The sequence below is a fragment of the Onthophagus taurus genome, chromosome 8 (assembly GCF_036711975.1).
Source record: "Onthophagus taurus isolate NC chromosome 8, IU_Otau_3.0, whole genome shotgun sequence".
NCBI lineage: Eukaryota > Metazoa > Arthropoda > Insecta > Coleoptera > Scarabaeidae > Onthophagus > Onthophagus taurus.
The window spans coordinates 2,475,514-2,987,644 of NC_091973.1; the positions used below are offsets into that span (position 1 = coordinate 2,475,514).

A 512,131-nucleotide genomic window follows, 5' to 3' on the forward strand; every position below is an offset into this window, starting at 1 on the left:
TGAATGTAAGAAATTCGTTGAATAATGAAGTTGTTTTGGACCGAGTGGAGGAAATCGAGCAAGGAGTTTTAAGCAACCACGCTGGTATTTATATTTCTAATGTTCCGCTGTGTTTTGATATGCTGTGGATTAAGAACATGGTGGGTCCATATGGGGAAACTAATCATATCACTGCGTGGCGTCTTCCTAAGAACATGTATCATTATTTGGTGGTTTATGCAACCGAACAAGAAACCCTACATGTCTTGAATAATCTAGTCTCAAATTTGCCAGCTTTTGCGAATGATTTTGAATTTTTCTTCGTGTCGCATAATGTGTTGGCCAATTTTTGGAAAGTCCCAATCGATTGGGATGATGATGTTATTGATGTTAACTATGTTTAATAAAAGACTTATTTAATTTTATTTATAATTTTTATTTAACATTCCAAACCCACACCATTTTTTTAATAAAATTTTCTTATATATACAACAAACTCGGCAACTCCACACAGTGGATAATTAAAAAAACAATTTTCTTTCAGAATCAAACTAAATCAGCATCGATTTTAGCACCCATTCTTTTCAAAGCTCTGATGGTGTTAACAGCTTTAATCCACCGCTTTTTAATAACGTATCGCTTCAATTTCTTCTTGCTTAGCTCCATTTCGGAATGAACAGCTGTGGCCAACATCCAAGGATGATCCATCGCTTGTCTTGGGGTTAATCTAGCACTGCAATTCAATATTAAAGTGGGATAAAAAATGAGAATCAAATAAAAAACTGTTTTATTACATTTCATTTTTTTAACAAAGACAACAAATACGAACGAATAAATAAGTAAGAAATGACGAAAATAATAAGAAAAAGAAACGATATAGCATGGTCCCAAAAGTCTCGAGAGTTTGTAGATCAAATGCAAAAGCTTTATAAATAATTAAATTAAATAATAAGTTACGACAAATAAATGAATATAAACGTTATAATTATACAGTGTGTTAATTAATTATCGCACCCGACGTCATCATATATTGCAATACCAATACTGTGATATTGGTTGCATACCGATATGACGTCGGATACGATAATTAATTAACACACAGTACTTTCTCTTCTATTTATTCGAAGTTGTACGCCTCGTTTGGAAAAATGTATTCAAAGAGTTAATAGTTTTTTGCCCAACTAAACTTTCGGATTCAGAATATTCAGTAGAAATCGAACTGTGCCTAATCTTTTGAACTTTCGGACCTTCCCAACGATCTAAAAGTTTCAAAAGGACATCTTTAGTGTTCACCGGATTATCTGATGTCGAACTGTTCGAATTAAAAACGTTTAATCTCGAATTAAATTGTTCTCTAAACGTGTCCGAGCTTTTTTTACGAGGGCTGATTGGAACATCTCTACTCGATTGATTTATCTTATTATGTTGTCTTCTCCACGGAACTGTGGTATCAACGTTTTTTTCTGACCGTGTAGTTTCTGTTACTGAATGAAACGCTGAATTAGAATTAGAATATGTATTTGAGTTAGATTGAATCGTCGTACAATTTAAATTTGGACTGATAGTAGAAAGTTGAAAGAGTTTGTCAGAAAGTTTACGAATTTCTTCGGCTAAATTAAGCCTTTCGACAATATCTGGTGATTTGACCACCCCGTAACTATCCGAAGCTCTTCGAAAATGATCTGGAACTGGATACTGAAAATCTTTTTGGAAACTATCCCGAGAATTAAAAACGAAGAAATTATCATCAGATCCGAGGGAAGAACTTAAAGATTCCGGTGGAGATGGGTTTGAAACCACCAAAGAGTTCAACGACTCGGATAACTTTAAGCTTGAACTCATACAAGGTAAAATCGAATGAGACGAAACTTCGAATAAATATGGGGAATTTGGGTGATCGCTCCAGCGTTCAACAAATTGCTTCAAATTATCTTTGGTTGTGTCCATTTGGTTTGTTTGAAGCTTCTTCACTCTCCTTTGCAACCAAGCGTGTTTCAAACACTCGGTGGACGTCATGCGTGCACTGGAAAAAGAAAAAAAAACTACAAAGACCTCTTTAAAAATTTGGAAAAACTCATAAATAGAAAGAACCCAAATTAGTTAATTTTTTCAAAGAAGTTTTTAGTCATAAAGATTTGGTTTGAAAAGAAAACTAATTTGGGTCTTTGATATCTTTTTTTTTCTTTTTCCCGAAATCAAAAAATCAAAACAAAATAAAATAAAATATCAAAAAAAATATTATTAAGAAAAAAACATTTTTGCAAAAACTTTACTTACTTCATATCTTTCAAAAGTAGTTTTCTAATGAAATCTTTAGCGTTGTCAGAAATTTCCTGGAAGGCTTCATCGTCAAAATCATATTTGGCAATTGTTACATTGGCCATAGTTTCAATGTCGGTGTGTCCCATAAATGGTGAAAGACCAGATAATCTAAAGCAAAAAGAAATCATAATTAGATTTTGGATTTTGGACCTAATTAGTCAAAAGTAAAGTCGCTTGTGGTTGAGGCACCACAATATGATGACCAGACTCAAATTGATATAGTATATGTTTCTGCACATTTTGGAAACACATTTATTTATTCTTTACTTTTATATATAATATTCCTAAATACTTACAAAACGTAACAAATAACTCCTATTGACCACATATCTGTTCCAAAACCGATTTGATCAAAGTTGACTACTTCGGGAGCGACGAATTCTGGTGTTCCAAAAAGGACTTGAAGTTTTTTTGTTGGATCAAATTTTCTGGCAAGTCCAAAATCGATGATTTTGATTCTGTTTCCGGTTTTTGTTAGACACAAAATATTTTCTGGCTAAAAAGAACGTTTTAAATTGAATAAAAAATGTGTATTTTTTACCTTCATGTCTAAATGAAGAATGTTTTGTTTGTGGATAAACTCGATTCCCTCACATATCTGACGTATGAATACGGTGCAGCTTTTTTCGGTTAATATGAAGTCGTCGTCGATGACTCTTTCGAAGAGTTCTCCTCCTTCAATTCTAATAAAATTATTATTAAAAGTTTTTGTTGGTGTTTAAAAGGTGGCTTACAATTCTTGCACAACACACATAACCTTCCCATTTTCAAAGGCATCATATAATTGGATTAATCTGGGATGTTGCAGTTGTCGCATGATATCAACTTCTCTTTCAACATTTCTACGATCTTCTTTTTTGGGGACACCGATAAATTTTGCGGCCAAACTCAAACCGGTCGCTTTTTCAGTACATTTATAAACAGTACCAAATTTTCCCCTAAAATTTTTTTTTAATTTTTCTATAAGAATTTTTAATTTGAATTAATTTAACCTTCCAATTTCTGCATCTAATTCGTAAAGATCTTTGGGGTTCACACCTCTTCGTATTTTAACATCTCGATATGGAAATGATAGTTCAACTTCTATTAAAAAGAGAGAAATGAAAAATAATTTATTGAATAACAAAAAATAATAAAAAGAATGAGGAGGTGGATTTGAATCGGAGCCAATTGGATAAATGCCTCTAGTTATGTTCAAATTTTGTTTTGAATAAATCATTTTTAATAAAATAAAGTTAAAGCAAATTTGTTTTATGTTAACTTACCTCCGATGGGATCTTCTTCATCTACTTTGATCATATTTCAACCTACAAAGAAGGAATGGTTTGATCTGTTCAACAGTGCATCTGTGCAACCTTCGGGCGAATACGATCAGCCATGACACAAAATGTCAAAACACGATTCGAAAAATCTTATTTTTAGATTAACGTCGTAATTATTATTATTTATTTTTTTGATTTTAAACGTACCCTTAAGACGATGCTTGGTTTTTTATTTTTGGTTGAATGTTGAAGGTGGTTGGTGGAGAATTCTATTCAGATTTTCAGACTTGCAGACTGTGGCCGTTGTCAAACACCGACACAACACTGTTAGCAAACTGTGGAGTTACAAGCGGTTCAGGGCATCGAGCCGCTAAAATTAGATGTTCCTGCTTGCCTTTTAGTATTTTCAGCCACGTGTCAGGCGAAGAATTCATAAGATTTTTTTCTACCAAAATTCAAATGATACATAAAAATGTTTTTTTATAAGTGTATATTTATCAACATGCTCCAAAATTATAAAAAAGTAACTACACTAAGATTTATTTAATTAATTCTAGTAAATACGGTAATATTATTTCTTGATAATTAACTAAATTTATAACAATTTTAGGAAATTTTTTATCTACAACATTTAATATTTGATATGTTAACTATTTTACTTATATATTTATTTAGTTAATTTATTATTTTTTAATAATAAACGTAGAATCGTGTCGACTACAATAATAAGAAGCCGTCATGTAAGTTTAAAAAGTATTGGATTAACCAAAAATCTTGACAAAGAATAGGAGAGATCCCAATAAAACAGCAAACGTGGATGGTCGCTTTATAAAACCACCTGTAAATAAATAAACAAATAATCGCGATTTATTTAGTGATTAATGAACCTCGTTTAATTGCAAGAAGAGACCTTTTCAAAATTTAAACAATTAATTCAATTCACCGTACGTCAACAGAAAACTATACGTTCGCGCAGAAACTAGAACGACATTTACATAAATCGATGATTGTAAATTTACATGCAAATATAAATCTTATTGATTAATCATGAGTGTGCGTGAGTTTTGCTTTAGAAAAGGCAATGTTGTTCATTTTCTTTGCTACGTATTAAAAACAGATTTCGTCTAAAATCAATATCAAAACGTGTAATATACATTGTATATAGTATAAAAGAAATCATAATTAGTCTACTTTCTATTCTTTTCAAAAAAGAAATTATCTTTATCTTTACTCACTGTTGCAATCGCCTGCTTCCTGATTTTCGTCGCATAAGCATAAATTTGCCTTCACTGAATTTGACATTTTACAACTTGATCCATCTACGCAATCATCATCCTTATTACAAATATGAAAAGGTTCTGAAACATTTTCAAAAATATATATATAAGAATTTTTTTTAAATTTAAAAAACATATTTATATAAAGGATGGTAGAATCTAAAAGGAGTGCTACATCCCATTAATAAAAAGGCCCGTTCGTGACGTCACCACTCAATAACAACTAAAACTAGAACTAACACTAAACCTAGAACTAATTATGATTACTTCAAAGATTTATATCTCAAGAACTAAAAGTGATTCTTCAAAACGGACTTTTTCATTGAAAAGTAGATGCTTTAATTTATAATTGGTGAAAAATTTATAATGATGTTTCAAGAAATCGATTTTTTTTAACATTTTGAAATTAGTATAGGGAACTTAAAAATTACCAGAAATTATGATTGAGTTCAAAGATGTGTATCTCAAGAACAATAAGTGATTTTTAAAAATGGAGTTTTTCATTGAAAAGTAGATGCTTTAATTTATAATTGGTGAAAAATTTATAATGATGTTCCAAGAAATTGATTTTTTTTAACATTTTGAAATTAGTATACGGAACTTAAAAATTACCAGAAATTATGATTGAGTTAAAAGATGTGTATCTCAAGAACTAAAAGTGATTTTTCAAAATGGTCTTTTTTGTTGAAAAGTAGATGCTTTAATTTATAATTGGTGAAAAATTTATAATGATGTTTCAAGAAATCGATATTTTCCAACATTTTAAAATTAGTATAGGGAACTTAAAAATTACCAGAAATTATGGTTGAGTTAAAAGATGTGTATCTCAAGAACTAAAAGTGATTTTTAAAAATGGAGTTTTTCATTGAAAAGTAGATGCTTTAATTTATAATTGGTGAAAAATTTATAATGATGTTTCAAGAAATCGATTTTTTTTAACATTTTGAAGTTAGTATAGGGAACTTAAAAATTACCAGAAATTATGATTGAGTTAAAAGATGTGTATCTCAAGAACTAAAAGTGATTCTTCAAAACGGACTTTTTCATTGAAAAGTAGATGCTTTGATTTATAATTGGTGAAAAATTTATAATGATGTTTCAAGAAATCGATTTTTTCCAACATTTTGAAATTAGTACAGGGAACTTAAAAATTACCAGAAATTATGATTGAGTTAAAAGATGTGTATCTCAAGAACTAAAAGTGATTTTTCAAAACGGAGTTTTTCATTGAAAAGTAGATGCTTTAATTTATAATTGGTGAAAAATTTATAATGATGTTCCAAGAAATCGATTTTTTTTAACATTTTGAAGTTAGTATAGGGAACTTAAAAATTACCAGAAATTATGATTGAGTTAAAAGATGTGTATCTCAAGAACTAAAAGTGATTTTTCAAAATGGAGATTTTATTGAAAAGGAGATGCTTTAATTTATAATTGGTGAAAAATTTATAATGATGTTTCAAGAAATCAATTTTTTCCAACATTTTGAAATTAGTATAGGGAACTTAAAAATTACCAGAAATTATGATTGAGTTAAAAGATGTGTATCTCAAGAACTAAAAGTGATTTTTAAAAATGGAGTTTTTCATTGAAAAGTAGATGCTTTAATTTATAATTGGTGAAAAATTTATAATGATGTTCCAAGAAATCGATTTTTTCCAACATTTTGAAATTACTATAAGGAACTTAAAAATTACCAGAAATTATGGTTGAGTTAAAAGATGTGTATCTCAAGAACTAAAAGTGATTTTTCAAAATGGAGTTTTTCATTGAAAAGTAGATGCTTTAATTTATAATTGGTGAAAAATTTATAATGATGTTTCAAGAAATCGATTTTTTCCAACATTTTGAAATTAGTATAGGGAACTTAAAAATTATCAGAAATTATGATTGAGTTAAAAGATGTGTATCTCAAGAACTAAAAGTGATTTTTCAAAACGGAGTTTTTCATTGAAAAGTAGATGCTTTAATTTATAATTGGTGAAAAATTTATAATGATGTTTCAAGAAATCGATTTTTTCCAACATTTTGAAATTAGTATAGGGAACTTAAAAATTACCAGAAATTATGATTGAGTTAAAAGATGTGTATCTCAAGAACTAAAAGTGATTTTTCAAAACGGAGTTTTTCATTGAAAAGTAGATGCTTTAATTTATAATTGGTGAAAAATTTATAATGATATTTCAAGAAATCGATTTTTTCCAACATTTTGAAATTAGTATAGGGAACTTAAAAATTGCCAGAAATTATGATTGAGTTAAAAGATGTGTATCTCAAGAACTAAAAGTGATTTTTCAAAACGGAGTTTTTCATTGAAAAGTAGATGCTTTAATTTATAATTGGTGAAAAATTTATAATGATGTTCCAAGAAATCGATTTTTTCCAACATTTTGAAATTAATATAGGGAACTTAAAAATTACCAGAAATTATGATTGAGTTAAAAGATGTGTATCTCAAGAACTAAAAGTGATTTTTCAAAACGGACTTTTTTGTTGAAAAGTAGATGCTTTAATTTATAATTGGTGAAAAATTTATAATGATGTTCCAAGAAATCGATTTTTTCCAACATTTTGAAATTAATATAGGGAACTTAAAAATTACCAGAAATTATGATTGAGTTAAAAGATGTGTATCTCAAGAACTAAAAGTGATTTTTAAAAATGGAGTTTTTCATTGAAAAGTAGATGCTTTAATTTATAATTGGTGAAAAATTTATAATGATGTTTCAAGAAATCGATTTTTTTTAACATTTTGAAGTTAGTATAGGGAACTTAAAAATTACCAGAAATTATGATTGAGTTAAAAGATGTGTATCTCAAGAACTAAAAGTGATTTTTCAAAATGGAGTTTTTCATTGAAAAGTAGATGCTTTAATTTGTAATTGGTGAAAAATTTATAATGATGTTTCAAGAAATCGATTTTTTCCAACATTTTGAAATTAGTATAGGGAACTTAAAAATTACCAGAAATTATGGTTGAGTTAAAAGATGTGTATCTCAAGAACTAAAAGTGATTTTTCAAAATGGAGTTTTTCATTGAAAAGTAGATGCTTTAATTTATAATTGGTGAAAAATTTATAATGATGTTTCAAGAAATCGATTTTTTCCAACATTTTGAAATTAGTATAGGGAACTTAAAAATTATCAGAAATTATGATTGAGTTAAAAGATGTGTATCTCAAGAACTAAAAGTGATTTTTCAAAACGGAGTTTTTCATTGAAAAGTAGATGCTTTAATTTATAATTGGTGAAAAATTTATAATGATGTTTCAAGAAATCGATTTTTTCCAACATTTTGAAATTAGTATAGGGAACTTAAAAATTACCAGAAATTATGATTGAGTTAAAAGATGTGTATCTCAAGAACTAAAAGTGATTTTTCAAAACGGAGTTTTTCATTGAAAAGTAGATGCTTTAATTTATAATTGGTGAAAAATTTATAATGATATTTCAAGAAATCGATTTTTTCCAACATTTTGAAATTAGTATAGGGAACTTAAAAATTGCCAGAAATTATGATTGAGTTAAAAGATGTGTATCTCAAGAACTAAAAGTGATTTTTCAAAACGGAGTTTTTCATTGAAAAGTAGATGCTTTAATTTATAATTGGTGAAAAATTTATAATGATGTTCCAAGAAATCGATTTTTTCCAACATTTTGAAATTAATATAGGGAACTTAAAAATTACCAGAAATTATGATTGAGTTAAAAGATGTGTATCTCAAGAACTAAAAGTGATTTTTCAAAACGGACTTTTTTGTTGAAAAGTAGATGCTTTAATTTATAATTGGTGAAAAATTTATAATGATGTTCCAAGAAATCGATTTTTTCCAACATTTTGAAATTAATATAGGGAACTTAAAAATTACCAGAAATTATGATTGAGTTAAAAGATGTGTATCTCAAGAACTAAAAGTGATTTTTAAAAATGGAGTTTTTCATTGAAAAGTAGATGCTTTAATTTATAATTGGTGAAAAATTTATAATGATGTTTCAAGAAATCGATTTTTTTTAACATTTTGAAGTTAGTATAGGGAACTTAAAAATTACCAGAAATTATGATTGAGTTAAAAGATGTGTATCTCAAGAACTAAAAGTGATTTTTCAAAATGGAGTTTTTCATTGAAAAGTAGATGCTTTAATTTGTAATTGGTGAAAAATTTATAATGATGTTTCAAGAAATCGATTTTTTCCAACATTTTGAAATTAGTATAGGGAACTTAAAAATTACCAGAAATTATGATTGAGTTAAAAGATGTGTATCTCAAGAACTAAAAGTGATTTTTCAAAACGGAGTTTTTCATTGAAAAGTAGATGCTTTAATTTATAATTGGTGAAAAATTTATAATGATGTTCCAAGAAATCGATTTTTTTTAACATTTTGAAATTAGTATAGGAAACTTAAAAATTACCAGAAATTATGATTGAGTTAAAAGATGTGTATCTCAAGAACTAAAAGTGATTTTTCAAAATGGAGTTTTTCATTGAAAAGTAGATGCTTTAATTTATAATTGGTGAAAAATTTATAATGATGTTCCAAGAAATCGATTTTTTTTAACATTTTGAAATTAGTATAGGAAACTTAAAAATTACCAGAAATTATGATTGAGTTAAAAGATGTGTATCTCAAGAACTAAAAGTGATTCTTCAAAACGGAGTTTTTCATTGAAAAGTAGATGCTTTAATTTATAATTGGTGAAAAATTTATAATGATGTTCCAAGAAATCGATTTTTTCCAACATTTTGAAATTAGTATAGGCAACTTAAAAATTACCAGAAATTATGATTGAGTTAAAAGATGTGTATCTCAAGAACTAAATGTGATTTTTCAAAACGGAGTTTTTCATTGAAAAGGAGATGCTTTAATTAATAATTAGTGATAATTTCATAACGATTCTCCAAAAAATCGATTTTTCCTAAATTTTTAAATTAAGTACAGAAAAACTTAAAAATTACCAAAAATTGTGATTGAGTTAAAAGATTTATATCTCAAGAACTAAAAGTGATTTTTCAAAATGGACTTTTTCATTGAAAAGTAGATGCTTTCATTAATAATTGGTGAAAATTTCATAACGATTTTCCAACAAATCGATTTTTTCCAAATTTTTAAAGTTAGTAACTTTCTAGTTCTAGGTTTAGTTTTATTTCAGTAAAAGTTCTCGAGTCAGCATCAACTTTTAACATTTAATATTTGATGATCATACATCTTAATTTTTCACAAGGAGTGAGTGCCATAAATTATTTCTTTTTACTCATCCAATTTCATTTAAATTTATTAATTCTAAAAATTTCGAAATCTAATTATTAATTAGTCTGCATTATAAGGTCAAGTGTTAAATTTAAATTTAATACTTAGTGATTTTATAAAAGAAAACATTGTTTAAAGAACTACGCGATTATGGTAATGTGCACTTGACGTTCGTGCGGCTCGCAACTTTATCGGGTTTTATATCGTTAACGCATTGCAGCAGCCGGTTGATTTCGTTTTAAATGGTTTTGTAAAATAAATAAGAGAAAAAAAATAATTTTCAAAAATGTATTGAGTGGGTTAATTTATCTTGATTAATGTTGGTTTCCTTTAACTATCCAGTTGCTAACCTAGTTTAAAAATTATGTCGAGCAAGCTCGAACTTGAATACATTACGTTTGATTTATGCTAGCGCCGTTTTTGACCCGATTGTGGGAATCGCATTTGCATGTTTATTTCGTTGTTCAAACAAATTATTGTACCGTATCTTTTCGGGCTACGTTTTATCAGGTTGCAGGTGCCATAAATATTTAAAGTCCGATTATCAACACAAATAATCTTTACCTTTTTTAACTGTTGGACAAACTCCGTTACGAGGAGGCTGATTGTTTCCACATAAACAATACAGCTTGTTGATGGAATTGGCATATTCGACGCAGCTAGTTCCATTCATACCTTTACAATCATCGTGGGTTGTACAATCTTTTGCATGTACTGAAACAGAAAAAATAGTTACTCTTATAATCGAAACAAACAACAGATTTTCCCACCAACACCAACAAAGAAGCCAGAAAAAATAATTAATGATATGAAAGTAATGCAGTTCATGATGTGAGCTTGGATGACACAGAAGGAATGAAATTTTATGGTAAAATTCGATTGCGCTTTTTAAATGTATCAATCGAAGCATGAAATGACAGTAGTACCATCGGGTGAAATGGCACTGCATGTTATCTGGTAATTTAAAATAAAATGATGATTTAAAAAAATGTCCATATCGTGTACATTGTGGGGTTGAGATTGGCGGCACAGTTGGAGACCTCCCGAAGGTTGAAAGGCCATGGGCATGGTTAAAACCTGCCAGTAGCAACAGGATGGGAACGGACACTGTCACATACAAAGCGTTCATCTTGCTCGAACACTTGGAAGGTTGTATCGCGATTGGTCGTACACGGTGCTGTATGGTTCAAAGTCTGCCGATTTGAAGGCGTTTTTCAGGCGTCTGCGCCGGCCCCTAAGAATAACCACCACTGCACGTGTATTTTACTTGGAATTGCCACCTTAAGGATTTCTACTCGATAAGCTTCGACCTTAGCACGCAAACCATTGCGTCACAACGTCGTGGGGCCTTATACAATCCACCGTGTATTTCCACGCCGTAAATCACGCCCTCGATCTGATTCTTTTCTTTCCATTTTTTTTCTTCAGGAATCAACCACAGCTATCACAATCACCATCTTCTGGTTAAAGGTTAACACGGAACTACCCTTATGTTTTTATACTGAAATTGAAAAAAATTAATTTAAGTTACAAAATTATTGCTTATTACTTATTGAAATTCAAATTACACCTTTAATTATTGTTTTGGAATATTATATAGAAAGACATAATTTTACATATTTAAATGAGTAAACGAAAAATTATGAATAGTGTATGAAGGGTCGTATTAAGAGTAGGTTCATTACCCTTAGTTCTTGCTTTATCATTCACCGTATTAACCCCAAAATTGGTTAATGGAGGAACATTCTTTTAGAATAGACTAGTGGTGGAACGGATATCCGGCTAAAAATCGTATAAAATCCATTTTTTGGAATATGAGTTTGAAAATTGTTAATAAAAGTGTCCTTTTTCCAATAAACCAACCCACTTTGAAAAATAACTTTTAGTTTTTGAGAAAACAATATTTGAAGTTTTGATAAAATTTTCGATGTTGCAATAATTTTCAAAATTCGCTATAAAATTAATTTCTTGAAGGATCTTTCTGAAAATATCACCAATTATTAATTAAAGTACCCCGTTTTTAATGCAAAAAGTCGTTTTAAAAAATCACTTTTAGTTCTTGACAAATAAATTTTTGAAATGATCAAAAAAATTTTCGATTTTTGCAATTTTCGCCGATTAAGTTTTAATAATTCGTATAAAATCGATTACTTGGATTATGAGTTTAAAAATTTCCCAAAGTGTTAATAAAAGTGTCCTTTTTCCAATGAACCAACCCGTTTTGAAAAATAACTTTTAGTTTTTGAGAAAACAATATTTGAAGTTTTAATCAAATTTTCGATGTTGCAATAATTTTCAAAATTCGCTATAAAATTCATTTCTTGAAGGATCCTTGTGGAAATATCACCAGTTATTAATTAAAGTATCCCCTTTTTAATGCAAAAAGCCGTTTTGAAAAATCACTTTTAGTTCTTGAGAAATAAATTTTTGAAATGATCAACAATTTTTTCGATTTTTACAATTTTCGCCGATTAAGATTTAATAATTCGTATAAAATCGATTACTTGGATTATGAGTTTAAAAATTTCCCAAAGTGTTAATAAAAGTGTTCTCTTTCCAATGAACCAACCCGTTTTGAAAAATAACTTTTAGTTTTTGAGAAAACAATATTTGAAGTTTTGATAAAATTTTCGATGTTGCAATAATTTTCAAAATTCGCTATAAAATTCATTTCTTGAAGGATCCTTTTGGAAATATCACCAATTATTAATTAAAGTATCCCCTTTTTAATGCAAAAAGCCGTCTTGAAAAATCACTTTTAGTTCTTGAGAAATAAATTTTTGAAATGATCAAAAATTTTTTCGAATTTTGCAATTTTCGCAGATTAAATTTTAATAATTCGTATGAAATCGATTTCTTGGAATATGAGTTTAAAAATTTCCCAAAGTGTTAATAAAAGTCTCCTTTTTCCAATGAACCAACCCGCTTTAAAAAATAACTTTTAGTTTTTGAGAAAACAATATTTGAAGTTTTAATCAAATTTTCGATGTTGCAATAATTTTCAAAATTCGCTATAAAATTAATTTCTTGTAGGATCTTTCTGGAAATATCACCAATTATTAATTAAAGTATCCCCTTTTTAATGCAAAAAGCCGTTTTGAAAAATCACTTTTAGTTCTTGAGAAATCAATTTTTGAAATGATCAACAATTTTTTCGATTTTTGCAATTTTCGCAGATTAAATTTTAATAATTCGTATAAAATCGATTTCTTGGAATATGAGTTTAAAAATTTCCCAAAGTGTTAATAATAGCGTTCTCTTTCCAATGAACCAACCCGTTTTGAAAAATAACTTTTAGTTTTTGAGAAAACAATATTTGAAGTTTTGATAAAATTTTCGATGTTGCAATAATCTTCAAAATTCGCTATAAAATTAATTTCTTGAAGGATCCTTCTGGAAATATCACCAATTATTAATTAAAGTATCCCCTTTTTAATGCAAAAAGCCGTTTTGAAAAATCACTTTTAGTTCTTGAGAAATAAATTTTTAAAATGATCAAAAATTTTTTCGATTTTTGCAATTTTCGCCGATTAAGTTTTAATAATTCGTATAAAATCGATTTCTTGGAATATGAGTTTAAAAATTTCCCAAAGTGTTAATAAAAGTGTTCTCTTTCCAATGAACCAACCCGTTTTGAAAAATAACTATTAGTTTTTGAGAAAACAATATTTGAAGTTTTGATAAAATTTTCGATGATGCAATAATTTTCAAAATTCGCTATAAAATTAATTTCTTGAAGGATCCTTCTGGAAATATCACCAATTATTAATTAAAGTATCCCCTTTTTAATGCAAAAAGCCGTTTTGAAAAATCCCTTTTAGTTCTTGAGAAATAAATTTTTGAAATGATCAAACATTTTTTCGATTTTTACAATTTTCGCCGATTAAGATTTAATAATTCGTATAAAATGGATTACTTGGATTATGAGTTTAAAAATTTCCCAAAGTGTTAATAATAGCGTTCTCTTTCCAATGAACCAACCCGTTTTGAAAAATAACTTTTAGTTTTTGAGAAAACAATATTTGAAGTTTTGATAAAATTTTCGATGTTGCAATAATCTTCAAAATTCGCTATAAAATTAATTTCTTGAAGGATCCTTCTGGAAATATCACCAATTATTAATTAAAGTATCCCCTTTTTAATGCAAAAAGCCGTTTTGAAAAATCACTTTTAGTTCTTGAGAAATAAATTTTTAAAATGATCAAAAATTTTTTCGATTTTTGCAATTTTCGCCGATTAAGTTTTAATAATTCGTATAAAATCGATTTCTTGGAATATGAGTTTAAAAATTTCCCAAAGTGTTAATAAAAGTGTTCTCTTTCCAATGAACCAACCCGTTTTGAAAAATAACTATTAGTTTTTGAGAAAACAATATTTGAAGTTTTGATAAAATTTTCGATGATGCAATAATTTTCAAAATTCGCTATAAAATTAATTTCTTGAAGGATCCTTCTGGAAATATCACCAATTATTAATTAAAGTATCCCCTTTTTAATGCAAAAAGCCGTTTTGAAAAATCCCTTTTAGTTCTTGAGAAATAAATTTTTGAAATGATCAAACATTTTTTCGATTTTTACAATTTTCGCCGATTAAGATTTAATAATTCGTATAAAATGGATTACTTGGATTATGAGTTTAAAAATTTCCCAAAGTGTTAATAAAAGTGTCCTCTTTCCAATGAACCAACCCGTTTTGAAAAATAACTTTTAGTTTTTGAGAAAACAATATTTGAAGTTTTGATAAAATTTTCGATGTTGCAATAATTTTCAAAATTCGCTATAAAATTAATTTCTTGTAGGATCCTTCTGGAAATATCACCAATTAGTAATTAAAGTATCCCCTTTTTAATGCAAAAAGCCGTTTTGAAAAATCACTTTTAGTTCTTGAGAAATCAATTTTTGAAATGATCAAAAATTTTTTCGATTTTTGCCATTTTCGCCGATTAAGTTTTAATAATTCGTATAAAATCGATTTCTTGGAATATGGGTTTAAAAATTTCCCAAAGTGTTAATAAAAGTGTCCTCTTTCCAATGAACAAACCCGTTTTCAAAAATAACTTTTAGTTTTTGAGAAAACAATATTTGATATAATTTTCGATATCCATCACTAGAATACCAAATTTTAATTTTAACAACCTTGATTCTCGAAACATAAAAATAATAAATAAAAAAATAACATTATTGACTTACCCCAGTAACACAAATTTATTAAGTAAAAATAAAAATGACACTTCGATTAAGAACACAAATGACAAAAATAAAAATTACGAGAGATCTTTTTATACTCATCTATTATCTTAAGATTATACCCATCATTTCTGGGTAATTCGCCAGTTCTTAGATATATCCTCTCTCCTTAATTTCAAAGTCTTTCGGACGAGATTGACTTCTTTTGGCTTTAACATTAATTTCAACAATTTTATAATTTCGATCGGTTTATTGTGAGAATAAAAGAATGTTCTGCTTTTAGTGTTTATAGATGTTTTGAATTGTATTTTTGTTTGTCATGTAACAAATTCATGCTATATCCTTTCAAGTAGAATGATTTGCAATTTTTGTAAAAAACATCAAGAATTAACAACCTTCGATAGCTCAGTTGGTAGAGCGGTGGACTGTAGAAGTTGCGTAAAGTTGAAATCCATAGGTCGCTGGTTCAAATCCGGCTCGAAGGAAGCTTTTTTTTGTATTTCTTAAATCACAGTTTTTTATCTCAATTAAAAAAAAAATTGATAATAAATTACACGTTTTTAAGTAAAAAGCAAATAATTATTAATTATAAGTAAAGCCACAAATTTATGAGCAAAAAGCAATTTGTGTAATGAGGCAAAGTGATGCTATCAATACACATTAATAAGCTAAGTTTGTACAGTAACATTTAATTCGTCTTACTACAAGTACTTACTTTAATACTCAATTTTGAGATATGGAAATTAATAATTTAAAATATTTAAAACCGTTATTTTTTTTATTAAAATACACCGGAGCGATACATTTTAATACAAATGCTTCATCAAAAGAGTACACTTTAACTGCATTTGTGTGCTTCATCTCTGATTTATCTTTAGTGTTTGCTTACCTCTTTATAGAATACGCTTACCCTCAAAATTTTAAGATGAAGAGATACGTTGAAATGCTAGGACATTGTATGCAGTTTATAAATTTTAGTAAAATCGCTATAATTAATATTTTTCGAGTGAAATATAAAAAAAATGTGGTGAGTATGTGGAAGGAATTAATGGCTACCGACGAAGCAATGAAACATTTTAACGGTTATAGTATTCCAAAATGGGTTTTTTATTTCGGTTTTTTAACTACGATCGTTTCGTTCTCGATCAGAACGATTTATTTGATATTTAACGCTTATAGGAATAGTCGCGAAACGGTTATTGCTGAAACGGTTATATTTTCTATAATCGCTTTGTTAAGTTTACCATATTCAGCGATAAGAGCTGAGTTCGTGACGATAATGCTACTGTTAGATCGGTACTTTAGAATAATTTACAAAGCTGTTGACGACGTTAAAGTTTGGAACGAAGCAAATGGGAAAATGTTGAGAGAGACTTACGTTAAATTATGTTCGGTTTCAACTAATGTCGTTGAAACACTAACTATTCCAATTGTTTTTTTAACGATCGAGGACGTTTTTCTTATGAGTATTCACGCACATAGTTTAATTTCAAAAATGTATGGGAGTAGAAACACAGAGTATTGGTTTTTGAGGTACGAAAATTCGATTTATAACGTTAATGAGTATTTGATATATTTATTAATACTTATTATTCCCGCTCATGTTTGTATGAAAAGTGTAAGTCTTCTTTAAATTTTTTTATAATCAATTTATGTTTCAATTATTTTAGGGTAATAAAATAAAAAATACTCTACGACGGTTGGAATTACCCGAAAATAAAGCGATTTTGGCGGATGTTAAATTATTTTGCTTGTTAATGCATCACGAAGATTACAAAATTAAACCGGCGGGGTTATTTAATATTGACTTCTCTTTAGTTTATGCGGTAAATATTTAAAAATTTTGTTTAAAAAGGTTGATTTAATTTTTATTTTAAGGTGATTGGGACTTTGATAACTTATATTGTTATAGTAGTTCAATTTGATTTAATGTATTTTAAATAAAAATATAATTTAATTATTTTTTAGTATTTATTAATTAAAATATTAAAATGTAACAGCCTTCGATAGCTCAGTTGGTAGCCATATAAATTGTAGATCTCTGCTTCTGTATGGATATTTTTATTTTCCTAAATCATAATTACAACAAATTCATTCATTCAATGTATTTCAAGATTAACATAAACCAGGATTAATTCCAACCAACCTAACTTGGCTGAGAAGTGATCCAACCCAAGTCTATAATAAATCCACTACAAAGTAAGCTACCTCTAAAGCAAATCACGCAAATTAATCCTAAAGTAATCCAACTCCAAAAGAATTTATTATTTATTAGAACAAATTAATAAAAAATACTTTATTTTACGCAACCAATATCACAGTATTGGTATTAAAATACGCGATTTGCGTATTTGGTTGCATACTTGCAATGATTACGTCTTATACGATAATTAATTAACATAGTGTACGTTAAAGTAGTGATTTAATTATTTAGATTAGACACCTAACATTTCTTTTTAGAAATCTATACTTTTACTCCAAGTTTATTTTGAGTTTTCGTTTATAGATGGCTCTAGTTTTACAATAACGAGAAATAAGTTTTAAATTTATTTTTAAAACATTTCGAATAACGTGATTAATGATATTAATTTTGTGAAAATTTTAATTGAAATAAATTAATTATTGAAAAAGAGTTTTAAAAATTGTCGCAAATACATAGAATATCACCTTTACGTTGGTAATTAGTGGCGGTTCCGGAATGGAACAGCTTGATGCTTTGCAATTAAAGCAACCGGGTGTAGTACGGAACCCTCTCCCTTCTCCACTTAATCAAACAATGAGGGTGAAATTCTTGCAATTGCGTTGGAGAAAAATCGATTGGATTTAAAAGGAGGAGAACCTCTTTATTTTCTTTATTTTCTTTAGGGAAAGTAAAATATGTTAAACAATTCTATTTGAAACAAAATTTTTTAATTAAATTTTTTAAATCATGTAAAACACGTGCAGACATTCATGCATATGTGAATTTGTCTTACGATCAAACGCAGACGGACCTAATTCGGTATGTAATGGAATGTCTAGGGCCAATTCATTTCCAACTTACACAGAAGAGTCGGTTCGGTAGTTCAGGAGATTTAATTGAAATCGAAAAAAAAAAGATTGGGTGAAAGACCCAAAAAAAAAAAGCTGGATGAATTGATTTGTAATATAATATATTTCTTAACAAACATATGTTTATGCATAAATGACATTGTAAATATATATAAGAACAAATTACGGACACATATTTTTTTATTTATCAACAGCATTTTGATTTATCATATACTACGGTCAGTCTATGTAGAAAATAAAAATTAAAAAAAAAACTTATCATTATGTTGTGTGATACTAATAACGATTAAAATAAATTCGATATTGCAGACGGAAACGGGTGGATAATTAATTAAGTGATAAATGAATCATAATAATAATTAATGTTAATCCCTCAAAGTTATTTTTTTCTTCTCTAGGTACTAATAACGGTTTTTCCCCACATTTTTTTTTAATTTAATTTAATTAATCGTTCATTCGAAGTATGAGGTACCTGAGCAATTTATGAGGTTGATAATAATGCATTAATTTATTTCATTTTTTTTTCAATAAAAAATACCCTTAAATACACTTTTTTTATAATGTAAATCTTACGAGACATTTAAGCATTTTATTGGCCAAAATAACAAATAAAATGATGAAAAAGAATTTAAAAAGTTAATTTATTAACTATCTGTTTAAAAATAGTAACACCACCAACTTTCATAAAGGTTTACTATTAATTAATTAATTAATCCTAAAAGTAAATTATTGGTCATAGTTGTGATTAATAAAAAATTAATGACTACGGATGGTAAGATTTTGGTTTTTAATTTTTTATTTATTACTTTTTTTGGTAACGTTTTCGTATAATACCTAATAACTAAATCGTTGAGTTTACGTGAAGAGACAAGCACAGATATTGATTTTTAGCTAAACATTGAAAATTTGGTTACATATATGTATAATATATAATCTGAATCTCCTTTTTTTTAACTTTTTACTGTTTTCAAGCGGCCACGTTATTGCTTCCTTATATATAAATTCATTATTCGTTATTAGCTGATTTGACACAATTTAGAAAATAGTTATTTTCTTATCGAAAAATACATATTAAAATAATTCAGTCTTTACAATACACAAACGAGCTAGTACCTTAAAACCGTACGTTTTCTTTTTTATTTTCTTATTTATTTACACGTATTTTTAAAATGGTGACTTAACAATTTCCTCTCGATTCGGTTACTTTGGCATTTCAACGAATAACGGCTAAATATTATCGTTTCTACGTTTTTATTACTCAGCTTTGAGAGTTTTAAGTTCAATATTTATTTTAATGATTATTTAAGAATTTAAATTAAAAATTAAATTGGGCCTTAATAAATCATTAAAATAAATTTTTGGTGTTTAACAAATAATTGTAGTGATCTAAACGTATACAATATGTGGTCTGGCCTTTACGGGGGTGTTGTAAGATCCGTAAGGATTTCTATCATCTCCATACGGTTCCCAATTCGGTAATGTTTTGTATTCTCTAATTAAAGACGGTCCTATAATATATTTGTCTGCAATTGGTTCTTCGTAATGATGGGCTTCTTCTGGCGTTGTTGGAACGTTTTGATTTTGGTTTGTGCTTTTTGAGTTTTTCCTCATTGGTCCACAATAAAGAAAACCTACCGCTACGGAAAGCACTAAAAGCATTCCGACGCTGGCGAATGCTATAATTATCCAGCTAACCGAACAGCCAACTTGCGATTCTGTGGCGTTCATCAATAGTAATCCTTGAAGTTGCTCGGGACCACTACAAGTGATGTTGTCAACGTCAATAACAAACTCGGAATTTTCGGTTAAATTAAGTTGTTTATTTTTTTGTAAATGTACAAGTTTCCATAACCAAATAATTGAGCAGTTGCACAGTAAGGGGTTTCCACCTAAATGGAACACTTTGAGTTGATCTAACGGGAAGTGGGAAGCTTCTAACGTGGATATTTGGCAATTTTTAACGGAGACGTAAGTTAATTTTGGGTTGCCATGGAATAGTCTCGTTGGAAGTGTTGTAAGGGCTATGTTATTATCCATCCAAACTTTTTCTAACTTTATGTTATCTACGAATGCTCTCGAGTCAATTTTGACTAACATTTCTAAACGATCTAGTTTTAAATATGTCAGGTGAAATAAACTACGAAAACCTACGGGAGGTACATTCGTAAAGAAATTTCCACTTAAATAAAGTTTCGTTAATTTCGTTAATTTTGACAAGGATGTGGTGGGCACGACGGTGAAATTATTATCACTTAAGTCTAAATACTCCAAAGATGCTATACCGGAAAATGCATCTTGATGGATCTCGTCTATAACGTTGTTGTTTAATTCTAAATATTCTAACTCCGGTAAACTTGGCATGTCTTCTTCTTCTATCGATTTTATTAAATTTTGAGATAATGAAAAAACTTTTAATTTTAAACAATGTTTTATAGCCGATTCCGGGACCGACAATAACTGGTTCGAGTTCATATAAAGCTCTCGTAGCAATTTTGCCGGTTCCAATAAGTCTTCTTCGAGCTCGATTATCTGATTACCAGTCAAGTACAATACTTCTAAAGACTGTAATTCACGAAACGCATGCGCCGTGAACTGTTCTAATCGATTATGACTCATATCTAATATTTTCAAAGCTCTTAAGCCACGAAACGAATCTTTTAAAACATCATCAATCTCATTCCGACTTAGATTTAAATGTTTCAAATTCCTTTGCGATTCAAAATTGTTTGTTCCGAGCGTTTGAAGTTTATTCGAAGACAAATCCAACGTTACCAAGTTATTATAAATGCTTAGCGTGAAGAGTATATTGTTGATCTTGTTGAACGAGAGGTTGATATATTTTACTTCCGGATTTAATTGGATCGGAACGACTTCCAAACTCATATTTACGCAGGATGCCTGCAACGAATCATCGTTGCAGGAACACCTTGATGGGCACATAGCCAATATTGGACCGCTGGTCAATACCAGCGTGAAGATTATCCACATGGGGTGGGTTTCGTCACCCCCCATGATTTGTACGTGACGTTCGCCACATGAGATCTGAAACAAAAAAGATTTTTTTTATAAATTCCATAAAATATTTTAAAATATTCTTAGATAAACGTCGCGATATCGTTTAGTTAACGCACTACATGAGTCTCGAGTAATAGCACAAGAACATGGAACCCGTTGTGTGTTGGTATCTTTTCATCTTTTTCTTGTGAAAGAAAATATTACTGAGTAGATAAAGTAAACATGTAATTAGCGCTTTTTTGTACAAACTTTTAATCTTTAAGAAAAAAGAAAAAGTTTCAGATCACATTATAAATAAAATATTATATTCGTGATAAGTCTTGACAAACAATTATTAAAAAAGTAAATTGCTGAATCATTAGCAGCTCCAAGTATAACAAAGCAATAAGTGTATGGTTCTGATTTGTATTTATTAGAAACCGAGGCAGCTTTGCTGCCGAGGCAGTGGCTCAAATATTCCAAAGGAATAAGTAAAGATTCCTCTTCAGTAATGAAGGATCATTCGCAGCTGGGCAGACGTGGCACTGACTCAGGTATAATAAAGTAGTAAGTCAATGTGTGTTAATATTACTAAATAATAAGTATAGTAATAAATAATACCGATAGGTTAGGGTTATTTACTAACATTAATGGTCTGATTGTCAATGCAAGGTCAATTTGTCAAAACAAGAACTGTTGTGGAAGATTTGTAAGACAATAACCTACAAAACGGATGTAGCTAGGTTGGAACTGGTTATGGATTTTGTTTGCTTGGTTCAATACGAACAATTTTTGTCAATATTATGGTACTCTATCGGCTAAAGTTTTTGAGTAGTGGCTAATTCTTTAATCTAAACCCTACATTTTTGGGATTTATTTTTGTTCTAAAAAAATTATGATAACTAGGTTGGAACGGGTTATGGATTATACTTGTTTGGTTCAATAGGAACAATGTTTATGAGCTTCAAATCCTCTATCGATTATAGTTTTTGAGTAGTGATATGTTATTTAATCTAAACCACCTTTTTGGCGATTTATCTTTATTCCTACAAAATTATCATAGCTAGGTTGAAACTGGTTATGGATTTTGTTTGCTTGGTTCAATACGAACAATTTTTGTTAATATTATGGTACTCTATCGGCTAAAGTTTTTGAGTAGTGGCTAATTCTTTAATCTAAACCACACATTTTTGCGATTTATTGTGGTTCCAAGAAAATTGGGATACCTAGGTTGGAACTAGTTATGGATTACACTTGTCTGGTTCAATGTAAACAATTTTCACACGCTTCATAATCCTCTATCGGTTGTAGTTTTTGAATAGTGATATATTATTTAATCTAAATCATACATTTTGGCGATTTATCTTTATTTCTACAAAATTATCACAGCTAGGTTAGAACTGGTTATGGATTATGCTTGCTTGGTTCAATACAAACAATTTATGCCAGTATTATAGTACCCTATCGGTTATAGTTTTTGAGTAGTGATATGTTATTTAATCTAAACCACCCTTTTGGCGATTTATCTTTATTCCTACAAAATTATCATAGCTAGGTTGAAACTGATTATGGATTTTGTTTGCTTGGTTCAATACGAACAATTTTTGTCAATATTATGGTACTCTATCGGCTAAAGTTTTTGAGTAGTGGCTAATTCTTTAATCTAAACCACACATTTTTGCGATTTATTGTGGTTCCAAGAAAATTGGGATACCTAGGTTGGAACTAGTTATGGATTACACTTGTCTGGTTCAATGTAAACAATTTTCACACGCTTCAAATCCTCTATCGGTTGTAGTTTTTAAATAGTGATATATTATTTAATCTATATCATAGATTTTGGCGATTTATCTTTATTCCTACAAAATTATCATAGCTAGGTTGAAACTGGTTATGGATTATGCTTGCTTGGTTCAATACAAACAATTTATGCCAGTATTATAGTACCCTATCGGTTATAGTTTTTGAGTAGTGATATGTTATTTAATCTAAACCACCCTTTTGGCGATTTATCTTTATTCCTACAAAATTATCATCGCTAGGTTGAAACTGGTTATGGATTTTGTTTGCTTGGTTCAATACGAACAATTTTTGTTAATATTATGGTACTCTATCGGCTAAAGTTTTTGAGTAGTGGCTAATTCTTTAATCTAAACCACACATTTTTGCGATTTATTGTGGTTCCAAGAAAATTGGGATACCTAGGTTGGAACTAGTTATGGATTACACTTGTCTGGTTCAATGTAAACAATTTTCACACGCTTCATAATCCTCTATCGGTTGTAGTTTTTGAATAGTGATATATTATTTAATCTAAATCATACATTTTGGCGATTTATCTTTATTTCTACAAAATTATCACAGCTAGGTTAGAACTGGTTATGGATTATGCTTGCTTGGTTCAATACAAACAATTTATGCCAGTATTATAGTACCCTATCGGTTATAGTTTTTGAGTAGTGATATGTTATTTAATCTAAACCACCCTTTTGGCGATTTATCTTTATTCCTACAAAATTATCATAGCTAGGTTGAAACTGATTATGGATTTTGTTTGCTTGGTTCAATACGAACAATTTTTGTCAATATTATGGTACTCTATCGGCTAAAGTTTTTGAGTAGTGGCTAATTCTTTAATCTAAACCACACATTTTTGCGATTTATTGTGGTTCCAAGAAAATTGGGATACCTAGGTTGGAACTAGTTATGGATTACACTTGTCTGGTTCAATGTAAACAATTTTCACACGCTTCAAATCCTTTATCGGTTGTAGTTTTTAAATAGTGATATATTATTTAATCTATATCATAGATTTTGGCGATTTATCTTTATTCCTACAAAATTATCATAGCTAGGTTGAAACTGGTTATGGATTATGCTTGCTTGGTTCAATACAAACAATTTATGCCAGTATTATAGTACCCTATCGGTTATAGTTTTTGAGTAGTGATATGTTATTTAATCTAAACCACCCTTTTGGCGATTTATCTTTATTCCTACAAAATTATCATAGCTAGGTTGAAACTGATTATGGATTTTGTTTGCTTGGTTCAATACGAACAATTTTTGTCAATATTATGGTACTCTATCGGCTAAAGTTTTTGAGTAGTGGCTAATTCTTTAATCTAAACCACACATTTTTGCGATTTATTGTGGTTCCAAGAAAATTGGGATACCTAGGTTGGAACTAGTTATGGATTACACTTGTCTGGTTCAATGTAAACAATTTTCACACGCTTCAAATCCTCTATCGGTTGTAGTTTTTAAATAGTGATATATTATTTAATCTATATCATAGATTTTGGCGATTTATCTTTATTCCTACAAAATTATCATAGCTAGGTTGAAACTGGTTATGGATTATGCTTGCTTGGTTCAATACAAACAATTTATGCCAGTATTATAGTACCCTATCGGTTATAGTTTTTGAGTAGTGATATGTTATTTAATCTAAACCACCCTTTTGGCGATTTATCTTTATTCCTACAAAATTATCATAGCTAGGTTGAAACTGGTTATGGATTTTGTTTGCTTGGTTCAATACGAACAATTTTTGTCAATATTATGGTACTCTATCGGCTAAAGTTTTTGAGTAGTGGCTAATTCTTTAATCTAAACCACACATTTTTGCGATTTATTGTGGTTCCCAGAAAATTGGGATACCTAGGTTGGAACTAGTTATGGATTACACTTGTCTGGTTCAATGTAAACAATTTTCACACGCTTCATAATCCTCTATCGGTTGTAGTTTTTAAATAGTGATATATTATTTAATCTATATCATACATTTTGGCGATTTATCTTTATTCCTACAAAATTATCATAGCTAGGTTGAAACTGGTTATGGATTATGCTTGCTTGGTTCAATACAAACAATTTATGCCAGTATTATAGTACCCTATCGGTTATAGTTTTTGAGTAGTGATATGTTATTTAATCTAAACCACCCTTCTGGCGATTTATCTTTATTCCTACAAAATTATCATAGCTAGGTTGAAACTGGTTATGGATTATGCTTGCTTGGTTCAATACAAACAATTTATGCCAGTATTATAGTACCCTATCGGTTATAGTTTTTGAGTAGTGATATGTTATTTAATCTAAACCACCCTTTTGGCGATTTATCTTTATTCCTACAAAATTATCATAGCTAGGTTGAAACTGGTTATGGATTATGTTTGCTTGGTTCAATACAAACAATTTATGCCAGTATTATAGTACCCTATCGGTTATAGTTTTTGAGTAGTGATATGTTATTTAATCTAAACCACCCTTTTGGCGATTTATCTTTATTCCTACAAAATTATCATAGCTAGGTTGAAACTGGTTATGGATTATGTTTGCTTGGTTCAATACAAACAATTTATGCCAGTATTATAGTACCCTATCGGTTATAGTTTTTGAGTAGTGATATGTTATTTAATCTAAACCACCCTTTTGGCGATTTATCTTTATTCCTACAAAATTATCATAGCTAGGTTGAAACTGGTTATGGATTATGCTTGCTTGGTTCAATACAAACAATTTATGCCAGTATTATAGTACCCTATCGGTTATAGTTTTTGAGTAGTGATATGTTATTTAATCTAAACCACCCTTTTGGCGATTTATCTTTATTCCTACAAAATTATCATAGCTAGGTTGAAACTGGTTATGGATTATGCTTGCTTGGTTCAATACAAACAATTTATGCCAGTATTATAGTACCCTATCGGTTATAGTTTTTGAGTAGTGATATGTTATTTAATCTAAACCACCCTTTTGGCGATTTATCTTTATTCCTACAAAATTATCATAGCTAGGTTAGAACTGGTTATGGATTATGCTTGCTTGGTTCAATACAAACAATTTATGCCAGTATTATAGTACCCTATCGGTTATAGTTTTTGAGTAGTACCTAGTTCTTTAATTTAAACTTGCTTTGATGATTGTACTTGATAGGCTGGATTAGTATCATGATTCAAATGGGAATCATCTTGCTAATGTGATTTATAAATAGTTGTATATAACCCCAGTTATTATACGAGAATATATCAATAATACCCAAAGAGGCTTTCCATGTACTGTAATGTCAATAACACCGCCCACATCGATGATTAAAATTCTTGGAAAACAACAATACAGATGACCTGTACAATTTAGAATTATTTATCTGTTTTATAGATTTACCTAAATTTTTTGTTTATTTTTTAGGTCGGTGTATAAAATCGTTAATACCGAAAGAGGTTTTCTGTGTAACGTAATGTCAACAATAATTCAGCGTAAAATGTCCACATTGTACCTCAAAACGTAATTAATTGACGAAAAAATCTAATGCCCGGCTAAAGAGCTTTTTAGGCCCCCGTTGACAGAGAACGCGTTTTAATTTTCGGTTCAATTCTCGCGCTTCGGCCGTGAACCTACGGAATTCTCCCGCAAAACAAATCCCAGTTTAAATAATTACGCACCCCGGCCGAGGCCAAACTAACGCGCGCCGCTAAATTACACTGAAAATTGATCGTAAGTGAAATGTACTTTTTAAATTTTAATTAAACTTGTGTTTGTACAGTCGCAATTACTTTGCGAGAACACAGAACGACCGCGCTATTTGTCTTGCATTAGTGATTGTTTAATTTGGGTACAATTCGAAAACAGTTATCGTGTTCGTATCCTTGGAAATTTGAAAATTTCAACAAAAACGGATTGTAAAGTAAAACAATGAAAACTCCAACCAAACACTTTTTGCGATATCCTTTCTTTTCCTTTGCGAAAAGCTTTTTAGAAAATACTTTTAGGAATAAGGGTTGTTCCATTTATAACTGTCGCCCGCAATGTTTTTTTTGTAAATTTTCTTCGACCGGGTCGCGGTGGTTGGATTAGAGTGGACAACTATTTCAAATCCAATTTTAACGGATTAGTTAGGATAAAGAGGGATTTTGCTGACCACCTGGGACTAAGAAGTTTCAACGGGCGATATCGCAAAAAGGGGTTCGATGTCTTCGATGGTAAATCCTAATTTTCACTCTAATGAGATTTGTTCATTAACTGACGGGAGCCGTCTACCACAAACGTAGTCTCTGTCGACAATAGACTAAACTATAAAGTTTCAATAGGCCAAATAATTTACCGGTAAGTTTGAATCGACTTCTAAGTACGATGTGTACAGTTCCATCGACCTCGTTCGAAGTTAACAGCGAGACTTTTATGCTCGACAAGGACTCGTGAGAGACGCATTCTGAATTCCTGAATGACACTTCTTCGATTAAGCCCTCTTAGCGGTCAATAGTTCATCACCTTTCAACCATTTCCATTGTTTTCTTTTAATCCAAAAGAAATTCAAACCTTGTTTACTGTTGTCCGTTCAAAAACCATCGATAGAAAAAAATCTTATTTGTCCAATTTAAAATACGGACGAATAAAATTTTCAAGAAATCGATGCCAACGATGGAGGTGGGGGTGGGCTGTGAGGTATGTTCGTGAAAATGTAGGAAAATATCGTCTTCGCAGGGGGGGTGAAATACTAGAATCTATCATGATATGGAAATTTGGACTTCTACTTGATAGCTTATACTGGAACGTGGGGGTGAAAATTTTCACCCTCAAATAAAACATCGAAGAAAAAGAAATCACACTCTGATTTGAAAATATAACAATTCATTTTTCTTGATTGCATTATAAAATAGACAAGAACGTCAACGGTGGCACAAATGAAGCAAAGAACGTCTTTGAAAGTGTAAAGTCCGGAAAATTTTCCGCGACCATAGCATCCCCGCTGACACAATTTTCAATTTAGCGCCCGCAGTGGAAGACATTCTCTTTCTTAAGAAAGGCTTTTAACAAGATAGCGACCGCAAAAGTTCAAACGTTTTTCTAGGTCGACGGCGACGGAGCCAAACATTTAAATTACATTCGGACCGCTGCACCTCCTCCTTGTCTTTATTCGAACATTTATTAGGCGCACTGATTACAGAATTTCACCATTTATTTATATAAAATCTTTCTACGACTTATTTTTAAAAATAATAAAAAACGAGTTTATTTTCTATTCAATGATTTATAAATATTCCACGTATTTATTTCACGGCGGTCCTTTGATGTTCTTGTAACTAGTAATGTAAGAGAAAACTTGTACTGGTTTTATTTCAAAACATTTTCTCATCAAAATTCGTTAAACATAAAATCAGAATTTAATCTATTTTAAATATCCTATAATTTAATAAATAAAGTTTCTTCCAACTCCAAGTATATTTGGGGCATATTTTTTCTTATATTTACCAAGCAAATAAAGGAATGAAATTATCTCGGCCGACTTCGAAGATGTCGGCCGCCCTAAGTATTGTTCATGATATAGGAAGTAACCTCGGCCGACGTCTTCGAAGTCGGCCGAGGTACTTCCTATATCACAAGCAATACTTGAGGCGGCCGACGTCTTCGAAGTCGGCCAAGATTGTTTCTTATATCACGAACAATACTTGCAACGGCCGACATCTACAAAGCAAATAAAGGAATGAAATGATCTCGGCCGACTTCGAAGATGTCGGCCGCCCTAAGTATTGTTCATGATATAGGAAGTAACCTCGGCCGACTTCGAAGACGTCGGCCGCCCCAAGTATTGCTTGTGATATAGGAAGTAACCTCGGCCGATTTCGAAGACGTCGGCCGCCCCAAGTATTGTTCTCATATAAAAAATACTCTCGGCCGCCCTAAGTATCACGAACAATACTTGGGACGGCCGAAATCTTCGAAGTCGGCCGAGATTATTTCTTATATCACAAACAATACTTGGGATGGCCGACGTCTTCGAAGTCGGCCGAGAGTATTTTTTATATGAGAACAATACTTGGGCGGCCCAACCCAAGTATTACAAATAATACTTAATAATGAAATTATCTCGGCCGGCTTCGAAGACGTCGGCCGCCCCAATTATTGTTCGTGATATAAGAAATAATCTCGGCCGACTTCGAAGACGTCGGCCGCCCCATGTGTCACAAACAATACTTGGGGTGGCCGACGTCTTCGAAGTCGGCCGAGATTATTTCTTATATCACGAACAATACTTGGGCGGCTCAACCCAACCCAACCCAAGTATCACAAACAATACTTGGGACGGCCGACGTCTTCGAAGTCGGCCGAGATTATTTCTTATATCATGAACAATACTTGGGCGGCCCAACCCAAGTATCACAAATAATACTTAATAATGAAATTATCTCGGCCGACTTCGAAGACGTCGGCCGCCCCAATTATTGTTCGTGATATAAGAAATAATCTCGGCCGATTTCGAAGACGTCGGCCGTCCCATGTGTCACAAACAATACTTGGGGCGGCCGACGTCTTCGAAGTCGGCCGAGATTATTTCTTATATCACGAACAATACTTGGGCGGCTCCACCCAAGTATCACAAACAATACTTGGGGCGGCCGACGACTTCGAAGTCGGCCGAGATTATTTCTTATATTACAAACAATACTTGAGGCGGCCGACGTCTTCGAAGTCGGCCGAGATTATTTCTTATATCACGAACAATACTTGGGCGGCTCAACCCAACCCAACCCAAGTATCACAAACAATACTTGGGGCGGCCGACGTCTTCGAAGTCGGCCGAGATTATTTCTTATATTACAAACAATACTTGAGGCGCCCGACGTCTTCGAAGTCGGCCGAGATTATTTCTTATATCACGAACAATACTTGGGCGGCTCAACCCAACCCAACCCAAGTATCATAAACAATACTTGGGGCGGCCGACGTCTTCGAAGTCGGCCGAGATTATTTCTTATATCACGAACAATACTTGGGCGGCTCAACCCAAGTATCACAAACAATACTTGGGGCGGCCGACGACTTCGAAGTCGGCCGAGATTATTTCTTATATCACGAACAATACTTGGGCGGCTCAACCCAACCACACCCAAGTATCACAAACAATACTTGGGGCGGCCGACGTCTTCGAAGTCGGCCGAGATTGTTTCTTATATCACGAACAATAATTGGGGCGGCCGACGTCTTTGAAGCCTTCTGAGATAATTTCATTCCTTTATTTGCTTTGTAGACGTCGGCCGCCCCAAGTATTGTTCGTGATATAAGAAACAACCTCGGCCGACTTCGAACACGTCGGCCGCCCTAAGTATCTTGTGATATAGGAAGTTGTTTGTGATACATGGGGCGGCCGACGTCTTCGAAGTCGGCCGAGATTATTTCTTATATCACGAACTATACTTGGGGAGAATTTTTTTTATCTTACGAATAATACTTGGGTCGGCCGACATCTATAAAGCAACTATTAGAAATAATCTCGTACAACTTCGAAGACGTCTATTATCTGGCACCAAATGTATGTCAGATAATATTATTATACATTAATACATTTCATCATATTTCCAACAATACTCGAAATATCTATTGTGACAAATAAAATCAACCACACTGTATATACTATAGGACCGGTTTTAGACAAGATGTATTATAATCCTCAGCTTCTATTAATATCAGTAAATTATTAGCACAACTAACGAGGAGTCCAAAACACTAATCTCATAAGATTTCAGATAATGTAGTTTAATAAATCTACAATATCATTATGGATACGTTGAGCTGAGTATACTGTGAAATTGATGTAATCATAAACAAAGGGTCAGAGTGAAGTCAGAATGATTTACAGCTATTTCGCCAGTGAACCATTTTTTTCTGATCTAGAAAAAGACATATCTGAAATCTGAAGGTTTATCTTCAATCACACATATCGAGGATAGTCCGGAATAAGCTGGCAATAAAGAAGGAGTAGAAAAGTAGGTGGATGCGAGGGGAAGTCGACGGGACGAGACGAAGGAAGATTTTTTTCCCGGTCCGCCGAATGGAAAAGAATCATAACTCATATTTCATCGGGAGGTAGTTTATCTGTCCATAGAGCGGCACTAAGCTCCACCCGCCGTTCGATATCGTAGGGAAACGAAGAGGTCGCGTTTTTTTACGGTTTCTGCATTTCCGATTCGCGAATGCACTATTTTATTTTAATCTCAAATCGCCAACGGCTAATGAACGCGAAAGATACAGTATACTACATCGTTGTCTTTCCACGCCAGGAAACGAGCAACTATATCACGGACCTGAGACGTATAATTACCGGTTGAATGATGTCCACCGAGGGTAACACCCTTCTTCTCCTACACAGTAATGAGAAATGAGACAAAACGTAAGAGGTCAGGCAAACGTGACAAGATTACTAGTGAGGTGAAACGGCAAACCCCGGACAACGGACGTAGGATGGCGAATGGCGAATGCCGAATGGCAAATCCCGTCGGATACGGATAGGGGTAAGGTTGACCAAGTGAATTATCGATTAGTATGGGGGGTTCTACTAACTTACATCCATTTTCATCAAATTCCAGAAACTCTAACTATCAGTAACTTTCAAGTGAACGTTATAATATACCAAATTAAGCAGGAAACTTTATAATATTCCGGACATGCGCAGTAACCAATTCAAGTCAAAATTACATTCATAAAAATATACCGTTTAAATTAAGCTTTAAAGCTCTAACTACATAGTCGTTGAACCGGACTCGTTTCGGCTTTAATCGTACAAGCGACGGATTCGATATAATTTCACGAGCTTTCCCGGTGGCCGCGAAGGGTTTTTAGCGAAATTAAATACATATTAAGCCCTAGACGGAATGCGCTTTGTTTTAAACGTTTATGAAATTTCGGGGAATCGTTATCGCATTCCTGCGTCCGAAACGCTACCCGGAGGAATATTTCAATTTATCTTTGTGGCCTTTATGGCTTTGAAACTTCATTATATAATAAGTTATATTGGCTTATTGTAACCATTTCATTTATTTTTGTTTGAACACATTTTTTATAATTCACGAACATAGAAAATTTCGGCAAGAATTCGAATGATGACGAGAAAAATGTCGTCATCGCCGTGCCATAAATATGAGCGATGTTTCTACGTGACCGAGTACCCTCGAAAAAGAAGGGAGAGGAACCTGGTTTCGCCCGGTGTCTCGTGACATTATCGAGAATGGTCCACGGCCCCCAAGTTTTAGTGGGCAAACGTGACCTTATGAATCGCCAGTTATGCTATATCGTGACCTCTTCATCTATTGACCGCAATTAATTTTTTGCACTGCTGTTTATCGTTATCAATTTTTAACACGAGATAAAAAGGTTTTAATTCTTAAACGAAACATCAATAAGTATGCAACCAATAACGCAATTTGCGTATTGCAATACGTATACTGTGATATTGGTTGCATATTTACAATGATGACGATAATTAAATAACAAAGAATGTGTAAATGCGAGAAATCTATGGTTTTGGTGGGAAATAGACAGATCGTTTTACTGTAACTTCGGGCGACGACCGTGGCAAGTAGAAACCAGACAAATAGTGCCTTTACGCCGAAGGTACCGACATTAATCGCGGTTGAAGAATGTGGTCTATAAATTTGGATAAAACTAATTTGAAAAAGGAACAATCTCAACCGCTTAATTACGCGTTAATATCGGATTCGGATATCCTTGGAGTGTCATTAATTATCGAATCGACGTGATCGAAGTGAGATGATCGAGGTAATAAGGAAGTGAAGACCCTTAGTCCGATCGGTTCTTTCTAAGGCAATAAATTAAAGCGATCGTGTTCTTTTTCCAATTTTAAATACCGAGATACGTTTAAATTTTGCGAGTACACAAATACAACAGGGTTTAGAGTTCGATCACAAATTCCATTTGTAAAGGAAATTCTGTTTACAAGTTCGTGTTAGAATTGACAAACATATACGAAACGCTTAAACCATAGTGGATGCTCCATCTTCTTCCATCTAAGATATACTGTTGGCTATCGGCGTCGACACATACATGCTTCCTCCGCTTGACCTGTTTTCTCAACAGTACATGTGAACTAATATATAACGGATATGTCAACAAGAGAATTAATAATCACGTCGTGTAATTGTTTAATATTGAAATAATAAAAAAGTCCAAGTCCGAGTGGTTCTTTCTCTTTCTCTTATAGGGCAATAAATAAGATCGTCCCCGACGTTCTCTTTCCAAATGAAATATTTTAAATACCGGGAGATCCCCTTTTCGCCGTAATAAATTTTGTGTGTACAGGGCCGTTTGAAATTGAAGCACCTGTCTCATTACTCCGAGAGAGCAAACAGAATAAGAGCGCCAAATTGGATTTTGTAAATATTTACGGGGTTGCCATCTAAGGTCCAGTAGAAGGGGATGAGTGCAATCGGATGAGATATCATTGATTTGTTCCATTTGCCGTTCACGCAAAGAAGCTCTCCGCGAAATCTTTTCCTCTTTGTACCTCTTTTACATAAAAGGTTAGACGACATTGTTCGAGAAGACCATCTTTCAAATCGGAACGTCCCATCCGTTAATTAAGTATTTGGAATGCGGCATACCAGTTTCCGGGGTAGAATGTCCACGGCTAGGATGAACAGGAATGCGTTAGAGTTAATGAGGTTTCTAAGAACGTCGGATAATTATTGCAAAATCACGACCGTCTAGGGAGGTTTAAAGTTCATTTTCGCTTGAAACCAAAGACTGCGCATGAAGTAGTCCTAGATTCGACCTGGTTTTCAAAACCCAATAATACCTTATCTTCGTCTTTCGGGTCGTTAAATTTTCTAAAACTTCCAATTAAAAATAGAATAGAGACGCTATTATAAGCCCTAAATTGCAGTATCTTTTCATCGGCGGCTCTGCGATCCTCGGACAAAGTATGCCTTCGTAAGCCCTCATAAAAAATTCAGTACGATATGTACGTCGAGACCTATTATATACGTTGAGGAAAATGAAGGTTAATGATAATCGTCTTCGAAACAAGGCATACAACAAGCCATGTAACAAGGCATACATAAAAGCAGGTTTATACAAAAGAAAAATCATTAAAACGTAAAAAAATTTTAAAATCGAACAAGTTCAAATCAATTTCATCAAACCAAGTTAAAAACTTGAGCCAATTATTTAATTTATAGAGGTCGTTTTAATTCCTTTAGAACCTGAAGTTTAGACTTTCCGAAAGTTCTTCCCCACTTTTTGGCAGCGGCCATATTGACTCCTCCCATTGTGTTCGGCGATATCTTGAACTTTCTCTAACACCTAATTTAGTATTCTTCATCCAACTTTTTTATTCGATTCAATATGCAAAATTATAAATTGATTTATTTTTGAATAAAAAATAATGTAATAATATGGTTTAATACAATATTCAACTAGTTTAAGCTTATTATTAACCATCATGGGAATAAATAAAAAGTAATAGGATAATAGAAAATCTGCATCTCCATTAATTCTTTGAATTTTGAGCTATAAATTGATTGTTTTGGCAATAAGATGATGTTCTCTGACAGTTTTGTGTTTTAGCAAATGTTGATTTGCTGAGCTGATTGTTGGGATTGTTTACCTGCGTTAATGACCGTGACCAAAGACCGTTGGGATATGTCCAAGATATGTTAACCACCTTTGGTAAGACTAACAAAAATCTGTTATTCCATCTCCAACAATTTATCATGTAGCCTGAGTCTAATCTGGTCTAAAGAAGTACTACTTCTCCCCTAGATACCTCAAAGAGTTCTAGAACACGCTCACATCCCAGTATTGTAACAGTCTTTTTATCAAGATTTATTTCAACAAAACATTTTAATTAATGTGGGATGAATACATATTATATATATACATATTAAGACAAATATGGACACCAGAGTCAGATATGGATAAATATGGAGGTTATGGTGTCCCAAGACATAAAGGATGATTTTTTTTGCGACTTCGTTACAAAATTTTTTGGGATTGTAGCGTTTCTGGGCATAACCACCACTATTATTTATTATTATTATTATTATTGCTGCCGGGCTGAGGAGGGCGGCCCCTCTCGTTACCGCGACCTATAAGATCTATTGTAACTTTAGCCCTCCAAAGGTTTAGGGCAAATGTAGGTCCTTAATGAACCTTAGTATTGTCCTGAGGTCTTGAACCTTTATGTCGGTAGGTAACAGGGGAGTTTTACCAAAGACAAGTTTGATCCTCAGCTTGTCCAATGTGGAAGAGGTGGTATTTTAGGGGCACATGGCCGGTTAGGTAGCCTGAGAGCGTTCTTAGATCCCCTTTGCTGAGGCATAAAACCTCTTTGGTTTTGTTTTGCGACGGAGTTATCATACTCTTCGCTTGTCTGTGACCTGGAAGTTCTTTCCAGCGTAAGGCTATCTTTGAAGCCTCCCAGTTGTTGATTATTTGTTTTAGGTGGCTTTTTTGTAGTCCACATCCAGGTTGGGGTCCAATGAAGGGCGTGTTTGCTGCCTCTTTGGCCAGCTTGTCGGCCTTCTCATTGCCCTCAATGTTGCTGTGACCTGGAACCCACCATAGGGTAACATCATTGCCCCTAGCGAGTTCTCTCAGGTTGTTGGTGCACTCTCTGATCAGTGCGGAGCCACACGTGTAGGCCTGAATTGCCTTTAAGGCGGCCCGACTGTCTGTGAAAATGTTTATGGATGCACCTTTTTGTCCCTTCTGTAGGTTCAAAGCGGTGCAGAAGTTTATAGCAAGAACTTCTGCTTGGAAAATTGTTAAGTCCGAGCTGAGGGGCAATTTGATGTGGCTGTTTGGTCCACTGATGCCCATGCCTACTCCAGATCTTACTGTCTTTGAAGCATCGGTGTACCAGGCTAGGGCTCCTCTTTTTAGTTGAGGCCCTCCTTTCGCCCAATCATCCCTGCTACTAAATATGACCTTATACGGTTGGTTGAAATTGTATTCCGTCGGTATAAGGTCCGTTTTAATTTCAATCAGGTGATTTAGACATGGGTCTTTGAGGATCTCGAGGTGTCCTCTGAGATTACCCTGCATCAACTTGAGTGAAGGAACTGTTTTCAGTGATAAGGCACTTAAGGCTGCCTCCTTTTGTATGCTAACCGCTGGATTTGTGCCAGCTGTTTTTGTTTTTGGCCACCAAACCAATGAAGCGTAGGCGACCATGGGTCTGATTATTGCTACGTAGGCCCAATGAGCCATTCGTGGTTTGAGACCCCAGTTCCTTCCTAGGAGCCTGCGGCAGATCTGGTTTGCCATGACGGCCTTTTTCCTCACCTTATCTAAGTAACCACCACTACATCTCCGAATAGTGCAGAAATTTTTGACAATGGAAACTTTTTAAATATTGCAGAGACTTAAATATGAACAGTGCTTCATGGCATTGTAAAGTCTTATGGTATTTCTGGACACTGCGAAGTCTCAACATACAACAAAATCTCGAACCATTACGGAATTTCCGGATAATGTAGTACTTTTAGACAGTGCAAAGTGTCCGAAAACTGCAGAGATTTAGATGTGGGCAAATATGATGATTAAGATGATTGAGTCAATTTATTATTCGTGAGTAATCTTGGCTGACTAAATATATTATTTTTTTATTGTTGTATTAAATTTAATAAGATTTAATCATTTTGAGGAGACGATGATATTTGCCAGTTAATTCAAGAAGCGAGCAAAATTGTTCCATTTTAATACGTCCCGTGACTGTGATGGATTAGTTTCGCTTCAGTTCTTGCATTCAGAAGCTCCCGCGAACTACGGTACTTCTCCCCCATGTTATCTTGACATAAATTAAAACGGAGGTTGAATCCATTAGAAGTTTATTATACCGGGAAATTAAGTGTTACGCGAAAAATGGGACTTAGACGGATTGGATCCGTGTTATAAATTTTTGATGTCATCGAAAATGAAATTTCGCGGCAATAACGATTTCCACGTATACGGTCAGTGGATCGTTCGGTGTGCGTATTAACAAATATAAACAGACTGTAGAGTTCGATAAACGCGAGTTACATTATTCGATTCGCATAAAATCGCACCGCCGGCACGGACTTCATCCAAACTGATTCCATAATTCACAACGAAAACAAACACCGCATACTGAACACCTCCGTTTTCGGATTTCATTTTTGAACAACTTTCGTTTCAATTAGTCGTAATATATCATTGAATCAAAAACATTCTCGCAAAAGCACAAAATTAATTAATGGCAATCGACATATTCACGGGCTATTTTCCCCTTTATTTTAAATCCCTCGTACGTGGGTTATATTCTCCTCACGACGGTCAAATTATGTTATTTTACGCGATTGCCTCCTTGTTTACAAAACATTGCACGTACACTGTGTTTGCAACCGTTTCATTTGAACTATTTGGTTTGGTTTGCAATGGTTTCATTAATCTAACATGAAAATTACACTGTTTCGCTAACAAAAAATAAATTAACACTTACAACATTGAACTAAAATTTGTTGTAGGTTTTGCAGTGCGCCTCTTAAGAAAAGGTTTGACGTTTCGGATGCCATGTTGAAACTGGTTTAGCTAAGTGCTAAACGTTTAAACATAATTATCACATTTATTTGATTTTAAACGAATTGTAGAAAGTTAATCTAAATTCTGCGCCGCAGGCCAACAAAATGTTTTAATTCGAACTTTATTTTAATGCTGGGATAGTATCTCCATATTTGCATATAAATAAAATCATTAAATCTCACCGAATGAAACGTTATGTAAAATAACCCCCTCAGCGTTTAGGAACCGTGCGAAGCTTTTAACTCGCGCCACGTTGTACAACAACAAAAGAAACAAAAAATACTAGTCGTAACGACAAGTTGCAAAGTGATAGAAACCGCGACCGTACTCTAAGCATTGTAATAAATACGTCAACGATCGTTTGGCAGCTGTTCAAATTCGCACGTAAACGATGGCAACCGAGATCCGTAACTTTACGGTTTACTCGTAAACCGAGTTCGAAATACGTCCGAGCAATTTCCAAGCAACACGACACGAAGTGTCGCATTATTTACATTCTTAAATACACTAATAACTACATTACTTCATAATATGACTACAATCATTTTTATTTTCATTTATTTTTATGTCTTAATCATCATATTTGTCCACATCTAAGTCTCTGCACTTTTCGGACACTTTACAGTGTCTAAAACTTCTGCATTATCCGGAAATTCCGTAATGGTTCGAGATTTTGTTGTATGTTGAGACTTCGCAGTGTTCAGAAACACCACAATTTCCAAAGACTTTACAATGCAACATTAAAGGGCTGTGTAATGAATCTCGATGAAGTCTTGGGATGTCATAATCTTTATATTTGTTCATATTTAAGTCTCAAAAAGTGTCAAAAATTTCTGCACTATTCGAAGATGTAGTGGTGGTTGTGTCCAGAAACGCTACAAAAGCAAAAAAAATCTTCCGTTATGTCTTGGGACACCATAACCTCCATATTTGTCCATATCTGACTCTGGTGTCCATATTTGTTTTAATATGTATATACAGCCTGATTCAGAGTAAGCGCCTTATTTTTTTTTAGCCACACTATGGGTACTACTTTCAAAATATTTGGCAGTAATATGTTTTAGGACACTCTCTACACGATGGTGATATCATATTTTCATTCAAAAAGCATTCTTTTTACGACAGTATTTTGTTTTTCTTAAAAATTCATTTCTTTCCCCATCCAAAAGGAACCTAATATTTTAATCTATACTCTGTTTTTAAACCAGGAGGAGTATTTTAAATTTGTCACCAGATTGACCTTGCACGTGATTGGTTGAATCCGAGGAAGGTTCACAGACAGGCAATTTTGAATTTTGATTTTGAATTTGAAGGTTAGCTAATTGATAATTCGACAGTTTCGTGTCATTATTGTATATTTTGTGTTCTTAAACCCTTTTTTATTATATTTTGAAATAAATATACTCATAACTTCAATGTTAATTTGTATGTATAATGTTGACGATAACAAACGAAAATAAATACAATAATAAGTAAATAATTAAATAATAATTATTAATTTAAATTTACCGCCAAAATATCTAGTGATATTTTCTGGTGATTTTTTCCAGTGTAAATCTGACTTTCGCGTTTACTCCTCCTGATTTAAAAACAGAGTATAGTTCTAGTGCAAGTGTTAGTTCTAGTTTTAATTGTTATTCAGCGCTAAGTTGTATATTTTTAAGTTTCGGGTTTAGCCCTGTGTCTTCAGACGCTGAATGTTAGGTAAGGTTAGTTTTGTTTACAAACATTAATTATACCATGAAGTATTCTTTGGCAATTTGTAATGGCAATTATAGCGTGAAGTTTTCTTTTGTAATGTCAATTATAGCGTGAAGGAATGTGAGGTAAGGTTAGTTTTGTTTACAAACATTAATTATACCATGAAGTTTTCTTTGGCAATTAGTAATGGCAATTATAGCGTGAAGTTTTCTTTTGTAATGTCAATTATAGCGTGAAGGAATGTTCGGTAAGGTTAGTTTTGTTTACAAACATTAATTATACCTTGAAGTTTTCTTTGGCAATTTGTAATGGCAATTATAGCGTGAAGTTTTCTTTTGTAATGTCAATTATAGCGTGAAGGAATGTAAGGTAAGGTTAGTTTTGTTTACAAACATTAATTATACCATGAAGTTTTCTTTGGCAATTAGTAATGGCAATTATAGCGTGAAGTTTTCTTTTGTAATGTCAATTATAGCGTGAAGGAATGTTAGGTAAGGTTAGTTTTGTTTACAAACATTAATTATACCTTGAAGTTTTCTTTGGCAATTATACTCTGTTTTTAAACCAGGAGGAGTATTTTAAATTTGTCACCAGATTGACCTTGCATGTGATTGGTTGAATGCGAGGAAGGTTCACACACAGGCAATTTTGAATTTGAAGATTAGGTTATTGACAATTCGACAGTTTCGTGTCATTATTATAAATTTTGTGTTCTTAAACCCTTCTTTATTATATTTTGAAATAAATACACTCATAACTTCAATGTTAATTTGTATGTTTAGTGTTGACGATAACAAACGAAAATAAATACAATAATAAGTAAATAAATAAATAATAACAATTATTAATTTAAATTTACCGCCAAAATATCTAGTGATATTTTCTGGTGATTTTTCCTAGTGTAAATCTGACTTTCGCGTTTACTCCTCCTGGTTTAAAAACAGAGTATAGTAGCGCATGAATGTTTTACACTCGATGTTATTTTTGTCAAAATAAATAAATAAGTAGATGTTTATTACAAAATAAAGTTTAATTGTTTCTTTTGTGTCTAGCGCTACTTGATATTTGGACAAAAATAACATCGAGTGTAAAACATTCATGCGCTACTAGATTAAAATGTGTGCTTTTTGATGGGAAAGAAATGAATTTTTAAGAAAAACAAAATACTATCGTATAAAGAATGTTTTTAGGACCTCAATAATAAAAAAAAATTTTGGCATTCCATTTAAAAAAAAAAAGTTGACAGTCGCCATTTTGAAATAATTCTTCCAATTGAAAATGTGGCATCACCATCGTGTAGAGAATGACCCAAAATATATTACTGCCAAATATTTTGAATGTAGTACCTATAGTGTGGCTAAAAAAAAATAAGGCGCTTACTCTAAATCAGGCTGCATATAATATGTACTCATCTCACATTAATTAAAATGTGTTGTTGAAATAAATCTTGATAAAAAGATTGTGATGAATTTTTGATAAGATTTGTGGCCAAAACAATCAATTTGTAGCCCAAAATTCGTAGAATTGATGGAGATGCAGATTTAGTTATAATATTCTATTAAATCATAGTGTTGTAATATTTTTAATGAATTTCTTTATTCAAAAATAAGCCAATTTATAATTTTGCATATTAAATCGGATAAAAAAGTTAGATGAAGAATACTAAATTAGGTGTTAGAGAAACTTCAAGATATCGCCGAACACAATGAAAGGAGTCAATATGGCCGCTGCCAAAAAGTGGGGAAAAACTTTCAGAAAGTCTAAACTTCAGGCTCTAAAGGAATTAAAACGACCTCTATAAATTAAATAATTGGCTCAAGTTTTTAACTTGGTTCGATGAAATTGATTTGAACTTATTCGATATAATGACTAAATTACTTCATAATAAAACTATAATCATTTTTATTTATAATCACGCTTCACCAATTATTTATGTCTTAATCATCATATTTGCCCACATCTAAGTCTCTGCAGTTTTCGGACACTTTACAGTGTCTAAAACTTCTGCATTATCCGGAAAATCCGTAATGGTTCGAGATTTTGTTGTATGCTGAGACTTCGCAGTGTTCAGAAACACCACAATTTCCAAAGACTTTACAATGCAACATTAAAGGGCTGTGTAATGAATCTCGATGAAGTCTTGGGATGTCATAATCTTTATATTTCTTCATATTTAAGTCTCTGCAGTATCCAAAAAGTTTCCAATGTCAAAAATTTCTGCACTATTCGAAGATGTAGTGGTGGTTGTGTCCAGAAGCGCTACAAAAGCAAAAAAAATCTTCCTTTATGTCTTGGGACACCATAACCTCCATATTTGTCCATATCTGACTCTGGTGTCCATATTTGTTTTAATATGTATATATATAATATATACTCATCTCACATTAATTAAAATGTGTTGATGAAATAAATCTTGATAAAAAGATTGTGATGAATTTTTGATAAGATTTGTGGCCAAAACAATCAATTTGTAGCCCAAAATTCGTAGAATTGATGGAGATGCAGATTTAGTTATAATATTCTATTAAATCATAGTGTTGTAATATTTTTAATGTATTTCTTTATTCAAAAATAAGCCAATTTATAATTTTGCATATTGAATCGAATAAAAAAGTTAGATGAGGAATACTAAATTAGGCGTTAGAGAAAGTTCAAGATATCGCCGAACACAATGAGAGGAGTCAATATGGCCGTTGCCAAAAAGTGGGGAAGAACTTTCGGAAAGTCTAAACTTCAGGCTCTAAAGGAATTAAAACGACCTCTATAAATTAAATAATTGGCTCAAGTTTTTAACTTGGTTCGATGAAATTGATTTGAACTTATTCGATATAATGACTAAATTACTTCATAATAAGGCTATAATCATTTTTATTTATAATCACGCTTCACCAATTATTTATGCCTTAATCATCATATTTGGCCACATCTAAGTGTCTCTGTATGTTGAGACTTCGCAGAGTCCACAATTTCCAAAGACTTTACAATGCCATGAAGCACTGGCATTTTCAAAATTTAAAGTCTTGGGATCTTTATATTTGTTCATATTTAAGTATTCAAAAAGTTTCCAGTGTCAAAAATTTCTGCACTATTCGGAGAAGTAGTGGTGGTTGTGTCCAGAAATGCTACATCTCAAAAAATTTTATAAAAATATATATGATTTAATTTTGATGATGACTGTTGTTGAAATAAATCTTATAAAGATAAAAAGATTGTGACAATACGTAACTTTGAAGATGTTGTAGAGATAGTTGGTATCTTAAGGATAAAGGAAAAAGAATAAGAATTGAAAGGATGCCAATTGCCACTGAAAACGTAATTCGGGGAGGGTTTTTTGTTGTAGAAGTCTGGCGCCAGAAGCGTCGTTGTCGGATGGGGGAATTATATTTTCTGGGAATGGAATACATATAGTATAGTGCGAGAGCTAGGAAAAGATAAATAGGATCGTCGTCTAAGAAGCCATTATACGGGAGCAGGGATCGCATATAAATTCGATTTCTATTGTGCGTCCCCAGTTATGATTGTCACTTGTCATCATACGGGGAATGGGTCCGTAGCATCGTCGAAGCGTGTGGGGTAGTTGGGACGCGGCGGTGCGTCCGCCATTATTTCCAGCTCAGCGGGCCGATAGTTTCGCCGCGTTTCCGACTATAAAAAGGCCGAAATATGGCGCTACCGCCGAGATTCGTCCAATAAAGCTGGATTTGTCCTGCTGCATTTTAACGAGTATTTATATGGAAGAGTGACTTTTGTTCCCCGAGCTTCGGCGCCGCGACGCCGTTTCGGCGCCCTCCACGTCTCCCTCGCCGTCTATCTCGGCATACCCTCTCCATGCCCCAACGCTCGAGATCCGTAAAACGCCGCACATCCGCCGCCATCAGACGATATTCTATTTAACGTGCCTCCCCATGCAAATACGCTTTAAACGTCTACTTTTTCAAATCCCATTCGCTTCAGCGGACCATCCTTCTTCCATCCAACTTTTATTACAACCTACGCGTGACAATGGACCTATCCACTTTTCCAACTTTATACATTTTCTCTTAATGCTATTAAAAGTTTATTGTATCTTTTTTTTATGATTAAGAATTCAAAAAAGGTGTGTTATAAATAACTAATTTGAAATTTCGAAACTAATAGCTTTACTTGCTGTCGGAGTAATTTAGCGTCCGTGTTAGCCATTTGTATTTTTCAGACGTCACCGCTCGTAGAGGTACAGCCACGCCATAAAACATAATTATATACAAAACGCGCCGGTGGGTAATACCAGTCAAAAAACGGTACATAAATCATGGTCGGCCTGTTCTTTACATGGAATTACGCATTGCAACATTAATGGACATCGGAGAGGGCGTAATGATGAATAGCTTGACCCTGCCGCGGGCGCTCGTCCAGTTTCTGTGCATTTGGTCGATTGACTTGCGGCTCAATGAATTTCAGAATACGCGACACCTGAATGACAATTTAGAAGATTCTCGATTCAAAACAGTTTATTGATGGCGATTCATTTTGTAAAAAAGTTCGTTGGTGAAGTTAATAATTACGTATAGTATGCAACCAATATCACAGTTTTTGTATTGTAATACGCGATTTGCGTATGATGTGTATTGCACTGTGATATTGGTTGCATACTTGGAATAATGACGTCGGGTACGATGATTAATTAACACATTGTATTTTAAAAACTGGATTTCAAAGCTCTCTTGACACATCTGTTAAATATTACTACATGTCGAATGCTTTTTTTGATGCCCCTGTAGTATTTAAACCGAATGTGAGGGTCTTCTAAATTTTAATCGGGCTATATGAATATTTTACGAACTATAGTAGCCCACCGTCCGTGAATAATGCATTATATGACATTCCGACAGAAATATCTTTAAAGCAGCTCCCTCGTTGCGCATTGAATACACAACTGCCGTCCGTATCGTTCTTCTTCGCCGAGTCCACAGTTATTAATTAAATATAAGAGAATTTCGGAAACAGAATTGACTCGAATGGATCAATCGTTTCTCTCGATTTTCTCTTTTATTCCATCGACTATGCGATTTCTACCTCCTTTCTCTGCAAAGCGAAGAGCTAAAAATATTTATTGGTTAATTCCACATCGGTAATTCTTTTATTAGCTTTGATATTGTTCGTTCGAGCGCAAAATCCATGCAGCGCCTGGCTAAAATACCGGCGACTTGCAGCGGAAGAAGATAACATGAACCATACACAATCACCAACATAAAAATTTCAATAAAAATACATCATTTTACAAAAAAATATTATAAAACTGCTTGTAAATGATCCAAAACTTTGATGTTGAAAAGTATCTTAGCAGCTGCTTGCAACTGTCTGATGATGTTTTTGAACAATTTTGGAAACATCTGCAAATGTCTAAAATTGTATTGTGAGGTGTCCAGAAATCTGAAGGTGTATTTGCAACTGTCTAAATTAAGCTAACAATTGCCAAAGTATCTGAAAATGTCTAAAATTATCTCTGAATATGTGAATTGTTAATTTTATAAATCTTTTATTGTAGACGTCTCAATAATCATGAAGTATTAGTTTCCAGTGATAATTTGTAGAATGGTGAAATATACGGGGATTTAAGAGTGGTATTAAATTGTCGCCTACAATATATATCGCGGGATTACGTTAAAGCCAAACTTGGTGGAAACTTAGGGAAAATAAAGGAGGCGAGGTATCGCTTAATCGGAAAGCGATGCTTTGATGAAAAACTGAAACTACCCAATCCGAAATTAAATACGGATCCGCCAAGATAGGAGAGATTAATTGAAAATAGTATGCTCCCAAGTGACACGACGATCAATTCGGGTCCACCCTTTAACGGCGAATGGGCTTATCTATCAAAGTCAGTTAAAAACCGACACGCTACGCCCGATTTTGTATCTGCACGCGTGAGAGCGCGTTTTTAAATTGACTTTGACGGGATGTTCGTATATACATCGAGGCATTTCAACGCTGCCAATAGATGGTTTTGAAATAAATGCTAAAAATATTTTTATTTTAAATAACTTTGTTAATATGAAATAATTTTAATTTGAGGTGTTTTTTTAACAAATAAATTTAGTGGTTTCACTTGTATTACGTTTTCCTTTTAACTCTGAAAATCCGGGTGAGTTCTCTCGAAAATTTCGGCGCTCTTCAGTAATACGGAAGCGCTCCAATGGATGGGCGCCGCGATGCAGTATTCATGCGTAACAAGCACTTTAACTAAATCCAGAGTGATATATTTCAATTCCACATCTAACGGAGAATCTAAATAACTCGATTTCCACAATAACCCCTTTAAAACCACCGTGAAAGAAAACGACGGCTTTTTAGAGTCGTTTTGTTGGCGTCAACGGATATATTACGGGAAAATCTGTATAAGTTTGCCAAACAAACTTTCCGTCATTTGTAAAGTTGTCGCCAAACGAATTGTGCTTGGAATCGGTTTGTTCCCCTCATTTTTCTCGCCGTTTTCAATTTCTAACTCCTTATCGCGGCGCGAATAAATCGCTGATGCTTGCTACAAAAATCCGATGAAATTCTACGCCGTAAATAACATAACGTGTGCTATTTCTTCCCTCCGGTACTCTATTGTGACAGCTACAACGAATTTATGCTAATCCTTTATCGATGGAAAATTCAAAAAAAAAAAGATTATCCTATTATATTTCCATCACCATCGTATCGATGTCATAAAACTACAAATAATGCTCTTTAAAGATTATAATTAGAGTTGGCTTTGTTAAAACAAACAACGTTAATCCGGACGAATAGAAAGGTATTTGGAGGTAATAACATATCGAGTAATCAACGTAATGGGAAAGATATACTTTGAAAAGTAGCGTAATAGCCGGGAGGTTCGAGCATTTCCCTTTTGACAAATTCCGTGCAATTAATGCGACCTCAATTTGCATGTATATCTCGGGGGCGGCGGCTATGGCGAAATAATTTACCGTCGGCCGGCTCCCATTCGGGGTCAGGGTGTTACGTATTATATTATGTTCGAAGATTGGAAAAGTTTGAAAACGGCGGCGTCGGTCGGTTTAATTCGCGCCGGCGACCGACTCCGACAGATAGACTCCATCAAAACCGGCTCACAAAAGCAATCTATCCAGCGTCAACTTTTAAAACGCCATCATCCCCAAACCCAAACCATCCCTATACTCATCAATCGTACATACACACACATATACAACGTGATTTATAACCTCTGACACACTTATGTATGTATTTAACTGATATTGATAGATTTTCATATAGATAATCCAACTCGGAACATCGAATTTACAAGCAATCTCCAAAAACACTGAAAATAGAATCTAATTTTTTGACCTGGCCAAAGTGTGGCCAAGAAAACAACAAAACCAATGTTAGAAGCTACGGAGAAGAATTTCTTGAAGAGAACCGTAGGGAAATCAACACTCGAACGAATACCAAACAAGCGAATAAGAGAGATTATGCAAGTTACATAACACTGGATGAGATAATCACAAAATAAGTTATTAATTGGAAATCTACTACTATGTTTAAAATTTATGGCAGAAATAATAAGACTTCGACCACCCTAAATACACTGTATTAATTAATTATCGTACCCGATGTCATCATGTAACCAAATACTCAAATCGCGTATGCAATACTAATACTGTGATATTGGTTGCACACTTGCAATGATGACGTCGGGTACGATAACTAATTAACACACTGTACTATCTATACTTGGCGCGGCCGACTTCGTTTCTCCTTCACTTTTGCTCTCAGATGCATAATGTGGATGTATTCGCTGCATCTAACATATTTGATGATTAAAGTATTAAATGTGGAGCATTTTTTCTTTTATAACATTTTATCATATATGCGTCTGTGACAGCTAAAATCAAACACACTGTATATACAGGGTGTTTCGGTGACTCGGGGAACAAATTTAACCACATATACTAGAGTGAAAATGATGACGATTCATGTAAAAAAAATTAGTAAAAGTCTTCAAATTTCAAAGATACAGGCCATCAAGCTTGATTATTTCACACCGAAATCGTTTAGACCAATCAGTCTCTCCTCCTTTCTTTTGAAAACTCTGGAGAGACTGTGTGATCGCTATATTAGAGATTTGTGTCTTCCAACTAAACCAGTAAATCCTAATCAACACGCTTACACTCAGGGCAAGTCCACACTAACGGCTCTTCACTCAGTGACCAGCTTTGTTGGTGGGGCGCTGGACCTAAAGGAGTCCGCCCTGGAGGTTTTCGTAGATATAGAGGGAGCTTTTGATAAAACAACTTTCTCTGGTATTAACGATGCCTTGTTAGAGCATAATGTTCCACCGACTCTTTGTGGTTGGATTGAGAACACTCTTAAACATAGGATAGTTAAGCTTAGGGCTGGCGATGTCAGTCTTCAAGGAGGAGTTACTCGAGGCTGTCCACAAGGGGGTGTACTATCCCCACTTTTGTGGAACCTCACCCTGGATAGCCTCTTGAACCGCCTCGCCGAAGCCAACTTTATCACAGTTGGTTACGCAGATGATTTAACCATTCTCATCAAAGGCAAGTATATAAACGTGCTGTTTGACAGGATGCAAGTAGCTCTCAAACTGATAGAGACTTGGTGTGACGAACAAAGACTCTCTGTGAATCCTAAGAAGACAGAGTTGATTCTTTTCACACGGACGAGGAAGGTTGGCAATCCCAGAATGCCATCCCTTGCTGATACTCCATTGGTATTGTCAAAAGAAGTTAAATATCTGGGCATCACACTTGACAATAAAATGACATGGAGAGCCCACCTAGATAATAGAGTAAAAAAAGCGTACGTTGCATTCGGTCAATGCCGGAGGGCTATAGGTAAGACATGGGGTTTGTCACCCAGAAATGCCCTCTGGATTTACACGGCTGTAATCCGACCTATGCTTACTTATGGTGCAGTAGTATGGTGGTCAAAGACCCTACAGTCTACATCCACTACTGCACTTAATAAAGTACAGAGACTTGCGTGTTTGTATGTTACAGGTGCGCTGCGGACTACCCCCACTGCAGCCATGGAAAACATGTTAAACCTAACGCCACTTCATTTGTTCATCCAAGAGGTGGCATTGGTGACCATGACTCGACTGCGAGCAGCAGGAATTCTAATGGGTGAGAGAAATAGTAAAAATGCCAATCTCTGGAATGAAATGGTGGATTACTCACCAATTCTGGAGTGTGTAACGGACTTTACACCCCTACAACACATTTTTACGAAGAAATATCTCACCCACCCAAGCTCCACAGAAGTAGAGGTAAAAAACAGCCTTAAAATCTACACTGATGGTTCAAAGAGACGGGAAGGAGCTGGAGCCGGAGTCTTCTCGTACGATCTCCAACTCCACGTATCTGAACCTTTAGGTATAAGTACCACCGTCATACAGGCGGAGTTAATCGCCATACAACTTGCCGCTGACGTTATTGTCAGATCCAACTTGGTAGGTAAGACTTTTACAATTTATACTGACTATTTTAGCCATGAGTAGAATAACAATTACCTCAGGACTTGTTATGGGTTGTCATCTGACATTGGAGAAGGCCGCAGTGCATAACTGTGTCATACTTCAATGGATAAAAGGACACTCGACTTGTTCAGGTAACAAGCACGCTGATAGGCTTGCCAAAAGGGCTGCCAAGCGAGCGCCATGTTCGCCTGAACCGATAATCGCTCCGTCCTTATCAACTCAGATTGAGATAATTAAAGATTTTACCCACAAAAAGTTCATGAACTGGTGGGATAGGGTTAAGGGTTGCCATCTGTCTAAGGAAGTATTACATTATCCTTCAGCAGAGGCAGCCTTGTCTTTCGTAAGGCTTGGTAGAAACGCTCTACGAACTGTAACGGGACTCGTCACGGGTCACTGTAAGGTAAACAAGCATCTTTATAACCTTAAGCTTGCTATTAGTCCTCTCTGTCGCCTCTGTAAAGAGAGCGAGGAGACGGTCCGACACATCTTGTGTGAATGCCCCACTCTGCAAGACCTCAGAATGAGAGACTTCGGAGAGGAATGGCCGACCACAGATGGCATCAGGAACACACCTCTGAGCTGTATCCTAGCCTTCGGAAATTCCTTAGGCTGGTTGATGTAGCCGGAGACAGTGTAGGAGGATGTACAAGGGGCCCGTTGGGGCCTAGGTGCTGTGTGCGTAGCATACTCTCCGCTTTCCTACATACATACAGGCCATCAAAGTTAAGAAATTTTAACACATTTTTCCAAATATCTTAAACACTATTTACAGTAAAGCGCTGAAATTTGGTACAGTATAAATCAATGTGATGTAAAATCGTTAGGCAATTTATGAGTTGGATCGGTCCGCGGGAACAATACTATACAGGCTGTTCCTAAAGTTTGTTTGCTCACAACTCTTTTATTCCATCATAACCCTACATTTATTTTTGCAGTTTCTAATAGTAAATTTAGTTTAGAAACTTTTATTACTCTTAGATAATATTGATAAAAATCACCGTTTTCGTGTTAAATCCAAAAATGTTGGGTTCCGATTTCAATAGTGCTATTACTAAAAAAAAGAAATCTAAGTTTTTGAACATCCTTTAGTATTTTTTATTACTTGTCTTGTTATTTTATGTACTTTTTTTATTATTCCTGTTAGTGTTGTTGGTTTTTTGTTGATTTTTAATTTATTGTTTTTAGATTCTTTTATTAAATCAACTAAAACAAATTAAAAATGTGATTTAGCTAAATCTACACTTGGACATGTTGCATACATAATAGTTATGACAGCTCAGTTCGATTTTCACTTGTCATTGCTAATTCAAATTATTTATTTATTTATTTTTTTTAGTGTTATTGAATTCGGAGCCTAACATTTTTGCATTTAATACGGAAACGGTCGTTTTTATCAATATTCTCTAAGAGTGATAAAAGTTTCTAAACTAAATTTACTATTAGAAAATGCAAAAATAAATGTAGGGTTATGATAGGGTAAAAAAGTTCTGAGCAAACAAACTTTATGAACAGCCTGTATAGCATTGTTCCCGCGTACCGATCCAACTCAAAAATTGCCTAATGATTTTACGTGATGTTAGTTTACGCTGTACCAAATTTCAACGCTTTACCATAAATAGTGTTTAAGATATTTACAAAAATGTGTTAAAATTTCATAACTTTGATGGCCTGTATCTTTGCAATTTGAGGTCTTTTACTAATTTTTTTTTACATGAATCGTCATCATTTTCTCTCTAGTATATGTGGTTACATTTGTTCCCCGAGTCACCGAAACACTCTGTATATATTAACAAAGAAAATCTGAAACAATGGAGCATTAACAAAGAGCATTAGATTGCAGCACATTTGGCATCAAATTGGTGTCAGGCGTATTATTCAAAAAATTTTTTGTGCGTAAATCAAGTGCCTGGGATATTACATAGTTCAGAAAAGACTATATATAATTTATATACTTTGTAGTTTAAATCCAAATGAGATAACATTTTAAAACGAAGGATATTTTTTGTTAGGAATATTTATGATGGGAATTCGATATATGGGTATCTACTTTTCGATGGCGCGTTTCTGTGCGCCATTCACACTTAATCTAGCTGGCGATTTATTATGGCCCTCGCCTTCCATATTTCCAGGGTGAAATATGTACGCCGTCCGTGCCGCCGTTATTTGCTCCCGTTTGGTTAAATTAGATCGGCGCAAATCAACGGTACCCGAGATTAAAATATTAATTTTAGAACCGCACCCAGTAAACATATTAGAGAAAATAACTTTATTTATTGTTTGACCTTATTTTTGATGAAGTGTTTCGTTGGGAAAAGACAGAATAAAAAAGAACCGATCCCTTACAACGCCTTACAAAAGGTCTGACGCAAAACCTAGTCCAAATAAAGTTTCTCACGATAAAAGCAATGAGGTGTTAGCCTAGAAACGGGTACCCAGAACTTTTTGTGCCCCGGAAGTTTGCTCTCTCGACCAGCAAGTTTATTTCAAAGACGGTATTGATCAAAATTAATAACAACGGGACGCCACTGTAGGCATCGGAGACAGTCAATTAAAGCAGATTCCATTACTATTGTTTCGTAAAACAAAGCTCTCACAACGTAAACCTTGATGCACATGTGCATAAGAACATAATTACATAACCTTTGTAACATAATTACACGTTTCCAGCTATTTAATATAATTTAATGGTTTAATAAACGTTGCTTTGGGAAATGGAGAAACGAAATTTTTATCTTAGCTTCCTCGTTATTGACACTCGAAACCACTCGTAACGCCATCAAGAGCAACCTTGCGGATCCAATCTAAGCGTAATTACGAAAAAAAATCCAGACCGCCATCTGACGGATAGATTCGGCATAAACACGATCTTAGTATCCGCCGCCGCGGAGTAACCGAGGATATCGATTTTATTTTCGCGCTACCCCCCTCGGAACTGCGGTCAAGAACACTCCAGCTATACTCGCAAAAGAGATCCCGGAGCCTAATTCCAATAATATTTGCATCATTTAATTACGATCAACGACTTACCCAGTGCATCGTCGCGTCGAAACAATCCGTTTGTTTCTCTCAGAGTAAATATAGATATCCGCATATCTACAAGCGAGAACTCTATTTCAGGGTCTTGCACAAAAATAACAACGTTTAATGAGACGTATGTAACCAATTACTATAATTTCGTACTCTTCACGACGACTTAAACATTGTCCTAATATCTACACACACATCAGTATCAATGACACTCAGATAAGTCTCAACCATTATTATGCAACTAATATTACAATATTTTTAGTGCAATACGCGATTTGCGTGTTATTGGTTGGTGATTTGTGATATTGGTTGCATACTTGCAATGATGACGTCGGGTACGATAATTAATTAACACACCGTATATATTTTTGAAAATAAATATAAAGTTACGTTTTGTTGGATTTTGAACTGTAAAGATGTTCGGATTTCTCGGTTAGTCTTCACAAGTTTTACGTGCGGTTTCGGTTTCGCAGTAATATAGCTCTAGAGGAAGTTTGTCTTTAAGAAGTTTTCAAGTTACGAGCACAATTAAAGCGACGCGTTAATACATAATTTATTACCAGAAGAGTTTGAAACACTTTTAAGAGATCAGTACTGGACGCGATTTAGTTGAAATTATAGACGCTATCAGATGTCGTGTTTGTAGAGTCTTATCCTATAATAACACGTAGAAATTAACATGGGACGCTTGTTCGCTAAATGGTCTCAAAACGGGGTCTTGTTTGCATATATTTTCTTCGTGCATTTGTGTAAGGATGTCTGGAAAGCCAGACGACGTGGTCCATCAAAGGTTTACGAGTCTGTTTTCGTTGCAAAATATTAAAGTAGATTTATTCATGTTTTATTTAAGAATGAAAAAACATGATGTGTTAAATTTCGTTTTGTTTAAATATGTTGAATTTTATTGTTAGAGATGTAACGTACGTTTGGGGATGTTCGATTGTATCACTGTACGAATAGATAAATATTTGCGAGTTTGCATCGTTCAATTTTTTAATTTTTTTCCATGTTTTTACATGAGCGAAATGTTTATTTATCTACACGCCACGGCAATATTTTCAACGCTGTTGACCTAGAATTAAATTTAATTTCTCGGTGCGCTTGTTTTCCGAAAACTGTACACTATTTTCTTTTCATCGCGTCAGAGGGGAAAATAATAAAATCCTTTGTTGGGGACAAAAAGGTCTATTTAACCGCTTAAAGTTTTCATTTTGTAATTTGTTGGATTTATTACTCATAAAAAAATTGTCTTCCAGGAAATTATTAAACGCATCCATTTACTATTTCTTACCCCGTGTATTATACCCGGATAATATTTGAAGATGAGTTACGCCATTAGGCGCTTAGCTAGTTTAACTTACCAAATTTCAGTTTCGATGGAGGAAATATTAATGCAGACTATATCTATGCACGGTGCACGCTGGAGCATGGTAACGCAATTTGCTGGGAAAAGCAAGTTTGCCTCCGCTAACTGAGGCACTAATTTTACGTCATCAACAACTACCTTTCCTACCAACCGCATTATTTTATAACATTTTCTAATTACATAATATCATTTCTTTTTAAAAGTTATACAATACATGTTGTAGCTAAATTGTATTTAGATAAAATATATTTACTAAAATTATTGAAGAAAAGCGACATATTTTAGAAATAATAGACACTAACAATTAATATACAGCCTTATATCCAGCGTTTGTTGGCTATAAGGCAGTGTGTTATACCGATGATTCATTCATTTTAAAGATAACGATTTTGTGTTGATGTATCAGATGCTGCGCCTCGCCCGCAAGGGACCTTGGCGATATTAGACGGTATCGTTCATTTGATATCAAAGAACTCATTCACCTTTTGTACATTAAAATGATGTACTAGAATTATTGAAGAAGAGTGACATATTTTAGAAATAATAAACACTAACAAACAATATACAGCCTTATATCCAGCGTTTGTTGGCTATAAGGCAGTGTGTTAACCGATGATTTATTCATTTTAAAGATAACGATTTTGTGTTGATGTATCAGATGCAGCACCTCGCCCGCAAGGGACCTTGGCGATCTTAGATGGTATCGTTCATTTGATATCAAAGAACTCATTCACATTTTGTACATTAAAATGATGTACTAGAATTATTGAAGAAGAGCGACACATTTTAGAAATAATAAACGCTAACAAACAATATACAGCCTTATATCCAGCGTTTGTTGGCTATAAGACAGTGTGTTATATGATTTTGTGTTGATGTATCCCACGTCTTCGATGTCGGCTTAGGTTAGTTCTTGCACCCATTTGAAGCGAGATACACACGTAACATGTTATGTATTAGGATTTACGGAGTTTTGGTGTTGCCAACATTATGAACTGCAAGAAATGTCTGGATGCACTGGGCAAATATTTAGGATTTATGCTAACTAATCTCCCATTCGAAGACGTCGGCCGCTTCCAAATATTCCGAACACAGAACCATGGTAATACTAAAAAGTAGTATTTTCCAGCCAAATTCAAGTTTAACATCACATCTATGCTTAGGTTGGAGAATCATTTCGCTTGATTATTGTGGAAATCATTCAATAAATTAATTTTTATATTAAAATGTATTATTGATTCGTGTTCTACATAAAAATATTTAATTCAAACCCAAACTGGAAATAGTAAATTTTATAAATATATAGTTGGAAGCAATAATTTACAAATATTTTTGCAAAATTATTTACAAAAAATGTCGTAACAACACGTTTTGAGAAAATTTATGTCTGACACCGCCATATATTAATATAAAAAGTTATTTACATCGGTGAATTAGTGTCTTGACACAAATTGTATGCAATAAGTGTCACATGTAAACCTACCGTAATATACGGTAGTGTCAGTCATAAATTATTTGGTATAAGTGTCAAATATAAACCTAGCAGTGCGAAATAATCCGATTATATACTGTAAACAATCACTTGAACAAATTAAACAAAAAAATAATATTTATAAGGTTCCTTGAGGTTAAATAGATTGTCGTTTGCAAAACAACTATAAATTATGTCGGATCGATATTAACATTATGATGCCGTGCTGTTGGTTAATCGGGGTGCGAACACAAAGGTGTATTTAGCCGGTTTGGAGAGTCGGGACGCAAACGGCGTTGCAACGACCTAAGCTCCGGCCGGAACTCGTAAATGTCACCGCGTGCTTCTTTGCCGGTCCAATAAAACTTGCAAATGACACCCCTATTAATAATACTGGTCCGTATTTTTTTACCTTTAGACTACTTTTTTCCGGCGATATCAATGCGGGACTTCACATAATCTCAGTTGATATATAGCACCCCCCTCGGAGCAAAATCGATCGGTTGGGGGTGTCGTATAAATCTCTTTTCTTCCTCTCCCCACCCGGTAGATAAATAAGTATAAAACATTTTTCGAGTTCATAAAGTAAATTTAAAAAGTATTTTTAACTAATCATCGGACCCACAATAAGTTTGTTTTAGCAACGATTGGAAACAATTATAGCCTGCGTTGTAAGTATGCAACCAATATCACAGTATAGGTATTGCAATACGCGATTTGCAATATTGGTTGTATACTTGCAATGATAATTAATTAACACACTATATATTTAATAGTTTCCAATCGGTTTTTATTGTGGCTAAAACAAGCCTAATACTATTTCCGATGATAATTGTTAACTCGTAATGTTTATAAAAATCTTACCGAAATCCAATTCGTAGGTTTCAGTAACAGGTGAAGAATCTGGAACAAAATAATAATTTTAAATTTTTTTTACAATTTTTCTTAATGTTTAATAAATTTTTGTCGGCGTCGCGACATTCCCTTGACATTTAAAATTTCCCACCGAAGTCGGCGTAAGTATGATAGATACGAGACAGGCCGAAGTCACGGGGTTCCCTTCGGTTCCTCATTAATTTATTAGACACCGGACGTAACGATATTTGCGCTCCATTATCGTTAAAAAGTTTTCCCATAAACGGCGCTTTTATTTCCATGGCCCCTCCTCATCGCAAACCGGCGGAATACTTAGATTTCATTAATACAAAATGAAGTGGGTAGTATAAAATTTTATTGCTCCCTTGGGAATGGAAGGAGGATGTGAGACAGTTTTATTTTTACTTAGGATCCAGCTTAGGAACTTTTCAAACGATGAAAGGAAATACATTAATATAATTAGGTTCAAGTATTTCTCATTTCTCTTACTTTATTCCATTTGACTCAATAAATGTCACTCTTAAACATACAAAAAAAATGTTGGAGTACAAATTTAAAGTGAAAATTAGTTCAGTTAGGGAGAGCTTTTATCGATAATTTTGAAACTGAACGAAAGCAGTAAACAATTAGGGATGCAAATTCGACGAAAAGAGAATAAAAACATGAAAAGAAAGAGTTGGATGAAGCCGTCGACCGAGGGTTTAAGCCTCGTGGGTAAAAACGTCGAACCGTAACAACCGATGGCAGATAGAGAAGAGGTATCCTGAATTATACAGCGTTTCAATTACCGTAATCAGCGGGATATATCGTGTAACTTTGAGGTAGACTTAATCGGATGGAGACTAGTTACTCTATTATACATATATACGTTGGGTCATTGATTTGTTATCGTTCGTGGTCGATACCTTCGAAGATTAACCGATTTTATTCATATCAAGTCCAACTTACACAACATTGTATCAATTTTTTTCTGTCCTAAAGACCAATTTGTGCGAATTTCGGATTTCGATCGATATTAATCCATTTTAGTAGTGATCTGGTTGAGAGCCGCGCCTCTGTTTGATGAACGTTTAACTCGCACGTTAATGCAAATTCGACGGGGTCGCATTATTATTAATCAGTTTATTAAACTGAAATATTTATGTCCGGTCAACTTTTAGCTGAACGTTAAACGAACGTGGTCGATACTCGTTAAAATCGGCTACCGGTTGCCAACGGTAATTAAAATGTTTTATTGCGTTCGTAATAAAACATACTTATTGCTCCTATATTTTAACAGTTAATAATTTTACTTTACAAGAACTAATATTTCCAAAAATAAACAAGTACAGAATTGTAGAGTTCAAACAGAATTTTTTACTACGCAGATATTTTGGCAAAATGTTGCGTATTCGCAAAAGTCTTTTTGGAATTTGGACATAAAAGAGTTGTGATTAACCATGGATATTTTTGTGATACTTGAGGCTCGACTAACACGCAATTCAAAAAGGCTTAGCAGACCTGCTCCTAGTAATAATATCCCTATATATAGCTAGCTACAGCCTTAGCTGTATACCCACACTATGGAGGAAAGTCATTAATCCACTCCACCCTAGCCAACATGCTTACCACAAAGGAAAATCAACAATTACTGCTTTCCATGCTTTGACTAACACTTTAGAGGAGGCAATTGCAACCAAAGAGATAGCTAGAGTGCTTTCATAGACATAGAGGGTGCATTTGATAACACCTCCTATGAATCCATAGAGAAGGCTAAGATATACATCCGCCGAAAATCAAGATCATCAGATATACATCTTTTAGGAAGGAACTGGGGTCTCAATCCACGAATGAGTCCATTGGACCTACGTAGCAATAATCAGCCCCTTGGTCGCCTAGGCCTCATTGGTTTGGTGGCCAAAACCAAAACATAAGACAGCACAACAACAAAAGTCTTTTTGGAATTTGGACATAAAAGAGTTGTGATTAATCATGGATATTTTTGTGATACTTGAGCCTCGACTAACACGCAATTCAAAAAGGCTTAGCAGACCTGCTCCCAGTAATAATATCCCTATATATAGCTAGCTACAGCCTTAGCTGTATACCCACACTATGGAGGAAAGTCATTAATCCACTCCACCCTAGCCAACATGCTTACCACAAAGGAAAATCAACAATTACTGCTTTCCATGCTTTGACTAACACTTTAGAGGAGGCAATTGCAACCAAAGAGATAGCTAGAGTGCTTTCATAGACATAGAGGGTGCATTTGATAACACCTCCTATGAATCCATAGAGAAGGCTAAGATATACATCCGTCGAAAATCAAGATCATCAGATATCTTTTAGGAAGGAACTGGGGTCTCAAACCACGAATGAGCCCATTGGACCTACGTAGTAATAATCAGCCCCTTGGTCTAAATCTTATTAAATTTAATACAACAATAAAAAAATAATATATTTAGTCAGCCAAGATTACTCACGAATAATAAATGTGACTCAATCATCTTAATCATCATATTTGCCCATATCTAAATCTCTGCAGTTTTCGGACACTTTGCACTGTCTAAAAGTTCTACATTATCCGGAAATTCCGTAATGGTTGGAGATTTTGTTGTATGTTGAACACTTCGCAGTGTCCAGAAATACCATAAGACTTTACAATGCCATGAAGCACTGTTCATATGTCAAAAATGTCTGCACTATTCGGAGATGTAGTGGTGGTTACTTAGATAAGGTGAGGAAAAAGGCCATCATGGCAAACCAGATCTGCCGCAGGCTCCTAGGAAGGAATTGGGGTCTCAAACCACGAATGGCTCATTGGGCCTACGTAGCAATAATCAGACCCATGGTCGCCTACGCCTCATTGGTTTGGTGGCCAAAAACAAAACATAAGACAGCACAACAACAGTTGGCACAAATCCAGCGGTTAGCATGTCTTAACATAACGGGTGCAATGAGATCTTGTCCGATGGCTGCTTTGGAAGCCCTACTCGGTCTCACACCGCTCCATTTATATATACAAAAGGAGGCAGATTTAAGTGCCTTACCACTGATAACAGTTTTTTCACTCAATTTGATAAGCTGCACAATCAGGTATTCTAATCTGCAAGAAAATGTCTAAACTCCTAGAAGAGTCTAAAATTGGCCAACTACACCATTGCACTGCTTGATTGTGCTTTAATTAATTAATCTCCAATTTCACTTTCATTTATGCCAGTATGACTTAGGCTCGATTCACACGCAATATAGTCTGTATTAGGATTGGCCAAATTTTAAACTAATAAATTTAAGCCTTGTAATCATTTTTAATTTTGTTCCTGATAAAATTATTTATTTTAAATTTTACAAGTTTCGTCGGGTAGCCATCACCAGGAGGAGTTTTGTAAAAATGAAAGTTAAAAAGTAATGCGAATAAATTTGAAATTTAAAGATAATTTTTAAGAAAAAGCTTTATCCAGGCGAATTTAATTGTTATAAATCGGTAGTAGAGAGGTTAGAGTAAAGACGGTATCCAGTTAGATTTATGGTAAAACGGTTTTGGGTTTTTCGCGAAATGAATAATAGTAAACGGGCGGCGAAAAAGCGCTGCAAACCGAGCGGGGATTATGTGAAGTGGGTAATATGTCTAGGATATCTTCGTGTTTCGAGGGATACTGCAAGTAGTATGAATAATGTAAAATTCTCAGCTCGGCGTCACTCTACTTTACATGCATGTATACTAACATCTCGCCCGGTATTTACATACACTTTTAATACGTCTCCTTTAGCCGACTTATGAATTATAGATCGTCGAACCTTGAAACGTTCTGCCCCTTATGATTCGAACGAGAAAGACTTTATTTAACGGTTTCTGGGACTGCTTTTGGGTCATTCGTTTGGGGGAGCTGCTAGCTGGTGTGTTGTTTCATACTAGGGAGCTTTTCTCGTTTATGTTACCTCAGACGTTTAATGTCGACGCGGTCCGAAGTTTCGCGTAAAACAACTGCAGACTTGGAGTTTCTTCGTGGCTAAATTATTATTTGATTACAAAAGGCTTTCCGCCGCTTTATGGAACCGGGTTTGTTTTACAATTCCGCCTTCGCGCGAGCTATTCTCTCGTCCCGCGATGCCGTTCGTCGTAAAAGTATGAATTCTATGGTACGTTCTTTCCCTCCCGGACCAACCCTCTCGTCTTATTAGTTTCGGCGTAAACAGCCTCGAAATGAACTGCCGTTTAAAGCGGCCGGTTTAAGCTTCGAAATCCCGCGAAATGGCACTCTTCGAATTAAACCCATATTAAATACTGCTTTACTAACAAATGAGAAATAAATGTACTAAACATGGTGCCTCGAATTTCTTCCACCCTCATTATAAAAGAATAAATGCGAAAATGTTCCCGTTAATCTCAGCTAAAACCTCACATTTATCTGGGCAGCAATTTGTACTATACACTTAAGACTCGCCGTACTAAAGCCAAGGGATAATTAATCTCTAAATAAATACGTCTTCTCTACTCTCATCAACCCCGCTGGCCCGTTCTTAATCCTCCTTTTCTTTGATTTCGTCTTGCTACGATTAGATCTTTAGAAACTAATTGAATTTAGATGAAACTTATAAATAAACAACCTTTATCTTGTATACAGTGTGTTAATTAATTATCGTACCCGACGTCATCATTGCAAGTATGCAACCAATATCACACTACTAATATGATGCGTATTGTACTGTGATATTGGTTGCATACTTGCAATGATGACGTCGGGTACAATAATTAATTAACGCACTGTATGTCGAATAAATGATTTATATATTTCTTATATTTAAAAATTCATAAAGTTTTTAATTTAAAAACTTTTCACCACCGTGAAAATTCGATTTAAAAAATACAAGGGAAAGAATACGATAATAAAATGTACGTTTTAGACGTGCGGATAGAACAAAGCAGAGATTTTTAAATCTGGGCTTCGTCAGGGTGGACGTATGTTCTTTTTTGGTGCGGCGTTCCTAAAAAATAACGTTGTTTAATGCTCGCCAGGCACTCTCCCGCTGTCCAAGTGCACAGTTGCGGAAAATAAAGCACAAATTTGAGTGAAATTATTTCCAACGCTAAATTTTCGCACCAAAATAAAACCAGCCGACAACGCCGCCGCCACCGCCACCGACGCCCGAAATAGTCAGCTCTCGCTTTTCGCATTTGGGGTTTTTGAGGCTATTTTTTAAACCAAATTAACACCTCGGTTTTTACTCGTGCTTTCATTTCGAGATGTTATATTTCATTCTCTTCTATACACTTTTTATTACCTACGAAAGTGTCAGATATAAAGAGATTTGTTAATGCGGTGTGGTTATCCTCCACTTCTATGGCAAAGTGTATACGAAGCAGATTGAAAAGATAAAACGACCCCTTTGCCGAATGCGATCCTTAAACTCGCGAGGCAACAGTTTTAGAATATTGTTCGCTAGTATAACGTCGAGTTTGGCCGACACGCACGGTAACTTAGTAATTGCTAGTTTTAAAGTATTGATTACCTCGCCCAACGGCCGGAGAATGCTCAAATAGCAAACATAGAATGTTTATAAACGCCCCACCATTGCAGGCGATACGCCTCGGGGACCCGAGTTAATGCTGGAAAATCTAAACAAAACGAAATATTTTCGGTAACAAGTTCACGTTACTACCACGATGGTACCAAACTAATACTGCCACGATAATTTTATGTAAATCGTAGCAACTCGAGGACCTCTCGTTTATTTGCCCTAGACATTGTCATGGCTTATTAACATAAATCCACGAAACCCAACCTTCCGTCTGCAGTATTCTTCGAACCTAAGCCGATTTCATTCATTATTTATCGAGATTTATCCTAAAATTTTATTTTTAAAGTATTCATTAAAATTTATCCCGTGTAATTTCATGCTACTTATTTCCAAAATCATAATAATTATTTTTAGTGCCATCTATATCTTAATAGCTTACGAACTACAATTTCTAGCTCTAGGTCTAGTGTTAGTTCTAATACTAGTATTAGTCAGAGTAAGATTGTTGTATATTTTTCATTGAACTAAAACTAGAACTAACACTAGACCTGGAACTAGAAAGTTCCCTATACTAATTTCAAAATGTTGGAAAAAATTGATTTCTTGAAACATTATTATAAATTTTTCACCAATTATAAATTAAAGCATCTACTTTTCAACAAAAAAGTCCGTTTTGAAGAATCACTTTTAGTTCTTGAGATACACATCTTTTAACTCAATCATAATTTTTGATAATTTTTAAGTTCCCTATATTAATTTCCAAATGTTGGAAAAAATCGATTTGTTGAAACATCATTATAAATTTTTCACCAATTATAAATTAAAGCATCTACTTTTCAATGAAAAACTCCATTTTGAAATATCACTTTTAGTTCTTGAGATACACATCTTTTAACTCAATCATAATTTCTGGTTATTTTTAAGTTCCCTATACTAATTTCAAAATGTTGTAAAATATCGATTTTTTGAAACATCATTATAAATTTTTCACCAATTATAAATTAAAGCATCTACTTTTCAACAAAAAACTCCATTTTGAAAAATCACTTTTAGTTCTTGAGATATACATCTTTTAACTCAATCATAATTTTTGATAATTTTTAAGTTCCCTGTACTAATTTCAAAATGTTGTAAAATATCGATTTTTTGAAACATCATTATAAATTTTTCACCAATTATAAATTAAAGCATCTACTTTTCAATGAAAAATTCCATTTTGCAAAATCACTTTTAGTTCTTGAGATACACATCTTTTAACTCAATCATAATTTTTGATAATTTTTAAGTTCCCTATAGTAATTTCAAAATGTTGGAAAAAATCGATTTCTTGAAACATCATTATAAATTTTGCACCAATTATAAATTAAAGCATCTACTTTTCAATAAAAAACTCCATTTTGAAAAATCACTTTTAGTTCTTGAGATACACATCTTTTAACTCAATCATAATTTCTGGTAATTTTTAAGTTACCTGTACTAATTTCAAAATGTTGGAAAAAATCGATTTCTTGAAACATCATTATAAATTTTTCACCAATTATAAATTAAAGCATCTACTTTTCAATGAAAAACTCCATTTTGAAAAATCACTTTTAGTTCTTGAGATACACATCTTTTAACTCAATCATAATTTCTGGTTATTGTTATATATGGTTATATGGTTATTGTTATCATCATAAATTTTTCACCAATTATAAATTAAAGCATCTACTTTTCAACAAGAAAGTCCGTTTTGAAAAATCACTTTTAGTTCTTGAGATACACATCTTTTAACTCAATTATAATTTTTGATAATTTTTAAGTTCCCTATACTAATTTCAAAATGTTGTAAAATATCGATTTTTTGAAACATCATTATAAATTTTTCACCAATTATAAATTAAAGCATCTACTTTTCAGCAAAAAACTCCATTTTGCAAAATCACTTTTAGTTCTTGAGATACACGTCTTTTAACTCAATCATAATTTTTGATAATTTTTAAGTTCCCTATACTAATTTCAAAATGTTGTAAAATATCGATTTTTTGAAACATCATTATAAATTTTTCATCAATTATAAATCAAAGCATCTACTTTTCAACAAAAAAGTCCATTTTGAAAAATCAGTTTTAGTTTTTGAGATACACATCTTTTAACTCAAGCATAATTTCTGGTAATTTTTAAGTTCCCTATACTAATTTCAAAATGTTGGAAAAAATCGTTTTCTTGACACATCATTATAAATTTTTCCCCAATTATAAATTAAAGCATCTACTTTTCAACAAAAAACTCCATTTTGCAAAATCACGTTTAGTTCTTGAGATACACATCTTTTAACTCAATCATAATTTTTGATAATTTTTAAGTTCCCTATACTAATTTCAAAATGTTGGAAAAAATCGATTTCTTGAAACATCATTATAAATTTTTCCCCAATTATAAATTAAAGCATCTACTTTTCAATGAAAAACTCCATTTTGAAAAATCACTTTTAGTTCTTGAGATACAAATTTTTTAACTCAATCATAATTTTTGATAATTTTTAAGTTCCCTATAGTAATTTCAAAATGTTGGAAAAAATCGATTTCTTGGAACATCATTATAAATTTTTCACCAATTATAAATTAAAGCATTTTCTTTTCAATGAAAAACTCCATTTTGAAAAATCACTTTTAGTTCTTGAGATACACATCTTTTAACTCAAGCATAATTTCTGGTAATTTTTAAGTTCTTTATACTAATTTCAAAATGTTGGAAAAAATCGAGTTCTTGAAACATCATTATAAATTTTTCACCAATTATAAATTAAAGCATCTACTTTTCAACAAAAAACTCCATTTTGAAAAATCACTTTTAGTTCTTGAGATACACATCTTTTATCTCAATCATAATTTTTGATAATTTTTAAGTTCCCTATACTAATTTCAAAATGTTGTAAAATATCGATTTTTTGAAACATCATTATAAATTTTTCACCAATTATAAATTAAAGCATCTACTTTTCAACAAAAAACTCCATTTTGAAAAATAACTTTTAGTTCTTGAGATACAAATCTTTTATCTCAATCATAATTTTTGATAATTTTTAAGTTCCCTATACTAATTTCAAAATGTTGTAAAATATCGATTTTTTGAAACATCATTATAAATTTTTCACCAATTATAAATTAAAGCATCTACTTTTCAATAAAAAACTCCATTTTGAAAAATCACTTTTAGTTCTTGAGATACACATCTTTTATCTCAATCATAATTTTTGATAATTTTTAAGTTCCCTATACTAATTTCAAAATGTTGGAAAAAATCGACTTCTTGAAACATCATTATAAATTTTTCCCTAATTATAAATTAAAGCATTTCCTTTTCAATGAAAAACTCCATTTTGCAAAATCACTTTTATTTCTTGATATATATACTTTTTAACTAAACCCCAATTTTTGGTAATTTTAGTTTACATCCCCGTTTTTTATCTATTCGTTGAAATTTAAAAAAATTTGAGATACTATATAAAAGAAATTTGAAAACGTTACATGAGTCATAAATTGGGAAACATACTGAAACGACACAACCATTATTGTTCGTTCTGTTGGTGTCACATAAGTTCAGTATCGACAGGAACTACGAACTTCGAACGATTGAACTGTAGTTGATTGGTTAAGAGTAAGTTGTGTTAGGATTTTCGGTGTTTATGAAAAAAAAATGAAGTAATAAAAAAGTTTTGATTCTTTATGATTTATAGCATGTAATATCAAGAGAATAGGTGAAGTGAAAAAACTGCCTAAAAAGTGGTTAGGCTTGTGGGAAAAAATGGATAAAATGTGACTTTGGCGTCAATCGAAAAAAGGCTGTGGCATCGTTCTTCGTGGGTTGGCATAAAATTTATTGCGCCCTAAATAATCTCGACCGGCCCCTGTGGATTCATTTCGTATTTTTGTCGGGTTTCCGGCGTATCGTTGGGAACAATACGCACTACAACGGTTTACATATTCATAGGTTAAACGGTCTTCGCGGTGCAAGGACACAATGGCCCCATTTCGTGCAAACGGGCCGTTCCCGGGGCGCGCGAATTCAGTACTTTTAATTAGATCACGAGGTGTACGCATCCTCGTAACATATTGTACTCAAACAGAAGCTAACAAAATTAATTCATACCCAGTCAGTTAAATCCAATAAGGGTGGCGCGCGCGTTCTGCACCGAGTTTTCCTAATTACGTAAACTGTTTACTATAAATTGGAGCGCGGAACGCGGAACCCGGAACCTCGAACCCGCAACCGGAGTTCGTCAAATAAACCATAAAACTCTTCTAAGAGGACTTTTTCTCGTGGGAAGTACTCCGTGGAACGATACCTCGCCATCGATTTTTACTCTCATTACCCGACGGCAAAATAAGCTTACGCTACCCAGGAAAATTCGTTAGGCGTCACGCTTTCGTGGTTTCCACGGAACAAAACAATTCCTTTTTTTTTAAATGCAACCACTACATTCAGACTTACATACATTTGAATAGATTCATCCTCTATTAACATTTTATGAGATTCTATGCATTTCAAATTTAAATTCCCTCAAGATTCAACCTAAGAGTCAAGAAACAAAAAAATTAACTGAATGAATCTCTTCCCATTGTTTCTACTTTTAGCATTGTCTCCACTTCACATGTACTCAAGCTATACACTCACACAATACATCCCGCGATTGTCTCAACCAAACATTTTTTAATTGAAATTACTTCAATTAACTCATCTTTGACACTTCCAATTTTATAAAGAAACTGCAAAGCTTTTAGGGCGGTTGATTTAGAGGTGAATTTCCGGTCCGGATGCAATTCATTAAAAATATTTACTACTTTTGCCTAACTTTGTGTTCATGATTGCGTACTCTATCATCATTAAAATTTCAATATGCTCCGTTTCACTTAAACGTACTAGTTTTGCCATCTCGTCCTCCCATCTTGCTCTCAGGCTTCTCCTAGCTTCGGTTGATTCATCCTGACCCATGTGGTTAGGCCCATTGCAATATTTGGATCTTGATCAATAATTCTTAGGATCTTCCTCTCGAAGATGAATTACAAAAAGTAGTAAAAACATGGAATAGCATAAATTACATCAGGTTTTGTAAACACATCGTCTGTTGCTTTAGTATATAATATATTCTTAGTTAATGTTATAAACTCAAAGTAATTTGAATAAAATAATAATGGTTTACAGTGTGCAAGAAAGGGTTGAAATTGTATTAATTTATGGAGCCAAAAATCAATATCCCCGAGGAACTGCCGCAAAATTTAAGGATCATAAATTTTCATAGAAATAAAACAATTTTTTATAAAGTACTACACTCCAAGATTTAGGGTGCGCAAATGTTTTATTGGGCAACTGTACATACAAGGTCCGAGAATGTGTGAGCATCCGCCCAAGGGTATAGAATAAAATACTCGCTACTGAGATATTCACCCCCAAACGGAGATGATTCAAACTGGTTTTTCGATTATAACTTTTTTATTTAAATTTGGTGAGTTGCCGCAGTAAATTAAAATGTTGTTAAAACCCTAAAAAATACACTATCCTTGTGTATTATGCAAGCAAGTATGCAACCAATATCACAGTATTGGGATTGCCATACTCATATCGCGTATAAAATAATAATACTGTTATATTGGTTGCATACTTGCAATGATGACGTCGGGTACGATAATTAATTAACACACTGTATATAATATCAGGATCACGAATTCGAAGACGTCGGTCGCCTCAAGTATTGTTCATGATACTTGGGGCGGCCGACGTCTTCGAAGTCGGCCGAGATTGTTTCTTATATCACGAACAATACTTAGGTCGGCCGACGTCTACAAAGCAAATAAAAGAATGAAGTTATCTCGGCCGACTTCGAAGACGTCGGCCGCCCCAAGTATTGATTGTGATACTTGGAGCGGCCGACGTCTTCGAAGTCGGCCGAGGTTACTTCCTATATCATGAACAATACTTGGGGCAGCCGACATCTTCGAAGTCGGCCGAGATTTAGCCGAGTTCAAATAAAGGAATGAAGTTACCTCGGCCGACTTCGAAGACGTCGGCCGCCCCAAGTATTGCTTGTGATATAGGAAGCAACCTCGGCCGACTTCGAAGATGTCGGCCGCCCCAAGTATTGATTGTGATACTTGGAGCGGCCGACGTCTTCGAAGTCGGCCGAGGTTACTTCCTATATCATGAACAATACTTGGGGCGGCCGACTGCTTCGAAGTCGGCCGAGATCATTTCATTCTTTTGTTTGCTTCGTAGATGTCGGCCGCTCCAAGTATTGATTGTGATATAAGAAACAATCTCGGCCGACTTCGAAGACGTCGGCCACCTCAAGTATTGCTTGTGATATAGGAAGTAACCTCGGCCGACTTCGAAGACGTCGGCCGCCCCAAGTATTGATTGTGATATTTGGAGCGGCCGACTTCGAAGACGTCGGCCGAGGTTACTTCCTATATCATGAACAATACTTGGGGCGGCCGACATCTTCGAAGTTCGATGATTTCTGCCATAAAGTTGTTAAGTATAGTGTGTTAATAACACAATACGCAATTTGCGTATTGCAATAACAATACTGTGATATTGGTTGCATAAACTAATAACTTTATAATCTAAGATCGTTTGCGGAAGAGGCGCTACATTGATTATTTATCATCGATTAACACATCGATTAATTATTTTTTTTAATTATGAAAACTTAAATGATCGATATTTACTTTTTAAACAAAAGAATATTATGAGACATACCCTAGACAGTATACATATAGTTATTAGTATTTTCTTTCATCTTCTCTTTGTTTTCAAGAGTGGTTCTCACGAATGCGTAGTGCCGTCATAAATAACCGTGGGGATGCGTGACACGCCCCCCATGCCATCGTTTTTTAGCAGTACGTTCTCGTAAAACTTGATCAAATGTTACAAGTAGCGATACGACGGTGCTCTGCAGTTTCTTCCCCTCGTTATGTAGAGGGGGGTCGTGGTACATACCGAGGTTTAAATGAAGATTTAGATGATTACATATTAGCGTGATGACGTCGTACGCATGTTGTCTCGTTTGCGATCGTTTCGTTGGAGGCACTTTAAAAACTTTCCGGACTTTCCATCCACGAAGGCTTTTCCCGCGAAGTGTATCTTTCATCTTTCATAAATGCCCGGAGAAAAAAACTTGAGAACAAGTACCTCGGTCGCATTGTCCGAGTTGAATGCCTGTTCCGCCGGCAGCTTTTGAGAGCGCGCAAAGTTGGAATTTATACGCCTTTTTTGTTTGTTTGATATTAATTAGAACGGCTGCCTATAGTTTTGTATATACACTGTATATAGTTAATTAATTACCGTACTCATTGCAAGTATGCAACCAATACTGCAAATCGCGTATTGCAATACCAATACTGTGATATTGGTTGCATACTTGCAATGATTAATTAACACACTGTATATACTTGGTTATAAACTGTTATTTATATGTTTTCGAAAGTTGTCCGACGATAACCAGAAAACTCGGAAAGCAAGGGTATTTATTATTATTTCGAAAAGGGAACCACTTCTCGATGTTAATGCATTCGCTAAGATGGTACATAAATTACATCCCGATTCCAAAGAGAAGCCGCTATATAATGCGGCTCCGAGAGGATATATATAAACGCATTGACAAACCTACGTCTACTTAAGCTTATATTTAGACTACTCACTCTATTTCGGCTGAGTCTGCTTTAAGTTTTTGTCTTCTCTAAACCACATTATTTTTTTAATGTACTCATTATATTTTTATTTTTTATCTCAAAAAAATCGTTTTCAAACTGTACATAAACTTGGTCGGTTGTCGACAAACGACCCGAAAAAACCTAATGTAATTCGCGTTGTTTCAGCAGAATTTCATGGTTTGTCTAGTGCGTGTGCGCAAAATAAACGCAACATTTTTTTTCGAAACGAACCAACAAAAATTTAGCTTTGACTGGCAAACAATTTCGCGTTCGTTATCTAACTACGTTTGAATTTTTGTCACGCCTGTTAGAGTTCCATACAAAATTCAACCGATGTCGAAATTTCGAAATACATTTAATTATATATGTGTTCTTTGCATCCTTGTAATCGGCCCATACGATTTTTATCTCGCATTTTCATTCCTTGTATTGGCTTCAAACTCTCGCGATTTCGTAGGGCGATTATATTCGAGACGCCGGAAGTAGCGAGGTGGAACAAATTCTTAACGGAACGACCCGGCTTGATAGCATCTTCAAATACTCTCTGCGTTTTTCCGGCTTAAAGACGCCTTTCTGATACAACCGAGTTTAATCTCGCTTGAACGAAAAAAATTTTAATAATAATAATTTTATTATTACAAAATGTCAATCAATATAATGCGATAATCATAACTAGATTTGTGGTTTAATACAGAATAACATCAATCATAAATTATTAAATGAATCATTAATATGCTCGTTCAGTATTTCCATCCTTTTTTGGTGTTTTTTTTTGATATATTTTTAGATAACCGCCATGAATTTTTAAAGAGTTTAGAGACAAATACCGGAAACCAGTAGAAAAGTAAACGTGCGTTGCATCACAACAAAATTTTTTTTTAAATAATTTATTTAATATTTCAAGTTCAGAAAAAATCCCTAAATTGTAAACGAATCGTAAATACTCAATTAGAAGAGTTTTGAATAATTAAATGCTTAGTTCAAACTGTCTGCGTTGACCATTAGCGAAATATATAATTCGCAGGTTTAAATGAACCCTTTTAAGCATTTTTAATGAGAATTTTCCTTTTGATAGACCTTCGTAGGGCGCCCTTGCGGAACGTTTAAACTTTCAAACGTTAACCGAATTAATTTATCCGGTTTTACGAAATCTTTGAACGAATTTTTCCGGTATCGCAAAAACGAAATCAAGAATTATTTATTTAAACAAAATTTTGAGAATATTTAAAAAAATAAACTTGAAAAACTTACTGAAATCGAATCCAACACCTTGTAAAACGTTGTTCTTTTATCTTAACTGTTTCGGTAGACAAGTCCTTCTTCAATGGTTACACTCTTAGAATTGAAGACCGATTGCGCCGCGTGGTTGACAAAATTTCCAAACGTGAGAACGGATCTAGAGGTGGACGGACGCGTGACCGACGCCTGGGCGTCGCGATGCCGACTGCCGAACAAACCGAAAACCGAAGCGTCGTGCAGCAGGAGGAGCTCGCGCATTCCTGCGACGTTGGAAGTATTTGTACACGCGCAGTTCCTGCAAAAAAAATCCGCGAACTTGTATACGGTTCGTTATACCGTCATCAACCGACGCCTCTCTCGGGCGCCAACTTTCTTTCGACCCCATTGCACCCTTTCTACGAAACGGAAGCTTTACGATTTCAAGATCTTCTTAGCTTTTAAGCCTACGTAATTAACATACGAATAAAGACCTAACAAAGAAAATCCAAAAAAAACTACCACCTCTTTATGTTTTCTTGACTCATTCTTTTTTTTAGACAACTAAGAAAAGTTCTTTGTGTGTATAAGACGTATTATAGCAAGTATGCAACCAACATCACAGTAGTAGTATTTCAATACGAGATTTGCGTATTTGGTTGCATACTTGCAATGATCACGTCGGGTGCGATAATTAATTAACACAATGTAGCTTCGTAAAGGTATCACAGTAACAAAGAAAATGCGTACAAAAATTTTTATTGTCTTCTTAACCATAAAGAAATTCAAAAAAAATAATAAACAATAAAAAATTATATAATATTAAGTAAGTAATCTTATTTAAAATATACAATACTTTTTTAAATATTTATTATCTTAACAATAGAAATAATTTTTAAATTTTTTAAGAATTTTTGAACCCACCACCTATTTTTCAATAGGGGAACTAAAAATCTTGTTACATTTATATATTTTTTAAATGAATTAGTACATATATATATATTCATTCCTCGCATACAGCTCACACTCCGCCTCCAACACGCAATTACTCTCCTGGCTATTAAAAATCCTAACATACCCATCCTTGCAATCGCAACCTCCATGGCATGTTCCTATAAACACCCTTGGTGCTAAATCTCCGCAATTTCTGGGGATAAGATTTGCGCACTCTTTGTAGGTTTGATTGACCCTACACTTTGGTAAATGGTCGCAATCTTCTTCAGGGACACAATGGATGCTGTCGACGTAGGGTCTTATGTAGCCAGGCACGCAAAAGCAACCAGAAATTAATTTTGATTTGCAATATTGCAGTTCCAACTCGTTAGGATCCTGGTCGCAGAAAGGTCTACAGATGCTCCCATTTTTGAGTAATTCTGAATTGTAACCACAAGGTTGACGCACAATCCCTGCGTCTAAACAATTTGAAATTACAATATTTGATAAGATTTGATTAAATCAAAATTACTTACTGCAAATTAGAAATAAGGTGAGAATTGAAGCAATTTGAAGACCAACCATTTTTTGACGATTACTTCGCTACAGCTTGAGTACTAATACCTATCGATAGTTTCAGGATCCCTTTTTATACTCCTTCTTATCAGTAAAATGTGGAAAATAACTATTAATACTATAATTTTATTGCAATACTCACGATTCTTTTCTTTTTTTAGTAAAAATAGTTTCTAATCATGAAATACTACATTTTTATAACGAGACTCACGATTTTTATTTCTAAATTAATGTGCTGAGCTTATCGCCCATTTCTATTATTAATAGCATACGATGAATAACTTTGGATTGAGTCAATCAGTAGTCATAAGAAATTTTTTATTATATTATTGGTTTCAAGCTCCGAATCCCAAGTGATGCCATTAACAACTTTATGGAAGAATAATCTCCGCTTTCAAGGTATACAGACCAATTAGCCTAACTTCATTTCTCCTCAAAGGGATGGAAAAGGTAATCGATCAATACCTTAGGAATGGAGTGCTTGTCACTAATCCACTCCACCCTAGTCAACATGCTTACCAGAAAGTAAAATCAACAATTACTGCTCTCCATGCTTTGACTAGTACTGTTAAATATGATACAATCATAACTCAACTATGCAGAAAGCCCTACTCCTCACCAGTACTTGGTGTAAAAGCAATGGGCTCAGCATCAATCCAAATAAAATCGAAGATTCACTCGGAGAAGAAAGCTACAAATAAAAGCACCCTCCATTGAAAGCAGAACTATTAACATCAAAACAGAAGTTAAATACCTAGGAGTAATACTAGACAGTAACCTAAACTGGAACTCACACTTAGATAAGGTGAGAAAAAAGGCCATCATGGCAAACCAGATCTGCCGCAGGCTCCTAGGAATCCATTTATATATACAAAAGGAGGCAGCTTCACCTGAAAATAGTTTCTTCACTCAAGTTGATGCAGGGCAACCTCAGAGGACACCTCAAAATCCTCAAGGACCCATGTCTAAATCACCTGATTGAACTTCAAGCTGAGTAATGAAATTATTTTTTCCATAAATTTCATGCAGAATAGACATCTAATATTATACGAGTATTATTACAACTTTTTATTCCTTCCCTACGATGCTATCAATAGCAGATTATATCATGTCGGTGTAGTATTGATGTTACATCTTCATTTAACCTAGTTCTGATTTGCTATAATTTATGAAATACAATTGGTCTATTTCTTGTGACATCCCGAACGCTTGTAGAGATCCCAACTTTGAAACATATAATTTAGTAGGTCATAGATCATGGTTTTGACAGCGGTTTAGACAATATGGTGTATATATCCTTTAAATTAATAAAGTTTTTTAAAATTTTAATATCTTTTTATTAATATAAGTTATTGTTTATGATAAATTTAATTTTATATACTACATCCAATTATAATAATTAATTCGAACGAGTCTCTAGGGATCAATAATTTTGCGTTTATCTCGAAAGGGGGTTTCGGTCCGATAAAAACGCTTTGTTTAAGCAGGAATTGCGTACGAGAAATTTGTCTCCGACGCGAATATCGCGTCCCCTTTTATCCGTAGTGCTGAGATTCAGATTCCGTATCCATTTCGAAACGGGGGGACAGAAACTCTGCGGAAAGTAGAAGAAGAAGAAGAAGAAGGAGCGCTGACCGTGGAAAACGATAAGGCGTACGAAAACTTTCGACCTTATCTTAATTTTATCGTTCACAACGTTTTTCTTCGTCGGCGTTAACGTTATTTCGTCACATCCTTTACACTCCAGGGTTGTAATTAAATTTTTTTTAGAGATATCATGATGGTTATATTTTTATTTAATTATACAGATTGCAAGTATGCAACCAATATCGCAAATCGCGTATTGCAATACCTATACTGTGATATTGGTTGCATAGTTGCAATGATGATTCATTATATGATAATTAATTAACACACTGTATGAGTCCATAGCGACTTTGATATAAGAAATTTTGAGTTGGCTGTATTCTGTTCTTTTTAAAGTATTTTCCCTTTTCGAAACACCTCCAAATAATTGCTATAATAACCTTCGACCTTCTTCGATGAGGGTCTGTAGATTGAATGGGCGCAAAATGTCGATTAAGCCAAGTTCTTGGTCTGAATAGAGCTGTCCGATCGTTTCAAATAGCAAGTAGGCATTGAAATTGAAAATAACAGCGACCGGCAGCAGTGACGTCGTTTTGGGGGAGACGGAGAGGTTGGAGGCACGTCGAAGGGGGGTGACTTGCCTTCGTTCGAAGGTTGAGGGGTCGCGCAAAAACGGGCAAAATTGCAGCCCTAATTTAAAGGGTGGGACGGCGTCCTGACGAGCGGTTGTGACACGGAACTGACCGCACTAATCACGATCGTTAGAAAGGCTCCAATTAACGAGCCGCCACTTCTTAAAAGCCGCCGCAACTGCCCCCCAGGTAACGTACAGTTTCCTCGCTTTGTTACAATTCTCCCCATCCGGTTCGAAAATTGGATGTTTGAATTCCTCGATAAATTCTTTTTGTCATTTTTTAAGTTCCAAAGGAGAATTAAAAAATATAATATAAAGGTTTCTATTATTATCGCATTACTTCTACTATTCTAGAGGATTGAATAGATTTTAAAAAAATGGTATTTAGGATCTGAATCGGATTTCACAAAGGCTTCCGGATTCAATAGAAAATATTTAGGCCGTTATAGCTAGGGCAAACATTCAAAAGAATCGTTTTATTATTATTCTTTTTTACATTTAAGTCAAATATCAAAAGGATTTGTTAACTAAACAATCGGTTTAGAGAACCAATCTCAAATTCGGCCCTTCTTGTTGTCAAATTCACTCGCTACTCCTCCGCATAATTTCTTGCTTAAAATTCGTCGAAACTTAATGAGAGATATTACAATCGCTGAATTTCCAACCGGTTTACAAATATTTCCCTAGGGTGTTTGGCACGTTTTGGTAGGTAGTTACAATCCGGCACTCTTTTATATCTTTTGGGAATCGAACCGATCCGTATTCCGTAGAGTGCCGTATACGGCAGAGGTTAATTTAGTTTTTGGTTTAACTTCGATCAAACCGCGCGAGAAACAAAATAACAAAACTAATCAAAACTAATAATCATCTCTTTACTTTTAAAATTATCTATACCACTTATTTTTAAAAAAATTCGATTATTATATTAAATTTTTTATTAAATTCTATTATTATTAACAATTAATAGTATTTACTGTTTTAAATGATATTAGCATTATCTAATTTTCTAACAGCACTGTTGTAACCACTGAATCAGAAATAAAGGCGCGACGTCTAGTCTGGAACACAAACCAGCAACTTAGGGCTGCCGACATCTTCGAAGTCTATTAGCTGTATCTTAATTAGTAAGAGTCTTCTGTAAGCAGTTTCTAGTCCTCCATAAGCAATATCTAGTCTTCTGGCTTCAAAACTATACCCTTATTAATTACTTGGAGTAGACCATTTCTAGATGACACCATCTTTTTCGGAAAAAAACCTTTGTAGTTAACTGATTCCAAAACTTGGAACAATATCTATTAATGAATCGAAGTCATCCACATATTTGTTTGCAAAAAAAAAAATATTTGAGTATATCTCTGGTGTGAATGAATGAATTTTTGATTAAATAGTATATATTTACGTAGAAAATGGAGCATAAGGATAGGTTACAAAAGTTAGTGGTGAGTTTGGGGTGTAGCAATTAATTGAGTTACAACTAAGTTTGACATCCTGGACAGCCCACGGGATAGAGTCAATAATTTAATGTGAAATTATTATTCGAACGTATAAGGTCTTATTCTCGGCGGACAGGAAACTTAGAGAATATCAATTATAGATTGTGGATCTATCGCGTATGGTGTTCAGGGATTGTCTTACATGATGAGATCGACTCGCCGGCTGTGCACTTGGTAATTGGGTCGATCTATTCAATAATCTCCACAATTACTATTTAAAATTGGATGAAAAGATAATATATAAACTGTAAAATTAATTTTGGGAGAATATAGTATGCATATATCGCATTGGAAAGATTGACACAATTCTACCATAAAATGCACAATCTCCGGTCACCTAAATCACAAAACCCCGAAAGGAGATTGTGATTTAATTGAAATGTACGCGGACGTATCGCCCCCCGCGCTGCCGTATGATTGAAACCTGACGCTGGCAATGGAAGTATCGATCGAAACTGGTTATAACATATTTTTTAACGTTCCAGCATTTCCGATGTTTTTTTTTTAATTTTTTGACGATAGCCTTAATTGTAAACGTTGAAATTGGGTTTTGGTGTACAGCGTAGTAAATTTTCAAATTATGATCGTTGTCAGTCAGATTTCGACCATCTTGTAATCGAGTTAACGTCTGGAAACAACCGATTTTGACACGCATCAATCGGACGAGCCAGATGACAAGTAAACGCTAATAAATGGCCTACAATCCGATCCATAACCGGGGTTTCGTCCGCAGTACGTACGCAACGCCTCCTGTACGTCAGCCTTAGATTAGCTTTTAACCAGAAACCGTTGGCTCATTCTGGAGCATGCGCACGCGTTCCGATCGTGTAATAAGCGACCTTAAGAAAACTATTTGAAATCGCGACATGTTTTTCAATCGATTTTTTGGAATTCTCGAAGTGGGAGTTAATTATGTCAACGGGGTGGGGATTTCCAAGTTCATTTCAATAAAGGAAAGTGGCGTTTCCGTCCAATTCGCGCGAACATCGAAAGGGTAGAAAATTTTCATTAGGGAAAACGCCGTGTCCGGGCGGATACTCCCCGCTCGTGCGCAAACTGCATTTAATTTGGCCCCGACGGCGACGGCAGTAGAAAACGCACGTGATTTGTTTCCGTAAATGACCGAAAGCTCCATCTTACTAGGACGGAGCGTGACGCCGCTAGGCGTCGCCGTCGTGACGGATGGATTTGTTGCATGGACTGACCCTTTTCCACCCACGTTCAAAAAATATATTCAATTTTTAACGTAATTATTCGAAATAAATTCAACGAGCCTCATTTTAGCTTCGATCTTATCCTCATCCTTGTTTCCTGTCTGTGAGGGGGTGAAAGGGGTTTCCTTCAAAATTGAACATATCTTCCGCGGCCTAACGACGAAGAGGGTTCGTGCAACCCCTAGGTCTGGAAAATCCGTGTTCCTGAATAATTAGAATGCCTCTTCACCCTGCGATGCGACTACCGCTTGTTGTGACATGTGTTCATTAAATATACTGAACAGCCCGGGGCATGCTTAATCAGGTCTAGAAGTGTACACAAAATTATGCCTGGGGAGGGAAAAAACAAAACGGGGGGAAAGATGAAAGGTAAAGAATTATAGCAAGAAGAATGAATCATGTTTAACAATATAAAATTTTACTTTTCTATTTGGGGTTTCTTATTAATAACACAACTCTACACTTTGACCTGGATATCTTTTTTATGATTTTTACATATCTTATATTTTGAACAATTATCGGCTTATTAGTAATAAAATTTATTTTCCCAGTCGTGATTAGGCTTCTGCGCAACTTTTTCGCGCATACAAACATCCTGTGATCCCCACTCTCAAATTCCTTGCTCCCAGAACAGCTGAGATCTCAGTTATTTGACAATATTGAAGTACTTACACGTGAATTTGGATAAGTTGTCATGTGTTAATATTTTGTTTTAATTACGGAATTACGGTGTACTGTAATGATATCGCGAAGCTGCTTCTAGACATGGGTTTAAAAAAATACAAACCTACTGAGTGGCGCCTTTTTATTGACAGTTGTAAAAGACACAATGGAAATAAATTTGCATCAACTCCAATTGCCCATTCAGCAAAACTCAAAGAAAAATATGAAAATGTAAAATTAGTCTTAAAAAAATTAATTACTGGATTTGAAAATGGTTAATTTTTTACTTGGTCAACAAAGTGGATACACAAAATACGCTTACTTCATTTGTATGTGGGATAGTGGAGCAAAGCAACTACATTGGGAACAAGATGTTTGACCTGTAAGAAATTCATTAACTTGGCTTTACCGACAAAGTAATAGGGGAGTTGGTGAACAGAGACAAAATCATACTTCTACCATTACATATTAAGTTAGGAATGATAAAGCAATTTGTAAAAGCCTTGGACAAAGAAGGAGATTGTTTCAATTACATTTGTAGAAAATTTCCGAAGCTTAGTATGGAAAAGATGAAAGGTGGAATATTTGATAGTCCTCAAATACGGAAATTAATAATAATAATAATAATAATATATATGTTTATTGATGATGCAACAAAGAATTTACAAGCCCACAAAAAAATACAAAAAATAATACATAAAAATAATTAAAATAATAAACACTCTGAAATTATCAACAAAACCGGACTTAATAACAGCGCATCATCAAAAAGAGCCGAGTCAATGCAGACATAGCTTGTCTGCTATTGTTTTTCATCGGCCCTTTTGTAATAGAAATAATAAATAAATTGGTTTCAAACAAGATAGCACTAACTATATATATATATATAAAAAAACTATATTAACAGAAGTAAGCACCTAAATTAGTTAGCAATGAAAGATAACAATAATAAGGAATAATAAAAAAAAATACAACAAAATTAAAGAACAAAAACATAGCAAAATGAAGAAAAGGTTGAACAAGCTGCCGCGAACAATCTCCCCCTGCCCTGTTAGGTCATACAATTCAGAAATGTAAAAAGTGAATATTACCTCTTAATAAGAACTTAAATTTAAAATTTAAATTTAAATGCTGTTCTGCTCAATCAAAAGAATTTTTTTATAATATGACTTGAAACTTCGCTCACTCAGCTGCTTGACGGAATCAGGAAGGCTATTCATAATAGTAGTTACATTATAAGAGTAAGATCTTTTAAAGATTTGAGGTTCATGGCGTGGTATGCATAACATGTGCCGATGTCGTATATTAATATTGTGCACGTCACTGCGATACCTGATTCTATCGGCTAAATATGGTGGACATTTATACATAATAATTCTGTGAAAGAGGCAAGCACTGTGAAGGATTCTACGACGCGTCATATTCAACCAATTTGCCCAATTCAGAGTGTGTGATATGTTTTCCCGTCTTTTAATACCATATATAAACCTCAGACATGAGTTCTGCACTCTTTGGATACGCACTTTGGTTACAGAGTCTAAGCATGGATGATATAAAGCATCTCCGTAATTGAATATGGACAGATCAAGAGCTTCACATAATTGGATTTTCAAACGTTGGTTAAGTAAGCTCCTGTTACTGTACAATAATTTAAGCGTCACGTAGGCTCTACGAATTAGTGAAGAAACATGTCCACGGAATCGGAGTGCGGTATCAAGACGTATACCCAAATTACAGCACTCGTCCGTAAAATTCAATTTAACACCACCCACTCCGACACTCAGAGACCCCTTGACCCTGTTCACCACACCACCACTCCCAAATACCATAACTGCTGATTTAGACGGATTAATAATCAAACAATGATTTGAAGCTTCGTGGGCCAATTTGTCTAAATCAGAATTGATAGCTCTGTCAGCCTTGTCAATGTTATTCTCATTGAATGAGTAATAGACCTGAGTATCGTCAGCATACATGTGAGAAGTGCAATAGTCTAGTACTTTTGGTAAAGCAGCCGTATAAATTAGATAGAGCAGAGGGCCAAGAATTGAACCCTGCGGCACGCCTGAGGACACCACTGCTGCTGAAGATTCCTTTCCATGAAGCTTAACAGTTTGTGACCGATTCAGGAGGTAACTATTAAAAAACTTTATGGCACCCTCCGAAAGGCCAATATGGTGGAGTATTGCTAAGGCCTTAGAGAAGTCCAAGAGAATCAGGATCGTAGCGCTTTTTTGGTCAATTGCATGGAAAATATCATCCGTGACATCGAGAAGGGCTGTCGTACAACTGTGTCTTGAACGAAAACCAGACTGACGGACTGGTAGAATATTAAATTTATTTAGATGCTGGATAAGTCTAGTAGCAACCACTTTTTCCAGAATCTTGGACAATATAGGCAAAATACTTATGGGGCGGAGATCTTTAAGTTCCCGAGGGCTGGATGTTTTTGGAATTGGCGTGACTTGAGCAATCTTCCAAAGGTCAGGAAACACAGACAATTCAAGGCAATAGTTCACAATATGACATATATACGGTATAATTGTTGGACAACACGTATTCAACATTTTAACACTAATACCGTCAACTCCAACTGTAGTTGTCTTAATGTTACAAAGAATATCCAATATTTCCTCTTCCGAAGCGAGAGAAAAGGACAGTGATTCGATGACACCAGGGAAGATATTAGATTGATTGAATGCCATCGAGGAAAAACTCGTTAACTTGATCGGCGTTGCCTATAGATTCAGGAAGTAGTGAAAGACACAGATTTTATTAAAGTTATAACTGTTCTGGAAAGTAAAGCTTGGAAAAGTTTCATAAGCTGACAAACTTTCAAACTCTAGGAGCAAATATGAGTATCAAATTACACTATCTGGATAAATTTCCGGATAATTTAGGAAATTATAGTGAGGAACAAGGAGAGCAGCTCCACCAGGATCTAAAAGTGATGGAGGAAAGGTATCAGGGTCGATGGGATTGTCACATGATGGCAGCTTACTGCTGGTCTTTAAAAAGAGATTGTCCCCTGAAAAATTATAAAAGAAAAGCTCATAAAAGGTGTTCCATGGAAATATAACATATGTATCCTAATTTTTTGACATTATGAGATATCAGTTATTTTGTTTCTTGTTTTCCGATTTTTGTAATGTAAAATGAAAATAATGAATTGTGAGCATAAATATATCCAAAATCAATCTTATATCTAGGGCAACAAAACCGTGTAAAAAGTGTAATCAATTCGTGAAGGCAAAAGTGAAAAGTTGTCGACAGGGACGAGTTAATTAATGACGTCAATTTCAATTTAATTAAGTTAAACGCGACTTCCACCCGGGGACGGTAAACAAACTAGCGGAGGTGTCGTTTTTTTTATTTTATTTTTTGGTCGGTTTATTTTTTATATAAGAAATCGTTAAACGTACTCTATTGATTCAATTAATTAGTTTCTAAAGTGAACGATTTCTTGTAACTTTACTAGAGTATACTTTGGGATTGGTTCCTTGGTTAGTCGACCATCGGAGGTTTACATGCAACTGCTAAACGAACGCTAGGAACAAGTCATCCATCATCGGGGTGACAGTCGCATGATTGCAAGAACACACCCTAGTATGTGCTCGGAGTTTACTACTTCGTAATATGCCCCAGTCGACCCCTTAACAAGGCCAAAGAATTATTCAGCCTTTTATCTCGTCACGAATTTAAATATTCCTACGTAGGCCAATTAATTCAAACAACAAAGTTTTACTATAATTACATATTAAAGGTACTTCTTTAAATTACTTGTTTGAATATATTAATTAATGATTACATATTGAAAATGTTTAAAGTTCAAGTTAGAAAGCAATGAAAAGTATTGAAAGTTTGCAAATCAATCAAGCGTTTAACCAAATTCTGACGTTGAACGCCGGATTGAGCTGGATAATTTAATTTTCCTAATTGCTAGATTCCAGGTGGGGTAAGCCCCGAGCTATGTCGGTAATGAGTTTGTCCGATTTTTATTAAAACCTCGAAGGCTGCATGCAAATGAAAACGGCAAACTTTGGGAAACATCCGAAGTTCGCGGTTATTAGATAGAGGAATTTCGGCCGGCGCATTTTTAACGGAATTTACAACCGTTTCGGGGCCCGCTATTGGATATTAATTATAAATTCGGCAAATAAATTTACCCCTTCGGCCGGAAATTTTGCCAATTCGTATTTCTATTGGGTTTCTATGCAAATTAAGGGGAATATCACGGAAACGCCTTGTCTTCTTCCCTACTTGTTAGTGCAAATCGATAAAACCCACTTATTTTATCTTCTCACATAAATTCATATTTATACAGATTCCTATAAACTATTATGGATAATAAATTGAATTGAATTATTCCGAATATTTCTTATCTAGCTATAAAACTTAAATTTTAACCGTCAACTTCATTATCAGCAAAATTAATATCTCTATACAGGTGATTTATTAGCTCACCATCAAACTTTGACATATGATACCTAATCCAATTACCAAAAAACAATTTTAATGAACATATGTCCTATTTCAATTATTTACGAAATTAATCTTAACCATTAAAAGTAAAGCGTTTTATTATTTGTTCTTTTATGAATACTTGAACCACTGCCTTGGCAAACTTAATAACGCAGTGGGTGTCAAGAAACTTTTAATATGACTTTTTAGACTCGAATACGCTCTACAAGCATAGTTGCAGACTACCTCGGCTTCCAAGTACCGCATTCTTATTAAAAGTAATTTTAGTGTCTTTTTTGCAATAAAGTAGTCTCCACTTCCTCGGCAGCGTTTTATTATTTGTTCTTTTTTGAATAGTTGAACCACTGCCTCGGCAGCCAAGCTGCCTCGGCAAACTTAATAACGCAGTGGGTGTCAAGAAACTTTTAATATGACTTTTTAGACTCGAATACGCTCTACAAGCATAGTTGCAGACTACCTCGGCTTCCAAGTAACGCATTCTTATTAAAAGTAATTTTAGTGTCTTTTTTGCAATAAAGTAGTCTCCACTGCCTCGGCAGCGTTTTATTATTTGTTCTTTTTTGAATACTTGAACCACTGCCTCGGCAGCCAAGCTGCCTCGGCAAACTTAATAACGCAGTGGGTGTCAAGAAACTTTTAATATGACTTTTTAGACTCGAATACGCTCTACAAGCATAGTTGCAGACTACCTCGGCTTCCAAGTAACGCATTCTTATTAAAAGTAATTTTAGTGTCTTTTTTGCAATGAAGTAGTCTCCACTGCCTCGGCAGCGTTTTATTATTTGTTCTTTTTTGAATACTTGAACCACTGCCTCGGCAGCCAAGCTGCCTCGGCAAACTTAATAACACAGTGGGTGTCAAGAAACTTTTAATATGACTTTTTAGACTCGAATACGCTCTACAAGCATAGTTGCAGACTACCTCGGCTTCCAAGTAACGCATTCTTATTAAAAGTAATTTTAGTGTCTTTTTTGCAATGAAGTAGTCTCCACTGCCTCGGCAGCATAGCTGCCTCGGCTTTTAAATAATTCACCTAGATTGTAAAGCGTTTTATTATTTGTTCTTTTATGAATACTTGAACCACTGCCTCGGCAGCCAAGCTGCCTCGGCAAACTTAATAACGCATTGGGTGTCAAAAAACTTTTAATATCTCTTTCTAGACTCGAGTACACTAGTACAATATATTAAATCTTCTTTTCAAAATAGTGTCCTGTTGTGGCATCAATCACTAAACAATCTAGTTGACATTACACATAAATAAAGAGATCTGTAATTCGTCTTATTACTTATCACTAGCTTCAAAAATTCTCCTCAATTACCTTCTTGACTTAGATGTGCAATAATACATGTTCTACGAAGATTTTTCGTAAACCATAAAGAGAATATTAAGACATAAGTGATTATTCAGAAATCTCTTTAAAACAAGCGTATTTGGGTAGTTTATGAGTTTCCGCAAAATTCCAACGGGGGTGAGAGGGAGGTTGGCAAAAAGATGATATTCGCCGCCTCAATTTATGTAGTGGAAAATAATAGGGTACGGTAGTCTACGTTTATTGCTCGTAAAATTTCTTGCGTAGCGGATACAATGTCATTTTATTCGGTGAAGTCGATGGCAAAATTGATCTTGTAAACATTTTGCGAAATTGTCGGCAATCCCAACAAAACGAGCAACGTCGAATAAATAAAGCCAACGTTACAATACGCGTATCTCTGGCGGCCCAATCAATATGAACATTAATGCGATTTTGGGAACTGTATATGTATATATTCAATGTAGATTTTATCAAATATTGCGGGAAATGTATTTGAGGATACCAACCGTTCGGTGAAATATGCCGTTTTTAATATTGTTATTACAAAAATATCACAAAACAAAGCGCGTTGTGTTTTAGTTTTATATATCATTATATTTTATTTTTCTCTATTAGCACAATTAATGTCGGCGGAATAAAATTTAATTTTTCTGCTTTCTTACGTCTTAGAAATTGACTTCGACTTCCTCACCGATATTTTTAAACTTGTCACATAAAATTTTACGTAACAAGCCAACATGTATAAGTCAAAAATAGAATTGCGCACGCGATAGTCAATAGTAATACGATTGCAGTGGATACAATGGAATATTGGAACCTGCAATTGTCAGTTAAACTAAATTGTATATCACTGGTTATATCGACCGTGCGGTGAAACTCGGTTTTATATAGGTTTTTTTCTATTTTTGCTCTTTTTTTGAAGAAATAAAATAACAGAAACGTTTTGAAAATTTCTTTATTTATTCCACAATTCCTGGCAGAAAATTTTCTTTGGTGTCCATAACAACAAACTATTATTCTGTTACTTATTAGTAATATACATAGATATGTTTCAGATTCTGTCTATTTAAACTGTAAACTAACTCATTAAAACTCGTTAAATACAAAATTGTTATTGACATTTAAGTTACTTATTCATTAATTTTAGGCTATGTACACAAAGCAATCAATCCTTTCTAGTATAAAAATATTTTTTTGTATTTGTAAAACCAAAATACTTTTCACGTAGCACCTTAAACGTAACAACTCGTCGATTTTAATCTCACAAATGCAACGAACATACGCCTAACTTACCTTTAATAATACTTTAAATCTACTAATAATTAATTAATAATAACATTTTTTAAATAGTATATTTATATCTGCATCTTTTTGTATTCAATCGTTGAGTATGACTAGGATCTTTTAAAATGGCGGGCTTGATTCGTCACAACTTGACTCTTGACTCGATGGCGGCGTATCCAATTGCGGCAACCCCAAATCCAAATATTCCTCATTCGCCGTTATCGTTAATATATCATCTAAATCTTCCACCAAATCCGAAAACAGCGGCCTCTCATTTGTTTTATAACTCCAACATTCACGCATTAACATGTAAATTTCTAGGGAACAACACGGAGGTTTTTCCATTCTATGACCATTCCTTAATAATTGGAATAACTTTTCTACACTCGGTACAGATGGATATGGTGTACCTCCCAGTGTCATAATTTCCCATAATAATATTCCATAAGACCAAACGTCTGATTGTGTGGTGTAAACTCTATGGAACAAAGCTTCTGGTGCCATCCATTTAACAGGTAATCTTCCATCCGTAGTTTTTCTGTAATAATCGCTGCAATGTATGTCTCTGGCTAATCCAAAATCGGCGATTTTAAGAATGTAATCTTCGCTAACCAACACATTTCTAGCAGCCAAATCGCGATGGATACACTAAAACAAATCAAAAAATTAGAACAAAAACAAACAATTTACCAAAAACTAACCCTCCGCGAAGCTAAATACTCCATCCCTTTCGCAACTTGATAAGCAAAAGAAACTAAATCCTTCTGAGTTAGAGTTTTCTTTTCCTTTTCTGGCATTCCAATTGCTGGTTCATACCCAGATGACGGTCTATGTTGACGAAGAAAATCCCTTAAATTTCCATAAGGCGCATATTCCACCACAACATACAACGGCCCATTTTGAGTACAACATCCCAAGAGGTTTATAATATTAATGTGTTTTCCAATCATTTTCATCATTTCCATCTCTGAGACTAAATCCATCATTTCGTTATCTGTATGACCCTCTATGAAAAAAAAATTAATTTGTAATACTATTTATTATTTGTTATTAATGTGATGTACCTTTTAACATTTTTACCGCAACAATGCTGCTCACTCCAGCTTTAACGACATCAATAGCTTCAGCTTTCATGACTTTCCCGAAAGCTCCCTCCCCAAGACTTTTACCTAGATGTAAACTTTCCCTGGGAATTTCCCAATCCGAATCCATCGGGAGTTCATATTCCGATATCATTCCATCAACAGCGTTGTTGTTTTGAGTTTTTTGTTTCTCAATTTTTACAATCGGCATTAGTAAAGGTTCGGAAACATTTTCTGAATGATTTTTCTCTATTATCACTTTTTTCGTCCATTGAGTTACTACTGCCGCTCTTGCGGTTTCTATAGCAACTAATTTTTTAATTTTTTCTCTATTTTATAAAAAAAAAAGAATTTATATTAGTATTATTAAAATAGATATATGCAGTAAAATCTTGATATAATGGACCTTGTTAAATCTTGTTGTTGAAAAAACAATTATTAACATTTACTTACTGTTTCCATTTAGTGATGACATAAATAACAATTACTAACGCTCCTGTGAATAAAATCGAAACAACAATTCCCATTATAATGATTAATAAGGGTTGTCCATGAGTTTCTGAATCTAATGCTAAACAAAATTTATTATTAATTTTTTATAAATGTTTAATTAATCATACTTACAATCAACGATTTTTAAATAAGCACTTCCTGTTGTATGACCAAGAGTATTAGCAGCATAACAAGTGTACCATCCCTCGTGGTCATAGGTGACGTTAACCAGTTTAAGAATTTCAGGAGATGTTTCATCGTTCTATTATAAAAACGAAATTGTTAATAAATGACTACACTGTATTAATTAATTATCGTACCCGACGTCATCATTGCAAGTATGCAACCAACATCACAATACTCGTATTGAAATACGCAAATCGAGTTATTGGTTGCATACTCACAATGATGACGTCGGGCACGATTAAAAAAATACAAAGTTGTGATACCTGAGTAATAACCGTTCCCTCATTATCATCGTGAATTGTATTATTACTGAAGACCCAGTAAATTTTAGGGTTTAAATCGGAGAGGATTTTACACGTTAGATTAACACTGTCACCGACTGCCACCGTGGTGTTTTTGGGATTCTCTATCATGATCGGACGGTTATGGTAACGCTCTAAAAAGTGGACGTGCAAAGGAACAGATTTGAAAAAATAGTTAGGACACTAAATGTTGAATAACCAACACCAACGTTAATAGCTACAAAAGAACCTTCACCACGAAACCAAAGAACAATATAAAACCTTCACCGTCAAATTTCTTTTTTTTTTTTCGTAAAAAATACCTTTAGTAGAAATTTGTCGTCATAAATAGTTTCGTTTTCGTTAGTCCGAGGAAGTCCACGAAACCACTGAATGAATGGTAACAAATCGGAAAATTGCGGACATTCCAACTCAACTGTAGAGTTAACTACAGCTGTTACGTTTTTCGGGTAGCCAGTAACGATGTATGGTTTTGCCGGGAACCGTTCTATGTAGTGGTTCCGAAAAAATTATAACACGCAAATACGGAAACTAATTTCATTCACTTACCAACAACTGTCAACGTGTAGGTGTAGTTAATGCATCCCACCTCGTTGCAGGCCTCGCACATGTATTTCCCGGCATCCGTAATTATCAAATCTTGCATCTGCATGTTCCATGTGGTGTACTTGATCTCACCCAAGCTTCGTACCGGTGGCGTTTCACCATTCTTGTACCATGTTATATTAGGAACGGGATAACCTCCAGCTTTACATTTAAAAGTTACCATATTCCCCGCAACTTTTACGTTAAGCCCATTTTCGGTCATTTTTTTTGTAAAATAAGGTATATGGGGTGTTTTCTTCCCCGATGGGGTGTAATCTTCTTCGTCGTCATCTTGAGTTCCTTGATCTAAAATGTTTTAATTAATATCTATTAATAAAATGACGAAGTCTTACGTACCAATACTAAAATTTTTTTGAATACATTGCCCATCTAAACAAACTTTACAACTGTAATTTCCATAATCTTCGATCGTCATTATTTTTACATTGATAGAAAACTTTTTTTGTTTAACAGATGATTCGATGGAATCGTTTTTGTTATTGTACCAAGTAATTGTGGTCGAGTTCATTTCGTTAACATCGCAGTTTAAGGTGAGGTTAGTACCCAAAGATACTTGGATGATTTGCTCGGCCTTATTGTTCAAAAAATTTAATTTTGGTTTATACTCATTCGGATCTTCTGCCACCAATGAAAGGCTTTTTAAACGAAATAGATTGTTTGGGATAAAATCCAAATTTTTTGGGTCGTTGATAACATTTGAAAGAGTATTAGCAATTGATTCGTAATCATCGACTACTTTTAAGTAAGCGCTTTTTATTGCACGACCAACTGAATTAGTAGCATAACATGTGTACCACCCCTCTTGGTCATGGGTGACGTTAACCAATCTAAGAATTCCAAGAGATGTTTCGTCGGTCTATTACAGAAATGAAATCGTTAATAAATTAATAAAATGATGATAACTATTATATACCTCATTTTCATTATTATTAACACTGTTATTATTGTACACCCAGGAAATGTTATGGTTTAAGTCGGATATGACTTTACACGTTAGATTAACACCGTCACCAACTGCCACCGTGGTGTTGCTAGGATTCTCTATTATGTACGGAGGGCCTAAAAAGACATGGACGTGCAAAGGAACAGATTTGAAAATAAGTTGGGATAATAAATGTTGAAAAACCAACACCAACGTTAATCGCTACAAAAACCTTCACCATCAAATTTCCTTTTCTAATACGAAATACCTGCGGCAGAAATTTGTTGGCATAAATAGTTTCGTTAGTCCGAGGAAGTCCACGAAACCAATGAATGAATGGTAACGAATCGGATAATTGCGGACATTCCAACTCAACTGTAGAGTTAACTACAGCTGATACATTTTTCGGGTAGCCAGAAACGATGTTTGGTTTTGCCGGGAACCGTTCTATGTAGTGGTTCCGAAAAACTTGTAACACGCCAATACGGAAACTAACTTCATTCACTTACCAACAACTGTCAACGCAAAGGTGTGATTAATGCATCCTAGATCGTTGCAGACTACACACGTATAATTCCCAGTATCTCGATACACCGCATCTTCCATCACCATAAACCATTTGGTGAATCTAACCCTCTCTAAATTTCGAACCGGTATTTCATCATTTTTATACCACGCTACATCAGGAACCGGATAACCTTCAGCTTTACATTTCAATCGTACCATATCACCCTCAACATACACGCGAATTTTCGACATTTTCTTTGGAAAATATGGCAAAAAATGTTCCGATTCAACTTTGCGCTCATCTAAATTTGAATAAAATTCAAGTATATGTAACCCTATTAAAAATTTATTCTTACCAATCTCGGAAGACGCATCATCCATTAAATTGTCATTTGAAAAATTCGAAGCTGACGTGTGAAAAAGAAGAATAGACACTAAGAATGTTATTCTGAGAGCCATTTTTCTCTTTTTTGGGAAGCATCTAAAAAAATAAAAAAAAATAATTTACTAAAATCAATATATGTTATAGCTGACTTATACAAAAAAGCAATTCAAATTGGAGCTTAAATCATGGAGTTAAAAAAATTATAGCCTAACCGATTTCGGTGTTACACCATCTTCGGGGGCATCTTGAAAATTACAAAATTTAACATCTTATCGTCTAGCTTAATTTGTTATTGTAAATTTATATAAAAATAAGAAATAATGATAATGTTAAGATAAATCTAGAAATAAATAGTATAAAATTTTGGAAATATCGTTTCCGTTTGAACAGGAAATGGTAGAAAAGCGGTATTTCTAAATCTGTCTCACCTACTTAGAGAGCGCTAGTGAAGTAATTCAAATTCAAGTCGTAGACATTACATAAAACTCCCGGGTCACGTTTTTGTGTTTCTCTTTTGGTCTCGACAACCTACCGTATCTATTCCGCGGACCGGAAATCGCGATGGAAATAGACTATCGACGGATTTAACCAACGCGCGGGTACGGACTTTTAAAACCACCAGGAAACAGCGTCTATTTCTATTGCGAATTTGTAAACCCGCGAAATTTAACGCAAACAAACACGTCGAGTGAAACGGATTTTGAGTTAAGTGAGGAAATTGTTTTAAATGGGTTTTAGACGCGTCAGAACCAACTCCGGACACGCGAGAACGGTAGTCGATGGAATGGCAACTTGAAGAAGGCGACAAGAACGAGGGGCACATGTGGCCTGCACGTGTCTTTAAAACAAAAATCCCTTTGCGGTCTCTCTCTTCGTTTTCCGTACCTGCCAAGTTTCTATAGTCTCTAACGGGCAGAAGGTAGTCGACGGATATTAAAATATATTTCTTGGAATTGATTCACTGTGGTTTACGCATTAACGCTTCCAGCTAAACCGGATGTTACTCCGAGAATCAAAATGATCGAATTATTAAAACTAACCATCACTTTTAATCTAAACATTATGGTTATTTATTTTTTCTATTAAACGCAATTTTTTTGATATAAAAATAAATAATATTTTAATAGATTTAGGGTGTCAAATTTTGTTATTAGAACTACCCCGATCCCTTGATGCTTGTGACGTCATCTGTTTGTATCCGGTAGGTGCCAGATGTAGTAGCTTTAGTGGTCTAGCACCATTTTAGTATTTATTTATCGTTAATGAATTGTAAATTATTTTGCTTTTGTTATTCTTAATTTAATTTGTATTCATGTAGTATAAAGGATAAATGAGTCACGGTATGGATCATTAATAAATTAATCTCGTGTCTTAATCTATATACGAGATGTAAAGAACATTACTAATTGAACGAACCGCCATTTTGAAGGTCGATTTTATTTATTAATTATTTGCGATGTGCATTCATCTCAAAACAGTCCGCGTCCGTTTCTTGGTTCGTTTCGTTGTTTTTGGTTTACTTTTGGTTTTGCGGTCCTTTCCATTGCGCACCGCACACATGCAGTGGCATTGACTTCTAACAGTTGAAAATTTATTTTTGGATGTCGCCCGTGGAATATTATAGGCGTGACTTGTGGAAGTTACTTAAAATCTCGCTCTGTTTAGAGTCGGATTTAAGACGGCGACGTTGAAGACGTTGTTCTTGCGATGCACTCAATTGAGCGCATTATGGAGCGCGAATAACAAACTTATTGATGCGGCTGCCGCTTTGTTTGATTGTATAATGAGCTCGTTTTATTAAATAAACAGCGCGAGTCCTACTGGACTCTTCGTCCTCTCTGTTAATGATATTTAACGATTGAACCATTTTAATAAACGAACGTGCTTTTGATGTTAATTAACCAAATCACCACAAATTAATACTGATTACTATTACTAAGATATACCAAGACGAATTTATTAAAACAGAAAACTTGAAGTATCACTTATGTTATTTGCTTTTTGTTATGTCTTATGAAACACTATCACATTCTTTTTTTTTTTTTTGAGTTACTCAATTTACAAAGGAAGATTGAATTTCAATCTCAACAAGTTTTAGAACATGTTTTATATCAACGTCAAATTATATATTACTAAGCTGATAAAAAATTAAATGATTTACAAACATTCGTGTTTTTCTTGAAATTTACGCATCTGAGAGCAAAAGTGAAAAAGAGTTTTTTGTATTATGCTCCGATTATTGTTCATGATACATGGGGCGGCCAAGTATCATGAACAATACTTAAGGCGGCCGAGATTTTTTCTCATAACCTGCTTGAAACTTATGGAAGAAATACTCTTTGAAATTATCTCGGCCGACTTCGAAGATGTCGGCCGTCCCAAGTATTATTCATCATATAGGAAGTAACCTCGGCCGACTTCGAAGACGTCGGCCGTCCCAAGTATTGTTCGTGATATAAGAAACAATCTCGGCCGACTTCGAAGACGTCGGCCGCCCCAAGTATGGCGACGTCTTCGAGGTTACTTCCTATATCATAAGATATTTGGGGCGGCCGACGTCTTCGAAGTCGGCCGAGGTTACTTCCTATATCACAAGTAATACTTGGGTCGGCCGACGTCTACAAAACAAATATAGGAATTAAATTATCTCGGCCGACTTCGAAGATGTCGGCCGCCCGAAGTATTGTTCATGATATGAGAAACAATCTCGGCCGACTTCGAAGACGTCGGCCGCCTCAAGTACGGTGACGTCTTCGAAGTTACTTCCTATATCACAAGATATTTGGGGCGGCCGACGTCTTCGAAGTCGGCCGAGGTTACTTCCTATATCACAAGTAATACTTGGGGCGGCCGACGTCTACAAAACAAATATAGGAATTAAATTATCTCTGCCGACTTCGAAGACGTCGGCCGCCCCAAGTTTTGTTCATAATATGGGAAGTAACCTCGGTCGACTTCGAAGGCGTCGCCGTACTTGGGGCGGCCGACGTCTTCGAAGTCGGCCGAGGTTGCTTCCTATATCACAAGCAAGACTTGGGGCGGCCGACGTCTTCGAAGTCGGCCGAGATTGTTTCTTATATCATGAACAATACTTGGGGCGGCCGACGTCTACAAAGCAAATAAAAGAATGAAATTATCTCGGTCGACTTCGAAGACGTCGCCGTACTTGGGGCGGCCGAGCTTACTTCCTATATCACAAGCAATACTTGGAGCGGCCGACGTCTTCGATTCGGCCGAGATTGTTTCTTATATCACGAACAATAATTATCCCGCCCCAAGTATTATTCATGATATAGGAAGTAACCTCGGCCGACTTCGAAGACGTCGGCCGCCCCAAGTACGACGACGTTTTCGAGGTTACTTCCTATATCACAAGATACTTGGGGCGGCCGACGTCTTCGAAGTCGGCCGAGATTATTTCTCATATCACGAACAATACTTGGGGCGGCCGACGTCTTCGAAGTCGGCCGAGGTTACTTCCTATATCACAAGCAATACTTGGGGCGGCCGACGTCTTCGAAGTCGTCCAAGATTGTTTCTCATATCACGAACAATACTTGGGGCGGCCGACGTCTACAAAACAAACAAAGGAATGAAATTATCTTGGCCGACTTCGAAGACGTCGGCCGCCCCAAGTATGGCGACGTCTTCGAGGTTACTTCCTATATCACAATATATTTGGGGCGGCCGACGTCTTCGAAGTCGGCCGAGGTTACTTCCTATATCACAAGCAATACTTGGGGCGGCCGACGTCTACAAAACAAATATAGAAATTAAATTATCTCGGCCGACTTCGAAGATGTCGGCCACCCGTAGTATTGTTCATGGTATGAGAAACAATCTCGGCCGACTTCGAAGACGTCGGCCGCCTGAAGTACGGTGACGTCTTCGAAGTTACTTCCTATATCATAAGATATTTGGGGCGGCCGACGTCTTCGAAGTCGGCCGAGGTTACTTCCTATATCACAAGCAATACTTGGGGCGGCCGACGTCTACAAAACAAATATAGAAATTAAATTATCTCGGCCGACTTCGAAGATGTCGGCCGCCCGTAGTATTGTTCATGGTATGAGAAACAATCTCGGCCGACTTCGAAGACGTCGGCCGCCTGAAGTACGGTGACGTCTTCGAAGTTACTTCCTATATCATAAGATATTTGGGGCGGTCGACGTCTTCGAAGTCGGCCGAGGTTACTTCCTATATCACAAGCAATACTTGGGTCGGCCGACGTCTACAAAACAAATATAAGAATTAAATTATCTCGGCCGACTTCGAAGACGTCGGCCGCCCCAAGTATTGTTCATAATATGGGAAGTAACCTCGGTCGACTTCGAAGGCGTCGGCCGCCCCAAGTATTGTTCATGATATGGGAAGTAACCTTGGTCTACTTCGAAGCAATACTTGGAGCGACCGAGATTGTTTCTTATATCACGAACAATAATTATCCCGCCCCAAGTATTATTCATGATATAGGAAGTAACCTCCCAAAAAAACGCCCCAAAAATTGTTCGTGATATAAAAAATAATCTTGGCCGACTTAGAAGATACAACATTGTTAAGAATGAAATTTTCACCAACTTTTGTATTAAAACTTTTCTAATAAATAGATAAAATTAAATAATTAAAATGATTTGTAATAGTCGTAACAGTCATAAAGAATTTCTAAGTGTTCGTAAAATTTTAATGTTCGTTGTGTCTATATTTTCCTATTTCTGACCAGCCAAGTCACCTTGACTATAAAATGAAAGTTGATGGTATTAAATGGTATTTTCAATTAAGGTGTTTGCAAATTCTTTATAATTCTCCTAATTTCAAAGGAGACTGATCGACAAAGTAATATATATGAAATAATATTTTTTGCAGCACGTGGTATTAACGGAGAGGAAGCGTGTTTTAGATCATCGTCGGGCGAGTTTATAATTTAACTTGTTTAGTTTTTGAAAATCCGATATCATAAACCCTTATTTCCTGCCTTTAAAATATGATGTCTATAATTAGAATACCGCTTAAAAACACGAATAAACGCAGCATCGGCTTCGGCTTTTGTTTCTCTCGAACCGTGCCCAGTAGATACATTTTTTTCAAACGGTCCGAGAGAACATTTCGAAGCGTTTTACGACCCTCCCCCCAACAAACGAATTTTTATTCTCTCACGATAAAAATCCTCGAAACGAAATACTATAAATTCTAACTAATAATACACCAGACGTGCCGTTATGGGGGTCAATTTAAGTGCAGTCGGTGCTTCTTTTATAGCTCATTGTTAAGGACCACCTATGGACGGTCCGCTTATAGACCAAAACCTCATGGTCAACGCTTTATGTACCAAACAATCAGAAACTCTTTTTAAATATTTACTAATTTAGTTGTAATTAAATTCTGTATTTCAATTGATCGCATATAGAATTCTAATTAGGTCAATTTGGTATATGGAAATTGAGTTAGAAAAGAAAATTCGTATGAAATTGATTGATTCCCGTTTATGCATTACCGGGCCTACGCAATTTTCGACGGTCAGGACGATGAATATTGCTCAAAACAATATAATTATTGCACACCTTAATTAAATTTGTGCGTCGATCGGTGCATACAGTGTTGGCTGGATGGTCGAATCAATTTCGCGAGTTTCGGGTTAAATGCGTTATTGAAATCAATTATGATTCTAATTTATATGAATATTTAACACAGACATTGATACCAATGAATAATAAAGATAACAATTCTTACAAAGAAATTTGTTAATTTCACTAAAATTAAAGTGAACCTGATGAAGTAGTTTTATAACTTGGGTTGATGTAGGAATGATTTAAAGTGATTAAAATTCCGGGAGTGTTCGCATCCGGTGTAACCGGAAGTCGGTGTAACCGTGATAAGTTAAGAAAGAAGAAACAAAGAAGTAGTTTTGTTCAAAACCCTCAGAGAAAATAAAAATAAAATTAAATTAGCCTACCGGGTGGCGGTGAGAAGTTTGATTACTAGAAACAGATTAAAACGGACGGATTAATCTAACAATAAAGAGACGAAAGCAGAGGCGTAGTCACGTATTTGTACGAGTACCATTGTTTTTCTCTATGCATAAAATACTCTCCTCTGGCAAGCGAGACGAGTCGCATACGAAATGAGTAATTGCTGGCCAGCATGTTGATAAGGTTTCGGTTTGAATTGCTTGTTAAATATGATATCCGGTGGAGCGTCTCTCCTTCAAGGACCGTCTTAAGAAATTTTAACAACTCGCCCTCTTCACAACCAGTGGATCGACTTTCTAATGGTGTCCGGTTTCACGCTAACCATCCACCGATTTTCTGTTTACATTCTACATTCGATTATTTACTTTAACACACCATTTTTCAAACCCTTTTACAACTCGACAGTCACAAAAAAACTAAGATTCCAATTCAGAAACAAAATAAAATAAACATTAAAACTATTGTGATGATTGTATTTCAAAGAGGGGATCTATAAATAATGTTGAATCAGAAATTGTTTTCAGAACATTTTCAATAACGAACTTGGTTTCGAACACGAAAATATTGGCTACTAGGAAAAAATTTAAGTGCGGCCGATTTTTACAGCTGAAAATAGATTTGCTATTGGCGTTTATTGGCCGAATCGTGGTCAGAAACTTAAACAAAACCAGAACCAGGCTGCTCTCGTTCTCGATACTTCACCTTACCCTACAAAAGGCACTTTTTGGTCACGTTAACCTAAACAAACTAACAAACGAGTATTCAAACATCTTTCCTTTTCCTAACACGATTGACCCAAAAAAATCTCAGACCGCTTTTAAAATTTCATTTTTTCCTCAACATTTATAATAAAATCTAAAATTGGATCCGCGTTGTTTTGATAAATCCTTAATGATTAGAGATTTCGAAGTAATGAAAACATTAAAGGATTCAAACAAACCGTTTTGGCAGCGAAAATGTTTTCTGCGTAAAGAGTGCGTCTATATAAGCGTAGGGTTCATTCCAGAAATCGTAAACTGGGTACATAAAACCTACAAGTCTGCAACGAGATTAAATATAGAAAGCACATGTGTACCGAAGGCTCGCAATGCGCCACGTACGGACGTCGAAAAGGCTGATGTTTGGCGTCCCGACGTCCGAAAATCTGCCATTTTGAAAAAAAAACCAAACGAAACCGACCCAAAAAAAAACGATCATTTTTAATCCTCTTCCAACCAACCACCACTCTATTACGATCAATTAGTTTAATTAAGATCGCTACTCCTATACGCGACGATATCTTAAAAAGAATTTAATTCTTCACAATCATTTCAAAAAACAAATATTAATCACAACCAAAATTACACTAAATCCAAAACTTACCAATTCCGAATGATTTGTAACAATGAAGATAACCAAAAGATCAAAAACTGTGCACACTCCGAAATGAAAAACAAAAATTGTCTAAAATTTAACCGCGAAATTACGATGCGTTAAAATGACGCGATTTCGAACATACACCATCGGCGGGAGAAGTCGACTACTGTCTGAGTATTTGAGCGCTGCTCACGCTTTATGTGGGCGATACGTCTTAAGTCGGGAGTCTATTTCTACTTCGGTACCGCTACCGACGCGTTTTAACACCCGAAAGCCCCCCTCGTACGAGATCTTCATGATTTTAAACTTAAACATTAACTTACCCCTAAAATAAAAAATTAATAATTAAAAAAAAAATTTTTAAAAAGATAAAATTTACAACCTCGTTTCTGTAATGGTAAAGATAAAGTGGCTTTGTTCGTTTGCGGCCGAGGACCTAAAATGGAGACCATTCAAGATAAACTGTAATCGAGGTAGAACCTCGGCCGCAAGTGACCTTGACTTGTATTTGTGCTGGTCTTCAAAAAATGTTGCCGAGGTTGCTTGCAATCGAGGCAGTACAATGAAGAGTATTCAAGATAAACTGCAATTGAGATAGAGACCTTGGCCTGTATTTGTGCTAGTCCCTGAAGTCTCTTCAAATATTCTACCAAAGTGCAGCTTTGGGCGGGTCCGGCTGTAATATAAAAAGCTTTAAGTTAATATGTACAAAAAAATAAATAAAAGTTAATATGGCTAGAAATATCGATATCTTGATAATTTAAAATTTACAACTTGATTAATTTTTTTATTTTGAAAATCAATAACAATTTTGGTCCCCCATAATCTTATTAGTTTATATCTTAGTAGTTTTTTGAAAGTCACTAATCCTAAAACCTAAAAAATAGAAGAAAAAAATAAAAAATGAAGAAAACGTAAACAACAAACGCAATTTACCTCTGGAAAGATTTACGTCTACCATACCTTTTCTTCGAAAGACAACCGTACGATGAAATCCTAATGTATGACCCATTCATACGGAATTTCAAGACGACATCCCGCGATAAGAAAGGTAATTTGTGGTTAACCACAGACTACGCGGTAAATTATCAATGAATTAATCTAAAAATAAATAGAGGGTTTAGATTCAATTGAATATTTAATTTGTTTTCCCAACAAAAACTGATATTAACATTACTTTTTCATATAATTACTTGGATAAAAATATTAAAAAAGAATGATAATCATGTAAACAAGGTCGTAGGTAAATATAACGAGACGTTAAACTGTGCTATTTTGTTTAACACGAAAGTCCAACGTTGAACACACAACAACTATGATCACAAATCATGTGAACGATACGTCCGGTGATAAACCGTGAATAATTGTCGAGCCCTCGAAATAAAAATGCGAAAAAAAGTGACGCTTAAACCTAATGCGAAAGCAAGATTAATCTAAAATTATTGTGAGTCATGGAGAAAAGATAGTTTTATGCGATATCAAAACGTGAAGGGTTTAAGATTAAACTTTGTATGCCGTGACTGAGCTTAAAAAATTTATGAAAATATGTAAAAATTATTCATCATAACTGTAAGCTGAAAATATCAAAAAAAAAATAGCTTCTATTATATTATGATTTATTAAATTAATCCATCATTTTTGCTCATCATCCATAACATTATTATTTCTGCATACATTGGTTAAGGAAGTGAGGCTCTATAAATACCTAAGCCAATTCGCAATAATATCCGGTTAAACATTAAGATCTGGTTAACGTTCAAAGTTTATCCGTCCCCATAACATTCTTATTTTAGAATTATTTTCTAAGAATCTTATTATATTTATTTATTTTTTTAAGAGAAATCTCAAACAACTACCAAAACGATCGATACATCGGCAGCTTGAGATCGCAATTTGCAATTCAACACTTTGCTATCCCTTCCTAAATACTCCTGGGTACTAATTTGATACAGGGCGAACTAACTTTTGACACTCCCCCCGTCTTTAGTTCCGGTTGTGTCTGGAGGCTGTGAGGAAATCCAAGTATTTCCACCTTATTCAAGACAGCCTGACGTTTTGGTTTGACATTCGAATTATTATTTAGACCTAATACAACATTTTTATCGATCATTTTTCGAAATACTATTTCGATACAATAATAAATGTGAGAATTAATAGAAAAAGAATTTACAAAAAATGCCCAATTCATGACAAGGTATGAAAATATGAGGTTGCTCATACTTTTGCAACAATATCATGTATAAAAGGCCTACTTATACTGTTTTGTGAACATTTCAATTTTAATTTTTGAATCATTTGTATTGAAAATGATTAAAATTGTGTGTACAGTTATTGTGGTTTATGCAATTTGTAGTAAGTATTTAAAACAATACTCCAAATTTCATATTTTGAGTTTGAAATGGAATTCCTCAAATTTTGACATTCACCAAAATCCTTCATTTCGAACTCGAGATATATTTCTTATTTCCTAAAATTAAAATAAATTTTTTTAATATTATTTAGCGAATAATATGCGAATACCTAAATGCATGAGCAACCAAAAATATTCCAGGCGTGTACAACAATGTCCAGATTATTGTAACGAAGTGCGTTCTCCATTAATTCCTAGTTGTAAAAGGACGTACGCTCAGGGTTGCAAATGCAAAAAAGGCTACATCAAAGAATCCATCGATTCGGAATTATGCATCCCGATTAAAGACTGCGAATTGATATCCTTGAAATCAAATATATTCGAGAAATAATCCAAATTCTTCTAAAAAATAAAAATGTATTAATATTTTACAAATAATCAAAATTGTTTTTAATAAATTTTTTTTAAATAAAATTCTCAGGAAGTCCTAAAAAATTTCCTCTATTTTCTTAGTAAATACAAACAGATGTTTGAATCGAAAATAAGCCCTCTACCTATGCCGTTTGGAACGTCAATCATTTGAACGTAAAAAATAAGTATCCGAACGAAGGAAAAGAACCGGTATGTATAGACAGACAGAAAGAAGAAAAAAAAGGGGTGAAAAATCACCCGCAACCGAAATAACGAGTCGTTCTTCATCCCTTTTCTTCTCGTTTCGATCTCGAAACTCTACGGAGCTTTGCCTACGCAGGAAACGGAAGTATCAGCGCGTGCCTTGTTTTCGGGCTCACGACGACGTCGTCTGTACGTCTCCGACGCAGGTGTTTCTCTTTATATTTAAACGTTGGAACCCTAACGTTCGGTTTGTTACCTCAGTCGTTAAGATGATACATTAAAAAAAAACTTTTTTTTGCATTTCAATGTCTAAAATAACTCAGCTCTACAACAAAAATTTTTTTTATGCCCTGAATATCTTTGCAAATTTTTATGTTTCCAAGTGCCCAGAATACGAATATATTTATGAAACTAAATATATCCAAAATCAATCTTATATCTAAAGCAACAAAACCATTGTAGATGTAGACCAGTGTAATTTAATCCACAAATATAAATATGATTGAAGTTATTTGAGTTATTCGAAATTAGCGAAATAATTTTACATATTCAAGTTAAAATGAATTAATCATGATCAATTCAGTGACTAAAACTGACTATCATTTTACTCGTGCAAACAAACGTAAATCGAGTACATTTATAAATTAATAATTCATTTCCGTCATAAATAATTTGCATAAGCAGAAATCTCACGTAAAGCATATATTCATATGCCGAAAGAGTGAATGATACGCGATTCGAATGTGGTTAAAGAAGTAAATAACAAAAAGAAACAAAGCGGAAGAAGTAGAAGTAACCAAACAAAACTGTTCGAAAACGATCGCCTTAGCGTTTTTCCACACGCCTCAAAATCATTTTCTTTGTGTTGTCGTTTCGCTCGGGCGTATTGGATCGCAAAATATACAATCCGATACGCTAGCTGCCGAGCGCAGTTTTGTTCCTTGGCCATTCGCCGTGCGTAAATATTGATGTTCAAGACTAAACAAACATCTCCCTCCCGCGAATATGTGCAATATCGCCCAGTTTGAAGGCAGATTTATGTTTCATGTCTGCCAAATAAACTCCCGCAAACGTCAGTACAAATCCAACCTTATAGTATTGACTATTTTTAAATTATTCAAGTTAATATTCTTAATGAAATTATAATTATGTAATCCTTGACACGATTTTGTACACGTATTTAACATTGTACATCGCCAAAAATAATTACACATTGTTATTCGTTTTAGTACGTATGATTCCATTTAAGTCGTTGTTTTGTTGCAAAAATTTATTTTTGGGTTTGATTATCCTTGCGTTGAAAAGTTAAGTGTTTTCGTATGTTCAAAAGCGTTTTTGGATGTGGGATAACAAGGGAACAAATAAACACATTTTCCAAGAAACTGCAACATATTAAATATTTATTAGCTTTGGTAACTTTGAGTCATCTTATTATTGAGGATCTTATTCCTAAATCAACCCCGAATTCAAATGAACAATTCTCATCTCGCCATCTATCCTTAAGTTTACAAATTAAATTTAGGAGTGGGAATTGATTGCGTAGGTTGAAAAGTAGATGGCACACCTTAACTTCTTCCGAAGTTAAAATGAAAATTAATTTTGGATAATCTTTAGGATGTAAGATATAAATGAGGAAATTAATTTTGAGATTTTCATAACCAAGCAAGTTATATTTCATAAACAGCCAACAATATTTTATCTGATTACTCTGAGATATTTTTAAAAAATAACTCTAACGTCTATCCATTAACAGCGTTTTATAACTTTAAATTTTTAATTCATTATCGTTATTTCGTTATGAATCCTACGGTTGTTTTTGACAATGCGCATACAGAAAAACGTTGCCACTTTTATAACTAATAATAATAAAATACACAGTTACAGTTCGTTTTCACATAAGTAAGGATATTACATCGCACCTATTTCGTGATATGAACTTTATTCAGCATTGACTAGGCAAGAGTAAACGATAGGAAAATGAAAGGAATGCATCTCAAAATAATATACAATGTGTTTTGAAAGTTTAAAAATGTAACATTTAAATTTAACTTAATCTTTTAAAACACCTGTACATGATTTTTTTTGTATAAGTAAACTTTTATTGGTCATTTCTTTTAATGGCCGCAAAAAGCATACTTACCTCAACATAAAATAATTATTATAATAATAATACTAATTGGCTATCATCTTTTTTTTTAAATTTTTTAACGAGGTCGAGCCGGTAACGGTGGAGGCGGAGCTGATCGTGCCGGTACCGGAGGTGGACCTCGTTGTGGCAATGGAGGTAGGGTCGGTTCCGGTCTTGGGGGCGGCGGAGGCGGTCCCTGCGGCTCCGGACAACTTACCACATCATCACTTATCTCTTCATAAATTCCCGTCTCTTCTTGTGTTAATATTGGAGCGGGAAAATCTGGTATCGTTACTGGTTTTGTCGCATTTGGAATACTTATTACTCCAGCCTAAAAAAATTTAGTATTATTACTTTAATTTAATTAATTAATTTAATTTCTCACCCTTGGTAAAAGTTTTTTTGGTGCAGCTGGTGATTTAACACTAGGTGGTGGAGGTCTTGAAGGTGGTCCAGTTCTCCCACCACTTGATTTAACTTCGGGTATACCAAGACAATTATATTCGGGGGTTGATATGTGTAAAGGAACGGTGTTGCTCGAACATAATCCAATTTCTTCTTTGGCTTGTTCGACCCAATTCGGCGTTTTCAAGGATAAAGTAAGATCACAATCTAAAACGCGCACAAATTTCTTTGCAGCTGCGGTCAGCGCGCATTGTCCATCTCGGAAAGTAACCCACATCGTGTCCACAACGAATCTAACTAAGATGACGTCACCGATTTGAGATAATTCTTGAAGTAACGTGTGGGTGAGATTGTCGTCGAAAATTGTGGTGTCTTCGTTGACATTTTTGTCTTCACATTGGACTATTATTGTACCATCCGGTGGTCCTAAATCGGCGATTACTTGATAAAATACATTTTGCCTACGTTCAATATCAACTTTTCTTATATCAATATCTACTATGGCTATAACTGGTCGATGATCGCTTTGTTTCAATTCCGCCCGGCCGTAATGTACTAATTTACCAGAATTATGATCATCATCAGGGGAATTATCGGGATATAGAGGGCGTCGTTTCCAAAGTACACGATCCGTCCAAGCTGGCGCTCGACATTTTTCACTGGTATCATAATCGTCACTAAATAAATCATATTTGTAAGTAGGCGGAAACGTTATTTCACCCTCTATAAAATTTTTAAACACTTTCCCGCATTCTTGTTGCTTTTTCAACTGATCAAATTGAAGCACACTTTCTACATCGCCTTGTTTTAACAAATCTTTCATCTCATCTTTATCCAAATCCACTCTATAATTAAAATCACCACACCAGAAGAGGTATTCGTGTGAATTTAACGTTCTACCCTGGAAATGAAGTTAAAAATGTTTACACTATGATTATGTTTTGCGTATCTCACCATTGGAAATGTCACTTTTCGTGTTATTTCGGCGTAATCTTCATTTCTTTCATTCACTTGCGATTGGCCAGCGGCGAAATGAGCACAAACAAAACACAGCGATGTTGCATGAAATACCATGCGGATCGCAGCAGCACCTTTATTACCTAAATAAAATTAAAAAATAATTTTGAAGGTAAATCTAAAAAATTAAATATTTTTTAGATTTACCTGTATGTCCACCTAAACCAGTTTTAACAGAATCAACAGCTACATCACGGATATAAGGTGCATGTTCAGGTCGTACAAATAAATACAAACAAACCCCAACTAACTGTTGATATGAAACCAAAACGTACGGTCGATCCCTCGATAAAACTTTCTGCAACTCCTCCATCCACGATTTCGCATTTTCCGAGCTAGCAGCGACGATATTCGCAGCGTTGAGATCCACGATTTCTTCAAAACCGATCGCGTAGATATCAACGGGAAGATTTGCGTCGTCGCTATTGTGCGAAACATCAACCAAGTTGTTTAATTGATTGTTATCTAACAACCAATCGGATAGCGACAAATCCCGAAACACTAAACTACGGAAATGTTTTCCCCCATTAACGTTATATGTTCCTACAGCGACACGAATTTGCATCGGAGTTGTATATTCTATGTAACGGTTACACATCTCGCGTAAAACATGTGGTGGAGCTGAATAAAATAAATTTTTAATGTATTTTTCTACTTTACTTAATATTATTTACCGTGTAATGTATTATATGGAAGTAAAGTCCTTGCTCTATCAGCTAATTCAGTACTAAGTGTAGATCCAACTAATAAAACATCAATTGCTTCTTGTTTAGAATTATCCAATAAATTATTTTGTATAGTTCGCGCTGCGGATCTCGCCCCATCCATTAATTTTGATCCACCCTGTATAGCTCCAGTTCCTGCATATATTTTACTTATCTCATTTCCATTATTGATCCACATTTGTTTAAATACTTCCTCAAAACGAGAAATAATTTGCTTTTTATCCACCAGCTGCATTACTTGTAATTGTTTACCCAAAATCTTAAATTACAAAGATTATTTTTTGAAATAATAAAATTATAATTAATTACCTCCAACCCAATAAAAGTTTGTACACAATTCGTTCTATCAAGACAATCCAAACAATTTGTTCTTAAAGTACCGATTTGAGAACTAAAATAAATAAGATTAAAAAGCTTGAAATTACGCCACAAATACGTACTGGAAAACTGTATTGTTTTCAGCATGATAAAACCCGAATTCGGTTAATTGCGGGTCAATCTTCGCTTTTAATTTGACTAAATTTGTTTGATTTCCGCCTCGACATTCCTGATGGTAATCAAAAACAACATGTGGAACGTCAGTGTGATCAGACTCAAAATGATGCCTCTAAGAAATTGATAAAATTATAAAAAATTACTATAAACGTATAAAGTTTGTACTTGAAATTCTTGACTCAAAGTTGCTTCCCCTTCTTTACTACCAATTAAACTAGTACCTAATAAATTAATTATCGCCTGTTTTCCATAACGTTCTTTAATTAACGTTAAATGCCTATCAAAGGCCGATTTTGATGCCTCATAACCCCTTGATAATTTTACTTTATGAGATCCGACCTAAAAAAGAGTATTTATTGAGCGTTTATTAAAATTTTTTGCACTTACTTGTACACCCGGTTGTTCCCAAAACAACGGGACAGAACCTCTAGTTTGTAAATACGACGAAACTTCGTTGTCTAAAAATATAACTTGTTCCGTTTCGACGAAATTCGCGACGTGCCCTTCATCGTTAGTACCCCGTACGTTAAATCTTGTCCCGGCCCTTTCACAACTTAACCTAGACATTACGGCAGCTAAAGCTTTCCGATGACCGATGTAAACCGTTCTTATCTCGACTGAACCGCACATTGCTTTTACTAACCATGATTTACAATCAACCCCAAATCGAACAAGATGTACAAACAACATTCTATTCCTGTAAGATTTTATTTAGAAATAGTAAGGAATTATTTATTGTAAAACTTTGATATAACAGACTAATATGGGGAAGGGAGTGTCTGTTATAGTCAACAGTTCAATGAAAGATATATTAAATATATATTTAATGTATAAGTATTATCAATTGCGTTCTCTTCGACTAAAATATTTTCAGATTTCTAATACTTCCGGTTATACCGGAAGTCGCTACTTTATTTTTTTAACTGGATCACCCTGTATATTTTTACAAGTTTGGATTTGTCTGTTTTCAAGGCTTATGAATAACTTTACTTCCTGCAATTTGATTCAGCCGTTCTCGAGTTATTCGAATTTTTTTAGAAAAATCTGCTCCAGCAAACATTTGGTCAAAAAATCAGAGAACACTCGATTTTTGAGATATCAATTTAGGATTCAGAACATGCCTAAGCAACATGATGGAGTATGTTTTGGTGCCGAGAACGGCTGCCTAGATCGTTTGGTCACTTTACGTTAACTTTTCGAAATTTTGAAGTACCATAACTTAATTTTTCTAAATGGCAACCCCCATATTTTATTACTTAGTCGTCTTCGGCGTCTCATTTTACATCTTTTATACTCCATATGTCCTATACCTAACATTAATAGTTTGGAAAATAATTATGGTTTTTTTGAAAATGCTCACATGTACAAAAAAGCCTCAATTCGAGCTGCCAAAGAAGATCTGGGAATGATACTACGAACTTTGTCGCGCTTAAAAAATAAATTAAGAATTTCTTGATTTGTGTAAATATTATTTTCATTATTGTTATCGATTTTAACTCTTTTTAGTACTAATATTAAGGGACCTAACAGATAATTATTAGCTCACATGCATCAAGTGACCTAAACAAGTGAGTCTTTGACAAGAACTCATTGAGAAGGCTAAATAAAGAAGCTAAATATCCATATATGTGTGCATTTTTCAAAAAACCCTATTACCTCCCAAACTATTAATGTTAGATATGGGACATATGGGATATAAAAGATGTAGAATGGGACACCGAAGACGACTAAGTAATTAAATCGCTATTGAACGACTTTAAACAATGCAAGTGAGGTTATTATAAACATTTCGAAAAACTTTTATTACAAAAATCGCTTCAGAATAATGCATCCAACCATATAATGGTCTGATGTGGAAGATATGGGACAGTCTGTATAATAGACATCTCAGGGAATACCCTGATATTATATCCATGACTCTACTTCTTTGGTAAAGTGTTTATATCCTGATATATTAAATACTTAAAAATATTTTATCCATTATATCTAAAGTCTGTTATATCAAGGTTTTACTACTACTGTATATATAATACAGGTGTTTCTAAATTAATGTGAAAGATTTAGAAACACCTGTATGTTAATATTCTATACCAAAAGAAACGATGATCTGTTTGTGTTGTTTTCTGCCTCCTTTGAGCACATAATGTAAGATCTAAAGGTGTTCCACCTACATTCCATGAAAAATAGAATGTTCCAGAGTTTAATAATTTCCTGACCTACAAATATATGAAGTTAGAAAAGGATTTGATGAATTCTTTGGACTACCTCTATGATTCTGTCTTCGTTTTGTTGATAATGTAAAGGAATAAATTGAGTTTGTGTAATCCTAAATATTTCAGAGTCACCAACTTTTCCAACAGAAAAACAGCCGGTGATCATAACAAGATAAAGTACAGTATTTTCTCCTGCATTTAACTGTAATACTCCTAAACAACCATAAGCATCTAATATCTTGGTGTATTGCTTTCGTACGGCTTCGGTTTCTTGAACAGCTACAAAAATTGCAAAAGTATAATATTATTAATTTATTAAATGTACTATTTTTTTAATAACCTACATAAAACGGCAACCGCTTGACTCTCAAAAAGTAAAGTATTCTCTTTTCCCCTGTATTCTAATAAAACGCTGTGAGGATTTGGAGGCTGCGATTTTTCCAGGACCCGAAAACCTTTGTACATCGCCATCGTATTAAATAATTATTTTGTTATTGCATTTAACGAATTTTTTTTATATTCTGTGTATTCAACTTTTGACAGCACTTGACAGATACCCCCACCAAACTACTTGTTAGATCGATTTCCACCCCTTATTAAAAATACAATCAAAATATTAATATAATTATTAAATTTTATTTCTACATTAACCCCTTAACATTTTTAAATAACTAAATAACAAAAATTATCATTCAATTTAATTAATCTTCCTCAATAACTAGGTAGTGACATCTATTCGATTTATTAAGAACCATTAGAGTGTTAAATAGGTTGCCTATTAATAAAAAATTAATTTAAATTATTAAAAAAATACATAAAAAATTTCTTAATTTCACACAATAATTTTAACGGAACTAAGAAACAATGCACGAAAATCAGGGTCAAGGTTTTAATAGAAAAATTAGTATCAATTTATATTGTTATCAAATACCATTACACATATTGACATAACAGGCGCGAACGGTTCTTAAATGTGGAGCATATTTGACGAAATGTTTTGTATAACCGTAACGATCACACGAGATAATTATCACTTCGTGTAACCGTGTAAAGATTCACAAAGCCAATTCCACAATCGTTTAAACCTCCGGCTCAGTGAACGTCTCCTGGACAATGTATCGCTTTGAGGTTTATTTATTTATTTTAAGTGTAGTCTACGCGAAAAGTTTACCTGAAGACACCCCGAGTGGATACGCTAAAGTTTCTAATTTTGGTGTAAAAACATCTTCGGGTGCAAACGAAGCACGTAGCAGTGGATTATCTTTATATTCTCAAAGGTTAATCTACTTTAACATAAAGTTAATTAATTTTTTATTTACTTGTATTGATTTCTTATAGTTCAAACGCCAAAATATCATCCGGCCAAAACTTAAGGAGTAAAATCACTTACTTCAACCCAAGTTCTTCGAGAGTTGGAGAAGATCACAACGAAGATTTACCCGGTAAAGGTGAAGTACAAGAACGATACAACCCCAGACCTTATTTCCAGTATCTCAACGTCCCCTCAAGTTCAAATGACCCAAAACCCGAGCAAAAACCAGCTGTGGTTTATGGATCTCCATTCAAACCAGCTGCAAGTCCACCCGTTCCAACTAATTTAGACTCTCCTCAACCTGATTCAATTCCGGATTCAAACCCAAATTCAGATTTGGATTCAAATCCAATTTACAATTCTGGGCCACCATCTCCAGGAAATTCTCCAAGCATTTATGATTCACCTTACGATTCTTATAACCCATCGAAACCCACAAATTCGGATGATTCAGACTCTCAAAAACCACCAGGAAATTTATATGAATCTCCTTATGATTCTTATAACCCAAAACCTGATGATAAACCGGAAACTCAATATTTACCAGCTAACAACCCTCCACCTCCACCATCAATGCCTCCATCACCAACAAAAAACGAATATCCTGGATATCCTTACGCCCCACAAGAATTAGATCACCCACCGAAAGATTCTGATATGTATCATCCACCTCAAAAACCGATGGAAGTTGATTCATACATGCCGCAAGATGAGAAGCCAAGTCATGATTTTTCTGGATACAGCGATCAAGGGCCACAAATCGTAGCTACTGTAAAACCCCCAGAATCAGTTCATGGCCATTATCAAGAATATTCGCCACCCTCAACAAGTTTTGATCACCATCATGAACATATCGTCGATTCACCACCAACATCATACAATTACCCCGCAAAAATTCCGGAATACGTCGATCACGACCCTAAAGGCCATCACTTTCAATATCACGATCACGATTACCACGACCACCACGTCTACCACGAGGTAACAACAACCACGGAAATGCCCGAAGAACGTGTTAACAAAGGACATTACAGTTATTATTATTTGGGAAGAAAACTGTGGTACATTCCGTTGTATTTTAGCGCTTATTTCATTTTATACATTACCGTTTTAATTTTGAAATCGATCGCCAGACATAAAGTCAATTTTATACACGATTTGCACGATTTAGGTAAAGGACGAAGTGGGAGGGATATGAAAATTGATGAAATCACTCATAATGTTACTAATGCTATTAATAATGCCACACAAAAGTATATGTAATTTTAAGTAAATTGATTAATAAATTTTTTTTTAATAAAAATTTTTGTCTTTTTTTTTTTAGTATGTATTTTATAAAATTATATCTTTTATGCCATCTTATTGACATCTTCTTAGTTTCTTTTTATTGGCTTCTCTTATTTTTGTAATATGTATGGAAGATTGAATTATTTGTGCGTTTGGTCAAATTGAAAATTTCATCAATTGATTGCCGAAGCACGTTTTGAAGTGTACCAGTGTGTGGCAGAATAAAAATATTCATGTATGGACTACTTGTTCATGTAGATATTAAGAATTTAGTTATGGCAGATGATATTTTGACTAGCATATTGATATGGACAAAATTTACATGGATTGCATTAATCCTAAATTTGATAGCTGACTTGATATTTGATAAATGGAGTTTTTGGCAGTTACCACAAGGGCTTTAATAGAGTTTTGAATTAGAGGACGGCTTAAAAAGGAAATTATAATAATAATAACAAACCAACCCAACTCTACTCCCTCCTTATTAACAGGATTAATAATTAACAGTCATGAAATCCTACCCAACCCAACTCCAGCCATGAAAATTAGGAAATCTGTGAGATAGTCTTCTGGTTTAAAGATCTTAGTAGGATCTAGCTTTAGTAGTTATTTTTTTTAGACATTTAAAAATTGTTTAAATAAAAATTTTTAATTGACCTAATTTAATTTCTAGTTAATCTTAATAACCGTTGTTCAATTAACGCCCAAAAAAATATTTTTCATAATTTACGTAATTGAGACAGTGTTTGTTATAAAAATTATTAACCTTGGGAGCCGTTACATTTTCAAAGGTGTTAATTGTCTAAACAAATCATATCACGACGTGAAGATATCTTTGCTTAACATCAGTACATTATCTCCTCGCGGTGCAGTCTCATTGTTAAGTCAAAACTTAAAAGACTCTGATATTTTTTCCCATATTTAGCCAGAGTTGTTTTTAAGAAAAGAAAGATGTGTTCGTACTCGTTTATATTGTGCGTAACGATCGCTTTGTTCAAACAAACGGTTTGTGGTACCGTGAATTATCCGGTTGCCACAACACCCATGCCTCAGATTTACGACAGGTAAATTTTTTTAAAGTTTTTTTTGATTACTTGATGGGTGATTTTAGTGAAGAAAGAGAGGGGAGAGGAATGATGATGGATTACGATCACGTTGATGTTCACGATCACGATGATCACGACCACGACCACATTGTAGAGCATAAAGAAGAACAAAAAGCCGTTAAAACCGATATATGGTCAAATTATTATAATTTTATTATTCAAGAGGGTTCATTTAAGTTTTGGGCGGCCTTCCAGGTAATAAACTTGATTAATAATGAATAATTATTAATAATTACGTTTTTTATTTAGCTTGGAACTGCCATTTTACTTATCTACTCGGCATTTGCTGCAATTTACTACGCCAAGTTCAATGTGATCTCGACTGATTATGATTATTACGATGCCTTCTTCGGACGATCCAGTGCAAGGTCATCATCCAGTTCTTCTAGTGGACAGTGGTTCGGTCTTAGCTCCGACGTCGTTCAAAGAATATATACAGCATTAACATCTAAAAAATTTTCATGAAAAAAAAATGGGATGATTAAAACTTGCAAATAACTCTTAAATAATAAAAAATGAAAATAAATTTTACGTTTTATTAATGTACTTTATATTATTTAGAGTAGGGTTTTAGATCGAAAAATGAAGAAATGGATAATAATAATAATAATAACGCAGTTGAAATGTGTTACAATGGTACAACTGACGCGTTCTTTCGACAGATGTGATCTTTAAAGATCAACATAGTCTTTTTGCCTAATTACGCGATTCCGTGATCTCCTCTCAACGTTATATAGCGACAATACAAATGTACCGTTAGTGAGACACTAACATAGAATTACTACGTGAGAACTTGTAACTTTGCAAATTTTTAGATGAAATTAAAAACAGCTTTGCAAATTTTTATGTTTTCAAGTAACTGTTTTTTATGATTTTTACATATCTTATATTTTGAAAAATTGTCGGCTTGTTAGTAATAAAATTTATTTTCCAGTTATGATTAGGCTTCTGCGCAACTTTTTCGCGCATACAAACATCACGTGATCCCCACTCAAAGACCCCTTGCTCCGCAGAACAGCTGAGATCGCAGTTATTTGACAATATTGAAGTACTTACACGTGAATTTTGATAAGTTGTCATGTGTTAATATTTTGTTTCAATTACTTGATGTCTTTATATAACAATTAAAGTATTAAAATTATTAAAAAAACAAAAAAGAAATATCAAAGATGTTCTTTGGTATTCCTATGATCTGGATGAAGCCTAATGATTGTTACTTTTGCGTAGTAGATGCTAAAGGTTTGAATCGAAATCAAACGTGGAGATGCAGCACTGTGGAGAATTTTTCGAAAATATGAAAATTAGAGGAGTGTTGAAAAAAACGGAAATAATAATACAGAAAAACTTTTACTACAAAAGTTGTAGCAAATTGTACCCTTAACACAATGGTCTGTAACATTTTTGCTCCCAGATGCATCAATGTGGAGAATTTTTCAAAAATGTGAAAATTAGAAGAGTGTTGAAAAAAACGGAAATAATAATACAGAAAAACTTTTACTACAAAAGTTGTAGCGAATTGTACCCTTAACACAATGGTCTGTAACATTTTTGCTCCCAGATGCATCAATGTGGAGAATTTTTCAAAAATGTGAAAATTAGAAGTGTTGAAAAAAACGAAAATAATAATACAGAAAAACTTTTACTACAAAAGTTGTAGCAAATTGTACCCTTAACACAATGGTGTGTAACATTTTTGCTCCCAAATGCATCAATGTGGAGAATTTTTCAAAAATGTGAAAATTAGAAGAGTGTTGGAAAAAAACGGTATCCGGAGCATAATACAGAAAAATGTTTACTGCAAAAGTTGTAGCAAATTGTACCCTTAACACAATGGTGTGTAACATTTTTGCTCCCAAATGCATCAATGTGGAGAATTTTTTAAAAATGTGAAAATTAGAAGAGTGTTGAAAAAAACGGAAATAATAATACAGAAAAACTTTTACTACAAAAGTTGTAGCGAATTGTACCCTTAACACAAAGGTCTGTAACATTTTTGCTCCCAGATGCATCAATGTGGAGAATTTTTCAAAAATGTGAAAATTAGAAGAGTGTTGAAAAAAAACGGTATCCGGAGCATAATACAGAAAAATGTTTACTGCAAAAGTTGTAGCAAATTGTACCCTTAACACAATGGTGTGTAACATTTTTGCTCCCAAATGCATCAATGTGGAGAATTTTTCAAAAATGTGAAAATTAGAAGTGTTGAAAAAAACGGAAATAATAATACAGAAAAACTTTTACTACAAAAGTTGTAGCAAATTGTACCCTTAACACAATGGTCTGTAACATTTTTGCTCCCAGATGCATCAATGTGGAGAATTTTTCAAAAATGTGAAAATTAGAAGAGTGTTGGAAAAAAACGGTACCGGAGCATAATACAGAAAAACTTTTACTGCAAAAGTTGTAGCAAATTGTACCCTTAACACAATGGTCTGTAACATTTTTGCTCCCAGATGCATCAATGTTTAGAATTTTTCAAAAATGTGAAAATTAGAAGAGTGTTGAAAAAAACGGAAATAATAATACAGAAAAACTTTTACTACAAAAGTTGTAGCGAATTGTACCCTTAACACAATGGTCTGTAACATTTTTGCTCCCAGATGCATCAATGTGGAGAATTTTTCAAAAATGTGAAAATTAGAAGAGTGTTGAAAAAAAAACGGTATCCGGAGCATAATACAGAAAAACTTTTACTACAAAAGTTGTAGCAAATTGTACCCTTAACACAATGATGTGTAACATTTTTGCTCCCAAATGCATCAATATGGAGAATTTTTCAAAAATGTGAAAATTAGAAGTGTTGAAAAAAACGGAAATAATAATACAGAAAAACTTTTACTACAAAAGTTGTAGCAAATTGTACCCTTAACACAATGGTGTGTAACATTTTTGCTCCCAAATGCATCAATGTGGAGAATTTTTCAAAAATGTGAAAATTAGAAGAGTGTTGGAAAAAAACGGTATCCGGAGCATAATACAGAAAAACTTTTACTACAAAAGTTGTAGCAAATTGTACCCTTAACACAATGGTGTGTAACATTTTTGCTCCCAAATGCATCAATGTGGAGAATTTTTCAAAAATGTGAAAATTATAAAAGTGTTGAAAAAAACGGAAATAACAATACAGAAAAACTTTTACTACAAAAGTTGTAGCGAATTGTACCCTTAACACAATGGTCTGTAACATTTTTGCTCCCAAATGCATCAATGTGGAGAATTTTTCAAAAATGTGAAAATTAGAAAAGTGTTGAAAAAAACGGAAATAATAATACAGAAAAACTTTTACTACAAAAGTTGTAGCGAATTGTACCCTTAACACAATGGTCTGTAACATTTTTGCTCCCAGATGCATCAATGTGGAGAATTTTTCAAAAATGTGAAAATTAGAAGAGTGTTGAAAAAAACGGAAATAATAATACAGAAAAACTTTTACTACAAAAGTTGTAGCGAATTGTACCCTTAACACAATGGTCTGTAACATTTTTGCTCCCAGATGCATCAATGTGGAGAATTTTTCAAAAATGTGAAAATTAGAAAAGTGTTGAAAAAAACGGAAATAATAATACAGAAAAACTTTTACTACAAAAGTTGTAGCGAATTGTACCCTTAACACAATGGTCTGTAACATTTTTGCTCCCAGATGCATCAATGTGGAGAATTTTTCAAAAATGTGAAAATTAGAAGAGTGTTGGAAAAAAACGGTATCCGGAGCATAATACAGAAAAAATCTTCCAAAATCATTAATAGCTTCATGAATTGTGAGCATAAATATATCCAAAATCAATCTTATATCTAGAACAACAAAACCACTAGACCAATGAAATATATAAAAAAGTATGAGAATTATAAACGTTTTTAAGTTAATAATTTTTGTAGTCGATGATAAAGAAGAAATTTAAAATATATTTAAAAAAAAATGTGTGTAAGTAATTTTCTAAATAAGATAGAGTAAGGTTCTGGGTAAAAGGGAACCTCAAGTAAAATAAAAAACATGTAAAGGAACAACCGTTAACTCCGTGTTGGCTTCTTCTTCAAAAGAGACGTGACGACCACGAATTTAACCAACAGATCGTCTTTGGTGTCCGCGAAGAGCGGACGTTCGCGAGAAGCGGTTGCGGTGATCATACAAAAAAATATACGATGAAAAAAATGTAGTTAAGAGTTTTGCGTTAAAACAAACAAAAAAAAAACGAAAGGTTTTCTGTAAAAGTGTCAACGTGCGTATGACATGGAAACTTTTTGTGCAAATTCGGCTCGTTCCAAATACAGGCCGGCTTTAGCAAATGGAACATTTTATCATCCGAGTTATAATACAAATTTTAGACAGGTAATTAAAAATTTGTAATTAAAAATTTTGTTATACATTTCTTGATTGAGTGTTTTATATTGATATTATTCAACAGTTACTGTTGTTGCATGAATTAAACATCTGGCATCGGTGTCCGTCTAACAGTTTCTTCGACATATTGTTAATTGAGCGACTATTATCGCGCCTACTTAGTTTAATTTGATTTAAAAATTTGTTCCAATAAACAAATTATTCAATTTTTTTTTCGCCAATTTAAATCAATTTCTTATTTATTACTCTATCGAGTTAAGGGTAAACAACCTCTTTTCTAAGCAAGCCGCATTCTGGCCAGGTAACTGACCTGTTAATGCACCAAAGCGATATTCAATTCCCCATTAAATCTAATTTTTATCTAGCACATCACAAAAAAATTTATAAAATTATCTTTAACCCTATATTGAATCCACAGTTGCAAAAGATGCATAAAAAAATAAAAGCAAAAAAAAGTTAACTACTTCCTCACGACGACGTCGCCGCTGAGTAAAAACGAGTCTGGTCTTGAAAGAAAAACTAGAAACTGAGCAAACCTAGCGCCTCAAAATGCAAAGGAGTGAACGAACTATGTAAGACTATAAAGTGAAAAGAAGCTCGGAGACTCTTCGGGCGTTTAATGAAAGAAGAAAATGGGGGGCAACCAACTTACAAGGTCGCTGAGGTGTAGTCCTTTCAAAGATATATCGGAACTTGCAACCTCTAAGATCTTCAATCTCCCATCATCATTCGCCCAACAAAAAAGAATAACAAAAACGGTTCAAATTAAATTTATTTTATTCTTTTTTGAATTTATTTAAAGCAAACCTCTTTTTGGTTCTCCTTTGTTCTTTTGACCAAAGAAAAGCATTTTAATTGGTTCACATTTGGCCTTCGAGTATTTCGAATATGTCGCTTCGAACAATTATCTCTTCTCGGTATTCCGATGATGGGTGGCCGACCAAAAAATGTTGCTCATCCAAAACAAAAAAAATCTTATTCTTTAAAGAAAGAAAAAAAATTACTCATCCCGTTGTTATCGAAAAATCTAACACGTCTCACACTTCCTGTGTTAAAAAAAAACGACTTCATCCGCTTCTTTTATTATAACTTAAAAATAAAAATTAAATTGTATTTGAAATCGTTCTTTTTCTTCGTTGCCTCGAATTAAGTGTAAATCTAACACCTTTGGATGTTAGGAAAAAAATGTTAAAGCGACATTCTTGAGCGAACGTCCGCGCAATTATTGCGCTGTAAAAGGCATTGAATCGGGCAGCAATCGAACATTTCGCATTTTTCTTAAAGAAAAAAAAATTAATCGAAGTGAAATTGACTTTCCAAATCTTATTAATTCAATGTTATCACCTAACACAAAGACTTGCATAGAATTGAAATTTGTTATTATCTGCATTTCAAGTTAAAGTGGAGTACCATTTCAGCTCATTGTATGTCAAAATCATAACAGAAATTAGAAATAAAATTAAACTAGAAATTATTCAGAAACAAGTTCAAAAGTGATAAAATCGATGGACTTTTTATTAATTTTTTGGTTTAATTACTCTTCGCTAATTGCCGCGTTCAATTATCGCGATAGGATTAAGCAGAATCCCACGATTAAATGATGAAGAACTTAATTAAGTCGATGGATTTACCGCAGGAACAGGTAACGACAAGAAGTTCGGAGAGTTAACAACAGGAAGAGATGAGATCCTTAAAGTAGTTGAAAACTTCTAGAATTTGCTGTTCTGGCCAAGTTTTGTCACATCATATCGTTGCAGAATAACATCCAGGCTACTATATTCTGAACTAATAGAAGAAGAGATGGCAAATTTTACTATGTTAACTGTCAAAATAGTTAATAAATGTTTAGGAATGGGAGAAAGACTAACAGATATGTTAATAGCAATATATTTAGAATAAATGTGTTTTAAAACTCAATCTTGTTAATCCTTGGAACGGATTCCATATCCAACTTTATTTTGTTTAATGGAACAACTTATCAATTATAACATTTTCTAACAGAGCTAGTAACATGGCGCCCATCTCCCCAAGTATCATAAGCTGGTATTCTCGAGTATTTGAAATAAACATACTCGCCCCAAATATCATGAAGTGATATTTTCTTGTATGCAAAATACATTTTTTTCCATCCATTTCAAACAAGGTACGATCATACTCGGCCGACTTCGAAGACGTCGGCCGCCCCAAGTAAACCCCACCCAAGTATCATGAGCTAGTATTCTCTAGTATTCCAAATATGCGAGAGCGGCCGACGTCTTCTAAGTCTGCCAAGGTTTCTTTTTCAATCTGTTTCAAGCAAGATGTGATCATACTCGGCCGATTTCGGAGACGTCGGCCGCCCCAAGTATCATGAGGTGTTTTTTTCTGGTATTGGAAATACTCGGTGGCGGCCGACGTCTTCGAAGTCGGCCGAGGTAAGTTTTTCGCAACCAAATCCAACCCAACCCAAGTATCATGAGGTGGTATTTTCTGGTATGCGAAATATTCGGTGGCGACCGACGTCTTCGAAGTCGGCCGAGGTTACTTTTTCCCAACCAAATCCAACCCAACCCAAGTATCATGAGGTGGTATTTTCTGGGGAGGCCGACTCTTCCATCCATTTCAAACAAGGTAGGATCATACTCGGCCCCAAGTATCATAACCTGGTATTCTCTAGTATTCGGGGCGTGATGATGCATATTAACATCTAATTTTGGACATTCCTTAACATCATCTCATCGTAGTCCAAAACATCTCTAAATATATATATATTATTTTTTCACAACATATCGTTCTTTCTTGGATCTTTCTGGCCAAGTTTTGTCACATCACAGAAGGATGATGACAAGTTGCAGAATAACATCCAGGCTACTATATTCTGAACTGATAGAAGAAGAGATGGCAGATTTTGTAACTGATGATAATCATGAATGCAGCTACGTTAACTCTCAAAATAGTTAATAAATGTTTAGGAATGGGAGAAAGACTAACAGATATGTTAATAGCAATATATTTAGTATAAATGTATTTTAAAACTCAATCTTGTTAATCCTTGGAACGGATTTCATATCCAACTTTATTTTGTTTATCAATTATAACATTTTCTAATAGAGCTAGTAACATGTCGTCCACCGCCCCAAGTATCATAAGCTGGTATTCTCGAGTATTTGAAATAAACATACTCGGCCGACTTCGAAGACGTCGGCCGCCTCAAATATCATGAAGTGATATTTTCTTGTATGCAAAATACGTTTTTTAGTATCATGAGGTGTTTTTTTCTGGTATTGGAAGTACTCGATGGCGGCCGACGTCTTCGAAGTCGGCCGAGGTTACTTTTTCCCAACCAAATCCAATCCAACCCAAGTATCATGAGGTGGTATCTTCTGGTATGCGAAATATTCGGTGGCGGCCGACGTCTTCGAAGTCGGCCGAGGTTGCTTTTTCAATCCGTTTCAAGCAAGATGTGATCATACTCGGCCGACTTCGGAGACGTCGGCCGCCCCAAGTATCATGAGGTGGTATTTTCTGGTATTGGAAATACTCGGTGGCAGAGGTAAGTTTTTCGCAACCAAATCCAACCCAACCCAAGTATCATGAGGTGGTTTTTTCTGGTACTGGAAATACTCGATGGCGGCCGACGTCTTCGAAGTCGGCCGAGGTTACTTTTTCCCAACCAAATCCAACCCAACCCCAAGTATCATGAGGTGGTATCTTCTAGTATGCGAAATATTCGGTGGCGGCCGACGTCTTCGAAGTCGGCCGAGGTTGCTTTTTCAATCCGTTTCAAGCAAGATGTGATCATACTCGGCCCCAAGTATCATGAGGTGGTATTTTCTGGTATTGGAAATACTCGGTGGCAGAGGTAAGTTTTTCGCAACCAAAACCAACCCAACCCAAGTATCATGAGGTGGTATTTTCTGGGGAGGCCGACTTTTCCATCCATTTCAAACAAAGTACGATCATACTCGGCCCGAAGTATCATAACCTGGTATTCTCTAGTATTCGGAGCTTGATGATGCATATTAACATCTAATTTTGGACATTTCTTAACATCATCTCATCGTAGTCCAAAACATCTCTAAATATATATATATTATTTTTTCACAACATATCGTTCTTTCATGGATTTTGAAGGCACGAGGTGAAGATCCGGACTCCGCCGCAACTCCAGAACTCTGCACACCAAACCATATCGAATTGTTAGAGCATTCCGTTGATATCTCATTTTGCGCAAAATTTTTTTCTTAATAACATTGGTTTAGTTTTAAGACAAAGCTTTTTAATAAAATTTTTGGTTTAATTTTTATTTTATAAAGAATGAGTACAACTTGGGTTTATCATCACGACATTCAACTCTTTTGTGGCGGGAGCAACCCCAACCTAGTAGTAATAAACCAAAAGGAGGAGGTAGAACGTGTTCGATTGCGTTGGCAGCAGCCTCTCTTGTAGTTTTAGTGGCTGTGGTTTCAATAGCTGGATTAGCTTTATATATGGGAACGTTGAGAGGAGAACCAACAAACCGTAAATAAAAGAAATTGTTTAAAAATATCGGTATTTTTATAAAATTTTTTTAGCGTTGCTGATGTTTAGTTGCAGCGTAAAGGTTTTACGCGGAGATCGATTCGTTGGTAATTTACCGGAGAAAGCGCGTAGATACAAAAATCAATTAGAAATATTATACCAAAGGACGCCGTTAAGCGCTGCAATCGTTGGTTGTAATGTTGAAAAATTCGGTAACGATACCCAAACTATTTATTATAAAGTAACGTTGAATAAAAGAAAAATTCCTAGAACGATAACGAACATAGAAAAAATTTTAAGGGACGCCCTAGTAAGCGATGCTTTATCGAAAAAACCAATTTTCAAAAACATTCGTTTCGACTCACGAAGTATTTCAATTAAATTAATAAAAGAACAAAATTTATACCAAAGATCTTCTAAACCAAAACCCATCGAAATTTTAAAACCCGATAACTCAAAACCATTAGAAAATTTAAAACCAACAACAAAATTACGAATAGAGAAACCAATAAAAGATAACATAACCATCCCAACAAAAAGGCCGGAAATACAAGAAGTTAACGTCGAAGAGGAAAATCTACCAGTTATCCAAGGATCGTTTCAAATTAGCAAAACCGAGGCGGATATCGCCGTTAATAAGAAACCAGAGCAACAACAAAGCGTTAAAAAGGGTAATTTAAAGGAAACTGCCGTTACCAGTTCTTATTATAAAATCGCTTCGGTTGATCAAGTCTCCAAACCAACCGTTAAAGTCCCAACTGAAACAACGAAAAAATTCGATTTTATGCCACCTGAAATCAATGACCAACCGTGGATACCAATCGTTTCAAAAGAAAAATCACCTACTTACACCAGCTTTACAAATCCTGGTTTAACTTACAACGTAAATCCTTTAAACATTCTTTCATCCGCGCATCCAATCCCGCTTAATAAATTATCAGAGGAAAATTTAACATCCACAACGCTAAAACCACCAAACATTATAACCGAAGAAATTATTTCAACATCCGTAACAACCGAAAGTTTTGGCCAAGGTCAAGTAGAGGTCGTTGACGCTGAAGATTTAATTCCATCGTTTTCCTCAACGACAAAACAACCTCTCGTTACGCTAATGCCCGTTAAATCTAATTCGGGAATTGGACGACCATTAAGAAGACGCCCAATTGATGTCGAAGAAAGAAGCTTTTTTAAAGAAACTTCCACGGCTAAAATAAATAATAACGATATTAAAATAATGGGGATGTTAAATTTTGAACACGATGAACATCAAAATGAGAGCAAAGGTTTGATCAGAAACCAAAAGATGAGTGTCCCGGATATTGATGATGCTGAAATTGAAAGAATTATCGCCGGAGAAAATACCAGCGTTTCCGTTGATGTCATAAGGGAGTATTTAACACCGAGCGAATTAAAAAAATTATCAGAAATTAGTCGGCTATCTCAAAATGAATCAGATATAACCAGCAATAGTAAAGCTGTAAGAAATAGTTACACAATTAATCGGGATGGGTTCGAAGTTTTAACCAAAAATTTTAACAAAATGGATAAAGAAATTAGCGAAAAGAATTTATTTCCCATCCCACTTAACACAACAGGTAACTTCATAATAAATCATAAGTCAAACATTAAATCATAAAATTTTTTAGAATGCACAGAAAACACCGTTAAATGTGATAACGGACAATGTTTACCAAATACAGCAAGATGCAATCAATTAATCGACTGCGAAAACGGAAAGGACGAAGAAAATTGTACTTGCGCCGATTATTTAAGATCGCAGCTTTTAAAGGGGAAAATTTGTGATGGCATAGTTGATTGTTGGGATTATTCCGATGAAAATGAATGCGGTAAGTAATTATAATATTTAAATAAAGAAATAGTTATTTATATAACAAGTGGGCTAGAAACATAATTACAGTACGAGTGTGAAGAATTTCACGACGAGGTCAAAATTATGCTCTAGCCCACGTGTGATATACAACATTTTATCTACGACGAATCAATGTCTTTAAAAAGGTCTATTTTGACATTTATAAAAATATTTTGAAATGATTGTTGACAATTTTGAATTAAATAGTATTATTTCTCTTTAAATATGTAGCACTTTTTCTTTAGTATTGTTGCTCGTTTTAATAGAATTTATTATTGAATTAGTCTGTTCTGATTGGGCTAAAAATGCGTTACGTAATGAAACCAGTGCGGTAATGAACTTCATTACGTAACTTAAATGAGTGTGATAATGCTAATGTAATAATGACTTATCCAAGCAGTCGTAGATAAAATATTTTACCTAATTCCATTATGAAAATTAAATTTTACATATCTTTCTGACGTTATGTAACGTCGCTTTTTTATAACTAGTGATGTAATGAATTCCATAACCTAACTACAAATTGACATCTGTCACTAATAGAATAAGTCAAGTTTTGAACAAAATTTGCTTTTTCAATGGAATTAGATAAAATTTTGTACTTAACACGTTATGAAACGGCTAATTTTGTTTAACTCACGTAATTTGTAAAACTCGCTCACTCGTTATGGCAAATATTACATTCGTCAAACAAAATTAGTCTTTTCATAACTAGTTAAGTAATAACTATTAACTTAATTTCTTAGAATGGTGTAAACCAGGAAATTACGTCTGTGCAAATTCAAAAAAATGTATCGAAAAATCAAAAATATGTGATGGTGTTAATGATTGCCCATTGGGCGATGATGAAAGACGTTGCGTTACAATATCGGAAAAAATCGAAGAAGCCGACGAATTTTCGTACAACGAAAGTGGTTATTTATTGGTTCGTAAATACGGGGATTGGTTTAAATTGTGTTTGGATGAAAATAAAACGTCTGAATCGGGTTTGAATGATTTGGCGCAATCTGTTTGTAATGCGATATCTTACCAGTACTAAAATCCAAAAATTGTTAAATAAATGTTTAATTTTTTTTCATTTTTAGGACTTTAGAAGAAACTGAAATTATTCATGAAAATAATTTAGACACTAAATATTTTACGATCGAAAAAGGTTTTCAAAAAGAAACTTTTAATAGTAGCATTATTTTCACAGAAACTAATTGCACCACGAAAGATGTTCTTAAGATTAAATGCGGCCACTTAGAATGCGGTACGCGTCCCCAAGTAGGGCGAGTAGCCAGGTAACTTTTTGTATTTATCATTAAACAATTTCGCAGCGGGAATCAAGTTATACAAGATCTTCTATTCTAGAATCGTAGGAGGTATTAATGCTGGTTTAGGAGCTTGGCCTTGGCAGGCAGCTTTGTACAAAGAAGGAGAATTCCAATGCGGAGCTACTTTGCTTTCAGAGAAATGGCTTATTTCAGCTGGACATTGCTTTTATCGGTAATTAATTTAAACTCGTTAAGATCAAAAGAAATTTAAACATTTTTTAGAACCATGGATGAGCATTGGGTGGCTCGTTTAGGTACTTTAAGACGCGGAGCTACTTTAACATCACCTTACGAGCAACTTAGACACATCGTCAAAATCATTTTACATCCTGATTATATCGATGCAGGATTTGTGAATGATGTGTCTTTGTTGAAAATGGAATTTTCAGTCAGTTTTAGTGATTATGTCAGACCTATTTGTTTACCAAAAGAAAATTCACCAATTTCTGATGGCACTATGTGCACCGTTATTGGTTGGGGGCAATTATTTGAAACTGGGAGAATTTTTCGTAAGGAATAATGTATATTTATGTAGAGTGTGTTTGATTTTAGTTGATGTGTTTTAGCTGATACATTACAAGAAGTTCAAATACCAATAATATCAACTGAAGAATGTCGAAAACGCACCGTGTTTTTGCCATTATATAGAATAACTGATAATATGTTTTGTGCTGGGTTTGATCGTGGGGGGAGAGATGCGTGTTTGGGTGATTCCGGGGGTGGATTAATGTGTCCTGAAGAAGATGGTCGTTGGACTTTACAAGGAGTTACAAGTAACGGTTATGGTTGCGCAAGAAAAGATCGTCCCGGAGTTTACACGAAAGTCTCAAAATACATCAAATGGATATTTTCGCATTTAAACGAAAGTAATGAAACGATTTCGTCGAGTAAATCAATTTGTAACGGGCACAGATGTCCGCTGGGCGATTGTTTGCCAACGAATCGACTTTGTAATGGTTATATTGAGTGCAGCGATGGCAGTGATGAGATGGAATGCTCCAAAAGAGCGGGGTTGTAATTTCTTTTTTCGTATTACCAGAAATAAGCGAGTTAAGCAATCTTAAATGTTGGTGATATTTAGATTAAGATTAAAAAGAATCGATGATAATATATTAATTTAATTATTAAATAAATATTTTATCAAGTTTTTTTTCAAAATTTCTTTAAAACATATTTTTGTCATAAATTGTTTTTATTTAGGTTATGGGAGCAGGTTCATTTATTCAAAGTGAGCTTTCTCCTTGACAATTTTTACAAAAATATATTTTTCTTTCCCATTTTTGCTACATTTGAAAAATTACTTGATCGAATCCAAATCTCTTTGTTTATTAATTCTGTTTCTTAAAAACAAATCGAGATTTTGATATGAATAAATTGATTTCTTTTAATTTTTTAGTTGTTAAGTAGACTATTTATTGTAATTATTTTTGCTTACTTTTTATATTTTTTTTTTACACTTATAAGAATAAAAAATTATCTAAATTACGTTTTAAAACTTTTTATTAGATTTTTATTGTCTACTACAAAATAATACTGTTAACTAAATAAACATTCATCAAAAATAACTCAAACTAAACGCTGAAAAAAAAAACTTAAACTTTTAGAAGACTTAATAGTCTTTAAGAATATCGAGAAATAATAAAATAAACATTTTAAGCCACGTACAGCATAAAACAAAACCTAATTGCAATAACTATTTTAATTACAAAACTATTTATTGTAATTATTTTTGCTTACTTTTTATTTTTTTTTTACTTATAAGACTTACAAAATAATACTGTTAACTAAATAAACATTCTTCAAAAATAACTCAAACTAAACGCCGAAAAAAAAACTGAAACTTTTAGAAGACTTAATAGTCTTTAAGAATATCGAGAAATAATAAAATAAACGTTTTAAGCCACGTACAGCATAAAACAAAACCAAATTGCAATAACTATTTTAATTACAAAACTATTTATTGTAATTATTTTTGCTTACTTTTTATATATTTTTTTACTTATAAGACTTACAAAATAATACTGTTAACTAAATAAACATTCTTCAAAAATAACTCAAACTAAACGCTGAAAAAAAAACTGAAACTTTTAGAAGACTTAATAGTCTTTAAGAATAGCGAGAAATAATAAAATAAACGTTTTAAGCCACGTACAGCATAAAACAAAACCAAATTACAATAATAAGGTGCGAAAGTAATCCAAAATCATGTCGCCATATACGACACAAATCCCAAACGGTGCTTCCATCGAAATCCTTGTGCATGATGTGGCCCGTAAATACTAAATGCAATATATTCAAGAACATGTTGATGCCGTTAATAACCAAAGTAATCGGGTGCCAAAATTTCAATCGATGTCCACATCCGGCACGACAAGCGTAAATGCGACAGCAGCTACTAAGTCTCATCGCCAACTTGTCTTGGATGATTTCTTGAGTATAGGTCCAAATTCCCAAACTTAACAGAACCACCGTTGTGCGTATATTAAGTCCATGAATCAACATCGTTACCAAAAATGACATAAGAACTGCGGAAGTTTTATTTATTTCTGCAAATGGGGAGTAAATATCTAAAAAAAAAGTTTTAAATTAATTTCCAAAGAGATGTTTTGACTTAGGTTGGGTTATATCTGAGACAAACTTATCTTAATCAGATTAAGAATTTCCCCACCAATTTTTTGAATATGTATCTATTAAATTAAAAATTAATATTGATCAACTCTGTACATCGCATTCTCATATCGCGCATGCGCAATTTTTACTTAATATATAACACGCAATAACACATTTAATCTTTTATGTGCATTTACCGTGATGTTAATAATTTTATTTCCATTATCCACTTTCCCAATAATTAGAAAATTCTTTTAAAAGTATTAAATTAATAGCAACATTAATAAGGTAAGTATGTATAAACATAACCTAAATTGTAAAAAATTAAGATAATCGCAAATTCTAACTTTGTTACACACAGTGTGAAGATAAATAACATTTAATTAAATATTATAATTGAGAAAAGAAGAAATTAAATCATACTTACTTTGAACCAAAAAGTGATAAGCCGGAATATTCCAATTCTGCACAGCAACATCCATAGATCTTGGAAATTCGACTGTAAGAGCTCGAGTAACAGGATAACGCCAACGTTGTTGGGGATCAAAATGATGATAAGCATTAAATCCTGCTGTAATCATAGTAAATTCAGCCATATAACCAACATAGTAATTGCTAGCCCGGAATGCGAAAGCGTTTTGTGTAACTTTGGGCACAATGAAAGCCACATTCCAAGAACGAATTGTTAACACAGGAATGAGATATGCGTCGAAATAGTTGATTAAAGCCAAATGTATCATGGCATAGTTAAACAATTCGGCTATTTTAACAGCCCATTTCCAGTTCAATTTCATGTGGCGAATGTAATAGATAGTGTAAGTTTCCAAAGATATCCATGGGCCAAAAAGAACGGTTGCTGGGCTAAGCAAGTAACCCATCAACTCTGCGCAAGTTGTTCGCTTTATAAAGTACTCCTCCATTGATATACTAATAGTTTTCATAGTCATTATCATCATTATACGCCGACATGCCTGCCAATCATGTGGATAAGGGAAAAACAACTCTCTAAAAAAAGAAACAAAATTAAAACAATAAATAAGTAGTAAAAGAGGATTTACCCCAAACAAAGAACTCCAATCAAAGTCAACGAAACAACATAAATAGGACGAATTATTGGTATATCCCTCTCCACCAGGATCTTGACGCGTCGTACCAACAAAAGAATTATCATGATAAATCCTACGATCAAAATCATATTTTGCCAGCAATAATTTATTTGCAATAAAAGATATCCGATGACAGCAGAGGTGTAGTGATATTTCCGGTAAGATATCAAACCTAAAAGTAGCCACCAAATAAAATCAATCAAAAATAAATAGTTGAACTCACCACAACGCAACACAAAATTGAAAATCAAATTAAGCACAAAATTCGATACGATGAGTATGATTAAATTTTTACCAGACGGTGTAATATAACTCATCATCTGCCGAACAACCTCGAAAATCTCGCTCTGCTCTGGAACCCTGTATAATAGAAACATCAACAATAATCTTATTTTAAGAATTTAATCTACTTACTGTACTAGTTGTACTAAATAATCATGATACATCAACGACAATGTAATAATCATCCAAAAAACAGTCAATGCACAGATATACAAGCTCCATTTTATGATACCCCAAAATATTTTCAATATTTTCATGTACACCCAGCCTAAATAACATTATTAAATTAATTGAAAAAATCGTGATATAAAAACGAATTTTACCTTCGCCCAATAACCTCAGATTCAAAAATCTTGGTATAAATCGATCCATTTTAACCAATTAAGGAAAAAAAGGCGTCTTGAGCAACCTAAAAGGAATTTAGTAATCTTAAAATAATCTAAATCAACAAGAAATCGGAATAAATGCCCAATAACGAACTTTATGAAGCAACGTGGTGGCTACCCTGACGATACTGCACATGCGCTTTGAGTTTGGGGCCTCAAAAAACATGCGGAAACAAGTTCTTTTTGTTTTGGATGTTCATTTAGATTTAGATCAAGGATAATTATTAAAAAATCGCTTTACGAAGCAGCGTGGTGAACGCTATCAACAATTGAGTATGGAGCGCATGCGCGTTAGCCATGGGGCTCCGAAAGAATCATGCTGCAACAAGTTCTTTTTGTTCAACAATTACAAATCGCGTTAAATTACAACAAACTTTTAACTTTATGTAGGAAAAAATTTGCTTACCGCCTTCTAATCAGCAAGGAATGTGAATTAACTTTGAAGAAACAGCCAAAATTAAGGTTCAAATGCAGCGTGGTGCACGCTGACGAAGCTGATGACGCACTGTGGACTACGTGAGCTATGAATCTGGCGAATCGGAAATAAGTACAGCTAAAAAAATAGTTTCATCTTTTTTTAATTCTTTACCAATTTAAATTATTGCAACATAGTAACTTTTTTTAGTCTATTATAGGAATATGCCATATGTTTAAATTAATAGTTTTAAATTAATACAATTAATAACATTTCCAACCGGAAGTGACCTTCTTCACTTCATCTTTCTCTAACATCCATTATAAATTACGTTAGGTATGTTTGCGACAAAGTTAAGTTGGTCGGTGGTGTCAATTGTTGTGATGGGATTGGATTTAATCCTTCGATATTTAATAAATATTTATCTACCTGAACGTTCTCAAAATGTTGGAGGAGTCAGCTTATTAAAATAATATTGAAATAGAGAAACGAACATTAAAAATCTTTGATTTCTACCATAAACTTTGCTGAAATCGCATTTAGTCGCATCTAGTTTAGTATCGATGTTGTCAATTGTAACACCTCAGCAGCAAGCAACCTCAACTTGCACAGGCAAAATATTAGATTCGTTACTGTGAGCTTAATCCAGATTGATCTTAAGTTCTCTTTAAGAACTCAATAAAATGTTAAATCCCCATGCACTGTCTAATTCTGCGATACATGCTCTGAATGAGATGATCAAAGATATCTTGTAGAATCCTATCCCAGGCTAGCTGTAGATGACGACAAAGTTCTGCTAGGTGTTTGCTGTTTGTGGTAAACGCCTTATATAGCGACCCATCATGTATCAAACATGCTTGATCGAGTTTAAATCCGGAGAGCGAGCAGGCCAGGGGACAATTTTTACTCCTTCTTCGTGTAGGAGGTTCTGACAACTGACATTTAGTTTGTGATGCAGTTTTTAAGTTTATGATATGATGTTTTTATCACCTACTTTTTACATCATCCAGTTGTTTTGTTAAGATTCCAGCTTAGTGACTCATCTTCAAACTCTAAACTCAATAATAACTTTAGAAAAAACTGTCCCAACCCAATGTCTGGGATTAAATAAAGGACAGTCTATTAAGGAAGCTGCTTTACTCTTGCCATGAGGCAAGTTTTTGATTGTAATTTGAAATACGCTGTAAAACTAAGCTGCAAATGTTGCTGAGGTGGTTAACAAATACAAATACAGGATAAATATTGAAGCTTTGGTGAAATAAGAAAAAGTCCACAAATTATTTTTTAAACTTTTATTAGAACATTATCAAAAAAACGTACGATACAAACAGGTTATCATTAAAATTGAACATCAAATCGTACATCTACCACAAAATAATACTGTCTTTATTAACTAACCTTGCGTATTTTAAATACTTAACTAAATAAAAACATTACAAAAACATTTTTTTTTACTGATAAATAATAGACAAAAATACATTTTAATTCATGCAGAGCAGGGTTACACTCCAAACGAAAGAACTAACGTGGGAATAGATTCCCAAATCATCCCATGCTTGATATAAATCCCAAATTGATTTCGTTTCAAAATCGCTGTGCATAATATGGCCCAAATAAGCTAAATGGAGTATGTTCAAGACGGTGTTAAAACCGTTTATAATCAAAGTAATCGGATGCCAAAAACCGAAACGATGGTCACAGATGTCACGACAACCGGATGGTTGACAACAACAGTTAAGCCAGCGAGCCAACTTATTTTGGATGAGTTGTTGGGACTGCGCCAAAAGTACCACGTTTAATAAGATCATCATTACACGTACTTTTAAACCAAACAACAACGATGCTTGTAGATATGTCATTAATATTGCGTAGCCCGGTCCTATTTCAAAAAATGGGTTGTAAATACCTAGAAGAAAATAATTACTTGTGAAAAGAATTTCGCAAAAAATGATTAAAAGTGACTTACACTCTCTTAAAAAACGATAAGTGGGAATATTCCAGTTTTCCGCAACAGTTTGCATCGATCTTGGAGCTTCAACTGTAAGCGGTCGAGTAACAGGATAACTCCAACGTTGTTGGCGGTCGTAGTAGTGATAAGCATTAAATCCCGCTGCTAACATGGTAAATTCCCCCAAATAACCAATGAAATAATTGGTTCCCCGGAATACGAAAGCGTTCCGAAAAGCTTCATGCCATTTCCCCGGAAGAAATGTTCCCCCTTCAATCGGAATGAGGGCGTTTATCAAACAGTTGCTTATAACCATATAAATCATGGCATAGGTGAAGATTTGGATCATTTTGACAAGCCATTTCCAGTTTAATTTCGAATGGTGAACGTAATAAAGCATGTAGGCGTCGTGAGACATCCATGGACCAAAAACAACGCTGGCCGGGCAAAATAAATAACCCAAAAATTCCTTATAAGATACACGTTTTAAACTGTAATCATCAATCGATATACTAATAGTTTTCATAGCCATTATCACCATAATTACACGACATTCCTGCCAGTTACTCGGATATGGGTAAAAAAATTCCCTAAATTAAACAAAACAAAAAATTTACAAAAATATATCAGTAAAAACAAATTTTTTTACCCTAAACAAAGAATTCCTGTCAAAGTAACCGCAACAATATATACAGGACGGATGATTTGAACTTCTCTATTCATCAAAATCTTGAGACGTACTATCAACATCAAAATCATTGTCAAAAATCCTAGAATTAAACCCATATCCCCCGAGGCACAATTCAATTGCAATGCCAGGTATCCAAGCACAATTGACATAAAATGATATCTACGGTACGATGGGCGACCTAAAATGGTTACAAAATCAATAAAATTTGCTAAAAACAAACTAGTTTAACTTACGATAACGTACTACAAAATTGAAAATTAAATTTAGTACAAACACCGATCCCATCAGCATAATCAACTCCGAAACTGGTGGTCTAATACACATCAGGATGATCTCACGTAAGAACTTACACTGGTCTGGGTACCTGTTTATAAATATATCAATTTAATCTATTTATTAATCTAAATTAAATGCACTTACAGAAAATAAACTTTATGCAGTAATGGTGGAAGAATAATCATCCAGAAAAAAGCTAACAGCAAAATTTGGAAGCTCCATTTCATAAAACTCCAAGTTTTGGACCAATTCGACCCCGCTTTTAAAAATTAATAATAAAAAACGATTTTTATAACGGTTTATAAAATTAAAATAAAACTTACTTTCCAAAGGTAACTCAATTTCCTCCACTTCTACTCTCTCCATTTTCGTAAGCTTTTCTTAATCACCAGCAAAAAATAGACTAGACTAGAAACTTTATTTAGGATTAAGGTGACTTACTTTGTCGCAGATAGTTTAGAAAAATGTTTCAAACACAAACTACAACAGCGTGATGAATGCTATAGCGGCGCCACCGATGTCGGTAACTGTAATTTTTAGGTTATGTCATTATCAGATTAATTATTTAAAAAAAAACGGCAAAATCAATTACTGCGTAATTTTAACGGAGTTATATTCAACAACTTCAACTTACGGGAGTTCTCGATAAATAATTTAACTCGAAATGCACGTTATTTACCACGAAAAACCGAGCCAACATGAGATTCGGACGTACACAAAATGGCGGCAATTTTTAAGGTTAGGAATCGGTTTGGTAATTTTGAATTTAAGCGCCGCGCATGCGCGGTAACTACCACGAATTCAAGTGTTGAAATAACGATTTTAATAACGAAATTTATTTATTGAAAATTTTGTTTTTCAAGCAAAGTAGATTAATAACTCGTAAAACTACGAATTCAGCAAATTTTCATATTTTTCTTGACATTTATGCATCTGAGAGGAAAAATGAAAGAGAGCAATTTGTTTTAAAAGTTTTTTTGTAATATGCTCCGAATTCCGAGTATTTTATCATGAAAAATTGATTAATTTTGGTCGTTTTAAATGAGTTATGTTAGAATCTTAGCTTTGTTTGCTTCATTTTTTTTTGAATATGACAGATAATAGAATATATTTTGTCATATCAAGCAGTAGTCGAGATAATTGTTGTAACAACTAAAATCATACTCATATTTACATTTTTAAATTTTTTTTATTAGAAAATCATTACAAAAAATACAAAACACAATTGAAATTGTGACAAAAACTATTTCTACGCGAACACAACATTATTTTTTTTTAATATAAACGTATTTCAAAGTAAACGAAAACTAAACATTAATTCTAAACAATTTTTTTTAACTATAGTAAGTAGTAGTAATTTAGCACAGCCTTTAGGAATGCAGAATATAAATTTAGTCATCTAAAGGGTTTTAAGATATAAACAACATGGTTGCCCACCAAACCAACATAAGAAAGTGGGTTTGCACGCCGAATTCATCCTCCCATATTTCATACAATTCGTAAATTGTGGTTCTCTCGAATTTCCTATCCATAACGTAACCCAAATAAGCCAAATGAGATACGTTTATTACCATGTTAAAACCGTTAATAATCAAAGTAATGGGATTCCAAGGGCCGAAACGATGCTCGCATTCGTCGTCACAAGGATTAACGCAACAACAGCAGTCAAACCAGTAAGCTAATTTATCTTGGATGATTTCTTGAGAATATGATAAAATTCCCATTGTAAGCAAAATCAACATCATACGTGCGTTGAAGCCATTCAATAATAACGCCAACACAAACGTCATAGTGAGTCCACAAACATAATTAATTTCTGAAAATGGACTGTAAACGCCTAAAAGATAAAAAAATATTAGTAAAAAAATAATTATAACAAAAAAAAAGCACTTACAATCTTTGAAAAAACGATAAGCTGGAATATTCCAGTTTTTTAGAACAACAGCCATTGATCTTGGACATTCAATATTCGATGGCCGAGCAACGGGATAATCCCAACGTTGTTCCTCATCATAATGTTGATAAGCATTAAATCCTGCGGTAAGCATAGTAAATTCAGCCATATATCCGGTGCAATAATTGCTGGACCGGAATGCGAAACTGTTTCGAAGAGCTTCGTGCCATTTCATTGGGATATAGAAAGCGTCTGAAATTGGAGTTATGCTTTGTACCAAACAGTTGCTTAGAATCATGTGTGCCATAGCGTAGGTGAAGGCTTGAATCGTTTGGGTGAACCATTTTGCACTCAATTTTTGACGATGAACATTATTAAGAGTGTAGGTGTCCATGGACATCCACGGGCCAAAGAGAACGCTGGCCGGGCAAAGCAAATAACCTACTAACTCTACAGTAGTAATACGTTTTAAACAGTAATCGTCGGTTGATATGCTAATAACTTTCATAGTCATTACCATCATAATGGCGCGACTTCCCTCCCAAACACGTTCATAAGGAAAGAAAAACTCCCTACAAGAAAAGATTAATTAATTAAAAAATACTTTAAAATAATTTAGTATTTACCCCAAGCAAAGAATAGTGGTCAAAATCAACGTAATGGTGTATACAGGCCGGATTATTTGCCTGTCCCTCTCAACAAAAACTTTAAGTCGATTTACCAACAAAAAAATTATCAACATAAACACCATAATTACAACCATGCATTTCGCGTTGCAATTTATTTGCAATAAAACATATCCAATAGTAGCTGACATAACATGATATTGACGGGAAGTTAGGCGCCCTTAAATTATTATAGCATAAATAAAGTTTATTAAAAAAAAATCATTTAACTCACGACAACGCAGAATGAAATTAAATAATAAATTAAGCGCAACGGCCGATGAAATGAGTATAATGAATCCTTTTACAGTTGGTCTAGTACAAACCAAGACGAACTCTCTAATAACTTCACCCAGCTCCTCACCTCTGTACAATAAATAATCAATAATAATTCATTTAATAAGTAATTAACCAACTTACACAAAAAAATCGTTATCCATTATTGGCGGAATAATAAATAACCAAAAGAGAGCCAGCAGGATAATTTGTAATAACCATTCCGTTAAATACAAAGATGTTTTAAAGACTCTCTCAGCATCCCAATCTGTACATCATGATAATAAAAACATAAAAAAGAAAAAATAAATAAATAAAAAAATTTACCGTCAAATGAGAAATCTCGGCGCCATATTCTAAACCGTATGTATCTATCATACAAAAATCGAGGCACAAATCTGTCCATTTTTGCAGATTTTCTCTCTTAATCTTCTTAATCTAGAAAGAATATGAACTAAAATTAGATCAGATCTTTTTATCAAAGATTAATTTTCTTTTTCCCACATCTTTAAACAACATATTTCTAGGAGAAAACCAGTTGATGTCGAATATATTTGGAGAACAATTGAAAAAACCAAGTCTTGTACTTAGACAAAGAAATAGAGCGAATTAGACAACGTCATAATGCAATTAGATGAGAAATTTATTACACACAAAAATAGAAGTGTTTAGAATTTCGCTAAAATGGTTGAAAACATATTTAAGAAATACTCTAAGTGAGGATAGATTAAATAGAATGTATATTTATCCTTCAATAACAATTACGTTGGAAGAAATGTTGGATGAATTTCAAAAAAGATCTTCTGGAACACTAGCCTTAGAAAATAATCAAATCTTATGTTTGCGCATGCGCTGTGTTTAAAACTACTCATAAAAATAATTTTCTTTATTAAACATTTAAAATCCGATTAAATTGTGAACAAAAAACATTCTTAAACATAATAAAAACTACTTTAATAAAAAATGTATCTATTACGAAGATAAAAAAGCATCTCAAAATCAACAATTTAGTATGGTTTTTAGGTTATGTTGTGATTAATTTGAAAAAAGGAGTATTTTGTCTTTTTTACTTCGTAAAATATAACAACTTTAACTTACAGCAGTTTTTGTTGAGCTTTTAACACTGAATTCACGTTGTTTATCAATAATTTGAACAAAACCACGAAAAACAAGGAGATTGAAACAAACGTTGGAGCGTCGTTAATAAAATGGCGGCTGCTGTCAAATTCAAAATGCGTCTCTGGCGCCATAACGGCGACAAATCCAACTAAATTATATTGTTGCAACAACGATTTTTCTAATTATTTCAATTTGAGATTAAATTAATAATAAAAACATTACACTAAAGTATATTGGGGCAAATTTATTTCCAAAAATAGAGTTAAAAAGTACCCCAACAAAAATGAGGTTATGTGTCCAAAAATTAACAAAACAAAAAAAAACGTTAAAATTCGCTTACCCCGTAAAATATGATTTATTGTAATTTGTGGGAGTATATTTAAACACCTTTACACTGAAATTTACGAAGTATTTTGGATGAAAGCTACTAAAAATGAAATAAACTTAGGAACTGACGTAATGGCGGTTACCATCAAGGTTGGAGCAGAAGCTGTGAGGTGGCGTGCTGGTTCACCGGAAGTCCGGAAGCACAGAAACTAACAATTATTGTTAGATATTCTGGGGCGGAAGTGTTACTTGGAAAAAGGCGGTAAATTTCAAAAATTTTTTATTTAACATAAATATTAACTATTGGGATATTAATTGATTACTTGAGAAATATAATGTAAACAAGTTATTTTAAAATAAATTTTATTAGAAAATCGTTACAAAACCTACAATACATCAAACTCGTCACTATAAAAATTTATTTCTACTACAAAATAATACTGTTTCTTTACACAAATGTGAGTACTTTTAATGCAAAACTAAATAAACATTCTTCAAAATAAACGAAAACTAAATATTGACTCTATAAAAAAACATGGCCTTTTTGTTCTTAAGGCACCGTTTCTTTGGTATTAATAATAGACTTAACACAGCCTTTAAAAACTGAGAGAAAATCAACTCAACCATCTAGAGTATTTTAAACCACAAACATCATGGTTCCAAACCAGATCAAAATAACATGATGCGTAAACAAACCAAAATCATCATCCCATGTATGATAAATATCCCAAATTGTGCTCCGATCAAAGTTTTCGTCCATAATATGCCCCAAATAGGCTAAATGAAAGACGTTCAAAATCATGTTAATCCCGTTAATAAACAAAGTGATTGGGTGCCAAAATCCGAAACGATGTCCACAATTTTCTCGGCAAGCATTTATGCGGCAACAACAATTAAACCACTTTGATAATTTATCCTGAACGACTTGTTGGGAATGGGACAAAATTCCCAAACTTAATAAAATTATGGTTATGCGGGTATTCAAACCATGCAGCAATGACGATACCAAAAAAGTCAAAAAAATTGCGAAACCTCGGCTCACTACTAAATACGGAATGTAAACATCTAAAAAAAAATTATTTTTAAAAAATTATTAAACGAAATTATTTAACATTTACTTTCTTTCAAAAAACGATGAACTGGAATATTCCAATTCCGCACAACAACCGCCATAGATCTTGGAACCTCAGTCGCAAACGGTCGAGTTATTGGATAATGCCAACGTTCTTGAGGATCATTATGTTTATAAGCATTAAACCCAGCTGAAATCATAGTAAATTCAGACATATAACCGATAAAATAATTGCTGGCCCGGAATACGAAAGCATTTCGGAAAGCTTCGTGCCACTTGCAAGGAATGAACATAGCGTTTAGAGTCGGAACGAAAGCGCGTCCCAAACAATTCGATAAAACCATGAATACCATGGCATAAGTAAAAGTTTGAACCATTTTAACAGCCCATTTCCAGTTTAGCCTCGAATGATTAACGTAATTAAGTGTGTAAGTTTCCAAAGATATCCATGGCCCAAAAAGAACGGTAGCCGGGCAAAGCAAATAACCTAATAACTCAATGCAAGATATTCGCTTTAAATAGTAATCGTCATTAGACAAACTCATAGTTTTCATAGCCATTATCATCATAATGCCACGACATTCTTGCCAATTACGCGGATTCGGGAATATAATCTCCCTAAAAGAAAATAATTAAAAAATTTGAAATTTTTTTAAAAATTATTTACCCCAAACAAAGAATACCGATCAAAATCAACGAAACAAGGTATATAGGGCGTATCATTCCAACCTCCCTCACCATTAAATCCTTAACGCGTCTTACCAAGAAAAAAATTATCATGATAAATCCTAAAATTAAGATCATATTCCTGGTGTAACAATTTATTTGTAATACGATATATCCAATAATAGTGGACATAATGTGGTATTCCCGGCAACTTGGGCGGCCTAAAATAAATGTAATATAAACAAAATTTGTTAAAAAACATGAATTTATCGTACGAAAACGCAGAATTAAATTGAAAATTAAATTAAGTACCACGATCGTTATAATGCGTGTAATTAAATCTTGAACGGATGGTTTAACACAAACTGTAATGATCTGCTGAATGATTCCACCTCGCTCCGGATCCCTGTAAATTAAATTAAATTAAAGACTAAAATAAAGAATAAAGTAAATTTGATGAACTTACACTAAATAACCGTTGTGCATAAACGGTTGAAAAACAACCAACCAGAAAAGAGCTAATAAAATTATTTCAAAACTCCACTTCATCAAATATAAAAAACTTTTAAACATTTTTCCGCAATCTAGGTACAAAAACAAAGAAATAAACAAATTTGTAGAATGTTTTCATAAAATCTTACCTTCCAAAGAAAAATTTTGACTCCATAATTTTAACGCTATGAATCGGTCACCGAAGAAACGAGGTACGAAATGAATCCTTTTCACCATTTTTTCTTATTGATTATAATTGGAATAAAGATAAAAAAATCTCTGCAAAAATACTTTATTTTAAATAGTTAACAAATTCTATTTCTTTCAGTGTTATGAGAGCTGTAACACTGAACTGTTTGATTAATATCGTGTATATAGATTGATTTATTCGCAAATAAAAGCAAAATTAACAGAAAACATTTTGGGATGGTAAAAGGAGAGGAAGACAGAGCTATTTGGAACGGCCGAGATTACTTCATATATCATGAATAATACGTGGGGAGACAATTTCATGCCTGTATTTGCTTTGTAGACGTCGGCCGCCCCCAAGTACTGTTCGTGATATAAGAAACAATCTCGGCCGACTTCGAAGATGTCGGCCGCCCCAAGTATTATGACTTGCATCATAAACTTGTTAATAGTATCACTCAGGATTCAGAGTGTAAAACCAAGTCATAGAATAACTAGAAATGACACTTCTCTCGAAAGAAGCGAGTACTGCTACAAACAATACTTGGGACGGCCGACGTCTTCGAAGTCGGCCGAGGTTACTTCCTATATCCTCGGCCGCCCCAAATATCTTGTGATATAGGAAGTAACTTCGAAGACGTCACCGTACTGGAGGCGGCCGACGTCTTCGAAGTCGGCCGAGATTGTTTCTTATATCGTGAACAATACTTGGGGCGGCCGACATCTTCGAAGTCGGCCGAGATAATTTAATTCCTATATTTGTTTTGTAGACGTCGGCCGACCCAACTATTGCTTGTGATATAGGAAGTAACCTCGGCCGACTTCGAAGACGTCGGCCGCCCCAAGTACGGCGACGCCTTCGAAGTCGACCGAGGTTACTTCCCATATTATGAACAATACTTGGGGCGGCCGACGTCTTCGAAGTCGGCCGAGATAATTTAATTCCTATATTTGTTTTGTAGACGTCGGCCGACCCAACTATTGCTTGTGATATAGGAAGTAACCTCGGCCGACTTCGAAGACGTCGGCCGCCCCAAGTATTACTTGTGATATAGGAAGTAACCTCGGCCGACTTCGAAGACGTCGGCCGCCCCAGGTATTACTTGTGATATAGGAAGTAACCTCGGCCGACTTCGAAGACGTCGGCCGCCCCAAGTACGGCGACGCCTTCGAAGTCGACCGAGGTTACTTCCCATATTATGAACAATACTTGGGGCGGCCGACGTCTTCGAAGTCGGCCGAGATAATTTAATTCCTATATTTGTTTTGTAGACGTCGGCCGACCCAACTATTGCTTGTGATATAGGAAGTAACCTCGGCCGACTTCGAAGACGTCGGCCGCCCCAAGTATTACTTGTGATATAGGAAGTAACCTCGGCCGACTTCGAAGACGTCGGCCGCCCCAAGTATTACTTGTGATATAGGAAGTAACCTCGGCCGACTTCGAAGACGTCGGCCGCCCCAAGTACGGCGACGCCTTCGAAGTCGACCGAGGTTACTTCCCATATTATGAACAATACTTGGGGCGGCCGACGTCTTCGAAGTCGGCCGAGATAATTTAATTCCTATATTTGTAGACGTCGGCCGACCCAAGTATTGCTTGTGATATAGGAAGTAACCTCGGCCGACTTCCAAGACGTCGGCCGCCCCAAGTATTACGTGTGATATAGGAAGTAACTTCGAAGACGTCACCGTACTTGAGGCGGCCGACGTCTTCGAAGTCGGCCGAGATTGTTTCTTATATCATGAACAATACTTGGGGCGGCCGACATCTTCGAAGTCGGCCGAGATAATTTAATTTCTATATTTGTTTTGTAGACGTCGGCCGCCCCAAATATCTTGTGATATAGGAAGTAACCTCGAAGACGTCGCCATACTTGGGGCGGCCGACGTCTTCGAAGACGTCGGCCGCCCCAAGTATCATGACTTGCATCATAAACTTGTTAATAGTATCACTCAGGATTCAAAGTGTAAAACCAAGTCATAGAATAACTAAAAATGTGATACATCTTCTAAAGGATGTGACCCAGTGTTCTTTCTGGTTATTCTATGACTCTAGTATGCGATGCAGAATGCTTCAATTCAACGGACACAACAGATAACATTTCAAAAGTTACATTATCTTTAAAATTTGAGAAGTGATACCTGCTAATAAAAAAAAACGTCAAAAAAATTTTATCTAGAAAAATCATAAATTTATTTACATTGGAAGTACATAAGGAATAATATCCCGGACAATGACACAGTACGCATGCTTGGATTACTTGGATTGATAAAGTTTAATTTAACAAAAATGATGATAACTTCTTACCGTATAAATTGGAATGTCTCGAATGCGCAGAAAAGCACGTTAAACACTTTAATAATATATTTAACGCTTAATCCGTTGAAAATGGGGTAATAAAACTTAACCTCAACAATCCAATACACCAGTATGTTAATTTATTAACACTAGATGGCGCAATTGTACTTGCAAGAATGCAACATTTTTTTGTAAAACAAAAGTAATCAAATTTAAGTAATTTTAATTAAAACCAAAATAAATACAATTAAATTAATTAAACATTAGTCATCAAATAAAACACAAATTTAAAAAATTATTTTTGTTAAGATTCTTCGTCTTTTGTTTTGTTATATTTGGTACCTGTGAATCATTTTGATTATTTGACAGTTGCCGGTTTCGTTATGATAAAATGTTTAGAATATCGTTTAATACGGTAAATTTACTAAATGCGAGTTTAAAATGGTGTAATTTACCCCAAAAAGGGCGAAGAACATTAATACAGTTCGTCCCAAGGTTCACGCAGACAGCCTTTTATTCTAAAGGTAACACATTTCTTATAGGTTATGTCCACCTTATAACTTAATTTTAATTATTAGACGCACGCGATGTGAAATCTCCACTTGCAACGTTAATCCAACAACAAAACCAGGAACAGAAGCAAGAAATTCCACAACCTGATGATACCAAAACGGAGAAACAAAAAAATAAAGAGAAATCATGGCGACACATGAAATACACTTTTATATTTTTTGCTGTTTCATTAACATGTGGTGGCTTTTATTTAATCACAGAATTAGGTAGTCCTAAATATGATGATAATGGTGAACTTATTGTCGATCAGTTCACTGAGTTGCCTGTTGTGAAACAATATATTTTAAGAACACTAAGCGAGTTAGATTATTACAGCCAAGTTAGCAATTTCATTATTGAAATATTTATTTTATTTTTAACTTTATTTTTTTTATAGCTCATTAAAGAACCATCCCGCGAGAAATTACTTCCAGACTTAATAAATCATCCGATGTATCACCCGAAATACACTTTAGTTTTAGAATTTACTGATGTTATTGTTCATCCTGATTGGACTTATAAAACAGGATGGAGATTTAAAAAACGTCCTGGATTAGACAATTTCTTGGAAAGTCTACATGGAACTTACGAAGTTGTCATTTACACCGCCGAGCAAGGAATAACCGTTTATCCAATAATCGACGCATTAGATCAAAGAAGCTTAATAAACTACAAACTCGTTCGGGATGCAACACTTTTTGTTGATGGAAAACACGTTAAAGATCTGGATAAACTCAATCGAGATCTCTCAAAAGTAATCGTCGTCGATTGGAACGGCGATTGCACCAAATACCATCGAGACAATGTCCTAAAAGTTCCTCGATGGAATGGAAACGACGATGATACCGATTTATTAACGTTATCGTCATTTTTATTGGCTATTTCCCACAGTCAAATTGACGACGTTCGGGATGTTCTCAAAGTTTATCATCAATTTGATGACCCTTTGCTGGTTTATAAAGAACGCCAAAAAAGACTTATTGAACAAGCAGAAGCTGAAGCTGAACAAGAAAGAGATAAAACCTCAGCTCAATCGCCTATTAGTCGTTGGCGACCAACGTTTTTCAAAAAATTTTAAATTTAATTATGTATTCTCTTTTTTAATTAAACATAATTGTTAAAAAAATTATTTATTTTATTGTTAATGTATACACTGGCCACCAAAAAGTCAGTAATACTCCAAGTATTAGTCATGACACTTGGAGCAGCCGACATTATTATTCTTAACCTGCTTGAAATTTATGGAAAAAGTAATCTCGGCCGACTTCGAAGACGTCGGCCGCCCCAAGTAACATGGACAATACCATAAGTCTACCCTGGTTAAAATTTATGGAAATAATCTCGGCCGACTTCAAAGACGTCGGCCGCACCAAGTATTGGCCATGATATTGGGGGGCGGCCGACGTCTTCGAAGTCGGCCGAGGTTATTTTTTCCATAAATTTCAAGCATGATACTCTTATTGTATTGTTTATCATATTGGGGGCGGCCGACGTCTTCGAAGTCGGCCGAGGTTATTTTTTCCATAAATTTCAAACAGCATAGACTTATTGTATGGTTCATGATACTTGGAGCGGCTGACGTCTTCGAAGTCGGCCGACATTATTACTCTTAACCTGCTTGAAATTTATGGAAAAAGTAATCTCGGCCGACTTCGAAGACGTCGGCCGCCCCAAGTAGCATGGACAATACAATAAGTCTACCCTGGTTAAAATTTATGGAAATAATCTCGGCCGACTTCAAAGACGTCGGCCGCACCAAGTATTAGCCATGATATTGGGGGGCGGCCGACGTCTTCGAAGTCGGCCGAGGTTATTTTTTCCATAAATTTCAAGCAGGGTACTCTTCTTGTATTGTTTATCATACTGGGGGCGGCCGACGTCTTCGAAGTCGGCCGAGGTTATTTTTTCCATAAATTTCAAACAGCATAGACTTATTGTATGGTTCATGATACTTGGAGCGGCTGACGTCTTCGAAGTCGGCCGACATTATTACTCTTAACCTGCTGGAAATTTATGGAAAAAGTAATCTCGGCCGACTTCGAAGACGTCGGCCGCCCCAAGTAGCATGGACAATACAATAAGTCTACCCTGGTTAAAATTTATGGAAATAATCTCGGCCGACTTCAAAGACGTCGGCCGCACCAAGTATTAGCCATGATATTGGGGGGCGGCCGACGTCTTCGAAGTCGGCCGAGGTTATTTTTTCCATAAATTTCAAGTAGGGTACTCTTATTGTATTGTTTATCATACTGGGGGCGGCCGACGTCTTCGAAGTCGGCCGAGGTTATTTTTTCCATAAATTTCAAACAGCATAGACTTATTGTATGGTTCATGATACTTGGAGCGGCTGACGTCTTCGAAGTCGGCCGACATTATTACTCTTAACCTGCTTGAAATTTATGGAAAAGTAATCTCGGCCGACTTCGAAGACGTCGGCCGCCCAAGTAGCATAGATAATACAATAAGTCTACCCTCTACACCATGTATTGGTTATCACACTGGGGGCGGCCGACGTCTTCGAAATCGAATAAGACTTATTGTATTTTTCATGCTACTTAGTTCAGCATTTCAGAATTTGCTAATTCAAAGTGTGAAATAATTACCTATGCGTGACGTCACGAACTTACATACAGTAATCTTAGATTCTTCCTTTATACAAAAATTGGTTGATTTTGATAAGGATTGTTGACATCTAGAGTTTTCTTATTAGTTCTAATTATTAATAAAAAAAGTAAATTATTGCATAAATATAAAAACTTTATTTTTAAGTACAAACTCAACATTTGATGAGATTATTAGATGAACACAAAAAAAAACATCATTCTAAGTCAGTCTTAAATCTGATAATCTCAAAATAAATAGTATAACGCACATAACACGTCGTCTTAATAGACATTTTTTTAATAATAATACAGTTTTTATCAAAAAGTTATCTTTTATCACAAGTTATCACAATAATACGCATGCATTTTAATGATCGAAGTCTTTAAAAACGTCGATCACGGATACTCGAGATGACAACTTGATCATGTCGTTAAAATGAACGTGAGGAATCTGGACGTTACCTTCGAGTTGTTCGTCACTTTTTACCAAAACGAAAACCTTTCTTGGGTCGTTTTTAAAACGTTTCAATGCGTCTAAAAGTTTTTTAATCGAGGTTTGGGGCAAATTCGAAATTTGCAAACATAGAAATATTAATTGTGGGTTCTTCTCTAAGAAATTTTCAAACGGTTTGGCACTAATTACTTCTACGCTGCGACATTTAATGTAAAGTCGTTTTAAACGGACTTCTAGACTGTTTGCCAGCGCAGTAAATAAGCGATCTATTGATATGTTACACGGATGTTCATATCTAAGAGAAATAATATTTTTGTCACGTTAATATGATAAGTCATGATATTTACCTTAAGTCTTGTAATGTTTTTGCATAAGGCAAAGCATTGCATAACATAAAATGCAATTTCGTGTTATGCGTTTTTGATCTGATTCTTAATGAAACTAAACTTTTACATTCTTGTAAAATCTTAAAAATGAAATGATTGTAAATAATATTGTTATTATTTAAATAAATTTTAATACCTTTGTTAAAAATACTCCGGATATTAAATGAGGGATTTCATCGATAGTTAATTTCTCTAATTTTTTAAAATTGGCTATATTTTCAATCGCTGTATTATTAATATACACCGTATTAACGGTTCTAGCACAACCCCAAAGTTCTAACTCTGTTAAGTGCGGGGTGTTAGTGGCTAATCTTGATAATAAGCACTCGGCTGGTATTCCATTTCCAATTCGAGGGCGTTTTGTGGGTTGCGGAATATTAAATTCAGCATCATCTAATAATAAAAACAATTAAAACAATTTTTCTATAAATGTAAAAGAAACTTACGTAATGCTGCGCACATATTTAACGCAGTTTTTTGCAATTCTCGGCTATTTTCATACAAAAGGATATTGCGTATATGTTCGTGGTAATTATCAGTACACGTCGGGCTATGATGTATAAAATTCAACTCATCAAACATCATCGTACCTAATTTCGAATGATCGTAAAATAATTCCTAAAAATTAAACTAAATTTATCGTAATTCTTATTTAAAAAAAAAACAAGCATACGTTAAACTGTTTACGCGAGAAAGGAGAGGAACAGCGCCTCAAACGAAGTAAATGTAACCAATTCACGTCTTCGTATTGTCGATCCCACAGCATTGACATAGTAACATCAAGCCTTTTATAAACGGCAAATTGGTCTCGAACGTGTGATACAAACATTTTAGTCAAATTGTTAGCTAGAATTGTATCGCGAACGCACGCAAAATTTATCGCCAACGTAGTTATATCCTGTACGTTGCGCGGAAGCGATATCATTTTCCAATCATGAATTGTTGGCAAACCAATTTCAATTATCTAAAATTAAGATTAACTTTGTGTTAATTAAAACTTAACCATGCCTTTATTGCAAATAGATGAGTAATACACAATGCGTTTCTAAATTATCACACTAAGATAATATATAAATAATAACCATAAATTAATAATAACAATTTGGATAAAGAAAATCCAAATTTGTACATTTGGATTTTCGAGTGGCCAGAAACTCTAAATAATCTTGAACAAGATGAAGTGTCAACTTCTCACCCACTCTGGGCACGACAATCCACCAGATGGGTAAGCTTAATTAAGAGATCAGGAACAGAGTAGACAAAGCTTACTATGTCCTGAGTCTAAATAATCTCGGCCGACTTCGAAGACGTCGGCCGCCGTAAGTATTGTTCGTGATACTTGATTAAAAAAAGAGTGAACAAGGCTACCAAGGTTTACTATGCCCTGAGTCAAGAGACCAGGACAAGGGTTTATAAAGCGGTCATTTAACCTATACTTACCTATGGCAGTGAAAGCTGGACCGCAAATACAAAGGACATCAGTAGGGTTAATGCGGTCCAAATGAAATGCCTATGGAGCGCTGCAAAAAAGACACAGCCGTTTTGGAGAAGAGCTCAATATACAGCCGGTCGAGAGGATGATTGAGGATAGATGAGAGCTGTCCTGGTTTGGCCACGTAAAACGAGGTGAGGAAACCACGGATGATCCACAAGCGAGGAAAGACTATGCAGCAGCGCAAGGGTCTTGCTGGGGAGAGGAAAAACTTCAGAAGAATAATTTTGCTTTATTAAGTCGAGGTCGCTTGTGGCTAGTGATGTAAAAAAAGTAACAATTCGTTATACGAGTACTCGTTACTCCGCGAGATCCAAAGTAACTGTTACCGTATCACATCGGTACCAGTTACTTTGGATCTAACAGTTACTTTTTCCAAAGGCCAAGTATTGTTGGATAGGTGAAATCGACTTAAAAGTCGAAATGCGCAACAAAATTTATTTTTACATTGCAATAATAAGCTGTAATATCTTTTATTGTTGTTTTAATATTTTTATTTTATTTTATTATTGCTTGTTTTATAGAAGAAGTTTTGTTTTCCATTGTTAATGTGTTACTACTTTCAAATATTTTTGTTATATAATAAGTGAAACGTAAGTTATTAATAATTAAATAATAATAATTAAGAAAAATTCTTCGTTATAATATGCAGTGAAAAAGTAAATCCCATAACCTACACTCTATTTTTTGATATTAGTGCACAGTGCATAATAGCGTAACAAACACAATATAATATACGTACAGTATTTGTTTTCAAAAATAAGTGTAATATAAAATAAATTCATATAAGTATGTAGTCCAACTAAAACGAGTAATCGAACCTCGAGCGCAAACTAGTACTGGAACCTCAAGCGCAAACGATTACTTGTAACGAGTAACGAGTACAAAGTAACGAATACTTTTTCTGAAAGTAACGGATAGTTACAAATACTAAAAAGTAACTAAACTTTACATCACTACTTGTGGCCGAGGTACTATAATATATGATGCCACATATTGCATTTATGTGATATCATAAGTATCAAATACCAGAATGCAAAAATAACCTCGGCCGCCCCCAGTATCATGACCAATACTTGGTGCGGCCGAGATTATTTCCATAAATTTTAACCAGGGTAGACTTATTGTATTGTCCACGCTACTTGAAGCGGCCGACGTCTTCGAAGTCGGCCGAGATTACTTTTTTCATAAATTTCAAGCAGGTTAAGAGTAATAATGTCGGCCGACTTCGAAGATGTCAGCCGCTCCAAGTATCATGAACCATACAATAAGTCTATGCTGTGAAATTTATGGAAAAAATAACCTCGGCCGACTTCGAAGACGTCGGCCGCCCCCAGTATCATAAACAATGCAATAAGAGTATCCTGCTTGAAATTTATGGAAAAAATAACCAGCTATTATTCGTGATACTTGGGTTGGGTTGCATATAGGCGAAAATCATGCTCTGTCACGGACAATACTAGAAATAATCTCGGCCGTATTACGCTCCCAGTATTACGCTCCCAATACTTAGTGCGGCCGACGTCTTTGAAGTAGGCCGAGATTATTTCCATAAATTTTAACCAGGGTAGACATATTGTATTCTCCATGCTACTTGGGGCGGCCGACGTCTTCGAAGTCGGCCGAGATTACTTTTTCCATAAATTTCAAGCAGGTTAAGAGTAATAATGTCGGCCGACTTCGAAGACGTCGGCCGCTCCAAGTATCATGAACAATACAACAAGTCTATCTTGCTTGAAATTAATGGAAAAAGTAACCTCTGCCGACTTCGAAGACGTCGGCTGCCCCCAGTATCATGAACAATACAATAAGAGTATCCTGCTTGAAATTTATGGAAAAAATAACCAGCTATTATTCGTGATACTTGGGTTGGGTTGCATATAGGCGAAAATCATGCTCTATCACGAACAATACTAGAAATAATCTCGCTCCCAGTATTACGCTCCCAATACTTAGTGCGGCAGACGTCTTTGAAGTAGGCCGAGATTATTTCCATAAATTTTAACCAGGGTAGACTTATTGTATTCTCCATGCTACTTGGGGCGGCCGACGTCTTCGAAGTCGGCCGAGATTACTTTTCCATAAATTTCAAGCAGGTTAAGAGTAATAATGTCCACTCCAAGTATCATAAACAATACAATAAGAGAATCCCGCTTGAAATTTATGGAAAAAGTAACCTCGGCCGACTTCGAAGACGTCGGCCGCCCCCAATATCATGAACAATACAATAAGAGTACCCTGCTTGAAGTTTATGGAAGAAATATCTTATGGAAACAATACTTAGCAGGGTAGATGTATTATATTCATACAGGTCATGACACTTGTGGCGGCCGACGTCTGCGAAGTTTATGTCTCTTAACATGCTTGAAGTTTATGTATATCTCGGCCGACTTCAAAGACGTCGGCCGCCCCAAGTATCGTGTACAATACTTAGCAGGGTAGATTTATTATATTGTTTATAATACTTGGGGCGGCCGACATCTTCGAAGTCGGCCGAGATTATTTCTTATAAATAGCAAATAATAGAATATTAAGTTTGGAGCATTAACATTTTGTCATCTATGTACAGAATGATATGTTTAAAAGTTCCCTAATTGAAATAAACAAGATAAAATTATCGTACCCATAATTCGGCAAGTGGATTAAATTTTCCTAGGGTATGTAATATTAAATGTAGCAATCCTACGGCAAAACTTTCAATATGAAAGTAAAAATGAGTTAGTTTTGGAAGATGCTGAATAACTTCTTTACAAAACGTTCTTCTGAGAATGGTTACGCCTAAACGTTCCAACTAAAAAATGAAATTTATGTAAAAGGGGGTAAAAAATACATAAGTACTGAAGTATTACGCTAGGTAAAGCTCTGTACACTGTCACATCAGATTTTCTGAGACCTAGTTTAGTATCAATCACATACAATTCTTTCAAATGAAGCAGTTTCATAATATTCTTCCGTAAATCGTATGCAGATATCCAGTAAATCGATGTGAGATTCAACGACGTTATGTGAAGACACGTAGGATTTTTAACTAAAAAATTTTCTAAGTGGACCTTATTAAAATGGTAGCAATTTGTTACGTTTACATGACTAAAAGTAAAATAAATAATTTGTAAATAATTGGACAGAGATAAACATAACCTCACCTTATCACGCAACGAGAAGTTGAGACATATACAAATCTAGGGTGGACTTGTCGTAGATTTAAAACATCCGGAGTGTCGAGATATGAGCATATTATCTCTAAAATTTCAGTAGGCAGTTGAGTTATATCCATCTTTGAGTGTTTAATTTAAAAAATATCAGGCCCAATTCATAGAGAAATCTTACCGCTACAGATGTTCATAAAACACTAGCGACATCTACATCATTTTCAAACTTCAAACTAATATGAGTTTTATAGGCATAAACAAAACTTTATTTTTATTTACAAGTATAAATAATCTCAAATTCCTTCACGATTAATATTTTATCATTTCTTGCTAATATAGATTAAATTACAACAAAAAGTATTATTTTGCAAAATTTTTGCGATTTCTTCTTCCGGAACCAACACAGCAAAATGTATTGGCGCGAAAATTCAAATTTATATTATAATTAATTTATCTGGAATCATTTCTCTTTCTCATTTTAGGTATTATGAAAGGGAAACTACTTCTTTTAAGAAATTACAGCAATAAATTATAGAAATACATGGTGTATAATAATATGGTGAACTTGTTTTATGATAAAATTGCTGAAAATTTTAAAAGCTTCAAACAAAACTCATTAATAAGAGTCCTATCATCATCATCATCAGCCCCTTCTTGCCCACTGCTGAACATAGAGCTTCTCAAAACATTTCCAGTATTCTCTGTTCTGGGCCATTGCAATCCAATTCCAGAATTTTCTTCTCATTGTTAACCTAGCCACATGCAAGGTCCATCTCTATTTCAAGTACAGGTATGTTCCAAGTATTGTTCGTGATGTAAGAAATAATCTCGGCCGACTTCGAAGACGTCGGCCGCCCCAAGTATCATGAACAATACTTAGGGCGGCCGACGTCTTCGAAGTCGGCCGAGATTATATCTTCCATAAATTTCAAACAGGGTAGACTAATTGTATTGTTCATGATATTTGGGGCGGCCGACGTCTTCGAAGTCGGCCGAGGTTGTTTTTCTTAACCTACTTGAAATTTATGGATGAAATAATCTCGGCCGACTTCGAAGACGTCGGCCGCCCCAAGTATCATGAACAATACTTAGGGCGGCCGACGTCTTCGAAGTCGGCCGAGATTATATCTTGCATAAATATCAAACAGAGTAGACGTATTGTATTGTTCATGATATTTGGGGCGGCCGACGTCTTCGAAGTCGGTCGAGGTTGTTTTTCTTAACCTACTTGAAATTTATGGATGAAATAATCTCGGCCGACTTCGAAGACGTCGGCCGCCCCAAGTATTCCTCGTGATATAAGAAATAGTCTCGGCCGACTTCGAAGACGTCGGCCGCCCCAAGTATCATGAACAATACTTAGGGCGGCCGACGTCTTCGAAGTCGGCCGAGATTATATCTTCCATAAATTTCATACAGGGTAGACTTATTGTATTGTTCATGATATTTGGGGCGGCCGACGTCTTCGAAGTCGGCCGAGGTTGTTTTTCTTAATCTGCGTGAAATTTTTGGAAGAAATAATCTCGGCCGACTTCGAAGACGTCGGCCGCCCCAAGTATTCCTCGTGATATAAGAAATAGTCTCGGCCGACTTCGAAGACGTCGGCCGAATTAAGTATTGTTCGTCATGCTTGGGGCGGCCGACGTCTTCGAAGTCGGCCGAGACTATTTCTTATATTACGAAGAATACTTGGGGCGGCCGACGTCTTCGAAATCGGCCGAGATTATATCTTCCATAAATTTCAAACAGAGTAGACGTATTGTATTGTTCATGATATTTGGGGCGGCCGACGTCTTCGAAGTCGGCCGAGGTTGTTTTTCTTAACCTACTTGAAATTTATGGATGAAATAATCTCGGCCGACTTCGAAGACGTCGGCCGCCTCAAGTATCATGAACAATACTTAGGGCGGCCGAGATTATATCTTCCATAAATTTCAAACAGGGTAGACTTAATGTATTGTTCATGATATTTGGGGCGGCCGACGTCTTCGAAGTCGGCCGAGGTTGTTTTTCTTAATCTGCGTGAAATTTTTGGAAGAAATAATCTCGGCCGACTTTGAAGACGTCGGCCGCCCCAAGTATTCTTCGTGATATAAGAAATAGTCTCGGCCGACTTCGAAGACGTCGGCCGTCCCAAGCATGACGAACAATACTTAATTCGGCCGTCTTCGAAGTCGGCCGAGATTATTTCTTCCACAAATTTCAAGCAAGGTAGACTTGGTTTCACGAATTTAGAAAATTTTCATATTTTTCTTTTTATTCAGTACGGACTAACCAGAAGAAACACCGTTAAAGCAACAACCTAAAACTTTGTGAAAATCTAAAAGGTTATCACACACATACAAAAAATAACACTCTATATCACTAAACAATTTTATTAACTTATCCTATTACTCTTTAATACAACAAAAAAAATGCTAATAAATTAAATCTTTTTTGGTTTGCTTTTCTTTTTCGTAGCATTTATGCTTTGTACGATTTGATCAATATCATTATTATCATTATTGTACTCTTTGTCTTGATTTCGCGTTTTAAAATTAACGATACCGTCAATGTTAAGTTTCGAGACGACTTCTTTGACGGAGATTAGAACCTTATCGATGTTATAAATCGCAACCATAACTAGGAAAATAAACAGTAAAGTCCAAACGGATGTTTGCTTGATGTTGTGATCCGTAACGTTTGCTTTAATTGCAAAGTTTAATTCGACGTATTTAAACGATGTATTCGCCGTGAAATATTCAATAGGTAATTTAAATTTGGTGTAGTGTGGTAAAGTTGTTTCTAATTGAACTGAATATTGTTTATTGTCCAAAGGGACTGATGGTAATTGAATTAAAACTCCGTTGTTGTAATCTTCGGTTATTTTATAGCCGGTTGTATCAATTTTCGTTTGCGATACAAGTCCAGCTGGTGAGCTTTCCCGGCTTAGTTTGACTCTTAATGACCGATAATGTTCCGGATTTGCGGTAAATACCCTTCCAAGAATATCAATCGATTGGGGTTGCCGAAAAACAACCAATTTTACATCCTCTATATCTTTATTAATCGCGTCTAATTCAATTACGCTCGGAGCCGCGCGCTCAAAATGATCACCTTTCACTTGGAGATTATAGGAACAATACGGCAATAATCCCCGAATTCTAAATTGACCGTTTGACTCGGAGGATGACTCTTCGGAATATTGAGAACAATTTTTTAACCCCGATGCTATAACCGTTATTTTTTCTTCCGGTTCATTATTTAATGATGTTACTCGACCATAAACGCTGTAAGCTACACGACGCCCTCTACACAAAAAATAAAATAAATAATATAAAAAAATTAAAAAAGGAAATCTTACTTTAATGTTACATGAACCGTCGCTCCTTCTTTAACATCGATAATTTTTGACGAGGGGTCAAAACTGTATTCTTTCATCATCGGACGTAAAAAGTACTCACTCGGACTTAACGATTGAAACACAATCCTCCCATCTTCATTAGTTTGAAGATTACTTCTATAACTTTGATCTCCTGATAACGATAATAACGCGCCCTTAAACGATTCAATAAAATAAAATAATCAATTTTAATGAAACTAAACATTACTTGTAACGGTAAATTATTATTTTGGTCGATAACTTCAACGATAATCTCGGCCAATTTATGAGCCATAAAATTTCCTTGATCATCAGGGCCGACTAAAACATAAGAATCTTTTGCCGCAGTCACTTGGTATTGTTTTGAATCGTCTAATGGGTGGAATTGATAAAAACCATCAGAATCAGTTTCGTTCATTAACGTTTCGGAATTATCGGAAGAAACGGTGATTTGGACGCCACCTAAAGGGGGAGTAACGCGCCCTTTGAAAACGCGCCCCTTAACCGCTTCGAAAACGTCCTTCATATCTTTACAATCGTCGCTTCCTTCGATTAATAAAATTGGTGGGTTGAAATATAAAACATCCGATTCTGGGATTAAAATCGCCGATTCTTGAGGGCTAAGATATAATTCTAACGTGTATTGGTTGTTTTTGTAAGTTAATGGATCGGAAATTGATTTTTGCCCATCAACATTAATTTTGACCGTTATATTGCCGAAATCTTTATTACATTTAATTCCAATATTGTGATGATGTTTCAAAGCAACGATCACAATTTCATTATTTTCACTTTCAGTGTCATATTCAATTTGATTCGTTGCGTAAGTGTGACAACTCGACAAAACAAAATTGTATTTCCCGTAACTTTCAACGCACTTCAACGTACGACCTTGTTGAATTTCCAACACGCTAGTTTCGCGATTCGGAAGTTTATACGAAATCTTCGCGTCATGCGTCGACGAAAATATAATCGTGTATCCAACTTGTATAAACGTTGGAACTGTTAAAACCGTGCTTGTAATTGAAATGATGTGTTTATCTTGTTTCCAACACAAACGATTCGGCGTTAAAAGCACTTCGTACATTCCCGGTCGAATATCTGTGAAAATGTATGTATCGCCTTTTATGTCCATACTAATATCTTTCTCATCTTGGGCTACGTCATTTATAATTGGGCGTAAAATAATTTTTAAAGACGAACAATCTTTTTGACGACGACAATCGACTTTTCCGGATACTGTTGCTTTTAATTGAGAAAATGTGATATCTAATAAGGGTTTTTTTGATATTTCTACTGTATGAGACACTGGGAAGAACCTAAAAAATATTTATTATGAAAAATTATATAGGATTGTATCATCAAATTATTTTCTTACTGAATTCCTTGTTGTTTATCATTCTCATTAACTAAAACTTGAATTTGATATTTCCCCGGTTTAAGATATTCACAAAATTTGCCGGTTTCAGGTTCTGTATGGATGGTAAAATGTTGTGTTGACCCAATACGAGTTATACTAACACTTTGTGACTGTTCGCTGATGACGTGGCCACAAAATAAATATGATGCGGGATAAATTTCAGGTAATTGCGATATGCTAGGGTTAATTTTAACAGTTTTTTGATCGAATTGATAGTTATCCGCGCGTACGGATAAAGTGTAAACTCCGGCCTTAATTTTTTCTAATGCGTAAATTCCATTTTGGTCTGTTTTTGCGACTTCTTCGGCGTTTAGGTAGATTGTACCATCGATTAAAGGTCGGCCACCTTCTGAGGTTAATACTCTTCCAAAAATACTAAAACCTATTATCTAAACGTATAAAATTTGTTTAATTTCATTGTTGTATTTAAATTTTATGGTTTTTTTACCTCGAACGATTGTGGTAGTTGGTAACTGTTATGTTCGACTGTAAATTCAATAGATTGTGGTGAAAAATGTATATTTTGGCCGCGATAAAATGGAACAATGCGATATTTTCCTATAGGAACTGTTGAAAATGAAAAGAATCCTTTTTCATCTGATTCTACGTAACATAAATAATTATCTTCAATTTTTATATTATCAGGTGGTGTTTGCACGCAATCTTCTATTTTTAAATTCATGTTTTTCTCTGAATACAAAATTAAAGTAGCCCCTTTAATATTTTCCCCATAACTTTTTACGTAACCACTAACATCATAACCAGCTATAATTAACGATTTTGCTGGTAATTCCGTGTTTCCCTCTGCTACAGTTACAACAACCGTATCTCTTATAATTTTCCATCTAAAAAAATGAAGACGTGCAGTTTAATTAAATCATTTCGATTTATTTTACGTACTTCGTGTGTGAAATCACCACAGTATGTAAACCAGGATAAACAGGTGTAAAGAAAAATAATCCATTTTCAGATGTAACAGTTGTACGTACTTCTGAATCTGTTTTAAGTTTTACTTCAATGCCTAAAGGACCGTTAGAACTACCCAAACTCTCCACCTATTTCAAAAATAATTTTAAATTAATTAATTAATATTATTAATTATCAGGTAATGAGTAATAAGGTGTTACATTTTTGCTTTAACCCTCGAAAAACGACTTATGGCGAAAATATAATCTATTATCAAGGCTGATGTATACCGTGATTATGGCACGTGGCAGATTCAAAGAAGATAGAAAAAAAGTGGATAAATTAGCACCTATACGGGAAGTATCGGATATGTTTGCAGAAAATTGTAGGGGGTTTTACGAGGCATCAAATACTGGTGCAGTAGATGTACAACTAATATCTAAAAGAATGGAAAATCATGAAACTTTAAGGCAATTTTTCTCGAAAATTTTCTTATGTATTAATTTTTGCTGTACCAAATCCAGAAAAAAATTCTCTTTCATATTCCGTAATAAAAATGGGGATTGCTATTTGAAAAAAATAGCAATGACGTCATAACTAGTTTAAAAATGGCGGAAAAAATTTATAATCTAGACCAAGACCTCTTCAGTTTACATTTTGCGCCTAAAATATTGTTCATGACACATGGGGCGGCCGACGTCTTCGAAGTCGGCCGAGATTATTTCTAATATTATTCCTAATAGAGCATGATCTTCGCCTATATGCAACCCAACCCAACCCAAGTATCAAGAATAATACCCGAATATATCTGTTCTGTGATAATACTTGGGGCGGCCGACGTCTTCGAAGTCGGCCGAGATTATTTCTGTTGATATAAGAAATAATACCACCCCAGGTATTATTCGTGATACTTGGGTTGGGTAGCATATAGGCGAAGATCATGCTCTATCACAAAGAATACTAGAAATAATCTCGGCCGACTTCGAAGACGTCGGCCGCCCTATGTATTATTCGTGATACTTGGGTTGGGTTGCATATAGGCGAAGATCATGCTCTATCACGAAGAATACTAGAAATAATCTCGGCCGACTTCGAAGACGTCGGCCGCCCCAAGTGTCATGAAACAATACTTTGGGCGGCCGACGTCTTCGAAGTCGGCCGCCCTATGTATTATTCGTGATACTTGGGTTGGGTTGCATATAGGCGAAGATCATGCTGTATCACGAAGAATACTAGAAATAATCTCGGCCGACTTCGAAGACGTCGGCCGCCCCAAGTGTCATGAACAATTCTTTGGGCGGCCGACGTCTTCGAAGTCGGCCGAGATTATTATTGCTCTATCATGAATAATACTTGAAATAATCTCGGCCGACTTCGAAGACGTCGGCCGCCCCAAGTGTCATTAGGGCGCCTGATTGTTCATGATACTTGGAGTGAGATTATTTTTTATATCACAAATAGTACTTGTTCAATACCAAGACCTCTCCAGTTTACATTTTTGTCTACATTACAACAATTAAGATTTTGATTACTATTCACCACTCCTCTTATTATTATAATTTTTGAAAACGTCGCCCAAGATCTTTGGAGATAATCATGACTTGGTCTTACAGATCAAAGTATTATGGTTAATGTATTTGGGGGCGGCAGACGTCTTCAAAGTCAGCAGTGGTCAGTAGAGAACATGGTTTGTAACCAAAATTATATGGGCACAAATGAAAATGAAATGGCAGATTAGTTAATATCAACATTTTCTTGCAGTTTAGAATTCTGAAAGTGTAATTCCAAACATTTTCTTAATGTTTACAGTTTGGCCTCAATATCATATATACCAGGACTTTGGTAGATATTGGACATATTGGATATTATCATAATTATACACTCATTTCAAATACATATTTATTACCTTTCCTGTAATACCAAATCCCTTAAATTTAAAATTAATATCATGCCCCTGACTACAAATATCATTCTTTCCATCTATGTTAACATTAATTCTTATTGGATCAAAACTCCAACCTGGTGGGGGTTCAAGCTAAAAAAAGATATTTAAAGTAGCTTAAATAAAAAAAGATAACCTCAAACATTACCTGTAAGATATATTCGCCCTTATCATATAAAGGAATAAAATAATACCCATTATTTGGAGCGCAATTAGTCTGATCTTTAACTATACCCTGTTTCGTCAACCTGCAAATTAATAAATTAAAAAAAAAAAAATGCTAAGTAACGATATTAATGGAAACTTACAATTTAACGACGACTTTGGAAAAATCAATGGGGACGTGGCTTTTGATGAAGCCCCCGCAGCCCAAAACATCGTTCGCAGTAACGCATATAATATAGCTTAATAATAATGAACATAAAATGACTAGCTTTTCATTAAACATTATAAAAAATTCGGCGATGTAGCATTTGTTAACCTCACAATTGCACAATTAACCTCTTTTTTTGTACGTTGCCCATAAATGTCAAAATGGAATTTCGTTCAATCACACATAGATGACGCTTAAGCCTGTTTAAGTAAGGTAGAAACTACAAATGAAACCAAAACATGCCTATAGATGTCGCCTTTTACTATTAGGTATCTACTTTATCGATAAATGTCAAGACGTGGCCAGTGCGTGGCTGTCATCGCATGCATACGTAACCTCTCACTTCGAGTAAACTTTCCAACTTTGACTTTCGTAGTCGTATGGAAGCAGTCATCATTTGCGCTTCGCAAAAAAAATTAAAGAAAGGTAAAATTATAACAGAAACTAGCCATAAAAGAACCAAATCTAATTCAAAATCTTATTCTTTTTGTATCTAGATGTTTCAGAAAGTATTGTTTTTCCTCCTCCTCGCCGTTTTAACGGTAAACTGCAACACGGACGAGGAATCCAGTCCCAGACTGTTGGTGTTTAAGCAAATTTTGAATAAATATCTCGTTGAAAATATGGACATCGTTGTTAAATATACTTTATTTAATGTTGGGAGCGCCGCTGCTATTGATGTTAGGTTAGTTGAAACCGGATTTCACCCTGAAGCTTTTCAATTAGTTGGAGGGCAATATGAAGCTGCTATCGATAGGATTGCTCCACAGACCAATGTGACACATGTTGTTGTTGTTAGACCCATTCAATATGGATATTTTAACTTTACTAGTGCTAAAGTTAATTATAAAATGTCTGATGAAGCTAAAACAGTGAGTTTTATTATAAAATTATTTAAATTATTAAAAATTAATGTTTTTTTTTATTTTTTAGTATCAAGTATCCTTTAGCAGTGAGCCTGGAGAAGGTGCCATAAGTGCTTTCCGTGACTACGATAGGAAATTCTCTTCACACGTATTTGATTGGCTGGCTTTTGCTGTAATGACAATGCCATCTTTAGCAATTCCCTTCTTCCTTTGGTACAGCAGCAAGAGCAAATACGAAAAATTAGCAAAACCTGTCAAAAAGCATTAGATTTATTTTGTTAATTGTAGTTATTAATTTTTTTATTTATCGTACAAAACATTCTTCAACATTCATCTTCAACACAGAATGTCATTAACTTTGTTATTACAAATGAAATAAAAACAACATTTCTTTTTCTAATTTTGACGTTTTATTTAAATCAAAATAAATATAAAAGTACTAAAACTGAAAAATCGAACTGGTAACAATTTATTATAAACGTGTGGCAACACTGTAATAGATCCCAATCTCGCCCCAAATATTGTTCGTGATATAAGAAACAATCTAGGTCTTTGGATACGAAATCCTACCCTAAAGCCTGTTCTTCGCCTTACTAGAAATAATCTCGGCCGACTTCGAAGACGTCGGCCGCCCCAAGTGTCATGAATAATACTTAGGGCGACCGTATTGATCATGCTATTTGGGGCGGCCGACGTCTTCGAAGTCGGCTGTGATTATATCTCTTAATCTACTTGAAATGTATGGAAAAAATAATCTATATGCAACCCAACCCAAATATCACGAACAATACCTGGGGCGGCCGACGTTTTCGAAGTCGGCCGAGATTATTTTTGTTAATATAAGAGATAATCTCGGCCGACTTCGAAGACGCCCCAAGTGTCATGAATAATACTTAGGGCAGCCGACGTCTTCGAAGTCGGCCGAGATTATATCTCTTAATCTGCTTGAAATGTATGGAAAAAATGATCTCCTATATGCAACCCAACCCAAGTATCATGAACAATACCTGGGGCGGCCGACGTCTTTGAAGTCGGCCGAGATTATTTTTGTTAATATAAGAAATCATCTCGGCCGATTTCGAAGACGTCGACCGCCCCAGGTATTATTCGTGATACTTAGGTTGGGTTGGATTGCATATAGGCGAAGATGCTCTATCATGAACAATACTAGAAATAATCTCGGCCGACTTCGAAAACGTCGGCCGCCCCAAGTGTCATGAATAATACTTAGGGCGACCGTATTGATCATGCTATTTGGGGCGGCCGACGTCTTCGAAGTCGGCTGTGATTATATCTCTTAATCTGCTTGAAATGTATGGAAAAAATGATCTCCTATATGCAACCCAACTCAAGTATCACGAACAATACCTGGGGCGGCCGAGATTATCTCTTATACTAACAAAAATAATCTCGGCCGACTTCGAAGACGTTGGCCGCCCCAGGTATTATTCGTGATACTTAGGTTGGGTTGGATTGCATATAGGCGAAGATGCTCTATCATGAACAATACTAGAAATAATCTCGGCCGACTTCGAAGACGTCGGCCGCCCCAAGTGTCATGAATAATACTTAGGGCGGCCGTATTGGTCATGCTACTTGGGGCGGCCGACGTCTTCGAAGTCGGCCGAGATTATATCTCTTAATCTGCTTGAAATGTATGGAAAAAATGATCTCCTATATGCAACCCAACTCAAGTATCACGAACAATACCTGGGGCGGCCGAGATTATCTCTTATACTAACAAAAATAATCTCGGCCGACTTCGAAGACGTCGGCCGCCCCAGGTATTATTCGTGATACTTAGGTTGGGTTGGATTGCATATAGGCGAAGATGACGCTCTATCATGAAAACTACTAGAAATAATCTCGGCCGACTTCGAAGACGTCGGCCGCCCCAAGTGTCATGAATAATACTTAGGGCGGCCGTATTGGTCATGCTACTTGGGGCGGCCGACGTCTTCGAAGTCGGCCGAGATTATATCTCTTAATCTGCTTGAAATGTATGGAAAAAATGATCTCCTATATACAACCCAACCCAAGTATCACGAACAATACCTGGGGCGGCCGAGATTATCTCTTATACTAACAAAAATAATCTCGGCCGACTTCGAAGACGTCGTCCGCCCCAGGTATTATTCGTGATACTTAGGTTGAGCTGGATTGCATATAGGCGAAGATAATGCTCTATAATGAACAATACTAGAAATAATCTCGGCCGACTTCGAAGACGTCGGCCGCCCCAAGTGTCATGAACAATACTTGGGGCGGCCGACGTCTTCGAAGTCGGCCGAGATTATTCCTCTTAATCTGCTTGAAATTAATGGAAAAAAATAATCTCGGCCTAAGTATTGTTGGTGATACTTGGGGCAGCCAAGATTATTTTTTATATCACGAACAATACTTGTAGCGGCCGATGTCTACGATGCAAATAAAGAAATTAATTGATTTTCGGAATATACTACAAAAAAAACTTTTAGAAGAAAAGTTGTAGAGAATTTAAAAATACTAACTAAAAGTTCATTAATCGATTGAAATATGAACTGGTAACAATTTATTATAAACGTGTGGCAACACTGCAACAGGCCGCAACCGATTTAAACATGGCCGCATGTTAGACAAAATTTTTCTTTCTTGTTTGCCAACGTATTTAAAACGATTTAGTAGTGGTGTTTGTTAGTTTATTGGATGTTCTATTTATTTCTGTAGTGCCCCGTATTGTAAATTAATAGTAAAAAATTGGTAAGTGTACCGCGAGGGGGCGCAAAATAACCGATAATTCGTCGAACCGGCAACATTCCTAATACTGACAGTGTTCTCTTTAAATATAAACACCTTAACCGACACGAAAAAACCAACGTTTATATAAAGGTTTATGTTTTAATTCAATATGAATGTCATCTATTTTTGTCAATAACGGTGTTTTGTAAAAAATGAATTGTAGAAATTCATTTAGAACGAAAAAGTGCGTGTCAATAAATTTAAGTTGTCTTTAAATGATAACGTAATTTCGCGGTATGCTTACTTACGAGGTTTTTGTTCTTTAGTAGAAAATGATGAGGCATCCAGAACATCATCAACTACCGCCTACAATGCAAAGAAATAATAGGTACACAACTGTTACTGTTTATTTTAGTGGACAAGCATTACATTACATGTTTATCAATTTTAGAATGAACGTCCAACAAATGACGCAGCCTGCACAGAGAATGCTGATGACTGTACCTGGATCTCCTCATTCCAGTATGCAAATATTCCAAATATATTTTGAATTATTAATATTTTTAACTTCGTAGGTGTGCTCGTGTCCATGCCTGGACCTGGACCAACGTTAATTACAACTACCATTGCTCCGATACCACAACATCCCCAACAACCATCCAAAACAAATTCCGTTCCAGGTAATCTTCATTTAATTTCTATTATTTATTTATGATGGTAAGCAATTTAATATGACTTTATATTTAGATAAACTAATATTAAGATGCAAATAATTCCAAACATTATTTACTGATGCTTTACACTATACAAATATATATTCACAATCTCTAGAATTTATTTATTATTTGAGCTTTTTCATTTAGCTTTTTCCCGAGCGAATCTCGAGCGTTTTAGAAAGACAAATTGATTCATTTTGGTCGTTTTAAATATCTCTTATATTAACAAAAATAATCTCGGCCGATTCGAAGACGTCGGCCGCCCCAGGTATTATTCGTGATACTTAGGTTGGGTTGGATTGCATATAGGCGAAGATGATGCTCTATCATGAACACTACTAGAAATAATCTCGGCCGACTTCGAAGATGTCGGCCGCCCCAAGTGTCATGAATAATACTTAGGGCGACCGTATTGATCATGCTATTTGGGGCGGCCAACGTCTTCGAAGTCGGCCGAGATTATATCTCTTAATCTGCTTAAAATGTATGGAAAAAATAATCTTCTATATGCAACCCAACCCAAGTATCACGAACAATACCTGGGGCGGCCGACGTCTTCGAAGTCGGCCGAGATTATTTCTTCCATACATTTCAAGCAAGTTAAGAGAAATAATCTCGGCCGACTATCATTATATGGGTATCTTTTAAATAATATCCTATATATCTTGGTTTTCTGGAATTGAAACTAATTGGGTGACCATCAATCTACCATATATTTTTAGTAGTTAAGATAGGATTCAGAAAAAAAGCATTTTTACCTTGATTAACTTATTCATTCACGCTATAATTGGACTTTCAAAAGAAAAGTGACTCTACCTAACATTCTTTTTTGGGATAATTGACATTTGTAAACAAATCTAACCTTAGCCAAAACATTTTCTGGACAATGTTAAAAAGAAAAAACCGAGGAGCCGAAAATTTTCAAATTTACATGTTACATAGTTCTAAATTAACTCGCATTTCTTCGAAGTAATTTTTGATAAGTTCCTTGGAAACATAAATGGAATACTTTTTCTGTTTTATCGGTAATTCGTGTTTAGATTGTTAAGAAAGCGTTGTTGTTTTAGTATATTACGATCAACGTACGACTCATTCTCATAACATGAGTTCCGATGATCAGCAACAATCGCAGCAGCAGCAATCGCCGCAACAATCTCAACAGACGCAACACACTCAGCATGCACACCAGACGCAGCACCGCCAATCGGAGAACCCCGTAGACCCACAGCAGCAACAGAACCCGCCATCAAACACTACTACTTCTTCAGCGTTGCCCATTTTGGCAAACATAAAAGAGAAAACCCCCATGTGCTTAGTGAACGAGCTCGCTCGGTACAACAAGATCCAGCATCAGTATCGGCTGACGGGCGAGCAGGGGCCCGCACACAAGAAGATATTCACGGTAACGCTGAAACTCGACAACGAGGAGTACGAAGCGGAAGGACCCAGTATCAAGAAAGCACAACATTCGGCCGCCGCCCAAGCTCTCGCCAAAACGCAGCTGAAGCATCCGCCACCCAAAACGGCTCGGAACAACCGTCAGGGCGTACGAGTGACCTCTACTGGAATGGTAACGCCAACCGTCGAATTAAATGCTCTCGCGATGAAACGGGGCGAACGGACCGTTTACGTTGTTGAAAATGGTCCGGGACATCATCAACAGACTTACGTACCTCAACCAACGGGATACTATCCGAGACACGGATTATACAGTCCGCAAGGACAACCCAGGTACAATTGCGATATGAGGCGTAACCATCCCATGAGAGGACATTATAATTCCTACGACAACAGGTATTACAATCAAATACGGCCACCGTTTCAACAACACGGGAACGCCGAAATTTGTTCTGTTCTTTTACGAATCGCTGATAGGGAATATTCCGGGACCGGTTTGACAGTACAAGCTGCGCGGCACGACGCTGCGTCGAAAGCGATCGAAGATATCAAAAGATTAAACGCGGAAGAGGGTCGAGATAGTGAAGGTGAAGGTAGCACTATTGAGCAAACGATTGAAAACGGCGAAACAGACGTAAACGCGGATTTAAAGTCACCGATATCGCTAGTTCACGAAATTGCGTTAAAACGGCATCTCAGCGTCGCTTTTGAGGTGCTGAGCGAAAAGGGCCCGCCACACATGAAGGTCTTTATAACGCAATGTAAAATCGGTGACATCGTCGTTGAAGGTGAAGGTAACGGAAAGAAAAAATCGAAAAAGCGCGCCGCGGAAAAAATGCTTGAAAAATTAGCCAAATTTCCACCTTTACCTTCAACATCCACTTCGAATAGTTTAAAAAAGAAACGGGTGACAAATAAGAAAAAGACCCGAAATTTGATAAAACTTAATTCGGATAAATCATCCGAATACGCCGAAGAAATTAATCCGATTTCCCGTCTAATTCAAATACAACAAGCGAACAAAGAAAAAGAACCCGTTTACACGGTGATCGAAGAACGTGGCGCTCCTCGTCGTCGAGAATTTGTCATTCAAGCTTCCGTGAATGGCATTTCTTGTAATGGAATTGGACCCAATAAAAAAATCGCCAAGCGAAGTGCTGCTCAAGCTCTACTCAATGCACTCGGCTATTCAAACGCTCCAATGTCACCACCAAAACCAAACGTAATCAACGGAAACGCAAAAGTAAGTCAATTAATTTCTTAATAAAAATAATTCAATAAATTTTTTTAAGGTCGATAAAGAAGTGTCCACACCAGAAACGGCAGAAAAACCTCGCAAAGTAACGTTTATGGAAGAAAAACCAGCAGAGGTGTCATCGGGCGTTGTTGGAGGTAGCGGAGGTCGTCAGTTGGTACCTGGATTATTGCTTGTGGGCGATCAATCAATAACGATGCAAAATAAATCGAAAGATTGCTCGCAATCAACCGTTAATGGAGCCACGACCGAGAAAAAAGCACCGAAACTTCCTCCAACACCTCCTCAAGGTGTTCGATCGAAGGATAAACTTCTCTATTTAGCCCAGCTAATGGATATTCATGTACAATTTTCCGATTTTCCAAAAGCAAATCATGAACAGTATTTAACACTTGTTTCTCTTAACACAAATCCACCTCAGGTACAACTAAAATTGTGTCTTAACTTAATTAATAACTTTTTTATTAATTATATATTGTAGGTTTGTCACGGTGAAGGTCCAACAACGGAAGCATCGCACGAAAAAGCGTCATTGGAGGCATTGAATGTGCTGTCTGAACTGGGCCTGGACAACATAGCGCCGTGTAAAGAACCGGTAGCCGATACGTAAATGGTCTACCTCGAGTAATAAAAAAAGAGTTCGGAAAAAAATTAAAAACAAAAATTAAAAAAAAAAAAAGAACAATGATCAGTTTCGTTTTTTATATATATAATCTAGTGGGTTGTATTGAATCCATTGGATGTATTTATAAAAAAAAAAAATTTATTTATTGCTTGAGCACTATTCCCGTACGCTTTTAATGGGCAGAAAACGTAATGTGGAATGATGTTGACGAATTGATTTTGATGTACTATACCGACTCGTCATGAACACTAAGGAATAAGAAAAAAAATCTAATCTATTATATTTATCTTGAATATAAAGCTTATATTGATATCTTAGAGGAAGTTTAATTCGTCGTTGCGTTATTTTTCGATGTAAGAACGAAAGAGAGTCCGGGTATAAAAAGAATATATAGTCGCAGTTTTCTGAGATACCAATAGTGAATCTTTTTGTTTGGGATAATAGAGAGGGCGCAACGGGAATCCAATTAAATTATGAATCAACTAATACAAACAACGTGTGCATGATGAGTTCCCGAATAACGTTGAGTTTTACCCGGCCAAAAAAAAAAAATTGAAAAGAAAAATTCTTTTAAAAAGTAATTTTACGAATCGAAGACGTGAAATTATAATTGTAATGTTATTTATTACTTGTAACTGTATAAACTATGTGGATGAATTGTTAATAAGCTGTATTCATACGTATCATGTTTCAGTATTTTTCGAATATCGACGTATGCTAGTCGATAATCCATCACTAAATAGTTACGCTTGTCATTTTCAATTATCCCGTTCTTCCCCTTTTTTAATGTTATTCGACCGTATTTGTATTTTTATTTTTTGTTTTCATTTTCGTAATCAATTAAAAAAAAAAACAATCAAGTTTTATTTAAGAAAAATTAAGTTTTGTTTTTTAAAAAATATTACCAAGTGTGTTCTTTGTTTCTATTTGTTTTAATTTGTTTTGTTACTGCGTAGCGGTGCGAGCGTGAACACGTACGAACGAGTTTTAGGTAGAAAACACATTTTTCTTCCAATTTTAGTGTATAAATATTTATGCAAACATTGGAGGGAGCAGTTATCACATTTCTGTGTAGACGTACATGTACATTTCTTTGCAGTATGCATGTACCACAGTGAATTTGAATTCAATAAATTATATCACCTGTATATTGTTTTCCTTTTTTTTTTTTTCAACCTTTTTGAATTTAGGAGATAATCGATGCTGGAAGAATCTCTCTGTCTCTCTCCAATGATACAGCGCTACAATGGCGACGACTTCGTCTTTGAAGACGTTGACCGCTATCACAAAGCCTTTCAAACGTTTAGGGCAAATCAATATCAGTCGCACAATATGTTCTTCATTATCTCAAGCGAGTTTTGTCTGACTTTATTATATAGATTTCTAACCATGACTCGCTGTTGTTCTCTCCATATTTTGGAAAATAATGAATACAGCTCTGGAGATCTTGTTTTTTGTTTGTGATAGAATTCTTAGATCTCGACTCTCTTCTTCCTAGTCTTGTGTGGTAAATAAGGTTTGAAAAAATACGAATAAAATAAAACAAAAATAAAAGAATTAATTTCATCGCAGGATAAAATTGAATAAAATTAATATGTTTAACCATTTTTATGTAATTTTTATTTAAAAAAACTTCATTTGAGACATACAATTTTTATATAAAAAAATTAGCTTATATAATATTGCGAATATTATCAACATTGAGTTGCTCTAAAGTATATGATGGAATGGTGACGCAGTTGACATTGGTTGTTAGAGTATCTGCTATTCCGGAAATTAATGTTTTTACATAGGCTTCCCTTTGGGCTGTTTGCATTACATAAACCATCTACAACTTAAAATAAATTTTTTTTTTAATAAATTTTCACAACTTGAAACAAAGTAAATGAGACAAAACAATTCTTAGAATGGTTCGAGTAATATGATATATCTTGTTAAATATATAATCTTTAAAAAAAAATTAATAAAATTTAAACCGTATCAACCAATAAAAAAATAATTCGTATTCGAATCGAAAAGAAAAATTAATAAAATAACAATTATTTTTAAAGAAAATAAAAATGTACATCGTCTTTCCTAATATTTACGTAAAAACTTAATTTACGTAATAAGAGATACGCTAAGAGTATGTATGGAAAGAAAAAATGTAGCTTAAACGTAACAGAGAGCTATTACTAGTAGCTAAAAAAATCTAGTCTAATTCGAAATATAAGAACTTATTGGCTAATGCATACTCAAAAATATACAGATATAATTCTTAAATCAGTACCGTAAAAAAATGCTATTAAGAGAAAAAAATAAAAATAAATGAGGACTACTAAAATGGAGAAACGAAACTAAGTCGTGTACCTTCTAATTGTAAATCATTTCTTTTGTTTCACATATTTATGTTTTCGATTTAATTTGAACGGCGTAAAGCATGTCAGGTACGGTTTGAAAAAGTAAATCTTCGCTTTTTTTTGTTATTCGGAGGCGATCGTGTGCTAAGTCAGAGACGACAGATGACAAGTGTCTGAGGGCTACATTAACAAAAAAAAAATAAAAATACACCGAATAGTCTATATGGCATCGCTCGCGGACGCTATGGCTTGTGTTTTATGTACACAATAACGCGTAAAAAATATAAAATAAAATATCATTCTGAAGCTATATACAGTACGAGTATAAAGGGATTCCGCACGTGGAAGTGTTACGAAAACTGTGCACCCATGAGATCATACACATGTCACCACCAACCACTTTTCTTCGCCGCGACGCGTGCGGAACGTCGCGACATAAAATAATAATAATAAAACAAGGGGCTAACAATAACTTACACTCGGAAATTATCCATCTCAACAATCTTTCATATAAACAATAATAATAAAAATTCTAATTAACATTTTTCTTTTGTCTTAAACGTTAGAATCCTTTCATAATATAAAAAAAAAACAATCACAACAAAGAAGTACTTGAGGACCGGGAAAAAACTTAAACTTTAAAGTTGAGCACGTCAGTGGTCGGATAATTCTACGAATGTTATGTCAAAGAGATCTTCATCTACCGTCTTTAGCTCGAGCAAGAACAGGTCTTCATTACAATAATAGGCCACCATGTCATCGTCCATCTTGGCCAAAATGCTGCAACACAATATTAAATTAATTTAATACTCAACAGCTATAGTTTTGATTCATTAATTAAGAGAAATCTTTACATTTCGTTTATCATAAGATTGAAACATGCAAGGTGATCTCTTAATTAATAATATTTAGTTCAAAAAGTGACTTTCTACCTTGCTTGAAACCTTCTTTAGATTAGTAAAGCGTTAAAATATAAGGGGAATAATAACGTTCACCGCTGACACGGGGTACGCATGGGGTTAGACTACCACTACTAACTCCAAGGATGGCTATTAGAACTTACCCCTTTTTGTTTTTTCGAAACAAGTTATTTATACTCGAAGCAGAAATTTTGTACTTATTCTCAATCTGCAAAATAAGGAAAAAACAGAATTAAATCTTTCGCTCGCCGGCTTCTGTCTTTCTATATTTAGCGTAGATTTAGAAGAAGTACTGAGCTTTTTTTTTATTGAGCGCGGACAATAGTGGTAGTGATTTAGTCGGTCTTAGTGTTTTTATTTAATTATTAAATTTTAAGTGTTAATCGTCATGCGACGCGCGGTTAATGTTACACCGGCCGCTCTCTCTTTGCGCTCCGGACGGAACATAAAAGCCCAGTACGTCCAGGTCCATGCACTCAAGCGGAAGCCAAGCTAGCTTACGACCATCCCTCCCATCCATTTCCACACACTTTACATATCTTCCAATATATCTTTATAAATTCAAATCGTTCTTAATAATCTATATTTATTAATACTATTATCTAGTCAGTTTCTTTTAATTTATAAAGATATTTTTTAGGAAGATCAAAATTGTGTAGCATCAAAATTTCTTTCTTACCGCATTTAAAAGACCAGCTGTAGTAGGTGGGACAACATGAAGAGGAGTATAAACCTCTTCCGATTCCTGTCGCACATAAAGCATGACCCGTTCGTTTAATGGTGGTGGTCCAGCACTGCCCATTCCCCCCAAATTTGATCCGATCAACTTCGCCCTCTTGAGTGGGGGCGAAAACATCCCTCCGGCATCGACGCCTAAACTACTTTCGAGAATATTGTCCTTTTTGTCGGCGTCCGGCGGAAAATGATTGTGGAACTTGAGCGTGGGTGTGGTAGGAGTTTTGGCGGCGGCGTGAAGCAGAAATGGGGACCCAGCTTTCACGTGTTCCACAGGTCCGTTCAGTGATGTGTCAGTGTCGTGGCCATAGAAACTCTGGAGCTCCATCGATGTCAGCTGCGGAAACACCAAAGACTACACTCGATCAAGTTGTTCTGATGGGGTCATTTTAAAGATGATTTACCAACCTTTTCGATGTCTTCGGCGGGCGAAAATAAAACCGGCGGTTTTATGAGGTCGATCATAGAATAAAATTCGGAACGTTCACACATCGGGTGGTAAAGCTCATCTAACTTCTTTCTTCCGGTTGCCGTCATTTTTCTTTTGGCTGCTCGTCTTTCTTCATCGCGCGTTTTTCTTTCAGCACCCTAAAATAACGCGAATTAATAAATATATTAATAAAACGAAAAAAAAAAAATAGAAATTACCTTATCACAAAATACTTTTATTTGGCAGTATCCTCTATGGAAAATATTTGTATCTCTTGGATCCTCATAAGTATCTATTTGCAAATGTAAAGGAAGCCCCTTTACACCCTTCTGACTACTGAAATCAGTGCTAAGACATTGAACAGCTATATTTATTTTTGCTGCGCTTTCCATTGGATTCCAATAAACAGCAATAGCATTATGAGCTACTTCTTCGATGCATCCCACTAATCCAACACTATTTTTTGTATCTACACAAAATTAAAAAAAAATAATTTCTGAAATCTATAATTTTTTTTTTGTAAACCACTCACCATCATTATTTAAAACAATGAATAGCATGTAATATGTAGGTTAAAGTAATTTAAATTAAATACGAAATAATTTTTTTGTTGCTTACCGGCGTCTAAGATGCGTTGTTTAACCGAATGTTGACGACCGTGCCAAAATTGCCACGCTTTGATCTCATCTTCAGGACTCTTTTCTTCCCTGAACATGAGCATGACTATACTCTAAAATGATTAATAAAAAAAATAAAAAGAAAACGTTAATCTTGAGTTTTGGCATATCAAAGGGAGTAATCTTCTTCGGTATCTGGGTCATTGAAAAGTATACAGTCGTTATCATGCAGGAAAACCGGTTTAACTGGATTTTTGGTACCACTAGGGGTGAAGAAGAGTACCCCCTATGTCTCCCAAAGAAACAACCCCGTGGGAAGAAAATTTCTTTGATTATTTTTTTGCAATTTACCTTGACTGTTTGTGATTTAAGTTGTTTATTAGGATCATCAATAAATTCTAATGTGATCCCATAAAACTGTCCTTTATTGATGTAAGTTATACGGTCGTCCTCTCGCCTTTGAGATGTAGATATCGGTGTTTCCAAGAAGTATTTAAATCCTACGTTGGAAATTCTGAAAAGAAAAGAAGGATTGCTAAACCTTCATAATGTTATTTCATAAAACGTATTTGATGTTTTTGAAAATGAGTTAAAAAAGAGTTCAGAATTAAGTTTGACTACAACCAAATAAGAAACTTTTAAAGTAGTCGCCACTTAAAACTGTAATTTTAACGTTATGTAATGTTTAAGAAAACGTAACTGGGTTTATGTAAAGTTTTTTGAAAAACTGGTGAATAATAATGGGTACGAGTGCGTTATATGGCTTCCGCGGAAGAGGCCGTGTGACAAGTGTTGTTCGAGACCTCTGACCGTCGTGACAATTCCGGGCCATAGCGCGACCGGTCGAGGTAATTCCGGGAACAAACCGGATTCACTCACATTTTCGGAATCTGGATCTTGTCGGCGTCGTTCTGTCTGCCGAAATCGTGCCACGGCCTACTCCGGTTGCTGGTTTGGGAGCCCGGCGATTGCGATGTGGCGTTTCCCCTCTGGCTGATGGTCAAGGGATCCAAAAGTCCGGGGTTGGTCTGGCAAAGTTCCGTATAATCGAAAGACTAATTAAAAGAAACAAAAATAATTTGTTGTTATCTGAAAATTGAAATAAAATCACCTGTTGCATCGTGGTTTGGTCTCTAGGGGTTATGGCATCGGCACCAATTCCACTATCCGGACTTGGTAGATCCACGGTGAGCCCGGCCGCGGTAGCCGCGGCGATAACTCCCTTCGTGTGGTAAGGTTGTCGAACATAACGCTCGACAAACCCTGACGTGGAGGTGGTTCCTCCGACGCCAGCGGTTGTTTCGTCTCCATATGTCAATTGGCTTTGACGTAGTTGTCCCGTGTAAGCAGGTTCCGGAGTACCAGCTCCGGAAGTAACGGTGTTAAAATATTCTCGATATCCGTAAGGTTCAGAAACTGAAAACGTCACGGAACTCCCCGATCTAACCGATGACGTGGTGGAATAGCTAGCTCCCAAACCACTTTGAGCACTGTATTGGGTGACGTGATCGCCGTAAGGGATCGGAGATGGGGTTCCGCTTCCGCTGTGGGGATTGCTCATAGACGTAAAAATTTGCGCCCCGTACATCGCGGGTTTTAGTCCGTCCGAAGAGACGAACTCTATGGGTCCAGCTCCGGGTCCGGCACCGGATCCTTCGGCTAAGAGACTGCTGTGGGTTGAGGTTGGCGTCCCATTGACCGACCTGGAGCCGTGTTGGGGAGACTTTAATCCGTGGTGGTTTTCATCTTTGATGGAGTTGACGTCGACTACGAGATCGCCGGGTTGTCCCGACAATAACACGACCTTGTGACGGGGCTGTTTACTGACGACGATGGAGCCGTCCAGCCCCGGCGACGAGGTGTCGAGCTTGCGGTGGTGGCTAAGATCCTCTGGTTCACGTTTAACTATTTGCAAGTTCTGGTTAGCTGAGCTCGGCGCGTACCCGACGTGTTGGTTGATGAATAAACCCTGGATATCTTGCGGGCTGAGTTGCCCGGTTAAAGGCGGGGCCAAATCTAAACCCGCCCCGCTTACCAATCCATTGGTCGCCTTCAGCTGCGACGTCAGGATACTGCCTGCCTGCGAGCTCGTCCTGTAATAAATACGTTGCGTCACAACACGTGGAGGGGACCGCAGGAACCGTTCTTACTATCGTTAGGTGCGGATTTTCTCTTCGGTCTAATCGATAGGCTACTACTATTTGCTACTCGTTACGTTTGAGTAACCTCTAAATCCACAACGCACACGTCTTGTATCTTTTTAAATTATTTTAACACCCAACAATAAACATTCAAATTAGTTTTTTTTAGTATGATTTTTCCATAAAAATTCATAAAACGTAATTCATTCATACGTAAAGATAAAACATAAATACGACGACTTTGAAAAAGATGGAGATACTTAATTTGAATTAAGAAATATTATGAGAAAAGATGACCTTGGAAAAAGATATTTCAAACACAAAAGAATTTATACTTGAAAAGAACCATAGATAAGACCCAATAAGTTAAAACGTAGAAAATAATAAAAAAGAATCTGCCCTTGAACAACAAAAAAGGAATTTCAAGAGAAGAGATAAGGTAAGATAAAAAAAGAAAGTTTTTTTTGTTTTGTTAAAAATGATTAAGTAAATGATGGGGTAAAAACGTTGCGATTTTTCTTTCGGTCTAAGATCCATCGATTACTGACAATTTTTTGTGGCAAAGCAAATATTTGCTCTCGCACAAGGATGACTATAAGATTCATATATGCAAAACGTTGTCATCACTCACCGTATTGTGAGGACGGGGTGAACCCTTTCGCACCGGAGGCAATTTGACGGCATTGTGCCCTTCGGTGTCGGTATTGAGTCCCGAGGTGCATCACTGTCTTTGCTATAAAAGAACGGAGCACCCCTCGCTCAGCCGGAAGTGATATACGACACTTCAAAATTTTATTGATGCCCTTTTTTCTGCACAATATCTCTCGGTGAATTTTAATGGCGTTTCGTGCATATTTTAGCAGACCGTTAGAGGAGCCCGAGGACCTCGCCGTTACCGGGAAATTTTTTAAAACGACGCCATAAAAGAGTTGTTTGTACGACGAAATGACCGCCGGTTCATGTTTGAGGTTATACGCTCGGATAACGAGCGCCCATTTTCACGCAAAAACTAGTCCCGTCGTGTAACAAGTGTTATTGCAGTTCATGCTCTTACGGTCCTCTCCTATACAGCCCTCTGAGAATTGTTTTTATTTAAAAAAATTTTTTATTCAACCACAACATGTATTCTCACACCGAAAAATTAAGTAAACTGGATCGATTAATGAATTCAATTCAATTTCAACAGGAGGTTCAATTCCGGAGATTAGTAAATCTTTCTACCTACCGGGGTATTGCATTCATGTTTTGACGTAGTACGGAAAGGTGAAAAAAGGGCGACCTACGTATAACGTATACCTTATCAGCAATGATCGAAATTATTCAAGAGGTAGAATAAAAATAATCCTTGTTTATTTAAAGACCCTTCCGTACCGGTTCGTCTCCAACCCGGGGCTAAAAGATCTACATAAATTGCTACCGCGCGGCGTTATTCACAATGCCCTAACATGTGTAACTCTAATCCCACTTATTAAAATTCCGCTGATCTGCGCTTTCTTTGCTCGATCTCGTAACGCGATACTAGAGGGGGAAACTCAATTTGCTCGAGCTCAGAGAAATCATTATTTCCGAATTGCGCCTTAATAGAATGCACAATTAGCAGTGGACTATAGACAGTTAGTTACCATAAACGCCGCACGCGGCTCTCGAGGTGTCCTCAAGGTGACCGCGCCACGTTCAACTCACAGACAACACCAACCTCTACTCAAACAAATATGCATATACACTACAAATCTATCTTAAACACTAAAAAACTTAAAATCTATTAAAGGGCCAAATGATCAAATCACGTAAAACGATACTAAACACCTGAGGTAACGCATACAAAACGGATAATACTTACGGCCAAATATCCGCCAATTTATCCTTAGCGTCGGCCGTTAACGGCGGCAATTTGTAGTATTCGTAGATAAGGCCCATCGTAGTGGCCTGATCCTCGGCGCCACCCCCAATGTTTAGCATAGCCGTCGTGGCAGCAGTCAACGGGTGCTCGTAGTATGCTCTCCAAGTTTGGTGTTCCTCGGAAGGAGACTGGCCTCCTTCAGGAATCTCGGCCATAACCCGGTGACCAGCCACCGAGAATCCCGCCTCCTCCTCCGACTCTAAACTATTACTTCGCTTTCTGCAAAATAAAATAGAATACCCGCATGAAGTCACATAAACATCATGCGGAACAACAAAACACTAAATTTACACTTCGCAAAGTGAGATGTTATCTTTTTGGTTAATAAAAATAATTTGGTTCATCACCTGCTTGAAGTGATTTTTACAATTTGAATAAAAATTTAAATAAACGATGTGGTTTGAAATCAAAAGATATAAATTTAGTAAAATGTTTTGTGAAAACTAAGATATCTAAAGTATTTCTAACAAGTTTGAAAAACGAGTGGCGCGACACATCTGCGGTCCTTGTTGAGAGCAGTATATACAGAGAGCTGGGAGTGGTCGGATATGGGTTTTCGATCGAGTTGAATGAAATGGTTCGACTTTCGCGTATATATCAGCCCGAGCAGACATTGTCCTTTTTTTTACGAACTCGCCCGAGTCGCATGGCGTCTGGTCTCGCAGCGCGACGAAATCTTTTTCACCGACTTCGCCTTGCGCGGAGCCTTTACATAACCTTACACACGGGCGCAATTAACCTCACGGATTATATCTTGGTTTTTCGGACCGATCTAGTTTTTAAATGTCAGCTTAACTCTAATGTTAAATTTGATATTTACGTATGCGCTTAACCTTTAGAGAAAAAAACAAGCGAAAACCATTGTGACACCGGACCGAAATTAATCGTTGCACAAGTGGAATTAATATCAACAAAAAAAAATTACTACTGCTGCTGTAATTAGAAATAGTGTGGCCTCGCCCAAATTAACCTTTAAAATTTTACAAATCCGGGCTACAAGGGTCACATTGATTTGATATGTTAATAAATTCTGATGTAATGATTTCTTAAGAAAAAAAAATAAGTATAAAGAGGGTTAAGATTTACTAGTTAAAACTTTTAAAGTGTATTTTCGCGTTCAGCATTAGCGACTTTGCGCGACTATAAAACGCCCAGTCTTGTATTAACACTTTGGGACGACCGTCCGTTTTATGGTTCCGATTTTACAGTCGGCTCATTTACCAAACTTATTTATTAAACGTGGAGTTTATCGCGGGACGTTCGTCGGTTATAAATGCGAGACCCTCTCTCTTGGAAAATCCCACGAATCCAAACTGACCGGTGTGTACCTTCGGTTACAAAAAAATCTACGGGAGGGTAAGGACAGAGGTCAACTTAACCGGTTCTAACCCTTACTGTCCATCAGGGAAAGATTCCAGTAGATATACACGAGGGGGGTGATAGTTGAAAGACGGATTTAAGTTCCAAAGGACGCGATAGCGTGGTTAGAATAAACACAATTTGCGCAGATGCTCGCAAGGTTATTTAAAGAAGCACTATGCAATAAATCATCTGGCAAATAAACAGTCAGTCGTCGCGCAAAAAAAATTCAACGTCCAAGTTAACACTCGGAAGAATTCGAATTTTATGCAAATGCAAAGTTGTTCGTTGGTTTTTGCGATATCCCCCGTTTGACGCTTTGATCGGTGCCAACATTTATCGGGCCTTATAATTATATCGCGCGATTATATCTCTTTTTTTCGTTCCCGATCAAACTGTAATTATAGAAAGGCTTTAATGGGCGATTTTGCTTTTATTATGTCTGCATCTTAATCGATTAAGTCGATTACATCGCGTCGAGGAACCAGAATTTTACACTCCAACTCGATCCCGCAAGAACTTTTTCAACGGCGATTATAACCGCGATTGTTACACTCGTCCGCTTGATTAAAAATGACGAAATTCTCGAGAATAACACACGAGAAAAGAGGGGAATCGATAATTGATCGGCGCAATTAAAATTGATTGCCCAAAGACTTTGCACCGAAATAAAATCTTTTAAATGACCTGCGTAAGGTTAATTATTATTTATTTCAGAAGGTCGGGAGGAAACAAAAAATATGATGTTGTAGTTTTATAGAATTAAATCATCTTCTATATTTCAATACGATAAAAAGATATAAAAAGATGAATATAAAGTTGGGTTGGGCGTTATGAATCGTCAAGGGTGGTCTACGGACGTGTTAACCCTTGGATACAAACCGCCAAAAGTTCGTACAAGAAGGGAACGAAGCGCACATATAGCTCCGGGAGATGAGATGCCATCACAATAACAATTGTTGCTCGCACAAAGGGTCGCTTTTTTAAGAGTAGGCAAGTCGCTCGCGTCTTCTTTGTGCTTACGCGAGCAGGTAACTAGATGCCGTCTGCACGGACGCTTGCTCACATCAACACTCCTCAATATCAATCAGGTCTGCACCTATCCAATACCGTATGACTTCATTTCGTACAAGATTGACAACCATCCAAATCGACATTCGTGCCAAACGAACTTTGAACCATTCATCTTCCTTTTACAATTTCTATACCATTTTTTATATCTTATTATTTAGTTTACGCGTCAAATACCATAATACATATTTTTTTTTATTCATATTGACATCTTTTACTAATCAAGTTTGATTGAAATACAAAATAAAATATATATTAATTAATATTATTACCAGCAAAACCATTAAGACGGCTAAACCCGAATGTTTCTGGTTCTAGATCTAGTGTTAGTTCTATTTTAATTGTATACAAATAGACAAAAATCTAGTGCTGAACAATAACTAGACCTAACACTAGTACTGGAACTAACACTATACCTTAAGAGCCACACTACAAGTCTAGTGTTAGTTCTAGTATTGCACTAGCACTATTACCAGAACTAACACAAGACCTAGAACTAGAATCATTCGGGTTTAGCCGTCTTGAGAGACGTGCGGCTAAACCCGAATGATTCTAGTTCTAGGTCTTGTGTTAGTTCTAGTGCAAAATTGGAACTACCACTAGACCTAGAACTAGAATCATTCGGGTTTAGCCGTCTTGAGAGACGTGCGGCTAAACCCGAATGATTCTAGTTCTAGGTCTAGTGTTAGTTCTAGTTTTACACTAGCACTATTACTAGAACGAACACAAGACCTAGAACACTAGACTTAGAACTAGAATCATTCGGATTTAGCCGCAAGTCTCTCAAGACGGCTAAACCCGAATGATTCTAGTTCTAGGTCTAGAGTTAGTTCCACTTTTAGTTCAATAAAAATATTCAAAACTCTAACGTGCAATAACAATTAAAACTAGAACTAGCACTAGAACTAACACCTAGAACTAGAATCATTCGGGTTTAGCCGTCTTGAGAGACTTGCGGCTAAACCCGAATGCTTCTAGTTCTAAGTCTAGTGTTAGTTCTAGTTTTAATTGTCATTCAGCGTTAGATTGTGGTATATTTTGATTGAACGAAAAGTAGAACTAACACTAGATTTAGAACCAGAAACATTCGGGTTTAGCCGCACGTCTCTCAAGACGGCTAAACCCGAATGATTCTAGTTCTAGGTCTTGTGTTCGTTCTAGTAATAGTGCTAGTGTAAAACTAGAACTAACACTAGACCTAGATCTAGAATCATTCGGGTTTAGCCGCACGTCTCTCAAGACGGCTAAACCCGAATGATTCTAGTTCTAGGTCTAGTGTTAGTTCCACTTTTAGTTCAATAAAAATATTCAAAACTCTAACGTTGAATAACAATTAAAACTAGAACTAGCACTAGAACTAACACCTAGAACTAGAATCATTCGGGTTTAGCCGTCTTGAGAGACTTGCGGCTAAACCCGAATGCTTCTAGTTCTAAGTCTAGTGTTAGTTCTAGTTTTAATTGTCATTCAGCGTTAGATTGTGGTATATTTTGATTGAACGAAAAGTAGAACTAACACTAGATTTAGAACCAGAAACATTCGGGTTTAGCCGCACGTCTCTCAAGACGGCTAAATCCGAATGATTCTAGTTCTAGGTCTTGTGTTCGTTCTAGTAATAGTGCTAGTGTAAAACTAGAACTAACACTAGACCTAGAACTAGAATCATTCGGGTTTAGCCGCACGTCTCTCAAGACGGCTAAACCCGAATGATTCTAGTTCTAGGTCTAGTGTTAGTTCCACTTTTAGTTCAATAAAAATATTCCAAACTCTAACGTTGAATAACAATTAAAACTAGAACTAGCACTAGAACTAACACCAGACCTAGAACTAGAATCATTCGGGTTTAGCCGTCTTAAGAGACGTGCGGCTAAACCCGAATGATTCTAGTTCTAGGTCTAGTGCTAGTTCTACTTTTCGTTCAATAAAAATATACAATAATCTACAAAATATTTTGTGCAGGTTTTAGTGTATTAATATATCTGTAGAGATTCATATGATCTATGAGATATATATCATATGATATGTAGAAATTAGATGATTACATTACAATATATGTGTGAGATTTTGTTATATAATGGCCAGAAAGATCATTTGGTAATAAATGTGCCTATGACATTCAAAATTTTGCTCATTGATGCAGATGGATTAAAAACATTTGATGTCTGAATGATGGAAAGGACCGTATGGCATCAAACGTCTACAATAACAATGTTATTTCATGTTATCCCGTAATTTAAAAATATTTTCGCGACATATTGATACATATATTTAATGGCGACTTGCAAATATCTGAGATGTAAACGATAACATGATCTATTTATATGATATGTAAATATTACAAGTCTACCACAAAGTTTAAGTTTTTGGTAATTAGCTTCACACCTGATGTGTTAATGCTAAGAAGATTTTTTCTATATGATATGGAAACATCAGATATAATATATTAAACGTGATGTGTCATATGTGATTCATCCGGAAATTCAGGCCAAACTTTGAAATCGTTAGAGTATCAATCTGGCAGTAATTCGATGACTCAGACAAAATCCAACGAGAAAATATCATCAGCAGAGCAACGAAATCTTCTTTTTTTCAGCTACTCTTCCTCAAGTCTCTATTAAACTAAATGTCTTAATCGCTTATTATGCTACTGATGCAGAATTATATAGTGCAAAAAAATATAGTGCAGAAGATATCAAGATGACGTCAAGTATCAATTCTCATATTGCACTGTATTATATACATTTAAATAGATTCTTCAATTTATAAATAATTATTAATTAGGTCGAATATCTGTATGATATATGATAATAAGCATCAAATATCTACATGACTATGTTGCCATAATAATATATAAACATTGATATAATTCAAAACAATTAATAATGATTATATATATATATAATTAAAAAGAGTATAAAAGTGGTGTATTGTAATGTGTAATGGTATATTATGATTTTATAGTCGATACTCGTTGTGCGAGATATTAGAAATTGAAATCTCGTAATGCAAGACGTATAAAATTGCTAATTCGCTTCGAGAGCCACGCCCGCGGTAGTTGATTAATTATGTAGACGAGGAAAACGGCTTTTCGTTTCTTTGGCGGTCGTAAATCTTAAAGATCGGAGAGTCGGCCGCGATCCGTTTTTCGGGCGTGATGTGCCAGGGGTGCAAACACAAATAGTCTGCATTATTTGCAGTTGGAATGCAAAAATTGGCCTCATATTTCACTCGAGACGAGATACATATGTTAATTTTATAGCATCCCTTAAACCCTTTTCGAAATGCTGCTCAACGTATTTTTTTGTACGCAAAACGTGAGAAGCTGCTATGTAATTTTTTGTTGTTTTATTTGTTGTTGTATGATATTTATGATTTATGAAAAATAGTCTTTATGTATGGGTTATATAATATGTGACTTGTTAGGTACGTCAATTAATCGAAAAAAAGAAAATGCTAAACGGCTGTCAAGATATTACGTTGATGGAAAGTATTCGGTCCGGTTCAATTAACGATTCGGTTACGTACTTTCGATAACTGGAAGAAAAAGCGGCTCTTTGTTATAAATCAAGTGGCAGCGCTGAATTTTCTGGCGCATGAATAATGCATGCGGCCGGGACTTCATAGTTGCTGACGATATATCATCGACCGCACTATATTTAATATAAGGCCATCCGGAGACGCGCGCAGAATGCTGATAAGCCCATCTAATTTCGAACTGTGAAAGATCTCCACCCTTCGCAGGCGGCTGCCGCGTACCGCAAAAAGAACCGGTCGCTCGACGCGAAAAAAAAACCCATTGTGTACATATTTTAATATATTACACAATCGCGATGGCCCATAAATATGTTCTTCTTTTGAATGGGGATGCTTTGGTCGCCATTGTAATTCAACCGGCCTCCTCGAATTGCAAATTGGAGAACCACCACCACTGCTATTTCTATTTTTCACAACTTGCCAATCGTAAATTATTAATAAAAAGCAGAAACACACTTTTGCACATATTCATGTTGGGAAGTTTTCTTTTCGGTATGGGTAATATTATTGACATTTTTGCCCACAGCACGTAGGCAGTCTGCTTCTAGACTTTACCATTGTCCTCTGTATCTCATACGTAGGACGTCATTTACAAATAGGATCTAGATCAGAAAGAAATTTCTAGTGTTACATAACACGTTCGTATGCGAGGCGTACTCAATGACAGGTAAGTATTATGAAAGATAAAAGTTAGAAAGAAATGAATACTTTTCAGTACTATTAAATTACCTAAAAACATCCCACATCTTCAATCTATAAGTTAAGTAAATAAATATAAAATCAATAAAAAATAAATTAATACCGGTTTCGGCTAGTAGGCCATCATCAGCTGAATTCATTTTTACTTTAAAATTTTTTAAGTTCTTAACTTATGTCTGAGTTTTTTGTTCATTTTTGACAATTCAGCTGATGATGGCCTACTACCTAAATTTTATATTTATTTACTTTTATAACTAGTAACATGGATTACCAAAGATATATAAGTTAAGTGTTTTGTTTGAATTTAAAGTATAGATGATGAGGTATGGTGCGGTTTGCGAGTCGGGATAATTTTTTATCACATGAAAAGATATGCGAAATATTTTAAGGGGTCCGCAGAAAGTGGTCAGCGAAAGGAACTGGTTCTCTTTCGGGCCCCCAAAACGCGCAAAAAGAGCGCGTATTTATATAAACGTATGGGCCCGGATGACCGCGATAGCTCGGTTTAATGCAACAACCCTTTTTGTCCGGCCGAATCCCCTTTTCTCTTCCCAAGGGATTTTCTACCCTTCGATTTACACCACGAAAGACCCGAAGGCCGGTGGAGACATTGCCCATTTTCGGTCGCCAATTAAAAACCCGGCGACCTCTGACATTATACACGAACGGCGAACGACAAAACCGTACAAAGTAACCGAAAAGTCCAAGGCGACAAGGCCAACTATGTCCACGAGCGAAACGGACGAACGATATCCCGAACTTTCGATAAATTTCGATCCGAAGCCGCCGAGGTGAAAGTAAAAAGGTCTGGTTTCGCGTCAGGAAGCGGTGCAAGTTCTCCATGGAGGTTGAATACCAGTTTGCGTGCATTTTACAACAGGTGCCCAAAAAATCTCACCCAGTGTATCAAATGCTAATACACCTTTTTTCCCAAGGGGCAAAGGTCACTTTTGTATTTATACAACAACAACATAAATTAATTAATTTCTTTCAATTTAGATAATTAAGTTTTTATAATTTCATCATACTTGACACATAAAAATTTAATTTTTAAAATTATTGAATAATGACACAATTCAATATTTTGTTAATATGATTGAAAGTTAAGGTCTCGTTAAAGAGTAATTAGACGCCTTAAATACGTTGCACAGTGCATTAAAAAGAGTTTCTACTGTACAAGAAAAGATGTAGTGCTAATGAACGAGTCGGAATGGTTGAAAGGGTTGTAGCAGGTAGGGGGTAACTTCGGGGGTCACATTGACCCCGCTTTCGACCGAACGCAGTCGATTTCCAGCACGACTTTTTTCTCTTTTTTTTCTCTGCAGAGCGAAAATTCCGATTTACAGAGAAAATTTCTTAGAAAACTCTAGTTTCTCTCATGTATACCGTTCTTTTCCTGGATTACTCGTATCATATAAAGAAAAACTAATATATCAATAATTTTGAACTAATCTAAAAATAAAAGTTAGGTAACTCGACGTTATTGATAATATAAACAAGATAATTTCATTATTATTTATGTTTTTGTTAATTTTTGTTTGAGATGGTAAAAAAGGCGATTATAAATTGACCACGACAGGTTGATTTTTTTTTAATTTACGACACTTGTATTCTTACCAAAATTTTTTATCCTCGATGAAACACACCGAAAAGACGAGTTGGTGTATGTACCCAAAAAGAAAATGAAAATACTAATAATAAAGTTGGATGTAACAATCACACAAAAACACGTTCACCACGGGGACCGACGTCGCGACGCCTTGTACACTACATATTCGATAACAGCGTCGGTAACGTGTCGAAGTCTCTGCCGCAACGACCATAGACAGACTGGACTGACCAGGTAACTTTGTACCGCCCATTAAGTTTACAGGTAGCCACAATTTCAAGTATACACGCACGTCGTCCGGTCAGATCCACACAGGACGGCGCATGCGCAGGCGTCGCTTCATAAGTCGACTCCCGGGACTCCGTGGTCCTTGATTTTCGTATCTACCAAAAATTTTCAAATCATTCTCGCCAACATTTCCATTAACACGAAACTAATAAAAACACCCATTATATACATTAATAAAAGATTAATAAATACATAAAAAATTGTTGAATGAATTCTTTTTTTTTTTCCAATTTTTTTTTATTAATCCACAGATGGAATTATAAATTTATAATTTCCGTATAAATGGATGTGGCGATAAAGTATTAAGTTTTAGTGGAAACCATTAAAAAAAAAGATTTTAAAATTTAAGATTGCGGAGCGAAAGCGATTTCGACCTTGGGACGATCCCCGGTTGGGTTCCTTTCGGTCTGTTTTCTTTTGTTTTTCAATTAAAAACTCGAGCTTATCTCGCGAAAAAGATTATAACTAATAGAGTGAATTAAACCTTTAATTGAGAGGCGCCATAATGAGAGGGCCTGAGCGGAGAGACTCAACTAAATTACAATGCTTGAATTTCGCATTAAGCTATCTCGACCGGCTTCGGACTCTTCTAATTATCGAAGATTTACATGTTGCACCCGCAAATGACGTCATCGAATCTCACGCGACGCACAATGATGGAATTTGCAATGTTAATCTGATATCTATTTTTTTTAATCACTATCCGAGTATTACATCAAAACATTAATAAATTAATTCCATTCTCATAATGAAAAAAATAAAGACTATTTTTTTTAGGATTGAAATTTAACGCGTTGACCTGCTCGTTTAATTACTTTTCCAGGTGACATTTAGAAAGATTTATGGCAAATTTTACGATTTTTATTAAGTTGAGGTTATGTTTCAAGAGTCATGTGTCCAAATTAAAACCACACACATTCACAATATCACTAAATGTCACTCAAATGCTTTAAATGAGATGGGGTAGGTGTAATTTCCTTACTATTTATGTTAATATTTGTTTTCATCTAGAAATCTCGCTTGCGGCCGAGGCGCTACATGATACCATAGGGACATAAAACCACATTGTTTTCAACAGCGTATTATATAAATAAGCCGAGGTCGCTTGCGGCCGAGGCATTACATTGATATCATATCAATATAAAAATACATCGTTTTCAACGACGTATGAATTAAGTAAGCCGAGGTCGCTTGCGGCCGAGGCGCTACATGGTACCATATTGACATAAAACCACACTGTTTTCAACAACGTATGATATAAACAAGCCGAGGTCGCTTGCGGCCGAGGCATCAGATTGATACCATATTCACATAAAAATACATACTTTTCAACGATGTATCAGTTAATTAAGCCGAGGTCGCTTGCGGGCGAGGCGCTACATGATTCCATATTGGCATAAAACCACACTGTTTTCAACAACGTATGAATTAATTGAGCCGAGGTTACTTGCGGCCGAGGTATTACATTGATACCATATCCACATAAACATACACCCTCCTTTTCAACGACGTATGAATTAAGTAAGCCGAGGTCGCTTGCGGCCGAGGCGCTACATGATACCATATTGACATAAAACCACACTGTTTTCAACAACGTATGATATAAACAAGCCGAGGTCGCTTGCGGCCGAGGCATCAGATTGATACCATATTCACATAAAAATACATACTTTTCAACGATGTATCAGTTAATTAGGCCGAGGTCGCTTGCGGGCGAGGCGCTACATGATTCCATATTGGCATAAAACCACACTGTTTTCAACAACGTATGAATTAATTGAGCCGAGGTCGCTTGCGGCCGAGGCATTACATTGATACCATATCCACATAAACATACACTCTCCTTTTCAACGACGTATGAATTAATTACTACATGATACCATATTGACATAAAACCACACTGCTTTCAACAACGTATGACCATATCCACATAAAAATACACTGTCCGCCTGTCCAAACGCCAATTTACTCAACAGCCACGATCAAATTATTTTTCAACCCAAACCAATCCAACCCAACTTAACCCAACCTACAACTACATCGGTAATAATAACGAAACTTTAATGTGTTTTCAGAGATGGCACCGCACTATTTTGCTCGGGATTACTCGTCGGTACCACGTGATCAACATGTGGTGTGATACAGCTAAAATTTAACGGTCATCTACTAAACGAGTCGGAACTCGATAGCGTCTCGAGACCTGATTTACGCGATATAGAAAGAAAGAACGATTATTTTTATTTTAATTATGTTTGCCAAAATAAAACATTCATGATGTGAAATTAGTGGAACTTCCGGAAGATTTTACATACGAGTTCCTTGTGAAGATTGGTAAGTATGTGCAACTTGATGCAACTATATATAGGAAACTTATAGAAGACTCATTAGATGCAGTTTTGATGGTGACTCGGTTGGAAACTTTAAAATGAATTAAGTATTATATTTATTATATATGTATATAAAAAGAATTTAATTTTTTTAAATTTAAGTTATAACAATATATTACAGGTAAAAATAAAAACAAATATTTTATAATTTTGATTTTTATTACAAACGTAAAACTTCCCTAAAAATACTCCACTTCCTATTAAAAATTAACACTAATAAGTGGAAGATACACACTATTTAGTGATATTTTGTCAATTAATAGAGTAAAATTAGAGCGAATTTTTAATAATTTACACTGATTAGATTAGAAATGTATCTAATTAGAGTCACGACAACATCTAGTTAGATTACATATAATACACTGTTATAGAGTAATGATTTTACACTATTTAATAAACACCATCTTCTCACTATTTAGTGTAAATTTTTAATCTATTCACCTACACTATATAGTGCAAGAAAATAACTCTAAATAAATTGGACCGATCTGAACCATGTTTTAGAGTTGATTTTTACTCTATATTTTTTCCTGTGTATTTATGATTGATATCATAATCATAAATAGGCCATCTCTGAAAACACATTAAAGTTCTTCCCGAAATTCCAGAAGATGGTGATAAAACTTAGAGAAATTCTAGAAAGAAGAAGATTAGATCCATTACTTCCTTATATCGAATACAAAGGATTGAAATTTTTGATGGACCCTGGTGCAGAATGTTTTTAATTAGTTCAGAACTATTTAATGACGCTGAATTTTGTTAATAATAATTAAATAAGGTGCGTCATACCCTCCATTATTTCTAAAAATTCCTAACAGGGAAGTTATTCCGACCCTCAATGTTAAGCAAAATAGTTTTGATAATTTATTAATAATTATCTTTTTTATGAATTATTATTTGAAATAACGCAATTTCTACATATTGTTATTTAACTAAGAATAATATTAAATGGAATCAGATTTGAACAAAGGAAAGTCTCCCGCGTACGTCGATATCATGTTGATATATCGAATTTCATCTTTCCGGAGAGTTGATCCTATTGTCTAAAGTCTTCGTAAACTGTAAAGTCTAAATAAATATGAAGAGGGGCAACGATGTCGGTTATATTTGAGTAAGAGGTTGTATCTGCGATTATGCACGAAACGAAAGGAAGACAATATGGAAAGGACGGTGGTCATCGTGGAAATATAAAAAGCGTCCCGGGTGTAGAAAGAGCCGTTGAAGAAAAAGGGTTGTGTTGGAAGTCCGGGCAACCTGCGCGAATCTTATTACCTACAGGAGCCGTTTGTGTTGACCCTTAGGGGATAATGGACGGTCACCCATTGAAAAAGGGCCTATGTATGATAGGTGTCGAATACCCCATGCGTCAAATAAAGCTGGTCATCGTTATTAGGTCTTCGGGGTAGACAGACCCGATTTGCATAGGTCCCTAAAAACTACCCGCTGGTTATTTATTCTTTTCCTTTTTTTTAAGGTTCCCTTTTTATATTAAAAAAAATATTAACCAATTATAAATTTTTCGTAATCAAATATATTATTACGCACTCTCGTTAAACTCTGACCCAATTTTCGACCTTATTAAGTCAGTAAATAAGGGCGGCTCGCGGGAGCGAACGTGAGTAATGGCCGCCTTCGGTTATCTCTCCTTTAATTATACATCTTCGGCGAGGAGCGCTTAAAATGGGGGACAATGGTCGGCCCCAAGGCGAGTACAGATTGGGGAAAGGGCGTACGTACCCGGAGAATGGATGTATTTAAAATAAAGGCCACATTTAGAAAGGTACGCTGGCCCAGACGGACAAAAACAAAAAGAACCACCGGCCCGAGTGATTTTCGTTTTAAAGATCAAAGTGCGTTTCTGGTGTAAGAGGGTCACCTCTTGAAACGGAGAGCCAACGCGGTGGGGACGACGACCACACTGCCGAAAATCGGGTTGCCGCAATCAAATTTCACCATGCTTTTCACCAACAGCTTTTTTTTTAGTATTATTCCACCCATATAATATACTGTATATATTTTTTGAAAAATAAATCACAAACTATATTGATTAAAGGTTGACGAGAAATCGATTGTGAAAAGTGTGTTTTTTTGCGTAGTGTAAGACATAAGGAGAAAATCGTGAGTTACGAGTCGATATATCATGAAAAAGGCTCGGCTTAGAAAAAGGCGAGGCACTTTCGGCAATTATGTGTTACAGTTTAATGGGTAGATAATTTGAATTATTAGTCGATTTATGCGTTTCTAGGTATAATAAATACGGGTCGCGTATAATCTGGAATGGCCGAAAATTGACAAGCAATAATTACGGTAGATTCTAGAGGATGTTTCGACACGCCGCGGCGGAAGGATTTATGTGCGTAAAACTGTTCTTTGAGAAGTACGTTTTGGGAGATATAAAAAGAGATTTTATTTGTTTTTTATTATATTTGATTGATTGGTAAATTATTTATTGATGTAAACTAATTAAAATTCCGGTGGGGATTTTATGTACGTTGGCGCAGAAAAGTTTCCGTACGGGCAGGTGGCGATAAGTGAGGTCCATTTTCCAATTAGACAGATAGTCCAGGGTACATAACAAATCACTTATCGACTTTTAATTAACTAAACCCATAAAAATAATATTTCCTCTCGGTGAACACGAAGTCCCACGGCCCTTTCGGATCTTGTCACTCGAAATTACGACCGACACGGCGCCTTATACATAAATCTCGACTACGAAAAAAAAAAAAAAATAATAATAATAAGAGGAAAAAAACCAGCTCAACGATCCTATATTCAGATAACTCTTAATTATGACGCCTTATTACATTATGCTAATTAGTAGTGACCTCCTAAAAATAGAGCGTAAAATTTACGTGTCAAGTATATTATCGATTTAACAGCATAAATTTACCAAAAATATTTCAACAATCCAAAAAACCAATAAAAACGAATTAAGTATGTATTAATTAAGCCAATTTGAACAGCTTATCGTTGCGCAATTGAGAGGGGAAAAGAAAAAATTTTACTTGGCCGCGCTATTAACATATCTTGGCAAAAATGTGAGCACCGTATAAATTAGCAATAATGATTCTGTTTACAAGCGTTCGACTCAGAAGACCGCGCGAGATGCTATTATTAAATTGTGCGAATACGTTCGCAATTAGTCGCGCAGAATTAATTAACAGCCGAGAAACCCGGGGGGGAATAAGGCAGGAACGACGAAAAAGCGCGCGGGCTGCCGCGACTCCGACGTCGCTTTATTTCAATACTAGGTTAGGCCGGGAGCCTTCTAGACCGAAGTTCATGAATACCTTCATAGATCGAGATAGTAGAGTAGCAAGCAGTAGTGGGTGTAGTAACCGCAACGGGCGGTAAGTGGGGGCAACGTCGACTACAGAGTGGCCTTGTAAAGGTCGGATTTATATTTGCCGGTGTCTGTTAACCTTTGCGAGGTCAACTTAGAGTAATTGCTCGATTCGCACGTTGAATAAACGAGAAACTTCCACACCCTCTTTTTTTTAAATACCTATATTACTAAACATATCACTTATCAAAAAAACTAAACTTACCTTTACAAGTTCATTTTATTTAGAAATTTACTAGTTTCGACACTTTTACGACATTATCAGGATTAAAAAAAAAACATTTTCATTCATAATAATAATTAAAATATATATATATATATAGGGTGTTTCATAATATATATAGCTTGTCCAAAAGATTCTATCACCGAATTTTTTGGACAAGCTATCACATCCTGAAGTCCTGCGCATATATTATGAAACACCCTGTATATATGGCTTGGTTACGGAAGTCAATATCATATTGTAGCTGACATGCTTAGGGTGTGCAAGACTACAGCGAGACACTAATTAACTGGAGTGCAGTGGGAATTGCATTATCGAGTTAATATTGTAAGTTATATATCTAATAGTTAACAAACATAGAAGGCAATAAGAAATTTTGAATAATAAAAGGAACAATGGTAACTGCCCAATATGATGGCCATTAAAAAGCAAGAAATGCTGAATGGCAAAAAAGTAAATAATGGAAAACTTAAAATGTTGACTTAATAATTTAGAAATAGAAGTAAAGTATCAAAGGCAGAATGCAATTGCAGAAACAAGTAGTGCAGAATAAAGAAGTATCAATGCAGACGAAGCCAAAAAGTACAAAGCCAGAATTTTGAAACTCAAATTAAAAAGAATCCAATATTTTAGTATCTTTTAGTAATTACAAAGTTTAAAATGAAATTATATCTGATTAAAAGGGTGATGGTATCATAACGATGGTGTTAACATTCTTAAGTGTATCAGAAATGGTCTCCACAAAGCGTTAAAGTGTAAAAACGTGCGGTTAATTGTGCTTATTCTAGCATGTAAAATACGGCGCCAGCCGGAAACAACGTGCAAATTGATTTAAAGCGACTTGTATAAATTCCTTAACGCCGAGCGATTTTCGTCGGAGTTGACGTTTGATTTAGTTTTTTTGTTTGGCATTGCTGTTTTTATTAATTTTGAACGATGAGCGCGTTGCGTTCCCAGAAATCTACAAACTCATTATTGGCGAATTTCGTGACCGGCGCGTCGCGGTTTTAATATTAATCGCAGCGCGTGGAATCTGTACAAAAACTTGCGCCCGATCCTTAATTTTATTAATAGTGTCGTTCGCAACGCAGGTGGGGCTGACGATCGTGGAAACTCACCACCGAGATCCGATCCGATTGTCGCTCACATTTAATTGATTCGATCCTTCTGTCCCGACTGACGAAGAATTTTAATTAATTTACTCCGTATTAATTATGATTAATTTAATAATAGTCGAACCAAGAACAAGTTTTATGTTAACAAATTTTTTCGGTTTATTTTTCAAGTATTACTTGGACTTTTTTTGTCTCACTATAATTTTAATTAGAGGATTTTGATTAAAATAATCTTTTAAAATAAAAAAAAGGTTTTGTGGTGTATATAGACCCGAAGCATAAAAGTCATAAACGACAAGGCGGGTATCCATTTCGAGCGGTGCGTAACCTCAGGCTGAGAAGAGAGTATAATTTAAAATTTCGGTGTGGTCGTAAGCGATCATTTGGCCCATTTCGAGATAGTATCGGCGCTCTTAGGAAGAATATAAAGTATGTACTTACTAAGCGATGGCAAGTCCGGGGCTCGTGATACGTACCTGAAAAGAGAGAGAGAGAGATCGTGTAGTTTTACAGCGTGAAAAACGTCCTTCAATTAACGAATAGGCCGCAGCAAAAGAGGGAGAGAGAGAGAGGAAGAGAGACCGACGTACGGCGACCGGCTTTCTCCTTAAGACCGACGTCTATTTGTAAATGTTAATTATCTCGAACGTTCGATATTCGTAGAAAGCGTTCACCGAAACATAATGCATTACTTAATAACCGCCCAGCAAATGTTGTATATTGGCAGTTTAAGCGAATTCCGTCAGTTTCGCTACGAATTACGCAGCCTTCGACGAGATAATTGTTTTAATAAATTTCAATATTTTTTTTACCTTCTGTCGGCTACGCCTTGGCGTTTAGCGACTCTAGTAATGTCCAAGGTCAAACATTTATTGTGTTTGTATTCGATATTTATATCTGACCTATCTGGTCTCTATTATCTCAACTAAAAACACCGACAAAACAAAGAAAAAAAAATTAATCTTTGTTTATTACAATAAAGTTATATTTTCTATTTTCTCCAGTTTAATGACTTGATAATCGTTAAAAAAAAAAAGAAACGATGAACATGGTATTTATGTTCAACCGAATTGAATCGTGCATTCTTTTTACAGAAATTACACTTTACGATTATGTGCAAGATTTCTTTCTAAGGCCCATTAAGAAAATATTGCCTGTCGTATAATGACTCATTGGCGAAGAGTAAAAAAAAAGAGAAAAACGCTGCTGGAATCCCGGTTTCGCTCGATGTTTCACTCGTCCAACAGAGTTGACGGGATATTTGAATTTTCGTTCATCCGATGTCGTTTTAATTGTTACTCCCCTCCACGCCATCACAGCGATCCCGGGAGAAAATCGCTGGAAAACCATCGTCCCGCTCGTTATTGCCTTTTATATACGCGAAACTTCGTTTCCCAGAGCCTCGTCTCCAGCAGCAATTTGTAATTTCAATTATTTAGAGAAAAAAACCCCTATCGGTAATAATTGCCCGTACATTTAGAGAAATAATCAACTTAACGGCCATTTAAATACACTGAGCTATTTCAAAATTACAATACCAAATCGCATTAACTGCCTCCCATTAGCGCTATCTCGAACTGCTAACTGCCGCACAAGTTCGTCGCAGCAGCTCTCTAATTTTCCTTTTTCTCACTACACGGATAGTTTTTTGAGATAAGAATTTTTTATACCTTCTTAGAAAGTGTACCACATCCTATTATATCTATTTCTAACTTTTATATTATTTCATTAACTAATAAATTTATCAATTTTTAATTTATCCTGAAGATTACTATAAAAGGTCGAAACTTGATGGTGACAAAATTTTTATTTTTGATTAAATTGAACACACTAATGCACAATTATGGCAACACGATTCATTCATATACAGGGTGATTTATTAGCTCACCATCAAATTTTGACATATGATAGCTAATTTTAATTTTTATGTCATAATTAACTGCAAAATTTTTAATATTGTTCAAAATAGCCTCCTTCTGCTAGAATACATGCTTCACAACGACGAATTAAAGAGTTCTTTAGCCGAATTAAAATGTCTGGTTGATTTCTTATTTCAGTAGCAGCCATTTCTATTCTGTTTAATAACTGGTTTCGTGTATTAATTTCCACTTGATACATAATTTGTTTCATTTGACCCCATGAGTAGAAATCCATTACTAGACCATTATTACCAATTCACTTGTTTGGAAAATATTGGTTTAACCACTCGACAACTACTCTTCCGAGATGACCATCGTGCTAGTACCACATATTTTTAATTACATTAAGAGGTATATCTTCAAGTAAATCCAAAAGTGTATTGTTCCAAAAAAATATTGTTAAATATTCCACCCCAAACGTTGATGCTGACACGTTTTTGTAATGCCCAGATATGTTCATTATGGTAATTATTTATACCATCTCGTGTAAAACATGATTCATCACCTGTCCAGAGAACATTTGAAATGAAGTCATTATTTTGGACATGTTGCTGCAATAACCGTTGCTGATTATCTCCTGGCTGTAGAGCTTGAATATTCTGTTTACGATCGGATGAAGGACTTCGCATTGACATGTTGTGTGCTATTCTTTGAGTGCTGATGGAAGGATTATCAATTACAGCTTCTTCGTCCTCTACATTAACACATGCGGTCGAATAGCTTTTGCTGGATCAGGATTACCTGTTTCTCGAAGTGTTCTGAAAGAATCGCTAAAAACTGAATAATATGGCAAATGACACGAAAAGTATATCAGCATACTCTTTAGTGCTATAAGTCTACATTTTGAGTTTCTTCTTGTATGTAATAATTAAACATATTACAATGACAACTTTGTTTTTGTTGAATGTCTGATTTGACTGACTATTAATAAATTCGCTGCAGAGAACTTTAAAGTGTTATAATTTCGTAGATAATTGAAATAGGACATATGTTCATTAAAATTTTTTGTTGGTAATTAGATTAGCTATCATATGTCAAAGTTTGATGGTGAGCTAATAAATCAGCTTGTATAGAGAAATATGAGATACTGCAAACTTTATAAAAATGAAATTGAATGTAGATAAAAGATTTTACGTAATAAGTATTGTGTGTTTTGAAATGTGAATGTATGGATATACAACAAAGTATGTAGTCAAGAGTAGAACGACGAAATAATTAATTGTCCGGGAAAGTAAATTGAATTTACGAGCGGCAAAAGCAACGGGAACTTTTGAGTTCGCTTTCTCGCAGTGGCAATTGCACAATTGGTCGGTTCGATTATGTCTCGCAGATGTTGTTTGCGTCTTGAGTCTGGACGAAACGTAAAAAGTCGCCGAAAAGAGGTGTGCTTGAATGTCAAGGCAAATATGGCGTCGGTTCGGGACGTAGATCGCGCGAAGGTCGCCCAATTTACCGGCGTTCATTGTGCCGGTAAATCGCGTAAAATTCAATTAAACGAGGAAGTGAGCCGGCGTTCGAAGGCTGCCCTCGGTGTCCTACCTCAACAACGTTTTTGTGGTCCCGCTCTGTTATAACTGGTTTCAGAGTGGTAGTAGTAGCTACTTCTCAAAGTGCGCTCAAATCAGGTTTCGGGCGCTAGAGAGATCATCGTCATTTGTTGTTGCGGCGGCAGCGCGTTTTTCTGCCGTCCATTCACCGGCGGCCAATATTTACAAAGAGATTATCGCCCGACCGGATGAGAGCTATTCCTTATCCACCGGCTAACTAGTTTTCCCAGGTCTCATTCATAATTGCTGACGCTCTATCGCGCGCCCGTACGACTCCTCTACGGACGTGCGCAACCGGTTCAAAACGCGTTGCTCTCGTGTACTACGGGCGGAACTAACTTACACAACCTGTTTCTTCTGCTTTTTTTTTAACCGAGCAATCTCGGACCAAAATAAACACGAATTTACCGTTTCTACCGCGCGACTCGCCCATCAATACGTAGATCAGATCTCCCAAACTTCTCAACCTACTCGAAACTTATCTTCATCCTATCATTATTTATTTATTTTTCTTTACAACTGGATCAAATTGTTATCTCCTCGAGAATTATCAATTCGAGTGTTTCGATCGGATAAGGTTAGAAGACGTTGGTTGAAAAGACCTCTCAATCATAATCCAGATTGTTTTTGCCAGCAGCACGGAATGGCAGTAAAGAAGCGCTCCGCTCTAGCAAAAAGATCTTCGAACGCCGGGATAAGAGGGTAATTTGTGCCCGTAGAGTCGAGTCCCCATATAAAGCGGGTACCCAAAGCAGATTAAACGATCATTAATTACGTTTTATGCCCGGGTATAAAAACGCGACACAATTCGATACAGATCGAAAAGTTAGATTCCCACGACGCGTCGGTAATGCATCATTCTCCCGGTACCTGAAGAAGAAGGAGAAGACGACGACATCCGACGTTTCGGCGTGCCTTAATTGTCTTTGCGTCAACGACCCTCTCTTTACCTGCCAAAAATTATGACGTTTCAATTCATTTTATTCCTAACGTCATTATTATTAAATCGAATTTCTCTTCCATCGCGTATGTATAAGCAATTACGAGAGGAGGCAATTTGTTAACGAAGATATTCCGCTAGCGCCGTCTCTGTCGGCTTAAATATTCCGCAACGATACCACACCCATGGCATTGCTCTGCCAACTGCCCACGACGTTCACGCGGACCTCTTTAAATTAAACCTCGACCGATCGCGGTTCGGGAGCAAAACAAAGATTCCGAAAGAGACGGGGAATTAGGGGGATTCACTCGAAGCGAAAGAAGAAGAAGAAGAGAATACTAAGAAGAAAAGTAACAAGAGATGATGAGGGGGAGATGGGGGTTAGCTTAAGCGCGAAGGGCGCGTGCGTGCGCGAGGCTCGCACATGAGCACAAAAACGTCCGAGCGCGCGGAGTCACGAACTTTGAAAAATATCCATTCCGTTTTTGGTATGTCTGCCCTTGAGCGGACCGAAGAATCTTGTAACCGAGCCGAGTAGAGTCGAGGACCTACGAACGTCCTCGATGTGACGGTCTGCGCGCGTGGAATTGGACAATTTATAAACGTCTCGAAATAATTAAAACTTTTACTAACTAAACTATTAACGCTATACTTAGACAACACGTTTAATAACTATTTTCAAAGCCAAATTTTATTTATTTCACACTTTATATACATATAACCAAAAATATTTTCGAAAGCTTAAAGATCTTGAGATATCTTTAATACACATTTTTTCATTAGAAACAATTAACACGAAAAAATGTACCAAAGTAAACAAATTAGTATAATTGCTTGAGTGATTCACCGATACTTAACGCGTAATTATTATCGATTATCGATAATGGTGAATAAATGATCGGTGTCTGACGCGGAGATGGTCAGAAAAGGGGGGCTAAATAAACATTAGATCGGCCTTGAACTGGTTATTAGAACGGCACAACCAGTTCTAATGCAAGTGCATCAATGGAGTTCGCGTGCGGTGCACATAATTTCGTCTTCTTGAATGAAAAGTACCGGTTTCTTGCGTGGACGCCATTTTTTAACGCTAGGATAATTGCCGACTTTAAAATGGTCGCCGTCGCTTGGCATTGTTCCGACATCGGTAATCGACCATCGCGACACCTAATTGCAACGTACAAACTAACCCTTTCAATAATATTCACCTAACCATATACCATATTCACACTTAGTTGATTAATTGTCAGAACAAAGGTAGAGGTTACACATATTATTTTTACTGCAAATCTGATGACCATGACATATTCAAAGTTCTCCATTATTATGTATTCATCAATAACATTCGATCCATTATTTTTCTTTTTATGTTATGCATCTATAGGGTGTTATATTTAACTTTCTCACATTATTTCTATATATAAATCGGATAAAGTGGTTCATTGGAACATTTTGATCTTAAATTATAGATGTTTTAAACCTAAAACATTTTTGAGATGTCCGCCACATTCGGCGTGGGAAATAAGACTACAACTCTAATATTTTATATAGTGTGGTATATTTGTTATTGCACATTCTGGTTCTCCGTATAAAAATATGATGAGTTTGATAAGGAGTATTGATATTCTAATGTTGTTTGATATCACTATGTTCGTTAAATCTCCGTTTCTCACTCATCGATCAAACTAGAAACATAAAAATTAGTACAGTTACCCCTTAGATATCTCCAAATGGAATATCATTTGGTATTCTCTACAAAATTCATTAGGATTGTTCATGATGTTCATGATGATCTCCGAATCCTAAGGGATGCCATTAACAACTTTATGGAAGAAATAATCTCGGCCGACTTCGAAGACGTCGGCCGCCCCAAGTATCATGAACAATACTTAGGACGGCCGACGTCTTCGAAATCGGCCGAGATTATTTTTTTCATAAACTTCAAGCAGGATAGACTTATTGTATTGATCATGTTACTTGGGGCGGCCGACGTCTTCGAAGTCGGCCGAGATTTTTACTCTTAACCTGCTTGAAATTTATGGAAGAAATAATCTCGGCCGACTTCGAAGACGTCGGCCGCCTCAAGTGTCATGATTAATACTTGGGGCGGCCGACGTCTTCGAAGTCGGCCGAGATTACTTCTTATATCCCGAACCTAACTTGGGGCGGCCGACGTCCAGGCAGTGATCTCCGAATCCTAAGAGACACTATTAACAACTTTATGGAAGAAATAATCTCGGCCGACTTCGAAGACGTCGGCCGCCCCAAGTTAGGTTCATGAAATAAGAAGTAATCTCGGCCGACTTCGAAGACGTCGGCCGCCCCAAGTATCATGAACAATACTTAGAACTGCCGATGTCTTCGAAATCGGCAGAGATTATTTTTTTCATAAACTTCAAGCAGGATAGACTTATTGTATTGATCATGTTACTTGGGGCGGCCGACGTCTTCGAAGTCGGCCGAGATTTTTACTCTTAACCTGCTTGAAATTTATGGAAGAAATAATCTCGGCCGCCTCAAGTGTCATGATTAATACTTGGGGCGGCCGACGTCTTCGGAGTCGGCCGAGATTACTTCTTATATCACGAACCTAACTTGGGGCGGCCGACGTCCAGGCAGTGATCTCCGAATCCTAAGGGACACTATTAACAACTTTATGGAAGAAATAATCTCGGCCGACTTCGAAGACGTCGGCCGCCCCAAGTTAGGTTCATGATATATGAAGTAATCTCGGCCGACTTCGAAGACGTCGGCCGCCCCAAATATCATGAACAATACTTAGAACGGCCGATGTCTTCGAAATCGGCCGAGATTATTTTTTTCATAAACTTCAAGCAGGATAGACTTATTGTATTGATCATGCTACTTGGGGCGGCCGACGTCTTCGAAGTCGGCCGAGATTTTTTCTCTTAATCTGCTTGAAATTTATGGAAGAAATAATCTCGGCCGACTTCGAAGACGTCGGCCGCCTCAAGTGTCATGATTAATACTTGGGGCGGACGACGTCATCGAAGTCGGCCGAGATTACTTTTTATATCATGAACCTAACTTGGGGCGGCCGACGTCCAGGCAGTGATCTCCGAATCCTAAGGGACACCATTAACAACTTTATGGAAGAAATAATCTCGGCCGACTTCGAAGACGTCGGCCGCCCCAAGTTAGGTTCATGAAATAAGAAGTAATCTCGGCCGACTTCGAAGACGTCGGCCGCTCCAAGTGTCATGATCAATACTTAGAGCGATTATTAGCATTGAGCGAGATTATTTTTTTCATAAACTTCAAGCAGGATAGACTTATTGTATTGATCATGCCACTTGGGGCGGCCGACGTCTTCGAAGTCGGCCGAGATTTTTTCTCTTAATCTGCTTGAAATTTATGGAAGAAATAATCTCGGCCGACTTTGAAGACGTCGGCCGCCTCAAGTGTCATGATTAATACTTGGGGCGAGATTTTTCCTTTTTATTTGCTTTAAATTTATGGAAGAAATAATCTCGGCCGACTTCGCAGACGTCAGCCGCCCTAAGTATTGTCCAAGATATTTGAGGCATTTTAGCAAAAACTACCAGGTGTGAATAATTTTTATCAAAGCCAAAATATATTTATATATAGAAACAGAATGTGATGAATTTTTAGTACACCTGTATATAATAATAATAATAATAATAGAGTACCTAATAAAACAACAATAACTTAATAGAAGATGTTGTATAGAAGTGTGAGTCATTCTTATTAATGAGATTGGTTTATATAAAAGAGATTCGTTAATTATTAAAGTTGCGTAAAAACGATGCCGTGAAAGTAAAATTAATAAAAATTCAGAAAGTGTTACGTAAGGTTTATAATAAAGATAAAATATAAATAGCGGTTTTAAGAAAAATGCGACATCTAGAAAAGTTGATTCATAGACGTGTTTATAGAGACTTCGCGAATATTAATGAACGTACGATTTAAAAAACACCATTACCCGATAATTGGTAACGTAAATACGTGACGATAAAGGAAAAGTATTTTCAGTATCGATCGGGTTCTAAAAGGAATGGCAGTGTAATTTTCTTAAAATGTAATTGAAAATAAGAAGAGATGTTAACGTTAATGAGGAACGTAGTGATAATGGTGATAATGGTAACAGTAGCCAAAAGGTAACTGAACGAATAAGTAGCTTTACGTAATTATGACTCAAGGACACTGCCAGATGAGTGCGGCGCTATACTAGACTCGACAATAATTTTCCAGTAAGCTGCCTCTCAGAAATGTCTACGGCGATCGTGTAGTTTAACGGAAATTCCTAGTTTTAATGGTGAAACGTTCACAGGATCGAGAAACGTTAACGCACCGGTGCGTAAGGGTCATTTCGGTATTTCGTGAAGTCACGTCCGAATATAACCCTTATTAAACCAATGCCTAGGGGTCAACTTGTGAGTTTCTTAACCTTGGTTCCTGCGGAGATGAGATCTTGAAATTTGAGACAATCGTCCCCTCCCCCCGCCTCCCACCTCACCACTTGGTACGCCTTACTGGACAAAGAACGAGCCGAGATCATTCAAGAATTAAATAGGAAGTAAAACTCCCGGGCGTAAATAAGGCCGTTGCGTAACAAATGTCAAACTGTCAAATTTCTAACGAACGATCGGCGCGGCTTTCTCTCTATATCTCATTAGCATTCAGTCCGTACGCGTCGCCCGTGTCATTTTTCCTTCCCCCTCGGTGTGCAGGCCGACGCTTATTTATCGGAATATTACGGCCACTTAAGAAATTTATGGTAATTTTATTGTCTCCGTGCGAAGAATCTAAGTGACTTCTGTGGTCAGAGATAATCGGACAGGTTCTCTACCTAACCCGTAAATATGGGGGATGTCCAAAACCTTTCGATAAATACCGATTTCGTACTCATCAACCCTCAACATTTTCAGCTATTGTGTAGGTCAAAACACTCCTTTTTTTAACAAAAACAACTACTTCCATAAAAAGCTACAGAAATAAAAGAAAAAAAGAGGTAGAAATGTACCTCCGCTAACAATACTATTGTGGTATAGGCGACGTATTGTGTAGTGGTGCGTAGTTGAAGACTGCGAAACCGACCTCTTAAAACCACAATTGAAATTTCATTACCACTTCGAAGACATAACAACCACAATTTATGATATGCCTTATATTCACATTAATCTTATGAACGTGATTTGATAAGGACCATTACAGACAGGGTACTAAACACGATATAGACGTATACGCACATATGCATATTAATCTGATAAAACCAATTTAGAACGCCGGTTCAATAGCATACAGTAAGCGGCGAATCCACATCACATCCCGATAATAATAGCGAATTGATAAAATAAGCTTTAATACGCGGTTAGCAATAGGGAATAGTGGCCTTTACGTAGCAGAGTACAATCAGAAGAATTAACTGTCGATTGAAAGAGCAATTAAAAACCGGTTTCAAAGGATTCTACAGGATTCCTACCTTAATCCAACGACCGGGACGCCAGTCATATCCTCGACCAACTCGGAGAGAACCAAGACGGTAGCCGGAACCTGGGATTGTGGATATTGGAGTAGTCCTTGGCCGTTACTTTGCAGGACGACGGAGACTGTCCCCTGGGAGGTCTGGAGTGGACTGGAAGTTCCATCTACTATGGCACCTGAATTTCCGTCGAGGAGGACGTCGGCGATCTGCTGACCCCTGATTGCGTGGGCGTTGATGTTTATATTATCGGCGGAGTAGATCTCGACGCCCTTCTGGTCCGGAGTGGTCGTGTAAATAACAGTTTGCTTCCCGTCTTCGTAAATTAGGTCCAGGGGCGCGTCGTTCTTGTCCGCCACATGGGCGTAAATCTCGTCCTCTTTCTCGTACATCACTTCCGTTTTCACCTGAGGGTAAATTGGCGAACTAGTCATGGCACGTTTCTCGTCCATCTCCTTTTTTAGCTCCATTACGTTTACTGGCGTCATCGTTGCGAGCATCGTTGGCGGACTCGGAGCGTCGCGACGTGGCGACCGTGACGTTGGCGATGTCTGATTAGGTGCGGGCGACATCATCCGACTACCCTCTTGTTCCATGTGCGGGGACGAGTTCAGCATTATTTTTTTTGTTTTTTGTTATCACAGCTTTTACACTATCTCTCGGGTATATATTGCACTTGTTCGGTTCGTTTTAGCTATAAGGAGATTCTATTTGGCGTTATGGCACTTCAATGGCTTGTCGGCGATGATTTTTTTTCTTATTTTTTTTATTATTAACTGAAACGAAAAGAATAATGTTTCAGAAAAACTTTTTAGACCCCCACACAATGGGCAATTCGATAAGACTATAAAATAATATAAGAAAATTGTCTGAAAGTAATAAAGAAACAAAAAAAAAGATAGTAATCATCTCGACCTCAACTTATTACGACGTATCAATCGTGTGGGATCGTAAAACTAAAGGGGATAAAGGGTTAAAAAAAACCTTTCAGGCGGAGAGATTAAAAAGGGGGGAAATGAGCGTCGATTTGATCAAGACCTTTTTTTAATGCGGTTGTATCCGACGATGAAAGAAGGCCTTGAGGGTGGGCCCGATTAGTGTGTGATTGTTGTTGTGGTTGAAGAAGCACGTGGGACAACAAGTTGGTACAGGTTTGACGGGCATATGTTCGCGGGGCCCCCAAGCCAACGGGAACAGGAACGGTTCCAGAAAGGGCGGTTGGACCGGTTTGCTTACTTTGCTTTAATCGCGGATGGTGGACAGTGAATGCGGTTCATTTTTGTTTACGCGTTGATTAAGGATGCGTCGCGGGTTCGCGTCGTCGAAAACGATCGGATTGGCGGAGTTTCGATACGGGGATTGGCGGCGTCGATTTTAAAATGGCCACTGGATAACAACGTCGTTGACTCGTTGACTCTCCGCGGCCGTCAAGGAAATTGAAAACCGTCCTGTATAAACATCATATAGAAAAGTGTTTACGGTTGATGACGGGGGGATGTGGTGTTGAAGACGAGATTCGAGAATCAAGATTTCAGATCCGGTGTCGTGGTCGGAGAACAGGTCCGACGGCTCGAGTAGGAATAACAGGTACTATTGTGAGGAGATGGATTTTAGTAGAGGTTTTAAAGGCGAACCGCGAACGTCTACGCGGCTCACGTTTAAGAGGGCATTTGAGGCCGTTTTTCGGTCGAAACGCGTGTTGTTCGTTTTGTTACCTACGTCGGGGTCTCTCTATCCCGCGTCGCGATCGTCCTTCGTCTCGTGGAATTCACTGCACATCGAACCGACGCAATACATCGTCGCACGGAGTTGATCTTGCAGGGACTGATCCGTCGAATCACATGCTAGCGTCTACAGGTGTTTCGTACTAATACTCTACTGACTGTTGACTAGTTGCAGCACCTCAAAGCCGATCACAGGTATGAAACTGAACGAAGAGATCCGAATAGGAGGAGGACTTTCACCTCTCGGTCTGCGCTCGTCGGCGGTGCGCCGTTCGCAGCCCGACCGAAGGCCACGTACGTCTCTGATGGACCCACGGATTATTCACCATTTTCGATCCGTCTCTCGCCCTCTCTCTCTCCCCCGTACGTGGGCGTCGCGTCGACCGCGGCCCCTCTCATTCTCTCTTACTGATCTCACTCTCCTCTGCACCTCTGACCGACCGGACCTCTACTTCTCCTCTTCTCTTCTCTCCGCTCAGCTCCGCTCCTCTCCTTTCCACTCTTTACTTCCCATCTCCTCGCTTCTCTTCACTTCTCTACTCTTCTCGGTTCTTCGTCGCCGAGATGTTGTGTTCGATGCCGACGGGAGATACCAAACGAGACGGAGGCGCCTTCGCAGCATCCGTCAGAAAGAGATCGGCGATGGTCTTCACCTGTGCCGCCGCGCGCCTCCTCTCCAACAAGCGAACCTCCGGAGCAAAATAAGACGGAACAAAAACGGACGGCCGAAAGCCCGAACGGGAACAATAAGAAAGAAAAGCTCTCCGATCCAGACTCCGCTCCAGCTCCTCGGCGTTTTTCTCAAAGCTTTCAGTGATAAGTCGAGACCGAAACCCGGCCTTATCGCATCCCTATTTTAAACAATTTATTACTAAATTCTCATATTTTTCCGCGCCTTAATCGTCGTAGTCGTCCTTCGCCGTCCTTCATCTCGAAAAACCTCGCCTAAACACGACTGTGTCCCCTTCCGATTTCTAGTCAACAGAAATTAGCAGCTTGCGCAATTAATGACGTTTGTCCCCGCTTTATTATGTAAGGTTTTTTCCTACCGACAGCGCGTTTCTGTATTTTTCGGTATCAAAACTGCTTTCTCTCGGTCTTCGAGGAGGAGATGTCCGAGCTTCATCAGGATCGGAATAAAGTATTTTTTGTTATACGTATCTATTTTTCGTTCTCTCTCTCACACACACACGACTCCAATAAACACAACATAACTCGCATGCAATTAAAATTTGTTTATTTAAATCTTCTTTTCTAAACCACTTCAATTTTAATAAAATTACTCAAAGGTTAATTGGTTGCAATAGAAGAATAAATGACATTAAAGGAATACGGTTGATTGGTTGATAGTTATTTTCTTGGATTTAATGGTGGTTTCTTATAAATAGCATTGAGGTGGAGTCCGCCTCTGGATGATCTGAGTGGAAAAAACCTCCGAGAGAGGCGCATCTGAAGCATAATCTAATGCAGGGGTCCTCAACCTGGGCGAAAACGCATCCCTTGGAGCAAACGCGAGGCTGTTTCTAAATATAGGTGTCCCCTCGTCGTCCCCCCATTAATCGGCGCAACGCTCCGCCTTCGGAGGCCGATTTCGACCGATTTTCGAAGCCCGCCCCGCAAAAGGCCTTTTTCGCGACAATCAAGGCTGACTACAGGCTAATTAAGCAGCAGAAAAAACCGTTTGTGAGGTAATTACCGAGGTCCGGCGTTTCTCTCTTCTGTTCTTTTTTTCTGTTCGCATCTCGCAAGGTCTAGGGTAAACGGACGCACGAATTCTTTGTTTGCTTCAAAAACTGTTTTATTTTTATCAATATATATATATATTTAAATTTTTTACCCATCAAAATATCATCTTGCTATCTAAAGGTTATTGTTTTCAACCATTTATTTATAACTTAAGTATTTATACATTTTTAAAAAACAAGCAGTTATTTATATATTGGTCGGCCAAAATATTTGGAGACCACCAATAACGAATTTTTATCACCATCAAAACAACCGTACCAATGTTTGTGCCATTAACCGCAAACGACACACGGCGTATTGCATTTCAGTCGCGCAAACCCAAAACAACGGCGGTTATTTTTTTTTTCTTGCATTTTACGTTTTCAACCGGCCGTGCTCATGTTTCAAATACGATTTTTTTATGTTAATCGCTTACACATTTTCTTAATCCCACGTTTCGAATTTGAATTTTGTTTCATTACAGATGTCTTTATTAGCGCTTCCTAGTTATTGATAGTAGAAACAAATACTTATAAGCATAAAGTTGTATTCCTTTGGGTATCATCTAAGTAGGACTTCAGGAAAGTATTAGCTTTGGTTCTAAAAAAATGATTGATTTTAGTTTATTACAAATATATATTTAGCGAAAGAAATTTATAAGTAATTATTACAATTGCTGTTAGAAAAATATTCTATATTACAAGAAAAATTAAATCTAAGGACTGGAAATCGTGGTAAATAAATGTTTCCGTGGATTAAAAAAATGATTAAAGAACTTTTATTTTTTATTGTGACATCAGTCTTCTGTTACGTGTTCTTAAATTATATTTAAAGAAAAAACTCTTGAATCGCGTTCGGATAATCCTCGAACCACGGTGATGTTTGGAATAAATCACGAAACTAGATAACGAAATCTACTTATCACAGTTGTTAGTAAAAACAAAATTCAATACAACACTAAAAAATCGTGTGTATACATCTATTCCGTTCTTTACAATTCGATAAAAGTATAAAATAGTATGTTGGATCTCCAGTTTAGATATAAATCACAATTTCATCGCGCACGGGTTTGTTTTTATATAAAAAAATTCTTTTTTTTAATTCATTATTTACAGCCTAATTATGAATATGTATTTACAACTTGCTAACACTTATTTAAATAATTCAATTAAATTTACAGACTTTTGTATACAAATTATCTAGCAAATATCTTCCCTAAACTACATCAAAGTTTACAAAAAATCTTTGCGCGACGCCCTATGTACTTAATTGACTGTACATTTTTCTATTTTTAAATAACTGACATATTAATTATATAATTAACCTACATAAATAAACAAATTTTTGTACTGCGTTTTTCTATTATTGGGTAACATTGATACCTGCTCTGCGTAAGAGCATCTTTTCATTCTCATTCAAGAACTTTAATAACGTCGGATACGTAGGCGTTTGCGAAACGGTTCGTAAAAAATCAACGATATAACCATCGATTCTATCAAATTTTATATATTCTTCGAATATCATATTGTCCAAGGAAACGTCAGAATTTGGATCCAAAATAAACGATTCTTCTTCAATATTTGGCTAAAAATTATATTTTAAAAGTATAACAAATCGCTTTTTTAATTAATTTAAAATTAATTACCTCGTCGTAATCTTCAACCCCGACGTTATCCTCTTCATAAACAGCATTCTCTTCGTTATCGTTATTAGCACGCGACGTTTCTTCGGTATTCTCCGTTCCTATGCACGAGACGCAAAGCGAGAGTATTTCTAAAATTTTCGCCAATAAAGGCACATCAACGGTTTCCGGAAAAAAACCTTTGAATACTTTCTTGTGCGGGATTGTAAAATTAAATAATTGGTGGTTATTGTGTTGTAAGGCGTACTCCATCACGCGTGATAGAGCAAATAAACTAATAAAGAAAAATCATCAAAAATTAAAAGTAATAAAGTTTTAATCCTACCTTAATCTAAGTTCATATTTCACTAAAAATAATCCATTCGCTTTAATCCACCTGTGTAAAATATAAGCGAGGGCACTATCTCCATTAGGACCTGGAATAACGCTCAGAGTATTGATCAATGTGTCTGTGTGAACGTGAAATAAGTAAACAAAAATGATCAATAACCCATCGTTGAAATGATGTTTAAAATAGTTCATTCGTGTTAATGTTGATTTTATTATGCAGTCGAAATGTTGAGGCGTTAAGGCGTTTGATAAATATTTTAATGTGGCCAAGCATACGCGTCCGGCTGCCTTACAAACTATAGTTGACATTCCCGGGTCTAAAATGTGCTTTATTATATCCATTACAAAATCTAGCCCGGTTTTTCCCGAACTACTTCTAATTGCGCACACTTGATTAGGCGCTTTTGCTATACAATAACAAATACAAACGGTAGCACACTAAAAAAAAAATAAATATCAAAAATTTAAGTCATTAATACATTAAATAAATATACTCACTGATATAGCGAGGCATTCGTTTGAAGTTAAAATAATCCTGTACATACAATTAAAGCTCTCTTCAATTAATCCCTGATTAATAGGAACTGGAGCGTGTTCAATAATTGTTTTAATAACGTGCAAGGCGACGTTCTGATATTCAACGTCGATGCATTTATCCGGTTCGCCGACGATTACTTTAATAATTTCCGGAAACATAATATCTTGCATGTAGCCAATACACAAACTATTTTTACTCAGCTCCGAAATTGTTTTAAAATACAAATCGCTAAAACCAGGAAATGATAGGTTCTTCCAAAAGTAATTTCGTAATAAAGGAACAATTTTTTCTAATAAATCTGGGACTGATGTGCTGTCAAACTGAATTATAACAAGTTAAAATAATCTAGTTTTTTATAAGACGGCGGTTACTTTAGTTCAAAAAAAATGTTTCACAACACTAAATTCTTATCAAAGTAACCGTCGCCTAATACTGACGATATATACAATGGAACATCGATTATTGGAGGTTCTACTGTACATACATAATCTTGTTGATGGATAATACATTATAAAAACAATTATATCTTACTTCTATTAACGCGTGAATACACTTTAACATAATATAACACAATCTTGGTGACAGATCTTGAGCATTAACAACACATTCGGCAATATTTTTTAAATTTTGCGTAAATTCTTGAACATATCTTTGACTACGTTTCACTTCTTGACAATGTTTTTCCAAGGCACTAATTAAAAAGAATAAAAATAATTTTTTAACGCTATTACACAAATATTAACTTGTATTTTAACCTGTTTGAAATTTATGGAAGAAATATTCCGCTCCAAGTATTATAAACAATACCCAGGGCGGCCGACGTCTTCGAAGTCGGCCGAGATTGTTTTTTCCATACATTTCAAGCAGGGTAATCTTATTATATTGTATGATATTTGGGGCGGCTGACGTTTTCTAAGTTGGTCGAGATTATTTCCCTTAACCTGCTTGAAATGTATGGAAGAAAGAATCTCGGCCGCCCCAAGTATCATGATATTAAATGTGGAGTAACACACTATATACTTACATTAATCCAGCCATTCTAACTACGTTATTGTTAGTTCGTAAACTATTTAAAATGACATTGACGTGTGATATGAGCGCTTCGCGTTCTAAATATTTGGATAAAGTGCCGCCTAAAAGTACGATGCGAACGTAGAAGAAAACGTGATCTCTGGCATAGTTAGTTTCAAGCAAATTTGTCCACATGGCTAGTTGAGGTTTGATGTTTATTCCGACTGGAGTTCTATCATCTTTATTATAAATTTCGTAGATTGTTTGTATCATATACATTAAGCTTTCTTGTGTACGCACCCAGTAAGTTACATTCTCAATTTTTGCACAACTTTCTTCTAATACTCTAGCTATTAGTATATCTATTGCTGGTACTAAATGATTTTCTGGTACAGTAAAAACCAATGTCTAAAACGAATTATTTGTGATAACAGAATACACAATAAAACAAAAAATTTACCGTAAATATTTTTCTAACATATAATCGTACGTTATTTTCAATAGAATCTCCTGAATGATCGTTATAAAAAGCTTCTTCATCATCAAACCATTGCATTTCTTGTTCAATGGTAACACTCATGAACACAATAAATTTACAAAGTACCTCTGGAAGATTTTTGTATATGAACTCTTTACCCGAGTCCACCTGTAAGATGGCCGTTTGAAAAATGCGCAACGAATTGCATATGAGCTCTAATAAGTCGCCGTGATGTCCGGAAAAATCCAGGGCGTTGGGGTCCATTACGGCGGCCGTGTAAGCTGATTGGCACTTATTAAAAATTTCCCACGTAACCGGGATTAATCGTTGGACAGCCTTTTTTATCATATTCGGTAAATACAAGTAAACATTAAATAGAAACCTATAAATTTCCGCTTTTAAACAATAATCGACCTTATCACTAAACGGCTGGTACAAAATCGTTATTAATAAATCACAAAAATATTCTATTGCGTTTAATGTCGTATCTTCGCGACAACGATTACTGGTATAATCCGTATGTATTAACATTGATGTTATTGATATAGCCAACGATCGATTTGAGGTAACACACTAAAATAAAAAATAATTATTGTGTATTTATATTTTTCGCACACATCATATTAGTATTTATAAAAAACTATAAATGACACGTTAATATAAAATAAAGTATAAAAAATGGTCGCACAAGTTCTTGTTAAGCTTTTTTCTTATATTATGGACATTACTTGGGGCGGCCAATGTCCTAGAAGTAATTTCCGAATAATTTCCGACATAATCTCGGCCGACTTCGAAGACGTCGGCCGCCCTAAATATCATGAACAATAATCTCGGTCGGATACTTGGAAATAAAGATTGTCAAATCCGAGTGGAGAAGACTTCCTTGCGTTTAGTAGCATCTTCCGTATGTGGTTGAATTCCCAGCTGTTTTTAATAAAAATATCCAACAACATGGTGTTGAATAACAACTAAAATTAGAATTGAGACTAAACCCGAATGCTCAGTCAAAAGTATTAGGTCCTCAAAGATTATATATATTATTAGATCTGAACTCGCAACATCCCATGATCAACTTTAACATGATGATGATGGAATTGGATTTGTATTGGAAGTACGCCTTGTTTTAACAAGCAGAAATGATATGCGATGGACAAAATTTGAAGAATTTCTAGAAGATGTACTCCATTTATACTCTAAGGCAGAGAAAAGACATGGTAAGTACTACACCAGCAGGATTTATTTGCCTCCCTTATGTTTCAGGTGTGACAGAGCGGATTGCAAGGTGCCTGATGATATCAAACTGACCCTATTAAACAAAGCGGGCGTCTATCGCCTATCCTGCAGTTATAGGAAGTATTATGATAGCAAAATTAGACATAAAATTTAGAGTAACATCAAGGAGAGAACTTCAATCGCGTTTTTCTTGTAACAACATTAAAATTAAAAAAAATAAATCTTAAATTGGTTGCTTCTTTTGTCGTTTTTTTTTTTTAATTCTTATTCAAACAATATTTTTTATATTTCCGAAATGATACATCACATTTATAGTTTTTTTATAATACCTTGACCTGAATTAAATGACTTACCATATCATTTTGACAAACTTTATATAAATACTCATAAATATTTGGTGTTAATAATATAAGTTGACCTCTACAAGCAACTTTAGTGAATTCGTTTAAAAAATGAAGACCTCCAACAACATCATTAGAAGTTTGAGATGATAATTTACAAGTTAACATAGCTATCATATCATTCCAAACATTAGGAAAATCATAAACGGCGATTGTAGCTAACGTGGATGCTACAGCATTCTGAACTTTAGGAATATTATCTGAAAGACCCGTGGGTAAAACACTACGTAATTTCTTTTTGATTGTATCAGCAACAACGGGTTCTATAAAAAAAGGATCTCCTTGTCTCCAATGTGTTTTAATATACTTTGTTAATAAAACACTAGCCATTTGGCGCTCTTCTAACGCTTCATCAGTGGTTAATAATATTTCAGCTAAATGTAAACTATAATCTAAAAAAAAAATAAATAAAAAAGTTAGGTTAAGTTTAAAATTTTAATGCGAATTTACCATCTGTTACTTCTAAAGCCTTCTGTCTTTCCTCTGCAAGCCTTCGAACATCGTTATCAGCACTTAGCATGCAACTTACAGTTTGCAGAAGGGCTTCTTTGAGGTCCATCGTATTTTTTGGAACTTAACCTTTAATAAAACTAACTTTATCACAACATAAATTTTTAAATGAAATTCGGTTCTTTCTTCGTCTTCTATCGTAGATAAATAAATTAAATAACGGCTAACGCCGCCGAAAATACGATTTCATATTAAAATAATGTTTTATTTCTGTGGTCGGACTGTCAAATTCGCGTGAATCGAAAAACAAATGCGAAACGGCATGTCATAACCACCTCCTGTACAAAAGCTCAACTATTAATGATTCAAAAAAAAGTTATTAATGTAATAACTTTCTAATTATTCATTCAATTATTCATATTAGACTGAGTAGTTCTTAAATTTTTGATTTTGAAAAATGTTGGGTCATTTAATTTATAAGGACGTAGTGATTTTATCGAGTCATGTTGGTATGAGAAAAGTTACTAAATGTCAAATCTTTTGAAATAATTAAAAAAAAATGTTTTTATAGAATTTATTATAACATTTTTTATATAGTATATTTCTTTACAATACGTATCAAAATGTTAAATACAATTTTTTTATAGCGGATAATAACATAATAGCAATACAAACTTCCGATTAAGGAATATTTATATCACAAGAGATTTTTTTTTCTTAAGAGAACTCTTATAACAAGATATAAAGAATCAAAGGATCGTTCTTTTCGAAATAAATATAACAAGAACGTAGAGATATTCACGTAAATACGATCACTGTTGCAGCGATTGTTTCAGCTCGTTGAGTAGCATTGACCCCACCACTAATTTTTCACAATTGACTTTTATCGACATACTATTATCTACAGTTACTTGTATCAGTACCAAAGATTTCGATTTTAAAGTTTCACCAACAAACCTACAAAAAAATACATGTATAGTCAATTAAAATCACCAAAAATATCATTTTATATACCTATAAACATTACTATCTTGGTTTCCTTGTACAATATCAACATTCGCCTCCATAAACACTTTTTGACAAACATCAATGGCATTATTTATATTACAAGTAACGCTATGCTCATTCATTCCTTTCAATTTTCCTTGATGAGTCTCAAACGTTTGTAAAGAAATCGCAACTGGTCTTAACAACTCACCAATCGTTGGTTTTAAACTAATTGTATTTGTTCCTTTTATGAAAAAAAATTTGGTATTAAAAAAAATCTTTTTTGGTCACTTTAGATTATCATCAGTCGAATTATCAGGCAGATTGAATAACTTGGTAACTGCCACTGCGCCCTTCCCAAAATTTTCAAAATGGTCATAGATTTATGGAAAAAATTAAATGTGTGATATCGACATGCTTCAAGAACGCCGATGCAAGAAGAGTCACAAAATGATGCATTTTTATGAGAAAATCTATAGGAAAAAGAAGTTGGTGTTTGTTGAACTTGGGGCGGCCGACGTCTTCGAAGTCGGCCGAGATGGAGTCGGAAAGCTGGGCGAGGTGAAGAACACGATCGCTGATTCCCCTCATTAATAGATTCGGCTGATGATGACCCAAAGAAATGTTTTAAATTCTTTTTTTATAAATAACTGATTGAATAAAACAATTTTTACATCAGTCGAATTATCAGGCGGATTGAGTAACTTGGTAACTGCCACTGCGCCCTTCCCAAAATTTTCAAAATGGTCTTGGATTTATGGAAAAAATTAAATGTGTGATATCGACATGCTTCAAGAACGCCGATGCAAGAAGAGTCACAAAATGATGCATTTTTATGAGAAAATCTATAGGAAAAAGAAGTTGGTGTTTGTTGAACTTGGGGCGGCCGACGTCTTCGAAGTCGGCCGAGATGGAGTCGGAAAGCTGGGCGAGGTGAAGAACACGATCGCTGATTCCCCTCATTAATAGATTCGGCTGATGATGACCCAAAGAAATGTTTTAAATTCTTTTTTTATAAATAACTGATTGAATAAAACAATTTTTACATCAGTCGAATTATCAGGCGGATTGAGTAACTTGGTAACTGCCACTGCGCCCTTCCCAAAATTTTCAAAATGGTCTTGGATTTATGGAAAAAATTAAATGTGTGATATCGACATGCTTCAAGAACGCCGATGCAAGAAGAGTCACAAAATGATGCATTTTTATGAGAAAATCTATAGGAAAAAGAAGTTGGTGTTTGTTGAACTTGGGGCGGCCGACGTCTTCGAAGTCGGCCGAGATGGAGTCGGAAAGCTGGGCGAGGTGAAGAACACGATCGCTGATTCCCCTCATTAATAGATTCGGCTGATGATGACCCAAAGAAATGTTTTAAATTCTTTTTTTATAAATAACCGATTGAATAAAACAATGTTTACATCAGTCGAATTATCAGGCGGATTGAGTAACTTGGTAACTGCCACTGCGCCCTTCCCAAAATTTTCAAAATGGTCATAGATTTATTGAAAAAATTAAATGTGTGATATCGACATGCTTCAAGAACGCCGATGCAAGAAGAGTCACAAAATGATGCATTTTTATGAGAAAATCTATAGGAAAAAGAAGTTGGTGTTTGTTGAACTTGGGGCGGCCGACGTCTTCGAAGTCGGCCGAGATGGAGTCAGAAAGCTGGGCGAGGTGAAGAACACGATCGCTGATTCCACTCATTAATACATTCGGCTGATGATGACCCAAAGAAATGTTTTAAATTCTTTTTTTATAAATAACTGATTGAATAAAACAATTTTTACATCAGTCGAATTATCAGGCGGATTGAGTAACTTGGTAACTGCCACTGCGCCCTTCCCAAAATTTTCAAAATGGTCTTGGATTTATGGAAAAAATTAAATGTGTGATATCGACATGCTTCAAGAACGCCGATGCAAAAAGAGTCACAAAATGATGCATTTTTATGAGAAACTCTATAGGAAAAAGAAGTTGGTGTTTGTTGAACTTGGGGCGGCCGACGTCTTCGAAGTCGGCCGAGATGGAGTCGGAAAGCTGGGCGAGGTGAAGAACACGATCGCTGATTCCCCTCATTAATAGATTCGGCTGATGATGACCCAAAGAAATGTTTTAAATTCTTTTTTTATAAATAACCGATTGAATAAAACAATGTTTACATCAGTCGAATTATCAGGCGGATTGAGTAACTTGGTAACTGCCACTGCGCCCTTCCCAAAATTTTCAAAATGGTCATAGATTTATTGAAAAAATTAAATGTGTGATATCGACATGCTTCAAGAACGCCGATGCAAGAAGAGTCACAAAATGATGCATTTTTATGAGAAAATCTATAGGAAAAAGAAGTTGGTGTTTGTTGAACTTGGGGCGGCCGACGTCTTCGAAGTCGGCCGAGATGGAGTCAGAAAGCTGGGCGAGGTGAAGAACACGATCGCTGATTCCCCTCATTAATAGATTCGGCTGATGATGACCCAAAGAAATGTTTTAAATTCTTTTTTTATAAATAACTGATTGAATAAAACAATTTTTACATCAGTCGAATTATCAGGCGGATTGAGTAACTTGGTAACTGCCACTGCGCCCTTCCCAAAATTTTCAAAATGGTCTTGGATTTATGGAAAAAATTAAATGTGTGATATCGACATGCTTCAAGAACGCCGATGCAAGAAGAGTCACAAAATGATGCATTTTTATGAGAAAATCTATAGGAAAAAGAAGTTGGTGTTTGTTAAACTTGGGGCGGCCGACGTCTTCGAAGTCGGCCGAGATGGAGTCGGAAAGCTGGGCGAGGTGAAGAACACGATCGCTGATTCCCCTCATTAATAGATTCGGCTGATGATGACCCAAAGAAATGTTTTAAATTCTTTTTTTATAAATAACTGATTGAATAAAACAATTTTTACATCAGTCGAATTATCAGGCGGATTGAGTAACTTGGTAACTGCCACTGCGCCCTTCCCAAAATTTTCAAAATGGTCTTGGATTTATGGAAAAAATTAAATGTGTGATATCGACATGCTTCAAGAACGCCGATGCAAGAAGAGTCACAAAATGATGCATTTTTATGAGAAAATCTATAGGAAAAAGAAGTTGGTGTTTGTTAAACTTGGGGCGGCCGACGACTTCGAAGTCGGCCGAGATGGAGTCGGAAAGCTGGGCGAGGTGAAGAACACGATCGCTGATTCCCCTCATTAATAGATTCGGCTGATGATGACCCAAAGAAATGTTTTAAATTCTTTTTTTATAAATAACTGATTGAATAAAACAATTTTTACATCAGTCGAATTATCAGGCGGATTGAGTAACTTGGTAACTGCCACTGCGCCCTTCCCAAAATTTTCAAAATGTTCTTGGATTTATGGAAAAAATTAAATGTGTGATATCGACATGCTTCAAGAACGCCGACGCAAGAAGAGTCACAAAATGATGCATTTTTATGAGAAAATCTATAGGAAAAATAAATTGGTGTTTGTTAAACTTGGGGCGGCCGACGTCTTCGAAGTCGGCCGAGATGGAGTCGGAAAGCTGGGCGAGGTGAAGAACACGATCGCTGATTCCCCTCATTAATAGATTCGGCTGATGATGACCCAAAGAAATGTTTTAAATTCTTTTTTATAAACAACTGATTGAATAAAACAATTTTCACATCAGTCGAATTATCAGGCGGATTGAGTAACTTGGTAACTGCCACTGCGCCCTTCCCAAAATTTTCAAAATGGTCATAGATTTATGGAAAAAATTAAATGTGTGATATCGATATGCTTCAAGAACGCCGATGCAAGAAGAGTCACAAAATGATGCATTTTTATGCGAAAATCTATAGGAAAAAGAAGTTGGTGTTTGTTAAACTTGGGGCGGCCGACGTCTTCGAACTCGGCCGAGATGGAGTCGAAAAGCTGGGCGAGGTGAAGAACACGATCGCTGATTCCCCTCATTAATAGATTCGGCTGATGATGACCCAAAGAAATGTTTTAAATTCTTTTTTTATAAATAACTGATTGAATAAAACAATTTTTACATCAGTCGAATTATCAGGCGGATTGAGTAACTTGGTAACTGCCACTGCGCCCTTCCCAAAATTTTCAAAATGGTCATAGATTTATGGAAAAAATTAAATGTGTGATATCGACATGCTTCAAGAACGCCGATGCAAGAAGAGTCACAAAATGATGCATTTTTATGAGAAAATCTATAGGAAAAAGAAGTTGGTGTTTGTTAAACTTGGGGTGGCCGACGTCTTCGAAGTCGGCCGAGATGGAGTCGGAAAGCTGGGCGAGGTGAAGAACACGACCGCTGATTCCCCTCATTAATAGATTCGGCTGATGATGACCCAAAGAAATGTTTTAAATTCTTTTTTTATAAATAACTGATTGAATAAAACAATTTTTACATCAGTCGAATTATCAGGCGGATTGAGTAACTTGGTAACTGCCACTGCGCCCTTCCCAAAATTTTCAAAATGGTCTTGGATTTATGGAAAAAATTAAATGTGTGATATCGACATGCTTCAAGAACGCCGATGCAAGAAGAGTCACAAAATGATGCATTTTTATGAGAAAATTTATAGGAAAAAGAAGTTGGTGTTTGTTAAACTTGGGGCGGCCGACGTCTTCGAAGTCGGTCGAGATGGAGTCAAAAAGCTGGGCGAGGTGAAGAACAGGATCGCTGATTCCCCTCATTAATAGATTCGGCTGATGATGACCCAAAGAAATGTTTTAAATTCTTTTTTTATAAATAACTGATTGAATAAAACAATTTTTACATCAGTCGAATTATCAGGCGGATTGAGTAACTTGGTAACTGCCACTGCGCCCTTCCAAAATTTTCAAAATGGTCTTGGATTTATGGAAAAAATTAAATGTGTGATATCGACATGCTTCAAGAACGCCGATGCAAGAAGAGCCACAAAATGATGCATTTTTATGAGAAAATCTATAGGAAAAAGAAGTTGGTGTTTGTTGAACTTGGGGCGGCCGACGACTTCGAAGTCGGCCGAGATGGCGTCGGAAAGCTGGGCGAGGTGAAGAACACGATCGCTGATTCCCCTCATTAATAGATTCGGCTGATGATGACCCAAAGAAATGTTTTAAATTCTTTTTTTATAAATAACTGATTGAATAAAACAATGTTTACATCAGTCGAATTATCAGGCGGATTGAGTAACTTGGTAACTGCCACTGCGCCCTTCCCAAAATTTTCAAAATGGTCTTGGATTTATGGAAAAAATTAAATGTGTGATATCGACATGCTTCAAGAATGCCGATGCAAGAAGAGTCACAAAATGATGCATTTTTATGAGAAAATCTATAGGAAAAATAAATTGGTGTTTGTTAAACTTGGGGCGGCCGACGTCTTCGAAGTCGGCCGAGATGGAGTCGGAAAGCTGGGCGAGGTGAAGAACACGATCGCTGATTCCACTCATTAATAGATTCGGCTGATGATGACCCAAAGAAATGTTTTAAATTTTTTTTTATAAATAACTGATTGAAAAAAACAATTTTTACCTAGAGATGAAATAATATCAAGCGAGACCGGCGATAAAGAATCATTAAAATCAATTCCTAAATAAACAGGAACACTTAATCCCGGCTTTAACGTTTCAATAGCTGAAAATTTCGCTATCGTAACGGCAGGTACGAGTTTCTAAAATAAAAAAATTAAGAATTACCAAAAAATCAATAATAAAAAAAATTTCTTACTTGATCTATATGTATGTTAGTAATATCTTCATTTAACGTGTTGGTAAAAACCAAAATTAAATTAACCATTTGCGGTGAGTAAACATGAGGTGATCTACTAAACTTGTATGTTATGTGAAGTCCGCGTCCACTAATTTTATCCAAGATTTCAAACGTATTAGTCGGATAGTATTTAGGTGAAATAGTAGGAGGCGGCGTATTTTGATTGATTGCGTCCGTTAACGAAACGGTTGGAAAATTAGTTGGCCTTAAAACCGGTGTAAACGTGTCACCTTCATCTAAATCAATTAATAAATCGAAATTGGATGAAATTTTTTCGGTTTTTTCATTTCCCACGTGGTTCGACGTTTTTGGAGGTGGTTCCGATAAAATATCGACGACGTTTTCGTTACGTTCTGGTTCGGATTCCGATTCGGCTTCGCTGCTCGATCCGGATGAAGAACTATCTTCCGACGAAGACGCATTAGATGAATCAGATGCTGATTCACTCGACTCAGATTCTTCACCTTTTGATTCAAGAGAAATATCGCTTGAAGAGCTTCCCGAATCAAGATATTCCGATCCTTGCGAATTTTGCCGAGAAGATGGCATTTTCCAAAATACTGGTCTTTTTTTCTCGGATTTTTGCTCTTCACCTTCAACGTCTCGAACGTTTCCGGGTGGGGGAACCGTTGGGAACGATGGTAAAGGTTCGTATCCGGTTGCAGGTTGGTTTATGAAATGTGATAATGAGCCTAACTGTAAATATTCGCGATCTTTAAAATGCGATTGGAGTTGAGGAGCGGGTTTCGGCCCTAAAAATATTTCTTCCGCTCGTCGCGATAAAATGTTTAATTTCCCTTCTTGAACAAACGGTTTTAATAATCGTGCTCTATCTCTTATATCATAATCTTGATCATATCGCGCCAAATTGAACACATAAATACATAATTGCTCAGTTTGTGTTTTATTTGTGAGGTAGAGCTTCGTAGCTAAATTTAATATTTGTAATTTTACAATGTCCGTCTCATCAACGAACGTTTTCGCCATTTTTCTTAAGACATCCGGTGCTATTAACGGCACAACTGTCGAATGTTCACCTAGCAACCATAGTATCGCAGCTCTAGCATTTGGAACTGTTATACTATCTAATAATTTGGTCATTTGTCTTATTATTTCTTTTGGATCCGCTGCCTTGGTTTGCAAAAGTCTTTTTACCACGATTACACTTTCAGCAACAATCGCCTCTATTAAAAAAAAGAATATATAAAAAAGAAAATTATTGTGGTAGCGAACAAAATTGCGGTGAGTTATTATATCATAGTTATGCATTTAAGCCATCTAGTTTTTAAGTGCAATATTAATTAAAGTAAGGATTGTCTTTACGTGTACGAATAATTTGATAATCAAATTGTTGTTTTAGTTCGATTATTGACGTCTATGGGGCGTTGCACTCAAAATGAAGATGTTTTTGTACAATATACAGGTGGTCCTTTTTATTTGCAACATCTTGAAGATGTTAAAAATGGTTCGTTTTTATCTTTTTTATCATTTAATAATTATTGTTTTAATAAAACAAATAAAACACAAACAATCATTGTGGATGATTTTATTTTTATTAACTTTCCCGGTAAGTCATTATTTATTGAATCATCTTTAGGCGTATTTTGATATCTCCTCTAATTAACCTACAATATCATTGTGGAGATCTTGAATATATTAAGTATTACCCAAAATACTTGGTGTGTAGCTTAACTCTGTCTTATGTTTGACGATTTAGAGTGAAGCAATTTCATCTTAAACCGAAGTTACAGAGAACTACATACTAGTCAGTAATAACCATTACTACCAGAGGATAATCAGAAAAGCAATAGGAATGTATTTAGAGTATGATTTGTCCATTCTGTGTGAAAAACTGGTCTTTGAACAATCCTTTAAGAAATCTCCGCCGAACAAAGATTTTCTCTAACATGAATCTTGTATCAAGGCACTGATAAATTCCCGATCTCACAGGATGTTTTGCCAGAATACTGACCACAGCCGACTTCGAAGACGTCGGCCGCTTCCAATAACCATAACACTTTGAATCGTAAGACCAAGTCCATTTTGCTTAAAACTGATGAAAAAAGTTTTCAAAATGTTTCCAAAAATTATAATCATAAGACGAGTTGCGAGTAGCGATTAAAATCCGCGCTGTTGTATTGTAGACATGTAACATAAGCTGGAAATATTGTATGAAATAGACTTATTGTACTGTTCAAGAAACTTGGGGCTTTATTAAATTATTTCTGCCATAAATTTCAAGCAGATTAATAGTAGGATCCACAAAGTTCAGAGAGTCGCCACAACATGATGACTCAGTTTGGCTCATTTTTGATAAAAATTTGACTCAGATTTTTCGTAGAAATATCCCTGACATGATTTCCTAAATTTTCACCCCAAAAAACTTAAAAGGCATAGGTTTTTACAACACTTTGTTCTAAAATTTCAGTTTTTTACGTGTTACATTTCAAAATATAGACGAGGCGGCGGAAAATATAATAAACCTTAGTTGATTATGATGTTCTCCTCTGGCTACTTGATGAAATTGTTCCGTGGTGCTTACATGGATATCCTAGGGGTGAAGAGATATGCATTTTTTTTTTGTTCCTACACGGCAGTGAGAAGAGGTTCCTGCAAGAAAATTCTCACGAACCATGATTTTTGTTAATTGCTACTATTTTGTACTTTTTTATTTCAAATTGAAATTTTAATTCGTTTAAAATTGTTACTTTCGAAACAAAAATTCTTCATATTGCACCAGAAAAGCATAATATATAATACTTAGGTATAATGAAAATCTTTCAACTCATTCAAGTCAAATAAAAACTTCCACCAGCATATTTTGTTAATCTCACAGGATGTTTTGCCAGAATACTGACCACAGCCGACTTCGATGATGTCGGCCGCTTCCAATAACCATAACACTTTGAATCGTAAGACCAAGTCCATTTTGCTTAAAACTGATGAAAAAAGTTTTCAAAATGTTTCCAAAAATTATAATCATAAGACGAGTTGCGATCAAAATCCTCGCTATTGTATTGTAGACATGTAACATAAGCTGGAAATATTGTATGAAATAGGTTATAGACTTATTGTACTGTTCAAGAAACTTGGGGCTTTATTAGATTATTTCTGCCATAAATTTCAAGCAGATTAATAGTAGGATCCACAAAGTTCAGAGAGTCGCCACAACATGATGACTAGTTTCAGGCTCATTTTTGATAAAAATTTGACTGAAAAAACTTAAAAGGCATAGGTTTTTACAACACAAGTTGATTATGATGTTCTCCTTTGGCTATTTGATGAAATTGTTCCGTGGTGCTTACATGGTCATCCTAGGGGCGAAGAGAAATGAATTTTTTTTTGTTCCTACACAGCAGTGAGAAGAGGTTCCTGCAAGAAAATTCTCACGAACCATGATTTTTGTTAATTGCTACTATTTTGTACTTTTTTATTTCCAATTGAAATTTTAATTCGTTTAAAATTGTTGCTTTCGAAACAAAAATTCTTCATATTGCACCAGAAAAGCATAATATACAGGTGTATCTGAATGACTGCAACAAACTTCAAGGGGAGATTCTTTAGTGAATTTTAAGGGTACTTTCATATATGAACCATGGGCGACTTCGGCCTCCCTGAGGAGCTACACCCCTTCAAAAATGGCGGAAAATTTTGGTTTAATTTTCTTTTCTCAAAAACCATAAACGCTGGGAAAATCAAATTTGGGGAATATGTTTAACTCATAATAGGGCACGTTTTGACCCTATTTGTACTTTCAACCTATCCTTCTAAACTACTAAACGTAACCATCCCCGTTCAATTTATGCCTAGATCTTTTTATGAAGATGATAAATACATTGAAAAAATTTCAGTTAGATAGATAAAACTATTCTAAAACTTTTTTGTCTCTCTGATTTTCTTCGAAAATTTAATAATTTCTGAGAAAAAAAATAATTAAGCAAACACTAACTGTTAAGCTGTAGGGTTGTTAATCGAAAGTTGGAATGAATTTTTAATGAAAAAATCTTAGTAGGCTTTGCAATCTTTGTCAGAAATATTTTTGACGTTTAAATATCAGTGGTTTTCTTACTTTATTATTGTTTTATTTAAAATTTTGAAACGTCGAGTGAACGAGCGTAAATGCGATAGAACTTTATTCAAAAATTAATTTGAAAAACAATAATAATAGTAAGAAAAACACTGACATTTAAACGTCAAAAATATTTCTGACAAAGATTACAGATTGGTGTAATTATTATTTGTTTCCATCATTCGTATCAAAATAAAATAAAGAGTTGCACTTTTTTAATGGATAATTGTTATATTTATGTTCTACCGGTTTCGACTCAACATAGAGTCATCTTCAGGAACGCGTCATGATTTGAAAAAAGGGCCTGGTATCAATATTAAACATTTGTTCATGGTTAAAAACTTAAGAAAATCAAAAATAAAAGTGTAATTATGGGCGGATGCGATGAATCGTTTAATAAAATGGTTGTAAACAACCATTTTATTAAACGAAACCGGTAGAACATAAATATAACAATTATCCATTAAAAAAGTGCAACTCTTTATTTTATTTTGAAAGATTACAGAGCCTACTAAGATTTTTTCATTAAAAATTCATTCCAACTTTTGATCGACAACCCCGATGTTTAACGTGCAGTATTTGCTTTATTATTTTTTTTCTCAAAAATTAGTCGTTTTTGGAAAAATTTCGAGAGACAAAAAAGTTTTAGAATACTTTCATCTATCTATGTAAAATTTTTCTAATGTATTTATCATCTGCATAAAAAAATTTTTAGCAAAAATGCAAAGGGGGTGGTTACGTTTAGTAGTTTAGAAGGATAGGTTGAAAGTACAAATAGGGTGCCTTATTATGAGTTAAACATATTCCCCAAATTTCATTTTCCTAGCGTTTATGATTTTTGAGAAAAAGAAATTAAACCAAAATTTTCCGCCATTTTTGGAGGGGTGTAGTTCCTTAGGGGAGCCGAAGTCGCCCATGGTTTATATATCAAAGTACCCTTAAAATTCACTAAAGAATCACCCCTTGAAGTTTGTTGCAGTCATTCAGATACACCCTGTATAAAACTTAGGTATAATGAAAAACTTTCAACTCATTCAAGTCAAATAAAAACTTCCACCAGCATATTTTGTTCGCAAAAAAATCATAAAATACAAACCGTTTCCATTTGAAAGTAAAGAGACCAAACCATTTAAACAAGAATCAGCAATATCGGCCAATCGACAAGCGCATTTTCCAATGGCTTGAATAGTAGCTGCAGCAAACACTTTATCACTACAAGATAAATACGCTTGCATCTCACGTAATATTAAGCTGACATTTGAATCGCAAGCCAAATTGGTAAGGACGTCTAATTTGAGCAGTTTTATTCGCAAGGGTTCGGACATTCGTACAAAAAAATGCTTGAGATAGTATTCGAACATCCCTCGTTTTTGGTAGCTCATCGAAGCGATTGAATCCAATACGATGCATTGGATCTCGTTGTGGGAGCTCAATAGCCTTACTAGGGCTTTAGCAGCTAGTTGGGCTTCAGCTGAAGGTGCGCAATGGTGATAAAGTTGTGCTACTGAGACGACGACCGCCGCATTGCGTGATTGTAACAAAGGTCGTGATGATCTTAAAAGTAAGCGATGGTCGGGGTCTAATGTTGGCCCGGCGGAATGTTTATCTGAAGTATCAGAGTCTGTTTCTCCAGGTTTTCCAACTTGCTTTTTCTCCTAATTGATTATTATTGGGTAAAGTAAAAAAATGTATTTCAAAATTTTTTAAGCTAACTTACATGAATATTTGGGTCAGCGAATTGTGTCCTGCAATATCTCGTTAATGTGTTCAAAATAATAACTTGCCCCCATTCATCAACGTCAACCAAAACATTACATAATTTCCTGTATACTTGATGTACAAGGTCGACTCGTTCTGGACAAACCTTCGTAAACGCCATAACAGCAGATCCAATCACTAAGACTGTCTTATCAGCAAGCAATTTTTGAATAATCATTACTAATTCAGGTTTTGTATCTTTATCAAGACTATGAAGTTTTGGTATCGCATGCGCGGCAGTTTTTCGAACGTATGGAGACATATCTTGAGCTGCATCGCGTATCGCTATCATTACAATGGGTGCTATCACATTAACCCGTATACTAGACAATACTCGGAGAGCACCGGCGCGTATCAATTGGTTTGGTTCTTTTAGCGCTCTTTGGAATGTTGAAATCGAGAGTAATGCCAAATCCTGCTGTTCCTCTGCGTAACGTTCTAAATAAACATACACCAATTTTTTTACTTCAATATTTTTTGAGACAACGTTTTTCACCACAGCTGGAAACAGCATGGAGGCATCACGACCTTTTGCAATCATCTAAAAAGTTGATAATACTTTAAAAATATTATATTATATTACTTTAAATATATTAATACAAGTTATGTGTGTACGTTGAGAAACAATGAAAGTTAACACATAAAACAACTAAGTTTATTAATTTTTAATATTTTAAAATGATTTATTGCATAATAACCTTGTTATAACAGAAAAGTTACCCAACTAATTAAATCTATATGTTGAATTGAATCATAGTTGTTTATTCAAAAGTATAAAAATACATACCCCAATGATACGCTTCATTGCTTCTAGTTTTAAGCTATCTTTGTTCGAATCGAGCATTTCTTTAAGATCCTCGTGTCTAAAATAACTAAGAATAAGTAAGAAACATAAAGTTTTCGTGTACGAGAAACAGTACTTTTTGGTGTCCACATGAAAGAAGCCCCCTGATGCTGGGTCGATGCCATATTCAGTTTCTAAACTATTTGTTCGTTCATTACCGTATTGTATGTTGTTTGCCATTTTTGAGTGTAGACGAAAAAATCGGCAAAATCCCTTTCAAATCTAGTGTCTATTTACAGCAAAACGAACTCGCACAGAGAGACACGTCTCGTATGGCCATATTATTTACAGTGGACAAATAAGTTTTCCAGCATAAGTGACGGTTATGCAACTATATTCACACGTTTAAACGATTTCGATTGTTGTTTTCGTCGTGATTTTTTTAATCTCATTTATTGTTGCCCAATTTACCATATAAATAGGATTAATTGTGAGATATTTATCGTTTAACCTTAATAAATCGATAATTTAAAAACGCGCTTATAAATTTTTATTGCGCATGAGCACGAGTTGAAAATTTAAATTGTTAAAAAAATGATACACCATAAATATGTTCAATGTGCCTTTATAATCATCATAATCATCCCGATATAAAATTTCAATCACATAAATTACAAGTATCGAATTTTTCAGATTTAGATCTGTAATTAAGATACGATTAAATAATTAATTTATTTGAACCTTGACTAACATCAACAATGTGTTTGATTTTTGTTGTGACAAGATATCTTGACTACTGTCGGAGACATGACAAAATGTTATAGAAGGAAAGTAGTTATAAGTATTGTTCATGATACTTGGAGCGGCCGAGGTTATTTATTATATCACAAACAATACTTAGGGCTTCCATGGGGTGCCATAAATAAGTTCTTATTTTATTAATCTCGGCCGACTTCGAAGACGTCGGCCGCCCCAAGTATCATGACCCATACTTAGGGCGGCCGACGTCTTCGAAGTCGGCCGAGATGATTTTGTACATAAATTTCAAGCAAATTAGATTTATTGTATTGATCATGGTACTTGGGGCGGCCGACGTCTTCGAAGTCGGCCGAGGTTATTTCTTATATCACAAACAATACTTAGGGCTTCCATGGCGTGCCATAAATAAGTTCTTATTTTATTAATCTCGGCCGACTTCGAAGACGTCGGCCGCCCCAAGTATTATGACCCATACTTAGGGCGGCCGACGTCTTCGAAGTCGACCGAGATTATTGAAGCGGCCGAGGTTATTTCTTATATCACGAACAATACTTAGGACTTCCATGGGGTGCCATACATAATTTCTTATTTTATTAATCTCTGCTGAATTCGAAGACGCCGGCCGCACTGAATATTGCTCATGAACAATACAATAAGCATCAAGTATTGTAATCCAACCTAAGTATTATTCATAAACAATATTTAGTGCGGCCGACGTCTTCGAAGTCGGCCGAGGTTATTTCTTATATCACAAACAATACTTAGGGCTTCCATGGGGTGCCATAAACAATTTCTTATTTTAATAATCTCGGCCGACTTCGAAGACGTCGGCCGCCCTAAATATCATGACCCATACTTAGGGCGGCCGACGTCTTCGAAGTCGGCCGAGATGATTTTGTACATAAATTTCAAGCAAATTAGATTTATTGTATTGATCATGGTACTTGGGGCGGCCGACGTCTTCGAAGTCGGCCGCCCCAAGTATCATGACCCATACTTAGGGCGGCCGACGTCTTCGAAGTCGGCCGAGGTTATTTCTTATATCACGAACAATACTTAGGACTTCCATGGGGTGCCATACATAATTTCTTATTTTATTAATCTCTGCTGAATTCGAAGACGTCGGCCGCACTGAATATTGCTCATGAACAATACAATAAGCATCAAGTATTGTAATCCAACCTAAGTATTATTCATAAACAATATTTAGTGCGGCCGACGTCTTCGAAGTCGGCCGAGGTTATTTCTTATATCACAAACAATACTTAGGGCTTCCATGGGGTGCCATAAACAATTTCTTATTTTAATAATCTCGGCCGACTTCGAAGACGTCGGCCGCCCTAAATATCATGACCCATACTTAGGGCGGCCGACGTCTTCGAAGTCGGCCGAGATGATTTTGTACATAAATTTCAAGCAAATTAGATTTATTGTATTGATCATGGTACTTGGGGCGGCCGACGTCTTCGAAGTCGGCCGAGGTTATTTCTTATATCACAAACAATACTTAGGGCTTCCATGGCGTGCCATAAATAAGTTCTTATTTTATTAATCTCGGCCGACTTCGAAGACGTCGGCCGCCCCAAGTATTATGACCCATACTTAGGGCGGCCGACGTCTTCGAAGTCGGCCGAGGTTATTTCTTATATCACAAACAATACTTAGGGCTTCCATGGGGTGCCATAAACAATTTCTTATTTTAATAATCTCGGCCGACTTCGAAGACGTCGGCCGCCCTAAATATCATGACCCATACTTAGGGCGGCCGACGTCTTCGAAGTCGGCCGAGATGATTTTGTACATAAATTTCAAGCAAATTAGATTTATTGTATTGATCATGGTACTTGGGGCGGCCGACGTCTTCGAAGTCGGCCGCCCCAAGTATCATGACCCATACTTAGGGCGGCCGACGTCTTCGAAGTCGGCCGAGGTTATTTCTTATATCACAAACAATACTTAGGGCTTCCATGGGGTGCCATAAACAATTTCTTATTTTAATAATCTCGGCCGACTTCGAAGACGTCGGCCGCCCTAAATATCATGACCCATACTTAGGGCGGCCGACGTCTTCGAAGTCGGCCGAGATGATTTTGTACATAAATTTCAAGCAAATTAGATTTATTGTATTGATCATGGTACTTGGGGCGGCCGACGTCTTCGAAGTCGGCCGCCCCAAGTATCATGACCCATACTTAGGGCGGCCGACGTCTTCGAAGTCGGCCGAGGTTATTTCTTATATCACGAACAATACTTAGGACTTCCATGGGGTGCCATACATAATTTCTTATTTTATTAATCTCTGCTGAATTCGAAGACGTCGGCCGCACTGAATATTGCTCATGAACAATACAATAAGCATCAAGTATTGTAATCCAACCTAAGTATTATTCATAAACAATATTTAGTGCGGCCGACGTCTTCGAAGTCGGCCGAGGTTATTTCTTATATCACAAACAATACTTAGGGCTTCCATGGGGTGCCATAAACAATTTCTTATTTTAATAATCTCGGCCGACTTCGAAGACGTCGGCCGCCCTAAATATCATGACCCATACTTAGGGCGGCCGACGTCTTCGAAGTCGGCCGAGATGATTTTGTACATAAATTTCAAGCAAATTAGATTTATTGTATTGATCATGGTACTTGGGGCGGCCGACGTCTTCGAAGTCGGCCGAGGTTATTTCTTATATCACAAACAATACTTAGGGCTTCCATGGCGTGCCATAAATAAGTTCTTATTTTATTAATCTCGGCCGACTTCGAAGACGTCGGCCGCCCCAAGTATTATGACCCATACTTAGGGCGGCCGACGTCTTCGAAGTCGGCCGAGGTTATTTCTTATATCACAAACAATACTTAGGGCTTCCATGGGGTGCCATAAACAATTTCTTATTTTAATAATCTCGGCCGACTTCGAAGACGTCGGCCGCCCTAAATATCATGACCCATACTTAGGGCGGCCGACGTCTTCGAAGTCGGCCGAGATGATTTTGTACATAAATTTCAAGCAAATTAGATTTATTGTATTGATCATGGTACTTGGGGCGGCCGACGTCTTCGAAGTCGGCCGCCCCAAGTATCATGACCCATACTTAGGGCGGCCGACGTCTTCGAAGTCGGCCGAGGTTATTTCTTATATCACGAACAATACTTAGGACTTCCATGGGGTGCCATACATAATTTCTTATTTTATTAATCTCTGCTGAATTCGAAGACGTCGGCCGCACTGAATATTGCTCATGAACAATACAATAAGCATCAAGTATTGTAATCCAACCTAAGTATTATTCATAAACAATATTTAGTGCGGCCGACGTCTTCGAAGTCGGCCGAGGTTATTTCTTATATCACAAACAATACTTAGGGCTTCCATGGGGTGCCATAAACAATTTCTTATTTTAATAATCTCGGCCGACTTCGAAGACGTCGGCCGCCCTAAATATCATGACCCATACTTAGGGCGGCCGACGTCTTCGAAGTCGGCCGAGATGATTTTGTACATAAATTTCAAGCAAATTAGATTTATTGTATTGATCATGGTACTTGGGGCGGCCGACGTCTTCGAAGTCGGCCGAGGTTATTTCTTATATCACAAACAATACTTAGGGCTTCCATGGCGTGCCATAAATAAGTTCTTATTTTATTAATCTCGGCCGACTTCGAAGACGTCGGCCGCCCCAAGTATTATGACCCATACTTAGGGCGGCCGACGTCTTCGAAGTCGACCGAGATTATTGAAGCGGCCGAGGTTATTTCTTATATCACGAACAATACTTAGGACTTCCATGGGGTGCCATACATAATTTCTTATTTTATTAATCTCTGCTGAATTCGAAGACGCCGGCCGCACTGAATATTGCTCATGAACAATACAATAAGCATCAAGTATTGTAATCCAACCTAAGTATTATTCATAAACAATATTTAGTGCGGCCGACGTCTTCGAAGTCGGCCGAGGTTATTTCTTATATCACAAACAATACTTAGGGCTTCCATGGGGTGCCATAAACAATTTCTTATTTTAATAATCTCGGCCGACTTCGAAGACGTCGGCCGCCCTAAATATCATGACCCATACTTAGGGCGGCCGACGTCTTCGAAGTCGGCCGAGATGATTTTGTACATAAATTTCAAGCAAATTAGATTTATTGTATTGATCATGGTACTTGGGGCGGCCGACGTCTTCGAAGTCGGCCGCCCCAAGTATCATGACCCATACTTAGGGCGGCCGACGTCTTCGAAGTCGGCCGAGGTTATTTCTTATATCACGAACAATACTTAGGACTTCCATGGGGTGCCATACATAATTTCTTATTTTATTAATCTCTGCTGAATTCGAAGACGTCGGCCGCACTGAATATTGCTCATGAACAATACAATAAGCATCAAGTATTGTAATCCAACCTAAGTATTATTCATAAACAATATTTAGTGCGGCCGACGTCTTCGAAGTCGGCCGAGGTTATTTCTTATATCACAAACAATACTTAGGGCTTCCATGGGGTGCCATAAACAATTTCTTATTTTAATAATCTCGGCCGACTTCGAAGACGTCGGCCGCCCTAAATATCATGACCCATACTTAGGGCGGCCGACGTCTTCGAAGTCGGCCGAGATGATTTTGTACATAAATTTCAAGCAAATTAGATTTATTGTATTGATCATGGTACTTGGGGCGGCCGACGTCTTCGAAGTCGGCCGAGGTTATTTCTTATATCACGAACAATACTTAGGACTTCCATGGGGTGCCATACATAATTTCTTATTTTATTAATCTCTGCTGAATTCGAAGACGTCGGCCGCACTGAATATTGCTCATGAACAATACAATAAGCATCAAGTATTGTAATCCAACCTAAGTATTATTCATAAACAATATTTAGTGCGGCCGACGTCTTCGAAGTCGGCCGAGGTTATTTCTTATATCACAAACAATACTTAGGGCTTCCATGGGGTGCCATAAACAATTTCTTATTTTAATAATCTCGGCCGACTTCGAAGACGTCGGCCGCACTGAATATTGCTCATGAACAATACAATAAGCATCAAGTATTGTAATCCAACCTAAATATTATTCATAAACAATATTTAGTGCGGCCGACGTCTTCGAAGTCGGCCGAGGTTATTTCTTATATCACAAACAATACTTAGGGCTTCCAGGGAGTGCCATAAACAATTTCTTATTTTAATAATCTCGGCCGACTTCGAAGACGTCGGCCGCACTAAATATCATGACCCATACTTAGGGCGGCCGACGTCTTCGAAGTCGGCCGAGATGATTTTGTACATAAATTTCAAGCAAATTAGATTTATTGTATTGATCATGGTACTTGGGGCGGCCGACGTCTTCGAAGTCGGCCGAGGTTATTTCTTATATCACGAACAATACTTAGGACTTCCATGGGGTGCCATACATAATTTCTTATTTTATTAATCTCTGCTGAATTCGAAGACGTCGGCCGCACTGAATATTGCTCATGAACAATACAATAAGCATCAAGTATTGTAATCCAACCTAAGTATTATTCATAAACAATATTTAGTGCGGCCGACGTCTTCGAAGTCGGCCGAGGTTATTTCTTATATCACAAACAATACTTAGGGCTTCCATGGGGTGCCATAAACAATTTCTTATTTTAATAATCTCGGCCGACTTCGAAGACGTCGGCCGCCCTAAATATCATGACCCATACTTAGGGCGGCCGACGTCTTCGAAGTCGGCCGAGATGATTTTGTACATAAATTTCAAGCAAATTAGATTTATTGTATTGATCATGGTACTTGGGGCGGCCGACGTCTTCGAAGTCGGCCGAGGTTATTTCTTATATCACGAACAATACTTAGGACTTCCATGGGGTGCCATACATAATTTCTTATTTTATTAATCTCTGCTGAATTCGAAGACGTCGGCCGCACTGAATATTGCTCATGAACAATACAATAAGCATCAAGTATTGTAATCCAACCTAAGTATTATTCATAAACAATATTTAGTGCGGCCGACGTCTTCGAAGTCGGCCGAGGTTATTTCTTATATCACAAACAATACTTAGGGCTTCCATGGGGTGCCATAAACAATTTCTTATTTTAATAATCTCGGCCGACTTCGAAGACGTCGGCCGCACTGAATATTGCTCATGAACAATACAATAAGCATCAAGTATTGTAATCCAACCTAAATATTATTCATAAACAATATTTAGTGCGGCCGACGTCTTCGAAGTCGGCCGAGGTTATTTCTTATATCACAAACAATACTTAGGGCTTCCAGGGAGTGCCATAAACAATTTCTTATTTTAATAATCTCGGCCGACTTCGAAGACGTCGGCCGCACTAAATATCATGACCCATACTTAGGGCGGCCGACGTCTTCGAAGTCGGCCGAGATGATTTTGTACATAAATTTCAAGCAAATTAGATTTATTGTATTGATCATGGTACTTGGGGCGGCCGACGTCTTCGAAGTCGGCCGAGGTTATTTCTTATATCACGAACAATACTTAGGACTTCCATGGGGTGCCATACATAATTTCTTATTTTATTAATCTCTGCTGAATTCGAAGACGTCGGCCGCACTGAATATTGCTCATGAACAATACAATAAGCATCAAGTATTGTAATCCAACCTAAGTATTATTCATAAACAATATTTAGTGCGGCCGACGTCTTCGAAGTCGGCCGAGGTTATTTCTTATATCACAAACAATACTTAGGGCTTCCATGGGGTGCCATAAACAATTTCTTATTTTAATAATCTCGGCCGACTTCGAAGACGTCGGCCGCACTGAATATTGCTCATGAACAATACAATAAGCATCAAGTATTGTAATCCAACCTAAATATTATTCATAAACAATATTTAGTGCGGCCGACGTCTTCGAAGTCGGCCGAGGTTATTTCTTATATCACAAACAATACTTAGGGCTTCCAGGGAGTGCCATAAACAATTTCTTATTTTAATAATCTCGGCCGACTTCGAAGACGTCGGCCGCACTAAATATCATGACCCATACTTAGGGCGGCCGACGTCTTCGAAGTCGGCCGAGATGATTTTGTACATAAATTTCAAGCAGATTAGACTTATTGTATTGATCATGGTACTTGGGGCGGCCGACATCTTCGAAGTCGACCGAGGTTATTTCTTATATCACAAACAATACTTAGGGCTTCCATGGAGTGCCATAAATAATTTTTTATTTTATTAATCTCGGCCGACTTCGAAGACGTCGGCCGCCCCAAGTATCATGACCAATGCTTAAATCGGCCGACGTCTTCGAAGTCAGCCGAGATTATATTTTCCAAAAATTCCAAGCTAGATACTCTTACTGTATTATTCATGATACTTGGAGCAGCCGAAAACGAGCAAAATTAATCAATTTTTCATGATAAAGCACTCTGGATTCGGAGCATACTACAAAAAAACATTTAAAATAAAAGTTGTAGCAAATTTCAATGGGATTTCAGAGCGGGATTCGGAGCTCCTCTAATTTTAGTTCATACTTCACTCTCATAGCATTTTACTGGTTGTAGGCAGGCAGAATAGGGTAATTCTCTGTAATGGCTATTAAATGAGTTTCTTTAAGTAGTTGTTCTGATTATAGATGTGATGGGAGTAAAAATTGGCCAACAAACAACAAGATCCGCGTGGAGCCAAGCAGGAAATTGTAAATATTTGTGTTTTAAAGTTTCTTACTGGCTAATTGTACTTTTTTATTATTATTGTTGTTTCCGATTCAACTTAAGATATAAAATCTGATAGAATAAGTTTTACGGACCTTGAAGAAAACATCATGTTTGTAGATTGAAATATTTAATATAAAATTTGTTTAATCTCGGTAAATTTAAGAGTTTAAATAAAACACTTGCACACATTTTTTAATCTTAGATAACAAAATAAATAAATAGATATGTAAATTACAAGATAATTATGAAAAATATAATATTAAATTTATCAAGTTGGACTAGTTCGTTAAAAATCTAATCTTGACAATGTAGGAGAAAAACATTTTCTCGCATAAAATTTTAATTGGCCTAGTTCAAAAATAGACTATTCATTCATTCGATCCTGGGAATTTGAATAATTAAAAACTTTAAGATCCATGAGTACGGAAAACAAAAGGCACTTGTAGTTGAATGTTTTTTTAATGCTTCGAAGTATCGCATAACAATAAAAGGCTTTAAAAATTTGTTTTATATATTCAAATATATACGTATATAGAAATATTTGTATTTAGCATAGGCGGTATTCCCACAAAAAAGACGAACGAAATACACAAAAAGTAGATTACCCAAATTCCGCCTGCACCCATTTGGCTATGCTAAAGATTCTACATTATCATTTACACCATTCACAATTTCAAAAAAAATTTCCTAGCAAAAATTTAGTGTGAAAATACATGCTTCACTTGTACTATCATTATTTTTTCTTTTTTTTAAGACAATTTTTTAAGTATCTTTACACAAGAGAACAACTCTCACTTACATAATAAAATTATTAATAATTATCTAATTAGAATTACAAAAAATAACAGCTTTAAAGAACACAAAGTCCCTGGCAAACTGGACAACCTCCTAACACCAAGATCTGGGGCTATTCTTTCGCATATAATTTAACATATTCGCTAACCTTTTTATGAAATTCTTCTTTACTTGTTCTATACATATCAGCTGCTTCTATATTTAAAGGGTCATCAAAATTTAATAAATCCTAAAAATAATTTTTTTTGTATTAAGATTTTGTAAATTATAAGACTCTGTGTGAAATCCCACATAATGAAATTTAATAAAAATTATTTTGGTAATCAATCAAAATGGCTGAACATATTTAGCAGCCAATTTTGAGATATCAATGTGGATTTTCTCATTATCAGTCAGATATATACTTAATTCTTGATAATAATAAATACATACAGTGAATAAAGCATGTAAACCCCATACAACATCATTTAATCTTCGAATAGGTGACCAACCCAAACCATCTACACTATGTTGTCTTAATAATGATAGACAGACTTCTCCAGTCTCATTGATATTGGGATGCCACAGTCTTGTTAGACATTTGACTATTGGTGGCTAAAAAAAAAATTATAAAAACATGGAGAAGAGAGAGAATGCTATCTACATACAACCATGTTATATTCCTCTGTAACTTTAACAGAAAATTTAAAGCATCCGTCCTGCCAAAAACCCTCTGTGGGTTTCACGAATAGCAAGAAAGAGCTTAAATCATTGACGTTTTCATAAGTGATTGAACAGTTACTTGGAAGTAATTGAGCCATTTCTTGGGCCTCTCTAGTAAGCAGCTTGTCTCTTATTGAAATCCTATTATTAACACCATTACTTTGTTCTTGTTGTCTCTTCAAACGTTGCGATAAAGTGATCATTTTTATCATGTGACGACCGTGAGGGGTTTACTCGAGCGGCGTCCCGGTGCGTTCACGGGCATTTGTTTATGGTTTTAACTACATGAACAACTTTTGAGGTTAGTTTTTCTTTCTCGCTCTCAAATCTCGAGATAGACACACATGAAATTCGTCAGTATTCAACTTACATTCAAGTGGGGGAAATATATTAAGCGCAATTTTTTAAAATAAATATTATTATTAAAATCTTTTAATTTTTAAAAATATTAAGATACATTTTGGTGATATAAATAAAAAAAAATGAATTAGCAATACATTAAATAAATGCTTACGACATTTTTTTGACGTGCTAAATCGTGATTGGTAATTATTTTGATTGTCGGCTCATAATAGATGATATCATTTCTTATGTTCCTGAAATGTTGGTTGCATAAGAACTGGGCGCTTGAAGGTTATTTTCTTGCGATGTGAGTTAATTCTGGATTCTGGTCAGTGTGGTTTGTGATAGCGAAGTTTCTAGACGAAAGCTGTGAAGATTTTTGGTAAAATGTTCAAGCCAACGAAAGATAATGGTATGGAATTTGCTCCTTTGCGAACGCTGGGCGATTTTGTGTTGGAATCAGCCCGGTTTCAATTGCCGAACTTCAAAGATCTTGATAAATGGGGTTATAGAGTGACGAATAATTTGCTCTATTACCAATCCAATTATTTTCTCATGTCTCTTTTGGTATTCGCTATAATCGGGTAATAATAACATTTTTCTTTTTATTATTATATATTAATTAAATTAATTTTTTTGATATATAGGGCTTTACATCCTGTTAAAATGGTATATGGTCTCGCTACCATTACCATTTTGATTCTCATATTCTGGTACACCACCAACGAAAACCCCATGGCGAGTGATTTCAAAAAGAACCACCCTATTGTTTCAATATTGTTTGTTCTAGGTGGAATTTATCTTGTCATGAACATGCTTGATTCTATTGTGGTGTTCTTTATTGGTATTTTATTTCCATTCTCAGGTAAGAAATTGAAATCACTTAAAATCTTGATTATAATTTTATTGAAATTTGTTTAAATGAATTTGTAGCTATATTCATTCATTCTTCTTTACGTTTGAGAAGTGTAAAGAATAAATTGGTGAACCAAGCAGAAAATTACAAGCTTACTCAAACTCCAATGGGATTTTTTCTTAAGGAACTTGGACTTCGCACAGATGTATTTTGACTGGAAGTGTAAATTACGAAACTTTATGAGGCAGCTCAAGATAATGTGGCGAAGGTGCCTCACTCACAACAGTTACCGTACAGTAAATTTGGATATTGATTAAAATAAATAAGAGCTGTGTACTTGAAAGCTTATATATTTTGTTACATAGTAAGAATAAAACTATACTCTTTCAAGTCTTAAAATAGTTATTAAAATTTTGTTGTAAACTTGGGAAGGCATAAATTCAAGATAGATTTTTAGATCATAAGGATTTAATATCTTCTATTTTAAAAAAATAGATCGATATGGTAAATTTAATTCATCTCCAAACACGCGTTCTCCCAAGTTGAATTTATATTTATACAATAATATACCTTACACTTTCAACTCTACTTAACTTGAAAAATATATCTATTTTTTTATATATTTGTTACCTATTTAAGCGTTTTAGGATTTTTTTATTGTATGCTTACGTTATATTTATCTATTTGTGAAATATATACTCTAGTCTTTTATTGTATTTAAATTGAATACGCGTTATTATGTATTATTACAATAAAATGTTTTTTGATTCAAATTATTTTTTTCTCTTAAATCACAAGTTGCACAAGACATTAATGGTATAACAATACTTAGGGCGTCCGAGATTATTTTGTACATAAATTTCAAGCAGATTAGACTTATTGTATTGATCATGGTACTTAGGGCGGCCGACGTCTTCGAAGTCGGCCGAGGTTATTTCTTATATCACGAATAATACTTAGGGCTTCCATGGGGTGTCATAAATAATTTCTTATTTTAACAATCTTGGCCGACTTCGAAGACGTCGGCCACCCCAAGTATCATGACCAATACTTGGGGCGGCCGACGTCTTCGAAGTCGGCCGAGATGATTTTGTCCATAAATTAATAAGTCTATTCTATTTGAAATTTGTGAAAGAAATAATCCCGCCCTGAGTATTGTTCGTGATATAGGAGATAATCTCGGCCGACTTCGCAGACGTCGGCCGTCCTAAGTATTGTTGGTGATATAGGAGATAACCTCGGCCGACTTCGAAGACGTCGGCCGCCTCAAGTATCATAAACAGTATCTAGAGCGGCCGACATTATTTCTTTCATATATTAATAAGTCCTATTTTTTTTATCCTATTTGAAATTTGTGAAAGAAATAATCTCGGCCGACTTCGAAGACGTCGGCCGCCCTAAGTATTGATCATGACACTTGGGGCGGCCAACGTCTTTGAAGTCGGCCGAGTTTATTTCTTTCTCCCAAGTTGAATTTATATTTATACAATAATATACCTTACACTTTCAACTCTACTTAACTTGAAAAATATATCTATTTTTTTATATATTTGTTACCTATTTAAGCGTTTTAGGATTTTTTTATTGTATGCTTACGTTATATTTATCTATTTGTGAAATATATACTCTAGTCTTTTATTGTATTTAAATTGAATACGCGTTATTATGTATTATTACAATAAAATGTTTTTTGATTCAAATTATTTTTTTCTCTTAAATCACAAGTTGCACAAGACATTAATGGTATAACAATACTTAGGGCGACCGACGTCTTCGAAGTCGGCCGAGATTATTTTGTACATAAATTTCAAGCAGATTAGACTTATTGTATTGATCATGGTACTTGGGGCGGCCGACGTCTTCGAAGTCGGCCGAGATTATTTTGTACATAAATTTCAAGCGGATTAGACATATTGTATTGATCATGGTACTTGGGGCGGCCGACGTCTTCGAAGTCGGCCGAGGTTATTTCTTATATCACGAATAATACTTAGGGCTTCCATGGGGTGCCATAAATAATTTCTTATTTTAACAATCTTGGCCGACTTCGAAGACGTCGGCCACCCCAAGTATCATGACCAATACTTGGGGCGGCCGACGTCTTCGAAGTCGGCCGAGATGATTTTGTCCATAAATTAATAAGTCTATTCTATTTGAAATTTGTGGAAGAAATAATCCCGCCCTGAGTATTGTTCGTGATATAGAAGATAATCTCGGCCGACTTCGCAGACGTCGGCCACCCCAAGTATCATGACCAATACTTGGGGCGGCCGACGTCTTCGAAGTCGGCCGAGATGATTTTGTCCATAAATTAATAAGTCTATTCTATTTGAAATTTGTGGAAGAAATAATCTCGCCCTGAGTATTGTTCGTGATATAGGAGATAATCTCGGCCGACTTCGCAGACGTCGGCCGTCCTAAGTATTGTTCGTGATATAGGAGATAACCTCGGCCGACTTCGAAGACGTCGGCCGCCTCAAGTATCATAAACAGTACCTAGAGCGGCCGACATTATTTCTTTCATATATTAATAAGTCCTATTTTTTTATCCTATTTGAAATTTGTGAAAGAAATAATCTCGGCCGACGTCTTCGAAGTCGGCTAAGTTTATTTCTTTCATAAATTTCAAATAGGTTAAGAAAACAAAATTTGTAGCAAATTTTATTCTTTATTTCACTTTTGCTCTCAGATGCATAAATATCGAGACAAATTCGAAAATAAGATTAATTTGTAGTTTTCCAGTTTATTAATAGTAACGCTCTGGATTCTGAGCATGATCTTAAAGGTGTAATATTAGTTATGGCAGTTGAATTTGGGGTTTAGTTATTTATTGAGGCATTTAAAGAAAATACTCAGATTGTAATTAACGAAATATATTTCCTAATTCAACACAACATACATATTGTATACAGCAAGCAACAATGCATATACATCTCTTAAAAATTAGACTTGACAGGTTATGGGTCTTCTTGTATTGTAACTAATTATAGCTAAATGATCTATTATCTATATATTTGTTTATATTTTTTTTAACGAATCGTTTCAGTACCGGTACAAAACAATTTTTTTTGTTTTTTTGCCAGCGGCACGAAACTTATTCATGTTTGTTTATTTACATAACTATTTATTTGCTACATTTACTTCGGTAAAACACATTTTACTCGTATTGCGTTTGGATATATAGGTTTTTAGTGCGTGCGTTTCGCATTGGCACCGCTTCCCTAAAATTTCCTAGAAAAATATCATAGCAGCCATTATTCTAATTTTCATTGTCCTTTTTAAAATATATCCAAATCAGTTGTGTACTGTCTTTTCCAATAATTCCCATTATAAAGCCAATCATCTTGTTTACTATAAGGATTTGTACCTGCTTGGAACCATCTAAAAAAAATGATTTATTAATATTAATTTAACAAAAATGTTATTAAATTTTTCTTTATTATTAAATTTGTTGGTAAATATTGCTCAAAGTTTCAATTAACATGACTTGTATAAAAAATGTAATTAACCTTGGCACCCAATCGTTGGTTTTTTTAGTTTTCCGTTGTTTGCTAGCGTCTCGTTGTTTTTCCTCTAATCGTGTTTTTTCGATGGCTGCACCGTCGATGTCTCCCTGTTCCAATTTTCTTATATCCGGGCGGAAACGGGAATCCGTGCGGCATATTGTACCATCCATGCCCAAATCAAGCTCGTTGAGCGACATCGCAAATTCGGTAAATTGATAATACTAAAAATACGATTTAAATCGTTTAACATCATTTTCTACTTACATCGGCGCTTTGAAGTGGACGAGGAGTAACTTTCCAAATTTCGAATGAATTTGGTACATCTAAAGAGTAAGTTGATTCGGTTTTGGGCAATTCACCTTCGGGGTATTCGTAAGGAGGAACATCATCTACACTCTAAAAAGCGATTATTTTAAGTTTAGTATTATTTTTGAAATTTTATTTTACCTCTGCATTTTTAAACGGGCTAACTTTTAAGCTGTTTAGTTTTTGCAAAACTTTTTTGGGGGTGTGCGATGGCGACTCGTTGGGGCTTTTTGATTCTCTTTTTCCTTTTTGAAGGGATTCTTTTGTGTAATCTTCGTACGAAGGGTAATCGACGCATTTTAGAAATTCGGTCCATTTTCCGTAAATGAAATACAATTTTTGTTTGCTGGAAATATTAATTAATTAATTCTTGTTGGAATAATTTTATTATTATTTACGATTTATCCTGGATGTATCCTTCAACTTTATGGATGTCTTTTGAGTGCACCCCAGCGGGTTTAAAAGTTAAACATGCTTTAAGACCGTTTGAATGATTGGTTATTTCCATGTTTCCGTATTGCTCCATCCAAAGTTTTCCTACTATTATGTTATGGACGCAACATTGAACGTTCGTCCAAGTGTAAGCTTCGTTCCATCTAAAATTTTAGTTATTAAATTCGTTATATGTTAAAAATTGATAATATTGACTTTGGAAATTCAACTGTAACGGTTCCTTTCGGTTGAATCTCAACACTTTTCCCCCAAAACTTCAACTTGGGGTGTATTGATCCATGAAAAATCCAATCTTTGCTTTCCGCGTGGAAAGCCGATACTGGGGGATGATGACTGACTTGTTCGCAAATTATCTTGAACTCTTCTCTTTGCAACTCATACGTTTCGCCCAATAGGGGATTAAACGGCTTTCCGAGGCGTTCCCAATTCGATGCCAAAGCACTCACGGCGAAACCGGCTACGTATTGCATTCTTGCAATGGGATCTTGTTGTTCGGAAGCAACTCTTAGAAGGTGGGAATATTCCATGTACTCCGCAATCCGTTGGAGGAAGCTCAATGGTTCGTTGAATACGACGGGCATTGTTATTTTGCTTAATTCTTTTCCTATGCAATTTTTTAAAACTGACCAAATGTTGTAATCGCTGTGATACATTGGTACTGGTAAAACAAGCCTAAGAAAAATCAAATTAAATACATAAAACATTAAATTCAACATGATTTACCTATGATTATTTCCTGCCATATTTTAAAACCTCTGCTCAAAAGAACCCTTCCAAATGAAACTGAACTTGTTCGGTACATCCAAGTGGTTTTTATATTAAATTTTTGTATTGTTCTTTAGGTATGCGCATAACCATTCATTGCCTAAAATATAAAAGGAAGTAAAATTTTTAAGAAATATTGTTTCATTGAAATAGTGATATAGTTGTTTATTTAGTATCGAATGTCGAGGAACAATCGCGTGTTAAAATATCGCAACAATGGTTGTATAAGATTCTAAAATTTGATAAATCGCACACAATAGTGGAAAATTTGATTGACGTCGTTATTATAAGTTTGATGTATTTTGTAATTAGGTTGTAAAAAATATTAATTTTTAAACTTTTTAATTTACAATGAAATAGAACCCACTTGTAGAACCAGCTAGTCGTAGTATTGATTTGCTAACTTTAACTCTCCCACATATACTTAAAAATTAAATATTAACAAACAATTTATGCAACACGATTCAAATTTTTTAATATTTCTTATTTTCACTTACTTTGCGTTGGCTTCGTTCTTCTTTCAACACTTTGCAAAATCACCAAGCTTTGAATCAATACGCAGCTCAACGTTCGACATTTCAACTAACTACTGGGTCGCCTAAAACGACCAGCGAAAACCAATGCGGCTGCGCTTTTGAGATGTTTTTCATATTTTCCACCCTTCTTTTTTGTTTTTGTTTAACACATTACCTTAATCTTTAATAAGTATTTTCTCGAAATTTCAATAATATTAACTAATAGTTTTTATATCACATCATAAAATAGAATTTTTAAGCTTTAATTTAACACATGTATCATATCATAATTATCAAAAATATAGTTGATATGATTTTTTGAAAATTTCTTATTAATTTTGATGTGTAAATTTTTTCTGGACAATTTTTTTCTGGAAATTTCAATAATATTATCTAATATTTTTTATATCATAGCATCTTTAAGCTTTAATTTAACTGTATGTGTTAAATTAAAGCAGCGAAAACCAATGCGGCTGCACTTTTGAGATGTTTTTCATGTTTTCCACCCTTCTTTTTTTTTGTTTAACACATTACCTTAATCTTTAATAAGTTTTTTCTCGAAATTTCAATAATATTAGCTAATAGTTTTTATATCACATGATAAAATAGAATTTTTAAGCTTTAATTTAACACATGTATCATATCATAATTATCAAAAATATAGTTGATATGATTTTTTGAAAATTTCTTATTAATTTTGATGTGTAAATTTTTTCTGGACAATTTTTTTCTGGAAATTTCAATAATATTAGCTAATAGTTTTTATATCACATCATAAAATAGAATTTTTAAGTTTTAATTTAACACATGTATCATATAATAATTATCAAAAATATAGTTGATATGATTTTTTGAAAATTTCTTATTAATTTTGATGTGTAAATTTTTTCTGGACAATTTTTTTCTATAAATTTCAATAATATTATCTAATATTTTTTATATCATAGCATCTTTAAGCTTTAATTTAACTGTATGTGTTAAATTAAAGCAGCGAAAACCAATGCGGCTGCGCGTTTGAAATGTTTTTCATATTTTCCACCCTTCTTTTTTTTTGTTTAACACATTACCTTAATCTTTAATAACTGTTTTCTCGAAATTTCAATAATATTAGCTAATAGTTTTTATATCACATCATAAAATAGAATTTTTAAGCTTTAATTTAACACATGTATCATATCATAATTATCAAAAATATAGTTGATATGATTTTTTGAAAATTTCTTATTAATTTTGATGTGTAAATTTTTTCTGGACAATTTTTTTCTGGAAATTTCAATAATATTATCTAATATTTTTTATATCATAGCATCTTTAAGCTTTAATTTAACTGTATGTGTTAAATTAAAGCAGCGAAAACCAATGCGGCTGCGCTTTTGAGATGTTTTTCATATTTTCCACCCTTCTTTTTTTTTGTTTAACACATTACCTTAATCTTCAATAAGTTTTTTCTCGAAATTTCAATAATATTAGCTAATAATTTTTATATCACATCATAAAATAGAATTTTTAAGCTTTAATTTAACACATGTATCATATCATAATTATCAAAAATATAGTTGATATGATTTTTTGAAAATTTCTTATTAATTTTGATGTACAAATTTTTTCTGGACAATTTTTTTCTGGAAATTTCAATAATATTATCTAATATTTTTTATATCATAGCATCTTTAAGCTTTAATTTAACTGTATGTGTTAAATTAAAGCAGCGAAAAGCAATGTGGCTGCGCTTTTGCGATGTTTTTCATATTTTCCACCCTTCTTTTTGTTGTTTAACACATTACCTTAATCTTTAATAACTGTTTTCTCGAAATTTCAATAATATTAGCTAATAGTTTTTATATCACATCATAAAATAGAATTTTTAAGCTTTAATTTAACACAAGTATCATATCGTAATTATCAAAAACATAGTTGATATGATTTTTTGAAAATTTCTTATTAATTTTGATGTGTAAATTTTTTCTGGACAATTTTTTTCTGGAAATTTCAATAATATTATCTAATATTTTTTATATCATAGCATCTTTAAGCTTTAATTTAACTGTATGTGTTAAATTAAAGCAGCGAAAACCAATGCGGCTGCACTTTTGAGATGTTTTTCATATTTTCCACCCTTCTTTTTTTTTGTTAACACATTACCTTAATCTTTAATAACTTTTTTCTCGAAATTTCAATAATATTAGCTAATAGTTTTTATATCACATCATAAAATAGAATTTTTAAGCTTTAATTTAACACAAGTATCATATCGTAATTATCAAAAACATAGTTGATATGATTTTTTGAAAATTTCTTATTAATTTTGATGTGTAAATTTTTTCTGGACAATTTTTTTCTGGAAATTTCAATAATATTATCTAATATTTTTTATATCATAGCATCTTTAAGCTTTAATTTAACTGTATGTGTTAAATTAAAGCAGCGAAAACCAATGCGGCTGCACTTTTGAGATGTTTTTCATATTTTCCACCCTTCTTTTTTTTGTTAACACATTACCTTAATCTTTAATAACTTTTTTCTCGAAATTTCAATAATATTAGCTAATAGTTTTTATATCACATCATAAAATAGAATTTTTAAGCTTTAATTTAACACATGTATCATATCATAATTATCAAAAATATAGTTGATATGATTTTTTGAAAATTTCTTATTAATTTTGATGTGTAAATTTTTTCTGGACAATTTTTTTCTGGAAATTTCAATAATATTATCTAATATTTTTTATATCATAGCATCTTTAAGCTTTAATTTAACTGTATGTGTTAAATTAAAGCAGCGAAAACCAATGCGGCTGCACTTTTGAGATGTTTTTCATATTTTCCACCCTTCTTTTTTTTTGTTAACACATTACCTTAATCTTTAATAACTTTTTTCTCGAAATTTCAATAATATTAGCTAATAGTTTTTATATCACATCATAAAATAGAATTTTTAAGCTTTAATTTAACACAAGTATCATATCGTAATTATCAAAAACATAGTTGATATGATTTTTTGAAAATTTCTTATTAATTTTGATGTGTAAATTTTTTCTGGACAATTTTTTTCTGGAAATTTCAATAATATTATCTAATATTTTTTATATCATAGCATCTTTAAGCTTTAATTTAACTGTATGTGTTAAATTAAAGCAGCGAAAACCAATGCGGCTGCACTTTTGAGATGTTTTTCATATTTTCCACCCTTCTTTTTTTTTGTTAACACATTACCTTAATCTTTAATAACTTTTTTCTCGAAATTTCAATAATATTAGCTAATAGTTTTTATATCACATCATAAAATAGAATTTTTAAGCTTTAATTTAACACATGTATCATATCATAATTATCAAAAATATAGTTGATATGATTTTTTGAAAATTTCTTATTAATTTTGATGTGTAAATTTTTTCTGGACAATTTTTTTCTGGAAATTTCAATAATATTAGCTAATAGTTTTTATATCACATCATAAAATAGAATTTTTAAACTTTAATTTAACACATGTATCATATCATAATTATCAAAAATATAGTTGATATGATTTTTTGAAAATTTCTTATTAATTTTGATGTGTAAATTTTTTCTGGACAATTTTTTTCTGGAAATTTCAATAATATTATCTAATATTTTTTATATCATAGCATCTTTAAGCTTTAATTTAACTGTATGTGTTAAATTAAAGCAGCGAAAAGAAATGCGGCTGCACTTTTGAGATGTTTTTCATATTTTCCACCCTTCTTTTTTTTTGTTTAACACATTACCTTAATCTTTAATAACTTTTTTTTCAAAATTTCAATAATATTAGCTAATAGTTTTTATATCACATCATAAAATAGAATTTTTAAGCTTTAATTTAACACATGTATCATATCATAATTATCAAAAATATAGTTGATATGATTTTTTGAAAATTTCTTATTAATTTTGATGTGTAAATTTTTTCTGGACAATTTTTTTCTGGAAATTTCAATAATATTAGCTAATAGTTTTTATATCACATGATAAAATAGAATTTTTAAGCTTTAATTTAACACATGTATCATATCATAATTATCAAAAATATAGTTGATATGATTTTTTGAAAATTTCTTATTAATTTTGATGTGTAAATTTTTTCTGGACAATTTTTTTCTGGAAATTTCAATAATATTATCTAATATTTTTTATATCATAGCATCTTTAAGCTTTAATTTAACTGTATGTGTTAAATTAAAGCAGCGAAAACCAATGCGGCTGCGCTTTTGAGATGTTTTTCATATTTTCCACCCTTTTTTTTTTGTTGTTTAACACATTACCTTAATCTTTAATAAGTTTTTTCTCGAAATTTCAATAATATTAGCTAATAGTTTTTATATCACATCATAAAATAGAATTTTTAAGCTTTAATTTAACACATGTATCATATCATAATTATCAAAAATATAGTTGATATGATTTTTTGAAAATTTCTTATTAATTTTGATGTGTAAATTTTTTCTGGACAATTTTTTTCTGGAAATTTCAATAATATTAGCTAATAGTTTTTATATCACATGATAAAATAGAATTTTTAAGCTTTAATTTAACACATGTATCATATCATAATTATCAAAAATATAGTTGATATGATTTTTTGAAAATTTCTTATTAATTTTGATGTGTAAATTTTTTCTGGACAATTTTTTTCTGGAAATTTCAATAATATTATCTAATATTTTTTATATCATAGCATCTTTAAGCTTTAATTTAACTGTATGTGTTAAATTAAAGCAGCGAAAACCAATGCGGCTGCGCTTTTGAGATGTTTTTCATATTTTCCACCCTTCTTTTTTTTTGTTTAACACATTACCTTAATCTTTAATAACTGTTTTCTCGAAATTTCAATAATATTAGCTAATAGTTTTTATATCACATCATAAAATAGAATTTTTAAGCTTTAATTTAACACATGTATCATATCATAATTATCAAAAATATAGTTGATATGATTTTTTGAAAATTTCTTATTAATTTTGATGTACAAATTTTTTCTGGACAATTTTTTTCTGGAAATTTCAATAATATTATCTAATATTTTTTATATCATAGCATCTTTAAGCTTTAATTTAACTGTATGTGTTAAATTAAAGCAGCGAAAACCAATGCGGCTGCACTTTTGAGATGTTTTTCATATTTTCCACCCTTCTTTTTTTGTTAACACATTACCTTAATCTTTAATAACTTTTTTCTCAAAATTTCAATAATATTAGCTAATAGTTTTTATATCACATCATAAAATAGAATTTTTAAGCTTTAATTTAACACATGTATCATATCATAATTATCAAAAATATAGTTGATATGATTTTTTGAAAATTTCTTATTAATTTTGATGTGTAAATTTTTTCTGGACAATTTTTTTCTGGAAATTTCAATAATATTAGCTAATAGTTTTTATATCACATCATAAAATAGAATTTTTAAACTTTAATTTAACACATGTATCATATCATAATTATCAAAAATATAGTTGATATGATTTTTTGAAAATTTCTTATTAATTTTGATGTGTAAATTTTTTCTGGACAATTTTTTTCTGGAAATTTCAATAATATTATCTAATATTTTTTATATCATAGCATCTTTAAGCTTTAATTTAACTGTATGTGTTAAATTAAAGCAGCGAAAACCAATGCGGCTGCGCGTTTGAGATGTTTTTCATATTTTCCACCCTTCTTTTTTTTGTTAACACATTACCTTAATCTTTAATAACTGTTTTCTCGAAATTTCAATAATATTAGCTAATAGTTTTTATATCACATCATAAAATAGAATTTTTAAGCTTTAATTTAACACATGTATCATATCATAATTATCAAAAATATAGTTGATATGATTTTTTGAAAATTTCTTATTAATTTTGATGTGTAAATTTTTTCTGGACAATTTTTTTCTGGAAATTTCAATAATATTATCTAATATTTTTTATATCATAGCATCTTTAAGCTTTAATTTAACTGTATGTGTTAAATTAAAGCAGCGAAAACCAATGCGGCTGCACTTTTGAGATGTTTTTCATGTTTTCCACCCTTCTTTTTTTTGTTTAACACATTACCTTAATCTTTAATAACTGTTTTCTCGAAATTTCAATAATATTAGCTAATAGTTTTTATATCACATCATAAAATAGAATTTTTAAGCTTTAATTTAACACATGTATCATATCATAATTATCAAAAATATAGTTGATATGATTTTTTGAAAATTTCTTATTAATTTTGATGTATACATTTTTTCAATAATATTATCTAATATTTTTTTATCATAGCATCATTAAGCTTTAATTTAACATATACATCATATCATAATTCTTAAAAACACAGCCGATATGATTTTGTGAAAAATTTTTTTTTGTTTAACACAAAACGAGTAAATTTGACAATAAAATCTTTATTTTTATATATATACAATGATTAAAGGCAAACGAAAACGGTAAAAAAGCATGTTTGTTAAAAAAATTATAAAAGAACGTTTAAGCGTATAAATAAGCAATAAAATAATTATTTTCGAATAAATTTTAATGTACTTTTCTAACATCGCTTAACTTAATAGCGCCGAAAAATGATTTTCCTGGTCTAAATATAGAGTATCGATAAGATTCGATATCGTGTACACGAAGACGATCGCCTTCATTCAAATGATTAATACCAGCCGTATAACAAGTATTGGATTTCCGGACGTGATGAGTCGAATGCGATGTTGTTGTACATTGAAGAATAATCTCATCATTTTTATAAACGTAAAAACCGTTAGTGTCGTGTTCGTCAAAATACAAAACTTGAGCATAAATCAAATACAATCCAGGTTCGGATATTTTCAAATAACCGTTTTCAAGGAGAAAATATTGATCCATACCTAACGCTTTAACCCAAGACTCTCTCGACCAATTCTTGTAATGTTCAGCTTCGTGATGCGCCAAACCATTTGACACATACACATCCCCACTTAAATGGATCGCAGGTTTCAATTTTGAATATCTTTCACCCGAATCAACGCGTCTTTGACGGTGTTTACGACGAATTTGGCGATTTTGATCGTCTTCAAGCACCAAATCGGCTGATTTTAAAATCGGCTTTTTAATTAATCTTCTAAAAACTTTTGATTTGTCTTCAACACGCATCACTCTTGATTGCCTAACGTACGTTCCAGGGGATGTTGGAGCAGTTTTACTACAAATAAAATTTTATAAATTTTAAATTTCTTGTTTATCCTTTAATTACCTTGATTTATTTTTTTTCGCATCTTCGTATGATTCTGAATTAACAGGAACTCCATCGAAGGTTCTTCTTAATAACTCACGTTTTAATCGCAATTTAATTCTTTGATTGTCGCTGTTTAATAATTGTTCTTTGTTTTCTGTCGAGTTCTGTTCGATTGGTTTAAATTGTAACTCTGAGTATTCGGAGTCGTTTTCGTAATCATATTGATAATCGTCCTAAAATATTAAAATTAATTAATAAATAATTTATGTGTAGTAAACAATATATAAAATTGGATAAAATTAGATTTAATTTAATAATAACTATATATAATATAGTTAAGGAGAAATAACTAAGTTATTACATATTCTAAAAATTACCCAAATATTTAAATTAATATCTTAATAAAATTGATTTTCTACAGCTTCGTCTTTAATAATTTTTTCCTAAAAATTTCAATAATATTATCTAATACTTTTTATTTTATATCACAAACTAGAATCTTTAAGCTTCAATTTAACACACATATCATATCATAATTTTTTTTTAGAAAATTTTTAATATTTTTCATTTATAAATTTAACACTTCCCTTTTTAATAATTCTTTACTGGAAATTTCAATAATGTTACATCATCTTTTTTATATCATATCATAAACTAGAACCTTTAAGCTTCAATTTAACACATATATCATATCATTATTCTTAAAAATCTGATTTTTTGAAAATTTATTAAAATTTTTAATTTATAAATTTGACAATTTCCTCTTTATTAATTTTTTTCTGGAAACTTCAATAATATTACTTTATCTTTTTTATATCATATCATAAACTAGAACCTTTAAGCTTCAATTTAACACATATATCATATCACAATTCTAAAAAATACAGTTTTTTCAACGATTTCCATTAAATAGAAATTTTGCAATGTTTGTGTTTTGGATAAAATTTATTGTAGCTAGAAATTTCAATAATATGTCCTTATGTTTCTTATATCATATCAGAAATTAGAACCTTTAAGCTACAATTTACCACAAATATCATATCATAATTCTCAAAAATACGGTTAATATGATTTTTTGAAAATTTCTTATTATTTTTGATAAATTCTTCTTTAATAATTTTTTCCTTCAAATTTCAATAATATTATCTAATCCTTTCTATCACATCATAAACTAGAACCTTTAAGCTATAATTTAACACACATATCATATCATAATTCCTAAAAATATGAGTTTTTGAAAATTTCGTATACTTAATTTTTGTAATTCGCGACGATAATGAAAGCTATTACAGTACTCAAACGGGTGCTGTAATGAGACTCATTACAGCATCCGATGCTGTAAAGAGATTTTAGTAATACTTTATTTTAATTCTTAAAAATAAATTTAAAAGTTCCTCTTTATTAATTTTTTTCTGGAAATTTCAATAATATTACTTCATCTTTTTTATATCATATCATAAACTAGAACCTTTAAGCTTCAATTTAACACACATATCATATCACAATTCTGAAAAATACAGTTTTTTCAACGATTTCCATTAAATAGAAATTTTGCAATGTTTGTGTTTTGAATAAAATTTATTATAGCTTGAAATTTCAATAATATTATTATGTTTCTTATATCATATCATAAATTAGAACCTTTAAGCTACAATTTACCACAAATATCATATCATAATTCTCAAAAATACGGTTAATATGATTTTTTGAAAATTTCTTATTATTTTTGATAAATTCTTCTTTAATAATTTTTTCCTTCAAATTTCAATAATATTATCTAATCCTTTGTATCACATCATAAACTAGAACCTTTAGCTACAATTTAACACACATATCATATCATAATTCCTAAAAATATGATTTTTTGAAAATTTCGTATACTTAATTTTTGTAATTTGCGATGATAATGAAAGCTATTACAGTACTCAAACGGGTGCTGTAATGAGACTCATTACATTTTAGTAATACTTTATTTTAATTTTTAAAAATAAATTTAAAAATTTCCTCTTATACTTTTTCTGGAAATTTCAATAATATTACTTTATCTTTTTTATATCACATCATAAAATAGAATCTTAAAGCTTCAATTTAACACACATATCACATCATAATTCTGAAAAATACAGTTTTTTCAACGATTTCCTTTAAATAGAAATTTTGAAATGTGCTTGTATTTTGAATGAAATTTATTATAGCTATTGCTTTTAAGGTCGCGTGGTTAAAAATAGCGTTCCAAAATTTACTTACTGACGTGCCGGTGGTCCATTGAAATTCATCGGATTGCTTCTGAAAAATGAAACGACAGAAAATATTTTTTTTGTAATAATAGAGAATTTATAGAATTTAATAATAACATTGCAATTGACGCACGCGATTCCATAAAGTTTACTCATTTTAAATTCTTAACCGGTCTTATCACTAACTTCTGACAAATGTGACCATAATCTTAAATATTGTTATTATTCACCCTATTTTGTGTTATTTTTATTATCGCAGGATATTAGTCAACGAATCTTTTGTTTAAAATGTTTTAATACAAACCAATATTTCTAAGAAATCCTTTTGTAAATACAAATGTTTTAAATCAAGCTCTACAATTTGTAGTTGTAAATTGTAGATTTTGTACATTAAACCACCACATAATACGAGCGATATGATTGATATCATCAATGATATTATCCACAAAATACTTGATCGGCTATCGCTGAACTTTTTATATTCCATGTTTACGGTTAAACCCGAACGTTCAAACTGAAACCTTTTGAAATCGTATATGGAATTATATTGGACTGAACTGTTGTATGACTGTAGTAGTCTCTACTATCTATATAACTGATGCGAGTTAGGCGGTCGGCATAAGTTCATAGTCAACTTAAAAATGTTTCGTTGCATCGACATTTATAAAGATAACACATTGTTTATTTACAATCTTTAGCTCACGATAACATCTATTCGTTTTTACGAAACCATTAAATAATAATAAAAGATAAATATTTTCATTACATTAAAATAGAGAATCAGTTTTTTTTGTTTTGTTTACTCGACCAAACTGTACAATTGTAAACGTTTCTCCTTGTTATCTTTTAATTACCCTCAATAAACACTGTAAATTATTCAATTTCCCCATCACACAGATGCTCCCCATGCTCACAGTCAACCGAATAATTTTTTTAGCATTGAGAATGTTGATCTATTTACCATTCGAAACGGTGGTTTTAATGATATTTTAATAACCTTAACAGAAGTTTGTTTACTAAGAAAAATTTTTAAGTTTTTAAGATAAGAATTTCGCTTTTTTCATGAATTAAAAAGGAATTTTATTTGTTTTTCTAATAAATCTTTAATTACCGAGAACGAGTTAACAATAAAATGTGAATAAGTGAAACCGTGTTTCATTAACGGTAGACAATGAACATTTTTTTAAAAAACATTTCTTGATAAAATACCAACGAATTTACTTCATGCGCTATTTTAAGAGGAATTCCAAATTGTTGACTGATCAAAAATTACAGTCGCAAATATTCTATTAATATCACATTTGTAAAAAAAAATAAATTAATATTATTAGTAATTATTAATATTTATCAATTTCTATATATATAATACACATCATATTAAAATTTTATTATATTTTTATATTTTTTTATTAATTCGACGCTTTCCTCTTTATTATTTTTTTTTTAGAAATTTCAATAATAATATTTTATCTTTTTTATATCATATCATAAACTAGAATCTTTAAGCTACAATTTACCACAAATATCATATCATAATTCTCAAAAATACGGTTAATATGATTTTTTTTTAATTTCTTACTTTTTTTTATATACAAATTTAACAATTTCTTCTTTAATAATTGTTTTCTTAAAATTATCTAATAATTTGTGTATCACATCATAAACTATAATCTTTAAGCTACAATTTAACACACATGACATGTGTAATTAATAATAAATTAATAATTCTTATCATAATTCTTAAAAATATGATTTTTTGGATTTTGAGCAATTTCTCTTATTTTACATTTTGTGTTTTGACAATTTCTAATTGTCAATTCAAATTTCTATTTTCAAGTGTTACGGTGTTACCAACTGCTACATACCTTTTTCCCTACATTGTCAAAATTTGTTTTATTTTTGTTACTCATTTATTAAATTTGAATTCGTGCATTTCAAACGTGTCTTACGAAACTTGTTTTTTAATATGGTATTATAAATTTGTCGTTTTCTTTAACAATTTTTGTGTCCCATCTAATGAGATATGCAACTTTCGCGACACCACATAAAATATAACTATAAAATTAAAAAAGTTTAATGTAAAAAAGAAGTATTATTAATTTAATTCTTTACAAAATAAATAAATTAAAGAAACGAATCATATATTTCATTAATACATCCATCCTTTTCGCTCCTACCGAAATCATATAAACACATCTCCTTCTTACAAAAACTTATTGGATTTGTGAGTACCTTTAAACGTGTATCTATTCATAGAAGTCATTGTTTGACAGTTCGAGCTGTCAAATCATAACAAACCACGAAAGAAGTAAATACATGTTAAATAACACTCTTTAATAGTTCGTTTAATGAGCAACAACTTTTACGGTACACTAACTTTGTAATGAGCCAAATCGAATCGTGATAGAATAGCTTGTTTTCGGTGTAGTGTTAATATATAATCAAGGTTTCTAATGTTATAAATAATAGTAGCGTTTTAATGACTTTTTGTGGGGGCGTTTAAAAGTGACATTTTCATTTGGGTACCTAAACCAAAATGTTTTTAGAGTGACAAGGCCTTTTATTAATTAAAACGGCCGGTATTAGCCGTGGAAAACAGTAGTTAACCTAAATTTTGACATTTGACAGCTGCCACCTCATCTGTAAACTACTGATATTATTTAATGATTAATTAAAATGGCTTTAGAGAGCGGTACAATTGGGATGGACGCACCTCCTGCGTTCATTGAAGCTTTACAAAATGATTTTAAGATGCTCTCAGTTGAGACTAAGAAGAAATATCCCCAAATTAAAGAGGTACATGGTTATTTTTTGTTGTAAACAAGTCTTGTTTATATTATTATTGTTTTTTAAATAAAATTTTCATGGTTATAGTCATGTGAAGAAGCTATTGTGAAACTTCGTAATGCTAATTCAACACCTCAACAACCTTTATATTACATTATTAACCAAGTTATGTATCCACTTGTTCAAGGCTGTGAATCAAAAGATGTAAAAATAATTAAAGTAAGATTTTTTGTTCATTATTTGTTAATTAATATAATTCCTTTTTTTTTTTTTGGTGTATAGTGTTGTTTACAAATTATTCAAAGATTAATAAAGCAACAAGTAGTTGATCCAAAAGGTGCCAGATACATAACAGATACTTTATGGACCTTGATGGAGTCTGGAATCGAAGAAGTTAAAGTTTTACAATCAGTAACTTTATTGCTTACAACTAATACAGTTGTGCATGGAGAAACATTGGCTAAAGTATGTCTATACAGTTTGTCACAATGAATATCTCAATTATTATTGCAACAAAATGTTGCTCTACACTTAAGTGAACATCAAATTTGTTATGGCCCTTCTTCACTATGGCTTATCATGGACCACTGCGAGCCATCGCATAAGTAATGGTAAAGGATGGCTTTGAGAGAAGTCGCGCCATTATCTGCAGCTAACTGCGCAATGGCATGTCCACACAGTGGGAAAGCTCTAAATCGATTAAACATCAAAATTGTTGATTTTCGAAAATTAACTCAATCATAACTCAAAAACTAAAAGCGATGGGGAAATACTTTTTATACATAAAACCTTAGTAATGGGCCATAAAGACTAAATCCATAACAAGATTGGACCCAATTATTACAATTTTTTATTTATAAGCTCTCAATCGATTAAACATCAAAATTGTTGATTTTCGAAAATTAACTCAATTATAACTCAAAAACTAAAAGCGATGGGGAAATACTTTTTATACATAAAACCTTAGTAATGGGCCATAAAGACTAAATCCATAACAAGATTGAACCCAATTATTACTATTTTTTATTTATAAGCTCTAAATCGATTAAACATCAAAATTGTTGATTTTCGAAAATTAACTCAATTATAACTCATAAACTAAAAGCGATGGGGAATTATTTTTTATACATAAAACCTTAGTAATGGACCATAAAGACTAGATCCATAACAAGATTGAACCCAATTATTACCATTTTTTATTTATAAGCTCTAAATCGATTAAACATCAAAATTGTTGATTGTCGAAAATTAACTCAATCATAACTCAAAAACTAAAAGCGATGGAGAAAAACTTTTTATACATAAAAGCGTAGTAATGGGCCATACAGACTAGATCCATAACAAGATTGAACCCAATTATTACCATTTTTTATTTATAAGCTCTAAATCGATTAAACATTAAAATTGTTGATTTTCGAAAATTAACTCAATCATAACTCATAAACTAAAAGCGATGGGGAAATATTTTTTACATATAAAACCTTAGTAATGGACCATAAAGACTAAATCCATAACAAGATTGAACTCAATTATTACCATTATTTATTTATAAGCTCTAAATCAGTGGTGACCATAACGTCGATTGCCAAAAAAAATCATGAATCTGAAATATCTGGGCCTCTGAGCAAAAAAAAGGAAGGTTATTTAAACCCTTCGGTCGATCTTGGCAAGACATTTATATAAAAAGTCGATCTTCATCAAAAATTTAAAAAAAATTATTATGTGTGGAAGCAAACACGCTAGCCATCATCAATAGTGGCCATCATGGCGACCATTCAAGTGGTCCATTATGAGCCATAGTGAAGAGGGGCTATTAACAAACTATTTAGGGAACACAGCACATACTCTAATTTTTCATCATATCTTTAACAATAATAGAGATATCCGCTGAGACTGTATTTAATTTTATTTTTAATGATATATTTTTAATTAGACTTTGGTACTTTGCTTTCGACTCCATTTCGCAAAAAATTCAACGACAATAAACACAGCCGGCGCGACTGTGAGACAATTAGTTTCTTTGGTATTCGAACGCGTCGTCGCCGAAGATGAACAACTTAGTAAATCGAACAATTCGAATCAACCCAGACAAGTAAACCTTGAAGAATTAAAAACTCCGAGTGGGGTACCACCGAAAGGTAAAATTTTAAGTATACTGTTGGAAATAATTCACGAGCACACCCTATACAGGGTGATTCAAAAAATCGGTGACAGACTTCTAGAGTAGATAATACATGAAAAATTAAGATGAATAGTCTTAATATACATGGGGTCGCAAATGCCTCGTTGGCGAGATATAGTGGATCAAAGTTTCTTTAAAATTAAACATTATCTGCAATAAAAAGCACTTTTTTCAAAATATTGTCTCGTTAAGGAGGCATTTGCGACCCCATGTATATTAAGACTTCATCCTAATTTTTGATGTATTACCTGCCCTAGAAGTCTGTCAGCGGTTTTTTGAATCACCTGTATAATCTGAACGCGTGAAGTTAAATCCATAATATTTGCGGAGCATAAACGTTTACTGTAGACGAGTGTATTCAGCGAGTTTCGAGTTTTTCTGTAGTCGCATTGTTGACTGAGCCGCCCTTCCAGGTGTTTCATTTGAGGATAAGTTACACTACTTTAGTACTACTTCCATACCAAATTTTATTACGCTAGACACATGCGTTCAGATCATAACAGCTTTTGAATTATTTCGAACAGTGTATTAATTAAAAATTTTTCATATTTGTTTAGGTTTACCACCATGTGCAGCTGATGCCTATTTACTGTTTCAAGATTTAGTACAATTAGTAAACGCCGATCAACCGTATTGGTTAATAGGAATGACGGAAATGACTCGAACGTTTGGTTTGGAATTACTGGAATCCGTTTTGACTCAATTTTCAAAAGTGTTTTTTAAAAATGCTGAATTTGGTTTTTTATTAAAAGAAAGAGTGTGCGCTTTAGTAATAAAATTATTTTCTCCGAACATAAAATACAGAAGCACCGTGCCGGCCAATGTACAATCTGCCACACCGTTCGATAAGCCTTATTTTCCAATCAGCATGCGTCTCTTACGCGTCGTTTCTATTTTGATACAGAGATACCACGTACTTTTAGTTACAGAGTGCGAAATATTTTTATCACTAATTGTCAAATTTTTGGATCCTGATAAACCAACGTGGCAACGATCTCTAGCGTTGGAAGTCTTACACAAAATGACCGTTCAACCCGAACTTTTAAATTCATTCTGCGAATGTTATGATATTAAAAAACACACAACTAGTATTTTTCAGGATATTGTTAATTCTTTGGGAGCGTATGTCCAATCGTTATTTGTTGCCCCACAAATTCATATGACTAGTAGTGGTGAGTATAAAAAGATATCGTCGATTAAATTTTAAAATTTTATTTTTAGTGCCTATAACACAAGGTCAGCACCCAACATTTAATCTTCCTTCAGGACCTGGAGTTAGCCCACCACCAGGTTTTTTATCACGAAATGTTTGGCTACCAATAGTCATAACATTTGCTACAGGACAAACGAAACCAATATAGTATGTATCATCACATCTTTTTTTGATACATCTTAATTTAATGTATTTAGTTTGGAAATGTTGGATAAAATTGAGCCGCCAACGATCCCCGATGGATATGGTATATCAGTAGCTTACGGTTGTTTGTTAGAAATAGTTCGTTCACTTCATATAACGATAGTTCCACAACCACTTCCTGATGAAGATAATCCACCTCAACAAACTCCGAATACTGCGGATAGAGAGCTTCATACTCAATTGATTAATTCTAGTTGGTGCGGGCTTTTGGCTGCGTTAAGTCCATTAATTGAAGCGAGTACTGATGAAGCGGTTACTGAAAGTATTTTAAAATGTGTGCAAACTTACGCCTCGCTTTGCGGGTTATTAGAACTTCCTACAGCTAGAGATGCATTTATTACCGCGATTTGTAAGGCATCGCTTCCGCCACATTATGCCTTGACCATTTTGAACACTATAACACCGAATATTAATTTGAGGCAACGATCCGATAGCGATGTGTCCGGTCAATTTACAACGTCTTATGGGGAAGTTGATTATCGGCAACAAGTTGTTGCTGTTGGAACTCCATTACCTACTTCAGCAGTACCTGCAGGTAATTAAAAAAAATATTTTTAAAACAATTTAATTCAAATAATTGTTTTAGGTGCTTCTCAAGGACCTGTAATGTTAACGGCAAAAAATTTACAAGCGATGAGAGCTTTGTTAAGTCTAGCTCATTGCCATGGGAGTATTTTAGGTTCATCTTGGCACTTGGTGTTGACCACATTGCAACATTTAGTGTGGATACTCGGTTTAAAACCGTCCACAGGTGGGAGTTTAAAAGCAGCAAAGAATTTGATAGAGCCAAGCGCGGTTATAAGTTCTGTAATGGCGGATCTTCCGGTTTTATCAGCCATGTTAAGTAGATTGTTCGAATCGAGTCAATACCTAGACGATGTCGCTCTGCATCATTTAATAAACGCGTTGTGTAAATTATCTCAAGAAGCTATGGAATTAGCGTCAACAAATAGAGAACCATCTTTATTTGCTGTCGCTAAATTATTAGAGACGGGTTTAGTAAACATGAAAAGAATCGAGGTCCTTTGGTGTCCATTAACTAATCATCTGTTGGAAGTTTGTCACCATCCCCACATTCGAATGCGCGAATGGGGAGTCGAAGCCATCACATACTTGGTTAAAGCGGCGTTACATTTCAAACACTCCGTTCCGTTGCGTGATAATCAAAAGCTTCAAACGCTTCTCTTGGGACCGTTGGCTGAACTTTCCAACATACGACAAGCAGATGTTCGTCAAAGACAACTCGAATGTGTGTTGCAAATTTTACATGGAGCCGGCGAAACTTTGTCGCACGGATGGTCCTTAGTTTTAGGAATTATTGGTGCCGTTTCAGATCATCAAGGGTGTGTATCGTCATCTTTATATGCATAATCTCTCAACATAGTTTTGATTTGATCACTAAGATTATGTTGGGAAATTAATGCATTTAAAGAAATTATAATATAGCGTGACCTCGATAATCCGAACTAATTAAAACCGCAGTGATCTGGATAAGCAAAAAACTAATTAATTAATTATCGAGGTCGCACTGTAATATTGTATATTAAAATAATAATTTTTATACGCATAGTTTTAAGACTTTGCGTATAAAACAAATCGTTGATGTAAATATTGGAATGAGTTATTTTTGTTGGATTTTAGGGAGAATTTAATAAAAATAGCTTTTCAATGTTTACAATTAGTAATAACGGATTTTTTACCAGTGATGCCATGGAGATATTTGCCACTTTGTGTAAATACTGTTGCTAAGTTTGGATCGCAAACGCAGGAATTAAATATATCGTTAACTGCAGTCGGATTAATGGTAACCCTATAATTCTCTTTATCATTTTAACGACTAATGTTTCTTTATAGTGGAATATTTCCGATTATTTTCATCAAAATCAAGCAAAGTTGAGTCAAACGTTAACTGAAGATACGACAGTTTTGCCTGAATTTCCGGGTACGATTAATATGCCTAGTTTTGATAAGTTATGGATGTGTTTGTACGCGAGGCTTGGTGAATTATGCGTGGACCCCAGGCCTGCCGTAAGAAAATCTGCGGGTCAAACGCTATTTTCGACGATAAGCGCGCATGGAAATTTGTTAAAACAAGGAACATGGCAAGCGGTTGTTTGGCAAGTACTTTTCCCATTACTTGAAAAGGTAAAAACATTATCAACAACGGCCAGTTCCGAAAAAGTAGACGCTGGTGGTAACATATTGATTCATCACACCAGAAATACAGCACAAAAACAATGGGCGGAAACACAAGTGTTAACACTATCGGGTGTTGCGCGTGTTTTTAATACAAAAAGGCAATTGTTGCAAGCTTTAGGCGATTTTCCTAGGGCTTGGTCGATTTTATTAGAATTTATAGAGAACGCTGCGCTAAGTAAGAACAACGAAGTCTCATTTGCGGCGTTAAAATCGTTTCAAGAAGTTTTATACGGTAATAAATCGCAAACTAAAGAAAATAAATCGAATGGGAACGATGATATTTGGACGGTCGGATGGAAAGTTTGGTTAAAAATAGGAACTGAAATATACATACCGTCTGAAAAAGAAATAAACGACGATGTTTATATTCCAAATCAAGCATATTTAACGGCTTTAGTTCAAATATTTCCTAATATATTTCAGTGTATTAAAACTAATTTTAACATAGATGATTTACGTCAACTTTGTAAGGTTTTAAATAACATTGTTAATGTACCAATGTACAGTGACAATTCGCAGTATTTATTAGCCAACACATCGGAATTTAGTTTGTCAATTTTACACGATGGCGTTTTACACGCCGTCGATCTAATACAAAAAGAAGCTCTCGCAAGGAACAACTACAAAATGATAGCGGACATTTTAAAGCAATACCTTGCTTTTAGCAAATTCATATGCAACCCGCCTTCACACAAAATCGAATCAAAACATGTAAAAATTTCCCCCGAATGGATCGTGATGAATTACATACCATTTGGTGAAAAAGCACTGACAATGGCGGTGAAATTGTATGAAAAAACAGCCGATAATGTTGATATAATCGACAACAATATTCTTCACGAAATGATACTCGCCTTACACGTTCCTTTATCAATGAAATACAATTGTATATCGAACAGTAGTTGGAAATTGGCCACTAATAGTTTGATAACTGTATTAAAAGTTGGATTACCAGTTGCTAGATGTAACGGTAATAGGTTTCACTCGATGTGGAAACAATTAGCTGAAACACTCAACGAATTTTTATTTCCAAAAACGTAAATTTACTTCAATTTTTAATTAACCAAAATAGATTTAACATTTTTTTTTATAGTTGTCCTCCAAGCGATCGTGGTTTAGATGAATTTGTATCAGATGAAACGTCCGATTGTCAGCTAATCGAATTATTATGTACACAAGTTCTTCCATATTCATCAAGCATTCCGAAAGATTTCATATTGAAAGTGGTTGTATTATTAAATAAAGGTTCCATACATTCAGCGACGAATAGTAACATTGATTCCGAGACTGAGTTAACTCTTCGCGAAGAATTTGCTAAGACTTGTTTTGAAACGCTTTTACAATTCTCGCTGATTGATGACGATAGTCAAGCTTTAGTAATGACTGCTGATGAAAATAGTACGGGAGTCGCCGGGAGATTAGCCGTAACAGCATTGCTACATCGTTTTCAAGAGGTTTTGAAAAAATTCGTTGACGATGAAAAACACAGCGGAAAATGTCCTTTACCTCGATATCGCTTATCCGAGGTTTCTTTTGTATTAAAAGCCGTCACTACGTTGATTATTTCAATGAAGAAAGCTTCAATAGGAAAAGGTATAAATAAAAAATTTTTTTCTTTGTATATAATTTTTTTTTTCTAGAAGATATGGCATCTTGGGAACAATTAATAAACATCTATCCGTATTTAGTGGAATGTACTACTACTACGTCACCTCAAGTATCCAGGCCTTTACGCGAGGCTCTTTTACAATTCTGTGATTTATTACAACCCCCCAGTAAAGTTGTGTCAAACGGGGTTAAAGACTCCGTTACGTAACGTACACGTGTCATTGTTTTCTTTTAATATTCGCACGTAAATAAACGTTATCGTATCAGATTTAAACTAGATTGCTGCCAGGTGTAGTGCGATCTATTAATTATTATTATTATTACTCACGTTTATGCATTATTTCATTGTACTTTCCATGTGATTTGTTTTTAATTAATAAATTTTACAGTTACTATATCTTTTTATATTGTTTTATTCATATTTACAAAACAAAGCAAATAAAGGAATGAAATTATCTCGGCCGACCCAAGTATTATTCGTGATATAGGAGGTATCACAAGATACTTGGGATGCTTTCTATATCACAAGATATTTGGGGCGGCCGACGTCTTCGAAGTCGGCCGAGATTATTTCTTCCACAAATTTCAAGCAGGTAAAGAAAAACAACCTCGGCCGACTTCGAAGACGTCGGCCGCCCCAAATATCATAAACAATACAATAAGTCTACCTTGTTTGAAATTTATGGTCTTCGATCTCTAATATAACTCATTTAAAACGACCAAAATTAATCATTTTTTCATGATAAGTGTAGTGCGATCTATTAATTATTATTATTATTACTCACGTTTATGCATTATTTCATTGTACTTTCCATGTGATTTGTTTTTAATTAATAAATTTTACAGTTACTATATCTTTTTATATTGTTTTATTCATATTTACAAAACAAAGCAAATAAAGGAATGAAATTATCTCGGCCGACCCAAGTATTATTCGTGATATAGGAGGTATCACAAGATGAGACTTGGGATGCTTTCTATATCACAAGATATTTGGGGCGGCCGACGTCTTCGAAGTCGGCCGAGGTTACTTCCTATATCACAAGCAATATTTGGGGCGGCCGACGTCTTCGAAGTCGGCCGAGATTATTTCTTCCACAAATTTCAAGCAGGTTAAGAAAAACAACCTCGGCCGACTTCGAAGACGTCGGCCGCCCCAAATATCATAAACAATACAATAAGTCTACCTTGTTTGAAATTTATGGACTTCGATCTCTAATATAACTCATTTAAAACGACCAAAATTAATCATTTTTTCATGATAAGTGTAGTGCGATCTATTAATTATTATTATTATTACTCACGTTTATGCATTATTTCATTGTACTTTCCATGTGATTTGTTTTTAATTAATAAATTTTACAGTTACTATATCTTTTTATATTGTTTTATTCATATTTACAAAACAAAGCAAATAAAGGAATGAAATTATCTCGGCCGACCCAAGTATTATTCGTGATATAGGAGGTATCACAAGATGAGACTTGGGATGCTTTCTATATCACAAGATATTTGGGGCGGCCGACGTCTTCGAAGTCGGCCGAGGTTACTTCCTACATCACAAGCAATATTTGGGGCGGCCGACGTCTTCGAAGTCGGCCGAGATTATTTCTTCCACAAATTTCAAGCAGGTTAAGGAAAACAACCTCGGCCGACTTCGAAGACGTCGGCCGCCCCAAATATCATAAACAATACAATAAGTCTACCTTGATTGAAATTTATGGAAGTTTATGGACTTCGATCTCTAATATAACTCATTTAAAACGACCAAAATTAATCATTTTTTCATGATAAGTGTAGTGCGATCTATTAATTATTATTATTATTACTCACGTTTATGCATTATTTCATTGTACTTTCCATGTGATTTGTTTTTAATTAATAAATTTTACAGTTACTATATCTTTTTATATTGTTTTATTCATATTTACAAAACAAAGCAAATAAAGGAATGAAATTATCTTGGCCGACTTCGAAGATGTACTATTATTCATGATATAGGAAGTATCACAAGATACTTGGGATACTTTCTATATCACAAGATACTTGGGGCGGCCGACGTCTTCGAAGTCGGCCGAGGTTACTTCCTATATCACAAGCAATATTTGGGGCGACCGACGTCTTCGAAGTCGGCCGAGATTATTTCTTCTACAAATTTCAAGCAGGTTAAGGAAAACAACCTCGGCCGACTTCGAAGAACAATTCGTTAGAAATGAAAGAGACATTTTATATCAAAAAACTTTATTGAACTTTTTCGTCAACATTAAATCTAATCCTAAGTTTTATCACAACGATCATTTCGAAACGTAACATTTTCTCTTAATATTGCACGTGTTTTATTTTGATAAAAATATGGCACTTTGTAGTTTATAAAAAAATATTATAAAACTCTCCTTAGACTTAAAACAGTATTAAAAAAAACACAATTCTTTTACATTTTAAACTTAACATGATGCTATATCATGTTCATCCACAGGTAGAAACAAACACAATTTATAAAACCGTTTATCAAGGCGTTACGGTCTCTAACGCACATGTGGGATTCTTCTACATCATCAGCCGGTCTATTTACAATGTATATATTCTTAAAATAAAATTAACAATTAGATAATAATAAAAATTTAATATTATCGCTTACCCCTCTTGAAATATCCAAATCCAAAGATAACATCATAAAAGCTCCCGAATACCTTGGATGTAAAATTACATAATGCCAAATAGACTCGTCGGGTGACACAAAGACTCGATAATGTTCGGAGTATTTCATAACAAGAAGTTTTGCAAAATCTTGGTACCATTGTATGGGTTCTTTTAATAACGTTTCCAAATTCGGGTGAGCTTCCGCTAAATTTTCTTGTTTAGCCAACGATTTTAATTCGGAAAATTCTTCAAACGTTAATTTATTTGATTCTTGCGTCGATAACAATTTATTCCAAAGCATGTGTGTGCGACAATGTATTGTTCCTAAATAATTAAACACATAAATAAAAAACCTTGTTATAAAAATAAATAAATACCTTGTGAAGCCATTTCACGAAGTCTCGTTTCCGTGGAATTCGCGCAATCCAAAATAAGTTGTTGCATTAATTGTTCGTGCGAAGAATAATAACCTAAATAATTAACAGATTCTTGTTTAATTTCGACGCGTTGCCGCGGTTTAGTTTTGTCTTTGGGTTTTTGATTTTCGATCTCATCGGAATCGTCGGTTTCGCGTTCCGACGAAAAGCTGCGATTATCGTATTTTGAATCTTCTAAAGACGATTCAAGCGAAGCCCCATCGATCGGCGATAACAAATCGGTTTCGTTGGTATCGATCTCTAATTCGTTTAAGATAACTTCGTCTTTGGGTTTTTCGATTTCGCTTTTAAGTGAAATAACTGTCCGGAATTTTCCGAGTTTCTTTTCGTTATCGAATTTCGGGTACATTTCTCTTCGGGATGTTAATATCAAATAATATTTCATGTGGAGGCAGTAATCTTTTCCGTTGTCGTAAGGACTTACGTCCGTTACGATCGATGTTACATCAAAATCGTCGGTGTGTTGTCTATCTTGCGAGTCTTTATAAGATAATTGAGGTGTGTTTGTGGTTTGTACTAATATGTATTCGACTTCATCGGAAACTTTGTTATCTCTCATAATGATATGTTTAAATTGGTACTGTTTAATATGAGCTAATAAGAAGTTGTATAATTGTTTTCCGTCCGTTAATAAATTTGATATTTTTACGGTATCGGTGTAAACCAAATTTCTCGCGTAATTTGGCGCTTTGCTGTAATATTTCATAAAGTCGTTTAAAAAACTTGTTATATAATAACCGTCTTTTAATTTGCTGTTGTTGTTTTCAGAGACATAATTACATACGCAGCGTAGATGAAAATCGTATGTAAACGAATGCAAATGCATAAAAAATTTGACCTTATCACATTCGTCGAGAAAGCTTTGCATAAACTGATTTATTGCCGCTTTTGTGTTATTATTGTGTAACCGATTGTATTCAATCGCGTGGAGTTTCGTTATCAGGAAAGGTTCTTTTAATTCAATCGTAAATATTAAAATTCCCCCTAACAAAGCTTTTTGCATAAAATGGATGTTTTCGAATAAAAAATTCGACGATTTTTTGTCATTCTTTTCAACTTGTAATGTCATAAAACCCAACGTTTGCAAATAATGTTTATATTCGGAAATAAAGTACGTGCACAATTCTTGATGCCACGATTCGTCTTGTTCGTCCATTTGCAAATCGAAACTTGTATCGCCCGTCGGTACAATTGTATGATCTCGAGTTCTCGCCGCCTTTACTCGCCATCTCGATAAAAATAATAACGGCGTGTGACAATAGTGAATATTTCTTGAATTTTGCATCAAAATATGTATTTGGGAATGCGTTGCAGTGCTACTTCGCGATTGATACATCGAGTGCAAAGCTTTTAAATCATCACGGTGTCGTTTATTCGACTGTTTTATCTCGCACATTTCCAACATATTCGTTACTACAGAATCCATATAAGGCGATACGATTCGATAAGTGTCTTTAAAGGACTCTATGAATGTTGGGATTGCGTTTACGCTTGCTTGAGACCTTCTTGTTCGATCCCTTGGAAATTTCGACATCAAATCTACGTCGCACATACTATTTATATATGGGTTGTTTGGGCCAACGAAAGGCGATCTACTTATAATTTGATCGTGAAACATTCCGAGTTTTTGTGCTGTAATCGAAGATAATAGACATCCTCTCATACATAACCAATGACTTAAATTAGTCGTTTGATCTATTAATTTATCCATCGCATCTTTCGACCAGTTATAAACGTATAAAGTAACCTCGGTGTTGGTTATTTTAGCCCATAAAATTCTTTGTCGGGGTATAAAGCGATTATTTATCGATGTTGGGGGGTATTTAAAAATTTGTTTTAATGATGTATCGTTAGCTAAGTTTGCATCACCATTTTGACATATTTTCCAATGATTAAAACTTCTCGCAATCAAAATGTATTCGTTTGAGTATGAAGTGGAGATGTAAGGACGATAAGTATCGGAATGGCTATCGTAAATGAAGACTCTAACGGCATCTGATGATATATTTCCGATAAGTCCTTGTAGTTCTTTAACTACCGTATGTAAGGAATGTTGGCTGCATAGATTTAAAATTGTTTTTCTTACTGAAGGCACGCCGAGGATATCAGAAAATTTAAACCACATGGGTAAAATAACGCGGTATGTTTCAGAAAGTTGGCCTTCCTCGCCTAATTCATAAGGATCCATTTTAACCATTGGTTTAGGGATAGAATTTTTTGATAAATCCTTAACGAATAAATCTCTCGTAAGTAATTTTTGGACCGATAAATTCTCCGTTAACCGTTTCTTATACGTCTGAGAAGGCAATTTATCAAATTTTAACTCATAATTTATAATTCTCGATTTCATATTGCTGGGTTCTATCGTAGCGTCGAGAATAACTTGTTTGCGTTGCTCAACACCGTCGTTTTGTAACGAATCAATTTTTATGTTTGTGTTATTTTCGATTTTTTCGACACATAGTTGTTTTTTAAGCATGTGGTATTCGATTATTATATCCCAATTAGCGTGGCTAGCGCTTGTGTATAACTTTTGAAACAAATTATCCATATTAACACGTCCTTGGTTCCATAATCGGAACTCTAAATACGTACTAGGAAGTATATCTTCCGTTTCGATTACGCCGCATTCGACGATGTCGTCTTCTTTGCGTTTTAAAAGTTCTTGGAAATCAACTTCCCCTCGTGGTTGATCTCTGGTGTGGTCCATAACCGCCAAAGCGATGCAAGAAATGCCTTTATTTCCGGTCATTGATGTTTGATTGTAAATAAATATGTTATCCTCCGTTATAATATTGGCTTGATCGCATTCTGAGTAATCTTTAAATTGGTAATGAGGTTTGCAATCGCCCGTATATTTCGGGATGTTTAAGAATTGAAGTAAATTTTGGCGCAAATAATACGTAAACGCGTCGAGTAATTTAATTGAATATTCTTGGATAAAAAATCGTATGACGTATTCGGGGGGTTTAAATGGTTTTTGAAGAAATCGAACGTCATCCGCCGTTAATGGGCACATCGAGTTTCTTGCTAAAGTCAATGAAAGGTTGTCTAAAACAGCATCATCGAGTCTGTTTTGTAAAACTTGAACTAATTCGCATCTGACGTCTTGCCCCGTTTCGGTTATACCATGTACTCTTAATATGATTGTATCTTCATGCGGATCTTCTTTCGTTTCTTTCTCGCCAAACGAACGCACTCTCGGACGAACATCGGCGATCGCGCAAGAAACAACCGTTCCATCAACAGGTAAAGTACTTTTTTGATGCCCCAACGGTAAAGATGTGACGGAAGGGCTCCGCGAAACGTTTTCAAATTCGTTCAATTTTGATTGAGAATTTTTATTATAATAATTATAATTTTCGTGTAAACGCAAATAAAAAACGTTCATTTTATTGTCTTGATACACAAACATGTTGCAACGGTTTGTAACGGAAAATTTATCTAAAACTGTTTTTAAAGTTGATATTCCCGCGGACAACCCCGCTTTACCCGGGCCGGTTTTAAATCGTGGGTGTAAAACGAAATGTGTCTCCCAAACAACGGGACAACTAAAATAACCGGCTTTAAATTTTAACGAAGCTTCCGTTAGTGTTGCCGAATATAATTCGCATTCATCGTTACTTTCTTCCATACATTTTAACCGCGAAAATGATTTAGCCCCGGAATTAGTAGCGGTGTCGTTTTTCCATTCTGATAAAGAATCATCGGGTTCTAAAAGAACGTTGCATGTTCGAGTATCGTGTAACGATTGCAATAATAAATATTGATTCACTTGTTTGCATAAATCTTTAATGGCGTCGTGAATATCGCGTTGGACTTTCAAATAAACACCGACATGAATAGTGGGTAATTCTAAGTATCTACAATGAAAGTATATTGTAACTGCATCGTGATGTATTTCCATGATGAGCCAAAAATTTGGCAAATTCTTTCGCTTTTTATGTAACTCTATTAACCATTGGAATTTTGAGTCTTCCTCTAAATTGTAATCGCTGTCGTAATCGGTAAAAACATCTTCTTCGTTTAATTTTGAAAGGTAATATATATCATCAACTTGGCAGAGTTGATATTCGGGGACTGAAATTTTTCCGAACTCTTGCATAAATTTTTCGTAGCTTTGAGATGGTTTATAAACAAAATTTAATTCGATGACGTCCATTCGACATGACTCTCGAGATCTACTTTCCGCAATATGTTTTGAGACGAATTTTAAAGTATTTTCGGTAACCGGGTTAACATCTAACAAGGAATGCGCTATTTCGTCTTTTAATAACCATTTAATTTCCTCAATTAGGTCGTGAATCGCACGTCTTTGAATATCGGGAACGTTTGATAACCCGCCCAATTCTTCTAAATTAAAACTTGAGTTACAACTACCTTCCGAGGCTGAGCCGCTAGTGCTAAGTTGAAACCCATCGGAACAAAACGACGTTGTTCTTAATCCTTTGCTTGAATAACCTGTTATTACATTCTGGACATCGCCGGGTAATGTTAAGCATAAAACGTCGAGGCTTATATACAATTTACATTTTTGTGTTATTTCGACGTCGATGACGTCGCATATTTCTTTAAGGCACGTTGGTAAAAGTTTTACGGGGATATTCTCGTGGTAATCATCGTATTGAACCGTAGCTACGTAGTGTAAAAATAAAGGAGTCATCGGAACAAAAACGGTGCCATTTTGTTGATGAACAGTGCTGGTGTAACTATCCGATTGGAAATCGACGTTATCAGAAATAACTTCATCATCGCTATCTGTACTTTTATCTTCCAATTTAGCGATGTTTAAATTATCACAAAAATAGAATTCTTGATTCGTCGGAATGACAGTGAAAGCTTTATTGGTGATGGAATAAAATTTTTCTTTTATCAATGAATGTATCGGTTTTAATGCGCTATATTGTTCTAACGATATTAATGATATTTTATCACCTTCGCTATCTTTCAAATGCCCACAAATCGTTTGTAAATATTCAGTTATATCAATTTTATAAATGGTTTCTTCGCATTGATCCATAGCAGCTTGAACATCACCACGATTAATATACAAATTTTGATGTAAAGCTGCATAAAGCGAAGTCACAAAGCATTTACAATGCGTTAAAGCGATCGTTTTGCAATGTTGCTTCACGTTAGTTCCGTAATCAGTTTCTTCCGAATCGCCATCTTCGGGATTTAACGAAATCTCTTCCTCTAAATTAAATTTATCTTGATCCTCGATCATTTTAAAACGATGATCTTGAAACACATCCTTTTTATATAAATTAGCACCTTGATTTTCAACGCACGCGTCAACTAGCAAACCCAACGGGCAATCATACACGTAAATTGGTAAACACAACGTCTCCGAATCAACACAAGTAACGTAATTTTTTAAATCATCTATTGACGTTGGAATAAACGCTAATATAACGTGCGTTACGGAGACTCCTTTTAAAAAACAACGCCATCGAACGTTCGGGATTTCACGCGAAACACTCGGATGTCTTGAAAATATATGTTCCGTAAATTTCATTGAATCTTCGATTTCTAATTCACGATCGTGAAGGCAAATCATATCGTTGTATAAATTTTCTAGTAATAAAAGATTCGCTTTTTCAACGTCTCCTTTTCTATCATTGTTACCTGTTTAAAAAAATTAATTATTAAATATACGGTGTTTTATTTTAGGAAGAAATAATCTCGTCCGACGTCTTCGAATTCAGCCGAGATTACTTCCTATATCACGAACATAATTTGGAACAGGATACTTTATTTGCAGAAAGTTGACAAAATTGATAGCAAAGACACTAAGAGATGTAAGGAGCTCGGTACAGATACAAGAAAATATTTCACAAACTTTAGAAATAAACTACGGACTGCGACAAGGAGGCGTGTTATCGTGTTAGATAATAATATTAAGTTAACTTACCTTCTGAAAACATCGAAAATAATAATTCAGTTTGTTGACATAATTTTAAAATAGTAATAGGATTGAAAGTAAATGGAATATGTTGTATTCGTTGTACTAATAATGGAATCCAAACGGAACCGGTTTCGTCATTTTTGCCATTATCATCCGCAGCGCATCTCGAGAGCATATGAGATCGGAAACTTGAGCTTTGCCTAGAGAGCCTGGGCGAATCAAAAATTTCATTTTGTTTTTGTTGACACATCAAACTGAGATGTTCAAGTGTTAATAAAGAGTTGACACAATTATAATCAGACCGACGTATCTTAAAAAAAATTAATTACATTAAATACTAAACATTTTATATGCTAAGTTACTTCGTCGCTTAATTCATAATAATATTTATTTTCCATGTATTGTACTCTAGAAGATTGATTAACTTCAACTGTGCCATATTGAGGTTCAATCCAAACTTCGGTAACAATTTGAAGTTCGGTGTCAGTTTCGCCTTCTTGTTCGTCCTCAGAGAAACTATCGGCATCGTACGCCAAAGCATCGTGAGGTGGAAATAAAACATATTGAACGATACAACTTAAAGCGGGGCTCATGGGTAATTCTAAAACCATTGTAATTATTCCGGAAGCCGAATGCGCCAAATGAAACCCTTCTTTTAATCGAATTTTCGTAATTGTGGTTAAAATTCTTGAAATAGCTCTCATTTCTAATTTAGGATTCGCGTGATAATTTCCGCTCCAAATCCACCGTTGGTGAAACAAATACCTAGATAGCGTTGTAAATAAAGTTCCAGCTAACGGTGAAACGGGAAGACTTTGAGAACTGTGGGGAGGCTGCGTCCCATCCGGAAATATAACAGTATGGAACTCACTAGGGACGCGTTCGTATTTGATACAAATTTTCTCTAAAGGTTTATTTAAAAGCGTACAACATTTACTTTCTCTTTTTTTAATCGGGTTTGATAAATACGTTAAATGAGATAAATCTTTCCGTAACTCTTCGAGAACTTTAAAACGTATCCCACCGGAAGTCCCCGTCATAAACCCAACCGTTAACGTTGTACAAGGAAACTTTAACGTTATTCGAATAATGCAAAATAACGGCGAATTATTCTCACGTTCTATCAACTTTAGATACGTATGATTATCAATTAGGACAAACGAGGACCATTTTGAAAGGAATTCGTACAACGATGTAGCCGCGAGGCGACATTGAACTATCTAAAAAAAAATTTTAAATAACTATAAAAAAAAAATCAATATAAAATATTATTATAATACCTCGTATCTACCAGAAGGATTCATTAAATGAACATACTTTGATAGCGGACTGTCGTGTTTCAAAATCAAAGAAATCTTGTGCACATGAAACCATTTCCTCCAATTACTGGTTTCTATTTGACAAATGGGCTGCCAAATCGACGTAAATTTCGGACATGACTTGCCGCTGAAATCCCATTAATCGTACTAAAAATTAACCACCAAACATAAACGAACGTTAAAAATTTTCTTACTTCACCGACAAAATCAGTTTGTTCGAGTCGTACGTTTGCGACTCATTCGCCGTAAATAACGGCACGCCATTTTTAACGCTTTCGGGTAACGTATACCAAACATTGGATGTTTGAAACGAGCTTAATTGAACGACTATATCATTCGTTGCTAATTGTATCAAATGGAGCCAAAATTTTTCAAATACCGCCTGACGGTATGACGATTTCGTTTCTTTTTTCATAAGGCACGTTATGTCATGTAAAAAATCATATGGAGCTTTAACAAAAAATTATTTCAAAACCGGTGTTAATTTATTTCAAAAACGAACACTTTCTTACCTGTCACGTGTATTTCATAATGCGTCACATTCTTGAAAACGGGCCAAGATGATGTTAAGATATATTGAATATAAATATAAGCTTTCCAATGCCTGCTCAATCGGACTTCTAGTATACCGTTATTTAAACTAACTTTCTAAAAAACAATAAAATAATTAATTATGTGGATATTAGGTTTAGGTAGATTTTTTTCCAATCAACTTACACCGACTGTGTAACCTTCCCTCATCCGCCTATAAAGTAGAAGTAAAAGAGGCACTTTAACGTCATTTTCAGCTTGTTTTTTGGTAAGTAATGGTGGGACACCATAACAAAATGTATTTGGACGCCTCAAAAAAAATTAATTATTAAAAATTAATGAAACAAATAAAAAATAAATCTCTCTTACGATGGTAACTCTTTTTGTACTGTTGATTGACTAATTTGTACTTTGCTATTAAATGACCAAAATAAATAAAGTTGTTGGAAGGTGTTCATATTTTTTGATGAATTAGGTGGAGGTAAACTTTCTAAACAAATTCCAAGTGTTGAACAAGATAAAAAATGAAGTAAATCGGAATACGCGACGCATCCCGCGCTTAAATGCGGCGTGAAAGCAGATCCGACTTTAATAAAAGAGAGCGATATGCTATCGTAATGCAATTGGAAGATAATTGATTCCATTATATTCGAATCGGGCATCGCTACAACTCCATCGGTTATAATGATAATATCTAAAAAAAATTAAAATTATTTTTTGATTTATTAAAAATAATTGATTTAGTACGGCTAAGACTAATTTCCGGTAAAAGGGACAATGCAAGCATAGAATATCGCAACATGTTGACAAAATTTGCATCGGAAGGTACCAACGGTATGTTTGAACTATATTGAGCTTCTTGACTAATAAAATCTTCATTGTCCGACTAGAGTGGGCATGAAGTGAAATTAGGCTGAAATATTTTCACATTAAAGTCATTTAATCTTACCGCTAACCTTTCGATTTCATCGTAGGCCAACGCAGACATGTGCGCTATTCGACCTTCTATATAATGAAACTGCGTCCGAACAGAATAAACAATTTCAGCTACATTCTGACTAGATACCTGAACCCCTTTCACTAGCACCTGTTGAGCTGGACTTATGAAGAACGGAGTGTTGACTATCACAGTTAGATAAATGCACGGTTGAAAAACCTGTGCGTTACCTGGAATGGTGAACTAAACACAAAACTGTATATAGAAAACAATAAATATTAAAACAACATTTTTTTCATCTTACCCGTTTACACAGACCCAAAAGACTCGTCTCAAAACTATTTATAATTTCATCGAAGAGTATTTCATTTAAATGAAGATCTACGGAAGCCTGCGAAGGGCTCATATCGAGACAATACACAAATCTATACGAATGAGCAAGAAATTCTAATTGCGTATTGCTCGTTATTAGATAATGATTATTGCCTAACGACGGGTTTCCATCCATCGGAATCGCTGATATTATTTCTAATTCATCGTTAGAAAACTAATAAAAACACATCAAATCAATATATTTAACTTAATACATTTACATTATCACTTGCCATCTGGGTTGAGGATGGAATTAAAACGATAGTATTTAAATGTTCTATCAACCATTGTAAACGTGCCGTTCTTGATACCGGCACATTGTATGGCATTAATAAATATACTTTTGATGCTTCTATAGCGGGAATATGTTTCGTTCTTTTGTACAAATCGTAAGTCCCTAAAAAAATTTTTTTTGTTAATTATTTGTTATTATAGGGTGTTGCAGAAAGTAAAAGTATTCTTGAAACGAATTGGCACAATGACCTAACTAATTTACAATGAGTTTAACTAAAACCAAAGACTCCTAGAACTACTTTGATGAGATTCTGATAAAGGAATCTTTCTCGGAGAAAGTCTCATTTTGCCGCCATGATCCTTTTTCAGTCTGCCACTGTAAAAGCGAAGGGTGGATACTTCGAAGTTTGATTGCCAAATTTTATGTTTTATCAACAGAAATCCTTAGTTCTTACAATTTTGTCAATTTTTGTAAGAAATAACAAATTTTGTTTCAAAAATACACTTTCTGCCACACCCTATTTGTTTTATAAAACGAAAGAGTTAGTTTAAAAAAGTATGAGTGTGAAAATTAATAATGTAATAGAACCTTGGAAACTGTAAAGTATTTTTCTGAATAATTTTATTATTAAACATCCAATATGGAGGACAAATGCCGCATTCAACAAAAACATTTTCTCAAAAATTTAAAAATAGCCGCTAATATTTCTGTATTAATAAATTAAATTTGGCTTTTATCCAATATTCTGCGTAAAAATTTTTAATTCGTGAAATTCTAGATCCATCTTCATCGAAATAATTTTTTTATCTGAGCTGAGATATTTAAAATTCTAAATGTTATTGACCTATAATAAAAAAACAAACTTTACAGATATAATAAATCAGCGACCGCTATAATCATAAATCGTCTTTAAATTATTTTAAATATTCATGGACCGTGCCTATATACATTTAAATACGATCGTTATAGCGAGTAAACTATTTTAAAATTTAGATAAGGCCGTTGCACAATCATACAGAAACCGGATTGTGTAACTTTTGACAATGTTAATAATAAAAGATAATTACGTTTACGGACGTTTGTGACGTCACGAGTTTCGGCGCGAATTTATACCTACCGTTGCCATAGTTACAAAAAAAACAAAACGCAAACATAATTTAATAATAAATAATCATAATTGGTTATTTACATAGATATACTGGATAATACTAAAAATAAATATATATGGATATTATGCATATATATGTATATATATGCACTTGAATTAAAGATATAAAACATATTAAAACTAATCTAGAGGTCAAATTGCCGGATCAACTGGCTTAATATAAAGTGAAACATAAACAATCTCGATTATAACAGTTAACAGTTATATTTCTGTAAAAAAAGTAAACAACTCACCCTCCATAGAGTCCTGATCTTCGATTTCCATGTTTTAATTTCCAAAAATATCCCATTTAAACTAAACACACTTTTTTATTAATAACTAATAATCCCCCTGTCATTTATGAAGTGGTGACTTAGATCATAATTAATCACTTCTAGTAGCTACCAAGATGACTTGAAAACATAACCTAAAACGTGCAACACCTGTCCACACACATAATACACATCTGTTTTATTTGGTGGACACTAATCTACTACGCACTACTACATGTATGCTGTTTGAACACTTGTAGGCCCGCGTTTCTTTTATCAGTTACCGTTTGTGCATGTATTCTCCGTTGTGTGTCCTTTCAATTAAAAAGAAAAGTGTTAACCAGCTGATTTCTGATGCGCCGTTTTTGATACACTTAACGGGTTCCGCTTTAATTCGGTGCACTACGTAGATATTTTTGAATTGCTGATAAAAACTATCCGCTTTCTCGCTTCCCAATTTGTATAAAGTCCAACCGGCTGAATGTCTCTAAAGAATTTAATCAGTTAAAACCTATGCAAATACATACAATTTGCATTACATTTACAACGATTACTAACCGATTTATGTTATTGTTAAAACGTTGTGTTTTCAACGCTTCCAAGAAACATTCCATTGTCCCCTTTCTTTAATTAATTTTAACTTGTTTTCTTTAGTTAATGACTTTGATTAGTTCTGCAGATATATTAATTGTATTTTTATTATTTTATATATTGAACTGTTTTTATGACAGGAAACGCCATCTATGATACACTTCACACATTTTTACTTCTACGATAGAGCCATCTTTCTTAAATAGTTTTAAACCTTATTTGCTTAAAATTTAAATTTATCAAATCAATATATTATAAGTGTGAATATCGATTGTATACGGCTAGAAAGTTGAGACAGGGATGCCCATTAAAGTCCAAGATGGTTTTCCGAGTATATAAAGGATCAGGAAGAAAGACAAAAAAATGTGTACAAAGTGCAGGACTGGAAATAAACGCAAAGAAAAGTGAAATAATGAAGATTAGCAAACAAATCGGCAACGAAGATGAAGGACATAAACATCAGATGTGGACGGAATAACTTGGAAGTAGCAAAATGATGAGCAATGATGAGACAATATATTAGAAAATAAGAAACAGAACGTCCAAAATGTGCCAACATTAATATATGGGACTAAAACTCTTCCCAATGCAGGATAAGCACAAAGCAAAGTAACAACTGCAGAAATGAAGTATCTAAGGCGAATAATAGGCATGATCAGAAGAGATAGAGTCAGAAATACAACCACAAAATAGACCCAGAATGAAATAGCTGGACAGCATCAAGACTGTGTGTGATTCAGGAACATTGAGGAAATAAAGATTATAAAAAGTTCTCTTAGTATTAATTAATATATTTATATTTTTTTATAAACCACTATGTATAAAAGATATGTTTATACTATAACATTTGATTGAAAACACATTTATAAACTGAAGGCTACTGTGAGGCACTTAAAATTCGTACAACTTCAACATATATTGCACATAAATACTCTAACTTTTGTCATATTTACTAAGAAAAGATTTAAACGAAATTACTTAGATTTAAATGGATTTGTAGCTTTTCGGGGCATAGGTTGTCTTTGCCTGGAAAGAAAAGACTGTCCTTGTACGCCACTTAAGAGGGCAACGCGTTCATCTACAGCTTCGCGTTGACAAACAGAACTCAATTTATAAAAAGCGCTTGCTATTAATTTCTCTTCCATCGGTTTTATGCCCCCCATTCCTAACGGTTCCAAACTCCCGTTTGTTTTCATATCTAAAAACGCAGCAACTTCTTTAGCCTTCTCAACACTCCTAGCATATTTCGCTTGGAGTGTTTGTACTTCAGCTTCTTTCGCAGCTAAAGCTTCTTGGAGTTGGACGATTTTTTCCGGTTTTTGATCTTCAAGTTGCGACTCCAACTCAAGAATCCTTTGATTTGAAGCTCGATTACTTTCGGTTAATTTCTTAACCCGCGTTAAAGCATCGTCTAAAAGGGCTTGTTTTGCTAGTGCTTCTTGACTGGAAGGTCGTAGAGTTGCGTTTTCTTTTTCGAGGAATTTAAGACGCTGCTCGAGTTCTGTGGGGACGAGTTCTTGCGACATAGCCGCTAATTTTTCGGGTTTAATATGACCCAATTTGATTTCTTCAATTTCTTCGCGGAGAATATCGCGCTCTTTCATTAATCGATCTTTTTCCGAAACAACCGAAGCAAATTTCGAATCTAAATTTTTGTTTATGTGTGTTACTTTATCTAATTTTTCGATTTGTTCGTCTAATTTTTGTTCAAGCTCGATAACTTTGTTTTTATACATATCTGATTGTCCTTTCCAAACGTTTTGTTTTTTCATTTCTTCTTCGTATTTTAAGTTTTGTTGGATATATTCGTAATTTTTGTCTTCTAAAACTTTGCATTGCTTTTTTAAGTCGGTGTAACCTTCGAGTTTCTTTTTATACGATGTTAGGGTCGTTTCCATTTCTTGTACTTTGTTGGCGGTTTCGGAGAGCGCATCAACTTCGTCTTTTAATCGATTCGAATCTTCCACGGCTAATTGTAATTTTGCGATTTCTTCTTGAAGCGAATGTATTTGTTTGTCTTGATCGACGATTTTCGCCGCGTAATCGTCGCGGATTGTTTCGACTTTGAAAAGTTCTTCTTTTAATAATTCCATTTGTTTTCTTGTGTCTGGTGGTCGAATTGGGCCGGCCATTTGATTTTCTTCAATTTGAGCAAGTAAATTATGATTTTCGGCTATTAATGATGCCTTTTCTTCTGAGAGTGCGTTTATTTGGCGCTCCAATTTTGATATACGTTGGTTCAATATTTCTTTTGCTTCATTAGCTGATTCTAATTCGTTTACTAGGCGAGCAACTCGCGAATCTGTGTCCATGCTGAGGAGGCAATATGGAATTGATCTGCCAGGACCTCCGGTTATTTCTTCAAGTTGTTGGATGGCCATCATTATGCATTGTTGTAGCGATTCTTCGAGCGCCATAATTTGGGTGATATATTCTTGTTTGCGGTCGCAATTTACGGCGCAACCTAAGATTAATCTCAACATTTTTCCAATTTGGATGATGTCGTTGGTTTCTCCCAATTTCACAACATCCGGTCTTCCTGCTTCTAATACTTGTAAGTTGAGTACATCTTGATAGTACTCGATGATGCTTTCATTAATTTTCTTTAAATTGCTCACCTTTAACCGCCAATTTGATCCAACATCTAGTTTAATTTTTGAAATAAGTTTGTTAAAATGTTCGGGCGATATTTGGATAAGAACATTGTACATTGCCACTCCATCACTGATTTCTGCAATTGATTTGGATCTTTCTGATGTTAAGCTATGCAGCCATTTAATTAAGTTTTTGCACATTTCCGATGAGAGATCCATGGTTTGATTTATTTTATTTCTAAATTACAAATATACACTTTTCTAAAGAAATAAATATGTTATCTGGGACGTTTACCTGGTATCTATACCAAATGAAAACGGGGTTTTAATGAGATAAAATCGTTGGTAGATTATCGATTCATTCCAAGTTATTACCGCTCAATTCTATATATAAAACTGGACAATCAGTCCTTTATTAAAAAAAAGACCTAAAATTTTGACAGGAATTAGAATGAGGTTAGGGTTCCTTTAATTTTTTTTTTTGACAGAAAAAGCACCATCTATTGGCAACTTTCTTGCAACATCGATTAACCGCATCGATCCAACAGATGGCGCCTCATTAACATTTGACACAAATGAAAGTTTTGACAGATGCAAATAATTGTTGTGATTTGAATGTGATGTACCAAGAAAAGGAAACAATGGATAAAATTGATGGAGAAGGGCAGAAATCTGAAAAGATGTTTACGTTAAAGAAATGGAATGCTGTCGCGATGTGGAGTTGGGATGTGGAGTGCGATACTTGTGCTATTTGTCGCGTACAAGTAATGGGTAAGTATATTTTTAGGTTATATTTACACCAATTTTTTTTTTAATTTTCAATTTTTTTTTAATTTTGAAGTGTATTTTTCGTTTTATAAGAAGGAGAAAGTAACTTTGGAGGTATGTAGATGATAAAATTGAAATTTCCTGTGGAATATATATATACACATACATATATGTACAAATACAAGGTGTGTATATTTCAATGTTTAGTATGGTTGGAAATTAGAGAAGATTATGTAAAAGTATCCCATAGAAACATCATTCTTACGCATTTTAGCATCTCTTTTTCAAACATGTCAGCTAGAACCTTGGCTATTTTGCGGGAACTAATATACAGGCTGTATCTGAATGACTGCAACAAACTTCAAGGCGCGATTCTTTAGTGAATTTTAAGGGTATTTTGAAAAATGAACCATGGGCGACTTCGGCTCCCCTAAGGAGCTACACCCCTCCAAAAATGGCGGAAAATTTTGGTTTAATTTTTTTTTTTCAAAAACCATAAGGAACCCTACTTGTAATTTATGGAAGAAATAATCGCCCTAAGTATTGTTCATGATATTTGGGGCGGCCGAGATTACGTCTTATATCATGAACCTAACTTGTGGCGGCCGAGATTATTCCATTAACAACTTTGTGGTGGAAATAATCTCGGCTGACTTCGAAGACGTCGGCCGCCTCAAGTACCATGAACAATACTTAGGGCGGCTGACGCCTTCGAAGTCGCCCGAGATTATTTCTACCATAAAATTGTTAATGGAATAATCTCTGCCGACTTCGAAGACGTCGGCCGCCTTAAGTATTGTTCATCGCACTTGGGGCGGCCGACGTCTTCGAAGTCGGCCGAGATTACGTCTTATATCATGAACCTAACTTGGGGCGGCCGAGATTATTTCTACCATAAACTTGTTAATGGAATAATTAATGGATTACGTCTTATATCATGAACCTAACTTGGGGCGGCCGACGTCTTCGAAGTCGGCCGAGATTATTTCCACCATAAAGTTGTTAATGGAATAATCTCGGCCGACTTCGAAGACGTCGGCCGCCCTAAGTATTATTCATGATATTTGGAGCGGCCGAGATTACGTCTTATATCATGAACCTAACTTGTGGCGGCCGAGATTATTCCATTAACAACTTTGTGGTGGAAATAATCTTGGCCGACTTCGAAGACATCGGCCACCTCAAGTACCATGAACAATACTTAGGGCGGCCGACGTCTTCGAAGTCGCCCGAGATTATTTCTACCATAAAATTGTTAATGGAATAATCTCTGCCGACTTCGAAGACGTCGGCCGCCTTAAGTATTGTTCATGGCACTTGGGGCGGACGACGTCTTCGAAGTCGGCCGAGATTACGTCTTATATCATGAACCTAACTTGGGGCGGCCGAGATTATTTCCACCATAAACTTGTTAATGGAATAATTAATGGATTACGTCTTATATCATGAACCTAACTTGGGGCGGCCGACGTCTTCGAAGTCGGCCGAGACTATTTCCACCATAAAGTTGTTAATGGAATAATCTCGGCCGACTTCGAAGACGTCGGCCGCCCTAAGTATTATTCATGATATTTGGGGCGGCCGAGATTACGTCTTATATCATGAACCTAACTTATGGCGGCCGAGATTATTCCATTAACAACTTTGTGGTGGAAATAATCTTGGCCGACTTCGAAGACGTCGGCCACCTCAAGTACTATGAACAATACTTAGGGCGGCCGACGTCTTCGAAGTCGCCCGAGATTATTTCTACCATAAAATTGTTAATGGAATAATCTCTGCCGACTTCGAAGACGTCGGCCGCCTTAAGTATTGTTCATGGCACTTGGGGCGGCCGACGTCTTCGAAGTCGGCCGAGATTACGTCTTCTATCATCAACCTAACTTGGGGCGGCCGAGATTATTTCTACCATAAACTTGTTAATGGAATAATTAATGGATTACGTCTTATATCATGAACCTAACTTGGGGCGGCCGACGTCTTCGAAGTCGGCCGAGATTATTTCCACCATAAAATTGTTAATGGAATAATCTCGGCCGACTTCGAAGACGTCGGCCGCCCTAAGTATTATTCATGATATTTGGGGCGGCCGAGATTACGTCTTATATCATGAACCTAACTTGGGGCGGCCGAGATTATTTCTACCATAAACTTGTTAATGGAATAATTAATGGATTATGTCTTATATCATGAACCTAACTTGGGGCGGCCGACGTCTTCGAAGTCGGCCGAGATTAGTTCTACCATAAATTTTAGTAGTACTTGGGGCGGCCGAGATTACGTCTTATATCATGAACCTAACTTGGGGCGGCCGAGATTATTTCTACCATAAACTTGTTAATGGAATAATTAATGGATTATGTCTTATATCATGAACCTAACTTGGGGCGGCCGACGTCTTCGAAGTCGGCCGAGATTAGTTCTACCATAAATTTTAGTAGTACTTGGGGCGGCCGAGATTACGTCTTATATCATGAACCTAATTTGAGGCGGCCGACGTCTTCAAAGTCGGCCGAGATTATTTCTACCATAAAATTGTTAATGGAATAATCTCGGCCGCCCTAAATAATGTTCATGGCACTTGGGGCGGCCGACATCTTCGAAATCGGCCGAGATTTTTTTTTATATCACGATATATAAGAAATATACACCTCCGGCATGAAATCTACACTACACAGTCACTTTTTGCGGTTATAAGGGAGTCTCTTAAAGCATTAAAAAGCAAGCTTAAGATGATTTTTCGATGAGAATTTTCTTTAAACCTTACCAAAACCCAATTTGGGAAGTTTTGGTGCTTCAAATGATTAAGTACGGTTCAATTCTTGAGTTATTTGACCTTTTTGATTGATAAAGATTTTCGTTAGAAAATAGAAACTCTCATTTGGGCAATAATTCAAAAATTAATACCGTAAATAAAAGAATTTTCTAATTTGCTAATTTTCAAATTCATTATACTAAACATTGAAAAAAATTCACCTATATATATGTATAGTAAAGTTTTATCTTATAAAAACAATCCCGAATTTTATTAATTTCTTTTAATGTCGCACCACAAACGAAACTCCTTCTTGAAGACATTTCATTAATAGCGCAACACACTTTGCGGTCAACCGTAGTTAATTATAAATTGTGTTGTACTTTAATGTCGCGATTATTGCACTTGTAATGGGTTACGAAGTATGAAATTTAATTGTTAAAGTAAACACGATTCTTATTAAATTAGACTTGCAATATATATAAGTTCAAATACATACTTGATCCTAAAATGATTTTATTTTTGTCTGTGGGAATCTTTTAGCGTAACGAGTTTTGGATTCATCTTCTCTTGTCTCTATTTTTCAAGGTAAAGGTCCTGTTGTTTCAGACATAATAGGCGTATTTTAGTTATTTTAGGTAATGTTTATAAAAAAAAATAAAAGCCTTAAACACACTGGTTTTTATTTAGTGTAAAAAAAAGTGTTTATAAATTTTTTTCTTACATATAAAGGTATATATTTACAAAATACTTTCTAATTTATCTAATAAAAAAACTATGAAAAATATAAATATCATAAATATAATAACAATTAAAATATAAATTGTCGAGATTCGAGTCACGAACTTGAGATTCGGAATAGAACCCATTAAAAGGCGGCGAGTTTTGTCTTAATAGTCTTGATCTGAGCTAGTTATTAATTAATTTATACTACGGAAGGAGGTGTTTTTATGGTGGATGGTCGGCGGGCAAGTTTTCTTTCGATCGCTTCTAAACTTTTTCCTCTCGTTTCCGGAACGTATCGATAAATAAATATTAGGGATACTAAGCATACAACGCCGAATATCCAAAACGTTAGTGATTCCCCAAGAACGTTTAAAGCATCTTGGAATGTTTTGGTTACAATAAATGTGCAAGCCCAATTAAAAGCGGTTGCAATTGACGCTGCAGAACCTCGAACCTTAGCGGGTAAAATTTCACCTAACATTAACCAAGGTACGGGTCCGAAACCTAACGAGAACCCGAGAACGTATAAAACTAAACAAGTTAGGGGTAACCAACCAATTGATTCTACTAATTCATCGTAATTCTTTAATAAATAGAAATAAATTCCTAAAATAATTATAGTTAAAGTCATCACAGATCCAGATATATATAACAATACTTTGCGACCAACTTTATCTATTAATATAGTAGCTATGAATGTTGCGATAAAATTAACTACACCTACAATAATAGTACAAATATGAGATGGAATCGATGATCCAGCTAATTCAAAAATTTGTGTCGTATAAAAAATAATTGCGTTAATCCCACTTAATTGTTGGAAAAACATTAAACCTAACGCTATAACCAAAGGTTTTAAATTAGCTTTTTTAAATATATCGGAAAGATGCGAATGGGACGACAATTTAACGCTTTCTTGATGAGAATTTTCGATGTCATCTAACTCTTTTTGTACATCAGCTTCACGTCCTCGTAAATATTGCAACGCTTTTCTTGCATCTTCAACTTTATCTTTGGATACATACCATCTTGGCGTTTCCGGAATAAAAAACATCAATATTAAAAATGGCACTGGAAGTGCGATTCCTAAATAACCAAGTTGGTACCAAGTTAAATAACTCCCAGCCGTGAAACATAAAACGATTCCCATATTGCCGAAAGCAGTCGGCAATAAACCTAATATTCCACGGACTTCCGGTTGTATCGTCTCACCCAAATACACCGGAAGAGTTAACGATGCTATTCCCACGCTTAAACCAACGATGGCTCTCGCGATGTACATGTAGTAAACATTTGTGGCTAAAGCCGTTAGTATCCATGATATTACAAACATTACAGCTGTTGCTACTATTGTCCATTTTCTTCCGATAAATTCGATTAATTGACCTCCAATTAATGCTCCTACAAGAGCTGCTAATGGCATAAATCCAGATAACCACGAGTACTATAAAAAAAAATTAAATCAAATGAACTCTTTTAAAACACAAGCAAATATAGGTGATTAATGTTAATTTGAAAACTAAATATAACGGACAACAGGAATAAATTTTCCGTTTTTAGTTAAACAAAGTAGGTGATTTTCTAAATTTATTATATAACATTTCATAAACACGGACATTCTTCGGTTTCAATTGATTAAGATAACAAAATTCTAATTGTTTTTGAAAGAGAAGTAATTCAAGTTGTTTGTAAACAGTTTTAAAATAACACAAGATCCAATAACATACCAAATATTTAGTTTCATTTTTTTTTGATTGTTAACAATTAAAACTAGATCTAACAAGTTATGATCAGTTGCCCAAGCTATGTTCGTGATATAAGAAATAGTCTTGGCCGACTTCGAAGATGTCCACTCCAAGTACCATGAATTTTTTTTTATTATTTCTACCATAAAGTTGTTAATGGAATAATCTCGGCCGACTTCGAAGACGTCGGCCGCTCTAAGTATTGTTCATGGTACTTGAAGCGGCCGACGTCTTCGAAATCGGCCGAGATTACTTTTTATATGGCGAACCTAAGTCAAGGCGGCCGACGTCTTTGAAGTCGGCCGAGATTACTTCTTATATCACGAATCTAACTTGGGGCGGCCGACGTCTCCGAAGTCGGCCGAGATTATTTCTTCCATAAAGTTGTTAATGGTATCCCTTAGGATTCGGAGATCACTTCCAGGACGTCGGCCGCCCCAAGTTATGTCCGTGATATAAGAAATAATCTCGGCCGACTTCGAAGACGTCGGCCGCCCCAAGTTAGGTTCGTGATATAAGAAGTAATCTAGGCTGACTTCGAAGACGTCTTCGAAGTCGGCCGAGATTATCTCTTTCAAAAAGTTGTTAATGGTATCTCTTAGGATTCGGAGATCACTTCGAGGATATCGGCCGCCCCAAGTTATGTCCGTGATATAAGATGTAATCTCGGCCGACTTCGAAGACGTCGGCCGCCCTACGTATTGTTCATGATGCTTAGGGCGGCCGATGTCTTCGAAATCGGCCGATATTACTTTTTTTATCGCGAACCCAACTCAGGGCGGCCGCGGTCTTCGAAGTCGGCCGAGATTATTTCTTCCATAAAGTTGTTAATGGTATCCCTTAGGATTCTGAGATCACTTCCAGGACGTCGGCCGCCCCAAGTTATGTCCGTGATATAAGAAATAATCTCGGCCGACTTCGAAGACGTCGGCCGCCCTGAGTTAGGTTCGTGATAGAAGAAGTAATCTCGGCCGACGTCTTCGAAGTCGGCCGCCCTACGTATTGTTCATGATGCTTAGGGCGGCCGATGTCTTCGAAATCGGCCGATATTACTTTTTTTATCGCGAACCCAACTCAGGGCGGCCGCGGTCTTCGAAGTCGGCCGAGATTATTTCTTCCATAAAGTTGTTAATGGTATCCCTTAGGATTCTGAGATCACTTCCAGGACGTCGGCCGCCCCAAGTTATGTCCGTGATATAAGAAATAATCTCGGCCGACTTCGAAGACGTCGGCCGCCCTGAGTTAGGTTCGTGATATAAGAAGTAATCTAGGCTGACTTCGAAGACGTCGGCCGCCCTGAGTTAGGTTCGTGATATAAGAAGTAATCTAGGCTGACTTCGAAGACGTCGGCCGCCCTAAGTATTGTTCATGATGCTTAGGGCGGCCGATGTCTTCGAAATCGGCCGATATTACTTTTTTTTATCGCGAACCCAACTCAGGGCGGCCGACGTCTTCGAAGTCGGCCGAGATTATTTCTTCTATAAAGTTGTTAATGGTATCCCTTAGGATTCTGAGATCACTTCCAGGACGTCGGCCGCCCCAAGTTATGTCCGTGATATAAGAAATAATCTCGGCCGACTTCGAAGACGTCGGCCGCCCTGAGTTAGGTTCGTGATAGAAGAAGTAATCTCGGCCGACTTCGAAGACGTCTGCCGCCCTAAGCATCATGAACAATACTTAGGGCGGCCGACGTCTTCGAAGTCGGCCGAGATTACTTTTTCTATCGCGAACCCAACTCAGGGCGGCCGACGTCTTCGAAGTCGGCCGAGATTATTTCTTCCATAAAGTTGTTAATGGTATTCCTTAGGATTCGGAGATCATTTCGAGGATATCGGCCGTCCCAAGTTATGTCCGTAATATAAGAAATAATCTCGGCCGACTTCGAAGACGTCGGCCGCCCTGAGTTAGGTTCGTGATATAAGAAGTAATCTCGGCCGACTTCGAAGACGTCGGCCGCCCTAAGTATTGTTCATGATGCTTAGGGCGGCCGATGTCTTCGAAATCGGCCGATATTACTTTTTTTATCGCGAACCCAACTCAGGGCGGCCGACGTCTTCGAAGTCGGCCGAGATTATTTCTTCTATAAAGTTGTTAATGGTATCCCTTAGGATTCTGAGATCACTTCCAGGACGTCGGCCGCCCCAAGTTATGTCCGTGATATAAGAAATAATCTCGGCCGACTTCGAAGACGTCGGCCGCCCTGAGTTAGGTTCGTGATATAAGAAGTAATCTCGGCCGACTTCGAAGACGTTGGCCGCCCTAAGTATTGTTCATGATGCTTAGGGCGGCCGATGTCTTCGAAATCGGCCGATATTACTTTTTTTATCGCGAACCCAACTCAGGGCGGCCGACGTCTTCGAAGTCGGCCGAGATTATTTCTTCTATAAAGTTGTTAATGGTATCCCTTAGGATTCTGAGATCACTTCCAGGACGTCGGCCGCCCCAAGTTATGTCCGTGATATAAGAAATAATCTCGGCCGACTTCGAAGACGTCGGCCGCCCTGAGTTAGGTTCGTGATAGAAGAAGTAATCTCGGCCGACTTCGAAGACGTCTGCCGCCCTAAGCATCATGAACAATACTTAGGGCGGCCGACGTCTTCGAAGTCGGCCGAGATTACTTTTTCTATCGCGAACCCAACTCAGGGCGGCCGACGTCTTCGAAGTCGGCCGAGATTATTTCTTCCATAAAGTTGTTAATGGTATTCCTTAGGATTCGGAGATCATTTCGAGGATATCGGCCGTCCCAAGTTATGTCCGTAATATAAGAAATAATCTCGGCCGACTTCGAAGACGTCGGCCGCCCTGAGTTAGGTTCGTGATATAAGAAGTAATCTCGGCCGACTTCGAAGACGTCGGCCGCCCTAAGTATTGTTCATGATGCTTAGGGCGGCCGATGTCTTCGAAATCGGCCGATATTACTTTTTTTATCGCGAACCCAACTCAGGGCGGCCGACGTCTTCGAAGTCGGCCAAGATTATCTCTTTCAAAAAGTTGTTAATGGTATTCCTTAGGATTCGGAGATCACTTCGAGGATATCGGCCGCCCCAAGTTATATCCGTGATATAAGAAATAATCTCGGCCGACTTCGAAGACGTCGGCCGCCCTGAGTTAAGTTCGTGATATAAGAAGTAATCTCGGCCGACTTCGCAGACGTCGGCCGCCCTAAGTATTGTTCATGGTACTTGGGGCGGCCGACGTCTTCGAAGTCGGCCGAGATTATTTCTACCATAAAGTTGTTAATGGTATCCCTTAGGATTCGGCGATCACTTCGAGGAAGTCGGTCGTCCTAATTATTGTTCATAATACTTGCGGTTTAATCAAGTCTAAACCGGTGGAATAAAAATAAAACTTATTTTAAAATATTACTAACATCTCCAAACCAAAATTTAAATATATTTTATTTATCTCAATTGAAATAAAATTCTTTTCAAGATAAAGAAATTTTGAAATAAAAAAACAAAAACATATTTACACAGAATAAATTTTTAACGGAAAATTTAATTTGATTAACGTTAAATCTAATTAGTAGATAACCCAAAAAGAAAAAAAGAACGGTTCTATTTAAAATAAAAAATGTAATTTGATCTACTTTGATAAGGTCTAAACTAAGTAATAAGTACAAAGTTGGTCAAAACGTTGAATGAAAAAAAGTTTTACCTCGTAATTGGTGATTCCTAAGTCCTCTTCTAGACCTTTCTGGGCTGGTGCTGTGTATGCAGTGACGAATCCAATGACGAAGGAAACGATGGAAACCGATACGGCAGTGAGGATCTACAATAGAAAGGAAACTGTTAACCGGTTCTATAGTGATTGATCGTATGCACTTAAGGTGCATTTGGGTTTTGGCTCGAACTCTTTGAACGTGACATGGATTACGCAGGCCGAACGGCTTCATTTTCGCGTTCTAAATAACGAATGTTTTACGTGAAAGCCAAAAGAGTTAAACGAGCCTAGATAAACAAATAGGTAGATCAAGGAAAAAAAAATAGTATTTTTTTTAAGTAACCATGACATTATGTTATACTTAGAGAGTTTAAAAATAATTAGTTTAATTATAAATCGACCTTAACGTGGCGGAATTTGATCAAAGTTTTTTTTACTTACTTGAGAATAAGTTACTTTTCGCCCTTTCATCTTTTGAGTCGTTGTTTCGTTATAAACTTGGTCGTCGTCTTCAGCTTTTTTCTTCAATGGCTCAATTTCCGGTTGAAAATTTCTTAAATTCTCTCCTAATCGTTTATTTGAACCGAACTGTTGTAATGTATCCATTGATGATAAGTTAGTAGTGGTAGTTGAAGCTGATATTGTTGGCGTGTTTGGACAGTTCGCCAGCAACTGATGCTGTGCCGTCTGAAAATAAAAGATGCTCATTTAACGGGAGCTTATTTTTTTATTCGGAATCGCGCGATAATCCCTCCTCACTAAGTAGTCTTCGTTATTTTAAATAGATAAGATATTCTTTCTAAAACGACAAAGAGAAGTTTTCTTCAACGATGAAACCTTGAATCCGAGTGTACCTTAATGGTAATAATTACAAGTTTTTTTATATTGTTCTTCTTTATATCTCGCATGCAGGAAGTAGGAAGTTAGGATCTTTAAGGACGGACAGGAAAGTTTCCTTCATAATAGGAAAAAAACCAATTGATCGCTAATTAATGAATCAATTTATCGCCAATTTTAGTTTTTTGTTGCTTTTTAGAAAGCTGTTAATTTCTTTTTAAGGTTGTTCGTGAAATCCTATTAGTAAACGTGTTTTGCGTAAACTTTAAGAAGCCTGTGTGTTTTACTAAGTGCTTAGTTAGAAGTTAGAATCGTTTTTATTTATTTATTATTCTCTGCCATACCGGATTATAAATAGTCGATATTGTGATATATTCATCCCCGATTTTGATGGTACCGTCAGCGTTCTGTAACAATTTAACAACATCAACCATTTTTTTATTGAAGAGAGAAAGATAGAGCCACAAAGATGAAGTTAGAAATAGATTCAAATTCGTTTCTTCAAGAATACTATTTACACATTAATTCCTTATAAAATTAATTAATTTATTTATTCCGTTTTTTTCTTACGTAAAGGTCAATATCAATTATACGGTGAAAGATACGTGAATAAACAAAGAATACTATTTTGTTACTAATTTATTGTTACTAATTGTTTTGTTTAAGGAATAATCTAAGATCGAATACATTAAATCCGATAAAACTCTCACTTTGTTTTTTATATATATATAAAAGTGATGAATTTAAACTCGTTGGTTGATTTTTGAAAGTAAGTTCGAGGAAGTATTCGAAGAATCGAAAGCGAACCTAAGAAAGTATTATTAGTCCCTCGAAAGTATCTTGAAGAGTGAAATTGTCAAATTTTACGAGACACCTTATTTTATATTATTACATAAAAGTAAAAGAGAAGAAAAATTTACATATATATAGAGAAGAGAAATAGAGAAAAGGAAAGATAGATGTTTGAATACGTTTTCATACCATATAGTTATCTATCGGCAGCACTGTATTGCGTTTGCATGCGCTACTCTGAAATGCGAAAAGTCTCTTAAATGAAACAGTTGGGTCAAAATGATTTTTTTGACAATGCCCACTTGGTTTATTACTTATGTAATGTTTGCATAATTTTGTAGTAGGATTTCAAAACATGACCGGATTCGGTTTTTATACGAAGATGAAACTCACCGATGGATTATTACGAAGGATTGAATCCGGGCAAATCACCCACCATTTGCGTTGTTGACCGGGATCACCTCCACCAGACATATTGATGTCGAAAATAAACAAAACTCAAGAAACGAACTCAAAAGCAATTTTCTGTATACGTGAAAATGACTCGTTACCACATTACCTTTCATACTGACGTTTACCCATGGTCATTTATACTTTATACTATACCCAACCCCACCAACGGCTTTAGGCGCCGACGATTTAACTCAACGTTACCACAAGAACAGGTTCGTACCGATCATCCGAATTAAAAGAACTCCGGAATCATTAAATATCACTTCACCATATATTACATGACTTCCGATGTTGAAAAATTACGGAATTTGAAAAGGCAAAAAAAACGTTCAAACGGTATTTTCTTTCGTACGAAGGTAGATGAAATAGAACGGATGTAATTGGTCGGCCACCGACCGGACTGGAGGTGTTGTCAACAAGCCGTTCTCTCATTGGTTAGTTTCGAGGGGTATGGCCTTACGTACTAAGCGCACTCCGAGTATGACCTTGACTAACTGAGGACACTTGTAACCAAACTACCAGACTCCAAGATGAAAATATGTCCAGTTTAACTTTCTATCACATTTTAATTTTTTTCTTTGATACTTACCAAATGATTTTGCGAAATGCTTTTTCGAAACCATTTCCACTTCTTGGTATTACCAATTTTCTCCATTCTTGATAATCAAAATTTGGAACGTTCTACAATCTTCTCTATACGGTTTTATTCCACTACTTATTGCTTAACCAGTGACAATTGGTTAACAGACCGGCGGAATCTTACAGACTACCGTTCCTCCGAGGGTTCTCCCACCGTTATATACCCGTTGTTTTCTCTTATCAGATAATAATTAAGATGGAGGTGTGTGCTTTGGCTACGTCATAGGGACACACCTTTTCTATATCATTAAGATCATAAATTCTTTAAAAATTTATTTCAAATTTAAGTTATTCTCATTATTATCTTATATTAACAAGTTGAAAGGTGTGCCGCTTCCAGCACACCTACCAACATAAAAACAACACTTCGAACGTTATGACGCAATAATATGGCAATAATACGAAAATCATGTTAAACTATTACTTAGTATTTTTCCATAGAGGTACTTTAATTAATTCAGCTTTCATACCAGTTCTTTTGCATACCGGATTAAAAAAAACTACCGCTTTTTTTCTGTTGTTGTTTATCGATTCTATACCCACTTCTAATTTCGTACATATCTTTCCTTATTTAGACAACTAAATTTTTTCTCATTTTACTATTTTTTTTTTTTCTCCAAACAACCACGTATACGCAATTCATTCCTCTAATTAAACAGAAAATACGTGCTACGTAGCATGTTTATCCACTTAAGAATTCAATTAATGAAACGTTACGCTCTATTCTGACCTTTAAAGCTTCAGTGCTTAAGGGTCATGTGACAACCAGACACGTTTATTTTAATTTCAATCAGAATTTATCAGTCTATTAAATTTTATTATTAGAAATTTATCTAAAATTAAAAACTGGATTTTAAAAACATTACAAAAAAATGACCGAAATAATCATTATACAGGTTTATTAATACCAACTCATTATCCTTTATTTTTGCATCATCCTTTTATGTAAATTTTTATTTCAGCAATAAAATTTAATTTATTGAATGAATTTTTTTTAACCTCTCAGGTAAAACTTTCGGTTGAAGTGTATTTTTTAACATAACATATTGGCCAATACTACCAACCTAAATATTTGACTCAGAGAATCTCTCCATCTCATTCTATGTCTTTCTATGTTTTGCTCGCAAATACTTTTCTGCTTTCGCTCAATCGTTAGAAGGGACACATCCATCTTATTCTTTGAGCTTTAGCAAACCTAATAATGTTTTTTCCTTCAACAAGATTGTTTAATTTCAGAGTTATCGTTTTCATCGTAATACAACCAAAATGAGTTGAGACCATGGTTTGATAGACAATTTTTGTTAATCTATTGGTGCTTTTAAAAATGTAAAAAAAAATGAGTGATGGAAAATTCGAACAAGGAAGTTACCAAAGTCTCAGTGTTACCATTGTTCATTATCTTGAATCAAGGTCGCGTCTATAAACTACATCCTATCGTTCGGCATAACTCTATGTTTGTTGATGTATAGCAACCGTAATTAGTTACGCATTTTATGGCAAGGTCTTTTTGTCTGAGAGAGTAGTAAAATTTACAAAGGCCCAGTTGTAAACGTATTGTGAGGGACAGGTAGCTCGTCCGAACAAAAACGTGACCCTGTTCTGCTCGTGAAAATTCCAGCTAAAAACAATGTTGTATCAAAATAGTATAAATTTATATATATTTTTTATTGCGCTTCTTCGAAGTTGAAGTTATGTTTAGATAGAATCGAACATTCCTTGAATTTCGAAAATATTGCACAATACGATTTAATTTTCGAGGAAATTTTTTATATTATTCCCCAATATTCTGGAATAAACGAAACACACATATTAATCAGATAAAGTGAGTTAAGAAAACGATTTTGATCATATTAAATAATAATAATAAATAAAAATTTAGTAATTTTCTAATCGTGATTCATTTTGGAACGATCGGGTTGATTTGATTAGATGAAGCCTAGCATTTTTTCACGTTTTACTCTCGTACTTTGAACTGCGTAGGCTTGGCGTCGCGATACGTCGATTTAAGCGATAAGCGAAGGTGTGTACTGACGTAGAACGAACTTGAATTACAATTAATACTTTTCAAAGTACGTATCAGTCTGTAATCTTTACTTTAGAAATGTATTAAACGTTATCTTTGTGTTAAAAATAGAATTAATCTAAGAATTTGTTAAACATTCATAGAGTTTTATAGAATAATTTTTTGTATAGGTCTCTTAAAAACTTTCCGTTGCAATTTTTCAATTTGCTTTCAAGGTACAGGAAGCGTAGAAGTGATTATGTCGATTAACAGTTCGTGAGAACTATGAAAATAGATCGGTTAGAATATAAATTTGTTGTTCGAATTTTCTAATAATCTTATTAATCTACTGGATTACGTAAGGATAAGTCTCGTGATGTACTTTTGACATTTGAGTAAACAGCATCTCTTTTTTATAAACCGCTTCGTTCATTAACTCTTAACGATAAAAAAATACATTTATTGGAAAATCAAGGTCTTTTCTGTAGAAAAAAGAATCGCGCTTCGTAATTGTATGGTAATATTTTTTTCCAGCATAACAATTGCTTGTCTGACTGCTTCCTATTGGCTTGTGTTGAAAGGTTTGTTGCTCAATTCGTTTAGTTTGCGAGAGCTCAAAGTTCGCGTTGCTTACGTCGAAGCGGAGGATTTTTTTCCTAGTATTTTGGCGACCACTTTTATTGAGTTGCAAAAAATCATACGGTGTCGCTAAATGGCGAAACGGTTACATCCATCCGGGCTTCCTGACCTATTTCTTTCTACCATACACACACATCGTGTGTTACATCCATCGTCATTCATCGCTTTCATTTGCTTTTGTATTGACGTCGTGTGATTACTCTTACGTAATATCTTTCTTAATACAATTTTCTTCGTGTTTCCCAGTCGACCAGTAGAAATCATCTTCGGAGGATATTCACTTTGACTAGAGAGGGTCACTAAACTTAAAGCGATTCGACAAAAAAAAATAATAGAAATATCGCAACCGGTTTTATCATATAATTTTCCCATTTTACCGGTAGATTCGATCGTTTTGATTTTTTGCGCGTGATTCCGAATGAACAAACAAATATTACGTAATATCGTCCAATCTTCTTTCTTGGAACGATGATGTAGTTACTAACTGGCCGTGACATCATTGCGCTTTTATTCCCAAAATTACCTGTCATATATATGATGAAATTACTGAAATATTCCATTCGAATAAAAAAAAATAATTGACTCGAAAACAACATTTACAGAATACGACAAAAGTTTCCAGACCCAAAAAATATTTCTAAATCCTAATCGACAGTGACGTTTATATTTTTTTATTGATCATTTTGTTATTTTAGACTTTGTACCAAAACGGTACAACGCGCTCCCGTTGATTGAATCTCGCGACTTGATTGCTATCGCATACGAACGATCGTGACGTACTATTTCTGTCTCTCTCCACGCAACTCTTAAGCACAATTTACAAATCAGACCTTGCTTCGGTCACGTGAACCCTTAGGCGATTATTCTGAACATTCCGCTTGGCATTTACCCGAAAATTAAACGTCATTATTAAAACAGAAAGGTAGGCGGAGTCGATTGACCATATAAAGTCAACGGATTTAAACAAGTCATTTGATCAGGAAACTTCCATTAAAATTGATTTCCTTTTCGTCCTTTCAGATGCTTGTCTCCGATGCCAAGCCGAGAGCAAGAAGGACTACTCCGGAAAACAAGACTGCGTCGTGGTTTGGGGTGAATGTAACCACTCATTCCACAATTGCTGTATGTCCCTTTGGGTGAAACAAAACAACAGATGTCCGTTGTGTCAACAAGAATGGTCTATACAGAGAATGGGAATTTAATAAGTGCGAGCGAAATAACATATTGATGTTTTCACGATTCTCAAATTAATTAATTTGATAAATACAATTAATAAAAAATATTCTTTCCATTTTTAATCCTCAAAACCATATGCATCCTCTCTTAAAATAGAACGGTACTCAATAATATTTACAAGTTGATAATGTCCAAGACGTAATGAACTATGTCTATCATGCGGACCAATAATGCTCGCACAATCTACTCCAGGAACCGGAAACAAGGCCAAGGCGAGTTGTTTTAATCAATTCTTATTAAAAATAAATTCAAGTTCTCACGCCATCTATTTGTAGCGGACCAAACATTTTATTATTCAACTCTTACAAAGCAATCTATATGATGATTATTTTATAAAAAAATATATAAAAGGTAAAATACTTTGATTTTATTGTGTGAAATATGGATTGATTTTTTTATCATTTTAAATTTACAGAGGATTGGGAAGTAAATCTTAACGTAGCCCAATTATCAAAAGCAGAAGGCTACACTACAGCTCGGCACAACATACAGAAGTTTTTTCATTTTCGTCATTTATATCTTATTAAAGGTATGACGATAGCCAAGGACTATTTAAGAATGTTACCAGATTTGCGCCAAAGCGCAATAAAACTTTTCTTATATCACGAACAATACTATTTGTGGCACTCCACCACAAAAAAAATTTTATTTTAATAATCTCGGACGACTTCGAGCGGCCGACAACATGAATATAATGAACAATACTTAGGGCGGCCGACGTTTTCGAAGTCGGCCGAGATTATTTCTTCCATAAAGTTGTTAACGGTATCCCTTAGAATTCGGAGATCACTTCGAGGACGTCGGCCGCCCCAAGTTATGTCCGTTATATAAGAAATAATCTCGGCCGACTTCGAAGACGTCGGCCGCCTCAAGTTAGGTTCGTGATATAAGAAGTATCATTTATTTTTTATTTCAATACTTGGAGCGGCCATGGGATGCCATAAATAATTTCTTGTTGTAACAATTTCGGCCCAAATCATCACGAACAATACTTGAGGCGGTCGAAGCAAACAAAGGTAAGAAACTAAGATCCGAATATATCATTTAAAACGATCAAAATTAATTAATTTTTCATGATAAAACACTCGGAATTTGGAGCATACTACAAAAAAACTTTTGGAAATAAAGTTGTAGCAAATTTTATTCTTAACAATATTGCTCTCTATCACTTTTACTCTCAGATGCATAAATACTGAGAAAAATACGAAAATTGCTGAATGCAGTATTACAGTATGACCCATAAAAAATTAAAACAGTAGAAAAAAAAGTTAAGTTTTTATATTTATTTCGAACAGTTTTACAAATATTACAACGGACAATTGCTCGCATTTTATAAAAATATGTATCGAATGAGTAACAGAAATGAAGAAACACGATTTTTATAAAAAAAAAAAGAGACTATCTAAGAAATCAGCTTTTGGCCGAATGGATTACAAGATGATTGGGCGCGTCTGCAAACATAACTTTGAGTCGATAGGCTTCGGCGACGAGTAAGCTGATGTGTGAGCCGGTCCATGTTTGCGTTGGTAAATTTTGTAATAAAATCATTAAACCTTGGAAGTCGTTTTCGGTTAAAAGTTGTTCGCGCCAATGCAAAAGGAACGCAACGCAAACGTATAATTGAAAGGAAGCGAACGAATCGCTTTCCGCCAAATAGGTGTCCCAAAGTCGTATTGTACACCGCAGTGGCAATTCCCTAGTTAATAAATTGTTTAACCATCGAAACGAAAATTGAAGATAATCTACGTTGTGCTGTATTAAATGTTTATGCAATGTATGATCTACCCTTTGTATAAGTTCTTTTAATTGATTTACTTTACGTTGTATCCCAAGTTGTGCAAATACGTAATTGTCTTGGATACCGTCTAAGAACTTTGATAGACACCAAAAGGAATCCGCTTCGATGATACCTCTTTGATCTTCCGTCAATTTATCAACGTTACACGTTTCAAACGTTTCCCCATCAGGTAAAATTTCTTGTAAAAAAACTACATAAAACGGCGTAACCAAATCATTTATTCCTTGTACGTAACCCGACGCTGGATGTCGAATCGCCCAAATAAACAAAATCCTTTCAAACATTTTCTGTACAGTATCTTGTTGAAACAATGGTATACTCGGATTCATCCTTGGCACATCAATATGTATTTGGTGATAAGTATCTTGGTATGACTCGTCCCGTTCCGTATCATAATACTGCTTTACAAAACTCCAATAATCCTTCCTTTTACGATCTAAAACATCTTGACGTCGCTCCAAATTCACTGGTAAATATCCCGATAATAATCTCCACGTTATCGCCCTAACTTTCAACGGAATCCCCGACCAACTTAATTGACATAATTCGCTTAAACTCGGCGATCCCGCCAACAATACTTCAAAACGTTCTAATTTCGATTCGCAATCTTCGTGACTATTTACACCCGATCCTTTTAAAGGTTGTGGCCGGCCAGGAAATTTTTGTTTAAAATGGTCATTTTCTGTTAAATCAATCGTATAATCTCCGCTTTGATTACTTGTTGTTGGTAATATATTTTCTAATCTACGATGACGATTTAAAACATTTAATGCAGCTGCCTCGGATACTTTTTTTGATATCTTCATATCTACGCATATACAATTTTTGTTATATTCATTTATTTTTAACAATACCTTCTGATTGCAGAGGTATGTATTGATAATCAGAATGTTACAATTTTAGATTTTGATTAAATTCTTTGTGGCAACTATTTTTGTACAAAGGAAATTATTATCTTGTGAAGTAAGATAGCTAGCAAAAAATGATTTGGTACAATAAAGACTAATTAAGTATCCAGGGTCAGTTAAAAAGTAATGATAAAACAAAGTTGCGTTTTTTTTTGACACCCTGTATATAATTAATTTGTCTTTATTGTACTAAATTGCTTGTATCTTAACATTTTTCACTTACTTCAGGAGATAACAATATGATATTCAATATGATTGATGTGATTAAATTAAATTTAATTTTAGAAAATTTATAATCACTAGATATATTTATATACATACTTTCTGTGCCTGATATAATACAAAATTCATCATCGTCCATATCCCAAGCATCACTAACTGATGCTTGGAAATCTTGGAAAGACGTAGACCCGGCGCTCCTCATTTTATGGGTATTTTTAACATCCTTTTTTGGGCTGGGCCTAAAGATCAACTAATTATTAAAACAATTGGTCAAAGGTGATATATATAGTTAAATACCTGCCAGGGACGGTTTTGCTATTCTTCTTCCAAAAGGAGCTTCTATCCTCCGGGTGTCTTCCACCGTCCATTCTTTTATAATGATTTCGAGTTTCTTTTTCCCATTTTTTTAAACTGCCGATTTTTTCGACGTGAGGTTATGTTTAGCAATTGTTGACGTATCGAAATGTACGCTCCGACACTTGCTGTCGTTTATAATGTATAGAACGAAGTTAGCCAACAACCAATACACAATTTAAAATACCTTAAAAAATAATTTTAGATAAGTAACTAATTTTAAGGGATTTATTGGGGAAAATGATTAGGATTAAGATAATAATTATTTCTTGTTTATATTAAATAATAAATTACTTGGGTTGCCTAACTTTTCAGAAATCTACAGTGTGTTAATTAATTATCGTCATCATTGCAAGTACGCAACCAATATCACAGTATTTTTATTGCAATACGCGATTTGTGTATGATGTGTATTGCACTGTGATATTGGTTGCATACTTGCAATGATGACGTCGGGTACGATTTTGTATTTAAAAATTCTTTTTGTAATGCATATTAAAATATTAATTTAATATTGAGTAATATATATAAATATATATTCAATAATAAATACATTTCCATTTGTAATACAAAGATTATTTAAATTAATTTATTGATATTAATTTGAAAGAGGTTACATACAATGAATAAATAAATTTTAATATATCGTTATGGATGTTGATAAATTCTTCTCAAACGACGTTATCGTTCCCAGTACTTTTCCCGTGTGTCCGTTTATTGTTTATCATCCAAAATAAGAACAATATGTGCATGTATCACGTTACGACGACACGGGATGAATATTAAAAAGCCCCCCAACACCCTTATTAGGCGTTTCCTTTTGTTTGTTGTCGCTTATTTGGTCTCGCACAGGGTTATACCTATCGATCATTTCGTTTCCCGATGAACGTCGCCGGCCCATTAAGATCACTTCCCATTATTAGATCGACGCGAACGAAATTAATTTGGCCCATCAATTGACTCGTACGGCAACGTTGTTGTGTTTTTTATACAACTTGTTATAATCGACAGGTTATAAGAGTTTTAACAACTACAATTCAGAAAGCTCAAATACTTGAGTTTGAACAAACAATTTCAGTTTATTTTGCGTTGATTGATGAGTTGAATGAACGTGTTATCCGATTTATTTAACAACTCATTTTTTTTAACATCGAGGAAATTTATGTGTATACTTCTAATTAACCAATAAATTATTTCTTGGCTAAGATGAGAAATGAATATGTTGATTTATAGCTTTATACTTATATACAGCGTGTTTGATTTTAGTTATCACAGCAGATATTATTATTCATGATAGTTGGAAATTTTCATATTTTTCACAATATTTCCGCATTTCTTTAAATAAAGAACATTTATGATTCATTGTTTTGTCTTTTCGGCTCTTTTCGACGAAAATGAATTATTTCACTCGTTTGCAATCAATCATCAAAATCTAAAATAGAACTGTTTTATTTTTGTTATTTCCATTTTTACTCTTTAATTAACATTTTTACCTTCTCGCATGCACGAAGTATATTAAAGAAAACGTATTTTAATCGCGCAAAAATTCGATCTAAACTATGATGACATTAATTTAATTAATTTTAATCGATATTAACAACTGTAAGTTTCAATCAATAAAGAATTTTTCAACAAGAAACATAAATATATTTATACTTTTTAATATCATTTTTTAATTCTTGAGTGTTTCTCCTTTTCTCTGCATGTCGCAGTTTGATGACCAGGTTGCTGTAACTTTGCACAAGTTTGTAGATTTCTGCTTTTTAAAGTCTTGTAGATTCTGGCATGTTTCTAGGGCTTCTTCTTTTTTACTTATTCAATGCATTGGTTTCATTCTGGGTTTCTTGCTAGTTTCCAGTTGCTTTCCTTTTGGCCTGAGTCAAGTTTGGTATGTTTGGCTTCTTCACATCGTCTTTTTTTCTTCCGACTTTCTTGCATATTCAATATTCAGAGATTTTTTGTCATTAAGTCTCTGACTCTTTCTCTTAATCCTTATGACATTCTGTTTAGCATTAATATCTGGAACAATGTCCTATTATTTTCTGTACTTAAACATTATATGTCTCGATTTATGGGGCTCCAATTTTTGGTTAAAAATTTCCGGCTAACTTCACATCAATATTAAATTTTAATTTTTTTCTTGTCCCAATAAAAAAAAAATAGGATTAACGTGCTATTTTTATTTATTAAATAATAATTCTTTTATATTTTATTAATACATGTGATGTGGTAAAATGTTAATTATTTTCGAGTTATAAAAAAAGAAAAAATAAATTAGTGTCTCCGATAAGATAATTTGAAAAATAGAATTTATCAAGAAATTCTTATCAGAACAATTAAGTTACAGCTTAAATAGTAGGAATATGAAATGAAGGAAGACATTGTCGTTTAACATAACAAACCCACTGGCTTCAAGGGGGAAGCTAGATTTGGATGGTCGTGGAGGCAAAAAAAATTCTAGCAGTGCAGTTGAGCCTGAGGTACGGTGGTATACAGACCGTTGTAATCAGTAGCCTCAGTTGAACCTTTTTTTTCTTCTCTAACGGCCGTCGAGATAACACGAGGCAGTCGCTCTTTAGAATGTGTTAGTGGCGTTAAAGTTTGTGCTTTTTTTGAATATTTTATTTAAAAAAATGAAGGACGATAGTACGGTTGTGGTTTTGCTGGCGGTAGTCGGTATCGTAGGTCATATCACGGCCTTGTGGATTTTACAAAAATCTACAAAACAACGCAACCCCAAGCATGTGTTTCTTTTACGGTGCTTAGCCGCAAATGACATGGTGGCCCAAATTGGAATGCTTTCGTTAATAATTTTGCTTCCTCATTTTAAAAACAGGTGGATGTGCGCTGGTTTCGTTTTAGTAAGAGCTTTTGGTTTAGGTTCTGGATGCGTTGCGTTTGTTATGGCAGTCGAAAGATATTTAGCGTTAACGAAACCGTTTTTTTATCAACAAGTACGTTCTTATTTTATTCTGTTTTTAATAGAACCTAAGAATCCCATAAATAAGGAAATACGTTCAACTTGCACCGAGATAAGAAATTATCAATTTAAGTCCAATGTTTTGTTTGAAAAGAATTTTAGAAAGTTAAACGCATTGAAACGTTTTTTTTTTATTGCGCCGGAACCAGAAATGTATTCAAAAAATAACGTATTAAATCACGTTTCGTCGGATTATAGTTTAAAATATCAATTTAAATTTAAAACCGTATCGACATTTTAAAAAGGGTAAACATCTCGGGAAATATGCGGCACACGTTCGCCAGTCTATAAATTCGCAATTACATTGACGTTAATGTTACCAAAAACAGCGACGAAATAAAACACTTAAGATAAAATAACTACTTCCATTCCTAGCATATTTCTTTTTCATTTAACTTATTTTTATTTTCAAAAAGTTGCTGCGAAAATAACACGTTTATATATATTATATAGAGAGCTATTCCTGAGAACAAATGACTAATAATAAAAATTGTTTCTCATAAGTGACAGATCATTCATACATTGTTAATAATTTCATTGTAATATAAGATTCAAAACTAAGCTTAATATATATAACAACCATAGGCGTTTATTTCTGCCTAATGACATGAACGGGATAATTAACACAATAATTATGTTAAAGTTATGGTGTTAAGACATAAAATGTAAACAAAACTTAATTTAGCTTAAGGGGGCGGTTCAAAGCGTCGATGTTTATATACGCCGGGAGAGCTTACGTAGATGTACATTCACGACTTAATGCTACATATTTATAAAAAAGTAAATACGTAGGCTTGAAGTACATATATTACTCTACGGAATGACATATTTAGTATTCTAAAATAATCATGACGCTGACAGAAATAAATTACGAAAGTTAGTCATAATAAGGGCTTAATACAAATCGTTCTCTAGAAGAGATTAGGGACTTAAACGAGGTGGCAAATATGTCATCTAATGCTTATGTATCTTAGGAACAGATTCCGTATTCGTAAAAGTGCAATAGCTGTGTGATTATTTCATGAATGTGTTTTTTCTGAAGATATGCGATTTTGTCACAATTTTTAGTCATTACGAAAAGGTGTAAAATGGGTTGCCTAAAATCGACAAAACAGTACTAAGTAAACCTTTGGCAATTACTTTGTAGATGGCTTTAGGTACTAATTAAAAATTTAAAAAAAAATAAATATAAAAGATAATTAATTGCCAATAAAATGTTATAATACGTATTATAAATTGGTTACTAATCTTGAGTTGGTAATAACATTTGTTCATGGCCAATTTCTCTTTTAACTACAGAGTAAATAAATATACCTATATAACAGATAGAAGATTTGTAGGCAATTATGAATGAGTTGCTGATCACAGTCCTTCCGCCCTAATTTTTAGTGATTATATTAACACTGAGAAAGTAAGAAATAACACAGCAAATTGTTATCAAGATATAAGAACATAAATAATCTAAAGTAAAGTAATAATAATTTGTAATAGACATAGATAACAATAATACTATTTATTCACAAAAAAAAACGGTTCTACATTATAAAAAATAATAAAAATCAATAACAACTTTAATTTTATTTTACAATAAAAAAACCATCTTAGAATAACAATTTTTACAAAACTATTTCACAATAAAAAACCATCATATACAGGGTGTTTCGGTAACTCGGGGAACAAATGTAACCACATATACTAGAGTGAGAATGATGACGATTCATGTAAAAAAAATTAGTAAAAGTCCTCAAATTGCAAAGATACAGGCCATCAAAGTTATGAAATTTTAACACATTTTTCTAAATATCTTAAACACTATTTATGGTAAAGGGTTGAAATTTGGTACAGCGTAAACTAACATCACGTAAAATCATCAGGCAATTTTTGAGTTGGATCGCTACGCGGGAACAATGCTATACAGGCTGTTCATAAAGTTTGTTTGCTCAGAACTGTTTTATCCTATCATTACCCTACATTTATTTTTGCATTTTCTAATAGTAAATTTAGTTTAGAAACTTTTATCACTCTTAGAGAATATTGATAAAAACCACCGTTTCCGTATTAAATGCAAAAATGTTAGGCTCCGAATTCAATAACATTAAAAAAAATAAATAAATAAATAATTTGAATTAGCAATGACAAGTGAAAATCGAACTGAGCTGTCATAACTATTATGTATGCAACGTGTCCAAGTGTAGATTTAGCTAAATCACATTTTTAATTTGTTTTAGTTGGTTTAATAAAAGAACTCAAAAACAATAAATTGAAAATCAACACTAACAGGAATAATAAAAAAAGTACATAAAATAACAAGACAAGTAATAAAAAATACTAAACGATGTTCAAAAACTTAGATTTCTTTTTTTTTGGTAATAGCACTATTGAAATCGGAATCCAACATTTTTGGATTTAACACGAAAACGGTGATTTTTATGAATATTATCTAAGAGTAATAAAAGTTTCTAAACTAAATTTACTATTAGAAACTGCAAAAATAAATGTAGGGTTATGAAAGAATAAAAAAGTTCTGAGCAAACAAACTTTAGGAACAGCCGGTAAGCATTGTTCCCGCGGACCGATCCAACTCATAAATTGCCTAACAATTTTACACGACATTGATTTATACTGTACCAAATTTCAGCGCTTTACTGTAAATAGTGTTTAAGATATTTGGAAAAATGTGTTAAAATTTCCTAACTTTGATGGCCTGTATCTTTGAAATTTGAAGACTTTTACTATTTTTTTTTACATGAATCGTCATCATTTTCACTCTAGTATATGTTGTTAAATTTATTTCCCGAGTCACCGAAACACCTGTATACAATATAATCAAGTGACGAATTCAGTAATGTTGTAAAATTAAATGCATGAATATTGTTGAAATATTAATCATTGACTGACGAAATTAAACCGATTTTTTTATCAATTTTATGAACCCAAGAGGTTCGAATCGCCACCTTAAAGAAAATACTAAAGAGACAAAAAAGTACCACTAAAGTATGTGCTTATAACCCATATTTTTTATGTTAATATTACATAGCGTTAAAAAGTTCTTATAAAATAAATCAAGGGGATGGTGAATTGCATCCCCTTAGAGGGTGCTAGGGAAGGTTAAGGTATGGTTGAAAATAAGGTATCAGCCAGTAGTACATACATACAAAAATTCAAATTCTATGGTTTACTTATACTCGAAATAAAAGATAAAATGTAAATTTTTGGCTCAACTTTGACAGCTCATAGCTCGAAAACAAAAGAGTTGGGACCCTATGTTTATATAAAAAACTTGTGTTATTTTGGCAAGTACTACATCCTAGCAAAGCTTCCCGATTAAAAACTGATCCACCCTGTATAGGCCAAAAATCTGATTCCTGTGAAATTGGGTCGAAAATGTTTAATATTGTTGTAATCCATTGTTAATGTTGAGAAATTTGTGTTAACCAACATTTAGGTAATAGAAATATTTGAATAAATAATTGAAAATAAAAATTAATTATTTAAAAGTAAAAATGTTAAGTTATGAAAATAACACCAACTATAACAATATTAACATTTCGCAAAAAAAAAAAAAAGAACTCCAAATAATATCGAGAATAGGCATCGCGTAAGGCGTAATATATTCCTCAATGAATAAAATATTTCAACGGTAGGATGACTAATTGTAAGCTGATATAAAAAAGCGTCGCTATGAATAACTGAATTGCACTCTCGACGACCTCTTTTAACCAACAGCGGAACTATACAAATTTTTTTTGCACTTTTGCGAACATCACGTGATTGAACCGCGACCTTAATGTGTGAAAAGTTCAAAATAACTACAAACATTGTGATTTTCTACAAAAACAATCGAGATGTAATAACTTCCGGTTTCTGGTTTCCAGCTTTCGCTATAAGATGTCGTTTTTAATTCAAAAATTTTTATTTATTTTATTATTTAATATTTTTTTATTACAGTGTGTAACATTTAGAGTGCTTCAAATAGCAATAGCATCAATTTGGAGTTTTGGTTTATTCCTAACTTATTTGCCATTGGCGGGTTTTGGAGTTTATTATTCGCCTAATAATGAAACAAATTCGTCAAGACCAGTGTGCAGAAGATACAAAGATGCGAAAGAATTTAAAGATGTTACTTACTCTTATGTATATTTTGTTGTGGGTACGTTTAAAAATTAATACTTAATAATTATATTAATAATAATCGATTAAATAAATGTTTTAGGTGTAACTCTATGTACTTGTATCGCTTATTGTAATACAAAAGTATTCATGGCACTATCAAGAATGGGAAATCAACGAAAAGTGTTAATTCGAAGAATTAGCAGATCGACTATGAACAATCGAGTTGAACGTTGCAGACAAAATGCGACAACTGAAGAATTAGCCTTTGCTAAAGTGATGGCTGTTTTGTGTATTACTTTTATCATTTGTTGGTTACCGCAAATGGTAAAGTATATTTTGATTTATTTTGTATTTATTTTTCTTTTGGCTAAGTCTATAAGATTTATTGGGCGCTTGCCAAAAAAATATCTCAATTTAAACGTAGTTTAATCTAAAATCACATCCTCGTAACCTCTGTGTTGTGTTAATTTATTTGTTTATTTGCGCTACAAATGGCCCTATTTCAAAGAAAATAGGCGTGATAGTCGTCATTCGTGGTCCGAATAAACATGCGATTACGATTTTCTTTTATAGATCATGATCCCGATCATGCATCTGGACAAGGATAATAAACTGACAGTCGGCCTGAATAAGATAGCGGATAGTTTGATTATGTTTTATTTTGCCTTCGATCCCTACATTTATGTCGTACAAAAATATTTTGATAAACGACGGCAAGCTTATCGAGCCAAAAGGTCAAATTCAAATACGGCGCATAGTTCAACTTCCGTTGGAGCTGGAACTCCTACAGCGGTTTTAATACAACATCCAGAAAAAGAAGTACTTTGAAAATACTTTATATTTTTTAAATGTTTAATGTACTATTAACTCATAAAGTTATTTGTCATACGTTATGAGTTAAATGTATTATTGTTATGTAGTGCATGCACCCTGCTAGCGACCAAAGGATTATTTTCTATTGGTACTTATGATTTTCTTAAAAAATCATTTTAACTTTTTCATATTGCACGAAAAAGGTTAAAAACTGTAATCTAGTCAACGTCGTTTGCAAATTTATAAATAAATATAATAATTTTTGTTTCTATTACATGTTTTTTACTAAAGCCTAGGCATCAAAATTTGATTTTAGTGCCTACGAAAGTCGGAAAAATTGAAAAAAAATTGATTGTATGCACCTTTCCAGATAGAAAAAAACCTTTCACACTGATCTCGTTACTGTTTTATTAATTGATTAACCCGTCATCAAAGACGGCAATCATTATTTATTTTAATAACGTTGTAACCACTTAACCTTTTCTTATTGTATGTTAGGCAACCACCATGCTGATATTGCACATTAGTTGTATTCGTAATTCTACAATACGCATCGTTTTATGCATATTATTTATTATTGTGATAATTGCGCAAATGCATTTATTCATTATTTGTTATTATTTTGTAAATAAAGGATTTTTGTAACCGATTTATGTATTTTATTAACTTCTCCACGACCTTCTTCAAAGCATCTTTGAAAACATCCTGTTTCTCATAAAGTTTTATTCTTTTGGTTGTGTCATTTTGGCAATCTACAAGTGATCACAGATACGTAAAATCCTCCACTACTTCTATTAATCCACCATCAATATTTATATTTCCCTTTGATCACTGTGAAGTATTTTTCATGATACTTGGAGATTACTTCTTATATCACGAAACGACGTCTTCGAAGTCGGCCGAGATATTTCTTCCATACAGTTGTTAATATTATCACTCGGGATAAAAGTAGGGCAGAATAAACTTTAAGCAGCGTAGACTTGATTTCACCCAACCCAACCTACGTCTTCGAAGTCGGCCGAGATTATTTCTTGTATCACGGGCATAACTTGGGGCGGCCGACGTCCTCGAAGTAATCTCCGAATCCTAAGGGATTAACAACTTTATGGAAGAAATAATCTCGACCGACTTCGAAGATGTCGGCCGCCCCAAGTATCATGAACAATACTTAGGGCGGCCGACGTCTTCGAAGTCGGCCGAGATTACTTCTTATATCACAAACCAAGATGGGGCGGCCGACGTCTTCGAAGTCGGCCGAGATTACTTCTTATATGACAAACCAAGATGGGGCGGCCGACGTCTTCGAAGTCGGCCGAGATTATTTCTTATATCACGGACATAAGTTGGGGCGGCCGACGTCCTCGAAGTGATCTCAGAATCCTAAGGGATACCATTAACAACTTTATGGAAGAAATAATCTCGGCTGACTTCGAAGACGTCGGCCGCCCTAAGTTAGGTTCGCGATATAAAAAGTAATCTCGGCCGACTTCGAAGACGTCGGCCGCCCTGAGTTAGGTTCGCGATATAAAAAGTAATCTCGGCCGACTTCGAAGACGTCGGCCGCCCTGAGTTAGGTTCGCGCCCTAAGCATCGGCCGCTCTAAGCATCATGAACAATACTTAGGGCGGCCGACGTCTTCGAAGTCGGCCGAGATTATTTCTTGTATCACGGACATAACTTAGGGTGGCCGATATCCTCGAAGTGATCTCCGAATCCTAAGGAATACCATTAACAACTTTATGGAAGAAATAATCTCGGCCGACTTCGAAGACGTCGGCCGCCCCAAGTTAGTTTCATGATATAAGAAGTAATCTCGGCCGACTTCGAAGACGTCGGCCGCCCCAAGTATCATCTTCGAAGTCGGCCGAGATTATTTCTTCACTTTTACCACCTCTTGATAAATTTATCCGATAGATAAAACCAGCTCTTAGGTCCATTACTACCATCTTTTAGTTAAATTTATCTTATAGATAAACCCATCTACTAGCCAATCAGAGCGCGTGAAATAGCCGTATCCATAGTAATAATCCCATAGATAGCTTAACCAGAAGATGGTAGTAACGAGCCTTAGCCAATGAGAGCGCTTAAAACCGCCGTAACCATGGCAACTATCCTCTAGATAGTTTATCAGGAGGATGGTAAAAGTGGGCCTAAGAAAATCAATTACGCTTTGTTTAATAAGTGCCGATGGTAAACTTCCAGATCCAGGAAATTTATGACTTGCCAGAAGATTCATTCTCAGGTAGCTTTATGTTGTCATCAGTTATCACTGGCGGGGTTGGGTTGGGTTGGGTTTTAAATCTGTTTAATTTCAGTTTTATTTTGAATTTACCGTGCATTTTTAAAATTTAATTTAAGTTTTTCTATATCTTTTAATGGTCAAATTGGGTTAAATTATCTTTAAAAACAAATATAAAGTTTTAAAATTACAATGCGATAAAGTTCTAAAGTTAAACAATTAAAATTGTTGGAGTCAATCGAATACTCCTATTTAACAAGTGTTTGGTTTTGGGTGTAAATCGAACCAAACTTACAAAATTGTTAATAAATAATGAATTTGTTTTTGGATAATGGTTATAATAATAGTTTAAAAATAAATAAATTCTTTAAGGATGTATTTTAATAAATAAATCGAGTAAATAAGATGTTTTGAAAATTGCCGGTTGATGGGTGACATCGTTGTCGGTAAGTGTGATACCGAACATGCGCAGTGGGTTTCGCCGTGTTCTCTATGGCTCTAAGTATGTAACTGGTGTAAATATGGAGTTTCGTGTAGGAGATAATATCGTAGGGTGTGTTGAATTAAACGGATATGCGGGCGAAGGAATCGCCGATAAACTATACAAGGTGATTTGCTTAACCATCCCGTATTAGTGAAATTGCGTTTTATAGTCTTATCTGCATGATTGCCGAAAGAGAGGTGCTCGTGTACGATTGTTTTGGAATGGTCGCCATGTTGAAAATATATGATTATAAAAAGTGGCCGTTGTAACGTTATTTGCAGTTTGGTGCGGTTTCGTATTGTGCGGGTGGAGCTGTGATAGTTTTTAGGAATTTGTGTTTTATATTACGCGAACGGGTTTTGGACAAATAACAAAACGCATGTATCGCCGTTGTTTACGTAGAGAAGAAGATGAACCCACAAAGTCCAACGAAAACTGTACTCAGGATTTTAGAACGGGCGAATCCTTTCTACCACTTGTTCGATGCACGTATCACTTTAGCTATACTTTTTATTCAATCTCCTGTAGATTTCGACTCCTAAGTTTTCAAAACATTACAGTTACAGGTTTAGTTAACTTGTATCCGTTTTGTTTTCATGCTTATGCACTGACTAGTTCAAAAATCTAAATCAAACTTATCTTTACAGTATTACAATGAAGCTTTGAATAGTGACTCCACTACCTATGAAGATAAGTGTAAAATAATCATCGAAATATGGAAAGCCGTTGGATTAACATACAAACAACACAATTTACAAGATATTATTCGTGTTATGGAATGGGGAAAACATCACACATTCGATATTGTTTTAGATGGCCAGTGGGATACTCATAAAAGTAAGAAACTTTAAACTATTTGATTACCTAACACTACAATTTATTTGTTTTAGCCTATTACGAACAAGTTTTTATATTGTTTCTAAAAGAATGTGAAGAAAATTTAGTTAAAGTTAATAAACAATTTCATTATCATTTTCAAAGGTTAATCAAACTCATTCAACAACCATGGGATAACAAAGTATTACGAGCCATTATACAGAGTAATGAAAAATCTGAACTCACAGAAAAAGGTATATATAACATTTAGTATTTTAATCCTAACTATTATAAATGTACAAGACAACATTCTTTTTATAAATTTGTTAATTTTTGATTTGGTGATGAGTCACTTGTAGTTTATTCATATCAGGAATGTTGAGTTGGCAGAAATTTTAGGAGGTTTGAGATTCTTTAGCACATTTTCCAGAACCTCTGAGACAAACAAAAAGCTCGAGGTATCAAAAAGCCTTATCAAAAAATTTTACCAAGCCCTTATAAATTGAAACTTTGCCTTTTTTTGCTGAAATACGCGAACACCGATTTGGTGGGCGAATAATGCTGTTCAATAATATTATTGTATGCACATTGTGAGTCAATGCGCTGTAGACAAAACAAAAATAATCTTACAAGGTCCCTTAATACTTTATTCATAAAAACCGGATTAAGAAAATGATGTCAAATGTCAAAACTTTGATATCTATCTCTTTCTAACACACATTCGCAACGCCGCTTTTATTTTCATTAACTATTGGCTGTCCCTATCTAGTCGCGCAGTACGCGGTAAAGATACAAAATCTGCTCAAACAAACTATTTCTTTTGCTATTTTTGGTAAAAATATCGGAAAAAGATTATTTGCGGTTCATCTGTTAAAGATATTCATAAAAAAATATACAGTGTGTCTCAGAATAGACGTTACAATAGGTATAATGACCTAAAAATTTTTGAATTTTATTTTTATGGTAAAGAATTAAGCTCTGCTTGGTCTGGAGAGAATTTTAAGTATATTTTCATATTTTCAAAATCAACTCGGCCTTGACAGTGTTCAGGTAAAGTAAGCTTTTTAAAAAAATTTCATTAAGAAAAGTTGTCCAGAATGAGAAATTATGGCACTATGCTAAATTTCAGAAAGATACGCATTTTTACATTGATTAAACCACCATATTTAATGAAAAAAAAATGACTTAAGTATAGTCTCCAATTTTTCTGGTGGTTTTTATGACTTAATTGCAGTCATATAACGAACAAAGACGGGGTTGTAAACAGGTAGTTGACGAACCCCAAACTCCGGTGTGAGTTGTTCAGGTTCGCATTAACGGAAATTACAAAAACATAATATTTAAAAACAATATTAATATAATTCGTGAGCAATGTAATAATATTTCATCCGAATTGTGGTCGTAGTGCGTAAAATGCGTGAAAGATGTCGAAGATTTGTATGTGTCGCCACATGTACAGCGTTTTATTATTAGTGCTGATGATTCTTCTGATGACCACAGCTTAGAATGCGCGGAAAGTGACAACTGTTATTATGACACTGATGAAGAATCTTGAATTAACGACAATCGCCGGTTAGAAATGTTAAATAGTTCATATTGAAATAAAATAAAAAAAGTAGTGCGTCCCTGGACTTAATTCGCTAGGAGGGCCTATCATAAATCACGATCAGGTACTTTTTCGGGGTGATAATTACCGTTGCTACTGTTTCTGAGGGTCATAAAAACCACCAGAAAAATCGGAGACTATAGTCGCAAATATTGACAAATAAATTGTATTATTCCGCAGTTTTAGTTCACATTAACAACTCACATCACAAATTATACAATATTTATGTTATTTAGACTAAAATGTTTAATTTTTAAAGTTCAACCAAAGTAGATAGATCCATAATTTCTCATTTTGAACAACTTTTCTTAATAACATTTTACTTAAAATTCTCTTCACACCAAGCAGGGCTTAATTCCTCAGCCTTAAAATAAAATTAAAAAATTTTCCAGTCTTTATACTTCTTCCTAAAACATTAACATCTATCCTGGGACATACTGTATACTAAACAAATTCGGTAATAAAAAGTTGATGAATTAATACTACACGAAGTAATAACCTTGTTCACTGGGGTTGGTCTATCAAATAAAACTCGCCTACGTTTGGGGGATGATTTGATGATGCTTGATCAGTCTGGTGAAAGTAAAGGATTTTACCAAAAAGTTATTTGTTTATTGTTGGAAGTACTACTAAGTCGAGGACGAAACTTCTACCTTCACAATATACCTTCACTTATTATGTGATGTAGTTTTCTTTGACCAATTTATTGTCAATAAGGTGTGGCAGTATTTTATCAGTTCCAATTTTAGTGGTTTTCCTTTATAAAAGGGGTAGTTGTGGATAAAAAAATCGATGACACAAGACAAAACAGTGTCAATATATTGAGTTGTTTTTCATATTTCAGTTTGATCTTGTATTTTACTTGATTTTTAATAAACATACAAAAAACACAAAGTTTTTATTTCTATTCCTAATTTATACATACATTTTCGGTCTGATTAAGTTAATAAAGTATTTTTATTTTACAGAAATAGACTACTTTACAAATGAAAGTGGTTACACAATATCCATGCGAATCAAAAAATTAATCGACGCCCAATGTGAAGATTTAGCGATGAATTTGTGCTCGTCCTACTTGAAATGCCTGAAATTGGCCGAAGAGGGTAAAGTGACGCTGGCTGTCACTGAAGATCATAAAAGATACGCTTTCGATGTTTACATCGCTTTATTGTATAGCTCCACCCGAATGGATAAAATCATTAGTTTGGTAAGTTATTTTTAGAACTCTAAACACATTCAAAACTGAATTTGTCCTTTTTGTTACAGTTAAAAGATTTAAATGATAAAGAAGCAAAAGAATTAGTGGGACGTTTTGCATCTAAGGATTCAGTAAATTGTAAAGTATGGAGGTCAAGTTACAAATTGACGTTTATTTCGGCGATGCTTTTCTTGAAAAGGCACGCTCAGTTAGAATCGTTTGAAGATCAACAGACTGTGCTTCATATCATGAAGGGATGGCTAAAATCCATTGAGAATGGTTACAGTGTTTCGGACGCTGTAATTGGTTTGAAACGATTACTAACGCAGGAGACTACATCAATTTTTATCTACACGCTTATTGAAAGCTTAAATTCTATCGATGTTAGTATATAATTAAATCAAAATTATTATGTGAAGTATCATTAAGAATTTTATAAATATTTGTTAGCCAGATCAGTCCCTAAAACTTAAGGTATATTCAAGCTTGGCACATAAGATTAGGGTTCTGAATAAAAAAAGGGTCCAACAATAATCAAGATATTTTCCGTGATAAACTTCGTTTTTCATTTCCTTGTTGCAGGTAAAACAAACTAGGATTGAATTATATATTCGTGCGTTAAATAAAGATTTGAACCGTTTGGAAACATCGAAAGTGGTTAAAGAAGATAAATTGGCGACGTCAATATCGCAAGCGTTAGCGGAGGGTTTATTAAAATTAGCTGCGGAGTTAGACGATCATTTAACTGTTGCTCGAGAGTGCGTATTAACGGCGTTTAGTTTAAATCCAACAAGGACTATATTTGATTTAATCGAAAAAATGGCGAATAGATGCGGATTGAATGTTTTAGATACCGGACAGTGGAAGTGTAAATTTCATGCTATGACTGAAACTGGTGATACAACTAATATTTGTGAAGCATGTAATGAACCGATGGAACCGATAAGTTTGCGTGCTTTTAACACAAATACGATATTGAGTGAAGCGTTGACTGTCGAAAATGTTGGCCTTCCTCAAGAACTCTGTGACGATTTAGTAATAATATTGTGTTCACCGCGATATCAACTATTAAGTTGGTTACAAGAGTGGAGTGATCTTCATCGTTTTTGCATCATGTACTTAGATAATCCACATAAAACTAAAAATTATATAACGGAACTTAAATTTATCGAAATAGATTATTCTTTATTCCAAAAAGCGAGGCAGCAACTACAAATTGAGCCGGTTGATATCTGTTTTGGTTACGATAAAGTTTTAGAAGAATCAGACGCTGAAGATGAGGCGAGCGTCGCAGCAATAATGTCAGATTCCAGCGACGAAATCATAGATTATCACGCGAGGCGGAAAAATAAAATGAAGAAGCAGGTTATCAGAGATACTTCAGATGAGGAAGAGGAGGAACCTTCGAATATCCAAGAACCCAACAATTTAACTTCAGAACTTATAGAAAAATCATATTACCCGCAATCCGATCCTGAAGTATTAAAATCGTTACGTTCGTTTAGGAAACGTAAAACGGAAGAGGAATTACGGGAGATTCCCTCAAAAATTACTTTGGTGGAAACGAGCATGTCTTCATGTTCATCACCATTTGCACAAATATTAGATTGGACTTCTCCTTTAAAACAGTCACTCGATAATATCCATAACCAGCTGAATGAACCACAAGATCTACCACAACATCAAGAGTCTCGAGTTCCTCCACAACCTCAACAGTTTCAAGATTTACAACAGCCCCATCAAAAAGCACTACAACTGCAAAAGTTACTAGATCCACAAAAACCACTGGGTGTACAAAAGGATCTAGACCTACAACAACCATTAGATCTACAAAAGCCAGAAACAAGAATGCAAGAATCCCCAAAACCACAACAATACCAAGAGCCAAAACAGCCCCAAAAGCCAGAACAATCCCAAGAACCACAATCATTACACACTTCATCACTGTCTACTGAAGAATCATTAAATCCTCTATTTTCAAATTATATCGCTGATGAAGCGATGGACTTATCAAAAAGTAAAAATCAAACAATTGGTGTAATCGAAGATTTCGATCCGTTTCAAGAAATCGATCGGATATTGGAAAATCCGGGAAATACCGAACCCGTTGCTGATGTTATTATAGAAGAAGAAATTGAAAAATTTTTAGATGTATCAATAGAAACAAAAGAAAAGTCCGAGTCTTCCCTTGTTAACGTAATCGAAAATGTTGAATTAAATGATAAAGAATTAAAAGAAAAACAAGAAAAGGAAGAACAACTAAATGAGGTATTAACTAGCGAACAATTAGATGATAAAAAATTAAATGGTGATCAATCAGATGGGGAATCATTAATTAGTGAGCAATTAGATGATAAAAAATTAAACGGTGAACTATTAAATAACGAATCAATTAATATTAGTCAATTGGGAGGGGCATATCCGCCTATTTCAATTGAAAATATTATTCGTAAAGATATAATAGTACGTGCTTTAGCATCAAAAGTTGTCCTTCAAAGATTAAATCATAACCAAATGAGTGTAGCAACGGTACATTCTCCAACAAAACTGAGAGCGGACATAAATAACGAAGATGATGTTCTCGTACCGTGCTGTTCACCATCATCAACGATTGAGTTTAGTTCGAACGTTTCATCAAATTGTAACGAAACAGATATCGACGAAAAAATGGAAAATCCGAAAAAAATAATTTTGGAAGATGTTACTCAAATTAACGATAACATCGATATAAGTATTATTGAAGAAGTTGTTGGGCAAAAAGTGATAAAGAAATCACAGCAGATGTCGGGAAGACGCAAAAATGATCCGTACTTAGATTTAGTATTAAATCAACCTAGATATAGGCGATCTCATAAGCATCCGGCGAAGTTCGAAGATTACTTGTACGATTATCCTGATTGCCGCCGAAAGAAGCATAGTAAACAAGTCGATACGAACAAAAATGAAGTTGCGCAAGATTCTAACGACGTTGAGGATGATAAACGAAATGAAACGTCACCTAACGTTTTAAAAAGTGATAATTATTCCGGACAGAAATATTCACACCAAGATCCGGATGTTAAAGAACAAACGAATCAGGACAAGAGTTTATTTCGTGAAAAAGGTACTGAGGGAATTTTTACTGAAGAGACGGGGAAAATTGTAAAGAAACCTCACCGAGAATTTAATGAGAACAAAGAAAACTCGGTTTATATTTCGAAACGCACCATCAAAGGTAAGATAAAAAAGAAACCAAAGAAAACCCGTCGATTATCAAAATCCGATGAAAAAGAAATTGAATCCGACCGAGAAATTGATGGCATTCAGGTCGGTAATGAAATTTATTCACGGTTACTTAAAGATGTTAAAGTAGTGATCGATAGGATTTATTTACCAGATGGCAAAAAGAAGTTCTCCCTCAGTACCGATTCAAAAGTTTTTAAAATGTGCGAACGACTAAATCGTAAGCTTCCGCGAAAACCTTTCGCAGAAACCAACAAGAACCAAAGAGTTTTAGAAGACTGGAGGTGTAAAAACCCTGAATTTAGTAACGCTTTATTAGAACCGCGAGTTTTTCTCGAACGCATGAACGTCAATGGGCGATTTCATAGCCCTAACAATCGAAAAAACGGGGAGAAAAAGTCTCATCGCAAATATAATACCGGTAACGTCCGTTCAAACAATGCAAAAAACGTTTTGGCTAATGTGCCAGGCATGAAAGATACTGGTTTAATACAACCACCGCCCGTTGCGAACGTTGTTCAAGTCGTGCAAATGACCGGGAGATCAACAAACGCATCTACGGGATCTCAAACTAGCACGCAAGTTTCTCCGCATATACAAAGAATTGGTCAACCTCGACAAGATAAACCGGAAACTTCCGAAGATGCCGCCGCGGCGACGACATCAAAAGCTAGCTCTAATTCGAAACCGGCTACCACACAACCGTCGTCTTTGATCAACATTTTGTCGCATCCCGTTATTCGTACGTCAGCAGGTACTGCTGCTTCCGGTCGAACGCCGCCCGTCATTAATATTCTTTCGAATCAAATCATTCGACCTGCGAGTGCAACTCGCGTTACTCGTTCCGCATCCACGGCTACAGCGACGATGCCTTGCCAGGTACGTAGTTTCACGTGTGATTTGGATAACTTTGAGCGGTTTTATTTGGAAATCTATAGCTTGTGACATGACTTAAGTTATGAATGTGATAACTTTTTTTAAATTATTTTTTTGTATTACGGGTTTAACATGTTTTCTTTTATATCGCTCATTGATGTAGTTTATCCGAGCATGCTTAATAAATTTTATTTTTATTTTGTACGCACGTTTTCATTATTTTCATTTTCATTATTCAATTTCGCGTGTAAAGCTTTTATTAATATCAATATTTTTTTAAGCTTTAGGTTTTCTTTCAATATATATTTTACTGTAAATATTGGCGGTGTGGGTTTGTCTAAGATTTCAAAAAAAGAATGAAACGTTTTATTTTTCCAAGTAATTAAATTTATAATTAAATATATAAAGAATTATTTGGTGAGTATTAATGCATGTTACAAATGTTTTTATTAAATACGGGGTGCGGCACAGGAAACTGACGTTTTGGGAATGGTTTGTGTAATCTGATGTGGTAAAATGATTAAGGCGTACAATCCATTTAAAAAACATCCGTTTTCTATATCATACCTTGTATTTTGACTGATTTTATAACACAAATATATTTTCAGTCAAATAACAATACGATTCGATCATCTGGTGAATCTCAATTAATCAATCAACTGACGAATCCCTCGAGATCAACGACAACGTCAAGCTCAACGATAAAAGTAGCGACATCATCGTGTGGTGAACCAGGTCGAATAGTTCAGTTTATATGTCAGTCTTCGGATGGGAAATTAATTCCGGTGTCGTCGTTCGCTCAGAATTGCGTAGTGAAAGTAGCCTCATCTCAAAGCGTATCTCCAACGAGCCCTGGTTACGAAGACGGTGGTTTCCCGAAGGCGGGAAAAAATAAATCGTCTTCAGATGGCGGCGGCGTCGACTCGGAATGTTCAGACACGTTGCCAAAATTTCAACAAGCATTCGGTAAGTCCGTTTATCAGACCAAACCGACCGGGACTAACTCGACTAATGTAACTAACAACGTCGTCAATCATGAAGTTGAGAAACAGCCGAAATTGCCGGCGTCGACAACGACTACTGCCGTTGCTAAACCGGCGACAATTCCCGGCGGAGTTATTTATACGAGACAGGTTCAAAGCGGACAAACGATAAATTTGATACCTCAAAGTCGAGGTCAAGTGTTTCGAATCGCCGCCACTTCGAATTCGGATCAAATTTCTGTCGTAAAAGACACGTTAATTCAAAATAAAATGAACGCGCTTTTAGCGGCCGCGTTAAGCAAAAAAGATAGCGATGATTCGGAATCCGATAAAAGGGATGATTCAACCCCCGCGAGTACGGCGACAACCACAACGACTCGCGTCGCAATTGCCACTCGCCCCGGATTCGTTCAAAACGCGAGAATCGTTAAACCCGTTTTACAAATACCCAGTAACGTTATAAGAAACGCCCCGCAAAACATGAGTTCAACAACATTAGAACAATTGAGAGAATTTGACATGGTTTATAAACAAGTTAAAGAAAGAAGTAGCACAACACCAGTTAGCGAAACTTCAACGAATTCTGAAGTTTCAGAATCGCAGTGTATAAGCGTAACATATCTGAATCAAGGACAAAAAATTAATTGCGCTCCCATAGTCGTAGTAAGTAGTTACAACGCGATTCAGCCGGTGTCTTCGTCGACGCTGAACGTTGTTTCGCAAGGAAATACAAGTCCTAGAGTTACTCCGTCTCCATCTCAAACTGCCTCCTCGGTAATTCCAAAAGTGACTCCAAAACCCTCGAAAGGAAAAACAGTAAAAACACCAGCCATTCAAACCGCTTCGAAAGCATCTCCGGTTCCAAAACCTCAACAAAAACCACAAGAAGACGAACATACCACGCAAAGGATATTTGATATTTTGGCGGAGTACGCGGAACAGTTGAGAAATTCGCCTGATTTAAATAATAAACCAGCACCTAGGAGGCGTTCGAACCCGCCAACGAATCCTAGTCAAAATTCTAAACGAAAAAAGAGTTCTAGTTCAAAAAAGCCGTCGCAGAGTAATTCGACGTTACCCGCGGAACCGGATACCGAAGATCCCCGTACGTTAGGAAGCGAAGATTCTTCTTGCGGCGTGATGCAATTGTCCGTACCAGATGATGAACAGCCGGTTGCATTGGCGAGTACGTCCGAGTCTAATGATTCGACTTCTACCCCTAGACAACAGCTTATACTAACCGATTCATCTAATCAACCCCGTAACCTAATAATAGCCGAGTCTAGCGTAGGCGAAGCTTTGAAAATGCCCAACACAGCCGTTCTAGTTCCCGGAAATTATATAATGCCCGTATCGATGGTGAAGGGTGGTCAACAGATCGCCGTGGTGTCGGGTGGTAGTAAAATATTAGCAACCGTTCCCGCACGTTCTGGTCCTAACATGCTCTTATTCCAAAGTTTCCTAAATCAAAATAGAAAAAGTTCCGTTTCGACAGTCAAATATTCCGCCATTCAACCAATATCAGGAATTTCCTCTCAAAGCTTAGCTGGCGTCACGGCTCAACCTCCCGTCATTTTACCCCCATTATCGCACAGCATAAGTACCGTGACGTTAGGACAACCCATAACTGTTAAAAAATTGGATAACGCTGGTCAAGTCAATACTGAACTATTGCTGACGATTTCCCAATCTAGAGAAAATGATTCTCCAGAGGATGCTCCGCAACCAGATAGTAGTACGAACGTAGTGTCTACGAATCTTGAAACGGTGGAGCTTGACGAAGCTGCAACGCTTTCCGACAATTGTTCCGAGAAAAGTTACACCCCGTACCAAAAACCGCTTATCGCATCACCCATTGCGACCCCTGTGATTGCACAAACCAGCGTTGCCAACGCCGTCATGGCCAGTAACTCCACCGTTTCCGCACCTCCACCCACGGAAGACAACATCTCTGAAAGATCTTCATCTGCGGCCCAAACGGTTATGACCCTAAATGTTTCTCCAATTGAACAAAAAGGTACGTATTACAACGAATTAATCATTACAGTAAAACCTTATACAACGTATCATGAACAATTTGATTTCTTGTTTAGGTGAACTGCGCAAAAATGAAGAACGAATTCAAACCGTACTAGTTACTGCCAGTGGTTCCAACGGGTCTATGATCGCTCAAGCTCGACCTAACTTCAAAGATTCTACGCGTACCGTCAATAAAACACAATCGAATAAAGATGACTTTTTAAGAAATAACGATAAGGTAAGAAAAAGTGTTTGTTGTAATAAATGTTCTAAATAAGTGATTTTTACTTATAGAGAAATAGTGATTCAAAAAATACGCAAAGTAATAATGCGTATCCAGCACAAGGAAAGGTGAAGAAAGTTCAAGTGGCGACGCAGCGTTTAGATAGAGAGTTGCAACAATTGTGTCTGCAAAGGAAACAAGCGGCTTTAGAGCGCGAATTGCGACTGCAAAAGTCTCTGTCTGAAGAGTGTGAAGATTTGGGTGTGGATGAGCCGAGCACAAGCGACCTGTTTCCGGAGGCGGAATTGTTGTTCGATTCAAACCATTCGCCGTCGTTCGAACAGACATCGGACGTGACTAAACGAATCGTCGTTCAGCAGGAAGGAGGTAAGGAAGAGGCTAAGTTGACGTTGTTCAGCGATGACGATTTTTTATTTGAGGCCGGTGAGTACCAGAAAGGTGAAGGTACGGCCGAATACGATGGGAGGACCAACGGACAGAGCAACGACGCGGCGTCGCCTTGCGAAGACGCGACGCTGCTCAGGACTTGTACCTCCATGTCGGATGTAACACTCAATTCGCCAATTTCGCCGGACACTTTCCGTCCGACGACTCCTCCCCCGTTACACAAATATGTACATAAGTATAGCAATAGGAAAAAGAGTGATAAGACTACAAAGCAAACGGATAATTGGACGGGTGAAGTGTCCAGTTCCGAGGATACGACCGGAAGTAATGAAATAAAAGGCGGTAGTCCGGAGGTTTGTTCGAGCAAAGGAATGACGATCGACGAAGACGGTCATCACTTTACTGACGGTAATTCGCATTCATTTAAAGTGGTGCGTGTCGCCGTTGCTAAACAGGAATGTGGCGATTGTTCGGAAGATGGCGACTGTTCGTTAAGCGGCAGAGGTGCACGGCGTAGTGTTAAGAAATTGTGTTCCTGTTGCAACGGCGCATCATCGCAGGACTCGCGAAAGCGACCCGCTCAGCCGCACCAACACGTACCCGTGCCGCAGAAGAAGGTTTTCCCCATGAAAAAAAGATAGTGTGTGCGAACATGTGTCGTTAGTTTATTCGGCGCCTGTAGGCAGGCTTTCAAGTGATTGCACTTTAGTACAAAATACGAAATACTTCAAAACTACGTATCATTCATTTCTTTCCGGTCTGCCTGGCGGAAATGAACATAAACAAAAAAGGTAAATAATAATAAACGATTTTAAATAACGTAAATGAACAAAAGATTATCTCTTGTAAATTTCTTCTTATTGTAAAATAATGTATGTGCAGTTCTTCATTGATGTAAATAAAATATATCTTTCCATTTAATAGCGCAATAATATGTATTATTAAGGACAGTTTTCACATTCTGTTTACATCATTTCTCTATAACACATTTTTGAATAATTATTCTTATCTTTTAGTGGCGATAGAAGGTAAATATTGAAATACTGTTTCAAGGGAAACCATAAAAATTTATTATTACTATATATTACCTGATAACAAAAGTATTATTTTAATAGGTACAAAAGAAAAGTTGCTGTAAAAATTGGAAACGACAATGTGCTTCTATTGCAGGTAATATGATGGAAATGTTTATGTTGCCACAAAAACAATTTACGTATATGCCATCTATCATATCTAAAAAATAGGAAACGGGATAAAGACGATAATTTTTTTGTTATTCGCAGAATGGAGAGCTGATCCGTAAAGTTCTCGATTATTTTCATCATCTAAAAGTATGCTCAGAAATTAAAAAAAAATGATAAGAAAAAAATACTTTTTAGAGAAGCCTTGTTAATATTGTAATGATATTTCGTACTTAGATATAGAAAGGATCCTACCCTCTTTTCTGTTTTCGTACGTACATTTCGTATGCACTCAGTTTCTTTGAAACCGCGTCCAGTTATTTTAGCAATAGTTAAGTATTCTGTTGAACGATTCAAAAAAGGAAACTAGAGCAATAAAAGTGCGGTATATATAAAAAAGAAACGGGTTCTACATTATTTTGGTAAATTTAGTTTATTTCATTTCCTTTTTAGAGTTTAAAGAAAATTTTCGTACAATTTATGTGTGGTAGAAATTTTTCTAGTCATTTGACATAAATGAGAAAGCACTTGTGATATATGATTGTTGTCCGCAATTTATTTTGACTGTTTGTTTAGTTTATTTCAACATTGTCGTGGAATTCTTCTTTTTGTAATATTTTTCCAAAGCTAATAAACGTTTTGCTTTAGGATAAACGCAATTTCTAGTTTTAGATGGAGACGGCGAAGAGCGGGAAAATATCGTGTATTAGTTGTGACTTTTTTTTGAAACTGAGTGTAGAATAGTCAGATATTATAGAGTAAAAAAAGAAAAAAAATAATTTAGGACATAAGTTACTTTTACTGTACATATAAGCAAAAACTTTTATTTATTTTGTTATCAGTATTGTAATAAATGCGTATTAAATGATTTATTTTTCATTTTTGTCCACGCTATCTTTTTAATTTTTCACACTTTTCTCGCCAACAAATATTATCCGCATTTTTCAAACGCGATTCGGTTCCAAATTACGTTTTTCTTACTTTTACACGAAGTGGATAACACGTTGTTGAGGTGCCAAATTTTGAAGCTTCGTATTTATTAAATTTTTATACCTTTGTAATATTTGTAAATCTAATGAATTTGATATTCATATGTATGTGCAATACAAATGACAGATCTACTAGATACTTATTTATAATATTATAACTACTAATGTAATATAGTAATTAAAAAAAGTTGTCAAATCAAACCTTTTTATAGATAAATTGTTTTTCATTTTTATTTTTCAGTTTCATTTTGTCTATACATGTATAATGAAGTTTATTTTATTTCCTTTTTTATATTTATTTGATGTCTGCCTGATATTTAATAAGATTGACTAAATAAATTTATTAGAAAAATATAATGATGATTTTTTTTAATTTTAATACCAATTTTATCACTGATTATTGAACTACAAAAGAAACTAGTTACAACGATATACAGGTGTCCCGTATCTTCCGCATCAGAGCATTATACCGTTGTAGGATACATTCTGAAGCGATCTTTCTAATAAAATTTTTCAAAATGTTTATAATAAAAGCAAGGGAACTGTTTAAAATACCGATTCAACAAAAGCTTAGGGAAACGCCCTCGGCCGATCATAACTCGTTTCTCAAGTGTACTCACCAATAGATTCGACACAGAAAGAGAAATCAACTTTTTCCGTGAATTCGCTATTGGACATCTTTAAACAGTTCCCTTGCGATTATTATAAACAAGATACGGGACACTCTTTTTTTCCTTGAATTTTGAGAAAAATATGAAAATTAAATGAATTCGTAGTTTGCCATGTTGTGATATATCGTACAAATAATGTCGAAATATCTATTGTGACAACTAAAGTGAAACACACTGTATAATATATATACCCGTAAAAATTTTGACAATGAACAAATTTGAATATAAATGCTAATTAGCATATTTATGTAATTTTATTTCATCCTTGACTCAATCTGATGATTGCTTAAAATAAACAAAGACCGGTTCTAAGATTGAAAATATAAATAATACACTCATCGTGTTAATTTAAAAAAATGACGAATAATTTAACCAATAAATCACGTTAAACGTTTAAAAATCTAAACAAACAGCGTGAATCTGCTTTCACATCAAAAAGCTTACCACTTCTTTGTGAAAGTTTGACCGCGCGGTCATGGTCACAACAATCGCCATTGGAGACAAACTTTCACACAGGTCGTTGAGCAATAAACGATATATTTACCAAAGCCAAATTTACACTCGATACAAAATTTCACAAAAATTAAAAAAAATTATTTCATTCACGTTTTATGTTGCGATCGTTTCCTTCGAAATTCTTCTTCGGTTTTCCGCATGATTTCAATTTCTTGAAGTCGCTGCAGTTCCCTAATTTCAACTTCGCGGCCGAGTTTTTCCGCTAATTTTCTTCTTTCGATTTGTCTGATGGTGTTTTGAAACGAAAATTTTTTATGGTTAGTTTTTTCGATGGGATTTGACACGTTTGTTGGATTTCCACTTGGTAAATACATAATCCTCCCTTTTCTTCGTCGCGATTCATCTTCTAACGAGTTAAAACCGTTGTTTAAAGAATTCGGGGCGGATTTACTTAAAAACCAATTGGTGTTTTGAAACGAAGTTTCAAACAAATCAGGTACGCGTAACCCGGTTAAAATTGATTTATTTAAATCACGCTCACGCGGTAGTGATAAGCTGAAGATATGGGGAAAAGTAAACGATGGTGTTGATGTTGTTTCATCGTCGATGCTTGAATCGTTTCCTAAATCTTGTTGAGGTGTCCAAGATTTTTCTTTCCCGTATTTATTAAACGTTTTTGGGCTATCATCGCCGGAAATTCCCGAATCACCCGATTTATCTTGGAGATAAATTTCTGAACGCAAAACCGCCGTTTCGATTATTTTAGCTTCTAAAAGTTCTTGCTCGGAAATATCATCGCGGGATGTTTCTTGATCGCTTTGATTTTGAGACGATAACGAATCAACTCGCAATAATTTCCACGCCGAGCCAGGTGAAAATCTTGGCGTTTCTAACCGCTTTTTTGGGAGATGTGGTCGCAATCTTAAAAGAATTTTTTCTTGGTCAATTTCGTAATCTGAATCTGACGAATTTGGGTTCAATTGAGGTTTATCCATTCCGAAATAAAATCGTTTTTTTTCGTCGAAATTATTTTCTTTGAAATTGTTGTTATTAATAATTACATTTTGTGTTTGGAGATTTTCGGCGGTGTTTTTTGTGTTTTTGCTTTCAATTCTTGTTTTGTATAATCTTTTGGTTCTAAAATCTTGATCGACGGGTCTTGGTGGTGCTTTGTATTTTTTTGGGCGTGTGTAAGCAAGTGTTTTCTTTTCGAATTGGGGGTTTTTCCTTAAATCGGGTTCGGAACCGTAAAATTTTTCCCGGGAAATCCGCGCCCTCGACAAAGTCCCCCCGGCTTGGAGGATGTCCCCATTTTCGGTTTGTCTTAATGTCGAATTTGTTGATCTTATTGGTAGCACTTTAGTTCTGGGGGGTTCTTGGGGGTACTTTTGCATTGTTATTACTTGGCTGTTTACGTTACCCATAATCTGTTTTAAATAATTAGGTTATTATTGTGTTAATAAATGGTTTATTTATTTACCTGTTTATTTTCCAAAAACTGTGTGGGTTTGAATGTCGGAAGCAGTAAACTTTCTTGTCGGATAGTGATTGAGCGACTCAAAGGTTCATTTTCAAGTTGATCGCTTTCTAGTGGCCAAGCCTCCCGTTCGCGGTGACGATAAACGAGTGAAAACGAAGAACCGAGCACCTGCAGCAGACGGCACTCTCGATGACCAATTTGAATACAAACGGCGGATCTTTCGCACAGCCCAACACCATCAATGGGAAGATGCGGAGACTCTCACTTTTGTTTTAAACCAGAAACCAATTAATTTTTTTTACAAAACAATATTAGAAAATCGAATCGAAAAAACCGTTTTATTCCAAACTAATTTTTTGTGTATCTTTTTTTTTTTAAATTTCGAAATTCGGAAAGACTTTCGTAATGAAGACATCCGACTTAGAGTTGCATCGCCGTTCCGTTTCGTTGAAACTCTTTCCGCTTTTTTAAGTAATAAGTTAGAAATTTTATTTATGACATTCCAACAGAAACTTGGTTATTATTATTACATTAGGAGATCTTATGCGGCTTTAAAATTAATTAAATTTAATTGTAATATAAAATAAAATATATAATATAAAATTATTATTATTGTAATATAAATTTTTATAAAATTTTATATATAATATAAAATTATTATTATTATAATATAAATTTTTATATATATTATAAAATTATTATTATTATAATACAAATTTTTATATAATTTTATATATATTATAAAAAAATTAAAAAAATATTATTGTTGATTTAAATCAATAGTGTGATATTTTAAAAGCTTTTACTTGTTGACCCAAAAAATAAATAAATTTTATATATATATAAATAAATTAAAATATATCGTTCTCATGAACTTTATTTGTTAAATTTTAATAAAAATATAAGAACAAAATAAAAAAAGAGTTATAGTAATAAGAAGATGTTAGATGTAGTAAATCGATAAATAGCTGTAAGGGTTGCGCGCGTCGTCGCGTAACTTCGGGTTAAAACGTAAAAGTGGGGGTTTTCCATAGTGAGATGATATCAAGGGGTTGTTCAGTAAACGTTTTCCCATCAATTTTCCTCGCGGATTAGAATCAATTTCTCATCATGATCCATGTTGATGTGGGTTTTTAATAAGTCGGTGAAAATGTTTGATTCGGTAATTCGGGGATGTTCGCAGTGGCGTCGCAAGGGGTTGTTGTACGGTAGCGACACCATTCGGGAAAACTGAAGTGGTGGCGGTTTCATTGCGCAAGCTACTACGTTACCTCGTCCTAAAAATAGATTTAGGAAGTCGGGTGTGTACTCGAACGCGTTCGGAGAACCGCGACGGCTCCGGTTTCCACTTATTTTCCCGGAACCGTTAACACGCGTATACCCGGTTTTCCGTACGGATTTCGGGGGCCCGGTTTTTCCGGGGGGTGAGTTCCCCGGCTATTTTTTAACCGGTGGGCGATCGATCGACTTCAAAGGTCCAGTAGAAAAGCAGCCCCCCTTTTCTGCCGAACTGTTATCAAGGAAACATATTTAAATGTAAAATAGGAATGTGATTTGATAAAGGGAAAATTCGTGTAAAAAATGTCGAGGGTTTTTAAAATCCCGATTCTAGTTATTTTCCTGCTCGTCTCAATGCTTGTGTTGCCGGTTACTTTGGAACAGGACGAAGACATTCCTCATAACGAGTAAGCATTCATTTTTTTATTAGTAATTATTATCCAAAAAATATTTTGGACAATTTCGTTACTCTAAGAATCGGAAATCTAAGGTTGCGTTAAGCTGCTAATTCCTTACGACTATGGCAGGTACGGTAAAGGTATCGATCGATCTAACGTTAAATTATAATACTCATATGGAGAGTAAGTAATTGGCCATTTAAGTGGATTTGACGATTTCAATGATTTATCAAACTAAAACACAAATTAAAATTTTTTATAAATTTCAACAGGTTTTGTTATAATCAATATTAATCTTTACTTCGATCAATTAAATTCCATATTTTTAATCATAATTGTAATAAATAACGTTTTGACCCAACCCAATCTTTATAATTACTCCTGAAGATGGTCAATTAGACAGAAACTTTTTTATTTAATTTTTTTAATAATTTAATATCAATAATTTTTCTATTTTCTGAACTAAGATGTTCTCGTTTTAGAGTAAAAAATTGGGCGTTAAAGTTTGGTGTCGACCTCTGGGAATACGGCAGGCAACTGACAAGAATGAACGAATTGCAAAGAGTAAATAATATTTATTAAAAAGTAATCTACTTATTAATTTCTTTCATCATTATTAGAAATATCATGAAGTTGAATTGGATATAGAAAGAAAAGATGGGTTATTGCTTATCCGGGAAATGGCAGCTGAAGTCAAGAACATGATGGACTTTAAGATGAGTGCAGTGATGGTAAGAAAATAATTTTAGAAATTTTCAAAAAAACGTAAATCGTAGCTTTCATAAATTTTTATATGTAAATTTAACACATCGTTATGGAATTATCAGCATTTATTATACAAATCATAAGCTTTCCAATGACCGAAGCGGATTTTTAAAATATCTCTTAGTTTTTGAGATATTAATCTTTAAACGTAATAAGGCATTATAGCATAAATAATCATTTTCAAAAAATCGTAATAAATCGTAAATTTAACACATCGTTATGAAATTATCAGCATTTATTATACAAATCATAAGCTTTCCAATGACCGAAACGGATTTTTAAAATATCTTTTACTTTTTGAGATATTAATCTTTAAACGTAATAAGGCATTTTAGCATAAATAATCATTTTCAAAAAATCGTAATAAATCGTAGATTTAACACATCGTTATGAAATTATCAGCATTTATTATACAAATCATAAGCTTTCCAATGACCGAAACGTATTTTTAAAATATCTCTTAGTTTTTGAGATATTAATCTTTAAACGTAGTAAGGCATTTTAGCATATAAACATTTTCAAAAAATCGTAATAAATCGTAAATTTAACACATCGTTATGAAATTATCAGCATTTATTATACAAATCATAAGCTTTCCAATGACCGAAACGGATTTTTAAAATATCTTTTAGTTTTTGAGATATTAATCTTTAAACGTAGTAAGGCATTTTAGCATATAAACATTTTCAAAAAATCGTAATAAATCGTAAATTTAACACATCGTTATGAAATTATCAGCATTTATTATACAAATCATAAGCTTTCCAATGACCGAAACGGATTTTTAAAATATCTCTTAGTTTTTGAGATATTAATCTTTAAACGTAATAAGGCATTTTAGCATAAATAATCATTTTCAAAAAATCGTAATAAATCGTAAATTTAACACATCGTTATGAAATTATCAGCTTTTATTATACAAATCATAAGCTTTCCAATGACCGAAACGGATTTTTAAAATATCTCTTAGTTTTTGAGATATTAATCTTTAAACGTAGTAAGGCATTTTAGCATATAAACATTTTCAAAAAATCGTAATAAATCGTAAATTTAACACATCGTTATGAAATTATCAGCATTTATTATACAAATCATAAGCTTTCCAATGACCGAAACAGATTTTTAAAATATCTTTTAGTTTTTGAGATATTAATCTTTAAACGTAATAAGACATTTTAGCATAAATAATCATTTTCAAAAAATCGTAATAAATCGTAGATTTAACACATCGTTATGAAATTATCAGCATTTATTATACAAATCATAAGCTTTCCAATGACGGAAACGGATTTTTAAAATATCTTTTAGTTTTTGAGATATTAATCTTTAAACGTAATAAGGCATTTTAGCATAAATAGTCATTTTCAAAAAATCGTAATAAATCGTAAATTTAACACATCGTTATGAAATTATCAACATTTATTATACAAATCATAAGCTTTCCAATGACCGAAACGGATTTTGAAAATATCTCTTAGTTTTTGAGATATTAATCTTTAAACGTAGTAAGGCATTTTAGCATAAATAATCATTTTCAAAAAATCGTAAATTTAACACATCGTTATGAAATCCTCAGCATTTACTATACAAATCATAAGCTTTCCAATGACCGAAACGGATGTTTAAAATATCTCTTAGTTTTTGAGATATTAATCTTTAAACGTAATAAGGCATTTTAGCATAAATAGTCATTTTCAAAAAATCGTAATAAATCGTAAATTTAACACATCGTTATGAAATTATCAGCATTTATTATACAAATCATAAGCTTTCCAATGACCGAAACGGATTTTTAAAATATCTCTTAGTTTTTGAGATATTAATCTTTAAACGTAGTAAGGCATTTTAGCATATAAACATTTTCAAAAAATCGTAATAAATCGTAAATTTAACACATCGTTATGAAATTATCAGCATTTATTATACAAATCATAAGCTTTCCAATGACCGAAACAGATTTTTAAAATATCTTTTAGTTTTTGAGATATTAATCTTTAAACGTAATAAGACATCTTAGATAAATAATCATTTTCAAAAAATCGTAATAAATCGTAGATTTAACACATCGTTATGAAATTATCAGCATTTATTATACAAATCATAAGCTTTCCAATGACGGAAACGGATTTTTAAAATATCTTTTAGTTTTTGAGATATTAATCTTTAAACGTAATAAGGCATTTTAGCATAAATAGTCATTTTCAAAAAATCGTAATAAATCGTAAATTTAACACATCGTTATGAAATTATCAGCATTTATTATACAAATCATAAGCTTTCCAATGACCGAAACGGATTTTGAAAATATCTCTTAGTTTTTGAGATATTAATCTTTAAACGTAGTAAGGCATTTTAGCATAAATAATCATTTTCAAAAAATCGTAAATTTAACACATCGTTATGAAATCCTCAGCATTTACTATACAAATCATAAGCTTTCCAATGACCGAAACGGATTTTTAAAATATCTCTTAGTTTTTGAGATATTAATCTTTAAACGTAATAAGACATTTTAGCATAGTCATTTTCAAAAAATCGTAATAAATCGTAAATTTAACACATCGTTATGAAATTATCAGCATTTATTATACAAATCATAAGCTTTCCAATGACAGAAACGGATTTGTAAAATATCTCTTAGTTTTTGAGATATTAATCTTTAAACGTAATAAGGCATTTTAGCATAAATAATCATTTTCAAAAAATCGTAATAAATCGTAGATTTAACACATCGTTATGAAATTATCAGCATTTATTATACAAATCATAAGCTTTCCAATAACCGAAACGGATTTTTAAAATATCTCTTAGTTTTTGAGATATTAATCTTTAAACGTAATAAGACATTTTAGCATAAATAATCATTTTCAAAAAATCGTAATTAATCGTAAATTTAACACATCCTTATGAAATCCTCAGCATTTACTATACAAATCATAAGCTTTCCAATGACCGAAACAGATTTTTAAAATATCTTTTAGTTTTTGAGATATTAATCTTTAAACGTTATAAGGCATTTTAGCATAAATAATCATTTTCAAAAAATCGTAATAAATCGTAGATTTAACACATCGTTATGAAATTATCAGCGTTTATTATACAAATTATAACCTTTCCAATGACCGAAACGGATTTTTAAAATATCTTGTAGTTTTTGAGATATTAATCTTTAAACGTAATAAGGCATTTAGCATAAATAATCATTTTCAAAAAATCGTATAAAATCGTAAATTTAACACATCGTTATGAAATTATCAGCATTTATTATACAAATCATAAGCTTTCCAATGACCGAAACGTATTTTTAAAATATCTTTTACTTTTTGAGATATTAATCTTTAAACGTAATAAGGCATTTTAGCATAAATAATCATTTTCAAAAAATCGTAATAAATCGTAGATTTAACACATCGTTATGAAATTATCAGCTTTTATTATACAAATTATAACCTTTCCAATGACCGAAACATATTTTTAAAAAATCTTTTAGTTTTTGAGATATTAATCTTTAAACGTAATAAGGCATTTTAGCATAAATAATCATTTTCAAAAAATCGTAAATTTAACACATCGTTATGAAATTATCAGCATTTATTATACAAATCATAAGTTTTCCAATGGACGAAACAGATTTTTAAAATACCTCTTAGTTTTTGAGATATTAATTTTTAAATATAACAAGATTTTTCTCAAATTCTTTAAAAAAAAGTATTAATGAATTGTTACATTCTTTTATGACACTACTTTTGTTTGATTTAAAGCGAATTATGGATTCTGCCGAACAAATTGCATTAACACCTCAAAATGATAATGGAAACATAAAATATTTCAATGCAAAAAAGTTAAATATTTTCGGGCACGATGGAAAACCAGCTGATGGTTCGAGGGAGATGATGTTGACGGCAAATCCTCATTTTGATTATTTACCAGTAAACACTTCGTTTAGTTCGGTTCTTATTCCAAGTGATATTCATGAATCAGGTAAAAAATTGTGAAGAAAAATGTGTTCGTTTTGTAACCGTTTTAATTTTTAGATCCTGATGTGATTAATTCAATTCAACGTTCTGAACATTTAGATCCGTTATTTGTTAATAATTACGAAGATGATCCATCTTTATCATGGCAATATTTCGGAAGTTCTTCCGGTTATTTAAGAAGATATCCTGGTAACACTTCATCTTTACATAGTAATAAAATTAATAAATTTTGGTTATTTCATTTTAGCCATCGCTTGGCCACCAGAAGAAATGTCTACTGCTTGGCAACGCTCTTCCGAAGATAGAAATGTTTATGATTTTCGCCGCACTGCTTGGTATGTTACAGCAGCAACATCGCCAAAAGACATCGTAATTTTAGTGGATTCATTAACGGCATCTAGTGGAAGACATTTGGCAATAACAGACGCAATAGTTACGGCTATTTTAGACACGTTAACTAACGATGATTTCGTAAATATTTTCAAATTTTCCGAAATCGCCGAAGAAAGCGTTCGGTGTTTCCAAGATGTTTTGGTGCAAGCCAACAATGAAAATAAACGTTGGTTGAGGGAATCTATAAAAAGTCTTCGAGCCGATGACATTGATAAACAAGATTTTACTAACGCTTTAATTAAAGGATTTGAAATTTTGCACAAAGTGAGTCAAAATAAAATTTTAAACGATTTAAGTTAATTAATTGTATTTTTTTAATTAGTATAATAGAACAGGACAAGGATGTCAATGCAACCAAGCTATAATGTTAATCACCACTGAAGCTTCCTCAAAACATAAAGAATTGTTCAAGAAGTACAATTGGCCACATAAACCAGTCAGGATTTTTACCTATTTGGTTGGATCTGAAAGTGCGAGCGTTGAAGATCTGCATTGGATGGCTTGTAGCAATAAAGGTCGTCTCAATCGCCAATTATTATTCATTTATTAACGAAAAGTTAAACTGACGCTTTTTTAATGTATCTTTTATATAGGTTACTACACACGAGTGTCGAAACCTGATGAGGCAAAGCAGCAAGTGTTGCGTTACATTGAAGTCATGGCTCGACCTGTTGTTATGTATCAAAACGATCATCCCATTCAATGGACGTCTGCTTACGTTGGAGGAAGAGTAAGTTGTAGTTTTGAAGTTAAATTAAAAAATTAATAAAAAATTTTCTTTTAGAAGGATAGTTTAGGTGGTGGAAATCAAGGACAACTAATGACATCTGTCACAACGCCTGTTTTCGATAGAAGAAATCATTCGGTACTTATTTATTATAAATTATTAATTAAAATTTAAAAATTACAAAAAAAATTTATTTGTTTTAAGATGCGCGCTGCTAATATCTTAGGAGTAGTTGGAACGGACGTTTCTGTGGAACAAATTAAGAAACTCGTGCCTCCATATAAAGTAATACAAAAAATTTTTCTAAATTAATTATTAATTAATTATTTTTTTAGTTGGGTGTAAACGGTTACTCTTTTATCGTAAACAACAACGGGCACGTTTTGTATCACCCAGATGTTAGGCCCTTGGTAAATATTAATCATTTTTTTCTCTAAAAAAATTTTGCAAAAACCTTATTAATTTTTAGTACGGAAATAGACAGTACGAAAGCACTTTAGAACCGACTTACGTTACTGTTGATTTATCCGAGTTAGAGCTAGTCGAAGCGGAAAATGGGCCTAGAGAGAATCACTCGGCACTTCTTGAGGTAACCAAGAATAATATTGATCAAAATTATTTATTAATTTAATTTATTTTTTAGTTAAGACACGATATGATTGATCAAAAAGAAGGCGAGACCGAGTTAACAGTGAAAATTCATTATGATAATATGGTGAGTAATTTTTTTTTTAATATATAATTATCATACCCGACGTCATCATTGCAAGTATGCAACTAATATTACAGTACTGGTATTACAATACACGATTTGAATATTTGGTTGCATACTTGCAGTTCTTGAGAAATAAATTTTTGAAATATATATATATATTAAGCAATACTTTTATTAATAAATTAATTTATTTATAGAGACGAGTTACAACACGTCGCCATAAATATTTTTACAACCCCATTGAAGGAACACCATTTTCTTTGGGGTTGGCAATTCCGGAAGGTTATGGAATGTATCAATTAAGAGCTGAACAAGAAGTAAAAAGAAGTCAGAAGAATGGTAAATAAAGTTAAGATATAAAAATGTGGTTGTTAATGTGATTTATGATTATAGTTGAAGAATATTTCAAAGGAAATAATTGGAAAGTTCATCCAGATTGGGTTTATTGTGAATATACAAATGGGCCATCTGGTGGCGATCAAGGATTTAGTACAGCTGAAGAACGAGTTCTTCATTTTCTTTCAAGAAGTAGAAGGCCGGGGTGGAAATGGATGTCTTTAAGACCAAGATCGCCATCGCAAAGGGATCATTACCATCCAACTAATAAACAAGATAAAGATGCGTATTATTGTATGTTTTAGATTTATTGAAAATTTTGAAATTGGAATAAAACAGGGATTTATTGTAGGCGATAAAACTTTGTTGCAATCGCTGGTGTTGGATGCAATGGTTACTGAAGAATTAGAAAGACATGCTTCGAGACCACCTTACACTGAAGAAAATAATCAGTAAGTATTAAATGTTTAGTTTAGAACAAATGTTTTTCCAAAAAATGTAGTGCATGGATAGATAGTGTTGAAGCACAATTCTATGTTTAATAACGAACTATTAATTAATTAATTAATTATGTATCTTTGCACATTAGCCCGATTGCAACACTTTTGGTTTTATTGCAAAGGTAAAGTTATTTACGGGTATTTGTTGTAACATATGACTTTTTTATTTGTTTGTCTAAAAAATATTCGTTTTAATTCGAGCACAATCATGTTTTATTGCTCGGCATGAGTGTTTTTTACATGATTTCAACTTTTACCATATTTTTGATTAATTCACCAAAGAAATCATGTAAAACATATTTTTCGTCGTGTTTAAATCATTTTTAATAAGCACGCAGGAGATGTAAGTATAAATAATTATATTAAAACATGTTATTATTAAAACAGCATTTCAACGATCCAGATCCAGGTCTCCTTGTATAAAGAAATGGCATATATCATAAAATCATGAATTAAGTTTCTTCAGACAGCTTGACAAAAAGAGGATTACATAATCATTTGTTTCCGATTTAATCGTTCCGTTCTAATCTAGTTTTATTTACAGTCAAGGCTTCCATATGTTCGGATTAACGCTATCGTTCGTTGCTACAAGAAGTGGATTATTACGATGGACGGATCATACTCCACCGGAACAAAACCAACAGTGAGATTGAATTGTATCTGAATTATTCAAATATAATTTTTGTTGTATTAGACATTTTAGTCAAAGTAATGTAAGAGCGATAGATGAAGTTTGGTACAAAAGAGCGGTTGATCAGCACGCGATTGAACCTGAAAGTTTTGTCTTTTCCGTACCTTTCGATGTCAAAGCAACCTCTAAGTCTTTAGTAACAGCCACTCACGCGGTTTTTGTTGAACACGGTGGTCATCGAGCTCCGGCTGCTGTTGTTGGGTTGCAATATCAACACAGCACTTTGGCTTCCCATTTTATTAACATTACTTCCGCGGTAAATAAATTGTGCCAAAAAGCGAATTATATGGAATGAAAGTATCATTTTTTAGTGCACCGGTCCTTCTGCTTGTCGCAAAACTTGTGCCAGTACTGAATTGGATTGTTATATCTTAGATAATAATGGGTTCATTATTATTTCTGAAAATTCTGAACATACCGGAGTATTTTTTGGGCACATCGATGGGACCATTATGGATTCTTTAGTTCAAGATAGAATTTATAATAAGGTTACTGTTTATGATTACCAAGGAAGCTGCGCTAGCAAACGCGATTATTTCAGCGGATCTGCAACACCAATTAAAGTAAATTTTTATTTTTTTTAAATCTCCAATAATTAATTATAACTATTTATTAGAAAGCATCGTTCCTAAATATCTGGTTAACAAACTTCCTAACTTTTTGGGCTGGTATTATACATTACGTACAAGGAATAGCCATATCATATACTCAAGACCCAGGTAAATCCGAATCAAACCAAAAATCCAAATAAATTTAATACTAATTAATTTTAAGATGCATATCTCGATTATGATCCCGATGATATATATCGACCGGACGATATTGTGGATGAATCCGATATCGGTCATACACATTATACAATTTCAAATGGTCCAACTTACATATCGGATAATGACGCACAAATGGATAACATGGATAGAAGTGAAGATACCGTCCGACCGTGCGATAGGAAAGTTGATTTGTACGTGTTGCAACCTGATAGATTAAATACTAGTGGACAAAGCAATCCGTTGAAAGGAAAATTAACTAATTGTCATGTAACAGGATGTGAAAGGTAAATATTATGATATAAAAAATTTCTTAAAGAACTTCCATCTTGGTTTTTGCCGTCATAGTCGAGATATCGTGTACACATATATTATTTAGGATATATTACATAGTGGAGATCTTTGTGCCAGACTATTTTTATTCTTGTCATTTTCTCCTGGAAGTACCTTATCTTCAGAAAGGATGCCTAGGTTCCCTTCCCAGGCTGGCTTTGATCATTTTTGCAAACAGGCCATCTTTCCAGACGGAGTTGTAAGCCTTCTCAACATTTAATAGCATCAGAATCAACTGATGTGTTTTGTTCTGAACAAGCTCCTCTACATCATCACATTCATTATTAACAGAACTGTCGCTGTTATCACTTTCGATTATTAATTAAAGTATCCTTTTTTTAATGCAAAAAGCCGTTTTGAAAAATCGCTTTTATTTCTTGAGTTTTGCAATTTTCGCCGATTAAGATTTAAAAATTCGTATAAAATCCATTTCTTGGAATATGAGTTTGAAAATTTGCCAACGTGTTAATGAAAGTGTCCTCTTTCCAATGAACCAACACGTTTTAACAAATAACTTTTAGTTTTTGAGAAAACAATATTTGAAGTTTTGATTAAATTTTCGATGTTGCAATTTTCATCGATAATTTTCAAAATTCGCTATAAAATTAATTTCTTGAAGGATCCTTGAGGAAATATCACCAATTATTAATTAAAGTATCCTCTTTTTAATGCAAAAAGCCGTTTTGAAAAATCGCTTTTAGTTATTGAGAAATAAATTTTTGAAATTATGGAATTTTGCAATTTTCGCCGATTAAGTTTTAAAAATTCGTATAAAATCCATTTCTTGGAATATGAATATAAAAATTTCCCAAAGTGTTAATAAAAGTGTCCTCTTTTCAATGAACCAACCCGTTTTGAAAAATAACTTTTAGTTTTTGAGAAAACAATAATTTGATAAAATGTTCGATGTTGCAATTTTCATCGATAATTTTCAAAATTCGCTATAAAATTTATTTCTTGAAGGATTCTTATGGAAATATCACCAATTATTAATTAAAGTATCCTCTTTTTAATGCAAAAAGCCGTTTTGAAAAATCTCTTTTAGTTATTGAGAAATAAAGTTTTGAAATGACCGAATTTTGCAATTTTCGCCGATTAAGTTTTAAAAATTCGTATAAAATCCATTTCTTGGAATATGAGTATGAAAATTTCCCAAAGTGTTAATAAAAGTGTCCTCTTTTTAATGAACCAACACGTTTTGAAAAATAACTTTTAATTTTTGAGAAAACAATAATTTGATAAAATGTTCGATGTTGCAATTCATCGATAATCTTCAAAATTCGCTATAAAATTTATTTCTTGAAGGATCCTTGAGGAAATATCACCAATTATTAATTAAAGTATCCTCTTTTTAATGCAAAAAGCCGTTTTGAAAAATCGCTTTTAGTTATTGAGAAATAAATTTTTGAAATTATGGAATTTTGCAATTTTCGCCGATTAAGTTTTAAAAATTCGTATAAAATCCATTTCTTTGAATATGAGTATGAAAATTTACCAAAGTGTTAATGAAAGTGTCCTCTTTTCAATGAACCAACCCGTTTTGAAAAATAACTTTTAATTTTTGAGAAAACAATAATTTGATAAAATGTTCGATGTTGCAATTCATCGATAATCTTCAAAATTCGCTATAAAATTTATTTCTTGAAGGATCCTTGAGGAAATATCACCAATTATTAATTAAAGTATCCTCTTTCTAATGCAAAAAGCCGTTTTGAAAAAGCGCTTTTAGTTATTGAGAAATAAATTTTTGAAATGATCGAATTTTGCAATTTTCGCCGATTAAATTTTAAAAATTCGTATAAAATCCATTTCTTGGAATATGAATATAAAAATTTCCCAAAGTGTTAATAAAAGTGTCCTCTTTTTAATGAACCAACACGTTTTGAAAAATAACTTTTAATTTTTGAGAAAACAATAATTTGATAAAATGTTCGATGTTGCAATTTTCATCGATAATTTTCAAAATTCGCTATAAAATTTATTTCTTGAAGGATTCTTATGGAAATATCACCAATTATTAATTAAAGTATCCTCTTTTTAATGCAAAAAGCCGTTTTGAAAAATCTCTTTTAGTTATTGAGAAATAAAGTTTTGAAATGACCGAATTTTGCAATTTTCGCCGATTAAGTTTTAAAAATTCGTATAAAATCCATTTCTTGGAATATGAGTATGAAAATTTCCCAAAGTGTTAATAAAAGTGTCCTCTTTTTAATGAACCAACACGTTTTGAAAAATAACTTTTAATTTTTGAGAAAACAATAATTTGATAAAATGTTCGATGTTGCAATTCATCGATAATCTTCAAAATTCGCTATAAAATTTATTTCTTGAAGGATCCTTGAGGAAATATCACCAATTATTAATTAAAGTATCCTCTTTTTAATGCAAAAAGCCGTTTTGAAAAATCGCTTTTAGTTATTGAGAAATAAATTTTTGAAATTATGGAATTTTGCAATTTTCGCCGATTAAGTTTTAAAAATTCGTATAAAATCCATTTCTTTGAATATGAGTATGAAAATTTACCAAAGTGTTAATGAAAGTGTCCTCTTTTCAATGAACCAACCCGTTTTGAAAAATAACTTTTAATTTTTGAGAAAACAATAATTTGATAAAATGTTCGATGTTGCAATTCATCGATAATCTTCAAAATTCGCTATAAAATTTATTTCTTGAAGGATCCTTGAGGAAATATCACCAATTATTAATTAAAGTATCCTCTTTTTAATGCAAAAAGCCGTTTTGAAAAATCGCTTTTAGTTATTGAGAAATAAATTTTTGAAATTATGGAATTTTGCAATTTTCGCCGATTAAGTTTTAAAAATTCGTATAAAATCCATTTCTTGGAATATGAATATAAAAATTTCCCAAAGTGTTAATAAAAGTGTCCTCTTTTCAATAAACCAACCCGTTTTGAAAAATAACTTTTAGTTTTTGAGAAAACAATAATTTGATAAAATGTTCGATGTTGCAATTTTCATCGATAATTTTCAAAATTCGCTATAAAATTTATTTCTTGAAGGATTCTTATGGAAATATCACCAATTATTAATTAAAGTATCCTCTTTTTAATGCAAAAAGCCGTTTTGAAAAATCTCTTTTAGTTATTGAGAAATAAATTTTTGAAATGATCGAATTTTGCAATTTTCGCCGATTAAATTTTAAAAATTCGTATAAAATCCATTTCTTGGAATATGAATATAAAAATTTCCCAAAGTGTTAATAAAAGTGTCCTCTTTTTAATGAACCAACACGTTTTGAAAAATAACTTTTAATTTTTGAGAAAACAATAATTTGATAAAATGTTCGATGTTGCAATTCATCGATAATCTTCAAAATTCGCTATAAAATTTATTTCTTGAAGGATCCTTGAGGAAATATCACCAATTATTAATTAAAGTATCCTCTTTTTAATGCAAAAAGCCGTTTTGAAAAATCGCTTTTAGTTATTGAGAAATAAATTTTTGAAATGACCGAATTTTGCAATTTTCGCCGATTAAGATTTAAAAACTCGTATAAAATCCATTTCTTGGAATATGAGTTTGAAAATTTCCCAAAGTGTTAATGAAAGTGTCCTCTTTTTAATGAACCAACCCGTTTTAAAAAATAACTTTTAGTTTTTGAGAAAACAATATTTGAAGTTGCAGTTTTCATCAATTATTAAATAAAGTAAATCGCTTCTTAATTAATCTCCTTCTGGCAATCAATAATTCATCTTTTTGTTCAACTTTAAAGTGTTTGCCCCAGATATACGATGTTAATATCTCTATATTAAGTATTGCTTGGGAAGTATTTTTGATTTAATTAAATTTATTTTTTTGTTTTAGACCATTTAGTGTACAAAAAGTACCACATAGTAATTTAATATTGCTTGTTGTGGATACATTGTGCCCATGTGGTAGTAAACAATTAAGTATTACGCCTCAAGAATTAATTTATGATAATGGTAATGGAAGGTGTTTACATAAACCTAAAGAGAGTTTGTACAGAAGGCGCCCACCAAAGTGTATTAATTATCATCCGGAGGTAATCGAGAAGTATTTTATTATTATTTTTTTACATTTTATTTATTTGCAGGAGATTGAAATTTCTCTTTGCGGTTCAGTATCGCGTGTAACGTCGGCATTCGGCGTGTTTACAACGTTAACAATAACGTTATATTTAATCCTGTCGTGATTTACTATAGAAGAGTCGTACGTTCTGTTGGCGTGACCTGAGAAAGTTGCGTGACGAAAATTTTAAAAGAATAATAAAAAAAAAGTTGTAAGAAAGAAAAAAATAATTAAAAAAAATGTAATACAGAAAGTATATTTAAAAAAAAGTATCTTCAAATATTTGTAACTCTAGTTAAAGTTTTTTATATAATTTATATTTGATAAGTGTCGTTTTTCTTTTTCAGCGTATTTTGTACATATCAAGCATAAACCGATGTGTTGTTAAGCGGCCACTATTAGAGATAAATGTGAAAGGGTAAAACACAGTGATGACAATAACTACTTAGGTTGACAAAAAAGACTTTCGAAAATCTGACAAAAAAAATTTATCAAAAAAAAAATATAATTATTATTATAATAATAAAGATGAAAAAAGGACAGTATACACACGTATATACATATATATACATTCACGCGATCATATTGTATAGATTATACACCCGTTATATATGTATATAGGTTGAAGTTTTGACGTCAATGTACATATCGTGGCTTTGTGCGTAATTAACAAAACTAGTTAAAAGAAAAAAACTTAAAACTGTAAGATCCCCTTCCCTTTTTCCTTCGGGCATAGTAGTGAATTAAATCTCTTTTAGCTATTTAAATAGCTTCACTACTATTGCGAACAGCGTCGAGTTCTCAAACCGCCAATTGGATAATATACCGTGTGAACAAAATATTCAAACAGTAAATAAAATACGTTTAGGTTCAATATGTATACATACTCGTTGAGGGTTTTTGGAAGTCGCGTTATACTTCCAACTTCCTATTTAAAAAAAACATGAAATGTAACTCTAACTGTAATTTAAGCTTTGGGCTTAAGTATAACATTAAATTTACCGGAGATAAACTAAAAATGAGAAGAAAAAATATGATGATGATGATCCTACAATATAGTAAGTTTGATACATCAATTTTTAAGATAGACCATATCAATGGAAAAATGTAACTACGTTATAACGCTAAAACCGAGTCTTCCAATAAACAAATAATAAATTGTAAGTTATGTAAAATTGTAGAAAAGATGTTAGCGTTTAAAAAATATATATTGATTTTTTCCGGTCGCTGGAAACAGTTTTTATGCCTTATCGTTTTCTCTTTATCTTGTACATCGGTTATTACGTATATTGTCGTAATAGACCTATTACACTCTTATCTAAAACAAATTGCATAGATTTAATTAAATTATACTATATTTATATGCGTTTTTATTTCATTCCATCATTATTATTTTTATACCAACCTCGCGATCCTTTCACAATAAATTAAAAATAAATCTTGAAAATTTGCTTTTTATAATAAATTGTTTTTTATTTCATAATGATATCTCAATTAGTTTTTGAGATACACAAAATTAATTATCGTAAAATTTTTGTTTAAAATTAAGCAAGGTTGAGTTCAAAAAATCATAATTTATAAATTTGAAGATTCCAAAAAATGATCTTCAAAACATTAAACACCAAAGAAATTTGCTTTAAATTGTTTTTTATTTCATAATGATATCTCAATTAGTTTTTGAGATACACAAAATTAATTATCCTAAGATTTTTGATTAAAATTAAGCAAGATTGAGTTTAAAAAATCATAACTCCAAAATTTGACGGTTAAAAAAAATGATCTTCAAAACATTAAACACCAAAGAAATTTGCTTTAAATTGTTTGTTATTTCATAATGATATCTCAATTAGTTTTTGAGATGCACAAAATTAATTATCCTAAGATTTTTTATTAAAATTAAGCAAGGTTGAGTTCAAAAAATCATAACTCCAAAATTTGAAGTTTCCAAAAAATGATTTTCAAAACATTAAATAGTAAAGAAATTTGCTTTAAATTATTTTTTATTTCATAACGATATCTCAATTAGTTTTTGAGATGCACAAAATTAAGTATCCTAAGTTTTTTTATTAACATTAAGCAAGGTTGAGATCAAAAAACCATAATTTGTAAATTTGAAGTTTTCAATAAATAATCTTAAAAACATTAAACACCAAAGAAATTTGCTTTAATTTGTTTTTTATTTTATAACGATATCTCAATTAGTTTTTGAGATATACTCCTAAGATTTTTGTTTAAAATTAAGCAAGATTGAGTTCAAAAAATCATAACTCAAAAATTTGAAGTTTCCAAAAAATGATTTTCAAAACATTAAACACCAAAGAAATTTGCTTTAAATTGTATTTTATTTCATAACGATATCTCATTTAGTTTTTGAGATACACAAAATTAATTATACTAAGATTTTTGTTTAAAATTAAACAAGGTTGAGTTCAAAAAATCATAACTCCAAAATTTGAAGTTTCTAAAAAATGATTTTCAAAACATTAAATACTAAAGAAATTTGCTTTAAATTGTTTTTTATTTCATAACGATATCTCAATTAGTTTTTGAGATACACAAAATTAATTATGCTAAGATTTTTGTTTAAAATTAAACAAGGTTGAGTTCAAAAAATCATAACTCCAAAATTTGAAGTTTCTAAAAAATGATTTTCAAAACATTAAACACCAAAGAAATTTGCTTTAAATTGTTTTATATTTCATAACGATATCTCAATTAGTTTTTGAGATACACAAAATTAATTATCCTTAAATTTTTGTTTAAAATTAAGCAAGGTTGAGTTTAAAAAATCATAACTCCAAAATTTGACGGTTAAAAAAAATGATCTTCAAAACATTAAACACCAAAGAAATTTGCTTTAAATTGTTTTTTATTTCATAATGATATCTCAATTAGTTTTTGAGATACACAAAATTAATTATGCTAAGATTTTTGTTTAAAATTAAGCAAGGTTGAGTTAAAAAAATCATAATTTGTAAATTTGAAGTTTTCAAAAAATGATTTTAAAAACATTAAACACCAAAGAAATTTGCTTTAAATTGTTTTTTATTTCATAACGATATCTCAATTAGTTTTTGAGATACACAAAATTAATTATGCTAAGATTTTTGTTTAAAATTAAGCAAGGTTGAGTTTAAAAAATCATAACTCCAAAATTTGAAGTTTCCAAAAAATGATCTTCAAAACATTAAACACCAAAGAAATTTGCTTTAAATTGTTTTTTATTTCATAACGATATCTCATTTAGTTTTTGAGATACACAAAATTAATTATGCTAAGATTTTTGTTTAAAATTAAACAAGGTTGAGTTAAAAAAATCATAATTTGTAAATTTGAAGTTTCCAAAAAATGATCTTCAAAACATTAAACACCAAAGAAATTTGCTTTAAATTGTTTTTTATTTTATAACGATATCTCAATTAGTTTTTGAGATATACTCCTAAGATTTTTGATTAAAATTAAACAAGGTTGAGTTCAAAAAATCATAACTTGAAAATTTGAAGTTTCCCAAAAATGATGTTCAAAACATTAAACACCAAAGAAATTTGCTTTAAATTGTTTTTTATTTCATAACGATATCTCAATTAGTTTTTGAGATACACAAAATTAATTATCCTAAGATTTTTGTTTAAAATTAAGCAAGGTTGAGTTCAAAAAACCATAACTCCAAAATTTGAAGTTTCCAAAAAATGATTTTCAAAACATTAAACACCAAAGAAATTTGCTTTAAATTGTTTTTTATTTCATAATGATATCTCGATTAGTTTTTGAGATACACAAAATTAATTATGCTAAGATTTTTGTTTAAAATTAAGCAAGGTTGAGTTCAATAAGTCATAACTTGAAAATTTGAAGTTTCCAAAAAATGATCTTCAAAACATTAAATATCAAAGAAATTTGCTTTAAATTGTTTTTTATTTCATAACGATATCTCAATTAGTTTTTGAGATACACAAAATTAATTATCCTTACATTTTTGTTTAAAATTAAGCAAAGTTGAGTTCAAAAAGTCATAACTTGAAAATTTGAAGTTTCCAAAAAATGATCTTCAAAACATTAAACACCAAAGAAATTTGCTTTAATTTGTTTTTTATTTTATAACGATATCTCAATTAGTTTTTGAGATATACTCCTAAGATTTTTGTTTAAAATTAAGCAAGATTGAGTTCAAAAAATCATAACTCCAAAATTTGAAGTTTCTAAAAAATGATTTTCAAAACATTAAACACCAAAGAAATTTGCTTTAAATTGTTTTTTATTTCATAACGATATCTCAATTAGTTTTTGAGATACACAAAATTAATTATCCTTAAATTTTTGTTTAAAATTAAGCAAGGTTGAGTTCAAAAGTCATAACTCCAAAATTTGAAGTTTCCCAAAAATGATCTTCAAAACATTAAACAGCAAAGAAATTTGCTTTAAATTGTTTTTTATTTCATAACGATATCTCAATTAGTTTTTGAGATACACAAAATTAATTATCCAAAGATTTTTGTTTAAAATTAAGCAAGGTTGAGTTTAAAAAATCATAACTCCAAAATTTGAAGTTTCCAAAAAATGATTTTCAAAACATTAAATAGTAAAGAAATTTGCTTTAAATTGTTTTTTATTTCATAACGATATCTCAATTAGTTTTTGAGATACACAAAATTAATTATCCTAAGATTTTTGTTTAAAATTAAGCAAGGTTGAGTTCAAAAAATCATAACTCCAAAATTTGAAGTTTCCAAAAAATGATTTTCAAAACATTAAACACCAAAGAAATTTGCTTTAAATTGTTTTTTATTTCATAACGATATCTCGATTAGTTTTTGAGATACACAAAATTAATTATGCTAAGATTTTTGATTAAAATTAAGCAAGGTTGAGTTCAAAAAATTATAACTCCAAAATTTGAAGTTTCCAAAAAATAATTTTCAAAACATTAAATAGTAAAGAAATTTGCTTTAAATTGTTTTTTATTTCATAATGATATGTCAATTAGTTTTTGAGATGCACAAAATTAATTATCCTAAGATTTTTGATTAACATTAAGCAAGGTTGAGTTCAAAAAACCATAATTTGTAAATTTGAAGTTTCCAATAAATAATCTTAAAAACATTAAACACCAAAGAAATTTGCTTTAAATTGTTTTTTATTTTATAACGATATCTCAATTAGTTTTTGAGATATACTCCTAAGATTTTTATTTAAAATTAAGCAAGGTTGAATTCAAAAAATCATAACTCCAAAATTTGAAGTTTCCAAAAAATGATTTTCAAAACATTAAATACTAAAGAAATTTGCTTTAAATTGTTTTTTATTTCATAACGATATCTCAATTAGTTTTTGAGATACACAAAATTAATTATCCTAAGGTGTTTGTTTAAAATTAAACAAGGTTGAGTTCAAAAAATCATAACTTGAAAATTTGAAGTTTCCCAAAAATGATCTTCAAAACATTTTACACCAATGAAATTTGCTTTAAATTGTTTTTTATTTCATAATGATATCTCAATTAGTTGTTGAGATACACAAAATTAATTATCCTAAGATTTTTGATTAAAATTAAGCAAGATTGAGTTTAAAAAATCATAACTCCAAAATTTGAAGTTTCCAAAAAATGATCTTCAAAACATTAAACACCAAAGAAATTTGCTTTAAATTGTTTTTTATTTCATAATGATATCTCAATTAGTTTTTGAGATACACAAAATTAATTATGCTAAGATTTTTGATTAAAATTAAGCAAGGTTGAGTTCAAAAAATCATAACTACAAAATTTGAAGTTTCCCAAAAATGATCTTCAAAACATTAAACACCAAAGAAATTTGCTTTAAATTGTTTTTTATTTCATAACGATATCTCAATTAGTTTTTGAGATACACAAAATTAATTATCCTAAAATTTTTGATTAAAATTAAGCAAGGTTGAGTTCAAAAAATTATAACTCAAAAATTTGAAGTTTCCAAGAAATGATCTTCAAAACATTAAACACCAAAGAAATTTGCTTTAAATTGTTTTTTATTTCATAATGATATCTCAATTAGTTTTTGAGATACACAAAATTAATTATCCAAAGATTTTTGTTTAAAATTAAGCAAGGTTGAGTTTAAAAAATCATAACTCCAAAATTTGAAGTTTCCAAAAAATGATTTTCAAAACATTAAATAGTAAAGAAATTTGCTTTAAATTGTTTTTTATTTCATAACGATATCTCAATTAGTTTTTGAGATACACAAAATTAATTATGCTAAGATTTTTGTTTAAATTTAAGCAAGGTTGAGTTCAAAAAGTCATAACTTGAAAATTTGAAGTTTCCCAAAAATGATCTTCAAAACATTAAACACCAAAGAAATTTGTTTTAATTTGTTTTTTATTTCATAATGATATCTCAATTAGTTTTTGAGATACACAAAATTAATTATCCTAAGATTTTTGATTAAAATTAAGCAAGGTTGAGTTCAAAAAATTATAACTCCAAAATTTGAAGTTTCCAAAAAATAATTTTCAAAACATTAAATAGTAAAGAAATTTGCTTTAAATTGTTTTTTATTTCATAATGATATGTCAATTAGTTTTTGAGATGCACAAAATTAATTATCCTAAGATTTTTGATTAAAATTAAGCAAGGTTGAGTTTAAAAAATCATAACTCCAAAATTTGAAGTTTCCAAAAAATGATCTTCAAAACATTAAACACCAAAGAAATTTGCTTTAAATTGTTTTTTATTTCATAACGATATCTCATTTAGTTTTTGAGATACACAAAATTAATTATCCTAAGATTTTTGTTTAAAATTAAGCAAGGTTGAGTTCAAAAAATCATAACTCCAAAATTTGAAGTTTCCAAAAAATGATTTTCAAAACATTAAATAGTAAAGAAATTTGCTTTAAATTGTTTTTTATTTCATAATGATATCTCAATTAGTTTTTGAGATACACAAAATTAATTATCCTAAGATTTTTGTTTAAAATTAAGCAAGGTTGAGTTCAAAAAATCATAACTCCAAAATTTGAAGTTTCCAAGAAATGATCTTCAAAACATTAAACACCAAAGAAATTTGCTTTAAATTGTTTTTTATTTTATAACGATATCTCAATTAGTTTTTGAGATATACTCCTAAGATTTTTGATTAAAATTAAGCAAGGTTGAGTTCAAAAAATTATAACTCAAAAATTTGAAGTTTCCAAGAAATGATCTTCAAAACATTAAACACCAAAGAAATTTGCTTTAAATTGTTTTTTATTTCATAACGATATCTCAATTCGTTTTTGAGATACGATATTTTAAATTTGTATTAATAAAGTCTTAATAATTAAATATGCAGAGTTAAAAAAAAAGATAATAACAACATTGTGGACAAAATGAAAGAGTTTTCATAAACACCCACGCGTAAAGATTCAAAGTAATAAGGATCTCCACGCGCATGTCTCCCTGATCTAATGATTTGTTTCGCCTGAAATTTCATGCCTCCTCGTTGGGTTAACAGTCGATATCTGGTCGTCGACGAAAGAATTTCAAGCTGAAACTACAAAAAATAGTGTGGGACGTGTTATAAGGCCAACGAATCGGAGGTAAGAATCAATACTTAAGAATTTTTCAATTTCTTTTGATCATTTTTTAACCCAGCTTTATCGAGATTGGAACGATTGGCATGCATGCAGTCTGTTGACTGATGTTAAAGTATCTTCGAGCGATGGGATAGCAGCTGATGCTTCTAGATTTTAAAAGTGGGTGAGATAAGAGTATAAGGGTTTAAAAAGGTTTCGAAAAATAATCGTCGTCTTTTGTTTGTCGTACCTTGCCGTCTTCACTTTGTAAGGACGATCAATACTATTTTCGCACCCCTTTGTTACATTTTTTTATTCATTTTATTAAACGAAATTTGATCGATTTTACAAAGTGGAGATACTTAATAAATTCGAAAGATGTGGTGAAGTTTTTTTTAATACAGTGTTCTTTGTCTTGTCCTTGGAGAATAGAAGCCATAAAAAAATCGTAAAAGAAAAGTATTTTTTTAATGTACTGTATTATATACTAGATTTTTTTTAATTTTATTGTATTTCGTTCGTTTTATTTCAAAGAAAATTGAACATTAACTTTTAAACAACATTCCCGTCGAGCTTTCAGTGTGGTAGTGGGGAGCGTGCGATCATTTTCCGATGAACGGCAACCCGAAAGCGCAAGCTCCCTGAAAGCTCACCGATTGGTCTGAAAGTGCGTTAATGAATTTAGTCCACACGGCAAAACATCGTTGGCCTGAAAGCGCGCAGTGCGTCAAAGCTCCCTACCGAGCTGCTTTCGAAAAGATTAAAAACGGTCTTCCCGTTTCCGGTAATTTGTGTGCAGGTTGACGTGCTCAGACTGGTTAGGATAAGATGATCGACCCGTCATCATCTGAAGAGGATAGCGAGGAGGAACATTTAACCCATCATCCGAGTGGTCATCATCATGGATCGCATCATCATCACCCCGTAAGTTTTTTTGACGTTATCTTTTTAATTAATCTTTTATAAATAAATAGGTGGAAAATTTTAGATTAGCCCACCGTATCTATATGTGTTATCAAAGTTGAAACGAGGTTAGGTTTTCGCAATCAATTTTGTTATCTTTTTTCTGCGCCAGGCGGAGTCTTCACCATATCACCATCATAGCCAATCGGAATCGGGCAGCGGAAACTTAGAAGTCCCCAATAACCCTGCGACATTGTCGAGATCGCTATCACCTTCAAGTGCTGTATCCGTAGAAACGTTGAATCATAGCGTAGGTTCATCGCGGGCGAACTCACTTCCAAGACCGACCAGTCCTTCACCATCAGTGGCCTCAGAGAAGACGGAGGTTGACCTGCAGGAAAAGCAGGAACGCGAAGAAGAGGAAAGGAAGAGGCGCCTGCAACTTTACGTCTTCATTTCAAGATGCATCGCGTACCCATTCAATGCGAAACAGCCGACGGACCTCACCAGGAGGCAGACGAAGATTACCAAACACCAACTCGAAACGATCACCGCAAGATTTCAAGTAAGAATATTTTTAGGATATAGGTCTTCAATGAAAGTACAAATAGAAGATTTAAGAAAAAAATCTCGATTGATTTGTTTTTGGATTCGTTTAGAGTTTCTTGAAAGGAGAAACGCAGATAATGGCGGATGAGGCCTTTCAAAATGCCGTTCAAAGTTATTACGACGTTTTTCTGAAGTCTGAAAGGGTAGTGAAAATGGTGCAGTCTGGTGCCTGTTCGCAATATGATTTTCGCGAAGTGTTCAGGAATAACATCGAAAAACGCGTCAGATCATTGCCAGAAATGGAAGGTCTAAGCAAAGAAACTGTGTTCACGTCGTGGATGGCTAAGTTTGATTGTATTTTGAAAGGTAGACATGATTTGAGATTAATCAACGGATGGATTCAAATGGTGTTTTCTTTTTTGTTTTGTTTCGGGGTTGAGCAGGATTGGGAGACGAAGATAAACGGCCATCCAGGAACCAGCAACAATCGTTGAACGCGGAACTGATTTTGTCAAAAGAACAGCTCTATGATATGTTCCAGCAGATTTTGGGAGTGAAGAAATTTGAACACCAATTGCTATTTAATGCACTGATGGTATCAAAGAAGTAACTCAGGTTAACGCAAAGGGCGTAATACGATTAATTGTAACGTTTTAGTTGGATTCGGCGGATGAACAAGCGGCAGCGATCCGGCGCGAACTCGACGGCAGGATGCAGAGAGTGAACGATATGGAGAAGGTATTAAAATCTTCATCGCTATAACAAAAAAACGAAAATGTACGAAACGAATTTTAGAACCGACGCCTCATGCCGCGATTCGTCCTTAAAGAGATGGAATCTTTGTATATAGAAGAGTTAAAGTCCTCGATAAATCTACTTATGGCCAATTTAGAAGCGCTACCCGTATCGAAAGGATCGATGGACTCAAAATACAGCTTGCAAAAACTAAAGCGCTATAACCACAGGTTGCACAACCATAATAAACCCTATACTGTGAAGCACCTTTTGATGAACTATGTTACTTCTTTTAGATCCCAGGGATCTTTAGCAAAATTAGAAGGAGATTCCGCTGATAGCGATACGCAACTAACTAAACTTGACGTTGTGCTCACCTTTCAGCTCGAGGTATTCTCAAAAGCTTTCATCCACTCACCAAATCAAACAACACATCCTCTTTCATATAACAATTTCAGGTCGTTGTAATGGAGGTGAAAGGCTTAAAATCTTTAGCCCCAAATCGCATAGTTTACTGCACCATGGAAGTGGAAAATGGCGAGAAGCTTCAAACCGATCAAGCAGAAGCTTCAAAACCCATGTGGGATACTCAGGGCGACTTTTGCACCACGCATCCATTACCATTTGTCAAAGTTAAACTTTACACCGAAAACCCCGGAATGTTGGCTTTAGAAGATAAGGAACTAGGAAAGGTTGTACTAAAACCAACTCCTCTATCTTCTAAGGTAATTAATTAATAAACATTCATATCAAAAATGTAACTTAATTCATTTTAGGCACCCGAATGGCATAAAATGACCGTTGCTAAAAACTTACCAGATCAAGATTTGAAAATAAAAATCGCCTGTAGAATGGATAAACCGTTAAACATGAAACATTGTGGGTACCTTTATGCGTTGGGAAAATCCGTTTGGAAAAAATGGAAAAAAAGATACTTCGTTCTCGTCCAAGTCTCACAATACACGTTCGCTATGTGCAGCTACAAAGAAAAGAAGTCAGAACCATCGGAAATGATGCAGTTGGATGGTTACACCGTTGATTACATAGAAGCAGCTAGTGGTAAGTCTTAGAATAATTAGTTCAACAAAAACAACTTTTTTGAAATTAATATAAAAAGTTGTTTTTCGTTATAATTTTCGCTTTGACACAAAATCTACAGTGAAATGACTGAATTTTCAAGCAAACTTAATGGTCGGAATGGGTAAGCGTAAGTTACTTCAACATATTAATTTGCCTCCGTTGGGACGCAACCAGCTCAATCTTGGATTTTCTAGATTTGGAGGGTGGTCGATTCTTTTTCAATGCAGTTAGAGAAGGTGATAGTGTCTTGTATGCCAGCGACGATGAAGGTGAATGTCAGTTATGGGTAACCGCGATGTACAGGGCAACTGGTCAATCGCATAAACCAACACCACCCATAACTCTTCAAGATAAAAATTCAACTATATCCAAAATACAAGGTAAGAAAAAAAAATTTGGCTATTAATGTATTAATTTAATAATTGTTTAGATGCTGATAGAGCGAGAAAACATGGTATGGAAGATTTTATATCAGCGGATCCTTGCACGTTTGATCATGCATCTTTATTCAAACTTTTGCAAAATCTTACTTTGGAGTATCGATTAAACGATCCTTATTCTTCATTGGTAAAAGAATTATTTTACATCACACACTAAATTAATTAACATCTTTTTTTGTGCTTATAGGGGTGGTTCAGTCCTGGACAAGTATTCGTTTTAGATGAATATTGTGCTAGATACGGTGTAAGAGGATGCTATAGACACCTTTGTTACCTTTCGGATTTGCTGGATAGAGCCGAAAAAAATGTAATGATAGATCCAACATTAATACATTACAGTTTTGCATTTTGCGCGAGCCACGTTCATGGTAACAGGTATGTAATGTCGATCGGTAGCTCTAAGTAGGAAATGAAAAGAATAATAACCTACACATAATACTAACAGTAATGACTTCAGACCAGATGGCGTAGGAAGCGTTACTTCCGAAGAAAAGGAAAAATTCAGGGATATCAAGGAACGATTAAGAGTTCTTCTTGAACACCAAATAACTGATTTTAGGTAATTTTTAAGTTTTATTTATCACCATCTTATTCTATTTTAATTCAAAATGAAGTTTTAATTTTTGAGAAAACAATATTTGCAGTTTTCAAATTATCCATTTCTTGGAATATAAGTTTGAAAATTTCTACATATACAGTATGTTTGATTTTAGTTGTCAAAACAGATATCTCGACTAATTTTATTACAAATTCACATTATTTGTATAAATACATAATGTGATAGATAGCAACAATAATCAGGATATCTGCTGTGACAGCTAGAATCTGTATACATTTATATATAAATATGTTGTTTAGGTATTGTTTTCCATTTGGTCGTCCAGAAGGTGCATTAAAAGCAACTCTTTCTCTATTAGAAAGAGTTCTTATGAAAGATATCGTAACGCCAGTACCACCAGAAGAAGTAAGAGCAATGATCAAGAGGAGTTTGGAAAAAGCTGCCTTGGTGAATTACACGAGGTTATCGGCGGAAGCAAAAATTGAAGGTAATTAGATTTAGAATGAACTAAATCGAAACGATTAAAGATTTTTTTCAGAAGATTTGAGAAGTGAAACGATAGTTGCGCCTAATAAAAAATTGGATAATCTCATCCATCTTGCAGAGTTGTGCGTTGATTTGCTTCAACAAAACGAAGAACATTACGCGGAGGTAAAAAGCGATCTCAACCTTTTAAATGAGGTTGATCCTAGAGATTGCGTGTAATCAATGTTTTCTTTATCTTTAACATGAAGTCTATGACAGTTCCTTCGCATATTTATTATGGATTATTTTTCAAAAGGAATGAATTCTTAAAACGAATTGTTGATCAAATTTTTGAAACATGATCCAAACAGAAAAATGATATATTAATGTATGTATGTAATTCTATGTGTACATGTGTAGCAGCTGCGAAAGGCTGATCGGCCACTGGCTATACAACAGTCAAGTTCGAACACGGGCACTCCAGTCCGAGAGGCCAAGCAGCAAAGTTCTGTGTATCGCTATTGCATGCCACAGCATGCCACTTACACTCCACCAGACCTGACGGCACGTACTACTATCTCTTTCTTTCTTAATACGCGAACGACAGTGGAAAGAAATTCATTCTTAGTTAACACGATTTTTGAAAAACAAATTTTCTTATCACTGTCGATAAAAACGTGGTTTTCAACCATCTTTCATATTCGTATTATAAATAAACGTGATTAAAATAAAATTATGTAAGCAGGTGCCGACTGATATCCCATAACGCGTCGAGTGTTAAAATAAATCATTTTTTTTGTATATAGTCATCTCTAAACGATTTGTCTAACTGACTAAATTTTTGTAAGGTAGAAATTTTTATAATATAAAACGAACGCTTGTTTTCTTAAGCTAGCCCCTTTCCATATCTATCTCGTATCTATTGCTTTAAATGTCAGATCATCAAAAAAAAAAAATATATATATGATGAAACCCTATGCTTGAATTTTGGTGTGTATAGTCTTCTCTTGCAAGTCACTCCACCGATGCTCGCATTAAGACTGTCGCCTATAGAACGTGCCTACTTTTTCTACGTTGTTCTTTCAGTCAGCGCCTGAAATGACGTGCATGTTTGTTACCGACGTGTGAAAATCATGGGTAAAAATTTGATTTGGACATTTTTTTAATACATTTTCATTTCATTCAGATTGAATACAAATTGAAGCTTAAAATAACAGGAAATCTTATTTAGGCCTTCGCCTGGTTCAGCGATTTATTAGTAGAACACGCTGAAATATTTTGGTCGTTATTCGCTGAAGATATGGATAGAATTTTAGCGGAGCAATCGCCGGATACCTGGGATTCGTTTCCGTTATTCCAAATCTTGAACGATTATTTAAGAGCTGATGGTAAATTTGAATCAAATAAATTCCGACAAAAAAAAATCAATTATTTTATTTTTTTTAAGACAACTTGAAAAATGGCCGATTCCATCAACACCTGAGAGATACCTTCGCACCTCTAGTAGTGAGATACGTCGACTTGATGGAGTCATCGATCGCGCAGAGTATCCACAAAGGATTCGAAAAGGAAAGGTGGGAAGTGAAAGGGTGAGCATGCCTTAGATGACTTGGACATAGCTGCATCTTCATTAGCCATCAGTTTAGATGAAACGGTATAGGCTGTACTAGATGATTTAGGAGATGATGTGGCTTATTTCTGTATATATATTATATATGTATGAAGTAGATTTATAATCAATGTGATCTTCAATTGCCACCCGAAAATAAACGCTTGAAATCTTTTAGAAAAATGTTTTTTTTCCAGCAATGGATGTGCGACTTCGGAGGATCTCTTCTGGAAATTGGACGCTTTGCAGTCTTTTATAAGAGATCTTCATTGGCCAGATGCCGAGTTCCGTCAACATCTCGAACAAAGATTGAAGTTAATGGCTTGCGATATGATTGAGTCTTGCATTCAAAGAACTGAGAGTGCTTTCCAACAATGGCTAAAGAAAACCGTCACCTTCATATCAACGGATTATGTTATTCCATCGGAAATGTGCGCAATGGTTAATGTTATCTTAGATGCTAAAAATCAATCTTTCAAGCTTTGCGCAGTTGATGGTATTGATGTCGTAAGTTTATTAAATTAAAAAGAATTTAAATTTGACAGTAAATTTTTAGCATCAATACCACACAAAAATCGATGACCAAATCGATAAAACTTTAGCGAGCATGAACCAGGGAATGATAAGCAAATTAATGTCCGTCTTAGAGGCCTCTCTTTCAAAACTATCCAGATACGACGAAGGAAGCTTAATCGGTTCTATTTTGAGTTTCACAAACGTTTCCGGTTCGGGTAAAGACATGGGTCAAGGTTACGTCAACTTTACCAGGAACTGCATGGACCAAATCCGCGGAAAGGTCACCGACGAACTTTGGATACTCAACTTCTTCGAGCAGTGGTACACTGCTCAAATCAATATGCTGTGCAACTGGCTCTCAGAGCGACTCGATCACACCTTACATCCTTACCAATGCACGTGCCTTGCCCATATAGTCAAAAAGGTCTACTCGGACTTCGAACTGCAGGGCGTCATGGAAGATAAATTAAATTCAAAAGCTTATCAAACAATCGCCCAAAGAATGCAAACTGAAGAAGCCACCTGTGCTCTTACAATGGGTCAAGCCGAAGGGTAAGATAATTTTTTTCAAGTTTTATTGAGAAATATTATTATTGAGGTGCTACAATTAATACCATATCAACCCAAAATTGGAAAAAGCATATTTTATTATTTTATTATATATTTATATTAGCTAAGCATATTTTTTTATTACTCTGCTGATTACTTTATTACTATTACGCATTGTTGTTGGACTGTCTGATGTAAAAGTGTCTTTCAGATGTTCGGCAAACAAATTAAATTGGGTTGCATACTTACAATGATGACGTTGAATATGATAATTAATTAACACAGTGTATGTCTTTCCATGTTTAAGCCGAGAACTCTATAATTAAATTGATTTGCTTTTTTATAAATACCTAATTAATAAAGCTAATTAAAAAAAATTTATACATTAAGTATTAATGAAATTTATAGAGATGCTTTGGATGATGATGGTGATGCAAGGAGTAGATCAAAAGGAAATATTATGGAAAGTTTAAGTGAAGATGGTAATTACGTAGCAAATATTGGTACGATGGTGGCTGGGAAAGTTGGTAATATCTTCGGAAAAGGAATCGGAGGATTAACGACGAAATTTGGGAGCGGCCCAAGCTGGTTCTAAACTCTTGCGATAGGAGAAGCTTTATATTTTCTAATATACACGTAACAAAAAAAACATCGCTAAGTTGCCGGATAGTTGCAGATACTTCTTCGGGGGCGTAACTAAATAAAAAATGAAATGCTTATATTTTCTGACATACAAACGGATACCGAAAGATAAGATATAACTATAAGACATTATTTATGAAATGAAATAAGTTCGAAGCAATTTTTTTTGTGTGTGTCTTTAGAATCCGTTCTATTTATATTTCATTAAAATCACCAGATTCTTTTAATTAAAAAATACATTTATGCCTATACGATTATTGTAGTAAATACATCGGAATTGAACGATAAAAAGTCGGAGCGTGAATACGGTTCCTATTTATAAAAACAAACCGAAATAATTGAAAATAATAAATAAAAAGCATATCAGGTGATTCGCGTTTAAATCGTTACCATAGCACATAGCAATAATATGTCATATACAAATAAGCTCCAATGAAAAAGAAATAAATAACTAAAATAAAGCTACCAAGGAGTATTCACAAGAAATAAATAAACGTCTAGACTAGGTGTGATAACCAATGGCCTTCATCGGTAACTACACATTTATCTAATTATCTAATAAATAATTTATTTTATCAAATCGTCGTCCGATGTACTTACTATTCTAACACAATACGAACAATAAAAGATTTTTGTTTATGGTAGAGACGTTTGCTTTATTACCAAATATATATTATATTTATTTAATTAAAAAAATATTATTTAAATTTAGCAAACTCTCTACTGTAAATTAAATCTACATCATCGAGGATTTATATTATCTCTGAGTTTTTCGGATAATCTTAATTTAAAATTAAAAAAAAATCATAAAACCTCGATGATCTATATATATAAAAATCGATTGAGTCCTCCTTTTCAGAAATCGCAAAATAAATTAGAAAAAGAATGCATGTATGTTACATATTGATGTATTTATTATCAAAAATAAAATAGTAATCACCATATCATAACGGAGCCTATGTTAATACGAATGTTATATTTATAGTGCTATAAATTATCTAAAAAAAAAAAATGAACAGAATTGTATAGGATGCTATGTTGATTTCTGAAAACGGAGAAAAGGATATATATGTATATGTGTTCTCAAAATAAAGCTAATAAAATACAAAACACCGCAAAAGGAAACAATAACAAATTATGATGAAACTTAAAAAAACAAAACAAGAAGTAAAACATAACGTAAAAATGTTCCGTTATAAGTTGAGTATGAATTACTTGAATCACAAGCGATTATTGTATGAGATTCCTGGATATTGTTTATCTCGGCTATTGTAGTATTGTATGATATAAAAAAATGGCAAACAACGATAACTTGATATTGATAATAATAGTTAATGTATTTGCTGCATGCTCTAACGAAAAATCTTCTTAAATGCGTTAAAAAAATCCTTAAACAATAAAAAATTAGAAATCAGCGAAGTTACATTTCTGATATAAGTACAAATTACGATGACGTTCATTATGTGCTAGCATAGATTAAAAAATCGGTAATGAAAAAAAAATTGAAATTGAAAAAGTATTGGTCGAATCGAATTTTTGATCCTAATCAATTGATTTGTTAAATGTGTAAATATAGTTTTCGATAAACTAGCAACTAGAAAGGAGATGAAATAAAAAAAATAAGATAAAATTCAACAAGGTTCTACCTATTTAGCCTATTTATATAAAAATGTTAAAAAAATTTGAAAGTTTAAAAACAGAAAATATTTCTAATAATACAATTGCAAATAAGTCCTAATAACTAAGTTGTCACTTTCAGACCTTATTGACTTGTTCGCTAAATATACCAAATAAATATTTTAGATAACTTTTTAATATAGCAGAGATTAATCAATATCTAGTCAACTCAAACGTTTAATACATCTAACTTTAAATAATTCATTCAGTTCTTTTACGCCGAATTTAACATTAAAAGGAAATAAAACACTTACAATTAAATAAAAATAATTAAATTAAAGAAACGGTTTATATATGGCAGAACTTACCGTTTATAGCGAAGAGGCCTGTGATTATTCAAGCAAATTCTATATACTATTTAGCCTCTAAAAACACCTAACAGAGGTCGGATAATATTGTTATGTTGAACTCTTAACTTATACTTATCGAAAAATAAATTGTTTTAAAATGTACCAATTTAGTTCTTCATTTTATATTTTCCTCATTCATCTCACCATGAAAAATCAAAAAGAATTTCAATTTAATCATTCCGATTAAAGGTAAGTACATTAGATTTTAAGGAGCTTTCTTATTAATTTCATTTTTATTCAAATATCGCAATAATGTGGCAATATTATAACCATATAATGCCGGATATCCGGCTTTTCGCAAAATCACTAGTATTTAAAGTTATGAAAATAATTTTTTGAAATTTTCAAGTGATTTTTTTGAATTTTTTCTCAATGAAGTTTCTTTGAAATAATTTCTTTCCGTTGAGTTCATACAGAATTTTAATCTATTTCATTATCAACTATTTCCTGGAATCTTCGTTACAGTTTTTTTTAAACGAACGCAACATCCTCCACGTCTCTACAACGCCACGTAGAGTTAAAAAGAATTTTTTCAACCATGTATTGAGTACTAAAGTCCCTTGAGTAATGAAACGCAATATATATCGATAACTTTTGTGCTAGTGAACGCTTGATACGAAACAGTTTTAATAGAAATCCCCAAAGGGTTCAATCATCAACGCGTTTTTTCATCGTTTTTACTTCAGTGCGTATTCAGTTCGTCACTTAACCATGCCACCAGACGATTGTTTAATTCAGTTACTACAAAACGAATTATTATTCAGTGAAATCAACAACAATGAGAACAAAAATAACGGGATTTTCGACGACTTTGACTTCCAAAACGAACTTATCTTCCCAGAACAACCCGTAAGTTTAAACAACACAGTTCAAGAATGCCAAGAACTTCAATCGATAGATCATAATCTTTTTCAAAATGATATTAATTTTTTTAACCCGGAAACTATTGTTGATATGGATTTTAATTCGTACGAAAATATCGATATCGATCAACTTTTTGGACACCATTTCGAAACATTTGCAAATAATCAAGACGACAAACACATACAAATTGAAAACATGCAAATGGAAGATGTTCAAAATCAAGATTTTCAAATTAAAGACAACTCAATCAAAGATAATTTAATTACTTCGTCTGACTTAATTAATTTATTCCCTCATATTTGCGAAGAAAAAAATCGCAGAAGAAGATCGTTACTTTTTGAAAGTACATTTAATCCAAAAAATAACAAAAAAGAAGAAATTAAAAATGTTTATACTAAACGAATCGATCCTTTATTAAGTCATGATTATGCTCAAAGGAGAAACGATGAAGATAAATACTTTCCATGCCCGGAAAGGAGTTGTGAAAAAGTTTACGCGAAGTCATCACATTTAAAAGCTCATTTAAGAAGACATTCAGGGGAAAAACCGTTTGCTTGTAACTGGCAAAATTGTAATTGGAAGTTTTCGAGATCCGACGAATTGGCTCGCCATAAACGATCGCATTCGGGAATAAAACCTTATAAGTGTGAACTTTGTGAGAAAGCCTTCGCCCGATCCGACCATTTGGCCAAACATGTTAAAGTTCATCGTAAAAAAATGGCACAATTTGGTGATTATTACATCAAAAAAAGAGTTGTTAAAAATTAGATAATACAAACATTTATTATTAATAACGAAATTTATTAAAATTTATAACATTTACTTCCATATCATTTAATTATAACCTCCCCAAAATTAGAATTAATTTAAGAATTTATTTTCTCAGCCGAGATTATATCTTATTTTCTTGTTGTTTTTCATGCATCCTTTAAGTTGCATAAACCCATGTTTCTAGTTCTAGGCACTATTAGTGTATATAGGGTGGTTGTAACTTGTCTTATTACCTATGTAAAAAAAATTTAGTTTTAAATGAAACAAAAAATTTCTGTGCAAAAGATATATTTGAGAAATGGCATGTTACAAAGGAAACGTTGGAATAGAGGATAAATACAATGTTCCTACACAGAGACTACCGTCACCATCGTCAAATGGAACAAAAATTAATAAACGTTGGTAACAGACAATGACTAGTAGCAAATTTTTCCATAAATATGTTTATAAATTTGAAAGGATAAAAATGACAAATTCTTAATTGTTTCGTATAAATGCAAACCATTCAAGCACCTTTCTTCGAACGTTTGTAAATAACATTATTTTTTGAGAACAAAAAAAATTGATTAAAAATCATAATACAACTACACAAAAAAATGTAAAATACAGTTTCAATAAGACTCGACAAATTTTCATCCAATAAATACCTAACACTTAAACGCTTACGGACTATTTTATTATTATTCTTATTATTATATATAACATAGACTACTAAAAAAGGTTAAGTCCGATTATATATAATAATTTAAAACATCAAAAAATAATATATGTATATATACTTTTTTTTTGGATATTTTTTTAAGAGATTGACTTTTTTTTGTATTTTTTCTTTTGTATCACGTCGAAGTTTCGAGTCGCCGATTCAGGCCACTTCACTAATCCTCGATAAATTAGTACTGAACGAATCCAATGGTCGCGGGCCTAACAAGGTGCTCAGAGAGAATTGCCACCGCATCTTCTGTTTTGTTTCCGACTTCTTGTAATCATCGTAATGTTTCAAGACGTGCTTTACGTTGTTATAACAGGTATAAAGTTCCCCTGCATTAACCTGAAACACAAAAATAATATTTTTTTAAAATAAAAAAAAAACATTTCTCAGAATTATTACTCATACTTAGTAGTAAGTAAACATATTTGAAAATTCCTTTTAAAATTATTTACTTACCATGCATACACTCTGCAGATCCACTATAACTGTTAAAAAACGTAAAATTTCAATAGAGTAATAAGGTGATTTTGAAGGAACTTCTGCGGCCAGAAATTGTTCAATTTCGTATTGTATCAAAGCTAATGCAATCAGTGGGTAACGAACTGATGCACAAACATGGTTTATCATAACCACTTCAAGACGTCTTGATAATATCTTTTTCTGCAACAAAATCATTGATTAAATTAACAATATATAAAAAAAACCTTTAGAACAAAAGTTGTAGTAAATTTTGTAAATCACTCGGGATTCAAAGCGTGAAACCAAGTCTACCCTGCTTGAAGTTTATGTACGTAAGTATCATTAATGACCAAGTAGTGTCATTAATGATACTTTGGGCGGATTTGAAGTCGGCCGAGAACGAACAATACTTGGGTTGGGTTGGGTTTACAATTAACAACTTTATGGAACGAGTAATCTCGGCCGATTTCGAAGATGTAGGCCGCCCTTAGTTATATTTGTGATCTAAGAAATAATCTCGGCTGATTTCGAAGACGTCGGCCGCCCAAACTATCGTTAATGATACTATTTGGTGCGGTCGACGTCTTCGAAGTCGGCCGAGATGATTTCTTATATCACGAACAATATTTGGGGTGGCCGATGTCTTCGAAGTCGGCCGAGATTACTTCTTATGTCACAAACAATACTTGGGTTGGGTTTAGGGTGTCCAGTCCCGGTATTTAGTCCCGGGTCCGTCTCGGGATTTCTTGAAAAAAATGTAGGTCCGGGACCACTAAGAAGTCCCGGGATTTTATAAGTCCCGAAATTAAGGAAAAAATTAAAATATCGGAACGACTACAACTAACAGGTTACAACCTGTTCAAAATATCGATCTCGAGGCACCGACTAGCTAACGGGTGATCTAACGAAACGGTTCTCCGAGTTCGTAAAAACCTAAATTGATAGGGGAATCACCGGCTAGAACGAGTTACGACTTGCAATATTTGTAGAATCGGTGTTATATACCGGCGGTGCTCCAGTTAATAGGTATAGTCGTGTGACACTGTGAGTTGTGGCTAGCCTGTGCTCTGGAGGTTTTTGTGTGCGCGTCAAATAATTTGTCATTAGCAGAAAAATTAAATAGGATATTTGAAAATGCAATGTCTACGTCCACCAGCACGAGAGCAATATCACCACCTCAAATTGGAACATCAACAAAAAATTCATTAATTACAATAATCAAAGACGCCCTTTTCGAGAAAGGCGGTTGTCGAGGCAAGAATCTTCAACTATGCTACGAGTATTTGCTAACCATATCGCTCACGACTGTACAATCGGAATGGGCGTTTACTATTGCCGGTTTTTTTGCAACGAAAATACGCTTGGTATTAGGAGATAAATCTTTAAACGCACTTTTAGCACTAAACCATATTTTAAAAAATAAATTTTTTTTTTAATTTCCTATTTTGTGATTTTTTTTATGTTTCTCTCATTCTATATAAATTTCTTTTATTCAATTGGTGAACTCCTACAGTAACACTAAAGTAAAAAACCCAAAGTACGTTTTTAACTGTTTTTTAAATATTTTTTTGCAAACGTATTTTGATTTCGGGACTATTTTCGGGAATTCGGGACCTTTGGTCCAAGTACCGGGAATTAGAATTTAGTCCCGAATCCCGAAAACATTTTTAGTCCCGGGAATTGGACACCCTAGTTGGGTTGGTTTTACTATTAACAACTTTATGGAACAAGTAATCTCGGCCGACTTCGAAGACGTCGGCCGCCCCAAGTTGTATTCGTGATATAAGAAATAATCTCGACTGATTTCGAAGACGTCGGCTGCCCAAACTATCGTTAATGACACTACTTGGAGCGGCCGACGTCTTCGAAGTCGCCCGAGATGATTTCTTACATCACGAACAATATTTGGGGCGGCCGACGTCTTCAAAATCGGCCGAGATTACTTCTTATGTCACGGACAATACTTGGGTTGGGTTGGGTTGAGTTGCGTTGGGTTGGTTTTACTATTAACCACTTAAGCATCTCGAACGAGACCCTCTCGCGCATCAAATGCCTTCCGATTTGCGCTATCCCGAGAAAAACCCTCGCATTAAGTGGTTAACAACTTTATGGAACAAGTAATCTCGGCCGACTTCGAAGACGTCGGCCGCCCAAAGTATCGTTAATGACACCACTTGGTGCGGCCGACGTCTTCGAAGTCGCCCGAGATGATTTCTTACATCACAAACAATATTTGGGCCGGCCGACGTCTTCGAAGTCGGCCGAGATTACTTCTTATGTCACGAACAATACTTGGGTTGGGTTGGTTTTACAATTAACGACTTTATGGAATAGATAATTTTGGTCCAAAGTGTCGTTAATGACACTACTTGGTGCGGCCGACGTCTTCTTTAATTAACAATATATTAAAGATGAGTTAAATATTTACCTGTAACATTCTAGATGACAGTGGTTTGACGTTTAACTTTGTAGCAGCACATTCAAAAATACGCAAGAAGAGATTCAAATAGCTGTAAATGGTGACAGGTTGGGCTCGGGGCTCGATGTCCAATTTTTTCCGTATAATATCACACATTCGTTCCATATCGTTGATCGAACACTTCGTTTGCGAGACGCTGATAAAAATATTTGGGTCAGCGGGTTGCTTGTGAATTTCGCACGAGATGTAGAGACAACTGATGGAAACGCAAGACAGGTACTTTTCCTGGACATTCATCTTGCTCAAGAATCGGTCGAGCAGAGTCACGGCCGTAAAGAAAGCCTCGGATGGGAGGCCCAAATAGAATTTGAGGAACCGGAGATTGCGAACTGCGATTTCTCGCGCGGCAATCGCGCCTCCATCCAAGGCTTGCAAATCTATAGAGTGTTTCTCTTCTAAACCGAGAGCTTTTTGCAACTCGGCGGCGATTTGCTTTACGTTAGCATCCGGCACGGGCCGGCTCCGTCTTTTGCCCTTACGACTCATCTCGGCTACAAACAGCGTTTATTTATTTCCTTCGACGGTCAGTCAGTTTTCCATACTTCGTACTGATTTGCAAAAAACAGGAGCAGGCCCTATCTGGGTAAAAAAAATTTATTAGATATTTAATATTCCAAGTTTAAATAAAATATTTCATAAGATTATAGAATGATGCAATAAAATGTCGAAATTAAAAAAAAATGTGTTGTAAACCAGGATAAATTAAATAAATAAACCGAAATAGGGCATTTTAGTACTACGCATTTTGTAAAGCCTCAAGGATTAGATTGTTAGCCGATCGTTTTATCAAACCGAAACAACAAACAATAATCCTTTGTTAGAAGTTACAAAAAAACTTACACATCAAAAAACCCGTCTTATCTAAATTTTAATACAATATTAACTTACCCGGATGCTTTAAATTTGAAAATATGATTGCACTTCTCTAGTTAAGTTACTTGTTTCTCCTGCGAAGTAGGAAAAAAAGATGAATAACACTTGCAAACAAGTCGACTCGTTGAAGTATCGTATAAAACTGTTCCTAGTGCTATCTTACGCAACCGTTATATTCTCGAAGCATAGAGGCCTTCTACATAAAGGCCAATTTCGCGTACTCACGTTTCGAGATCGTATCAATAGAGGACACCAATAACAAGAACGCAAAAACGTTTTAATCCTTTTACTTTATTACTGAACGAATCGTACCGAATGAAAGGTTTTAAAGATAACGTCCACTTATATCAATGAATTTTTGAACACGATTCAACTCGATTCCGGAATACCCATAATCTAGAAATTTCTACGGACAGGTTCTGACAGGTTAAGACTTGTTCGTATCCAAATATACCTGGAACGTGAATAATTATGTATATTATCTTTGTAGTTTTAAATAAAAGATGGCGCTAGTTTGAATTATTTGAATTATGTCGAACAATTTATTGTATTGTTTGTTGTATCACGAAGTTGCTATATTCATATTTAAAGTTATTATATATTTATTGTTATATAATAAGTATTGTTCGTGATATAACTTGAGGCGAAATTGTTAATAGTATGTCGGTGCCCCCAAGTTATATTTATGAATACAACTACTCACGAATACAACTTGGGGCTGTACAAACAATAAAATGAGCTATAAAGTTGAAAAGTCTTGGACACCCTTAATCGTTACTAGGTACTTACTAACTACAAAAAGGATGTTAGATCTTGATTAGATGAATTAGTTTGGAAGAGTATCTGTTGGAAGGTACACCTCTACTCGAAACTCTGCATACCCCAAGTATCACGAATAATACTCATGTCGGCCGAGATTATTTCTTTCCATATAAGGACCAATAAAGGATACCATGAACAATAATCTTGGCCGCTCTAAATATGACGAACAATACTTAGGGCAGCCAACATCTTCGAAGACGGCCGAGATTATTTGTTCCATAAAGTTATTAATAGTAAAACCAACCCAACCCAAGTATTGTTCGTGATATAAGAAGTAATCTCGGTCGACTTCGGAAACGTCGGCCGCCCTAAATATTATTCATGATATTAGAAATCATCCCGGCCGACTTCGAAGACGTCGGCCGCACCAAGTAGTGTCATTAACGATACTTTGGGCGGCCGACGTCTTCGAAGTCGGCCGAGATTACTTCTTATATCACGAATAATACTTGGGTTGGGTTGGTTTTACTATTAACAACTTTACCAACCCAACCCAATCTGCCACAATATGATAAACAATGCTTAGGTCGGCCGAGATTATTTCTTATATCACGAATACAAGTTGGAGCAGCCGACGTCTTCGAAGTCGGCCGAGATTACTTGTTCCATAAAGTTGTTATTGTAAAACCAACCCAACCCAAGTATTATTCGTGATATAAGAGTAATCTCGGCCGACTTCGAAGACGTCGGCCGCCCCAAATATTGTTCGTGATATAAGAAATCATCTCGGCCGACTTCGAACACGTCGCCCACACCAAGTAGTATCATTAACGATACTTTGGGCGGCCGACGTCTTCGAAGTCGGCCGAGATTATTTCTTATATCACGAATACAACTTGGGGCGGCCGACGTCTTCGAAGTCGGCCGAGATTACTTGTTCCATAAAGTTGTTAATGATAAAACCAACCCAACCCAATACAGCCCAACCCAATCCAAGTATTGTTCGTGATATAAGAAGTATTCTCGGCCGACTTCGAAGACGTCGGCCGCACCAAGTAGTGTCATTAACGATAGTTTGGGCAGCCGACGTCTTCGAAATCAGCCGAGATTATTTCTTATATCACGAATACAACTTGGGGCGGCCGACGTCTTCGAAGTCGGCCGAGATTACTTGTTCCATAAAGTTGTTAATAGTAAAACCAACCCAACCCAAGCATTATTCGTGATATAAGAGTAATCTCGGCCGACTTCGAAGACGTCGGCCGCCCCAAATATTGTTCGTGATGTAAGAAATCATCTCGGGCGACTTCGAAGACGTCGGCCGGTCCAAGTAGTGTCATTAACGATAATTTGAGCAGCCGACCTCTTCGAAATCAGCCGAGATTATTTCTTATATCACGAATACAACTTGGGGCGGCCGACGTCTTCGAAGTCGGCCGAGATTACTTGTTCCATAAAGTTGTTAATGATAAAACCAACCCAACCCAATACAGCCCAACCCAACCCAAGTATTGTTCGTGATATAAGAAGTATTCTCGGCCGACTTCGAAGACGTCGGCCGCACCAAGTAGTGTCATTAATGATACTTTAGGCGGCCGACATCTTCGAAGTCAGCCGAGATTTTTGCATTATTTTTCTCGATATTTAAGCATCCGAGAGCAAAAATGATCTTAATGAACTTAATTATTCTATAAGTTTTTTTGTAGTATAGTCCGAATATCGAATATTTTATCATAAAAAATTGATTAATATATCTTAATTATGTTCTTAATTTCTTACCTTTGTTTGCTGCGTAGACGTCGTCTGAGATATTTCTTCCATAAACTTCAAGCAAGGTAGACTTGGTTTCACGTTCCGAATCCTGAATAATATCAAATTTTCCTATTTTTCTCGATATTTACGCATCTGTGAGCAAAAGTGAAAGAAGGATCTAATTAAGGTTTGGATTAGAAGAAAAAAAAAGAAATATAATAGTGAAATTGCTACATTTCCAATACATCAAATTGTTTAACAAATTCAAATAAACATTTACAATAAATTCAAATATACAACCATTAACCTAGTGTATTAACCATTGTACATAACTGTAACAATAAAAAAAAACAATACAATTTGGGTTGTTAAAGTACATTTTAAAGACTATGAAAGTATTTAACAATTGGTAATAAAAAGTACGATTAATAAACGGTTTCAAAATGTGTTTTTTTCCTATTTCACAACATAAATCTAAAAATAAGTTTGTCTTTTTTTGAAAAAATTTTCTTAAAAAGCAAAAAATGAGATATTTTTTAAGATCGATTTATTTTTATCTTCTTTTAGTACAACGCCAAGAGTTTTTTTTGAGTATTCTTATAAAAAGAATTTTTTAAGATAAAGAGATTCATTTAAGTTTTACTGAGAACTACAACAACAACTCCATCATCATAGAATTCCATATTCTAGATACTCTAGATACATCTATTAATAACCTACGATATATTTGGCGTTTGAAACAATGCCGACGCAGAATTCAACAACCCAATCCTTTGCTTTTGCTTCCGTTGTTCCGCCATTTGGTCTTTTAACTCCATCAATTGTTGCGATAAAGTTTGCACCAACACTTGCGTCGTTTCTAGTTGTTGCTGAAGACTGCGCAATTCAATTTGCTCGCCATCCCCTTCCACCGAAGCCAAAGACATTGCACGTTTTCGTGGAAACCATTCCAAATTCGATGCTTTTACCATCGATGATACATAACTTTCTGGACCCGTAAATTCCGTCGGATCTTTCACTTTTATCAATACTATGAAGTGAAGGTAATGCCACATGTTGTGTTCACCTTTGATATGTTGTTCAAAACTTACAGTTTTATTATCAAATGCAGAACGATTTAATCCTACAACGATAAGAACTTTTTACTATATTACATCGATATTTATTAATAAGTACCGCAAATAAAGCACGTATTTTTTAATGTAAGTTCCTTTTGTTGTTTTTCCGATCTTAAATCGGCGAATGTATCGATGATGACACCAAAAATAAGATTAAGTACTATAATGATGACGATAAAATAGAAAAGGAGATCGTAAATAACCCGGGCTACAAAAAGCGCTTCCGTGCTGCTCCGAGCACGCAATATATCCCCGATTCCACCTCCATTTCTCAACCCTTGGTTAAGAGTGGTCAAGATGCACATTCTCAATGAATCGCAAGCTCTCTCTTTCGTTTCACCTTTCTCCCCATCCGTTGAATTACTAACAGCTAAAATAATCGTTAATTATTCAAAATTTTCTAATACAGCAAAATAAATTTGTGTGTTAATAAAAGGCTCACATCAAAATCAATCAGAAATAAAGTTTAATCTAATTTTCTAAGATGCATCAAACTTAAAAAAATCACAAAAATCAAATTTTACCTTAACCAAAAATTGCGCAACCCTAATTACAATGTGAATAATATAATATACATATAAATAAATATATGCTGTTTTTGATATTGTTTGGTTAAATACTTACGATCTTCGTCGACGTTGAGTAAGAAATCGTCCTTGAAAAACATGTAACCGATTATTGAGAACATGTAGACGAGTATTAACGCTAAAACGGCCGTTAAAACGATGGAACGTCCGTTTCTTGTTACGGAACGGATTACGTTGAGAAGAGTTTCTTCGCGATAAACAACATCGAATAACTAAAAAAAAATAATAATAAATTATAATTTTATAGATTTATGGTTTTGTGCTCACCAAAACAGAATAAAAGAATGGATTTATAACGATTCCTAATATACAAAATATAAGGTAACCCATATGATATAAAAGTTCAGCATCGGTGACGATCTTATGAACAGGTTTAGTGTGCGTCCCATGATTTCCCATGATGCTAAATAAATGAATACCTTTGAGAAGCACCGTTAAAGTACCAAGAACTATCAACGTTGATTCTGGGCCGAGCGAAAATATAAGCCGTAGAATTGTAGATGCGACTAATGTCCTAATACCCGGCTCACGAGGTAGCTTAAATACTATACCCGCTGCTGTCACCATTGTTATCCAAATTATACCCGACATTGTTGATCCTAATTCTATATAAAAAAGTATTATTTAATAATATTAATAATAATAATTAATAATTTACCTGGTAATGGATTATCAAAAGGATAAAACAAAGCCATAATTAAATTGATAAGTACGGCACAATTAAATAATATATTACTCCAAAGTGACATGTAATTGCTGACCCAATACAAAATCGATTGTCCCCTAAGTTTTTTCTGCCATTTCATTTCGTTAAACATCGAATCGGTTCGTTCGAAAAATTCGCAAACTTTCGAACCTTGATCGTCTTTTTCGACGGTATTAAGTACTTTACCTTTGGTGTCTTCTGTAATGTACTCGCAAATTTCAGGAATAGGAAAAACGATACGCTCCAATGTACGATCTTGTCGGACAATTTCTATTTGAGCTGTACGTTTTTCATAAAATCTCAACGCGTCAGCCGTTTTTTGGTCCGTAGCCGGATCTGTTGGTTTTAAAAGAGCCGCTAAATCTTTGTTATGTTGGGCTAGTTGATAAAATAATATGTAAATGTTATGTCCGACATCGCGAGGTGAAACTCCGTTATCGCTTCCGTTATCATCGTCGTCATCGTCATCTAAAGCTTCTTGATGGAATGCTTTACAAGCGACATCGACGAGTTGTTTTGGGTTCATGTTAAACAATATTCTTTCGGCGTTTTCAGTATCTCCACGACTTTCCATGATGGCAAGTAACAATTTTGAGGCGTTATTTTTCAACTCTAAAATAAGATCCATTCGAGATTTTCCTAAAGGGTTAATATCATTTAAAATGAGAGCGGTTATAATATCGAGGCCGTTCGATTCTTGCGTTGCTATACAATTTTGGTTTTCATGACATGGCCCTTGGCAATATTCCGTGAGCGTTTCTAACGTTTGGTTTATTAAAGCAACGTTATTTTCGTTTATGTAAAGACCTAAAAGTCCTAAACCACCGGTTGTTGAACCACAAATACAATCGAGAAATAGGAGAGTTTCGGATACTAAGTTGTAATGAGTTTTATTATTTTGGTTTCTTAAGAGGTTTTGTAGTGATGAATTGTGGTTTTCGCAAAGTAGTTGTAAGAATCTTAGAATTGGTTGCATTATAAGTACTTTAGTTGATAAGACGTTTTGGTCGTCTTGTTCTCGGTGTCGTTCTAATTTTTCTGCTAATAAATCTTCGAATGTTGATATAGCCCCGGTTGGAACAGCCCCGTTTTCGTCTCCCGCTGTTATGTTTCTAACATGAGCGTAACTCATCCCCGTTGATTCAGCAGCCCTATTTAATTGCTCCCTTAAATCGTCGCTTATTGAAATACCATTCGTTTTATTTGGGTATTTTCTGTTTAATTTATCTGATTCTTTAGTGTCTTGTTTATCATCGTGAGCTTTTACCGTCATATCGGAGGTGTTTACAGTTACCGTTGATTTAATTTCTTGTTGGGCATCCCTCATTTTTTCATAAAACACTTTAAAGAACGATTGACTAAATTCACCGCGTAATAATTTTTTATACATGCTTTTTTGTATAATCGGATTACCCCCTTCTAAAAGTGCAATCCCTAACAAAATCGCCTCCTCAAATATCGAAGGAGAATGCACTGATTTTATAACTAATTCAACCACGAGATTTGACGCGCCCTCTTTATCAAGGTGAGTTTGTACTTCGTGTAGAGTACGACCGGCTCTACTTAGTATTTTTGCTAAAATAAACACTAATTTATTAATTAATTCAAAAATCGGTTATTTAAGTTACCTCCAGGACCGTGCATTGATGTTGAATATTTAAAAGTGTTAATATCGAAGGTTTCGTGTTTTAAAATAAAGGATTTTCCGAAATAACGTGCTAATAAACTATTACGTAATACTTCACCCTGCAATTAAACAATAAATTAAATAAGAAATAAGAAATACAGTAAAAATTCGATATAATCGATCTGGTTAGAACGGACTTATATTTTTATTGAACTAAAAGTGCGCGGGCACTTTGCCGCCAAAGTGTAATGGACATCAAAACCATGCAAAACAAGTTTAGTCGCTTCCCGCGCAAGATGTGTTAAGACCGAATGTTTGTAGTTTTAGTTGTTATTAAGTGCTACATTGTTGTATACTTAATTCAGTATTACTTTTAATCCGTTATATCGATATTTTACTATATTTAAAATTATTTGAACGAATTGTAAATGAATTGTAACTAACCAAAACGAGGTTCATACATACTTACCGCTTCATTTTTAATAACTTTTTCACCCTTTTTACGTAAGCAATAAATACAAAAACTGTTGATCAAATAAAGTTCAAAATAAAAATGGTTTAAATTACCTTTTCGCCATAATCAGGATCAATAGCCATCATTTCGCGCAACGTCTTTAAAACCTTCACGCAGAGCTTATCTTCTTTCTCCTCTAAAAGTTTTTCGGTGTGCTTTATTAATCTACAAATGAATCCGCCGCTTTCGCATTTTTTTCGCGCCTCCGTTCCGGGTGGAAACAATAATTCCGGTCTGTATAAAACGTCGACCAGCAAAGACAACTCAGATTGGACCAACGGTTTTAATTGATCCTCCAATAATGAGACGATATCTTGCAAGCCTTCGATAATACTGCGGTCTAATCTCATTAATTGCGATTGAGAACGTTCGATTTTTGGGCTTTTTGAGGCGTGTAACCATTTACTAGTTTGTTTTGATAAAATCGTCGCTTTATTAAACATTGCTACCACTTGACTTTCTAAATCTAATGGTATTGCTATTCCTCTTTTTTTCGCTATTTATTAAATTAACAAAAATAAAAACAAATTATTTGTAATAAAAGTAGAATTAAGTACATACCGACTTCAGATAAAGTACGTATACAATTTTCAACATTGAATCTTTGAGACGCTGATAACCAAGGGCATTGGGTTACTCTGAAGGCGGATTGTAAAAGTTGCACAAAAATTGGTTGACGGGTCTGAAAGGCGATTTTAACGTTATTAATAAAAAAGTTTTAATTTGTTGGTATTATTAGGGTTTTTTTAATGAATAAACGTTATTTGTTAATATATTTACGCTCAATCGGTTTCGGCTCGTCAGGATCAATTAATCGAGTTGAAATATCAACCTTATTTTTACGTTTATGGAATAAATGAAGTATTAGAGAAAAGCATGGACAATTTATTAAAAAAATGAAGATAAATTTTGCACTACCGAAGCAGGAAAGAAATCGAGAAATTACTTACGTTTTGTGGAAACGGCGCGTACTTTAACGGGCCGTTTACCGAAAAAGGATCGCAGTCGTCGATTGCGGAATCGCTCCAAAAAACCCTCGCTTCATGCAGATGTTTCTACCCATCACCCAAGATAAATACCAAAAAAAAATGTTTACTGGCTGTATTGATAGCTATAACTACTACTATTACTACGATTTTTACTACTCTAAATAAGACAATTTAAATAAAAAAAAATTGTGATTGAAAATAATAATTCAACACTTGCGTGATTCACTATCAATACAACTTTTGGTTAAGAGAATGCAAAAAGCAAATTAAGAATTAAAAAAAAATATTCTAAAAATATTCGAAATAAAAATAATCATGCATTTTACCCAAAAAATTAAAAACTCGACAAAATTAATACCTGTACTGTAGTGCTTTGATGAGAAAATGGACTACTAAAAAACGTCGAAATAATATTCATAACACCATTAGTAACATAATTTTCTAAAGCCTTATCCGGATGTTTGCGATCATGAGGTGCAGTCGCAATATCGGCCATATCAACAAGAAAAGAATTTTCGAACAAACTCCACATATGATTTGAGGTGTAAATTTCCTTCATTTCAACTTCTGTATCGATGTAACAATGATTTAAAAAACCCACATAGGCTTCTTTCACCTCTGGAATACAATCTCGATGAGTTACCATCGCCACAATATCATCTAATGGGAGTAAACTATGACATTTTATTTCCGTATACACATTTTTGCCCATTGTACAACAAGCAAGAAGTTTTACAAGCTCAACATGGTAACGAAGAGGACTTCCTTCATCCATGCTATGACGTTCTGAACGCATCATCTCAATGAAATGATTAAATGATGCTTTATCGTTATAAAAAACTAAAACGTCTTCACCGGCATTTATCAACTACAAACATTAATAATTAAATTTATTTTTTTAAATTAAAAAAAAAGTAATACCTCTTGCATAACTTTATCTTGACACTTTCGTATAAATTGATTCTCAGCTTTAACGATAGTTTGTAAAAATTTTAAATATTGCACGTGACGCCCATGGCTTTCAATACAATGCACAAAATGTTGTATGACTTTTTCGTTGACTTCATTGCACAAAGTGTGGTTGTCTTGGAATATTGAGCAAACGGTTTGAGCTTCTCTGATCTACAAAAAGTAAGTTATATCGATTTTATTGCAATATTTAGCGACGTACCCCGGGGTTTAAAAACAAATCCAAATGTTTATACAATAATACTTGATTTTGTTGGTTTCCCAAACAAAAGTTTTGTAAAAATTCGTGTGCCAGTCGCATTAGTTCGTTCATTCTCACATCTTCTTTTTCATCGTAAGGGATTTGTAATAAATCCAAGACAACTGTGTGTACCCCAACGTTCCTGAGAAGACGTTGTTCGTGTTTTCTTGGTTTCATCGTTCCGGTAACGCCTTGAGCGCATAATTTATTCATACGAATCAAAATTTGTTGAATTTTTTTGTATTCATCCGCTTGATCTGGATGTAAAGGTGGCCCAACGTCTAAATTAATTGCAGAACCTTTCTTTTCAATCGAACTTAGCACAGGAGGTGATTTTCTTGGAGTAACTTCTTCTTCTTCTTCCTTGTTCTTTTTAGTTTCAGATGCCGCGTGATCTTCCACGCATTTTGATTTATAGACCCAAAGTTCTGATTTTTCAACTGATTGACGCAAAACATCCAAATCAACTTTAATTTGTTTGTAAGACTCAACATCGCTATCGGAAACTAACAGTTGTACTTGTCTGAAAGCTTGCAACACTTCTTGTCTTTGACTAAAGTGGCGAAATAATAAATGTAGAGCACCGGAAACTAGCTGCGGGTAATCATGCATCGTTAAATGCAATAAAACGCGTAAAAATGTTCGTCCACCGTGCCCATCAAGATCTAATTCAGTGCATTCTTTGGTGCTACCAAAAATTCCTTCAGCTTGACTTCCAATCAATTCTAAATCAATATTTTTTTGACCAAGTTGTAACGAGTCACCGGAATTTTTTTCCGACTCATCAAATTCTTGTTTAAAAATACTTAATAAACAGCTAATTCGAAAATCTAGTCTTACATCCAAAATAAACTACAAAAAATCAATTATTAAGTGAAAATATTAATTTATTTATCACCTGTAATATTTCGATAATTTTTAATTTCGTATCCATAACTAAAGGATACTCTTTTAAATACTGAGTGTTTTTGTTGTGCTGATTAGAATTAGTGGAAACAACGGATCGCCCAACGGGTCCTAATGCAAACGATGACATTACAGCGCCCATATCTCCGATTGTTCTCAGAACGCCACCTTCAGCTTTAACAGAATCGTTAACGATGAATAATTATTAAATAGTCATTTCACAAAAAAATAAACAAACAAAATTAAAGTCAAAGAAAAGATAATAACTTAGGGTTTAACTTAAAACCGGTCATAATCCTTTATTAAAAGTGTATCAAAGCTTATATTTTAAGATGATAAATCTAACAAGAAAAGGCTCAAAAGTGTCAATTTTAATCAAAGTATTACTAGGAATATAAAAATATATGATTTAGTGTTAACATGGCTTAGAAAAGATGCTACACTAACTTAATGAACATGGGTTAGGTTGGGTTAATAATTTATTAATTATAACCTCGGGGATTCTCGGCAGATTATTACAAAAGTTGAATATTCTATAAAACCTGCTTCATCAGTGAACAGAATTTTGGTTAAAAAGTCTATTTCCCGTAAAAATTGACAAAATATTGATGTTGCGTATAAATAAAGACTTGCACACGTTGGAAGTTGTACCCACTTGAGCCGAAATTCTTCTCACACTTGCTTCGTGTTTTTCCTAAGTATTGTTCGTGATACTGATGATACTTGGGGAGATTAGTTCTTATATCATGAACATAACTCGGGGCAGCCGACATCTTCGAAGTCGGCCGAGATTATTTCTTCCATAAATTTCAAGCAGGTTAAGAGAAATAATCTCGGCCGACTTCGAAGACGTCGGCCGCCCCAAGTATCAAAAAATAATTGCTACTTAAAAATAAAATTTTAATTTGGCACTCATGAGCCTATCATTGTAAAAAGTATAGTAAATGGCTGTAGGAGGGTTAAAACGATGACACGATGAAAAATGATAAAATTAGTGATGTGCTAAAAGAACAAGGTTTAAAATATCAGCTTTCTAATATTATTTAAGTATAAATACCAACTTCATCTAAAAAAATAACTGGTTTTTATGTAAACCCCAAAATAATAGAACAAACAAAGAAAAGTAGACGACGAACGAGAAAATATATATGTAAATAGTAAACAATCACACTGTGCGTTTGTTAAAAAAAGGTAATACGCATGCATTTTATACCTCTATCTTCAGCTGCGGACGTGTCTTCAGCTGTGTATGGGAAAACAAATAGTTTGCACAAATTTGTTACAATCTAAATTCGAATGTATAAAAAAAATACTTACATTCGACGTCGCCGGTTGGAAGTCGTCCATCGACGTAATCGTTTTCAGAAATGCAATCTAAAATACTTAGTAACGTTTTCGTTAAACGCAATAAATCCCAAAAGCTATAGAATCCGAAGTAGATCAATTCTCTGGCCAATTTTACGACTTCGAATGTTAGCTTGTTTTGTTCTTGGTCGGAAAACGACCACATTTTCGCGACTACGTTACATAAATAATCTTCTACAAAGGCGATCGTTGAACAAAATTGTGCTCTTACTGCTTCTTTATTCGGATCTGGTGTTTTATTATTATCATAACTAAAAAAAATTAATTCGTTAACGAATTGAGGTGATGTATTAAAACACTTACTCTTGTATAGACATTTTTGATGGAATTTCTGACCAAAGCCTTGCATATTTAACTGGAGTAACTGGTTCTTGAGGATCTCTATCAACGTGTAAATGCAACATAAGTCGACAAAAAGACGCTCGAAGTTCATAACTAACGCTTTCGTCCGACATACATTTTAAAATCAGATCTATATCCAAGTGAGGTGAGAGATTGTTAAGTGCAAGGTATTGACGATTTAAACACATATTCGAAAACAGATCTAATTGGTGACAATAATAATCTAAAATTGCTTGACTATCGCGATTGCCCATTTTGGCTTCTCGACACAAATCGCTTAAAGAAGCCGATTTTTGCCGATTATTCCACAACAACATCACGTGGCATTCTTCGACGAAAGTTAGAAGTGGTTCTAATTCGGCTTCGGCTTCGTCTTCTTGAAGCTGTTCGATTTGCGTCCGCATCATTCGAGTTTCGATGAGTATATCAGAATTTTTAGCGCTTAAAACGCTTTTACAGATCAATTCTTGAGTAACGGGAATCGCCTTTTTGTTTGAAATGCACAGATCAGAAAGATAATCGAGAAATCGCGACTCCCAGTTGTGCATATTTTTCCGTACCAACCCAACAAACGTTTCTATTTCCGCTGCCGTTATGTGCTTCTCGAGCAACTTCCGGTTGTTGTGCAATAATGCGGTTATTGTATCTTCTGCGAGAATATCGTAACCAATTTGTTTTTGCATAAAACCAAAATGTTTTGCGATGTATTCCTAAATAAATAAATATATGCAATAAAATATAGTATAGAGGTGTTTTGTTTAGTTAGTATGAATGTGGTTTACTTGATTTTTTCTGTAATCTTGTTGGCTTAAACGAAGTATTCTGTAACACAACCTAAAAATGTATTTGTATGGACCATGTCTTGGGTCGTTTAATTCATCCAAACGTAAAAATGGTTGCTCTCCATCAGTTTCCATAAAAGGGCCCTATTACAAGTACAATTAAAATATTATAACTATTAGAAATCTAAATAATTGTAATACCTGCAAAATTTTAAACAGTTGTTTTAAAATCGCTTGTTCTCTAAGTAACTTTTGCCGATCCCTATTCGGATTAGTAATGGCTAATTCTAAAGCTTCCGTTTTGTTTTGTTCGTTCTCTAATTCCGCCACGAAATAAACAATATCTTGCAGCAAATTCGTAACCGCCCTAAAAAATTACTTTTTTAACTTTCCAAACTTGAATCTGCTGTTGCGTCAATAATGTGTTTTAAGTATTGACGTTTATACAAATAAAAAGATTAATCACCTAAGTATAATTCGTTTTTCTATATATACATGAATTAATTTATGGTGAAAATGGATAACAACAATCTCAATAAATAAAAACTATACCTTCTTTCATTATGAGATATCGTTCCTTTTTCCAATCTGAGAGATAACGATGACAAAAGTTTACAAGCATCATTTGCAAAATCTAAATCGCGTACTTCAACGGGAGACACGGGGATTAAAGCGAATGCCTCCTTATCTTCCTTGGTCAGTGCACAACCAACTTTAGACATAACAGGTTTTTCTTCATCTTTATCAATTGGTACCGATGTTGAATGTACCCATGTATTGGTAACAACGTGGTGTAACCTTACATAACTCGATTGCGGGATGAGGGAATCACCGCGAGTTAACGTAGTTGGATCTAATTCGAAAAGTAGACAAATCTCGTTAGGGCTAACATAAGGTATCAAATGATAGTTTGGTCCATCAACGTGATCCGAGCGGAGTTTTTCGTTTGGTTCGTTGTTATCAGCGTCGACGGTTGCAGCTAAATAATGTCCGGTGGCGAGATGTTTAAACCGAAACAACGAGTTCCAATGTCCGGCTCCACCACGACATGGATCATGGTGAATGACTTCAATTTCCCATAAAGCTTTACTACTTGTCGCTGCCGTTGCGCTTGTTCTACCGGTTGTTCGTAAAAAAACATGTTGAGTTTTTTTGTACTCATCCATCGTGAGGAACTTTTCTTGTTCCGCGTGAAACAGCCGTACGACGTCTCCACCTTTTAAGACATCTTCAGCGTTTTCGCGGTGTTCTAGAAACAGAGTAATTTTCCAAGAAGACGTTCCGTTTACTACATTAACTTCTTTACAACCGGGATTATCAGGAAGTTCATGATTGGCGGCAACGTGAAGTACTTGTTGCCCGGTATTAACCGGATTTAATATTACTTTATCGCCGAGGACTATGTTATCACCATTTGCGCGTAATTTATAAAACGGTAAGATGTAAAACCAGGAACCTTCATTTCCGTTGCCATCCAAGTAAACTCGCATCGCGTTCTTTTCTAGCAACGCCGGCAAACGTTTGTTTACGGTTAAATATTTATTGGATTTTAAATGTAATAGCTATAAAATAAATATCGTTTTAGTTTATTGGGGAAAAATCGTTTTAAATTAAAATTACTTGTACTGAGATTCCGTAATGCACATTTGAACCTAGCGTTTTCTTATGTTCGGTATCGTTTTGTTTCTTTTCGATTTCCGCTGCGTGCTATATTGGAGAAGATCAAAGAAAATTGTTATACAAACATTTTTTGCTTATTTCTTAATATCCCAAAAGATGTTGAATAAAATATGTAAATATATTTGAATATTAATTAATGATGGCATTTCTATGTTTAGAATGTAAATACATTAATTTAATACATATATTTTATGACCATTCTATACAGTGTGTTTGATTATAATTGTAACAACAGATATCTTGACCATATTGATCCATATCACTGAGGATTCTGCTTGAAGTTCATGGAAGAAATAATCTCGGCCCCAAGTATTATGAACAATACAATAAGTCTACCTTGCTTGAAATTTATGGAAAAATAATCTCGGCCGACTTCGAAGACGTCGGCCGCCCCAAGTATCATGAACAACACAATAGTTCTACCCTGCTTGAAATTTATGGAAGAAATAGTCTCGGCCGACTTCGAAAACGTCGGCCGCACAAAGTTTTGTCCATATTACTTGTCACGAACAATACTTGGGTTGGGTTGCGTTGGGTTGGGTTGGTTTTACTATTAACAACTTTATGGAACAAGTGATCTCGGCCGACTTCGAAGACGTCGGCCGCCCCAAGTTGTATTCGTGATATAAGAAATAATCTCGGCTGATTTCGAAGACGTCGGCCGCCCAAACTATCGTTAATGATACTACTTGGTGCGGCCGACGTCTTCGAAGTCGGCCGAGATTACTTCTTATGTCACAAACAATACTTGGGTTGGGTTGGGTTGGTTTTACTATTAACAACTTTATGGAACAAGTAATCTCGGCCGACTTCGAAGACGTCAGCCGTCCCAAGTTGTATTCGTGATATAAGAAATAATCTAGGCTGATTTCGAAGACGTCGGCCGCCCAAACTATCGTTAATGATACTACTTGGTGCGGCCGACGTCTTCGAAGTCGGCCGAGATTACTTCTTATGTCACAAACAATACTTGGGTTGGGTTAGGTTGGGTTGGTTTTACTATTAACAACTATATGGAACAAGTAATCTCGGCCGACTTCGAAGACGTCGGCCGCCCCAAGTTGTATTCGTGATATAAGAAATAATCTCGGCTGATTTCGAAGACGTTGGCCGCCCTAACTATCGTTAATGATACTACTTCGTGCGGCCGACGTCTTCGAAGTCGGCCGAGATTACTTCTTATGTCACAAACAATACTTGGGTTGGGTTGGGTTGGTTTTACTATTAACAACTTTATATAACAAGTAATCTCGGCCGACTTCGAAGACGTCGGCCGCCCCAAGTTATATTTGTGATATAAGAAATAATCTCGGCTGATTTCGAAGACGTCGGCCGCCCAAACTATCGTTAATGATACAACTTGGTGCGGCCGACGTCTTCGAAGTCGGCCGAGGTTACTTCTTATGTCACAAACAATACTTGGGTTGGGTTGGGTTGCGTTGGGTTGGTTTTACTATTAACAACTTTATGGAACAAGTAATCTCGGCCGACTTCGAAGACGTCGGCCGCCCCAAGTTGTATTCGTGATATAAGAAATAATCTCGGCTGATTTCGACGACGTCGGCTGCCCAAACTATCGTTAATGACACTACTTGGTGCGGCCGACGTCTTCGAAGTCGGCCGAGATTACTTCTTATGTCATCAACAATACTTGGGTTGGGTTGGTTTTACAATTAACAACTTTATGGAATAGATAATATTGGTCCAAAGTGTCAAATTAACAATATAGTAAACTTGGTGCGGCCGACGTCTTCGAAGTCGGCCGAGAATACTTCTTATATCACGAACAATACTTCGATTGGGTTGGGTTGGGCTGCATTGGGTTGGGTTGGTTTTACTATTAACAACTTTATGGAACAAGTAATCTCGGCCGACTTCGAAGACGTCGGCCGCCCCAAGTTATATTTGTGATATGAGAAATAATCTCGGCCGACTTTGAAGACGTCGGCCACACAAAGTTTTGTCCATGATACTTGAGGATCAACATTTTGTCATATCTCCAACAATAATCAAGATATCCGCTGCGACAACTAAAATCAAACACACTGTATATGTATAACCTTCAGCATTTTATTTTACCTTGAAGTATCTAAAATATCAGATAACAATCTGTTTAAAAACTGTTATATTGATGCAAATTAATACAAATTTAAAACGCTCAAGGAACTATATTTATAAAATAAAAAAAATAGATGTAATTACTTAATAACTTACATGTAAACGTTTTAAGAGATTTGCATCTGTATTCGAGCCCATACTTTGTTTTGCGGCTTTCCAAAATTGTTTTTGTGCAGAATACCGATTTGCAGGACATATTTTAAATAAACAATCTATAAATGAATTAATGATATTTGAATAAAGTAAATGTAAAATTTTTGTTTTGTACCTCTAAATTTTTTTGGTGGTGTTACTAAATCTCCTGCATCCGGGCAAACAACACACCGGTCATCGACTAACCCTAAAGTACTTAAAAACCCACTAACGTTCCCTTCTGCATAAAGGGAAACGATATCACCCATATGAAGTAAACTTGATGATCCCATCTCAACCATTTTTGAGGTTATAGTTGAGTTTTTTAATTTTTAGGTTAAAGATCAGGAAAACATGTTACTTTTCTCTCATTTGTCTAAAATAAATTAATATAAATTGTATAAAAAAATAAAAATATTAAAACTAGTTTTTTTTCTTTTAATGGTTTTAAAGTAATTACAAAATAACTTACCTAGCACGGAGAGGTTATGATACCTTCCTGCTAGTTTCTATTTAGAATAAAAACTAAAAACGAGAATTTTCGTCGCGAATCACATGTAATACTGAGAATTTCCGTATAAAAACGATAAAATTCAGTAAATTTACATAAACAAGACCGAAGACGTACACGATACGCACAGCTTAGTTTCAAACCACATACATATTTGTGGATTCCTGCTATATTTTTGTTACCACCTTCTATCTTTTTCCTATCTATTAACAAACCCATCTTCTATCTTTGTCATTTTATTTTGAAAAATAATAGTGGGGAAAATTTAATCCTAATAGAATCCTGTATACGTCTCAATTAAGAAGCAACAATAAGATTGTTCCTTAAATTGAAGACTTCGTTAAACATTAATAAAAGAAGAAAATTTTTAATTCTTCTTTTTTTTTAATATTAGCACTCATTTTTATACGTTTTTTGGTGTATTTTTAATTAAAACAGTTTTCTTTTCTTTTTTTATATAGTGAAAACTCTATGTTTTATCTCTTTCTTTGATTTATATTGTTATTAACATTCTAGTTTTACAAGTAGTTATTGCTTGAAGAAAGAAAGGTATATCTCGGTCGCTCTAAATGTTGTTTATGATACTTTAAATTTTAAGTATTCGAAGTCGGCCGAGATTATTTCTTCAATAAAGTTGTTAATGGTATCACTTGGAATTCGGAGTATTAAACCATGCCTATCTTGCTTTAAATCTCTAGTGATACTATTAACAACTTTATATAATCTCGGCCGACTTCGAAGCCGTGGGAAATTTCTAGTTTTGACCCTGTCATGAAGGAGCATGTCAAATTAGCAATGAAAGGTGCTTTAAACTTTAAATGAAAGGTGGAATTAGTGGATCCATTATAGTGGCAAAAATATACAAAATGAATTAATAGAATTCATTTCGCAAAGAATTCAAAGCATTTTGCCATAGATGACTGTACTCCTGATATAAGCCATAGAGTTGTGATTACAAACATTAATTATATCGTGAAGTTTTCTTTAGCAATTAGTAATGGCATTTATAGCGTAAAGTTTTCTTTTGTAATGTCATTTATAGCATGAAGGAATGTTGGGTAAGGTTAGTTTTGTTTACAAACATTAATTATACCGTGAAGTTTTCTTTAGTAATTAGTAACCGAGTGTAGAATATCGACGAGGCAGAACTTTTCTAGAAAATTTTTACAAAACTTCAAATTAGAGATCGACTCAAATCAAAATGAGACACCAGAATAGCTCTCTGGGTGGATAGAGTAACTAACAGAACAGTATTTTGGACATATTATGAGAAACAGAAAAAAATACCGCCTACAGAGACTTCACACTCAAGAAAAAGAACTGGCTTAATTCATTGAAGAATTCATTGAACTAAGATTGTCACGCATAATTTTTAGATAGCAAAGTATAATGTTAAAAACAATTAAGTGGTGAATAAAAATAAAAAATTACTTACCTTGATAATAACTTATGATGCATCTGGGTAAAAAAAATGTGTGATGAAAAAACTACCTTGAGACGTAATTTAGGATTTATATTTTATTGTATTGAGTTTTGTCAACATGGAAAAGTACAAATATTGCATTACACCGACTCTAGCCTGGAATCACAATACATTGTGTGTAATGTAGTACTGGTTTCGTCCCGCAATTACTTGTGCACGAGGAATTCGCCTCCCTTCGCCCTCATTGAACTTTCCCTTCGTTAAAAACGGTTCCGTAAAGAAAAACCGTTTCCCAGTACGATTGTGTACGTTTTCAATCGAGTTACTCGTTATCATTTTTTTTTGTATATTTATTTTATTATTTCATTTTGTTTTTTTTTCTTATTTCGTTTGGATCTGAAGACCGATAACTTGTTTCGCGTTTACCAGCAATTCAACACAGCCATTCTAAATAACGTAACCAAAACCGAACAAAACCGCCCGATTCATTTTTTCGAGCAATATTTTTCTCCGTAATGTTTCCGTCGCGATGTTGTTAAACGCCCTTCCATTTTTTTTTGTTTTTTTTTAAATTTTTTCGTCGATATAGATATCGCGTCGATTTTCATTTTACTAGACGTACTCAACTAATGTTAATATATTAGGTTATGGTCTATTATATCTAAATATCAATTTATGATACAATAATAGGTACAGGTTACAAATGACAATTATTACACACAAATGCGGCATGTGACACTGGACAGTAAGCATAATTAATAAACGACAATTAACGCTGAGTATGGTTTTTTTATAAACTAAACTAAATAGAGATAAGAGATATAGAAGAGAGGAATAGTCCGGAAACACGGATACTTTCAATCGATTTAAGTCCAGCACACAAATTATTTTCTTTTCTTTTCATTTTTTTTGTTTCGTTATTTATTTATATTTTTTTGCATTCAACCTTTTTCTCCGTGTACAGGATACCCCAAAGACATCGATCATGGGGCGTCCCGTCTATTTCATTTTATTTTCTTAAATAGTTTTTTTTACATCAACCACGTCGCCGTTGACGAGATATTATCATTATTATTATTATTATTCAGCTGATGATGGGGACAAGGTGCACCGCTCCTTACTCTCGCTTATTTTTCGCTCAATTACTTAAATATTTTGCATCGATTTGGTTTTTTTTGCTGATATGTCGCTAACTTTTCACGTCCGAATTTTCGTCGGCTAAATGACGAAAACGCCTCAAATTTATTGAAATAAAGACGGTTGTGATGGTTATTTAGGTTGCGTTAAAAGATCCGCCGGAAGTACAGCTAAGTAACGATTTAATAATAAGTCGATTCTTCAACGCATGCGGAGTATTATTTTCACGTCCTGGAAAATGCGATTCGCAAGCGCGGAAGGATCTATTTGTATATCAGTCAGATCTTATTTTTTATTTATTTTTTTTCGTTGTGTAACGTTTGTCGTCATTCGGCCGATCGTTTTACATTCACCTTTTTTTTAATCCTAAAGCTAAAAACATACTGTTTATAAGACGTCTCTTATAATTAAAAGTTATTGCATGAAATAGTAATGAGGTACTGTACTCCTAATAATATAACCTCTGTACATTTTACATCTTAAGAACTTTTTTTTCTCATTTTTTTGCACTCGTTAATTAATAATAATAATAACCATTATCAAAACAGACTATATGAGAGCTTATATATGCAAAATTTTCTTATTTCATATAAATTTCGACATGCTTATATATATAATGGAAATAAACCATATGTGCACTTCATTCGATTAATTCACATGTGGTTCTATGTGTAATTATATATATAGATATATCTATGTTTTTTTATATATATTTATATAAAATCAGTGTTTTTTTTTAATAATGGAATGTTCCTTGTCACAACAATATTTGAGCTATGAGTCTAGACAGAACCGTCGAGACCATTAGAGCGAAATTTCTATTATCCATACGATTTGTTTTTTTTAAATGCGCATGTTCTAGAAATCGCGCTGTCTTTAACACAACAGCTACACACATAGAGAAAAATCAACTGACGTAACTATATCAATTTTCTTTATACATTTACGCTATAGGATCTACACAACACACAAAGATTTAAACTTTTTTTTCTTGTTAAATGTAGATAGTGATATACGTAATATCGTAAAATATAAGCACGAAGGTATGTTACGTTTTTTTTCTTTTAGATAATTAGAAACAAGCAAATGCTGACAGACATATACAATAATCGCTATATATATCTTCCTTTTTATATAAGATCGTTGTTCTGTATATTGGTTTAGTCTACACAAGTTTCAGTTTTTAGGCCAAATATTACATATAACCGAATAATCTTAAAACACAATTGCCGCTAGTTACATTTATATGTATACATTTATATATATATATATAGATCTTTTTTCTTTGTTCCTCATCTCTTTTTGTCTTACTTTGTGTACGACTGCATTTTATTTATTTATTACTTTCTTTAATTATTAATCAAATTAAAAAATCAACCCCAAACCTCGAGCTTCATCAAGATATCGTATTTACAAAGAAGTTTTAAACATTTGGAAGATAGCTTTTGTCAGCTACCACGGGCTCGTTTTAAATCTACAGCATTGTGAGTTAAAAGAAATCAAATTTTCATGAAATGTTACTCCTTTTTAAACGATTTCAAACGAAACTTCTACTTTGTGCCATTTTCTTAACTCTCTTGTGCGTGTTTCATTTCATTTTCTTTTTATTCATTTTCTGCTACTCATTCTTGGCTTCTTTTTATTGCAAAAGTTTCAAATGGAATTGTTTTCATTTGTATTCATGACCCCCCTTTTTTTCAATTATCATTAAACTATCTATAATATTTTTTTATAATATTATTGCGCACCGGAAACGACTTACTAAATTATTCAATAGAGTCGCTAATAATTATTAAGTTTTTTTTCCCTTTCAATTTAATTATTAACGCTGAGATCACTTCTCGAATCATCACAATCAACCCCCAATGATTTACGGACATTGAGCGCGTTACCTATTATTATTATTATTATTATTAAATTGTAATCACAAACATTGCACCAGATTTTTCCAAAAAAAAACTTTTCAAATTTTTTTTTGTTCATATTTTTTATTTTTTTTTAATAACCATTTCCTTTTATTTGTCCGTTGATCTTTTACTACCTTTTTTTTGAAATTTCGTTTTTTGCTTATTCATTTAAAAAATCGCGTTAAAAATCAATTATCAACATCTTGCTTTGAGCCAACATTCTTTAGGTCATTTAACATTCAACAAACAACCGTAACAATGTTCAATTACGTTGCAATAACAAAACGATAATTTTTTTTAATTAATTAAAACCACCGACCGATTATTATTCTTTATATTCAATTTATTTTTTAACTTTTTTATGTATTTATTTTTGTCTGTATTTATGCATTGTCCAACACTACATTGTTTATTATTTAGTGTTTAGGATATATTTGAGGTTCGTTTTATCCCTGATATGTGATGTTGCAACCAAAAAATTATAACAATGTTGTAATCAAAATTAACGTGCTTTAATTTAATGCATCACTAAAATTCGTGTACTATCTAATGATGAGGTAGACTCAACAATGATCAGAGTCATGAGAAATAATAATTTTTCGATCATATTTTCAAACGTTGGATGTTAAGTAACCACAGACAATGTTAAGTCTATAATTTTAGACTCAATCATTCTTAGTGTCATTCAATTACAAGGATAGACAGAGTAACAACTTTTCAAGGATCATTTGTGTACATCTAATTCAAGTTACATTGAAGCAAAGCTGTGATTTCATAGTTTTATCCAAATATTGCAATATCATAGAAACCAGTGCTTTTTACCAATGAGGTGCAGTATTTTTAAACCATAGTGTACACTCAAGATCTTGCAAGAATCAAATCACTCTTAATTTTGATTCTTATGAATGAAAGCAACTTCTATTGGATATCCATGAATTAGCACTCCCATTCTTTTAAGTGTTCATACATATTACGATCAGATCGCGCTTTACAAAGTCTTATATGTTTTTGTCAAAATATGTAACGGAATAATTAAGAATTTCTCTACAGCTATGTTGTTTCATTCATAATTCACTCAGAAATTTACTTCTTATGAATGAAATCAACAAAACACTGAGTTTTTATAGATATTAATTAAGTCAAAGATCTCATCAATAACAGTGATGAATAGAATGATTGATAAATTGATTTAAATTTAATCCGTGTTAATAATTGTGCTAAATTACTCCTTTTTTCTCGTTCGATTTTGGTATTGAATATAATCGGTCGATAATTTTAATTACCTTAGCCTACGAAATTGTGCGTTTTCTTACTAACATTTTAAGTAATCGTTTTGTTTTAGAAAAAAAGAAATTGCAACGTTTTTGAAACGTGTTATCTCGGGTTGGGTCATAAATGGAGTAAAATTTCGTTGTTTCAATGCTGTTTTTAACAATATATTTTTTTTCGATTTATTTTTTGTTTTCAGTCGGGGGCAAGTCGTACAGGGCAGCTCGTGGTAGAATAGTGGTGAAATCATATTCTTAATTTAATTAATTCTTAGTTCGCTATGTTCGTTTCTCTTATTTATTCTATGTACACTGCGTTTTTTGTTTATAGCGTTCTGTGCGCTTTTACAAACACTAACCAACCAACCAACCAGTTGAATACTCATTAATATTTCTTATCTCTTATTCGCAAGGTACTAGTGTTTCCATTTTTTTGTATTTATAAAAATAATAGATACGGTCCGTTGGAACTCGATGGAACGAGTTTTTGGATTATTTTATTTCTCTCAAATGTAGACAAACACTTGGGATGTAAGGATAGTGTGTATAAAGATACGAAAACAAAATAACAACAGAAATCATAAATTATTAATTAATAATATAATTAATGTTCAGAGAAAAAATATAATTGTTAATGGTAGTAACTTATGTTTCTTTTTTTCTACAAATAAATAAAACAACCAAAACTAAACCTGTCGATAAGCAAAAATACAAAATAAATAGAACGTAAAGAGAGAATTAATTAATTAATTAATTTCATTAATTGTTTAAAAGGTAAAACCTAAAAAAAAAGAAAAGAACTAAACAATAATGGTACTAAACTAAAAAGAAAATACTCTCGCAATAAAGGTAAGTCAGCTTAAACCGAAAAAAAAAATGTTATAAGGAATGGGGGGAAAATTCATTAATTAACAGAAGAAAAAAGAAAATAAAATTAAATAAATTCGGGACAATTAATTATTACCGTGGACATACAGGGTGGTTCACATTAAAAATTCCCGTTTCAATTCAAAATGTATGTACATCACATCTAAAAAAAAACCATCATTATATTTAATCAACCTAGTTAATTAATCTTAGCTTATTTAAATTTAATTAACTATTTTAATTAACGTCGATCATACGCGTTCCTTTTCGGAAATTCTATACTCATCATTAATTTATTTAAATTCATTATTAAAAGACAATCAACAATCATGGTTTAATCGGAAAAGAATTCTATTTTAACGGAGAGATCCGGTGAACATTGCTTTGTTAACAACAATTGCTTCGATCACTAAGTAATATTTCTGTCGACTAGTTTATTGCACAAGGGTTCCTCTCCTTCATAAGATATTCATATAAGACATTCATATAAGATATTTATTTATTTAATATAGATTTCACCCAAACAGATCTCACCCTTCCTTCAGATCTAATTTTATTTTTAATATTTTTGCATCGCAGCTTCGCACACTTATCACAGTGGTCAAAAAAATTGTTTTTATTCGAACAAGTGATCCACCCTGTATACGAGTAGGGATCTCGTTTTTCTTTTGTATATCGTTTCGTTTCAATTTTATTTATATATGTATATATATATATAATTTTTTTTTTGTTTTAATATGCATTATGTACCTGGATGGCGACTTTCCTTTTCCACAAAAACTAACGGTGTTAATTAACTATTATAATTCGTGACTATTTTATAAAAAAAAGAAAGAAAAAAATTATTAAAACACAAAACACACATAGTAAAAACGGGACTAATAAATTCTTTCCTTATTTATCTTCTCCTTCCATTTTTAATTTTTTTTTGTTTCTTATATGATTTTATACACGGTGTGCTTTAGCAACGCCGCAAAACCCCTTAATTTGTGTTTAAGGGTCCAGAAAAATTGGTACCAGTTTTTCTAACACGAGGGAGAAGTACAATTAGTTGATGGACAGGCGTTGCGTATTTTACACGACTAGTTTCTTTTTTTCCATACACAATTATATAATTAATAATAATTAATAATGATAATTATGACCGAATATATGCATAAGACACAAGACTACAGATAAATACATAATGATTAAACCGATTTTCTTTCTTTTTTTTCTTTTCGTTTTTAACAGTGCAGTTAAAAATTATTAATTGAAGAAATTTTTAAAGACTTGGTTAACAATGTCAACCATGTTTTAATATAAAATAAATAAAACGTATTTTCTTTTTAACTAAACATATATTTTTGGTCTTTACGTGTTTGTAAGATTGGTCATTTTAAAAATTAAAACTGTGTGAGAATTGAAAGAATTTATTAATAATTTTAAAGTGCACTGAAATTCCCGTAAAAAAAGCGTTATCGAGATAAATGATTGAATTACGATTAAATGAATTTAACCTCTACACAAATATAATGATAATAATAATTCACTACGCGTATGTATTCGTTTTGCATCCATATTTCTCCGATTTTTTTTCTGACGATTCTATATTATTTAATATTTAAATGTTTGTGTATATATATATAATATATATATTTTTTTGTAAATATGATTTTTTTCTTATATCATTTGCCTTAACGATGGCACAATTAATCAGATAATAAAGATGTTATTATTTACTAGGTAATAATAGTTTCTTCTTTTTTAATAGGAAATGCAAAATGCACCTCTGACTAGTTCCGTATGTTATGTATAAGTACTAATAATGAATTTGTCGCCCGGGTCTTGAAACCCCGGCTACAAAGTTTTTTTTACGATCAGACAAACTGTGACAGACTGTTGTGTGTCGTCGGCCAGCCGCAGACTGTCGCACGCCGCCGTATTAAATATACCTTAACCATTTTACACCGACGTTTTTATATATGTTTTAAATCATATATATAATTATATTTATAAATTATATATATACTTTATATATACTTTTTTTAATTAATAATACTAGCAAAGAATAAATACTAGGTTGCCGGCGGCGTGCGCAGCTTGCGGCGGCCCTCAAGCGGCCAGTTGGTTCTGAGCACCACCGGCCACTTCGCTCTATGTCGTCTTGCTTTTGTTCGTTTTGAAGCTGACCTGCAGCACGCGATTTCCAAGCGTGTAACCGTTCAACGATTGAATGGCAACAACAGCTTCCTCGTAGTTGGTCATGGTCACAAAGCCGAAACCCTTGCACTTGTTCGTCTGCAGGTCCCTGATCACCTTCACGCTTTGCACGGCCCCAAATGGACCAAATAGCTGCCACAGCACGTTTTCCTCCGTTTCCGGCGCCAAATTATACACGAATATGCACCAGCCCGAGCTGTTCATTGCGTTACCCGGTAAAATTGAATTCGCCAGTAACTCTCCGGCCAGCGGAGAATATCTGCAACAAGCAAAAAAGAAAACATTTCTTTTTTTTCTCTCAAACAAATCTTATCATAAATTATCCCTAAATAATTAATCACCCATCTCCTTGTTACCATAAAAAATCTTTGTATACATACCTTAATTACATATTTTTATAAATTTTTAATCAAAAAAGACAAAATTATCGTGGTTTCCCTCCAAAAAGAATTTTTTAAATACCTACCTTTCCTTCAACGTTTAACTTCATTTATTATTTTTATTTAGAAATCAAATATATACAATAAAAACTCGCAAAGTGCCACTACGAATTTTAGATTAACTCGAGATAAATTAAAATTATTTAATCATAACAAAAAAAAATGAGTTAATCTAAAAAACTCGACGAGCGACACTTTTTTCTTATTAAATATATATGACACTAAAGAATATAATAAAGAAATAATAAATAAAATCCAAATAAAAAGCGAAATAAGGAACCATATAACGATCAGGAAAGTCAAATCAAAAAATAATAAAATAATAAAACATCAAAAACGTAAAACCATAACGAAAAATAACTAAATAAAGAGAATCATTTTTATGGCATTTTAATGTTGATATATCTTCTTTGGGTTATTATTTTTTTTTTCAATATTATTTTTGTAACCTTAATACTATCTTTAATCCTTAATATTATCCTATTTTTATTGAAACATGAAATGAAGATGTAGAACCACCAATGATGATTGTGAAAAAGGGGGAAAGTAGAAATAATAAAACGAAATCAAATAAAAGCTGTCCAAGAAAAAGTGATCATCACGAATAAAAAAAATCCCTGAGTCGCTGTTAAACCCGTTTACTTATTCTTGCTATTGTTGCTATTCTTGCTTTTATATGTTCCTTGGTACGATCGGATTTATTAAAAAATCACAATTGTTATTTCTTAAAGTAAAATATATTTAACAAAAAGTTCTTCTATTGTTACATATTGTTTATGTCAATTGTTAAAATATAACGTATATTCATTATCATTATTTATTTTTTTATAAAATAGATTAACATATTTTATGTTTGGCAATGACGTGACGGCATATTAACCTTACTGGTGTCCAAAATGGTGTCTGTATGGATAATTCCAGTAGGACGATTGATGTTGATAACTACAAGAAATAATATTTTTTATGATTTTCGATTCTAAGTGATCAAAGCGGCATGTTAGCAGCCACTTTAATCGTTATTGTAATTTTTTGATGATGAATGTCGATTTTTTTTCGGTCATCGAATGTATGCAGAAGATGTTAAAACGTGAATGTTTTTATTTAATCATAGGTAATTCAAATAAAATTAGTGATTGGGTTATATTTTAATTTTTTAAGTTGAATTGCAGAATGCAGTGTGATTCACTGCACACATTCGTCGTCCGAAATGAAAATATTGGTGTTAGTATGCCATAGTTTTACTCGGGATTAGTACATATTCTACTTTGCGATATCTCTATAGATCGTAGGTAACTAAAAAAATATCAGTAATCACCTCCTACTTTGGTGTTAGTAACGAATTTTAAAAAGGACAAATAATAACCAAGGAAGATAATCTCGCCTGTTTGTACGTTTTTTTAAACAAAACATATTTCCAGTTAGAAACAACAGATAGCAAGAAGAAGAAACGAATGTAATAAAAATTTTTTTCTCATTTGAAAGTTTTCGTCGTTTTTCCTCTGATGTACGCATGCAACATGCAGGTTTTTTTAATTATTTTAGTGGTTGGTAACCCCGTTTGTATCGGGCTTTTTTTTATTTCGAAATAAATTTGAAATAACAAAGGAGGCACATAGAAAAATAAAACATTAATTAATAAGAATTAAACAAAACAGATAATAGTAAATACAGTGTGAACCGAAAAAACGGAATCGAAATTTTCAAGAAAAAGTTTAATTTTATTACCTGCTATGTTGTACGCCACTGGGAAGCAAAATGCAAAACGACAATATTAATTTGTAACAGGGTCTTGATAGGACAACTTAAAAACTCACAATCATTCCAAACTTAACCCTCGGAAAATTAAATATCTCCAAGACTTCAAGGAGTCTCAGACTTACGAAAAAAAAAAAGAAAAAAATGTTGCGAAACTAAACGTAACGCAAAATTAAAATCGCGAACCGTGATAATAAAATAAAATTAAAAAAAAAACATATAAGAGGAGGTTCCCTTTCGCGTTAACATTCGGATTTTCACTACTATAACAAATAAATATAGTTAATTAATTTTTTTTGACTAATTTTATCCGAATGTTAAGCACATGTACTAATAACAAGTCTAATAACAAAGGAATAATAAACAAATTGGTTTTAATGAAAGAAGAGAGAAAGCAGGTATTTGATATGTGATTATAAACTTACCTAAAACGGCCTGTAGGATGATGAATAGGTCCAGCAAAACGCCTAGTGGCTTGAGGAGTCAAATAAGCAGCTAATGGTGGGATGGCTTTGTTGTTGTTGCTTGGGTTATTGGCAAATTTAACCGTTATAGGTTCAGTGGAACCTTTAGGTATAGTTCCGTTGAGCTCTTGTATAGCGCGTTCCGCTTCCAATCGTTGATCAAAACGAATAAAACCGACTCCTTTTGATAAACCTGCGGGATAAGAACGCAACAGTGTTTAAATTAAAAAAAATTGTTTAATCTAAATGACCCACTGATTTATAGAAAAAAATTTTTTGGTTTATTATATTATATTAATACTAAGAGTAAAATAAGAAAGTTATCTTTTCGGTATTTAAAAAGATAGTTGTGTTTCCAACCGTTTTATAAAACCTTCCACAAGACAAAAGCAGGCCCATTAAAAAAAATAAATAAATATATAGTCAAAGTCTTCGTCTATGTTCAATATATTTGTATAATAAAACAGAGCGATTAATAATAAAATGTAAATCGGAACGAAAAATAGCAAAAAAATTCAACATGCCACGATGCGAAAGAACAAAAACGACAAACAAAAGTACGAAATTATAAGAAACAACAAAGAAATGTATATATAATATATAAAAAAGAAAATATCTAGTAGTTGTTCGTCATTTGCGATGGGGGGTGCATCGTTTTTCACTGACATGTTTTTCGGCGGTTTCCCAAACTCACCCAGAGCTTGAGAAAACGTTTCCGGTAACTTTTTTGTTATTATTCGCATTAACAATTATTTATTTTCATTTTAATTCTAGTGAAAGTCTGTGGCAAGGTATTCTTTTTTTTTCAGTGGGAAAAGGGAGTGTAATTTAATTTTTTTTTAGGTTCTTAAAGAGAGAGAGAGGGTAAGTACGTACCAGACATATTTTCTCCAGCCCCCGAGACAAACTGACGTACTGGGGAAAAAAAAATAACTCAAAATAGAGGAACAGTAAAGATACAGTAAATAAATGGTAACTTATAAATGGAAAAAATGGTCAAAAAATAAATAAAAACCGCAACTGAGCTTAGTTAAAAAGAAATTACAACAAAGCGAAAAAAAAATCACGTCTGTCTATACATATATATGTATTAAAAATGTGTCACTCTGTATCGTCGATATCACTAATCCAAAAAAAAATTAAAATTAAAAACAAAAACTAGCTTACCGGTTATGTTGTCGCACAATATCCTCGAAGTGATGATTCTTCCATATGGACTAAACAGGGCCTCGAGATCCTGTTGGGTCATATTCTTCGGTAACCCGGAAACGTATAAGTTGGCCCCTTTGATAGCTTCCGAACTCGGCCTCGCGTATGATACCTAACGAAACGAAATAAAAAAAAACCAAAACATTAAAAATCATCACATCGTTGAATCAATTTTCTCACCTTGATGGTCTTATTTTGAAGACGGAGTCCGTTTAATGTGTTTATGGCCTTCTCGGCGTCTTCGGGTCGGTGATAATTTACGAATCCATAGCCTAGGCTTTGCCCTGTAACCAATGGACTACTCAAAACTCCGTCCGGAACTGCAGAAGAAGTACGAAATGATAAGGAACATAAGGGAGGTGTCAATTGTATCTGGTGGCTCTAAGTTATGTTACATTCACAAAGACACATCTTTTTTAAATCTCATTTGGTTTTCAACCAATCTTATTCCTACACAATCTTACTGAAAATTTTAAATTAGGTTGGATTTATAAATAAATTTAAATAAATACGTCAACTATAAATAGAGAGAAATTTATAAAACATTTTTTAATTTAGAATAATATTTAAAATAAGAACATTTTAACCAACTCAGATTTTCTATTAATACACCCAAGGAATTAGTTCCGCTATTTTATAAAAGATGCCAACAAACTGGCAAAAAAATTTTCAGGATTTGGTAGTCCATTCTAAAGTTTCCACCAATCCCAACAAAAAAATCTACAATACAAAAAAAAATAAGTTTGGTTGAAATCCAAACAAAACACCATTTTCGTGAGAAGTCTTTGCCACAAAAATAATGAATCGAAATAAACAAAGAAAATACAAACAGAACATAACCGAAAGTATGGATACAAAAAACAGAAATAATAAGATGAGAATAGACGAAAAACGATTCCATCATAAACAAACTCACCTGTCACTTTGTCCCTAATAAGTTTGCAACTTTCAACTTCACCTATAGATGAGAATAGCGATCGGATTTCTTCTTGGGTCATGGTTTGGGGTAGGTAGTTGACGATGAGGTTGGTCTTTGACTCTTCCTGGCCGCCACCTTGGCCGCCATTCCCGCCGTTCTGTTGTCCAACAACTGCACCATCTAACCCATTGGACATCATCTCGATGGTCTCCGCTTTTAAGATTATAGTATTAATGATGAAAGACTGAAAAGATTAAAACAAAATTAATTATACATAAAAAATGTTTTATAATAATACATGTTTATATATTCTGGGTACGAATAATAAAAAAAGAAACATAAATAAACAAGATAGAACATGTGTGAAATAGTTTGTTTTTGTTTCTATCAAATTCATCAGAAATTAATAATTTAAAGTATTCCATAGCAACGTGGAGGAAACTCAATCCAACTCAAATACAATTAATTAAACTTTATTATATAATTAAATTTATTTTATAAAGCTGTAACCATAGCAATAATTAGCTTTTACAATTTAGTGTTAGAGTTACTGCTCTAAAATGAATAAAATGAGACTTAAACTAAAATTAATAAAATAGAGAAAGATACGGCAAAAGACGATTCAAACCAAAAATTAAATATTATTTAAAAAAAAAGTTTGTAAAATCCCACAAAAATAAAATAATATAATAAAAATAATAAATAAATGTGTAATAATATAATAAATTGTATTGTACTGTTTGATATTGACCCAATTTTCCACGATTAATACTAAAAATAGACGAATGACACGAATTTTAGATCCTGGTTCTTCAAAAATACTAAAGTTAGTATTTGATTGATATGAACGGAAGCGATAGACAACATGTATGTATTAGAGATATTAAAATCAATACATATTAATTACCAGGAAATTATATTATCACTATAAAATTTCTATGTAATCTTTCCAAAATGGACGCTTATCATGCGTATTAAATTGTATCCTTAAGCAAAAGTATCTTAATCGCTTGCAAAAAGAATAGACTTCAACCGATCGTTCAATCAATTTTACAATCGCCGTGATCGTTATCAAGATGATACCCATCGATTTTTTGGTGGAGGCGAATTGGCACTTAGTCAGAAGGGGATATGGACCAAGTTACTAATTCAAATTAATGGACGATGAAGAGATTGGAAAATCACTTCTTGATGCAGATTTTGACCGACCGAGATGGTACAAATGTAAGTAAATAAATAAAAACTACAATTAGGACCGTGAAAAACAAATTTAAGAGGTAATGTGCGAGTGGTGTCTATCAATATGAGAAGGGGAGTTGCGTTATCTCCCCTCAACCGAGGTCGTCGTCACCCATTTATTAAAAAAAAAGTGTAATACAAAAATAAAATGACCAAGATTTCAGTTTACGAAAGAAGTAAGCTTGTTAAGTTAATTGTAAGCCTTGAGTTAGATTCTATTGATGAAAAGGATTTACCATCAAATCATCTAGCGGTAAAACATTGATTTGTGAAACCCGTTAATCGCACGTGCGAAATAAACCTCGATGTTATCCCTAGTTAATCGATAGTAAGGTTGGATTGGGTTGGAAGAATGAAAAATTAAATCGTAGATGAATTGAAAAATTGTAGAAGTTATTATTACTGAAGGCAAACTATTTAGACTCTTAATTTTAAATTAAAATCAAAATGACTCAGTGTCTGGTTATTGCAATATATCTCCGCATCCGGTTACCAACCGTTGAGGGGTAGTAGAGTCGGGTTGTATTCATGAAAACGATATCTTCCTATATCATGGTTTTTGGCAATTGAGGGTTGTATCAGATACTTTTCAAATATGTAGTAGGGTTGGGTTAGGTTCAGGGGGTGCTATTAACACTAATAAGGTATAGGTATATATATTAATATATATTATTAGTATGGGCGGATATTACTAAATGCGACAATTTAGGTTCGATATTAAATTTGGTATAGTATTGGAGATTCGAGTTAGGCCTTAGGTTTGTGTATCACATTGAAATCGACCCAGTTTTTAGTTATTGCCTATAATAAAATTGAAAAATATAACATTATAAATCAAATAGCAGAACAAATACAAAACTAAATTATAGTACAGATCTCTGTCAATATCACTATAGCATCTATGAAGGAAAAAAAAATTTGGAATAAGCTAAGTCGCTCAGACTGAGAATAACACTTTTGTAAACACCACAGCTGTGCCGAACACACTAGTGAGAAACCAGATACAGAGCAGTTGATGGGATATCAAATTAAATGCTAAATAATGTGGAGGAGCGCACTACTCATCGAGATAGAGGATTTATTCAACAAAATAAAACACACAAAAAGTGTACCAACCGAATGGAAAGAAAGCATAACAATACTAGTATTCAAAAAGTAATACTGAATAACTAGTTGCAAAGATTCCCGAGGAAGAAATTTCCGCTTCCTACATCTGTGAGGAGAGCAAGAAAAATAGGTCAACTATTCACTACACAACAAACACCGTTACAAAATGGCAGTACACAACAAGTCTATAGAACAAAATAGCCCTAAACAGGATACATTTTTTATTACGAACAGTGTCCATAAATTCGATCAACTTTTAGTTAGCTACAAAATACATCGTTAAAGCAAAAAATGTACTTTGTTGTACTAAGTTGGGTTGAGTTGTTATTTCTGGCAATTAAGAGTGGTTGAAACGGGTAAGATCGTGGGCAGATAAAAACATTGACTTATACAATAAAATTAAGGTTGTATAAGAAAAATTTTAGTTTAGAAAAATATTGTTCGTTATAACTTTATCGTTATGACAAATATAACAAAAATCAAGGTTTGTAATAACACTGTGTAAGCTGAGGTTCATTGTGGGTCAACTAACAAATAAAAACTAATAAGAAATATACGTTGAACAGATTCATAACTTACTACCAGAAGCAATTTGAGGGAGTTGGCATTAATCGAAATGTAAGAAGGCGGGTTTTGATGTATGTACCAGAAATTAAATGAAGAAATCACAATAAATACAATGACTCAAAAAAATTGTTTCATTTTTATACCAAAACCCAGAGGTTCTCAATATTTTCAGCTAGATAAATATAAGCATGTTTTGGTTCACTTCTAGTACTTGTTTCAACTCGGCGCATACATATAGTATGCTATAGGCGTGTTTTGGTTCAAGATGTAGTTCTGAACTGGTCATATTGCATATTATAAGTATGCGCTGGTTCTTATTCCAAAAAGTCTGGCAATTCCTAGTTTATAACATTGAAATTAGAAATATCCCGGCTACAAATCCAACATGATTAAGGTATTTTCAGATTTGGGTTTCTGTAAAAATGTGAAGATAAATTGAAATAATTTGATTTTCCCCAAAGAGGTGGTGTTAAAACTCTGCGAATGATGTCAAATACATGCTCTAGTAAAGGTTAAGTAAGAAAATGAGAAAAATTAAGTTGGGTTGAGTTGTTGTTTCTGGAATTTAAGGGTGGTTGAAACGGGTAAGATCGTGGGCAGATAAAAACATTGACTTATACAATAAAATTAAGGCTGGAATAAGAAAATTTTAGTTTAGAAAAACATGTTTCGTTATAATTTTATCGTTATGACAAAAAGAGAGAGGTTCATGAGGTTCATTGCGGTTCAACTAACAAATAAAAACTAATAAGAAATATATATTGAACACATTCATGAAGAATTTTAGTACTTGTTTCAGCTTCGCGCATACATATAGTATGCAATAGGTGCTTTGGTTCAAGAATTCTGTAGTTCCGACCAGTTCTGAATCTTTTTGCGCATAATAGGCCTGTTTTGGTTCAAAATGTAGTTCTGAACTGGTCATATTGCATGTTATAAGTATGCGCTGGTTCTTATTCCAAAAAGTGATGTCAATGAGAAATGTGCCTGTTACAAATCCAACATGATTAAGGTATTTTCAGATTTGGGTTTCTGTAAAAATGTGAAGATAAATTGAAATAATTTGATTTTTCCAAAATGGCCGCTTGAATATATGTTGAAGTATTTCCCAAAAATGTTATTAAGGTCGAAGATATTGGATTAATATGAAGTCTGGCCAAAGAGAAGTAAATGTTGTATGATATTATTATAAGTATATACTTACTATAAGCATGAAATCTGGACTCACTGAAAGTTAAAACCGTACTAAAGGTTTATAGCTTAGGTGGTGTTAAAACTCTGCGAATGATTGATTGGTTATTGTTTCGATAGGCAACAAAGAATATGTAGTTAAGTTGTATAGGTTTAGATTACAACTAGATTACATATACTGTAATGAAAGTAATTTTTGAATAAAATAGTTGAGACGTTTTAAATGGAATGATAGTGAATGACTACGTAGTATTAGTGAATATAAACGAGAGGCCGAAAAACGGGTGTAAAAAACATAACTTCCGCGACATTAATATGAAATTCTGTATATTTTTAGTAGCTGTGGCTATTTTTGGAGTGGAAGTATACACAATCCCACAAAATCTCGTTAGATATGCACGAAGTAATAGACTATCGGCGTTCCATCGAAAAATCTACATCGTTCGGTAGAGAGATCTAAATTTAAAACGGGTCGCACGCGAATCGGTCGAAAAGTGGTTGGTCACCCCATTTCGACCTATTTCCGTGCGGCGCACGTGGCTTTTAAGAGCACGAACGCGGAAAAACTTGCAGACTAACAGACGTTACGCTTACGCACGTTTTTGAGGTTATGTTGTATTAAAAAGAAAAAAATGAGGAACGATCGATCGTTAAAGAAATATGGCAACATCGCGTTATTCTATATTCTATGGGTTTCGTTAGGAAATGAAAAGAAGGATCGTTTATGGTTAATTGGAAAATGTGTTAAGATAAAAGAGTGTTTAAGAAGAGGAAGAGTGACGGAGGTGGGAAAAAAATCGAGCGCGCAACGAAAAGAATGCGAGACAAACTGTGACGCTGGTAGCGTGGTGACATGACATTTTTACCAATAGAAAACTAACCTAACGCGAGGCTGTCAAAATCCGTTTGGCATAAACGTCACTGCGGTTACGAACACACACGAAAAAATCACACTTTTTACTAAAAGCAGAAAAAAATGAACTAAAAACAAAACGGAACAGAAAAAAAAAGAAAATAAAACAAAAGCGGCGAGGTCGCGAACCGCTCCGAAAGCAACCCGAACTCGCACTGTTTTAAAAACATTTAAAATTACCGTGCGACCCAGACTCATGCGCAGTCATAACCTCACTTTAACGATATCGATTCAAGTTAGCGTCGGTTTGGTTTTTAAACAACTTCGTGGCTTTTTCCTTTTTTTTATACTACACCCTACCGCTTTTACTCCGCGTTATCGATTTTTTCACAAATCTATTATTAAAACAACAACGACGCGAAGCGTAGTAGCGTCCCTTTTTTCCCCACGTCGTCAACTCTCAAACTCAACGTTACATAAACGCCACACGCGCTCCCTCTATCTATCTCACTTACTCTTCCCAAAAAAGGGCCAAAAATTCAATCAAACAACAAGAACAACCGTATACGTACAGTCAAAACTACCTACGCCAATGTCCGGTTCCCGGTTCCCTCTCTCGCCCCAAAAACGAAACGCGATTCCCCTTCACCCCACGTCACCTCGTCTCATATAATAAATGGATAATTTATTATAATTTCAAAGGAGGGTGCCAGACAAACAGCTGATGCCGAGCGTAAAAGATAAAAGGGGGCGACCGGATTCTCCCCTCGTCCTCGAAGGGCGTTCACCCCATCGAAAAACTAAGGCCCGTGGCCCTGTTTCATCGCCAACTATATTTTGGAAGCCAAACTTATAAAACTCACTATATCACGATATATATAGTTCCAAAAAAATACACATTCATCTAAATATAAAATTTCGTACAGAATATAAAATCCACACCTAAAAATACCTTTACATCAAATTATTACAAAATTTAATTAACAAAAAAAAATTTCTTCCTAACCTAAAACATAAAAGACCCCGATCGAACGTCTCGCCCCGTACAGGGGTCGTGTTATTGATCCGGAGGTGGTAGAGGAGAAAGACGAGGCGTCTCCCCCATTTCGAATGCAACCCACGCTTGGGGAATAAGTGACGTTTTATGTTTCGGGGATTTTCATTTAAAAATCATTTTGTTTTTAATCAACAAAAAAAAATTTCAATTAATATTAATAAAAACATTTTTTACAATTCATTTCATTTCGTTAATAAGAAATTAAAAGAAAAAAAAATGTTAATAATTGAAAATTTGATTTTGTAACAAAAAAAAATGAAAAAGTTCTTGATGTGGGGGAGTTAATTCTGTAAAATTTTAGACAAGTTCGAAAGGGGTCGCTGGTGTTATCGTGGGTAGGGTGGCTTTATTGATCGAATGGCACCTCCCTGTTCTCAAATGCAGTCCACCCCTCCGAGGTTTACACGGAATGACATTTATTTTTGGTTTTGAATTTGGTAGCTTTGCAATTTAAAAAAATTCGAAATCAATTATTTTTGGAACTCACCCTTTTTTCGAAGGTTCCTTCGCCGATTGAGGAAAAATTAACTGAAGAAGTCTTCGGGAACGGTGACACGTTAGAACTGCTTTAGTTTCGCTGAGGGGTTATGCCAGAGGGTTTGACTCGGTTCAAAGGACGAGACTCTTGGTGATTCGAAAGGTGGGAAACAAAACGAAACCAAATTGCACGTATTTACTGGGTTGTTTATAAAAAGACAAACTTCAACGATAAGTACCAAGCAACTTAGTACAACAATCTTGGGTCTCCGTGTGGTGTTTTCTTATTTTTTCCTTATTTTTTTTTCCTTAGGTTTTCTTTTTTACTTTCGGTTTAGAACTGATTTTTAAAGAACGTCAATTAAATACTTTAAATAATTTATATATTTATACTATTTATTAAATATACTATATTAGTAGGAATTATTAGTAATAATTATGCAAGGAATTATATTATTACATAACGTACACTACCAAACGTAACACAAGTGTTATTCAGAGAGTGCAGTAACTAAATGGTGTTGGTTCAGACTACGGCTCTAATCCAGGGGTGAGTTTGCATCGGGTCGATATCCGACGCATGCGTGAAACCCTGCCCGGGCCACAACCACCTATTTACTACCCCCCATTCATGTAACGTTTCCTACAGATCTTCACCATCAACCCTCGGCCCTTTGCTCCTAGGATCTCCACCTGCACGTGCATCCAAAAAAAGAAGCCCCATTGTTCCGCACACAAAGTCAAAAATCACTAATTCTCAGTCGAATTGCATACACACAAATTCTACTTTTTCAAAATTATAAAGCAATCTGTAGCACGCGCCTAATACTTTAATACTTTAGTAGGGCAGAAAAAAAAAACTCTAATTCTTCAACAAGTATTGATCAAAATAAACTTTTTATATTCATTCATGCATAAATTGCATAAATTCAATTTTTTTTAAGTTTCTAAGATTGTCTACAAATATCCGGGTTTTTGGTGGACCAGAAGTCGTTCGCTCCATAGAGCTTGAAACCCAGTTGCCCAGGATCGTAATGACGTCATTGCAGAGGAGAGACGACGCCTTCTACGTGCACCGTAAACATGCGCGCAACCGTCTGCATCCCAGGAATTGTGCCCTAAATGGTCGATAAACTAAATATTTCTTTGAACGAATGTTACGGTCATAATCAGGTTTAACACCTTCAAAACACAATTAAACTACTAGGTGCCTTTTGTTACCTCGTTTATTGCTCAACGTGTGTAACATTCTTTTATAAGCCACTTTGCCGTCGACGAAGAGATTTATTACTTATTATTACTTAACGAGTACATGGTTTTATTTCAAAAAAACATTTTTATTAGTCGCACGTTATATTGAAGCTAGAGTATTTATTGATTTTCTTACTGAAATGATTAGTTCAATCCCTCCCCCTTAAAAAAAGGGTGCAACCCCCTGTGTCAGATGAAACAGGGTGATATGAGCTTTCTTTGCATATTAAATAACGTCCAATGACGTAACTAATAAATTTGTATTTCATAATTTTGTAGGTTATAGAATTAATTTATTGATCAAACTAGAAATATGTCACAGTTTGTAAACAACCTAAGTCCAGTCAGAGCATCTTATACTCGGAGTTAATTTTTAATAAGAAAATGGGTGATTTTGGAGAAGGTAAATAAGTAGTAAACAAAAATAATTAAAGTCATCAATGGCACTTGAAACTCGTAATTGGCAAAACATGCGATTGCATTCTCGACGCTTTTGGCGTTACTCGTTGATGTATCGGTGCGAAGAATGTGTTTTTGGCATGTACACACATGCCAAAGCTATGCCGAACGCTGATCTTTAACCCAAATGAATGCCTCCTATCAAAAAGGCAAACCTTTAACCTTCATAACTTAAAAAAAAATATTAATAACAAATTTTGGGTTTTTTATCACACCGATAAGTTTGCGTTTGGTGGAAATTATTATAAAAGTGACCACCATATGGTTTCAGGAAAAGACACACGTGGTGTTATTGAAAGAAAAAAAACACATGTCCCGGTTTTGGTATTAATTAACATAGAGTTACACGCGATTGTTAAAAATGGGTTATTACACGGCGCTGTTAACCCTCCTTTTTTTGACCATCCAACTGAAACAGCTAAATATTAACAAAAAATCTTACTCTTTAAGTTTCGACGAAGGGGGTCATCCTTTCAAAACGATCTCGAAACAACCCCTATTTTCAATCTCGTCAAAAAAGTGATGAATATTTTTTCTTTGTGCTACAAAATGGAGGAAAAGTAATTAAATTTTTCTTGCACACGATTTCAACCCCTTTTTTTAAGTAGACTGGAAGGGGTTCAACCCCTTGTTTGAAACATCTGCGCATATCTAATCAAGTTGTATCCTAAAATGACACTACTGACATGTTTTAGTTGTCTTAGTTGAATTAAAAAATTTATTAATTAATAAAATCATCATAATATGTTGCAAGCATTGATGAAGCAGTCTTGACGATTTTTGGCCAAATCATTAATTATCACTTCTAATATATAAATAGTATTCCACAAGACGTATTTGATATCTATGTATAGAATAAACGGTTGAAGTTCCTCTTACGTACTGGTTCCTAATTGCACTTCAACATCATTGTTTGGCACGGTTCGCGTGTTTAAACAAGTTTCGCAACTGACAATTACGTTGGGTGAAAAACATGTGAAAGGTTTAGTTTTCGTGCAAACTGATCCATTCGGATAACAGTCGTAAATCCGGCAAAACGAAACGATTTCGTACTTGCGTGTGCAAGTGTCAGAGTCGGCATCATCATGTGCGATCCCCTCGATCATACCAGTATATATCAAAGAGCTATAGAAGGTTAAAAAAATTATTGTTGCAAAAATTTATTTATAATTTATTTAAAAAGTTATCCTTTTTTTATTAATTTTCGTAGATAGCGATGAAAGTGATGGCGAAGGATGTTTGGGAAATGTTAATAGAGTCATTATGAGACCGCCTGGACATAGCGGGAAAGCAAAAAGAGGTCATTTGTGTTTTGATGCTTCTTTTGAAACTGGGAATTTGGGAAGAGTTGACTTAATCAACGAGCATGAATACGATTTATTCATTAGACCGGATACTTGTAACCCAAAACTTCGATTTTGGTTTAATTTTACCGTTGACAACGTGAAACAAGATCAAGTAAGCATTTTTATATCACCCCAACTTTTTATGGCTTTATTTTTTAGAGAGTTATTTTCAACATAACAAACATATCCAAAGTAAGAAATTTATTTAATTTCAACTTAACCCCGTTGGTGAAATCGACATCGCGACAAAAATGGTAATTACACATTAAAATTAACCAAAAAAACTCCGTTTTAACATTTTTAGGCAAAGAATCCCGAAGAAAAGCGTTTTCTATCATCGATCTCCTTTTCACCAAAACAACTATGTATTAACATTTACGTTTGCCTTCGATAAAGAAGACGAAATCTATCAATTTGCTTTATCGTATCCTTACAGTTATTCAAAACTACAAATGTTTTTGAAATCGTTGGAAACTAAAGGAAGTAAATATGTCAAAAGGGAAACTTTAGGGAATAGCATCGTAATTAAAAATTAATTTATTTAATACCTCTCTTTTACGCATTTATATTCCAGCAAAAACGTAAACTAGATTTGATTACTATTTCAAACGAAACTAGTGTCAAATCAAACAAAGTCAACGTTAAACAAAGAATTGTTATTATAATGGCGAGACTTCACCCTGGAGAGGCGGCGTCGAGTTTTGTTTGTCAAGGTTTAATGGAATTTTTAATCAGTTCCCATCCAATACCGACTTTATTAAGAGAACACGTCACCTTTAAAATCATCCCCATGCTAAATCCAGATGGCGTTTTCTTAGGAAATTATCGAAGTACAGTTATGGGGTTTGATTTAAACAGGTTTTGGCATGTTTCTTCCGAGTGGACGCATCCTACATTAAAAGCCACTTTAGATATGGTCGTAAATATCGAAAATAACAAAGTAAGGAGTTAAATCGTCTTGAAAGGGTGTTATTTTGATGTTTTTTAGGATTGCCAATTAGATATTGTAATTGATATTCACGCACATTCAAGTTTAACGGGCTGTTTTATTTATGGAAACAGTTATGAGGATGTTTATAGGTTCTTTTTTATTTTATTATTAAAAAAAAATCAAACTTTATTTATTTTTTAGATATGAAAGGCACACAGTTTTCCCAAAAATTTTATCAACGCTCTGCGATGACTACGTCAAAGAAAACACCATGTTTAATTCGGACCAACACAAATTAGGAACAGCTAGGAGATATTTATGCGCAGTTTTAAACAACAATGTAAATTGTTACACGTTTGAAGTGTCTCTATTTGGGTATAAATTGGAAGGATCAAACGTAATTATTCCTTATACAGAAGAAAATTGTATCCTTAAAAAATTAAAATAAATTAATTAAAAATATATTCTTAACGATTAATTAAGATATGAGATGTGGGCGAAATTTAATAAGAGCCCTCCTAGAATATTACAAAGCCATTGGGGCAATACCCGAACAATTATTATCAACGAAAAAGAAAAAATATCGGAGAAGAAGATCGCGGTCAACGCTAAGTTCGAGAAGAGTTTCCCCAACTCGAATTCCCGCTTCAATTTACTACAAAGAATTAAACATGAATTACGAAAGCGATTTTTCCGACGACTTTAATTCTTATAGGCACCCAAAAATTCCAAGCAAGTTCGCCGAAAAACAAGAAAAAAGAATCAAAAAGGTTGGAGGGGGCGGAATTATATCCACCGGGATAACATCGCCCAAAATACAATATTTAGGAACCCCAGAACCGTATTTATCCATCGTAGACTTTAACATGCTTGTGGATGATTTAGATAAAGTTTCAAAAAAATAAATGTCTACACAATTAGGAAAATAAACGCATCATTTAAGCAATAGTTTTTTATTTACTTTTTTTTACGATTCGCATCATACAAAAGTTCTCATCGGCACTTCTACGATTGAAGGAGAATTAATTAGTTATCCCATAGCCTTTGGCACGCTTTAAACATTAAATTAATATAAATGCCTAAAACAAACTTAATAATTAACGTAAAAACAAAACCTAATTTGCAGAAAAATGTGGGATAACAATATGTATAAAATAGAAAATATTAGAAAAAAACGCGACGGAAATCGTAAGGGGAAAATTAATGTATTTTAAATCAATAAGTTTTTAAATATTTAGCATGGAGGTTACGATCCATCTTTTTCGGAGAGCTCTTGATACCGAGCGTACATCATCTTTTTAACACAGTCTTTGTATGATTCGCCAGCCATTGCGTTATAACTTGATGATTTATTTCCCAAACCAACTGTACTATTATGTAATTCAGCCTGTAATAATAATTTTTTTTTGAATATATACATTATAATACATTACAGTGTCTTAATTAATTATCATACCCGACGTCATCATTGCAAGTATGCAACCAATATCACATGCAATGATGACATCGTGTATAATAATATTTAATACATACTTGTATTATAGTTGTTCTTCCTTGATTAGATTTACCAAGACCTTGTCCTTCAGTCCATCCCATTTTCTGTAAAAGTCTATTCCCAACATTTTCAGATCCGATGGGTTCAGAAACAGAAGCGGTAACGGGTAATTCGGTGATTTCCCTCGATTTTAAATATTTTTCCTTTAATTTGCTGGGTTGTGGTTCGTCGGGGTCGCCGTATTTCATTCGCCTCTCCTTCGCGCGATCTCTGTAAACGATCTTTTCGGAATGATCGGCCTTCTTCTTCTTTAAACGGGCTTCTACGTTTTGTTTATGAAGGGCGGATAGTTGGGCGTGTTTTGTTAAGGCATCGGCCGAATTTAGTTGGCGTTTGCATAGATTACAGATTAATTTGTTGTAATCTAAGAATTCTAAGTCGTTAACAGGTCCGGTTTCTTCGTCGTCGGATGATTCGGACTCGCCGTAAGCGGCTACTAAAGGTGGTGCTACAGCCGATGTTGGTGTGGGTGGGGGTTCAATATCGGGTTCTTTATATCCAACATTGCTGCAAGTACCGCCACCGTTCGCTTGCGTTTTCTTTTCTAGGACGGAAAAACCGATATCGGCCGCGCCGATTGATTGGCTATTATTTTGGGCGACATCGACGTTTTTAAAGCTTTGGGTTTCTTTGCGTTGATTCATATTTTTGGCCCACCTTTCCATGTCTTTCGCGATTTTTTTCGCCGTTTTAAACTTGTCTTGTTTTTCAGATTTCGGTTTTTTATTTTCTGTTTCTGCGGCGGAATTTGAAGACGCTTGGTTTTGATTCGCGTAATTATCGTAATTGGTCGGGGCTAATACGTAAGTTAATTTATCGCGGTCCCAATAAAGATATTTTTGAATAACGCTGTTCCAGTAATAAGTGGAGTTCGAGTCGTAATATAGCCCGGTGGTTGCATCGTAATAATAGCCACTCGATTTATCGTAGGTGTATTTCGTGGTGTCGGGTAACGGATAGCGTTTGCCGTCTGTGCCGTTTGGGATTGAGATATGTGTTGAGTCAAAGAATGTTTTGTTTGCTTGCATTTGTTGGATCGCGGATTGGGCTACGGCGGCTGCGGCGTTCGCTGCGTCCATTTGATTTTCTTGGTACAAAGTTATTGAGTTTCCCGCGGTTATTTGCTGCGTGAAATAGCTTTTGTAATAATCTAGATATTGCTGGTACTCGATTAAGTTTTTGGCGTATCTCCTCGCTGAATATTCCGCTAATCGGTCAACGTCGTTTAATGTGTACGTCGTTGCGACGGATGCTGTTGGAATACTGGCTTCAGGTTGTGAATAAACGTTTTTAGTGTCCCCCATGTTGTATTTACAATAAGATAAAATAATCGTTTTTCCGTCGATACTCAAAGGCGTTAACAAATTCGTTAAAGCACCGTGAATAGCGAGCGCGTCTAGCGTACTTTCTGTCCCCAAATAGCAAATTCCGCGGGATGTTGATGTTAAAGGATCCCTTCCTATGGATACCGCGGAGATTTTCTTGACCAAATCGGAAATTGTTACGTTTAAAACCGACATTACGGTATCTTCCGTTGTTAACGCATCCAAATTCCGTAACATGATTGCTGAAAATTTGATGTTTTTTAATAATGTGTAAATTGTGAGGGATTTGTTTTACTTTTGGTGGCGTAATTGCAAATTTCGTCACTTCCACTGCCACCTTCTTCACTTTCCATTCTTGAGGCGTGACATTTAAAGCAGTTATCCCGTCGTTTGAAGTTTTGAGCTCCACACTGTACAAGAATGATGAAGGGAAATAATTATGTATGGATTAAAGTTTATGTGATTATAACCAACTTTAATACAAAACCAATCAGCGGATGCTTTATGCGAAGGAGCTTTTTCTGAACTTGGACATAGCTCCTTGGGTATGCTGTATTGCATGATGGCGCGGTATTGGTCTTGTAGCATGAGAATGCCCTGTAAAATACAAGTAAAAATAAGAGGTCGGAGAATACGTAATGCACCCACCCCTCTTTCAAAAGAGACCTGCTGACCAGGCAGCGCGCAGTACGTTGCGTAATGATTGTACTTTATTATTATTTTTTTAATCTAAAACTAGATGTTTCGAAATGATTTTGGGTATTATAACTTTTTGAAAAAATATTTGAAACATCTTTTTGATTGCTATAAGTTATAATACAACAAAACTCCTAGTAATAGTAATAATATTAATACGAGAATAAAAATACAGGATAGTAACAAATAATAATTTAGAAAAATAAAAATTTTTAATGTGTAACATCAATGATTTAAAAATAAATAGTTGCAAATTAAAGTTACTTGTTACTTCGTGTATAAAGAGTAGTCCCGTAAAGTAAAAAAAAATAAAGTAAAAATAATAATAATAATATTAAAACGTGCACACAATGATGAAACATACTTGAACGTATTGACTTAAAATAAGAGAGGGTGTTACTTGTATTTAGAGTTCGAAACTACCGCTGACGTTCATCAGTCTGTAAGCGTAAGATACCTGCTTCATCTCCATCCAGCGCGTGGCTTCCGTTAGCGTTGTAAACTCGACAAAGGCAAAACCGCGAGACGCACCTAAACAGCACAATAGATACCATTCGCATTACCTGAGCCTCATAAATGGAACGACCCATTAAAAAAAATTTCATAAAATTTCAATTCGTTATGTTACTCAACGGTATTATATGTTACCGTTCCTGTTTCCAAGTTCTTTACCTGTATCTTTCTTCCTGATTAAGCGTATATCCTTTGGCATTAAACCACATTGTATTATATCTTGTCTTATCTACAAAAAATTAATAATTTATTAAATAAAATTTTTTGTTTTTCTGTGGCATAAGTTTATGGAGTCAATTTAGATACATATAATTATGAAGTACTCAGCCTATACATTATTTCGTTTGAATTGACTCTGGTTGAAAAAGTATCAAGTCTTGTCACCGACCATTTTTGCTATACAAGGTGAGTTATAATAGTTTTATAAGTTTTTTAAATGGAACACCCAGTATATTGTGTGCGGGTTCAATTGACCATCAAGTTACCTTTCATTAATGATAAGTGTGTCATATATCTAACTTTAGTAGTTTTCCTGATATTTAGAATTTAAAAAATAATGTGTAATAAAATATGCGCTATTGTACTTAATATTATATTCTGTCTATGTTTATCAGTTTTTTTTTGTTCTTCCTTTTATTATTTGATTAATATTTTATAATATGAAATAATTTTGCTGCCATATACCAGATTTTAAAGCGACTTGGTACTTTATGAGATTTTAAAAAGATGTAAGTAATTTACAACTTTAGAGAAAATAAGATGCACATGTTAAGAGATACCTCAAGATCTTTTACACAGCGCATTAATGCTTGTAGAAGAATAATATTAATTAAATTAATACCTACTTGTTGAGCAACGTTTAATATTGTTTATAATTTGTTGCTGCATTTCCTTCAAATAATTTAGTAATTAAAAAAGGGATTTATTGTTCTGCCATTTAATTGTATTTTTATCACGTTTTGATGATTTAATTATTAAAGTTTTTTTTTTAATTGTATTTTAATACAATATTACTGATTTAGAAATGACAAACAAAAAAAAGTGACAAAAAAGGACAGAATATATTACATTCTGTCACTTTTTTAAGTGCAATAATGACATTTTATTACACATTCTTCTTTAAATTCTAAATATCAGGAAAACTATTAAAGTTATCATATGACATACTTATCATTAATTAAAGGGAACTTGATGAGCAAAAACTTAAGAAAAAGCCATTTGAAACACATCAAAAGTAACTAAGCTTTATAAACAGCCTGTATAGTGTATCTAATATCTTTGAATGCTATCATCATCCTACTGGCTTTGACTACTCGATTGTCTGACGTAGTTTCAAGGCAAAATCGGAAAAAATGTCGTTTTTACATCGTTTTTAAAAAGATCCTGTAATGGGCATATTTTGTAAGAACAATTGAATATCTCAGGAACTATGAATGCAGTGAAATAGTAACATATATGGTTGTATAAACAAATTTAGTTGTATCAATTACATGATAAAATAAATAGGGTGTAATAGAAAGTGTCAAACAGCATTGGTATAAAATATTTTTTTGTTTTTCAAACAGTTTAGTAATATTTACCGCCGGGATACTAATAATTCATCCTGTAAATGTGGTAAATTTTGTTAAAATTTAAGAACGTTTTGAATTTTATCTTGTAAACTTGTAACACTTCGTCCCTAATTTTATTTTGGACCTTTTTAAACTTTAATTTTGTAAATTAGTAATTAATAATCCGATTTTCGACTTTGATATGTCATCTTTTTTAACAAAAGAAAAAGAAATAATGTCTGAAGATGGCCAAGGGCCGAAACTAGTTAGACTTAAATTCTTTCCAGCATAAATGAATTGCCTTTGTCTTATTATTTTCGTATTCAGGGTTAATATTAAAGTTAAAATTGACTAATAAACCTCATGCCACAGAATTAGTGTGTTATTCTTACATCGTTTTCTGTAATATGTTGAGCAAGACCACGAATCATAATCGTATTATTGGGTGGTTGACTTTTATAACCAATAATTTCAGAACCGCTGGCACCCAAAACGCCGCCAGAAGAGCTACGTTCACTGTTAACATTATGAGAAAGTTAATTGTAACTATGACAGTACTTGACTGTGCCCCATCGTATGTCGGATTCTACCGCACTTAACAGATTAAATTACGGTCTCAATGAATGTACGAAACGATGTGTGTGCCCACAATGGGGTCATACCTATCAATGCTGTCCCTATCATTGTCACGGTACGACCGATCGTGCAACTTCCGTTCCTCAGAACCTTTCCGCTCCCAACGCGAACCGCTGCTTGACCGACGTTCCCTGCTTTTACGTCTGTAATCACGGTGACCACCATCGTAATCTCTGTAGCGGTCTCTTCCACGTTCCCGCATATGCTCCCTACTACGGGACCGGCTGCGTGATTCTCTAAATTCTTTTCTTGAGTAATCACGTTCACTGTCGTAATCACTTCCTTTTGGTGATCTATCATCTATATAATCACTGCTGTATCGTTGATCTAAAATTAAAACTCATTATATAAACTTAATTTATTACTTTTAAATACACTGTGTTTCAGGAAAGATGTTACAATTACGCCCTACTTGGTGTGAACACAATTTTAAGAAAATTTTTGTATTTTGAATTTATATTATTTGGTTTTATATTTTTAGTTCAGGTAAAGTAACCTTTTTGTTCATGATACGAAAAATTTTTATTAAGAAAAGTTGTTCCAAATGAGATATTATGGTCCTATACAAAATTTTAGAAATATCTATCTACTTTGATATCTTCACTCAAAATATGGTGGTTTAATCAATGTAGGTAGATTTTTCTGAAATTTTGCATAGTGGCATAATTTCTCATTCTGAACAACTTTTCTTAATGAAATTTTGCCGTATCATGAACAAAAAACTTACTTTACCTGAACTAGAATTAATTTTAATTTTTAGTTCATGTAAAGTAACCTTTTTGTTCATGATACCGAAAAATTTTATTAAGAAAAGTGGTTCAAAATGAGATATTATGGTCCTATACAAAATTTTAGAAGTATCTATCTAATTTGATATCTTCACTCAAAATATGGTGGTTTAATCAATGTAGATAGATTTTTCTGAAATTTTGCATAGTGGCATAATTTCTCATTCTGAACAACTTTTCTTAATGAAATTTTGCCGTATCATGAACAAAAAACTTACTTTACCTTAACTAGAATTGATTTTATATTTTTATTTCATGTAAAGTAACCTTTTTGTTCATGATAGGGAAAAATTTTATTAAGAAAAGTTGTTCCAAATAAGATATTATGGTCCTATACAAAATTTTAGAAGTATCTATCTACTTTGATTTTTTCACTCAAAATATGGTGGTTTAATCAATGTGGGTAGATCTTTCTTAAATTTTGCATAGTGCCATAATTTCTCATTCTGAACAACTTTTCTTAATGAAATTTTGCCGTATCATGAACAAAAAACTTACTTTACCTGAACTAGAAATAGAACTAGAATTAATTTTAATTTTTAGCTCATGTAAAGTAACCTTTTTGTTCATGATATGAAAAAATTTTATTAAGAAAAGTTGTTCCAAATAAGATATTATGGTCCTATACAAACTTTTAGAAGCATCTATCTACTTTGATTTTTTCACTCAAAATATGGTGGTTTAATCAATGTAGGTAGATCTTTCTGAAATTTTGCATGGTGCCATAATTTCTCATTCTGAACAACTTTTCTTAATGAAATTTTGCCGTATCATGAACAAAAAACTTACTTTACCTTAACTAGAATTGATTTTATATTTTTATTTCATGTAAAGTAACCTTTTTGTTCATGATAGGGAAAAATTTTATTAAGAAAAGTTGTTCCAAATAAGATATTATGGTCCTATACAAAATTTTAGAAGCATCTATCTACTTTGATTTTTTCACTCAAAATATGGTGGTTTAATCAATGTGGGTAGATCTTTCTTAAATTTTGCATAGTGCCATAATTTCTCATTCTGAACAACTTTTCTTAATGAAATTTTGCCGTATCATGAACAAAAAACTCACTTTACCTGAACTAGAATTGATTTTATATTTTTATTTCATGTAAAGTAACCTTTTTGTTCATGATACGGAAAAATTTTATTAAGAAAAGTTGTTCCAAATGAGATGTTATGGTCCTATACAAAATTTTAGAAGTATCTATCTACTTTGATTTTTTTCACTCAAAATATGGTGGTTTAATCAATGTAGGTAGATCTTTCTGAAATTTTGCATAGTGCCATAATTTCTCATCCTGAACAACTTTTCTTAATGAAATTTTGCCGTATCATGAACAAAAAACTTACTTTACCTGAACTAGAAATAGAATTAATATTCAAAATATACTTAAAATTCTTTCCACAGGTCATTATACATATTGTAACATATATCCTGGGACACACTGTATATTTATGTACATTTATGTGATTTGTGAGGGGATCTTCGTCCATTATGTCTCCTGTAATGTGGCGAATGACTCCTTGATCTACTCTTGTGTCTGGATCTGGACCGGCTACTCCTATCACGATACTCCATCGTCGTTTTACCTTTGGAGTGCTCCTTCTTTTTGTAATACTGTTACAAAATTACAAGGCGTAATTTACGATTGCAGGTCATAGACATTTGACGAAACAACTACTTACTTGGCTGTCGCTATACATGTTAATTGTGGCTCGTTTTCCGCACCAAATCGATCTAAATCCTCCCTAATACTATAATTTCGATATATTTCACGATTCCACCCGGAAATACAACAGCTTTATTGCATTTCTTAATCTTTGTCACTTTACTGATAAAACGTTGTGTTCACGTTTCTCAAGTTGCATAAATCATTATTAGATGGCGCTACTTTCGCGATTTGTTTGTATGGTGCTTAATAGATGGCAGGATTTAATAAAACGCAAGGTTATGAGAATACGTGTATATTTCTATAAAAATAAATAATTACAAAATAAATTCTTATTCTTAACACAACTTTAAACTTTACTTTTTTTTTAATACATATTTTTGGTCATTTTGTTTATTTTTCGTGGAAGTAGAACACTGTTTGGTGTCCGAATTAACTCCACTTTTAGTTATTTTTAATAATTTAGCGTAAGCTAAGCGATATTGTTTATTCGTGGCGGCATAAACGAACGGGTTAATAACGCTCGAGGCCCAAACTAGTATAGAAGCCAAAATATGAAAGAAAGGGTACTTTACATCGTCGTCGAATACATTTACGCACATCAATGGCAAAAAACACAAGATGAAACAAATAAAAATGAGTAACATTAACTTTGTTAAGCGATTATCGTCCCTTTGTCTTCGGGTTTGACGATCTAATGGGTGATTTTGCCTAAAAATATAATTATAAATTAAAACACCCCCATCTTTATTTTTGTAGTCGAAACGTTAACAAAATGTGGGATTCCCCGAATTATATATTTAGTGACATTTAGTGCTGTGAGAATCAGAGTCGTAGTTGTTGTAATGTTACTTACTGATGTGCTTCTAACGTTTTCTTTGATGCGCGTACTTTTAAATAAATGCACGTGTATGAGATCACAATTATTATACAAGGAATAACGATTCCCACCAAGAAAAACATTTTTTTGGGTGACCCATTATTGTCTAGGATGGTACAAGAAAAAGTTCGTTTATCGAATCCGAGTTTGCCCCAAACTTCGAATAAAGGTAATATCTAAAAATGTATAAATAATTAGTAATAATCAAAAAATGTGTGTGTAATTACCATAATACTTGATGAAAGAGTCCAAATAAAAACAATTTGCGCCCAAATTGAGGTTTTTGAATAAATGGTGTTATAATAATTGCTATGCGAAATGATGGTGTACCTAAAAGATATTAATTTAGAGTAGAATTTTAATTGAAAATGTTAGTCATCAATTAAGAAATAGATGGGGTCAAATGTCGCCCGGATATCGGAGTCATTCATTAAAGTAACCGAGCGTTGCTTAAAACAATTAAAACTTAACAGACTCGGTTAAGTGTTTATCGGCGCACAATATTAAAAGGACCTGAACAGTTCTTGCATGTGGTTTCATATCGGACATAAAACAAACACTATCTATAGAGGCTCCGCAAGCGTCGGTCGTCTTTAAATAAACTCTAAGTGACCGTATCAGTCAAACCGGAGGCGAACAGAGCTCTCTTGTAGCGAAATCCAAACAAAAAGAATTAAAAAATAAAAAAAATTAAACAAAAAAAAATTTCTCAATTCATTTTCTCCACCTTAGATACGATAACAAAACAAATGTTGAAAGAACATTTTTATCTTACCTGTTTAAAGTGATAGCTACCATGTTTAACAAAGATAAAGCGACGTTCCCATAAAGAACAACGGGGAATATTTTACACAAAGTATCCCCAAGAATCCAATCTTCATAAATATACCGAATTGCCATTAGAGGTAAATTGAAAACGCAAAATATCAAATCAGAGATGCATAACGAAAGCACAAAAAATGTTGTTGCATGTGTACGCAATTTCGGACATCGGATTAATGCTAAAATTGTTATCGAATTACCTGCAATACAAAAAAAAATCAATCTAAAAGAAATTCAATACAAAAAAATACAATACGTATATAGGTGTGGATTGAATTCAAAAGAATTAAAAAAAAATTAACGTACCTAAAACTCCGAATACACAAAAAGTGATCGCACAAAATGCGGCAAAAATCGTGGCACTTCTTTGATAGGGGTTCTGTTGTGGGTGCATGGCTTAAAAGTGACGATTTTCTTTGAGAAAACATGAATGGATTGAAGCGTAGGGTTTCAAAATCCAACCGCTCCGAACAAATTCGCTGCAGTTAGTGAGTTTAGTGAGCGTTGGTTTGTGTTTTATCAATAGTGGGAGATGAACCAATCTGAAGCGTTCAAATTTAAAGAAAAAAAAAAGTTACCTAAAGCACAGCCTAAAGTAAATGTTAAAAAAATTTTATTCAATTTATTTTGATTTATTTAAATCTTAAAATTTTTTTTTTTCAAAAATTTTTAAATCCAACTCTGCGCAAAACTCGATGCGTACCAGGTCTCCATAGGTACCAACCTAAATCAAAATCAAATTATTTATAAATCCTATTTCAAACTTAAATTTATAATAAAAAGTTTGTAATTGATTTGTTATTCATATTTTAAGTTATTTAAATCAAAAATTTATAATAATTTAATGCGATTTAGTCAACGGTGATCGTCAATTGTTTTTCGGAGGTTATTTAAGGGGTGGGAAAGTGGTCGCCAGTTCACTTACGTTGAGTAAGTGGTCTGCTTCGGTTGTGATAGTGTTTTCCCTTCGAGGATTTTTAAAATTTTGCGAATTTGGCCGAAAATTATTATAAAAAGGAGAAAATGGGGCTAATTGTTTGTAAGGAAGCACTTTTTTCGTTATTTTTTTTTGTTTGCGATGATTTCCTTGGTTAGGTTAATTTTCTTCGAGAATGTTCTAGAACATTCTCGAAGATTCCGCCATGTTTAAAAAAATCGTTCAAAAAACGCGCCAAATTTAAAATTGTTTTTTTATTGATATCTAATATAAATATATTCATTATAGCGAAATTAGAAAAAACACCCGCACTGATGGAGGAATTTTTATTCCTCATAATGAACACGATGGGTAACTTTATTGGGAACTATATTGAGGTTGCTGATATCGTACTGTTTTTTGATGGTGCTGAAATGATGAATCGTTGTGAGGCAAGTCTCCAACGCCACATATCAGCGTAAGTACTCATCGCGATTAAAATTTATTTTGTTTTATAATGAAATGTTTCTTAATTTAGTCGTAAACGGGCTTTTCGATCAGAACTCCGCAAATATCAAGAAAATCACCGAAACTGCCAGTGCCAGGTTTGCATGACAAGGGCAATGTGTAATATTAACGAAATGCAGGAATACTGGATTCATTTTGAAGAAGTACTGCATAACATGTGTGAAAACGAGACGATGGAAATAGAGGCAGTTACCTTGATGGGCATCCTAATAGATTTTTACTTTTCCTTACAATTTGATTTGCCCATATGTTGCAGGCGTAAAGACAAAAACAGCGTTATTCGCAAATCCATCGAAGAAGATTTGTTACAACCATTACGAGTTTTATTGGAAAAAGGAGTAAGTTAATTTATTTGTGTTAGCCTTAATAACAAATCTTTTTACTAGAAAAAAGAGAAGAAAAAGGCTGAACCGTCCAAAATGACTCAAGGAACTAAATCGTTTGAACTCCCAAAAACGTCAGAATCGAAATCACCGCCGAGGCATGATAAACGGAAGAAGCAACGAAGCAACATATCATTGAGCCCCACTTGTGGACTCCCAAAAGCACCCCAATCTACGTCACCTAGGAAATTTCAAATAAGTGCCGGAGATCCAACACCGTCTACTTCACAAATGTTCATGCAAGAAGAGCGAGATGTGGAACTTGATCGTAAGTTAGATAATTCATAAAGTTGCAAAATAAATTAATAATAATAAATAATTAAGCAGCTGCAGCCGAAGAGGAACCAAGCGAGGTTGTCCTCAAAATGATCAAAAAAGGAGGAGTTTACATCCCAGCCAATTTCGATGACCTCCCCGACGAATTAAAAAGTGTATTTAGAAGAATCGAAGAGGCAGCGAAAATAATGGCAGATGCGCCTCCGAGCACTCCAAAATCTCCTGTAAAATCACCAAAACCTAAGAAAACGACCAAAGTATTAAGAGATCCTGTTTTGATCATTCCACCACCACCTCAAAAGAAAATCCAAGTAATACCACAGGAAGTTCAAGAAGCCATGGATGTTTTTCCAAAAATGCATCATCACAGCTTATCTTCTCAACCTTCCAGTGTGAGGCTGACAGAACCCGATCCCGAAAGAATTAAATTGGAAGACTTAATGGCATCAGGTTCTTTCAAAAAGCATAAACAACCCGAAAATCCATTCAAATTAACACAAAAAAGACAGGCAGAGAGGGTGAAATTGTCACATGCTCTACATAGATCATCTTCCATCGAAAAGCTTCCTTCAGAATTTCCTGACGATGAACCAATTATGCCATTTAAATTACAACCTCCTCAACCAAAATCCCCTCCTGGTGCAAAGCAACCGGACACCACCAAACTTTTAAAAGACGAATTGGATAAAACAACCATCGGGAAGAAACTTTTTGAAACCGTTTTTGGAGTTCAAGATGATGACAAAATCTTTAAACTTGAAGAATTGATGAAATTAGAGCAAGAACCCCAATCTGCTCCAATTCCAAAGGAGACACAAAGAGAAGAGGAAAAAATTAGCTTCGATCAGAACGACGAAAAAGATGTTTCCGGTAATTTTTTAATTTTAATTTTTTGATTTTTATTTAATTTCTTTTTTTTTTGTTTTCAATAAGAATATTCAGATGAAGATGAGGAAGAAGAAACGAGTTACGACGAAGAACTCGAAGAGGATACTCCACCGGATTCTCCGAAAACACCACCACCAGGTGGTTCAGACTCCGGTTCATATTTTACAGCTGTTTCAAGCACAACAACAATCTCTTCACACAAAAAAGATAAGATAAATAAAGGTGATGATGTTGTCGAAAAAGAATCTAAAGATACTTCAACTTTAAAGTATAATCTGTTGGATATCTTTAAAAAGCCTTCTCAATTTAATCCTTGGAAAAGTAAATCGCAGGCAGGACACTCGATTAGTAAAATTAACAAACCTTCAGCGTCAAGGAAGTTCAGATTTCCTCCCAACAGAAAACTTCCTTCAATATTACCATTATTTCAACAATATCCTACCATAGCAGAAGACCCCACTAGTGAAGATTTTGAAAATGAACAAAAGTTGATGATGGAACAAACGAAAAAGAAACGTGATTAAGATATTTTTATAAGAAGTGAGATTTATTAATAATTGTAATAATAAGTTATTGATCTCATAAGTTCTCGATACTGTAATAAGTTAATCCGATATGTTCCTGATATAGCAATAATTTTTTGATATTAAATAAGTTTTTGATATTATAATGAAGTACTACAAATAAGTTTGCAATAATATAATAAGTTCTTGATGTTATAATAAGCTATTAACAATTTACCGATGTTTTATATAGGCGTTTAATTTTGTTTTTTGTGTTAATAATGTTAAAAAAAAAATTCTCATTTTCCAATACATTAATAAACTAATAACAAAACTTAATTGTTAATTATTTAGATTAAAAAATCACATTAATTCCTAAAATTTATATTCAAAAAATAATCGACCAATGAAGTCGTTTCAAATGATGGCCATGACGGGTGTTGGAATAGTTCACCATCTCGGCGCAGTTGTCACTACCGTCGAATAAGTGGACGGTTTTAGCTGTGAAAGTGTTGGTTCTTCGAAGATTTGTTGAAATTACCCGAATTTAGGTGAAAATTATCATAAAAAAGAAGAAAATGGGGCTGATTATATGTAAGAAATCATTTTTTCATAAAATTTTTCTGTATTCGCGTTATTTTTCTTGGTTATGTCGGTAAATTAGGTTCCAAAACTTATTAAACGGAAATTTATTATGATTATTGCTAAAATAAGTGCTTTTATGGTGATTTTGAGTATTCTACGACTTTAGAATTAATATTTGTTGAAATTTTCGGGTTATTTTTTAAATTATTGTCTTAAATGTGTCCTTGGGATGCTAAAAAACCGTTATTTTCAAAAAAAAGAATCCGACCAATCAGATAATCGCAAGTGGCGGCCATGACGTGTGTTAGAATAGTTCACCATCTTACCATATTTGGCATAACGTCACTTTCGTCGAAGAAGTGGTCGGTTTCGCGTGTGAAAGTGTTGCCTCTTCGAAAATTTTAGCAAATTATCCCAATTTCGGTGAAAATTATCATAAAAAGAAGAAAATGGGGCTGATTATATGTAAGAAATCATTTCTTCATAAAATTTTTTTGTATTCGCGTTGTTTTTCTTGGTTATGTCGGTAAATTAGGTCCCAAAACTTATTAAACGGAAATTTATCACAATTATTGCTAAAATAAGTGTTTTTATGGGAGTTTTAAGTAATCTAGTACTTTCGGAACTAATTTTTGTTGAAATTTTCGGGTTATTTTTCAAATTATTGTCTTAAATGTGTCCTTGGAATGCCAAAAAAACCGTTATTTTCAAAAAAAGAATCCGACCAATCAAATGATCGCAAGTGGCGGCCATGACGTGTTAGAATAGTTCACCATCTTGCCATATTTAGCATCACGTCACTTTCGTCGAAGAAGTGGTCGGTTTCGCGTGTGAAAGTGTTGCCTCTTCGAAAATTTTAGCAAATTATCCCAATTTCGGTGAAATTTATCATAAAAAGAAGAAAATGGGGCTGATTATATGTAAGAAATCATTTCTTCATAAAATTTTTTTGTATTCGCGTTGTTTTTCTTGGTTATGTCGGTAAATTAGGTCCCAAAACTTATTAAACGGAAATTTATCACAATTATTGCTAAAATAAGTGTTTTTATGGGAGTTTTAAGTAATCTAGTACTTTCGGAACTAATTTTTGTTGAAATTTTCGGGTTATTTTTCAAATTATTGTCTTAAATGTGTCCTTGGAATGCCAAAAAAACCGTTATTTTCAAAAAAAGAATCCGACCAATCAAATAATCGCAAGTGGCGGCCATGACGTGTGTTAGAATAGTTCACCATCTTGTCATATTTGACATCACGTCACTTTCGTCGAAGAAGTGGTCGGTTTCGTGTGTGAAAGTGTTGCCTCTTCGAAAATTTTAGCAAATTATCCCAATTTCGGTGAAAATTATCATAAAAAGAAGAAAATGGGGCTGATTATATGTAAGAAATCATTTTTTCATAAAATTTTTTTGTATTCGCGTTGTTTTTCTTGGTTATGTCGGTAAATTAGGTTCCAAAACTTATTAAACGGAAATTTATCACAATTATTGCTAAAATAAGTGTTTTTATGTGAGTTTTAAGTAATCTAGGACTTCCAGGACTAATTTTTGTTGAAATTTTGGGGTTATTTTTTAAATTATTGTCTTAAATGTGTCCTTGGGATGCTAAAAAACCGTTATTTTCAAAAAAAGAATCCGACCAATCAAATGATCGCAAGTGGCGGCCATGACGTGTTAGAATAGTTCACCATCTTGCCATATTTGGCGTTCACGTCACATTCGTCGAGTAAGTGGACGGTTTCGCGTGTGAAAGTGTTGCCTCTTCGAAGATTTATTGTAATTATCCGAATTCTGGTAAAAATTATCATAAAAAGGAAGAAAATGGGGCTGATTATTTGTAAGAAATCATTTTTTCATAATATTTTTTATTATTCGCGTCGTTTTCTTTGGTTAGGTCGGTAAATTAGGTCCCAAAACTTATTAAACGGAAATTTATCACAATTATTGCTAAAATAAGTGTTTTTATGGGAGTTTTAAGTAATATAGTACTTTCAGAACTAATTTTTGTTGAAATTTTCGAGTTATTTTTCAAATTATTGTGTTCAATGTGTCCTTGGGATGCTAAAAAACCGTTATTTTCAAAAAAAGAATCCGACCAATCAAATAACCGCAAGTGGCGGCCATGACGTGTGTTAGAATAGTTCACCATCTTACCATATTTGGCATAACGTCACTTTCGTCGAAGAAGTGGTCGGTTTCGCGTGTGAATGTGTTGCCTCTTCGAAAATTTTAGCAAATTATCCCAATTTCGGTGAAAATTATTATAAAAAGAAGAAAATGGGGCTGATTATATGTAAGAAATCATTTTTTCATAAAATTTTTTTGTATTCGCGTTGTTTTTCTTGGTTATGTCGGTAAATTAGGTTCCAAAACTTATTAAACGGAAATTTATCATGATTATTGCTAAAATAAGTGCTTTTATGGTGATTTTGAGTATTCTACGACTTTAGAATTAATATTTGTTGAAATTTTCGGGTTATTTTTCAAATTATTGTCTTAAATGTGTCCTTGGGATGCTAAAAAACCGTTATTTTCAAAAAAAGAATCCGACCAATCAAATAACCGCAAGTGGCGGCCATGACGTGTGTTTGAATAGTTCACCATCTTACCATATTTGGCATAACGTCACTTTCGTCGAAGAACTGGTCGGTTTCGCGTGTGAAAGTGTTGCCTCTTCGAAAATTTTAGCAAATTATCCCAATTTCGGTGAAAATTATCATAAAAAGAAGAAAATGGGGCTGATTATATGTAAGAAATCATTTTTTCATAAAATTTTTTTGTATTCGCGTTGCTTTTCTTGGTTATGTCGGTAAATTAGGTTCCAAAACTTATTAAACGGAAGTTTATCACAATTATTGCTAAAATAAGTGTTTTTATGGGAGTTTTAAGTAATCTAGTACTTTCGGAACTAATTTTTGTTGAAATTTTCGGGTTATTTTTCAAATTATTGTCTTAAATGTGTCCTTGGAATGCCAAAAAAACCGTTATTTTCAAAAAAAGAATCCGACCAATCAAATGATCGCAAGTGGCGGCCATGACGTGGTAGAATAGTTCGCCATCTTGCCATATTTGGCGTTCGCGTCAGTTTCGTCGAAGAAGTGGTCGGTTTCGTGTGTGAAAGTGTTGCCTCTTCGAAGATTTCTTGAAATTATCCGAATTTCGGTGAAAATTATCATAAAAAGGAAGAAAATGGGGCTGATTATTTGTAAGAAATCATGTTTTCATGATATTTTTTATTATTCACGTCGTTTTCTTTGGTTAGGTCGGTAAATTAGGTCCCAAAACTTATTAAACGGAAATTTATCACAATTATTGCTAAAATAAGTGTTTTTATGTGAGTTTTAAGTAGTCTAGGACTTCCAGGACTAATTTTTGTTGAAATTTTCGGGTTATTTTTTAAATTGTTGTCTTAAATGTGTCCTTGGAATAAAAGTGGCGGCCATGACGTGTTAGAATAGTTCACCATCTTGCCATATTTGGCGTTCGCGTCACTTTCGTCGAGTAAGTGGTCAGTTTCGGGTGTGCTCCTCGAAAATTTATTCAAATTTTCCGAATTTCGGTGAAAATTGTTATAAAAAGGTGAAAATGGGGCTGATTGTTTGTAAGTAATCATTTTTTCATACATTATCTTTTGATTCGCGATATTTCTTGAAGTAGGTTGATTTTCTTCGAGAATGTTCGAGAATGTTCTAGAACATTCTCGAAGGAAATCAACTTACTTGCCATATTTGGCGTTCGCGTCACTTTCGTCGAGTAAGTGGTCAGTTTCGGGTGTGCTCCTCGAAAATTTATTGAAATTTTCCGAATTTCGGTAAAAATTATCATAAAAAGGAAGAAAATGGGGCTGATTATTTGTAAGAAATCATTTTTTCATGATATTTTTTATTATTGTCGTCGTTTTCTTTGGTTAGGTCGGTAAATTCGGTCCCAAAACTTATTAAACGGAAATTTATCACAATTATTGCTACAATAAGTGTTTGTATGTGAGTTTTAAGTAATCTAGGACTTCCAGGACTAATTTTTGTTGAAATTTTCGGGTTATTTTTCAAATTATTGTCTTAAATGTGTCGTTGGTATGCTAAAAAAACCGTTATTTTCAAAAAAAGAATCCGACCAATCAAATAATCGCATGTGGCGGCCATGACGTGTTTTGGAATAGTTCACCATCTTACCATATTTGGCGTTCGCGTCACTTTCGTCGAGTAAGTGGTCGGTTTCGCGTGCAAAAGTGTTGCCCCTTCGAAAATTTGTTGAAATTTTACGAATTTCGGTGAAAATTATCATAAAAAGGTGAAAATGGGGCTGATTGTTTGTAAGAAATCATTTTTTCATGATATTTTTTATTATTCGCGTCGTTTTCTTTGGTTAGGTCGGTAAATTAGGTCCCAAAACTTATTAAACGGAAATTTTTCACAATTATTGCTAAAATAAGTGTTTTTATGTGAGTTTTAAGTAATCTAGGACTTCCAGGACTAATTTTTGTTGAAATTTTCGGGTTATTTTTTGAATTATTGTCTTAAATGTGTCCTTGGGATGCTAAAAAAAACCGTTATTTTCAAAAAAAAAATCCGACCAATCAAATGATCGCAAGTGGCGGCCATGACGTGTTAGAATAGTTTGCCATCTTGCCATATTTGGCGTTCGCGTCACTTTCGTCGAGTAAGTGGTCGGTTTCGCGTGTAAAAGTGTTGCCCCTTCGAAAATTTGTTGAAATTTTACGAATTTCGGTGAAAATTATCATAAAAGGAAGAAAATGGGGCTGATTATTTGTAAGAAATCATTTATTCATGATATTTTTTATTATTCACGTCGTTTTCTTTGGTTAGGTCGATAAATTAGGTCCCAAAACTTATTAAACGGGAATTTATCACAATTATTGCTAAAATAAGTGTTTTTATGTGAGTTTTAAGTAATCTAGGACTTCCAGGACTAATTTTTGTTGAAATTTTCGGGTTATTTTTTAAATTATTGTCTGAAATGTGTCCTTGGAGTGCTAAAAAAACCGTTATTTTCAAAAAAAGAATCCGACCAATCAAATGATCGCAAGTGGCGGCCATGACGTGTTAGAATAGTTCACCATCTTGCCATATTTGGCGTTCGCGTCACTTTCGTCGAGTAAGTGGACGGTTTCGCGTGTGAAAGTGTTGCCTCTTCGAAGATTTGTTGAAATTATCCGAATTCTGGTAAAAATTATCATAAAAAGGAAGAAAATGGGGCTGATTATTTGTAAGAAATCATTTTTTCATGATATTTTTTATTATTCGCGTCGTTTTCTTTGGTTAGGTCGGTAAATTAGGTCCCAAAACTTATTAAACGGAAATTTATCACAATTATTGTTAAAATAAGTGTTTTTATGGGAGTTTTAAGTAATCTAGGACTTCCAGGATTAATTTTTGTTGAAATTTTCGGGTTATTTTTTAAATTATTGTCTTAAATGTGTCCTTGGAGTGCTAAAAAAACCGTTATTTTCAAAAAAAGAATCCGACCAATCAAATGATCGCAAGTGGCGGCCATGACGTGTTAGAATAGTTCGCCATCTTGCCATATTTGGCGTTCGCGTCAGTTTCGTCGAAGAAGTGGTCGGTTTCGCGTGTAAAAGTGTTGCCCCTTCGAAAATTTGTTGAAATTTTATGAATTTCGGTGAAAATTATCATAAAAAGGAAGAAAATGGGGCTGATTATTTGTAAGAAATCATTTTTTCATGATATTTTTTATTATTCGCGTCGTTTTCTTTGGTTAGGTCGGTAAATTAGGTCCCAAAACTTATTAAACGGAAATTTATCACAATTATTGTTAAAATAAGTGTTTTTATGGGAGTTTTAAGTAATCTAGGACTTCCAGGATTAATTTTTGTTGAAATTTTCGGGTTATTTTTTAAATTATTGTCTTAAATGTGTCCTTGGAGTGCTAAAAAAACCGTTATTTTCAAAAAAAGAATCCGACCAATCAAATGATCGCAAGTGGCGGCCATGACGTGTTAGAATAGTTCGCCATCTTGCCATATTTGGCGTTCGCGTCAGTTTCGTCGAAGAAGTGGTCGGTTTCGCGTGTAAAAGTGTTGCCCCTTCGAAAATTTGTTGAAATTTTATGAATTTCGGTGAAAATTATCATAAAAAGGAAGAAAATGGGGCTGATTATTTGTAAGAAATCATTTTTTCATAATATTTTTTATTATTCGCGTCGTTTTCTTTGGTTAGGTCGGTAAATTAGGTCCCAAAACTTATTAAACGGAAATTTATCACAATTATTGTTAAAATAAGTGTTTTTATGGGAGTTTTAAGTAATCTAGGACCTCCTGGACTAATTTTTGTTCAAATTTTCGGGTTATTTTTTAAATTGTTGTCTTAAATGTGTCCTTGGAATAAAAGTGGCGGCCATGACGTTTAGAATAGTTCACCATCTTGCCATATTTGGCGTTCGCGTCACTTTCGTCGAGTAAGTGGTCAGTTTCGGGTGTGCTCCTCGAAAATTTATTCAAATTTTCCAAATTTCGGTGAAAATTGTTATAAAAAGGTGAAAATGGGGCTGATTGTTTGTAAGTAATCATTTTTTCATACATTATCTTTTGATTCGCGATGTTTCTTGAAGTAGGTTAATTTTCTTCGAGAATGTTCGAGAATGTTCTAGAACATTCTCGAAGAAAATCAACCTACTTGCCATATTTGGCGTTCGCGTCACTTTCGTCGAGTAAGTGGTCAGTTTCGGGTGTGCTCCTCGAAAATTTATTGAAATTTTCCGAATTTCGGTGAAAATTGTTATAAAAAGGTGAAAATGGGGCTGATTGTTTGTAAGAAATCATTTTTTCATGATATTTTTTATTATTCGCGTCGTTTTCTTTGGTTAGGTCGGTAAATTAGGTCCCAAAACTTATTAAACGGAAATTTTTCACAATTATTGCTAAAATAAGTGTTTTTATGTGAGTTTTAAGTAATCTAGGACTTCCAGGACTAATTTTTGTTGAAATTTTCGGGTTATTTTTTGAATTATTGTCTTAAATGTGTCCTTGGGATGCTAAAAAAAACCGTTATTTTCAAAAAAAAAATCCGACCAATCAAATGATCGCAAGTGGCGGCCATGACGTGTTAGAATAGTTTGCCATCTTGCCATATTTGGCGTTCGCGTCACTTTCGTCGAGTAAGTGGTCGGTTTCGCGTGTAAAAGTGTTGCCCCTTCGAAAATTTGTTGAAATTTTACGAATTTCGGTGAAAATTATCATAAAAGGAAGAAAATGGGGCTGATTATTTGTAAGAAATCATTTATTCACGATATTTTTTATTATTCACGTCGTTTTCTTTGGTTAGGTCGGTAAATTAGGTCCCAAAACTTATTAAACGGAAATTTATCACAATTATTGCTAAAATAAGTGTTTTTATGGGAGTTTTAAGTAGTGTAGGACTTCCAGGACTAATTTTTGTTGAAATTTTCGGGTTATTTTTTAAATTGTTGTCTTAAATGTGTCCTTGGAATAAAAGTGGCGGCCATGACGTTTTAGAATAGTTCGCCATCTTGCCATATTTGGCGTTCGCGTCACTTTCGTCGAGTAAGTGGTCAGTTTCGGGTGTGCTCCTCGAAAATTTATTCAAATTTTCCGAATTTCGGTGAAAATTGTTATAAAAAGGTGAAAATGGGGTTGATTGTTTGTAAGTAATCATTTTTTCATACATTATCTTTTGATTCGCGATATTTCTTGAAGTAGGTTGATTTTCTTCGAGAATGTTCTAGAACATTCTCGAACAAATTTAAAAAAGCCGTTACGTTCAAAAAGCCAAACTTAAAAAAAACCGCGGAATGACATAATTTTGAAATAGGTAGCCATAATAGGTACTAAAACATTTTGCCATCTTATTCATCATTTTGAATGCATTATGAGTTATTATTTTAATTAACATTTCGTAATTATCGTTTAAATAATGATAATTAGACTATTTTCGAATGTTTATGAATCTAATTTTTATTTCTTTTTTTAATAAATAAATTTTAAAACGTTTTTAAAGAAACAAAAATAAATTTAAAGTAAAACTAATACTAGTTTGGGTTAAGCCGTGCGTCTTTTGAAAAAGTGTTTGACGTTTCGGATGCCATGTTGCAACCTTCGTCAGAAACAAGTTCGAAGTGACGAAATCGGTGAAGAAAACTTCATGGTATAATTAATGTTTGTAAACAAAACTAACCTTACTTAACATTCCTTCATGCTATAATTGACAGACTGAGTTCCCAGCCCTTTTCTCTATTCATTTTATTCCCATATCGCCTCTCTCGTCATTCTTTGGAAGTAATGTCCGGTTCTTGCTATCACTTTAGTTTTGTCACCCTCCATGGTGTGTCCTCCTTTGTGGCAATACTGTTGGATTTTATTCAGTCGGACGTCCCACTTGTGTTTCTTGATGCAGCATTCGATGTTACGTCCAGTTTGGCCAACGTAATAGTTGATGGAATGAAGCCTACAGGTATTTATTCGTATGCGTCTTCTTTCGATATACTCCCAGTTCCATGCCACCATCTGTCTTCCTAGTGACCAACACATCCCAGAATTGTAACTGCTTTGCAGTTTCCATTTCCATAAATTTGATCATGAATTGTTGTGAGTTTAGGTGGTCTCGAAATTCCTGGAGTTTCTCTTTTCATGATAGACAGTACTGTACTAGTCCTGGGACATCCTTCTGCTAACCCTCCGGGATGAGTTTCTGGCGAAGACCATTCCATCTCTGGTGAATAGAGATTCCACATCGAAACTTACCAAGATATCCTGGGAGTCTAATTTCATACTCTGTTTTACCTGTAAAAGGAGACAGAATCTTGGCGAGGTGTTTTGCTAGTTGCTAGGTGGGGGCGTACTGGGACATCTGGTTTATGGATTTTGGGTAATCCATATATCCTTGGAGGTACTGGGGCCTGTACAAATAAGCTTCTCTGTGATTCTGCTGGGATAAATATATTTATAAATACATTCTTTATAGCACAATTAGAAAAATCCCCCGCACGGTTGGACGAATTTTTGTTCCTCATAATGAATAGTATGGGAAATTTTATTGGGAACTATATTGAGGTTGCCGATATCGTGCAGTTCTTCAGTAGTAATACAGACGTGATGAGGCGTTGCGAATCAAGCCTCGAACGCCATATATCAGCGTAAGGACTCATCCCAAATAAGATAAATTTTTTTATAATGACATGTGTTTCTTAATTTAGTCGTAAACGAGCTTTTCGCCCAGAGCTACATAAATATCAAGAAAATAGTAAGAATTGCCAGTGCCACGTTTGCACAGCAAGGGCGATGTGCAATATTGATGAGATGCATGAATACTGGTGTTGCTTAGAAGAATTATTGCTTAAGCTGTGTGCAGATGAAACGATGGAAGAAGAGGCAGCAAACGTGCTTGAAACCCTGAGAGAATTTTATTTTACATTACAATTTGATCTGCCAGTATGTTGCAGACGCAAAGATAAGAAAAGTGTCATTCGCAAATGTATCGAGGAAGAGTTGTTGCGACCATTAAAAAAATTAGTTTTAGCAAGCGTAAGTTAATTATTAATAATAAAATTTAAATTTGTTACCCTTAATAATAAATCTTATTAGAAGTATGACAAGAAAAAGACTGAACCAGCTAAATCAATTGAACACCCAGAATCTTCAAAACCAAAATCACCGACGAAGGACGACAAACGGAAAAAACAGCGGAGTAAAATATCGTTGAGTCCTACTAGTGAAGGACTTCCAAAAGCACCCCAATCTACATCACCTAGGAAGAAGGTTCAAACAAGTGGCGGAGACGCAAAACCGTCTACGTCTAAAATGCTCATGCAAGAAGAGGAAGATGTGACAGTTTACGAACTAGCACTTGATCGTAAGTTCTCTCATAAATTAATTTATAAACTTAAAAAATCAATAAATTTTTTTCTTATATAAGACGAAAGTGAGGGTGATGAAGAAGGTGCCACAGCCCAAGAGGAACCAAGCGAGTTTATCCTCAAAATGGTCAAAAAAGGAGGAATTTACATGCCATCGAATTTAGAAGAGCTTCCCGAAGAATTAAAAAACGTATTTAAAAGAATCGCAGATGCTGCAAAAATGATAGTGGATGCTCCTCCGAGCACTTCAGCAGCTGCATCACCTGCGAAATCACGAAAACATAAACCAAAGAAAACGACCGAAGTATTAACAAAGCCTGTTCTGGTCGTCTCACCACCAGTCGAAAAGAAAATCCAAATAATTCCTCACGAAGTACAAGAAGCTATGGATGTTTTCCCACAACTGCAACGTTACGGCTTATCTGCTAAGCCTTCCAGTGTGAAGCTGACAGAACCCGATCCCGAAAGAGTAAAGTTGGAAGACTTAATGGTGTCAAGTTCTTCTAAAAAACACAAACAACCGACTGAAAATCCTTTTAAAATAACTGAAAAAAGACATGGAAAGAAAATCGTTTCGAAGGAATCTTCACATGCTCTACACAAAACAGCTTCTGTAGAAAAGCTTCCTTCAGAATTTCCCGACGATAAACCAATCACGCCACTTAAATTGCAATCCCCTCAAAAAGCTGCTTCTAAACCAAAATCCCCTCCGGATTCAAACCAACCGAACCCCACCGAGCTTTTAAAAAGCGAATTGGATAAAACAACCATGGGGAAGAAAATTTTTAATACCGTTTTTGGAGTTCAAGATGATGATAAAATCTTTCAACTTGAAGAATTGATGAAAATAGAGCAACCAGCTATCGAAATGCAAAGACCTGTTCCAGTTCCGAAGGAGCCTCGAGCAGAAGAGAAGAAAGTTAGCAAACAGTCACGCTTAGATCCGAATCTTGCAAGCAGTTCTAAGCAGACCACCCAAGCTCAGTATTACCCACAAGATGTGAAGCCCCAAATAACTTACGACGAAAAGGACTTAGAAGTTGTCGATCTATCCGAAGCTTCATACGAATACGGATTTGGTAAATTTTTTTATTTTAATTTTTTTTATTTTTATTTAATTTATTTATTTTTTTTAATAAGAATATTCAGATGATGATGAAGAGGAGGAATTAACTTACGATGAAGCTTCTGGATCAAAGTAATCAGTTTAATATTTAATAATTTTGAGTTAATTTGATTTGATTTTGTGATTATTTTGAGTTCCTACAAAGATGTTTGTAATAGTTTAATAAGTTTTTGATATAACTAGGATATAAGTTTGAGTTAATTTTTTTATTTACTAAGTACGTTTTTGATATTATGATTATTTTGAGTTCCTACAAAGATGTTTGTAATAGTTTAATAAGTTTTTGATGTAAGTAGGATATAAGTTTGAGTTAATTTTTTTATTTACTAAGTACGTTTTTGATTTTGTGATTATTTTGAGTTCCTACAAAGATGTTTGTAATAGTTTAATAAGTTTTTGATATAATTAGGATATAAGTTTGAGTTAATTTTTTTATTTACTATGTACGTTTTTGATTTTGTGATTATTTTGAGTTCCTACAAAGATGTTTGTAATAGTTTAATAAGTTTTTGATATAACTAGGATATAACTTTGAGTTCATTTTTTTATTTACTAAGAACTTTTTTGATATTGTGATTGGTTTGAGTTCCTACAAAGATGTTTGTAATAGTTTAATAAGTTTTTGATATAACTATTTAATGATGTTTAAAACATCGTTGTGCTCGTTTTTTGGATTAATAAAGTTAATGTTCTAAGTTCTAAATGATTTTTTTTTTAATTAAAGTATAAAATTTAAAATTGATTGCAAAAGAATTATATAAAGTAAGATTTTTTACTTCTAACCGAACAACACACGGTACACAAGGATCTTTATTACATGTAATTTGTTAACTTGTGCTACTCTAAGGTAGGGTGGGTGTATTAATAAAATTTTTGTTTTGATTAAGATTTTAGGGGCAGTATTTCCATTGATCACTCGTTCAGTTTTATTACGAGATCAATGGAAATACATACTCCCATATGGAGAAATGACACGACAAATTAATATTTTATATTAAATTAACATTTACGATAAGAAACACCTACCGCCATCTATCGATTATAAGCGTCACTCTCTCAAGTCGGTAGATTAGTGTTGTTTAAAGAGACATCATGCATGTTGTTGTAAATTTTATGAGTCACATTTTAAATTTATTGTCTATTTCAATCTGTAGTGGTAGCACTTGCTGTTTTATGTGAAGTAATCATCCGTCAAAGCTGAGTTGCTGTTATTGTTTTACTTCTACTTCTTAAAAAAATAATAAGATTACGAAATTAAATACATCATCAAATGGTGTCCGATGTTGAAGGGGGATTTTTATTTTTTACGTAAGTACATGCAATTTTTTTTATTTTTCTTACTTTGATCTAGTTTTAATGATTCAATATTACAAGTACTTATATACTTGTACGCCTTTGATATATTTATTATCACTTGATCAATTTCGTTGGTATTTGCGGATTGACGAACCTCCTGGAACGTCAAGGTCATGATTGAGTAACTATGACCTTGAAGTTCGGTAATGAGAAGTGAAGGTCAATAACTGTATTTGTTCTTCAAGATTAATATCATTGAAGTCGGCCAAGATTATTTCTTTCATGATGCTGTTAATGATATCATTCGAGATTCGGAGCGTGCAACGAAGTATTGCTCATGATACTTATCTTCAGTTTTAGAAAGTATGGTGTACACTTTCTTAGCTAGATTTAGTTGCACTAACTAAAAGAGAGGAATTAAGAATGTAGACCTATTCCAGTTTCTTCCTCCATCCCGATTTGCTTCTTGCGGATTTTTGAAGGAGAGTTGAGACTTCGTGGAGGTGAGAGACGATATTAAGAAGAATAGAGTGTAACAAGGATAATGGACGAAATAAGAGCGAGAGAAAACATTTAATAACTAATAAGTAAAAATAAAACTAAGATTAGGACAACTAACTAAGTTAAGAATGAACGTAAACGACTTGGTCAAAGAGATATGGGATTTATTTTTATTTTTAATTTTATTTCTATATTTTGATCAAAGTAAACTACTCTCAAAACATTAGTGTTTAAATATAAATTTAAAAAAGTATATGGAGCAATTTGTAATAATTTTAATCTTAAATCTCGTCCAACTTTATATTTATGGATATGACTTGTTCATGAACGCCTACTTAAACGATTATAATATTTTTATGAATTTTATAAAATTTGAATTTAAAAAAAAATTATTTATTACAATAATTTTAATTATAAAAATAGATAGTATTTTTTTAATTGGTTTAAATATTAAGTTATGTATTCGTTGAAGCATTAGTGTGAGTAGGGTTGCATAAGAACACAATATAAATATAGTAAATTATAGTCCTGCTTCCGCAGCGTATTATTGGACCTATCCATGTATATTTTAGGGAGATAGGCGGTCTAAAGCGGGTCATTCTTAAAATTGACGTACTACATTCGCACGTCCGTATACATACATTTTTTTTAATATATATTTTTTGATTCATTCAAGGGGAAGTGTTTGATATTTTTAATCAGATTCGTTGGTATCCTTTAAAAAAAATGGAGTCCTCCGGATTGAGTGGGTAAGAAAGCAAAAGTGTTGTATATAATAACAATAAAAATAATGAAAACTACTAATCATTTTTTGTTACGATTTTCCAATCCGACTGATTTTAGTAATAATAATCCAATGACTAATAGCAAGGTTTTTTTGAGTGGAAAAAAATTTCAGGTTATGAACGGGTTATTTTTAGAAAGACTTTTCACGAAAACGTCGGTATCTTAGTTTTCTATGAATCATTTTATGTTTGTTGGTTAGCGTTAGAGGGCGCCGATAAAAACGTGACGATTTCTTATTGCCAGTTAAGTTTGCTTCGATAGATGGCGCCAATTGTAGCCGGCGTCGCGACGTCCGACGTCGTTTCTGTGGATACGTCAAATTGTCAAATAGTAGTTCGGGCGGAGACCGAAAATACTTGGAGTATTACCCGTTTCGTCGGGTGTACGATGTAAAGGGCGAGGGTAAATAGTGCCGTTCCGTTCCGTTTACGGGTGGTGCGTCTGTAATGCTTATAAGTGGCCGAATATGGAGGCAGGAACAATGTTAAAAAGAGAACTTTGCGTTTGTTATGGACTCAAATGCTGCATATTCACCAGGTCAGTACCCCTTCCCCGAAACCTAAGTATGTATTCGATTCAAGCGCTAACTTGATTTAACCAATCGTTTATTTTCTTACATTGAAAAACATTTCCAGGGAAACAATGTTTGAATAAGTTGGATGTTTTAAATATAATTTTTTTTTACTTGTTTAGTTGGCAAATCAGATAGGATTAATATCGTTTCGGTTCGTTTGATTTTTTTTCAAATTTTCTCAAACCACGCCCTTTCAAATCGATATAAAGTAACATGTTCGCTGCCCTTTGAAGTTGCAGACCCGCTCACTCGTGAAGAAAGCTCACAGCTTCCTCCGGCCCACGTCCGCATCTGATATGATGTGCAGAATGTTGATATCCACCAGAACTCGGGATGACCTGCTTTAATTTTTTTTGTTCATCCCGCTGGTGACGTCCCTTGTGACGTCCGAAGGCCTTTGTTTTCCTCTTTTTCACCCGGTTTCCGCGTTTTCCCCCAACACGTGCTCCGTTCTCAGTTTACGTACCGCTGCGAAAAAAATGGACTATTATTAATTTTTTAGGTCACCGTTCAAGAATTATCCATTAATTTATTTTTCAATCTCGATTAATCATTCAATTTAATCTAATAGAGCTATAACTCATTTACAAGACTTGTTATTGCTTAGTAATTTATTAATCACTCGATGATGGTTATGTGTTAATAACGAGCAACGTCGATAAAACCCGTTTTACTGCCCTAGTGTAATAATACAATCTTATTGATAGGTTTTGAATCATTATTTTGGATAATTAAATGATTTAATTGGTGAATTTGATAATACGGTTTTAAATTATGTTTAATCGGTAGTCGGAAATGAGCAGGTGGGTGCTTATTTGTTGAAAATTTGGGTCGGACGAGTTGAAAATAATATTGCGCAGACTCGCGAATTTGTTGATCCACCCTCGCGCGATCGCCTCCACTTCTTCGCTGTTTCCCAGCGGACGCGAGATGAGACGTACGTTTAGTGCCCCTCTTTCGACGATTATCGAAGTCGAACACGAATCAGGCTCTCGTAAGTTTGGTGTAAAGAATCGCAACATTTCTCCTTCAACCCTCTTCTGTTGCATGTACCCTAAAAACAATTAAAAAAATTAAATTAAATTAAAATCAACTCTTATTATATATATATATATATTATTTTATTCATTTATTTAATGATATTAAAAGTACTAATACGTAATAATAAAAGGATGGGGTGTTGATTAAGTGAGGAATGTTTTGTGGAAACTTCAATTTTACCTTGTTTCGAGTTTCTACAAATTATGTGTTGACCGTGAAACATAAAATAAACTTTATAAACGAATAACTATGCTGATATAATATAACTTTAAAATATTCCATATAAAATAAATCAAATTTCTTTGTTACCCAAAACCGAGTTGATTTATTAACGTCACATAACATCGTAAAGCTTTGATCATCGAAGCATAAAATCGCGACATTATCTTATCAATAAAGTTTTAGAAGCTGAAAAGCGTCGTATCGATGCACATTATATATATACGTGTCGTTTGATAGAGAAAATTTTCAGCTTGATCAAATAAATGTGGAATCTTTAAGAAAAAATTTCAAGAAAGAATTTTTCAATGTCACTTTGAGAATCAGTGAGATATAAAAGTCAGCGATGAATCCAATAAAAATCAGTGAGGGAGCTCTTTTATAAATATAGTAAACATATTTTGATGTTTTTCCTTAAAGAGAAAAGCATGGTATAAAATAAGGAAATATAAGAAAATTGAAATGTAAGCTTAGGGAAAGTTAATAAAGGTAATAATCGTAATACAACGTGGGTCTCGCATGAAATATGCTAATACGAGCTTCAACGTTGGTATGAAGGGGCTGAAACAATCGATTCGAGATGAATATTTCCATGGTGAGGCCGCAGAGACGTGGGGAATCCTCTTTTTGTGAAACGTGTCACGAAATATTTAATATATCTGTTTATCTCGAAGTATGCCGGGAACGGTGCATTATAAATGTTTCCGAGATCCTTTTATCGAAACCTCGGACGTTCGAGCATGTGCCGGATACAAAAGGCGTTATAATACAGTCAGTTTATTAAAACAGCTGGGATAATTTCTGTACGATGAATCGAAATTCGGTTAAAACGTATCTGTCAATGCGAACACTCTCGTGATACTCTCCTGTCACCGGGTGATCGGATTAACGGAATTCGAATCAACGGTAATCAACACGTTGCACACACGGATTCGAAATAATTCCGATGATGAACGGATTTTGATTTTAGTATAACAGAGAGTAGGCCAGATTATAGCAAAACTCGCGTACAGACATTATTTAGAACCGCAAGGTCAATATTCCCCGGTCATGTATGTATATACACGCTGCTCTTGACACTCAAAACAAAATTATTCACATATTTGATGGTTAAAATGCCACATAATTAAACGTACGTTCTAGAGAATTTATTGGAAATGGTTATTGAACATTGTTTAAATATTTTTTGGTACGCTGTTTATTTAATGATAGGTAATATGAATAGATAAAGCAATAATATTAATTAATATCTTTTTTTAATTAATTTTATAAGATGGAAATTGAAAATGAGCATATATAAATTGAATATTAATCTTATTTAAGCTATCGCCCTGAAGCGAAGCTTATTACATACGCTTTTGAAAAGCATTCATTAATAGCACGACTGTTAACTGCATTTAGATCTTAGCAGATAGCGTAGTAATGCGATTACTACCCTTGAACTTTAACCTTCCCGCGGGGTTACTGTAATTTGCCGTTTGAAAGTCCGTCTCCGCGTTCAGCTTCCGAGTCTTCTTCGCGCGATTTTAAATTTAAACTCGACACTGATAGTCTGTCGTTTAGGGTTGCAGTATGAGCTTAAGGAGGTTGCAGCCGGCCATTTGTACCCGTTGGATCAAGGGGGGCTTGCTGGGTGTCCATGGAAGCTGCGGGGCGGCGATCAAGTTAGTGCAAAACCGGCCGCGATGAGTACAGTGGGTGGTGGGGTGGCCAGCCCAGGGCAGCCGGGGGCCAGGACCCCCACTGCCCCCAAGAGACCCATCCGTAGAGGGGGGAAGCCCCCGCCGGACAGGCCGCAGAGGGCGCTCTTTTGTTTGCATCTGAAAAACCCGGTCAGGAAGCTCTGCATAGATGTTGTCGAATGGAAGTATCCTTCTAAAACTACATACATATCTGATTACATTTATTTTCGAAAAGTTTTTTTTTCTTATCTAGTATAGGACCTTTGAATATTTAATTTTGGTAACAATTTTCGCCAATTGCGTTGCCTTAGCCGTCTACACGCCGTTTCCCAATGGCGATTCGAACGACACCAACGCCGTTTTGGTTAGTTATTTCAAGACTTCATTGTTTTTCAAACTTCAACTCTGTTTGTTTCTTTAATTCAAGGAGAAGATTGAATATATATTTTTAGTAATTTTCACGGCCGAATGCGTCATGAAGGTCATTGCTTACGGTTTCTTACTGCATCCGGGTGCTTACTTAAGGAACGGATGGAACTTGCTAGATTTTATGATAGTTGTAATAGGGTAAGTAATTTATGTAACCAATCCAAATCATAATTAATTCTATTACTACGTTTTAGAATGATAACTACGATATTGACTAATCTTACAAAAGACACATTTGACGTTAAGGCTCTTAGAGCGTTTCGGGTACTAAGACCATTAAGATTAGTATCAGGGGTACCCAGTTTGCAAGTCGTACTTAATTCCATACTTCGTGCCATGGTGCCTTTATTACACATCGCTCTGTTAGTACTATTTGTTATCATCATTTACGCCATTATCGGGTTAGAATTGTTCTCAGGAAAACTCCACAACACTTGTCTAGATAACAAAACAGGTAATTATTTAAATTTTTTAATCAAATGTCATCTTGATTATTGTTGGAGATATCACAAAATGTTATAGAAGGAAACTTGCTTCACACTTCATATTATCTGCCATATCCTAAAAAAACAATTGAGCATCAAATATGTTAAATAAATGTGCCAGATGAAAAATTGATTAATTTTTGTTGTGACATAAGAAATAAGCCCTAAATGCAATAAATCTATCCTGCTTGAAATTTATGGAAAAAATAATATCTCACAATATAACTTGGGGCGGCCGACGTCTTCGAAGTCGGCCGAGATTATTTTTCGTAACTTGCTTGTAATTTATGGAAGAAATAATCTCGGCCGACTTCGAAGACGTCGGCCGCCCCAAGTTGTATACCTGATATAAGAATTAATCTCGGCCGACTTCGAAGACGTCGGCCGCCCCAAGCATCATGAACAATGCAATAAATCTATCCTGCTTGAAATTTATGGAAAAAATAAATAAGTTATGCTCGTGATATAAGAAGTAATGTCGGTCGACTTCGAAGACGTCGGCCGCCCCAAGTATCATGAACAATACTTAGGGCGGCCGACATCTTCGAAGTCGGCCGAGATTACTTTTTCCATAAATTTCAAGCAGGGTAGATTTATTGCATTGTTCATGATACTTGTGACGGCCGACGTCTTCGAAGTCGGCCGAGATTACTTCTTATATCACGTATATAACTTGGGGCGGCCGACGTCTTCGAAGTCGGCCGAGATTATTTCTTCCATAAATTACAAGCAAGTTACGAAAAATAATCTCGGCCGACTTCGAAGACGTCGGCCGCCCCAAGTTATGTTGTGGGATATTATTTTTTCCATAAATTTCAAGCAGGATAGATTTATTGCATTGTTCATGATGCTTGGGGCGGCCGACGTCTTCGAAGTCGGCCGAGATTATTTCTTCCATAAATTACAAGCAAGTTACGAAAAATAATCTCGGCCGACTTCGAAGACGTCGGCCGCCCCAAGTTGTATACCTGATATAAGAATTAATCTCGGCCGACTTCGAAGACGTCGGCCGCCCCAAGCATCATGAACAATGCAATAAATCTATCCTGCTTGAAATTTATGGAAAAAATAATATCCCACAACATAACTTGGGGCGGCCGACGTCTTCGAAGTCGGCCGAGATTATTTTTCGTAACTTGCTTGTAATTTATGGAAGAAATAATCTCGGCCGACTTCGAAGACGTCGGCCGCCCCAAGTTATATACGTGATATAAGAAGTAATCTCGGCCGACTTCGAAGACGTCGGCCACTCCAAGCATCATGAACAATGCAATAAATCTACCCTGCTTGAAATTTATGGAAAAAGTAATCTCGGCCGACTTCGAAGATGTCGGCCGCCCTAAGTATTGTTCATGATACTTGGGGCGGCCGACGTCTTCGAAGTCGACCGACATTACTTCTTATATCACGAGCATAACTTATTTATTTTTTCCATAAATTTCAAGCAGGATAGACTTATTGCATAGTTCATGATACTTGGGGCGGCCGACGTCTTCGAAGTCGGCCGAGATTATTTTATCCATAAATGTGAATAATAAATAAGAAGTAATCTCGGCTCAAGTATCATAATATCGCCTCAAGTATCATGAACAATACTTAGGGCAGCCGACGTCTTCGAAATCGATATTCTGAGAATATTACAAAAAACTTTTAGATTGAAATATAATAGAATATTAAAACTTTCCTTCTATAACATTTTATCATATCTCCAATAATAGTTGAGATATCTGTTGTAACAACTAAACTCTTTATTAAAATTATTTTAATAAAAGGAAAATTCATGGACGAACCACATCCTTGCGGTGAATCTGGGTTTCAATGTAAAGAACTTGACTCAGACAACAGCTTTTACATATGCGATGATAACGGAACTTGGGAAGGTCCTCATTATGGGATCACTAACTTCGACAATTTCGGCTTGTCGATGTTAACAGTCTTCCAGTGTATTACACTAGAAGGATGGACTGAAGTTTTATACAACGTAAATATTCCATAAAGAAATCTCAAATTAATTTCATTTCAACCATTTTAGATTCAAGATTCTCTCGGGGGATCATGGCAATGGTCCTATTTCGTATCCATGGTTATATTCGGAGCCTTTTTCGTTATGAATCTTATTTTGGGTGTACTCAGCGGAGAATTTTCCAAAGAAAGGGAAAAAGCTAAAGCGAGAGGCGATTTTCATAAATTACGCGAGAAACAACAGATCGAGGAGGATCTTCGCGGTTATCTCGACTGGATCACGCAAGCCGAAGATATCGAACCGGAAGGAGAGGACCAAGTGAACCAAGAAACGAAAGTAAAAGCGCCCAACGAAATGGAAAGTACGGATCAGTTGGGGGAAGAAACCGAGATTCAACAAGAATCGTGGTTTAAAAAACGAAAAAAGGATTTTGATAGAATTAATAGGAGGATGAGGAGGGGTTGTCGAAAAGCTGTTAAATCGCAAGTTTTTTATTGGCTTATTATTATTTTGGTGTTTTTAAACACGGCGGTGTTAGCCACGGAACATTACGCTCAACCTAATTGGCTGGACGAATTTCAAGAATACACAAATATGTTCTTTATCGCCCTATTTACTTTGGAAATGTTGTTAAAGATGTACAGTTTAGGTTTTCAAGTAAGAAAAATGTTTTATCTTAATTCTTAGTTATTATTTGTTTCAATTATTTTTAGGGTTACTTCGTATCATTATTTAATCGTTTTGATTGTTTCGTTGTTATTGGCAGCATCACCGAAACGGTGTTAACTCGAACGCAAATAATGCCTCCTTTGGGCGTTTCTGTACTGAGATGTGTTAGACTATTACGGGTGTTTAAAGTTACAAAGTACTGGCGATCGTTATCTAATTTAGTAGCATCGCTATTAAATTCCATACAATCGATTGCGTCGTTATTGCTACTATTGTTTTTATTCATTGTTATATTTGCCCTGCTGGGGATGCAAGTCTTTGGCGGGAAATTCAATTTCGATAAAACGAGCCCAAAACCGAGGTCCAATTTTGACAGTTTCTGGCAAAGCCTACTCACCGTCTTTCAGGTACAATTCAAATCCTACTCAATTTTATTTATTTATTATTTCGTATCAGATTTTAACAGGTGAAGACTGGAACCAAGTTATGTATGATGGCATCCAAGCTTTCGGCGGAGTTCAAGGTCTAGGAGCTTTGGCGTGTATATATTTTATAATCTTATTCATCTGCGGTAATTGTATCCTTTAATCGAACTTTTTCGGCGAAAACAAATCGTATATTCCTTAACTTCTTGAAAAGATATACTGCTAAATGTCTTCTTGGCTATCGCCGTGGACAATTTAGCCGACGCAGAATCATTAACAGCGATTGAAAAAGAAGAAGAGGAAGCAGCTGAGAATCAAAATAAATCAAAAAGTCCTACTCCCGTTGATGAGGAGTTAGAAATTGATGATAGAAGCCTAGAGGAAGATCTTGATGATGTGCAATATAACTCGGAGAGGTGAAAACTTTTTAATAAATTTTAATACAATAAATTATTAAATTAAATTTAATAGGGAGGAAGATGAGGAGGAAATTGAATCAGAAACAAAAGTAAACATCGACAACGAAGAAGAAGAGGCGTACGAAGAACAAGAAAGCGTTGAACAGGGTAAGTTCGGTGTTATATATTGAAACGGGACGGATACTGGACACGAAGGTGAACCCGGCAACAATTTGTGTAACGTGGTAAAAAATATGCGTGTGTGTTTTTATGTGTTTGTTTGCTGTATGTATATAGTTAGGATGTTTGACGTTATTTTTTAGACGACATGGAAATTGAGGTATCAGCAAGACCGAGGAGACTGTCGGAGGTAAACATCGTAACTAAAGTGAGGCCGATTCCTGAAGGCAGTGCGTTTTTTATCTTTTCCAACAAAAACAGGTATGTGTCTATCATGAAGACGTAGCTGCAAGAGAGGATCTTCTCGTAAATAGATGGACTTGGTTGTGGTCTTCGTGTCTTCTCTTCTTCTCTTTGTGGGTTTTATTATTGTTTAGGTATCACTCTATCTTCTTTCCAGTCCTTGAGGTTAAAGGTAACGCTGTCTCTTTAATTAGTCCTTAAAGTCTTGCAGCTATGTCGTAGGTTGTAGTAGATATGCCGTTTAATGCGTTTCGTGTGTGGAAATTTCAGATGTCGAGCAAGATACCGTTGACGCGCGACTTCGACGTATGTCTGAGGTTAAAAACAACGCGCAGAAAGTGCCTATTCCTCCGGCCACGTCATTCTTCGTGTTTTCCCAAACGAACAGGTGACCCAGTGATTTCTGCGCGTAGTTGTCTATAGAAATGCGATCGACAGCGAAGCCCCCCGTTTGGCTTTTACTCCACTTCCCAACCACCGTAGCGCACGGCGCATTCGATGTTTTTCTTTTTTTTTACCATCGTTTTGGATGTGGTAGATTAGATTTTGAATAGATTTTTTGGGTAGCTCCTTCATCACTCGGTGTTCATGATTTTGATCGATGTTTTCAGTGTTTTTATTTTTGGATTTTTCGAACCGTGCAAGCTCTAATATTGTAAATAACAAAAAAAAACATTTTTTGCACAGTTCTTTCATAATAATAAATGTGAATCGCCTCGAAATGAAGCGCTATAATATAAACCGTAATTTTGTTTGTAAATAATTTTCAAGGTTTCGCATTTTCTGTCACTGGTTGTGCAATCACAGCGTGTTCGGGAACGCAATTCTGGTGTGCATCATGGTATCATCCGCTCTTCTTGCATTAGAAGATCCTATAGACGCCGACTCCACCCGAAATGCCGTAAATGATTAAATAATAATTAATTACCTAAATAAATAATTTGTCTTTTAGATTCTGCAATACTTCGATTATGTATTTACGAGTATATTCTCGTTAGAATTAGTACTGAAGACTGTTTCATGTGGGGTAATTCTACATGACGGTGCCTTTTTGAGATCTGCGTTCAATGTGTTGGACCTTGTTGTGGTGATGGTGTCGATCGTGTCTATATTTAGGTAAGTTTGTGAATGGCTGAGAAATGATTGTTGTGATATGCGGGAATTTTAGCAAAGCGGATTTGTCGGTGGTGAAGATTTTGAGGGTACTGAGGGTGTTGCGTCCGCTAAGGGCAATCAATCGAGCTAAGGGACTGAAGGTAATGTAAAAAAGAAATCGCGGGTCGCTTTTCCGTTTGGCTCTCTTGTTCTCTTGCGTTGAGTGAAGTTAGGTACAGAGTGGTGGAGGCAGGAGCCAATTTAACTGTCTATCTCTCTCCAGCATGTAGTCCAGTGCGTCATAGTTGCCGTTAAAACCATCGGAAACATTGTGCTGGTCACCTGTCTTCTGCAGTTCATGTTTGCTGTTATTGGAGTGCAATTGTTCAAGGTACAGAAGAGATGATAAGAGACACGTGTACAGATATAAATACCATTGTAAAAAGTGCTGGGTATCGTTGTTTTATTTTACTTTGAGGTTGATGTTTCAGCCCCGAAACGAGAAATAACCCTGCATGCAAGCTGTTTGTGCGTCTCAACAAGTTACGATTGCGTTTTTGCGTACCACGTGTGCCGTAATCGCCCCCTCCCATTATCTTCCGAACAATTTAGCACTTGTAGTCATATCTAGGGTAGTCCCGGCCGGCCCAATTTGGCATCCCTCAGCGCCCCCAACGCCGCCCACATCTCAAGGAGTTCCAGTCGGAGCACACCGTCCGCTCTTGTTTCTTACTTGTAACTAATCGTTTTGCGGCCAGTCCAACGCTAACAATTGACTAAATCCTGCCACACCACGCCGCCCTGTGACCAATTCAAGAGAAAAGAAGCACTTCTCGTTCTACCTTATAATCTTTTATGACTGACGATGTTTATTGGTTTTGTTCCATTTCCCTCATGGCTAGTATGTTGTCAAATGCGTGATTGTAGCCATAAAGACTATTGGCAATATCATGCTGGTTACCTACCTCCTGCAGTTCATGTTCGCTGTCATTGGAGTGCAGTTGTTTAAGGTAATACGTCGTGCTTGCGTCTGCCGCACTTACAGTAGATCTGCATGTTAATAATCATAGTTTTAACAGGCTGTCGCGCTCTCTGGCTACGAATAAAATACACACCTCTCTCATCTGAAATTACCTTCTGCCTGTTACTACAATAAAACAAAAACTTTTATTTTTCGACCATTTTTACCTTGTCGTTCGTGATAAAATCGAGGTGTATGAGCTAAGAGAAGCGCGCGACGCCATAACAGTTGTAGATTCCATTCGCGAAACTATCTGTATGTCTACCCAACTGTCTGCATCCATATTAGTTGGTAAGCTTTATTCTTGTCTATTTTTTGATGACCGACGTCCTCGTTTTTTGACCAGCACGTTGTTTTTTGCCGTTTATTTTATGATTTCTCACACAGCACCAACAAACAACGAACAAAATTACAGTACATACTAGTTATGACTACAAGTGATGCGTACAAATGACGGGTTTTTTTGATATGTTTATTTGTTGTTTCGCATGAGCTGCATGTGAATTACCGCATGTTTACACACAGGGTGTTTCAAATACGAAAGTAGCGCACAAAGCTACTTACGTATAGCTATACATAGCAAGCTTGTTGATGATTTGTTTGTTTTGTTGGAAACACCCTGTAAGTATTTTTTCATAAAATATACGATTCGTTACAATATTTTTTGTTTTGGGTTTAGGGAAAATTTTCGTATTGCACGGATCGTTCGAAATTAACACCCTTAGAGTGCAAGTAAGTTAATTATTACTTATTAATTATGAAGGTTTTACTCGGTCTTATTAATTCGCAGTGGAACGTACTTAGTTTTTAAAGACGGTGATACAACAAAGCCCGAAAAAGAAGAACGAATGTGGGCTACGCAAAAATTCCACTTCGACAACGTGGCTAAAGCCATGTTAACGTTATTCACGGTGTCAACGTTTGAAGGGTGGCCAAATTTGTTACATTACTCCATCGACTCTAACGGCGAAGATAAGGGACCAATACATAATTACCGACCCATCGTGGCCGTTTATTACATTATTTACATCATCATCATTGCGTTCTTTATGGTGAACATCTTCGTTGGTTTCGTTATCGTTACGTTCCAAAACGAAGGTGAGCAGGAATACAAGAACTGCGAATTAGATAAGAATCAACGTAATTGCATCGATTTTGCGCTCAAAGCCAAACCGGTTCGACGGTATATACCCAAACATCGGATACAATACAAAGTCTGGTGGTTTGTTACTTCCAAACCTTTTGAGTATACAATATTCGTTCTTATTCTTTTAAACACTATAACTTTGGCTATGAAATTTCACGGTCAGCCAACCGAGTATTGCGATGCATTGAATATTCTTAATATGATTTTTACGGCCTTTTTCGCATTGGAGTTTGTTTTTAAACTTGCTGCGTTTCGATTTAAGGTAATATAATTATTTTTTTTTTATATATTTTTTTAATTTATTATTTTTAGAATTATTTTGGTGATGGTTGGAACATATTTGATTTCTTAATAGTTCTCGGAAGTTTCATTGATATAATTTGTTCTGAAGTTAAAAAGGATTCATGTACAAATAAAGTAAGATGCGGTCTTTTATTTGCTACTTATAACTTGAAAACTTATTTTAGTTTGAAAAAGGAAGTTTCATCCCGATCAATTTTCTTCGAGTTTTCCGAGTAATGCGAATGGTAAAGTTGCTGAGTAGAGGAGAAGGTATCAAAACTTTACTTTGGACGTTTCTAAAATCGTTTCAAGCTTTGCCTTACGTCGCATTGTTGATTGTAATGTTGTTCTTTATTTATGCGGTAATAGGGATGCAGGTAAGAATAAAAACGTTTATAAGAACGATCGAAATTTGAAGAAACTTTTCTTTTTCTAGATGTTTGGGAAAATTGATACTGATCAAAACGATAGCTCCATAGATCGAAACAATAACTTCTCGTCTTTCTTCCAAGCGGTGCTGGTGCTGTTTAGATCGGCTACGGGGGAGAGTTGGCAAGAAATAATGTTGGACTGTGCGGGACCGGAAATACCATGTGCCAAGGAAGTTAAAAACCAGACCAAATGCGATTCCGTAATAGCGTATCCGTATTTTATTTCATTCTATGTTTTATGCTCTTTCCTAGTAAGTCTCATGACCGATTAATACACATCAACAATTTGCATTCAACCTTTTTACGAGCACGCCAAAAATGATTTTCATTCCAGATCATCAACTTATTCGTCGCCGTCATCATGGATAACTTTGATTATTTAACTAGGGATTGGTCTATACTCGGCCCGCACCATTTAGACGAATTTATTCGACTTTGGAGCGAATACGATCCGGACGCAAAAGGTCGCATAAAACACTTGGACGTGGTAACGCTTTTGCGAAAAATATCACCACCTCTAGGATTCGGAAAGCTATGTCCTCATCGCGTGGCTTGCAAACGATTGGTTTCGATGAATATGCCGCTGAATAGCGATGGAACAGTGTTGTTTAATGCAACTTTATTCGCCGTCGTTAGAACGTCGCTGCGAATAAAGACGGAGGGAAACATCGATGATGCCAACGCTGAACTTAGGACTGTTATTAGAAAAATATGGAAAAGAACTAGTCCTAAGCTTTTAGATCAAGTCGTTCCTCCGCCGGGAGTTGATGACGAGGTTACGGTGGGGAAATTCTACGCTACTTTCCTCATTCAAGACTATTTTAGGAGATTTAAAAAGAGGAAAGAACAAGAGTTGAAAGATGGAGATAAAGAAGCGCATAATACGGTTACTTTACAAGCTGGATTGCGTACTTTGCACGAAGCCGGGCCGGAATTGAAGAGAGCTATTTCTGGAAACTTAGATGAATTGATCGATGACAATCCTGAACCAATGCACAGGGTAAATAGTTCTTAAAGTATTATTAAATTATTCTTATTTCTTGTTTCCACAGAGGAATCATTCGCTGTTTGGTAGTGTTTGGTCATCGATGAGAAGAGGGCATAGTTTTAATAGAGCAAAGTCTTTGAAAGTAAATTCAACTCAAATCAAAATAACACCCGCTTCTAGCGCCGATTTTCTTCATTATAACTCCAATCAACGGTTAACATCGGATAGGATGAATCACGTGTCTAAGCCTGTGGCCAATAGGTCAGTAGCCTCGTTACATCAAGATGACGGAATGGACGAGGAAATACCGTTGAGGTCATTGACGAACGTATACAATGGGGAGCTAGAAAAAAATAACTACCAAGTTATCGAGTAAGTGGTGAGAGCGTTGGTTAAGCTATCTCTTCTTTGGTGGTGGGTGATGACGAATGACTGGTGTTGCAAATGAGTCGCTTTCGTTTGCGGTTAACATGTTTTAATTTGACTTTCAGTAAATCTGGCTTTCTCCATCCAAATTACAACGGTAAGCGTATCGAGGGTGTACAATGTTTCATGAGTGGTGTGGTTTTGAGTTCTTGAATGAATCGAGCACCGTCGGACGATCTACTCGGGGAGGATGGGGGAGTGGATCGTCGGACGGCGCATTCTGTGTTAAGTGGTCCTTCGCGTGGTGACGTGGTGTTTGCTACAGTCTGCAGGGCGACCACACTGAGCTGATGCCGCCAACGCCACCACCGCGACGCGTGTTGCGCAGCTTTGGAGGTCTGGGGTTGGGCCTGACACTCGGGAGCAGTTGCATGCAGTCCGTGCCGCCATCGCCTGTGCGTCAGCGGGGCCCCGGCGCCGCCGGCTCCGGTTTCGGCCGGATCGCAAGCGGGCTCAAGCTAGCCCAAGCACAAGCTATGGCTGTAGCGGGCTTCCTACCAGAGTCCCATCCAGAGCCGCTTTGTTGGCCGGGCGCATCTGAAGAGGGCATCGCACGCCATTCGCATTGCGCCATTTTAAATCACAGGGCTTCCTTCCATGGCAGAGGTTAGCCCCTTCTTCGCTCACTGCCGCACCGTCGAAACCTATCCAACCCACCCTTATCTAACCACACTATCCTTAAACGTAACTAAATACAAGCGCACACGCGCCACCTTTATCGAACTGTCAAATATTTTAACACATTTTACACTTTACTACATCATTTCCACACATTACAGTTCTTTAAAGGTAACATTACGAATCCTACAATAGTCACTTCATTGCATGACTTCCCTTCCTTTGATTGACCTGCAGTGCATGCACCTGTCTAAAATTTGAAATACTCAAATAATATAACATACGAAACGCGTCCGTTTCAGCGACTGGTGAATCAAACGGTCACGTGGCATCGGAAAGGCTGTCCCATTCGTTGCCCGGAAGTCCATCCGATCGGAAAGTCACCTCTTTCGAGGTGATAGGATCTGCCGAGAGTCTGGTCGGACGGATTTTGGCCGAACAAGGCCTGGGTAAGTACTGCGATCCAGACTTCGTACGTTACACGTCGAAGGAAATGCAAGAAGCCCTGGACATGACGCAAGAGGAGATGGACCGTGCCGCGCACAGCCTGCTACAGCAGGAAAGAAGCATGGCGAATACGCACACACCCCTACAGAGACAGCAAAATTTATAGCAGAGGCCAACTGAACCCGTAGCGGTTACGTAACCCAGCCAACATACCAAGTGCCTGAGATTTTCTTCTGGTCCAAGAAGACTAATAATAATGATAATAAGTAATAATAACACACGCAATGATGACGATGATTATTATTATTGTTTCATTTGTACCGTGTAGTTTTTTAATCTTTACTTGAGAAAGAATGAGCAAAGCGAACGGCGTTGCTCGGCGGATTTTTGTTTCGTTCCATTGTACAGGGTGTTTGAAAAAGGTTACTTGAAGGGGATGCGTAACTAAGAAAATATGTAATTAAAAAAAACTTTTTGTAATATCCGATGTGTCAACAAACTATTATAAAAAAAAGTAAATCCTATTCATTCATATGACCTCACGATTCTCTGTATCTCTCTCTCTCTCTCTCTGTCATCCATATAGTTAGTATTTGTATAAAGCGACGTCTCGTTTGACAGCTATACTGGTATCGATACTAACAACTTGTAATAATGAACATAAATTTAAAGAGGTAATTATTATTAAAAAAAATTATTATTAAAAGAATTATTATTAAAAAAAAGAAAGCCTATATACATTTACAGGTTCGTTGCGATCGTTACGTTTTTGTTTCATATACATAAACAATTTGTTGATACTTGTCGAATAGTTTACCATATTAATAACCTGTTCGCACAACGCCACAAGTGCTGTACGTACCTGCGATGGTTATGCGAACAGAATTTATTTCAAAAGAAACATTGTTAAATAATTTATGTTCTGTGTTTTAAAATATTTCAAATAAGTTTAAAATAAAAGTCATATAAAAATTTATTTGTTGTTTTTATGCTCAAAATTCCTAGATATTTAAAAAAAATAAATAAAATCTCAAAAAATAGGTAATAAATAAAAACACATCATTGCGGTTTTTGTGGAGTTTTAATCTTTTTTTTTGTTTTTTTAGTGTTACTGGAAGACAATAAGTAATCACACTTCCAAAAACACAATTTACAAGCTAACTTAATCAGTTATAGACAATCTGTAATGACTAACAGTAAATGTAGTGTCAGAAATTAATTAATTTGGTGCCAATGAAATTAATAAGTTTCTACTTCTCGTTGCTACAACTTGCCAGTGTAATTTTTAAAAATAATTTCTCACACTACAGCAACGTTATGTTCAGCCTTACCTAATAGTTGCGTATGTAATTATACTTATAAGATAACATCGTTTCTTTTTTTGCTAGTTCATCAAATAAAAAATCACTCTATACGATTATTATTAAAAAATATTAAATTTCTCTTATCAATTAAATTTAGTAATTACTTACTTTATAAAAAGATGATTCTGTATGTGGTGCTTGAAAATTGTTCGGGTGACGTTAACGCAAATAGAAAATGTTTCGATTTTAAGTAACTTGAATTTTTTAGTTTTAAAACGAACGCCTAAACACAATAAAATGAAAATGAAATTTCCTGCACATTGAAATTTAAACTATAAAGATTAAATCTTAACATAGTACCACAATTTAAATAATATGTATTAAAGCGGCCAGTTCCTAGTCTCAGTATCTGAAAAAATTGGAACTGCCCGCTAAATTAATAATATCAATAAACTTTCAAGTTAAACATCAAAAAAAAAACGAAAAAGCTAACGTAGAGGGCTAATGTAAATATACTTTGTATAACATTATGAGCGGTTTTCCTTATTTATGTATATTATGTATAGCTATATATATATATTTATAAACCTATGTACACATAGTAACCCAATTATAGAAAAAAAGAAAAAACGTAAACAACTACCAAAAAAACTCGTGAACAGACTCTTCGCTTCTGACAAAAAAAAATTGTGGCTAAAGTTAATGATTCTCGAAAAACGTATTTAACCATCTGTATAAGGCAAAAATGGCACTGAGTATAGTTTTCCCTTTCGCTATTTACATTATGAGGTGGACAAGGTCGTCCGATCACATTTTCCCCTCAGTGCTTTTTCTTACGGTACTGTACATTCGGGATTTTAGAGCTACTTAACCAATATTACAGTGACGTTAAGTTGTCTTTCCGCCCATCAAGCGTTTGCCTGCGCAGTCTCTTTCTTACCTATTATCGAAACTATTACACTAAGACCGTTCGCATACTTGTTTTCTTTTTTAAATTAACATTTCATTTATTACTTACTCTCAGTATCCCTTTGTCTCCACAGCTCCGTTCTGTTACGAGTATTGTTACGTGAACGCGCCGATCCAAAAGAGTATGTACGAGACCTGTCTCGACCAGATAAATATCCTGTTGAAGCCGGAGCACTTGTTCCGGACTGATCACGTATATCATTCCTTCAAAAAATATGTTTTTATACATTATTTTTATTTTTAATTTTAAATTTACCTGAGTTTTGTATTATTACTACCCGAGTTTCGACGATCATCATTATTGCGCGCCGCATTCGCCATCGCCACGCCGGTTTGACTTTCGGATACGCTGCGATTTCTTCCTCCCCCTTTACCACGATTCTGGACCCTCCCGTTTTGATGTTTCACTTCGTTTATCTGCGGCTATAGTTCGTGACAATATTTTTTGATAGTAACTAGGGTCAAATTTTAACTTAAGGTGTAAAACACGTAATCTTTAAAAAAAAAACAACAACAGGAAAACAATAACGAACAACATGAAATTTTTACGAACAAAATGTGGCAGATTATGACCCATTAAAGCCACAAGATAAATGAACACCTTTTTTTACCCTTAAGTTTTTTCACAAACACATATTGAATAAATCATAATATATAATAAATTTATTATAAAAAACAATCGCAAAAGAAGCCAACCTAACTTTTAACTGACATTTTTCACTTCTTAAAAATTAAATTTGCTTCAAAATAAAGATGGATAAATTCAAAATGGCGGACACAGAATGGCGAACGCACTTTGTTAAAAATTGTACACCCTTCTTAAAAATTGCGACAAAGTTTTAAAAATGTGAGAAATAATTTATGGCACTTCCCTACTGTTACTTGTGAGTTGAGACTGTTGACAAGTAACACTAGGATCAACTCATTTCTTACATTTTTAAAAATTTGTCGCAATTTTTACAACGGTGTACAATTTTTAACAAAATGCGCTCGCCATTCTGTGTCCCCCATTTTGAATTCTCGAAAACGAACATCAGATTCATCATCAGCGACCCCAAAAACCCTTAGTGACATGATTTCGCAACAATCGTAAAAATAATTCGTAAAATAATCGAACTTATCTTCAAAATCGGAAAGATATGACGATTTGGTCATTAGATTTTATTGCATAAAATTTTTTTTGTATTGCGTTAATCTGATATTATATTGAATCATTGCACATTAATCATCAAACAGATATTATAAAATTAATCACTTTCTTTAATTTTATGATTCATTCAATATGATAATTAAGTTCGAGATTATGACATAAATTTGTACGTACCTCTTCAACTCGAAAATCTTCGATGGTTTTAAACTTGGACAAGTATTGCTTAAGGGTAGTATTAATTTGAAGGTTGCCACTGTGTTTATAATATTTGAGGAAAGCCCAAAATTTCTCTAATCCATATAATTGTCCGTTTTCGTAATCCTTGATGGTTTCCGTTTGGAAGTCTTCGTATAAATGCGGCCTGAATTTGTTCTCGAGACCATATGAATAAAACCTGAATAAACACTCGAGTCCGTAACGATAACCTTTTTCGGCATCCTCCAAGGCGATGGATTTGAATTCTCCGTACATCGATCGGTTGAAGTTCTCGCGTAAGAAGAATGACCAAAATCTGAATAAAGTGTTCATTTCGCTCGACTGTCCGCTACCCCATCGTTTTCGTTCCTTCAAACAACGTTGTCGATATTTATGATAAGCTTGTTGAGTGAAATTGTTTTCTTTTAATAAAGCATGTGATGGGTGTTGGAACGTTGGTAATGATTGAGGTATGCTACCCAAACTTGTTGCTAATTGGCTTTCATTGGGGCTAGTTCCCATACTACTACCAGCCGAAGTGGTACGAACTCGGTGCTCTTTAACATCCATAATCCATCCCACATGGTTTTCGACGGGAGGATTATTAGAATGTCTTGTTTTGCGTTTGCGGGGTGTTCTCGGATCGGGAGATTCATCCTTAACAACCGCATAAAATCTAGGAACGTTACGTTGGCTATGTTGTCTTTGATTGCGACCTCCCGTTGTCGATGATTGTTTTGCAGGTTGTTGACGTTCAACCATCACCGGTGGTGGTGGTGGTGGAACCTCAGGGTTTTGTTTTTTCGGTGCCGGCGGCGCCATCATTTCGAACACTTCTTGGGTAATCGTTCTTACGGTGCGATAACTACCACTACTGGGTCGATCAGAAGCGTCGTTCCACAAACCTTCCTCGTAATAATACAAACCGTCGTTGATTGCTTGTTCTAATTCTTCGGTCATTTTTACTCGGGTCGTCCAATCGCCCGTGCGATCATAACCCTCATGTTTTGGTACGCGAGACGATTGAGTTACTATGAGAATTTTGTTAATGTCACGATCGCTCAGTTCGTCCAAGTCATCCTCGGACCAATCCGTGGTGAACGTATTTTGACGTCCGGTTGGAACATCTTCGAGCTCTTCGTCAAAATAAAATTCGAGCTCTTCGCGTTCATTTTTTTGTTGCTCAGTTTTTTCTTTTGGATCTTTCTTTGATTTGGCTTCTTTTGTTTTTCTTTTCACCTCTTTCCAGGTATTGTCATCTAATATCTCTTGGTGATGATCGTCTATACAATAAATAATATAATGAACATTTTAAAAATTAATAATTTAAAAAATTTTACAACTCTTTGCCCAAATATGTTTTAAAGAGTTAATGAAATAAAATGGATTTATTTAACATACCAGTTGTAGCATTGGCAGTGATCGTTGTAGTTTTTTTCGGGTTTTGGCATTCCTGATTAGAATCTGTAGAATTTATATTGTCATGTGGTACGAATTCGGCGACGTCGGGGTTAAGATTTTCGACGTGCGGATCTCTAAAAGTTTTAGGCAACGGAGGAGGAGGCACCAGCTGGTCTAGGGAGAGTGGTTTGTCGTCTTCGCCTTTGTCGAGGATGGGCCACTTTTTGGGATCTTGACGAGTGCGCACTTTAAATCCTGAAGATAATTCTAATTTATCCGAACTAGCGATTGCGTCCAACACCAAAGAAATGTTGCTAGTTAGGGATTGAATTCTATGAAACGAAGCGATTAACGTAACGGGCAAGTAACCATCGGCGTCCATCTTCCTTCGCAAAAAGAAGTCCCGCATCAGATTTTCTTCGCTGAAATAATACTCGATCTGGTTCTTAACGTGAGCTTTCAATGTTGGGCTATCTAAATTGACGTAACTACTACTGTTGAAATAAAAAGTTCCCATATAAGGCGTGATGTTCACCAAGTCCATATTCAAGCCATACTTTAAAGCATAATCCGAAGTGTATTCCGATGAATTTTCGGCATTTCCATGCGAACCTCTCGCGTTTCTATTAAAAGCGGTTCGTCGTCCACCGCGATTTCGATGGCCTCTGCCTCGGGGAGCAGCCGACGCTGGTCTTGATTGTCTACCGTTACCCTGATGATGACCACCGCCGTTGATTTCCGCTCTCCAATCTTTATCGCCATCGCTAACCGTGGATTGCGTATCAAAGCGTTCCTTATGTCTTGAAGAGTCCGGGTCTTTTTTGCCCTTCCTCAACTCGATGTCCAACGGAACCCATTTGTGCTTCGAGTTTTTCTTCTTCTTTTCAGTCTCAACCTCTTCTTGTTCCGCCGGATCGGTGGTGTCTCCATCATTAGAAGAGGATTGCTTTGAGCTGCTTTGAGGAGGATCTGGCACCACTTGATTAACAGGCGATTTACGCTACGAACAAAAAAATGATTGGAAATTTATTTATTATTTTCCATAACTTGATAACGAGTGTTAAATACGAAGAGTGTCGTTGCTCTAAAAACTTTTACTTTCGCTCCAGACAACAACGTGATATAATAACCCAATTATTTTGAAAATAGACCGTGCGCGCAGCTGCTGCTGAGATAGAACGACGTTTTAAACTGACAAAATATGTATTATAAATAGAATACACTTACCTCTGTGGAGTGGTCGCCGAGCGTGGGCCAATCGCCGCCATATGCGAAATCACTAACCTGAAAGAAAACGGCGGACATGTTACGTATGCGAAAAAGAAGTAAAAAAATTAATTAATTATCAGTTTTTGATCGGCGTCGCGAAAAGCATTGTGAATGGGCCATAAAAGGCCGTAATAAATCGCGGGGATAAGCAGCTCCCGAACGGACCGTTCTTATCGCCCGTTCAATCTGTGCGCGCAGCGGTCGAGGTTGTTCCTGTAGAAACAGTTTTATCAGCGACTTGCGACTAACGCCTTTACAGCAATTACACAAATATGCAGATAAGTCGCGTATACGTATCGGCGCACGCTTAGGAACAAACAGAACTAAACTAATCGACTATGTAGCGATAAAGACCGCTTTAGGCTACTGTCACACCATCGATTTTTAATTTTCATTTTGTTAAAAAAAAATTATCCCAGCGATGACTCAACAAAACTTCGTTAATACCTAGAAACAACGTTTTGCTTTTAAAATTTTTCTTAAAAAGTTAAAAAAAAAAAAACAAATTTTTAAATAATTTTTAAAATTCCACCTGTACATACTCAACACGATGTTTAAATGATTCTTATAAGTCATCATACACTCATAACATTACAAAATATATCAACTCTAATCAAACATAACGTAACAAAAAATATAATAATATTTGCGATAAATCGTTATCGTTGAATAATTTAAAAACCCTCGATACAATCAAGAAATGACAATAGACGTGTCCGTTTCTGAACGTTCTAACAGATGTTCGAATTGAAAATGAAAACGTGTACGTGAAACGTTTACGGTTGAAAAGCGAACGTAAAAGATACCTTTTTGGCCATTCTTTGGTAGAGAGTTGATAGCTCAACAGGACATCACAAGAAAAAAATTGGAAATTCGCTACCTGCACTGACCGCGCGAGTTTGTGCACTGCGACACGGCTCTCTTTATTTATCAGCTAAGTTACCCACGTGTTCGACAATAGACTTGCGTTGTAATGTGCGTTTAAAAACGTTAAGGAAAAACGGTAGCGAATTCGAACTCAAACCTGAACCCGAGTACGGTGGTTTTCGATTTTTTAAATGTCAAAACGGAATTGTATCCAATATTATTGGCTGAATCGACCTTGCTGACCTAGTTCTCTACAACCGACGGCCTTGATTTCGACTCAAAAATGTTATATAATATTTGTTGACGATTCCTATATATAGGTGTCCATACTTTAGTTAACAACTTACACCCCTCAAACAAAAACTTCCGTAAACTTTATTTTTAACTTGAAATAAAAAAGCAATAATCAAGTTACATAAAAATCACCGCAATCGCTAAGGTGTTAATTATTGGCAAAAGTACCAAACTAAAATTCGTTAAGTACCTACTTCATTCATTATCGCCGTACCGTATTATTTGATTGGCTTAATTCACGTAAACCATTGTTTCATTCAAATTGTTCTTGATAAGGTAAAGATTATGTTACCTATGAAAACTCCAAAAGGCAATAACAAAATAATCTTGAGGAAAAAAATTTTTGTAGATACCTATCAATTATTAAACGCAAATTTTTTCTAATCTTAGTAGTTAATGTGGAATTATTTTTAATACTTCCTTAATGAATTAGCGAAATCTTACTCAAACAAGATTAGTCAAGCGGAAATTGCAAAAATTAACGGATTTTAACTCGATAATAATATTTTTTTGAATATACACTGCAGTCATTTAAAAATAGATGTGGACAATTTACGTGGTTAAATTCAGATTTATTAAAATAACTCAAAAACTAAAAGTGGCATATATCACCATATATCTTATCAGTCATATTAAAAACTATATCATTCCATTTAAAATAACCTTATTATTTCGGAATTTTTTTTTTGAATTCGCCAAGTATGAGCCTATCTTGCTTGAAATAAATGGAAAAGCAACCTCGGCCGACTTCGAAGACGTCGGCCGCCCCCGAATATTTTCAATACCAGCTCATGATACTTGAGGTTACTTCTTCCGCCTCCAAATATTTCCAATACCAGAGAATACCAGTTCATGATACTTGAGGTTACTATTACAGTCTGTATTCTCTCGCCAATACTCTAGAAATCCTTACAAATATTCAAAAATTGAAATAACTCAAAAACTAAAAGTGTCAGGTATCAACATGTCTTATCAAAGTCAACATATTTTTGTGTGTTGAATCAGAACACTACAAAAAACTACATCATTCCATTTAAAATAACATGTTTATATTAGTACGTGATTATGGAACACCCTGTATGTATAAAAATATTTTTCTTTTATAATATGGCAAATTTTCTACATCTTTTCTCTAAGGAAAAACTCCTTAATGCCCTTTATCGCTTATTTGGGACATCCTGTATATGTTATACATAACGTGGTTATTAATGAGGTTGAGTTAATATCATTTATAAAGAAAATCGTCCATTTTGAATTTTAGGGAACTGAAATTGGTCTTTGAGTCGTTGATTTGAGGTGGCAACGTAATTACGGAAATACTGGGTATTGACCTTGAAGTCTTAAAAAAGACGGTAACTTACTGGATCTGAAAAAATCAAACACAAAGCATGAAGAAATTTTGGCCAATGTGGACCCGATTTAATGAATGTCAAAAATCTCCAAATAATATATTATTATCACAGATGGAAATTTCCACTCAAAAATTGTAGAAGATGGAAAATAATGTTGAAAGTGAGATTATCACAAAAATTAATCTGATTATAAAAATACATTTTATTAAATGAAAAATTTTTTTTCTATCATTTATTTTTGTAAAGTATATTAGATGAGATAATGAAGGGTCAAACTTACTTTTATCAATTTTTTGATAAGTCGCTTATATAAGATTCCTGGCATATATCAAAAACCTAGCTAGCATGATGTACATTTAATCTACAAAGTTAAACAATGCTAAAAATTTCTATTCTTTTATTTTTTTTTATCACATTTTTCATTAAACAATGTGTTAGATAAAAAAAACATATAACATACCTTTTGTTGTTTCTTCTTATTGTTAGAATCTTTGGACTTTGTGGGTCCATTGGGGATTGGTTCTGATTTTTGTGTTTGTACAGTACGTTTTGCCACCACAAGTGCAGCATTTTTGTTCAACCACGGGTTGACTTTTGGCAGAGGGGCCTCAATAAACATTTTCTTCTCGGGTTCTTTATCCATATCCTTTTCGCCTTTTTCGTAGGAAACTTCTCGTTTCATGTCACGGGGGTGATCTTTTTCCTTGAAGCCATTTACATTTTTGTGGGGTGCATCTTTGTTGCGATCACGTCTTTGCCTTTCATTTTTACGCTCGCGCCTACTGTGGCTTACCACTTGAGTAAAAGTACCTTCTTGATCATCTTGTGCTGTTGGGACTGTTTGGGGTTCCACAGGTTGAGTGATTGGAGGGGGCTGTGGGTCTTTTGGGGGCTCATCATCTATAATTTCTTTATTTTCGGTTGATTTTACAGCACGTGCGTAAGAAGGACCCTGACCGGATGGTTCAGAGTTGGGTAGTAATTTTGAGGTTGGATTTTGTGAAGGTGTAACATGTGAAGCCATAGTCAATTAAAATTTAACTATAAGTACTTTAAACCGTTGTACTTCGGGTTATGTTAAAATTTCTTCGTTCGGTTAAACGTAATATTCACAATATGGATAGTAACCATGATCGACTTAAAAACGCATGGCCATAAGTTTCAAAAGCATACCTCGGACAGTTACACGGCTTTTTCGTTGGGATTTTTCGCAAATTATTTACGTAATCAGGTCGCGAATGACTGGACACACTAAAGAAGTCAATTAATAACAAACGTTTCACAAATAATGTTCGAATAAATTGTTAACAATCACCAAAGCAGTCACAATAACTTATCACATATTCCTCGATCCAAATCTAACCTTAGTAGGGAATTTTACCGATTGCACTAACCAAAACAAGCACATGTTACGGCGAACCAAAGAACTAAATCATAAAGCGCCAAAATTCAAACTTACCAACTTTCTTCCAATTTTTATTAACATTGCAAGTAATAAACAACAACTTTAATCAATTCAGATCATCGAAACCACTATTTAAACTGGGAACTACAAATTTGTTTTCATAATAAAACACAAACATCAACAAAAATATTATTCTAATATTATCAAATTGTAACCACAATTATTCTAAACATCATCATAAGCAAAAACGTAAATAATGTTGTAACCTAGCTGCATTAACTAACATATTATTGTGTTTATAATAATTTACTGAGGTTGCATTTTAATATCAAATTTTTTTTATTTTCCATTTTTTGTTCTCAACTTAGGCAACTTAAATAACTATACTTGAAAACATTAATCATTAATTATGTATCAAATCTTTACTAAATAAGCTACCCTAAGATACCTTGCTTGAAATTTATGCATAAAATAATCTAAAATAATCGGCCGCCCCAAGTATCATGAACAACAGAATAGTTCTACCCTGCTTGAAATTTATAGAACCTATAATATCGGCCGATTTCGAAGACGTCGGCCGCCCTAAGTATTGTTCATGATACTTGAGGCGGCCGACGTCTTCGAAGTCGGCCGAGATTACCTCTAATATCACGAATATACCTTGGGGCGGCCGACGTCTTCGAAGTCGGCCGAGATTATTTCATCCATAAATTTCAAGCAGGTTAAGAGAAAACATCTCGGCTGACTTCGAAGATGTCGGCCGCGCCAAGTATTATGAACAATACAAGAAGTTTACCCTGCTTGAAATTTATGGAGAAAATAATCTCGACTGACTTCGAAGATGTCCCAACCCAACCCAACATAACCCAACCCAACCCAAGTATTTTTGAGATGATCAAGACGTCTTCGAAGTCGGCCGAGATTATTTCTCCATAAATTTTAAGCAAGTTCAGAGAAATAATCTCGGCTGCTTTGTATCACTTTGCTCAAAAGCAAAGTGATACAAAGTGCCACTCAATGATCAACTTAGAGGTAAATTCCTCGTCCTTGAAAGTTCCTACTGTAGATGTGAACCTTAAGAGGTGATTGGCACGACATTCTATTAATAGTCGTGATGGCAGAAATTTCTACAATCTCAGACAAGCAAAGATCTCAGAGCCGTGTACGTCCAGATTACTCAACATTCTTAGTACATGAATTTTATACTAAAAAAAAATTATTTCTTAGATAAATTTCAAGTAAGTTAAGAGAAATAATCTCGGCCGACTTCGAAGACGTCGGCCGCCCCAAGTATCATGAACAACACAATAATTCTATCCTGCTTGAAATTTATGGAACATATAATCTCGGCCAACTTCGAAGACGTCGGCCGCCCTAAGTATTGTTCATAATACTTGAGGCGGCCGACGTCTTCGAAGTCGGCCGAGATTACTTCCTATATGACGAAGAATACTTGGGGCGGCCGACATCTTCGAAGTCGGCCGAGATTATTTCATCCATAAATTTCAAGCAGGTTAAGAGAAAACATCTCGGCTGACTTCGAAGATGTCGGCCGCGCCAAATATTATGAACAATACAAGAAGTTTACCCTGCTTGAAATTTATGGAGAAAATAATCTCGACTGACTTCGAAGATGTCCCAACCCAACCCAACATAACCCAACCCAACCCAAGTATTTTTGAGATGATCAAGACGTCTTCGAAGTCGGCCGAGATTATTTCTCCATAAATTTTAAGCAAGTTCAGAGAAATAATCTCGGCTGCTTTGTATCACTTTGCTCAAAAGCAAAGTGATACAAAGTGCCACTCAATGATCAACTTAGAGGTAAATTCCTCGTCCTTGAAAGTTCCTACTGTAGATGTGAACCTTAAGAGGTGATTGGCACGACATTCTATTAATAGTCGTGATGGCAGAAATTTCTACAATCTCAGACAAGCAAAGATCTCAGAGCCGTGTACGTCCAGATTACTCAACATTCTTAGTACATGAATTTTATACTAAAAAAAAATTATTTCTTAGATAAATTTCAAGTAAGTTAAGAGAAATAATCTCGGCCGACTTCGAAGACGTCGGCCGCCCCAAGTATCATGAACAACACAATAATTCTATCCTGCTTGAAATTTATGGAACATATAATCTCGGCCAACTTCGAAGACGTCGGCCGCCCTAAGTATTGTTCATAATACTTGAGGCGGCCGACGTCTTCGAAGTCGGCCGAGATTACTTCCTATATGACGAAGAATACTTGGGGCGGCCGACATCTTCGAAGTCGGCCGAGATTATTTCATCCATAAATTTCAAGCAGGTTAAGAGAAAACATCTCGGCTGACTTCGAAGATGTCGGCCGCGCCAAATATTATGAACAATACAAGAAGTTTACCCTGCTTGAAATTTATGGAGAAAATAATCTCGACTGACTTCGAAGATGTCCCAACCCAACCCAACATAACCCAACCCAACCCAAGTATTTTTGAGATGATCAAGACGTCTTCGAAGTCGGCCGAGATTATTTCTCCATAAATTTTAAGCAAGTTCAGAGAAATAATCTCGGCTGCTTTGTATCACTTTGCTCAAAAGCAAAGTGATACAAAGTGCCACTCAATGATCAACTTAGAGGTAAATTCCTCGTCCTTGAAAGTTCCTACTGTAGATGTGAACCTTAAGAGGTGATTGGCACGACATTCTATTAATAGTCGTGATGACAGAAATTTCTACAATCTCAGACAAGCAAAGATCTCAGAGCCGTGTACGTCCAGATTACTCAACATTCTTAGTACATGAATTTTATACTAAAAAAAAATTATTTCTTAGATAAATTTCAAGTAAGTTAAGAGAAATAATCTCGGCCGACTTCGAAGACGTCGGCCGCCCCAAGTATCATGAACAACACAATAGTTCTATCCTGCTTGAAATTTATGGAACATATAATCTCGGCCAACTTCGAAGACGTCGGCCGCCCTAAGTATTGTTCATGATACTTGAGGCGGCCGACGTCTTCGAAGTCGGCCGAGATTACTTCCTATATGACGAAGAATACTTGGGGCGGCCGACATCTTCGAAGTCGGCCGAGATTATTTCATCCATAAATTTCAAGCAGGTTAAGAGAAAACATCTCAGCTGACTTCGAAGATGTCGGCCGCGCCAAATATTATGAACAATACAAGAAGTTTACCCTGCTTGCAATTTATGGAGAAAATAATCTCGTCTGACTTTGAAGATGTCCCAACCCAACCCAACCCAAGTATCATGAAAAATACTTACTACCCTTAACTTGCTTGAAATTATGGAAGAAATAATCTCGGCCGACGTCTTCGAAGTCGGCCGACCAAAGTATTATTCATGATACCTTAGTCGGCCGAGATTATTTCTCCATAAATTTCAAGCAAGTTCAGAGAAATAATCTCGGCTGCTTTGTATCATTTTGCTCAAAAGCAAAGTGATACAAAGTGACACTCAATGATCAACTTAGAGGTAAATTCCTCGTCCTTGAACGTTCCTACTGTAGATGTGAACATTAAGAGGTGATTAGCACGACATTCTATTAATAGTCGCGATGGCAGAAATTTCTACAATCTCAGACAAGCAAAGATCTCAGAGCCGTGTACATCCAGATTACTCAACATTCTTATTTTATACTAAAAAAAGACAAAATTCTGGTTATCATTTCATCTAATTTGACAAAAAGTATTGGGTTGACTAATATATATTGGGTAAGACTTGGGTTGGGTTTGGATTAAGTTTGGGTTCGTGTTGGATTGGAGTTCAGCCAACAAATTGCTCCATCTGAAGATGAAGACGATCGTGATGTGAACAACCATGAGAAATGATAGTAGAGAAATGGTAGAATCTATTTTCAAAGAGGTAGCGTGCAGTATGATGGAATCATTAGATACCAGAGTCAAGAAAGAAATGTAACAAGCTGAAAAGAAAGATTTTTTAGCCAAACAACGCCAAATATACAAGAGCAAGATGTGAAATTAAGATTCTAATATGTCATTTAAAACGATCAAAATTACCTTAATTTTAATTGTGGAGCAAGATTTTGTCACATCTCCAATAATAATCAAGATTTCTGCTTAACATTACTATTTAATAAAATAGAAAAAATACGTTAAATACACTTTATTTCATAAAATAACATAGGCACTGATAAAAGAGAGAATAAGAAAAAGATTCACAAACAAACAATTTGATAATATAGCTTCTTTTGAATAGATATAGATAATTTCTTTCATTTTCTCTATCTAAAAGGAATGTAAGTGGCTAAATTGAACAGCTCAAAGCGACTGAAAGGAAGTCCTCGAATCCTAAGGTAATCATGCCTTTCCTTTCATTATCTCGCTGTCTAAATGCTTCTGTAAACCTTTGAATTTGAACGCACGCCACAATAAATTGGTCAACTGACATTTGCTTGTGTGCTTCTAAATCACTTTTATGAATGAGAAATTGAATGAAATTTGGTGAGAATCGAAATCCCATTTGTTGAAATGCTACAAAAAAAAACAAAAATTAAACATTCCTTATATTAATGTTTTAATGAATCACCATTTGCTAATTCATGTTCTTCAATATGCCCCGAATTATCTCTATCATAAGTTCTAAATACAGTTAACCATTGATTAATATAGCTGTACAACTGTTGAAATTCATTAATATCAATGGTACCGCTTTTATCATGGTCAAACATTCCAATCATTAATTGGCAAGCCATATCAGAGAAATTTTTTCCTTGTGCATTCACTAAAGCAGATTGCAATTCGTGTGAGTTAATCTTTCCAGAACGATCCCTATCGACGGTATGGAACCATTGTTGGATATCTGGGGATACCCCGCCTGGAGGCCCCATAGGGGGAGCTCCACCTCCATAACCACCCTGAAAACCTCCATAACCACCTCCATAACCACCCTGTTGTTGATACTGTCCGTGTGGATTCTAAATCAAATCCCATTAAAATAAAGAAATTTACTCAAAGAAGCAACAAGAAACTTACCGGATACATTTTCAATCAATATATAACAGATAAACGAGTAATATGCGATTTGTTATCTATACAGATAAAAGGATTAGGTGGAGTCGAGTTATGTGTCAGATCTAAGTATCACCATAAATATTTGTTAACAACAAAATAACAGCAAGTTTACGTATTTTAACTGTCAAATCATCTAAATGGCAGGAAAATGTTTTTGAGCATGCGCTTTAAATTCCTGCTGGTATCTCAAATCAAGGAAATGTTTTAGGTTGGTATAAGCCGATTCTGCAGGAAACTGTAAATAAATTGACAGGTGACAATTGACAGTTCTTATATTTAGCACTATTTGTTATACTCTAAATGTTTTATTGCTTAAATGATGACGGAATTTCACTTATTTACTTCTGACGTCAAATAAATGACACATTTGCACGAATATCGCCGAACACGAATACGAGTATGTGTCAAACACAGAATCTTGAGAATGATAAAATTTTTATAATATAGCGAAATTATGCTGTGTAGATAATAATTATCTTTAATCTATTTCCCTGGAGAACAATATGTGTTTTCGATGTGATAAATATTGCTTTTAATTAATTGTATTCCTATAAATTAATTTATTTAAGTAAGTATCAATAATCACTCAAGTATTTTGTGTTGTTTGATACTTTTCCATTACTTTTTAGCTAAAAAGTAAGAAATATGGAAGAGAAAAACAACGCAGATGTTAATTGGTCAAGATTTGGATTGGGAACAGATAAGTCATCAAGATTACGAGGAAATACCACTGGTTTTGTAGACTTGGGAAATGAATATGATTACGGAGCAGGTGGCCACCAAGCATCAGGAGCAAATGAATTGTTCGCCGAAGAACAAGGTGATGTTCCATGGTGGAAATCAAACTTTTTTATATCACAACCGGTTCTTTTTGGAACATGGGATGGCGTATTCACTTCTTGCTTAATAAACGTTTTTGGTGTAATCGTATTTTTACGATCCGGTTGGATTGTTGGACAAGCTGGAGTCTTTTGTGCTATATTAATTGTCTTTGCAACAGGTAAAAACGAAATTACTGCTATATTTCTATCCCAACATTTCATATTTTCAGTCTTCATTGCTTTAATATCGGTCTTATCAGCCGTGGGAATTTGCGAACGTTGCCGAATAGAAAGTGGTGGTGTTTATTTTTTGCTTGCGCATGTTTTGGGATCTAGATTCGGTGGCTCTATAGGACTCATATATTGTTTTGGACAGGTAAATGCCGAATTTAGTAAAATTTTAAATTTACTTTTTTTATTTTAGGCTGTTGGTTGCGCATTGAATGTTCTCGGGTTTGGCGAAACAATGGCGGAGTTGATTGGAGCTGGAGATTTTATTTGGGCTAAAAGAGGTATTGCTGGAGCTGCAGTACTTCTTGTTAGCATGATTAATATTGCTGGAGTCAAATGGGTTATTAAATTACAATTTATTTTGCTAATTATTTTATTATTAGCTGGTTTGGATTTTCTTGTGGGAAGTTTTGTTAATACTGATATTGGTATGTTGGATACAGTAAAACCTTGATATAATGGACAACTTGGGTTATTGCTCTTATTGCGTATTCATAAATAAACTTGGGGTATTCCCAGAGTGGTCTACATGATGTATAAATCAAGTCTTAGAGTTGTTCCCCAGATGCAGCAGTCCTCTTAGTTTCTACCATCCTTGATAATAATAATAATAATTCACTTTATTGCCCAACAAAGATCACTTACAAGAAATCAGAAGAAATAGCACATGCTATAAAACAAATATAACTCATATAAACACTCCTACACTATTATTGTTAGTTAGTTTACACATCCTCTGCACCAGGGAGTTGGCTAAAATCTTGAATCTGCAATTCCTCAGATAAAACTCATTGGTACTACGTGATGTAGTAAAAATTTGGTCATCTCTTCTCACGCCCAGTGTAGAAACGAATATTTGAGCAATTTCCTCTGAATTCTTTCCACCACACATATTGTGGTGGCCAAATTACAGAGTCAAGTCCCATTTTGGACAATACAAAGGTCAGAAACATCAGTGTGTGCAACACACTGAGAAGTAAGAGGCTTGTAAAACTTTAGCTGATAACGGTTACATCATTCCACCAAGACTGAACACTGACAACATCACAGTCCGAAAAATAGGTCTGGATAGTTTCAGATCATCCGCATAAGCTAGTACACTAGATGAGAATTTATCTAGAAGGTCATAACAAATAGTAGAGGGCCTAGATTTGAGCCCTAAAGAACACCAGACCTAGTCATAAACTCCATACTTATAGGTAAGAGGTAAATAGTTTCATAAATTTAGGAGATAATCCAAAAGCGTCATGATGAATCCACCTGATCGCCCCTATCCAAAGATTCTGTCCGAAATAGAGTGTATTACAATTATTCAAAGAGCTTAAAGTGCAAATTAAAAGTATTAGTCCGTTATATCGAGGTTGTAATTATTTTTTTAATAATAAATTAATACTTTTATCTTTATAGCAAATGGTTTTGAAGGCTGGTTAAGTGGAAATTTAGGTTTAAATCTTTGGCCAGCTTATCAAGATGGTTACAGTTGGTTCACCGTTTTCGGTGTATTTTTCCCAACTATAACCGGGATTTTATCTGGTATTAATATGAGTGGGGATTTAAGAGCGCCATCCGTTAATATTCCGAACGGAACTTTAGCGGCAATCAGTACGGGAACGTTTTTTTATTTGATTTTTGTTATGGTTTTGGGGGCAACCTGCACCAGGCATGCTTTATTAACTGATTTTAATATAGCCGCAACGGTTTCTGCTGTACAAGTGTTATTATTAGCTGGTTTGTATGTTTCATCGATGTCGAGTTGTTTGGGAGCTATGTATGGCACACCTAGGGTTTTACAAAGTATTTCATTGGAAAATGTCATTCCCGGAATTGGAGTTTTAGGACGTGGAGTAAGTTGGAATTTAAATTTTGTTGTGATAAAATTGTGTTATTTTTTTTTTTAATTTAGAGAGGTCCAAATAAAGTGCCCTTATACGCTTTAGCCGTCGTAGCAACAATAACATTAACATTTATCTTAATCGGCGATATTAATACATTAGCACCAGTCGTAACATTGCCGTTCCTCTTGACGTATGCGTGCGTCGATTATGCGTATTTCGCGTTGGCACAAACTTTTGATCTTCAGCATCAACGCGAACAAAGATTTTGTAAGCAAAAGTCTCAATTGACATTGAACAATCATATCGATAGCAACGATTTGGACGCTTTATTTCCGGAACGTACGCGTCATAGAACGTTACGCGCAGATTCCAGTTCCGGTTCTATAAGCAGCCCTGAAGATCGTTCCGAAACAACACCGATTGTGCCTAAACCACATATTCATTCAAAAACGAAAAATTGGTACTCAAGTTTATGCAACAGATGGTTATCATTGATTGGGGCCGTTATGAAATTGGTCGTTATGTTCTTGGTTCATTGGGCGTACGCTTTAGCCTGTATCACCGTTGTGTTCTTGGTTTGGTTATACATTGGTACGGCAAATCCCGCTGTTAAACCTGGGTTGGCAGCTGAATTTCGATTTTTCCGCTGGTTCAAAACCGTTATGTACAGATGTTTTGGGTAAGATTTTTGTTTTTAAAGCCGCAAAATCCAACAATTTCTTTTTATTTCCAGAAAACGTGTACATGAATATGAACAAATTGTGGTAACACCAGTAAACCCAGTTGTCGATATTGCACCTGCACAATTAAACGAGGATAACGAGGACTTTGCTTCGCGAAGACGTTACCATCAATCCGCCACTGTTCAAGGGCAGCTTGTACAGATTGAAGATTAACAATATGTTTAAGATGAAAGAAAAAGTATTTAAGAGTGAAAGTCATTAAGAAAAAAAATTAAAAAAAAACATTTTGCAATATTTTAATACTTAATATTTAATAAAAATAACGCGTGTAATAATAACGTTTATTATATTGCTGTAATTAATAAAGAAAAGTGCAAACTATCTTTTCTTTACTATTAATTTACTGGGAATTTTAATAATTTTTTTTTCAATAAAAAAAAAGTAATATATTGCTTAAAAAATCTTATATTTATTTACATTAAGTAAAATGAAAGCACAGCATGATAAAAAAGAAATTGGTAAAATTTCCAAACGGATCCCTTTGTTTATTCGCTTTTCTCCATAGCCTTTTTAAAGACGGCGTTTCTAAAGAGCATGCTTAAATAAGGATCCCCTAAAGAAGTGGCATGACTGCTAGCAACGCCCCCTCGTCCGGTGCTGAAACTGTTCGCGATGGCTGTTGAAGATCCTGGGGTATATTCGCTGGCGTCCCTTCCAAGTCCTTTACTAGATCCACCTTGTATCATGATTGGGAAGAAAGAACTGTAAACGCCGCCGGATTTCGAGTTGGGTTGGTTCTTGAAAGGCCATGAAGGTTCTTCGTCTTCTTCTTTTGGGGAGTCGTTCTTTTTTAAGTCCGGTGTGTTTGGGGTGTCTTCGAATTGTTCGTTTTCTGATTTGGTTTCGGTGTTTTGAAGTGATTGTGTGTCTGCTGAAAATGTGTTGGTTGAGATGGCATCGGATCCGAAGGCGGACATGAAATCTTCTGGTTTGTAGGTGTATCTTGGGTTGAAGTTGCTGAACATGAGCGTGTGTTGGCTGTACGGGGCGGTGTTGCTCCAATCTGGTAAGTTGAGATGAAGAAGTCGGCGAGAATAGAAATGAGGTGAATAGGGTGTCTTACCTCTCGGGAACTGGTGGGTGTATTGAAAGCTGCAAATGGCGATGAAGACGAAGAGAAGCTTATCCATTTTGATGTCTGGTCTTAGACTGTTGATCATTACGATGATGGTCAATGTTTATATAATGCGAAGGAGTATCCCCACCTCGAAGCAACCCTATCGCTCACACCCATCTCGAAAGAATGTCTCACCTAGGGAATTCAAGTCGCGTCGTCCCGATCATGCAAAATAAGGTAGCTAGACTGATTTTCAAGTTGGATAGACGATGTGATTCGTTTTCATTAAGTTCTGTCTCGTCTTGTATGATCGTCACGTGGTCGCATACTGTCTCGTATGGCACTAGTATACTAGGAATTACCTAGTTTTGCATAATTTCTGCATTACGCGGCCACTAAAGTACACATGCAGACGCCGCGGCAGTCGTCGTCGTCCGTAAACCCCGTAACTCTTCGTCGGCTCTTTGGCCCGATCGCCGCCGAGAGCTGAATCGCTAATTTCGCGCATGATTTACAATGAAGGAAGTCGTACGGCACGGACCCATTTAGGCCTGGACTCGCATCTTAATCATGGTTAAGGTCGCCTTTTGGTTGATCATTTATATGCAAGCCGACAAACTTTATACCAAATTTTTATTAAAATGTAAAGATTTTAAAATGATATATTTAGTATTTTGAAATTAAACGAAAATGTATCAAAATATTTTTATTGGAATACAGGATAATTTGAAGGCTATAAGGAAACTTTTACCAAAATCTGACCTTACGGTCATTACGTAATGAAATATGTATGAGTGGCGTGAGTCGCCTGCGAACCATCGACTTAAACAAACAATTAGTCACTTCGCAAACGTTTATTATCACAGATTACATCTGATTCTTGATTTGGGTTTTTTGTTCTTGAAACGACTCACTCCTTTCCGTCGCCGACGCTCGTTCTGCCTTGTCTGATGTTCTTTCTTCTCACAGTCAACGAGGAGGCGACGACAATTTCATCGAAAGGTTGCCCATAACTCTCTAAACCAAGAACGAAATCGGTCAAAATTTGTATTAAAATAACCTGCCTAAATCGGAATACTCACGGGATAATCCTTTAGGGCCATCGCTGCCGTTGATTGGCAACGAAAAGCAGGTGCACAACGCAATGCAAAGGAAACAAAACAGATGGAAACAGTACCGCATGTTTCTACACACTGCTGCAGTCTACAAACGAAAGCGGACCCCGGCCTTTACTTTTCTTCACTCTCATAAAACGTCACCAGGAATGGGATAGTACGACACCGACCTCCGCGAAATATCGACCGGTTTTCTCTCATTTCTCTTTTAGATATCAGAAGGATCGATCGGTCGATCTCCTTTTACCAACTATGCTGTTTCAAAACCGGCCGATCTAAAGAACAAAGAATTTTACAAACAACTTTAACATACAATTTTATTTCTTCTTAATAATATTATCCAACATTGTTTTTAATTACATTATCTGCATACATTATGATTTAATTAAAAAACAACCACGTAGTCGCCTCTCGCATACTAATAGTTCGATTTTCCCAACTACGTTTTATTTTGAACGCTTTATTTAAAAAACATTTGCGAGTAAAATTATCTATGGTTCAATAACCTACTCTTTTTGTTGTTTTAGAATTTTAAAATTACTTACTCTCAATTTAAAAAATTTAAATGGTTTAAAATTGTGTCATTTGAATTAATTCATTAAACGGGGTAAGAACCCACATCGACTAAATAATTTTCGCAAACTAATTAGATATACGATGGTACCGGCACGTTTCGCAACATAAAATTGGCATAATTACCAAACGGGTTGTGAAATGAAATAAAAAATGAGACAACACGTAAAAGTTTGGAATTAACATATTTTTTATTGATAATATCCACAACATTTCTCGTTACAATAATAGTAGGCGTCAATTAATCAATTGAGACAATATTAGGAGCCGTTTTGCTGACGGTGTTCGATATATAACATGAAAGATGGCACGTAAAATTTATACAAAAAAAGAATAATCATAAAAAAACATACCGACAAATTGTTCCCTTATATACAGTTACATACAACAATGCAATTGACGTCATCAAGTTTCGAAACAAACCTTACGCTTGATCCCCCGGGTCTACTAGTGTTAAAAAAAATTGGTAACTATATCTAGAAATATGTTTTTTTTTTCTTACAAAGTCAAAAAAATGCGTATGTTCCATTATTCGTTTGATTTCTAGAAAATATATAAAACCTATATATACACAGTGGGGTATTTTGTTTACATTTAAATATATCACAGATATATGCACGGATGTCCGCAGATCTATGTATTGCACTCTTGAACATTACGAACGCGGGTATTTCCGGGATGATATGCCAGTCCTCGAACCGTAGGAAAACAAATGGTCGTGCTGTATGTATCAGGTACTATTATTTATTAAAAAAAATATCAATATATAAAAACAAAGTTCTCTTGTGATGTCTATTTCGAATGACCGCGTCGTAATGTCGAGACGGCGTCTTGTATTTTCAATGTATATCAAAAAAGGCAGCGATTTTGAGATTTCCTGTGTCGTTTTTCTAATAAAAAAGTAGTAAAGCAGTCCTACGAGTAAAAAAATCAGTTTTTCGTTTTAATCTATGTCACAGTTTTAACAGCTCTCGGTGGTCTGCGTTTTTCCGGGCAACGCGGGCATCTCCTCTTCTAAAGGTGCCTGTTCGTGCGCTATATTTATACTACCCGCCTTATACCAAACAATTAAATCAACGAAAAAAGCGCATAACAATATCCCACCCGTCGTTCCGTGATAAAACATTCGAAAAACATTCGAATCATATAATTTGCACGCCCCCGTTTCATCTTTAACCATCTTCCAATCTAAACAAGCCGAATCCACAACCGCTCCGTAAATAATCGGACACGGTACGTTACCGAATAAGCCAATAGCGAATTGTATCAAACCCAAGGCCATTGCTTTATCTCGAGGATCGACGCACCTCAAAATTAACAACATCGAACCAACCTCCGAGGTTGAGTGTATAAAAACAAAAAGCGAGAATAGGATTATGTAGAGAATGAAGTTTGAACACTCCCCGTCGCAATATCCGGTCGAAGCCGTACCAAGCTTGTCTATAGAATCCAAGATGGTCGTGTTATAAGTTGCGGATAAACATAAACAATCCGAGTATTCAACAATTTTCCCATCGTGAACCGTAAAATTTTGGCAACCAGCGTGGCATGCCGAAAAGTACGTTTTACCATCGTTTCCGCATATCGGCGCAAATTTATCCGCACTACAATTACAAGACATTGTCGAGTTGCATACGGGTTGTTGTTGACCATAACTAAAAAAAATTTGTATGAATTTCATGGTAATCATAAAACAGCTATAATTACCCTTCGACTGTATGCATTGGACAACCTATGAATGTTAAAACGGCCATTCCTAAGGCGTAAACAACGGCCGTAAACGCAATCCAACCAGCTACAAATCTTGCGTTTGGTTTAACCCGAAGTATAAAGATGCCACTTATTATTATTCCTAAACCCATTACAAGAATTCCTCCCACGCCTATTTTAAAACAAAAAAATTATTTTAAGTTCTTAACACATCTTGCGCGGGCACTTTGCCGCCAAAGTCGGCCATGTAAAACAAGTTTAGTCGTTTCCCGCTAAAGATGTGAAATCCGCGCCAAACGACTTTAGTCGCTTCCCGCGCAAGATGTGTTAAAACAAAAAAATTAATTGTACCTGATATCATATTTGCTGAAGGTGTTGGTAATCTAAACTGAGACTCGAGGTATTTCGGTAAAAAAGTGTATAAACCAGCTATTGGAAGTATATGCAGCACGCTGCTGGCAGTACGGAACATGAGGATGTCATTCTTGAGCAGTCTTTTAACGGTTTTTGGAAAGTCTAAAAAGCAGCAATAATAAATGAATTTTATTTTTGATTCGGCGAGAATAAAAAAGTAAATAAATAAATAAAAGAAAGAGATGGGTCGCTTAAAAGATCAATTGACGCGGTTGAGCAATTGCGTAAAACGGTCGTCTGGGGCCACGCCAATCGGCTGGGGCCCCGTTCGTTCGGTCGGCAATTATAACTCGATTACGCGTCTCCGTATGCAGTTGACCGGCTCAATAGAACGGTAAACGAGATACGCAGCAGACGGCGACCATCATTCGTCGAATACTAAGCACCGTTACGTCACTAATGAAATTGTTTTTCAGCGGCGGCTCACCTCTGATGCTCGGGTGCTTCCTCCCCGTTCGTTGTAAACGTGGTGCTGGACGACCAGTTGGCAATCTCTTCGGAAATGAAAACATCGCAAACGATGATAATATCAATAAACCAGATATTACCACCAAACCTTTAAATCAAAAATTTTGTCAAAAATAATTTACAAAGTTTATATTTCATTTACCTAACCACCAAGCTCCAACCCATCTTGGATCGTTAGTTTCAATTTTTGGATCGACGGAAAGATCTGCGTAAACACTGGTACATAAAGATCCAACGATAAATCCTAAAGCAGGTCCTAATATTCTAACACCAATAGTGATGGCAAAATATAATGGTGATTCTCGACTGGCAACGTTATCGTCCATATATGGTATACCTAAAGTATAAACGGCGGTTTGTCCCATACCAACACCGAGTAAACTAATAAAGAATATGGCGAGGACGATTTTCGTGACTGTGGGTTCTATTCGTGGCTCTAAAACTCGTATATCGTTAAAGCCTTGCTGGAAATCGTACCTGCCGCTGGTCCCATTGAAAAAAGGGTCGTCATAAATGCTTTTATTGAAGGCGTTGCACGTGTCCGGTTCGTTAGGCATTCCCGTGAGATCGTTAGAGTCCATGATCTGCTTTCCGTAGATGAAATGAGGTAGAGAACAAGTGAAAGATGATATGGCGAAGAGTACCATTCCCCAAGCGATCCATTTCGGCCTATGACCTTGTCCACCGTAATAAGTCAATAACAAAGACGAACCGATTTGACCAATTTCAGTGGCGCTCATAATGATGCCCGTAATTTTCGATTGAATTTGAAAGAGTTTTTCGATAGTGGTAATCGCGCTTACGAAGTACGTATGATACATCCCTTGTAGTACCCAAGCCAAACAAAACACAGTAAGAAACATCTGTTTCGAGGCAAACTTTTGAAGCCACGAAGGCGCGCACGGTCCCAAACCGCACTCGGTATCGCTACTATCATCGCAGGTGTCACTATCGGTCGCTACGGTAAAACATTGAGACTTTACGCTTCCCGTTTGATCGGTTAGGGCTGTTTGCTCTTCTTCCGTCATCTCCATCGTAACCGCGTTGCCGTTCGTCGACTTGTCGTTACTGTTCTTGTCCGCGTTACGCATCTTCCACATCTTGGTCAGCCCTTTTTTTTTGTTTCTATTGCACTTGCTTTTGTCACGCCCTCGTTCGAGATGATTTTCTCTTTTGCCTGCCCGTTTTTGACCTGAACGTTATTTCTGGGAACATTTACAAAAAAAAAACGAAAATGGTTAAAATAAACAATATTTTTACTCCAATATATTTAATAAACTTATTAAGTCTACCGGTTTCGGCCTAGGCCATCGTCAGGAGTCTCATTGCATAAAATTAAGGTTAGGACTCCTGATTATCTAGGCCGAAACCGGTCCATTAAATGAAATGGTTAAGTTTCAACTTACACAAATATATAAAAAGAATTTTTAAATCGATTATTTTTTTGTCGTCTTAAGGTTAACAAAAAATTCATTTAGGTCATCAGTAGATTGGATAAATTTGAATAAATGTTGTAAAAGAATTTCGTATATCTAAAAATAGTAAATGAATACAAAAGTGAACTTTCTCCGTGATATAAACGAGATAATGTTGTTTAATTGGTGGAAGATTCGGTTGATTTTTTGAACTTGCTACGAATAATTTCCTACTAAGAATAGAGCCGGATTGTTAAAGTGATTTTTCAATTAAATTTGGTCTTACGAAAGAGTTTAATGAAAAAATGAGTGGGTTAAAGTGTCTTGTTCGGAGGAGGAGGGGGGCCCCTCCGAGACTGTGGGGTAAATATTTGCGCATAAAAGGAGAAAGCAGGACGGTATTTTCGCGTTCGCGTTATCTGTTGTTTATAGTCTGATAAAAAAAATAAATTCCATTATCTTTATTCCGGCCGGCTGGAGTCGTTCGCGGGAGAAAAAAGAAAATAAAAAAAGGGTGACCAAATAGCAGTAATTATTGAGGCCGACCTATATTTAGAGCGTTTCTCCCGTTACGTAGTAAACAGAATCGTATTATCCGGTACCAGTCAAAACAAGTGTAATCTCGAAGCGGCAAATATTTGCTAGAGATAAAAAAAGGAGGGCGTCCGAATGAGGAGAAAGGAGGATTTTTCGTGAAAGAGAGAAAGGCGTCGTTCGGAAATTGTCTCACCTCCAAAGTTAACTTCCCAAATCCGAATTCCTTTCTTCGAATTCAACTTTGAGGAGTACTAATTAAAAAATTACAAATCGAGATACACTCAGTTTTAACAGCTTCGTTCTTAGCATTGCCCCGCCAAAATTACATCCGCAACCAGTGAATTAAAATCGAGAGATGAATTATTCAGAGGACCTCCTCTTTAATATGTATCGCGCGCGGATTACCATATAGGAAACTGATGGTCCCCGATTTTTATAAATATTTAAGCACGTCGCCGGATCGCCCCCACCCGTTCCGAACGACGCCCGGAGAGATGAGTTAAAAAGTCGGCAACTTTCTACAAATGACGAGGGGAAATCTACCCGATAAATATTAAAGTGACTCGGGCGATTTGCATGCGCGAAATTTCGATCCAAAAATAACAAAAAATATTCCGTATTCCAATCGCGATCGTGAACTACTTGTTCATCCTCCTTCACGTCCCAATCGCACACCTTCCTCATTTCCTATCGATCATTATTCACTAAGAATTCGCAATAATTTCACTTTTTAAACGCCTTTAAAATATTTATCTTATTAAATTGTGTCAATGCGAATTTAATTACAACACGTAGTGCAAGGAAAAAGAATATTTTACTACGTATTAAGGAAGTTAACTATTAAATAAAAGAATATTTTGAGATGATTGGAAATTGTGAAACATTGCGATATTCGTTTCACTTCCGCAAATTGGCTCTAATTGGATCTTATAAGAATGCAAAATCAATTTTTATTTAAACAAATATCAAAGATATATAGAGTTCGAAAAGTATAGGAATTAATTCGTTGGGGAATGATAAAAATGATGTCGTCGTAATAAAACGATGGATGAATATGGACGGGCGTCTTTGTGAGGTAATAGCGGATACCTTTCGATCGCTAACACGGGGATTGTCTACGGAGCCGCGAGAAATAAATTTCACTTTTCACGGGAAATCGCCTGTTGAAAGTGGACGATGCCGTGTTTTCTAAAAGGAGGCATCGCGAAATTAGATTAGGTTATCGGTGGGTTAGATTATTTCCAATTGGGATAGGTTCGGAACGATTTTATCGAAATTTATTCCACAAATTAAAAAATGCGTTACTGATTTCGAATAAATCGGGCAATCATCAGGTGAAAAATTTTGAATTATAATTTAATATGTGACAGTTGAAATTGTTGGTCCCGAAAATAAGCGTGCGTACATATTCGCGTATATATAACAGTGTTTGACCTAGAAACGGTACAATCAACTTGCCGCGTCGATCGCTATAAATGGAAAAAAAACTTTATCTCGGGTGCAGCCTATTTCGAAGATCGTAGATAAGGGGGGAAATAATCAAATAAGATAGGCGAAGGAGACGGTTGGGAATTTGGGTCGAGTCGAAAAAAAGTTATGCAAGTTTTTTTCTCCTTTCTCCCGGTCGGTTTTCACTTAACCTAAAAAAAATCCCACGCCGGGCCGCGGAAAAAAAGCTAATCGAGCCGAAGGTGAACCGGTCGTTTTTTCTTCGCGTTTCAAAATTTCCGGCCGAGCGCGACGGCGAAAATAATATTCGGGCTATTTCGATCGCCGTCGAGAAGAAAAAAAAACGAAAGTAAATAAACACGACGACGACCACGATGACCGGGACCGGGATTTAGCGGATTATATTAGAATACCTACGCTGTTCATAATGAATGGCGTCTCGTTTGTTGACATTGGAGCACAGCGGGCACGAGCACAAGGGGAAAAATGGGGGGCGAGAAAAAAGGAAAAAAAACCGCGAGGCCGGTTGCCGAAAAAAGCGTGTGGATCTCCGGGCGTCCGGCGCGCGACTACGGCCACCAGTACGGGCACGGACTCCAGCTCGGACTCGCTCTCGGGCCGAACGGGAATTCTTCGTAAATGAAAGTGAGGAGTGTAAGCGAGAACGATCTAAAACAATGCGTAGGACAAGCGGGGATAGAGATATACCGGTCCGGACGCGGCACCGAAATAAATATAACTTAGAAGTCCACGGGGACGAACAGCGGTGGAACCACTCTCGCTGCTGCTCGCTGCTGCCAGGCGTCGTTGCTCGTGGCGCCACGCGATTACGCGGCAGACGTCGAACTAAAGGTGGTGGCGGAGGCAGAAGGAGGCGCAGGAGGAGGAGGAGGTCGTATCGGTCGTATCCACGCAGTATCGGCCTCCTATCTACCTCCGCACGGCAGCCCATCGATCGTTTCTCGTCAATTACATAACCTTTCACAACCATCATCTTCAAGATCATCATACTCAACATTTTCAGACATTTCAATAATTATTAATCATCTAATTTTATGACAAAATGAATTTGTGTCTTGGATCACACAAAATGTGATCCAAATGACAAATTTCCCTTGTCATAACTCCAAAAAGCTTTTCTAAGCTCAACCAAGTCAGCCAATGGACAACAGTAGTACAATGTAACCTGTACTAGCTAATCACTCAAATGAAACGATTAAATGAAGAATATAGCCACAGAAAGAAACATCCATTTTTAACATTAATGAGAAACCTTAAAGATCTGTTATATCAATTAAATTTCGGTAAACAACAGCTTGTTGCTAGCAGTAGAAATCAGAGAGGTGTTCTTGATATTTTAGGATCAATCATCAGAAAATCTGGATGCCCAAGATGCTCTAAAATATGATAATTTAATACCCGAACTGGGATCAAATCAGCAGAACTTAGCCGCATTGATGAAATAGCAAATGCATCTATCACATTAAAGTTGTTCAGAAAAACCAACACGAAGCAGCCCAGCGTATTTATACAATCATTCAACATTTAAAAGACCAATGAAACAAACAAGCATACTTTAATTTATTGATGCGTGCAAAACTTCACTACAGGTGGCTATAAATTTCGCCTTAATAATAGAAGATCGGCTGGCAATAGCAAGAACATTTCCCAAGTTACAAATTTACCACCCGACTGTATAACGCGATGCGCTACAATACCGGAGTTATTCTGATCATATGCATTAGGTCTGCGTGGAAATGTGACAGTTTTGCAACACAGTGTATGGGGCCGGCTTAGATTCTATCACAATGTTATATTTACCATTAGGAAAGAAAACTTTGTGTTCAATGCTTTAATAACGCCTTTAAAAACATTGCTAAACTAAGCCTTCCTGATCAACCAATAGTAGCCGGTATTAGATCATTAGGCAGGAAAGCAGAATAATATTATTCACCTCAGAAAATTAAGACCTATATAGTAACCGGCGGAATCCTGAAAGAACTTTCGATAAAAGTACCACAACTGTGAAACATGGCTGAAGTGGAAGTCACCTTACGATACAACAGTGTTATATAAACCTGAAATAAGTCATAATATTGTGGCGCGTCATCTTTATCAAATGGAGTTGTAGATCTTTTGACTAATTAAACCGAGATCGCTTGTGAGCGAGGTTCAACCTGAAGTTGGCCTTAATATTATGTAATATTCCAAACATATTAGATCAAAAGGATCTAATGAAACAACATCTTGTGTTTGTAAAATCAACTTTTTGCCTTATATTCTCAAGTTTATCTATTTTGAGATACATTAAGGGTGAAAATCGATAGAAATGTGATATTGTGCAAGAGAACTGGCCCACCTCGCGAACCTATCGATAGGTCTAAGTTGTTCGGCAAACACGTACTTTTCAGCGCCCGTGAGAGATTCCTACGGCTTCTCAACGATCGCGACCCGCTTCCGTCGCTAATGTCTTGGGTACACAGACGAATCCGATTCATAATTTCCCAACAACGTGCCGCCGTTCCCACGTCGTTCTTTGCGGTTCTCATTTTAGCCTCAGCTTCAAATCCATTTTCAAATTCATTTTCGCGCCCTAAATTAAGCTTATTCGTTTCATTACCAAAGAAAAGCCCAACCCAGCGATTTGTTAAGTAATATACGAGGTGTTGACAACGAAAATATCAAAAAAAAAAGGTATTTGTTATGATGTGAATTTCTCGTATAGTTTTTCAAACGGAACGCAGCTCGTAACCACTTTGACTTTCTTCTAATAGCCACTCTCACTTGCTAGACTTTAATTGCCTCGGCAATTGTGCGCTCCACTTCTCGACGCTTCTCGTCGGAGCGATCATTAACGCGTTTAAAACGAGCTCAAGGAATCAAGCGAAATGAAGATTCATTGAAACCTACGATTCGAATCTACGCCGATTTATTTATTTTCTTCCTTTTTAAATTTCGTTCCTTCTCTTTTTTTAGCCTCATATCAATCGGTTAATTTAAAATTCAAATCGCAACCTATCGCGGTTTCGAGATTTGTTTTCGTCTCGAGACGGACCGCGTTATACGAAGAGTATTGTTTCCTTGCTTTGAAAAAAATTTCGACGAAAACACGCCGGAAATAATAAAGTAACCGACGCCGTATTTATATTTTAAACACGTCCCGTTAGGTTTGGATGTCGTGTAAAGGAGTGTTTATAAACGAACAAACCGACTTTTTAACATTACAATTTCGAATACGTTCTCTAACATTCAAAATTGGCGCGAATTTTAATGAACCACCGCGCATGCGTCTAAAACTAAACAAAAACGTATCAAAACAGTTTTAGCGCTAAAATGATCATATTCCCCACATATTTTGAGACCTCAGCATCGAAACGCGGAATATGACGAAACGATCGTGCCCCTTCGAAGATGATTATATACCTCAAACTAAAATATACCTAACTACGAAGGGGTACGAAAAAAGTAATGTTAAAGCGATGGAAAATGTTTGGAGTAAGTTTTTTTTGAGGTTATGTTAGTTTTTTTAAATATGAATTTTTATTTAGACAAAACACGTGATTTGCTGTTTGAGGGGGCTAAAAGAGAGAAAAATAAGGATGATAAGGAGGAGGAGGTTTCTTATGAAGAACAATGTGATTATTGCCTTAAAAAATTCGATTTGTTGAATGATTGCAGGTTATGTCATCATTGCTATTGTTCAAGTTGTTCTTTGCCTATGTAAGTTTATTTGAATTTATTATATATATAAATATATTCCACGTAGCTGGTTCGGTAGAACGTAGTTAGGATCCACTGTTAGTAAATTTTTGAAATTTTGGTAGTTTTTATTACACCTTTACGCAAAAAAAATGGCGCCCCAAGTGTCATGAATAATATTTAAGGCGGCCGACGTCTTCGAAGTCGGCCGAGATTATTGCAATAAGAAATTATGGTACCCTACAACCGCCTCAAGTATTGTTCGTTATATAAGAAATAATCTCGGCCGACTTCGAAGATGTCGGCCGTCACAAATATTATGAACAATACTTCGGGTGGATATAATTTATTGAACAAATTCCATAAACTTCCAAGAAAAAGTTAAGGAGCCGCCATCAACGCGACGGACCATTACGTGCATCAGAGACAAATTTGAAGCAGATGGAACGTTTTTTGTTAACGTTCTGGACGACCACGGACATCCACGAGCCTTGGAAAAGAAGAGTAGGTGCAGGAAACACTCCTTTAATCACCACAGAAATCTCCTCTACAAACTGCTTGGGAAACCCACATCTCCAAAGATAGCGTCTATCGCATCATGGAGCGTCTGCTTTTGAAATGCTACATTCCAACTGTAATCCATACTCTCAATCCTGACCGGCAAAATCCGATCCTGGCAAAATGTGCGGAAGATGCAGGGTTTCCACTGCATCTATTTCCATTAATCGCCATAATTGCACGTACTAAATTTTCATGTAACACTTCAACATCCGCATTGGGCATCATAGGACCTTTTTTTTTAACGGAACTGTCACTTGTGAGAGATACCTCAATTTGCTTCAGGAGTTAGTCGGTCCACAAATTTCAGAGATGTTTGGTGACGACGCGAGATTTACTTTCAGCAAGATGAACCCCCACTACCAACGCGATGTACGAGCTCAGCCTTTCCAGATACATGGATTGAATGAAATCACGCCCATGGACTTTTGAACATTTGCGAACATGATTCTTCAATTATATTTGTCTTCTGTATTCGAAGCCATTCCATTTCGCTCTATGGTCATAAATAATGTTTTTCTCATCATTCGAAGTGTGACTACATTTTTTTTGATACATTCTGTATGTGGGGTGCCATAAATAATTTCTTATTTTAATAATCAATTTCAAAACTGTACGAATAGTGGAACCTAAAAGTTACGTGGGATACTTGTGTACATATATTTGATGATTTATTCTCTATTTATTCATTTTAGCTATGATGATGAAGTTACCGAGTTTATATGCTTATCTTGTGCTTAGTTTCTAATTCGTATTTAAGTAACAGTTTATTATTAGTGTTAATTAATTTTATTTGATTCGTAATTCTTGATTCAAGTTTCACTTTGTATTAATATTTAAGGAGTTAGTTGGAGGAAAAATAAAGATCTATTTTTTAAATATTCTCATTCATCCTTTAAAAATAATATCTAAATCCATTTTGTATGTATGGCAATAATTTTACAATAATATTACAAGTAATTTACATTTTTATTAGTTTAAGTATTATGTTGTTTTTTATTTTTATGGCTATGATTTCTGCAGACACAAAATTTGGAGGCGCATTTTCTTTCGGCTTTCTTTTAACACTTCCTTAATGATCCTTAAAAAAATGTTATATAATATTAATTTGAACTTAATTAGGATTTAAATCTTACTCTGATTGTTGTTCGTTTAAAGCTGGAATTAATTTGATGGCTTCTTTAAAAAAATTTTTAGCTCTCTCGGTAGAATAAGCTTCAAAAAATTCTTGTAAAGCTCCAATATCAATTAAAGCCTGTTGGGCTCCTGCTAAACTAAATTTTTGAACACAACTCATTAACCTATAAAGCTCTTCGGCTATTGTTTGAACGACTTGTGGAAGAATACTATCGACTAATTTGGATGAAACGCTATTTACTTCAAAGTGTACATGAATTAAATTGTTGATACATTCTTTAGCGTATGGTCGTATATCAACCGGTGTAAAGTTTGTGTGCCAATCGAATCTGCCTAAATACATAGATGGTTCTATTGTGCCCACCAACGGATCGCTTTTCTGTTCTAAATAATTCTCTAAAATCGATGTTTCCAAAGATTTAAAATTTTCTTCCGTCTTTTTAATCATTTGATGCGGTATTTGGTAATTACTTTTTGTAAATAAGCGAACTATGTTCGTTAAAACTACGTTACTCGTATATTGACAATTCGCTAAGGTCATCAATAATCTTCGCTCCCTAATCGGAATATTACTTTTACCCCGCGATTTATATACAACCGTAGTTGGCGTTCCAATTAATTGTGAAACAATCGCCGTTTGATTTTCATCGTCGTCTTCATCATTTTCAGGACTCTTCAAAACCAAATTTGTTAAAACATTATAAAAAGCCGTTAATAAATTATCTAATTGTTTTTCGTATTCTTTTCGAGCCGAAATATTATCAACCAAAAGTCCCTCTCTCGCTTCCGCTTCAAAAACAGGTTCGGAAATCGACTGAATTAACTGTTGAATTGCCTGTTCAAATTTCAACGGCAATTCAGTTATCCCACAGTGACTTTCCGATATCTCAACTTTCCACGTTTCTTGTTTATCATATTCTTTCACATTTTCGATCGTTTTCTTAAACACTATACTCATACAGTGAATTCGCAAATCTAATATAAACGTTAAAACTATATCTAATGCTTCGCTTGGCAAATCCAATTTAAATAATATCGAATAAGCCGATCTTACGTATTTTAAACATTCCGGTAGATAGATCGCCATCGTATCTATATCCGGAATCGACCATGTGCCGTAATTTGTTTTATCCGATGTTTTATCTAGTGTATGAGGTATTAAAGCCGCTCTAAGTCTTTTACAATAAGCTTCCATTATATTTAGTACTGTATGCTAAAAAGAAAAATCAATACAAATTATTTAATTTTTTTCTCAATATTTTTTTCATATAAATCTTTTAAATACTATACAGGTTTTGGAAGAAGATATCTTCAGCGTTAATTTGAAGTTGATTTTTTTGAAAATTATCTATTTTCCTTTGGATTTTAGGTTATCTCTTATGTTATTAATTTTTTTCTCAAAATTTTGTTATATAAATGTTTTTAATGCTATACAAGTTTCGAAAGAAGACATCTTCAGCTTCAATTTGAGACATAAATCGATTCTATATTTTTAAAAATAAAGAAGTTATGATTTTTTGAAAATTAACTATTTTTCGCTCGGTTTTAGGTTATTTAATAAGTTATTAATTCTCAAAATTTTTTTATATAAAATTTTTTGATACTATACAAGTTTCGAAAGAAGACATCTTCAGCTTCAATTTGAGACATAAATCGATTCTATATTTTCATAAATAAGGAAGATATGATTTTTTGAAAATGAACTATTTTTTGCTCGATTTTAGGTTATCTAATAAAAGTTAATAATTTTTTTCTCAAATTTTGTTTATATAACAATCTTAAACACTATACAGATTTCGAAAGAAGGCATCTTCAGCTTCAATTAGAGACATAAATCGATTCTATATTTTTAAAAATAAAGAAGTTATGATTTTTTGAAAATTAACTATTTTTCGCTCGGTTTTAGGTTATTTAATAAGTTATTAATTCTCCAAATTTTTTTATATAAAATTTTTTAATGCTATACAAGTTTCGAAAGAAGACATCTTCAGCTTCACTTTGCGACATAAATCGATTCTATATTCTCATAAATAAAGAAGTTATGATTTTTTGAAAATGAACTATTTTTTTCTCGTTTTTAGGTTGTCTAATAAGAGTTAATAATTTTTTCTCCAATTTTTTTCATATAAATTTTTTTAATGCTATACAAGTTTCGAAAGAAGACATCTTCAGCTTCAATTAGAGACATAAATCGATTCTATATTTTTAAAAATAAAGAAGTTATGATTTTTTGAAAATTAACTATTTTTCGCTCGGTTTTAGGTTATTTAATAAGTTAGTAATTCTCAAAATTTTTTTATATAAAATTTTTTGATACTATACAAGTTTCGAAAGAAGACATCTTCAGCTTCAATTTGAGATATAAATCGATTCTATATTCTCATAAATAACGAAGTTATGATTGTTTGAAAATGAACTATTTTTTGCTCAATTTAGGTTGTTTAATAAAAGTTAATAATTTTTTTCTCAACTTTTTTTATATAAAATTTTTAAACACTATACAGGTTTCGAAAGCAGGCATCTTCAGCTTCAATTAGAGACATAAATCGATTCTATATTTTTAAAAATAAAGAAGTTATGATTTTTTGAAAATTAACTATTTTTCGCTCGGTTTTAGGTTATTTAATAAGTTATTAATTCGCAAAATTTTTTTATATAAAATTTTTTAATACTATACAAGTTTCGAAAGAAGACATCTTCAGCTTCAATTTGAGATATAAATCAATTCTATATTCTCATAAATAAAGTAGTTATGATTTTTTGAAAATGAACTATTTTTTCCTCGCTTTTAGGTTGTCTAATAAAAGTTAATAATTTTTTTCTCAAATTTTTTTTATATAACATTTTTAAACACTATACAGGTTTCGAAAGAAGGCATCTTCAGCTTCAATTAGAGACATAAATCGATTCTATATTTTTAAAAATAAAGAAGTTATGATTTTTTGAAAATTAACTATTTTTCGCTCGGTTTTAGGTTATTTAATAAGTTATTAATTCTCAAAATTTTTTTATATAAAATTTTTTAATGCTATACAAGTTTCGAAAGAAGACATCTTCAGCTTCACTTTGCGATATAAATCGATTCTATATTCTCATAAATAAAGAAGTTATGATTTTTTGAAAATGAACAATTTTTTCCTCACTTTTAGGTTGTCTAATAAAAGTTAATAATTTTTTTCATATAAAATTTTTAAACACTATACAGGTTTCGAACGAAGGCATCTTCAGCTTCAATTTGAGACATAAATCGATTCTATATTTTTAAAAATAAAGAAGTTATGATTTTTTGAAAATTAACTGATGTTATTAATTTCTTTATATAAATTTTTAAACACTACAGGTTTCGAAACAAGACATCTTCAGCTTCAATTTGAGCTCGAAATCGCTTTCATAAATTTTTAATAGGTAGTCTAATTTATGAAGAACAAATTTTATTATTTAACTTTGAAAAGGTTATACTTACCTTAAAAGCTGTTTTATGCCCTGGTTCAACTTTAACGTGTAATTCGCCTATAAAATAAGCTTGGCCGAGTTTCCAAATGTCTGGAAAAAGTTCGGAAAGTAACGAAGATAATTCCTCGACATAAAAAATGTTTTGTGGGCAAGCGTTAGCGTCTTGAGACGCGTTGTATTTGGAATATTTAGCAGCGTGGGGGCTTTTCGATTTGCGCATATCGTCCGCGATGATAGCTTTGTGCTCTTTGTAGCATTCCTCCATGCGATTTACGAGGTACTTTGATCGAAATAAAATCGCGTCCCAAGCCGGCTCAAAATTGCTGTCCAAATTTACTAAGTACCGAATAAGTTTTTTTTGTTCCTCCACAGTAATAGGCATTGTAACTAATTTTTGGTGAAGTTTTTCTTTGATTTCAGTTATTTTGTCTTCGATTAAATGTAAAACTGTTTGAAATATCTTTAATAATAATATAATAATTAAAAAAACGGAGGTTGTAATTAAAAAGATGATTTTCTTACCGGTATATCTCGCTTTAAAAATAAATTTTTCACTCTCATATAATCGTTTATAATGATATCGTAATCCCCTTTTTTGACGTTTCTGTTGATCGAACACGGGAGGGAAAATAAGAATTTAAAGCGTGTTAAGACATTAAGCGCGTTTCTTGTACTTTCGACCCTTTCGCCTCTTGTATAAAGATCTGTGTATAATTTCCCTGCTTCTCTTTGGGATTCTCTTATAGCTTTTTCAAATTTTAATGTGGGTTCAGGCGAATATTCTTTGACGTCTTTTTCGAATTTGTCTTTAAGCACCATTAATGTATCTATTTGATCAAGTACAGCGGAAATGTTTGTCTTTAAAAATGATAATCTCCCTTCTTTTTGGCCATCCACTTTGCGTCTTAAATGCAACAACCCAGCTTGTAGGTCGTTAAAATTGGTTTTGTGATGGTTTTCGTATAAAAATCGACATGGTGAGAAATTTTCTGAGGTTAAATCACCAGAACTTCCTGGGAATTTGTCGTTAAGGTCATCTTCAGGGATTTTTTTCTCGTTGCTTTCATCGGATAATCCTAATGGGTCATCTATTTGGATACTACTTGCTGATAAGGAATGACGAAATGTGTGAAAAGGTTTTTCTTCCACCCAAACGGCGCTTTCTTTCATGGGGCCAATATGTTCGTAATAACCTTTGAAATGGACATTGCAAGTACCTTTACCTCCTAATTTTGTGGTTACAATGATATCTCCAAAACCTTTCCCTGGACCAGAAATGGCTATTATTTTGCTAGGGGCTTTCCATTCGGCAGATAATAAACAATCATGCCCGCAAATTGTTAATCCTTCAAAATTATTAAATTTAGTTAATTTGTAACTGTTAATAAAAAAGTGTCTTACCAATTAAATCGGTGGGTCTTTGACCGAAATTTTCACCTCGGATTGTAACGCGTGTTCCAGGAGGCCCCTCGTTGGGGGATAAACCCGTAACAATCGGTGGTAGAACCATTTTCGCATAAAGATAAAACTTTTAGCAGGAACTGTTGAGGTTATGTTTTCATTGTGGGCGTAAACGTTACATTTCTAACTGACGTTGATTCATATCATCTTGCAGGCTTTATTTCCGCTTTATATCCCTCATTTATACCTGAATAATCATACAAAAATACACCGATTTTAAGATATTATTGTAAATTTTGACAACTGTACGAGTTAAATGATATACTCAATAGATGGCGCCATAACGCGTGAAGATAGCGGGAAATTTAAATTGAATAAACGATTTTTGTTTCTAAAGATTTATTGTACTCTGTTTTGTTACAGGTTGTATAATCTGCGCATCTAAAAATGTGGGTAAGTTGTAACATCTTTATCATAAATATACACATAAAGTCTATCTATTATAATCCTTTTTATCAAATAATTTCTGTACACTAAGTAAAATACATCACAAATAATGTAGGCATGTAAAAAATGCCTAAGAAACGTCTCAACATTTTGATAAAATCAAGGCAGCCGCATATATATGTCATACATAAAAGCTTTTTACGTATACAGTGCGTTTAATTTTAACTATCATGGAAGATATCTTGATTATTGTGGGTAATATCTATGATCTGCCATAACCCAAAAAAAGATTGAGCATCAAATGTGTTTTAGTCTTAACCTGGCCGCTCTAAGTATTGTTCATGATACTTGGGGGCGGCCGACATCTTCGAAGTCGACCGAGATTACTTCTATCACGAACCTAAGTTGGGGCGGCCGACGTCTTCGAAGTCGGCCGAGATTACTTCTTCCATAAAGTTATTAATGGTATCACTTGGTATTCGGAGATCACTTCGGGAAGTCGGCCGCCCCAAGTTATGTCCGTAATATAAGAAATAATCTCGGCCGACTTCGAAGACGTCGGCCGCCCCAAGTATTATGAACAATACTCTCGGCCGACTTCGAAGACGTCGGCCGCTCTAAGCACTGTTCATGATACTTGGGGGCGGCCGACGTCTTCGAAGTCGACCGAGATTACTTCTATCACGAACCTAAGTTGGGGCGGCCGACGTCTTCGAAGTCGGCCGAGATTACTTCTTCCATAAAGTTATTAATGGTATCACTTGGTATTCGGAAATCACTTCGTGAAGGCGACCGCCCCCAGGTATGTCCGTGATATAAGAAATAATCTCGGCCGACTTCAAAGACGTCGGCCGCTCTAAGTATTGTTCATGATACTTGGGGGCGGCCGACATCTTCGAAGTCGACCGAGATTACTTCTATCACGAACCTAAGTTGGGGCGGCCGACGTCTTCGAAGTCGGCCGAGATTATTTCTTCCATAAACTTGTTATTGGTATCACTTGGTATTCGGAGATCACTTCGGGAAGTCGGCCGCCCAAAGTTATGTCCGTTATATAAGAAATAATCTCGGCCGACTTCGAAGACGTCGGCCGCCCCAAGTATCATGAACAATACTCTCAATGCTCTAAGCACTGTTCATGATACTTGGGGGCGGCCGACGTCTTCGAAGTCGGCCGAGGTTACTTTTTATATCACGAACCTAAGTTGGGGCGGCCGACGTCTTCGAAGTCGGCCGAGATTACTTCTTCCATAAAGTTATTAATGGTATCACTTGGTATTCGGAAATCACTTCGTGAAGGCGACCGCCCCCAGGTATGTCCGTGATATAAGAAATAATCTCGGCCGACTTCAAAGACGTCGGCCGCTCTAAGTATTGTTCATGATACTTGGGGGCGGCCGACATCTTCGAAGTCGACCGAGATTACTTCTATCACGAACCTAAGTTGGGGCGGCCGACGTCTTCGAAGTCGGCCGAGATTATTTCTTCCATAAACTTGTTATTGGTATCACTTGGTATTCGGAGATCACTTCGGGAAGTCGGCCGCCCCAAGTTATGTCCGTTATATAAGAAATAATCTCGGCCGACTTCGAAGACGTCGGCCGCCCCAAGTATCATGAACAATACTCTCAATGCTTTAAGCACTGTTCATGATACTTGGGGGCGCCCGACGTCTTCAAAGTCGGCCGAGGTTATTTTTTATGTCACGAACCTAAGTTGGGGCGGCCGACGTCTTCGAAGTCGGCCGAGATTACTTCTTCCATAAAGTTATCAATGGTATCACTTGGTATTCGGAGATCACTTCGTGAAGGCGACCGCCCCAAGGTATGTCCGTGATATAAGAAATAATCTCGGCCGACTTCAAAGACGTCGGCCGCTCTAAGTATTGTTCATGATACTTGGGGGCGGCCGACATCTTCGAAGTCGACCGAGATTACTTCTATCACGAACCTAAGTTGGGGCGGCCGACGTCTTCGAAGTCGGCCGAGATTATTTCTTCCATAAACTTGTTATTGGTATCACTTGGTATTCGGAGATCACTTCGGGAAGTCGGCCGCCCCAAGTTATGTCCGTTATATAAGAAATAATCTCGGCCGACTTCGAAGACGTCGGCCGCCCCAAGTATCATGAACAATACTCTCAATGCTTTAAGCACTGTTCATGATACTTGGGGGCGCCCGACGTCTTCAAAGTCGGCCGAGGTTATTTTTTATGTCACGAACCTAAGTTGGGGCGGCCGACGTCTTCGAAGTCGGCCGAGATTACTTCTTCCATAAAGTTATCAATGGTATCACTTGGTATTCGGAGATCACTTCGTGAAGGCGACCGCCCCAAGGTATGTCCGTGATATAAGAAATAATCTCGGCCGACTTCAAAGACGTCGGCCGCTCTAAGTATTGTTCACTATACTTGGGGCGGCCGACGTCTTCGAAGTCGGCCGAAATTACTTCTTCCATAAAGTTATTAATGGTATCACTTGGGATTTGAAAATCACTTCGGGAAGTCGGCCGCCCCCCGACTTCGAAGAGTTAAAGTATTATTAGCGAGATTATTTCTTCTTATTAGACTTGGTTTCACGCTCCAAATCCCGAGTGATACCATTATTTTCATGTATTTAATTTTTGCTTTTAGATGCATAATATTTGATATAACACATTTGATGCTCACTTGCTTTTTTGAATATGTTATATAAGTTTGTCATATCTCCAACAGTAATCGAGATATCTATTATGACAACTAAAATCAAACACTGTATGTTTAGAAAAAACGTCGTTATTCCGAAGTGAAATAAAAACGTTTTCTCACAGTAAATTTTTGAATTTTTATTTATCGAAGTCTATATTTTCTATGTTTCTACATTTAAACGGTCGTCACAGAGAGTAACCCAATCATTTTACTATTTTGATTTGGAACGGATTTTGGGCCATGTAATAATACGTCTTGAACCGTCGAGAAGTTATCGTACGTATGCACTTTTTTCGCCTTATATTTTTTCGCGGTGTTATCAATATTATTAGTCGTCTTTTTCGAAACGAGTTTATCCTTTGGGTGTTGCGTTTCCACATTTTCATCCAAATGCCTAGCTGCCTGCAATATTTCTTGCCTTTGTTTCCTTTCTTTCGATTTTTCCACATGCTTCTTTCTTTCTTCTTTCGTCCAGTATCTTCCAATCTGAAATTTACTAAAACTAGAATTGTTTTTTTAGCGCATTAAATATTAAAATTACTTTTAATTCCGATAATGTATCATCTTCCGTTGTTAACCCACAACGTTCCTCGGTTATTTTCATTGCTCTATCGCGTAATATTCGATTACGAACCGGTCTTCTTGCGATATATCTAGTTCCATCCGGTCTTCTTTTTACTTTCCATTCCATTTTTGTATGCCCCTCCTAAAATAAGATTTTTTTTTATGTTTGATGATTATTAATTAATTGATAACAACTTGTAAGTTGACGACAAGACGAACACAGCACACAATAATGGATATTTTACAGCATATTTTTTAACACATCTTGCGCGGGAAATAACGAAAGTCGTTTTGCGCGAATTTCACATCTTTGGCGGGAAGCGACTAAACTCGTTTTGCATGGTATTGATGCCCAATACACGGTAAGACTTTGACGGCACAAGATGTGTTAATTTGTAACATATTTATTTAATTTAATATTTTAATATTCAAATGTGTTATTTTTATAAATTTCAACTTCATTTACGACATTTTGGCTGATGATGACCGTTATGTGTCGAAACCGGTTCCAATAAATATTTAAAATATAAGCAAGTAAGAAGTTTTTTTATATTTTAATATATATATATTTTCCGATATTAATTAATTAATTATAATTACTTACATCACTATTTTGGAATTGATTGAAGTTATTGGAAGTTTGACATTCAGCACCAGCACTTTGATGTCCAAGTGTTTGCCTAAAAAGCTGTTGCTGTAAAAGCATGGTTTGTTGTAAATTTGCAACGTTAGTGTACATCGTATCAGAGAGGATGTTGGCTATTGTTGGTTTTAGCGTTGGTGAACTCTTTGTTTGTTTCGGTTTTTTCTGTTTCGATTGGTTTTTTGTATCACAATTTGATTGTTTTGGTTCCTCCTCTGGTTTATTGGGGCATAAAACTAGCGTTGATCTAAAAATAAGTAATAAAAAATTGTTGAAGTGGTTTTTAAAATTTCTTAAGTCATACTTATAAATGTTCTTCTGTTTAGAGTCGGCATTGCAGGCCAATTCAAAAGTCAAGTGGTTAGAATTACTCGATCCCCCGGTATTATAAGCACTCGAACTATTTTCGTGCTCTTCCCCGCTGCTATTACTCTTTAAAGACTTCGATTTCACTTTTCCTTTTCTCGAATCTTTCATGTCTTTTATTTCGGGACTAAACGAGTTTTCTTGGGTGATTAACCATTGTTCAACCGGATTTTCCTCGTCGTAAGGGCAACTATATAGAGGTTCTAATATGTCAAAATCGGAAGATTCGGGGATGGTTTCGTAAATGTGCTCGGTATCCGATTCGGGGGGGACGTGTTTTCTTCTATCCGTTTTTACTAGTTGGATGCTTTGCATCCTATCGTTTAACTCCGAAATTTCATGGTTGATCGAATCCAATTTTGATCGCACTAGTGAATTGGTTAAAGTGAATTTATCAGCGCTAAAATGAGGTGGAACCCTTGGAGACGGCTCGTTTTTTGACGGCGATTGCTGATTTTCAGCTTGCCGTTGAATTATTTGCTCAATCACTGTATTTTGATAAGCCGCCGTTCTCCCGGAAATGCATTCCAAGTCTTCTGGCTCCATATAATCGTCGTACTAAAATCCGATTAATTTGTTGTATCATTAAAAATTTAAGCGTTGATTATTTTTACCTTATTATAGCACCTACTAATGAGTAAGGTGACTGCTTTTCTATTTTCAGCGAAAAGGCTTTCAGTTTCTTCTCGGTTAGCAACATCTTTACCGTTTACCTAAAAATAACCATCTGGGTATTTATTAGGTTTGTTGGAAGGATTTAAATTAGTGATGCTATATATTATTTATGTCACTAATTTAAATGGAAGAATTTACAAACCTGTAGGATTTGGTCACCTTGTCGAAGTCTACCATCAAGATCAGCAACACTCTGGGGCACGATGTCACGGATATAAACTTCCGTGCAGGTATCGACGTCAGAGCCAGAGCTATAACAAACCGTGAGACCGAGTTTCTCCTCGCTGCTGCACTTCCTAAGCGTAACCTCCTCAAGATCTATTTCCGGACAGTCTAAGATGTTTTCGTCAGGCCAGTTGGCCGCCGAAATGTCTGTCTGGACGGCGGTGGAAGTAAAATTTGACTGGGGTATAACCACGTCGCTGGCAGCACCGTCTTCCGGAACTGTTCGTCGCTTGATCTCGACGACAATAGGCTCCTGGGCGGCCAAAAATGCCCTAACCGCGTCCTGGTGAGGAAAACCGCTCACGTCCGTTCCGTTTATCTGCGAGAAAACGGCACAGAGAAACCGTGAATAAGGCAAGGAAAATTAAGTTGTAATGAAGCCCTCGAGGCGAGCCTCGAGAACTTTTAAATAATCCGGGAGTTTTTTAATTACGAGAATAATTGGGGGTGGGGGTTAGAGAATTTGCATAAGGGGCCTTTTGTCTGTCTGAGTGCTGCCAGTTTTCCAATAGAACCGCGAAAATCGTTCCGCTATTATTCTTTCACGTCAATCCCAATCGACTCGGAACTTTTAAAATGATTCAAACTCTTTTATAAAGTACCAAAAAAGTTCTTTTTTATGAAAAATCTGTAAGGCACATTTTTATTCTAGTTATTATTTTTTTTTTGTTTATGCTGATGTGAGATTAACGTTGTCGTTCAGCTGTACCTCTTGTTCTCGCGATGCGTTCGTTACTTCATCTGGAAAAAGGGGAGACAGATATTTTCGCTAAAATACTCCTGCCACCTAAGTAATTGCTCTTCTATGCTTTCTATAGAGATGCAATCTTTTGGATTTATGATGAAACAATCTTTTGTACAACTTTTCTTGATGAATTATTTTCATATATATTCTAAATAAATTTTACTAAAAATTTTTTTTGAAACATATAATAATTGAGTTAACAATTTCAGGACGTTTTTTAATCACCAATTGCTAGCAGAAGTCTAGGTACTGCTGGCACAAAACAGGATAGTATTAATTATGGGTAACAGAAGACTAGAAACTGCTAAATTTGCTAATAGAACCCTAGATTTTATTTCCAGATGACCAACCGCTCTCAGAAGACCAAATATTGTTGGCAAAAGACTGGATACTGCTAATAGATGATTAGATTCTGCTAATGGAAGACTAGAAATTGCTGATAGAATACTAAATTTGTTCTTAAAAGACTTCTTACTGGTTATGTTAGTAGAAGACTAGATACTGCTCACAGAATATAATGAATTGCTGGCAGAAGAATGATAAACAGAAGTCTAGAAAAAAAATGTTAATAAAAAATTCTTTTGGAAACTTAATAAAAAAAATAATTAAAACCAATGCAGAGTTTTGTATTGGGTTAACCTAATTTGGAGGATAATTGCAACAATTTCAGGACGACAGACTCCGTTTTATAATCACCAATTGCTAGCAGAAGTCTAGGTACTGCTGGCACAAAGCAGGATAGTATTAATTATGGGTAACAGAAGACTAGAAACTGCTAAATTTGCTAATAGAACCCTAGATTTTATTTCCAGATGACCAACCGCTCTCAGAAGACCAAATATTGTTGGCAAAAGACTGGATACTGCTAATAGATGATTAGACTCTGCTAATGGAAGACTAGAAATTGCTGATAGAATACTAAATTTGTTCTTAAAAGACTTCTTACTGATTATGTTAGTAGAAGACTAGATACTGCTCACAGAATATAATGAATTGCTGGCAGAAGAATGATAAACAGAAGTCTAGAAAAAAAATGTTAATAAAAAAATTCTTTTGGAAACTTAATAAAAAAAATAATTAAAACCAATGCAGAGTTTTGTATTGGGTTAACCTAATTTGGAGGATAATTGCAACAATTTCAGGACGACAGACTCCGTTTTATTCACCAATTGCTACCAGAAGTCTAGGTACTGCTGGCACAAAGCAGGATAGTATTAATTATGGGTAACAGAAGACTAGAAACTGCTAAATTTGCTAATAGAACACTAGATTTTATTTCCAGATGACCAACCGCTCTCAGAAGACCAAATATTGTTGGCAAAAGACTGGATACTGCTAATAGATGATTAGATTCTGCTAATGGAAGACTATAAATTGCTGATAGAATACTAAATTTGTTCTTAAAAGACTTCTTACTGATTATGTTAGTAGAAGACTAGATACTGCTCACAGAATACAATGAATTGCTGGCAGAAGAATGATAAACAGAAGCTTAGAAAAAAAATGTTAATAAAAAATTCTTTTGGAAACTTAATAAAAAAAAAAATTAAAACCAATGCAGAGTTTTGTATTGGGTTAACCTAATTCGGAGGATAATTGCAACAATTTCAGGACGACAGACTCCGTTTTATAATCACCAATTGCTAGCAGAAGTCTAGGTACTGCTGGCACAAAACAGGATAGTATTAATTATGGGTAACAGAAGACTAGAAACTGCTAAATTTGCTAATAGAACCCTAGATTTTATTTCCAGATGACCAACCGCTCTCAGAAGACCAAATATTTTTGGCAAAAGACTGGATACTGCTAATAGATGATTAGATTCTGCTAATGGAAGACTAGAAATTGCTGATAGAATACTAAATTTGTTCTTAAAAGACTTCTTACTGATTATGTTAGTAGAAGACTAGATACTGCTCACAGAATACAATGAATTGCTGGCAGAAGATTAGCAAATAGAAGTCTAGAAAAAAATTCATAAAAAAAAATAATTAAAACCAATGCAGAGTTTTGTATTGGGTTAACCTAATTTGGAGGATAATTGCAACAATTTCAGTACGACAGACTCCGTTTTTTAATCACCGCCCCTGTTCGGCACTCAATTAAGCGTATTTTGCAGATAGGCAACGCCGTACGCAATTCCGCGCGTTTTTAATTGTTTCCATCGGAGGGTCCTCTTTGTTTAAGGCGCGCTTTGACTGCTTTTGAATCGTGCACCGGCAGTTTTTAATTGGGTTTAAACCCGGCTTGTTTCAGTCCCGTTTCAATCGAATATTCCTTTGCCTGATTGTGTAAATCGTAATTGGAGATATAGAAACGTTTGAATTGGACGCGTAGAGCCGCAATTGTGCCGCGAATTTAAACATCGCCACTTCGTATACTGTTCCGGGTTTTATGGGTTAAATGTTAATTGGATGGGATTTTGCTTTTTTTTATTATTTTAAATTAAATTAGTAAAACGCGACTTACAAATCGCACCGATTTGGCAACCTGGGGCGGCAGCAAAAGCCGCTAGGGGTCTTGACATTACATATTCCCGGCGTGTATCCTACTTCACTCGAAAAGTATTTTCGTGTTGCTTTCAACCCACTCTCAACGTGCTCAACAAAATCCCTTTTCCCAGGACGTAAAGTCGCGAAATCCATTATACATTACTTCTGTATGAGAACCCGCAATGAACATACAAAGTAATGACCAACAATATTAAGTAATTTTATTTTAATAAAACAAAAATTTAGTGAACCGCATCCACTATAATTGTCTTTGGCGTAGTCGGAATTACTTCCGATTGAGCAGTTTTATTTTGCCGCTTCGTTGAGCAGCACAGATACGGTGAATTTGATGTCCATTAATCTTGGAAAAATACTGTGTATTGTGAAAAGGGGAATGCCCCCTCTTAAATGGACCGATTTATTTACTCTATTTTTCACACGATTATGAACCGGTTGTCCATAAAGTATCTATGAGTTATTACCTTATCAACAGATAGTTTTCTTTATGGAAAATTTAAGCTTGTATAAATCAATTAAATAGAAACTAGAAAGTTTCGGATTTAACCGTGCATCTTCAGATGTTTCATAAGATTTTTAAAATAAAACCATATGCTAACGCGAAGTAAGCTCATATAACGACAATCGATTGGGAATGCTGTAAATGGGGCACCGGAAATCCCGATACTAACCCTACACTAAGCTTAATAAAGATCGTTTTATATTGAATCGGTGAATAATTTTGTAATTTACATCTTTGAATTAAAATATTTCCGATAAACGGAAAATTTATGGTTGAAAAATCCACAGTAAAGCGGGATTACGAGTGCTCGTATCGTTCATATCTCGATTTATTGTATGGCTGTATAGAACATAAAATAACGATTTCGGACTATGTGTATAATGATAAAAAATGAAAAAGTGTTGAAAATAAAGTTTGCCACCGAAATAGAAGCAAAACCATCATGAAAAGTGCATGGACACGTGGGACAAAGTACTTTTAACAGTCGCCGCTGGCATCTGGTGTCCCCATCGTCAGACACAATAGCATTTGCTCTGGTACTGACAGTTCTCAGAAATGGTTCGGAGGAGGTCTAAATATTTTTTCTGTCTAAATTCAGTTTGTATCTCATAACATCGGCAAAATTCAATATTCAGGGAACGGATATCGTTTTCGCATCGTTGTTTCAAAGTTGTGGGTTGTTTGTTGTCTTTGCCGATGCCCTCGGAAAAGACAACAATATTGGGTCGAACGACGGCGTCGATAACCGGAGTGCGGTTGACCCCCGAGATGAAAACAAACGCACCGAGGAGAAGTGAGTTTTGGGCTTTGAGACAATGATAACGACGGTGTCGTTTAAGAGTTCTTAGGAAAGGTCGCAAGGTCATCAACAACGGGCGGCGTACAAGTCTCGTCTACGTATTGTTGCGTAGGAGTAATGGGCAATATTATTATTCCACTAGTTATTTTTTTTGCCTCGCTCGCGCGTTCGACGGCCGTGAGTCACGTTTGAGAAATCGTGAAAAATCCATAAGCAGAGACGGACAAAGGAGGTGTCGTATCCGTCGTCGAAGGGCCAACGTATTCGCAACTATTTTTCAATCGTCAAAGCGCCAAAGAGAACAAAGGAACGTTTGTCTTCGGCGACCGATTAATATCGCGACGGACGGCCATGTGGACATTGAGTCCGTTTTGTTTACGTTTTTTCTTGGGAATCACACACACAGCTGATACTTCTTACCTTCAATATCAAAAAATCCATTTATCTTAACGACCAAATTGAGACTCGTAGTTCTCGTTCGAGTCGATTGGAACTCGGGTTCTGAATGCCGTGCGAAACGTTCAAATCATCATGGAACGGATGTGGAAGAAGAAGCCAATATCGCAGAGGCAACACGCACCACGTACTGCTCGAAATCGACTGCTGCTCACTGCTGCTCCGAAGCGAGCTCCGCTCGTGTCTGGCCGCCAGTCTTCACCCTCTCGTACTCTCACCCCCCCCGCAAAGGCTCCGTCATCAGCCAACATGCGTTCATTATCTTATATTGTTGACGGGCACGTTCGAGTCGGTCACGGTTTGTTGAATTTGTAATGCCGCCTCGACGCGGAAATCGCGAAACTGCCCTCGCGGCCTTCAATCGCTCCCTCTTCACAACAACACCCCTCGATTACCCCGACAACGCTCGCAGCCTTATTTTGGGGACACTTCACGAGATTTATGTCCGTCAAATTTACTTAATTTTACGTTAAATTTGCCTTGACGACTCTTGGTATCTTCCTTAACACCATCTGGATCTCTAAAAAGATCATCCTAAGAAAAAATATCATTTTTCATCATCTGGAATGATTTTACTTTCTTCGGTTATTTTATATAGAGTGGAACAAAAGTCTGGATTCAGATTCCAGACTCACCAATTTGGTTTGCAGTTCATTACTTTTTCTTGTTCATGTTGTTATTTTGACATTTCTGCAATAAAGAAAATTAGGTGTTTCCAGACTTTTATATCACATTGTACTTTCTTTAATAAGTTGTCATAATTATACAAGGTGTTTCATAATACATGCGCAGGACTTCAGGATGTGATAGCTTGTCCAAAAATTTGAAAAAAACAGAAAACAGTTGGTGAAGATTTTGAATTTGATTGACGCCACTTCAAAAAGTACAGTTTTGAGACGCCCATTTGAACCGTCAATGCTTTCTACACAAAAAAGGTACTGTAGGTCATGAGCTCTAAAGTTGACCGTTTTCTAGAAAAATTAACTTTTATGTTTTTCAACATGGTCAATTTTTTGAACAAGTAACAAAAGCAAGCGTTAACTTCATAATTGCAAAATAAAAAAATTATACAAAAGTTATCTTATTTATTAGCATTTCGCACATTTCAGCGTTTGTGTAAAAAATTGTAAAATTTATTTTTAACAAGTAGGCATTAAATTTTATAACAAAAGCTACCTCCTGTCAAAATAACAATTACTTTGCCAGCAAAAAGTAAACTTGTATTACAAAATTAAAAATGAATTGCGAAACCTTTCCGGAATGGCATGCGGTAATTCGGCAGAAGCAAGGCGATTGTATCAAGAGAGACATTCTAATCGCCCAGTACCACACCATAACTTGTAGGTAACAATTTTCCGTAAATGTTTGAGCTGCCATCGTCGGTGATCATTTGATAGGCCCACATTTATAAACCGAACAGATTAAACGGTGATTATCGACAATTTCTAGAAGAAGTACTGCCGGAACTACTGGAAGATGTACCGCTTCAAGTAAGACAAAACATGTACTTTATGCATGATGGAGCTCCGGCCCACTTTAGTTTGGTTGCTCGCCAATACTTGGACCGTTGGATCGGTCGAGGAGGCCACCGCGATCTCCCAAACTTAATTGTTTAGATTTTTTCTTTTGGGGCCATCTAATCTACGCTACTCCAGTTGAAAATTGCTACTCAAGTTGACCAATTAAGAGTGCGCGTTGTTGTATCTCAACCCAACCCATCCCTGTATCTCGAAAATGGTGCATTTTAGAGGGTAAGTTGATAGAAACTTTTTTTCAAATTTTTGGACAAGCTATCACATCCTGAAGTCTTGCGCATGTATTATGAAACACCCTGTATAGAGTGGAACAAAAGTCTGAAATATTTTAGGATATCCAATTTTTCTGATCAATTTGGTCAGAATAATAATGACATTTCTGCAATAAAGAAAATTAGGTGTTTCCAGACTTTTGTATCACTTTGTAGTTTTTTTAATAAGTTGTCATAATTATATATAAATGTTGCAGAAGAGAAATTGAACCCATTATGTGGTGATGAAAACCATCATAAATAATTCTCGCACCGGTGACCAGATGTCGCGGAGTGCCACAAAATTTTGGCAACTATATTTGGGAGGTATGGGGGATGAGAAGGAAGAAGCTGATCCGATTTCCGAAGAGGGGTGGAAGATCGATATAGGATATTCGGTAGCCGCGGATAAAAATGAACAAATCGCCCCTCACGAGAAACGATTGTCATTGCAGGAGATCATAGGATCGGGGGACGGCCAACAAGAGGGGTGCGGTTATAACGTCGACGACGGCCGCCCCCCTAATCCGTTCCGCGTCCTAATAAATTGCGAAATAATCTTTTTACGCGTCCTCTTTTAGGGGCATTTGCATTTTTAATTCGGCCGGTCGGCCTCAAGGGCAATTTGAATAATTCTGCAGCCCCCGCCTCGACCGCCGAAGTCGTCCACTACCGCTGTACCTGAGGCGCGTTTTATCGAAAAAAATAAGACGAAATCGAGCGTGGGACGTTTAAATCACCTCTCATTTGAAATTTAAATCACGTATCATTCGGCATGTAAAATATATATGCATCCGACAGGGTGAACGATCGCAACGACTCCGCAAAACCGATCATTTTTTAATTAACGCACCCTATTACGTATTAAGCGTTGCAATTTGTAAATTATACCGCGGTCCCGAACACGTGAATTATTTGTTGTCCGCCGTTATACGTCCAATTCTGATTTATTACCACCAACATTTCAATTATGATTAACGTCCTTGTTTAAGGACTGAAAAACAACAAAAAACAAATACCATTACAATTTATTTCATCTATACTCGATTTCATTTTTTTTTGTCCACTTAAAAGAGAGCTATGAAAACAGAATTTTATCGTGAAGAAAGGCCGAGCGGCTTTCCCCAAATATTTGTGCCACTGCTGCCGTCGCCGCCAGACGCCGTCGTATTTGTCCAGTGATAAACAAAACGGCGGGACATAGGTGTCCCTTCACGTTGCCGACGGTCATTGACGTCCGTGGTGCGGGGATCAGCCGCGTTGCCGCTTTATTTTTGTAACATTTGAACGTATTACTAAATTTAGGCGAAGTTTGAAGCATATCGCTCGTCCAGGTTAAGGAATCGCGCGCGGTCCCAACTTTAAATAACCTTTATAGAGGGACCGCGGACGAGCATCGTCGCGCCCCTTTTCTTCGAGATCTCGGCGTTTTATGCACTACTCCTCTTTCGAAAATAAACCCGGACGAGCTCGTTGTCACAACAAAACAACACTGCCGGGTCCCGGCCGCTGTTCACGGCTACGCGGAGTTTACCTTACGTAACATCACAAAAACACCAAGTTCAATTTCCGCTCAACGATCCCCGTCGACATCTCACGTTTATAAAACTACTTTATGCATATACTTGACTTCCTTCACACTCAGAGTTGCGTCGCTGAATCATAACACACAATCTGTATAAATTTTACTAATTACGTGTTATGATCTGATAAATCTCTATATTTTCCTAACGACATAAATTGACGTCAAAAAGTTGAAAGAGCGGCAAGACCCTAAGGAGCTTTAATTAAAGGTTAGATTTCGATCTGTTTGCGTCGATTACATATTTGCCGAGTCCCCGTCAATCATCAATCATTCCGTGTTATCGCCGCAGCAACTGCTACCGTTTCGTATCGTCCTCCTTTTCCCTCAAAGCAGACGGTTAATTCGTCCACAAATAACGACGGCAAGTCGCCCGTAAGCACAAAGGGTTCCGGTACCCAAAGCCCAATTGCGATTATTAATGAGAAGAGGCACTTCGTCAGGCCGAGCGTGAAATTTCCCATCACCAGACGTGTGAACGATATTTTTCGGTTCGTTTGGTTTTTATCCGCCAACTATTCACTTGATGCGTAAGACCAATAAGCGTAAGGAACAGCCCCAACCCCAATATATTAGTAATTTTTTTTTTATAGATTATAAGTACAGTTTCGTAAAAATATTTGTTATAATATATATATTCAAAATATTTAACATTAATATTTAACACTAGATTTTTCTTCCAGATGACCAGGCGTTGTCAGAAGACCAAATATTGTTGGATACTGCTAAAAACTGCTGATAGAATACTAAATTTATTCACAAAAGACTTCTTACTGTTGGCAGAAGACTAAACACTGCTAATGGAACGCTAGGACCTCCTTGCAGATGATCAGACGCTGGTTCAAGACTATACATTGCTGGAAAACTGGATACTGTTAATAAATGATTAAATTCTGTTAGTAGGAGACTAAATACTGCTCACCGAAGACAATAAATTGGTGGATTTGCAGTAGATTAGACACCACTTAAGGCAGCTTATATTTGCCAATAGAACTTTAAAAAACTTGATATTGTTCCAGAAAGCTAAATATTCTTTAGATAGGAAGATACTGCTGGTTGAAGACTAGATACTGCCAACGTAAGACTAGATCCTCCTTATAGAAGCCTTGAAGCGGCTGCTAATATAATACTAGATCTACTTAAAATACACTACTTATTGCGTGAAGACGAAGCAGACATTATTATATTGTAATTAATTTACAATTTAATTAATCAATTTATATTCTTGACTCTATATTCTTATTTATTAGTATTGAGTAGTGAATATTTAGAGTAGAACAAATATTTACTAAAATCTATAAGAACCGAAAACAAATTTTATGCAGACAAACCGATGGGAAACAACTCGGGGCTGTGTCTGAATTTATTCAGGTGAGACAATAGATAGAGAGATTGCTCATTGTCTTCCCGAGGCGTCCCTCGAATAATTTTTACCATTCCCATGCAAATTAACGAGGAAACTTCCTCGGCATTGTGTCAGGCTGAGGAGCGGGACTGATTTATGGTTAAGAGATGGCGTAAAATCCCGGTACTCGTTATGGGAATGGTAACCACGTTCGTGACGCGATCGTAAACTACGCAATTTTAACGCCATCCGTCGATTATTCCCACTTAGCACCGATATTTACGCCCTAACCGCAAATCGATTCGATTGCAAACACAAAACCGTCTCTTCCGATTCACAGGTTTAAGGTTTAAAGCTCAGAATTTACCATGAAATGGAACGATTAAAAAAATGATAGCGCTTAGATGAAAGGAAAACCGATAGACGAAAGAAAACATACGTCTGACGAAAGCTTAGACGCTGAGAAAATAGTCCAAAAAGGGGTCGAGTGAATAGTTGTAATGTCTGGGGTGTAACCCTATTATCGCTTCCCCCAGCCAAACAGTCTGTCTACATACTATATTTAATTTCAAGAGTAGATGAAGTGTTATTAGGTTACAATCTGTCACTTTTTTTACATCCCAAAAAAATATGTATTGATATATATATAGTCCACCAAACAAACATTTATAACCTACAAAACTTTCATGTACTTTGATTAAATGATTCAAAACAAAACAGAATGAGTCAAAAACAAGAACCAGAAAATCAGTTTGATGATTTATTGGATGATGAGATGGATGAGATAATGAAGAACTTAAATGTTACAAACATCAAAGATGTTCAAGATGAAACTTTAAATACTGAATCTTTAGAAGAAATGAATAAAGTTAATCTTAAAAGCACAAATCATCCGTTTGTTTTCTTCGAAATCGATGAAATTAAAAATATCACCACAACCAATCTTCCAAAAACGCAACAAATCAAAACTTGCGGTTTTTATTATCACCTTGGCGAAAAGATTTATTTACATCAACATCCTAACGCGGAAAAAACGCAAATTTTAGATGGAATTGAAGTGAATGCAGACATGATTAGTGAATTTCCCCTCGAAGGGAGATTGTATGAAAGTTTTGGGGGATTAACAGTGATGGGAGAAGAAGATAACGACCCAAAAGTGATGTTTGCCGTTTGGTTTTATCGCTTAAGAACTGGAACATACAACGACTTGGTAAAAATATGCAAAAAAATTAGGGCAATGTTTTGTAAAGACTTAATATAATTTATTTAAACTTAATTAATCGTTTTGATATTGACCCATCATCAAGCGCCATCTCTTTTTTAAAACCCACACTAAATTAAAACATTTGCAAAAAACAAAATTTAATAACATACAAAATTTTATTAATGTGTTTATATCGCATAAAAAAATCATTTCATAATGTTAAACATTAAAAGGTATTTTTGAAATTCATATTTTTAAAATGATGCGCGTGGGGTTTACGCAAAAGATTCACCCAGATACTGCTTGTTTATCACACTCTGAATATACCTGATCTAATTTTTTTATTACAACGCAAGCAATGGAATCCAAAGAAAATCAAGAAAACATGAAAGAACCTAATCAAACTATAGTAAGTTAAAACAATAACATAACCACAAATTTTAAATTCTAACCTTAAAAGCGACCGAAATCGTTAAAACCCGAGGATAATGACGACAACGACGACGATATATCTCAACAAATGACGGCGTCTTACAGCGAAATTTCATTCAAATCTGGATTGAGCCCTGATGAGCCCAATGATGTGTTAAAGAGGCCGGTTACGCTGTGTGATGATACCAAAGGCTTGGGGCCACTTACTTTAGAAGGTATTGTTCATATTGAAGGGAACATGACTCATTTTGTTGCTGAAGATCTTGAATATAAAATTAAAATATCTAGTCCGCAAGCAAAGAACACTCCCACACATAGCAGGCACCCTAAACAAATTGGAAGTTTGGATGTAGGACTCTTAAATGATTTAGAGATCGAAGCGCAGCATTTAGCTACATCTGTGGATAACCTTACAGAAAATTTGTGTGGTATTTTACATTCAGTAAGTTTAAAAGAAAGAGTGTTTTTAATATTAATAATTTATTTTGCTTAGATATCATCAATTACTGCAGATAATGTGGATGTATACAAAAATGCTGTTTCTAAGATGTCTGATGATATGGATGCTAATATAAAAGTTTTTTTAATTAACTATTGATTGAATTTATTGATAATTAATCATTTTTAGAGCATGTATACAATGATGGCAAAAGCAGAAGAAGTGACGCAAACTATGAAGTCTGTTGATGCACATGCAAATAGAGTGTAAGTCTGATTAATTGAGATAATAAGGAATTGATGTGATTTTGTGTTTTAGAAAAGAAATCAAGAGATTGGTTGATTTATTTGAAAGTTATTTGTAATTTATTTTTAGCTAATTTATATAAATATTTTTAATTTACTTACTAATAAAAATTTCTCGCTTAATTTTGTCTTTATTTAGCTTTTAAATATTGATTTCGGAGTAATCTTGAGTAATCTGTACTCTTAGCTTGAGTTATTTCCCACTAGATGGCGATGCACGAAAACTTTTCTATGTTGTTGAAAGATGGGGTTGTAAAATTTTGGTTAAAAATAGCGGGATTAATTTAAATTTGAATTTATTTTAATTCTTGATTAATTAATGTGTGGTATAAATAAAATTGATTGATTTAAAACTTAATTTTTTTATGAATAATTTATTGTAAAAAATAATTATTGGATCGAAATTTATGATTTTGTTTTTTTTTTGGTTTTTTTAAAGATGATGGGCGGTCGGGAATTTTGCGAATTGGTGCTCTGGACGTCTCTTGGGAATCGCTGCGCGCGCTCTAACCCATGAAAGTGGCGGAATTGTCCACAGTTGTGCTGCAAGATGCGTGAACGGTGGTGCTCTGCGATCGCTTCTGTGTATCGCACGCGGTAATCGTCCAAAAGACACCGCTCTGGTGTAGGAGTTTGAAGGCGAAGTCAGAATGCCGTGTGCTTAAGTATCGTCCTGAAGATCGAAGGTTGATTTTTAGGAATGTCCAGAAGGAAACAACCGAATCCTGCCAAATTAGGTGAGTGACACGCACGTGTCTGTCCAACAGCGGTTTTCGGAATTGGATTTTTTTTGAAAATTTACTAAAGAATCGTCGTGGAAAATAATTTCGTTTTGAGTTTGTAATTTAGCATATCGACGCATTCGGCTGGGTGAACAACGGTAGGCGATACCCAAGAGACCTAAGGGTCAGGGGAGTAGCACGGCACAGACAGGGAAATATGCGATCCCATGGTGCCATCCCTTGGGAGCCGTATAGCCGCCTGCCGGCGGAGCTCGCTCCGAGCTCCATGTATAAACTAGTAATATTACAGTTCCGTATTTTGCTCTTAAAATGATATTATCAGATTAAAATGTTTATTTTATTTTCACCCCCCGCGGCACCCCGTAGAATTGGACCGGGGACCTTTTGCCCCTCACGGAGACGTCGTTTCCCGCGGGACGCCGCTTCTGCACTCAAAGACGCCGCGAACTCTGTTTTCGTTTTCCGAACTTCCGTCTTTGTTAGTTTTTACTTCCGCTTTCGACCAACTTATTCGCCGGTCTTTTTCAAATGCAACACCCCACACCTGCGACGACTATTAACATGAACCAAATCATTCTAAAGTTAGAATGACAAAAATGTTTTAAAACTTTTTGATGGACGTTTTAAAGAAGTACTTTGTTTTGCAGTTGTAGGTTGTAGTTTGGGGTTGGATTACGGGTGAATAAAACCGATATGGTAGCGCGAAATTAGCTGGGGAAAATCTTGTAATATATTTAGCCATTTATGACCGTTTAAACAACTATTATTTTACAGCCCCTTGGAGGCCGTTCGAAATATATTTCAAACGGGCTTAGCTCGAACGGGCCAGCGTTCGGATTATCAAGGGTTTTAAAAAGATCTTGGCGGAAATCGATACGGGCGCGTACATAATGCGAAGCCTTTACACACATCTGCCCGGAATGAATCGAATGTGACAGATGACGGAAGGCAATACTAAAATTCGCGGGTAAATACGAACTCCCGTGCGGTTCCTAAAAGCATCACGCCGTACGGGGGAATAATAATAAACATTATTTCGTTTCTTCGAACGTCTTGAAGGTATTGCGTTTCGTTTTCGGCCTGCGGGGAAGGGGGGAAATTTCAATTTTCCCGTCACCCCGCTGGTTCGCATCAATCGTAGTAATAAGTTTTGTTGTGGAACTGCGAATTTTATGCGAGAAAACGACACCGTTTATTATTTATATTCAACATAGTTCGGCTAATGCAAATTCATCAGGGTGACGCCGTAACATGTAACATATTATGATGGAAGAAGTAACTTATGAAAACCCCCGAGGGACACCGCCGGCTCGAGCACGTATTCCCTAGGGCATACTATGCCAAGGCGGTAGAAAATTAATGCAACCCTTTGGGAAATCCTACCTTCCGTACCCTGGGGGCGCGTACTGGTAGCTGCGCTCTAAACTTTTCACCTACGTGTTTCTTTTGTACGCCGAACATCTTTCCATTACAACAAAATTCGTCCAATCGACCTATTAAAACTACTTTCTTTCTTATTGATCTATATAGTATATTAAATCATTAAGATTTATACTATTTTTATTTTTTAATTATTTTTACACATCAAAGCAAGTATGCAACCAATATCACAGTACTGGTATTGCAATACGCAAATCGCGATGTTGGTTGCATATTAATAACCCAAACCAAAAGTAACATCTAATTATCATCTTAATTAAGAAGTAAGTATCTCATTTGAAAATCGTTTAGCATAATATAAGTTAATATAAGTTATAATTTCGAAATTTTAGAAATATTATTGTTTTAGGCGATTGTGAATTGAAAATGAAACCGGATGAATTAGGAAAAAAGATGGAGGAGTCAAGAAGTGAAAAAAATGAAGAGGAAGATGAAGAGAGTGAAGGTTCGGAGTTGGGGTGTCTAGATGATGAAGACGACGGTAGTGGCAGTGTGAACGGTGAGCAGTGAAACTGGGGTTTTTCGTCGTGAATAATACACGCGGTAATGTCCGGCCGGTGCATCGCATTAAAATTGGTTTTATTGCCCGCTTTTGAACTGTAATACGTCACAAAGTTCGAATTGAATTAGCGGGCGCCCGGCGGGCGACGCGACAACATTTTACACTTAACGCGTTCACGGGATTTTGAGCTGATGCGTTTTCTACTCTTGTGTCAACCGGCTACCGTGTTCATTATTAAACGGCTAATGCGGCCGCATATCGGAGATATGAATTATAGAGCGCTCGGTCCTCATTATATTTACATTGCCAGTTCTTCGCTTATCGATTCCGGTTTTTGGACGCCAAAATTTTGTTTCGAATTCGATAGTTTTCAGTTACTGCCGCGACGCAATACTAGATCGCCACCAAACGACACTAAAGTTTTGTTCCCGTCTCTTTCCCCCTCGGGACATTTCCGCTCGTTTTTATTAAGACCCCCTCCGCAATTACGATTACTTATTTATCACCTCGCCTGCATTTTTCACGTTTTCTCATAATTGTGGAAAAAACGTTTTTTATTTCTACGATTGCCGCCTTATCAACCTGTAAATTGTTTATCTCTCCAGCTTTCGCGCGCGAAGAAAGAGGGCGCCCGCGGACGTCCCCGCGGGGCCCATTGTGCCACTGTTGTATTACTGTCTAATTCAATGCATTACTGTAGCCTTGTAACTGGTCCCTGGGCGCCTATCGGTAGGGTTGGCTCTGTGCAATTGTTGGGTCCGTTGGTGCCCCCTTGCGTCCCCGAGCTTCAAACCCCCCGATAGCCACTTTTTTAAACCAACTGAAATTCACATAAATTCTAGGTATATTTAAAATAATATTTTGAAATTATTAATATTAATAATTTTTTAATAATCGAGGTTGAAGTAATATTCTGTTGGAATTTTTCGTTAAAATTCGGTATGAATTCTTAAGGGGTAAGTGGTAACAGACGGCGGCACACGGCGTGGAGGGTGTCAGGCGCTAGACTCCTCTGGGAATCGCGAAGCAATCTCGACCATTTCGTCCCCAAAGGCAAAGACTCAATTAAACTTTAAGATGATATGCAAGCCCCCTTGCCTTTCCCCATTCTTGTGCGGCCCCGGCGCCTGCGGGGGCAGTCGATCGCGGCCCTCTCGTGCCGGCAGTAAATAATTTAACCCTTTCTTCCGAACTATCGACCCAAGATCACATGTAAAAAGAAAATTAGTAAAAAATTGAGAATTTTGATTATTTAAAACATTTACGTCAGTTTTTTATTCGGCGAATGGAAAACGCATTAAACATGCAGGCGAAAAATCGAGGTTAACGTGAAGTGTTTGCAACAGGTGGAAATCGATACCCACGTGGAGTTAGCCGTTTGAATATTTCAAGCTTTTTGTGTCATTTTGTTGGTGAGCGCTCGATGTACGAACGCGCCCTGAAAGGGCCGCCCATTTTTCGTCATCAGCGCTCATAGCAGAGATATTAATCCCGATCGAGGTTCGCGGCGCGGCCGTTGCTTTTTTCAACCGATGTGATCAAAGAATCTCGTTTCTTCTCACGATCTATATTAGGACAGTATTGGCTTTGGGTATTTCTTACGGCCGTCCTCCGATAGATATTGTCGCCGCGTGCGCAACGGTGTGGACCGCTTAAATCGTATAATTATGTACATAACGCGACCAGCGTCGTTCCAAATTAAGTAACTAGTTTGAAATTCAATTGCGGAGAATTCGAGATAACCGAATGACCATGGCGAATATTAATTTTTCGCATTTTCATTTTTTTTTGTCTTTGTTTCGCTTTCAGGTCGTGCCAGTTCCCCTTCGAGCAGCAATTCCTCACCGGTTAGTTGTCGCAGTTTCGGATTAAGCGACGCCACCGACGTCGAAGAAACTTACACTGTCGGCGCCACCGCTACCACCCCTTATGAATGCAACGTTTGCAAAAGAGCTTTTTCGAGATCTTCAGTATTGGGCAAACATTTACAAGTAAATTAATATTTACTTAAAATCAACAAAGTATTTTTTTTTTATTTTAAGGTCCACACGGACCAGTTACAATTTAGCTGTCCGTATTGTAGAAGGCTTTTTAAACATAAAAGATCAAGAGATCGACACACTAAGCTTCATACGGGCGACAAGAAATATAAATGTGCGTTATGTGATTCGGCGTTTGCGAGAAGGTAAGGATATTTTCGGTTTTTATTTACAATTCAAGTTTAATTTAAATATGAATAAGCTATAAATGTTAAATTTGCGCGCCACCCAATAAGAAATAACCCATACAAAAGTGAATACCATTCGGGATTCTCTGTCCATAAGGAGTTACAGCCTGAGGGAGTAGCGGCCTTGCGGGATTCTACCGCTGGGCAGGCGGCGGTCCCAAATCATGAATAACGAACAATCATAAAATTTTAACAGGCCCAGGGGCAGTGGTTCTAAAACAGTCCTCGTTCCAGCGACCATCTAAAAATCCACATGAAGACGCACGACAACAAAAAGCCACACCAGTGTGATTTATGCAATAGAGGTTACAACACGGCGGCGGCGTTGGCTTCTCATCAACAACATCACACGAAAAAAGAACTTAGATGCGGAAGTAGTTCGAGTAGGACGACGACTACTCCAAGCACTCCCAGTCCAGGTCAAACGAAGTGCTCACAAATCCAGGTGAGTACAAAACGATCTTCCACGGATTTTGATCGATGTGGAAGATCTTTTCAGAACAAGCGTAAACTTCCAACGCCAAACAACGATACTACCGTGCCGAAACAAGAAGTGGATCTTAAAATAGCTTGTATGTACTGCGGTAAAGATTTCGCAACAATGAACTTGATGTATCAACACATCAACATCGACCACTCCTCTTTATTTTTTCAACACAGCTCGCTCAGTTACGTCTGTGATTTATGTTCCATGAAATTTGATACCTCCCAAACGCTAAGGGAACACTTAGAAGGTGTCCATTGGAAATTAAACGCCGTTGGAACGTCATCCCAAGCGAAAGCGACCGATTTAAGTAGAAAACGAAAATGTGATGAACCTGAAGATAACCGGAAAACTGAGGAGATTAAAAATTCGCCCTCAACTGTTAGTAGCCCGTATGACACCAACGATAAGCCATGTATTTGTTCGTATTGTTACGCACAAATGCCTAATTTTAAAAGTTTTTTGGTCCATATGGAAACTCACGTGTCACTGAATGCTTCGAGTCTCATTGGATATTGCCCGGTTTGTGGAGAACCGGGTCGAGACCCAATTGAGTTTAGTTCTCACATTTTCGGACATGTCGTTAGCGATGCCACAGGAAGGTGTTGCCACCAATGCAAAAAATCTTTCGATCAACTCGATCAGTTACAAAAACATCACTTTGAGGCGCACTCCCAAAGTGTGTATAAATGCACGTTGTGTGGGGAATACTTTGAAAATGAGATTGCTATTCAGGTAATTTTATTAACAATATTGTTTTAGTTTGAAAGAGAAAAATTTTTATTTTCAGGTTCACTTTAACAATAAACATTGCAACGAATGTAAGCATTATAGATGTAATTTATGTCCTCAGCAATTTTTTCACGATAGATTAACAGCCGATTTACACGTTTCGATGAGACACGGTTCCCAACTCTCCGGAAGAAACCAAATTTTAAATAAATTCGCCGCGCCGTTTGGTGATGTTGAACCAAGATTGTATCAATCGTATCAATGCTCATTTTGCCACAAAATGTTTCAAGACGAATACTTACACCATCTCCATGTTTTAAAGGAACACAACGAATCCAGAGAAGTAAGAAAACATCAAATTATATTTTTAAATTATTAAAAAATTCTTATTTTTTATAGGGGGAGTATTTAGTAACATCAACATCGCCAAATTTTTCATATAAAAGTATATCCCCTCAAGATGGCCTCAAAATGGTTCCTAATATTCCTTGCGAAGTTTGCAACCGATCAGATTTTACAACCGAATCAGAACTTTTAGCCCACAAAAAGCTGCATCAAACACACGTCAAAGCTAAAATAGGGGCTGTTAGCCTTCAGTGCGCGTATTGCAACGAACATTGCAAATCAAGAAGCGATTTAGAAAATCATATGAAAAGCCATCAAGTATCTTGCGGTAAAGGAAAACACAAATGCAATATTTGCGATGAGATTTTTTCGTCCGCCATCACTTTAGCCGATCACAAATTAACTCATTGCAAAATAATCTCCGGAAACACGTGTACGCAGTGCAAAACGGTTCTGGAAGATGAACAATGTTTTTACACCCACCAAATGCAGCACAATAACTCTTCATCGATCGCAAAGGGTCACTCTCAAATCCCTTTGCCTGCAAATTGTGTTATTTGCTGCCAAACGCTTCAAACAGACGTTGAGGTTAGGTTACACGCGAAGTTCCATTTAAGACATATTTACCAGAAGGAATTTCTTTGCGTAATGTGCAATAAAATCTACGAGAATCAACTCCAAGAAAAAAATAATGGCGTTTCTATTTCGATTTGTAAAGATTGTAAGATGACTTCGAACGGAACGAGTTATCAAATACAAAAGGATTATAAGAATTTTGTCGAATACGAAAAAGAACAAGACGTCAAATTGCGCCATATGGAAGATTCAAATTTAGTTTGCAAGATTTGTAGAAACGTATTTTCAACCCAACAAAAACTTCAGGTGCACTTAATTGAGCACAATTTTATGGGTATGGGTCAATACCGTTGTTACATTTGTTCTTCAGTTTTCACGACGGCGGCCGGCCTTCAAGGTCACATCGTAGGTCACGGATTGGCCCAAAGTCCGTACGAATGTACCGAGTGCAACATGAAATTCTTTTTCGAAACGGAACTCGAAAATCATAGAATTAATCATGCGCAAAAATTGGGCGACTCAAAAAGCGAACAGTACAAAGTTTGCGAGAACTGCTCCGGTGTATATTTGGATAGCTTCTTTAGGGAACACGCGGAAGTGTGTTGCAAGGTTGAGATTAAAACGGAAGAAGTCGATGATAAACCCTATGATAAAACGGCGGACGATTGCGGTGATGCTGTTTAGATAGATCGTTCCGAAATTTGTGATACATTGTTAGGAACCTTATATTTGCACATCGAACGGGTCCATTTTGAAACTAATTATATATTTTATGGCGTTCGGTTTTCCGATTCGTTTTTTTATTATTATTATTAGTGGTTGAGTGCTCGCTAAGTTTTCCTCTTCCATTTTCTAAAATAACTATTTTATTTATCATTTTTATTATTATTTTTTGCAATTAATAGAATGTCATTGTGCAGTTTATATCGAAATTCTATCGAATATAAAAAGCAACTGTGTACTTCCCTGGGGAGTAATAATAATGTCTCCAGGGACTATATTGCGGTATAAATGGAATTGGAAATTTAATAAAATAAATAATTGTTATTTTAAAATGAAAATTGGCGAGGGATAACGAAAATTAAAAACAGCTTGGTTTAAAATTAATTTGATAAATTCAAAAAATTATTAAAAATGGCGAACACTTTTCCATAAATACTTTAGTACCTGTTCCAGTTGCGTTGCTTGTCTCGTTTAGAAATTGCACTTTTAAATTTAGGCCACACATTATATATCTTAGTGACCTTGATAACGTAAACGTCTTCCAGTTATTCATTTTTATTGTTTTCCCCGTCTACTTACCGTCCATGATTGCCCTTTTTCTTTGTTATACATTATTACTTTTTGAAAAAAAAAACTCACAACGAAAAATATATATTGTGTTTTATTTACTCCTAAAACAATCTTTTACAATTTACAATATTAACCTCGTCAGTAACGTTTCAAAAATCGATACGTATATATTTATTACGCATTCTCTTACTTTCTAATTCAACTTTTCACCGTGAGATGGATCACCTTTTTTTAACATCATTTTAACTCGACTTTTCACCGTAGGATGGAAGATTGTAAAATTATCATTAATAACATATATATGTTGTTATATATGAAGGTATATAATCAAGTGTCTTGTTTTCTACAATTTTTTTTTGTCTCAGTTTTATTAATTTCGTAAGGAATTATCGAGAATGTTATCTTATCAAAAGTCAAACAGTTTTAAGCGATTCGCGTTAAGTAATCCTTATAAAATATAAATAGCACACAACGTATAGTAATAAATAGGAATTTGCGATGAAACTTAATTATTATATATGAAATATATTTACGTTATTCGGTTCCCAAGAGGTTTTCTTTGGTTAAAATCGTCTGGCGAACTTTCGATGTCGGACTAGTACTTTTATACGACTCGAAATGTTGTATTTTTTCTTTTATAGATAAACTTTCTCTTTCACTGTTATCATCGTCGTAGTAATCTTCGGGATGTCTTAAAACGACTTCTTCGTTATCAATTATTTTTACGCGTAAAATCGAATTTTGATTATGATCAATATTCGCACAACCATTTGTAACGGGAGAAGTTTTCTTTGGTATTTCATCAGTCTCTATTTTTGCATCCTCATCGTTTTTGGTGATGTCATCTTTTATTATATCTTTGATTTCGTACTCTTCTTTAAAATCGCTTATTTTCTCATCGATTTCTTCGTCCTTTTTAGAATCTTTAATCGCGTTTGTGTCATCTTTATCATTCTCGTCGACATCTTCGACTTTGATGGTTACCTCGTTGGAGAAAGTCAAGTTGTTATTCGTATCGTCGGTGAACTCGGCTATTTTGCGGGTGATTTCTAAAATTTGTTGAGTTTCTTCTTCGCGATACGGCACTTCTTCGTTCTCTGAGTAACATATCGAAGAAGCGTCGGTATCCGTAGAAGTCAAACTCCATTTGGAGCCGTTTCTTGAAGGCACTTCTAAATACTGGCCATCGCTGCTAGTCTAGAAAATAAGATGTTTGAGGTTTTGAGAAATAAAAGGGAAAGACAAAATGAAAATTACTATTCCTGGAGGCAACGGGGCAGCGCGTTTTTTCTTCTTCTTCCGTAATTTCGATCTAACGGCGGGAACGGGTGGTATGTCTTCTGGTGGGGCGGATTGGGGAAGTGGTGGCGGTAAATCTTGTTCGTCAAAAGGATTGTCGGCTTCGTACGTATTGGAATTTTCCTTAGTTGAAATTCTTTTGAGGTGTTCTGTTTTTTCCAATCTTTCCTTGAACCTAGATCTGGGTAGAGCTTCGGGCACGTGCGCGCTGTGATTTTGAGGAGTTAATTGGATCGTGATCCGATTTCTCTGAAGGTCTAAAATTTTAGTGACTTGATAAAAAACGTTGGTGATAAAATGATGGTTTCACACCTTTATCCGGTCGTTGTCTGTCCTTTCCGGTGAAAGACCTGAACCTGGAAGGATCGCGTTGATTAGGTCGTTTATAACGTCTTATTACTGTACAATGGGGGCTTAAATGGAAACAACCTTCGCTCGCAATTCAAATTAGACGCGAAGGAGGCGGCCACGACGTTTACACTTCATTTGAACGCTGGGTAATTAACCGATTAATCGGTGATCACGCTATTGATGCGTGATATTTAGAGAGAATATAAATTTCTCAGCGGATATAAATAAACAAATTACGGCGAGTTGCGCTATAAATAAAATAACACTTACACCTTTCGGAAGGAGTTCCTCAAGCCACCCTTAGACTTGAACGGATTCAAGTGTTCCGGGTAATTTGGAACGTTCCCGTTCATTTTCCGCTCCGGGATTCACTCACACTACGCGCTTTCGTGGAAGAAACTCGTTCATTAAACGCGTTTAGCTTTATGTGGACACCGTTTTTGACTAATATGTGTTGGATACTATCCCATCAGTTTTTCCCCACTACCGGGCTACCTTTGTGACGCGCCAAGACGTCATTTATACCGATTGTTGCATCGCAACGCTTTACCGTCGCGAAAATTGCGAATCGATCGGCTCGGTTATTTTTAAACCATTGTACAATATCAAATCGATCGATACGCGATTTGATTTTATATAAATTTAATTAAAAAAGCCAATTTGTTATAAACATTTTTATTAAAAAAAGCAATGACTCAATAAGACATGTATGTATATTATGCATATCGCTTATTACTCATTGCCGATTGCTTTATTTATTAAAACAGCGTTTATATTTATTTATTTGGTCATGATTTCGACCTCCAAGGTTATCGTCTTGTTTAAAACGACGATTACGACGTAATTTGAATGTGATGACAAAAAAAATGCGATTTCCGTCATTTCCTTATTTGCAACGGTAGACAAATATTATTTTTAAATATAGATTTAAAAGGAATTTAGTATTAAACGAAATTATCAAGTAAAGGAATTTTTTATTAATAAACAAGAATGCTTAGGTGCTATTGGCAGTGATTAAAAATATATCACCATTTAATTTACTTTAATAATATCGTGTATAAGTCCATAGCATACCATAACAGAGACAGCAATGAATCCTGCGATAACTACAGTGCCTAAAGGAGCTTTTTCAGATTCTACTTTTTGGGGAATCTCGCTGGGAATCACTGAAAATAAATAATGAAAAAATTTGTTAATTACAATAAATTATTTACCTCCTTCGTATTCCTCTCCAAACTCCTGTAGGAACATTTTAACATATTTAACGATCTTCTTATGATTATTCACAATATTTTGCAAAATTTTATTAGGAAACTCCAAAATTACAATTGGTGCTAAATATCCACAAACAAGGGCGTCCAACGACGATGGTTTATCCCCAAAAAGATATTTTTTGTCTTTAAGCAACTTCGAGAGGTCTTCTAAGTAAGAGTCAACAGCTTCATTTCCCACTTTTAAAACTTCAGCTAAAGTATCTCTTTCAGTTAGGTCTTCGACTATACGTTGAACATGACGGTTCATGCGACGCGCAAATATCACCCTAAAAGGGAAGTGTTTTCCTTCACCGTATTGTTTTATTAAATGTTGATTATTTCTATCATAACCCCAGCTATAAAAACAAAAAATTAGTTTTCGTGGTAATAAGTGATATGATTATACATACAAATGTAAATCGAAAGTATCACTAAACACGTTATGCGTGAGGTGTTTGTAGGCTAATATTCTACTTTTATCTAATGTTGAAAAGGTTTTATCACAGCCATCAAGAACCTAAGACAAAAAATATTTATGAATTATAATTCATAAATAAAAAATAAAGTAAAGGATTAAAACATAGAGAGGGGGAACTAAAATATTTTATTTATTTTTAATATTAGTGTACAATGTTGGTTGTGAACTCCTTTAATGAGACTAATACTGCAAAGAGTAGAAGGGTTAAAATATCTAATAATAATATCTTCATAGAAGGTTATGAGTAGTTTCTTTAAATCCTTTCATGGAGGATAACTCACATATCTCTCAAAGTTCTACTAAATCCAGAGACGTTTTGACAATATAGTCTAAGAGGCTGTTTGGCTTCAAAAATCTATCTTATATTTTATGGATAACATGGTTGTTGACAGAATGGATGAATCGAATCCAAGATGGCTTCCTTCACCCATCAATCCCAATAGGATTTAAACAGTGGGAGATGGGAGCAGAGATGAGTTAGAATAACGTGTTTCTTTCAAGTATATACTAGATTCCTTGACTATTGATTTTACTCAAGAACTCTATTCTTGGCTAAGTTATAGTTTCATGTGCTAATAAGTTATGCTGTGTTATGGTTTATGGCACCAAAAACGGCTTATAATGGCAAGAAAGTGGATGATGTTGCGTCTGATTTGCTACTTGCAATTTTAGAATCTAATCTCTGATTATCTTTATTTATTATTTTGGAGGATATAAATTTATTCCAAGCACATTTGTGAGTCAAATCTTATTCTTACAGTCTTCATTTATCTTTTAGAACAAATTTTCTAGCCTATCCATATTACTCATGGTTACTCCTTAGGTATTCAGGTTCTCCTCTAATTTATTTATCTTCTTGCTGGTTGTATAAAGTTTGTGCTATCCATTTTCTAGTCTTTGTGTGGACATAAATTTATTTTCCTTGCCCCATTTATAATTGAGTTCTATCCTCTTTGCTTATGAAGGTTTTTTAACATTCAATAAGGTATGATTTGAGTCATACATATAATATAAATACTTACCATTTTATGAACAGCATTTGTGATACCCTGCAATGTATAATATATTTTTTCATTACTATTTAAATATGGTAGTTGGGGGTATGTGCAAAACCGGCAAGTTTTAAGCGCTATATTATGTTTAGCATGGATCCTCAATAGAAACTAAAGAATAAATGAGATTGTGTTAGAAAATCTTGTTCATATTGGCTTGGATAACTTACAATTAGTTGGAGACACTTGGGGTCGACCGAAGGAAGCCCGTAATTGCCTCTAAAAACGTAAAGAGTCCCAGGAGCGCCCCTTTCCATGTTAATACACCGGCGACATAACCTCGTTTGTCAAAGTCATGTATTCATGTTTGTCGAAGATAATTAAATTGAAAAAAATTATCGCTTGTGTATGTATTTTTGTGTTATTAATAAATACAACGGAATGTTGAGGTGGTGCGATAATTTATCTAAACGTGATTTAAAGTTATATTTTTAGTTAACAACAAAAAATTAAGTTACAGGTTTCTATATTACCACCGAAATCAACTTTACACTAACAGATAGCGCTCGCATACCAGCAAATAATTCCACATAATTCAAACTATGAAATTTCAACATTGAGCACATACATATTTAAAATATGACGCGAGCGCTTTGTTGAAGTTTCTTTCGAGTTTCAAGGCGGCTTTAAATTTTAAATTCATGATAAAGAGAGATTTTACGGAAACGGTGTTGGTACAAATTGAAATCTTTTATCAACATAAAGATTCATGTTTTTTAAACAATTTTAATTGAGACAATAAAATATTTTATTATTTGATTTGATGTGAATTCCATTAATAGGAGTATTGAGTTGAATTTCCCATTTGTGGGTTGGTGAAAAACGGATGAAAACAAAGTGTTTTGGACTGGTGGGATAAGGTAAAAATGCGGCTATCTTCGATTCCCTAAAGGTGGAGGGGGGTTAAAAGGGGTTTGTTTTGAAATCTCGAAGTCTGGCTCCGTTGTCGGAGTTGTCTATCGATTCGTAGGGAGGCTTTTGGATGTGGCTCGAGTGTTTTCAATTACATAATATATCAATATAATATACATTTGCCGCGTACAATGACGCGATGAAATTCGAGTTGGCTTTGAATGCCTTGGGAGCATATTGTATGTCCTTGCCCAATATGGGCCCGGAAGGAATGGATTTGCTAGAGAAAATTAGCGGACCGATATCATTGTTAGAGTACAATTGACTCGAATGGATTGCTCACCAGGCAACCTTATTGTCCTGCATTATAAAATAGGAATCCATTATTACGAAGTTAATTGTTCGTTCAATATTATAATGCTTTACCTTTTACTGGTTTCCCCTTAACAATATTCGATCGATAATAGTCGTAATCGAAATCGTATAAATGTTGTAATTCCGATGATTAAATAAGTTTTTTGAATGAATATATAATTATTAATAGTTGTTTTTGTCGTTTTGATTTTGAACAAAACTTTTGTGTCGAGAACTAAAATTTAAACCCCGAGAAACTAG

General features: G+C 34.6%; 56 protein-coding genes, 4 long non-coding RNA genes and 1 other non-coding gene across 135 annotated transcripts; 26 read left to right on the forward strand and 35 right to left on the reverse strand.

Annotated features, from left to right (window-relative positions):
• Window positions 1–749: 749 nt before the first annotated feature.
• On the reverse strand, window positions 750–3,904 carry LOC111425567 (myosin light chain kinase, smooth muscle-like). Of its 3 annotated transcripts, none has more exons than XM_023059678.2 (8): window positions 3,771–3,904; window positions 3,567–3,608; window positions 3,294–3,384; window positions 3,036–3,239; window positions 2,843–2,984; window positions 2,598–2,797; window positions 2,257–2,409; window positions 750–2,002 (listed from the first exon to the last, which is right to left on the reverse strand). In XM_023059678.2, the coding sequence occupies exons 2-8, from the start codon at window positions 3,598–3,600 to the stop codon at window positions 1,093–1,095; spliced, it is 1,734 nt and encodes a 577-aa protein (XP_022915446.1). In that variant the 5' UTR covers window positions 3,601–3,608; window positions 3,771–3,904; the 3' UTR covers window positions 750–1,092. The 3 variants fall into 3 exon arrangements, with proteins under 3 accessions (XP_022915446.1, XP_022915447.1, XP_022915445.1); XM_023059679.2 differs by having other exon boundaries at window positions 3,567–3,656; XM_023059677.2 differs by having other exon boundaries at window positions 3,567–3,712.
• A 132-nt stretch (window positions 3,905–4,036) lies between these two features.
• On the reverse strand, window positions 4,037–15,542 carry LOC111425646 (oogenesis-related potein sosie). The gene is made up of 5 exons (XM_023059799.2): window positions 15,278–15,542; window positions 11,094–11,589; window positions 10,653–10,802; window positions 4,799–4,921; window positions 4,037–4,401 (listed from the first exon to the last, which is right to left on the reverse strand). Exons 2-5 carry the CDS (start codon window positions 11,215–11,217, stop codon window positions 4,325–4,327), a joined length of 474 nt encoding a protein of 157 aa, XP_022915567.2. The 5' UTR covers window positions 11,218–11,589; window positions 15,278–15,542; the 3' UTR covers window positions 4,037–4,324.
• Window positions 15,543–15,668: 126 nt separating this feature from the next.
• TRNAY-GUA (transfer RNA tyrosine (anticodon GUA)) lies at window positions 15,669–15,759 on the forward strand. Its single transcript is given in 2 exon segments — window positions 15,669–15,705; window positions 15,724–15,759. It is a non-coding gene; the product is annotated as a tRNA-Tyr (tRNA).
• A 2,650-nt stretch (window positions 15,760–18,409) lies between these two features.
• Window positions 18,410–70,258, reverse strand: LOC111425331 (chondroadherin-like). The gene is made up of 3 exons (XM_023059293.2): window positions 70,030–70,258; window positions 55,574–55,612; window positions 18,410–21,367 (listed from the first exon to the last, which is right to left on the reverse strand). Exon 3 carries the CDS (start codon window positions 21,335–21,337, stop codon window positions 19,712–19,714), a length of 1,626 nt encoding a protein of 541 aa, XP_022915061.1. The 5' UTR covers window positions 21,338–21,367; window positions 55,574–55,612; window positions 70,030–70,258; the 3' UTR covers window positions 18,410–19,711.
• A 13,953-nt stretch (window positions 70,259–84,211) lies between these two features.
• LOC111425220 (fibroblast growth factor receptor homolog 1-like) lies at window positions 84,212–96,178 on the reverse strand. 4 transcript variants are annotated; one of them, XM_023059117.2, is made up of 12 exons: window positions 95,983–96,178; window positions 88,626–88,750; window positions 88,272–88,571; window positions 87,754–87,899; window positions 87,177–87,696; window positions 86,784–87,125; window positions 86,537–86,721; window positions 85,879–86,008; window positions 85,708–85,825; window positions 85,237–85,583; window positions 84,874–85,178; window positions 84,212–84,820 (listed from the first exon to the last, which is right to left on the reverse strand). In XM_023059117.2, the coding sequence occupies exons 2-12, from the start codon at window positions 88,726–88,728 to the stop codon at window positions 84,293–84,295; spliced, it is 3,024 nt and encodes a 1,007-aa protein (XP_022914885.2). In that variant the 5' UTR covers window positions 88,729–88,750; window positions 95,983–96,178; the 3' UTR covers window positions 84,212–84,292. The 4 variants fall into 4 exon arrangements, with proteins under 4 accessions (XP_022914885.2, XP_022914884.2, XP_022914882.2 ...); XM_023059116.2 differs by lacking the exons at window positions 86,537–86,721; window positions 87,754–87,899 and adding exons at window positions 86,196–86,368; window positions 88,031–88,209; XM_023059114.2 differs by lacking the exon at window positions 87,754–87,899 and adding an exon at window positions 88,031–88,209.
• A 4,412-nt stretch (window positions 96,179–100,590) lies between these two features.
• LOC111425255 (synaptojanin) lies at window positions 100,591–106,486 on the reverse strand. The gene is made up of 12 exons (XM_023059175.2): window positions 106,269–106,486; window positions 105,977–106,203; window positions 105,803–105,927; window positions 104,099–104,408; window positions 103,877–104,050; window positions 103,657–103,823; window positions 103,526–103,607; window positions 103,166–103,475; window positions 102,639–103,112; window positions 102,429–102,574; window positions 101,455–102,375; window positions 100,591–101,400 (listed from the first exon to the last, which is right to left on the reverse strand). The coding sequence occupies exons 1-12, from the start codon at window positions 106,393–106,395 to the stop codon at window positions 101,146–101,148; spliced, it is 3,318 nt and encodes a 1,105-aa protein (XP_022914943.1). The 5' UTR covers window positions 106,396–106,486; the 3' UTR covers window positions 100,591–101,145.
• Window positions 106,487–106,937: 451 nt separating this feature from the next.
• Window positions 106,938–108,522, forward strand: LOC111425535 (uncharacterized). The gene is made up of 2 exons (XM_023059627.2): window positions 106,938–107,201; window positions 107,263–108,522. The coding sequence occupies exons 1-2, from the start codon at window positions 107,038–107,040 to the stop codon at window positions 108,497–108,499; spliced, it is 1,401 nt and encodes a 466-aa protein (XP_022915395.2). The 5' UTR covers window positions 106,938–107,037; the 3' UTR covers window positions 108,500–108,522.
• Window positions 108,523–109,359: 837 nt separating this feature from the next.
• Window positions 109,360–110,155, forward strand: LOC111425611 (uncharacterized). The gene is made up of 3 exons (XM_023059742.2): window positions 109,360–109,587; window positions 109,635–109,824; window positions 109,879–110,155. Exons 1-3 carry the CDS (start codon window positions 109,475–109,477, stop codon window positions 110,092–110,094), a joined length of 519 nt encoding a protein of 172 aa, XP_022915510.1. The 5' UTR covers window positions 109,360–109,474; the 3' UTR covers window positions 110,095–110,155.
• Window positions 110,156–113,689: 3,534 nt separating this feature from the next.
• LOC111425419 (uncharacterized) lies at window positions 113,690–123,139 on the forward strand. Its single transcript, XM_023059417.2, has 9 exons — window positions 113,690–113,956; window positions 118,264–118,468; window positions 118,522–120,063; window positions 120,115–120,315; window positions 121,085–121,370; window positions 121,424–121,621; window positions 121,692–121,826; window positions 121,877–122,163; window positions 122,221–123,139. The coding sequence occupies exons 1-9, from the start codon at window positions 113,858–113,860 to the stop codon at window positions 122,670–122,672; spliced, it is 3,405 nt and encodes a 1,134-aa protein (XP_022915185.2). The 5' UTR covers window positions 113,690–113,857; the 3' UTR covers window positions 122,673–123,139.
• A 332-nt stretch (window positions 123,140–123,471) lies between these two features.
• LOC139430968 (protein-serine O-palmitoleoyltransferase porcupine-like) lies at window positions 123,472–125,751 on the reverse strand. The gene is made up of 3 exons (XM_071198513.1): window positions 125,594–125,751; window positions 124,692–125,542; window positions 123,472–124,221 (listed from the first exon to the last, which is right to left on the reverse strand). Exons 2-3 carry the CDS (start codon window positions 125,218–125,220, stop codon window positions 123,794–123,796), a joined length of 957 nt encoding a protein of 318 aa, XP_071054614.1. The 5' UTR covers window positions 125,221–125,542; window positions 125,594–125,751; the 3' UTR covers window positions 123,472–123,793.
• Window positions 125,752–127,934: 2,183 nt separating this feature from the next.
• Window positions 127,935–129,734, reverse strand: LOC139431015 (protein-serine O-palmitoleoyltransferase porcupine-like). The gene is made up of 4 exons (XM_071198577.1): window positions 129,692–129,734; window positions 129,051–129,141; window positions 128,420–128,991; window positions 127,935–128,359 (listed from the first exon to the last, which is right to left on the reverse strand). Exons 1-4 carry the CDS (start codon window positions 129,732–129,734, stop codon window positions 127,935–127,937), a joined length of 1,131 nt encoding a protein of 376 aa, XP_071054678.1.
• Window positions 129,735–130,545: 811 nt separating this feature from the next.
• Window positions 130,546–133,638, reverse strand: LOC111425422 (protein-serine O-palmitoleoyltransferase porcupine-like). Its single transcript, XM_023059420.2, has 7 exons — window positions 133,302–133,638; window positions 132,531–132,641; window positions 132,348–132,471; window positions 132,163–132,293; window positions 131,889–132,108; window positions 131,263–131,834; window positions 130,546–131,205 (listed from the first exon to the last, which is right to left on the reverse strand). The coding sequence occupies exons 2-7, from the start codon at window positions 132,607–132,609 to the stop codon at window positions 130,778–130,780; spliced, it is 1,554 nt and encodes a 517-aa protein (XP_022915188.2). The 5' UTR covers window positions 132,610–132,641; window positions 133,302–133,638; the 3' UTR covers window positions 130,546–130,777.
• A 357-nt stretch (window positions 133,639–133,995) lies between these two features.
• LOC111425421 (protein-serine O-palmitoleoyltransferase porcupine-like) lies at window positions 133,996–138,511 on the reverse strand. 2 transcript variants are annotated; one of them, XM_023059418.2, is made up of 7 exons: window positions 138,380–138,511; window positions 136,029–136,158; window positions 135,854–135,971; window positions 135,663–135,793; window positions 135,389–135,608; window positions 134,768–135,339; window positions 133,996–134,714 (listed from the first exon to the last, which is right to left on the reverse strand). In XM_023059418.2, exons 2-7 carry the CDS (start codon window positions 136,114–136,116, stop codon window positions 134,287–134,289), a joined length of 1,557 nt encoding a protein of 518 aa, XP_022915186.1. In that variant the 5' UTR covers window positions 136,117–136,158; window positions 138,380–138,511; the 3' UTR covers window positions 133,996–134,286. The 2 variants fall into 2 exon arrangements, with proteins under 2 accessions (XP_022915186.1, XP_022915187.1); XM_023059419.2 differs by having other exon boundaries at window positions 136,029–136,169.
• A 207-nt stretch (window positions 138,512–138,718) lies between these two features.
• On the forward strand, window positions 138,719–140,066 carry LOC111425519 (mitochondrial import inner membrane translocase subunit TIM50-C-like). Its single transcript, XM_023059606.2, has 3 exons — window positions 138,719–138,894; window positions 138,949–139,262; window positions 139,320–140,066. Exons 1-3 carry the CDS (start codon window positions 138,762–138,764, stop codon window positions 139,998–140,000), a joined length of 1,128 nt encoding a protein of 375 aa, XP_022915374.1. The 5' UTR covers window positions 138,719–138,761; the 3' UTR covers window positions 140,001–140,066.
• Window positions 140,067–141,658: 1,592 nt separating this feature from the next.
• On the reverse strand, window positions 141,659–147,186 carry LOC111425380 (uncharacterized). The gene is made up of 8 exons (XM_023059361.2): window positions 147,001–147,186; window positions 146,707–146,944; window positions 146,481–146,648; window positions 143,039–143,329; window positions 142,812–142,983; window positions 142,502–142,758; window positions 142,327–142,445; window positions 141,659–142,274 (listed from the first exon to the last, which is right to left on the reverse strand). Exons 1-8 carry the CDS (start codon window positions 147,129–147,131, stop codon window positions 141,893–141,895), a joined length of 1,758 nt encoding a protein of 585 aa, XP_022915129.2. The 5' UTR covers window positions 147,132–147,186; the 3' UTR covers window positions 141,659–141,892.
• Window positions 147,187–149,365: 2,179 nt separating this feature from the next.
• LOC111425145 (BOS complex subunit NOMO1) lies at window positions 149,366–155,169 on the reverse strand. Its single transcript, XM_023058932.2, has 9 exons — window positions 154,944–155,169; window positions 154,784–154,883; window positions 154,600–154,728; window positions 152,688–152,842; window positions 152,236–152,632; window positions 151,746–152,176; window positions 150,597–151,686; window positions 150,350–150,543; window positions 149,366–150,296 (listed from the first exon to the last, which is right to left on the reverse strand). Exons 1-9 carry the CDS (start codon window positions 155,081–155,083, stop codon window positions 149,432–149,434), a joined length of 3,501 nt encoding a protein of 1,166 aa, XP_022914700.2. The 5' UTR covers window positions 155,084–155,169; the 3' UTR covers window positions 149,366–149,431.
• Window positions 155,170–155,312: 143 nt separating this feature from the next.
• On the forward strand, window positions 155,313–156,274 carry LOC111425146 (signal sequence receptor beta). The gene is made up of 3 exons (XM_023058933.2): window positions 155,313–155,434; window positions 155,506–155,880; window positions 155,942–156,274. Exons 2-3 carry the CDS (start codon window positions 155,506–155,508, stop codon window positions 156,140–156,142), a joined length of 576 nt encoding a protein of 191 aa, XP_022914701.2. The 5' UTR covers window positions 155,313–155,434; the 3' UTR covers window positions 156,143–156,274.
• Window positions 156,275–158,451: 2,177 nt separating this feature from the next.
• LOC111425156 (double-stranded RNA-binding protein Staufen homolog 2-like) lies at window positions 158,452–163,734 on the forward strand. Of its 2 annotated transcripts, none has more exons than XM_023058953.2 (7): window positions 158,452–158,613; window positions 158,919–158,980; window positions 159,044–159,114; window positions 159,168–159,272; window positions 160,376–161,949; window positions 161,999–162,382; window positions 162,443–163,734. In XM_023058953.2, exons 2-7 carry the CDS (start codon window positions 158,925–158,927, stop codon window positions 162,569–162,571), a joined length of 2,319 nt encoding a protein of 772 aa, XP_022914721.1. In that variant the 5' UTR covers window positions 158,452–158,613; window positions 158,919–158,924; the 3' UTR covers window positions 162,572–163,734. The 2 variants fall into 2 exon arrangements, with proteins under 2 accessions (XP_022914721.1, XP_022914722.1); XM_023058954.2 differs by having other exon boundaries at window positions 158,922–158,980.
• A 449-nt stretch (window positions 163,735–164,183) lies between these two features.
• Window positions 164,184–199,016, reverse strand: LOC111425447 (grainy head). 6 transcript variants are annotated; one of them, XM_023059461.2, is made up of 12 exons: window positions 198,886–199,014; window positions 197,167–197,942; window positions 171,609–171,887; window positions 168,739–169,720; window positions 168,507–168,682; window positions 167,979–168,141; window positions 167,629–167,740; window positions 167,229–167,479; window positions 166,989–167,168; window positions 166,525–166,935; window positions 165,989–166,053; window positions 164,184–165,705 (listed from the first exon to the last, which is right to left on the reverse strand). In XM_023059461.2, the coding sequence occupies exons 2-12, from the start codon at window positions 197,781–197,783 to the stop codon at window positions 165,579–165,581; spliced, it is 3,363 nt and encodes a 1,120-aa protein (XP_022915229.2). In that variant the 5' UTR covers window positions 197,784–197,942; window positions 198,886–199,014; the 3' UTR covers window positions 164,184–165,578. The 6 variants fall into 6 exon arrangements, with proteins under 6 accessions (XP_022915229.2, XP_022915230.2, XP_022915231.2 ...); XM_023059462.2 differs by having other exon boundaries at window positions 198,882–199,014; XM_023059463.2 differs by having other exon boundaries at window positions 166,525–166,917; window positions 198,886–199,013.
• LOC111425450 (uncharacterized) lies at window positions 199,010–206,086 on the forward strand. Its single transcript, XR_011641518.1, has 2 exons — window positions 199,010–199,085; window positions 205,659–206,086. It is a non-coding gene; the product is annotated as an uncharacterized lncRNA (long non-coding RNA).
• LOC111425449 (Importin 9) lies at window positions 201,371–207,091 on the reverse strand. The gene is made up of 9 exons (XM_023059470.2): window positions 206,699–207,091; window positions 206,201–206,640; window positions 204,597–205,187; window positions 204,150–204,544; window positions 203,657–203,816; window positions 203,086–203,445; window positions 202,583–203,025; window positions 202,261–202,531; window positions 201,371–202,199 (listed from the first exon to the last, which is right to left on the reverse strand). Exons 1-9 carry the CDS (start codon window positions 206,805–206,807, stop codon window positions 201,978–201,980), a joined length of 2,991 nt encoding a protein of 996 aa, XP_022915238.1. The 5' UTR covers window positions 206,808–207,091; the 3' UTR covers window positions 201,371–201,977.
• A 167-nt stretch (window positions 207,092–207,258) lies between these two features.
• LOC111425448 (adaptor related protein complex 3 subunit ruby) lies at window positions 207,259–220,389 on the reverse strand. Of its 2 annotated transcripts, none has more exons than XM_023059468.2 (8): window positions 220,177–220,389; window positions 220,044–220,128; window positions 219,216–219,797; window positions 218,595–219,153; window positions 213,388–214,613; window positions 213,193–213,331; window positions 207,713–207,929; window positions 207,259–207,655 (listed from the first exon to the last, which is right to left on the reverse strand). In XM_023059468.2, the coding sequence occupies exons 1-8, from the start codon at window positions 220,278–220,280 to the stop codon at window positions 207,511–207,513; spliced, it is 3,057 nt and encodes a 1,018-aa protein (XP_022915236.2). In that variant the 5' UTR covers window positions 220,281–220,389; the 3' UTR covers window positions 207,259–207,510. The 2 variants fall into 2 exon arrangements, with proteins under 2 accessions (XP_022915236.2, XP_022915237.2); XM_023059469.2 differs by having other exon boundaries at window positions 220,044–220,119; window positions 220,177–220,374.
• An 8,913-nt stretch (window positions 220,390–229,302) lies between these two features.
• Window positions 229,303–230,321, reverse strand: LOC111425251 (NEDD8-conjugating enzyme UBE2F-like). Its single transcript, XM_023059172.2, has 3 exons — window positions 229,925–230,321; window positions 229,710–229,871; window positions 229,303–229,506 (listed from the first exon to the last, which is right to left on the reverse strand). The coding sequence occupies exons 1-3, from the start codon at window positions 230,189–230,191 to the stop codon at window positions 229,390–229,392; spliced, it is 546 nt and encodes a 181-aa protein (XP_022914940.1). The 5' UTR covers window positions 230,192–230,321; the 3' UTR covers window positions 229,303–229,389.
• Window positions 230,322–230,609: 288 nt separating this feature from the next.
• On the forward strand, window positions 230,610–231,950 carry LOC111425556 (PRA1 family protein 3-like). 2 transcript variants are annotated; one of them, XM_023059657.2, is made up of 4 exons: window positions 230,610–230,628; window positions 230,682–230,905; window positions 230,969–231,186; window positions 231,255–231,950. In XM_023059657.2, the coding sequence occupies exons 2-4, from the start codon at window positions 230,709–230,711 to the stop codon at window positions 231,389–231,391; spliced, it is 552 nt and encodes a 183-aa protein (XP_022915425.1). In that variant the 5' UTR covers window positions 230,610–230,628; window positions 230,682–230,708; the 3' UTR covers window positions 231,392–231,950. The 2 variants fall into 2 exon arrangements, with proteins under 2 accessions (XP_022915425.1, XP_022915424.1); XM_023059656.2 differs by lacking the exon at window positions 230,610–230,628 and having other exon boundaries at window positions 230,635–230,905.
• A 2,084-nt stretch (window positions 231,951–234,034) lies between these two features.
• LOC111425569 (oxysterol-binding protein-related protein 1) lies at window positions 234,035–236,793 on the reverse strand. The gene is made up of 8 exons (XM_023059683.2): window positions 236,705–236,793; window positions 236,166–236,307; window positions 235,638–236,114; window positions 235,388–235,585; window positions 235,131–235,335; window positions 234,948–235,079; window positions 234,687–234,904; window positions 234,035–234,558 (listed from the first exon to the last, which is right to left on the reverse strand). Exons 2-8 carry the CDS (start codon window positions 236,183–236,185, stop codon window positions 234,456–234,458), a joined length of 1,353 nt encoding a protein of 450 aa, XP_022915451.1. The 5' UTR covers window positions 236,186–236,307; window positions 236,705–236,793; the 3' UTR covers window positions 234,035–234,455.
• A 6,308-nt stretch (window positions 236,794–243,101) lies between these two features.
• Window positions 243,102–246,763, reverse strand: LOC111425583 (TNF superfamily member 12 eiger). Its single transcript, XM_023059703.2, has 4 exons — window positions 246,471–246,763; window positions 246,177–246,215; window positions 243,948–244,162; window positions 243,102–243,896 (listed from the first exon to the last, which is right to left on the reverse strand). The coding sequence occupies exons 1-4, from the start codon at window positions 246,651–246,653 to the stop codon at window positions 243,245–243,247; spliced, it is 1,089 nt and encodes a 362-aa protein (XP_022915471.1). The 5' UTR covers window positions 246,654–246,763; the 3' UTR covers window positions 243,102–243,244.
• Window positions 246,764–248,439: 1,676 nt separating this feature from the next.
• Window positions 248,440–256,756, forward strand: LOC111425159 (Mon2 homolog, regulator of endosome-to-Golgi trafficking). Of its 2 annotated transcripts, none has more exons than XM_023058958.2 (12): window positions 248,440–248,962; window positions 249,041–249,172; window positions 249,236–249,418; window positions 250,887–251,091; window positions 251,693–252,307; window positions 252,357–252,495; window positions 252,546–253,087; window positions 253,139–253,895; window positions 254,194–254,356; window positions 254,407–255,788; window positions 255,845–256,344; window positions 256,392–256,756. In XM_023058958.2, the coding sequence occupies exons 1-12, from the start codon at window positions 248,843–248,845 to the stop codon at window positions 256,565–256,567; spliced, it is 4,914 nt and encodes a 1,637-aa protein (XP_022914726.2). In that variant the 5' UTR covers window positions 248,440–248,842; the 3' UTR covers window positions 256,568–256,756. The 2 variants fall into 2 exon arrangements, with proteins under 2 accessions (XP_022914726.2, XP_022914727.2); XM_023058959.2 differs by having other exon boundaries at window positions 248,441–248,962; window positions 256,395–256,756.
• A 1,827-nt stretch (window positions 256,757–258,583) lies between these two features.
• LOC111425191 (KICSTOR complex protein SZT2-like) lies at window positions 258,584–270,827 on the reverse strand. Its single transcript, XM_023059038.2, has 16 exons — window positions 270,716–270,827; window positions 270,140–270,644; window positions 268,737–268,900; window positions 268,436–268,678; window positions 268,144–268,374; window positions 267,942–268,080; window positions 267,564–267,888; window positions 267,381–267,504; window positions 267,176–267,311; window positions 266,858–267,113; window positions 266,625–266,790; window positions 265,707–266,564; window positions 265,351–265,654; window positions 259,377–265,064; window positions 258,998–259,323; window positions 258,584–258,943 (listed from the first exon to the last, which is right to left on the reverse strand). The coding sequence occupies exons 2-16, from the start codon at window positions 270,168–270,170 to the stop codon at window positions 258,815–258,817; spliced, it is 9,120 nt and encodes a 3,039-aa protein (XP_022914806.2). The 5' UTR covers window positions 270,171–270,644; window positions 270,716–270,827; the 3' UTR covers window positions 258,584–258,814.
• A 700-nt stretch (window positions 270,828–271,527) lies between these two features.
• Window positions 271,528–273,825, reverse strand: LOC111425172 (hook microtubule tethering protein). The gene is made up of 2 exons (XM_023058978.2): window positions 273,638–273,825; window positions 271,528–273,580 (listed from the first exon to the last, which is right to left on the reverse strand). Exon 2 carries the CDS (start codon window positions 273,559–273,561, stop codon window positions 271,723–271,725), a length of 1,839 nt encoding a protein of 612 aa, XP_022914746.1. The 5' UTR covers window positions 273,562–273,580; window positions 273,638–273,825; the 3' UTR covers window positions 271,528–271,722.
• Window positions 273,826–273,926: 101 nt separating this feature from the next.
• Window positions 273,927–289,643, forward strand: LOC111425174 (Regulator of cullins 2). Its single transcript, XM_023058985.2, has 2 exons — window positions 273,927–274,113; window positions 289,382–289,643. Exons 1-2 carry the CDS (start codon window positions 273,963–273,965, stop codon window positions 289,561–289,563), a joined length of 333 nt encoding a protein of 110 aa, XP_022914753.1. The 5' UTR covers window positions 273,927–273,962; the 3' UTR covers window positions 289,564–289,643.
• Window positions 277,532–285,826, reverse strand: LOC111425173 (facilitated trehalose transporter Tret1-2 homolog). Of its 5 annotated transcripts, XM_023058979.2 has the most exons (6): window positions 285,022–285,568; window positions 284,818–284,865; window positions 284,181–284,243; window positions 283,441–283,686; window positions 282,994–283,107; window positions 277,532–279,035 (listed from the first exon to the last, which is right to left on the reverse strand). In XM_023058979.2, the coding sequence occupies exons 1-6, from the start codon at window positions 285,100–285,102 to the stop codon at window positions 277,791–277,793; spliced, it is 1,797 nt and encodes a 598-aa protein (XP_022914747.1). In that variant the 5' UTR covers window positions 285,103–285,568; the 3' UTR covers window positions 277,532–277,790. The 5 variants fall into 5 exon arrangements, with proteins under 5 accessions (XP_022914747.1, XP_022914749.1, XP_022914748.1 ...); XM_023058981.2 differs by lacking the exons at window positions 284,818–284,865; window positions 285,022–285,568 and adding an exon at window positions 285,671–285,826; XM_023058980.2 differs by lacking the exon at window positions 284,181–284,243.
• A 1,216-nt stretch (window positions 289,644–290,859) lies between the features above and the next one.
• Window positions 290,860–293,006, reverse strand: LOC111425430 (TBC1 domain family member 22). 2 transcript variants are annotated; one of them, XM_023059432.2, is made up of 3 exons: window positions 292,823–293,006; window positions 292,625–292,764; window positions 290,860–292,203 (listed from the first exon to the last, which is right to left on the reverse strand). In XM_023059432.2, the coding sequence occupies exons 1-3, from the start codon at window positions 292,891–292,893 to the stop codon at window positions 291,008–291,010; spliced, it is 1,407 nt and encodes a 468-aa protein (XP_022915200.1). In that variant the 5' UTR covers window positions 292,894–293,006; the 3' UTR covers window positions 290,860–291,007. The 2 variants fall into 2 exon arrangements, with proteins under 2 accessions (XP_022915200.1, XP_071054579.1); XM_071198478.1 differs by having other exon boundaries at window positions 292,625–292,775; window positions 292,823–292,982.
• Window positions 293,007–295,427: 2,421 nt separating this feature from the next.
• Window positions 295,428–301,181, forward strand: LOC111425597 (rhodopsin, GQ-coupled). Its single transcript, XM_023059723.2, has 4 exons — window positions 295,428–295,833; window positions 299,808–300,009; window positions 300,073–300,296; window positions 300,546–301,181. The coding sequence occupies exons 1-4, from the start codon at window positions 295,513–295,515 to the stop codon at window positions 300,798–300,800; spliced, it is 1,002 nt and encodes a 333-aa protein (XP_022915491.1). The 5' UTR covers window positions 295,428–295,512; the 3' UTR covers window positions 300,801–301,181.
• A 2,319-nt stretch (window positions 301,182–303,500) lies between these two features.
• On the forward strand, window positions 303,501–315,693 carry LOC111425338 (uncharacterized). Of its 3 annotated transcripts, XM_023059303.2 has the most exons (10): window positions 303,501–303,632; window positions 304,156–304,345; window positions 304,399–304,578; window positions 306,899–307,137; window positions 307,197–307,511; window positions 307,711–311,229; window positions 311,835–314,226; window positions 314,303–314,466; window positions 314,523–314,838; window positions 314,892–315,141. In XM_023059303.2, exons 1-10 carry the CDS (start codon window positions 303,546–303,548, stop codon window positions 314,897–314,899), a joined length of 7,410 nt encoding a protein of 2,469 aa, XP_022915071.2. In that variant the 5' UTR covers window positions 303,501–303,545; the 3' UTR covers window positions 314,900–315,141. The 3 variants fall into 3 exon arrangements, with proteins under 3 accessions (XP_022915071.2, XP_022915068.2, XP_022915069.2); XM_023059300.2 differs by having other exon boundaries at window positions 314,523–315,693; XM_023059301.2 differs by having other exon boundaries at window positions 303,504–303,993; window positions 314,523–315,693.
• A 2,524-nt stretch (window positions 315,694–318,217) lies between these two features.
• On the reverse strand, window positions 318,218–319,894 carry LOC111425684 (uncharacterized). The gene is made up of 2 exons (XM_023059889.2): window positions 319,637–319,894; window positions 318,218–319,583 (listed from the first exon to the last, which is right to left on the reverse strand). The coding sequence occupies exon 2, from the start codon at window positions 319,578–319,580 to the stop codon at window positions 318,303–318,305; it is 1,278 nt and encodes a 425-aa protein (XP_022915657.2). The 5' UTR covers window positions 319,581–319,583; window positions 319,637–319,894; the 3' UTR covers window positions 318,218–318,302.
• A 776-nt stretch (window positions 319,895–320,670) lies between these two features.
• LOC111425334 (voltage-dependent calcium channel subunit stolid) lies at window positions 320,671–335,926 on the forward strand. 2 transcript variants are annotated; one of them, XM_023059296.2, is made up of 24 exons: window positions 320,671–321,321; window positions 321,795–321,876; window positions 321,933–322,043; window positions 325,839–326,058; window positions 326,112–326,243; window positions 326,302–326,711; window positions 326,770–326,962; window positions 327,041–327,177; window positions 327,232–327,312; window positions 327,379–327,459; window positions 327,510–327,584; window positions 327,644–327,763; window positions 327,818–327,889; window positions 328,087–328,228; window positions 328,283–328,519; window positions 328,578–328,677; window positions 328,815–328,847; window positions 329,270–329,368; window positions 329,420–329,672; window positions 329,728–329,979; window positions 330,033–330,135; window positions 330,191–330,470; window positions 334,341–334,539; window positions 334,591–335,926. In XM_023059296.2, exons 1-24 carry the CDS (start codon window positions 321,218–321,220, stop codon window positions 334,687–334,689), a joined length of 3,615 nt encoding a protein of 1,204 aa, XP_022915064.2. In that variant the 5' UTR covers window positions 320,671–321,217; the 3' UTR covers window positions 334,690–335,926. The 2 variants fall into 2 exon arrangements, with proteins under 2 accessions (XP_022915064.2, XP_022915065.2); XM_023059297.2 differs by lacking the exon at window positions 328,815–328,847 and having other exon boundaries at window positions 320,672–321,321.
• Window positions 335,927–342,024: 6,098 nt separating this feature from the next.
• On the forward strand, window positions 342,025–352,273 carry LOC111425176 (calcium-dependent secretion activator 1). Of its 11 annotated transcripts, XM_023058995.2 has the most exons (24): window positions 342,025–342,121; window positions 342,177–342,277; window positions 342,897–343,021; window positions 343,173–343,565; window positions 343,660–343,915; window positions 343,993–344,144; window positions 344,207–344,287; window positions 344,345–344,514; window positions 344,581–344,674; window positions 344,743–345,009; window positions 345,061–345,343; window positions 345,465–345,491; window positions 345,559–345,744; window positions 345,795–345,931; window positions 345,992–346,179; window positions 346,250–346,363; window positions 346,663–346,850; window positions 346,902–347,014; window positions 347,249–347,392; window positions 348,060–348,216; window positions 348,276–348,417; window positions 348,635–348,944; window positions 348,994–349,505; window positions 349,911–352,273. In XM_023058995.2, the coding sequence occupies exons 3-24, from the start codon at window positions 342,926–342,928 to the stop codon at window positions 350,095–350,097; spliced, it is 4,197 nt and encodes a 1,398-aa protein (XP_022914763.1). In that variant the 5' UTR covers window positions 342,025–342,121; window positions 342,177–342,277; window positions 342,897–342,925; the 3' UTR covers window positions 350,098–352,273. The 11 variants fall into 11 exon arrangements, with proteins under 11 accessions (XP_022914763.1, XP_022914756.1, XP_022914760.1 ...); XM_023058988.2 differs by having other exon boundaries at window positions 344,345–344,674; XM_023058992.2 differs by having other exon boundaries at window positions 344,345–344,674; window positions 348,276–348,402.
• A 389-nt stretch (window positions 352,274–352,662) lies between these two features.
• Window positions 352,663–353,857, forward strand: LOC111425529 (Kruppel-like factor 1). The gene has a single exon (XM_023059621.2). It carries the CDS (start codon window positions 352,883–352,885, stop codon window positions 353,801–353,803), a length of 921 nt encoding a protein of 306 aa, XP_022915389.2. The 5' UTR covers window positions 352,663–352,882; the 3' UTR covers window positions 353,804–353,857.
• A 728-nt stretch (window positions 353,858–354,585) lies between these two features.
• Window positions 354,586–358,747, reverse strand: LOC111425318 (cyclin G). Of its 2 annotated transcripts, none has more exons than XM_023059274.2 (4): window positions 358,342–358,747; window positions 357,403–358,032; window positions 354,972–355,175; window positions 354,586–354,854 (listed from the first exon to the last, which is right to left on the reverse strand). In XM_023059274.2, the coding sequence occupies exons 2-4, from the start codon at window positions 357,937–357,939 to the stop codon at window positions 354,669–354,671; spliced, it is 927 nt and encodes a 308-aa protein (XP_022915042.1). In that variant the 5' UTR covers window positions 357,940–358,032; window positions 358,342–358,747; the 3' UTR covers window positions 354,586–354,668. The 2 variants fall into 2 exon arrangements, with proteins under 2 accessions (XP_022915042.1, XP_022915043.1); XM_023059275.2 differs by having other exon boundaries at window positions 357,403–358,028; window positions 358,342–358,473.
• Window positions 358,748–361,056: 2,309 nt separating this feature from the next.
• Window positions 361,057–375,593, reverse strand: LOC111425531 (Inositol 1,4,5,-trisphosphate receptor). Of its 9 annotated transcripts, none has more exons than XM_071198801.1 (24): window positions 375,389–375,593; window positions 375,053–375,292; window positions 374,881–374,996; window positions 372,607–372,693; window positions 371,539–372,548; window positions 371,188–371,353; window positions 370,987–371,130; window positions 370,166–370,914; window positions 369,815–370,113; window positions 369,711–369,740; window positions 368,490–368,671; window positions 367,553–368,443; window positions 367,303–367,503; window positions 366,740–367,249; window positions 366,343–366,447; window positions 365,954–366,074; window positions 365,446–365,888; window positions 365,348–365,374; window positions 364,880–364,997; window positions 363,204–364,826; window positions 362,813–363,150; window positions 362,583–362,757; window positions 362,017–362,328; window positions 361,057–361,963 (listed from the first exon to the last, which is right to left on the reverse strand). In XM_071198801.1, exons 2-24 carry the CDS (start codon window positions 375,216–375,218, stop codon window positions 361,557–361,559), a joined length of 8,220 nt encoding a protein of 2,739 aa, XP_071054902.1. In that variant the 5' UTR covers window positions 375,219–375,292; window positions 375,389–375,593; the 3' UTR covers window positions 361,057–361,556. The 9 variants fall into 9 exon arrangements, with proteins under 9 accessions (XP_071054902.1, XP_071054904.1, XP_071054906.1 ...); XM_071198809.1 differs by lacking the exon at window positions 361,057–361,963 and adding an exon at window positions 362,483–362,504 and having other exon boundaries at window positions 362,239–362,328; XM_071198803.1 differs by lacking the exon at window positions 369,711–369,740.
• A 1,334-nt stretch (window positions 375,594–376,927) lies between these two features.
• On the reverse strand, window positions 376,928–395,998 carry LOC111425461 (ELAV-like protein 1). Of its 17 annotated transcripts, none has more exons than XM_023059495.2 (8): window positions 395,520–395,998; window positions 389,016–389,262; window positions 388,280–388,419; window positions 388,058–388,211; window positions 387,767–387,805; window positions 386,852–387,083; window positions 386,397–386,414; window positions 376,928–384,490 (listed from the first exon to the last, which is right to left on the reverse strand). In XM_023059495.2, exons 2-8 carry the CDS (start codon window positions 389,215–389,217, stop codon window positions 384,166–384,168), a joined length of 1,110 nt encoding a protein of 369 aa, XP_022915263.1. In that variant the 5' UTR covers window positions 389,218–389,262; window positions 395,520–395,998; the 3' UTR covers window positions 376,928–384,165. The 17 variants fall into 17 exon arrangements, with proteins under 17 accessions (XP_022915263.1, XP_071054622.1, XP_022915267.1 ...); XM_071198521.1 differs by lacking the exon at window positions 395,520–395,998 and adding an exon at window positions 394,491–394,515 and having other exon boundaries at window positions 388,280–388,383; XM_023059499.2 differs by lacking the exon at window positions 395,520–395,998 and adding an exon at window positions 394,004–394,445 and having other exon boundaries at window positions 388,280–388,383.
• A 1,034-nt stretch (window positions 395,999–397,032) lies between these two features.
• On the forward strand, window positions 397,033–400,438 carry LOC111425150 (cytosolic carboxypeptidase 6). 2 transcript variants are annotated; one of them, XM_023058940.2, is made up of 8 exons: window positions 397,033–397,163; window positions 398,430–398,677; window positions 398,725–398,819; window positions 398,870–399,086; window positions 399,140–399,505; window positions 399,554–399,645; window positions 399,698–399,921; window positions 399,980–400,438. In XM_023058940.2, the coding sequence occupies exons 1-8, from the start codon at window positions 397,145–397,147 to the stop codon at window positions 400,399–400,401; spliced, it is 1,683 nt and encodes a 560-aa protein (XP_022914708.2). In that variant the 5' UTR covers window positions 397,033–397,144; the 3' UTR covers window positions 400,402–400,438. The 2 variants fall into 2 exon arrangements, with proteins under 2 accessions (XP_022914708.2, XP_071054620.1); XM_071198519.1 differs by lacking the exon at window positions 397,033–397,163 and adding an exon at window positions 398,014–398,353.
• LOC111425149 (RNA-binding protein 5-like) lies at window positions 400,434–408,425 on the reverse strand. Its single transcript, XM_023058939.2, has 10 exons — window positions 408,246–408,425; window positions 408,021–408,177; window positions 405,798–406,098; window positions 405,528–405,651; window positions 403,745–403,814; window positions 403,530–403,603; window positions 402,851–402,973; window positions 402,672–402,786; window positions 401,030–402,618; window positions 400,434–400,883 (listed from the first exon to the last, which is right to left on the reverse strand). The coding sequence occupies exons 1-10, from the start codon at window positions 408,261–408,263 to the stop codon at window positions 400,743–400,745; spliced, it is 2,712 nt and encodes a 903-aa protein (XP_022914707.1). The 5' UTR covers window positions 408,264–408,425; the 3' UTR covers window positions 400,434–400,742.
• An 83-nt stretch (window positions 408,426–408,508) lies between these two features.
• On the reverse strand, window positions 408,509–410,420 carry LOC111425617 (protein trapped in endoderm-1-like). Its single transcript, XM_023059751.2, has 5 exons — window positions 410,238–410,420; window positions 409,885–410,131; window positions 409,337–409,439; window positions 409,086–409,285; window positions 408,509–408,940 (listed from the first exon to the last, which is right to left on the reverse strand). Exons 1-5 carry the CDS (start codon window positions 410,323–410,325, stop codon window positions 408,586–408,588), a joined length of 993 nt encoding a protein of 330 aa, XP_022915519.2. The 5' UTR covers window positions 410,326–410,420; the 3' UTR covers window positions 408,509–408,585.
• A 737-nt stretch (window positions 410,421–411,157) lies between these two features.
• On the forward strand, window positions 411,158–413,690 carry LOC111425616 (uncharacterized). Of its 2 annotated transcripts, none has more exons than XM_023059748.2 (5): window positions 411,158–411,325; window positions 411,386–411,713; window positions 411,762–412,026; window positions 412,083–412,904; window positions 412,968–413,690. In XM_023059748.2, exons 1-5 carry the CDS (start codon window positions 411,183–411,185, stop codon window positions 413,444–413,446), a joined length of 2,037 nt encoding a protein of 678 aa, XP_022915516.2. In that variant the 5' UTR covers window positions 411,158–411,182; the 3' UTR covers window positions 413,447–413,690. The 2 variants fall into 2 exon arrangements, with proteins under 2 accessions (XP_022915516.2, XP_022915517.2); XM_023059749.2 differs by having other exon boundaries at window positions 412,086–412,904.
• An 8,287-nt stretch (window positions 413,691–421,977) lies between these two features.
• LOC111425157 (neurofilament medium polypeptide-like) lies at window positions 421,978–425,684 on the forward strand. 2 transcript variants are annotated; one of them, XM_023058956.2, is made up of 6 exons: window positions 421,978–422,888; window positions 422,964–423,135; window positions 423,196–423,523; window positions 423,584–423,851; window positions 423,915–424,934; window positions 424,996–425,684. In XM_023058956.2, exons 2-6 carry the CDS (start codon window positions 423,014–423,016, stop codon window positions 425,055–425,057), a joined length of 1,800 nt encoding a protein of 599 aa, XP_022914724.2. In that variant the 5' UTR covers window positions 421,978–422,888; window positions 422,964–423,013; the 3' UTR covers window positions 425,058–425,684. The 2 variants fall into 2 exon arrangements, with proteins under 2 accessions (XP_022914724.2, XP_022914723.2); XM_023058955.2 differs by having other exon boundaries at window positions 421,978–423,135.
• Window positions 425,685–427,846: 2,162 nt separating this feature from the next.
• LOC111425584 (Ca[2+]-channel protein alpha[[1]] subunit D) lies at window positions 427,847–443,303 on the forward strand. Its single transcript, XM_071198815.1, has 25 exons — window positions 427,847–428,101; window positions 430,962–431,265; window positions 431,339–431,444; window positions 431,508–431,647; window positions 431,704–431,963; window positions 433,767–433,975; window positions 434,027–434,614; window positions 434,671–435,033; window positions 435,083–435,203; window positions 435,266–435,467; window positions 435,523–435,617; window positions 435,773–435,890; window positions 436,644–436,773; window positions 436,825–436,988; window positions 437,041–437,128; window positions 437,251–437,358; window positions 438,668–438,720; window positions 438,779–439,397; window positions 439,448–439,552; window positions 439,603–439,794; window positions 439,854–440,099; window positions 440,183–440,848; window positions 440,901–441,208; window positions 441,528–441,868; window positions 442,183–443,303. The coding sequence occupies exons 1-25, from the start codon at window positions 428,074–428,076 to the stop codon at window positions 442,491–442,493; spliced, it is 5,865 nt and encodes a 1,954-aa protein (XP_071054916.1). The 5' UTR covers window positions 427,847–428,073; the 3' UTR covers window positions 442,494–443,303.
• Window positions 428,577–452,514, reverse strand: LOC111425585 (La related protein). 7 transcript variants are annotated; one of them, XM_023059708.2, is made up of 8 exons: window positions 451,589–452,514; window positions 448,574–448,630; window positions 447,347–448,346; window positions 445,925–447,228; window positions 444,857–445,023; window positions 444,650–444,804; window positions 429,080–429,192; window positions 428,577–428,606 (listed from the first exon to the last, which is right to left on the reverse strand). In XM_023059708.2, the coding sequence occupies exons 1-8, from the start codon at window positions 452,150–452,152 to the stop codon at window positions 428,592–428,594; spliced, it is 3,375 nt and encodes a 1,124-aa protein (XP_022915476.1). In that variant the 5' UTR covers window positions 452,153–452,514; the 3' UTR covers window positions 428,577–428,591. The 7 variants fall into 7 exon arrangements, with proteins under 7 accessions (XP_022915476.1, XP_022915475.1, XP_022915474.1 ...); XM_023059707.2 differs by lacking the exon at window positions 428,577–428,606 and having other exon boundaries at window positions 428,648–429,192; window positions 447,347–447,840; window positions 447,904–448,346; XM_023059706.2 differs by lacking the exon at window positions 428,577–428,606 and having other exon boundaries at window positions 428,648–429,192; window positions 444,857–445,017.
• Window positions 452,515–456,640: 4,126 nt separating this feature from the next.
• LOC111425589 (penta-EF-hand domain containing protein peflin) lies at window positions 456,641–457,722 on the reverse strand. Its single transcript, XM_023059714.2, has 3 exons — window positions 457,525–457,722; window positions 457,079–457,466; window positions 456,641–457,023 (listed from the first exon to the last, which is right to left on the reverse strand). Exons 1-3 carry the CDS (start codon window positions 457,531–457,533, stop codon window positions 456,797–456,799), a joined length of 624 nt encoding a protein of 207 aa, XP_022915482.1. The 5' UTR covers window positions 457,534–457,722; the 3' UTR covers window positions 456,641–456,796.
• Window positions 457,723–457,810: 88 nt separating this feature from the next.
• On the forward strand, window positions 457,811–461,514 carry LOC111425588 (solute carrier family 12 member 8). Its single transcript, XM_023059713.2, has 7 exons — window positions 457,811–458,131; window positions 458,193–458,563; window positions 458,615–458,760; window positions 458,809–459,043; window positions 460,023–460,459; window positions 460,519–461,129; window positions 461,184–461,514. Exons 2-7 carry the CDS (start codon window positions 458,209–458,211, stop codon window positions 461,344–461,346), a joined length of 1,947 nt encoding a protein of 648 aa, XP_022915481.1. The 5' UTR covers window positions 457,811–458,131; window positions 458,193–458,208; the 3' UTR covers window positions 461,347–461,514.
• Window positions 461,515–461,580: 66 nt separating this feature from the next.
• LOC111425590 (uncharacterized) lies at window positions 461,581–463,165 on the reverse strand. The gene is made up of 2 exons (XM_023059716.2): window positions 462,257–463,165; window positions 461,581–462,196 (listed from the first exon to the last, which is right to left on the reverse strand). Exons 1-2 carry the CDS (start codon window positions 462,351–462,353, stop codon window positions 461,679–461,681), a joined length of 615 nt encoding a protein of 204 aa, XP_022915484.2. The 5' UTR covers window positions 462,354–463,165; the 3' UTR covers window positions 461,581–461,678.
• Window positions 463,166–464,110: 945 nt separating this feature from the next.
• LOC111425165 (Organic anion transporting polypeptide 74D) lies at window positions 464,111–470,687 on the reverse strand. Of its 3 annotated transcripts, none has more exons than XM_023058967.2 (6): window positions 470,349–470,687; window positions 466,673–467,735; window positions 466,490–466,618; window positions 466,000–466,164; window positions 465,646–465,820; window positions 464,111–465,593 (listed from the first exon to the last, which is right to left on the reverse strand). In XM_023058967.2, exons 2-6 carry the CDS (start codon window positions 467,628–467,630, stop codon window positions 464,900–464,902), a joined length of 2,121 nt encoding a protein of 706 aa, XP_022914735.2. In that variant the 5' UTR covers window positions 467,631–467,735; window positions 470,349–470,687; the 3' UTR covers window positions 464,111–464,899. The 3 variants fall into 3 exon arrangements, with proteins under 3 accessions (XP_022914735.2, XP_022914736.2, XP_071054917.1); XM_023058968.2 differs by lacking the exon at window positions 470,349–470,687 and adding an exon at window positions 468,676–470,337; XM_071198816.1 differs by lacking the exon at window positions 470,349–470,687 and adding an exon at window positions 467,937–468,669.
• A 2,546-nt stretch (window positions 470,688–473,233) lies between these two features.
• On the forward strand, window positions 473,234–475,064 carry LOC111425262 (uncharacterized). Its single transcript, XR_011641486.1, has 3 exons — window positions 473,234–473,426; window positions 473,480–473,651; window positions 474,884–475,064. It is a non-coding gene; the product is annotated as an uncharacterized lncRNA (long non-coding RNA).
• Window positions 475,057–480,528, reverse strand: LOC111425261 (secretory 5). Its single transcript, XM_023059183.2, has 5 exons — window positions 480,180–480,528; window positions 479,301–480,124; window positions 478,789–479,238; window positions 475,325–476,538; window positions 475,057–475,269 (listed from the first exon to the last, which is right to left on the reverse strand). The coding sequence occupies exons 1-5, from the start codon at window positions 480,286–480,288 to the stop codon at window positions 475,197–475,199; spliced, it is 2,670 nt and encodes an 889-aa protein (XP_022914951.2). The 5' UTR covers window positions 480,289–480,528; the 3' UTR covers window positions 475,057–475,196.
• A 33-nt stretch (window positions 480,529–480,561) lies between these two features.
• Window positions 480,562–491,015, reverse strand: LOC111425177 (SLo interacting protein 1). 2 transcript variants are annotated; one of them, XM_023058999.2, is made up of 7 exons: window positions 490,761–491,015; window positions 485,702–486,103; window positions 485,499–485,597; window positions 484,823–485,442; window positions 484,480–484,765; window positions 483,853–484,017; window positions 480,562–483,797 (listed from the first exon to the last, which is right to left on the reverse strand). In XM_023058999.2, exons 1-7 carry the CDS (start codon window positions 490,779–490,781, stop codon window positions 483,486–483,488), a joined length of 1,905 nt encoding a protein of 634 aa, XP_022914767.2. In that variant the 5' UTR covers window positions 490,782–491,015; the 3' UTR covers window positions 480,562–483,485. The 2 variants fall into 2 exon arrangements, with proteins under 2 accessions (XP_022914767.2, XP_022914768.1); XM_023059000.2 differs by having other exon boundaries at window positions 483,717–483,807.
• LOC139431176 (uncharacterized) lies at window positions 486,099–490,763 on the forward strand. Its single transcript, XR_011641487.1, has 3 exons — window positions 486,099–487,283; window positions 487,342–487,753; window positions 487,812–490,763. It is a non-coding gene; the product is annotated as an uncharacterized lncRNA (long non-coding RNA).
• Window positions 491,016–492,028: 1,013 nt separating the features above from the next.
• LOC111425178 (uncharacterized) lies at window positions 492,029–496,785 on the forward strand. The gene is made up of 2 exons (XR_011641382.1): window positions 492,029–494,709; window positions 494,848–496,785. It is a non-coding gene; the product is annotated as an uncharacterized lncRNA (long non-coding RNA).
• Window positions 496,786–496,906: 121 nt separating this feature from the next.
• LOC111425330 (BLOC-1 related complex subunit 6) lies at window positions 496,907–498,012 on the forward strand. 2 transcript variants are annotated; one of them, XM_023059292.2, is made up of 6 exons: window positions 496,907–497,122; window positions 497,174–497,360; window positions 497,406–497,587; window positions 497,639–497,722; window positions 497,774–497,850; window positions 497,903–498,012. In XM_023059292.2, exons 1-6 carry the CDS (start codon window positions 497,072–497,074, stop codon window positions 497,946–497,948), a joined length of 627 nt encoding a protein of 208 aa, XP_022915060.1. In that variant the 5' UTR covers window positions 496,907–497,071; the 3' UTR covers window positions 497,949–498,012. The 2 variants fall into 2 exon arrangements, with proteins under 2 accessions (XP_022915060.1, XP_022915058.1); XM_023059290.2 differs by having other exon boundaries at window positions 496,908–497,122; window positions 497,174–497,587.
• Window positions 498,013–498,438: 426 nt separating this feature from the next.
• LOC111425424 (zinc finger protein Lobe) lies at window positions 498,439–506,311 on the forward strand. Of its 3 annotated transcripts, XM_023059424.2 has the most exons (8): window positions 498,439–498,626; window positions 500,422–500,571; window positions 502,384–502,565; window positions 502,617–502,759; window positions 503,036–503,246; window positions 503,301–504,020; window positions 504,076–504,360; window positions 504,417–506,311. In XM_023059424.2, exons 1-8 carry the CDS (start codon window positions 498,590–498,592, stop codon window positions 505,620–505,622), a joined length of 2,934 nt encoding a protein of 977 aa, XP_022915192.1. In that variant the 5' UTR covers window positions 498,439–498,589; the 3' UTR covers window positions 505,623–506,311. The 3 variants fall into 3 exon arrangements, with proteins under 3 accessions (XP_022915192.1, XP_022915191.1, XP_071054555.1); XM_023059423.2 differs by having other exon boundaries at window positions 503,036–504,020; XM_071198454.1 differs by lacking the exons at window positions 498,439–498,626; window positions 500,422–500,571; window positions 502,384–502,565 and having other exon boundaries at window positions 502,684–502,759; window positions 502,998–504,020.
• LOC111425425 (titin-like) lies at window positions 506,305–508,427 on the reverse strand. Its single transcript, XM_023059425.2, has 4 exons — window positions 508,152–508,427; window positions 507,843–507,886; window positions 507,489–507,787; window positions 506,305–507,428 (listed from the first exon to the last, which is right to left on the reverse strand). Exons 1-4 carry the CDS (start codon window positions 508,232–508,234, stop codon window positions 506,766–506,768), a joined length of 1,089 nt encoding a protein of 362 aa, XP_022915193.1. The 5' UTR covers window positions 508,235–508,427; the 3' UTR covers window positions 506,305–506,765.
• Window positions 508,428–508,835: 408 nt separating this feature from the next.
• LOC111425542 (metaxin-1 homolog) lies at window positions 508,836–511,130 on the reverse strand. Of its 2 annotated transcripts, none has more exons than XM_023059639.2 (5): window positions 510,835–511,130; window positions 510,635–510,775; window positions 509,545–509,651; window positions 509,096–509,490; window positions 508,836–509,047 (listed from the first exon to the last, which is right to left on the reverse strand). In XM_023059639.2, exons 1-5 carry the CDS (start codon window positions 510,919–510,921, stop codon window positions 508,914–508,916), a joined length of 864 nt encoding a protein of 287 aa, XP_022915407.2. In that variant the 5' UTR covers window positions 510,922–511,130; the 3' UTR covers window positions 508,836–508,913. The 2 variants fall into 2 exon arrangements, with proteins under 2 accessions (XP_022915407.2, XP_022915408.2); XM_023059640.2 differs by having other exon boundaries at window positions 510,635–510,661; window positions 510,835–511,089.
• Between the last annotated feature and the right edge of the window lie 1,001 nt (window positions 511,131–512,131).

What these genes read in the sequence shown, in the direction of transcription:
- LOC111425567 (XM_023059678.2), bottom strand. Translation starts at nt 3,600, where the DNA reads ATGATCAAAGTAGATGAAGAAGATCCCATCGGAG. An exon ending in TGAAGAAGATCCCATCGGAG is followed by an intron (nt 3,385 to 3,566) that starts GTAAGTTAACAT and finishes TCTTTTTAATAG; the next exon opens with AAGTTGAACTATCATTTCCA. An exon ending in CTACTTTTGAAAGATATGAA is followed by an intron (nt 2,003 to 2,256) that starts GTAAGTAAAGTT and finishes TTCTTTTTCCAG; the next exon opens with TGCACGCATGACGTCCACCG.
- LOC111425646 (XM_023059799.2), bottom strand. Translation starts at nt 11,217, where the DNA reads ATGAACGCTTTGTATGTGACAGTGTCCGTTCCCATCCTGTTGCTACTG. An exon ending in GCCAATCTCAACCCCACAAT is followed by an intron (nt 10,803 to 11,093) that starts GTACACGATATG and finishes TTTCTGTTTCAG; the next exon opens with TACATGCAAAAGATTGTACA. An exon ending in GGAAGCAGGCGATTGCAACA is followed by an intron (nt 4,402 to 4,798) that starts GTGAGTAAAGAT and finishes ATTTATTTACAG; the next exon opens with GTGGTTTTATAAAGCGACCA.
- LOC111425331 (XM_023059293.2), bottom strand. Translation starts at nt 21,337, where the DNA reads ATGGGGGGTGACGAAACCCACCCCATGTGGATAATCTTCACGCTGGTA.
- LOC111425220 (XM_023059114.2), bottom strand. Translation starts at nt 88,728, where the DNA reads ATGGCTCTCAGAATAACATTCTTAGTGTCTATTCTTCTTTTTCACACG. An exon ending in CCAACAAATTTCTGCCGCAG is followed by an intron (nt 87,697 to 88,030) that starts GTATTTCGTATT and finishes TTTCTGTAATAG; the next exon opens with ACCGACGAAACATCTCTTGG. An exon ending in TTATTTAAAAATCGTTGATT is followed by an intron (nt 85,826 to 85,878) that starts GTAAGTATGATT and finishes AATTTTGTTTAG; the next exon opens with CATTAGATTCAGAAACTCAT.
- LOC111425255 (XM_023059175.2), bottom strand. Translation starts at nt 106,395, where the DNA reads ATGGCGATGTACAAAGGTTTTCGGGTCCTGGAAAAATCGCAGCCTCCA. An exon ending in ACAGATCATCGTTTCTTTTG is followed by an intron (nt 104,409 to 105,802) that starts GTATAGAATATT and finishes AAAATCTTACAG; the next exon opens with GAATAGAATGTTGTTTGTAC. An exon ending in TGGTTTAGGTGGACATACAG is followed by an intron (nt 102,575 to 102,638) that starts GTAAATCTAAAA and finishes AATTTTATTTAG; the next exon opens with GTAATAAAGGTGCTGCTGCG.
- LOC111425535 (XM_023059627.2), top strand. Translation starts at nt 107,038, where the DNA reads ATGTATCGCTTTGAGGTTTATTTATTTATTTTAAGTGTAGTCTACGCG. An exon ending in TTATCTTTATATTCTCAAAG is followed by an intron (nt 107,202 to 107,262) that starts GTTAATCTACTT and finishes GATTTCTTATAG; the next exon opens with TTCAAACGCCAAAATATCAT.
- LOC111425611 (XM_023059742.2), top strand. Translation starts at nt 109,475, where the DNA reads ATGTGTTCGTACTCGTTTATATTGTGCGTAACGATCGCTTTGTTCAAA. An exon ending in ATGCCTCAGATTTACGACAG is followed by an intron (nt 109,588 to 109,634) that starts GTAAATTTTTTT and finishes GGGTGATTTTAG; the next exon opens with TGAAGAAAGAGAGGGGAGAG. An exon ending in AGTTTTGGGCGGCCTTCCAG is followed by an intron (nt 109,825 to 109,878) that starts GTAATAAACTTG and finishes TTTTTTATTTAG; the next exon opens with CTTGGAACTGCCATTTTACT.
- LOC111425419 (XM_023059417.2), top strand. Translation starts at nt 113,858, where the DNA reads ATGGAAACTTTTTGTGCAAATTCGGCTCGTTCCAAATACAGGCCGGCT. An exon ending in TGTAATGCGATATCTTACCA is followed by an intron (nt 121,371 to 121,423) that starts GTACTAAAATCC and finishes TTTCATTTTTAG; the next exon opens with GACTTTAGAAGAAACTGAAA. An exon ending in GCTGGACATTGCTTTTATCG is followed by an intron (nt 121,827 to 121,876) that starts GTAATTAATTTA and finishes AACATTTTTTAG; the next exon opens with AACCATGGATGAGCATTGGG.
- LOC139430968 (XM_071198513.1), bottom strand. Translation starts at nt 125,220, where the DNA reads ATGATGATAATGACTATGAAAACTATTAGTATATCAATGGAGGAGTAC. An exon ending in TTATCACTTTTTGGTTCAAA is followed by an intron (nt 124,222 to 124,691) that starts GTAAGTATGATT and finishes CTTTTTTTTTAG; the next exon opens with ATATTTACTCCCCATTTGCA.
- LOC139431015 (XM_071198577.1), bottom strand. Translation starts at nt 129,734, where the DNA reads ATGGAGAGAGTAGAAGTGGAGGAAATTGAGTTACCTTTGGAAA. An exon ending in ACAGGAATTCTTTGTTTAGG is followed by an intron (nt 128,992 to 129,050) that starts GTAAAAAAATTT and finishes TGTTTAATTTAG; the next exon opens with GGAATTTTTTTACCCATATC. An exon ending in TTATCGTTTTTTAAGAGAGT is followed by an intron (nt 128,360 to 128,419) that starts GTAAGTCACTTT and finishes ATTTTCTTCTAG; the next exon opens with GTATTTACAACCCATTTTTT.
- LOC111425422 (XM_023059420.2), bottom strand. Translation starts at nt 132,609, where the DNA reads ATGGACAGATTTGTGCCTCGATTTTTGTATGATAGATACATACGGTTT. An exon ending in ATGGATAACGATTTTTTTGT is followed by an intron (nt 132,294 to 132,347) that starts GTAAGTTGGTTA and finishes TTTATTGTACAG; the next exon opens with AGGTGAGGAGCTGGGTGAAG. An exon ending in TAATTTCATTCTGCGTTGTC is followed by an intron (nt 132,109 to 132,162) that starts GTGAGTTAAATG and finishes TAATAATTTAAG; the next exon opens with GGCGCCTAACTTCCCGTCAA.
- LOC111425421 (XM_023059418.2), bottom strand. Translation starts at nt 136,116, where the DNA reads ATGGTGAAAAGGATTCATTTCGTACCTCGTTTCTTCGGTGACCGATTC. An exon ending in ATCGGTATTCTTTGTTTGGG is followed by an intron (nt 135,340 to 135,388) that starts GTAAATAATTTT and finishes ATTTTCTTTTAG; the next exon opens with GGAGATTATATTCCCGAATC. An exon ending in TCATCGTTTTTTGAAAGAAA is followed by an intron (nt 134,715 to 134,767) that starts GTAAATGTTAAA and finishes ATTTTTTTTTAG; the next exon opens with ATGTTTACATTCCGTATTTA.
- LOC111425519 (XM_023059606.2), top strand. Translation starts at nt 138,762, where the DNA reads ATGTTTAGAATATCGTTTAATACGGTAAATTTACTAAATGCGAGTTTA. An exon ending in GACAGCCTTTTATTCTAAAG is followed by an intron (nt 138,895 to 138,948) that starts GTAACACATTTC and finishes TTTAATTATTAG; the next exon opens with ACGCACGCGATGTGAAATCT. An exon ending in AGTTAGATTATTACAGCCAA is followed by an intron (nt 139,263 to 139,319) that starts GTTAGCAATTTC and finishes TTTTTTTTATAG; the next exon opens with CTCATTAAAGAACCATCCCG.
- LOC111425380 (XM_023059361.2), bottom strand. Translation starts at nt 147,131, where the DNA reads ATGGATATAACTCAACTGCCTACTGAAATTTTAGAGATAATATGCTCA. An exon ending in ACTTCTCGTTGCGTGATAAG is followed by an intron (nt 146,945 to 147,000) that starts GTGAGGTTATGT and finishes TTTTACTTTTAG; the next exon opens with TCATGTAAACGTAACAAATT. An exon ending in TCTCGCGTAAACAGTTTAAC is followed by an intron (nt 142,984 to 143,038) that starts GTATGCTTGTTT and finishes TTTAATTTTTAG; the next exon opens with GAATTATTTTACGATCATTC.
- LOC111425145 (XM_023058932.2), bottom strand. Translation starts at nt 155,083, where the DNA reads ATGTTTAATGAAAAGCTAGTCATTTTATGTTCATTATTATTAAGCTAT. An exon ending in GTGGTGATTTCACACACGAA is followed by an intron (nt 152,633 to 152,687) that starts GTACGTAAAATA and finishes TCATTTTTTTAG; the next exon opens with ATGGAAAATTATAAGAGATA. An exon ending in AACTACCACAATCGTTCGAG is followed by an intron (nt 152,177 to 152,235) that starts GTAAAAAAACCA and finishes TTATACGTTTAG; the next exon opens with ATAATAGGTTTTAGTATTTT.
- LOC111425146 (XM_023058933.2), top strand. Translation starts at nt 155,506, where the DNA reads ATGTTTCAGAAAGTATTGTTTTTCCTCCTCCTCGCCGTTTTAACGGTA. An exon ending in TGTCTGATGAAGCTAAAACA is followed by an intron (nt 155,881 to 155,941) that starts GTGAGTTTTATT and finishes TTTATTTTTTAG; the next exon opens with TATCAAGTATCCTTTAGCAG.
- LOC111425156 (XM_023058953.2), top strand. Translation starts at nt 158,925, where the DNA reads ATGATGAGGCATCCAGAACATCATCAACTACCGCCTACAATGCAAAGA. An exon ending in ACAATGCAAAGAAATAATAG is followed by an intron (nt 158,981 to 159,043) that starts GTACACAACTGT and finishes TATCAATTTTAG; the next exon opens with AATGAACGTCCAACAAATGA. An exon ending in TTAACACAAATCCACCTCAG is followed by an intron (nt 162,383 to 162,442) that starts GTACAACTAAAA and finishes TATATATTGTAG; the next exon opens with GTTTGTCACGGTGAAGGTCC.
- LOC111425447 (XM_023059461.2), bottom strand. Translation starts at nt 197,783, where the DNA reads ATGCTGAACTCGTCCCCGCACATGGAACAAGAGGGTAGTCGGATGATG. An exon ending in ACAACGCATCTTAGACGCCG is followed by an intron (nt 167,480 to 167,628) that starts GTAAGCAACAAA and finishes AATTTTGTGTAG; the next exon opens with ATACAAAAAATAGTGTTGGA. An exon ending in TTTCGAAAAAACAAAAAGGG is followed by an intron (nt 165,706 to 165,988) that starts GTAAGTTCTAAT and finishes ATTGTGTTGCAG; the next exon opens with CATTTTGGCCAAGATGGACG.
- LOC111425449 (XM_023059470.2), bottom strand. Translation starts at nt 206,807, where the DNA reads ATGGACCTCAAAGAAGCCCTTCTGCAAACTGTAAGTTGCATGCTAAGT. An exon ending in GGCTTTAGAAGTAACAGATG is followed by an intron (nt 206,641 to 206,698) that starts GTAAATTCGCAT and finishes TTTTTTTTTTAG; the next exon opens with ATTATAGTTTACATTTAGCT. An exon ending in GTTAGAATGGCTGGATTAAT is followed by an intron (nt 203,817 to 204,149) that starts GTAAGTATATAG and finishes CTTTTTAATTAG; the next exon opens with TGCCTTGGAAAAACATTGTC.
- LOC111425448 (XM_023059468.2), bottom strand. Translation starts at nt 220,280, where the DNA reads ATGGCAAACAACATACAATACGGTAATGAACGAACAAATAGTTTAGAA. An exon ending in CAATGAAGCGTATCATTGGG is followed by an intron (nt 219,798 to 220,043) that starts GTATGTATTTTT and finishes TCAACTTTTTAG; the next exon opens with ATGATTGCAAAAGGTCGTGA. An exon ending in TTTACTTTCAAATGGAAACG is followed by an intron (nt 214,614 to 218,594) that starts GTTTGTATTTTA and finishes TTTTTTTAATAG; the next exon opens with AGGCGATTGTTGCTGAAAGT.
- LOC111425251 (XM_023059172.2), bottom strand. Translation starts at nt 230,191, where the DNA reads ATGATAAAAATGATCACTTTATCGCAACGTTTGAAGAGACAACAAGAA. An exon ending in CAGAGGAATATAACATGGTT is followed by an intron (nt 229,872 to 229,924) that starts GTATGTAGATAG and finishes TTTTTTTTTTAG; the next exon opens with CCACCAATAGTCAAATGTCT. An exon ending in GTTTACATGCTTTATTCACT is followed by an intron (nt 229,507 to 229,709) that starts GTATGTATTTAT and finishes AATTATTTTTAG; the next exon opens with GATTTATTAAATTTTGATGA.
- LOC111425556 (XM_023059657.2), top strand. Translation starts at nt 230,709, where the DNA reads ATGTTCAAGCCAACGAAAGATAATGGTATGGAATTTGCTCCTTTGCGA. An exon ending in TTGGTATTCGCTATAATCGG is followed by an intron (nt 230,906 to 230,968) that starts GTAATAATAACA and finishes TTTGATATATAG; the next exon opens with GGCTTTACATCCTGTTAAAA. An exon ending in TATTTTATTTCCATTCTCAG is followed by an intron (nt 231,187 to 231,254) that starts GTAAGAAATTGA and finishes ATGAATTTGTAG; the next exon opens with CTATATTCATTCATTCTTCT.
- LOC111425569 (XM_023059683.2), bottom strand. Translation starts at nt 236,185, where the DNA reads ATGGCAGGAAATAATCATAG. An exon ending in ATGGCAGGAAATAATCATAG is followed by an intron (nt 236,115 to 236,165) that starts GTAAATCATGTT and finishes GATTTTTCTTAG; the next exon opens with GCTTGTTTTACCAGTACCAA. An exon ending in GCCCGTTTAAAAATGCAGAG is followed by an intron (nt 235,080 to 235,130) that starts GTAAAATAAAAT and finishes ATCGCTTTTTAG; the next exon opens with AGTGTAGATGATGTTCCTCC.
- LOC111425583 (XM_023059703.2), bottom strand. Translation starts at nt 246,653, where the DNA reads ATGGAATATAAAAAGTTCAGCGATAGCCGATCAAGTATTTTGTGGATA. An exon ending in AGGATTTCTTAGAAATATTG is followed by an intron (nt 246,216 to 246,470) that starts GTTTGTATTAAA and finishes TTCATTTTTCAG; the next exon opens with AAGCAATCCGATGAATTTCA. An exon ending in AATGGACCACCGGCACGTCA is followed by an intron (nt 244,163 to 246,176) that starts GTAAGTAAATTT and finishes TTAATATTTTAG; the next exon opens with GACGATTATCAATATGATTA.
- LOC111425159 (XM_023058958.2), top strand. Translation starts at nt 248,843, where the DNA reads ATGGCTTTAGAGAGCGGTACAATTGGGATGGACGCACCTCCTGCGTTC. An exon ending in AATTCATATGACTAGTAGTG is followed by an intron (nt 252,308 to 252,356) that starts GTGAGTATAAAA and finishes TTTTATTTTTAG; the next exon opens with TGCCTATAACACAAGGTCAG. An exon ending in GAATTTTTATTTCCAAAAAC is followed by an intron (nt 255,789 to 255,844) that starts GTAAATTTACTT and finishes TTTTTTTTATAG; the next exon opens with TTGTCCTCCAAGCGATCGTG.
- LOC111425191 (XM_023059038.2), bottom strand. Translation starts at nt 270,170, where the DNA reads ATGGAAATCGAAGATCAGGACTCTATGGAGG. An exon ending in ACCGGAAATTAGTCTTAGCC is followed by an intron (nt 267,889 to 267,941) that starts GTACTAAATCAA and finishes AATTTTTTTTAG; the next exon opens with ATATTATCATTATAACCGAT. An exon ending in ATCCTTCTGGTAGATACGAG is followed by an intron (nt 266,565 to 266,624) that starts GTATTATAATAA and finishes ATTTTTTTTTAG; the next exon opens with ATAGTTCAATGTCGCCTCGC.
- LOC111425172 (XM_023058978.2), bottom strand. Translation starts at nt 273,561, where the DNA reads ATGGATCTCTCATCGGAAATGTGCAAAAACTTAATTAAATGGCTGCAT.
- LOC111425174 (XM_023058985.2), top strand. Translation starts at nt 273,963, where the DNA reads ATGTACCAAGAAAAGGAAACAATGGATAAAATTGATGGAGAAGGGCAG. An exon ending in TTGTCGCGTACAAGTAATGG is followed by an intron (nt 274,114 to 289,381) that starts GTAAGTATATTT and finishes TCGTCCTTTCAG; the next exon opens with ATGCTTGTCTCCGATGCCAA.
- LOC111425173 (XM_023058979.2), bottom strand. Translation starts at nt 285,102, where the DNA reads ATGTCTGGTGGAGGTGATCCCGGTCAACAACGCAAATGGTGGGTGATT. An exon ending in TATCGACTATTTATAATCCG is followed by an intron (nt 283,687 to 284,180) that starts GTATGGCAGAGA and finishes TTTTATTTTCAG; the next exon opens with ACGGCACAGCATCAGTTGCT. An exon ending in GAAAAGTAACTTATTCTCAA is followed by an intron (nt 283,108 to 283,440) that starts GTAAGTAAAAAA and finishes TTTCTATTGTAG; the next exon opens with ATCCTCACTGCCGTATCGGT.
- LOC111425430 (XM_023059432.2), bottom strand. Translation starts at nt 292,893, where the DNA reads ATGGACGGTGGAAGACACCCGGAGGATAGAAGCTCCTTTTGGAAGAAG. An exon ending in AGCAAAACCGTCCCTGGCAG is followed by an intron (nt 292,765 to 292,822) that starts GTATTTAACTAT and finishes GTTGATCTTTAG; the next exon opens with GCCCAGCCCAAAAAAGGATG. An exon ending in TATTATATCAGGCACAGAAA is followed by an intron (nt 292,204 to 292,624) that starts GTATGTATATAA and finishes GTATATGCGTAG; the next exon opens with ATATGAAGATATCAAAAAAA.
- LOC111425597 (XM_023059723.2), top strand. Translation starts at nt 295,513, where the DNA reads ATGAAGGACGATAGTACGGTTGTGGTTTTGCTGGCGGTAGTCGGTATC. An exon ending in AACCGTTTTTTTATCAACAA is followed by an intron (nt 295,834 to 299,807) that starts GTACGTTCTTAT and finishes TTTTTATTACAG; the next exon opens with TGTGTAACATTTAGAGTGCT. An exon ending in TTATGTATATTTTGTTGTGG is followed by an intron (nt 300,010 to 300,072) that starts GTACGTTTAAAA and finishes TAAATGTTTTAG; the next exon opens with GTGTAACTCTATGTACTTGT.
- LOC111425338 (XM_023059300.2), top strand. Translation starts at nt 303,546, where the DNA reads ATGGAGTTTCGTGTAGGAGATAATATCGTAGGGTGTGTTGAATTAAAC. An exon ending in CCAGTGGGATACTCATAAAA is followed by an intron (nt 304,346 to 304,398) that starts GTAAGAAACTTT and finishes TATTTGTTTTAG; the next exon opens with CCTATTACGAACAAGTTTTT. An exon ending in ATCTGAACTCACAGAAAAAG is followed by an intron (nt 304,579 to 306,898) that starts GTATATATAACA and finishes TTTATTTTACAG; the next exon opens with AAATAGACTACTTTACAAAT.
- LOC111425684 (XM_023059889.2), bottom strand. Translation starts at nt 319,580, where the DNA reads ATGGGTAACGTAAACAGCCAAGTAATAACAATGCAAAAGTACCCCCAA.
- LOC111425334 (XM_023059296.2), top strand. Translation starts at nt 321,218, where the DNA reads ATGTCGAGGGTTTTTAAAATCCCGATTCTAGTTATTTTCCTGCTCGTC. An exon ending in ATCACTCGGCACTTCTTGAG is followed by an intron (nt 327,764 to 327,817) that starts GTAACCAAGAAT and finishes TTTATTTTTTAG; the next exon opens with TTAAGACACGATATGATTGA. An exon ending in AGATAAAGATGCGTATTATT is followed by an intron (nt 328,520 to 328,577) that starts GTATGTTTTAGA and finishes GATTTATTGTAG; the next exon opens with GCGATAAAACTTTGTTGCAA.
- LOC111425176 (XM_023058988.2), top strand. Translation starts at nt 342,926, where the DNA reads ATGATCGACCCGTCATCATCTGAAGAGGATAGCGAGGAGGAACATTTA. An exon ending in TGCTCACCTTTCAGCTCGAG is followed by an intron (nt 344,675 to 344,742) that starts GTATTCTCAAAA and finishes TAACAATTTCAG; the next exon opens with GTCGTTGTAATGGAGGTGAA. An exon ending in AACTATATCCAAAATACAAG is followed by an intron (nt 345,745 to 345,794) that starts GTAAGAAAAAAA and finishes ATAATTGTTTAG; the next exon opens with ATGCTGATAGAGCGAGAAAA.
- LOC111425529 (XM_023059621.2), top strand. Translation starts at nt 352,883, where the DNA reads ATGCCACCAGACGATTGTTTAATTCAGTTACTACAAAACGAATTATTA.
- LOC111425318 (XM_023059274.2), bottom strand. Translation starts at nt 357,939, where the DNA reads ATGAGTCGTAAGGGCAAAAGACGGAGCCGGCCCGTGCCGGATGCTAAC. An exon ending in TGTCATCTAGAATGTTACAG is followed by an intron (nt 355,176 to 357,402) that starts GTAAATATTTAA and finishes ATTTTGTTGCAG; the next exon opens with AAAAAGATATTATCAAGACG. An exon ending in ATCTGCAGAGTGTATGCATG is followed by an intron (nt 354,855 to 354,971) that starts GTAAGTAAATAA and finishes TTTGTGTTTCAG; the next exon opens with GTTAATGCAGGGGAACTTTA.
- LOC111425531 (XM_071198801.1), bottom strand. Translation starts at nt 375,218, where the DNA reads ATGGTTGAGATGGGATCATCAAGTTTACTTCATATGGGTGATATCGTT. An exon ending in AACTGTTTAAAATTTTGCAG is followed by an intron (nt 371,131 to 371,187) that starts GTATTACAATTA and finishes TACTTGTAATAG; the next exon opens with GGCCCTTTTATGGAAACTGA. An exon ending in AAATTATCGAAATATTACAG is followed by an intron (nt 368,444 to 368,489) that starts GTGATAAATAAA and finishes GATTTTTTGTAG; the next exon opens with TTTATTTTGGATGTAAGACT.
- LOC111425461 (XM_023059487.2), bottom strand. An exon ending in TTCAAAATAAGACCATCAAG is followed by an intron (nt 388,212 to 388,279) that starts GTGAGAAAATTG and finishes TCGTTTCGTTAG; the next exon opens with GTATCATACGCGAGGCCGAG. An exon ending in GGCTGGAGAAAATATGTCTG is followed by an intron (nt 387,084 to 387,766) that starts GTACGTACTTAC and finishes CTTATCCCGCAG; the next exon opens with GTTTATCAAAAGGAGTCGGT.
- LOC111425150 (XM_071198519.1), top strand. Translation starts at nt 398,305, where the DNA reads ATGTGCGATCCCCTCGATCATACCAGTATATATCAAAGAGCTATAGAA. An exon ending in AAACTTTAGGGAATAGCATC is followed by an intron (nt 399,087 to 399,139) that starts GTAATTAAAAAT and finishes TTTATATTCCAG; the next exon opens with CAAAAACGTAAACTAGATTT. An exon ending in AGTTATGAGGATGTTTATAG is followed by an intron (nt 399,646 to 399,697) that starts GTTCTTTTTTAT and finishes TTTATTTTTTAG; the next exon opens with ATATGAAAGGCACACAGTTT.
- LOC111425149 (XM_023058939.2), bottom strand. An exon ending in AACATATTACAGAAAACGAT is followed by an intron (nt 403,815 to 405,527) that starts GTAAGAATAACA and finishes AATTTTTTGTAG; the next exon opens with ATAAGACAAGATATAATACA. An exon ending in CTGATTGGTTTTGTATTAAA is followed by an intron (nt 402,787 to 402,850) that starts GTTGGTTATAAT and finishes ATTCTTGTACAG; the next exon opens with TGTGGAGCTCAAAACTTCAA.
- LOC111425617 (XM_023059751.2), bottom strand. Translation starts at nt 410,325, where the DNA reads ATGCACCCACAACAGAACCCCTATCAAAGAAGTGCCACGATTTTTGCC. An exon ending in GTAGCTATCACTTTAAACAG is followed by an intron (nt 409,440 to 409,884) that starts GTAAGATAAAAA and finishes AATATCTTTTAG; the next exon opens with GTACACCATCATTTCGCATA. An exon ending in AAAACGTTAGAAGCACATCA is followed by an intron (nt 408,941 to 409,085) that starts GTAAGTAACATT and finishes TTATATTTTTAG; the next exon opens with GCAAAATCACCCATTAGATC.
- LOC111425616 (XM_023059748.2), top strand. Translation starts at nt 411,183, where the DNA reads ATGGAGGAATTTTTATTCCTCATAATGAACACGATGGGTAACTTTATT. An exon ending in GCGAGATGTGGAACTTGATC is followed by an intron (nt 412,027 to 412,082) that starts GTAAGTTAGATA and finishes TAAATAATTAAG; the next exon opens with CAGCTGCAGCCGAAGAGGAA. An exon ending in CGACGAAAAAGATGTTTCCG is followed by an intron (nt 412,905 to 412,967) that starts GTAATTTTTTAA and finishes GTTTTCAATAAG; the next exon opens with AATATTCAGATGAAGATGAG.
- LOC111425157 (XM_023058955.2), top strand. Translation starts at nt 423,014, where the DNA reads ATGAATAGTATGGGAAATTTTATTGGGAACTATATTGAGGTTGCCGAT. An exon ending in CTCGAACGCCATATATCAGC is followed by an intron (nt 423,136 to 423,195) that starts GTAAGGACTCAT and finishes TTCTTAATTTAG; the next exon opens with TCGTAAACGAGCTTTTCGCC. An exon ending in AAAAATTAGTTTTAGCAAGC is followed by an intron (nt 423,524 to 423,583) that starts GTAAGTTAATTA and finishes AAATCTTATTAG; the next exon opens with AAGTATGACAAGAAAAAGAC.
- LOC111425584 (XM_071198815.1), top strand. Translation starts at nt 428,074, where the DNA reads ATGGACTCAAATGCTGCATATTCACCAG. An exon ending in CTTATTCATCTGCGGTAATT is followed by an intron (nt 435,204 to 435,265) that starts GTATCCTTTAAT and finishes CTTCTTGAAAAG; the next exon opens with ATATACTGCTAAATGTCTTC. An exon ending in TCGATCGTGTCTATATTTAG is followed by an intron (nt 436,989 to 437,040) that starts GTAAGTTTGTGA and finishes CGGGAATTTTAG; the next exon opens with CAAAGCGGATTTGTCGGTGG.
- LOC111425585 (XM_023059705.2), bottom strand. Translation starts at nt 452,152, where the DNA reads ATGGCTTCACATGTTACACCTTCACAAAATCCAACCTCAAAATTACTA. An exon ending in TCGGCGACCACTCCACAGAG is followed by an intron (nt 448,347 to 448,573) that starts GTAAGTGTATTC and finishes TTTTGTTCGTAG; the next exon opens with CGTAAATCGCCTGTTAATCA. An exon ending in CACTGCCAATGCTACAACTG is followed by an intron (nt 447,229 to 447,346) that starts GTATGTTAAATA and finishes TTTATTGTATAG; the next exon opens with ACGATCATCACCAAGAGATA.
- LOC111425589 (XM_023059714.2), bottom strand. An exon ending in AGAACATGAATTAGCAAATG is followed by an intron (nt 457,024 to 457,078) that starts GTGATTCATTAA and finishes TTTTTTTTGTAG; the next exon opens with CATTTCAACAAATGGGATTT.
- LOC111425588 (XM_023059713.2), top strand. Translation starts at nt 458,209, where the DNA reads ATGGAAGAGAAAAACAACGCAGATGTTAATTGGTCAAGATTTGGATTG. An exon ending in TCATATATTGTTTTGGACAG is followed by an intron (nt 458,761 to 458,808) that starts GTAAATGCCGAA and finishes TTTTTATTTTAG; the next exon opens with GCTGTTGGTTGCGCATTGAA. An exon ending in TTGGAGTTTTAGGACGTGGA is followed by an intron (nt 460,460 to 460,518) that starts GTAAGTTGGAAT and finishes TTTTTAATTTAG; the next exon opens with AGAGGTCCAAATAAAGTGCC.
- LOC111425590 (XM_023059716.2), bottom strand. Translation starts at nt 462,353, where the DNA reads ATGATCAACAGTCTAAGACCAGACATCAAAATGGATAAGCTTCTCTTC. An exon ending in CACCCACCAGTTCCCGAGAG is followed by an intron (nt 462,197 to 462,256) that starts GTAAGACACCCT and finishes TCAACTTACCAG; the next exon opens with ATTGGAGCAACACCGCCCCG.
- LOC111425165 (XM_023058967.2), bottom strand. Translation starts at nt 467,630, where the DNA reads ATGTGGAAGATGCGTAACGCGGACAAGAACAGTAACGACAAGTCGACG. An exon ending in GAAGCACCCGAGCATCAGAG is followed by an intron (nt 466,165 to 466,489) that starts GTGAGCCGCCGC and finishes GCTGCTTTTTAG; the next exon opens with ACTTTCCAAAAACCGTTAAA. An exon ending in TTCAGCAAATATGATATCAG is followed by an intron (nt 465,821 to 465,999) that starts GTACAATTAATT and finishes GTTTTAAAATAG; the next exon opens with GCGTGGGAGGAATTCTTGTA.
- LOC111425261 (XM_023059183.2), bottom strand. Translation starts at nt 480,288, where the DNA reads ATGGTTCTACCACCGATTGTTACGGGTTTATCCCCCAACGAGGGGCCT. An exon ending in TTTTAAAGCGAGATATACCG is followed by an intron (nt 479,239 to 479,300) that starts GTAAGAAAATCA and finishes TTATTATTAAAG; the next exon opens with ATATTTCAAACAGTTTTACA. An exon ending in GGCATAAAACAGCTTTTAAG is followed by an intron (nt 476,539 to 478,788) that starts GTAAGTATAACC and finishes TTTTCTTTTTAG; the next exon opens with CATACAGTACTAAATATAAT.
- LOC111425177 (XM_023058999.2), bottom strand. Translation starts at nt 490,781, where the DNA reads ATGGATTTTTTGATATTGAAG. An exon ending in TTAGTAGGTGCTATAATAAG is followed by an intron (nt 485,443 to 485,498) that starts GTAAAAATAATC and finishes ATCGGATTTTAG; the next exon opens with TACGACGATTATATGGAGCC. An exon ending in ATCAATTCCAAAATAGTGAT is followed by an intron (nt 484,018 to 484,479) that starts GTAAGTAATTAT and finishes ATCTTATTTTAG; the next exon opens with GAGGGGCATACAAAAATGGA.
- LOC111425330 (XM_023059290.2), top strand. Translation starts at nt 497,072, where the DNA reads ATGGAATCCAAAGAAAATCAAGAAAACATGAAAGAACCTAATCAAACT. An exon ending in AAGAACCTAATCAAACTATA is followed by an intron (nt 497,123 to 497,173) that starts GTAAGTTAAAAC and finishes TAACCTTAAAAG; the next exon opens with CGACCGAAATCGTTAAAACC. An exon ending in ATATGGATGCTAATATAAAA is followed by an intron (nt 497,723 to 497,773) that starts GTTTTTTTAATT and finishes AATCATTTTTAG; the next exon opens with AGCATGTATACAATGATGGC.
- LOC111425424 (XM_023059423.2), top strand. Translation starts at nt 498,590, where the DNA reads ATGTCCAGAAGGAAACAACCGAATCCTGCCAAATTAG. An exon ending in TATTGGGCAAACATTTACAA is followed by an intron (nt 502,566 to 502,616) that starts GTAAATTAATAT and finishes TTTTATTTTAAG; the next exon opens with GTCCACACGGACCAGTTACA. An exon ending in AACACAACGAATCCAGAGAA is followed by an intron (nt 504,361 to 504,416) that starts GTAAGAAAACAT and finishes TATTTTTTATAG; the next exon opens with GGGGAGTATTTAGTAACATC.
- LOC111425425 (XM_023059425.2), bottom strand. Translation starts at nt 508,234, where the DNA reads ATGAACGGGAACGTTCCAAATTACCCGGAACACTTGAATCCGTTCAAG. An exon ending in AGGAACTCCTTCCGAAAGGT is followed by an intron (nt 507,887 to 508,151) that starts GTAAGTGTTATT and finishes CGATCCTTCCAG; the next exon opens with GTTCAGGTCTTTCACCGGAA. An exon ending in CAGACAACGACCGGATAAAG is followed by an intron (nt 507,788 to 507,842) that starts GTGTGAAACCAT and finishes CTAAAATTTTAG; the next exon opens with ACCTTCAGAGAAATCGGATC.
- LOC111425542 (XM_023059639.2), bottom strand. Translation starts at nt 510,921, where the DNA reads ATGGAAAGGGGCGCTCCTGGGACTCTTTACGTTTTTAGAGGCAATTAC. An exon ending in CCAAGTGTCTCCAACTAATT is followed by an intron (nt 510,776 to 510,834) that starts GTAAGTTATCCA and finishes TTTATTCTTTAG; the next exon opens with TTTCTATTGAGGATCCATGC. An exon ending in GATACTTTCGATTTACATTT is followed by an intron (nt 509,491 to 509,544) that starts GTATGTATAATC and finishes TTGTTTTTATAG; the next exon opens with CTGGGGTTATGATAGAAATA.